Source organism: Scyliorhinus torazame, chromosome 1 (genome assembly GCF_047496885.1).
Source record: "Scyliorhinus torazame isolate Kashiwa2021f chromosome 1, sScyTor2.1, whole genome shotgun sequence".
Classification (NCBI taxonomy): Eukaryota; Metazoa; Chordata; class Chondrichthyes; order Carcharhiniformes; family Scyliorhinidae; genus Scyliorhinus; species Scyliorhinus torazame.
In genome coordinates this window covers 136939584-137516299 of record NC_092707.1, presented here as the reverse complement: position 1 = coordinate 137516299, position 576716 = coordinate 136939584, and the positions used below count along the sequence as shown (strand labels likewise).

Here is a 576716-nt window from a genome sequence, read left to right as displayed (position 1 = left end):
GACTCGCTGAGTGTAGCGCCAAACTTGCATGTCTCAGCTAATTTTCTTTTTTTTAATTTAGAGTACCCAATTAATTTTTTCCAATTAAGGGCAATTTAGTGTGGCCAATCCACCTACCCTGCACATCTTCGGGTTGTGGGGGTGAGACCCACGCAGACACTGGGAGAATGTGCAAACTCCACACAGACAGTGACCCAGGGCCGGATCGAACGTGGGATCTCGGCGACGTGACGCGGCAGTGCTGACCACCACCACCGTGCTGCCCTCAGACAATTTTCTGAGGTTGGCCAGGAAATCACTGGTAGACTTCGACTGGGTCTGGGTGGCCATACGAAAACGGAAGCGGCGAACGATCAACGGCGGCTTCGGGTCGAAGTGCTCCCTTTCCAGGGTCACTAAAGCAGCGAACAACTGAGTATCCGGTGCGTCGAGTGAGAGAGGGTTTTGATGAGGCTGTAAGTGGGCCCCCACAGAATGTCAATAGTATCAATATTTGTTGTTCATCCCCGATGATCCCATTAGTACGGAAAAAATATTGCATAAGTTCCACATACTGCCCCCAGTCATCGACACCTGCCTGAAACAGATAGTTTTCCCATGTGCGGCATTTGGCTGTTTTATGAGAGGCCTCCTGAGGCCTAGATGAAGTGGCACGGTAATTGGCGCCGATTGCAGCTCCACTTTATTCTCGTCGCCAGTGTAGAATCTGCCAACGGAGCACACATAAACCAGCAGTTAGAAAACAATAAAAAGGTTTATTTGATATACAATAAATTTTCACTCCCTGAAGGGTTTCCCTCCTCAACCTGTACACAGGTTGGGATTTATACATGTGTGGGTTCCGCTAATTAAGGGGAAGCCCTGCCCTGTTATGAAGGAAGTTAAATTTCCGTGGGCAAATCAGATTGTCCTTATACTGTGACCTCCTTAGGAGTTATTTTATTTTATTTCTTCAAATTCAGAGTACCCAATTCTTTTTTTCCCAAGGTGCAATTTTAAATATATATATAAATTTAAAGGGGGCAACTTTTAAAAATATATAAATTTAGAATACCAATTGTTTTCCCAATTAAGGCACAATTTAGCATAGCCAATTTACCCACCCTGCACATTTCTTTTTGGGTTGTGGGGGTGAGACCCACGTAGACACGGGAGAATGTGCAAACTCCACAAGGAGTCACCCGGGCTAGGATTGAACCCGGGTCCTCAGCACTGTGAGACAGCAGTGCTAACCACTGCGTCACCGTGCTGCCCAATCTAGGGGCAATTTAGTATGGTCAATTCACCTACCTTGCACATCTTTTGGGTTGGGGTGAGACCCACGCAGACCCGGGGAGAATTAAAACCACACGGATAGTGACCCAGGACTGGGATCGAACCCGGGTCCCTGGTGCCGTAAAGCAGCAGTGCTAACCATTGCGCCACCGTGCCACCCCCTCCACGGGGGTTTTGCACCATATCTAAGTCCAGGTAACCCCATCTAACCTGCACATCTCTAGACACTAAGTGACAATTTTAGAATGGCCTATACACCTACCCTGCACGCGTTTGGACTGTGGGAGGAAACTGGAGCAGCCGGAGGAAACCCACGCAGACACGGAGAGAATGTGAAATTGCACACAGTCAACCAAGGTCAGAATTGAACTCGGGTCCCTTGCTCTGTGAGGCAGCAGTGCTAACCACTGTGCTACCGTGCCTCCCATTCTCTTGCTTTTATTAAATATTTATATTTTCAAATTCACTTTTATGGGATGTTGGCTTTGCTGGCCAGGCTATCACTTGTTGCCCATTCCAAACCGCCCCTTAACCAGGTGGTCGTGAACTGCCTTCTTGAACCTCTGCAGACCCTGTGGTGTAGGCACACTCTCAATGCTGTTAGGGAAGGAGATGGCCCAGCGACAGTGAAGAAAAGGCAGTCACGATGGTGAGTGACTTGGAGGGGAAACTCCAGGTGGTGTTGTTCCCATGTGTCTGTTGCTTTAGTCCTTCTAGATCAGTGTTTTTCAAACATTTTTTCCTGGGACCCATTTTTTTTTTTTAATAATTTTTATTGGGGTTTTCACAAAATATCAACAACAGAATAAAAAAGGAACCCAATAGAATTAAATACAGAACAAAGTAAAACAACCCCCGTGGCCCCCCCCCCCCCCGGGTTGCTGCTGCTGCTGACCATTGTCTACTGTTCTGCCAGGAAGTCCACGAACGGTAGCCACCACCTAAAGAACCCTTGTACCGATCCCCTTAAGGCGAATTTCTCCCTCTCCAATTTAATAATCCCCGCCATATCGTTGATCCAGGATTCCATGCTTGGGGGCCTCGCATCCCTCCAATGAAGAAGCCGGGCTACCAGGGACGCAAAGGCCAGAATTCCGGCCTCTTTCGCCTCCTGCACTCCCCGCTCCCCTGCAACCCCAAATATTGCGAGCCCCCAGCCCGGCTTGACCCTGGATCCTACCGCCCCCAACACCATCCTCGCTACACCCTTCCAAAATTCCTCCAGCGCTGGGCATGCCCAGAACATAAGGGTGTCATTTGCTGGGCACGTAACACCTGTCCTCTCACCCAAAGAACCGGCTCATCCTTGTCCCGGTCATGTGTGCCCTGTGCAGCACCTTAAACTGTATGAGGCTGAGCCTTGCGCACAAAGAGGAAGAGTTCACCCTCCCTAGGGCATCTGCCCACGTCCCCTCTTCGATCTCCTCTCCCAATTCCTCCTCCCACTTACCTTTCAACTCCACCACCGAGGCCTCCTCCTCCTCCTCCTCCATCACCTGGTAAGTTTCCGAGATCATCCCCACTCCAACCCAACCCGCCCGAGAGCACCCTGTCCTGTACTGTGCGTGGCAGCAGCCGCAGGAATTCCACCACTTGCCTCCTAGCAAATGCCCTTACCTGTAAATATCTAAAGGTGTTCCCCGGGGGGGGGGGGGGGGGGGAGCCCACACTTCTCCTCCAGTTCACCCAAGCTCGTGAACTTCCCGTCCACAAACAGGTCCTCCAACCTTCTTATCCCTGCCCTGTGCCACCCCGAAAACCCTCCGTCTATTCTCCCTGGGACAAACCGGTGGTTCCCCCGTATTGGGGTCCACACTGAGGCCCCAACTTCCCCCCTGTGCCGCCTCCACTGCCCCCAGATTTTGAGGGTAGCTGTCACTACCGGGCTCATGGTATACCTCATTGGAGGGAGTGGCAGCGGCGCCGTTGCCAGCGCCTCCAGACTCGTACCCTCACAAGACGCCGTCTCCAGCCTCTTACATCACCCACTTGCACACCATCGCCGCATTGGTGGCCCAGTAGTACCCACAGAGGTTGGGCAGTGCCAGCCCCCCCCCCCCCCCCATCCCTACTCCGCTCCAGGAACACCCTTCTCACCCTTGGAGTCCCTCGCGCCCACACAAACCCCGTTATGCTCCTGTTGACCCGCCTAAAGAAGGCCTTCGGAATAAACATGGGGAGGCACTGGAACAGGAACAAAAACCTTGGGAGCACCGTCATCTTAACTGACTGCACCCTACCCAACAGGGACAGCGGCAACGCGTCCCACCTCTTGAACTCCTCCTCCATTTGCTCCACCAGCCTCGTGAAATTAAGTCTATGCAGGGCCCCCCAGCTCCTGGCCACCTGGACCCCCAAATATCTGAAGCTCCTCTCCGCCCTTTTTAGTGGGAGCTCGCCAATCCCCCTCTCCTGGTCCCCTGGGTGAACCACGAACAACTCGCTCTTCCCCATGTTGAGCTTGTACCCTGAGAAATCCCCGAACTCCCTGAGGATCCTCATTACCTCCGGCATTCCCCCCACAGGGTCCGCCACAGATAGCAGCAAGTCGTCCGCATAGAGCGACACCCTATGCTCCTCCCCACCCCGCACCAACCTCCTCCAGTTCCTCGACTCCCTCAGAGCCATAGCCAGGGGTTCAATCGCCAGTGCGAAGAGCAGGGGGGACGGGACCCCCCTGCCTCGTCCCTCAATGCAACAGAAAGTACTCAGACCTCCTCTTGTTCGTGGCCACACTTGCCATCGGGACCTCGTACAACAGCCTAACCCACCTGACAAACCCCTCCCCAAACCTCTTCAGCACCTCCCACAAGTACCCCCACTCTACCCTATCGAAGGCCTTCTCCGCCACCACTATCTCCCCCTCCCTCGCCGGCATCATAATAACGTTCAGGAGCCTCCGCACATTCGCGTTCAACTGCCCCCCCTTCACGAACCCCGTCTGGTCTTTGTGGATCACCTGTGGCACACAATCCTCAATTCTCGTGGCTAAGACCTTCGCCAGCACCTTGGCATCTACATTTAACAACAAAATTGGCCTGTAAGACCCACACTGCAGGGGATCCTTGTCCCGCTTCAGGATCAAGGAGATCAGTGCCCGGGACATCGTCGGGGGCAATGACCGCCCCCCCCCCCCCCCAATCCTTGCCTCATTGAAGGTCCTAACTAGCAACGTGCCCAACAGGTCCACATATTTCTTGTAGAATTCGACCGGGAAACCATCCGGCCCTGGTGCCTTCCCCGCCTGCATGCTCCCTATCCCTTTGGCCAGGTCCTCCAGCCCAATCGGGGCCCCTAATCCCGCCACAAGTCCCTCCTCCACCTTCGGAAACCTCAATTGGTCCAGAAAGCGGCCCATCCCTCCCTCCTCCAGTGGGGGCTCGGACCGATACAATTCCTCATAAAAGTCCCTGAAGACCCTATTGATGTCAACTCACTCCGCACCACACTCACTCCGCACCACACTCCCTCCATTATCCTTAACTCCCCCGGTCTGCCTTGCTGCGTCCCGCTTCCAAAGCTGATGCGCCAGCATCCAACTTGCCTTTTCCCCATACTCATAAATCGCCCCCTGGGCCTTCCTCCACTGCTCCTCCGCCTTCCTGGTGGTCAACAGGTCGAATTCGGCCTGGAGGCTATGCCTCTTCCTCATCAGTCCCTCCTCCTGCACCTCCGCATACCTCCTGTCTACCATCACCATCTCCCCCACCAGCCTCTCCCTCTCCCTCTGCTCTCTCCTCTCCTTGTGGGCCCTAATGGAGATCAGCTCTCCCCTAACCACCGCCTTCAACGCCTCCCATACCATCCCCACTTGGACCTCCCCGTTATCGTTGGCCTCCAGGTATCTCTCTATGCTTCCTCGGACCCGCTCACTCACCTCCGCATCCGCCAACAGCCCCACCTCCAAGCGCCACAACGGGCGCTGGTCCCTCTCCTCCCCCAGCTCTAGGTCTACCCAATGCGGGGCGTCATCCGAAATGGCTATCGCCGAGTACTCGGTATCCTCTACTCTTGCTATCAGCGCCCTACTCATAATAAAAAAGTTGATCCGAGAATAAGCCTTATGGACATGTGAGAAGAATGAAAATTCCCTAGCCCCGGCCTTGCAAATCTCCAAGGGTCCACCCCTCCCATCTGGTCCATAAACCCCCTCAGCACCTTTGCTGCCGCCGGCTTCCTACCCGTCCTAGACCTGGAGCGATCCAGTGCTGGATCCAACACTGTGTTAAAGTCCCCACCCCCATTATCAGGCCCCCCACTTCCAAGTCCGGGATCTGACCCACCATGCGCCGCATAAAACCTGCATCGTCCCAGTTCGGGGCATACACATTGACCAGCACCACCCTGTCCCCTTGCAGCTTACCACTTACCATTACGTACCTGCCGCCATTGTCACAATGCTCGACGCCTCGAACGACACTCTCTTTCCCACCAAGATCGCCCCCCGATTTTTGGCATCCAGCCCCGAATGAAACAGCCAGCGGGAGATAGAGGAGCAGATAGGTAGACAGATTTTGGAAAAGAGTAAAAACAACAGGGTTGTGGTGATGGGAGACTTCAACTTCCCCAATATTGACTGGGACTCACTTAGTGCCAGGGGCTTAGACGGGGCAGAGTTTGTAAGGAGCATCCAGGAGGGCTTCTTAAAACAATATGTAAACAGTCCAACTAGGGAAGGGGCGGTACTGGACCTGGTATTGGGGAATGAGCCCGGCCAGGTGGTAGATGTTTCAGTAGGGGAGCATTTCGGTAACAGTGACCACAATTCAGTAAGTTTTAAAGTACTGGTGGACAAGGATAAGAGTGGTCCGAGGATGAATGTGCTAAATTGGGGGAAGGCTAATTATAACAATATTAGGCGGGAACTGAAGAACATAGATTGGGGGCGGATGTTTGAGGGCAAATCAACATCTGACATGTGGGAGGCTTTCAAGTGTCAGTTGAAAGGAATACAGGACAGGCATGTTCCTGTGAGGAAGAAAGATAAATACGGCAATTTTCGGGAACCTTGGATGACGAGTGATATTGTAGGCCTCGTCAAAAAGAAAAAGGAGGCATTTGTCAGGGCTAAAAGGCTGGGAACAGACGAAGCCTGTGTGGCATATAAGGAAAGTAGGAAGGAACTTAAGCAAGGAGTCAGGAGGGCTAGAAGGGGTCATGAAAAGTCATTGGCAAATAGGGTTAAGGAAAATCCCAAGGCTTTTTACACTTACATAAAAAGCAAGAGGGTAGCCAGGGAAAGGGTTGGCCCACTGAAGGATAGGCAAGGGAATCTATGTGTGGAGCCAGAGGAAATGGGCGAGGTACTAAATGAATACTTTGCATCAGTATTCACCAAAGAGAAGGAATTGGTAGATGTTGAGTCTGGAGAAGGGGGTGTAGATAGCCTGGGTCACATTGTGATCCAAAAAGACGAGGTGTTGGGTGTCTTAAAAAATATTAAGGTAGATAAGTCCCCAGGGCCGGATGGGATCTACCCCAGAATACTGAAGGAGGCTGGAGAGGAAATTGCTGAGGCCTTGACAGAAATCTTTGGATCCTCGCTGTCTTCAGGGGATGTCCCGGAGGACTGGAGAATAGCCAATGTTGTTCCTCTGTTTAAGAAGGGTGGCAGGGATAATCCCGGGAACTACAGGCCGGTGAGCCTTACTTCAGTGGTAGGGAAATTACTGGAGAGAATTCTTCGAGACAGGATCTACTCCCATTTGGAAGCAAATGGACGTATTAGTGAGAGGCAGCACGGTTTTGTGAAGGGGAGGTCGTGTCTCACTAACTTGATAGAGTTTTTCGAGGAGGTCACTAAGATGATTGATGCAGGTAGGGCAGTAGATGTTGTCTATATGGACTTCAGTAAGGCCTTTGACAAGGTCCCTCATGGTAGACTAGTACAAAAGGTGATGTCACACGGGATCAGGGGTGAACTGGCAAGGTGGATACAGAACTGGCTAGGCCATAGAAGGCAGAGGGTAGCAATGGAGGGATGCTTTTCTAATTGGAGGGCTGTGACCAGTGGTGTTCCACAGGGATCAGTGCTGGGACCTTTGCTCTTTGTAGTATATATAAATGATTTGGAGGAAAATGTAACTGGTCTGATTAGTAAGTTTGCAGACGACACAAAGGTTGGTGGAATTGCGGATAGCGATGAGGACTGTCTGAGGATACAGCAGGATTTAGATTGTCTGGAGACTTGGGCGGAGAGATGGCAGATGGAGTTTAACCTGGACAAATGTGAGGTAATGCATTTTGGAAGGGCTAATGCAGGTAGGGAGTATACAGTGAATGGTAGAACCCTCAAGAGTATTGAAAGTCAAAGAGATCTAGGAGTACAGGTCCACAGATCACTGAAAGGGGCTACACAGGTGGAGAAGGTAGTCAAGAAGGCATACGGCATGCTTGCCTTCATTGGCCGGGGCATTGAGTATAAGAATTGGCAAGTCATGTTGCAGCTGTATAGAACCTTAGTTAGGCCACACTTGGAGTATAGTGTTCAATTCTGGTCGCCACACTACCAGAAGGATGTGGAGGCTTTAGAGAGGGTGCAGAAGAGATTTACCAGAATGTTGCCTGGTATGGAGGGCATAAGCTATGAGGAGCGATTGAATAAACTCGGTTTGTTCTCACTGGAACGAAGGAGGTTGAGGGGCGACCTGATAGAGGTATACAAAATTATGAGGGGCATAGACAGAGTGGATAGTCAGAGGCTTTTCCCCAGGGTAGAGGGGTCAATTACTAGGGGGCATAGGTTTAAGGTGAGAGGGGCAAAGTTTAGAGTAGATGTACGAGGCAAGTTTTTTACGCAGAGGGTAGTGGGTGCCTGGAACTCACTACCGGAGGAGGTAGTGGAGGCAGGGACGATAGGGACATTTAAGGGGCATCTTGACAAATATATGAATAGGATGGGAATAGAAGGATACGGACCCAGGAAGTGTAGAAGATTGTAGTTTAGTCGGGCAGTATGGTCGGCACGGGCTTGGAGGGCCGAAGGGCCTGTTCCTGTGCTGTACATTTCTTTGTTCTTTGAAACACCTGACCTACCCACCCCTTCCTCAATCTTACCTAGTCTGCCACCTTCAGGTGTGTCTCCTGGAGCATGACCACATCCGCCTTCAGCCCCTTCAGGTGCGCGAACACCCGGGCCCACTTGATCGGCCCATTCAGTCCCCTTACATTCCAGGTTATCAGCCGGATCAGGGGGTTACCCGCCCCCCCCTCCTCGCCGACTAGCCATAACCCCTCCTTGGCCAGCCACGCGCCCGCACCCCACGCCCGGCCCGTTCCCCACGCCGGCAGACCCCCACCACCTCTGTCGCCGCTCCTTTTACAGGCCCAGTCCCCTCACCCCCAACTTGGGCCTCACCCTCCCCCGCGGGGCCTCATCCCCCCTACCGGCCATCCACCCCTACTCCATTTACTTACCCCCCTCCAAGAGCCCACCCGACAGACCCAACCAAAACAGTGCACAACCCACCCTAACCACCCTCACCGAACCAAAAAGATATAGGAGCAAAGAACCCCCCCTCAAAATGTAACGCCCCAACAGCCATCCCCGACCACCCATCCCGACCCTCAGTTTGTGTCCAGCTTCTCAGCCTGAACAAAGGCCCACGCCTCCTCTGGAGACTCAAAATAATGGTGCCGGTCCTTGTAGGTGACCCACAGTCGCGCCGGCTGCAGCATGCCAAACATCACTCCCTTTCTGTGCAGCACTGCCTTCGCCTGATTGTACCCAGCCCTCTTCTTCGCCACCTCCGCACTCCAGTCCTGGTATTCGAACCTCCGCGTTCTCCCACCTGCTGCTCCTCTCCTTGGCCCACCTGAGCACACACTCCCGATCGACGAACCGATGGAACCTCACCAGCACCGCCCGCGGAGGCTCATTAGCCTTGGGCCTCCTCGCCAGCACTCTATGGGCCCCTTCCAGCTCCAGGGGCCCCTGGAAGGACCCCGCTCCCATCAGCGAGTTTAACATGGTGACCACATAGGCCCCCATGTCCGGCCCCTCCGGGAGGCCCAGAATCCACAAATACTTCCGCCTCGACCGATTCTCCATCTCCTCGTTCCTGCTATTTCCTGTGGAGCGCCTCGTGCGCGCCTCCACCTTTACCGCAAGGCCTAAGAGATCGTCCTCGATGTCGGAGATCTTTTGTCGGACCTCGCGGATCGCCACCCCCTGGGCCGTCTGGGTCTCCAGCAGCTTGTCAATAGAAGCCTTCATCTGCTCCAGCAGGTCCGCTTTAATCTCCCTGAAGCAGCGCTGGATAACCTCCTGCGCCCACTGCATCCACGCTGCCTGGTCCCCGCCTGCCGCCATTTTGCTCTTCTTCCCTCGCACCTTCTTTGGGTTCACCACCACTTTTTTAGTCGCCCCGCTCCTGGTCCAAGCCATACACTGTCGGGGAACTATTGCAATCTCCTTCCCACACCGAGAAACGTCGAAAAAATACTGTTGGGGGCCCTGAAAAGAGCCCCAAAGTCCGATTTAGCGGGAGCTGCCGAATGTGCGACTTGGCTCCGCATAGCCGCAACCGAAAGTCCCCCGGGACCCATTTTTAACAACTGGTCGAACTTCGCGACCCACGCCGGCCCTTCATGATCCAGGCCGCCCAACCTTTGCAACCCATGCTGTCCCACATTCATGACACACCACTTTTAATTTACCTTTAATGCGGCAGGAGAGCTTGCTTGGTCCTCACGACCTCACTTGCGTGTCATTTAATGTTACATTTCTGCTAAGGACTTTAGCTGATGATTTAAGTTCTCGTTGCATCTTTTGAAAAAAACAAGAGGTTTCTCCTCAAAGTCACCATGCTTAGTCTCCAAATGCCTTTGAAATTGCCAGGGTTTTAAACTTTCATTTGCCAGTGCTTCCCTGCATATAACACACATTGGCTTTGCAGCCTGATTTCCATTTGCACAATTAATAAAGCCATACCTACCTCAAGAGGTCATCTTTATATCGCTTTGTTCCCAATTTCAGCTTTTTAATGGGTTGTTCACCAGAAGCCCTGGAGCTCACACCAGCATTGCTTTGTCCTGCTGTGGACTCTTGCCATATTCCAGGCCTGCGCACTGCGGGATCCACCTGAGCGGGCACATATGCGAGGGTTGACCGGCATTCTTGAACGCTGCGACCGATCGCTCCAAGACCCGCCCATGGGTCACCACCCTGAGTTTGAAAAACCCTGTTTTCGATGTTAGCGGTTGTGGGTCTGAAATGTGCTACTTATGGAGCCTTCTCAAGCTTCTATCCTCAAGTGCTTACGGGAGGTCACAGGTGCCCTTTATGCCAAGGCCCACAATTACATGCACTTTGTCAGTATAATAACCCTCACGTGATTCATGGGGTCACTTTGATCAATCTCCCCGTGGAACTCGTAGCATATGAGCTCCCCCATTAGTGGGTGGAGGCCCGGCTAGCTGCGGCTCGGAAATTCGCCCGTTAAAATCCGTCCCGCACTGGGACCGGCACTTCTGTCGTATCGTTGGAATCTGTGAGCTGTAAGCCGTGTTGCGGCCTTTACTTTATGTTTATGAATTAAGTGTGTGATTTACCTTCTATGGCCTCCTGAGCTTTTATACTGGCTACGAGGATGGGATTTGAACACATATGTGCAAAGTTAACTGGAGTAGCGCTGGCAGGATTGCTAATGAGCCAACACCTCGGGGCCCGCCTGAGTTTAACGTTTCCGAGTCTTGGCGGGAAGGTACAATTGAAGCAGGATCGCCAGAAGATCTAAGTTGAGCAGTGAACATGTGACAGAGATTTTCAACCGTGAACCATCTTCATGTTTTGAATTTTAGAGATGGCACCCAATGGGCCCCAGGGACTATAGTGGAGAAAGAGGTGCCAGTTTCTTACATGGTCAGGACTAGAGAGTGGACCTTGCAGAAGCATGTGCACCACCTCACGAGCAGGGATCCCGCCTCAGAGGAAGCCATGTTGGATGAATCTGTGCCTCGACCACCTTGTTTGCGTCCTTTAGTCAGGAAGCACTTCCCACCAGGGACCTATGCCCAGACCAGCAGGATGTGGGTGATACGGCCTCATTTATGGATACATAATCCTCAGTACTCTCGGAGGATGTCACAATCGGAGACGGAACTCCGACACTGCCCCTTCACTATTCTGCATGGAAAAGGTGCGCCCCGGCACGATACATGCCCTCTCACCTGGCCCGACAGCTGATGGAAGCACAGCTACAGGTGAAACGGTGAAGGAGATCCTCTCAACAACCCATTGTGGTTGAGCCTTCGGACGTGTGGTGGGGGGGTGGGGCACGGATATCACAAGACCCACAGGGGCACATCAATTGATGTCCCTGTGGGACTTGTAGAATACAAGCTCGCCCACTAGTGGGCAGAGGCCTGCCCAGCTGAGGCCCGTAAATATGCCCTTTAAAAGCCGGTCCGGACTGGGACCAGTACTACCGGGAGTCCAGGTTGGGACCTGTAAACTGTAAGCTGAATTGTAGCCTTTACTTTCTGTTTACAAATTAGCAGTGGTTTGCACAGCTGCCTCATGGCGCCGAGGTTCCAGGTTTGATCCTGGCCCTGTCCGTGTGATATTTGCACATTCTCCCTGTGTTTGCGTGGGTTTCGCCTCCACAACCCAAAGATGTGCAGGGTAGGTGGATTGGCCACACTAAATTGCCCCTTAATTGGAAAAAATTAATTGGGTACTCTACATTTATAAAAAAAAGAACATAAATGTTGCTCGATCTATGTTCTCGGGCCTCCTGAGCTTTTATGGTTAGAGATTAAGTTAACCAGGATTCCAGATCGCTGGGCTTTGCAGTTATTTGTGGACAGTTGCAGGGTGCCATCAACTTCTCTCATGTGGCTATAAAGCTCCCTGGCACTTCAATATATCAACAGAAAAGGGTCCCACGTACGAATAGAAACATAGAAAATAGGAGCAGGAAGAGGTCATTTCTTTTTCCAATTAAGGGGCAATTAATGAGACTCATGCAGACACAGGGAGAATATGCAAACTCCACAAGGACAGTGACCCAGGGCCGGGATCGAACCTGGGACGTGGCGCCGTGAGACAGCAGTGCTAACCACTGCACCACCATGCCGCCCTGCTCCACCATTCATTAAGATCATGGCTCATCATCCAACTCAAAACTTAATTGCCTGCCCCCCATAGCCTTTGATTCCCTTCGTCCCAAGTGCTATATCTAACTGCTCTTTGAAAACGTACAATGTTTTGGCCTCAACTACATCCTGTGGTAATGAATTCCACAGGCTCACCACTCTCTGCGTGAAGAAATGTCTCCTCATCTCTGTCCAAAATGGTCCACCCCGTATCCTCAGACTGTGACCCCTGTTCTGGACACACCCACCATTGGGAACATCCTTCCTGCATCTACCCTGTCTGGGCCTGTTATAACTTTATAGGTTTCTATGAGATTCCCCGCTGATTTTTCTGAACTCCAGTGAATACAATCCTAACCGTTTTGATCTCTTCTCAGACATCCGACCTACCATCCCAGGAATCAGTCTGGTAAACCTTACTCAACGTGCAGCTGGTCTGCAACCACAAGAAACAAATCATGTAAGTTTGTGTGAGATACCTGGGAAGCTGCCACAACTCCTACACCTCAAGTAGATCACAGATCCAGGACATCTTCGAGAGACCATACAGAATCCAGGATTGGCTCATCAATCATAAAACATATCCACGAAGGATGTGGATGATGCCTTTGTAGCAGCCAGAAAATCCAGCTGGGAGAAGGTACAATGATGCTCATATCATGACCTGAATATTGGTAGAGCAGCGAATTGGCATCTTGTGGATGTAATTCCGATGCCTAGACAGATCTGGTAGACTACTCCTCGCAGACCCATAATAATCTTTATTAATGTCACAAGTAGGCTTACATTAACACTGCAATGAAGTTACTGTGAAAATCCCCGAGTCGCCACATTCCGGTGCCTGTTCGGGTACACAGAGGGAGAATTCAGAATGTCCGTTTCACCTAACAAGCACGTCTTTCGGGACTTGTGGGAGGAAACCGGAGCACCCGGAGGAAACCCACATGGACACGGGGAGAATGTGCAGACTCTGCACAGACAGTGACCCAAGCCAGGAATCGAACCTGGGACCGTGGCGCTGTGAAGCAACAGTGCTAACCACTGTGCTACCGTGCCATCCCAATGTCATGGTTTGCTGCATGCTGGATAAATTGCTGCTGCAAAGGGGGAGGACCTGCCAAATGTTGACATGGAGAACTGCACGTCTCCGCCGATGAGGGGGACATCGAAAGGAATGAGGGTGATGATTCTGAGGAAGATGAGGCTGCAAGGAAAGTGGTCATAGCACAAGCCAGATGGGGCAGGTTTGCATGTAAGGGCCTCATAGCCACTAGATTCCATGAGGAGGATGAGGGGTAGTTGTGAGTTTCCTCTTGTAATAGTATCCTTCACACAGTCACCATAAACATCAGCATTGCCATCTTTCTCATTTTAGCCATCCACATTAATCTGTAAGTGAACAGTTACACATTAGGCTCAGCATTGCCCTGATCCTTTGAATGATGATGAAACCTCGGGAGGGGCTGGTTTAGCAGGGGGTGGTTTAGTACAGTAGGCTAAACAGCTGGCTTGTAATGCAGAACAAGGCCAGCAGCGCAGGTTCAATTCCCGTACCGGCCTCCCCGAACAGGTGCTGGAATGTGGCGACTAGGGGTTTTCCACAGTAACTTAATTGAAGTCTACTTGTGACAATAAGCGATTATTATTATTATTAGCTTGTATCCTTGCTGAGATGAGATGATAACTGCAGGAGGGCATCCCTGCATCATCTGTCAGAGGTGCTGCCTCTTCAAGCATTCTCCAACATCCCAGTTGTCACATCAGCTCACAAGAGGCAGAAATCAGTGCGCTTGCGGCAGTATCCCTTCAGTCTGTCAAAGGTCCTCAAGGAGATGCATCTCCAGCACAAAAGAACGCAGTCTGTGAAACGTCCATGGTGATACTAATAATTGTCACTTGTGTCAGGCCGCCTAGGATGTCAAACAAGTTTTACTCCACCTTGAGACCACTCAGTCCTCTGTCTCACCTTCATACCCATCACCATATCCAGCACGCTCAGTGCACAAGATAGCAATATCTGCCATAAGTGAAGGGAGGGAGGGCGTACGGTGTTACACCTGATTGAATACAACACAGCATAAAGAAGAGGCATTCACTTTTTTTCAAATAAATTTGGAGTTCCCAATTCTTTTTGTCCAATTAAGGGGCAATTTAGCATGGCCAATCCACCTACCCTGCACATCTTTGGATTGTGGAGACGAAACCCACGCAAACACGGGGAGAATGTGCAAACTCCACACGGACAGTGACCCAGAGCCGGGATCGAACCTGGGACCTCAGCGCCATGAGACAGCAGTGCTACCCACTGCGCCACCATGCTGCCCCCTCGAGGAGGCATTAACAAGGGAAAATGTGAAATGGATGCCTTTCTATTGACAGTGGTGAGAATTATATACATGTGGTAAACTCCCATGCCATCGTTGTGCTCCTAATATTTCTTGATCTTCCTCTCCCTACCGCTATGTCTTGGTGCATCCCCCACATCCACAGGGGAGGTGGAGACAGCCTGCTGACTGCAACTCCTTGTTGTCTGTGATAACGTTGGCTGGGGTCCTCTGGAGGTCTGAGATCTGGAAGGCCCTGACCTGCTTTGGGTTTCCTGCTGTGGTTCAGGTACAGCCTGTGGAGTTTGAGGTGATGGGGTCACAGAAAAAGGGAACTGGGATCAGCTGGACACTTCCAACGTCACCTGGATGTTCAGATTCGTTGCCTGAGAATCAGCTGGTGCAGGATCTTCACTTGCGTGTGCGCCACTGGGCTCACCATCACCCTATGAGAGATTCCGTTCCTCTCAGACCAGCTCTGGAGTCTGCTCCTCAAAGGGAGTGAGGGAGTCTGTCTATGCAATTTAGTGTGGCCAATCCACCTAACCTGCACATCCTTTTGGGTTGTGGGGGTGAGATCTACCCAGACACAGGGAGAATGTGCAAAATGATCAGCATTAAATGTATTGTTTCAGAGCACTGCCTCTCTGCAGATGTTTTCCACTCATGTTATTCCATTCTAACTAACGCTTGTTGCTTCTCTGTATCTCAGGAAATTGAATTTAAAAGATTATTCATCTCTTTTTCAAACCCTCTCTCGGTGGTATATTTCTGCGTTTCCCTCCTGTCCTCTCAAACCCGTGTTTGTTCTCACTCCGTGTGCTCGACCATCAATTGCAAAAGTTAAGGGTTCAAATCTCACTCCAGAAACATGAGCACAAAGTCCAGGCTGACACTTCAGTGCAGTACTTTTCTTAAATTTAAAAAAAAATTCCAATTAAGGGACAATTTAGCATGGCCAATCCACCTACCCTGCACATCTTTGGGTTGTGGGGGTGAGATCCACGCAGGCACAGGGGCAGCACGGTAGCCTCGTGGATAGCACAATTGCTTCACAGCTCCAGGGTCCCAGGTTCGATTCCAGCTTGGGTAACTGTCTGTGCGGAGTCGGCACATCCTCCCCGTGTGTGCGTGGGTTTCCTCCGGGTGCTCCGGTTTCCTCCCACAGTCCAAAGATGTGCAGGTTAGGTGGATTGGCCATGATAAATTGCCGTTAGTATCCAAAATTGCCCTTAGTGTTGGGTGGGGTTACTGGGTTATGGGGATAGGGTGGCGGTGTTGACCTTGGGTAGGGTGCTCTTTCCAAGAGCTGGTGCAGACTCGATGGGCCGAATGGCCTCCTTCTGCACTGTAAATTTTATGATTCTATGAATATGCAAACTCCACACGACAGTGACCTGGGGTCAGGATCGAACTCGGATCTTTGGCACCGTGAGGCCGCCGTGCAGCCCTGTTTTAGTTTTTAACCAGTTCTGAAGTGGATCCCTTAAATTATCTGTTTCCAGCTCTCCATAGTTATTATTGATATTGTGGCTCACACAACCCAAGGAATAAATCTGTTAACTTTGGAGCAGGTTAAGAAACCTCCCACTATAAAAGTAAGTAAAATAAAAAATATATAGAATTCTCTTGATGGGCTAGTGTAGGGTTTTAAGGGTGAATAGTTTACAAGCACATGAAAATATCTGGCAGGAAGTACCCAACTGGTCTACCTACCCTGTCCACAGTCATGAGCCAGAATTTAATGCCCTCCCCTGTGGTGAGTTTGGTGGCAGGGAGGCATTTAATTGGGCAGGAGGGTGGCTGGTGGGGGCCCTAACACCTCCTTGTCTCTACTCTGGTTAAGTCTGTGGTGGGAAGGCTTGTGGACTACCTTCCTGCCCCACTGCCGATTGAGACCCTTAAATGGTCAATTAGTGCCCACTTAAGAGTCTCATCTTGCTGCCGATGATCTTTGCTCAACAGCGGGCAGAGGACTTGCCTTGTGAGAAGTCCAAAAAGCAAACCCTGTCAGGGTTACTTGCACATCCGGAAGAGTGAGGTTGGGGGATACCTCATTCAAAGACATTCAATGCCCGACTGAGGGACTTGACATCGAGAAGAGAGACTTGACATCGAATGACATTGACTGCAGTGGTTCAAGAAGGTGGCTCACCATACCTTCTCAAAGGCAATTAGGACTGGGTAACGAATGATGGCTTTGCTGACGATGCACAGATTCCAAGAATGATTAAAAAAGGAACAATAAAGATTAGCAAGGTCAAATCAGTTATGTGGCCAATTCAACTTTCAGGTCTATATTGATCATCTGAAAAATCAAAATCTGGAGGCTCGTTTGCAGAATAGTATATAGCCCCATTTTATTTTGAGAAGTTACCACCTGAAAAATAGATATGGGGTGAACAAGAATATTACATTTGTCTGTGGAATAAGGAGACTATATGAGTGCCTCAGATCACTGCACATGGTGGAAACAAGAACTTGAACATCGAACAAGAGTTTAAGAAAGGGGAAACTGAAATTGAGTTGAGAGGATTTATGTTCATAAAACCCGGAAGACGTTTGAAAACAGGAAGGTAAAAATTTAGAGATTGAGTTCCAGAGTGAGAACGGAAAAAGGGAAATTTGCATTTATATGAAACAACATCTTGAATGTTGTGCCTTTAACATAGTAAATAATCCAAGGCACTCCACGGGAGTATGATTAAACACAATTTACGCCCATCTTGGGACATTCCAATGTGACCGTGACCAGGCAATTTGTTTCTGGTGTTGATTGAGGGGTAAATATTGGCTAGCAAAGTTTTGCTTTCTAACTGTAGATAAATAATAATATGAAATTAGTCTCTCTACTTCTTCAGGTACCGAACTCCAAGTTGGTAGTCATAAACCTCCATGTTAATCTTGCCCTGGAAGTGTGAATCATCTTTATTGGTGGTACATTCATCCATACTGTGAGGCTCTTTAGAAAGATTGTTCTTTGTCTACCTCAATCTCTTTTACCATCAATCTTTCCCATCAGCACCAGACTGTCTAAATCACAATTTCTTATCATGTGCCCAAGAAACTCCAACTGCCTCATCAGAATTCAGATTTTAACTCGCATTTCTTCATCGGTCATGTGATTTGTCCAAGATATCTTCATTTCTCGCCTCAGAAACCACATCTCTGCAGCCTCAATTCTTCTCTGCATTGCTTCACTGATGGCCCAACACAAAATTGGACTGGTGTAGCATTCCAGGATTCTCAGCTTTATTTTCATAGCTAATTTTGAGTTGATCATAATTATTGTAATTGTTTTATAGCACTACTGCGTCACAGTGCCGAGTGATTGTCTATGCGTGTGTGTCTATGTGTGTGTGTCTATGTGTATGTGTGTGTGATTGCCTATGTGTGAGTATATGTGTGTGAGTGATTGCCTGTGTGTGTGTGTGAGTGATTGTGTATGTGTGATTGTCTGTGTGACTGTCTATGTGTGAGTATGTGTATGTGAGTGATTGTCGGTAGGGCAGCACGTTAGCGCAGTAGTTAGCACTGTTTTTTAAAATAAATTTAGTGTACCCAATTCATTTTTTCCAATTAAGTGACAATTTAGTGCGGCCAATTCACCTACCCTGCACATCTTTTGGGTTGTGGGGGCAAAACCCACGCAAACACGGGGAGAATGTGCAATCTCCACACGGACAGTGACCCAGAGCCGGGATCGAACCTGGGACCTTGGCACTAACCACTGCGCCACCATGCTGCCCTGTAATTAGTATTGTTGTCCCAAAGCACCAAGGACACGGGTTCGATCCCGGCTCTGGGTCACTGTTCGTGTGGAGTTTGCACATTCTCCCCGTGTCCGCGTGGGTCTCACCCCCACAACCCAAAAAGATGTGCAGGGGAGTTGGATTGATCATGCTAAGTTACCCCTTGATTGGAACAAAATTATTATTATTATTTAAAAAATTTTAAATGCTTCTTTGGCCATCATCTTATTTCTTGGTCGTGCTTTCCATCCGATGTTAACATACTTCCCAGGGAACAGAATTTGTTGACCTATGTGACCATTTCCTTTTTCACTGCAATCTTGCATTCGGGTAAGATTTTCTTTTTGGACACTACTGGACATTTTGTTTTCATGCAATTTATGCTCAACCCATTCTTCTCGGGCGACCCGTTAATGCAGTGGTTAGCACTGCTGCTTCACGGCATCGATGACCCAGCTTCAATCCCAGCCGAGTCAGTGTCCGTGTAGAGTTTGCACATTCTCCACGTGTCTGCATGAGTCTCACCCCCACAACCCAAAAAGAGGTGCAGGGTAGGTGACTTGGCCAGGCTAAATTGCCCCTTAATTGGAAAAATGAATTGGGTACTCAGAATTTATAAATTTTTAAAAAACCTTCTCACTTTCACTCACTCCTCCATCCCAAATCTCTTGCAGTTTCTCTCCAGAGTCAGCAATAAGAACAATGGCATTGGCGTACTTATTAAAGTTGTAACCACAACTACTAATCCAGGAAGGTCTTCAATCGCTCAGAATATTTTCACTGTATAAGTGGAATAAATCTAGGGAGAAAAAACACTTATCTTTTAATCTTCATAAAATCACTTAAATCGTTCTCAACTTTAATTTGGTTATATTTTTCCCAATACAAAGTAGCAGATAAAATAATGATAATTTAATAATAATAATCTTTATTATTGTCACAAGCAGGCTTACATCAACACTGCAATGAGGGTACTGTGAAAAGCCCCTAGTCGCCACACTCCGGCGCCTGTTCAGGTACACAGAGGGAGAATTCAGAATGTACAATTCACCTAACAAGCACGTCTTTTGGGACTTATGGGAGGAAACCGGAGGGAACCCATGCCGACATGGGGAGAATGTGCAGATTCCGCATAGACAGTGACCAAGCTGGAATTGAACCCGGACTTTGGCGCTGTGAAGCAACAGTGCTAATCACTGTGCTACCGTGCTGCCCAAACAAGGATAGTAGTAGGCAGGCTATAAAGACAGGCATTAATTAGACTAGCATGCATTTTTCCAAATAGCCTCTGCCCCCTGAGCTCACTCCACCTGAAGACCTCAACAGAATTGACTCCTGATGCTCAATTCCAAGGGAAATTAATTGGTAAATTCCCATTATTCATAATGAATTGCTTATGGTTACATTGTTTTAAGGCTGGGGTGTAGGAGTGAGAATGGTTCAGTTCTATACTAAGGAATTGTATTTGGAAAATAGTTTGCATGAGATGAGATCAGAAATAGTGAAATAAGTAATCTTTATTTGACCTTGGAAAACAAACAGTGGTTTCATTCCCCACTAAAGGCAGATAGATAAAAAATATAGTTCTCAGTGAACTGCTACTTTATCTTGGATGTCACTGTCGTTCTTCACCTTTGTAACAAGTACTCTGTGTTCATAAATGGTTCTACTTTAATAAATCTGTTTAAATTTAACAACAACTTGTATTTATATAGCGCCTATAATGTAGTAAAACATCCCAAGGTGCTTCCCAGGAACATATCAAATGGAATTTAATATCAAGCCACATGATGAGATGTTAAGGCCAGAGGTTTGGTCAAAACCAGACTTCTATCCAGAACCTCCTTCCAAATTTAAATGACGACACAGTTCCCAGAAGTTCGAGTTTATGTTTATCTCCATGGTTTGTTTTTGACCTTTGAGATGCCTGAAATGCAACTGGTGTAGCCATTTAGAAGACATTATAAAACGTAAAGATTACAAAATGCTAAATTTTAAAGTAATGCATTTCATTCGATACAAATAGCACAAGCTGTGATCGCCAACCGAACACCTCCTGGAATATAGTGACCGACATTGTGTTTTTCGGAAGGTTAACTGGAGAAAAGTTGAAGAGTTTGCATTTCAAGATATTTTGCTGTCTTCAACAAAACAAAATCTGCCTACTTTCATTGTTCCTTAAAATAGTTTCTTTGGGAGGTTTACATTCTCGGGAAGAATGTGTATTTATGTAGCAGATATCATCTCAGGGAATCCCAAAGATCTTCACAACCAATTAACCACAGTTGAATTCCACTCACTCTTGGGTTGTCCGGACAACCAGAAAATACAATCAGTCAACAGTAGAGGTCGGTAAATGAGATGACTGACTAATTAATATGTTTCGGTGGTGTTAGCTAAAGCAGGAATATTGACCAAGAGATCAGGAGAATCCCCATCTGTTCTTTAGATAGTCAAGTAACTCTGTACGCCCATCTAAACAGTAAATTTCCAAAGACATACAGAAGTGGAGGATAGGGTTGAGCTTTAGCTTCTTGGGGACCATTTGGCTCAGTTGGATGGACAGCCAGTGTGGATCGGTGGCAACAGCACAGGGGTTGATCCCTGCTCCAGATGGTGTGGACTAGAGACCTGTCTCCATCCCCTACTTGTGGTGGAAGTGGTTGTTCTGTGGGGTTGGACCAGCCTCCAGGCAGAGAACTGAAGAAGATGAACTGAAGCTACAAACGCCTCAACAAACGATACTGAAAATGAAAACATTGTTACATGCAATTTGTATGTTGAAAATTGTTTTGATATAAAGTTTAGTTCTAGTAGAATCCTCAGCAAAATCACAATTTCCTGGTCTTCACATTGTTAGATCACATGTGACATTGCTCACAGTAAATTAGCTGATATATTGGTTTGTAAATACAGGAGCATTATGTCAGCTAATAACACAACCGAGATTTTGTAATTGGTGTTAATTTAATGCTGCATAAACCAGGTACTTTACTTTAAGTGGGTCACTGTTAACATTACACAAATGTAGGCGTTTGTGTGGGTGAGGGGGACCCCAGGGGTGAGAGGGGTGTTTCTGGAACGGAGCAGGGACAGAGGAGGGCTAGCGTTGCCTAATCTGTGTGGGTACTACTGGGCTGCCAATGTGGCGATGATACGCAAGTGGGTAATGGAGGGGGGGGGCGGCGTGGAAGAGGCTGGAGATGGCGTCCTGTGGGCACGAGCCTGAGAGCGCTGGTGAAGGCATCGCTGCCACTACCGCCGACAAGGTACACCACAAGTCCAGTGGTGGCGGCGACCCTCAAAATTTGAGGGCAGTGGAGACACCACGGGGGGAGGCAGAGGCTTTGGTGTGGTCCCCAATCCGAGATAACCATTGGTTGGTCCCGGGGAGAATGGATGGGGGGGTTCCTGAGCTGGCACAGGGCAGGTATTAGAAGGATGGGGGACCTGTTTATAGATTGGACGTTTGCTAGCCTTGGGGTGTTGGAGGAAAAATTTGGGCTCCCCCCTCGAAATGCCTTCAGGTACATGCAGGTAAGGGCGTTTGTAAGGGAATTTCTGCTGCTGCCGGCACATAGGATCCGGGATGGGGTGCTCGGGGGTGTGGGTTGGAGAGGGCGGGGTCTCGGCGATCTACCAGGGGGTGGGGGGGGAAGGCCTCGGTGGAGGAACTGAAGGGTGGATTGGGGGGGAGAGCTGGGGCAGGAGATGGACGAGGGTGCGTGGGCGAACGCCCTGGATGGGGTGAATTCTTCCTCCTCTTGCGCCAGGCTTAGCCTGATACAGTTTGGGGTTCTGCACGGGGCGCACATGACGGGGGCAGGGCTGAGTCGTTTTTTTGGATTGGGGAGCGGGGGTGTGGGATGTTCGGGGAGCCCAGCAGATCATGCCCACGTGTTCTGGGCGTGCCCGGCGCTGGAGGGGCGTTGCAAGGACGGTGTCTAAGGTGGTGAACACTCGGGTTGAGCCAAGTTGCGGGCTCGAACTATTTGGGGTGTCGAGCGGGCCGGGGGTGCGGGTGGCAAGGGAGGCCGGTATTCTGGCCTTTGCGTCCCTTGTGGCCCGGCAGAGGATTCTGCTGCGGTGGGGGGATGCGAGGCCCCCAGGTGTGGAGGCCTGGATCGGCAACATGGCAGGGTTCATTAAATTGGAGAGGGTGGAATTTGCCTTGGGAGGGATCTGTGCGGGGGTTCTTCGGGCGGTGGCAGCCATACCTAGAGTTTTTGGCGGAGAGTTGGGAGGTGGTCGTCAGCAGCGGCGGCCCAGGGGGAGGGGGGGGTACTTTGTGTTTATTATCGTTTAATGGGAGGCTTGTATATTGGGGGAATACATGACATGGCTATAAGATGTTTATTTATGTATTCTTTGCTTTTTCTTATTTCTGTAAGGGTTGTTGAGAATATGTTAAAAATTTGAATAAAATTATATATTTTTAAAAAAACATTACACAAATGTAAGCGAGACTGGGTTATTCTACTGTAAACTGCCCGGTACCTTTAAGATCATAACTTCTATAATTAAGATATATCTTAACTGCCGGTTGCGGCTATGCGGAGCTAAGTCGCACGTTCGGCACCTCCCGCTAAAAACTGACTTTAGGGCTCTTTTTAGGGCCCGTAACGGCACTTGTTCGACGTTTCCCAGTGTGGGAAGGGGACAGCAACATTCCCCCGATAGTGTATGGATTGGACCAGGAGTGGGGCGATTTAAAAAGTGGCATTGAAGCAAAGAAAGGCGCGAGGGAGGAGGACCAAGATGACGGCGGGCGGAGACCAGGCAGCGTGGAGGCAGTGGGCACAAGAGCAGCAGGAGCCTCTCCAGCGCTGTTTTAAGGAACTGAAAGCAGAGCTGCTGGAGCCGATGAAGGCTTCAATCGATAAGCTGCTGGAGACCCAGATGGCCCAAGGGGCGGCGATCCAGGAGGTCCGGCAGAAAGTCTCGGAGAACGAAGACGAGATCCAGGGCCTGGCGGTGAAGGTGGAGGCGCACGAGGCGCTCCACAGAAATGGCAGGAGAGGTTCGATGAGATGGCGAACCGGTCGAGGCGGAAAAACCTGCGGATCCTGGGTCTCCCGGAGGGATCGGACGTGAGGGCTCCTGTCCAATTCACAATGCTGAATTCGCTGATGGGAGCGGGGGCCTTTCAGGGGCCCTTGGAGCTGGAGGTGGCCCACCTAATGCTGGCGAGGAGGCCCAAGCCCAGAGGGCCGCCACGGGCGGTGCTGATGCGGTTCCACCGGTTTGCTGATCGAGAGTGTGTGTTAAGATGGGCCAAGAAGGAGCGGAGCAGCAGGTGGGAGAACGCGGAGGTCCGGATCTACCAGGATTGGAGTGCGGAGGTGGCGAAGAAGAGGGCCGGTTACAAATGGGCGAAGGCAGTGCTGCACAGGAAGGGGGTGAAGTTCAGTATGCTGCAGCCGGCGTGTCTGGGGGTCACCTATAAGGATCAACACCATTATTTTGAGTCCCCGGAGGAGGCGTGGGCCTTTGTTCAGGCCGAAAAACTGGACTCGGACTAAGGGTCAGGGACGCAGGGTCGCGGTGGAGGGATGGTTGGGGATTGTTGTGTTGTGTTTCGAGGGGAGGGTTCTTTGTTTTTCACGGGGTTGATTGGGCATTGTTTTGATTAGGTCCGCCGGGTGGGCTCGTGGGGGGGATAGGTAAACTGCTTGGGGGGAAGATGGGGTCCCGTGGGGGTGGGGGTGGGGGTGGGGGGGGGATGAAGGCCTGAGTTGGGGGTAGTGGAACCGGGCCTGGAAAGGGAGCTGCGCCAGGGGAGGTGGGGCCGGGCGAGTGGAAGGCACGGGCTTTTTCCCGCGCTTAGGGTTGAAGGAGCGGGGCCGGAGCTGGGAAGCGTGGGCTTTTTCTCCTGCGCTGGGAGTGGAATGGATGAGATCCTGCTGGTGGACAGGGGGGGGGTGGGGGAAGTTCCACACTGGGAGGGGTGGGGGGGGTCGATGGAGCGGCGTGAGTGGCCGGGGTCAGCGGGAGTCAGCTGACTTACGGGAGTGCAATGGGGGGAGCAATGCAGCTAGGAGTGGATCTAGCTGCGGGGGGGGGGGGGGGGGGGACCGGTGGTTGCTGCTGGAATGGTCAAGGGGGAGCTGGAGTTGGTAGAGGAGGTCGGGGGGGGGGGGTCTGCCGCTGTGGGGAACGGGTCGTGCGGGGGGCGCGGGCACGTGTCTGGGCTAGGAAGGGCTCTGGCTAGTCAGCGGGGGAGGGGGGGTGAGTAGCCCCCTGATCCGGCTGATAACCTGGAATGTAAGGGGACTGAATGTTAGACGTTTTAGTTGCTGTGAAATGAAGAGTCTAAAGTTCTTGTACCTTTTCACCAAACACCATTTATTTCACTTCCACAGCCTCTGCACAAATCTATTAACAACACGCCACCTCTCAGAGGCCACCTGAAGCCCCTTTACATATCAGTGTCAATTAATGGATACTTAACATAAATCAGACAACTAATTGCAATGTCTCTTAACCCATTACTTAACAGTCTCCTCTTCCTTGGAGGAAAAAAATAATTAGATGAAAACAACATTTCAAGAAACTCAAAAACACACACATGGGGCGAAATTCTCCGTTATCGGCGGAAAGTCCGCCGATCGGCGCAAAAAACGGCGCAAATCCGACTTGCGTCACGTCGGAAAAATGGGTCGAAAGTCTCCGGCCCGAAATGGGCTAGCAGCGACGTAACGGGATCCGCGTTTGCGCAGTGGTTCACGCCGTGCAGCGTCATACGCGCCGCACGGCGTGACGGCTCATAAGGCCGCGCTGCTCCCCCCCACCCGACTGGAACACCCAACCGGAACACCCGACTGGATGGCTGGCCGCCGCTCAGCCCCGAGGTTCGAGTCACGGGATGTGGAGGCGCTCCTGGACGCGGTGGAGCAGAGGAGGGACGCCCTGTAACCCGGGCATGGCCGCAGAGTTGCCCCACGCCACAGCCGGCGTCTGTGGAGGGAAGTGGCAGAGGCCGTCTCCGCTGCGGCCCTGACACCACGGACAGGCACCCAGTGCCACAAGAAGGTGAACAACCTTGTCAGAGCAGGCAGGGTGAGCCTCCACATATCCCCCCTCCCCCATATCCCCCCTTCCCCCATATCCCCCCTTCCCCCATATCCCCCCTTTCCCCATATCCCCCCTTTCCCCATATCCCCCCTTTCCCCATATCCCCCCTTCCCCCATATCCCCCCTTCCCCCATATCCCCCCCTCCCCCATATCCCCCCTCCCCCATATCCCCAAGTGAATCCAGCCCTAACCTTAACCTCTGCAATGCACACGCAACCAATGGCGTGAATTCTTATACCTGCCTAACAGTGTTGCCTTTTACCCCTACCACCCCCCCCCCCCCACAGGAGAAGCGCGCACACAACAATAGGGAGCATGTGAGGACTGGAGGAGGCCCCGCTGATGAGAGGCCACTGACCGAACACGAGGAAAGGGCCCTGGAACTGGCTGGCGGACCTGACGACCGGGAGGTTGCTGATGCAGAGGTCGGGGGCGTACTAGCAATTGAGCCACCGACAGCCCGTCCCCATATCCCCCCTCCCCTATATCCCCCTCCCCCATATCACCTGATCACTGCCTGATGTCTAACCATGCATGCTTCATTGTGTATCACAGGACCAAACGTCCAGGCACCCATCCCCGCAGATGCAGACCGCCCGCAGGATGCCCCTCGGAGGCCACGGGAGACGGAGAGACACGGACCCTCCAGCATGCGACGCCCGCATGATGCCCCTCGCACACCACGGGAGACGGAGAGACACGGACCCTCCAGCATGCGACGCCCGCAGGATGCCCCTCGCACACCACGGGAGACGGAGAGACACGGACCCTCCAGCATGCGATGCCCGCAGGATGCCCCTCGCACACCACGGGAGACGGAGAGACACGGACCCTCCAGCGTGCGACGCCTGCAGGATGCCCATCGGAGGCCACGGGACACGGAGAGACCCGGACCGTCCAGCATGCGACGCCCGCAGGATGCCCCTCGGAGGCCACGGGAGACGGCGAGACCCGGACCCTCCAGCATGCGACGCCCGCAGGATGCCCCTCGCACACCACGGGAGACGGAGAGACCTGGAGCAACAGGGAGACGACACCCCCGTCACGTGCGGGAGCGACCACCCAGCGACGAGGGGGGCAGCCACAGGCCCCCGTCACATCCGAGCCAGGACACCACTACCCAGGACACCACTACCCGGGACACCACTACCCGGGACACCACTACCCGGGACACCACTACCCGGGACACCACTACCGGGGACAGCACTACCGGGGACAGCACTGCCCAGGACACCCCTACCCGGGACAGCACTACCCAGGAAGACGAAATACCGGACAGTGACTCAGAGCAGATGGGTGGAGACGAACCCCCACCCCAAAGTGCCATGGACTCAGAGTGGGACGAAGAGCACGACACAACGCCACTGCTGTCACCAACACCCTCCACCATCGCAGAAACACTCACCTCGGTTGGGCACTTTAGTGATGAGGCGTCTGCTACACTCACTGGTGCGCACAACACAGCCGTCCCGGTACAGCGGGTGGAGGTAGGAGCATCAGAGGGGCCCGCGGTTGGAGGGCAGCCCAGCCCAAGCGAACATCTGCCGCCCAGATGGATCCCGGGTTCCTGGAGTTACCACACCCACACATAGATCCGATGCAACCACCGACCCGGAGACGAGCGAAGAGGGTGACGGCCGGCTTGCGGCGGCTGCAGTCGCAGGTGGAGGAGTCCACCCGCGTCCAGGAGCTGGGAGTGATGCCGGTCATGCGTGCCACCCAGGCTGACACCGCACGGGTGGCGTCCGCGGTGGAGGCAATGGGTGCGACGGTGTCAGACATGGGGAACGGTTTGCGAGGCCTGGGGCTTTCCGTGCAGGCGGCGTCTGTGGCCCAGGACATGGCTGCCCTCTCACAGGAGGCCATGAGCCAGTGCCAGCGCCAGATGGCAGAGGCGCTCAACGCCATAGCCCAGTCTCAGCAGGCCATGGCCCAGTCTCAGCAGGCCATGGCCCAGTCTCAGCAGGCCATCGCTGAGGGCATCGGCGCCAGTGGCCATGTGCGAGCCGGCGTCGCACTGTGACAGACAGGGTTTGCCAACCCCCTGGGCTCCATGGCTGCAAACCTGCAGACCCCTGTCGATACCAGCACGGGCCTCCAGGACTGGCGGCGCCAGATGTCGGGGGGGGGGGGCGTCGGATGGCCAGTCCGTTCGCATCCCCCACCCATGTAGAGGCCTGGGGGCCATCGGGCACCCCGAGGGAGGAGGAGGTGGTGTGGTCCGTCCCGGCTCCCCCTGTAGGGGAGGTCCCGGTACACCGCGACACCTCGGACTCCCCCCCCTTCCGTCCCAGGTGCATCGGGTGGGCAACGGGCAGGACAGGCTGGCAGCTCGCCATCCCAGTCGCCCGGGCCGCAGCCTGGCCCATCTAGGCCAGGACGCCCCAGGAAACGGCCGCCAAAGGGATCCAGTGTCAGAGGGCAGGAATCACAGGAGTCCACCTCCAGTTCTGCTGTACCGTCTGGGGAACCACGTAGATGTAGTCAAAGGGCCCGTAAGGCCAAACAATTAGACACTGAGTAAGTTGGCACGGGTGCAGGGCACAGATGAGTTTTAGGGGCTAGGGCACGTGCATGAACTCGTTTGGTTATTAAAGTCAATGTTACACCTACAGAAGCTGCCTTTGTGCTCTGTCCAAAGCGTGCGGGGGGTGTCATGTACGTTGAGCGCAAGTGTGTGTGTGAGGGGTGGTCTTACCTCAGCCACAGGTGAGTCTGCCCCCTTCCCCCTGGGCCGCCATCAACATCCCCCGGGCAGAGGACGGGACCGTGCGCTGCAGTGTCACAGCCGCATGCAGGGATGGTCCGGGTGGATGGTGGTACTGTGGCCATGGGTCAGACATAGTCCAACGATGTGGAGCCAGGAGCTCACCGCAGGGCGGGTTGTCATCATCCTCCATGGCCTGCAATAGACACGCGTCCACCCGCAACTGTGTGAGCCCGGCCCATTGTGCCGCAGGTGGATCGGCAATGGGGGGGGGGTGGTGTGCATGCGGGTGGGGTGGGTGGGGTTGGGGAGGGGGGTGAGGGTGCTGGGTGGGTGGATGGGTGGGGGGTGTGGGTGGTCGGCTGTTGCCATGGTGTGCGGTCTGTGGCCATACTACCCGATTCCCACGCCCATCTAGTCAGTGAAGCGGGCGGCTATCAGTCTGTCCCGTGCCCGCTGGGCCAGCCGGTAACGGTGGACAGCCACCCGCCTGTGTCTGCCCTGACCATTACCCCCATCCCCCTCATCTGGGGAGGACTGCGCCTCTTCCTGCTGCTCCTCCACTCCGCCCTCCTCTGCCTGCGGCACATCGCCCCTCTGCTGGGCTTTGTTGTGCAGGACGCAGCACACCACAATGATGCGGCCGACCCTATCTGACCGATACTGGAGGGCGCCCCCAGAGAGGTCCAGGCACCTGAAACGCATCTTCAGCACGCCAAAGAACCTCTCTATCACTCCCCTTGTCGCTACATGGGCATCATTGTAGCGGTTCTCCGCCTCATTGCGTGGCCTCCGTATAGGCGTCATCAGCCACGATCGCAATGGGTAGCCCCTGTCGCCCAGCAACCAGCCCCTCAGCCGGAGATGGCATCCCTCGTACATGCCGGGGATGGATGACCGCGACAACACGTATGAGTCGTGTACACTGCCTGGGTAACGGGCGCAGACGTGCAGGATCATCATGCGGTGGTCGCAGACCACCTGTATGTTCATCGAATAGGTCCCCTTCCTATTGGTGAACACGGCCCTGTTATCTGCAGGTGGCCGCACGGCGACGTGCATCCCATCGATCGCGTCCTGGACCATGGGGAACCCGGCCACGGCAGAGAAGCCCACGGCCCGGGCATCTTGGCTGGCCCGGTCCACGGGGAAGCGGATGTAGCGGTGCGCCATGGCATATAGGGCATCTGTCACTGCCCGGATGCACCGATGTCTGCGATGTGCCAGACAGGTCCCCACTCGGTGCCTGGAATGACCCCGTTGCATAAAAGTTCAGGGCCACCGTAACCGTGACGGACACGGGGAGAGGGTGTCCCCCGCCAGTGCCACGCGGTGACAGGTGTGCCAGCAGGTGGCAGATGTGTGCCACGGTTTTCCGCCTCATCCGGAGTCTCCTCCTGCATTCCCGGTCCGTGAGGTCCTGGTATGACTGCCGGGGCCGGTACACACGGGGCGCCCTCCGTTGCCGTGGGGCTGCGACGTCCTCCTCCCCCTCCTCGTCCTGTCGGTCAGGTGTCCCTCCAGCCTGGGCGGCTGCCGCCTGTCCCTCTGCGGCAGCCTGCGCCGCCTCTCTGGCATGCTCCTCCTCCTCCTCATCCAGGGCAACATAGACATTAGCGGCTGCCGCCACGGCGACCAACATCGCTGGATGATCGGAAAACATGATGGCCTGGTGGGGGGGAGGGGAACGACGACATGTCATCATTGCCCATATCCCCTCCCCCCAGCCAGGTGGCATGGACCGCATGGGTCCAACTGTTGGAGGCTGGCACCTGGCCAGGTGGACCAACTCACTTGCCCTCGCATCCCCCTCCCCGGCACGGACCCCCCCATCCCCCTCCCCGCCACGGACCCCCCCCAACCTCCACCCCGGCACGGACCCCCCCCAACCTCCACCTCGGCACGGACCCCCCCCCCCCATCCCCCTCCCCGGCACGGACCACACCCCAACCTCCACCCCAGCACGGACCCCAACCTCCTCCCCGGCACGGACCCCCCCCCAACCTCCACCCCGGCACGGACCCCCCCCCATCCCCCTCCCCGGTACGGACACACCCACCCCCCTCCCCGGCACGGAACCCCCCCCCAACCTCCACCCCGGCACGGACCCCAACCTCCTCCCCGGCACGGACCCCCCATCCCCCCCCCCCCCCCCCCCCCGGCGCGGACCCCCCCAACCTCCACCCCGGCACGGACCCCCCCCATCCCCCTCCCAGGCACAGACCCCCCCATCCCCCTCCCCGGCATGGACCCCCCCCCCAACCTCCACCCCGGCACGGACCCCAACCTCCTCCCCGGCAAGGACCCCTCTTCCCCTCCCCGGCACGGACCCCCCCCCATCCCCTTCCCCGGCACGGACCCCCCCCAACCTCCACCCTGGCACGGACCCCAACCTCCTCCCCGGCACGGACCCCCCCCAACTTCCACCCCGGCACGGACCCCAACCTCCTCCCCGGCTCGGACCCCCCCCCCAACCTCCTCCCCGGCACGGACCCCCCATCCCCCTCCCCGGCACGGACCCCCCGCCAACCTCCTCCCCGGCACGGACCCCCCCCCCATCCCCCTCCCCGGCACGGACCCCCCCCCAACCTCCTTCCCGGCACGGACCCCCCCCATCCCCCTCCCCGGCACGGACCCACCCCCCCCTCCCCAACCTCCACCCCGGCACAACAGACACCCCATCCCCCTCCCCGGCACGGACCCCCCTCCCGGCACTCCCCCGGAGCCCAGCCTACTCTAACCACCCTCCCCCCCCCCCCCCGCCGCACACACACACACACACACGACCCGAAACACACCTCTCCTCACACATTCAGACTGCGACCATGCCATCGCCTGCCCAGAGCCAACCCCCCAGGCCGTCACTCACCTCCACGCTGGTCGGCGTGAACCTGGAGCACAGGGTCACGCCGATGAAAAGGAGGTTTAATTTACGTCGACGTGAACGGTCATCACGTCGACTGGACTTCGGCCCATCCAGAAGGGAGAATATCGGCAGGCCGAAAATCGGCAGCCTTGCGCAGACCCGTGCCATTCTCCGACGGCAGCGGCGACATTAACGCCCCGCCGACTTTTCTCCCTTCGGAGACTTCGGCAACCGGCGGGGGCGGGATTCACGGCGGCCAACGGCCATTCTCCGACCCTCTGGGGGGTCGGAGAATGACGCCCATGATGTCCGCTCCCCTTTTTTTTGTTTGGACGAGAAAGAAAAAATAATCAGTCACAGAAACAAGCACCCTTCATTAACAATATCCAAATGTTTCTGTGAACTCGCCCCTCTTTTCGTAAAACAGTCTGACAGTAGATGTGCAGCCACTGTCCAATACAGCACAGTTGAAGGATTCTGCAACCAACACCCTCATTACCGGCGTAAAACTGCTTGTCAATAGGGCAATGCCTTCTTTCTGGTCACTATCTTTTTCCTCTTCTGACTCTTCCGTGTCATGTGTCGCTTCAAACACTCTATCATAATGAGTTGGACAGTTGAAAGCATAATGGTATTGAGAGTCACATCGAAAACATCGATTTATCATGCCCCGTGCATTTCTGGGGTTCATGTTCCTATTGTAGGTTCTAACTGGGTTTCTGTCTTCATAATTTCCTTGTCTCGGTCTCCATCTATAGTCTTGAGCCCTGTTCGTAGCCATACGATTTCGCCATCCTGTTACTAGTGTATCTTCCATATTCTGCCTTATTGCAGGCTGACCTATTTGGGTCATCAGAGCCATCGGAATCGAATGTTTCCGCAGAAACTTTTGTAAAGCTTTTGTCATCTGTTCGAATAAGGTATCCTTATCAGTAAACTGAACTCCTGTCAAAACCAGGAGCCTATCCATGTTGCTCACTCTAGCACAGTCAAGTAATTTAAAGGCCAACACAGACTGTGGAAATTCCAGATTGTGTTTCTGCAGCCTTTTATATAGTCTGCTAAATTCCATTATATAGTCTTCCATGGAGATATCTTCCATTTTCCGGAACTTATCAAAATCCGACCATGCTTCATACGCACTTAACAAGTCATCTTTCTTATAAATCTTATCCCTATAATGTAATAAAGTCTCCAGACCTTCTTCGGAGTCTAACTCTTCCAATTCCAGCTCAGAAACCATATTGTTTCGGATTTTACTGCCATATGGTAGAGAACGAGCCAATGCCATACCTTGTTTTCTTTTTCCCAAAGCAGTTACCTTAGTCCACATAACTACTGCACTTCTCCATTGGTCGTACGATTCCCTTTCAGAAAATAAGGGAGGATAGTCATATCCAGCCATCTTTATCCTGGGTTCAGCCATGTATCTTTTTTTTTTCCTTCTCACTCACTCCTTGGTTTGATCAGGAAAAGTTGTATCTTTCAAATCTTCACATTTGCACAGCAACCATCCTCTGCTACCATTGTTAGACGCTTTAGTTGCTGTGAGAGTCTAAAGTTCTTGTTCCTTTTCACCAAACACCATTTATTTCACTTCCACCGCCTCTGCACAAATCTCTTAACAACACACCACCTGACAGAGGCCACCTGAAGCCCCTTTACATATCAGTGTCAATTAATGGATACTTAACATAAATGAGACAACTAATTGCAATGTCTCTTAACCCATTACTTAACACTGAATGGGCCGGTCAAGCGGGCCCGGGTGTTCGCGCACCTGAAGGGGCTGAAGGCGGATGTGGCCATGCTTCAGGAGACGCACCTGAGGGTGGCAGATCAGATAAGGTTGCGAAAGGGGTGGGTAGGACAGGTGTTTCATTCGGGTTTGGATGCAAACAATCGGGGGGTGGCGATCTTGGTGAGGAAGAGAGTGTCGTTCGAGGCGTTGAGCATTGTGGCAGACAATGGCGGTAGGTATGTGATGGTAAGCTGCAGGGAGAGCAGGTGGTGTTGGTCAATGTATATGCCCCGAATTGGGGCGATGCGGGATTCATGCGGCGTATGCTGGGCCGGATTGCAGATCTGGAGACAGGGGGCCTGATAATGGGGGGGGGATTTCAACATGGTGCTGGACCCGGCACTGATCGCTCTAGGTCTAGGACAGGCAGGAGGCCGGCGGCGGCCAAGGTGCTGAGGGGGTTGATGGACCAGAAGGGAGGGGTGAACCCATGGCGGTTTGCGAGGCCGGGGGCCAGGGAATTTTCATTCTTCTGCCATGTCCACAAGGCCTTCTCCCGGATTGACTTTTTGGTCATGAGCAGGGCGCTGATTCCGAGGGTGGGGGGATACGGCGATAGCCATTTCTGATCATGCTCCGCACTGGGTGGACCTTGAGTTGGGGGAGGAGAGGGACCAGCACCCGCTGTGGCGCCTAGAGGTGGGGTTGCTGGCGGACGAGGAGGTGACCGGGCGGGTCCGGGGGTTTATAGAGAGGTACCTGGAGGCTAATGACAATGGGGAGATGCAAGTAGGGGTGGTCTGGGAGGCGCTGAAGGTGGTGGTCAGAGGAGAGCTGATCTCCATTAGGGCACACAAGGAGAGGGGGGAGAGGAGAGAGAGAGGGAGAAGTTGGTGGGGAAGATGGTGAGGGTGGACAGGAGTAACGCGGAGGCCCCGAAAGAGGGATTGCTTAGGGAGCGGCGTAGCCTCCAGGCTGAGTTCAATTTGTTGACCACAAGGAAGGCGGAGGCGCAGTGGAGGAAGGCACAGGGGGCGGTATATGAATACAGAGAAAAGGCAAGCCGGATGCTGGCGCACCAGCTTCGGAAGCGAGAGGCAGCTAGGGAGATCGGGGGAGTTAGGGATGGAGGAGGGAACACGGTGCGAGTGCGGTGGGTATCAATGGGTCTTCAGGGACTTCTACGAGGAACTGTACCGGTCTGAGCCTCCACTGGAGGAGGGAGGGATGGGCGATGGTGCGTAAGTGGGTGATGGAGGGGGATGAGGCGGCATGGAAGAGGCTGGAGATGGCTTCCTGTGTGGGCTCGAGCCCGGAGGCACTGGTGACGGCGCCGCTGCCGCTTCCTCCAACGAGGTATACCACGAGCCCGGTGGTGGCGGCTACCCTCAAAATTTGGGGGCAATGGAGACGATACAGGGAGGTGGTGGGGGCCTCAGTGTGGTCCCCGATTCGGGGGAACCACCGGTTTGTCCCGGGGAGGATGGACGGAGGGTTCCTGAGCTGGCACAGGGTAGGTATTAGAAGGATGGGGGACCTATTTGTGGACAGGAAGTTCGCGAGCCTGGGTGAGCTGGAGGAGAAGTTCGGGCTCCCTCCGGGGAACACCTTCAGATATATGCAGGTAAGGGCGTTTGGTCGGCAGCAGGTGGTGGAGTTGCCGCCATGCAGGGTGCTGTCGGGGGTGTGGGTTGAAGAGGGGAGGATCTCGGCAACGTATCAGGTGATGCAGGAGGAGGAGGAGGCCTCGGTGGAGGAGCTAAAGGGTAAGTGGGAGGAGGAGTAGGGTGAGGAGATTGACGAGGGGATGTGGGCGGATGCCCTGGGGAGGGTGAACTCTTCCTCCTCTTGCGCAAGGCTCAGCCTCATACAGTTTAAGGTGCTGCATAAGGCTCACATGACCGGGGCAAGGATAAGCCGGTTCTTTGGGTGCGAGGACAGGTGTGTTAGGTGCTCAGGGAGGCCAGCAAACCCCACCCACATGTTCTGGGCGTGCCCGGCGCTGGAGGACTTTTGGAAGGGTGTAGCGAGGACAGTGTCGAGGGTGGTAGGTTCCAGGGTCAAACCGGGCTGGGGGCTCGCAATATTTGGGGTGGCAGAGGAGCCGGGAGTGCAGGAGGTGAAAGAGGCCGGTATTCTGGCCTTTGCGTCCCTGGTAGCCCGGCGAAGGATTCTTCTTCAGTGGAAGGACGCAAGGCCCCCAAGCGTGGAATCCTGGATCAGCGATATGGCGGGGTTCATTTAACAGTGACATGGGGCCGGGATCGAACCCGGGTCTTCAGCGCCTTAGGCAACAGTGCTAACCACTGTGCCACACTATTTTATTGCGCTTTTAACCACCACTGGACATCCAAAGTGCTTTACAGCCAATGAAGTACTTTTAAATTGAGGTCACTGTTGTGATGTAGGGAACGCAGCAGCCAATTTGTGCACAGCAAGCTCCCACAAACAGAAATATGACAATGTTCAGGATTGGATTGGATTGGATTTGTTTATTGTCACATGTACCGAGGTACAGTGAAAAGTATTTTTCTGAGAGCAGCTCAACAGATCATTAAGTACATGAGAAGAAAAGGGAATAAAAGAAAATACATAACAGAGCAACACAACATATACAATGTAACTACAAAAGCACTGGTATCGGATGAAGCATACAGGGTGTAGTGTTCATGAAATCAGTCCATAAGAGGGTCATTTAGGAGTCTGGTGACAGTGGGGAAGAAGCTGTTTTTGAGTCTGTTCGTGCGTGTTCTCAGACTTCTGTATCTCCTGCCCGATGGAAGAAGTTGGAAGAGTGAGTAAGCTGGGTGGGAGGGATCTTTGATTATACTGCCCGCTTTCCCCAGGCAGCGGGAGCTGTAGATGGAGTCAATGGAGGGAGGCAGGTTCGTGTGATGGACTGGGCGGTGTTCACGACTCTCTGAAGTTTCTTGCGGTCCTGGGCCGAGCAGTTGCCATACCAGGCTGTGATGCAGCCTGATAGGATGCTTTTTATGGTGCATCTGTAAAAGTTGGTAAGAGTCAATGTGGACATGCCGAATTTCCTTAGTTTCCTGAGGAAATATAGGCGCTGTTGTGCTTTCTTGATGGTAGCGTCGACGTGGGTGGACCAGGACAGATTTTTGGAGATGTGCACCCCTAGGAATTTGAAACTGCTAACCATCTCCACCTCGGCCCCGTTGATGCTGACAGGGGTGTGTACAGTACTTTGCTTCCTGAAGTCAATTACCAGCTCTTTAGTTTTGCTGGCATTGAGGGAGAGATTGTTGTCGCTACACCACTCCACTAGGTTCTCTATCTCCCTCCTGTATTCGGACTCATCGTTATTCGAGATCCGGCCCACTATGGTCGTATCGTCAGCAAACTTGTAGATGGAGTTGGAACTAAGTTTTGCCACGCAGTCGTGTGTGTACAGGGAGTAGAGTAGGGGGCTAAGTACGCAGCCTTGCGGGACGCCGGTGTTGAGGACTATTGTGGAGGAGGTGTTGTTGTTCATTCTTACTGATTGTGGTCTGTTGGTCATAAAATGGAGGATCCAGTTGCAGAGTGGGGAGCCAAGTCCTAGGTTTTGGAGCTTTGATATGAGCTTGGCTGGGATTATGGTGTTGAAGGCAGAGCTGTAGTCAATAAATAGCAGTCTAATGTAAGAGTCCTTGTTTTCGAGATGCTCTAGGGATGAGTGTAGGGCCAGGGAAATGGTGTCTGATGTGGACCGGTTGCAGCGGTATGCGAATTGCAGTGGATCAAGGCGTTCTGGGAGTATGGAGGTGATGCGCTTCATGATCAACCTCTCGAAGCACTTCATTACGACTGAAGTCAGGGCCACTGGTCGGTAGTCATTGAGGCACGTTGCCTGGTTCTTCTTTGGTACCGGTATGATGGTGGTCTTCTTGAAGCAGGTGGGGACCTCACAGTGGAGTATGGACAGGTTCTGTTCTGAATGATGTTGATTGAGGAATAACATTGAGGACACCACAGATAGCTCCCCTGCTCTTCTTCCAAGTAGTGCCATGGGATCTTTTTATTTTCACCTGAGTTGGCAGCCAGGTCCTATGTTTCAGGGGCTGGTTTAGCACACTGGGCTAAATCACTGGCTTTTAAAGCAGACCAAGGCAGGCCAGCAGCACGGTTCAATTCACGTACCAGCCTCCCCGAACAGGCGCCGGAATGTGGTGACTAGGGGCTTTTCACAGTAACTTCATTGAAGCCTACTCGTGACAATAAGCGATTTTCATTTTCATTTTAATCTGAAAGACAGCATCTGTAAAAGTGTGGCACTCATCTAGCGTTGGTCTGTCAACCCTGGTCTTTATGCTCAAATCCTGGAATGGAACTCAACCCACTGTGTTGTAAACTCAAGAGGCGAGAGTGCTACCAACTGAGTCACGGCTGAAAAGCTTGTTGATTAGTTGCTAATTTTTCTATTTTGATTCAAAGAAGTCTCGGTGATCTGATTTGGATTTATTCATCAATGAGGCTGTAATGCAAAGGCCTCTTTCCCAAACCTCGAGCCTCATAAAATGTTAAGAAAGCAAATAAGAAAAATAAACGAATAAGGGACCATTCAATTAATTAGAGGCTACTTGCTTCTCAAACATTTTTGGATTAGAGGCCAATTAGCAGGTATTTTCTTTTATTTTTAAAAATATATTTATTAAAGTTTTTTACCAACACAATTTTTTCCCCTTACAAACAATAACCCCCCCCCGTAACAAAATAACACGAAATCGCACTGAGCAAGATATATACGTGGCAAAATGGTATATTTACATAGCTTTATACACTGGCTCTCTCCCACACGTGCCAGTTTTCCCCCACCCTTCATGTTATCTCCTGCTCCTCCATCCCCCCCAAGTAATCCACCATTCCCCCCCCCCCCCCCAGGGTTGCTGCTGCTGCTGACGGAACTTTCTCGAACGCTCCGCGAGATAGTCTAGGAACGGTTGCCACCAGCCTGTAGAAGCCCTGCGCAGACCCCCTTAAGGCAAACTTAATCCTCTCCAGCTTTATGAACCCAGCCATGTCGTTTATCCAGGCCTCCACGCGAGGGGGCTTCGCCTCCTTTCACATTAGCAAGATCCTTCGCCGGGCTACTCGGGACGCAAAGGCCAGAATGCCGGCCTCTTTCGCCTCCTGCACTCCCGGCTCGTCCACTACTCCAAATATTGCTCGCCCCCAGCTTGGCTTGACCCCGGACTTTCACCACCTGAGATATTGCTCCCGCCACTCCTCTCCAGAACCCCTCTAGTGCCGGGCATGACCTAAACATATGGACATGGTTCGCCGGACTCCCTGAACACCTTCTGCATCTGTCCTCTACCCCAAAGAACCTACTCAACCTCGCCCCGTCAAGTGCGCTCTGTGAACCATCTTAAATTGTATCAGGCTGAGCCTGGCACATGAGGAGGAGGAATTAACCCTACCCAGGGCATCAGCCCACAAACCTTCCTCGATCTCCTCCCCCAGCTCCTCCCATTTACCCTTCAACTCTTCTGCTAGCGCTTCCCCTCTTCTTTCATCTCTTGGTGTATTGCCGAACCTTGCCCTCCCCGACCCATACACCCGAGATCACCCTGTCTTGAATTTCTTGTGCCGGGAGCAACGGGAATTCCCTGACCTGTCGCCTCACAATAACCCTCACCTGCATATATCTAAATGCATTTCCCGGGGGTAGCTCAAACTTCTCCTCCCCTAGGCTCGCAAATGTCCTGTCAATGAACAGGTCCCCCATTCTTCTAATCCCCACCCGATGCCAGCCCTGGAACCCCCGTCCATCTTCCCCGGGACAAACCGGTGGTTACCCCTGATCTGGGACCACACCGAGGCTCCCACTGCACCCCTGTGCCATCTCCACTGGCCCCAGATCCTTAACGTTGCCGCCACCACCGGGCTCGTGGTATACTTTGCTGGCGAGAACGGCAGCGGTGCCGTCACCAACGCCCCCAAGCTCGTTCCTTTACAGGACGCCATCTCCATCCTCTTCCATGCCGCCCCCTCTCCCTCCATAACCCACTTGCGGATCATCGCCACATTTGCTGCCCAGTAGTAGCTCCCTAGGTTTGGCAGCGCCAACCCTCCTCGGTCCCTGCTGCATTCCAGGAACCCTCTCCTTACCCTCGGGGTCTTATTCGCCCACACAAACCCCATAATACTCCTACCTACTCTCTTGAAAAAGCCCTTGGTGAGGCTTCCGGGTGCGGCGATGACCAGCTGAGTCGCACGTTTCGGCAGCTCCCGGTGAAACGGACTTTTGTGCTCTTGATAGGAGCCCCAACGGCAATTTTGACGGCTAAAAACACTGTGCGGTAAACCAGAAGGGAAATCCCCCCTGGATACGGATGAAAAAAGGAGAAAGTGGCCGGATTGCAGTGGATCCTTTAGAACAGCGGCAAGGAAGGCAAGCAAAAACCAAGATGGCGTCGGAAGGTGGCAGTTTAACATGGGGCCCTGAGCAACAAGAGTTCTTGAAATGCTGTGTGGAAGAGCTCAAAAAGGAAATGAAGAAAGAGCTGTTGGCCCCGATACTACAGGCGATCGAAGGGCTAAAGGAGGAACAAAAGACCCAGGAGCGGGAGCTTCGGGTCGTGAAGGCAAAGGCAGCCAAGAATGAGGACGACATACAGGGCCTGGTGGTGAAGACGGAGACGCATGAGGCACATCAGAAACGATGTGTGGAAAGGTTGGAGGCACTGGAGAACAACGCAAGGAGGAACAACCTGAGGATTCTTGGTCTTCCTGAAGGTTGTGGAGGGAGCGGACATCGGGCATATGTGAGCACGATGCTGCACTCGTTAATGGGAGCGGAGGCCCCGGCGGGTCCGTTGGAGGTGGAGGGAGCATACCGAGTGATGGCGCGAGGGCCGAGAGCAGGAGAAATTCCCAGAGCCATAGTGGTGAGATTCCTCCGTTTTAAAGATAGAGAAATGGTCCTTAGATGGGCAAAGAAAACTCGGAGCAGTAAATTGGAGAACGCGGTGATCCGCGTTTATCAAGACTGGAGTGCGGAAGGTGGCGAGAAGGAGGGCGAGCTTTAATCGGGCCAAGGCGGTGCTTCATAAAAAGAAGATAAAATTTGGAATGCTGCAACGGCAAGACTGTGGGTCACATATCGAGGGAGGCACCACTACTTTGAGACGGCGGATGAAGCGTGGACTTTTATTGTGGAAGAAAAACTGGAATGAGCGGGTTATTAAAAAGAACGTTTGAACAAAGTGGTGGGGCGAATGTGGGGGGCAAAGAGGGGGGTTAAAAAGGGGGGAAAGAGGAGTTTTATGTACTAATCCTGCGATGTGGTAACTTTTCTCTCTTCCACAGGTGGTGATGGGGGAGGAGGGGAGGTGGAGGAGATGGGGCGTTGGCCATTGGGGGCGGGGCCAAGGGAGAAGCGCGGGCTTGGTTCCCGCGCTATGATAATTATGGCGGGAATAGAGAAGCAGGAAGGAGGGGGCGTCGCACGGTGCGAGCCGAGGTCACGGGGGGAAGCCGAGGTCGGCCAGAGTTTGCTGACTTCTGGGAGCAACATGGGGGGAGTAATTACGCTAGCGGGGGATCTAGCGGGGGGGTGGGAGGGGGGAATTACTGGGTTGCGGCTGCTGGGGAGAGGGGGGAGCTGGTATGGGAGGAGATGGGCGGGGGGACACCGCCTGGGGGAGATACAGCTGCGTGGGAACCGGGTGAGGAGCTGGAAAAAGGTGATGGCTAATCGACAAGGGGGGGGGGGGGGTAGGAAGCCCCCCAACCCGGCTGATCACGTGGAACATGAGGGGGCTGAACGGGCCGATAAAGAGGGCACGGGTACTCGCACACCTTAAGAAACTTAAGGCAGATGTGGTTATGTTACAGGAAACGCACCTGAAACTGATAGACCAGGTTAGGCTACGCAAAGGATGGGTGGGGCAGGTGTTCCATTCGGGGCTAGATGCAAAAAACAGGGGGGTGGCTATATTAGTGGGGAAGCGGGTAATGTTCGAGGCAAAGACTATAGTGGCGGATAACGGGGGCAGATACGTGATGGTGAGTGGCAAACTACAGGGGGAGACGGTGGATTTGGTTAACGTATATGCCCCGAACTGGGATGATGCCAATTTTATGAGGCGGATGCTAGGACGCATTCCGGACCTAGAGATGGGAAAGCTGATAATGGGGGGAGATTTTAATACGGTGTTGGAACCAGGGCTGGATAGGTCGAAGTCCAGGACTGGAAGGAGGCCGGCAGCAGCCAAGGTACTTAAAGATTTTATGGAGCAGATGGGAGGTGTAGACCCGTGGAGATTTAGCAGACCTAGGAGTAAGGAGTTCTCGTTTTTCTCCTATGTCCATAAAGTCTACTCGCGAATAGACTTTTTTGTGCTGGGAAGGGCGTTGATCCCGAAGGTGAGGGGAACGGAGTATACGGCTATAGCCATTTCGGATCACGCTCCACACTGGGTAGACTTGGAGATAGGGGAGGAAACAGGAGGGCGCCCACCCTGGAGAATGGACATGGGACTAATGGCAGATGAGGGGGTGTGTCTAAGGGTGAGGGGGTGCATTGAAAAGTACTTGGAACTCAATGATAATGGAGAGGTCCAGGTGGGAGTGGTCTGGGAGGCATTGAAGGCGGTGGTTAGAGGGGAGCTGATATCAATAAGGGCACATAAAGGGAAGCAGGAGAGTAAGGAACGGGAGCGGTTGCTGCAAGAACTTTTGAGGGTGGACAGACAATATGCGGAAGCACCGGAGGAGGGACTGTACAGGGAAAGGCAAAGGCTACATGTAGAATTTGACTTGCTGACTACGGGCACTGCAGAGGCACAATGGAGGAAGGCACAGGGTGTACAGTACCAATATGGGGAGAAGGCGAGCAGGTTGCTGGCACACCAATTGAGGAAAAGGGGAGCAGCGAGGGAAATAGGGGAGTGAGGGATGAGGAAGGAGAGATGGAGCGGGGAGCGGAGAGAGTGAATGGAGTATTCAAGACATTTTATAAAAAATTATATGAAGCTCAACCCCCGATGAGGGGGGAGAGAATGATGGGCTTCTTGGATCGGCTGGAATTTCCCAAGGTGGAAGAGCAGGAAAGGGTGGGACTGGGAGCACAGATCGAGGTAGAAGAAGTGGTGAAAGGAATTAGGAGCATGCAGGCGGGAAAGGCCCCGGGACCGGATGGATTCCCAGTCGAATTCTATAGAAAATATGTGGACTTGCTCGCCCCAGTATTGACGAGGACCTTTAATGAGGCAAAGGAAAGGGGACAACTGCCCCCGACTATGTCTGAAGCAACGATATCGCTTCTCTTAAAGAAGGAAAAGGTCCCGCTACAATGCGGGTCCTATAGACCTATTTCCCTCCTAAATGTAGATGCCAAGATCCTGGCCAAGGTAATGGCAATGAGAATAGAGGAATGTGTCCCGGGGGTGGTCCACGAGGACCAAACTGGGTTTGTGAAGGGGAGACAGCTGAACACGAATATACGGAGGCTGTTCGGGGTAATGATGATGGCCCCACGAGAGGGGGAAACGGAGATAGTAGTGGCGATGGATGCCGAGAAAGCATTTGATAGAGTGGAGTGGGATTATTTGTGGGAGGTGTTGAGGAGATTTGGTTTTGGAGAGGGGTATGTTAGATGGGTGCAGCTGTTGTATAGGGCCCCGATGGCGAGCGTGGTCACGAATGGACGGGGATCTGCATATTTTCAGCTCCATAGAGGGACAAGGCAGGGATGCCCTCTGTCCCCATTATTGTTTGCACTGGCGATTGAGCCCCTGGCGATAGCGTTGAGGGGTTCCAAGAAGTGGAGGGGAGTACTTAGAGGAGGAGAAGAACACCGGGTATCTTTGTATGCAGACGATTTGCTACTATACGTGGCAGACCCGGCGGAGGGGATGCCAGAAATAATGCGGATACTTGGGGAGTTTGGGGATTTTTCAGGGTATAAATTGAACATGGGGAAAAGTGAGTTGTTTGTGGTGCATCCAGGGGAGCAGAGTAGAGAAATATAGTACCTACCGTTGAGGAAGGTAACAGGGGACTTTCGTTACCTGGGGATCCAGATAGCCAAGAATTGGGGCACATTGCATAGGTTAAATTTAACGCGGTTGGTGGAACAAATGGAGGAGGATTTTAAGAGATGGGATATGGTATCCCTGTCACTGGCAGGGAGGGTGCAGGCAGTTAAGATGGTGGTCCTCCCGAGATTCCTCTTTGTGTTTCAGTGCCTCCCGGTGGTGACCACGAAGGCTTTTTTTAAAAGGACTGAAAAGAGCATCATGGGTTTTGTGTGGGCCGGGAAGACCCCGAGAGTAAGGAAGGGATTCTTACAGCGTAGCAGGGATAGGGGGGGGCTGGCACTACCGAGCCTAAGTGAGTATTATTGGGCCGCTAATATTTCAATGGTGAGTAAGTGGATGGGAGAGGAGGAGGGAGCGGCGTGGAAGAGATTAGAGAGGGCGTCCTGTAGGGGGACTAGCCTACAGGCTATGGTGACAGCCCCATTGCCGTTCTCACTGAGGAACTACACCACAAGCCCGGTGGTGGTGGCTACACTGAAGATTTGGGGACAGTGGAGACGGCATAGGGGAAATACTGGAGCCTTGGGGGGGGTCCCCGATAAGAAACAACCATAGGTTTGCCCCGGGGGGAATGGATGGGGGATATGGAATGTGGCAAAGAGCAGGAATAACGCAACTGAAAGATCTGTTTGTGGATGGGAAGTTCGCGAGTCTGGGAGCGCTGACCGAGAAATATGGGTTGCCCCAAGGGAATGCATTCAGGTATATGCAACTGAGGGCTTTTGCGAGGCAACAGGTGAGGGAATTCCCGCAGCTCCCGACACAAGAGGTGCAGGACAGAGTGATCTCAAAGACATGGGTGGGGGATGGTAAGGTGTCAGATATATATAGGGAAATGAGGGACGAAGGGGAGACTATGGTAGATGAACTAAAAGGGAAATGGGAAGAAGAGCTGGGGGAGGAGATCGAGGAGGGGCTGTGGGCAGATGCCCTAAGCAGGGTAAACCCGTCGTCCTCGTGTGCCAGGCTAAGCCTGATTCAGTTTAAGGTATTACACAGGGCACATATGACTGGAGCACGGCTCAGTAAATTTTTTGGGGTGGAGGATAGGTGTGCAAGGTGCTCGAGAAGCCCAGCGAATCATACCCATATGTTTTGGTCATGCCCGGCACTACAGGGGTTTTGGATGGGGGTGACAAAGGTGCTTTCAAAAGTAGTGGGGGTCCGGGTCGAACCAAGCTGGGGGTTGGCTATATTTGGGGTTGCACAAGAGCCGGGAGTGCAGGAGGCGAGAGAGGCCGATGTTTTGGCCTTTGCGTCCCTAGTAGCCCGGCGCAGGATATTGTTAATGTGGAAAGAAGCCAGGCCCCCGGGGGTGGAGACCTGGATAAATGACATGGCAGGGTTTATAAAGCTAGAGCGGATTAAGTTCGTTCTAAGGGGGTCGGCTCAAGGGTTCACCAGGCGGTGGCAACCGTTCGTCGAATACCTCGCAGAGAGATAGATGGAATGGAAAAAAGAAGGCAGCAGCAGCAGCCCAGGATCCGGGGGGGGGGGGGGGGGGGGGGGGGGAGGAGGAGGAACCAGAAGGACTCTCAGGGTTGTTAATATATACTGTATAATATGTATAGGTCGTTGCGACAGATAATTATATATTGGACTGTTAAATTATATTTTTGGAGAGTGTTACTTGTGATAAGGCAGTTGCCAATTAGGGTTAGTTTTCATTTTTGTTATTTATTATTTATTCATTTTTTGTTTATAAAATAGGTCATTGTTATTTGTGTTGTTATAATATTGTGTAAAGGATGCACAATGTACTGTGTTGGTTGACCAAAAATTTTCAATAAAATATTTATTAAAAAAAAAGAAAAAGCCCTTGGTGATCACGATGGGAAGGCACTGAAACACAAACAAAAACCTCGGAAGGACCACCATGTTGACCAGCTGCACTCTACCCGCCAGCAAGAGCGGTAACATGTCCCATCTTTTGAAGTCCACCTCCATTTGGTCCACCAACCTCGTCAGATTCAGTTTCTGTCGGGCCCCTCAACTCCTGGCTATCTGGATCCCCAGATACCGAAAACTCCCCACCGCCCTCCTCAGCGGTAGCTCCCCTATCCCTCTTTCTTGGTCCCCTGCCTGTAATACAAAAAGCTCACTCTTCCCTACATTGAGTTTATAGCCCGAGAACTCCCCAAACTCAAACTCCCTAAGAGTCTGCATGACCTCCACCATCCCCTCCATTGGGTCCGCCACGTACAGCAACAGGTCATCCGCGTATAGCGACACCCGATGCTCTTCTCCCCCTCGGACCCCCCCCCCCCCCCATTTATTAGACTCCCTCAGTGAAAAGGCCAAGGGTTCGATCGCCAATGCAAACAACAGGGGGGACAGGCGCTGCCTCGTTCCTTGATACGGCCGAAAATACTCCGACCTCCGCCGGTTCGTCACTACACTCGCCACCGGGGCTCTGTAAAGGAGCTTAACCCAGCTGATAAACCCTCCCCCGAACCCAAACCTACGCAACACCTCCCAGAGGTACTCCCACTCTACTCGGTCAAAGGCCTTTTCCGCGTCCATAGCTGCCACTATCTCCGCCTCTCCCTCCTCCGATGGCATCATTATCACGTTTAAGAGCCGCCGCACATTCATATTTAATTGCCTGCCCTTTACAAATCCCGTCTGGTCCTCATGAATCACCCCCGGAACACAATCCTCAATCCTCGTGGCCAGCACTTTTGCCAATAACTTAGCGTCCACATTCAGGAGCGAAATCGGCCTGTACGATCCACATTGCAGTGGGTCCTTGTCTTGCTTTAGAATCAAGGAAATTGTCGCCTCCGACATTGTCGGGGGCAGGGTCCCCTCCTCTCTTGCCTCGTTAAAGGTCCTCACTAGTAGCGGGGCCAACAGATCTACGTACTTTCTATAGAACTCCACCGGGAACCCGTCCGGCCCCGGGGCCTTCCCCGCCTGCATACTCCCCAAACCCTTGCTCAGCTCCTCCAACCCGATTGGTGCCCCCAAACCAGCCACCTCTTGCTCCCCCACCCTCGGGACCCTCAGTTTGTCTAGGAATCATCTCATCCCCTCTTCCCCCCCCCCCCCCCCCCCCCCCCCCCGGGGGCTGGGATCTGTACAGCTCTTCATAGAAGGCCTTGAATACCTTGTTTATTTTTGTTACACTCCGAACCGTGGCTCCCCTTCCATCTTTGATTCCCCCGCAGGTATTTTCTGTTACCAAGAAAAATTGTCTTTAGATTTTAAAAATTTTGTTCTTTAAAATGAAACAGAAACTTGTATGGTGGATACATAAAAGTTGAACATATGTATCGGAAAACCTATTTGTACAGAACATTGCACATTATTATACTTTACCTTTTATGAAAATTCTATTTGTAATGTTTTTTAAAATTCATTTCTGGATGCAGGTGTCACTGGCTGGTGAGGTGTTTATTGCCCATCCCTAATTGCCCTTGAACTGCTCGGTCATTTTCAGAGGGCAGTTAAGAGTCAACCATACCGTTGTGGATCTGGAGTCACATGTAGGCCAGACCAGGTAAGGATGGTAGATTTCCTTCCCTAAAGGACATTAGTGAACCAGATGGGTCCAGACGATCGACCATGGTCATCTTTAGACTTTTAATTCCAGATTTTTATTGAATTCAAATTTCACCATCCCAGAACATTACTCTGGGTCTATGAATTACTAGTCCAGTGTCAATACCAATATGCCATTGCCTCCCGTCGTGGAATAAAACAACCCAAAAAGATATGTAGGGTAGGTGAATTTGCCACGCTAAATTTCTCCTTCATTGGAAAAAAAAGAATTGGGTACTCTAAATTTATTTTTTTTAAAGAAAAAAATATATATATTTATTTCTGAGGACTAGGAAATGGCAAAACTTCTGATTAATATCTTTTATTCATTGAATGATTGATATAATTCATCACCTGCAGTGCCTATGAGACTTATACCAAAGAAATACAATGGGCTAATCAGGTGTTGTAAGAGTGTCTGTTCATACAAAGTTTTTCCAACAAAAATTTTCAACCAGTTAAACCCCCACCCCCGTAACAGAAAAGAAAAAGAAAAAAGAGCAGAACAAAACATAAACATATCAATCAAACATAATACAGAACTTATACAATGGGTTTCTGGCGCACATATTAACCCTCCCGTATGTTTTTACAAATACCACCTGGGAAAAAACCCCTCCCCCACTCGCCCAAATATCCCCCCCCCCGAAAGAAACACACCCCTACCCTCCCCCCCCTCCCTGGGTTGCTGCTGCTGCTGACCGAGCTCCTTCTAACGCTCCGCGAGACAGTCTAGGAACGGTTGCCACCGCCTGAAGAACCCCTGCGCAGACCCTCTCAAGGCAAACTTTATCCTCTCCAGCTTAATGAACCCTGCCATGTCGTTTTTCCAGGCTTCCACACTGGGGGGCTTTGCGTCCTTCCATAATAGCAAGATCCTCCGCCGGGCTACCAGGGATGCAAAGGCCAGGATATCGGCCTCTTTCACCTCCTGCACTCCCGGCTCGTCCGTCACCCCAAATAATGCCAGCCCCCAACTTGGTTTGACCTGGACTTTCACCACCTTGGACATAGTCCTCGCGAAACCCCTCCAGAACCCTTCCAGTGCCGGGCACGACCAAAACATGTGGACGCGATTCGTCGGGCTTCCCGAGCACCTCCCACATCTGTCCTCCACCCCAAAGAACCTACTTAGCCTTGCCCCTGTCATATGCACTCTGTGAATAACCTTAAACTGTATCAGGCTGAGCCTGGCACATGAGGAAGAGGAATTAACCCTACTCGGGGCATCAGCCCACAGACCCTCTTCAATCTCCTCCCCCAACTCCTCCTCCCACTTGCCCTTCAGCTCCTCTACCGAAGCCTCCCCCCTTCTTTCATCTCCTGATATATCGCCGAAACCTTGCCTTCTCCGACCCATACACCCGAAATCACCCTGTCCTGAATCCGCTGTGCCGGGAGCGACGGGAATTCCCTCACAAACGCCCTCACTTGCATATACCTGAACGCATTTCCCGGGGGTAACCTGAACTTCTCCTCCAGCGCCCCTAGGCTCGCAAACGTCCCGTCTATAAACAGGTCCCCCATCCTTCTGAATCCCTGCCCGATGCCAGCTCCGAAACCCCCCATCCATCCTCCCTGGGACGAACCGATGGTTCTCCCGGATCGGGGACCACACCGAGGCTCCCATCTCACCCCTATGTCGTCTCCACTGCCCCCAGATCTTTAGCAATGCCGGCACTACCGGACTCGTGGTGTACCTTGTCGGCGAGAGCGGCAGTGGTGCCGTCACCAGCGCCCTCAGGCTCGTTCCTTTGCAGGACGCCACCTCCAACCTCTCCAACCTCGAGAAACCTCGGGAGGACCATCATTTTAATCGACTAAGTGTCTGTTGTCTTGGCTACTCACACTGGTCTAAAGAAGAATAGGTATTTGCTACTGTATCTTTACAGGGTGAATTGCATCATCCTAATGTGATGCTATTACATCAGCATGTCTTAACTATATCTAATATACTTTAATGCATTTACTAACACGTCACTATCTTGTAGCCAGACTACCTTCATGCTCTTTTTCCCCACAGAAAGTTTTTGCCTCAACTACTTCCTGTGGTAACGAATTGCGCAGGCTCACCACTCTCTGGGTGAAGAAATTTGTCCTAAATGGTCTTCCCCGTATCCTCAGACTGTGACCCCTGGTTCTGGACACACCCACTGTGGGAAACATCCTTCCTGCATCTACCCTGTCTGGGCCTGGCAGAATTCTATCGGATTCTATGGGATTCCCCCCTCATTCTTCTGAATTCTAGCAAACACAAATCCTCACCGATTCAATCTCTCCTCATACATCAGTCCCACCATCCCAGGAATCAGCCTGGTACACCTTCGCTGCACTCCCTCTACAGCAAGAACATCCTTCCTCAGATAAGGAGACTAAAACTGCACACAATGGGCGGGATCTTCCGGAAAAATTTCCAAGTGTTGCAGCGAGCGGGAATTGCCATGGGTTTCCCGGCGCTCGGCCCAGCGAAACCAGCAATGGTCCATGTAAGGAGGCCTCACGGGCTTCTCGTTGCAAATAACGCATCGCCAACCTACTCGCCAGCACCCTCCCCCCCCAATCCCCCCCCCCCCCCGCCCCCAAGCAACGCAACAAGGCCGAGCAGCACTTAAACTGCACCTGCTAGGCCAACCCCAGCCAGCTCGCAATAATGGCGCCTAGGAGACCAGCCCCAAGATTTGGGGATGCTGACCTGGTGAAGCATCCTGGACACGGTAGAGACCAGGAGGGATGTCCTGTTCCCCCGGGGGTCCCGGAGGGTGAGCCACAAGGCAGCCAGTGCTGCCTGGGATGAGGTGGCGGTAGCCGTTAGTGCCAACAGCCTGGCCAAGAGGACTAGCAAGCAGTGCAGGAAGAAGGTCAATGACCTACACCGGGCAGCCCATAAGTAGACCCCCTCCCCCCAAGGGAGCATCCACCCCCCAACTCTCCAAGTTACCCCCAGCTCTCCCTCCCCCTTTCCCCCAACCCCGCCTTCACACACGCTCTCCCACCACTCGTGTGGTTAGTGATGCTCTCTCTGTGTCTCCTCAGGAAATGCTCTCCCACAATCTTTGGGAGAGGACCCAGACTGGTGGTGGGGTGCCGGACTTGAGAGTCCTCATCTCCTTCGAGGAGCGGGCCCTGGAGGTGACTGGTGTGGCCACGCAAAGGGCGGTCACCAACGCGGAGGCAGGCGGACGCCGCAGAGGTGAGGAACCACCAGGCTCACCCGGAGAATCTGTCAAACGTGATTGCCTTACTGACTGACCCATCCCTCCCACTGACCATTCTCCCGCTGGTCCGCCAGCCGGCAGCGCCAGACCATCCTAGGTGGCCCCTCTCCTGATTCCGAGGAGAACTCTGAGGATGCCACCATAATAGTCGCAGCACAGCTGTCATCCCCACCCTCAACCAGGGCAGATACACACACCTCGGTGGGACATGTCAGTGGACAAGCTTTTGGGGCACAATCTGGTGTGCACCACACTGCTGTACATTAGGTGGAGACAGGAACCCCCAGGCGAGACAGCAGTTGGAAGTCAGCTGGACCCCAGGACCCAGCTGGGTCCCAGCCTGATGCTGAGCCTCTGGAAGTGGGTGACTCGGAGCTGATATGAGACGATAGAGAGCGGCCGGGTCATTCAGAGGGAGATGTCAGCATCACTCCAGCAGATCCATAGCTGCTTGGAAGAGTCCCAGAGGCCAGGGCCACAGGAGATGGCGCTGGCAATGACTGGCACAGAGGCCAACACTGCTAGGGTGGTGACCACAGTGGAGAGCCTGGTGCACGATGTCGGCACCATGAGCGAAGGTGTCGCGCAGTCAGTGATGGCCATGACTGAGGGTCTCGCCGGGAGTCCGACTCGCTGGGGGATGTCACCCAGCACGGGATAACCTTGATGAGGTTCTGCGAGACATGTCCCACTCTCAGATGGGCATGGCTGAGGCACTGCGGAGCATGTCCCAGTCTCAGGTGGGCACAGCTGAGGCACTGCAGAGCATGTCCCAGTCACTGAAGAGCATCACTGAGGGCATCGACACGATGGTGCGGACCATGGGGAGCCGCCAGGGCTGGTAGAGCCAGGTGATGCAAGAGCAGCCGGGCTCGAACCAGCTGCTCCCCCCATCCCAAGGCGAACCCCAGGGCCCTATATGCACCGATCGGGAGGAGGGGCGCTGGGTGCCATCCTGGACCTGTCCATCCTGGACAGTGGTCAGCAGCTCCCCCGAGTTCCACCCCTCTGATGAGGCCGTGCCTGCAGGGGTTTATTTTTAAAAAATAAATTTAGAGTACCCAATTCATCTTTTCCAATTATGAGGCAATTTTAGCGTGGCCAATCCACCTAACCTGCACATCTTTGGGTTGTGGGGGAGAAACCCACGCAAACACGGGGAGAATGTGCAAACTCCACACGGCCAGTGACCCAGAGCCTGGATTGAACCTGGGACCTTGGCGGCGTGAGATAGCAATGCTAACCACTGTGCCACCGTGCTGCCCCATTAAACAACTTTTTGCGCAACCATTATGATGCTTCTGTCACTTTTGTCCACAATGCAGGCTGACCCCGGACCCTTTGCCCATCGCTCCTGGCAACCTCCCTCCCCATGGCACCCACCTACCCTCCGGCTGTGGTTATGACCCCAGAGCTTTGAACCATCCCCTGGGTGTTCGGATGTTGGCTGCTACGTGTGTGGTGTTGTCTTCCGAGGTGTCCAGGCACAAGGTGCGATTGGAATGCTAGGCAATGACTCCCACATGCTCCAGCTACCCACGGGAATCCACTTGGCATGTGTCAAGTACTCACTTAACCACGATTGCTAAATCCCTATTAGCGATAGCCGCGCAGCCAGAGTCCTCTGCAGTCGGTGATCGGTGGGGCAGACGGGCAGGGACAAGAGTTGCCCCCGGAATGGGGTTGGGATCCAGGGTTTGGCATGGTGGTGCCGCAAGTGATTGCCCCCCCCAGCACCCCTTCCCCACCCATCCATGGCAGCTCACCCCTGCAAAGGGTCCCCACCCCCCGCCGAGCACTGAGGTGGCAAGCCCAGTGCACCCGGGCTTTTTGCCTGTGAGCAGAGATTGCTACTCACCTCCTCGGCCCCCCACGGAAGCCATTCCATCGGGTTCACCTTTTTCAAAAGGACTACTAATCGGCACCAGCGTGAACACTTGCTGGGGAAGCAGATGAACGACAGGAGGCTGTTGGATAAGGGGTGGCGCTCGTTAATTGTACGGAAATGGGGCTTAAGTGATGATAATTGGTTTCTCGCTCCGCTACGGCGAGATCCCGATTACACCTACGGGAGCGGGCCGGTTGCATCGCAAATGGCTTAGCGCCTGGAGCAGATCTCGTTTTTGGCCTCTCCCGCTATTCACCGGCCTCGTTACGCTTGAGCACGAGTATAACGAGGCTCGAAGATTGTGCCCAATATTCCAGGTGTGGACTCATCAAGGCCCTGAATAACTGCAACAAGACATCCCTGCTCCTGTTCTCGAATCCTCTCGCAATGAAGGCCAGCATACCATTTATCTTCTTTACCGCCTGCTGCAACTGCATGCTTACCTTCAGCGACTGGTGTACGAGGACACCCAGGTCTCGTGACATATTCCCCTCTCCTAATTTATGGCCATTCAGATAATAGTCTGCTTTCTCATTTTTGCTAACAAAGTGGATAATCTTGTATTTAACCAAATTATACTGCATCTGCCATTCATTTGCCCACTCACTCAACTTGTCCAAATCACATTGAAGGACCTCTGCATCCTTCTCACAGCTCACCCTCCCACCCAACTTGGTGTCATCTACAAATTTGGACATATTACATTTTGTTCCCTCATCTAAATCATTCATATATATTGTGAATAGGTGGGGTCCTAGCCCCGATCCCTGCGGTACCCCACTAGTCACTGCCTGACAATTTGAAAAAGATCCATCCTATCTTCAAATAATTTTTTTTCCCCCCAATGATTGTTGTATGACATGCATTTGCAGTAGTCAGAAGAACACAACACACTGGGGATTTCCTTTTTCCATGGTCACTCCATGGATGGGCTGTCTATGGCTCCAAAGCCACCACTGGAGGGATCACCCCTCTGATAATTGGGACCTGCCGGCCTGGACCTTGTGCAGTAAATAAAAGATCCATCTGACCTCCAAAGACACTTACATGGTGAGGGGTCTGTGATGTTCCTTGTATAGTTCTCCAAGATAGCTAAAAGTCATAGTGTTTACAAAGAACATCAAGCTATGTATTTAAAACAAAGCTAGTTTATTTTACACTACTTTAAATGGTTTGCACACTCTACTAAGTAAAAGCTAACAAAATAACAGTATTAAATCTATGCGAGGAATCTATAATGTATTTCTAATACAACTAACACTCCTATCTGAACCTCTCACTATCCTTCTCCATAAGCTTCTCCCAGAATGCTTAGAGACGCAGCCTTTTATAAGACTACTCTGTGATGCCATCTAGTGTTGAGATACATGAACATCATCTTGTTAACCCTTTACACTCCTTACATTATACAATCCATTACAGGGTCATCTTCCCGTTCCTGCAGCCTCAGGAGCTTCTACCTCAATTGGTGACCCTGCTGCACTCCTGCCTCTCTGATTGTACTGGCAGCTCTGTACTGGCAGCTCTGAGTAGTCTTCACTTGGACAGCGGTCCCAGATACGGGCAGCACGGTAGCATTGTGGATAGCACAATTGCTTCACAGCTCCAGGGTCCCAGGTTTGATTCCGGCTTGGGTCACTGTCTGTGCGGAGTCTGCACATGGGTTTCCCCCGGGTGCGGTGGGTGGGTGGGTTTCCTCCGGGGTTTCCTGCGTGGGTTTCCTCCGGGTGCTCCGGTTTCCTCCCACAGTCCAAAGATGTGCAGGTTAGGTGGATTGGCCATGATAAATTGCCCTTCGTATCCAAAAATTGTCCTTAGCGTTGGGTGGGGTTACTGGGTTATGGGGATAGGGTGGTGGTGTTGACCTAGGGTAGGGTGCTCTTTCCAAGGGCCGGTGCAGACTCGATGTGCCGAATGGCCTCCTTCTGCACTGTAAATTCTATGATAATCTATGATATAAATCCAGATTCTATTACCATATTCTGCCATTGATCTTGTCCTGCTGAATCTTCACAACTACTGTAGAATTGGGGATAAAATTAATGCATGAGGGGAATAAAGGACAATGATAAGAGACAAAAAATAAATGAATGCAGCTGGAGAAGAACAATTACAGTGTTCGCAACAATTTGTAGATTAGGTTTTCACTGTGGGTGTATCTGCCAAGTTGTTTGCAACCCCGTTTATTGAGAGATAAAACGTCAGAAATGTTCAGAGTTAACCCACTGTAATCGACAGCATGGCATTGTGTATAGTTTTACATTGCTTTTTTTGCCACCCTTTTCCTGAAAGCACTGTTCTTGTCGTTGTTGGGATCTGCCATTGAGGTGATCAGTTCTGAACCCAATTCCGCTCCCTATACTTTCCAGAAGCAATCAATGGATAATCAGTAATGCTGGCTGATCTTTCCCCTCAGTTTTCCTAATCCATTGGGAATATGGCCAAAATGCAAGACAACTACTCTCTTCAATCAACCAACTAGTGCAGTCCAGGAATTATGCTTGGGAACCATTGTTAACTGAATTATTTAATAGCAAATCAGCCATGTTTTACCAGCTACACCATCCGAGGATATCTCAGCAATCTCCCATTTGGACACATGCCTGGATTATTTTATTCTGGTGTACAGTATTTTTTTTTTAAACAAACAATTTTATTGAGGTATTTTAGGCATATAGAAAAAGTGACATTGTACAGTACAAAAATAATTCAAGACACAAATTAAACATAGTGCAAACCTCGGAGGTGTACAGTATTTTACCCATTACAGTTTCTTCAGTAGATCTATTTAGTCTTCACCAAGCCTCAGGAGATTTCAGTAATGGCTAAAACTCCCTCATGAGCATCAGCTTCAGGTCACATTTGTTGTGTGAAAAGGTTGATTATTTTACCTTCAGTACAGAACTTAATTTGCAGCTTGAATTGATAAATGAACAATTTTATGCCCTGTGGCATACTTTAACTGGTAGATTATTATGTGACATTAAATGTTTCCTGGCTTAATTTAATCATTGGAGAGTTCTCTTTTTCCCTGAGGCTTTCAAAGAAAGCCACTGCGGAATTGCCACTATAATTGATCACGTTGAATATTAATTGTGCTACTGATATGTCAATTCAACTGCATTAAATGCATTTCAATTCCAAAATTCACACTTTGCTCTTCCTTTTGTGAATTTGTTCCTTTGCTGAGAAGAGAGACCTTCCCAGCCTCCTGATTTAGCTCCACATGTACCACTTTAAAATCATAGAATCTACGACACGGAGACAGGTCCTTCGGCCCAAACTGGTCCATGCCAACCAAAAAGCCCATCTAAGCTAACCCCATTTGCCTGCATTTGGCCCATTTCCCTCTAAACCTTTCCTATCCATGTGTTTGTCCAAATGCCTTATAGAATCAATGGCACGGAGACTTTTACTATTTCATTTTTGGATATTTCACAAAGGAGCAAGCAGTGACTATCATCATTTTGTACCGTAGTACAGAGCTAATGGATAGTACTAGTTTATTCATTCTCATGAAAATTACAGCAGTCTCATGGGTGCCAGATGGAAACTGGTATGGTACAGGTTGATAGAGCAAGACATGTTTAGTATCCATCACATTTTGACATTTTGTTGCTAAGTATGAAACTGTTGTGCATCCACTGGTTAACATGTACATGTGGTCAGAAGGCAACTGCAACAGGAATAAGTTCTCCTGGGACTAGACAGTGATGAAAAACTCGAAACAGTGGCAATCTAATGAGACTTGGTGTCCATGTACATAAATCATTAGTATATTATGAGCAGGTACAGAAAATTATCAACAAGATTAATAGAATCCTGATCTTTTTATCTACTGGACCAGAATAGAAGTGTTATACAAAGCCATGGTTGGACCAAACTGAGAATAATTGTGTTCAGTTCTGGGTACCACACATCAGGAAGTATATCTAAGCCTGGAAGAGAGCGCAGCAAAGTGTTACCAGAATGATCACTGGGGATTGTACTCCCTGGAACTTAGAACATTAAAGGGTCATTTGTTTGAAGTTTTCAAGTTATTAAGGGAAGCAGATGGGATAGATTGGGAAGTGTCGGAGTAGGGTTTAATCTAAAAATTAGAGCCAGGTTTTTCAGGAATGAAATTAGAAAAAAAACTCAAAGGGTGGTGGAAGATTGGAATTCTCTTCGGCAAATGATAGATGAATTTCTAATTCTAATTTTGAAACTGTAATAAGTTCACGGAGGCAGAAGCCCCTTCACTAGAATTCCTTCTATTTACAAAACCAACAGCCGAACAACCAGGTGCATTCAGCTTGCTGTCTACACTGGGAGTGCAGAGGATCTGACACTCCCTGTTATATACAGAGAAAGGGGTTCCCTGATTAGGGATCAGGGAACTCTTATTCTAATTGGCCAATCTCAAAGGTCTGGCCTAAGTCATTACACCATCCCCCCAAAGTCGGATGAGCCCCCGTGGCCCTCGGTAACTCACGGATCTCCTGCTTAATTTCTGCGCCAAGTCAGGATCCTCCGGCCTTTGATGTCGGGGGGGTATAACGGCTAGGTCTTTACCGATGTGGGCGCCTGAGGGGCGATTCACCCATTTCCTCCAGCGGCAGGGAGATAGCTGCGGCATCATCCATTGTGTCCATGTCCGATTCCAATGTCCTCACCAGTGGTGTCGGAGGGGCATGAATAGTTTGTCGGGGAGGATTCTCCACAGTCCTTGGTATGCTGGTCTGAGTCAGCTCCAGGGGAGGAAACAAATCTGAGGCCCGCACCTTGTCCAGGTGTTTTTTTTATTACATGTTTTCCCCCACGTATCTCATACGGCACAGGTCCTGTCCTGGCCTTGACTGTTCCTGCCACCCATGTGGGGCCATTGGCATAATTTCTGACCCATACCTTTTCTCCCGTGTTGAACTGCCTTTCTCGGTAAGTGTTGTTGTGGCTCCTACATTGGGCCTCTTGGTGTCGTTCTACTCCTCCGCCTAAATTTGGGAATAGTATACTTAACGTGATTCGGAGTCATCTGCCCATAAGTAGCTCCGCTATTCCCGTTGTGGCGTGTGGGGTTGTCCTGTAGTCAAATAGCCAGCGGACAGTTTGGTGTCTAATGATGCTGCTGACTGTTTTTTCAACCCAACGTTTTGGTGTAGGGGTCCTGGATGGAAGCCCTGTTCTGTATGAACTTTCCATAGTATGTCACCAGTCCTAAAAAAGATCTTAACTCCTGGATTGTGGTGGGGGCCGGGGCATCTTTAATCGTCCTCACCCGATCCTCCAAAAGGTGTAACCCTGTCTTGTCAACCTTGGACCCCAGATAAGTTACTTGAGGTACTAGAAAAACACATTTCTCCCTCTTTAGGCGCACGCCTGCTGCTGAAAACCTCCTAAGGACTTCCTCCAGGTTTTGCAGGTGTTCTGCCTTTGTTTTTCCCGTAATGTGGATGTCGTCCAGGTAAATGGCGACCTGTGGTAGCCTTTGTAATATATTCTCCATTGTCCTCTGGAATATCACATAGTCTGATGATGTGTACTGAGAAAGGCCCTTCAGGGTGTTTATCGTTGAGAATCTTTGCGTCCCTTCGTCCAGCTTCAGCTGTAGATATGCCTGGCTCATATCCAGCTTTGAGAATAAGAGTCCTCTAGCCAGCTTTGCATACAAATCCTCAATCTGGGGAATTGGGTACTTGTCCAGTTATGAGTAACGATTAATCGTTTGTTTGAAATCTCCACAAAGGCAGACCGAGCTGTCCGGCTTAAGGATAGGCACCACGGGTGCCGCCCATTCTGCAAACTGGACCGGTTTTATTATTCCCTCACGCTCCAATCTTTTGATTTCTGTATCGACTTTCTGCCTTAAGGGTACTGGTCGGGTCTTGTAGAATTTTGGGACTGTCTCTGGATCTAAAGGGTTTAAACTAGGAAGGTAGGGGGGTGGGCACCGGAGCAAAAGGTCAGAAGATGAAAAAATTGAGGGGAACTAGGGAATAGGACCAGTATGGCTCTGAGGAAGAGCAGACAGGGAGATGTTGCTGAAAACAGCAGGACTGGTGGCCTGAAGTGCATATGTTTTAATGCAAGAAGTATAACAGGTAAGGCAGATGAACTTAGAGCCTGGATTAGTACTTGGAACTATGATGTTGTTGCCATTACAGAGACCTGGTTGAGGGAAGGACAGGATTAGCAGCTAAACGTTCCAGGATTCAGATGTTTCAGGCGGGACAGAGGGGGAGGTAAAAAGTGTGGAGGAGTTGCACTACTGTTGAGGGAGAGCATCACAGCTGTACGCAGGAGGACACTTCAGAGGGCAGCGAGGCGATATGAGTAGAGATCAGGAATAAGAAGGGTGCAGTCACAATGTTGGGGGTTTACTACAGGCCTCCCAACAGCCAGCGGGAGGTAGAGGAGCAGATAGGTGGACAGATTTTGGAAAGGAGTAAAAGCAACAGGGTTGTTATGATGGGAGACTTCAACTTCTCCAATATTGACTGGGACTCACTTAGTGCTAGGGGCTTAGAGGGGGCAGAGTTTGGAAGGAGCATCCAGGAGGGCTTCTTAAAACAATATGTAGATAGTCCAACTAGGGAAGGGGCTATGCTGGACCTGATATTGGGGAATGAGCCTGGCCAGGTGGTAGAAGTTTCAGTAGGGGAGCATTTCGGGAACAGTGACCACAATTCAGTAAGTTTTAAAGTGCTGGTGGACAAGGACTGGACCTAGGGTGAATGTGCTAAATTGGGGGAAGGCTAATTATAACAATATTAGGTGGGAACTGAAGAACCTAGATTGGGGGCGGATGTTTGAGGGTAAATCAGCATCTGGCATGTGGGAGGCTTTCAAAGGAATTCAGGACCGGCATGTTCCTGTGCGGAAGAAGGATAAATATGGCAAATTTTGGGAACCTTGGATAAAGAAGGATATTGTAGGTCTCGTCAAAAAGAAAAAGGAGGCATTTGTCAGGGCTAGAAGGTTGGGAACAGACAAAGCCTGTGTGGAATATAAGGAAAGTAGGAAGGTACTTAAGCAAGGAGTCAGGAGGGCTAAAAGGGGTCACGAAAAGTCATTGGCAAATAGGGCTAAGGAAAATTCCAAGGCTTTTTACACGTACATAAAAAGCAAGAGGGTAGCCAGGGAAAGGGTTGGCCCACTGAAAGACAAGGGAGTGAGTCTATATGTGGAGCCAGAGGAAATGGGGGAGGTACTAAATGAATACTTTGCATCAGTATTCACCAAAGAGAAAGAATTGGTGGATGTTGAGTCTGGGGAAGGGTGTGTAGATAGCCTGGGTCACGTTGAGATCGAAAAAGATGAGGTGTTGGGCGGTCTTGAAAAATATTAAGGTGGATAAATCCCCAGGACCTGATGGGATCTATCCCAGAATACTGAAGGAGGCAAGAGAGGAAATTGCTGAGGCCTTAACGGAAATCTTTGGATCCTCACTGTCTTCAGGTGATGTCCCGAAGGACTGGAGAATAGCCAATGTTATTCCTTTGTTTAAGAAGGGTAGCAAGGATAATCCAGGGAACAAAAGACCGGTGAGTCTTACGTCAGTGGTAGGGAAATTACTGGAGAGAATTCTTCGAAACAGGATCTACTCCCATTTGGAATCAAGTGGACATATTAGCGAGTGGCAGCACGGTTTTGTGAAGGGGAGGCCTTTCGAGGAGGTCACAAAGATGGTTGATGCAGGTAGGGCAGTGGATGTTGTCTATATGGAATTCAGTAAGGTCCCTCATGGCAGACTGGTACAAAAGATGAAGACACATGGGATCAGAGGTGAGCTGGCAAGATGGATACAGAACTGGCTAGGTCATAGAAGGCAGAGAGTAGCAATGGAAGGGTGCTTTCCTGATTGGAGGGCTGTGACTAGTGGTGTTCCGCAGGGATCAGTGCTGGGACCTTTGCTGTTCGTAGTATATATAAATGATTTGGAGGAAAATGTAACTGGTCTGATTAGTAAGTTTGCGGACGACACAAAAGTTTGGAATTGCGGATATTGATGAGGTCTGTCAGAGGATACAGCAGGATTTAGATCGTTTGGAGATGTGGGCGGAGAGATGGCAGATGGAGTTTAATCCGGACAAATGTGAGGTAATGCATTTTGGAAGGTCTAATACAGGTAGGGAAGACACTGAATGGTAGAACCCTCAAGAGTATTGACAGTCAGAGATCTAGGTGTACAGGTCACTGAAAGGGGCAACACGAAGGTAGTCAAGAAGGCATATGGCATGGTTGCCTTCATTGGCCGGGACATTGAGTATAAAAATTGGCAAGTCATGTTGCAGCTGTATAGAACATTAGTTAGGCCACACTTGGAGTAGTGTTCAATTCTGGTCGCCACACTACCAGAAGGATGTGGAGGCTTTAGAGAGGGTGCAGTAGAGATTTACCAGGATGTTGCCTGGTATGGAGGGCATAAGCTATGAGGAGAGGTTGAATAAACTCGGTTTGTTCTCACTGGAACGACGGAGGTTGAGGAGCGACCTGATAGAGGTCTACAGAATTATGAGGGGCATAGACAGAGTGGATGGTCAGAGACCTTTTCCCAGGCTGGAGGGGTCAATTACTGGGGGGCATAGGTTTAAGGTGCGAGGGGCAAGGTTTAGGGGGGATGTGTGAGGCAAGGTTTTTTACACAGAGGGTAGTGGGTGTCTGGAACTCGCTGCCGGAGGAGGTGGTGGAAGCAGGGTCGATAGTGACGTTTAAGGGGCATCTTGACAAATACATAAATAGGATGGGAATAGAGGGATATGGACCCCGGAAGTGTAGAAGATTTTAGTTTCGACGGGCAGCATGGTCGGCGCAGGCTTGGAGGGCCGAAGGGCCTGTTCCTGTGCTGTAATTTTCTTTGTTCTTTGTTACAAGTAATGTCGCCTTTGCTCCCCTTATTGTTCTGAGCACTTCTCGGAAAACCTCTGAGTATCTGCACAGGAGTTCGCTCAGGCGACCATTTTCCAGCTGGAAAATGTTTACCTAATCCAGCTGGATCTCTTTTAGCCAGTTTTGTCCCAATGAGCTTGGTCCCGCACCTTTCACTACCACTAAAGGCAGCCTAACCAGTTGCTCTCCATAAGCCACAGATACATGTGTTATGCCCAACACTTGCAGTGGTTCCCCTGTGTATGTCCTCAGTTTTGCCGAGGTCCTGTTTAGGAATAAGGGTTGGAGTCCAGTGCGAATTTTATTAATTACTGTTCCCCTAACACTGCTCCCGTGTCGACTTCCATTAGTGTGGGATGTCCATTCAACCGTATGGATAATTTAATGTGTTTTGATTTAACCATCGTTACAGAATTTAGTTGTTCCTCATCGGAGGTAGGTGGGGCTTCTAGCATGTGCATTCTCCTGTACCCCGGCCTACGTGTCCTTCTCCAAGATGTTGGTTTTGGACTTCCATTTCTCCTCTCTAGCTCTGATCTCTGGCAACAACTACAATATTTTGCTGGCCGAAAAGCTGCAGGGGCTGCAGTCTGTCTGGACCTAATTTTCCCTTGCTTGGGAGCGGTTCTGCGAGTGGACCTGCGTAACTTAGTATCAGAGTCGTTCCTGAGGAACTGCTATGCAGTTGCCTATCCGCCAGCAGTAGTCCCTTAACTCAGTTTCACTGGCATGGGCGTCTATTTCCATCAGAGCACTCTGTAACTCATATGCTCCGCTTGCTGCTTTTTCTTTAATAAACATTTTATTGAGGTATTTTTGGTATAGAAACAACAACAAAATAGACAAGATACATGAAACCATAAACATAGTGCAAAAACGGTTTATCTTTCGTACAGATCCCATCCTTATTGACCCCCTACTCTAACCTAAACTACTCCCCCTCCCCCGCTGACGATTAATTTTCCGCAAGGAAGTCGACGAACGGTTGCCATCTCCGGGTGAACCCTAATAGTGAACCTCTCATGGCGAAATTAATTTTCTCCATACAGAGAAAGCTGTCCGATAGCCAGGTCTCCGACTTCGGGGACTTTGGGTCCCTCCATGCCAATAGTATCCGTCTCCGGGCTACCAGGGAAGCAAAGGCCAAAACAGATGGACATGGTTTGCTGGTCCTCCCGCGCATTTTGTGCACCTGTCCTCCACCCCAAAGAATCTGTCGTGAGAGCCCGGTGCACAACCTTAAATTGTATCAGGCTGAGCCTGGCACATGATGCGGTCGTGTTGACTCTACTCAACACGTCTGCCCATATACCATCCTCTATCTCACCTCCCAACTCCTCCTCCCACTTACGCTTCAGCTCCTCGGTCTGCGTCTCCTCCGACCCCATAGCTCCTTATAGATGTCCGAGACGCTCCCCCCCCCCCCCCCCCCCCCCCCCCGCCTACCCCCTCTGGAAATTGTCCTGTCCTGAATCCCCCTCAGCGGTAGGAGCGGGAAGGTCGCCACCTGTTTACGAAGGAAGTCCCGCACCTGCAAATATCTGAATTTGTTTCCCCTCCCCAGCCCAAACTTTTCCTCCAGCGCCCTCATACTCGGGAAGCTCCCCTCTATGAACACATCCCCCATCCTCTCAATCCCCGCTCTCCACCGTAACCGGAACCCCCCATCCATATGCCTCGGGACAAACCGGTGGTTATCACAAATTGGGGCCCAGACCAATGCTCCCACTGCTCCCACATGCCGCCTCCATTGGCCCCAAACTCTCAGGGCCGCCGCCACCACCACTGGACTGGTGAAGTACCGCGCCGGCGGGAGCAGCAGAGGCACAGTTACCAACGCCCCAGACTGGTGCCCCTATAAGAAGCCGCCTCCATCCTCACCCATGCCGACCCCTCCCCCACCACCCACTTCCTGATCATGGCTATATTAGTTGCCCAGTAGTAGTTACTAAAATTTGGCAGCGCCAGCCCGCCCTCTTCCCGGCTCCGCTCGAGCATTACCTTCCTTACCCGCGGGGTCTTGCCCGCCCAGACGAAGCCCATGATCACCCTATTGACCCGCTTAAAAAAGGACCGCGGAATAAAAATGGGGAGACACTGAAATACAAATAGGAACCTCGGGACGACCGTCATTTTCACCGTTTGTATCCTCCTGGCCAGCGACAACGGGAGTTTATCCCATCTCCGGAAATCGTCCTTCATTTGGTCCACAAGCCGGGCCAGATTCAATTAATGCAGCCGGTCCCATTTCCGCGCCACTTGGATGCCCAGGTACCTAAAACTACCCCCTACTGACCTAAACGGTAGCTCTCCCAGTCGCCCCTCCTGTCCCCTCGCCTGAACCAGACATCTCACTCTTATCCATGTTTAGCTTATACCCCGAAAACCAGCCGAATTCCCCTAAAATATTCATGATTTCCTCCATCCCCTCTACTGGGTCTGAAACGTACAGAAGCAGATCATTCGCATAGAGCAAAACCCTGTGCTCCACCCCCACCCCCGGACCAGTCCATTCCAGCCCCTTGAAGCTCTCAGAGCGAATGCCAACGGCTCTATAGCCAGTGCAAACAACAGTGGGGAGAGGGGGCATCCCTGTCTCATCCCCCGGTACAGCGCTTGCCGCTTTTTCTAAGGACAAAGCCAGCTGCAATATTTGTTTGCAATCCAGCTCGGCGTCTGCTAACAGATGTTTCTGTATTGCTAAATTGTTTATTCCGGACTTCCGGTGGCGGCTATGGAGGACTAAGTCGCACATTTGGTGGCTCCTGGTCTGGTCGGACTTTTGGACCTTTCCCCTGGTTTTCTACCGGACTTGAATTGTAAAACGGATGTTAGTGGCAAATGTTTACTGAATTCCCACTTTGGTGCATGGAGAGAAGGACTAGAAGTGTTCGTAATGGCAGAAACAAAAAGATAGAGAAGGCTTGGGCTATAGCTGCAACAGAAGACAGCATGGCGGAGGTTCGGACCTCTGGCTTGTCGACCCAGCAGTCTGTGGAGCAGCTGATGCAAGTCATTCAGGAAGGCTTTGCTACGCAGAAACAGGACTGCTTGGACCCGATAAAAGAGTCGATTGAGCGGTTGAAGCATAGATTGGACGCCCAGGATCGGGCGATCCAGAAGGTGAAGAATGCGCTGGCTGCGCAGGAGGAACATCAGACCGCGGTAGAGCTGGAGGTGGGGATGCTGAAGGACCAGCAGAATAAGCTCATGGAGAAGGTGGAGGACCTAGAAAATAGGTCCCGTCGGCAGAACCTAAGAATCGTTGGGCTCCCGGAGGGGTCTGAAGGAACGGACACTGGGGCATACATCGCAGACATGTTTGTGAAGCTGCTGGGGGATGGGGCATTCTCCCAGCCCTTGGAGGTGGATAGGGATCACAGAGCACTCGGGAGGAAGCCGCGAATGGGTGACCCCCGAGGATAATGGTGGTGAGATTCCACAGGTTCTCAGATAAGGAGCGCATTCTACAGTGGGCCAAGCAGTCACGGAGCTGTAAATGGGACAATAGCATCCTGCGGGTTTATCAGGACTTGAGTGTAGAGGTGGTCAGGAGGAGAGCAGGCTTCTAACAGATCAGGTCGATCCTTTTTGAGAAAAAGGTAAAGTTTGGACTGTTATACCCAGCCCGTCTCTGGGTCACGCATGAGGATCAGCATTTCTACTTCAAGGCACCTGAGGACGGGTTGGACTTTGCAAAAAAGAAAGGGCTGGTGATGGATTGAGAACGTTTGAACTTGGCTGCAATGTTCATGTTTTTGTTTTTGCTTTTTGTTTCTCTGTTTTTGTAAAAAGTTTCTTGTTTTGCGTTTCATGGAAGATGTTTGTGATGCCGTTTGCATTGATTTGGAACCAGCGGTAGAGCTGAGTGAGTTTAGGTTTTCATTTGCACTGTTGGGGGTGGAGGTGTGCTTGTTTTGATCTTGGTGTTTTTCTGTTGGGCAATTGTGTGGGGATTATTTGATGTTGGAGTTTGTTTGTATGAGCCCCGGGGAGGGGGGGGGGGGAACAATAGGTGGGAGACTATCTGGCGCCGGAGATGGGGGCCACCAAGCTAGCTGGTCGAGCTAGCTCTCGGTAGCGCAGTGGGGTGTGTGCATATGTTTGGTTTCAGAAAGGGGTTGGGTTACAGGGTGTTGTTACTGGAGGGGGGGCGAATGTTCTGCTGACGAAGAAGGGACTTGGGCTGAGGGACAGAGAGGAGGTTGGGGACTGCCTGGGGATGGACCGGTGGAGGCGTGGAGCACAGGCTGGAGGCGGGCCTAAAAAAGGGGATGGCTGATCGGCGGAGGGGGGGGGGCAATGAGTCCCCCGACTAGGCTGATCACCTGGAATGTTCGAGAGTTAAATGGGCCGGTCAAAAGGGCACGAGTGTTCGCGCATCTTAGGGGATTGAAGAGGACGTGGTAATGTTGCAGGAGACACACCTGAGAGTAACGGACCAAGTTAGACTGAGGAAAGGCTGGGTCAGTCAGGTCTTTCACTCGGGACTAGATTCAAAGACTAGAGGGGTCGCGATCCTGATCAATAAGCGGGTGGTGTTTGAGACGGGTAGAATAATCTCGGACGTGGGAGGTCGGTACATTATGGTCAGTGGGAAGCTAGAGGGGGTGCAGATGGTATTAGCAAATGTGTATGCGCCAAATTGGGATGATGTGGAGTTTATAAAGAGGATGCTGGGGAAGATACCGGACCTGGACTCGCACAGGTTGGTCATGGGAGGGGACTTCAATACAGTTATGGGCCCTGGCTTGGACCGGTCAAGCTTGAAAACGGGCAGTGTGCCAGCAATGGCAAAGGAGCTAAGCGGGTTCATGGAGCTGATGGGGGGGGTGGACCCATGGCGATTTGGGCAGCCGAGGGCAAAGGAGTTCTCCTTCTACTCACACGTGCATAAAGTGTACTCCCGGATTGATTTCTTTATTTTGAGCAGGGCCTTGCTGGCTGGGGTGGTGGACACAGGGTATTCAGCAATTACAATCTCAGACTATGCTCCGCACTGGGTTGACCTGCAGGTTAGTAAAGACAGTAACCAGCGCCAGCACTGGAGGTTAGATGTGGGACTTGTGGCTGACGAAGGGGTGTGCGAGCGGCTGAGGAAATGTATTCAGAACTACCTCCAGATCAACGACACAGGGGAAATCTCAGCAGGTGGTCTGGGAAGCACTGAAGACGGTGGTCAGGGGGGGAGCTGATCTCGATCCAGGTCCATAGGGAGAAGGTGGACAGGGCAGAGACGGACCGACTGGTAGAGATACTGCAGATTGATAGAAGGTATGCAGAGACCCCAGTGGCAGGGCTTTTAAGGGAACTGCTGAGGTTACAGGTGGAGTTTAGCTTGCTGATCACAGGGAGGGCGGTGGAGCAGCTGAGAAAGGCGAGGCGGGCGATCTATGAGTACGGAGAGAAGGCCAGCAGAATGCTTGCACAGCAGCTTAGGAAGAGGGAAGCAGCTAGGGAGATAGGGAAAGTAAAGGACCGAGATGGGAACCTGCTTGGTGATTCAGCAGGGGTGAATAAGGCGTTTAGGGATTTCTACTGCAGGCTGTACAGGTCAGAACCCCCTAAGGGGCAGGAGGGGATGAGGCACTTCTTGGAGGGGCTGAATTTCCCAAAGGTGGATGGGGAGTGGGTAGAAGGGCTGGGGGCCCCAATCGGGTTGGAAGAGCTAGTGGAGGGCTTGAAGACCATGCAGGCAGGTAAGGCACCAGGTTCGACGGGTACCACATGTGGAGTTTTATAAAACGTTCTTGGGGATATTGGGGCCGGTGTTGTTGAGGATGTTGTTGAGTATGTTCAATGAGGCAAGGGAAAGAGAGGTGTTGCCCCCAAAGATGTCACAGGCAACGATTTCGCTGATTCTTAAGCGGGACAAGAACCCGGAGCTGTGTGGGTCCTACAGGCCGATCTCCCTGTTGAATGTAGATGCCAAGTTGCTGGCCAAAATCTTGTCCTCCAGGATCGAGGATTGTATTCCGGACGCTATTGGGGAGGACCAGACAGGGTTTGTTAAGGGCAGGCAGTTGGTGGCCAATGTAAGAAGGCTGTTAAATGTGATCATGGTGCCCCTGGAAGGTAGGGAGGTGGAGGTAGTGATCGCAATGGATGCAGAAAAGGCTTTTGATCGAGTAGAATGGGACTGTGGGAGATACTGGGATGGTTCGGATTCGGGCGGGGCTTTATTGACTGGGTCAGGTTACTGTATCAGGCTCCTGTGGCAAGTGTACGGACGAATAAGACAACATTGGACTATTTTAGATTGCACCGGGGGACGAGACAGGGATGCCCCCGCTCCCCACTGTTGTTTGCGCTGGCTATAGAGCCGTTGGCAATTGCTCTGAGAGCATTGAGGGGCTGGAGAGGACTGGTCCGGGGGTGGGTGGGGGGCGGTGGAGCACAGGGTTTTGCTCTATGCGGATGATCTGCTTCTGTATGTTTCGGACACAATAGAGGGGATGGAAGAAATCATGAGGACTCTTGGGGAATTTGGCCTGTTTTCGGGGTATAAGCTTAATATGGGAAAGAGTGAGATATTTGTGGTCTAGGCGAGGGGACAGAAGAGGCGACTGGGAGAGCTGCCGTTTAGGTTAGTAGAGGGAAGCTTTAGGTACCTAGGTATCCAAGTGGCCCGGGAATGGGACCAGCTGCATGAATTGAATCTGGTCCAGCTGGTGGACCAAATGAAGGACGATTTTTGGAGTTGGGACGTGCTTCCGCTGTCTCTGGCTGGGAGGGTGCAAACCAAGATTTTGGCCAGTAACTTGGCATCTACATTCAACAGGGAGATCGGGAGGGTGCAAACGGTGAAGATGACGGTTCTCCCGAGATTCCTATTTGTATTTCAGTGTCTCCCCATCTTTATTCCGCAGTCCTTTTTTTAGCGGGTCAACAGAGTGACCACGGGCTTCGTCTGGGCGGACAAGACCCCGCGAGTAAGGAAGGTAATGCTTGAGCGGAGTCGGGGAGGGGGGCGGGCTGGCGCTGCCAAATTTGAGCAACTATTACTGGGCGGCTAATATAGCCATGATCAGGAAATGGGTGGTGGGGGAGGGGTCGGCATGGGTGCGTATGGAGGCGGCTTCATGTAAGGGCACCAGTTTGGGGGCCTTGGTAACTGCGCCTCTGCCGTTCCCGACGGCACGGTACACCACCGGTCCAGTGGCGGTGGCGGCCCTGAGAGTTTGGGGCCAGTGGAGGCGGCATGTGGGAACAGTGGGACCAACAGTCTGGGCCCCAATCTGTGATAATCACCGGTTTGCCCCGGGGGGTTCCGGTTACGGCAGAGAGCAGGGATTGAGAATATGGGGGATATGTTCATAAAGGGGAGCTTTCCGAGTATGAGGGCGTTGGAGGAAAAGTTTGGGTTGGCGAGGGGAAATAAATTCAGGTATCTGCAGGTGCGAGACTTCCTTCGTAAACATGTGTCAACCTTCCCGCTCCAACCGCTAAGGAGGGTTCAGGACAGGGTAGTTTCCAGAGGGTGGGTGGGAGAAGGGAGCGTCTCGGACATTTATAAGGAGCTTATGGGGTCGGAGGAGATGCAGACCGAGGAGCTGAAGCGTAAGTGGGAGGAGGAGTTGGGAGGTGAGATAGAGGATGGTATATGGGCAGACGTGTTGAGTAGAGTCAACGCGTCCGCAACATATGGCAGGCTCAGCCCGATACAATTTAAGGTTGTTCACCGGGCTCACATGACAGTGGCCCGGATGAGTAGATTCTTGGGGTGGAGTACAGGTGCACAAAATGTGCGGGAGGACCTGCGAACCATGTCAACATATTTTGGACATGTCCAAGCTTCGGGGATTTGGGCAGGGGTTTGCAGATGTCATGTCCACGGTGTTAAAAACTAAGGGTAGCGCTGAGTCCAGAGGTGGCGATTTTCAGGGTGTCGGAAGATCCGGGAATCCAGGAGGAGAAAGAGCAGATGTTTTGGTCCCTGGTAGCCCAGAGACGGATACTATTGGCATGGAGGGACTCAGAGCCCCCGAAGTCGTAGACCTGGCTATCGGACATGGCTAGCTTTCTCTGTCTGGAGAAAATCAAGTTTGCCTTGAGAGGGTTACTGTTAGGGTTCACCCGGAAGTGGCAACCGTTCGTCGACTTCCTTGCGGAAAATTAATCGTCAGCAGAGGGGGTGGAGTAGTAGTTTAGATTAGAGTAGGGGGTCAATAAGGGTGGGACCTGTACGAGAGGTAAATGGCTTTTGCATTATGTTTATGGTTTCATGTACATTGTTTATTTTCTCGTTGTTACTATGCCAAAAATCGCCTTAATCTTGTTAAAAAGTTTGTAACTGACTCCCCAGTGTCTGAGTAAAACCTTCGCAGGATCAAAGGTGGCTTAGGGTCATAGTACTCTTTTTAAAAATAAAATTAGAGTACCCAATTATTTTTTTCCAATTAAAGGGGCAATTTAGTGTGGCCTGCACATTTTTGGGCTGTGGAGGCGAAACGCACGCAAACACAGGGAGATCATAGTACTCTTTTACTAAGTCCGTCGATTTCTGGCAAGTTTTTGTGTCCGGTGCCTCCGGAAAAGTGAGACTGCGCATAATGGCAAAAGCTGCCAGCCCACACGCGGTCAGCACAATGAAACATTGCTTGTCATCTGGAATTATATTGTTTGCTCTAAAAAAGTACTTCATCCGCTCAACATATTGGGCCCAGTCTTCCATTGCAGGGTCACAAAAGTCCAACTTCCTGATGCCTGTCAGTGGCTTACTCTCAATATGCGGCGGCTGCTAATGAGCAGGTTCCTTTGGGTCGTTCCGTTTTCCTCGGCACCACTGTAATAAGTCCACGGAGGCAGAAGTACCTTCACCAGAATTCCTTTTATTTACAAAACAAACAACCAGATGCATTCAGTCTGCTGTCTACATTGGATTTTCAGAGGATCTGACACTCCCTGTTATATACAGAGAAAGGGGTTCCCTGATGGGGCCACTAATCAGGGAACTCATATTCCAATTGGCCAATCTCAAAGGCCCGGCCTAAGTCATTACAGAAACTGATAGGTTTTTTTTGAGGAAAGGTAGTGGGTGATACAGGGCAAAGGTGGATCGATGGAGTTAGGTCACAAATCAGCCATGATCTTGAATGGTGGAACAGGCTTGAGGGGCTGAATGGCCTTCTCCTGTTGTAACTTAGGGGCAGAGCTGGTTATAATGGGCTGGATTTTACGCTGAGTGTAGGCTACCTGCACCCAGTGTAAATGTTAGGGGTGAGCCCAGTCTACTTGGCTGGCTCGCCCACTTTAATTTTAGTGGGACAACCATGAGACCTTGTCCTGGAGGAAGTCCCACCTCATAGAGCTGCTGGCCAATCAAGAGTTAAACGCAGACATTTACACATGTGCCACATGTCTAAGATACTGAGCTGAATTTTATGTATCATCCACATGTGGGAAAACGGGTAGGTGGACCTGTGCTTAAGTGATATGCCCAGTGCTGGCAGGCCCCTGCCATAATTTTACAGGTGGTAGGGGAAGTGTTAGGCAGTTGGCCCACCTGTGACCCAATTGAGGCCCTTCAGTGGGCAATTAACACCCAATTAATGGCATCATCCTGATGTTGCTCCAGATTAGTGGGCGGCAGCAGAGCCTGCACCCAACATCTAGTGTGCCAGGTTTAAAAAATTTTTTTTTAAGAGTATCCACTTCATTTTTTTCCAATTAAGGGGCAATTTAGCGTGGCCAATCCACCTCACCTGCACATCTTTGGATTGTGGGGGCGAAACCCACGCAAACATGGGGAGAATGTGCAAACTCCACACGGACAGTGACCCAGAGCTGGGATCGAACCTGGGACCTCGCTGTGCCGTGAGGCAGCAGTGCTAACCCACTGCGCCACCGTGATGCCCTTAGTATGCCAGGTTTAACCATTCATTCTCTTATAGGATGTGGCCATTAATGGCTAAGCCAACGTTATTACCCATCCCTTATTGCCCTTTAGAAGGTGGTGGTGAGCCCCCATCATGAATTGCTGCTGTCCATGTGGTGTTGGTACACGCATGGTGCTATTAGGAAGCGAGTTACAGGATTTTGATTGAGGTATAGTGAAGGAGTGGTAATCTAGTTCCAAGTCAGGATCATGTGTGAATTGGAGGGAATCATGGATGGGGGTGCCCATCAAGTGGGTTGCTTTGTCCTAGACAATGTACAGCTTGTGTGTTGTTGGAAGTGCACGTGTCCAGGCAAATGGACAGTATTTCATCACACCCCTGACTTGTGCCTGATAGATGGGGAATAGGCTTTGCGGATTCAAGAAGTGAGTTACTTGTTGCAGAATTCCAAATTTTTGGTTTGTTCTTATAACCTGGTATTGGGGGGGGGGGGGGGGGGGGGGGGGTTGGAAAGAGCACCCTACTTAAGCCCACACCTCCACCCTATCCCCATAACCCCACCTAACCTTTTTGGACACTAAGGGCAATTTAGCATTGCCAATCCACCTAACCTGCACATCTGGACTGTGGGCGGAAACTGGAGCACCCGGAGGAATCCCATGTAGACACACGGGGAGAAAGTGCAAATGCCGGAATTGAACCCTGGTCCCTGGAGCTGTGAGGCAGCAGTGCTAACCACCGTGCCACCTCATATAGTAGCTACTATGACCTGAGGATGCTCCAAAGGACTTTACAGCCAAACAAGCACCTCTGAAATGTAATTATCAGTGTAATGTAGGAACCACGGAATCAATATATTGAGTAGTATATTTACAAATGGTGTAATGGTATCTTCCATATCCACCAGAGAGCATTACAGAATTCCTCTGATGTACAGCACTTCCTCAATATTGCACTGAAGTACCAGTCTCCATTATGTGAAGACTTTGGCGTGGTATTTAGGGGCAGAAGTGCTCCCACTGAAAGAAGGAAATGTAAAATTGTCCACTTTGGCAGGACGAATAAAAAAGAAGCAGGTTATCTAAATGTTGAGAGAAAGTTCTAAGATGCAGAAATATCTGGCTGTCCTTGTGCATAAATTGCGAAAGTTAGTTCGCAGATACTACAAGTAATCAGGAAAGCCAATAGGATGTTAGCCTTTATTGCAAGGGGAATTCAATATAAAAGTAGGGAGGTTATGTATGCTTCAATTATACAGAGCATTGATGAGACCACGGGCTGGATTCTCCAGTCCCACAGCCACATGTTTCTCAGCAGCGTGCCGTTCGCTGGCAGTGGGATTCTCTGTTCCCGCTGCTAGTCAATGTGACTTCCCATTGAAGACACCCCACACTGCCGGCAAACCCAAGGGCAGGGGTGCACTGCCGGCGGGAACAGAGAACCCTAACGCCTAGAGAATTCTGGTCCACATCTGGAGTTCTGAATACAGTATTGGTCTCCTTATTTAAGGATGTAAATGTGTTGGAAGCAGTCCAGAGAAGATCTACCAGATTAATACCTGGAATGGGCGGGTTGTCTTATAAAGAATGGATGGATATGTTAGGGATGTATCCACTGGAGTTTAGAAGAGTAAGAGGTGACTTGATTGAAACCTTTAAGATCCTGCGGGCTATTGACAAGGTGAGTGTGGAGAGGATGTTTCCTCTTGTGGGAAAATCTGGAACTGGGGGTCACTGTTTAAAAATAAGGGTTGTGCATTTAAGACAGAGCTGAGGATAATTTTTTTCTCCCAGACGGTCGTGTTGGAACATCTCTTCCTCAAAAGTCAGTGAAAGCAGAGTCCTTGCATATTTTAAGGTAGAGGTGGATGAACTCTTGATTAACAAAGGGGTGAAAGGTTATTGGGGGGTAGACCGGAAAGTGGAGTTGATATTGCAGTCTGATCTGCCAAGATCTTATTGAATGGAGGAGCAAGTTCGAGGGGCCGAGTGGCTCCTAATTCTTGTGTTCGTATGACACAAAAAAATCATCAAGACAATTGATCGCATTGAATATTAATTGTGTTACATTTTGTATCAGTTCATCTACATTATATACATTTGAATTATTTAACTTCCACCAGACTCTTTGAAACATCCCTGGAAATTGTGCTTGAGAACTACAAGTTTCAGCGCAACACCTTTGTTTAAAACGTGAAAAATCTGCACTCTTTGATTATTAAAGATGTCTATAATATGACAATCTCCACCAGAAACTTAAAAGGTATTGGCCATTTCAGAAATTGTCACTAGGGAGTGTAATGAGCCACCTGAAACACAAGAACACAACATAATCGGAGACTGGAGCTGATCCTGAACAAACTTGTTTTGTTACAACCATCATGAAAAAGATTGATGGATGCGTTCATAACCAAAAGCAACACTTTGTGTTCACACACAGTACCTATATCTGCCAGGGAGGGAGACAAACGTAAATCCAATTCATGTGTAGGATTTCTTTGGAAGAAGGAAATAAAGGAGATACAAAGGTCATATTTTCCATTCATACAGGGTGATCGCTGAAAAACAAAATTGCATGAGCTGCAATTACAACATATTTTTAAAAAGATTTTTTTTAATGCTTTTTAAAAAAGTGTTTCAGTTAGTAGCATTGACATGCACTTCTGTGGCAGAAGGTTAATAATAATAATCTTTATTATTGTCACAAATAGGCTTACATTAACACTGCAGTGAAGTTACTGTGAAAAGCCCCTAGTCACCACACTCTGGCCCTTGTTCAGGTACACTGAGGGAGAATTCAGAATGTCCAATTCACCCAACAGGCACGTCTTTCGGGACTTGTGGGAGGAAACTGGAGCACCCGGAGGAAACCCACGCAAACACGGGGAAACATGGGGAAAACGTGCAAATTCCACACAAACAGTACCCCGAGCCGGGAATCAAACCTGGTACCCTGGTGTTGTGAAGCAACAGTGCTAACAATTGTGCTACCATACCAAACCCGTTGAGGGTTCAAGTTCCACTGCAGGACTTGTTGCACTGTTGTAAGTGCCACCTTTTGAATAAGATGCTAAACCCAGAAGAGCCACCTGTCTCTCAGGTTACTAGAGCACAATGTCTGAGAACAGTAGTAGTGTTCCCCCGTGCCCTGACTAATATTCATAGCTCAATCAACATGACACATTAAAGGGGATTATCTGATCATTTTCACATTGCTGTTTGTGGGTGCATAATGTGGATAAACCAGCAGCCGTATTCCCCACAACAGTGACCACACTTTAAAATCTTAGGCTGTAAAGCCCTTTGGGAGGGTTAGTGGCCGTGAAGGCGCTATACAAATGCAAGTAGAACATTTTGCAGAAAGATAGTTCACTGAAACTAAAGAAAAAATCCTGAGTCGGAAACTTTGCAGAACAGCAATTAATAGGAAAGGGTTCACTTGCCTCGTTGTCGTCCTCTCATTGAAGGGGTTATCTGAGCTTTGGTTTGATGGAATTGCAACATTCCGGGGGCGGCACGTGACGTTCGGTGTCCCTGCGAACTTGCAGCAGCCGACCCGGAAGCGGTTCTCGTGTTTCCGGGCAGGTGGCTGCGAGGCTCAGGGTGAGTAGTGGGGTCCGCCGGTTGGGAACCGAGTGCTAGCGGCGGCAAGAGAATAGGTAAGTATCGGGTCGCATTCCGTTCCTCCGCACCTTTCCCTGCCCTCGCGTCAGCCTGGAAGGCAATTCGGCTATGGGAGGCGGCACATTGACTCCTCACCCTCGTTACTGTGAAACATTTTAATTTGTTAAGTATCCAATTATATTTTTTCCAATTAAGATGCAATTTAGCGTGGTCAACCCACCTACCCCGCACACCTTTGGGCGTTGGGGGTGAGACCCACGCAAACACGGGGAGAATGTGCAAACTCTACTCGGACAGTGACCCGGGGCGGGGATTGAACCCGGGACCTCGGTGCAGTGAGCCAGCAGTGCTAACCACTGTGCCGCCATGCTGTGAAACATTTACTTGACATTTTCTGCCTTTACCACTGTGGTTTGGCAATCTGAAGCATGGTTGCCATGTTTAAAACTACCTCACCATGTAAGATAGACTTTTTTTTAAAATAACCTTTATTGTCACAAGTAGGCTTACATTAACATTGCAATTAATGAAGTTACTGTGAAAAGCCCCTAGTCGCCACATTCCGGCGCCTGTTCGGGTACACTGAGGGAGAATTCAGAATGTCTAAATTACCGAACAGCACATCTTTCGGGAGAAGTGGGAGGAAACTGGAGCACCCGGAGGGAACTTGCAGCAAGTGGTCCAGCCTATGGCTGTTCGAAGGTTTCAAGATCGAGATTTGCAAGTGTGGTGCAGTGGTTAGCACTGGGACTGCGGCGCTGATACTCTGGTTCGAATCCTGGCCCTGGGTCACTGACTGTGGAGTTTGCACATTCTCCCCATGTCTGCGTGGGTTTCACCCCCGCAACCCAAAGATGTGCAGGTTAGGTGGCTTGGCCATGCTAAATTGTGCCTTAATTTGAAAAAAAATAATTGGGTACTGGGGGAGGGGAGGGGATGCAACCGACTTTAGGTGGCATAATGGTTAGCACTGCTGCCTTGATGCCAGGACCTGGGTTCGATTCTGACCTTGGATGACTGTCTGAGGAGTTTGCACTTTCTCCCTGGGTGTCTGTGTATGTTTCCTCCGGGTGCTTCAGTTTCCTCACATAGTCCAAAGATGTGCATATTAGGTGGGGTGGACCTAGGTAGGGTGCTCTGTCAGAGGGTTGGTGCAGACCCGATGGCCTCCTTCTGCATTGTAGAGATTCTATGGGCCTAAATTTGGTTTGTTGGACCATCGTTCATCATTTGATCCATGTTCCAAATCGCTATGAAAAAATTTTTAATTGCTATTTTGTGAAATGTGGGTGTTGGTAGTTGGGCCAGCATTTGGTGCTCATACCTAATAGCCCTTGAACTGAGTGGCTTGCCCAGCCATTTCGGTGGGCAATTAAGAGTCACTGCTGTGGGTTTGGAGTCACATGTAGGCCGTACCAGGTAAGGACGGCAGATTTCCTTCCTTAAAGGGCACTAGTGAACCAGGTGGGCTTTCAGTCAACCATTTCATGGTCACAATTGCTGAGACTAGCTTTCAATTCCAGATTTTATGAACTGGATTTAAACTCTTATCTGCTACTGTGATGGGGTTTGAACTCAGATCATTAGCCTACGTCTCGGGATTGCTACTGCGCTGCCATCTTCCTCCAAAACTCCTCTGGGTTTAAAACTCTTAGAACACAATGAGAAACTTTAAATATTAAAGGCTAGAAATGAAATGAAATGAAAATCGCTTACTGTCACAAGTAGACTTCAAGTTACTGTGAAAAGCCCCTAGTCGCCTGTTCGGGGAGGCTGTTACGGGAATTGAACCGTGCTGCTGGCCTGCCTTGGTCTGCTTTCAAAGCCAGCGATTTAGCCCTGTGCTAAACAGCCCGAGAAAGTAACTATTTAACTTTTCTTGCTAATCCTCAAATTATTAACTGAGGTCACAAAGACAGGTCAATTGTTAAATTCAGCGTCAGAATATTGGTCTGTGAGTTGACAACTAAAAAGTATGAATTTATGCTTTTGCAGAAAAGACGTGGGAATTTTTGCATTTTCTTTTAAACCGTGAATGTACAGAAATAAAAGCAAGATACTGAAGATCTGAAATCAAAACAGAAGTGCTGGAAAAACACAGCAGGCCTGACAATCTGTGAAGAGAGAAACAGACTTAATGTTTCAAGCGCAATATAACTCTTCCTCAGAATCCAAAGTCCAGAAAAAGAGTCAATGTTAACTCTGTTTCTCTCTACACAGATGCCACCAGAACTGAGTTTTCCAGCAATTTTTGTGATTGTAAGGATGTGGGTGTTCTATTTGAGACAGTGGTGGAAACAAAATTCAAATAGGCTATTTCTGTTGACTTTTGTTCCAAGGTCATTGGTGGAAATGACTCGCTCGAAGAAGATAGGAAATCACAATAGTGACAAAAAGAAAAGTGTATCAAAGCAATGGAAAACGAAAAGGCGAACAAAAGATTTAGATCAGATTCATGAAGATATGAAACCTGAAAATGCAGACAAATTATTACACCAGGAAGTAGATTACGACGCCATTGGAAGTGCACAATTCTATTGCTTGCACTGTGCGTAAGTGAACAATGTGTTCCCTATGTTTTGGATCAAATATTATTTCACAGAACAGTGTTCGTCAAACTTTTTTTCCGGGGATTCATTTTTACCAACAGGCCGGCCTGCGCGACCCACCATTTTCTCTTACCTTGTTTGCTGCTGACAAAAATGGAGGAAATGGTTTTGGGTCCCTTTGGCCCTCGTATACGCTCCTCCAATGGAACTGTTGGATGAAGGTGAGGCCTTCCGGCGTCGGAAAATATGGAGTCTCCATCTGTCCAAAGTTCTGCATTTTTTGCCTGTAAACTTTTATCAAATAAAACCCCCCCAAACTTGTAAAAAAAAATTAAATGAATAAAACCCCCTCAACTTACAAAACGAAAAGCTGCAACCGTTTTAAAAAAAAAAAAAGACGGCCGCACTGCGCATGCGTGCCTGATCATCGGCGCGCATGCACATAGTTTTGCGCAAGCGTGCCATGATCTGGCATGCATGCGCAGTGCGGCCGCATTTGTTTTCCATGTTTGCGTCCATTTTGTTGCCTGCAGAATGCGCGATCGGGAGCGCCGCGATGGACGGCTCCGCGACCCTCCCGACACCCGCCCGCGACCCAGTTGCGCCCCCGAGTCTGACAATGCCTGCCTCATAAGGAGCGTATCATTTATCGCCTGTTGGTATTTAATTGAATGTCGCACGCCTTTGCCACCACAGATGAGTTGCGCTCAGGAGCCTCAGCAGCTCTTTATCTGGGCTGAATTTACAAAAGGGAGGGACTGTGCGAGGACAAGTAGCCACCGGGGGTGGGTATACTGATGAATTGAGGGTGTTCCGCCTAAAATTCTACATCTGTTATAGACCAAGTATGATTACCAAGGGTCATTTACAAAAATTTTCAGAATTCAATTTTCAAAAATTCTTTCATGGAATGTGTGGTTTGCTGGGAAGGTCAACATTTGTAACCTGTTCCCAATTGCCCTGGAGAATGTGATGGTGAGCCGCCCGCCGCCTTGTACCGCTGACCTGTTTGCGACCAGCCACAAACATGTGGTTGACTTCTAACTGTCCTCTGAAATGGTTAACAACCCCTTTGCTATATTCAAGGAGGGAACTCACTGTCACCTTCTCGCGAGCAATTATGGACGGGCAATAAACACTGGCCTTGCGAGAAACGCTCACGTCACTTGCATGAATTTAAGCTTGAATATGGTTTGACAGGCGGCCACAGAGGTTTGCAGTACTTCCTTTACTGTTTAGTCACTTTTTTTTCTTTTGCTTCATTTGCAGGCGGTACTTCATTGATCAGCGGAGTCTCAAAGAGCACTTTAAAACAAAAGTTCACAAGCGAAGGTATTCTTAAATTAATCCAGGACTAATTGATGCTGCATAATTCTAAAGATCGATGTTATGAATCGTAAAAATATTCTATACATCTTTAGGAAACCTACATGTGTATTATTTAGCATGTGCCAAAAAGAAGGCTGTTTCATTATTGAGATGGAGCCACTGTGTTAAATCCGCACAATCGAGGATACTTAATTTAGTCAGTGACAAATACTGATGGACAAAGTACCAAGGTTACAAGTAACCATTCTTGATGTATAAAGCTGCATTGTAAAATGTGGCAAGTTATGTAAATTGGGTGGAAATTATAGACTGGCTGAATCTTTCTGTAGCCATGACTATAGGTGTCTCTCACTACTCAAATCTTCTTCTATCTACACCCCCACCACCACACACACACACACATACACACGTGAGTTACAGATCACTCGGGGAATTTGAGTGGCTGAGGCAACGTGTACTTTACATGCATGTTGTCTAGAGCTATGGCCAGTGGTGGTAGAGGCTATAATGTTCTTTCCATTACCAGGCTGATGAGGAATCAGTCCCAAACGTAGCACCATAGGTGTGTGTTAGAAAGATTTTGAGGTAGTTTGGTTGCATTATGAATGTACTTTCCTTGGCCATCAAGTCCTGAGATGGGATGTGAATCCAGAGCTGCTGGCTCAGAGCCAGGGATCCTACTTCGTGTACCATAAGACCTCCTGACGCATTGACTACGCAAGTGCACTTTTCATCAAGTCAGTGGCTGGTTTTTATGAGTCAGACCCCCCGATTCACTCATTCCTCCGTCTTCTCTCATGCCCCCACCACTGAAGTGTTGTGGGGGAGGGGCATGAGCCAATTATGCAATCCCCTTTAATGCCTATTCAAAGGTGCCTTGACCATGAGTGTTGGCATGCTATTGAACTCTTTGGGGCTACAAATCACACTGATTTTATTCTTTTCTGATGTACACTTTTAAAAAATAAATTTGAGTACCCAATGTTTTTTTTACAATTAAGGGGCAATTTAGCGTGGCCAATCCATCTAGCCTGTATAACTTTGGGTTGTGGGGGTGAGACTCACGCAGACACTAGGAAAATGTGCAAACTCCACGCAGACAGTGACCCGGGGCTGGGATCAAACCCAGGTCCTCTGTGCTGTAAGGCAGCAGTGCTAGCCACTGCGCCACCGTGCCGCCCCACTGATGAACACTTTTAACAGACATTGCCAGTTAGTGATCAGTAATGGACCAGTTTTCCTTTCCCAAAGCCAGGTTCTTCTGAGGCCTGTTGTGTCTGAGTACAGATCTGGTCCGTATCTGTTATTCACTGGCTAAACTCGCTGCACGCTTGGGCGAGCCTGTATCAGTTTAAGATGTTGAACCTAATATCTGAACTGGAAGAAATGGGCCCATTAATTGAACAGGAGAAATTTGCCATCCCATGATCATTGCTCAATTAAATCAACCGTTGAATTCTCATACTGGTGCTTTTGGCTTTGTGTATTTTCTAGACTAAAACAGCTGAGTGAAGAGCCGTACACTCAGGCAGAAGCGGAACGAGCAGCAGGAATGGGCTCTTATATACCAGCAAAGAAAGTCAAAGTTGAGACACAGACCATTGAGGAAGAAATGAAAATATAGTAATTTGATCTTCTCAAAGATTGTCCCTTATTCCAAAAAAAAAAGCTCTTTTAATATTATTCAGAGTTTGTATATTTTTTACAATCTCAACTTCCTGGTTTTGATCCGACTGATTCAACCGATCATCTGAAATATCAGCATTATGTCTGTAAAAAAAGCTGGCAACTTTATCCTTTGATAGGATTGTATTGTACCTTCTGTATGGGCTGTGAAAACTGCTCACAAAAATAAAGAAATTCCAATGAGAAACTAAATGGTGTATTTTGATCTTTAAATTGCTGGACGCTGTTGCTAATTTTGTTCTTGGTTCAATTGCTCTGTTTTATTACCTTTGCTCTCGAGTCGCCAGGTATCTTTATGATACCGCCACGAGGTTCAAGTCGGAGTAATGATCAATAATCCAATACACTGATTAGTAAGATTTAAATCAAAACACATTTATTATACACAGTAATCGTTACTCATGCACAAATTCTACGTCTAAGCTCCTTCTACAACTAACAGGCCTATACTTAACTTTGAACAAGGGGTTAATGCTGTTGCTAACTTTTGGTTGGTTCAATTGCTCTGTTTTATAACCTTTGCTCTCGAGTCGCCAGGTATCTTAATGATACCGCTACGAGGTTCAAGTTCAAGTAATGATCAATAACTCAATACACCGATTAATAAGATTCAAATCAAAGCACATTTATTATACACAGCAATCGATACTCATGCATAAATTCTACGTCTAAGCTACTCCTACAACTAACAGGCCTATACTTCGCTTCGGACTGGCCCACCAGGTCAGGGGAACAAATGGCCTTTCGTTCGGGTTCTGAGCCTGCGGGATTGGAAGTTGGTACGGATTGGTAGCTCGGAGCGCCTATCCCGTAGCGAGCGTTGAATTAAGACTTAGGATTTCAATGATCACTGGAGTCACTGCACCGGTCACGGTCAATGTTGGTTCCTTTTGCTGGGTGACCCGGGCAGGGAGAAGAGAGCGGTGAAGAGAGAGCGGTTTGAACTTGGGACTCAACTCTTATAGCCCCCAGGGGCTTCCCACCTGTCGGGGCGGACCCAGTACCTGATCCCAAGTGATTGGACTTTGTCCCAATTGCTTGGTTCGATTTTCTCCAATACTGGAGCCGTTCCCTGATCGATGGGCGGTCTTGAGGTGCTTGTTCACCTCCTTTGTTTTGGCTCCTGCTGGCGCCAAGGAGTCTGGCTTTGCTTTGTGTGTCAAAATGTTACTTATTGTTCCCGGGGATTGCTCATAAGTATGCAGATGGCTGTTTGTTTTGTTATGCTGATGGTCGCTGGTATCGATGTCTGTTTTTTTGCAGAGGTAAATACACAGCAAACCTGCAGCCGCTGGGTTCTGTCTTGTTGGCTGACTTTCCCATCAGCCTTTGCCGTTCGCCATTTTAAATCGGGAGTTGGCCACTTTAGGTGGCTACATTCCCTCCTTGTGATCCTAACGGGAAGCGTGAAGGATCACATAACTATGTTGCTTTCCATTCCCTGACCTGGGGGGCACTTCTTTCAAGGCCTCTACACTGACCATAACTATGCAAACAATTTTAACTGACAATTCTGAGGGGCGCTATGTCAAACAGGGACATGCATTATGAAACAATAGAAATGGGAACCTCTAACTATTCTTAACACACTACACTCACTTAAACATTTCATTATTCTAACTTCCTCAACCATACAAACAAAATCATAGTTTATACACATTTTTCCTGGCTTGGCAGTCAAGCTCAGGATCGTACAATTTGCTCATGAACAGTTCTTTACATTTCTTTATTTACAATAAAACCGCAAAGGAATGCTCTTTATAGATCGCGGGGGTCGGGGGTCTGGTCGTATCCGAAAATAGGGGATCTGATCCTATATACCGGGGTTTTGAGCACGGTAGGCTCTCCTCCATTTCCTTAGACGCATAGTCTGCACTATGCAGCAGAGTATCGCCAATACTAGTAAGGTTTTTTTTACATATGACAGAGTACCAGGTTATAAACCTGGCACACCAAGGTGGCGTGGTGTCGCTGGTGACTGGGCTCTGGGTACTGCGGGGAAGTGAAACATTAACGGCTGGGGGGGCTTGAAGTCATGGGGTTCGCGTTCACTCGCAACCAAATGTCCATTAGTATGCTGCTGATTCATGTGGAGGAAGTCCTCATGGCTCTTCTTCTCCGGTTCTGGAGTTCTGTGGAAACAAACATAGTGTCTGTAACTATCTTGGTTTAACATCTCGTACGATTGTCTGTCCTTTAGTGCCAATTACTCCCTTTATAATTGGTCACTGGGTGTGACTCACTCTTTTTTTTTTTCAAAAACCGAATTTTAGGACAAGACACACTTCCAAATAATGAACCAGTGCGAGCCGTCTCGCAGACTGCAATTTACCATCCAAATGATTTCAGGATGTAAATAGCATGTGGTTGGCAACCTAAGGGTTACCTGAAACAAAACAAAACTTTTGAACTAAAATTTCCAAAATGAGGTGCGTATGGGCCGCGACGGGTAAGAGTTGGATGGAGTCCCTGGGTAGGACGGCTACCAATGCCGTGTCTCCCCTACCCGAGCGTAGTTGACCAGAGGGGGGTTCCCAGGCAGGGCGGGTCTCAAGCCGTTTCTCCACTGCCTGAGCAACCAACAAGAACGAGCAAGAAATGTAGTCATCGTGGTGGGGCTGCCGTAGTGGTTCTTTCCCTTGAACCAGAAGGGCAGTTGCGAATGGGCATCTGGTACCTTAACAAGTCTCTGCAGACGAGCTAGTTCCTCTGAACTAGTGTCTGGCCAATAGCGAGTCTCTGCGGGCAAGTCCTCAGAGGTTTCGGCGGAAAAGGCGTGGGGCTGTGAAAAAATAAATTCCTGTCTGACATACAACATTTAACAAAACACGACAAACAACATAAAACATGCTGCAGGTTCCATCAGAAAGGACACCACTTCTCCCAAGCGGTTCCTTTTAAAACATCATCTGGACACCTCAGTTCTCGGTTGCGAACAGGGTCGCAAAGGGGTTCTCGGTTTGGGAGTCTGACCCAAGGTCGTCATCTTCTCCCAGGTGCCAAACTCTTGAGTGTATCAGGGCTGAAAGGGCTGCATGGTGTGAGGTGGGGTTGCTCTCGTCATTGCGGACGAGTCGGAACGAGTTATCTCAGTGCCAATAGTTGGTGTCTAGGTGTGTGGGACAGAATCGAGGTCATCAGTGTAGTTCGGTGGTCGGTGGTGGGGTTTATTTAGGAAAGTGATCATGACGGGATCACTCTGATAGTTGCCGGAATCGCTAGGTGTGGGTCCTGTTGCATGGGGATAGTAGGGATGCGTGCTGTGGTTATCGTCCGAGTCACAGTCGCTGTCTCTGCTGCTGCAGTCTGTGGGCGTTCCAGGGCGGAGTGTATATTTCGGGGGTGGAGTCGAGGTTGAGTCCGTGGCTGGGCTGGACGTGTTGGGGGATGGTAGGGTTACGTTGGCTGTGGGCGTGGTGTGCTGCGTCGAGCATGACGTGGTGTGCATGGTTAGACTGTGTTCCATATGCCTTCAGCTGGTTGATATGGAACCATGCAGTCTTACCGTTGGGATACTTTATTTTATATACGGAAGGGCTTACTTTGTCCGCAATGGAGTACGGACCCGAGTATTTTGGGGACAGGAATGTGTTGGGGTTATATACGGAGAGCATAACTTGCTGTCCTATACTGTACTCAGTCGCATGCACTGTCTTGTCGAAACAAGCCTTGCTCTGTTTCTTTCTGGTGCCCAATTTTACTGCGGCTGCTAGCTGAGCCGTTTTAACATTTCCAACTAATTGCTCTACTGCTTTCTCGTGTGTGAGGGCCGTCACCTCGGGGCTGGTCAAGTCTAAACCTAACAAATATTCTGTGCCTTTCATGGGGCATCCGGTCATGAGAGTGTGTGGGGTGTAACCTGTGGAAGTAGAAATTGTATTACGCAAAAACATCAGCGCAAAAGGGAGGACTGAGTCCCAAGTGGTGTTGTTTTGCTGGACCATTTTTCTGAGGGTGGATTTTAGGGTCCGATTCATGCGCTCCACGATACCACTCGACTGTGGGTGGGTTGCTATGTGGAATTTTTGGGTGATGCCAAATGTCGTGAGGACGTTCTGCATGACCCGTCCCGTAAAATGGGAACCTTGGTCGGATTCAATGCTGCGGGGGAGTCCCCATCTCGTAAAGATGTGGTGGGTCAAAATCTTGGCTGTGGTTTTTGCAGTGTTTGTGCGGGCTGGGAATGCTTCCACCCATTTCGTAAATGTGTCAATTACCACAAGTACATATTTATAGCCATTCCTGCAAGGGGGCAATGGTCCTATAAAATCAATCTGGAGGTTAGTCCAGGGGCCATTAACGGGTCGGGTGTGGCTGAGTTGAGCCCTTTTGGCATATCTGTCCGGATTATTCTGGGCACAGATGAGACAATTCTCGATGTAGTGGTTTACATCATCCTTTAAACTCGTCTACCAGCAGAGCTGCCTGAGGTGGGCTGTAGTGGGATCGATTCCCTGATGTCCATGACCGTCATGGAACAAACAAATCAGTTGATTCCTGTCCTGTTCAGGAACCACATAAAGGGTGTCTTTCAACACCACACCGTCATGTGTGGTCAGAGCATTTTTGAACCTCTCATAGGGAGCTGGATATTTTCCTTTTACAATCTCCCTGAAATTGCCGTCCTGCTTCTAGGCCTCCACTAGATCCTCGATCTTTGTCTGTGAGACCTGAACTGCACTCACTGGCGCGCTTTCGGGGGGTGTCCAAAAATATCCATGCCTGGAACCTGCTTTGGCCAGTGCGTCGGCCTTTACATTTCCAAGGGCGGAGGAACGATGGTGACTACGAACCTTGACTATCCCAAAGGTCCTGTTCTGGGCTCTCTGTAAAATATGACGGAGCAATGGGGCTGAAGGGAGGGTTTTTCCGTCTGCGGAAACAAATCCTCTTGCTTTCCACGGGCAGGAATTCCGTAAGGCTGTTGCAGACATAGAGGCTGTCCGAGTATATGTCTGCTGGGCTGGGGAAGGAATCTGGGTGTTCCACTATATATGCGATGGCCGCGAGCTCTGCTGCTCTGCGCCTAAGTGGCCTGGATGTTTTAACGATATTTCCTCTAGGGCGCGTCCCTGCGTGTCCTCAACATAGATACCGCAACCTGTTATGCGCTTCCCATCCAAGACTGTGGAAGATCCATCCACATAGATCTTTATGGGCTCACACGTGTCTGTGTGCTTGGGGCTCTGGGTTGAACTACCTATCTTTCTGGGGGGTGTTTTAGCAATAAAGGGGCCTGTGTTGTGGTGTTGAGAGATAATTTCACATTCATGGGGGGGGTTCCGGGGTACTGTAAGTTGTCGGCTAAATAGATGTGCGTCTTTGTCCTTTTAACAGTGATGTCCCGTCCCTGCAAGAGAAGGGTCCATCTCGCTGCTCTAATCTGGCTTACTGTACCGTCCTGGAGTCGTCCGTCCAGTAAATGTTGGGTGGGGGTGTGTTCGGTGAGAATTGTGATGGGGTTCAGTCCGGTAATATATGAAAAATACTGCACTACCCAAAATACTGCAAGCAGGTGCCTCTCACAGGCTGAGAATCCCTGCTCCACAGCATCTAAAATTCTGGAGGCGTAAGTTACGGGCCTTAATTGGTCGTGCCGTTCCTGGAGGAGCACGGCTGAAAGGGTGCAATCTGTGGTCGCTACCTCTATGGCGTAAGGGGAAAGCGGGTCTGGAACTTGTAGTGCGGGGGCTGCTATGAATGCCTGTTTTAAAGAGTCCACAGCATCCGTATGCTGCGGAAGCCATTCCCAGGGGGCTCCTTTCTTAAGGAGGTCTGAGAGGGGCGCTGCCTTGCTGGCGAAACCGTCAATGTGGTTTCGGCAGTAGCCAACTAGTCCTAAAAACGACCGGAGGGCTGAAACATTCTGGGGAAGGGGCAATTTAGCAATCGAGTCAATCCTTCTATGCTCAATCTCGCGTTTACCATGTGTGATAATTGTTCCCAAATATATCACCTTATCTTCCAAAATCTGGGCCTTTTTGGGGTTGACTTTACAACCGATTGAGTGTAAGAGTTCCAGGAGTTCGGACAGAAGCTCGATGTGCTCTTCCTTGGTGTCTGTCTGCAGTAGTAGGTCGTCTACGTCCTGAACCAGACATTCGGGGCGAGAGAATTTGGCTAAACCATTTGCCAGCTGTCGGTGGAAAATGGAGGGGGAGTTGTGGAAGCCTTGTGGCAGGCATGTCCACGTGTACTGCTGTGCTTTAAAGGTGAAGGCAAATTTGTACTGGCACGCCTTTGCCAATGGAATGGACCAGAATCCATTACTGACGTCCAAAACCGTAAAGAATCGGGAATTGAGTCCCTGCTTGAACATGGTCTCGGGACTTGTGGCTACTGTGGGGGCTGCTGTGGGGGTGATTTTGTTGAGTTCCCGGTAATCGATGGTCAGTTGCCATGATCCATCGGACTTTCTCACTGGCCAAATCGGGGCATAATTAGTGGAGGCTACTGATCGAAGTACGCCCTGCTCTAATAAGCTTTCTATTACCTTGGAGATTTCTCCCTCTGCCTCTTCGGGAAATCCGTATTGCTTTTGGGGTCTCGGGTCAGGTCCTGTTATTTGTACGAAGCCAGTCATCCGTCCACAGTCGTGCTTGTGGGTCGCGAATGCTGTCCTGTTCTTTTGCAGAACTGTCCTAACCTGCTTGTCCGTACTAAGCGTGGTCGGGTTGAACCAAAATTCGCCTACTGCGCTAATTTTGTTTGCGTATTCTCCAATGTTGAGCATTGCAGGGGCTCTTGCAGACTTTGCCATTTTCCAGACACACTGGTTGACTGGATCAAATGATAAGTTGTGGGAATTCATGAAGTCGATTCCCAGAATGTGTTCTGTTGTGTGGGGCAGGTCAACTAAAACCACGGGGTGCTTGGTGGTAATGTTACCGATTTGAATGGGTACAGGGGCTGTGATGTGTCCCTGCTGTGAGTGGCCTGTAAAGCCGCTGAGGGTGATGGTGGCTGTAATGGGCCACGTGTCTTTTTGAAACAGGATGGAGGAATTTATTGTGGTGCGGGACCCTCCTGTATCCCAGAGAAACTCGATGGGCTGTCCCTGAATTTTCGCTGCAACTATCGGTCGTCCGGACCTATCCCAAAGGGTGTCGCAGACCCAACTGGGGGAGCCCGTACACCGTCAGTCCGTTCGGTCAAGTCCGTCTGATCTAAACGGGCGCTAATGCTATGAATGGGCTCTGTCTTTTTCTTACTCAGAGTGCCCATCTGCTGGGCTCTCTGTGGCTTTCTAGTGGCATTGCATTCCCTTGGAAAGTGTCCCAACTGTCCGCAGTTGTAACATTCCTGTGACTTGGGTGGGGGGCTGTTCTTTCCCTCATTCACCCATGCGGGGTTCTGGTGTGTTTTTACTGCCTGCATATCTGCCTGCATTTCCTCGGGATTCTTGACTGCGGGTTTACTTTTTATTGATTGCTCCCAAGTACAGGACAATCTTTTCACTACCCAGTTCTTGTTATGGGTCTCCTCTGAGGGATCATAACTCGTGCAGGCTTTCTGTCCTGTTTCTGTGGCATGGGAGATAAGAGTGCGGGCCCATTTGGCCATGTTGTCTGGGGACAAATGGGCACGGTCTAAGTCTCCAAAGACTGCTGCAAAGTGGATACACAGGCATCCAGCAAACGCTGTGGGGTGCTCGGATTTCTTTTGCCTACATTTGTTGAGGCCATCTATGGGGTCACCCCGGTTATACCCGATCGCATCCAGGATCGTGGTATGCATTTCTGTAAGGGTGCCTCCTCCTACATCCTGTGGGTCGGGAAGGGCTGCTGCGACTGAAGGGTCTAAACTTAAAACGGTGAGCTTTACATGCTCTCGCTCATCCAGGCTGTACATGGTCGCCTGATGCTTAACTGTGGCAATAAAATGGTGGGGGTCTGAGGTGGGGAGGAACGTTGTGATCTTATCGCACGCGTCCCGTAATTGGGTCACTGTTAAGGGGGTGGAGTATAGAAATTCCGTATCGTCCGATGTGGCTGTGCGGTGGGTGGTTACTGGGTTCATTGGAGCCTGAACTATCTGCTCTGTGGGGGTTTGGGGCGCTTTCCTTTTTTGTGGCTTTCCCTGCACACATGTTCCCTGAACATATCTCTGCGCTGTTTCATTCAATTCTTCCCAATCAGGGCCGTCTTCCTGATCTAATTTTTCTCCAAAGGTTTCCTGGAAACCTTTCTGAACTGAAAGCAGCGATTGCAGCTCTGCAATCTGCTTCCAGCACTTTGCGTGATCTAACGTGCTTTGTCTTTGTTCTGTGATGGCAGCATGGAGTGCTCTTAATGCTGCCTTTAGATCGCTGCACTGTCTCTGTAATGCTTCTACCTGTTTTTCTGTTTCTTCACGTACCAGGACTGCACGTTGCGTGTCCTCGTAGGCCTTTTCATATTGAGACTGGAAGCTGCTCAAGTGCGCCAGACAAGACTGGTGTGCCCTTTTGGCATCCTCCACCTCTCCATCTTTTGCTGCCAACTTCCTTCTCAATTCCAAATTCTCCTTTTCTACCTCGCTTACATCGACCTTACTCATTCGATGTATGCCCTCAACTTCTTTCCGGAGCGTCCTAACAACCTCCTCTGTGCCTCGCAATTGTGCCAAGCAGGACACGATTGCCATCGGCTTGCGAGCTCTCGCTAAGCTCTTTTTGTGGATCTCGCTCAGGTTCTCCCACCAAGTATGTCCTATACTCCCGGGGCCTGATTCCTCGTTGTCACAGAATTCATTCCAAAGGGGCCATCCTTTCCCTTTGAGATATTTCCTGATCTCTTCCTCCCAAATGGGACATTGTCCCACTCTACTGCTGCTGGTCACTGCGACCACAAATTCCTCTGGGGTCATTAGGCGCTGCATTGCCTGCATTGCCATCTTTCCTACCCAAAGCTGCTCTTCAAATTTGGGACAGGGGTATTAATGCGGTGCTGTAAATACGGGTACGGCTTTCGCTACTTTCCGATATACAAACCTCCGATAGTTTTGTCGTAACAAAAAATCTATCAGTTTTACCTTATAGCCCTGTTAGTTACGCATGCATATACACACTTCCGAATTATGAGTATTGATCAGAACTGCTTGAACACTTGTAGTTTTCCATTTCCAATTGGATCTCTGAATCAAATTCTGGATTCTCCCGGAGTGGTTTTCCACTTCTAGATCGGATCCCACCAGAGTCGCCAAATAATGTTGCTAATTTTGTTCTTGGTTTAATTGCTCTGTTTTATTACCTTTACTCTCGAGGCGCCAGGTATCTTTATGATACCGCCACGAGGTTCAAGTCCGAGTAATGATCAATAATCCAATACACCGACTAGTAAGATTTAAATCAAAGCACATTTATTATACACCGTAATCGCTACTCATGCACAAATTCTACGTCTAAGCTACTTCTACAACTAACAGGCCTATACTTAACTTTGAATTGGCCCACCAGGTCAGGGGAACAAATGGCCTTTCGTTCAGGTTCTGAGTCTGCGGGACACGAAGTTGGTCCGGATTGGTAGCTAGGAGCACCTATCTCGTAGCGAGCGTTGAATTAAGACTTACGATTTTGATGATCACTGGACTCACTGCACCGGTCACGGTCAATGTTGGTTCCTTTTGCTGGGTGACCCGGGCAGGGAGAAGAGAGCAGTGAAGAGAGAGCGGTTTGAACTTGGGACTCAACTCTTATAGCCCCCAGGGGCTTCCCACCTGTTGGGGCGGACCCTGTACCTGATCCCAAGTGATTGGACTTTGTCCCAATCGCTTGGTTAGATTTTCTCCAATACTGGAGCGGTTCCCTGATCGATGGGCGGTCTTGAGGTGCTTGTTTACCTCCTTTGTTTTAGCTCCTGCTGGCGCCGAGGAGTCTGGCTTTGCTTTGTGTGTCAAAATGTTACTTATTGTTCCCGGGGATTGCTCATCAGTATGCAGATGGCTGCTACTTTGTTATGCTGATGGTCGCTGGTAATGATGTTGTCTGGTTTTTTGCAGAGGTAAATACACAGCACACCTGCAGCCGCTGGGTTCTGTCTTGTTGGCTGACTTTCCCATCAGCCTTTGCCGTTCGCCATTTTAAATCGGGAGTTGGCCACTTTAGGTGGCTACAACGCCCTGCTCAATACTGTTCATTAGCGTCTGGAATGAATGGCAATTGACAAAGTAGAGCTTTCTAGCTATTAGAAATTATGTTAATAGGACTTCCGGGTGCGGCGATGACCAGCTGAGTCGCACGTTTCGGCAGCTCCCGGTGGAACGGACATTTGGGCTCTTAATAAGAGCCCCAACGGCAATTTTAACGGCTTAAAGTACTGTGCGGTGAACCAGAAGGGAATCCCCCCTGTATACGGATGAAAAAAGGAGAGGAAGGTGGCCGGATTGCGGTGGATCCTTTAGAGCAGCGGCAAGGAAGGCAAGCAAAAACCAAGATGGCGTCGGAAGGTGGCAGTTTAATACGGGGCCCTGAACAACACGAGTTTTTGAAACGCTGCGTGGAAGAACTCAAAAAGGAAATGAAGAAGGAGCTGTTGGCCCCGATATTACAGGCGATCGAAGGGCTAAAGGAGGAGCAAAAGACCCAGGAGCGGGAGCTTCGGGTCGTGAATGCAAAGGCTGCCGAGAATGAGGACGACATACAGGGCCTGGTGGTGAAGACAGAGATGCATGAGGCACACCATAAACGATGTGTGGAAAGGCTGGAGGCGCTGGAGAACAACGCGAGGAGGAACAACCTAAGGATTCTTGGTCTTCCTGAAGGTGCGGAGGGAGCGGACGTCGGGGCATATGTGAGCACGATGCTGCACTCGTTAATGGGAGCGGAGGCCCCGGCGGGTCCGCTGGAGGTGGAGGGAGCATACCGAGTGATGGCGCGAGGACCGAGAGCAGGAGAAATTCCCAGAGCCATAGTGGTGAGATTCCTCCGTTTTAAGGATAGAGAGATAGTCCTTAGATGGGCAAAGAAAACTCGGAGCAGTAAGTGGGAGAACGCGGTGATCCGCGTATACCAAGACTGGAGTGCGGAGGTGGCGAGAAGGAGGGCGAGCTTTAATCGGGCCAAGGCGGTGCTTCACAAAGAGAAGATAAAATTCGGAATGCTGCAACCGGCAAGACTGTGGGTCACATATCAAGGGAGGCACCACTACTTTGAGACGGCGGATGAGGCGTGGACTTTTATCGTGGAAGAAAAATTGGAATGAGCGGGTTATTAAAAAAAGAACGTTTGAAACAAAGTGGTGGGGCGAGTATGGGGGGCGAAGAGGGGGGTAAAAAGGGGGGAAAGAGGAGTTTTATGTTATTAATCCTGCGATGTGGTAACTTTTCTCTCTTCCACAGGAGGTGCTGGGGGGAGCAAAGGAGGTGGAGGAGATGGGGTGTTGGCCATTGGGGGCGGGGCCAAGGGGGAAGCGTGGGCTCGGTTCCCGCGCTATGATAATCATGGCGGGAATAGGGAAGCAGGAAGTAGGGGGCGTCGCACGGTGCGAGCCGAGGTCACGGGGGGAAGCCGAGGTCGGCCAGAGTTTGCTGACTTCTGGGAGCAACATGGGGGGTGTAACTACGCTAGTGGGGGATCTAGCGGGGGGGGGGGGTGGGAGGCAGGAATTATTGGGCTGCTGCTGGGGAAAGGGGGGAGCTGGTATGGGGTGGGATGGGCCGGGGGGGCACCGCCTGGGGGGGGACACAGCTGCGTGGGAACTGGGTGAGGAGCTGGAAAAAGGGGATGGCTAATCGACAAGGGGGGGGGGGGGGTAAAAAGCCCCCCAACCCGGCTGATCACGTGGAACGTGAGAGGGCTGAACGGGCCAATAAAGAGGGCATGGGTACTCGCACACCTTAAGAAACTTAAGGCAGACGTGGTGATGTTACAGGAAACGCACTTGAAACTGATAGACCAGGTGAGACTACGCAAAGGTTGGGTGGGGCAGGTGTTCCATTCGGGGCTCGATGCGAAAAACAGGGGGGTGGCTATATTAGTGGGGAAGCGGGTAATGTTTGAGGCAAAGACTATAGTGGCGGATAGCGGGGGCAGATACGTGATGGTGAGTGGCAAACTACAGGGGGAGACGGTGGTTTTGGTAAACGTATATGCCCCGAACTGGGATGATGCCAATTTTATGAGGCGTATGCTAGGACGCATCCCGGACCTAGAGGTGGGAAAGTTGGTAATGGGGGGAGATTTCAATGCGGTGTTGGAACCAGGGCTGGGCAGGTCGAGGTCCAGGACTGGAAGGAGGCCGGCAGCAGCCATGGTGCTTAAAGATTTTATGGAGCAGATGGGAGGAGTAGACCCGTGGAGATTTAGCAGACCTAGGAGTAAGGAGTTTTCGTTTTTCTCCTATGTCCACAAAGTCTATTTGCGAATAGACTTTTTTGTTTTGGGAAGGGCGTTGATCCCGAAGGTGAGGGGAACGGAGTATACAGCTATAGCCATTTCGGATCACGCTCCACATTGGGTGGACTTGGAGATAGGGGAGGTAGGAACAGAAGGGTGCCCACCCTGGAGAATGGACATGGGACTAATGGCAGATGAGGGTGTGTGTCTAAGGGTGAGGGGGTGCATTGAAAAGTACTTGGAACACAATGATAATGGGGAGGTCCAGGTGGGAGTGGTCTGGGAGGCGCTGAAGGCAGTGGTTAGAGGGGAGCTGATATCAATAAGGGCACATAAAGGAAAGCAGGAGAGTAGGGAGCGGTTGCTGCAAGAACGTCAGAGGGTGGACAGGCAATATGCGGAGGCACCGGAGGAGGGACTGTACAGGGAAAGGCAAAGGCTACACGTAGAATTTGACTTGCTGACAACGGGTACTGCAGAGGCACAGTGGAGGAAGGCACAGGGTGTACAGTACGAATATGGGGAGAAGGCGAGCAGGTTGCTGGCCCACCAATTGAGGAAAAGGGGAGCAGCGAGGGAAATAGGGGGAGTGAGGGATGAGGAAGGAGAGGTGGAGCGGGGAGCGGAGAGAGTGAATGGAGTGTTCAAGGCATTTTATAAAAAATTATACGAAGCTCAACCCCCGGATGGGAGGGAGAGAATGATGGGCTTTCTGGACCGGCTGGAATTTCTCAAGGTGGAGGAGCAGGAAAGGGTGGGACTGGGAGCACAGAAAGAAATAGAGGAAGTAGTGAAAGGAATTAGGAGCATGCAGGAGGGGAAGGCTCCGGGACCGGATGGATTCCCAGTTGAATTTTACAGGAAATATGTGGACTTGCTCGCCCCGCTACTGATGAGGACCTTTAATGAGGCAAAGGAAAGGGGACAGCTGCCCCCGACTATGTCTGAGGCAACGATATCGCTTCTCCTAAAGAAGGAAAAGGACCCGCTGCAATGCGGGTCCTATAGACCTATCTCCCTCCTAAATGTAGACGCTAAGATTCTGGCCAAGGTAATGGCAATGAGGATAGAGGAATGTGTCCCGAGGGTGGTCCATGAGGACCAAACTGGGTTTGTGAAGGGGAGACAGCTGAATACGAATATACGGAGGCTGCTAGGGTAATGATGATGCCCCCACCAGAGGGGGAAGCGGAAATAGTGGTGGCGATGGATGCCGAGAAAGCATTTGATAGAGTGGAGTGGGATTATCTGTGGGAGGTGTTGAGGAGATTTGGTTTTGGAGATGAATATGTTGGATGGGTGCAGCTGTTGTATAGGGCCCCAGTGGCGAGTGTGGTCACGAATGGACGGGGATCTGCATACTTTCGGCTCCATAGAGGGACAAGGCAGGGATGCCCTCTGTCCTCATTATTGTTTGCACTGGCGATTGAGCCCCTGGCAATAGCATTGAGGGGTTCCAAGAAGTGGAGGGGAGTACTTAGAGGAGGAGAAGAACACCGGGTATCTCTGTATGCGGATGATTTGTTGTTATATGTAGCGGACCCGGCGGAGGGGATGCCAGAGATAATGCGGACACTTCGGGAGTTTGGAGAATTCTCAGGATATAAACTGAACATGGGGAAAAGTGAGTTGTTTGTGGTGCATCCAGGGGAGCAGAGCAGAGAAATAGAGGACTTTCCGCTGAGGAAGGTAACAAGGGACTTTCGTTACTTGGGGATCCAGATAGCCAAGAATTGGGGTACATTGCATAGGTTAAATTTAACGCGATTGGTGGAACAAATGGAGGAGGACTTCAAGAGATGGGACATGGTATCCCTGTCACTGGCAGGGAGGGTGCAGGCGGTTAAAATGGTAGTCCTCCCGAGATTCCTCTTTGTGTTTCAGTGCCTCCCGGTGGTGATCACGAAGGCTTTTTTCAAAAGGATCAAAAAGAGTATCATGAGTTTTGTGTGGGCCGGGAAGACCCCGAGAGTGAGGAAGGGATTCTTACAGCGTAGTAGGGATAGGGGGGGGCTGGCACTACCGAGCCTAAGTGAGTACTACTGGGCCGCCAATATCTCAATGGTGAGTAAGTGGATGGGAGAAGAGGAGGGAGCGGCGTGGAAGAGATTGGAGAGGGCGTCCTGTAGGGGGACTAGCCTACAAGCTATGGTGACGGGCCCATTGCCGTTCTCACCGAAGAAATACACCACAAGCCCGGTGGTGGTGGTGACTTTGAAAATTTGGGGACAGTGGAGACGGCATAGGGGAAAGACGGGAGCCTTGGTGGGGTCCCCGATAAGAAATAACCATAGGTTTGCCCCGGGGAGAATGGATGGGGGATTTGGAATATGGCAAAGAGCAGGAGTAACGCAACTGAAAGATCTGTTTGTGGATGGGAAGTTCTCAAGTCTGGGAGCGCTGACCGAGAAATATGGGTTGCACCAAGGGAATGCATTCCGGTATATGCAACTGAGGGCTTTTGTGAGGCAACAGGTGAGGGAATTCCCGCAGCTCCCGACGCATGAGGTGCAGGACAGAGTGATCTCGAAGACATGGGTGGGGGACGGTAAGGTGTCAGATATATATAGGGAAATGAGGGATGAGGGGGAGATTATGGTAGATGAGCTGAAAGGGAAATGGGAAGAAGAGCTGGGGGAGGAGATTGAGGAGGGGCTGTGGGCGGATGCCCTAAGTAGGGTAAACTCATCGTCCTCGTGTGCCAGGCTAAGCCTGATTCAATTTAAGGTGTTACACAGGGCGCATATGACTGGAGCACGGCTCAGTAAATTTTTTGGGGTAGAGGATAGGTGTGCGAGATGCTCGAGAAGCCCAGCGAATCACACCCACATGTTCTGGTCATGTCCGGCACTACAGGGGTTCTGGGTGGGGGTGACAAAGGCGCTTTCGAAAGTAGTGGGGGTCCAGGTCGAACCAAGCTGGGGGTTGGCTATATTTGGGGTTGCACAAGAGCCGGGAGTACAGGAGGCGAGAGAGGCCGATGTTTTGGCCTTTACGTCCCTAGTAGCCCGGCGCAGGATACTGTTGATGTGGAAGGAAGCCAAGCCCCCGGGGGTGGAGACCTGGATAAATGACATGGCAGGGTTTATAAAGCTGGAACGGATTAAGTTCGTCCTAAGGGGATCGGCTCAAGGGTTCACCAGGCGGTGGCAACCGTTCGTCGAATACCTCACAGAAAGATAGAGGGAATGGAAAAGAAGAAGGTAGCAGCAGCAGCCCGGGGGGGGGGGGGGGGGTGGGGGGGTGGGGGGGAGGAACCAGAAGGACTCTATGGGTTGTTAATATATATGTATAATATGTATAGGTCGTTGCTATAAATAATTGTATATTGGACTGTTAAATTATATTTTTGGAGAGTGTTTATCTGAGACAAGACAGTTGCCATTTAGTTTTAGTTTTCTTTTTTGTTATATATTATTTATTCTTTGTTTATAAAACAGGTCATTGTTATTTATACTGTTATATTATTGTGTAAAGGATGCACAATGTACTGTGATGGTTGACCAAAAATTTTCAATAAAATATTTAAAAAAAGAAAGAAATTATGCTAATAGGTGTGCACCTATTTACCAGTGAATGAAAAGGGGACGAAGGAACAAATCTATTAGCATATTTCAGTGAGATGCAGAAACAACAAAATACAACAAAAAGGGTGGTATTTGTAGGCTCGGAGAAAGACAATAAAGAGCAAGCAGGGAGGGGAAAATGTTTGAAATATGTATAGGAGAACTTTCTTGATCAATATGTCTCCAAGCCATTGAAGAAAGAAGCAGTGTTGCATCTAGTTCTGGATAATACAATAGACCATGTTTCAATGGGGAGGCTAACTATTGTGCTGCCCACAATCATCTAGTGCTAACCATGGTCACCGTGCCGCCCACAAACAACAACCAAATTAAATATATAAGTAAAATCCTAGCTTATTGTTGCCACATAATACAGGATCATAAGTCAGGAAAACGTCTTTTCCTGGTCCAGCAAAAAATATTTAAACTGCCTTTACAAATGTTTTCTGCACTGCCATGGCTCTAAGACATGGAGGGGGTTAGCTGGAAATCTTGGCCTTAAGGCTTGGTGGCTGGGAAACTGGCTTGTCTGCTTCCTAAGCCTGTTACATGTTAACTGGCCTCTCTTGCTTCTGTGGGTTTGGCCAATTATACTTTTCATAGATTATCATAGAATTTACAGTGCAGAAGGAGGCCATTGGGCCCATCGAGTCTGCACCGGCTCTTGGAAAGAGCACCCTACCCAAGGTCAACACCGCCACCCTATCCCCATAACCCAGTAACCCCACCCAACACTAAGGGCAATTTTGGACACTAAGGGCAATTTATCATGGCCAATCCACCTAACCAGCACATCTTTGGACTGTGGGAGGAAACCGGAGCACCCGGAGGAAACCCACGCACACACGGGGAGGATGTGCAGACTCCGCACAGACAGTGACCCAAGCTGGAATCGAACCTGGGACCCTGGAGCTGTGAAGCAATTGTGCTATCCACAAGGCTACCGTGCTGCCCCTTTTGTTCCTCTTTGATTCTGTCTTCTGTGTATTTGGCTGTCTGCCCATATCAACTTCCTTGATTCTAACAATAATGTATGTATCCCACATTGATCTTCCCCAATTGTCTATGTTAACTGTTTCTAAAGCCATTCATATCCGATTCTTATCTAAACTGCCTTGTAATCTTGTTACTGGGAGAGAGGCATCACATTGAGGCCTTTTGAATAAACCCTACTGCTGCCTCGAGGCAGATCCCTTCCTGTTGCTGGACTGCTCACATCCTATTATGTTTGTTGGCAACTCTCTTTGTGTTCCTCCCCAGAGCTATTGTGCTGGTTGGGTTGTTGAGGGAGGTTGCTCTAGATATCTTTTCTATGACAGTGGTCATTGTGAGCTAGGCTGAGTGTCTCCTCTTTGGGGGTTCTTATCTCCTTCGCTTCATAAGGGTAAGCTCTGTGTTGGTTCTTATTCTGATCTGGTTCTGTGTTTATGATGGGGGGGGTGGGAATCGGCCCTCCCTCCCTGGGTGTCTCGAAGGCTCCTCGGGCGGGAGCCTCCTCCTCGGCCTGGGCTGGAATAATCATTATCTTGCGGTGCATTGTCCTGCATGGGATTGGAAAGGTGCGGACTCGATGGGGGTGCAGGTTTTTGGGATGTGCTGGAGGCTATGGTTTCTTGTGTGTTGGATGATCCTGGGCTAGGCTAGTCCCGGTGCTGTGGCTATTATCCTATTGCCGCTATGGGCTTGGGATATCCCTCTCTAAGGGTATGGAGAGGCTGAGTTCTGTTTCCTTCTCTGTCTGGTACACAGGGTCCTGAGAATGGGTTGAATTCTGTACCTTGGTGGATACACCCTGTTGTTCCCCCTAAGGAAGTGCGTCATTCTCTTGTTGTTTGAGTGGCTTGTTCTCCTCTTCACTGGTGGGTGTTGTCATAGAACATAGAACGATACAGCGCAGAACAGGCCCTTCGGCCCACGATGTTGCACCGAAACAAAAGCCATCTACCCTACACTATGCCATTATCATCCATATGTTTATCCAATAAACTTTTAAATGCCCTCAATGTTGGCGAGTTCACTACTGTAGCAGGTAGGGCATTCCACGGCCTCACTACTCTTTGCGTAAAGAACCTACCTTTACCTCTGTCCTATTTCTATTACCCCTCAGTTAAAAGCTATGTCCCCTCATGCCAGCCATTTCCATCCGCGGGAGAAGGCTCTCACTGTCCACCCTATCTAACCCCCTGATCATTTTGTATGCCTCTATTAAGTCTCCTCTTAACCTTCTTCTCTCCAACAAAAACAACCTCAAGTCCATCAGCCTTTCCTCACAAGATTTTCCCTCCATACCAGGCAACATCCTGGTAAATCTCCTCTGCACCCGCTCCAAAGCCTCCACGTCCTTCCTATAATGCGGTGACCAGAACTGTACGCAATACTCCAAATGCGGCCGTACCAGAGTTCTGTACAGCTGCAACATGACCTCCTGACTCCAGAACCCAATCCCTCTACCAATAAAGGCCAACACTCCATAGGCCTTCTTCACAACCCTATCAACCTGGGTGGCAACTTTCAGGGATCTATGTACATGGACACCTAGATCCCTCTGCTCATCCACACTTCCAAGAACTTTACCATTAGCCAAATATTCCGCATTCCTGTTATTCCTTCCAAAGTGAATCACCTCACACTTCTCTACATTAAACTCCATTTGCCACCTCTCAGCCCAGCTCTGCAGCTTATCTACATCCCTCTGTAACCTGCTACATCCTTCCACACTATCGACAACACCACCGACTTTAGTATCGTCTGCAAATTTACTCACCCACCCTTCTGCGCTTTCCTCTAGGTCATTGATAAAAATGACAAACAGCAACGGCCCCAGAACAGATCCTTGTGGTACTCCACTTGTAACTGAACTCCATTCTGAACATTTCCCATCAACCACCACCCTCTGTCTTCTTTCAGCTAGCCAATTTCTGATCCACATCTCTAAATCACCCTCAATCCCCAGCCTCCATATTTTCTGCAATAGCCTACCGTGGGGAACCTTATCAAACGCTTTACTGAAATCCATATACACCACATCAACTGCTCTACCCTTGTCTACCTGTTCAGTCACCTTCTCAAAGAACTCGATAAGGTTTGTGAGGCATGACCTACCCTTCACAAAGCCATGCTGACTATCCCTGATCATATTATTCCTATCTAGATGATTATAAATCTTGTCTCTTATAATCCCCTCCAAGACTTTACCCACTACAGACGTGAGGCTCACCGGTCTATAGTTGCCGGGGTTGTCTCTGCTCCCCTTTTTGAACAAAGGGACCACATTTGCTGTCCTCCAGTCCTCTGGCACTATTCCTGTAGCCAATGATGACATAAAATCAAAGCCAAAGGTCCAGCAATCTCTTCCCTGGCCTCCCAGAGAATCCTAGGATAAATCCCATCAGGACCCGGGGACTTATCTATTTTCAGCCTGTCCAGAATTGCCAACATCTGGTGGGATAGCTTGGGTGGGTCTTTTTTTTGCTCTTTTCCTCCTTTTCTATCTAGGGAGGGCCTTTGGGCTTGACCATAGTCTGAACATGTTATTGTTGCCAGTCCACTCTTCCTCTCCTGTCTTTATAATGTGGTTCTGCCCTAGGCTTGTTTTGGGCTTTGTTTAGTTGCGCTATGCAGTATATATGTAACTCCCCATAGATCTGGGGTTTCCGTATTTTTTTCTTTTTGTTTTTGCAAGGGTGGGTATGACAAATCTATTCCTGGTTCTTACATGGGTATAAATAGTCTGGAATCTGGAAAAAGAAGGCTGTGTTGATCATTGATGCCGTCGGCACTAATGGAGTTGAGGAGGAAGGATGATGGTGCACACACTGATCATGGCGCATACGGTTTATCCTGATCTGCTGTGATGGCTGCAGGGCTATGCAGTGGAGAGATTGTGTGCCATTTTGTTAAGCTGTCATGTTTTCATGATCTTATCCTGTCTGGTGAGGTGATGTGGGTATCTATTTCTGTCTAATAATTGTATTAAGCCACTTGTGATGTTGTTCCATGCTGCCCTCATGTAGGTTAAGTCTTTTTTTCCTTTCTTTGTTATGGTGCTGTATTATTTTGTAACTTTATGACATTTTATAAAATGTAATATCTCAATGAACATACTTTTAAAAATAAAGTAGAGCTCTTGAGCGGGTTCTCTGTTCCCCGATGCCAATTTCATAATCGGCGATCGGGTGAAGAATCCCTTTTGACTCTGCAATTGGGGGCGGTGCCATTTTGACGCAGGTTTTGTATGCTTCGCCCCCTCCAAAACGGCGTCATCGTGTTGGGCGCCACATGCCATTGGGACGGCCTCAGCACGTCATCTGAAGGCCCGCCCCCGATGGGCCGAGTTCCCAACCGCGCAGGGGATGCGTGGTCTCAGCGGTCAGGAACACGGCATGGCAGTTGCAGACTGTGTCCAGCACCGCCACAGTCGGGCAGGAGCTGGGAGGAGGGAGGGACATCCGCGAGGGGTGGGGTGGCCAGGGGGGCACTATCTGGCAGGTTGGGTCCGCACTCAGCCAGCGCCATGTTTTATGGCGCGACCATTGCAGGTCGTCGCTGTGTGCATGCGTGGCCATGGACCAGACCATTCTCCGGCCATTTATATCGAGGGAGCTGGGATCGGTGAGGGGGCGGCACCGATAGTCCGCACTTCGCCTCAGAAATGAAGAATCCAGCCCCTTATTTTTAAACTGCCCCCTAGTTTTGGTCTCTCACGAAAGGAAATATCTTCCTGGTATCCACCCTCAAGGCCCCTCAGGATTTTATGATTCAATAAGATCTTCTCTCATTCTTCTAAACTGCAGTGGGTACAAATTCAACCTGTTCAACCTTTCTTCATATAAGTCAGGAATGGGGCAGCAGGTGGTGCAGTGGGTTCGCACTGCGACCTCACGACACCGAGGTCCCAGGTTCGATCCCGGCTCTGCGTCACTGTCCGTGTGGAGTTTGCACATTCTCCCTGTGTTTGCTTGGGTTTCGCCCCCACAATCCAAAGATGTGCAGGCTAGGTGGATTGGCCACGCTAAATTGCCCCTTAATTGGAAAAAATGAACTGGGTACTCTAAATTGAAAAAAAAAGTCCGGAATGAGTTGAGTGAACCTTCTCTGAACTGCTTCTTTTAAAAAAAATATATTTATTAAAGTTTTTAACACAATTTTTCTCCCTTACAAACAATAACCCCTCCCCCCCGCCCCGTAACAAAAATTTTTTAAAAAGGAACGAGAAATCACGCGGAGCAAGACATATACATGACAAAATAGTATATTTACACAGCTTTGTACACAGGCTCTCTCCCCTACGTGCCAGTTTCCCCGACTCTTCATGCTATCTCTTGCTCCTCCACCCCCCCAGGCAGCCCCCCCTCCCCGGACTCCCCCCCCCCCCCCCCCCCAGGTTGCTGCTGCTGACCGACCTTCCTCTAACGCTCCGCGAGATAGTCTAGGAACGGTTGCCACCGCCTGTAGAACCCCTGCGCAGACCCTCTCAAAGCGAACTTAATCCTCTCCAACTTTATGAACCCAGCCATATCGTTTATCCAGGCCTCCACGCTGGGGGGCTTCGCCTCCTTCCACATTGGCAAGATCCTTCGCCGGGCTACTGGGGACGCAAAGGCCAGAATACCGGCCTCTTTCGCCTCCTGCACTCCCGGTTCATCCACTACTCCGAATTGGAGAATGTATTATTTTGCAGTAAACCACCGTTCGTTCTGATTATCAAGAATTCCCTTTCATAAATGCACCTTAATGTGATTATCAAATAAGAGAAGCAACAACCATCATCAGAGATAAGGTCCATTGTGTTGAGTCAACACAAGTTTTTATGTATCTCCTGAAAACATCCTGTTAAAAGAAGTGATTGCAGAGATAGAAGAGACATTGGTTACAATTTTCCAAAATTCCTTTGATTTTGGAAACATCCCGGCGGATTGGAAGACAGCTGATGTAATATCTTCATTCAAAAAAAAAGACAGAAAGCAGGAAAATATCGAACACTTAACCTAACATCTGTCATAGGGAAATTGCTAGAATCTATTATTCAGGTTATAGGAGGATAGTTAGAAAATCATAACTGGATCATGCAAAATCAGCATGGTTTTGTGAAAGGTAAATCATGTTTAGCTAATTTGATACAGTTATTTGAGGAAGTAACAAGCAAAATGGATAAAGGGGAATCTGCAGATGTGGGGTTGGATTCTCCGGTGCCCCAACCACATGTTTCTTGGCAGCATGCCGTTTGCTGGTGGCGGGATTCTATACTCCCTCCTCTTGTCAATGGGATTTCCCATTGAAGCCACCCCATGCCGCTGGGAATCCCAACGGCAGAAAACTATGGGTGTGGTGTACTTAGATTTCTCAAAGGCATTTGATAAGGTACCACATCAAAGGTTACGACACAAAATAAGAGCTCATGGTGTTGGGGCAACATATTAGCACGGATAAAGGATTGGTTAAATCGAACAGGAAGCAGAGAGTAGGAATAAATAGGTCTTTTCCAGATTGGCAAACTGTAAGTGGTGTGCCACAGGGATCAGTGCTGAGGCCCAACTATTTGCAATTTGCATCAATGACTTGGATGAAGGGACTTGAATGTATGGTCAGTAAATTTGCTGATGGCATAAAGATTGTTAGAAAAGGAAGTTGTCAAGAGGGTCTACAAAGGAATATAGATAGGTTAGAGACTGGGCAAAAAATTGGCAGATGGAGCATAATGTCGGAAAATGCAAATTTATCCACTTTGGCAGGAAGATTAGAAGAACAGGACACTATTTAAATAGAGATTGTAGAACTCTGCAATCCCAGAGATGAGGCTATGCCCCTTTATTTTTGAAAATATAGTCTAAACCTTCAGCTGAGTGGAAATTTTGCAATTTGGGCTATAAAGTCCCAGAGATTGCAGGCTTCTGGGTGTTTTGGTACATGAATCACAAAAAGTTAGTGTGCAAGTGATTAGGGAGGCAAATGGAATGTTGGTTTTATTGCAATGGGAATGGAATATAAAAGTAGGAAAGTTTTACTGCAGCTGTACAGGGCAATGAGACCACATCTAGAATACATTGCAATTTTTCTTGTTTGATAATGGATATAATTACGTTAGAAGCAGTTCAGAGTGCCTTCCCATCGTGATCACTAAGGCCTTTTTTAAGAGAGTAGGCAGGAGTATTATGGGGTTTGTGTGGGCGAATAAGACCCCGAGGGTAAGGAGAGGGTTCCTGAAATGCAGTAGGGACCGAGGAGGGTTGGCGCTGCCAAACCTGGGGAGCTACTACTGGGCAGCAAATGTGTTGATGATCCGCAAGTGGGTTATGGAGGGAGAGGGGGCAGCATGGAAGAGGATGGAGATGGCGTCCTGCAAAGGAACGAGCCTGGGAGCATTGGTGATGGCACCGCTGCCACTCTCGCCGACAAAGTATACCACGAGCCCAGTGGTGGCGGCAACGCTAAGGATCTTGGGCCCGTGGAGACAGCACAGGGGTGCAATGGGAGCATCGGTGTGGTCCCCGATCAGGGGTAACCATCGGTTTGTCCCAGGGAAGATGGACGGGGGGTTCCAGAGCTGGCATCGGGCGGGGATCAGAAGAATGGGGGACCTGTTCATTGACGGAATGTTTGCGAGCCTAGGGGCACTGGAGGAGAAGTTTGAGCTACCCCCGGGAAATGCCTTTAGATATATGCAGGTGAGGGCTTTTTTGAGGCGACAGGTGAGGGAATTCCCGTTGCTCCCGGCACAAGAAATTCAAGACGGGGTGATCTCGGGTGCATGGGTCGGGGAGGGCAAGGTGTCGGCAATACACCAGGAGATGAAAGAAGAGGGGGAAGCGCTGGTAGAAGAGTTGAAGGGTAAATGGGAGGAGGAACTGGGGGAGGACATCGAGGAAGGTCTGTGGGCTGATGCCCTGGGTAGGGTTAATACCGCCTCCTCGTGTGTCAGGCTCAGCCTGATACAATTTAAGGTGGTTCACAGAGCTCACTTGACGGGGGCGAGGTTGAGCAGGTCCTTTGGGGTAGAGGACAGATGTGGAAGGTGCTCAGGGAGCCCGGCGAACCATGTCCATATGTTTTGGTCATGCCCGGCACTGGAGGGGTTCTGGAGAGGAGTGGCGGGAACAATATCTCAGGTGGTGAAAGTCCAGGTCAAGCCAAGCTGGGGGCTAGCAATATTCAAACCTGGCATGTACCTTTTAACATACCTGCTCAGGTATTCACCATGGGCAGTGGTCTAAATAGGTACATCCTGGAGTCAGTTCAAGGTCGTTTGCTGAGAGAACTTTCTGTGGATTGATAGTGGTTTTTAAATACCCGGTTCCAGCCTTTGGGTAGAGATCGTCAGGGCTAAAAAAGACAACCGTAGAAGATAATAATAATAATCGCTTATTGCCACAAGTAGGCTTCAATGAAGTTACTGTGAAAATCCCCCAGTCGCCACATTCCGGCGCCTGTTCGGGGAGGCCGGTACGGGAATTGAACCCACGCTGCTGGTCTTGTTCTGCATTACAAGCCAGCTGTGTAGCCCACTGTGCTAAACCAGCCCCAAAACTCATGCTTTTTACTCTTTGATAAGATTGCTCAGTCGAAGTATTGCAGCTGATCATGACGAGCATGTGTTAAAAGCAAAGCTTTTATATTTACCTGATGGATAGCTAGCTACACCTTTATTCTTGCTTTCATTTCTTGAGCTTTGATGTTCAGTTTTTCATTCATAAGTCATCTGCAATGCATAAGATGTAAACTTGATGCACAGGTCATATAGGAGGGAGACTGCGGCAACCTTTTGCCTGGTAAAAAAAATAGTGGCAACATCGGAAAACAAAATAATACACAATGTACTGTCTGAAAGATCAGTGGAAGCAGTTTCTGTTGGTACTTTCGAAGGAGATTGACTAAATGCTTAAGAAGGGAAATTTGCAGGGCCAAGGAAGGAGAGAGATTGGTTAACTTAGTTGAGGAGAGGGCGGCATGTGGCGCAGTGGTTCGCATTGGGGCTGCGGTGCTGAGGACTGGGTTCAAATTCCGGCCCTGGGTCACTGTGCGTGTGGAGTTTGCACATTCTCCCCATGTCTGCTTGGGTTTCACCCCCACAACCCAAAGATGTGTAGATTAGGTGGATTGGCCACGCTAAATTGCCCCTTAATTGGAAAAGAATAAATAATTGGATACTTTAAATTTATTTTAAAAAAGAAAAAAAAGCTGAGTTGAGGAGAGGGTTCGTATGTGGTTCAAAACAATATCAACGGCACAGGGTCAATTCCTATTCCCACTCGGACTTCGGACTTATGTCCTCACCTATCCCATGCTTGATATGGAATGGTGCTCCTCAATGTGTATAACCAGTTACCTCTCTCTAATAGAGAGATGCCAAAGGTCCCTTGTGAACTATGTCTAGTTATCTAATGTCATGAGGCTATGCCCCTTTACTTTTGAAAATATAATCTGAACTTTCAACTGACTGGAAATTTTGCAATTTGAAATGAGACAGAACAAACTACTTAAAAATGCAAGGCCACCTTCCACGGTGAAGGTGAAAAACAAACATCCTGCTGGAAGTGACGAGCGAGAGATATATCCTATAATTAAGAGACCCATCAAAACTCATCACTATCTAAAGAAATGCAAAGTGGATATTGAAACAATGGCTGCCACAGAGAGACCCACCCAAAATCCCTTGGAAATACAAGCTGCAGCCACTACAGAGAGTTTGCAAGAAAGCTGGGCTCTCTCTTTCTCTAATTGCAACATCTTCTACATCTGCCCGCATCCACAGCTCCATCCAAATTGGCCGCAATGTTTAAAGTAGACGGAAACCAGTTCATGGACTTCTCAACAGGTCATTACACCTATGGGGAAAGCTTGGGATTAATTTGATAGCTGCCTCAACGAGCAGACACAATGGGAAATTGGCACCAGTGGAAAATTGGCAGGAATTGAGCAGGCTCAAGGGACTGTCACCGGTCCCAAGATGGTGAAAGAGAGCAGCTTTGGTTTGTTTGTTGTGTGTATCGTGGTCATTTTGTTATTTGGCTGTCTTTTAACAAATCCAGCTGCATTTAAAAAAATAAATTTAGAGTACCCAATTAATTTTTTCCAATGAAGGGACAATTTAGCGTGGCCAATCCACCTACCCTGCACATCTTTGGGTTGTGGGGGTGAGACCCACGCAAACAAGGGAAGAATGTGCGAACTCCACACGGACAGTGACCCACAGCCGGGATCTGGGACCACAACACCGTGAGGCAGCAGTGCCACCGTGCTGCCCTAATCCAGCTGCTTTTTATTGTATTTTGCGTCTAAATGATTTGTGCTGTTGTGTAATTTCTGTTGCTGCAGCATTAGCCTCTTGGCTGGGTAGTTATTGTGAATGGGAATTGGTTCTCAATTGACTTACCTGGTTAAATAAAGGTTAAATAAAAATTAAAAATAAAGTAAACAATGACCTCTTTCTGTGCTCTCCAATCCTATGAAGTTTACACCTTAAATATACTGCTATTTATCATTCTGTTATTTCTAATGTAGCCAGTGTTTTTACTGTTAGTGTTGGGAATTGCAACTGTCTCCTTTCATTCCATAAATCAAGTTTGTATCTATTGCCACTAAGCTCTGTCATCCAGATGGCTGACATCTGCTGTAATTGCCAAGTTGTTGAATTTTAACTAATAAAAAAACAATCACACCCATTTTATTGCACTAGTTATATCAAAGCATATTTACAAGGTGTACAAATCATTAGATGGTAATGTCTTGAATAGGAAGTGCAACAGACCGTGATGCAATCTATAGAAGTTATATAGCCCCAGTGAAATGGCCTTGTTATGTTTCCAGTTGCTGGTGTAGGAAGAATGTGCAGCTTGACAATCCACCCAGGTTATGAACGCACCTTCTGTGGCCATCAAGTCCTGGAGGGAAGCCTGAACCTGGAGCTCTTGGCTCGGAGGCAAGTACACTACCCACTGGATCACGAGACCTCCTTGTGTTACATGTGCCAGGTATGAAATTATGAATTGAAAATAATTATTTATGTTAAGTTCCGGGATTTATTGGGAGCTCATCAAAAGCTCACGGCAGTGGTGCTGTAATTATCAGCATTGCATGTTTATCAGAAAATTGTTGGAAAATTACAGGAAATTTCAACTAGTGGCTACATTTAGGACATCTGTTGGGTAAAGTGTAAGGATACAACATTTTGATTTTTCTGTGTGATAAATAATAGTAAATAATTACTTTTTTCCACTTGAATGTTAACTCTGTTCCTTAAATGTCCTCTTAACTGTTGTTTAATGTTTGTTATTCCTATCTTAAGTGACCAGGTTAGAAATGCTTTATAGGGGCAGCACGGTGGCGCAAGTGGTTAGCACGTTTACCTCACGGCGCTGAGGTCCCAGGTTCGATCCCGGCTCTGGGTCTCTGTCCGTGTGGAGTTTGCACATTCTCCCCGTGTTTATGTGGGTTTCACCCCCACAACCCAAAGATGTGCAGAATAGGTGGATTGGCCACGCTAAATTGTCCCTTAATTGGAAAAAATGAATTGGATACTCTAAATTTTAAAAGAAAGAAATGCTTCAAAAATGCAAGTTTTTAAATTTTAGATTAATAAAATTAGTTTTATAATCAAACAAGGGGGGATCCTTTCAGTTGCGCGCGGATGCTACCCCCCTGACCCCTACCACACAGGCCGTGAATGATTCCCACCCCTACCATATACTACACCCGAGATAGTTAACCCCGAGACAGTTACCGACACCCCGACCTGGTGTGACAAGTTTATAACCTGGTATTCACTATCGTACATAGTAGAATCACTCTTAGTACTGGCGATACTCTGCAGTGTCGTGCAGACACTTAGACTCAGAAAATGGCGAAGGAGAGCCTACCGCTCTCGCACCCCGGTATACACGTTTAAGTCCTATATTTTCAGACTTCAACAAACCCCCCAACCCCTCGAGTGAATTAAAGTGCAACTGCTTTCTTTATGTGTGTTTTGTTCAATAAAGAAATGTAAACCTCTGTGCTTGACTGCCAAGCCAGAGAAACTTGTGTTGCTGCTATTTGTACATTTAAAATGTTGTAGAATTATTGTTGATTGTTTGAGTGAAGATAGTTTATTGAGGATAGTTAGAGGTTCCTGTACTTTTTATTTTGTAATGCATGTCTGAATGTCATAGCGCCCCGTAGAGTTTTATACTGATGTATGTAAGTAAAATGATTTTAGGTAAAAATTGTGTTTCATAGGATAGGGCAGTGTAGAGCCCGTGAAGTGCTGATGGGTGCCTTGCTTGGTCAGAGAACGAAAACGACGCGTTAATGTGATCCTTCACACTTGGCGTTGAGGATCACAAGGAGGGAGTGTAGCCATCTGGGATGGCCACTTCCCGATTACAAAATGGACACTTTACAAAGATTGCAGGGAAAATGGACAATACTGAGAAAACAAGCAGGTTCAGGGTTTGTCTGTTGATTAGAGTCGCAGCTCCCAGACAAGACCGAAACTGCAAAGCCATTACCATACTAATGAGCCATCTCCGGGGACAAAAGAGTAACATTTAAGTAAACGATATCAAGGCAGACACCCCGGCGCCAGAGGAGACCAGAACAAAGCAGGCCAACGGCCACCTAGGACACACCCAGCCATTAGGGCACCCACCCCTTTATTGGAGGGAATCGATAGGAACGATTGAGAAATGGCCCAATTAATTGGGGCCAACTTCAAGGCCCGCCCAGAAGCGCGCGAAGCCCCTTTTGGGTATAAGAACGATCCTCCAAGAGAGAATCGTTCTCTTGGCTCCGGCTCTCACCAAGGAGAGACCTGCCCAAAAGCTGCACCAGAACAAGTAAGTCCAAGGTCAACGCACGCTACCAGACAGACGTCCTTAGCTGTTATCCCGTACCAGTTCCACCCCAGCAGCCTCAGAACCGAACAACGGCCATTGTTTCTCTGACTGAGTGGGTGCCTGAAGCTAAGTATAGGCTTTAGCAGTTGTGATAGTTTAGTCTGTAGTATTTGTGCATGATTATATTTAACTGTGTGTGTAAATAAATAAGCATTTGACTTTGAACTAACTAACTGGTGTATCGAGTCTTTGATCAGTATTCGGTTTGAACCTTGTGGCGGTATCGAAAGATACCTGGTGACTCTAGAGCAAAACGTAATTAGAATTAAGGAAGGCGACCATATTGACCGCCATATTCAGAGCCAAATAAAGAGAAACACAATTAGCAACAGTATCGCACTGTCTGAACTTTTCTATCTTTTAAATTTGATCATTTTAAATAAATATACATTCTCATATGATGACATCACTTAATCTCAATTGTCAAGTTTTCATTTATATCATTTAACCAAAAACAGGAATTTTCAGTTTGAAGTGAAGATACAAGGCTTGTCCAACTGGCGGTCATTTCGGCCCCTCTGTGTGGCCCCTGGAGATTTTGTTCAAAAGCTGGTAAGACAAGCCGATAAGTAAAATGCAGGTATGTGCATTTCAAGAATTTGAAAGGGACTGCTCCTTCAATCACAGGCCATTCCTTTGCCACGTTTGCTGCTGATAGGCTCCCCAGTGAGCCACAGCAAATGAGGGAGGAACGGTGTCTGACTGGAGGAGCAGCCATTGGCAGTGAGTGTTCTACTTACATAGAAACATAGCAAATAGAAGCAGGAGGAGGCCATTTGGTCCTTCAAGCCTGTGCCACCATTCATTATGATCATGGCTGCTGATCATCAAGTTCAATACTCTGATCCTGCCTTCCCCCCATATCCCTTGATCCCTTTAGCCCCTATCTAATTCCTTCTTGAAATTGCACAACGTTTTGGCCTCAAATACTTTCTGTGGTAGCGAATTCCACAGATTCACCTCTCTCTGGGTGAAGATATTTTTCCTCACCTCAGTCCTAAAAGGTTTACCCCTGATCCTCAAAATATGGCCCCTAGTTCACCACTTAAGTCCTATTTCCATACAATTAACCCCATATACAACGGGCTCCCAAAACTCAGTGGCCTCCCCAGTAAGTGGTCATGCTGGCGCAAATTAGTACTCCTTTAAAAAAAAATGAACCTGGCCGAAGGGCTTCTGCAGGGAACAGAGGAGGTAAGTAGCCATCTTTGCTCACAGGCAAAGAGCCCGGGGGGTTCCCACCCCAGTTCTCAGCAGGGGATGGGGGATGGGCCATCATGGGAGGGGGCGTAATCGCGCGGGCTAAAGCTGCTGGTAATTCTTTTTTTATCTAATTAAGGGGCAATTTAGTGGGGCCAGTTCACCTACCCTGTACATCTTTTTGGGTTGTGGGGGTGAGACCTATGCAGATATGGGGAGAATGTGCAAACTCCACACGGACAGTGACCTGGGGCCGGGATCAAACCCGAATCGTCGGTGCTGTGAGACAACAGTGCTAACCACTGCACTACCATGCCGCCCCTCACAGGGAGGCGATGATAACCCGCAGAGAGTTGGTGCTCCTCAATCTGTGCCATTGTTATGGGCCAGGGTTTCGAGAACCCCAAAGTGTATCATGGAGTGCACCTGACCCACAACTTTTAATAGACAGTGGTATGGGGAGCACACGGCCCACTCTACAGGTGTGGTACAGCAGAAATGGAAAAGTATTTTTTAAAGCAAAGCAATGTTTATTCTATCAACTCAAGTTAACCTTTTTAAAACATACAGTGAACATCTTAGCAACCATTAATTCAAACACAACCCCCAAAGAATACAACACTAAGTAATCCTTAATAACTTCCCAAACAACATCCAGAAGACAAAAGAAACACCTTTTAACAGAAACACATTAGGTTTACATTCACTACGGAGAACATTTATAATTCTGAATTCACCAAATGATCAAGAGATAGTCTTTTCATGGCAGAGATATCAACAGTACACCTGCTTTGTCCGGCTTCAACTCCAACACTGAAAACGAAACTAAAACGCACCCTGCAGCAAACAGCCTAAAACAAAAGTAAAAAGCTGACAGACAGCCCAGCTCCACCCACTCTCTGACATCACAGATAAACACCCCTTTCTTAAAGGTACATTTCTTAAACACCCATTTCTTAAAGGTACTCTCACATGACACCATAGTCTGACCCCTGCCTGTCTGCTGAGTGCTCATCACCTGCACATAGTTTGTCTAGGGTCAGGGGGGTGTTGTTCTGGGAGAAGGGCCAGGGATTCGGAGGTCGCCCCATATTGCAGAAGAAAGTGACAGAGGCGTCATACTGGTTGTAGTGAAGGGTTCATAATATTTCACAGGTGTCCAACAACGCCCCACTCTCCCCGTGATGCCGTCCCACTCTCCCAATTACCCTCTCACCCTGCCCCCCTCACTCCCAACATATTCCCCCCCTGTCCTCTCAGTGATCCTCAATGTGCTTAGCCTCCCCTTGCTCCACCGTTACGCTTAGTTGTGTTCCCAGGTTCATATCTGATGTGGACGCAGCCAGCTGCTTACCATGCGCTCTGGCCTTCGATGCCCCTGGCATCCTCTGGGGGCTCTAGGGCTGGAGGGCTCCGGCGCATTTGTTGGCGGCACTGTCCCATGTGTTGGCTGCAAGATGGTGGCCATCATTCCCACTCCATGGGACGGGTCTGGGTTGGCACCCTGCACCCGTTCCTCCCGGTTTGTGCCCATAGGGACCGGGGGTTCACCTCGGGATGGAGGGGCAGCTGGTTCGGACCCCGGCTGCTTCTGCATCATCTGGCTCTGCCAGCACTGGCGGCTCCTTGATGTCTGCACCATTGTGTCAATGCCCTCGGTGATGCTCCTCAGTGACTGGGCCATGCTCTGCAATGACTTGGCAATGCCCACCTGCGACTGGGACAAGCTCCGCAGTGCATCGGCCATTCCCATCTGTGAGCGGGGCATGCCTTGCAGCACCTCATCAAGGTCACATCCCCCAGTGAGTCAGACATTCTGCCGAGGTCCTCAGCTATTGCAGTCACCTCCACTAATGCTGCCAACATCATGCGCCAGGCTCTTCACTGCGGTCGGTACCTCAGCAGTGTTGGCCTTGGTGCCACGCATTGCTGGCAACATCTCCTGGATTGGATTTGCTTGTTGTCACGTGTACCAAGGGACAGTGAAAAGTATTTTTCTGCGTACAGTTCAGACAGATCATTTAGTACGTGAAAAGCAAACACGTAATCGGGCAACACAAGGTACACAATGTCTTCAAACCTGCAAGAGAAGATAAAAGAGAAAGGTGAGTGATAGTGTTAGTTTTAGAATTAAGTTGTAAGAGATTAGTACAGTTCTAGGAGATGTAAGAAAAGGGTCTGTTTGAGCGAGCTCGCAGAGAGTCGGTACGCTCTGGTGCCATGCGCTCATAGCCTCTGGCACTCCACCAATCAGTTATGGACCTGCTGGAGGGGTGGCATGGTGGCGTAGTGGTTAGCACTGCTGCCACTCGGCGCTGAAGACCCGGGTTCGATATCGGCAGGATCACTGTCCATGTGGAGTTTGCACATTCTCTGCGTGGGTCTTACCCGCACACACCAAAGATGTGCAGGCTAGGTGAATTGGCCACGCTAAATTGCCCCTTACTTGGAATGAAAAGAATTGGGTACTGTAAATTTATTTTAAAAATAGAGAAAAAAAAGTTGACCGATTAACTGTGAATAGCGTTCCTGGCCTCGCCGGGCCAAGTACCGGGAAGCTCATGGCAGTTCCCGCTCAGTACCACACTTAGAAATCTTTCTGGAGAAACGTGTCCTTACTCTCCTCATATGACAGTCCTGCCTTCCCAGGAATCAGCCTGGTAAACCTTTGCTGCACTCCCTCCATAGCAAGAACATCCTTTCTCAGATAAGGACACCAAAACTGCACACAATACTCAAGGTGTAGCCTATATTTGCTGCCAAAGTGGATAACCTCACATTTATCAACTTTATGCTGCATCTGCCATGCATATACCCACTCACCCAGGCTGTCCAAATCCCACTAAAGCATTTCTGCATCCTCCTCACAGCTCACCCTCCCACCCAACTTTTAATCATCTGCAAATGTGGAGACAATACATTTAGTTCCCTCGTCCAAACGTGACTGGAGAAGTAATAATAGGAAATAAAGAAATGGCAGATGAACTGAATAGTTACTTTGCATCAGTCTTCACGGTGGAAGACACCAGTGGGATGCCAGAGCTCCAGGAGAACCAGGGGGCAGAGGTGAGTGCTGTGATCATCACTAAGGAGAAGGTTCTGGGGAAACTGAAAGGTCTGAAGGTGGATAAGTCACCTGGACCGGATGGACAACACACCAGGGTCCTAAAAGAGATAGTTGAGGAGATTGTGGAGGCATTGGTGGTGATCTTTCAGGGATTACTGGAGGCAGGGAGGGTCCCAGAGGACTGGAAAATGGCTAATGTAACACCACTTTTAAGAAGGGAGGGAGGCAGAAGATGGGACATTATAGGCCAGTTAGCCTGACTTCAGTCAATGGTAAGATTTTGGAGTCCATTATTAAAGATGAGATTGTGGAAGTGCATGATAAAATAGGACTGAGTCAGCACGGCTTTGTCAAAGGGAGGTCATGTCTGACAAATCTGTTAGAGTTCTTCGAGGAGGTAACAAGAAAGTTAGCCAAAAGAGAACCAGTGGACGTGATTTATTTAGATTTCCAGAAGGCCTTTGACAAGGTGCCGCATAGGAGACTATTAAATAAGTTAAGTGCCATGGTTTTAAGGGTAAGATCATGGCATGGATAGAGGATTGGCTGACTGGCAGAAGGCAGAGAGTGGGGATAAAGGGGTCTTTTTCAGGATGGCAGCCGGTGACTAGTGGTGTGCCTCAGGGGTCTGTGCTGGGACCACAACTTTTCACAATATACATTAATGATCTGGAAGAAGGAACTGAAGGCACTGTTGCTAAGTTTGCAGAAGATACAAAGATCTATAGAGGGGCAGGTAGTATTGAGGAAGCAGAGGGGGCTGCAGAAGGATTTGGACAGGCTAGGAGAGTGGACAATGAAGTGGCAGATGGAATACAATGTGAAAAAGTGTGAGGTTGTGCACTTTGGAAGGAGGAATTTAGACATAGACTATCTTCTAAATGGGGAATTGCTTAGGAAATCAGAAGCACAAAGGAACTTGGGAGTCCTTGTTCACGATTCTCTTAAGGTTAACGTGCAGGTCCAGTCGGCAATTAAGAAGGCAAATACAATGTTAGCATTCATGTCAAGAGGGCTAGAATACAAGACCAGTGATGTACTTCTGAGGCTGTATAAGGCTCTGGTCAGACCCCGTTTGGAGTATTGAGAGCAATTTGGGGCCCCGTATCTAAGGAAGGATGTGTTGGGCTTGGAAAGGGTCCAGAGAATGTTCACAAGAATGATCCCTGGAATCAACAGCTTGTCATATGAGGAACGTTTGAGGACTCTGCGTCTGTACTCTTATTGAAACTTACAGGATACTGCGAGGCCTGGGTAGAGTGGACGTGGAGAGGATGTTTCCACTTTTGGGAAAAACTAGAACCAGAGGACACATCTCAGACTAAAGGGACTATCTTTTAAAACAGAGATGAGGAGGAATTTCTTCAGCCAGAGGGTGGTGAATCTGTGGAACTCTGCCACAGAAGGCTGTGGAGGCCAAATCACTGAGTGTCTTTAAGACAGAGATAGATAGGTTCTTGATTGAGAAGGGGATCAGGGGCTATGGGGAGAAGACAGGAGAATGGGGATGAGAAAAATATTAGCCATGATTGAATGGCGGAGCAGACTCGATGGGCCCAGTGGCCGAATTATGCTCCTATGTCTTATGATCTTATGTAATGTGAGCAGTTGGGGTCCTCGCATAGATCCCAGCAGTGCCTCATTCGTCACTGCCTGCCAATCGTAAAAAGACCCATTTAATTTTTATTTTTTAAAATAAATTTAGAGTACCCAATTCATTTTTTTCCAATTAATGGGCAATTTAGCGGGGCCAATCCACCTAGCTTGCACATCTAATAAAAGTAAATTACTGCGGATGCTGGAATCTGAAACGAAAGACAAAATGCTGGAAAATCTCAGCAGGTCTGCCAGCATTTTCTCTAGCCTGCACATCTTTTGGGTTGTGGGGGCGAAACCCACGCAAACACGGGGAGAATGTACATACTCCACATGGACAGTGACCCAGAGCTGGGATTGAACCTGGGACCTCGGCGCCGTGAGGCCGCAGTGCTAATCCACTGCCCCACCGTGCTGCCCCATTTTTCTTTTGTTAATATAAATTTAGAGGACCAATTATTTTTTTCCAATTAAGGGGCAAATTAGCCCAATCCACCATCCCTGCACATCATTTTGGGTTGTAGGGGTGAGACCCATGCAGACTTGGGGAGAATGTGCAAACTCTACACGGGCAGTGACCCGGGGCCGGGATCGAACCCGGGTCCACAGCGGCGTGAGGCAGCAGTGCTAACCACTGCACCACCGTGCCGCCCACAAAATTCATTTATTCCAACTTTTTGCTTCCTATCTGCCAACCAGCTTTCTGTCCATCTGAGGACATGACCTGTGATCTCATGAGGGGTGCCGGGCCAAGCAGAGTAGGTTTTCGAAGTCCAGGGAGGCAAAATTAAGGGGGGCCCAGGGAGGGCGAAGTTATGGTGGCCCAGGAAGGAGCCAGTGCTGTGTTGAGTATGGGGGAGTGAGAGCGTGCGTGAGAGTGCATGTGGGAGTAAGAGAGTGAGTGAGTGAGAGTTTGAGAGTGAATATGTGTCAGAGAGACTGAGAGGATGCATGTGGGAGTGAGAAGGAGAGGTAGAGGGAGAGTGGGTGAGAGAGCGGGAGTGAGAGAGGGAGGGATGGAGAGAGGACAATAATGCACGGGAGAATGATTAGGTGTCTGCCTTACTCCCATTCTCAGGTTTCTCACTCACTCTCACCATCACACACCAACACACACACATTCACAGTGACTGGAGATGATGGAGTGAGTACCCTGAGACTGAAAGTCACTTTACCTGTTCTGATTTCAGGTTACCAGCTTGAGATGTTAGCCCTGTTTCTCTCCACAGATGCTCTTTCACCTGCAGCACTTTATTTTATTTTATTTTTCTTCTTTACAATTTTGCATTTCAAACAAAGAACAGAACTTCTAGAGTAATCTCAGCAAAATCTCTAGGACTTCTGTGGTTGGAATGGACTAAGGTGGTTCGGCTCAAACACTATTTGTTCAATAACCAGATATTATTATTTTAGAAATAAATTTAGAGTACCCAATCCCCCCCCGCCCCCCAAATTTTGCGGCAATTTAGTGTGGCTAATCCACCTACCCTGCACATCTTTGAGTTGTGGGGGTGAGACCCAAGCAGACATGGGGAGTATATGTAAACGCCACACGGACAGTCACCCGGGGCTGGGGTCGAACCCAGGTCCTTGCCACCGTGAGGCAGCAGTGCTAACCACTGCGCCACCGTGCCGCCCCAATAACCAGATATTTACGCAATTCCAACAATAACATCTTGCATTTACACAGGACCTAATACTTCTTTTGGCAGCACCAGTGACTTTTTTCAGCATTTCTTTTCTGAGACCCGTATTGTTCTGGAATAAGTGAGTGCTCAGCTCAGTGAGTGCAACAGGATCATTTCCCCCAATGGCGGATTTAGAGTTTTAAAAATATATATTTTTATTCAAATTATTACTATTTTAACATATTTGCACAGAATAAACACAAACCCAACACAACCCCTGCCCCCCGCCCCCTCCCCCCCCCCCCCCACCCCTTGATGGCAACCAAATCCCCACAGTATAAGATTTTTAAAAACTTGTCTCTTGTGAAACCACTCATCTGTCCCTCTCAGAGCTACTTTCACCTTCTCCAAGTATAGGAACTCTATTAGATCCCCCAGCCACATTTCTATGTGGCGGCACGGTGGCGCATGGCGCCGAGGACCTGGGTTCGATCCCAGCCCCGGGTCACTGTCCGTGTGAAGTTTGCACATTCTCCCCATGTCTGCGTGGATCTCAGCCCACAACCCAAAAGATGTGTAGGGTAGGTAGATTGGCCACGTTAAATTGCCCCCTAATTGGAAAAATGGTATTAGGTACTCTAAATTTATATTCAAAAAAGGTCTGACACCCCAAATATGGCCTCCAGGGACCAGGCTCTACATCTACTTGGCATGGTGCTAAAAATGACCCCCAAAATTTCTCCAACTGCAGGCAGGACCAGAACATATTAATATGATTTGCTGGGCCCCTGCCGCACCATTCAAAGCTATCCTCCACCCCCTCAAACAGCTGGCTCATCCTCGCATTCCTTAGGTGTGCACTGTGCGCCACTTTTAATTGAATCAATCCCAGCCTCGCGCACAAAGTTGAGACATTACCCCTCCACCCTAATCCCTCCTCCAACGCCATCCCTAGCTCGTCCTGCCCCTTGGCCTTAATCCCTTCCATGGATACCGTATCCTCCTCCATGTCCTACCGTAAATTGCCAAAACGACCCCACTCTCCAGTCCCATCACCCACAGCACCTCCTCCAGCAAAGAAGAGGACAATGCTCCGGAATGTTCAGGAAGACATGTCTCACGAAGTTCCGCACATGCATGTATCCGAAGCCCTCCTCACACTGGAGCCCAAACCTCATGCCCAACTCCTAAAAGCTTGCGAACCGCCCCTCCAGAAACATATCTAGTTATAACCTGCCTGCTTACCATTGGCTGGGGACTAATGACAATCCCACAATCTTGTGGGAGTATAAGCTTCCCCAATGAGAGGGGCGGAGAACTCATTAGCAGACTCCCTGTATAAATAAAGATGGCCAGTTTGGAACCAGCAGGAAGAAGTGAGCAGCAAGTGAAGTTGCTGCTGCTGTTATATATATATATGTTATTGTAAATAAATGTTATTTCTTTGTATCCTTAAAACTCGTGATGGATTCTTCGTGGCCCTCACAAAACTGGCGATGAGGATGGGATTCTTTGGACTTTGGGGGGGGATGGATGTTATAACCTGCCTGCTTACCATTGGCCGGGGACTAATGACAATCCCACAATCCTGTGGGAGTATGAGCTTTCCCAATGAGAGGGGGGGAGAAATCATTAGCAGACTCCTTGTATGAATAAAGCTGGCCAGTTTGGAACCAGCTAGAGAGGAGTGAGCAGCAAGCGAAGTTGCTGCTGCTGTTGTATATATATGTTATTGTAAATAAATGTTATTTCTTTGTAACCTTAAAACTCGTGCTGGATTCTTCGTGGCCCTCACAAAAATATCCTTGATCTCTTTCACCCCTATGTCGTCCCATTCCCGGAACTTTGCATCCATCCTCTCTTGCTCAACCCATGGTTCTCTTTTAAAAGCAAATTACTGCGGATGCTGGAATCTGAAACCTAAGAGAAAATGCTGGAAAATCTCAGCAGGTCTGGCAGCATCTGTAGGGAGAGAAAAGAGCTAACGTTTCGAGTCCGGGTAACCCTTTGTCAAAGCTCAAAGTTGTCCCTGGGTCCCTGCCTGCATCTGCGCTATGGGTGGGGTTGGATGTTCCAGAAACCCGGGACCCGTCTGGGCGGCAGCTGGTTCCTGGGGCCGGCCTGCCCTCCGACCGTCCGGCCCCTCGGCTGCTCTTATCTCCACCTGCTGTATCGGATGCAATGTGTGGTGTGCACCAGATAGTGACCCAGGAGCCTCTTCACTAATCTGCCCAACCAAGGTGATAGTCTCTGAGATGGTGGAGAGTGTTGGAGACAGCAGTGACGGAACGTCAGTGTCCTCCTCTGGCCCGAAATCCGGGGAGTTTGGGCAGAGGGCTGGTATTCCGGCTGCTCTCCCCATCGGTGCTCTGCTGTCTGGGGGGCACTGGTTCTGGCACTGGCTGGGGGCGGGGGGCTCCGGATGGACTGGGCCCATCCCCGGCAGGTTCTGTAAGGCACAAGACGTTAGATAGCCGGATGGTGTGGCGTGATGTTGAGAGGATTGAGGGGGGGAACGGGGTAATGAGTGGCGTGGGGGGTGAGGAGGGTGAGGGGGGGGGCACACATGTGTTATATGTGGCCACTTCAAATGGCCACCCGCAAAGGATAAAGGGAATTGTGGTCAAGTCAGGACAGGCAGTGCACAGCCTCTGTGTATTGAGCAAAGGAAAGCCAGGCCGAACTGAAACTTGCATCTGTTAAAGGTCAATCACTGATTTCCCCAGGACAATAGACTCAAATTAAGGAATAGCAACAGTAGCAGACTCCCCGCGCCACTTCCCCTTATTTGGAAAGGCCTACGCACTTGGAATAGTAACGACTAGGACCAGCCCAGCCATCAAAATGCCCGCCCCTAATTGGCCGGTATCGATCAGAGTGATCAAGACCCTATCGATCCATTGGGCAGCACGGTAGCCTTGTGGATGGCACAATTGCTTCACAGCTCCAGGGTCCCAGGTTCGATTCTGGCTTGGGTCACTGTCTGTGCGGAGTCTGCACATCCTCCCCGTGTCTGCGTGGGTTTCCTCCGGGTGCTCCGGTTTCCTCCCACAGTCCAAAGATGTGCGGGTTAGGTGGATTGGCCATGATAAATTGCCCTTAGTGTCCAAAATTGCCCTTAGTGTTGGGTAGGGTTACTGGGTTATGGGGATAGGGTGGCAGTGTTGACCTTGGGTAGGGTGCTCTTTCCAAGAGCCGGTGCAGACTCGATGGGCCGAATGGCCTCCTTCTGCACTGTAAATTCTATGATTCTATGATTCTATGATTCTATGGATCCTGAGTTAACCCCGCTCAAAAGGGCGCGAAAGAGCAGAAGGATAAGAAGCCCTGCGCATTAGGGATCGGCCTCTTTTGGGACCAGCTTGAGTCCACTCTAATTGCAGCATAACGACCAGTCAAGTTCGCTACGATCGCCACCTGAGAGAGATGGGGCCGCAGCCGAGACAAACTTGACGATTTCCAGCCAACACAATGGGGACTCAGATAAAGGCCTTACCTACCCGCACAGAGCCGGTCATCCAGAAGTTAATTAAAGGTCATCTTAGTTGATAGGTGTAGTTTAGTGCGTAGCCACGTGTATCATTGCACAGAGATATAAGTCTCGTGTTTAATAATAAACTGTCTTTTGAACTAACATACTGGTTGTGTGCTCATTTGGTCAATATAAGAAACATAAATGCGGCTTGTGGTTTGATAATAAAGTGGCAACACATGAGGATCCGCAACTAAACAGGGGTCTCACTTCATCACCCACCACCGACCTCCGCCTCGGCGACCTCCCTCTTCTCCAGGCCGCCGACCACGTCCAGTGCCCTCTGCACGAGCACCTTGAGGGGACGCTGTTCTGGTGGTTCTCCTCAGGTCTTCTCACACTCCCAGTTGTGCGTGGCCTTGTGCTGGGGGGTGGGGGGGCGGGGGGGAAACACAAGCAACGACACTGTTAGACGTACTGACGCATGCAGCCCAGGGGTTGGGTAACTGATGGCATCAGTGTCCAGGGCACCCGGCCATTCCGGCTCACATGGGTGTTGGCATGTGGGGCAGGGTGGGGGTCCGGCCGTCCCCCAGGAGGGGGGGGGGGGTTAGGGTCCGAGTCACATGTGTGTGGGGATTAGGGGGGTTGGTGCCGTGGCCATAGCGCTGCCTACTCACCCTGGCAGTCCTGAGGAGGTTGTGCAGTTTATTTCTGAACTGGATGGCATTCCGGGCAACTTCACTAATGGCGCTGACTGTGACTGCCGCCTGTGCCCAGGCATGGCGAACGGTAGTGCCTGACGCCCTTCCTACCAGGCCGGCGTACACCAACATGCACCTCCCCTCCACAGCATCCAGGAGGGTCTCCAGCTCTGCGTTCTGGAACTGCGGCGCTGCTCTCTTTCCAGCCATATTGGCTGCGATGGTGCGTTGGGGGGATGAATCGCTTAAGTGCAGCAATCACGGAACCGGCGAATCCACTGCCGTGCAGAGTGTGGCGATTCCTGAGATGCCTGTGCTAGCCCCTTTAGAGTGGCTGAATACCTTCACCTGTCGCATCGTTTTTGCCATCGTGAAAAGCCACAGTTTTCACGTCGGCATCAACACTTAGTCTCAGGAATGGATAATCCCGCCCATAGCGTTCATAAATTTAATTCTTTCTGGGGGTGCAATGTCCATCAAATCTTCGAATTACTTGATTAAAATTTTTACTATCTTCATTGTTTGCAAATTTAAATGTATTAAACACAGCAATTGCTTTGGGCCCTGCCGCTGTTCGGAGCATCGTTACCTTATGCAAATCTGATTGATCTCCTAAATTTACTGCAGTAAGAAAGAGATTAAATTGCTGTTTAAACATACCTCACTTGCTGTCCACGTTACCATGAAACCTGAGACTCAGTGTTGGCTTCAACGACTCCATTTGGTTCATTCTGGCAGTCTGCAAAATCTTCAAATCTCTGTGGGCCTCCTGGCAGGCTGATAGTTTTTTTCCCAGTGTTTAATACCTTCCAGCACCGATACCATGTAAATTTCTTGTCGGGATGGCCTGATTTATATTACAAGACACTTGTAGCTAAAGTTATAAACGATTTATTAACATTAAATGTGGGTCAACTATACACAAAACAACAGATGAATAACAGTATAGTCATGTACAAGCAACCTCTTTCTTCCAGCTCTCCAGGTGGTCTGTGGTCACCTGACTCTACACACACACACACACACACACATTCACTCCTCTCACCCATTCTCACATGTACACTCACAACTCTACCTCTCTCACATACACAAAATCACCTCTCTATTTCTCTCTCTCACACACACACATTTCTCTCTCTCACACTCACACCCACATCTCTCTCTTACACACACAAACCCCTCTCTCACACACATGCAGCGACTCTCTCTCACACACAAACCACTCTCTCTCACACATCCTCTTTCTCTCTCACACACCACTCTCTCACATGAACACACTTCTTTCACACACACCTCTCTTACACACACACCCTCTCTCTCACACACCCTCTGTCTCACACATTCACCCCTCTCTCTCACAGATGCACCTCACTCCCTCTCTCTCACACTTCTCTCTCACACACACACACGCCTCTCTTCCTCACACACAATCTCGATCTCTCACACATGCCCCTCCCTCCCTCACACATATACCTCTCCCTCTCTCACACACACCTCTCACATACACACACTCACCCGTCTCTCTCTCTCTCACAAACATGCACCCTCTCACCCACCCTCCTTCTCACCCGCCTTTCCTTGCTCTCACCTTCTCACCAGTCCTTGCTCTCCATCTCTCATTTGTCTCTTTCCCACCTTCTCATCCACCCTCACTCTCACTCACTCACCCATACTCTCACACATTCACTCACTCATTCACCCTCATACAAACTCATTCACTTAACCACCCTCTCAAACACTCATTCACTCATCAATTCTCACACACACTCACTCATATTCCCTCACACGCACTCACTCACTCATCCACCCTCACACTCACTCACTCACCCACCCACATTCACACACACACGTACGCACACACTAATGTGCACACTCACTCATATACACACACACTCACTGATGTACACACTCACACACACTCACTGATGTACACACACGCACACACTCTCACTCACAGATACATTCATACACACATGCACACATGCATTCACTCATGTACATACACTCACACACACACTTATGCACAAACTCACTGACACACATTCACTCACTCTCTCCCTCACACACATACACACACTCACACACACTCACACATACTCACCATACTCGCTCTTACTCACATGCACATTCACTCCCTCACATATACAATCACCCCTCTCTTACACATAAACACACTCACCCTCTTTCTCTCTCTCACACACAAACACAATCTGCCCTCTCTCTCTCACACTTGCCCCTCCTTCACACCCCTCTCTCTCACACTAACGCACCTCTTTTTCATACACACACAAACACATTCACACTCTCTCTCAAACGCACACACAAACCTCTTTTTCAAACGCACCAACACACTCACCCTCTCTCTCTCACACACATATGCACATTTGAAAGTTCAGTTGGCGTTCTCTAGTGTGAAATTAAGAAGCATTAGAAGGAGAAAAATACCCTCTCTGTCTCTGACCTGAGACTCTGTCACCAGTCTCTTTCTCACTTCCATTTTCTAAAATTTATAGAACACAAAACAAAAGCTACAACACATGTGCATGTATGTTATTCTCTATCGCGCACAGTAGCCTTGCTTCAAAAATACATGAATTATACCTCAGTAGAGCTTTTAAAATTTGTCATCCAGGTTTTCTTCAAATTTTTAAAGAACAAAAGAACATAAAAACATAAGAACTAGGAGCAGGAGTAGGCCATTTGGCCTGTCGACCCTGCTCCGCCATTCAATGAGATCATGGCTGATCTTTTGTGGACTCAGCTCCACTTTCCCGCCCGAACACCATAACCCTTTTGTGGTATTATCAGGTATTACAGTACACAAGAGGCTGAAGACCATTGGTTAAACCTAGGAGTTTACCATTGGCTGTTGGTACGTAGCTACGCCTTGACGGGTGGGGTATAAGAACCGGTGCCGTCCCAGCAGCCCTCACTTTCTGTACCAAAGCTGCTGGGGAACAGTTCTAGTCGATTAAAGCCTTCAGTTATGTTACAACCTCGTCTTTGAGTTTAATTGATCGTGCATCACCTTTATTCCTTTATTCTTCAAAAAACTATCTATCTTTATCTTGAAAACATTTAATGAATGAGCCTCAACTGCTTCACTGGGCAGGGAATTCCATAGATTCATAACCCTTTGGGTGAAGAAGTTCCTCCTATGCTCAGTCCTAAATCTACTTACCCTTATTTTGAGGCTATGCCCCCTAACTGCTTTCCGCCAGTGGAAACAACCTCTCCGCATCTATCCTATCTATTCCCTGCATAATTTTATATGTTTCTATAAGATCCCCCCCGCATCCTTCTAAATTCAAACGAGTACAGTCCCAGTCTACACAACCTTTCCTCGTAATCCAACCCCCTCAACTCTGGGATTAACCTAGTGAATCTCCTCTGCACACCCTCCAGCGCCAGTATGTCCTTTCTCAGGTAAAGGAGACCAAAACGGAACACAATACTTCAGGTGTGGCCTCACTAATATCTTATACAGTTGCAGCATAACCTCCCTAGTCTTAAAATCCATCCCTCTAGCAATGAAGGACAAAACTCCATTTGCCTTCTTAGTCATCTGTTGCACCTGTAAACCAACTTTTTGCGACTCATGCACTAGGACACCCTGGTCCCTCTGCACAGCAGCATGTTTTAATATTTTATCATTTATAATAATCCCTTTTGCTGTTATTCCTACCAAAATAGATAACCTCACATTTGTCAAAATTGTATTCCATCTGCCAGACCCGAGCCCATTCACTTAACCTATCCAAATCCCTCTGCAGACTTCCATTGTCCTCTCCACTTTTTGCTTTACCAAAACAAAAAAGGGTTGGAATATAAAGAAAAAAATTATACTTCGAAATACCACAGGTGAATCCTGGATATCCATGGATGATCCTGCTTGGTGTTTGGTGATGAGGATTTAATTTGATTTGATTTGATTTGATTTAGATTTATTGTCACGCAGACCGAGGTACAGTGAAAAGTATTGTTCACGCACATCCAGGCAGATCGTTCCATTATTGAAAAGCATAGGACATACGATCGATACACAATGTAAATACATTGACATAGACACCGGGTGAAGCATACAGGGTGTAGTGTTACTCAGTAGAGAAGATGTGTGGAGAGATCAGTTCAGCCCATAAGAGGGTTCAGGAGTCTGGTAATAGCGGGGAAGAAGCTGTTTTTGAATCTGTTCGTGCCTATTCTCAGACTTTTGTCTCAGGATCTACTCCCATTTGGAAGCAAATGGATGTATGAGTGAGAGGCAGCATGGTTTTGTGAAGGGGAGGTCGTGTCTCACTAACTTGATCGAGTTTTTTGAAGAGGTCACAAAGATGATTGATGCAGGTAGGGCAGTGGATGTTGTCTATATGGAATTTAGTAAGGCCTTTGACAAGGTCCCTCATGGTAGACTGGTACAAAAGGTGAAGTCACACGGGATCAGGGGTGAGCTGGCCAGGTGGATACAGAACTGGCTAGGTCATAGAAGGCAGAGAGTAGCAATGGAAGGGTGCTTTTCTAATTGGAGGGCTGTGACTAGTGGTGTTCCGCAGGGATCAGTTCTGGGACCTTTGCTGTTCGTAGTATATACAAATGATTTGGAGGAAAATGTAACTGGTCTGATTAGTAAGTTTGCAGACTACACAAAGGTTGGTGGAATTGCAGATAGCGATGAGGACTGTCAGAGGATACAGCAGGATTTAGATCGTTTGGAGACTTGGGCGGCAAGATGGCAGATGGAGTTTAATCCGGAGAAATGTGAGGTGATGCATTTTGGAAGGTCTATTGCAGGTAGGGAATATACAGTGAATGGTCGAATCCTCAAGAGTATTGACAGTCAGAGAGATCTAGGTGTACAGGTCCACAGGTCATTGAAAGGGGGAACATAGGTGGAGAAGGTAGTCAAGAAGGTATACGGCATACTTGCCTTCATTGGCCAGGGCATTGAGTATAAGAATTGGCAAGTCATGTTGCAGCTGTATAGAACCTTAGTTAGGCCACACTTGGAGTATAGTGTTCAATTCTGGTCGCCACACTACCAGAAGGATGTGGAGGCTTTAGAGAGGGTGCAGAAGAGATTTACCAGGATGTTGCCTGGTATGGAGGGCATTAGCTATGAGAAAAATAAACTTGGTTTGTTCTCACTGGAACGACGGAGGTTGAGGGGCGACCTGATAGAAGTCGAAAAAAATTATGAGGGGCATAGACAGAGTGGATAGTCAGAGGCTTTTCCCCAGGGTAGAGGGGTCAATTACTAGGGGGCATAGGTTTAAGGTGCGGGGGGCAAGGTTTAGAGTAGATGTACGAGGCAAGTTTTTTACACAGAGTGTAGTGGGTGCCTGGAACTCGCTGCCGGAGGAGGTGGTGGAAGCAGGGACAATAGTGACATTTAAGGGGCATCTTGACAAATACATGAATCGGATGGGAATAGAGGGATACGGACCCAGGAAGTGTAGAAGATTGTAGTTTAGTCGGGCAGCATGGTCGGCATGGGCTTGGAGGGCCGAAGGGCCTATTCCTGTGCTGCACTGTTCTTTGTTCTTTGTATCTCCTGCCCGATGGAAGAGTTTGTAAGAGCGAATAACTGGGGTGGGAGAGGTCTTTGACTGTGCTGCCCACTTTCTCAAGGCAGCGGGAGGTGTACACAGAGTCAATCGATAGGACAATGTTTGCATGGTGGACTGGGCTGTGTTCACGACCATCTGTAGTTTCTTATGGTCTTGGGCTGCGCAGTTGCCATACCAGGCTGTGATGCAGCCAGATAGGATGCTTTCTATGTTGCATCTGTAAAAATTGATAAGAGTCAATATGGACATGCCGAATTTCCTTAGTTTCCTGAGGAGGTATAGGCGCTGTTGGTTGTAGCGTCGACATGGGTGGACCAGGCCAGATTGTTGGTGACGTGCACACCTAGGAATTTGAAGCTGCTAACCATCTCCACCTTGGTCCCATTGATGCAGACAGGGGTGTGTACGATACTTCACTTCCTGAAGTCAATGACCAGCTCTTTAGTTTTGCTGATGTTGAGAGAGAGATTGTTGTAGTTACACCATGCCACTAGGTTCTCTATCTCCCTCCTGTATTCGGACTCATTGTTGTTTGAGATCCGACTCACTACGATCGTATCATCAGCAAACTTGTAGATGGAGATAGAGCCAAATTTTGCCACACAGTCATGTGTGTATAGGGAATAGGGCAGCACGGTGGCCTAGTGGTTAGCACAGCTGCCTCACGGCGCTGAGGTCCCAGGTTCTATCCCGGCTCTGGGTCACTGTCCGTGTGGAATTTGCACATTCTCCCCGTGTCTGCGTGGGTTTTGCCCCCACAACCTAAAAATGTGCAGAGTAGGTGGATTGGCCACGCTAAATTGCCCCTTAATTGGAAAAAATAATTGGGTAATCTAAAATTTTTTTTAAAATCAAAAATGCGTGTATAGGGAGTATAGTAGGGGGCTAAGTACGCAGCCTTGTGGGGCCCTGGTATTGAGGACTACCGTGGAGGAAGTGTTGTTGTGTATCCTTACTGATTGTGGTCTATGGGTCAGGAAGTCAAAGATCCAGTTGCAGAGGGAGGACACAAGTCCTAAGTTTTGGAGCTTTGATATGAGTTTGGCTGGGATTATGGAGTTGAAGGCAGAGTCACCATGCTGTCATTGATGTGTCTTCATAATGATTGATGTCAAGGCCACCGGACAGTAGTTGTTGAAGCACGATGCCTGGTTCTTCTTTGGCACCAGTATGATGGTGGTCTTCTAGAAGCAGGTGGAGACCTCGGAATGGAGGAGGGAGAGGTTGAAGTTGTCCGTGAACACACCCGCTAGTTGGCCCGTGCAGGATCTGAGTGCTCGACCAAGGACCCTGTCAGGACCCTTTGCTTTCTGAGTGTTCACTTTCCAGAAGGCTGATCTGAATTTGGAGGTCGTGACGGTAGGTATGGGTGTGTCCAAGGCTGCTGGGGCAGTTGACAACAGTTTGTTGGTTTCCTGCTTGAAATGAGCATAGAATGCGTTGAGATCATCGGAGAGGGGTGTGCTGCTGCTGGAGATCCTACTCAGCTTCGCTTTGTAGCCTTGTTTAAGACTTGCCACAACTGACGAGAGTCCATGTCGTTAGCCTGTGATTCTAGCTTTGCCTGGTGTTAGTCTGGAGCCAAGGTGAATCAGAGAGAATCCTCGTTTGATTGAGGCGGTCAGAGGTGACTGGGGTGGGGCCCAATTTTCAGTGGCGGTTTTGCTGGTGAGAGGACCCATGCCTCGGCGGTGCTATTGGCATCGGGATGGCGGCACGGTAGCACAGTGGTTACCACTGTTGCTTCACAGCACCAGGGTCCCAGGTTCGATTCCTGGCTTGGGCCACTGTCTGTGCAGAGTCTGTACATTTCCCCCCTGCCTGCGCGGGTTTGCTCCGGTTTCCACAAATCCTAACCACTGCGCTACCATGCTGCCCCCCTTATCTACCAATACTGATTTCCTTAAGCTTCTCACTAAAACGTGTGATTTTCAGAACTTCTGGTACATGAAATGAAATGAAATGAAAATCGCTAATTGTCACAAGTAGGCTTCAATGAAGTTACTGTGAAAAGCCCCTTGTCGCCACATTCCGGCGCCTGTTCAGGGAGGCTGGTACGGGAATTGAACCGTGCTGCTGGCCTGCTTTGGTCTGCTTTCAAAGCCAGCGATTTAGCCCTGTGCTAAACATTATTCATTTCTTCCTTTGTGAAGTCAGAAGCAAAGTACGAACTTGGTTCCTCAACCATTTCATTTTTCCCCTTTATGAATTCACCTGTTTCTGACAGTACAAAGAAAATACGTGAGTACCAATTCTAAAAGGATGTTATACATCTACCATACAACGCCACATAATCCTAACCTCAGACACAGAGCAGAATGATCATCATTTCACATATTTATTCACAGAGGACCACCTAAAGACGTGCTGTTAGGTGAATTGGACATTCTGAATTCTCCCTCAGTGTACCCGAACAGGTGCCAGAGTGTGGCGACTAAGGGATTTTCACAGTAACTTCATTGCAGTGTTAATGTAAGCCTACTTGTGACAATATTAAAGATTATTATTATTATGATGGCTGCTATCTTGAGAGGCTGAGTGTTTCTTTAGATGTGCTTGAATATCCTTGGTTGATGAACTCCTTTGTGCACGAGAGCCTGGGGTTGAGCCAAGTCCTGTACTGAGGTTGACATCCTGTTTCCCCACCCCGCCTTTTGGCTGGGATATTCCTTTGTCTGAATGGGCAGTTTTTTCTCTTCTTCATCAATAGATGGCCATGCACCTTGGGAAAGTGGACTCTTGGCTGGGTCCTGGTCCTTTTTTATCCTGTGACCTTCTGTTCCAGGTAGTTCTCCCTCTTTTTTTTAACCCTATCTTGATTAGTTTGTTAGGAGGCGCTGACCGCATTGACCATAATCTGAATCTATAGCTGCTGGTCCTCTGTGAATAAATATGTGAAATGATGATCATTCTGCTCTGTGTCTGAGGTTAGGATTATGTGGCGTTGTATGGTAGATGTATAACATCCTTTTAGAATTGGTACTCACGTATTTTCTTTGTACTGTCAGAAACAGGTGAATTCATAAAGGGGAAAAATGAAATGGTTGAGGCACAAGTTCGTACTTTGCTTCTGACTTCACAAAGGAAGACATAAATAATGTACCAGAAGTTCTGAGAAGCTGAAGGAAATCAGTATTGGTAGATAAGAGGGGCAGCATGGTGGCGCAGTGGTTAGTATTGCTGCCTCATGGCACTGAGGTCCCAGGTTCGATCCCGGCCCTGGTTCACTGTCCGTGTGGAGTTTGCACATTCTCCCGTGTTTGCATGGGTTTCGCCCCCACAACCCAAAGGTGTGCAGGTTAGGTGATTGCCCACACTAAATTGCCCCTTAATTGGAAAAAATGAATTGGGTATCTAAATTTAAAAAAAAAGTATTGGTAGATAAATGGTTTTGGGGAATTTGATGGGATTAAAGGCTGATAAAGTAGCCCTAGAAATAGTGCATCATTGGTGGTCATTTTCCAAAATTCTTTGGACTCTGGAATGGTTCCTACAGATTGGAGGCTAGCTAATATAATTCCACTATTCAAAAAGGGAGGTAGAAAGAAAACAGGGAACTATAGACCAGTGAGCCTAATGTCAGTAGTGGGGAGGTTGCTGGAGTCCATTATCAAGGATTCCATAGCACAGCATTTGGAAAGCAAAGGTATAATAAGACAAATAAGCATGGATTTATGAAAGGAAAATCATGCTTGACAAATCTATTGGAACTCTTTAAGGATGTAACTAGCAGAGTTGAACAGAGAGAACCAATGGATGTTGTTAATTTAGATTTTCAGACAAGGCCTTCGACAAGGTCTCACATAGCAGATTACTGTGTAAAGTTAAACCGCATGGAGTTGCTGGTGGTGTCTTGAGATGGACAGAAAGCTGGTTAGCAGACAGGAAGCACGGTAGCACAGTGGTTAGCACAGTTGCTTCACAGTTCCAGGGTCCCAGGTTCAATTCCCGGCTTGGGTCACTGTCTGTGCAGAATCTGCATGTTCTCCCTATGTCTGTGTGGATTTCCTCCGGGTGCTCTGGTTTCCTCCCACAGTCCAAAGATGTGCAGGTTCGGTAGATTGACCATGCTAAATTGGCCTTAAGTTAAGTTGGGTTACGTGGAAAGTGTGGAAGTGTGGGCTTAAGTGTGGGTGCTCTTTCCAAGAGCCGGTGCAGACTCAGTGGGCTGAGTGGCCTTCTTCTGCACTGTAAATTTTATGATTCTATGAGACATTAAGCCGGCTAGGATTATATTCATTACAGTTTAGAAGAGTGAGAGGGGATCCCATAGAAACAGGATTAGACAGGGTAAATTCAGAAAGAATGTTCTCAATGGTGGGGGAGTCCAGAATAGTTTGAGAATAAAGGGTAAACCTTTTAACACTGAGGTGAGGAGACATTTCTTCTCTCAGAGGGTTATGAGTCTTTGAAACTCCAGCGGAGGGGTCTTTGATTATGTGCCCGCTTTCCCAAGGCAGCAGGAGGTGTAGGCAGAATCAATGGATGGGAGGAGATTTTGTGTGATTGGCCTGGCCCCCACATTGGCTTTCCCCCACACTCCTGTCATTTAAAAAAAAACTTACCCAGTACCCAATTCTTTTTTTCCAATTAAGGGGCAATTTAGCCTGGCCAATCCACCTCCCCTGCACATTTTTGGGTTGTGGGGGCGAAACCCACACAGACACGGAGAGAATGTGCAAACTCCATACAGACAGTGATCTGAGGCTGGGATCGAACCCGGGTCCTCAGTGCTGTGAGGCAACAGTGCTAACCACCATGCCGCCCTACACAAGTCAACACATCATCCTTGTGGCAAATGGCCTGCCTATGCCATTTGGAAAGCAAAAAGTCCCACTAGCCAGTTGGACGATGCTTGACAGTCAGGCAATCAGCTTTTCCCCCACCATTTCATAGAATCATAGAATCCCTACAGTGCAGAAGGAGACCATTTGGCCCATCGAGTCCGCACCAGCTCTTGGAAAGAGCACCCTACTTAAGCCCACACCTCCATCCCATACCCGTAACCTCACCTATCCTTTGGACACTAAGGGTCAATTTAGCATGGCCAATCCACCTAACCTGCACATCTTTGGACTGTGGGAGGAAATCGGAGCACCCGGAGAAAACCCACGCATAGGGAGAAAGTGCAAACTCCACAGTCACCGAAGGTCAGAATTGAACCCAGGTCCCTGACCCTGTGAGGCAGCAGTGCTAACCATTGTGCTGCCCAAAATATTTGCAATATTTTTATATCTGGTCAAAGAAAACCCCAATCTGTTTTATGTCTCTATGATTTTTCTCCAGGGTTACACTCCTGTCCTGAAGATTGATCTTCCACTGCTGGAGATTTGGCAATATAGTGCCTCTATATTATTTTTTATGTTGTTATAATAGAAACCAGAACTGTACACAGTGCTAATTATAGAAAAATTGTGCCAAAGTTGGTTGCATTTTCAAGGGCCTTTATTGTGGCGAGTGGCAGATTTGTGCTTTGCTGATTAATATCTGCAAGGGGCCCATTCCAGCCGAGAGCTGCAGTCACATTCCAGACTTTCCTTCAGTCCCGGCTCGCTAACGTTGCAGAGAGAGAGAGAGAGGGAGGGAGAGAGAGAGGGAGGCAGCAGCACAAGACGATGGTGACTGAGTCAGTAATGTGGGAGTTGATGCATTAGCCAAATAGAAAGGGAGAACTTGTTCAATGCAATCCAGCGAGTAAAGGGGCGAGGGGTCTTGCAGAGGCAGCTCGGAGTTACAGGAGACTTTTCAGATGGCGTCTGATGTGAGGCAGCGGAAGAGGCAGAAGGAGGGAGAAGTGGGGCTGCGAGAGGGAGGAAGCCGGGCTGCTGAAGCCAGAAAACAGCCCGCAAAGATCAGCCTGTGGGTGCTCCTGGGGGTCGGCCTGCTGGCTTTGGGGGCTGGAGGATGGAGATATTACCTGGGCTGTGAGCGAGCGAAACAACAAGTAAGAGAGAAACTGACTGTCTGCCCCCCCCCCCCCCCCCCCAAGGTAATAGTTTGACGGCGGGGGGGGGGGGGGGGTTGATCTTTATGGGGCAAAAAGTTGAATTAATAAAGTAAAAGGGGTCAGTGGGAGGAAGGCTGTAGACCTGCAAACTTTGTAGTCTTAGCTGAACGTTTGTGCAAAGGGGGTGGAGGGGGGTGAAGAGAGTGACAAAGATTCACGTTCCACACGTCCCACTCCATAACGAGCCCAGCTCATCGGGGGCTAACTAGGTTAACATTGGAACCTCCAGCTCCAGAAAATTATTTTACTGCATAGGATCACATGCTGCCTTTTCTGTTATGTCATCTGCCCGAAATCTTCACATAATATGGGTCATGTGTTTAATTCCGATATTGTAAGGTCTAACAGTCTTTGATCTCTGTAACAAATTCCACTTCCTCCCTCAGGCTACTATCTGAGCTAGACAGTTGGCACATATTGATCCTGAGCTGATCGTTCAGCCCCTCCATTACCGACACCGCCTATTCTCGCCTCTGTGAAAGTGCCTGTGTCCCTGGCGCCACTGGTCTACTGCCTAAACCCTCATTTGTGTCTTTGTTACCTCTGGGTACGTCTGTGTTTTGAGGATGCCCTCCCGGGCCCTCTGAACTAGAGGGCCAAGAAAACCGTGCAGCATTTAATTCTCATCAAATGCCATTCGCCCATCACCACCAAGTTCACTGATTTATGTTGGCTAATATGCTCTTATGTAGTTGAACATACATGGAACGTGCAGAAGGAGGCCATTCGGCCCATTGAGTCTGCACCGACCCACCCAAGCCCCCATTTCCACCCCATCCCCGTAACTCTATAACCCCGCCTAACTTTTTCGGTCACTAAGGGCAATTTATCATGGCCAATCCACCGAACCTGCACATCTTTGGACTGTGGGAGGAAACCGGAGCATCCGGAGGAAACCCACACAGACACTGGGAGAATGTGCAGACTCCGCACAGACAGTGACCCAGCAGGGAATCGAACCTGGGACCCTGGCGCTGTGAAGCCACAGTGTTATCCATTTGTGCTACCGTGCTGCCCTGGTATAGTTGCTACCGGGGGTGGGTGGGGGGGGGGGGGCGGCGGGGCCGGGGGGGGGGGTGTAATAAAAAGATTATTATCAACTGGTCAATATTGGGAAGTCTGTTTTTAGAAGTTAAACATCGCTTTTTTAATATAAATTTAAAGTGCCCAATTTTTTTTCTCCCCAATTTAGAAGCAATTTAGTGTGGTCACTCCACCTACCCTGCAAATTCTTTTGGTTGTAGGAGTGAAATTCCCACAGGCATGGGGAGAATGTGCAAATTCCACACGGACAATGACCCGGGGCTGAGATCGAACCCGGGTCCTCGGCGGTGTGAGGCAGCAGTGCTGACCACTGTGCTGCCGTGAAGTTAGACATAGCCAACTGGCCAGGTGTGGCTTGAAACTTTGATGTTGTGAATATCACACGTAAAGAATCACCATGTAGCCAAGTTATTGGAAAAGAGATTTGGAAGAAGAGGAACATAATAGAAAAAAAAATCTAACCTCAGTTTATTATGTTGAGTGGTTTCAATTCATGGTCCAATGTTGTCCACATTTAAAATATGTTTATCTCCTAGAAAGATGCTCTGAAATCTCTTGGCAGCGAAGGGTTGTTCCTGTTTTCCTCATTTGACACCAATAATGACCTGTGCCTCAGCCCAGAAGAGTTCAAGCCTCTAGCTGAAAAACTAACAGGTACAGTCTGTTCATGTTGAATGTTGTATATATGCAGACTGTACTGCTGTTTAACGGCACAGAATAAAAATCCAGGTTAACATGACCTTTTATATAATTACTGTCTGATGCAAAACAAACCTGATTTCAGTCCATCTAAAAATAGTGACTGAATGGGCGTTATGTCTAAATTACTTCAGGTGTGTTTTATTTTGTGCAGGTATTGCTTCAGTGCCTGATTTCGAGAGCAGTGAGGAGCCAGATCCTAATTCAGAAATGCTGACGATAGAAGCAAGATTCCAGCCTCTACTGCTAGAAACAATGACCAAGAGTAAAGATGGGTTTCTTGGAGTGAGTGAATCATATTTCCCCCTTTTTCCACTGCTTTGATTGTGACTGTTGGGATGTTGTACAGTTGTATGGGTGTAGGTTATGAGTGTGAAACCTAGCAGAGCAAATGCTTTTCTAAAAATTATTTCCATTACAGACATGAGCATACAGGAGCTTTTGTTTATTTTATAAGTTTTTAAAAATAAATTTAGAGTACCCAATTAATTTTTTCCAATTAAGGGGCAATTTAGCGTGGCCAATCCACCTCCCCTGCACATCTTTGGGTTGTGGGGGCGAAACCCACGCAAACACGTGGAGAATGTGCAAACTCCACACGGACAGTGACCCAGAGCCGGGATCGAACCTGGGACCTCGGTGCCGTAAGGCAGCAGTGCTAGCCACTGTGTAACCCTCATTTCTTTTCGAAGTTAATTGTCACCAACCTCTACGGCTGCAAGTCACATTGATCAATGTATGACCTCTAAAACATAATATCACGGTCTTGTGGTGCAATGGGCAACATCCCTGCCTCTGAGCCAGAAGCTCTGAGTTCAAGTCCCACTCCAGGACATGACAGTAAGGGGATGTAAAATGTGGGCAGACAAGTTGAGTATCTGAGTATACCTTTAACACGGGTTGAGTATCAACTTGTAAATCCTTCCAACACACGCCAAAGGCTGGTGGTAAGAGTGGGAAAGGTTCCCGGTCAGCCATTTGATAGAGGGCATCATCAGCTGTGGGAACATTATTTTAGTTTAATTAGATAAGTTTCCTTTGAAAGTTATATTTCTTTTACAGTGCCCCAGTGCTGCAATGCATCTTGTAGATTATACACACATCTGCCACTGTGCTTCTAGGTGGTGGAGGGTGTGGACATGTAAGTTGTTGAATGGGATGTGTTATGGGCCAGGGTTTAACAACTCCAAAGTATATTATGGAGTCCACCTGGTCTGCAACCATTTATTGAATTTTGCGAGGATGAGCACACGGGCCTTCCTTTCAGGTGTTATTCAACATAGTTCTCAGGTGCTTTTAATCAAAAAACAAGCTTTATTCAACAATTTTGTTAACTTTAGTATAAACCCACACAGTAAGAATTATTATCAACTACAAACATAAAGACCCTACACAGTTACAGTGATCTATGTGTAACCCTTAATAAATTCCCCCTTAACTGTTCCAATTCAATAACAAGATCCCATATACCAAAAACCCCTTTTCAAAGATGTGGCCCAGCACACGGCACTCTACTGTCTTTAAAACTGGTTATTGATACTCTGTTTCCCTTTTCAAATAGCAGGTTTGAATTTCTTCCAGAAAGCAGTTATCTATTTTAAGTTATCAATAGTTGGAAACAGCTTTTAAAATGAAGGTAGAGAGACACTTTGTTCAACCTGTGCGGTTCAAAACCAGTCCAAACTCAAAGCGAAAGTAAAAACCAACTCCCACACCCACAGCCCAGCTCCACCCACACAATGACATCACTGAAACCATGTGATTAGACAAAAACTTTTCTTAAAGGGACACTCCGATGACAGGTGCCATTCAAGTGGGCTGCTTTGTCTAGGTATTGAGTTTCAGAAGTGTTTTTTTTAATAAATATTTTATTGAAAATTTTTGGTCAACCAACACAGTACATTGTGCATCCTTTACACAATATTATAACAACACAAATAACAATGACCTATTTTATAAACAAAAAAAATGAATAAATAATAAATAACAAAAATGAAAACTAACCCTAATTGGCAACTGCCTTATCACAAGGAACACTCTCCAAAAATATAATGTAACAGTCCAATATATAATTATCTGTCGCAACGACCTATACATATTATACAGTATATGCCTGCCCCACCCATCCTTTGCGTAGCCTAACCTGGTCTATCAGTTTCAGGTGCGTTTCCTGTAACATAACCACATCTGCCTTAAGTTTCTTAAGGTGTGCGAGTACCCGTGCCCTCTTTATCGGCCCGTTCAGCCCTCACGTTCCACGTGATCAGCCAGGTTGGGGGGCTTCCTACACCCCCTCCCCCCCTTGTCGATTAGCCATCACCTTTTTCCAGCTCCTCACCCGGTTCCCACGCAGCTGTATCTCCCCCAGGCGGTGCCCCCCCGCCCATCCCCTCCCATACCAGCTCCCCCCTCTCCCCAGCAGCAGCAACCCAGTAATTCCCCCCTCCCACCCCCCCCGATAGATCCCCCACTAGCGTAGTTACACCCCCCATGTTGCTCCCAGAAGTCAGCAAACTCTGGCCGACCTCGGCTTCCCCCGTGACCTCGGCTCGCACCGTGCAACGCCCCCTCCTTCCTGCTTCTCTATTCCCGCCATAATTATCATAGCGCGGGAACCAAGCCCGCGCTTCTCCCTTGGTCCCGCCCCCAATGGCAAACGCCCCATCTCCTCCACCTCCCCTCCTCCCCCCATCACCACCTGTGGAAGAGAGAAAAGTTACCACATCGCAGGATTAGTACATAAAACTCCTCTTTCCCCCCTTTTTAACCCCCCTCTTTGCCCCCCCACATTCGCCCCACCACTTTGTTCAAACGTTCTTTTTAATAACCCGCTCATTCCAGTTTTTCTTCCACAATAAAAGTCCACGCTTCATCCGCTGTCTCAAAGTAGTGGTGCCTCCTTCGATATGTGACCCACAGTCTTGCCGGTTGCAGCATTCCAAATTTTATCTTCTTTTTATGAAGCACCGCCTTGGCCCGATTAAAGCTCGCCCTCCTTCTCGCCACCTCCGCACTCCAGTCTTGATAAACGCAGATCACCGCGTTCTCCCATTTACTGCTCCGAGTTTTCTTTGCCCATCTAAGGACCATTTCTCTATCTTTGAAACGGAGGAATCTCCCCACTATGGCTCTGGGAATTTCTCCTGCTCTCAGCCCTCGCGCCATCACTCGGTATGCTCCCTCCACCTCCAACGGACCCGCCGGGGCCTCCGCTCCCATTAACGAGTGCAGCATCGTGCTCACATATGCCCCGATGTCCGCTCCCTCCACACCTTCAGGAAGACCAAGAATCCTCAGGTTGTTCCTCCTTGCGTTGTTCTCCAGTGCCTCCAACCTTTCCACACATCGTTTCTGATGTGCCTCATGCGTCTCCGTCTTCACCACCATTAGGCCCTGTATGTCGTCCTCATTCTCGGCTGCCTTTGCCTTCACGACCCGAAGCTCCCGCTCCTGGGTCTTTTGTTCCTCCTTTAGCCCTTCGATCGCCTGTAGTATCGGGGCCAACAGCTCTTTCTTCATTTCCTTTTTGAGCTCTTCCACACAGCATTTCAAGAACTCTTGTTGTTCAGGGCCCCATGTTAAACTGCCACCTTCCGACGCCATCTTGGTTTTTGCTTGCCTTCCTTGCCGCTGTTCTAAAGGATCCACTGCAATCCGGCCACTTTCTCCTCCTTTTTTCATCCGTATCCAGGGGGGATTCCCTTCTGGTTTACCGCACAGTGTTTTTAGCCGTCAAAATTGCCGTTGGGGCTCCTATCAAGAGCCCAAAAGTCCGTTTCACCGGGAGCTGCCGAAACGTGCGACTCAGCTGGTCATCGCCGCACCCGGAAGTCCCCAGAAGTGTTGTTTGAGCTGCACTCCTCCATCACATTAAAAAATTTTTTTTTAGAATACCCAATTCTTTTTATTCCAATTTAAGGGGCAATTTACCATGTTCAATCCACTTACCTTGCACATCTTTGTGTTGTGGGGACGAAACCCGCGCAAATACGGGGAGAATGTGCAAACTCCTCACGGATAGTGACCCAGAGCCGGGATCGAACCTGGGACCTTGGTGCCGTGAGAGTGCAATGCTAACCACTGAGCCACCATGCTACCCTTGTCCTCCATCACATTCTTTACTTGTGCCTTGTAGATGACGGACACTATTTGGGGAGTCAGGAAGTGAGCTACATGCCGCAGATTTTCCAGTCTCTGAACTGCTCTTGTGGTCACAGTATTTATATAATTGGTCCAGATCACTTTCCGGTTAATGGTAACTCCCACCATATTGATTGTGAGGACTTCAGCATTGGTACTGTCATTGAACGTCAAGGGGAGATAGTTAGATTCTCTCTTTGTAGGAGATGTCCATTTCCTGACACTTGTGTGGTGTGAAAATAACAGCCATTTGAATGAGGAACTAGAGGGCTCACAGTGCCTGTGAAACCCAACAAGGAATGAATACGTTCAAGAGGAGAGGGGAGAAAAATCCATAAGGAGGAACTAAACCCATACCTTATCAGTGCCTCTCCTGCTCCCATCATTGTAGATTGGACAGGCAACATCACTTTGTTCCTACCTCATACCATTTCCGTGTCCAAATATTGGGAACAATCAAGTTAGTTGTCAACTTATTTACTACGTTATGTTCTTAGTCAGAGAGACTCTTCATAAATCATGTGAAATCAACAATCCATTTTAAAAAGTCAATAGCTGTCAGATGAGTCTATTGTGAAGCTGCCTTCTTCTTCAATTGGGCCAGATAATAGCTCCGGGTTCGAGTCACACCCCAGGACTTGATGGTCAAGGAAGGTGCGGTCATTACGCAGTCAAACAAGTTGAGTGTGTCAACCTGCAAATCTTTTCCAAAACACGCTGATGGCAAAAGTGGGAGAGACCCCTGGTCAGCCATGCATGATGTGGTGCTATAAGCCTCAGGCAACAGACTCGTGACCTGCTCCAGGAATTACTAGCTATGGAAACAGACAAAAGTCTGTCTTAGTGCACCACGAGGCATGGGACGAGAATTGGAAATTCAGCGCAATTCATATTGTGAAAGGTGATGGGAAAATATATGTTCTTCCTTTGAACTGTAACACCAGTCCAGCCAACATGTTTCAGTAGACTCCAAGGTGCTATTCATTTTAAAAAAATTTAAAGTGCCCAATTGTTTTTTTCCAATTAAGGGGCAATTCAGCGTGGCCAATCCACCTACCCTGCACATCTTTGGGTTGTGGGGGTGAAACCCACGCAAACACGGGGTGAATGTGCAAACTCCACACGGGCAGTGACCCAGGGCTGGGATCAAACCTGGGACCTCGGTGTCGTGAGGCAGCAGTGCTAACCACTGCACCACCGTCCTGCCCCCAAGGTGCTCTTAATGATGTATGTGATGCTAAACTCTCCATACTCATCACAGGAAGTTCATAACAACATGTGAACCAAATGCTCATGTCTCGAAAATTCCAAGGAGCACTGCTGAAGACTGAAAGAGTATCTTTTCATACTCTTTAATTCCTTCCAAGATAGAGCTGTTACAAACCATGACCAAAGAGACAATAGTGCAGGTGTGGGGAATATTAATTAGCCATTTTGTAAAGGTGTGATCTTGAAGTACGAATGAGGCGATTAATACATTATGTGGAATCTAGCTGTTTGCATTCTTGAACATCTCCAGTTATAGTGGATTGATTTGGAAAATATCTGGCTATTTCCACACTATAACCCAGTCATTGTTAACACAAAAAAAAACATTTTTGTCAGATACCAATCCATTAAACGTCTATATAAAACTTCAAACAACACAATAGGACCAATAAATCACATTGTCATTATTGAAGAGGGTTTTCTGTAATTATATTATGGGATTAGTAAACCTTTTTGAGTCAGAGGCCATGTACTGCAAGCCCAGAACAACCAAATTGACCCTTGACTGGCCTTAGCTATACAGATTGTGACAGCAAAGAAGAATTTTATTTTAATTTAATTAAGCCTCAGGAAGGATGCTATTAAATTATCCTTTTACAAATAGTCACTTGGTAATAATACAGAACTTGAATAATGCTGAAGAAAAGAGGCACCTGTTGATAATTTTCACCTTGTACGCTTCAAGACAGAACCGCAAGAGGACCAAAATCTTGCTTGGCAGTTACCTGTACCCTGGTGCATTCTCCATGGCAATGCCTCTACCAGCCAGAGTCTGCTTGTCAATCGATCAGCACCCTCTTCTCGTGGAGTAAAGATTATTGTACCCTATGAGATTTGGTATTCCTGTGACTGTCCCGATGTGTGCAAGACAAATTTCAGCGACCCTTTTACATCTTCTGTACAGTATGTTAAGTGTGTTTTGCATTTAAGAGAAAAATAAGGAAATAATTCTATATATGTTCTTGTGTTTCAGGTCTCCCATAGTGCTCTGTCAGGATTGAGAAACTGGAAGTCTGCAGAAATACCTTCCAGAGTGTTTAGCAGCAGCCTGTTTAAAGCCTTCCTCCCTGTAAAGAATAAAGTAGAACTGGGCGATACGTGGTGGATGATTCCCACTGAGCTGACCATCTTTACAGGGTACCTCTCCAATAATAGATTTTACCCACCAACGCCACAAGGAAGGGAGGTAACCTAATCCCCACATCTTTGTCCTTTTTTCTTTTCCTCCCCCCTCCCCCCTCCCCCCACCCACCTTGCACAATAATATGCCTGAGCTTGTGAAGTCAACACACAAGGGTTATTCAATGATGATGTGCCAATAATTACAGACACTGTTCCATGATACTTCCTTTGTGATATTTAGTACTAAATCTAGAATAATTATAATCTTTTTATTGTCACAAGCTTACATTAACACTGCAATGAAGTTACTGTGAAAAGCCCCTCGTCGCCACATTCTGGCACCTGTTCGAGTACACAGAGGGAGAATTCAGAATGTCCAAATTATCTAACAGCACGTCTTTCGGGACTTGTGGGAGGAAACCGGAGCATCCGGAGGAAACCCACGCAGACACAGGGAGAACGTGCAGACTCCGCACAGACAGTGACCCAAGCCGGGAATCGAACCTGGGACCCTGGAGCTGTGAAGTTACAGTGCTTGCTACTGTGCTGCCCACTAGAATTAAGCTACCTCCGTTACAAACATTGTTTTTAAATCAGCTTTTCTAGTACTGGGTAACACTATTCTTCAGCACTTGGTATATTTATATCTTCATGTGGAAAATCTATTTTACAAAATTTGAATGGTTTAAAATTATTTTCCATCAATTCAGTTTTGGGCCTTTAAAAAAAATAAATGTAGAGTACCGAATTCATTTTTTCCAATTAAAGGGCAATTTAGCGTGGCCAATCCACCTACCCTTGGGTGGATTGGCTATGCTAAATTGCCCTTAGTTCCAAAAAAGGTTAAGTGGGGTTATGGGGATAGGGTGGAGGTGTGGGATAGGGTGTAGATATGGGCTTGAGTCGGGTGCTCCTTCCAGGGGCCGGTGTAGACTCAATGGGCCAAATGGCCTCCTTCTGCACTGTAAGTTTAAAAAAAAAAATTTATTAAGAATTTTTCAACAACATTTTCAACCATACAAACAGAACGCACCCCCACCCCCCGTTACAAAAAGAAAGAAAGCTCGCATAGCAAGACATGAACATGGCAAGTCAATAAGATACAGTACTTTGTACATTGGATTCCTCCCGTACATGTCAGTTTTCCGGATCGCTCATGCGTTTCCTTGCTCAAATGCCCCCCAGAAAAAAAAACCTTTATCCGCTCCAATTTGATAAACCCTGCCATATCATTTATCCAGGCCTTCACGCTGGGGGGCTTCGCCTCTTTCCACATTAACAAGATCCTTCGCCGGGCTACTAGCGACGCAAAGGCCAGAATACCGGCCTCTTTCGCCTCCTGCACTCCCGGCCCGTCCACTACTCCAAATAGTGCTAGCCCCCAGCTTGGCTTGACCCGGACTTTTACTGTTCCCGCAACTCCCTTCCAGAACCCCTCCATTGCCGGGCATGACCAAAACATATGGACATGGTTCGCCGGGCTTCCCGAGCACCTCCCACATCTGTCCTCCACCCCAAAGTACCTACTCAGCCTCGCCCCCGTCATATGTGCTCTATGAACCACCTTAAATTGTATCAGGCTAAGCCTTGCACACGAGGAAGAGGAATTAACCCTACTTAGGACATCAGCCCATAGCCCCTCCTCAATCTCCTCCCCCAGCTCCTCTTCCCATTTACCCTTCAGCTCCTCTACCAAAGCCTCCCCCTCTTCTTTCATCTCCTGGTATATCGGCAACACCTTGCCCTCTCCGACCCATACGCCCAAAATCACCCTGTCTTGAATCCCCTGTGCCGGGAGCAGCGGGAATTCCCTCACCTGCCGCCTCACAAATGCCCTCACTTGCATGTACCTGAAGGCATTTCCCGGGGGTAGTCCAAATTTCTCCTCCAGCTCGCAAACGTCCCATCAATGAACAGGTCCCCCATTCTTCTAATCCCTGCCCGATGCCAGCTCTGAAACCCCCCATCCATCCTTCCTGGGACAAACCGATGGTTATCTCTGATCGGGGACCACACCGAGGCTCCCATCGTACCCCTGTGTCATCTCCACTGCCCCCAGATCTTTAGCGTTGCCGCCACCACCGGGCTCGTGGTATACCTTGTCGGCGAGAGCGGCAGCGGTGCCGTCACCAGCGCCCCCAGGCTCGTTCCTTTGCAGGACGCCATCTCCAACCTCTTCCACGCCGCCCCCTCTCCCTCCATCACCCACTTACGGATCATCGCCACGTTGGCTGCCCAGTAGTAGCCACCCAAGTTCGGCAACGCCAACCTTCCTCTATCTCTGCTACGCTCCAGGAACCCCCTCCTTACCCCCGGGGTCTTACTCGCCCACACAAATGCCATAATGCTCCTGCTTACCCTCTTAAAGAAGGCCTTGGTAATCACGATTGGGAGGCATTGAAAAACAAAAAGAAACCTCGGGAAGACCACCATTTTAATCGACTGTACCCTGCCCGCCAGCGAGAGTGGCAACATGTCCCACCTTTTAAAATCCTCCTCCATCTGTTCCACCAGCCGCGTCAAATGAAGTTTGTGCAGTGCCCCCCAGCTCCTAGCTACCTGAATCTCCAAGTATCGAAAGCTCCTTTCCACCCTCCTCAACGGCAGGTCATCTATCCCTCTTCCCTGATCCACCGGATGCACCACAAAGAGCTCACTCTTTCCCACATTGAGCTTATAGCCCGAAAAGTCTCCAAACTCCCTGAGGATCTGCATGACCTCAACCATCCCCTCCACTGGATCCGCCACATACAGCAAAGGTCATCTGCGTACAGTGACACTTGATGTTCCTCTCCCCCTCGAACCACCCCCTTCCATTTCCCCGACTCCCTTAACGCCATGGCCAAAGGTTCAATTGCTAATGCAAACAGCAGGGGGGACAGGGGGCACCCCAGCCTCGTCCCTCGATTCAGCCGGAAATACTCCGACCTCCGCCAATTCGTAACCGCACTCGCACCGGGGCTCTATACAGGAGCTTAACCCAACTAATAAACCCTCCCCTGAACCCAAACCTCCTCAACACTTCCCAGAGATACTCCCACTCTACTCGGTCAAAGGCCTCCGCGTCCATAGCTGCCACTATCTCCGCCTCTCCCTCCACCGATGGCATCATTATCACATTTAGGAGCCTTCGCACATTGGTATTTAGCTGCCTGCCCTTTACGAATCCCGTCTGGTCCTCATGAATCACCCCCGGGACACAGTCCTCAATCTTCGTAGCCAACATTTTTGCCAGCAACTTAGCATCTACGTTGAGGAGCGAGATCGGCCTGTACGACCCACATTGCAGTGGGTCCTTATCCCGCTTCAAGATCAAAGAGATCGTCGCCTCCGACATTGTCGGGGGCAGGGTCCCCCCTCCCTTTCTTCATTGAAGGTCCTTACCAGCAACGGGGCTAACAGGTCTACATACTTCCTATAGAACTCCACCGGGACCCCATCCGGCCCCGGGGCCTTCCCTGCCTGCATGTTCCCCAGTCCTTTTAAAAAAAAAAAAAAAAATTTTTTATTAAAGGTTTTCATAAAATATCAATAACAAAATGAGAAAGAAAAAAGAACCCAACAGGGGTAAGTACAAAACACAATCTAAAAAAGCAACCCCCCAAACCCCCCCCCCCCCCCGCCCCGTACCTAAATAATAAATTAACATTAACACCCCGACTTAAGACAACAGGTGTATACACCCCCTCAGACCCTCCAGTGTAAATAACATAAACAAAAATAAAGTAACCCCACCCCCCAAGCTGCTGCTGCCATTGACCAATGTCTAGCGTTCTGCCAGAAAGTCTAAGAACGGTTGCCGCCGCCTAAAGAACCCTTGTACCGACCCTCTCAAGGCGAATTTCTCCCTTTCCAATTTAATGAACCCTGCCATATCGCTGATCCAGGATTCCACGCTTGGGGGCCTCGTATCTTTCCACTGAAGGAGAATCCTCCGCCGGGCTACCAGGGATGCAAAGGCCAGAATTCCAGCCTCTTTCGCCTCCTGCACTCCCGGCTCCTCTGCCACCCCAAATATTGCGAGCCCCCAGCCCAGTTTGATCCTGGATCCTACCACCCTCGACACCGTCCTCGCTACGCCCTTCCAAAATTACTCCAGCGCTGGGCATGCCCAGAACATATGGGTGTGATTTGCTGGGCTCCCTGAGCACCTAACACACCTGTCCTCACCCCCAAAGAACCTGCTCATCCTTGTCCCGGTCATGTGTGCCCTGTGCAGCACCTTAAACTGTATGAGGCTGAGCCTCGCGCATGAAGAGGAAGAGTTCACCCTCCCTATGGCATCTGCCCACGTCCCCTCTTCGATCTCCTCTCCCAACTCCTCCTCCCACTTACCTTTCAACTCCACCACCGAGGCCTCCTCCTCCTCCTGCATCACCTGGTAAGTTTCCGAGATCTTCCCCAATCCCACCCACCCCCCCGAGAGCACCCTGTCCTGTACTGTGTGTGGCAGTAGCCGTGGGAATTCCACCACCTGCCGTCTGGCAAACGCCCTTACCTGTAAGTACCTGAAGGTGTTCCACGGGGGGAGCCCGTACTTCTCCTCCAGCTCACCCAAGCTTGCGAACTTCCCGTCCACAAACAGCTCCCTGTTTCCCAGTCCTTTAACCAGCTCCTCCACCCCAATTGACGCCCCCAAACCAGCCACCTCCTGCTACTCCACCCTCGGGAACCTCAGTTGGTCCAAGAATCGTCGCATCCCCTCTTTTCCCCCTGGGGGCTGGGACCTATACAGCTCCTCGTAAAAGGCCTTGAATGCCTCATTTACTTTCCCTGCACTCTGCACCGTAGTTCCCCTTCCATCCTTGACTCCACCTATTTCCCTCGCTGCCATCCTCTTACGGAGCTGATGTGCCAGCATCCGACTCGCCTTCTCCCCGTATTCATATATCGCCCCCTGTGCCTTCCTCCACTTTGCCCCTCCCTTCCCTGTGGTCAACAGGTCAAACTCCGTCTGGAGACTTAGTCTTTCCCTGAGTAGTCCCTCATCAGGGGCCTCTGCATATATCCTGTCCACCCTTAAAATCTCCCCCACTAACCTCTCCCTTTCCCTGCCCTCTTTCTTCACCCTATGAGCCCTGATGGAGATTAACTCTCCCCTGACCACCGCCTTCAGCGCCTCCCATACTACTCCCACCTGCACCTCCCCGTTGTCGTTGGCCTCCAGATACCTTTCGATGCACCCCCGCACCCTCCCACAAACTTCCTCGTCTGACAACAGTCCCACATCCAACCGCCACAACGGGCGTTGGTCCCTCTCCTCCCCCAGCTCCAGCTTCACCCAATGCGGGGCGTGATCTGAAATGGCTAAGGCCGAATACACCGTTCCCTCCACTTTCGGGATCAATGCCCTGCCCAGAACAAAAAAATCTATCTGGGAGTAGGCCTTATGTACGTGGGAGAAAAAAGAAAATTCTCTGGCCAAAGACCTGGCAAATCTCCACGGATCTACTCCCCCCAATCGGGTCCATAAACCCCCTAAGCACCTTGGCCGCAGCCGGCCCCTTCCCATAGATCTGGAACAATCTAATGCTGGGTTCAGCACCGTGTTAAAATCCCCACCCATTATCAAGCTCCCTACCTCCAAGTCTGGAATACGCCCCAACATCCGTTTCATGAATCCAGCATCGTCCCAGTTCGGTGCGCATACATTCACCAGTACCACCTCCGTCCCCTGCAACCTACCGCTCACCATCACGTATCGGCCTCCATTATCCGCTACTATGTTCTTGGCCTCAAACGACACCTGCTTCCCCACCAATATTGCCACCCCTCTATTCTTCGCATCCAGCCCCGAATGGAACACCTGTCCTACCCATCCCGTCCTTAACCTGACCTGATCTGCCACCTTCAGATGTGTCTCCTGAAGCATGACCACGTCTGCCTCCAGTCCCATTAGGTGCGCGAACACTCGGGCCCTCTTAACCGGCCCATTTAGGCCTCTCACATTCCACGTGATCAGCCAGATTCCCTCCCCCCCCGGCCGACTAGCCATCTCCTATCTTAGGCCAGTCCCGTGCCCGCGCCTCCCGCACCCTCCAGTCCCCCAGGCGGGGAACCCCCGTCCCGACCACCTCTTCCATTTTCAGTTCCCCCTCGGACAGTGCATCAGCAACCCTTATGTCCCCCCCCCCCCCCCGCTAGATCCGCATCTAGCACTTTTGCTCCCCCCATATTACTTCCATGAGTGAGTCTCTCCTCCTTGCCTTCCTCCATCCCCCCCCCCCCCTTTTAGCACGGGAAAACCCCCGCGCTTTCCTGAGCCAGCCCCGCCCCCTATGGCGCAGCTCCTGTTGCGGCCATTATCCCAGTTCCCTCATCCCCGAGTCTCGCCTCCCTCCAGCACCGACGCCCACATTCCCCATCATCTCGTCTACAGAAAAGAAAAGAAAAACGAAAAGGGGAATTTTAACCAGAACTCTACCCACATCCCCATCCATCATCCTACCCATGAAGTAATCTTTACCCATATTTACAACCCCGTATACAACCAACATCTCCCCCCACAACCACATCCCCTCAGTTCGAGTCCAATTTTTCCGTCTGAATAAAGGTCCAAGCCTCTTCTGGCATTTCAAAATAATGGTGTCGGTCCTGATAGGTGACCCACAGTCGCGCAGGCTGCAGCATGCCGAACCTGACTCTTTTTTTGTGCAGCATCGTCTTGGCCCGGTTGAAGCCAGCTCTCCTCTTTGCCACCTCCGCGCTCCAATCCTGGTAAACACGGATCACCGCATTCTTCCATCTACTGCTCCGCACCTTCTTGGCCCATCTCAGAACACTTTCTTTGTCCGCAAAGCGATGGAACCTTGCCACTATCGCCCTTGGCGGCTCATCAGCCTTGGGTCTCCTCGCCAGGACCCGGTGAGCCCCTTCTAGCTCCAGGGGGCTCGGAGAGGCCTCCGCACCCATCAGCGAATGGAGCATCGTACTCACATACGCCCCGGCATCAGCTCCCTCCACTCCTTCGGGGAGACCTAGAATCCGGAGATTCTTCCTCCTCGACCTGTTCTCCAGTACCTCGATTCTCTCGGCCCACCTCCTGTGTACCGCCTCGTGCGCCTCCATTTTTACCGCCAGGCCCAGGATCTTGTCCTCGTTCTCATTTGTTTTATCTCTCACCTCGCGAAGCTCCACCGCCTGGGCCTTTTGGGTCTCCTTCAGCCCCTCGATCGCCAATAGCATTGGCGCCAGCACCTCCTTTTTGAGCTGCTCCACACAGCGCTTAAGGAACTCCTGCTGGTCCGGCCCCCATGCTGCTCGATCTCCGCCCTCCGCCATCTTGCTTTTTCCCCCTCGTTTTTGCCGTTGCTCCAGAGCCTCTTTTCCCGCCGCTCCACTGCTAATCTCTGCCATACAACGTAAGGGGGGACCTTACTTCACCTTCCCACACGGGATTAAATCAGAAAAGTTCCGTTGGGGCTCCTCTGGAGAGCCCAAAAGTCCGTTATCGCGGGAGCTGCCGAAATGTGCGGCTCAGCGGAACCGGAATTTCGCACAGTAAGTTCTATGATACCTTGCACCTCTTTGGATTGTGGGGGTGAAACCCACGCAAACACGGGGAGAATGTGCAAATACCACACAGACAGTGATCCAGTGCCGGGATCGAACCTGGGACCTCTGTGCCGTGAGGCAGCAAAGCTAACCACTGTGGCACCGTGCTGCCCCTTTGGGCCTTTTCTGATCATGGTCATGCTTCTAGCAATCTCAGCGCAAGTTCCTGCTGGTAAAATCGATTGTGCAGTTGCATTGAAATGGAAATTCTCTTGTATCTGTGAAGACTGATTTGTTCGTATGAATAGCAACCTGGTGGCCTTGAAACTGCTGTTTGAATCATAGCATTGACTGTCATTTGAATGCTGATGTGTTTTGCCACTTTCCAGCTTTTGCTATGGAGTGAGTGCCTTCCTCTACTCCATCTACTGAATGACTTGAACTCCATCTGTTGTGTGGGGCAGATGTCTAGTGTCTAACTAGTTTAGAAAGCCCAAATCAGATCAAAAGAACTTCTCGGAATGGATTTGAATCTCACGTTAGTGAGGCTCCTGAATTCTGAACCAGCAGTTCCTTCAGTTCGAAGGTCAGAAATAATGAAAGGAGGGGACTTCCGGGTGCGGCGATGACGGGACTTCCGGGTGCGGCGATGACCAGCTGAGTCGCACGTTTCGGCAGCTCCCGGTGGAACGGACTTTTGGGCTCTTAATAAGAGCCCCAACGGCAATTTTAATGGCTAAAAGCACTGTGCGGTAAACCAGAAGGGAATCCCCCCTGTATACGGATGAAAAAAGGAGAGGAAGGTGGCCGGATTGCAGTGGATCCTTTAGAGCAGCGGCAAGGAAGGCAAGCAAAAACCAAGATGGCGTCGGAAGGTGGCAGTTTAATATGGGGCCCTGAACAACACGAGTTTTTGAAACGCTGCGTGGAAGAACTCAAAAAGGAAATGAAGAAGGAGCTGTTGGCCCCGATATTACAGGCGATCGAAGGGCTAAAGGAGGAGCAAAAGACCCAGGAGCGGGAGCTTCGGGTCGTGAAGGCAAAGGCTGCCGAGAATGAGGACGACATACAGGGCCTGGTGGTGAAGACGGAGATGCACGAGGCACACCATAACGATGTGTGGAAAGGCTGGAGGCACTGGAGAACAACGCGAGGAGGAACAACCTAAGGATTCTTGGTCTTCCTGAAGGTGCGGAGGGAGCAGACGTCGGGGCATATGTGAGCACGATGCTGCACTCGTTAATGGAAGCGGAGGCCCCGGCGGGTCCGCTGGAGGTGGAGGGAGCATACCGAGTGATGGCGCGAGGACCGACAGCAGGAGAAATTCCTAGAGCCATAGTGGTGAGATTACTCCTTTTTAAGGATAGAGAGATGGTCCTTAGATGGGCAAAGAAAACTCGGAGCAGTAAGTGGGAGAACGCGGTGATCCGCGTATACCAAGACTGGAGTGCGGAGGTGGCGAGAAGGAGGGCGAGCTTTAATCGGGCCAAGGCGGTGCTTCACAAAAAGAAGATAAAATTCGGAATGCTGCAACCGGCAAGACTGTGGGTCACATATCAAGGGAGGCACCACTACTTTGAGACGGCAGATGAGGCGTGGACTTTTATCGTGGAAGAAAAATTGGAATGAGCGGGTTATTAAAAAAAAGAACGTTTGAAACAAAGTGGTGGGGCGAGTATGGGGGGCGAAGAGGGGGGTAAAAAGGGGGGAAAGAGGAGTTTTATGTTATTAATCCTGCGATGTGGTAACTTTTCTCTCTTCCACAGGAGGTGGTGGGGGGAGGAAAGGAGGTGGAGGAGATGGGGCGTTGGCCATTGGGGGCGGGGCCAAGGGGGAAGCGCGGGCTAGGTTCCCGCGCTATGATAATCATGGCGGGAATAGGGAAGCAGGAAGGAGGGGGCGTCGCACGGTGCGAGCCGAGGTCACGGGGGGAAGCCGAGGTTGGCCAGAGTTTGCTGACTTCTGGGAGCAACATGGGGGGTGTAACTACGCTAGTGGGGGATCTAGCGGGGGGGGGGGGGGAATTATTGGGCTGCTGCTGCTGGGGAGAGGGGGGAGCTGGCATGGGGTGGGATGGGCGGGGGGGCACCGCCTGGGGGGGACACAGCTGCGTGGGAACTGGGTGAGGAGCTGGAAAAAGGGGATGGCTAATCGACAAGGAGGGGTGGTAAAAAGCCCCCCAACCCGGCTGATCACGTGGAACGTGAGAGGGCTGAACGGGCTGATAAAGAGGGCCCGGGTACTCGCACACCTTAAGAAACGTAAGGCAGACGTGGTTATGTTACAGGAAACGCACTTGAAACTGATAGACCAGGTGAGACTACGCAAAGGTTGGGTGGGGCAGGTGTTCCATTCGGGGCTAGATGCGAAAAACAGGGGGGTGGCTATATTAGTGGGGAAGCGGGTAATGTTTGAGGCAAAGACTATAGTGGCGGATAGCGGGGGCAGATACGTGATGGTGAGTGGCAAACTACAGGGGGAGACGGTGGTTTTGGTAAACGTATATGCCCCGAACTGGGATGATGCCAATTTTATGAGGCGTATGCTAGGACGCATCCCGGACCTAGAGGTGGGAAAGTTGGTAATGGGGGGAGATTTCAATACGGTGTTGGAACCAGGGCTGGACAGGTCGAGGTCCAGGACTGGAAGGAGGCCGGCAGCAGCCAAGGTGCTTAAAGATTTTATGGAGCAGATGGGAGGAGTAGACCCGTGGAGATTTAGCAGACCTAGGAGTAAGGAGTTTTCGTTTTTCTCCTATGTCCACAAAGTCTATTCGCGAATAGACTTTTTTGTTTTGGGAAGGGCGTTGATCCCGAAGGTGAGGGGAACGGAGTATACGGCTATAGCCATTTCGGATCACGCTCCACATTGGGTGGACTTGGAGATAGGGGAGGAAAAAGAACGGAGTCCACCCTGGAGAATGGACATGGGACTAATGGCAGATGAGGGGGTGTGTCTAAGGGTGAGGGGGTGCATTGAAAAGTACTTGGAACTCAATGATAATGGGGAGGTCCAGGTGGGAGTGGTCTGGGAGGCGCTGAAGGCAGTGGTTAGAGGGGAGCTGATATCAATAAGGGCACATAAAGGAAAGCAGGAGAGTAGGGAGCGGTTGCTGCAAGAACTTCAGAGGGTGGACAGGCAATATGCGGAGGCACCGGAGGAGGGACTGTACAGGGAAAGGCAAAGGCTACACGTAGAATTTGACTTGCTGACAACGGGTACTGCAGAGGCACAGTGGAGGAAGGCACAGGGTGTACAGTACGAATATGGGGAGAAGGCGAGCAGGTTGCTGGCCCACCAATTGAGGAAAAGGGGAGCAGCGAGGGAAATAGGGGGAGTGAGGGATGAGGAAGGAGAGATGGAGTGGGGAGCGGAGAGAGTGAATGGAGTGTTCAAGGCATTTTATAAAAAATTATACGAAGCTCAACCCCCGGATGGGAGGGAGAGAATGATGGGCTTTCTGGACCAGCAGGAATTTCCCAAGGTGGAGGAGCAGGAAAGGGTGGGACTGGGAGCACAGATTGGAATAGAGGAAGTAGTGAAAGGAATTAGGAGCATGCATGCGGGGAAGGCTCCGGGACCGGATGGATTCCCAGTTGAATTTTACAGGAAATATGTGGACTTGCTCGCCCCGCTACTGATGAGGACCTTTAATGAGGCAAAGGAAAGGGGACAGCTGCCCCCGACTATGTCTGAGGCAACGATATCTCTTCTCCTAAAGAAGGAAAAGGACCCGCTGCAATGCGGGTCCTATAGACCTATTTCCCTCCTAAATGTAGACGCTAAGATTCTGGCCAAGGTAATGGCAATGAGGATAAAGGATTGTGTCCCGAGGGTGGTCCATGAGGACCAAACTGGGTTTGTGAAGGGGAGACAGCTGAATACGAATATACGGAGGCTGCTAGGGGTAATGATGATGCCCCCACCAGAGGGGGAAGCGGAGATAGTGGTGGCGATGGATGCCGAGAAAGCATTTGATAGAGTGGAGTGGGATTATTTGTGGGAGGTGCTGAGGAGATTTGGTTTTGGAGATGAGTATGTTGGATGGGTGCAGCTGTTGTATAGGGCCCCAGTGGCGAGTGTGGTCACGAATGGACGGGGATCTGCATACTTTCTGCTCCATAGAGGGACAAGGCAGGGATGCCCTCTGTCCCCATTATTGTTTGCACTGGCGATTGAGCCCCTGGCAATAGCATTGAGGGGTTCCAAGAAGTGGAGGGGAGTACTTAGAGGAGGAGAAGAACACCGGGTATCTCTGTATGCAGATGATTTGTTGTTATATGTAGCGGACCCGGCGGAGGGGATGCCAGAGATAATGCGGACACTTCGGGAGTTTGGAGAATTCTCAGGATATAAACTGAACATGGGGAAAAGTGAGTTGTTTGTGGTGCATCCAGGGGAGCAGAGCAGAGAAATAGAGGACTTTCCGCTGAGGAAGGTAACAAGGGACTTTCGTTACTTGGGGATCCAGATAGCCAAGAATTGGGGTACATTGCATAGGTTAAATTTAACGCGATTGGTGGAACAAATGGAGGACTTCAAGAGATGGGACATGGTATCCCTGTCACTGGCAGGGAGGGTGCAGGCGGTTAAAATGGTAGTCCTCCCGAGATTCCTCTTTGTGTTTCAGTGCCTCCCGGTGGTGATCACGAAGGCTTTTTTCAAAAGGATCAAAAAGAGTATCATGAGTTTTGTGTGGGCCGGGAAGACCCCGAGAGTGAGGAAGGGATTCTTACAGCGTAGTAGGGATAGGGGGGGGCTGGCACTACCGAGCCTAAGTGAGTACTACTGGGCCGCCAATATCTCAATGGTGAGTAAGTGGATGGGAGAAGGGGAGGGAGCGGCGTGGAAGAGATTGGAGAGGGCGTCCTGTAGGGGGACTAGCCTACAAGCTATGGTGACGGCCCCATTGCCGTTCTCACCGAAGAAATACACCACAAGCCCGGTGGTGGTGGCAACTTTGAAAATTTGGGGACAGTGGAGACAGCATAGGGGAAAGACGGGAACCTTGGTGGGGTCCCCGATAAGAAATAACCATAGGTTTGCCCCGGGGAGAATGGATGGGGGATTTGGAATATGGCAAAGAGCAGGAGTAACGCAACTGAAAGATCTGTTTGTGGATGGGAAGTTCGCAAGTCTGGGAGCGCTGACCGAGAAATATGGGTTGCCCCAAGGGAATGCATTCCGGTATCTGCAACTGAGGGCTTTTGCGAGGCAACAGGTGAGGGAATTCCCGCAGCTCCCGACGCATGAGGTGCAGGACAGAGTGATCTCAAAGTCATGGGTGGGGGACGGTAAGGTGTCAGATATATATAGGGAAATGAGGGACGAGGGGGAGATTATGGTAGATGAGCTGAAAGGGAAATGGGAAGAAGAGCTGGGGGAGGAGATTGAGGAGGGGCTGTGGGCGGATGCCCTAAGTAGGGTAAACTCATCGTCCTCGTGTGCCAGGCTAAGCCTGATTCAATTTAAGGTGTTACACAGGGCGCATATGACTGGAGCACGGCTCAGTAAATTTTTTGGGGTAGAGGATAGGTGTGCGAGATGCTCGAGAAGCCCAGCGAACCATACCCACATGTTCTGGTCATGTCTGGCACTACAGGGGTTCTGGGTGGGGGTGACAAAGGTGCTTTCGAAAGTAGTGGGGGTCCGGGTCGAACCAAGCTGGGGGTTGGCTATATTTGGGGTTGCACAAGAGCCGGGAGTGCAGGAGGCGAGAGAGGCCGATGTTTTGGCCTTTGCGTCCCTAGTAGCCGGCGCAGGATACTGTTGATGTGGAAGGAAGCCAAGCCCCCGGGGGTGGAGACCTGGATAAATGACATGGCAGGGTTTATAAAGCTGGAACGGATTAAGTTCGTCCTGAGGGGATCGGCTCAAGGGTTCACCAGGCGGTGGCAACCGTTCGTCGAATACCTCACAGAAAGATAGAGGGAATGGAAAAGAAGAAGGCAGCAGCAGCAGCCCAGGGCGGGGGGGGGGGGGGGCGGGGGGTGGAGGAACCAGAAGGACTCTCAGGGCTGTTAATTTTTTTGTATAATATGTATAGGTCGTTGCTATAAATAATTGTATATTGGACTGTTAAATCATATTTTTGGAGAGTGTTTATCTGAGACAAGGCAGTTGCCATTTAGTTTTAGTTTTAGTTTTTGTTATATATTATTTATTCTTTGTTTATAAAACAGGTCATTGTTATTTATATTGTTATATTATTGTGTAAAGGATACACAATGTACTGTGATGGTTGACCAAAAATTTTCAATAAAATATCAAAAAAAAAGAAATAATGAAAGGAGACAAATGACCAAATCTGGGGAAAACCTTGATCGCAATCTTTTGAGCAATTGGAAATGTAATAATGCCCCACCAATTCCTTGTGGTAATATATTACTTTCATTAATATGTTAGTTTTCTAATAATCAAGTCTGTTCACTAATTTGTGGCTCTGAGTGCATGGAGTCATCCAATTGATGTCCCCTTCTTTTGGGACAATTGGTGACACTTGGATAACTTGCTAGCTTGCAGAGTGTTGACTTGGCTGTGTTGATTTTCTTCTGCTGTTGAAAGACTTAAGGGTAGAAAGTTTAGGCCCAGCTGGGTTGAGCATGGAAGCTGATGGGTGTGGAACCTCACACCGTTGGCAAATGTGCCGATTTTCCAGAACTACCCTGTCCCTAGACCCATTTTTCCAGAAGTGGGGGAGGGAGTCAGTGCAAGGATTACAACCCTCTCAATTGGTGGGTAATCCAATTAAGGCCCTTTAAAGACCTATTGTCAGAAGCCCAACATAAATTTTCCAGCCACCCTCCTGGTTCTCTGAGGCATTGGCTGTTGTCTGGAGGCTGCCTCCTGCTGGCAGACCAGGAGTCCAGTACTCCAGGCCGGGATAGAGGCCCTCCCTGCTAACCTGGGTTCAACTGGAGCCTCAACCCAACCTAAATTTAGAAATGTACAAGGCCGGAGAGAGGTGCCTCCACCCTGAGGTGCTCTCTGTCTCAGACTTACCTGTGAGAGCACCCTGGTGCTTCTTCAGAGCTTGAGGGCCTCGGGATTGCCCACGCCCCTCCCATTCCCCCCCCATCCCCCCCCCTCCCATTCCCCCCATCCCCCCCTCCAGCTTCAGGAGTCTGCCCTCTGGTCATTAATTGGCTAATTTGGGGAAATTCACTGCTGGGCGACTGTTGCTCACCTGATGCGGGATTGTGACCCCCATTTGAACCCGACATCGGAGTCCAGACTCAAAAGGGCAAAATCTTACCCTATTTGTGGCAGTGTTTTTGAGTCAATTCGTAGTTTGTGGTCAAATTGCTTTTCAGTTGGATGCTAATTGCATTGCAAAGGGCTGCTGACTAGCTCTTCAATAGAACATTTTCAGTAGCGCTGTGTACCATCACTTCTATTGTAGAAAAGCTGTTCTTGAAATGATGCTCCCAAAGCTAAAGTGATCAACTAAACCGAGACAGATCAAAGAGTTAAAAATGAGAGAAAATTACTTTAAAAGAAAATGTCATTGCTGCAGGCGTTCTTTGGACTCTTTGTATTAAAAGTCAGAGGGAGACAATGAACAATAGCATCTGTGATTTCTATACACGGTGAGTTTTTGATCTTAACTATAGCCATAGAATGAGGGCACATTTAGGAGCTTTCTGATAGGTGCCAAGGAAATCACTGATTTTTTGTTGTCCGTCAACACCTAAGTGAAATGCAACATGTCTTTAATGCTGGTTATGGTGAAAAGGATATATTCCTGTGAACCAGAGTTAATGTGTGTACATTCCAAAGTTAGGACTTCTCTTCATTGCTTGAATATGACACAAGCTTTCTCCTTTTTTAAACAGGTCATTGTCCATAAACTTCTCAGTATGCTTCACCCACGGCCGTTTGTGAAGACCAGGTTTGCACCCCAGGGTGCAGTGGCTTGTGTCCGAGCCTCCAGTGACTTCTATTATGACATTGTGTTCAGGTGGGTATGCTTCCTGTGTCAACTCCACCAATTGTTTCATAACATAAAACATAGAACATGTAGTGCAGAAGGAGGCCATTCGGCCCATCGAGTCTGCACCGACCACTTAAGCCCTCACTTCCACCCTATCCCCGTAACCCAATAACCCCTCCGAAACTTTTTGGACACTAAGGGCAATTTATCATGGCCAATCCACTTAACCTGCACGTCTTTGGACTGTGGGAGGAAAACGGAGCACCCGGAGGAAACGCACGCACACACGGGGAGGATGTGCAGACTCTGCACAGACAGTGACCCAGCGGGGAATTGAACCTGGGACCCTGATGCTATGAAGCCACCGTGCTAGCTACTTGTGTTACCGTGCTCCCCTGTTACATAATAGCTCAAAAGTAATCCTTTGGGTGCAAAACATTTTGAAATCGCATAAAGGGGTTATTCATGAGGATTCAGTTTTCCTTCAACAAATAATAGAACTCCAGGAATTGCCATGCAAGCTAATCTTGGCATTGGATGTGCTTCCTCTTCCACTGATGCTTGGGTTTCTATTAAATATATTCCAAATACATATGCTTCCTGCAGTCTGTTTTGAGAATGTTATAACCGTTGCACAGAGGACCCTGGATTTGTGAATGTATGGATCTGACACCATATCCTTCTGCATTCAAGAACTGGAGGAATGCTAATGATGGTAGTCTTCAACATTTATGCCCCCATCACGGTGAACCTTTGTTCTGCTTTGGAATACAGTCTCTTCTTCCATCCCCTCTCCTCTCATTTAGATAAACATTACCAAATCTCCTCTCTTCACATCTCTGCAGAAAATCAAATACCGTTGCAATTTTCACTGCACGCGGTCCAATATTCCAGCAGATCGAAGTCTTGTACACAACCCTAAACTGACCAATCTACTTGATTCCTTCTAGAGTCTCGCTGAATCACAGAATTTTTTTGTTGTTAGTTTTTCCAATTAAGGGGCAATTTAGCACGGCCAATCCACCTACTCTGCACATCGTTGGGTTGTGGGGTGAGACCAACGGGGAGAATGTGCAAACTCCACACAGACAGTGACCCAGGGTTGGATCGAACCCGGGTCCTCGGTGCTGTGAGCTGAGTCACAGAATTGTTATGGCGCAGAAAGAGGCCAGTTGGCCCATCGTGTTTGCACCAGCTCTCCGAATGAGAAATTCACTTAGCGCCATTAACCACCTTCTCCCCGTAACCCTGCACACTCTTTCTTTCAGACAATTGAACATGTCTCCATCACACTCTTAAGCAATGCTTTCAGACCGTAACCACTTACTGTGTAAAGAAGTTTTTTTTTCTCATGCCACATTTGCTTCTTTTGCCAATTACTTTTACTTTATGCCCTCCTGTTTTCACGATTTAAATTTGCTTATTGTCACGCGTACTGAGGTACAGTGAAAAGTATTGTTTTGCGTACAGTTCAGACAGATCATTCCGTACAAAAATATATAGGGCAAACATAAAATACATGATGTAAACACATAGACACAGGCATCGGGTGAAGCATACAGGAGTGTAGTACTACTCAATGGAGAAGATGTGTGAAGAGATCAGATCAGTCCGTAAAAGGGTCGTTTAGGATTCTGGTAACAGCAGGGAAGAAGCTGTTTTTGAGTCTGTTAGTGCGTGTTCTCAGACTTTTGTATCTCTTGCCCGAGTGAAGAAGTTGGAGGAGTGAATCAGCCGGATGGGAGGGGTCTTTGATTTTGCTGTCCACTTTCCCAAGACAGCAGGAGGTGTAGACAGAGTCAATGGATGGGAGGCAGGTTCAGGTGATTAACTGGGTGGTGTTCACGATTCTCTATAGTTTCTTACGGTCTTGGGCCGAGCAGTTGCCATACCAGGCTGTGATGCAGCCCGATAGGATGCTTTCTAAGGTGCATCTGTAAAAGTTGGTAAGAGTCAATGTGGACATGCTAAATTTCCTTAAATTCCTGAGAAAGTATAGGCACTGTTGTGCTTACTTGGTCGTAGCGTCGATGTGGGTGGATCAGGACAGAATATTGGTGATGTCCACCCCTAGGAATTTGAAGCTGTCAACCATCTCCACCTCAGCCCCTTGATGTAGATAGGGGTGTGCACAATACTTTGCTTCCTGAAATCAATGGCCAGCCCTTTAGTTTTGCTGACATTGAGGGACAGATTGTTGTCGCTACACCACTCCACTAGGTTCTCTATCTCCCTCCTGTATTCTGACTCATCGTTGTTCGAGATCCGGTCCACTACAGTTGTGTCGTCAGCAAACTTGTAGATGGAGTTGGACCCAAATTTTGCCACGCAGTCGTGTGTGTACAGGGAGTGTAGTAGGGGGCTAAGTACGCAGCCTTGCCGGGCCCCGATATTGAGGACTATCGTGGAGGAAGTGTTGTTTATCCTTACTGATTGTGGTCTGTGGGTCAGAAAGTCGAGGATCCAGTTGCAGAGGGAGGAGCAAGAGTGACAAGCGGGAACAGTCTCTCCCTTCCGACTCTGTCCAGAACCCTCATGGTTTCGAACACCTCGATCAAATCTCCTCTCATCCTTCTCTCAGGAAAACAGTCCCAATTTCTCCAATCTATCCTCGTAACTGAAGTTCCTCATTGCTGGAACCATTCTTGTGAATCTCCAGCTTACTGCTGATTATGTTCTGTTAGGGTACCGGCCAGTAGATACCGGACAAGAACCCCAAACATTTTTTTAAATTTGTAAAACTGTGAGGAAAGGACACTTCACCCCAGGAGTGATGACTCTGACCAATAGGTATCTTTTATGTGAAAGAAACTTTAATTTAGTCACAGAATTAACCACAATAACATCAAAGCCAATAGCTTTACAATGATCAGTTAAAGAGTTCTTAAACACAAGGAAAAATTTGAACTTACTATCTGTACCTGCTACTAACTCTAATTGAACAACCCACACAGTTTAAATGTCATTTATAAATCAAGTTTAAAAAAAAAAAAATTTAGAGTACCCAGTTCATTTTCTTTTCCAATTAAGGGGCAATTTAGCATGGCCAATCCACCTACCCTGCACATCTTTGGGTTGTGGGGGCGAAACCCATGCAAACATGGGGAGAATTTGTAAACTCCACACAGACAGTGACCCAGAGCCGAGATCAAACCTGGGACCTCGGTGCTGTGAGGCAGCAGTACTAACCACTGCGCCACCGAGCTGCCCATTTATAAATAAAGTTAACAAACTTGCTTAGTTGGCGAGAGCAACCCTTTCAAAGCAGATTCAGTACACTTCTGCTCAACCTTGTAGCATTTGGCAAAGCTGCTGTTCAACTTAAAATCCTTCTATCTTGTCCGACTCAATTCCTATGGCAAATTGCAAAACTATAGTCAGACTTGGCTCCACCCATTAATTACATCATCTGTATCCCACTAAGAACTCACACGACCTGCTTAGCCAGGACTAAATACAACTCCTCATAAATTATCTACTCTCCAGGGAATCTCCATCATAGCAATGTTCCATTCGTCCTCTATATGTAAATAAGTAATTGGTTAGAATGAATCATGACGTAACCTTTTATGACTTAATTACAGTTTTTGCAGACACAGTCTGGCTATCTTAACCTAGGTACTGCAACAAATATATACCTTAACCGAGGCTTTTAAAAAACTAACTGCAACTGATACAAAATATAATATATCAATTTTCTGCATTCATCACAGTTCTCATGTTTATTTGAGGCATTTCATGAGGGTCGAACAGCTCCAAGCCTGGTATTACTGGGCTAGGGTTGATAACACTCCAGAATTATTCTAGTGTTCCCAAGAATTGGAGATTAGTGTTTTGTGACATTAGAAAGCATTGTGCCTTTTTTTCATTTTGTTTGAACACGTTTTTTTTACTAATTGCAGGAATATTGGAGCGTATTGGAGAATATTTGGGCAGCACGGTAGAATAGTAGTTAGCACAGTTGCTTCACAGCTCCAGAGTCCCAGGTTCAATTCCCAGCTGGGTCACTGTCTGTGCGGAGTCTGCACATCCTCCCTCTGTGTGCGTGGGTTTCCTCCGGGTGCTCTGGTTTCCTCCCACAGTCCAAAGATGTGCAGGTTAGGTGGATTGGCCACGCTAAATTGCCCTTTGTGTCCAAAAAGGTTAATTGGGATTACTGGGTTAAGGGGGTGGAGTGGAGGAGGTGTGTGCTTGAGTGGGGTGCTCTTTCCAAGGGCTGGTGCAGACTCGATGGGCCAAATGTCCTCCTTCTACACTGTAAATTCTATGATTCTACTGTGTACAATTTTTGTTACCTTATTATTTTCCTTTTTTTAAATTTAAAGTGTCCAATTCTTTTTTTTCCCAATCAAGGGACAATTTAGCGTGGCCAATCCACCCACTCCGCTCATTTTTGGGTTGTGGGATGAGACCCATGCAGACACACGGACAGTGACCCGGGCCAGGATCGAACACGGGTCCTTGGCACCATGAGGCGGCAGTCCTAACCACTGCACCACCATGCTGTCGTGAAGTCAGACATAGCTAACTGGCCAGGTGTGGACTTGAAACTCTTATGTTGTGAGGATCACACACATAGCCAAGTTACTGGAGAAGAGATTTGAAAGAACAGGAACTTAATTGCAAAAAAAATCTAACCTCAGTTTATAGAGTCATAGATGTTTACAGCATGGAAACAGGCCCTTCGGGCAATCTTGTCCATGCCGCCCATTTTCTACCAATAAGCTTGTCCCACTTGCCCGCATTTGGCCCATATCCCTCTATACCCACCTTGCCCATGCAACTGTCTTAACTTTTTTTAAAGGAAAAAATTGTACCCACCTTTGGCAGCTCATTCCAGATGCTCCCCACCCTCTGTGTGGTATATGTTGAGTGGTATTATGAGACAGCAGCAGTAACCACTGCACTACCTGCTGCCCTCTTGTTACCTCATTTAAGGTAGGATATACTTCCGATGAGTGTTCACTTGACAGATCCCTGGGGCAAAGTGGTTGTCCAATGAGGAAAGGTTGAGCCGGTTGGGCCAATACTCGTAGAGTTTGGAAGAAAGAGAGGCAATCTTATTGAAACAAAAATAACAGTGAGGGGTCTTGACAGGGTAAATGCTGTGAGGATATTTCCCCTCTTGGAGGGATCCAGAACTGGGGGCACAGTTTCAAATTTAAGGGGTCCCCCATTTAAGATGGAGGCGAGGAGGAATTTCTTCTCATTAACTTTGGGAATTCTCTTCCTCAGAAAGCAGTTGAGGCTGGATCATTGAATACATCCAAGGCTGTGTTAGACAGAATTTTCATTGGCAGGGGAGTCAAGCTTTATGATCGACGGACAGGAATATTGAGCTGAAGACCTCATCAGATCTGCCAGAATCATATTGACTGACAAAGCAGGCTTGAGGCCCTCCTCCTGCTCCCATTTCCTATGTCCTTATAAGATGAAGTGCTGATATGTTGGGATAGTTAGAGGCTGGATATGCTGTGATGAAAGATGGAGGATTGTCTCTAATCCTATATTGGATAGGATGAATATCTACTCCGTATTTTCCACCTTTTCGACAGAGAGTTCATGGGAGTGAATTGTGTTTACATTTCAGGATCCATGGAGAATTTCAGTTGAACGAGCCACCGGATTATCCTTTTTGGTTCACTCCAGGGCAGTTTACTGGACACATTGTTCTTTCCAAAGATGCATTTCATATTCGAGATTTCTGGATGTATGTTCCCACTGACAGGTTGGTAGGATTTTTTTTTGGCTCGCTCTGTGTTCTTGGATGATTATCATTTAATATTCTCTTTATGAGTAATGTGATTTGTTTATGTTTGATTCTGGAGTATGTTCCCTTGTGTGAAGGGATCAGACTTGACACAATCGCCGCACTTTTAGCTCTGAAGTCAGAAGGCTGTCGGTTCGAATCCCCCTCCAGAGACACTTGGTTCCGAGAGAAGATCCCATGGCACAATCCAAAGAAGTGGACGGGAGTTGGCCTGATCAATAATTATCCTTCCAGCAGCTGATGTGTTGGGTGTTCTGGCTCACATACAGGTCATCAACACTTGAAGTAGTGCAACACTATTTTATTAAAAGGTTAACTATTTAAACATACTTGGACTGTGGGTAAATACGATACCAGCTTTAACTAAAGACCTTTGCCTTGTCCTAACCATTTGATGCACTCAGCACATGGTGAATGTCTGTGTTGCAGGCTGTGAGCTCTGTGCTCCTAGCTAGCTGCTCCTCGAATGAGCGGGAACTCTGATGGCCCCTGTCTTTATAGTGCGTTTGCTCTCACTGGTGATTGGCTGTGGTGTTGTGTATGTTGATTGGTCCCACTGTGTGTCCATCAGTGTGTGTCTGCACCATGATATACTGGTGTATATTATGACAGCAGCAACACTAAAACAGACTATATTTGTGAGAGCTTACTGTCCTCCAATTGATTGCTGCCTTTCCTACCGTACCAGAGTTTTCTTTCTTGCTTCCTTTCTCTTTCTTTCTCTCTCCCTTATTTTTAATCTCCTTTTGCCCTTTTCTCTGTCACTCTCTTCTCTTGCTCTCTCTTTTATTTTTCTCTCTCCTTTCTCTTTTCCTTCCCTCTCTTCTGCGTGAGTGCAATCACGTCAAGAATGACGCAGGAAACACTAATCCGCAGAAGAAACACATGGAAGAAAATCTACAGGAGTTGCACAAAATTGCTCAATGCTGTTCAGTACCTGTCATAAATGTTTGGCACTACTTCTCTTGTTGTAAGTGTTAATTCTCTCTGAGTAATTCCGTGTGCGTCCTGCTGCTTTTTCCTTTTGCCTTGTTTTATTCCCTCTGCTGGCTCCTTTTATTTGAAAAATAATGTGTTATTCCTTCCGTCCACATGGCTGCACTGGGCCCCTTTTGCATCTCTAATGCGAAAGCAGACTGGATATTGATGTCCACATCTGGTTCATGCTGCATCACACGTCTCAGAAGGGTTGTCAGAACAAATACCAATAAACGAGGATGATGGCTGCCAAGACGCTGGGACTTTGACAGTGAGCAGCACAAATGGAAGTGTGAAACATTACTGAATAACAGGGATTGTCAGCTTCCTGCTGACACTCAGGCTTCCAGTAGGCTTCTTATTAATTAGTGGACCCCTAAGGATCCGGGATAGATGCCTGTTCCTCCCTGCTGCTGTTCAGTTGTAAATCCTCGCACAGTTTCCTCTTTTAATTTATTCTTTCCCAGGGTTCCTTTAGACTTTAAAATCCAACTTGGTGTCTCTTAATCTTACTTTATCCTGTCTCCTCTTTCTCTTATTCAGTGGAGTGTCCTGCACCCCAGATCCTCCACCTTGATTTTCCCAATTTTGTTCTTTTTATTATAAAAACAATATTAGCTTGGAAATTTATATATTTTTTATTTGTTCGATCATTACGAGGGTTCAGTCCAAGAGGAGATTTTAATCCCTGTAGCTGTACAGTTTCAGCCCCAGTCTCCTGTTGAGTTTGATGATCTGAGCCAAGGTTTAGGGGAGGGTTAGGATGCTGTAGTTGGATTTAATTCTCTGAACTGGGGGGGGGGGGAGAAATCAGCCAGGGTTCCATCCAGATATTAGGCAAGTGTTTGGTCGATTGAAGAGCAAATCAGCTGTGAGGCCTTCGCTGGTTGAATTCCTTGATGGTTGCACACATTTGGTGTTAAATGGATCCCAAGCCAGATGGTGAAGAATGAAACAAAAAGCCAATCTTTTTCTAGGTAATAGGTTTATTTACAGAATGGCTACCTTCTCCCTACTAACCCACAGTGTCCCAGCAGTCTCTCTTTATTCATGCTCTAGGTATTTAATTGCACAACGATTTAATGATAATGATTTAATAAACGTTAGCAGTTGGGCTCCAGAGCTTATCCAGTTGTACCCAACAAGGGTCGCTTGCGTGTCTGATGACTCTCTGCAAGCTTTGTATATTGAAATTCCAGCCCCCAACAACTGTACAGCTTTAAATATCTCCAGAAAGGCTGGTGACCCATTAATAACTTGTGTGTATATATAATCTGTGCCAGGTCTCTGAATGTGGACATGGAGTGGCTGTATGGAGCAGGAGAAACTGGCAACATGGAGGTGGACATCGGCTACTTGCCACAGGTTTGTTTTGCTCTTGTAGCTTTTTTTCATAATACCCAATTCTTTTTTTCCAATCTAAGGGGCAATTTAGCGTGGCTAATTCACCTACCCTGCACATCTTTGGATTGTGGGCATGAGACCCACACAGACACGGGGAGAATGTGCAAACTCCACACGGATAGTGATCACACGGCTGGGATCAAACCCTGGTCCTTGACACTGTGAAGCAGCAGTGCTAACCACTGCATCAATGTGCCACCTATGCTTCTGTAGCTTTCCGCATCATCCAAGAAAGATTTCATAGAATCATACAGTACAAAAGAGGCCCTTTGGCCCATCAAGCCTGTTATGTCCGTGTACAATGTAATACATTAATCAGTGTACGACAGAACATCTAGTTCAAGAATAGTTATTTAATGTTGAATAAACTGTGGGTACACTAAACTATTGCTAACCAAACTGTGGAGCTTCTAACCATCCTACTAACAGCTTCTGGAACTCTGATCAAGACTTTTTTTGTCTGGTTCCAGTGTGCTGTTCCTCTTGCATGACACTTAATGGCCAGAGGCTATATACATCTGTCATATGCACTGTTATTGCATATCATTACAAAGCCAGCACCAACAAAATTACGCTAAACCGACACTAATCCCACTTCCCACCCAACACTTGGCCCACAGCCTTGAATGTTATGGCATTTCATGTGCTCATCCAAGTACTTTATAAGATTGTGAGATTTCCTGCCTCAACTACCCTCCCAGGCAGTGCATTACAGATTCCCAACACTTTGGGTGAAAAGATTTTTTCTCAAATCCCCTCTAAACCTCCTGTCTTTCACCTTAAAATCATGCCCCCTGGTTATTGACCCTCCAAATAAGGGGAACAGCTGCTTCCTAACCACACCGTCCACACCCCTTATAATCTTTTAAACCTCAATCAGGTCCCCTCTCGGCCTTTTCTGCTCCAAAGAAAACAACCCGTGCTTATCCAGCCTCTCTTCACAGTTCAGAGGTTCCATCCCAGGCAACGTCCTGGTGAATCTCCTCTGCACCTTCTCTAGTGCACTCACATCCTTCCGATAGTGCGGTGACCAGAACTGAACACAGTATTCCAGCTGTGGCCTAACCAAACATAACCTCCCTGCTCTTATGGTCTATGTCACGATTGATAAAGGCAAGAACGGCATGTGGCGGAATGGTTAGCACTGGGACTGCGGCGCCGAGGACCTGGGTTTGAAATCCCAGCACGCGGTCACTGTCCGTGTGGAGTTTGCACATTCTCTCTGTGTTTGCGTGGGTTTCGCCCCCAGAACCCAAAGATGTGCAGGGTAGATGGATTGGCCACGCTAAATTGCCCCTTAATTGGAAAAAATTAATTGGGTACACTAAATTTTAAAAAGAAGAATTGTTGTTCTTAATTTAAGACAGGTGCCTAATCGTGAATTTTCCCCTGTTCATGAAATAAAATAACTCAAGAATATTTTAAACCAATGGCGCTGAGGACCCGGGTTCGATCCCGGCCCCGGGTCACTGTCTGTGTGGAGTTTGCACATTCTCCCCGTGTCTGCATGGGTTTCGCCCCCACAACCCAAAGATGCGCAGGGTAGGTGGATTGGCCACGCTAAATTGCCCCTTAATTGGAAATGTTTTTTATAATAATCTTTATTATTGTCACAAGTAGGCTTACATTAGTACTGCAATGACGTTACTGTGAAAAGAATATTGTAAAGAATACTGTAAAAAGAATATTGTAAAGAATACTGTAAAAAGAATATCTTAAACCCTATTCTTAGCATTCAGATAAAAAACAGCTGTTACCAGGAAGATAGGGATTCAGCTTTAACCAAACATGGTCAATGACGTGTCGGGGAGAACACTACATCTGCTTGTGGAACAAAATCTTAATCCTCTTTATTAAAGGACAGCTTTGTAGTTTCACTAGAGAGAATGCAGGAAGCCTTTCCTGTGACGGAGTGTCTGAGCAGTGCTGGTTATCCTCTACGCCTTTCGGAAGGGGAATGATTACTGAGGCACTGCGACCCCTCTCTCTCTTCAATTTTCCTGACACTCCTCCAGTGAGAGAGTGGCCAAGTCATAGTCTGCTGAATGTCACACAACAGTGGTCGGCATTCTCAGCAGAAACCTGATTAATAGTACTGCATCCTGCTTAATACAAGCAGAATTCAGTGCAGTAAACTCTATTGTAACTTGGCTCACTTTGGAGAGTGTGGGTTTTGAAGCGAGTTCAGAAATCTGGCGAAGAGTGAGAATTGATCAGATCGTGATTTGAATGTCAGCAGCAGCAGGCTGGAAGGGAAACAGAGCAGCTTTGAAGCAATGAAGAGTGGTGTTGTGTTCTCTCAGATGGCTGCCTTTGCCCTGCTGTGGCCTGTGCTGTTTTTTTTCCCCCTAAGTGCCTGTCCATCTGTCTGTGATGCAGATGGAGCTCAGGGCCTCGGGCCCCTCTATTCCGAACATTATCGTCGATGAGAATGGTAATGTGATTGACGGTGCAGATGCTTCAGGGGAACCCATTCAATTTATTTTCGAGGAGATTGTCTGGCAGTCAGAAATCAGTTTTGAAGAGGCTGTCAACAGGCTGGAGACAACTATGTATCCATTTAAGAAGGTAACTAGAAAATGAAATTGAAGTGACTCAATACTTTTAAACCGTTGTCTGCTGTTTCCTGTGCATTGGCGATTCGGCTGCCAGGCAAAACAGCACTAAGACTGAACAGAATCTTTTTTTTTCCAAGGTGTCGTATCTTCCTTTTACTGAAGCTTTTGACCGTGCAAAGATGGAAGATAAACTTGTGCATTCAATATTACTTTGGGGTGCACTCGACGATCAGTCTTGCTGAGGTGAGTCTTGCCTTTCAATCTCTCTATCTTTTAAGAAATGATTCATTCTCAGCCTCTGGGCGCCAGTGGTATTTATTGCTTGTTCCAAGTTGCCCTGGGCAAGGTGGTGGTACACGCTGATCCCTAGCTCTAAGCTGTGCAGAAACCCAGAGGTTCCCACCCAGGCCACGAATGATTCGATCCCTTTAAGTTACTGCATGTGCCATGGCTGCGCAAACATTTTTTTTTGTTTTTTTTTTTTGTTTTTTTTTACAAATTTAGAGCAGTGTTCTTCAAACTTTTTTTCCGGGGACCCATTTTTACCAACCGGCCAACCTTTGGGATCCAACCTAGCCGACCTTCGCAACCCACGCCGGCCGACCTGCGCGACCCAGCATTTTCTCTTACCTTGTTTGCTGCTGACAAAAATGGAGGAAATGGTTTTGGGTCCCTTTGGCCCTCGTACACGCTCCTCCAATGGAACTTGTTGGATGAAGGTGAAGCCTTCTGGTGTAGGAAAGTATGGAGTCTCCATCTGTCCAAAGTTCTGCATTTTTTCCTGTAAAATTTTATCAAATTAATCCCCTCCCCCAACTTGTAAAAGAAAAAATTAAATGAATAAAATAAATGAATAAAATGTCTAAAACCCCCTCGAACTTGTAAAACAAAAAGCTGCGACCATTTAAAAAAAAAAGCGGCTGCACTGCGCATGCGTGCCCGATCATCGGCGTGCATGCGCATAGTTTTGCCATTTTGAAGGCAGCTTGCAGCCGGCGTTATTAACAGCCGGCTGCTGCGGCTGTTGCACACAGATTTGCGCGATCGGGAGCTCCGCGACCCTCCCGACACCCGCCCTGCGACCCACATGCGGGTCGCGTACCCGAGTTTGACAATGCCTGATTTAGAGTACCCACTTCATTTTTTTCAATTAAGGGGCAATTTAGCGTGGCCAATCCACCTAGCCTGCCATCTTTGGGTTGTGGGGGTGAAACCCACGCAAACACGGGGAGAATGTGCAAACTCCACACGGACAGTGACCCAGAGCCGGAATCGAACCTGGGACCTCGGCGCCGTGAGGCAGCAGTGCTAACCACTGCGTCACCGTGCTGCCAACATTTTATTTAAAGGACCCACACACTTAAGCAAATCACCTCTGTGCTACAAAAAATAAATGAGAGAGGGTAGCACGGTGGCGCAGTGGTTAGCACTGCTGCCTCATGGCGCCAAGGTCCCAGGTTCGATCCCCGCTATGGGTCACTGTCCGTGTGGAGTTTGCACATTCTCCCCGTGTTTGCATGGGTTTCGCCCACACAACCAAAAGATGGCAGGCTAGGTGGATTGGCCACGCTAAATTGGCCCTTAATTGGAAAAAATGAATTGGGTACTCAAAATGTATTTTATAAATAAATAAATGAAAGAGGGCGACAGCCCGGTGGCACAGTGGTTAGCATTGCTGCCTCACAATGCCGAGGACCCTGGTTCGATCCTGGCCCCTTTCTCATCGAACTTTACCACATACCCCTCTGTTCCCTTTTCCCATCGGACTTGGGACTAGGAGTAGGTCATTCGGCTCCTCAAGCTAGCATTACTATTCAATAAGATCATGGCTGATTTAGTTGTAGACTCACCTACACTCTCTCCTGTCTCCCTCTTCCCCCCGCCCCCCGCCAGTCTTGTACATCAAAAATCTGTCTAACCCGTCTTCAATAAATTCAGATGTGTGGATTTTGCACTTCTCCCCGTGTCAGCGTGGGTCCCACCGACAAATCCCAAAAATGTGCAGGATAGGTGGATTGGCCACACTAAATTGCCCCTTAATTGGGGAAAAAAATTGGGTACTCTCGAGGTTTAAAAAAAAAATGAGAGGGCATGAGGGTAGTGAACTATCTTGAACCGTTGCAGTTGGTGCCTTGGTCATATTTCTGCATTGCTATTGGGCAGAGATACCAGCAATGATTTTCCCATTGGGAATGAGTGAGAGTGGCAGGGCAGTGACGTTGGTTCAAGATGATACATCTCCAAGTAATGAAGAGAGCAGAATTTCTGCTCCTCATCTTAGTTTTTAGGTGTTTGCATGATCCAGAAAACTAAAAGAGGTCGAGAAATGTTACTTGTGTAGCTGTAGCTCGGAAATGGGTATGGCAAGGGTTCTGGTAAAATATTTACAGCACGGAAACAGGCCATTTAGCCCGACCAGGCCAGGCTGCCTTTTGTGCTCCTCATGAGCCTCCTCACACCCTTTCTCATTGAACTTTAGCACATACCCCTCTGTTCCCTTTTCCCATCGGACTTGGGACTAGGAGTAGGTCATTCGGCCCTTAAGCTAGCATTACTATTCAATAAGATCCTGGCTGATTTAGTTGTAGACTCACCTACACTCTCTCCTGTCTCCCTCTTCCCCCCCCCCGCCAGTCTTGTACATCAAAAATCTGTCTAACTCGTCTTCAATAAATTCAATGACCCAGCCTCACTGCTGTCTGGGGAAGATAATTCCACAGACTAACATATTAATAACAATCTTTATTATTGTCACAAGTAGGCTTACATTAACACTGCAATGAAGCTACTGTGAAAATCCCCAAGTCACCACATTCCGGTGCCTGTTGGGGTACACTGAAGGAGAATTCAGAATGTCCAATTCTTATTTTTTTTAAAAAATAATTTTTATTAAACGTTTTCATAAAATATCAATAACAAAATGAGAAAAAAAAGAACCCAACAGGGTTATGTACAAAACACAGTCCAGAAAAGCAACCCTCCATACCCCACTCCCCCCTTGTACATTAATAATAAATTAACATTAACACCCCGACTTAACACAGGTACATACACCCCCTCAGTGTAAATAACAAAAACAATAATAAAGTACCCCCCCCCCCCCCCCCCCCCCCCGAAGCTGCTGCTGCCATTGACCAATGTCTATCGTTCTGACAGGAAGTCTAAGAACGGTTAAAGAACCCTTGTACCCACCCTCTCAAGGCGAATTTCACCCTCTCCAATTTAATAAACCCCGCCATATCGCTGATCCAGGATTCCACGCTTGGGGGCCTCGCATCCTTCCACTGAAGAAGAATCCTTCGCCGGGCTACCAGGGACGCAAAGACCAGAATTCCGGCCTCTTTCGCCTCCTGCACTCCCGGCTCCTCTGCCACCCCCAAATATTGCGAGCCCCCAGCCCGGTTTGACCCTGGATCCTACCACCCTCGACACCGTCCTCGCTACGCCCTTCCAAAATTCCTCCAGCGCTGGGCATGCCCAGAACATATGGGTGTGATTTGCTGGGCTCCCTGAGCACCTAACACACCTGTCCTCACCCCCAAAAAACCGGCTCATCCTTGTCCAGGTCATGTGTGCCCTGTGCAGCACCTTAAACTGTATGAGGTTGAGCCTCGTGCACGATGAGGAAGAGTTCACCCTCCCCAGGGCATCTGCCCACGTCCCTTCCTCAATCTCAGCTCCCAACTCCTCCTCCCACTTAACTTTTACCTCCACCACCGAGGCCTCCTCCTCCTCCTGCATCACCTGGTAAGTTTCCGAAATCTTCCCCACTCCCACCCACCCCCCCGAGAGCACCCTGTCCTGTACTGTGTGTGGCAGTAGCCGCGGGAATTCCACCACCTGCCGCTTGGCAAACGCCCTTACCTGTAAGTACCTGGAGGTGCTCCCCGAGGGGAGCCCGTACTTCTCCTCCAGCTCACCCAGGCTCGCGAACCTCCCATCCACAAACATGTCCCCCAACTTACTTATCCCTGCCCTGTGCCACCCCGAAAACCCTCCACCTGTTCTTCCTGGGGTGAACCGGTGGTTCCCCCGTATTGGGGTCCATGCCAAGGCCCCAACTTCCCCCCTGTGCCGTCTCCACTGCCCCCAAATTTTGAAGGCAGCCGCCACCACCGGGATCGTGGTATACCTCCTTGGAGGGAGCGGCAGCGGCGCCGTTGCCAGCGCCCCCAGACTCGTACCCACACAAGACGCCGTCTCCAGCCGCTTCCATGCAGCCCCCTCCCCCTTCATCACCCACTTGCGCACCATCGTCGCATTGGCGGCCCAGTAGTGCCCACAAAGGTTGGGCAGCACCAGTCCCCCCCCTATCTCTACTCTGCTCCAGGAACACCCTTCTCACCCTCGGAGTCCCTGGCGCCCACACAAACCCCATTATACTCCTGTTATCCCGCCTGAAAAAAGCCTTCAGGATAAACACGGGGAGGCATTGGAACAGGAACAAAAACCTTGGGAGCACCGTCATTTTGATTGACTGCACCCTACCCGCCAGGGACAGCGGCAACGCGTCCCACCTCTTGAACTCCTCCTCCATTTGCTCCACCAGTCTTGTAAAATTAAGCCTATGCAGGGCCCCCCAGCTCCTGGCCACCTGGACCCCCAAATACCTGAAGCTCCTCTCCGCCCTCTTTAGTGGGAGCTCGCCAATCCCCCTCTCCTGGTCCCCTGGATGAACTACGAACAGCTCGCTCTTCCCCATGTTGAGCTTGTACCCCGAAAAGTCCCCGAATTCCCTAAGAATCTTCATTACCTCCGCCATTCCCCTCACCGGGTCCGCCACATACAGCAGCAGGTCGTCGGCATAAAGTGATACCCTATGCTCCCCTCCACCCCGCACCAACCCCCTCCAGTTCCTCGACTCCCTCAGTGCCATAGCCAGGGGTTCAATCGCCAGTGCAAAGAGCAGGGGGGACCGGGGGGACCCCTGTCTCGTCCCTCGGTGCAACCGAAAGTACTCGGACCCCGCCTGTGTGTGGCCACACTCGCCATCGGGACCTCGTACAACAGCCTAACCCACCTGACAAACCCCTCCCCAAACCCGAACCTCTTCAGCACCCCCACTTTTCCCTATCGAAGGCTTTCTCAGCGTCCATCGCCACCACTATCTCCGCCTCCCCCTCCCTCGCCGGCATCATGATAACATTCAAAAGCCTCCGCACATTCGCGTTCAACTGCCTCCCCTTCACAAACCCCGTCTGGTCTTCATGGATGATCTGCGGCACACAATCCTCAATCCTCATGGCTAAGACCTTCGCCAGCACCTTGGCATCTACATTTAGCAAGGAAATCGGTCTGTAAGACCCACATTGCAAGGGATCCTTGTCCCGCTTCAGGATCAAGGACATCAGTGCCTGGGACATCGTTGGGGGCAAAGCTCCCCCCCTCCCTTGCCTCATTGAGGGTCCTGACTAACAGCGGGCCCAACAGGTCCATATATTTTTTATCGAATTCGACCGAGAAACCGTCCGGCCCCGGTGCCTTCCCCGCCTGCATGCCTCCTATCCCTTTGATCAGCTCCTCCAGCCCAATCGGGGCCCCCAATCCCACCACCAGTCCCTCTTCCACCTTTGGAAACCTCAATTGGTCCAGGAAGCGGCCCATCCCTCCCTCCTCCCGTGGGGGCTCGGATCGGTTCAATTCCTCGTAAAAGTCCCTGAAGACCCCATTGATGACAACCCCACTCCGCACCACACTCCCTCCCCTGTCCTTAACTCCCCCGATCTCCCTAGCTGCGTCCCGCTTCCGAAGCTGATGCGCCAGCATCCGTCTTGCCTTTTCCCCAAACTCGTAGACCTTCCCCAAACTCCTGGGCCTTCCTCCACTGCACCACCGCCTTCCTGGTGGTCACCAGGTCGAATTCGGCCTGGAGGCTGCGCCTCTTCCTCAACAATCCTTCCTCGGGCTCCTCCGCATACCTCCTGTCTACCCTCACCATCTCCCCCACACCCTCTCCCTCTCCCCCCCGCTCCCTGCACTCCTTGTGGGCCCTAATGGAGATCAGCTCTCCCCTCACCACCGCCTTCAGCGCCACCCATACCATCCCCACTCGGACCTCCCGGTTGTCGTTGGTCTCCAAGTACCTCTCTATACTTCCTCGGACCCGCTCGCTCACCTCCTCGTCCGCCAACAGCCCCACCTCCAAGCGCCACAGCGGGCGCTGGTCCCTCTCCTCCCCCATCTCCAAGTCCACCCAATGCAGGGCATGGTCCGAAATGGCTATTGCCGAATACTCTGTATCCTCTACTCTCGCTGTCAGCGCCCTCTCAAAGTGAAAAAGCCGATTCGGGAATAGGCCTTGTGGACATGTGAGAAGAATGAAAAATCCCTAGCCCCCGGCCTTGCAAATATCCAAGGGTCCACCCCTCCCAAAGGGTCCACCCCTCTCATCTGGTCCATAAAACCCTTCAGCCCTCTAGCCGCCGCCGGCTTCCTACCCGTCCTAGACCTGGAGCGATCCAGTGCAGGATCCAACACCGTGTTAAAGTCTCCCCCCCATTATCAGGCCCCCCCACTTCCAAGTCTGGGATCCGACCCAACATACGCTGCATAAAACCCGCATCGTCCCAGTTCGGGGCATACACATTGACCAGTACCACCCTCTCTCCCTGCAACTTACCACTTACCATTATGTACCTACCGCCATTATCTGCCACAATGCTCGACGCCTCGAATGACACCTTCTTTCCCACCAAGATCGCCACCCCTCGATTTCTGGCATCCAGCCCCGAGTGAAACACCTGACCTACCCACCCTTTCCTGAATCTTACCTGGTCTGCCACCCTCAGGCGTGTCTCCTGGAGCATAACCACATCTGCCTTGAGCCCCTTCAGGTGCGCGAACACGCAGGCCCTCTTAATCGGCCCATTCAGTCCCCTTACATTCCAGGTTATCAGCTGGATCAGGGGGCTACCCGCCTCCCTCCCCCGGCGACTAGCCATGACCCCTCCTCAGCCAGCCACGCGCCCGCACCCCACACCCGGCTCGCTCCCCACAGCGGCATACCCCCGTCTTGACCCCCGCTCGCTCCAGCTCCTCCTTGACCATAGCAGCAGCAACTCGACTCCCCCACCCCCCCCCCCCCCCCCCCCCGGGCTAGGACCCACCCTAGCTGATTTACTCCCCCCATTGCACTTCCGCAAGTCAGCTGACTCTTGCTGACCCCGGCCACTCCCGCCTCTCCTTCGACTCCTTGTGTGACACACCCTCCTCTCCTGTTCCCCGTCCATAGGCTCTCCCCGTCCTCCTTCCATTCTAAGCGCGGGAAACAACCCTCACTTCCCTGCCCCGGCCCCGGCCCCTCCAGTCTTCAGTACGGGAAAAAACCTGCGCTTTCTACCTACCAGGCCTCGCCACCTCTGACGCAGCTCCTTTTACAGGCCCGGTCCCCTCACCCCCGACTCGGGCCTCCCCCTCCCCCGCGGAGCCCCACCCCACCGCCGTCCACCACCCCTGCTCCGCCCACCTACCCCCCATAAGAGCCCCCCCCCGACCAGCACAACCAAAACAGTGCTCAACCCGCCCCAACCACCCTCACCGACCCGAAAGAGAAAAACACAGAGACAAAGAAGAAACCCGAAGCAATACAACCCCCTCGAAAAAAGAGTAAACATAACATATCAACCGCAGTCCCCAATCGCCCAACCTGATCCTCAATTTGTGTCCAACTTCTCGGCCTGAACAAAGGCCCACACCACCTCCGGAGACTCAAAATAATGGTGCCGGTCCTTGTAGGTGACCCACAGTCGCGCCGGCTGCAACATGCCAAACTTCACCCCCTTCCTGTGCAGCACCGCCTTCGCTCGATTGTACCCGGCCCTCCTCTTCGCCACCTCCGCAGTCCAGTCCTGGTATATCCGAACCTCCGCGTTCTCCCACCTGCTGCTACTCTCCTTCTTGGCCCACCTGAGCACACACTCCCGATCGACGAACCGATGGAACCTCACCAGCACCGCCCGCGGAGGCTCATTAGCCTTGGGCCTCCTCGCCAGCACTCTATGGGCCCCTTCCAGCTCCAGGGGCCCCTGGAAGGACCCCGCTCCCATCAGCGAGTTCAACATGGTGACCACATAGGCCCCCCACGTCCAGCCCCTCCGGGAGGCCCAGAATCCGCAGATTCTTCCGCCTCGACCGATTCTCCACCTCCTCGAACAGCTCCTGCCATTTCTTGTGGAGCGCCTCCACCTTTACCGCCAAGCCCATGATCTCGTCCTCATTGTCAGAGATCTTTTTTTTTTTGGCCACACCCCCCAGGGTAGGGGTCCCTTTGGCCACCCCCCAGGGTATTGGGTCCCTTTGGCCACCACCCCCCCCAAGGGTAGGAGTCCCTTTGGCCACAACGCGCCCCCCCCCTTCCAGGGAAGGGGTCCCTTTGCCCCCCCCCCCCAAGGGAAGGGGTCCCTTTGGCCATCTCCCCCCCCCAGGGAAGGGGTCCCTTTGGCCACCCCCCCCCACCCCCAGGGAAGGGGTCCCTTTGCCCCCCCCCCCCCCCCCCCCGCCCAGTGAAGGGGTCCCTTTGGCCACCCCCCTCCAGGGTAGGGGTCCCTTTGGCCACCCCCCCAGGGAGGGGGTCCCTTTTGCCCCCCCCACGGGGAGGGGCTCTTTTTCCCTTGTCAGAGATCTTTTGTCGAGCCTCGCGGATCGCCACCCCCCTGGGCCGTCTGTGTCTCCAGCAGCTTATCAATAGAAGCCGTCATCGACTCGAGCAGGTCCGCTTTAATCTCTCTGAAGCAGCGCTGGATACCCTCCTGCTGCTCCTCCGCCCACAGCATCCACGCTGCCTGGTCTCCGCCCGCTGCCATTTTGTTCTTCTTCCCTCGCACCTTCTTCGGGTCCACCACCACCTTTTTTTGTCGCCCCGCTCCTAGTAGAAGCCATATACTGACGGGGAGCTGTTATAAACTCCTTCCCACACCGGGAAAAGTCAAAAATGTGCTGTTGGGGGCCCTGAAAAGAGCCCAAAAGTCAGTTTTTGTGGGAGCCGCCGAATGTGCGACTTAGCTCCGCATAGCCGCAACCGGAAGTCTTCCTGAATGTCCAATTCACCTAACAAGCACATCTTTCGGGACTCGTAGGAGGAAACTGGAGCACCCCGATAAAACCCACACAGAAACGAGGAGAACGTGCAGACTCCGCACAGACAGTGATCCAAGCCGGGAATTGAACCCGGGTTCCCTGCTGCTGTGAAGCAACAGTGCTAACCACTGTGTTACCGTGCCAAACCAATGTGTTTATCCTTCATATAGTTATATGGCGACCCCTTAAATACAGCACTACTATTCACCTCAACCACTCCTGTGGTCACCAGTTCCACATTCTCAACACTCTCTGGGTAAAGAATTTCTTCTGAATTCCCCATTGGATATATTGGTGACTTTTTTATATTGATGGCCTCAAGGACTGCTCTTCACTACTGGAGGAAACAATCCCTCTGTGTCCACTCTATCAAAACCTTTCACCATTTTAAAGATCTGTTTTTGGTCATCCCTCAACCGTCACTCTTTTTAAGAGAAAAGAGACCCTGACTTTTCATCCTTTTCCTATCGGGTGTAACCTCGCAGTTGTGGGATCATCCTTTGTAAATCTTTTTTGCCGCCTCTCCGGTGTCTGCGGGGGGAATGGGCGGACTTTGTCACAGTGGCACGGGATATCTCGGGTGGGATTTCAGTGTCATTTTACTGAGTGCAAAGCGATCTTTATCCTTACTGACGCATTCTCTGTTATTTCCTTCTGTTTATGCAGGGTCAGGGCGGACTCTGCGGGAAACTGTTCTCGAGAGTTCGCCCGTCCTCTCTCTGCTGAATGAGAGTTTCGTCAGCAGCTGGTCCCTGGTCAAAGAACTGGAGGATCTTCAGGTAAATCATCAACAGTGTTTAATGGATGTAACTGATGGTAGTCAATCAGCAAATCAACATGAGCAAGGTAGCCAAGAGCAGAGGAAGCTGGGAAAAACTCAGCAGGTTTGCTGACACCTCTCCGGAGAGAAACAGAGTTAATATTTCGAGTCATGGACCCCTCGTCTGACGAAGACCTGCTGAGTTTTCCCAGCTTCCTCTGATCATGGACGAGATTCTCCGACCCCCCGCCGGGTCGGAGAATCGCCGGGGGCTGGCATGAATCTCGCCCCCGCCGGTTGCCGAATTCTCCGGCACCGGATATTCGGCGGGGGCGGGAATCGCGCCGCGCCGGTTGGTGGCCCCCCCCCCCGCAATTCTCCGGCCCGAATGGGCTGAAGTCCCGCCGCTAAAATGCCTCTCCCGCCGGCGTAGATTAAACCACCTACCTTACCGGCGGGAAAAGGCGGCGCGGGCCGGCTCCGGGGTCCTGGGGGGGGCATGGGGCGATCTGGCCCCGGGGGGTGCCCCCTCGGTGGCCTGGCCCGCGATCGGGGCCCACCGATCTGCGGGCAGGCCTGTGCCGTGGGTGCACTCTTTTCCTTCCGCCTTCGCCACGGTCTCCACCATGGCGGAGGCGGAAGAGACTCCCTCCACTGCGCATGCGCGGGAATGCCGTCAGCAGCCGCTAACGCTCCCGCGCATGCGCCGCCTGGAGATGTCATTTCCGCGCCAGCTGGCGGTGCACCAAAGACCTTTTCCGCCAGCTGGCGGGGCGGAAATTCGTCCGGCGCGGGCCTAGCCCCTTAAGGTTGGGGCTCAGCCCCCCCAAGATGCGGAGCATTCCGCACCTTTGGGGCGGCACGATGCCCGACTGATTTGCGCCGTTTTGGGTGCCAGTCGACGGACATCGCGCCGATACCGGAGAATTTCGCCCCTTGTTTCAGATTCCAGCATCCAGAGCATTTTCCTTATTTTTTTTCATAAAATCTTTCGACTATCCAATTTATTTATTTATTTTCCCAATTAAGGGGCAATTTAGCATGGCCAATCTACCTACGCTGCACATTAGACTTATAGATATTAAATGAATTAACAAAGCATGTATTGAAGGCGATGAAGGAGGAGGATGGAAACTGGTATTTACGGTAACTAGCTTGGGTGAAGCGAGTGACGAGCACCGTGGACATCAATGGGCCGAGTGGCCTCCTCCTGAACCAAAAATTCATGATATTTTAAATACATAGAAATGTTAAATCAGGGATTAACAAGTTTATTTTTGGAGGGCGAATTTGTGTCATTTTCCCTAGTGGCTGTTCAATATATGGGATCCAAATATAAATCAGAAAATGATCCAGCGATTTTGGAAGCTGTTCACAATTGAATTGTTTTTTTTCACTGTGCTCTGAAGTGGTTGTGCGACTTGTGTACACTCCGTTATGAGGTAGGGAAGAGGAAAAGCTTCAATGTGGATAGACTCGGGAGGGATTGTGTGTGGCTTCTGTCACCCAGTGATCTTGCTGCTGCACCTGATCGGTGCATTACAGCCTGTTATTAGGAACTCCGCATTTTAGTTTTCATCCATTCCGCACTTCAAATTCTGGGCGTGTTGAAGTTGACATTCACTTTAATTGAAGCTGACCTAATAAATCTTCTGATTCTTAGTTCTGAGCTCAGGAAGCCTCTGAGCATCTCTGAAGGAATGAAATTCTAAATGTTTGAAACTAGAAGTTAGCTAGTAAGGAGAACAAAATATATTGCACAGTAATGCAGCCTCCTTTTTTAAAAATAAAGGTAGAGTACCCAATTCATTTTTTTTCCAATTGAGGAGCAATTTAGCGTGGCCAATCCACCTACCCTGCACATCTTTGGGTTGTGGGGGCGAAACCCACGCAAAAACGGGGAGAATGTGCAAACTCCACACGGGCAGTGACCCAGAGCCAGGATCGAATCTGGGACCTCGGCACCGTGAGGCAGCAGTGCTAACCATTGCGCCACCATGCTGCCCTCCTTTTTTTTAATCCTCCTCTAAATTCTGTTGAAATAACACATTTCTGTGATAATTTATAATTTAAGTGATTGTTCCATTCCTATTGTTTCATACCATGGGGTTAAACAGTTGCGCGAGAGTTGTCCAAGTTGACACCCCTCCTCCATTCCATTCCTTTCCCTAAAGGGAGAAGCCAGGCTTTTCTGCTTTATGTCTCCGCTCCCTTATTGAGCTGCAAACTGATTCAGGAAATGCAGGTTACTACATCCTGCTGTGCCCTAGGACCACCGAATAAGACCTGCACTCAATATCATGTGGCTGTGTGACAACAAATGCACCCCGGGTGTGCTTGGATAAATTCCAGTATCCACAATTTGAATGAAGGTCTCCTTTAACATGAACAAATGGCTTTGTTTAAAAAAAGGAGGAACTTTGTACAAATGTGTTGACACACTCATAAGATCTCAACCCAGTGCTGTCGATGGGAGGTTTTCCTGCTCACTTCCTTGATGCTTATAATTGGGCAAATCTGTTCTTTTGATTGAAGTTGGTGAGCGTGTTATGTATTATGATGGACCTTGTCGCAAATGATAATAAATGTTTTTCTGGTTTAAGAACTTGACATTTTTATCCTTCTCAGAGGAATCAAGAAGATGAAGGTACCGCGAGGTTAGCCAGCCTGCATTTAGAACACTACAACTTTCCTGTTGAGATGATAATAGCTTTACCAAATGGCACAGTGGTAAGTCTTGTCATCTGTCATGGTCATTGTTTAGTGTTTAGATCCTAGCATCCCATTACATCTGTCGGAAGAAAATTCTTTACAATGCCTTTTTGAAAAAGAACCTGCAGATTTTATGATCATTATGCAGCTTGCACTTGGAGTGGCGATCACATTAACCATAGGTAAAATGAAGTAAAATCTGCCTGTCATGATACTCAGTTATAGCGTTTTGAAAGTGCCATGTGACAACCAACTCACTTTTCAGAAATCAAATCCGTGAAAGTACACAGTTATTGATACCTTTCCTCTTCAGTGTTCTCCCCCTCCTTTACTGAAGGTGTCAACTTTATGCATTATGCTTTGCTGCCTCATAGTAATGATGCCTATTCTTAATGTTGTGGCTAGTCTTAAACAGGTGAATATTTTTTTATAAATTTGGATACCCAATTAATTTTTTTCCAATTAAGGGGCAATTTAGCGTGGCCAATCCACCTAACCTGCACATCTTTGGGTTGTGGGGGCGAAACCCACGCAGACACTTTTAGAATGTGCAAACTCCACACAGACAGTGATCCAGGGCCGGGCTCGAACCCGGGTCCTCAGCGCCGTAGGTAGCAGTGCTAACCACTGCACCACCCACCATGCTGCCCTAGGCAGGTGAATTTAACAGCCTTCTTTCATAATGGGCAAGAGGAGAGGAAACAGATTGAAGCCCTTTTCTGAAAACTGAAAAGTAACCTGATACAGGTCTTTATAATAACAAAAGGATTCAATTGGGTATACATGAAAGAGGATGTTTCCACTTTTGGTTGAGCCCAAATTAAGGATCTATAAATATAAGGTTGTCACTGTTAAACAAAAGGAAGGCAGGAGCAATTTATTCACCCAGAGAGTTGTGAGAATATGGATCTGGCTACCACATGAGGTGAATGGCAGAGATGCATATAAGGTGAAGCTCAGGCAAGTACATTAGGGAGAAAGAAATATAAAGATATGTTGATGGAGTGAGATGAACTCTGGTTGGAGGAGGCTGGTGTGGATAATGAATGTTGGCATAGACCTATTGGGCTGCATGTCCTATTTCTGTGCTGCAAAATTCGATGCAATGTGTAACCCCCCCAGCACGAATTTCCCTTCCTTTTAATGATCAGGAACAAAAAACAGACTTTAATTAGCTGTCCAAACCTGCCTCATCTCTGAGGTATTTTCCAATGGTGTTCATGCTTTTAAGTGGTTTCCAGATTTGATCGCTCTTTCTGCTCAGATTCCCAATATTGTGGCCAATTGTATTTGGATAATTGTGATTATCATTGGCAGATTCACCACATCAATGCCAACTACTTCCTGGATATCACTTCAATGAAGCCCGAGGAGGTGGACAGGAGTCTCTTCACCCATTCGTCACATTTCGAGGACCCTTCAGCTGCAGCCTACATCACGTTTTTGAAGGAAGGGCTAGAAATGGCCAAACGGTTCATACCATCCTAACTAGCAGGAATCCCAGCTGAATGAAACTGGTCCTCCATTGCAGGTTTCCACCATTTTGTTGCGTGGTTTTAAAACTGTTTCACTGCACTTTGCACAGAGAACACAAGCGCCTGTGTTTCCCAAAGCCTCACTGAGGATGATGTCTGCTTGTCAAAACCTTCTCTGAGGAATGGCTTTTATTTGCACAGCATGTGATGCGAGGAGAGGTGTGGGTATATGCTGAAATATTCCTCCACTGCACCACATCCTCCCGAGTATGATTGTGGCTTAACAGTTGATATTGTTGGGGTGAGGTGAGGCGGTGACAGTCCTGAACCATGCCTGCTGTTTCTCGAGCTGTACCTAATATGATTTTCGAGTTTGCTTTGGGAACATGTCATTGTTAGCAAAGAAGAGGTTTTCCTCTCTCCCTCCGTTTTCAACAGTATTGTTCAGTACACTCGTGCATGTGTTTAAAAAAAATAAATTATAGAGTACCCAATTCATTTTTTTCCAATTAAGGGGCAATTTAGCGTGGCCAATTCACCTACCCTGCACATCTTTGGGTTTTAGGGGTGAGACCCACGTAGACACGGGGAGAATGTACAAACCCCACATGGACAGTGACCCAGAACTGGGATCCGAACCCGGGTCCTCGGTGCCGTGAGGCAGCAGTGCTAACCACTGCGCTGCCCCTGCCTCATGTGGTTAATCAGCCTCAGATATGTGGCGAATTGATGTTCTACAGCGGTCGAGACACTGGGTTCTCTGAAAACAGCTACCCCTTAGCCCCATTTTCCGAGTCTATTACAATTTTCTTAGTGAGGCATTTGTCCACTCCCTTAATTTGCGAAAAGTATTCGCGATTCTGTTCCTTATCGGGCAATCCCTGAATGAACACCTCCCTCTAGCGGAAAATATTTCTCGATCTCTGACGATGGTCATAAATTTGTGCCCTCAAATGATCAATTCAGAGATTTAGGGAGTAGGTTGCTCCCTATTTTACCTCTTTACCGTGAACATCTCTATTCAAGCTCTTCCAAATCTCCGTCCTCGTGAGAAAACTGCTAGTAAGCTCCATCATATTATCTATTTTTTAAAAGAAAATGGTGCGTGGGATATTTAGAAATAAGGACAAGTCTGCTGGAGCGAATCTGAATTTTTTGGGGAGGGTCTGTCCCTTTTAACAGGTCACCCATCCCAATGCCAGAAACATTTCACAGCATTCAGCCATTTCCTGTGATAAACTGTTACATTGACTTGCGTGGTTAGGAGAGGGTTCCTGTGTGTTTCTGCAATCCTGCACACCTGCTTGAAAACTTGCAGAGCCGCAACTTTTTAATCTCAGAAACTGGTTCAGCTGAGTGTGTGGGTAAACAACGGAGCCTCTGTGCTCAAGAATGTTAATTGGCTGCGGAAAAACTTTTGCGTTTTGACCCTGTAACAGCATTGTCTAAAGAAGCTGTTCCCACTGGTAGGAGTGTTACCAAAGGACACAGTTATAATAAGTGGTCAAGGAACCAGAGGTGAAATTAGATTTGTTTTTGCACTGGAAATTTTTATGATCTGAAATTTGCGCTGCTGGAAAAGGCTGTGGAAGCAGATTCAATAATAACTTTCAAGAGGAAATTATATACATATTTGAAAAGGGGAAATAAGCAGGGTTATGGGGACGAATGAAGGAATGTGACTCAGCGAATAGCTCTTTTGCAATGCTGGCTCAATCATGTTGAGCTGAATACTGTCCTGTGCTGTTTGTTAATGGTTTGCATTGAATGGCCCCAAATGGTAAGAATTGGTGACCCCCACAATCTTGAAATAAGATTTACAAAGTCAATATCTTGGGAACGAAGGAATTGCCAGACAAAATGACTTAAAGTTCTTTGTATTCACCTACTCCCACCCTGGTACTCGCATGATACAATGATAAATGGAGTGGTTGACAATTATAATCAATGTCTGCCAATGAGTTTACAATGGGCCCAGATGTAAGATGAAAAAATCTCCAGTGGGGAGGAACTTTTAGAACCGTAAATCCAAAAGTCATCCATTCCAAGTTGACTGTATTTGCAACTCGAGTCTCAGAATTACTTGTAGACTGTAACCAAAAACATATTGTTTTTTGCAGCGGGAGGCAGCACGCTGTTTGCTGATGGCAAGATTCTCTACTCGCACCGCTGTCGATGGGAATTTTTGAAGTCACCCCTCGTTACTGGGAAACTCACGGGCGGTGGTGCTCAGCCGGCAGGGCCAGAGAATCCTGGCCCTCATCAAACTTCCAATTGAATCAATCATTGCTAGATTTTGTGCTTGCAGATTGTATTGGGAAGATATTTTATTTCATCGTGCTTGACAGTTTCATGTTTGGAAAAAAGTGATCGTCTCAGTCATGTAGCCATCTTGGTTGCCAGTGTCTGTCAGGTCCTTTATTCCAATCTGCTGTGAAATGCTGTGAATTCTGCCATAGGATGAAAGTGTGCGTGCTTTAGTAATGCAAACATTTGATCCATTTATTCTCAGTATGGTTCCGTACATATGCTAAGTCCTGACACACCCAGCTGCTGAAGTGGGGTGTGAAAGCAAGAACGAGAAAGATAGACATCGCTGGTCTGGAACCGGATGAATAACCATGCACAAATGCAAACATTTTAGTTTGTCTTTTTTCTTTAAGGCAGATGCAGCAAGCCCTTGGAGGTGGCCTGCAAGTTGCTATTGACATGTGCACCAAATATCTTGTACTCATTGCAGCTAAAATCTGACCATCATGCTGTACCTATGCAAAGTATTATGGTTTATTTCTGTATTTAAAGCTCTATTTTATCAACTCCACAATATCTTTAGTAGCGTAGTAAGGAATCAGATTAAACATGTAGTATATAGCTCTGACCTTTTTGTACCTGGATTTTCCAATCAGCACTATTTTTATGCTTCTGGTAACATGTATTAAGATGGTGCGTGGTGGGAAAAATCTAGTCTTGTGTGCAGTGAATGAGCAGTGGTGAGGGTGGGCAAGGGTGCGTTTTATTTTCTAAAAGGCTGCATTTTGTGAAGGCTCAACCCCAAAGCCTGGGGAAGGACTGGGTTTAGCCTGATGTTACGTTCATTGCAGGTCAGAAATTGCCTCTACCCACCCTCACTGTCTCCATCTTCATACATTGCCCGGTTCCTGGTTCTCTTTCTTTTCTCCTCTTTTTTTTTTTAAATAAACATTTTATTGAAGTAATTTTGGTATAGTAACAACAACAAAATAAACAATATACATGAAACCATAAACATAGGGCAAAAGCCATTTACCTCTCGTACAGGTCCCACACTTATTGACCCCCCTACTCTAATCTAAACTACTCCTCTCTCTCCTCCTCCCCCCCCCTCCCTTGATTTACATTAAATTGCCCCAAAAGGAAGAGACGGTTAGGAACTCGGGAGTTGAATGTATACCCAAGTCCCAAAACAGATTAGCATGTGTGAGGCTTGGTGATTTGAATAGATTTCTAATTGCATCTGCTGCTATTTATGCAATTACATGGTTCCACCTCAGCAGTTAATTATCATAATGTGCCAACATGGGCAAGTATTGACCATGTTAAAAAAGAACAGCACAGCCTCAACCAGTAGCCAGTCCCCGGACAGTTTTTTGTTCCCTCCAGCACCAGTGTGTCCAGAGGAATTTGGTCACGGTGTAAAGTACCTCTGCTGCCTACAAATTGGATGCTGGCAGTGTTTTGCAGGCACCTATCATGATTCTGGCAATCAAGGAATTTTAAATTATATTGACTTAATTTTAAGAGTACCCAATTAATTTTTTCCAATTAAGGGGGAGTTTAGCGTGACCAATCCACCTAGCTTGCACATCTTTTGGGTTGTGGGGTGAAACCCACACCAACATGGGAGAATGTGCGATCTTTGCACATTTCTACCAATTAACAGCTTTAATTAATTTTAGTCTTTTTGGGCTCTATCATGCATCAATTAGAAGCAATAGCCTGATCACAAGACAATTGTGTGCAGCTTCATACAACTATTAAAATTGGTAGAAATGGAACCACCAAGGCTGTCCTGTTCTTTCAAATACATTGATCCATGGATGAAGATCCTAATTGTCCTGCTTGTATTTTTTTGTAATGAATTTGAAAAGCCATCAGGATTTCATTAAAGCAAAATTTAGACTACAGCGTGTTGGAAGTGAATTTGAATGCCAATATGCAGAGAAATCCAAAGTTTTCTCTTTCCTTCCACCTCTAACCTAAGGGGTTGAGTGAATATCAGGTAAGCTCTTTCTTTCTTCTTGTTTTAGAGGGGATGGCAGTGCAATGTTCCTCCTGCATAATGTTTGAGGTGAGGTACACTGTCACTGTCCCTGCTGATTTCACCTGTGGGAAGTGCCCCCCATCTCCAGCTCCTCAAAAACCACGTCAGGGAACTGGAGCAACTTCGGATCATTCAGGAGGCAGAGGTGGTCATAGATAGAAGCTTCAGGGATGTAGTTACTCCGAAGAATGAAGATAGATGGGTGACGGTGAGAGGGACTGGGAGGAAGCAGTCAGTACAGGGATCCCCTGTGGTTGTTCCCCATAGTAACAATTATACAGCTTTGGATACTGATGGGGGGGATGACTCTGGCACAGAGTCTGTCCCTGTTGCTCAGAAGGGAAGGTGGGGGGGGGGGGGGGGGGGGAGGGGGGAGGAGTAGAGCATTAGTCATTGGGGACTCCATAGTTAGTGGGACAGATAGGAGATTCTGTCGGGATCCTTAAGGGCGAGGGGAGCAGCCCCAAGTTGTGGTCCACATAGGCACCAATGACATAGGTAGGAAAAGGGATGGGGATGTAAGGCAGGTATTCAGGGAGCTAGGGTGGAATCTTAGAGTTAGAACAAAGTTATTATCTCTGGGTTGTTACTCGTGCCATGTGCTAGTGAGACAAGGAATAGGGAGAGAGAACAGTCGAACATGTGGCTACAGGGATGGTGCAGGAGGGAGGGATTCAGATACCGGGATAATTGGGGCTAATTCTGGGGTAGGTGAGACCTCTACAAACGGGATGGTCTACACCTGAACCAGAGGGGTGCCAATATCCTGGGGTGGGGGGGGGGGAATTCGCTAATGCTCTTCGGGAGGTTTTAAACTAATTCAGCAGGGAGATGGGAAGCTGAATTGTAGCTCCAGTGTACAGGAGGTTGAGAGTAGTGAGGTCATGAGTAAGGTTTCAAGGTCGCAGGAGTGTACCGGCAGGCAGGAAGATGGTTTGAAGTGTGTCTACTTCAACTCCAGGAGCATCCGGAATAAGGTGGGTGAACTTGCAGCATGGGTTGGTACCTGGGACTTCGATGTTGTAGCCATTTCAGAGACATGGATAGAGCAGGGACAGGAATGGTTATTGCAGGTTCCGGGGTTTAGATGTTTCAGAAAGCTCCGGGAAGGTGGCAAAAGAAGGGGAGAGGTGGCATTGTTAGTCAAGGACAGTATTACGGTGGCAGAAAGGACGTTTGATGAGGACTCTTCTATTGAGGTAGTATGGGCTGAGGCTAGAAACAGGAAAGTAGAGGTCACCCTGTTGGGAGTTTTCTATAGGCCTCCGAAAAGTTCCAGAGATGTAGAGGAAAGGATTGCAAAGATGATTCTGGATAGGAGCGAAAGTAACCGGGTAGTTGTTATGGGGGACTTTAACTTTCCAAATAATGACTGGAAACGCTATAGTTCGAGTACATTAGATGGGTCAGTTTTTGTCCAATGTGTGCAGGAGGGTTTCCTGACAGTATGTAGATAGGCCAATAAGAGGCGAGGCCACACTGGATTTGGTACTGTGTAATGAACCAGGCCAGGTGTTAGATGTGGAGGGAGGTGAGCACTTGATAGTGACCACAATTCGGTTACGTTTACTTTAGCGATGGAAAGGGATAGGTATATACCACAGGGCAAGAGTTATAGCTGGGGGAAAGGCAATTATGGTGCGATTAGGCAAGACTTAGGATGCATAGGATGAGGAAGGAAACTGCAGGGGATGGGCACAATTGAAATGTGGAGCTTGTTCAAGGAACAACTACTGCGTGTCCTTGATAAGTATGTACTTGTCAGGCAGGGAGGAAGTGATCAAGCGAGGGAACCGTGGTTTACTAAAGTAGTTGAATCACTCGTCAAGAGGAAGAAGGAGGCTTATGTAAAGTAAAGATGAGACGTGAAGGTTCAGTTAGGGCACTTGAGAGTTACAAGTTAGCCAGGAAGGACCTAAAGAGAGCTAAGAAGAGCCAGGAGGGGACATGAGAAGTCCTTGGCAGGTAGGATCAAGGAAAACCCGAAAGCTTTCTTTCGGTATGTCAAGAATAAAGGAATGACTAGGGTAAGAGTAGGGCCAGTCAAGGACAGTAGTGGGAAGTTGTGCGTGGAGTCAGAGGAGATCGGAAAGGTGGTAAATGAATATTTTTCATCAGTATTCACACAGGAAAAAGACTGTTGTCGAGGAGAATACTGAGATACAGGCTACTAGACTAGACGACCGGATTGAGGTTCATAAGGAGGAGGTGTTAGAAATTCCAGAAAGATCAGGGGTAACCACCGGTTTGTCCCGGGGAAGATGGACGGGGGGTTTCAAGGCTGGCATCGGGCGGGGATTAGAAGAATGGGGGACCTGTTCATTGACGGGACATTTGCAAGCCTAGGGGCACTGGAGGAGAAGTTTGATTTACCCCTGGGAAATGCCTTTAGATATATGCAGGTGAGGGCTTTTGTGAGGCGACAGGTGAGGGAATTTCCGTTGCTCCCGGCACCAGAAGTTCAAGATAGGGTGATCTCGGGGGGTATGGGTCGGGGAGGGCAAGGTGTCGGAAATACACCAAGAGATGAAAGAAGAGAGGGAAGAGCTAGTAGAAGAGTTGAAAGGTAAATGGGAGGAGGAGCTGGGGGAGGAGATTGAGGAAGGGCTACGGGCTGACACCCTGGGTAGGGTTAATACCTCCTCGTGTGCCAGGCTCAGTCTGATACAATTTAAGGTGGTTCACAGAGCGCATTTGACGAGGGCGAGGCTGAGTAGGTTCTTTGGGGTAGAGGATAGATGTGAAAGATGTTCAGGGAGCCCGGCGAACCATGTCCATATGTTTAGGTCATGCCCGGCATTGGAGGGGTACTGGAGAGGAGTGGCGGGAGTAATATCCCAGGTGGTGAAAGTCCGGGTCAAGCCAAGCTGGGGGCTAGCAATATTTAGAGTGGTGGATGAGCCGGGAGTACAGGAGGCGAAAGAGGCCGGCATTCTGGCCTTTGCGTCCCTAGTAGCCCGGCGAAGGGTCTTGCTAATGTGGAAGGAGGCGAAGCCCCCTAGCCTGGAGGCCTGGATAAACGACATGGCGGGGTTCATAAAGCTGGAGAGGATTAAGTTTGCTTTGAGAGGGTCTGCGCAGGGGTTCTACAGGCGGTGGCAACCGTTCCTAGAATATCTCGCGGAGCGTTAGAGGAAGGTCGGTCAGCAGCAGCAACCTGGGGGGGGGGGGGGGGGGGAGGAGGAAGGGGGGAACGAGAGATTGTTTGAGGGGATGGGCGATCGGGAGATGGCATGGAGGGTGGGGAGAAATGGCACGTGCGGCCAAGAGCCTGTGTATAAAACTAAGTAAATATACCATCTTGCTCAGGGTGATTTTGCGTTATTTTGTTACGGGAGGGGGGGGGGGGGGGTGGCGTTATTGTTTGTAAGGGGAAAAAATTGTGTTGTTAAAAACCTTTCATAAAAATATTTTTTTTTAAAAAAGAAATTCCGGAAAGTGTGAAAATATATAAGTCCCCTGGGCCGGATGGGATTTATCCTAGGATTCTCTGGGAAGCTAGGGAAGAGATTGCAGAGCCTTTGGCTTTGATCTTTATGTCATTGTCTACAGGAATAGTGCCAGAAGACTGGAGGATAACAAATGTCCCCTTGTTCAAGAAGGGGAGTAGAGACCACCCCGGTAACTATAGACCAGTGAGCCGTACTTCTGTTGTGGGCAAAATCTTGGAAAGGATTATAAGAGGTAGGATTTATAATCATCTAGAAAGGAATAATTTGATTAGGGATAGTCAACACAGTTTTGTGAAGGGTAGGTCGTGCCTCACAAACCTTATTGAGTTCTTTGAGAAGGTGACCAAACAGGGGGACGAGGGTAAAGCGTTTGATAAGGTTCCCCACGGTAGGCTATTGCAGAAGACACGGAGTCATGGGATTGACGGTGATTTAGCGGTTTGGATCAGAAATTGTCTAGCTGTAAGAAGACAGAGGGTGATGGTTGATGGGAAATATTCAGCCTGGCGTTCAGTTACTAGTGGTGTACCACAAGGATCTGTTTTGGGGTCACGGCTGTTATTTTTATAAATGACCTGGAGGAGGGCTTTTGCTAATTTTCTCCTTAGTTCAATTGCTCTGTTTTATTACCTTTGCTCTCGAGTCGCCAGGTATCTTTATGATACCGCCACGAAGTTCAAGTCCGAGTAATGATCAATAATCCAATACACCGATTAGTAAGATTTAAATCAAAGCACATTTATTATACACAGTAATCGCTACTCATGCACAAATTCTACGTCTAAGCTACTTCTACAACTAACAGGCCTATACTTAACTTTGGACTGGCCCACCAGGTCAGGGAAACAAATGGCCTTTCGTTCGGGTTCTGAGCCTGTGGGATTCGAAGTTGGTACGGATTGGTAGCTGAGAACGCCCATCTCGTAGCGAGTGTTGAATTAAGACTTACGATTTTGATGATCACTGGAGTCACTGCACCGGTCACGGTCAATGTTGGTTCGTTGTTGCTGGGTGACCCGGGCAGGAAGAAGAGAGCGAAGAGGTGAAGAAGAAGAGAGGTTTGAACTTGGGGCTCAATTCTTATAGTCCCCAGGGGCTTCCCGCCTTTTGGGGCGGACCCTGTACCTGGTCCCAAGTGATTGGACTTTGTCCCAATCGCTTGGTTCGATTTTCTCCAATGCTGGAGCGGTTCCCTGATAGATGGGCGGACTTTTTTTTTTCTCCTCCTTTTTCACATTTTCTCCCACATCTACACCCATCAATAATAAACATTAATCAACAAGATATGTCAATCCCCATAATAACAACAATCCCATCTGCCCACCAACCCCCAAACCTCAGCCCACATGTTTACATAAACAAATGACAAAAAGGAATCAGGGATTACCCATAGTCACCCTTAATCTACCCAGCCCTCCCACCCCCCCCAACTAATGTTCGATGTTATCCAGTTCTTGAAAGTGCATAATAAATAGTGCCCATGACTTGTAGAACCCCTCCGAGCTTCCCCTCAGTTCGAACTTAACCTTCTCAAGGGTCAAGTATTCTAACAGGTCCCCCCGCCACGTCAGGGCACTGGGTGGAGAGGCTGCTCTCCATCCCAGCAGGATCCGCCTTCGGGCGATCAACAAGGCGAAGGCTATGATATCTGCCCCCGCTCCAGTTTCTAACCCTGGCTGGTCCGACACCCCGAATATGGCCTCCTGGGGACCTGGGTCCAGTTTCACACGCACCACCTTGGAAATTACCCTAAACACCTCCTTCCAGTGCTCCCCTAGCTTTGGACAGGACCAAAACATGAACGTGATTCGCACCCCCACCCCCCCCGGGCAACGCTCACACACATCCTCTACTTCAAAAAATTGGCTCATCCTCGCCCTCGTGAGGTGCGCTCTATATACCACCTTCAGCTGTATCAGCCCCAACCTCGCACATGAGGTGGAGGCATTCACTCTCTGGAGCACCTCACACCAGACCCCCTCCTCTATAACCTCTCCCAGCTCTTCCTCCCACTTTGCTTTGATCCCTTCCAGTGGTGCCTTATCCTCTTCCAGAATAACTCCGTACACCGCTGACACTGCCCCCTTCTCCAGTCCCCTTGTCGTCAACACCTCCTCCAGCAATATGGAGGCCGGTTCCTCTGGGAAGCTCCGTATCTCCTTCCTGGCAAAATCCCGAACCTGCATGTACCTAAACACTGCTCTAGCCCATACTTCGCTTCCAGCTCCCTCAATCCTGCAAACCGACCCCGAAGAAACAAATCTTTTAGCGTCTTAATCCCCTTCTCTTCCCATTTCCGAAAACTTCCATCCCACCTCCCTGGCTCAAATCTGTGGTTCCCCCGAATGGGCATTTCCCTTGACCCTAAACCCAACCCAAAGTGTTGGCGAAACTGCCTCCAGATTTTCAATGAAGCTATTATTACCGAACTCCCTGAATAATTCCCCGGAGATATCGGGAGCGGCGCTGTTGCAAGTGCCTTCAGCCCCGACCCCCTGCACAAACTCTCCTCCATTCTGACCCACTGAGAATCCACCCCTCTGACCCAGCTCCGCACTTTCTCCACATTCGCCGCCCAGTAGTAGTACAACAAGTTCGGGAGACCCAAACCGCCTGCCTGCCTTCCCCTCTGTAGCAGCACCTTTCTCACTCTGGCCACCTTCCCTCCCCATATGAATTGAGGTAATCCGTCCCTCAATCTCCCTGAAAAAAGACTTTGGCAGGAAAATTGGTAGGCATTGAAAAATAAACAGAAATCACGGCAACACATTCATTTTAACCGCCTGTACCCGACCTGCCAGTGACAGAGGAAGGCCGTCCTACCTTGCCAGATCGGCTTTCACTCTCCCCACTGTGATGAACGGTTACTGCCTTATAATCATGTAAGGTGATGTCCCCTTTAAGACCAGGCTTGGAACCCTGGGGACTCCGCCTCTGGCTCCGCCCATCTGGGAGCCATACATAAAGGCCTGCCTCATGGTCTGTATAGCAGTCAGCTCTCATCCAAATCTGTAGCATAGTTATTAGCCTAATAAAGCCTTCTTTACAGTTTAATCTCTAAGCATCATTATTGAGGGTACCTCAATTTATTAGGCTAAACTAGATTCAAGATGGACGCAGGCCTAAAACCAGAGAAGCTCAATCTGGAAGCACGAACGCCGGAGGCAAAGGAAATTTTTAAATACTGGCTGCGGTGCTTCGAGGCCTACCTGGACTCCGCAGAGACTCCCATCCTGGGGCCATGCAAGCTGCGTCTACTCCACGCCCGGGTGAGTCACAGAATCTCCGCCACGCTCGAAAATGCGACGATTTATGAGGAAGCGATTGAGTTGCTCCGCAAGCGGTTTGTCAAACCCGTCAATGAGGTGCACGCCCGGCATCTGCTCTCTACCTGCCGGCAGCGCTCAGGGGAAATCGCTCGACCAGTTTGTTGAGAAACTCACCGCGCTGGCCAGGGACTGTGACCATCAGGATGTGACCGGGGAAGTCCATATGAACCTGCACATCAGAGATTCTTTCGTGTCCGGCATCCGCTCGACCTACATCTGGCAGCGACTGCTCGAAAACGGGGCAAAAGACCTCCAGGAGACGCTAACGCTCGCCTCCTCGCTGGAGGTGGCCCGACATAACTTGGGTACGTACCCCGCGGACTCTGCCAGCCCCCCCCGGACTTCCTCAGACTCGCCCGTATTACAGGCCTGCGTCACGCGGCGACCCGCTCACCATGGGGGCACACCTTGCTACTTCTGCGGGCAGGGCCAGCACCCACGCCCACGCTGCCCAGCCCGCTCCGCGATCTGCAGCGACTGCGGGAAGAAAGGGCACTTTGCGAGGGTCTGCCTGGCCAGACCCAGGGGCCAGAAAAACAAAGAACAGCCGGCCCGAAAATCAGGCTCTCAGGCCCGCAGGCCTCGCAATGCTGCTGCGCACCGACCCGACACGTCCTCTTCTGACGCGTCATCAGCCTCGTGCGAATCATGGGAGCGGCCATCTGGTCGGCGGCCATCTTCTCGACCCGACACGTGCGACCAATGGCAGCGGCCATTTTACGACTCCGACTACCCGCGACTGGGTGCGATCACCCTCGATCAAACTCGGCCAAAACACCTGCAGGACTCCATGATGCAGGTCCAGGTCAACGGGCACGACACTGCATGCCTCTTCGACTCCGGGAGCACGGAGAGCTTTATCCACCCTGAAACGGTAAGGCGCTGCTCCCTACGCACCCATCCCACATCCCAAACCATAGCCCTCGCATCTGGGTCCCACTCGGTACAAATCACGGGGTACTGTATTGCGGATCTCTCGATCCAGGGTGCCAAATACACCCGTTTCAAATTTTATATCCTCCCTCACCTCTGTGCCCCCCTGCTGCTCGGACTGGATTTCCAGTGCAGCCACCGAAGCCTGACACTGAAGTTCGGCGGACCCTTGCCCCCCCTCACGGTGTGCTGCCTTGCGACACTGAAAGTCGCACCCCCCTCGCTATTCGCTAACCTCACTCCCGACTGTAAGCCCGTCGCCACCAGGAGCCGGCGCTACAGTGCCCAAGATATGGCTTTTATCAAGTCAGAGGTCCAGCGTTTACTGGGAGAGGGGGTCATCGAGGCTAGCAACAGCCCTTGGAGAGCGCAAGTGGTGGTAGTCCGGTCCGGGGAGAAGAAACGGATGGTCGTGGATTATAGCCAGACCATAAACCGATTCACGCAGCTTGATGCGTACCCCCTTCCTCGCATCGCGGAAAAGGTAAATCGGATCGCCCAATACCGAGTCTTTTCCACGGTCGACCTCAAATCTGCCTACCACCAGCTCCCCATCCGACCAAAAGACCGCCCCTATACTGCCTTCGAAGCAGCTGGCCGGCTCTTCCACTTCCTCAGGGTCCCCTTTGGTGTCACAAATGGGGTCTCCGTCTTTCAAAGGGCGATGGACCAAATGGTGGACCAGTACGGTTTGCGGGCTACATACCCGTACTTGGACAATGTCACCATCTGCGGCCATGATCAGCAGGACCATGACGCTAACCTCAAAGTTCCTCCAGACCGCCCGAGCCCTTAACCTGACCTATAACGAGGGCAAATGCGTTTTCCACACCACCCGGCTGGCCATCCTCGGCTATGTCGTGGAAGACGGGGTCCTAGGTCCCGACCCCGACCGCATGCGCCCCCTTAAGGAACTCCCTCTCCCCCGTAGCCTCAAGGCCCTCAAACGGTGCTTGGGGCTTTTCTCCTATTACGCCCAGTGGGTCCCCAAGTGTGCGGACAAAGCCCGCCCACTCCTAAAAACCACCACTTTTCCCCTCTCGGCTGAGGCTCAATTGGCCTTCAACCGCATCAAGGCCGACATCATCAAGGCCGCCATGCACGCGGTGGACGAAACCATCCCTTTCCAGGTAGAGAGCGATGCATCAGACATCGCTCTGGCTGCTACCCTCAATCAAGGAGGCAGACCAGTAGCATTCTTCTCCCGAACCCTCACCGCCTCCGAGATTCGACACTCTGCAGTCGAAAAGGAGGCACAAGCCATTGTGGAGGCTGTGCGGCGTTGGAGACACTACCTCGCCGGTAGGAGGTTTACCCTCGTCACCGACCAACGGTCGGTCGCCTATATGTTCGATAACACGCAATGGGGCAAAATAAAAAACGATAAAATTTTGAGGTGGAGGATCGAACTCTCCACCTACTCGTACGATATCAAGTATCGTCCAGGGGAGCTCAACGAGCCCCCAGATGCCCTGTCCCGCGGCACATGCGCCAACGCGCAGGAGGAACGCCTGCAAGCCATCCACAATGACCTCTGCCACCCGGGGGTTACCCGGCTCGTCCATTTCATCAAGTCCCGCAACCTACCTTACTCAACCAAGGAGGTCAAGGCCATGGTCAGGGCCTGCCAGGTCTGTGTGGAGTGCAAACCGCACTTCTATCGGCCAGACAAGGTTCGGCTCGTGAAGGCCTCGCGCCCCTTTGAGCGATTGAGCGTGGACTTCAAGGGGCCCCTCCCGTCCACCAACCGTTATGCCTATTTCCTCACCGTGATCGATGAGTTCTCCCGTTTCCCATTCGCCATTCCCTGCATCGACATGACCTCAGCCACGGTGATTAAGGCACTGCACAGCATCTTCACCCTGTTCGGTTTCCCTGCTTATATCCACAGCGACCGGGGTACATCGTTCATGCGCAATGAACTGCGTCAGTATCTGCTCAGCAAAGGCATCGCCTCGAGCAGAACGACCAGCTATAACCCACGGGGAAACGGGCAGGTGGAGAGGGAGAACGCGACCGTGTGGAAGGCTGTCCTTCTGGCCCTGCGGTCGAGAAGTCTCCCAACCACCCGCTGGCAGGAGGTCCTAACCGATGCCCTACACTCCATTAGGTCACTCCTCTGCACGGCCACAAATGAGACCCCTCATGAGCGATTGTTTCTCTTCCCCAGGAAGTCTACCTCCGGGATCTCGCTTCCACCTTGGCTGACAGCTCCGGGACCTGTTCTTCTCCGGAGGCACGCGAGGAGCCATAAAACGGACCCCCTAGTTGAAAAGGTCCGACTGCTCCACGCCAACCCCAGTTACGCCTACGTGGAGTACACCGACGGCAGGCAAGAAATACGGTTTCCCTCCGGGATCTGGCGCCCGCTGGATCCTCCACCACAGACGCCCCTTCTCGCGCCGCTCCCCTGCAGGACCCGTCGCCCCCTACAACACACCCCCTTCCGGCCCTACCACCCGTTGGTAAGCTCCTACTGTGCGCCCCCCCTTTACACACCCCGCCGGCGCCGGCTCCGCTACCCCCGGCCCTGCCTAGTTCCTCTGCCCCGACCCGGACCGAAGCTCCGACCGCTGTGCTCCCGGACGTCCTCAACCGGGACGTCCGTGCCCGCCGCACCACCGCCCGAACTGAGGAGATCGAGGAGGATGATCCGGCCGCCGAGACGGATGGACCTATGATGGCACTTCACCCCCGCCAGACTCCTTTTTAAACAGGGGGTGAATGTGATGAACGGTTACTGCCTTATAATCATGTAAGGTGATGTCCCCTTTAAGACCAGGCTTGGAACCCTGGGGACTCCGCCTCTGGCTCCGCCCATCTGGGAGCCATACATAAAGGCCTGCCTCATGGTCTGTATAGCAGTCAGCTCTAGTCCAAATCTGTAGCATAGTTATTAGCCTAATAAAGCCTTCTTTACAGTTTAATCTCTAAGCATCATTATTGAGGGTACCTCACCCACCAAACTAGTGATGTTGTACCTGCGAAGCCTCCCCCACTCCCGGGCAACCTGCACCCCCAGATACCGAAAATGAGTCCCTGCTCTACGGAATGGCAGCCCCCCCACCCCTGCCCCCACCCCCGGCCGAGACACCACAAAGTACTCATCTTGTCCAGGTTCAACTTGTACCCCGAGAAAGACCCAAATACCCGCAGTAGCTCCAATATTCCTCCTATCGACGCACTTGGCTCCGAAACATACAGCAGCAAGTCGTCGGCATACAAGGACACCCTATGCTCTATCCCCCCCCGCACTATTCCTTTCCATGCTCCCGAACTTCTCAATGCGATGGCCAACGGCTCAATCGCAAGTGCAAACAGCAGGGGGGGACATAGGACATCCCTGTCTCGTCCCACGGTGGAGAGAGAAATATCTCAAACTGATATTATTTGTGCGGACACTCGCCTTCGGTTCCTTATATAGTAGCTTTACCCAGTTCACAAACCTTGGTCCAATCCCAAACCGCTCCAGCACTGCCATCAGGTACCCCCATTCTACCCGATCAAACGCCTTCTCGGCGTCCAATGCCACAACTACCTCGGTTTCCTTTCTTTCCGCCGGTGCCATAACAACGTTCAAAACCCTCCTAATGTTCGAAAACAGCTGCCTCCCTTTCACGAACCCCGTCTGATCCTCCCCTATTATCTTCGGAAGGCACTCCTCCAGCCTACCCGCCAGTACCTTCGCCAACACTTTTTCGTCCACATTCAGAAGTGATGTGGGCCGATACGACCCACACTCCGTCGGATCCTTATCTATTTTTAGCAACAGGGAAATCGATGCCTGCCCCAAGGTTTGCGGCAACACCCCCTTCCCTATCGCCTCCTCAAACATCCCCACCATCAGGGGTGCCAACTTATCCTTAAATTTTTTATAATATTCCACCGAAAACCCATCCGCCCCTGCCACCTTCCCCGACTGAATCCTCCCAATCGCATCCTTTATCTCCTGCTCCACTATTGCTCCTTCTAATGTAGCCCTGTCCCCCTCCCCTTGCCTCGGGAACTCCAACCCATCGAGAAATTCCTGCATCTCACGGTCTCCTCCGAGTGGCTCTGACTTGTACAACCTCTCATAACTCCTCAAAAACCTTGTTAATCAGCACTGGAGCCACCACCAACTTCCCTGCCCTATCCTTCACCTGAAGAATTTCCCTTGCCGCTGCCTCCCTCCGGAGCTGACCTGCTAACATACGCCTTATCTCCATGTTCATAAACTGCACCCCTTGCTCGTCTCAGTTGGCACACCGCCTTCCTGGTGGACAGTCGGTCGAAGCTCGCCTGTAGTTCCTTCCTCTTTTCCAGCTTCGCCGGGTCCCCATCCTCTGCATACCTCCTATCGACCTCCAACATCTCATCTATTACCCTCTGCCGCTCCAACCTCTCCTCCTTATCCACACTAGCCTTAAACAAAATTACCTCACCTCTCACCACCGCCTTTAGAGCCTCCCAGACGACTGCCTTCGACACCTCACCCGTACAATTGAAACCTACATATTCCTTAATTACGTTTTCAATTTTCTCACAGAATACTTGGTGCCCCAAAAGCCCCACATCCAGTTTCCACCCCGGTCTCTGCGCTGCCCCCTTCTTTAGCACCATATCCATCCAATGTGGAGCGTGATCTGACACTGCAATTGCAGAGTATTCCGACCCCTTGACTCCAGCCAGCAAAGCCTTCCCCACCACAAAAAAGTCGATCCGCGAGTATACCTTATGGACCGCTGAGAAAAACGAATACTCCCATTCCCTTGGGTGCAGGAACCTCCAAGGGTCCACCCCTCCCATTTCCACCATTAGCCCAGCCAGCACCTTTGCCCCCCCTGATAGGACCAGCGAGCACGGCCGGTGATCTGTCCAACCTTGGCTCCTGCACCAGGTTCCAGTCCCCCCCCCACAATCAGCTCATGCGTATCCAAGTCGGGAATGGCCCCAAACACCTTCCTCGCGAATCCCACATCGTCCCAATTGGGACCATATACACTTAACAGCGCCACTAATCTCCCCTCCAATGCCCCTGTCACAATCACATATCTACCCCCCGATCTGCCACCACCTCCATCTGGAAGCGTACCCTTTTGCTGACCAGCACCGCTACCCCTCAAGCCCTTCCATCAAATCCGGAGTGAAACACTTGGCTAACCCAGCCCTTTTTAAGTCTCACCTGGTCCTTCACCCTCAAGTGAGTCTCCTGCAGCATTGCTACATCGGCTTTCAAACTTTTAAGATGTGCAAGCACCCTTGACCTCTTGACCGGACCCCCTAGCCCTCTCACGTTCCACGTGATTATCCTTACTGGGGGTCTCTCACCCCCCCCCCCCACCTTTCTTATCCAACATCACCATACCACCGGGCCCTGCCCCCATAAGCCTGACCCACCCCTGTCCATTGTTAACATCGAACCCCCCCCTACAAAAACATCCCCCAACATCCCTCCCTCCACCCCCTCTTGCTCACCTCGTAGGCCCATTGAAGCCTGCTATCCAGGCTCCAACGTCCGCAGTCCTCTTCTCACCTCACCCCCGTTCACTAACTGACTCTAGTTAGCTAGCGCGGGTGGCTCCCCCCAGCCAATACCTCTCGCCCACTTCCATCCAGTCCCAGAGAAAGAAACACCAAAACAAACCCACCAATCCAACCCCTACAATTCACTAACATAACATTTAACCGTCGCTCGATGGGCGGTCTTGAGGTGCTCGTTCACCTCCTTTTGTGCCAGCTCCTGCTGGCGCCGAAGAGTCTGGTTTTGCTTTGTGTGTCTAAATGTTGCTTATTGTTCCCGGGGATTGCTCATTAGTATGCAGATGGCTGTTGTTTTGTTATGCTGATGGTTGCTGGTATCGATATTGTCTGGCCTTTCCAGAGGTAAATACACAGCCAACCTGCAGCTGCTGTTTTTTGTCTTGTTGGCTGACTTTCCCATCAGCCTTTGCAGTTCACCATTTTGAATCGGGAGTTGGCCATTTTAAGTGGCTACAGGGCGTAGAAGGATGGGTGAGTAAATTTGTGTATGACACTAAAGTCGGTGGAGTTGTGGACAGTGTGGAAGGATGTTGCAGGTTACAGAGGGACATAGATAAGCTGCAGCGCTGGGCTGAGAGGTGGCAAATGGAGTTTAATGCAGAAAAGTGTGAGGTGATTCATTTTGGAAGGAGTAACAAGAATACAGAGTACTGGGCTAATGGTAAGATTCTTGGCAGTGTGGATGAGCAGAGAGATCTCGGTGTCCATGTACATAGATCCCTGAAAGTTGCCACCCAGGTTGATAGGGTTGTTAAGAAGGCATACGGTGTGTTAGCTTTTATTGGGAGAGGGAGAGAGTTTCGGAGCCATGAGGTCATGTTGCAGCTGGACAAAATGCTGGCGCGGCCGCATTTGGAGTATTGCATGCAGTTCTAGTCGCCGCATTATAGGAAACATTGGAAAGGGTGCAGAGGAGATTTACCAGGATGTTGCCTGGTATGGTGGGAAGATCTTTTGAGGAAAGGCTGAGGGACTTGAGGCTGTTTTCGTTAGAGAGAAGAAGGTTAAGAGGTGACTTAATAGAGGCATACAAAATGATCAGAGGATTAGATAGGGTGGACAGTGAGAGCCTTTTTCCTCGGATGGTGATGGCTAGCACAATGGGACATAGCTTTAAATTGAGGGGAGGTAGATATAGGACAGATGTCAGAGGTAGGTTCTTTACTCCGAGACTAGTAAGGGAATGCCCTGCCTGCAACAGTAGTGGACTCGCCAACATTAAGGGCATTTAAATGGTCATTGGATAAACATATGGATGATAATGGAATAGTGTAGATGGGCTTTAGATTGGTTCCACAGGTCGGTGCAATATCTAGGGCCGAAGGGCCTGTACTGTGCTGTAATGTTCTATTGTTCAGCAGTGTGATCAGGGCAACTCCATTAAAATGCACATGGTCACAACAAAGAATGCCAGAAGTTTATTTTTATCTGGAGTATCATGATTCATAAAGTTAAAAAGTGACACATTTTAGATGTCAATAATTGCAAAGAGTCTTAAGAGCAAGAACTATGAACTTGAGCCAATAGCTTCATTACATATATACACATCTATTTAATGATACATTCCAGTTCCCAGCTAGCAGCATGAAATTTAAGGCCACATAATTAACATGCAGTGACACTGAATTATATACAGCAGGTTGGGATAGATCAGCTAGATTGGTAGTGTGTGCAGTGACAAGCCAGAAGCAAATTGAGTGGGTAAACTTGCTTGTCCCTACTTTCCTTGGAGGACATCAGCATACGCACAAGTAGACATACTGGATATGAAGTTTTTCAGCAGCAGGATAATAATTCAAGAACACTATTTTAGACTATCACCTCATTTACATTGGCAGTGCATAAACAAACATCTAAGTGACTCTGAAAAATACATTAACAGAAGCCCTGAGCTACTGCTGACAAAGTTGTTCCTACTCTGACTCAGTTAATTTGTTACTGCTCATGCACATGTCAGCACTAAATTTTGGGCCCAGTTTGACGTGGCGTGAATCTTGTATACAAAGTCTTTTTAAACAGCTCCGAATTCTCATGCATTTATCAGTGATATTTTCATGAATGTGCAAATAGACAGTGGACGTGACTGTAGTTAGTTATCGGAATGTCCATACTTCAAGATCCTGTACCTTGAAATCTTCATTTTTGGATAGAACTATGTTGTTGAATGTCTCACAGCGGTTGCTTCTTCCATGATTGAGATCTTCATCCAACCATAAACCAAAATGTCCACTTAATAGAAGAGACAATTAAACTTTTTAATAATGGCTCAGCAGAGGGATTCAGCATTTAAAAAAAAAAGAAAACAGTTTCTCAGGCAGCCCAGTTTAGAAATACATTAAGACAAATTCCCCAGCTAGAAAGAAGGCTCTTGCTGTGTAAGTGCGTCTTTGTAATTCAGCACCAAATTAATAGATGCATCAGGGATGGGAAATTAACAGCAAAAACGATTTAACAATTAGATTGTAGAAGAGCATCTATTCTACATCATGACATCAGAGAGTATTTAGGGAGAGAGCTTTAATCCCTTTGGTGTTTTGCTGGCTAAATACAGCCTGCAGTTAGAGGTGTGTTTTTCGGGTGAGTGGGGAATGCAGCAATAGGGGCATCATAGAATCCCTACAGTACAGGAGACCATTCGGCCCATCACATCTGCGCCAATCCACTCGGTCCTATACCTGTAACCCCTGTAACCTAAGCTGCACATCCTTGGACACGAAGGGGCAATTTATCATGACCAATCCATCTAACCTGCACATCTTTGGATGGTGGGAAGAAACCGGAGCACCTGGAGGATTCCCACGCAGACAAGGGGATAAAGTGCAAACTCCCCACAGTCACCCAAGGGTGGAATTGAACCCGGGTCCCTGGCACTGTGAGGCAGCAGTCGCAGAATTTACAGTGCAGGAGGCTATTCGGCTCATCAAGTCTGCACCGGCCCTTGCAAAGAGCACCCCACACTTCCAACTAAGCTTAGCAGTGCCACCATGCTGCGTGAGACTGGAAATATGGGCTTTGGGCCACTGCTTGCCAGATGTGACATTCTAGTGGTGTTCTGAACAGGATCATTGAAATTAGTGCACAAGGTTGTGCTGTGATAAGTGGAAAGACAACATTCAAAATTGAGGAAGTGCAATACTTTCGAAAGCTCATTTGCTGAGACAGCACTTTACAGATAAAAGGCAAATGGAGACCACTATTCAAGGCACAAGTGACCTATTATACACAATAGGATTACAATTAATTACGCAATTTAGGCCAAAAGATTTGAATCTGCATCTCCCCCCACCCCACGGAGTTCTTTGACCTAGCCAAGACAAATTAAAATCTTTGAATAATGCAGTGCTTGGCAGTACACAAAGAAGGCAGATACACGAAGAAGATTCCACATGTTTAAAAATAACCACTTTCTCGAATACCAGGTGAAATTGTCAGAATGTGGGCCCAAGTAACAGTATTGTGCTGCCATTGGTAACAATCAACTAACTAAAGCCTCTGCAAAGCAGATCTATAGTTATGGTTGGTATCTGAAATCTCCTAAAGCATTGAATTGCAAACCAAAAAACAAAGTAGCGAATATTCACACAATTTAATGCGATGGAATTAGAAGAAAAACAACATGCAACGGATCACATATTTAGAATTGGTTTCAACTTTAAAAGTTGTTAATGTCTTTGAGAGAATGGATATCAGTCATGTGGAAAATGTCCTTGAAACAGGTTTTTGCTGTTTAAGTAACCAAAGTTGATATTAGAGAAGAAGTGTCTGGGGGCAGCATGGTGGTCAGCACTGCTGCCTTACGGCGCTGAGGACCCAGGTTCAATCCTGGCCCCGACTTACTGTCAGTACATTCTCCACGTGTCTGCGTGGGTCTCACCCCCATAACCCAAAGATGTACAGGGTAGGGGGAATTGGCCACGGTAAAGTGCCCCTTAATTGGGAAAAAGAATTGGGTACTCAAAGATTTTTAAAAATCAGGAATGTGTGGTGTTTGAATGGGAAGGGCTTCAAACCTGGGAATTCCTATCTCTCTTTCTTCCCCCCCACCCAGCTGCAGACAATTATTGAAACATCCAAAAAGTTACTCCCACCCTCACCAGCAAGACAAATTGCAGAGATTCTTTTATTAAAAAATACCTTCCTCCTCCTATAGCAAGTGAGTCTGAACTTGCTTTTATGAAGAAAGAATTCTCTCCAGTCCATTGGAAGATCTGATCAAACAAAAAAAAAAAAAAAAAAGTTTACATTCGGGAAGGAAGTGGAGGCAATCTTATGGTCCTAGGTTAGCTAATTAGGATACACACAATGCAAAGAGGTATGGTAGTGCTAAACCTATACAATCATTGGTTTGAAATGACGAGTCTCAGTTCCTTTCAATTCCTTACCACTGCGAGAGATGGGAGGCCAGATTTGAACCGGGGCCCCAAGGTCAAATAGGTGTGTTCAAAATTACAAAATATTTTGACAAGGGAAATAAGAAAATATATTTCCACTGATCAATGGAGTTAATTAGAAGGCATTATTTTGAAATCACAAGAACAAGGCCACAACCCAAAATTTTAAAAAGGGGCTTGAAACACATGTTGGTCACTACATGCAAATAGAATAAATACTTTTTCCATGCAGACTTTGTCAGAACTGTTAATCTGCCTTTTCTCTTCACAGACCCGCTGGACTTCCCAATTTTCTATTTAAGAGAAAAATATATTTGTAGCTAATTTTGCACACGGAGTCAGTTTTTGTTGTTTGAAACCAAGGGACTTTTAAAAATCAAAACTAAGGTATTATTCACCCACAGAAATTAAACAAAGCGTTGGAAAAAAAATGTCAAATTGGCCATCAAATTAAGCCCAAACAGCTCACTTACTCTGGGAGACATAACTTGCCAGTCTTTTATTCGAAGATTGCATCTGACAACAAGGTCAGCTACACTCGGATATACAATTACTTGACTTCTCTGCTCCAGTGGTAGTGAAACATATTTTCCCAATTTGTTCAAGGAGGAAAGAAAAACACAGAACCAAACTTCTCTACTCAATGTTGGGTGCAGCAGACCAAACAGGAATGCTAATCACATAAAATGGTGAAGAGACGACAAGTCAGCAAGCGCAACTCCCCAGATTACTTTAGCAAACAAGAAAGAAATGGTCTTTGATGGCGTAATTTGAGCTCATCCCCAAAATACTGCTGCCCATTCACATGGAATATAACTGAAAGTTGTTGGGCAGCACGGTGGCAGAGTGGTTAGCACTGCTGCCTCATGGCACCCAGGTTCGATCCCGGCCCTGGGTCACTGTCAGTGTGGAGTTTGCACATTCTCCCGGTGTTTGCATGGATTTCACCCCCACAACCCAAAGATGTGCAGGATAGGTGGATTGGCGATACTAAATTGCCCCTTAATTGGATACTCTAAATTTTTTTTTTTTTTAAATTACTGAAAGCCTTTTGCTGGGTAGCAAGAGTAATTTCTGTACATAACCTAGCAAATTCCAAAATATGGGCAGCACAGTAGCTAGCTCTGTTGCTTCACAGCACCAGGGAGCTGGGTTAGATAACCACCTTGGGACACTGTCTATGCGGAGTCTGCATGTTCTCCCCGTGTCTGCGTGGGTTTCCTCAGGGTGCTCTGGTTTTCACCCACAAGTCCCGAAAGACGTGCTCATTGGGGGAATTGGACATTCTGAATTCTCCCTCCGTGCACCCAAAGAGGCGCCGGAATGTGGCGACTAGGGGATTTTCACAGTAATTTCATTGCAGTGTTAATGCAAGCCAAGTGACACTAATAAAGATTATTAAATAATCATAGCACCCCCTTCTTGGGTTCCTATGCATTATCTTCCGGATTGGAGTGACAGTAGAAGACACGAGTAATATCCCAACAATTCCGGAGAGTCAGGGGGCAGAGTTGAATATGGTAGCCATCACAAAGGAGAAAGTGCTAGAGAAACTAAGAGGTCTAAAAATTGATAAATCTCCGGGCCCAGATGGGCTACATCCTAGAGTTCTAAAGGAGATAGCTGAAGAAATAGTGGAGGCGTTAGTTATGATCTTTCAAAAGTCACTGGAGTCAGGGAAAGTCCCAGGAGGATTGGAAAATCGTTGTTGTAACCCCCCTGTTCAAGAAGGGAACAAGGAAAAAGATGGAAAATTATAGGCCAATTAGCCTAACCTCGGTTGTTGGCAAGATTCTAGAATCCATTGTTAAGGATGAGATTTCTAAATTCTTGGAAGTGCAGGGTCAGATTAGGACAAGTCAGCATGGATTTAGTAAGGGGAGGTCGTGCCTGACAAACCTGTTAGAGTTCTTTGAAGAGATAACAAATAGGTTAGACCAAGGAGAGCCAATGGATGTTATCTATCTTGACTTCCAAAAGGCCTTTGATAAGGTGCCTCACGGGAGACTGCTGAGTAAAATAAGGGCCCATGGTATTCGAGGCAAGGTACTAACATGGATTGACGATTGGCTGTCAGGCAGAAGGCAGAGAGTTGGGATAAAAGGTTCTTTTTCGGAATGGCAACCGGTGACGAGTGGTGTCCCGCAGGGTTCAGTGTTGGGGCAACAGCTGTTCTCTTTATATATTAACGATCTAGATGACTGGACTGGGGGCATTCTGGCTAAGTTTGCCGATGATACAAAGATAGGTGGAGGGGCAGGTAGTATGGAGGAGGTGGGGAGGCTGCAGAAAGATTTAGACAGTTTAGGAGAGTGGTCCAAGAAATGGCTGATGAAATTCAACGTGGGCAAGTGCGAGGTCTTGCACTTTGGAAAAAAGAATAGAGGCATGGACTATTTTCTAAACGGTGACAAAATTCATAATGCTGAAGTGCAAAGGGACTTGGGAGTCCTAGTCCAGGATTCTCTAAAGGTAAACTTGCAGGTTGAGTCCGTAATTAAGAAAGCAAATGCAATGTTGTCATTCATCTCAAGAGGCTTGGAATATAAAAGCAGGGATGTACTTCTGAAGCTTTATAAAGCATTAGTTAGGCCCCATTTAGAATACGGTGAGCAATTTTGGGCCCCACACCTCAGGAAGGACATACTGGCACTGGAGCGGGTCCAGCGGAGATTCACACGGATGATCCCAGGAATGGTAGGCCGAACATACGATGAACGTCTGAGGATCCTGGGATTATATTCATTGGAGTTTAGGAGGTTGAGGGGAGATCTAATAGAAACTTACAAGATAATGAATGGCTTAGATAGGGTGGATGTAGGGAAGTTGTTTCCATTAGCAGGGGAGACTAGGAACCGGGGGCACAGCCTTAGAATAAAAGGGAGTCACTTTAGAACAGAGATGAGGAGAAATTTCTTCAGCCAGAGAGTGGTGGGTCTGTGGAATTCATTGCCACAGAGGGCGGTGGAGGCCAGGACGTTGAGTGTCTTTAAGACAGAAGTTGATAAATTCTTGATTTCTCGAGGAATTAAGGGCTATGGAGAGAGAGCGGGTAAATGGAGTTGAAATCAGCCATGATTGAATGGTGGAGTGGACTCGATGGGCCGAATGGCCTTACTTCCGCTCCTATGTCTTATGGTCTTATGGACATTTCAATTCAAAAATAAATGCTGTACTATCATTTTTAATGATGACAGCATCAGATTTAAAGCCGATTTGAACACACCACCATTCATCATCAAAACTCATCTCTCATTGTAAATATTACATGTTCATTATGTGATTTTCCATGCTATATTTATGCTCAAGAGCAGTGCAAGATTGTAACTCAATTTGTGTTCTAATCACTCAATCTGCACTGGAACCAACTCGCAATAGTAACCAGAGAACAGCTTGATGTCTCGGGTTGGAGACAAACTGCGAGTTCAGTTGTGATGCATCTTACAATTAAATAGCCTGACATTAACTGAACAATTTGCCATTTTATAGCATGAGGTCTGCCAATGCCCTTTGAACCACACCCAGCAAGGAGTGAATGCCTTCATAGGGGGAAGAGAGAAAAAACAGCTGAAACCTTCTACGCTCCCATTATGTTCATGAGGATTTGGTTAATAGGTTGTTCCAAACGTACCTTAAAATCAAGACCAAAGGTGTACAGAAAAGTTTCTCCTGTTCCATAGAAACGGTCACTTGGCCTGGGAGGGTGAGAGGTTAAAGCGCCAAATACCTGTAACCAACACAAGGTAGCTAAGGAGTTGTTGATTAGCAGAGAGATTTGACAGCAGATACCAATGACCTTCCTTACCTGATCATGAGTGTCTTTTAAAACCAGCAGTACTGGTGAGTCAGTGTCAGCCACTCTGCGGTACAAGGTTTTCAGACTAAAGCCATGCAAAGATGTGCTGTATGCCAGTAGCCACGGATGACCCACTGTTCTAGGTGGTAGATACTTCGAAATCTACAGAGCAATGCAAGATAGAAATCTGGATAAATACAGTCAACCCAAGCAGAAAGCTGGCATAGAAGTCTTAGCTGTCATTAATAAATAAAACTAGTTGTCGAAATTAATTGTGAATCTGTCACTATGAAGGGCAAATTTGTACATTGAGGAAAGAATTGTCATTTTTGTCTTCAACATTCTCTTTATTTGGCGTTGCCGAATCTGGTTGGCTATTATTGGGCAGCCAACGTGGCGATGATCCGTAAGTGGGTAATAGAGGGAGAGGGGGCAGCATGGAAGAGGCTGGAGATGGCGTCCTGCAAAGGAACGAGCCTAAGGGCGCTGGTGACGGCACCGCTGCCGCTCTCACCGACAAGGTACGCCACGAGTCCGGTGGTGGCGGCAACGCTAACGATCTGGGGGCAGTGGAGACGACATAGGGGTGAGATGGGAGCCTCGGTGTGGTCCCCGATCCGGGAAAACCATCGGTTCGTCCCAGGAAGGATGGACGGGGGGTTTCGGAGCTGGCATCGGGTAGGGATTAGAAGGATGGGGGACCTGTTTATAGACGGGACGTTTGCGAGCCTAGGGGCGCTGGAGGAGAAGTTTGGGTTACCCCCGGGAAATGCGTTCAGGTATATGCAAGTGAGGGCGTTTGTGAGGCGGCAGGGGAGGGGATTCCCGTTGCTCCCGGCACAGGGAATTCAGGACAGGGTGATTTCGGGTGTATGGGTCGGAGAAGGCAAGGTTTCGGTGGTATATCAGGAGATGAAAGAAGAGGAGGAGGTTTCGGTAGAGGAGCTGAAGGGCAAGTGGGAGGAGGAGTTGGGGGAGGAGATTAAAGAGGGTCTGTGGGCTGATGCCCTGAGTAGGGTTAATTCCTCTTCCTCATGTGCCAGGGTCAGCCTGATACAGTTTAAGGTTATTCACAGAGCGCATATGACAGGGGCGAGGCTGAGTAGGTTCTTTGGTATGGAGGACAGATGTGGGAGGTGCTCGGGAAGCCCGGCGAATCACGCCCACATGTTCTGGGCGTGCCCGGCACTGGATGGGTTTCACGAAGACTATGTCCAAGGTGGTGAAAGTCCAGGTCAAGCCATGTTGGGGGCTGGCATTATTTGGGGTGGCGGACGAGCCGGGAGTGCAGGAGGCGAAAGAGGCCGGTATTCTGGCCTTTGTGTCCCTGGTAGCCCGCGGAGGATCTTGCTCATGTGGAAGGACGTGAAGCCCCCCAGTGTGGAAGCCTGGATAAATGACATGGCAGGGTTCATTAAGCTGGAGAGGATAAAGTTTGCCTTGAGAGGGTCTGCGCAGTGTTTCTTCAGGCGGTGGCAACCGTTCCTAGACTATCTCGCGGAGCGTTAGAAGGAGGTCGGTCAGCAGCAGCAGCAACAACCCAGGGAGGGAGGGGGGGGGGGGTTTCCTCGGGGTACTTGTAAAAAAAAATAAAGCATATGGGAGGGTTAATATGTGCGGGAGAAACCCATTGTATAAGTTCTGTATTATGTTTGATTGATATGTTTATGTTCTGTTCTCTTTTTCTTTTCTGTTATGGGACGGCGGGTTTAATTGGTTGAAACTTTTTGTTGGAAAAACTTTGAATAAACATTTTTAAAAAAAAAAAAACATTCTCCTTATTGCTCTTGGGAATATTTCCCAGGGGGTTCCTGGCAAATCAACCTTCGATAAATGTAGCAAGGTCAACCTTTGGTGGCTCGAGACCCAAATAATCAAATGCCAGTGGTGCCATGACAGGAGATCTGTTATGAATGAAATATGATATCATTTGAAGACAAGCAGTCAGGACCAGCAGGTGTACATTTATGAAGGCTAATTTAAGTCAGCCAGCAGTAAAGTTTTCTCCAGTTCGGTGTTTATAAAACATAGAAAATACAGCACAGAACAGGCCCTTCGGCCCACGATGTTGTGCCGAACCTTTGTCCTAGATTAATCATAGATTATCATTGAATTTACAGTGCAGAAGGAGGCCATTCGGCCCCCTGAGTCTGCACCGGCTCTTGGAAAGAGCACCCCACCCAAACTCAACACCTCCACCCAACACCAAGGGCAATTTTGGACACTAAGGGCAATTTATCATGGCCAATCCACCTACCCTGCACATGTTTGGACTGTGGGAGGAAACCAGAGCACCCGGAGGAAACCCACGTAGACACGGGGAGGACGTGCAGACTCCGCACAGACAGTGACCCAAGCCAGAATCGAACCTGGGACCCTGGAGCTGTGAAGCAATTGTGCTATCCACAATGCTACCGTGCTGCCCTTAAGAACAAATAAATCTACACTATATCTTTTTACTGTAATCCATGTACCTATCCAATAGCTGCTTGTAGGTCCCTAATGTTTCCGACTCAACTACTTCCACAGGCAGTGCATTCCATGCCCCCACTACTCTCTGGGTAAAGAACCTACCTCTGATATCCCTCCTATATCTTCCACCTTTCACCTTAAATTTATGTCCCCTTGTAATGGTTTGTTCCACCCGGGGAAAAAGTCTCTGACTGTCTACTCGATCTATTCCCCTGATCATCTTATAAACCTCTATCAAGTCGCCCCTCATCCTTCTCCGTTCTAATGAGAAAAGGCCTAGCATCCTCAACCTTTCCTCGTAAGACCTACTCTCCATTCCAGGTAACATCCTGGTAAATCTTCTTTGCACCTTTTCCAAAGCTTCCACATCCTTCCTAAAATGAGGCGACCAGAACTGTACACAGTACTCCAAATGTGGCCTTACCAAAGTTTTGTACAGCTGCATCATCACCTCACGGCTCTTAAATTCAATCCCTCTGTTAATGAACGCGAGCACACCATAGGCCTTCTTCACAGCTCTATCCACTTGAGTGGCAACTTTCAAAGATGTATGAACATAGACCCCAAGATCTCTCTGCTCCTCCACATTGCCAAGAACTCTACCGTTAACCCTGTATTCCACATTCATATTTGTCCTTCCAAAATGGACAATCTCACACTTTTCAGGGTTAAACTCCATCTGCCACTTCTCAGCCCAGCTCTGCATCCTATCTATGTCTCTTTGCAGCCGACAACAGCCCTCCTTACTATCCACAACTCCACCAATCTTCGTATCGTCTGCAAATTTACTGACCCACCCTTCAACTCTCTCATCCAAGTCATTAATGAAAATCACAAACAGCAGAGGACCCAGAACTGATCCCTGCGGTACGCCACTGGTAACTGGGATCCAGGCTGAATATTTGCCATCCACCACCACTCTCTGACTTCTATCGGTTAGCCAGTTCATTATCCAACTGGCTAAATTTCCCACTATCCCATGCCTCCTTACTTTCTGCAGAAGCCTACCATGGGGAACCTTATCAAATGCCTTACTAAAATCCATGTACACTACATCCACTGCTTTACTTTCATCCACATGTTTGGTCACCTCCTCAAAGAATTCAATAAGATTTGTAAGGCAAGACCTACCCCTCACAAATCCGTGCTGACTATCCCTAATCAAGCAGTGTCTTTCCAGATGCTCAGAAATCCTATCCTTCAGTACCCTTTCCATTACTTTGCCTACCACCGAAGAAAGACTAACTGGCCTGTAATTCCCAGGGTTATCCCTAGTCCCTTTTTTGAACAGGGGCACGACATTCGCCACTCTCCAATCCCCTGGTACCACCCCTGTTGACAGTGAGGACGAAAAGATCATTGCCAACGGCTCTGCAATTTCATCTCTTGCTTCCCATAGAATCCTTGGATATATCCCGTCAGGCCCGGGGGACTTGTCTATCCTCAAGTTTTTCAAAATGCCCAACACATCTTCCTTCCTAACAAGTATTTCCTCGAGCTTACCAGTCTGTTTCACACTGTCCTCTCCAACAATATCGCCCCTCTCATTTGTAAATACAGAAGAAAAGTACTCGTTCAAGACCTCTCCTATCTCTTCAGACTCAATACACAATCTCCCGCTACTGTCCTTGATTGGACCTACCCTCGCTCTAATCATTCTCATATTTCTCACATATGTGTAAAAGGCCTTGGGGTTTTCCTTGATCCTACCCGCCAAAGATTGTTCATGCCCTCTCTTAGCTCTCCTAATCCCTTTCTTCAGTTCCCTCCTGGCTATCTTGTATCCCTCCAATGCCCTGTCTGAACCTTGTTTCCTCAGCCTTACACAAGTCTCCTTTTTCCTCTTAACAAGACATTCAACCTCTCTTGTCAACCATGGTACCCTCACTCGACCATCTCTTCCCTGCCGGACAGGGACATACATATCAAGGACACGTAGTACCTGTTCCTTGAACAAGTTCCACATTTCACTTGTGTCCTTCCCTGACAGCCTATGTTCCCAACTTATGCACTTCAATTCTTGTCTGACAACATTGTATTTACCCTTTCCCCAATTGTAAACCTTGCCCTGTTGCACGCACCTATCCCTCTCCATTACTAAAGTGAAAGTCACAGAATTGTGGTCACTATCTCCAAAATGCTCCCCCACTAACAAATCTATCACTTGCCCTGGTTCATTACCAAGTACTAAATCCAATATTGCCCCTCCTCTGGTCGGACAATCTACATACTGTGTTAGAAAAGCTTCCTGGACACACTGCACAAACACCACCCCATCCAAACTATTTGATCTAAAGAGTTTCCACTCAATATTTGGGAAGTTAAAGTCACCCATGACTACTACCCTGTGACTTCTGCACCTTTCCAAAATCTGTTTCCCAATCTGTTCCTCCACATCTCTGATCTCTGCTACTATTGGGGGGCCTATAGAAAACTCCTAACAAGGTGACTGCACCTTTCCTATTTCTGACTTCAACCCATACTACCTCATTAGGGTGATACTCCTCGAACTGCCTTTCTGCAGCTGTTATACTATCTCTAATTAACAATGCCACCCCCCCACCTCTTTTACCCCCCTCCCTAATCTTATTGAAACATCAATAACCAGGGACCTCCAACAACCATTTCTGCCCCTCTTCTATCCAAGTTTCCGTGATGGCCACCACATCGTAGTCCCAAGTACCGATCCATGCCTTAGGTTCACCCACCTTATTCCTGATGCTTCTTGCGTTGAAGTATACACACTTCAACCCATCTCCGTGCCTGCAAGTACTCTCCTTTGTCAGTGTTCCCTTCATCACTGCCTCATTACACGCTTTGGCGTCCTGAATATCGGCTACCTTAGTTGCTGGACTACAAATCCGGTTCCCATTCCCCTGCCAAATTAGTTTAAACCCTCCCGAAGAGTACTAGAAAACCTCCCTCCCAGGATACTGGTGCCCCTCTGGTTCAGATGCAACCCGTTCTGCTTGTACAGGTCCCACCTTCCCCAGTATGCGCTCCAATTATCCAAATACCTGAAGCCCTCCCTCCTACACCATTCCTGCAGCCACGTGTTCAACTGCACTCTCTCCCTATTCCTAGCCTCACTATCACGTGGCACCGGCAACAAACCAGAGATGACAACTCTGTCTGTCCTGGCTTTTGACTTCCAGCCTAACTCCCTAAACTTGTTTATTACCTCCACACCCCTCTTCCTACCTATGTCGTTGGTACCAATGTGCACCACGACTTCTGGCTGCTCGCCCTCCCCCTTAAGGATCCTGAAGACACGATCCGAGACATCCCTGGCCCTGGCACCCGGGAGGCAACATACCTTCCGGGAGTCTCGCTCGCGACCACAGAATCTCCTATCTATTCCCCTAACCATTGAATCTCCTACAACTATTTCTTTTCTATTCTCCCCCTTCCCTTCTGAGCCCCAGAGCCAGACTCAGTGCCAGAGACCTGGCCGGTCATCCCCCCCCAAACAGCATCCAAAACGGTATAAAGTAAAAAAGCCGTGAAGTCAGGAAAGGCAAGGACCAGCGGACCAAGAAAAGGTAATCCTACCTTCTCAATGTGAAAAGGTTTCATTAAGTTGCTTTTTCCTTGAAGAACAGGTGCCATATTTCCAAATTCAGAATCAAAAATATCTTTGCGGCGTTTCATTGGGTCATCCTCCACGGTTATAATCTGGAAATAATCATTACAGGTCGGTAACTAATTAGGACTAGAACATGGAATTAAACTGTTAAACCTCCACTGCCACAAACCTACATTGTGGTGCTTTATCTGATTTGTATTAATTACAATTCCCTTCTTCGAATTAAAGATAATGTTCTAAGCATAAAACTAAGCCAACATCACAGGCCAACTGCAGTGGAACGAAGGCAGAAAATAATTTGCAAAACACGCATCTTGAATAAATTCTGAAGACTTGTACAATATGACACCTCACTCTTGGCACAGTCCAATTGAATACTTACAAATTCTGAGCCCACTTATGAATTGAATGTTAATCATGCCATTCTGAATATATTTTCTGGTGCTGTTCTGATGAATCATTGACAAATTAACTCAACGTGGTACTGAGCCATAAACGTCAGCATGGGCTCAGCTTGGATTCTTAGGCTGCTTAATCCAAAAGTATAGAAGTTCTTGTTGGCTATCACTATCCAGGTTAGTGCAAAAAAAAAAAAAAAAAAAAAATAAAAAAATAAAAAAAAAAAAAAACTTGGGCTGCTGGGCAAGACAATGGATGCTTGCTGCGGTGTTATCATTACCCTCACATGATTAGGTTAACTCTGCATTAATAACGGGCTGAATTCGATGACGTTGGATGCAGAGTATAATTCTCCAAATGTTCTCTTGCACGGTGACTTCTTTTCTATTGTGGAGGAAGTCAACGTAAATCAATTGCTAACAGCTTCAAAAACACCCTGCATTCATGTAGCACCTTCAACGGGCACTTCACAGGAATGTTAACAAACAGAAAGCGGATAGGAGTATCAACAGAAAGCGGTATTTGTGTCTGTGTGTCTGTGTCTGTGTGGAAAGAGAGGAGACGTGTACAGAGGCAGTGACATGGAGAGATGGAATTCCAGAGCATAGGGCCAAATTCTAGATGTGCAGAAGGCCAGAATTGGAGAAAGAAGAAAGCGATTATTTGCATTAAATCTGGATTGGATTTTGATTATTGTCACGTGTACCGAGGTACAGTGAAATGTATTTTTCTGCGAGCAGCTCAACAGATCATCAAGTACATGAAAAGAGCATCCAAAGGAACAGCGAAAAAGGAGAATACAGGCGGAAGACGGGAGGAACGGCTGAAGCGGAGGTGAGCACGAGACGACAACGAAATCCGTCCGGGAGAAGCAAGGGACAACACCAGCACCAGACCCATTCGAGTATTGCCTTCTGTAATTGTCTCTCCAGCACCCAAATGTATATTTGCCCACCCCCCCCACCCCGCACAAACGAATGCCTACTTAGGTGTGTAAATAATTTATCCAAGTGTACAGAGTTGCTGCTGTTGAGCGGGTGCATAATATACTTTATTTGATTTTGTATTTGTCTCGTGTTGTTACATTTTTTTTCCCCCTTTTTTTTTCCCCTTTGTGATTTGTGTGTGTGCCCTTCTCTTCAGATGGAGAGAGAGAGAGAGAGAGAGAGAGAGAGAGAGAGAGAGAGAGAGAGAGAGAGAGAGAGAGAGAGAGATATATCCTGTGTACATAACAGCAAATATACTTTGTTCAAAAACCCAATATAAAACATTTATTAAAAAAAAGTACATGAAAAGAAAAGGAAATAAAAGAAAATACATAATAGGGCAACACAAGGTACACAATGTAACTACATAAACACCTGATTTGGGTGAAGCATACAGGGGTGTAGTGTTAATGAGGTCAGTCTATAAGAGGGTCGTTTAGGAATCTGGTAACAGTGGGGAAGAAGCTGTTTGAGTCTGTTTGTGCGTGTTCAGACTTTTGTATCTCCTGCCCAATGGAAGAAGTTGGAAAAGTGAGTAAGCCATGTGGGAGGGGTCTTTGATTATGCTCGCTCTCCCCAGGCAGCAGGAGGTGTAGATGGAGTCAATGGATGGGAGGCAGGTTCGAGAGATGGACTAGGCGGTGTTCACGACTCTGAAGTTTCTTGCTGTCTTGGGCCGAGCAGTTGCCATACCAGGCTGTGATGCAGCCAGATAGGATGCTTTCTATGGTGCATCTGTAAAAGTTGGTAAGAGTTAATGTGGACATGCCGAATTTCCTTAGTTTCCTGAAGAAGTATAGGCACTGTTGTGCTTTCTTGGTGGTAGCGTCCACATGGGTGTACCAAGATAGATTTTTGGAGATGTGTACCCCATGGAATTTGAAACTGCTAACCATCTCCACCTCGGCCCCATTGATGCTGACAGGAGTGTGTACAGTACTTTACTTTCTGAAGTCAATGACCAGCTCTTTAGCTTTGCTGGCATGGAGGTATAGATTGTTGTCACTGCACCACTCCACTAGGTTCTCTATCTCCCTCCTGTATTCGGACTCGTCGTTATTCGAGATCCGGCCCACTATGGCTGTATCATCAGCAAACTTGTAGATAGAGTTGGAACCAAATTTTGCCACGCAGTCGTGTGTGTACAGGGAATATAGTAGGAGACTAAGTACGCAGCCTTGTGGGGCCCCAGTATTGAGGACTATTGTAGAGGAGATGTTGCTGTTTATGGGTCAGAAAGTCGAGGATCCAGTTGCTGAGTGAGGAGCCAAGTTCTAGGTTTTGGAGCTTTGATATGAGCTTGGCTGGGATTATGGTGTTGAAGGCTGAGCTGTAGTCAATAAAAAGAGGTCTGATGTAGGAGTCCTTGTTGTCGAGATGCTCCAGGGATGAGTGTAGGGCCAGGGAGAGGGCGTCTGCTGTGGACCGGTTGTGGTGGTGTGCGAATTGCAGTGGATCAAGGCGTTCTGGGGAGTATGGAGCTGATGCACTTCATGACCAACCTCTCGAAGCACTTCATTACAACTGAAGTCAGGGCCACCGGACGGTAGTCATTGAGGCACGTTGCCTGGTTCTTCTTTGGCACCGGTATGATGGTGGACTTTTTGAAGTAGGTGGGTACCTCGGAGCGGAGTAGGGACAGCTTAAAGATGTCCTCAAAAATATCTGCCAGTTAGTCCTCGCAGACTCTGAGTGCGTGACCAGGGATTGTTATTATTATATTTACTGCATTGTAAACCATGAAGCTCATTATATAATATGCACTATTTTTAAATGCAGCAATCAGCCTACACAAGTACAATGTTAGATCTGAAAACAGAATATCTGACTCTCTTTTAAAAACAAACACCAAGAACATTCAATCCAAAAGAAGAGGAGGATATTCCCAGGCAACTGCTGGATACACAATCAGAACTACCAATGCAGAGATTTGATCGGAGTGACTGGATAGTAAGGGCATCTACCATTTGAGCCATAATAAAGGAGTTAAGATCTTCTGGAGAGGGCAGTGAAGGACACTGTGCAGCAGTATTAAATATAAATAACATTTCTAGTGCTGTCTCTGAGAAAACATGGCAATTGTGGGGCTGAGGTACACATCTGGTTTCTGTACAAGGCCACACACTCACACATGCAGACACACAATACAAGCAAAAGCAAACATTCAACCAAGTGCAAAATGGAAGAGAACACATGAGAAGCAAATGTTGAAAAATGGTACAAGATCATAGCTGGCTATTGATGGCAAGCAGGAATTAATGTTAATTGAAAAGGAAATTATCCAATTAGTCAACATTCTCCTTGCACTGACCTGCACAATGTCCATCCTCCCCAATTGCTTTGTAAATGATTTTATATTTTGCAGTCAGGCTTTACTTCTCGCTGCTACAGGTCTTGCATTGTTCTAGTCATTAAACAAGTAGTCACGCCTCAAAAGCAAACCGCATTTAGCATATTAAAAGAATAGCGGATATCAACTTTATTTTAAACTTCCAAAATAATAATCTTTATTATTGTCACATGCAATGAAATGACTGTGAAAATCCTTAGTCGCCACATTCCGGCGCCTGTTCGGGTACAGAATTCGGAATGTCCTATTCACCTAACAGCACATTTTAAAATTTAAAAAAAAATTTAGTGTACACAATTAATTTTTTTCCAATTAAGGGGCAATTTTGCAAGATCAATCCACCTACCTTGCACATCTTTGGGTTGTGGGGGCGAAACCCACGCAAACACGGGGAGAACGTGCAGACTCCGCACAGACAGTGACGCAAGCCTGGAATCGAACCTGGGACACTGTCAAAAAAGGCTGACGGGTCCTCCCTAGATTTCTGTTCTTCTTCCAGTGCCTCCCGATCTTTATCCCATGGTCCTTCTTCAAAAGGACTTGCAAAATCATCATGAGCTTTGTCTGGGCGGGAAAATCCCCGTGGGTGAAGAAGGCGATGCTTGAAAGGGGCCGCAGCAAGCGGGGACTGGCATTGCCGAGTCTGATCAATTACTACTGGGCGGCTAACATAGCCATGATAAGGAAGTAGATGGTGGGTACGGGGTCTATCCGGGAGCGAGTGGAGGCGGCTTCATTCAGGCGGCTTCGTGCAGGGGCACCAGTTTGGCAGCACTGGTCACGGCTCCCCTACCACTGTCGCCGGCCAGATACTCCACCAGCCCGGTAGTGGGGGCGGCCCTGCGGATATGGGGCCAGTGGAGGAGGCATGTGGGGGGGGGGGGGGGGGGGGGGGGTGCGTCTGTTTGGGCTCCAATATGTGATAACCATCGATTCACCCGTGGGAACATGGATGGAGGGTTTCGAACATGGCGGCCAGTAGGGGTGGGGAGGTTGGCGATATGTTCCTGGAGGGGAGCTTTGCGAGTTTGAGGGGCTTGGAGGAGAAATTTGGGCTGGAAAGGGGAAATGACTTTAGGTACTTACAGATGCGGGACTTTGTACGCAGACAGGTCCCATCCTTCCCACGCCTCCTGCCAATAGGGATCCAGGACAGAATAGTCTCTCGAGGAGAAGGAGGAGAGGGTAGAGTCTCGGATATCTACAAGGTGCTCATGAAGGGGGAAAGAGTCCCAGACGGAGGAACTGACACTCAAATGGGAGGAGGAGTTTGGCGGGGAGATGGAGGACGGGCTGTGGGCGGAAGCTCTGAGTAGGATAAACTCAACCGCAACATGTGCCAGGCTCGGCCTGATTCAATTTAAGGTTGTTCACCGGGCCCACATGACGGTAGCTCGGATGAGCAAATTCTTTAGGGTAGGGGACAAGTGCGCTAGATGCGCGGGAGGACCAGCGAACCATGTTCACATGTTTTGGGCATGTCCTAAGCTTAGGGGGTACTGGGAGGGATTTGCGGGGGTCATGTCCCGGGTGCTGAAAACAAGGGTGGTGATGAGTCCAGTGGTGGCAATTTTCGGGGTTTCGGAAGACCCGGGAGTCCAGGGGGAGAAAGAGGCAGATGTTCTGGCCTTTGCTTCCCTAATAGCCCGGCGGTGGATACTGCTGGCATGGAGGGACTCAAGACCCCCAAAGACCGAACTATGGCCTTCGGACATGTCAAGTTTTCTGGGTATGGAAAAAATTAAGTTTGCCTTGAGGGGATCTGTACTGGGGTTCACCCGAAGGTGGCAACCATTCATCGACTTCTTCGCGGGAGAGTGAACATCAGCAGGGGGGGGGGGGGGGGGGGGGGGCGGCAGCGGAGATTAGAGTAGAGTAGGAGGGATAAATAGGCGGGTAGTGTCTAGGGGAGAGGAGCAGGCATGTGCAGTATGGTTTGATAGAAGTAGTGGTTTAATATTGATGTTTGCACATTTCTGTTAGCTGTAACTGTTTACAATGCCAAAAAAATACCTCAATAAAATTGTTTGTTAGAAAAAATAGGCTGACGGGTGACCTAATGGAGATATTTAAAATCGTGAACTATTCTGAGAATGAGTACAGAGAACTAGTGGAAAAGCATCAGAGACCATCAATAGAAGAATTCATAAGAAACTCAGAATTACAAAAATTAAACTCACACTCACATGGTGTGGTTGAAGTGAACAGTATAGATGCATTTAAGGGGAAGTCAGATAGCAAAAAGAGGGAAAAAGGACTAGATGATGAAGAGGATAGGTTCATGAGAAAAGATGGGAAGAGGCTCCATCTGCATGGACTGGCCAGGCGGAATGGATAAACAGCAGAAACATGCCAATGTAATTCAACAAAAGAAATTTGTAATAATTCGAGGAGGTACGGAGTGAAAAGCCAAACTGGTTATTTTAAACTGAAAATAAGGTCGTTACCGCAGCACACAAAACAAACATCCCAGCCCAGGACTACAGGGGAACGCCGGTCTGGGAGCTACATTTGCAAGTCCCACTAATGAAATGAATGAAAATGAAAATCGCTTACTGTCACAAGTAGGCTTCAATGAAGTTACTGTGATGAGAGTGAGCCTCCACCCACTCACCACAGAAACTTAAAAACATTTTTTTTTTTTTTTTTTTTAAATAAAAAGAGTACCCAATTATTTACTTTCCCAATTAAGTGGCAATTTTAGCATGGCCAATCCACCTAACCAGCACATCTTTGGGTTTTGGAGGTGAAGCCCACGCAGATCCTGGGAGAATGTGCATACTTCATACGGACAGTGACCCAGGGCTGGGATTCGAACCTGGGTCCTCAGCGCCGCAGTCCCAGTGCTAACCACTGTGCCACCCGCACAGGAACTCATGTTACGAAGCCCAGAGGGAGATCAATCAGCGATTTTCCCCATGATCCTCGTGAGCGATCACACAATTCTTGAACTGTTCATCAATAAAACTCTTGTTGGCAATTTATGGAAGTGCCCAACTCTTGAGAAAATGCTTTTATATCCCACACTAACAGAATGATTACACGCACCCTTCCTTTGTGTACATTTACATAGTTGAAACTATCCTTCATCCCATTTCTCATTAAAAATAAAATCAGGGACGATGAATTATGTGGAGGGGTCATTTAAATTCTTAAAAATAATAAATCAGGCAGGGCGCAGGGGTTAGCACTGGGACTGCGGCACCGAGGACCCGGGTTCGAATCCTGGCCCTGGATCACTGTCAGTGTGGAGTTTGCACATTATCCCCGTGTCTGCATGGGTTTCACCCCACAACCCAAAAGATGTGCAGGTTAGGTGGATTGGCCACGCTAAATTGCCCCTTAATTGGAAAAAAAATAATTGGGTATCCAAATTTATTTAAAAAAATATTTTCAATCAGTGAGGGGCGTTTAAAAAAAAAAAAGGGATGTGGGCATCACTGGGAAGAGCAGCATTTGTTCCCAATTCCTAATTGCCACATGGAAGAGGCCTTTGACAGCATTGTCATTTCAGATGGGCAGTTAAGAGTCACCCACATTGCTGTGGGGGTTCTGGAGTTGTATGTGGAAAAAGCCAGGTAAGGATGGCAGATTTCCATCCCTAAAATTAGTGAACCAGATGATGTTTTACGACAAGCAACAATGGTTTCATAGTCATCATGAGACTTTAATTCCAGATCTCCCACTTAAAAATAAATTTAAGTACCCAATTAATTATTTCCAAGGGGCAATTTAGCGTGGCCAATCCACCTAATGGGTTGTGGGGGTGAAACCCACGCAGACACTGGGATAATGTGCAAACTCCACACGGTCAGTGACCCAGGGCCAGGATTCAAACCCAGGTCCTCGGTGCCGCAGTCCCAGTGCTAACCACTGCACCACCGTGCGAGGCAGCAGTACTAACCATTGCACCACCATGCTGCCCTTAATTCCAGATTTCTATGGAATTCAAATTCCACCACATGCTGTGGTAAGAAATCAAACAGAGCATTACCCTGGGTGTCTGGATTATTAGTCCACTGATAATAACACTTTGCCACAACCTCCTTTTTTGAGAGGTGGTCTATGCCAGGTACAACCAATTGGCATCAGCACTCAATTAGGAAGTTGATGGGGGAAGGGGGTAGAGAAAGAACCATCACTATCTGATGACCTCTGTTGAGAGATCAGTTGGTGGATATTGGATACAGGACAGGATCAAACCTCAGCTGTAACAATCAGTCGAGCAGTGCACCATTGGGCAGGTGAAGAATTTGAGAGATAGACGGCTGTCGTCAGTCAATACTATTAGAATTGAACCCCAGAATAGCCAACTCCATACTTATCATTGCACTTTTGGGGGCAGCACGGTGGCACAGTGACTAGCACTGCTACCTGACGGCGCTGATCCAGGCTCCGGGTCACTGTCTGTGTGGAGTTTGCACACACTCCGTGTGTCTCACTCCACAACCCAAAGATGTGCAGGGTAGGTGGATTGGCCACGCTAAATTGGACAAAAATAATTGGGTACCTTAGAAACGACTGCACTTTCTCCCTGTTTTACACACTGACTTAAATTGCTAGTCTGTCATTTTCATGTGGAGATTTGAATGTTTATATGTACAAGAAGAAAGCAGCCCTTTTATCCAAATATATTTTTCATGGGTTGCTGAGGGTAATGCCAAGGTAAAACAGATTTAAATGCACAGAAACAGACCATTCGGCCTAGTCAGTCCCTGCCTCCACTAGGGATTATTGAAACCAATCATTTTTTTTTCTTTTTAAAAAATAATAAATTTAGAGTACCCAATTCATTTTTTCCAATTGAGGGGCAATTTAGCGTAGCCAATTCACCTAACCTGCGCATCTTTGGGTTATGGGGGCGAAACCCACGCAATCACGGGGAGAATGTGCAAATTCCACACGGACAGTGACCCAGAGCCGGGATCGAACCTGGGATGGCGAGAAAGCAGTGCTAACCACTGCACCACCGTGCTGCCCTTGAAACCAATCATGATGCAAACCCCTCCACCTAATTTCACTAACTCAATCCTTGCACTCATTGGCTCTTATTCCATCAATGCCTTCAAATCCTTCCCTATCTACAGCCTCCTTCATCCCTTCCGAATTCTGGAATATTGGACCGGGAGATGGGTAATGATAGGCAACTTCCCATTTTGCTGCCCCCGATACTAATTTTTAGCCCTATAAATTCTTGTTGTTGTTGATCAGGTTACTTATGGGAGCTTTGTGACAAGCACAGATGATGTTGGAACAAGCTCAAGTTTATTTGTTCTCGGACATAGATCTGTAAAGACTCAGTTACAGCTCCATGGGTGCACTCGTAAAAAAAAAAAAAAAATGCTTAGCAGTGCAGACATAGCTGCTCACACGGTCTAAATCTCAAATTTAATTGTTTGCCCAGAAGCACTGCGCATTGCCATCATTTGATATGGAGGACAATAACCAGAATTGCTCATTTGTTTGCAGTCAGTACTCTGGTGATTGTTGAGATCTACTTTTGCTCAGAATGAGTAAAGATTGAAGTGTGGCTCTGGAAAAAAAAATCTTTATTGTTCCCGAAATGCGACTTCCTCAACTGCCTTTGCATTCAGCAGTGATGCTATCGGTCTTGTGGGAAGAGGCACCTTCGTGGAGAAGTTCGCTGTGCTCCTTTAACTTGAGCAACTTCCCGTACCAGCCACCCCGAACAGGCGCCGGAATGTGGCGACTAGGGGCTTTTCACAGTAACTTCATTTGAAGCCTACTTGTGACAATAAGCGATTTTCATTTTATTTTCAACTTGTTCCCACATCTGAATATCCCCTATGTTGACAAACACAAAATTGGTTCCCAGTTGTCAACGCACCATTTAAGAAATCTGCTTAGAGGTTTGTATATCGTACATGATCTGTCCACTGAAGCTGCACCTTCCCATCAAAAATTGCATTTGCTGCTTCCACACCAAGCAATTGGAGGCTTGACTCGAGTGGAGTCAAGTATAGTGCAGGTCTTTTCCTTGTTGCACATTTTTTTTTAAAAAGGGCAATCAATTCTGCACTACCTACCATAACTAAACTGGTTTCCTACCCTGCAAGATGCTCACTTGTGTTATCAGTTACCATGCATGTCACAGACAGCCTCCTGACTAAAGCTACCAGGAAAGGAGACCAATTTTCATCCAACTTGCAAGTCCCAGCAATTTAATGTTAGCTTGCACTTTCATGAGAGACTATCAAACCACAAAAATCTATTAAATTCCTCATCTAGGTACATATATTCATATCAAAATGACAATCCTGTATTTAGGCCTCAAACCAGTGCTTCCCAATGTGAACCCATTTTAATGCCTGACTCAGGGACACCCTGGATGGGCAGGGGTGAATCAGCCAGAGTGTGGCAGAAAAAAACCCCTAACTTTTCATAGGCTTTTATTTTTATAGCAATCAAGCCTCAACACATCTGTTCATTAGGTCATGTTCACCATTCGGGAAAAAGGATTGAGAGGGGCCTCACAGCTGGCACTCAGTTCAGGCTCCACGGCCTGCCATTGCTCCCGCTGAGCTCGCAACCTCAAATCTGTTTCGGAAGTCCCAACTTATACTACTTTCCCCTCTTCTCAGTAGGGTCTCAAGAAAAGAAAAATGGACCCAGCTACACCACCATACCAGGGCAGTGGATGTACCCATCCAGCAGTGATGTTTAAATAATTTGCAGCTTCGGTTCCCACTATCATTGGGAAGTCAGGAGTCATTCCTACTGGAAGAGAAGAGTTTAAATTGGCAGTAGATATCAGGGTGAGCAACCATTTAATTATCAAGGATGGATAAGTAGACACATAAGGAATACAATACAAAAAAAAGTCATATTCCATATGGTATGCAAAACAGAAAAGATGAACATTAGCTCAAGAAACAACTGCTTTTGAAAATCCTAACAGCAATTTTCTCTTCTGTTAGCTTCACATCAACATAATATGTTGCCACAGTCAAGTGAGTGACTTTAGTACCAGAAGTAGGTTTTGTCGTGTTAATCACCCAGGGGTAACAGACTGCAACTGGATGCAGTTGTACTTGAAAGTGGACTCCAAACTTGGTGTTGGTTCAATACGCTTTATTGAACTTGTTAAGCAGTGCACACAGTTCGCTGCTGTGTGTTTGACACTCTTACTAATCGAAGCATGCTTACTATAACTAACTAGACCAGACTAGCTCTGAGCCACATGTAGAAGGTGCTAACTGATATATACACCCCGACTGTCACTCCAGTTGTCACCAGTGGAAAGAGGCAGAGTGTTGATGCCTCGTGTGTTTTATAGTGGGAGACCACCCTCTCGTGTTCTGCCTGGTGATTGGTTGTGTTCTGTCCTGTGTGTTGATTGGCTGTACTGGGTGTCTGTATCTCAGTATGTGCATGAGTGCATATCATGACAGGTTTAACTCACCTCCCATTTCTTCAGTACCAGAAGTAGGTTTAACTCACCTCCCATTCATCAAAAAGTCCATCAAAAAACTTCTCACTCAAGGGAAAAGCACTCTTTCCATCCAGGAGAACAAAGTCATCTACTCGAGTGTCACCCATTCTTTCAGGCAAATAAAGTTCAGGTCGCCAATGTTTCAGGTATCCATGTAATTCAGCCACTCTGCAACAGTAGAACAGTAAATTAAAAAAAAACTTTGCAATTACATAGCACTTTTTCTAACCCCAAGACACCTCAATGTGTGTGTCCGAGGCAATGAAGTCTGGACACTCTGTAGAGAAGCTTGGCAGACAGCAAGATAAATTGCCAGATTAATAATCTGTTTTTAGTATTGGTTAAGGTATAAATGTATACCAGAACACTGGGAGAACGGGTTTACTTTTTAAATAAATGACTTGGGATTGTTTTATGTCCACCTCAAAGAGCAAACATAGTTCAACATCTCACCCAAAAGATGGCACCTCCAATCTCTTTTGCAGTGCTGCAACTCGAAAGTGCTCAAATCTGATGTTAATAGTCCAAAGAAATATCACTCATTCAAAATGTCAGTGCCTATAAATCAGAACTCTTTTATATTGCCATTCCAAGTACAATTGCTCAGATTTCAAACCCCTAATGTGTTTTAATTGCAAACTGGAATTTTGGTAAGATTCCCATCTCTTGCACAAACATGTGCAAAGTTATCCACGTGAAGGAATTATTTTAAAAAACAAACCACATGCATTACAATAGAACGGGTTGAGAACTTAAATCCTCTCACCACAGAGTTGCTAGCACCATCTTGGCCTTTCAGAATAAAACCAGTCCCATGGCAAGGAGGTTTCATGTGTTCAGAAATTAATTGGCATTTTAATATCCTGAATTGTTTGGGAAGAAAATGATTTGAAATGTTTGTAAACCCAGACTTCTATCTCTATCGAGATGGGGAATAATTCATGATGTCGAAAAACAAAGGTCATTTTTTTCAATATGATTCTTGAAAGTAATTTTATATCCTTCAATTCCAAAAAAAAATCATATCAATTTGTATTAACACAAGGAAGAGGAAGGCACAAATAAAACATTTTCCTCTCTTTGTACCTCAGCATTGTGCAATATCAGGAGTGGCAGAGGAAGGGCCAGACAAGGTATCCATGTACACTCCCAACAACATAACTTCCTTCACACCACATCATGCCATTAACACCATGAAGATTTCTATTTCCGAGATCAATTCCCCCTCAAGAGAAAGGCTATCAAATAACACAAATAATTTGTGTACTGGGCTCAAATCCACTGAAACTGGACTTTTGTAGTCATTTCCCAATTAAAGAGAAAACTTTTAATCAGTTAATCCGACAGATTAATTGATCCAAAGTTTAAAAAAAGACAACATACTGAAATCATTCTCTTACTGCAAGTCAGTATATATAATGCACAATTAGTGTAGCTGATCATTCAAATATTGAGCTGCTTGTCAAACATCGAGAGCTTTAAAAAGAGGACGCTGGTTAAAAAGAAATCAGAGACTGATTGAGGGAAGAAAATCCACCCCATCGGTAAGACCAGTTCCACAATTATCACAATTCAGCTGCTTTCAACAGTCCACTTAGTACTCATCACCCTCCATTCAAATGCACCCTTAAACCTAAAACAGCATTAATATAAACCTAACCAATACCCAGGGAGATCCATACTCACTGATTGGATTCCTCACAGACTCGCCCCTCCAGTCACAAGACCAAAGCAATCTGCAGAACAGACTGAGCTTTTAAAGTAGGCTGTAAACACAGCTATAAATCTGCTCTTGACTAATTAGGAGCCTGTCCTAGTTAACATTGTGATAATGTAGATAATCATTTGCAGGCTACAGTCTCAGCTTCCCAGTTCTGTTTAAACAATTCAACAACAAAAATCTTCAGCAGAGCCAATGTTAGTTATTTTTAAAATGTTACAATTAATATTTTAAACAATGTAGAAAAAGGCTTATAGTAACAACTACATGTTTTTACCTGTATGATGATGATGTAATCTCTTGACTCTTTTCCAATGCAATAAAACTGCTTCAATACTGACACGGTCAACAAAAGAAATCTAGCATCCTAGCCTGCAATGCACATTAAGAGTTGTGTACCATGAAATGATAAGTAGAACAAATTATATTTGAATTCTTTAAAAAGTGTTAATGTCCTCCTGTCTGCCATTACACTAGGTATTTTATCAATGCTGTTTTAGGTTGAAGGGTTGAAGGTGATTAGATACTTAATGGATAATTGGAATGCAGCTGATCATGCAATAGTTGTAGAACCATTACTGACCTTTCTTTACCAGTTTTTTCCCCCTAAATCATTTTTCCCTGCTCTTCTCTGTCACCACCCTTTTCTTTTCCTTTACTCTCTTAATGCCAGCTATGGTTTAATCAGGTCTTCAATGGTTGAAATTAGAAGGAATAAAACATACACTGCTGTAGATTTATCTGGTAGCAAAGATTTCCCTTTATGTTGGCATCATTTTCAGCACAAGCATACCAGGAAATCTTAATGTATCCATGCACTCTTCCTGCCAATGCAAAGTGATCAAAATGTACAGTGGCTTCAAACATTTCTATGTAATCTTGAAAAAACAAGCTTGAATAAACCTCCTATGCCAGTTCAATCATACAGCTTTCATTCGCCACAAGCAAGGTATTCTTATATCACCCAGATGATGATGATTACAATCTGGAATGAAAAACAGGCTCAATGTCATGTACAGTCCAAGAGCAGTCTTTATAGCCAAATGTAACAGTAGATTCCATTCAGCACAAGCTGCACACACAACCCTCGTGGAGACCACAATGGCACTACCATCTGTGCAGCAAGTTCCATAAAAACAAATCTCTACAAGCGGAGTGGGGATTTAACATAACAACAACAACACAGAGCTGTCCTGTCTGCAGTAGAACAGGGTTTTGAGTTTGTTAAGCATCACATCTGTCAAAATTATAAAAAGGATTTTACTGATTCTTTCATAATTGTGGGAGATCAAATATCTGGGTAGGTTGTGTTTAAAAAAAATATATTTACAGTACCCAATTAGGTTTTTTCCAATTAAGGGGCAATTTAGTGTGACCAATTCACCTAGCCTGCACATCTTTTTGGGTTGTGGGGGTGGGACCCAGGCAGACGGGGAGAATGTGCGAACTCCACATGGACAGTGACCTGGGGCCGGGATTGAACCCGGGTCATCCGCGCCGTGAGGCAGCAGTGCTAATCACTATGCCACCGTGCTGCCCTAATTGCATTGTCCCTCCTCAGTGATAATCTTTAAGAATTTGCCTGGAATAGGATGATGTTAAAATGATGGTTATGTTGACAGCACTGCTGCAAGTCACAGGGGTGTTGAGGGAAACTTTGACATCAGACGCCAAAAATCGTAAATGGCTTTTTTCATGATGCAGTGGCATTGAATTTTGTTGGGAATAAAATGAAGAAAGACTGGAGTACAATTATATTTTCCAAACTTGTTTTTCATTGTGACCTGTTTGTAAGATCACCTTTTGTGATATGATCAAAAACTTACAATGCCAAATATCAGATTAAAGTTCTTGAAAATTGTGCAAACTTACAGTTTTAAAAGGTTCAACATGTTTCTTAATTTATTGTAGGTTCATCGCCCACAGGCAGTCAGTGCCCAGCAGGAGCAGCACGATGATTGGTGCTGCTGCCTCACAGTACCGAGGTCCCAGAAACAGGAATAGGCTGTTCAGCCACTGCACATTTTTGGATTGCGGGATCCACACAAACACGGGGAGAATGTGCAAACTCCATACAGACAGTGACCCGGGGCCGGGATCGAACCTGGGTCCTCGGTGCCGTGAGGCAGCAGTGCTAATCACTATGCCACCGTGCTGCCCTAATTGCATTGTCCCTCCTCAGTGATAATCTTTAAGAATTTGCCTGGAATAGGATGATGTTAAAATGATGAATGAAAATGATAAAAAAACATTGTAATTATAATAGTTGCATCAACTGGATGAAAATGATGCTGAAATAATTTGGTTAAAATATATTAATCGTCACATAATGTAAAACAGTAGTTCACAGGAATCAGCAATCGTTCTATCATTGCTATATATGAAGCAATCACTAGAGTAGGCTAATGTGATGCAATCATTTTGCATCTTTCTATTTGCAATTTTAAAAAAAGGTGAAAATTTAAGAAACAAGACATGCAGCAAGAATTTAAATGCGATGTTTCATGTTCCCTTATCTTGTTAAATTCCTGTTAATAATGTTCAAATTCACAAAACAAGCGTGGATTAGTGACAGGGCAACATCTGCTAGCAAGAGGGTTGCTAGCTTCAATTTATATGTTAGGTTGTAGTCATTTATTCAAAGATACTGAACACATTATCTAAATCCTTCCCTTTGATATTTTTGAGGAAACATTGACCAATTTATTTTATATAGGTAGACCTGGGTGGCATAGTGACGCAGTGCTTAGCACTGATGTCTCACAGTGCCAGGGACCTGGGTTCAATTCTGGCCTTGGGTGACTGTCTGTGTGGAGTTTGCACTTTCTCTCCGTGTCTGCGTGGGTTTCCTCCGGGTGTTCCTGTTTCCTGCCACAGTCTAAAGATGTGCAAGTTTGGTGGATTTGCCATGCTAAATTACCTCTTAGTTTCCCAAGATGTGCAGGTTAGGTGGGGTTAAGGGGATAGGTTGGGAGAGTGGGCCTATGTAGGGTGCTCTTTAGGAGGGTCAGTACAGGCTCGATGGGCCAAATGGCCCCTTCTGCACTGTAGGGATTCTATGATCTTTTCATTGAAATAACAAAGGAGTTTCACTTTCAACGTTTCAACGTTATTACATTATGGGTGCGATCGACCAGCCAGCGTGCGACATAGGCGGTAGATGTCGGGTGAGGGTTCCCGCGGGCTTCCCGGCAGCCATTACGTCTTGCGGGACCTACCCAAGTCCCGCGGGGAGGCACGTCTAGAATACTGCCCACAATGGGCGTGACCAAGTATGCTTAAGTAGGTTTGAAATATATTTAAGCGTACTCACCCGGGATCTACTGGCCTCCCGGCATCTAATGTCCTCCCCAAAGAATCCCCAGCTGGGGGCCATTCAGTACTCGTCTACACAAATGTGAACGAGGCGGAGGGCACCTGGGGGTGTCTTCCAGGCCATCGGAGGCCCATGGGTTGCTGTGCATAGTGCAGGATGGCCCCCTGACCATCCCTCTGGAACATGGGCACCTTGGCACTGCCTGGTTGGCACTTAGGCACTGCCACCCTGGCACTGCCAAGGTGCCCTGGTAGCACCGCAAAGCCACCAGGAGTACTCCCAGGATGCCAAGGTGGCAGTGTCAGGTTTCCCAGGTGCCAGGGTAGCACTGCCAAGGGTCAGGGCCTGAGGAGAACCAGGCACATGAAAAGAGGGTGGAGGGAGATTATGAAGGGTGGGGGATGCAGAGTACATATGAAGGGGCTCCTGGAAGGTTTGGGGAGTGAAGGGTGGGGTCCTGGAAAGGGGGTGTGGGAGGTCCCAAAAAGGGGGCACTGAGTGACCCCATTGCAGGGTGTCATCACTTGGAGGGGGTGGCATACTGCCCATGGGTGGGGGAAATGGGGGACCCATAAGTTCACTTAGAGATCAGGGCGCCCTTTCAAAATGGTGGCCTGATCTTTGAGGAGCCGGTCTGGCCAGTGAGTTCAGCTACCCAGTGATGAAAATAATTCTAAGGGTGGGATTCGCCGGCTGCGTTCGCCCAGTGACCGGAGACTCCCACCCAAGGTCAATGGAGTTCTCCATTGCCTGCCTCTCACCAGTGCCATTCTTGTCGGGGGCAGGCCGGAAGAATTCAGAACTGAGTGTGGGCTGAACCGGTGAGAAACTCCCTCGGGCTCATAAAAGTGACGAAGGGCGCGATTCTCTGGAAAAATTTCAAAGTTCATTTGTGGCGGGTTATTCAGGGAATTTCCCGCTGGCTCTGCCTGTGAGTTCCCCACCGCTATTCAATGGGCCTGGGGGTCCTGGAGAGTTTCTCACTGTTTCTCACAAACATGGACCAGGCGGAATGGCACCCAGTGGGTCTCCCGGGCCTCGGAGACCCCTGGGTGGTCAGGGTTAGTGCAGGGTGGCACCCTGGCCCTCTCCCTGGAACATGAGCACCTTGGCACTGCCCAGCTGGCACTGCCAAGCTGGCAGGAGCACTGCCTGGGTGCCAGTGCAAGGGTTCCCAAAGTGCAGTGTGGGCTAAACCGGTGAGAAACTCCCCAGGGCCCAAAAATGTGACTAGGTGTCATTGAATAGTGATGGGGAACTCGCCGGCAGAGTCGGCAAGAAACTCCCTGAAAAACCCGCCACAAATGAACTTTGAAACTTTTTGGAAGAATCGCGCCCTTAGAATTTTCTTTGTACTGAGGAGCTGAACTCAGAGATTGGGCCGCCATTTTGAAAGGGTGCCCTGATCTCTGAGTGAGCTCATAGATCCCCCATACCCCCCACCCATGGGCAATGTCACCCCGCACACACATGGGCACTACACCACACCCTGAAAGTGAGGACATCCTGCTATGGGTTTCCTGGGGGCCCCCCCTCCTTTGGCCCTTCCAAGTCCCTTAATAGAACCCCCTCCCTTCCAGGACTCTACCCTCCCCCTCCCAGCACCTCCCCAACCTGCCGGAGGCCCATACATACCTGCACTGCACATCCCCACCCTTCAAACACATCCTCCACCTTGGCCAAGATGGCCCCTAACCCTTGGCAGTGCCATCCTGGCACTCGGGCATCCTTGCACTGCGACCCTGGCACCCAGATAGTGCTCCTGCCAGCTTGGCAGTGCTGTTTGGGCACCTTGGCAGAGCCAGGGTGCCAGCTGGGCAGTGCCAAGGTGCCTGCATTCCAGGGGGAGGGCCAGGGAGCCACCCTGCACCCCCTAGCCACCCAGGGTCTCCAATGCTCTGGAGACCCTCAGAGCACCATTCGGCATGGTCCACGTTTGTGTGGATCAACACTGATTGGGGCCTGGCTGCAGCCTCCCTGGGGAGGCCGGAGAATCGAGGGAGGCCAGTGGATCCCGGGCAGGTAGGTCGTAAATAGGTTTAAGAGCTACATTCGCCAGTGTCATTTTGCGGAGTTCCGACTCCAACATCTCGAACGACTTGGGTGAATCCCGTGAGGTGCAGAGGCTGCCGGGTGGTCCGCTGGAGGGCTCCCGGGATTTTCCAACCACGTTGTGCTCTCGCGGCAAGAGAACCGTTCCCTAAGTGTGGTTAGATAGCGGTGGGAAATTCAGCGACAAAGCCGGTGGGAAACCCCCAGTAAAACTCCCCAAAAATTACACTGAGGGCGCGATTTAACTAAATGGGAACAAAGTCTCATAATGATCCCGTTTAGCCACGTGTTTCTCAGCGCTCACAGCTATCAAACGTCACTTGGGTTAGATAGGGGGCCTCAGTGGGGAACGCGCGGGCGAGGCCGCACATAACTCCGTTTTCTGTGCTGAGGAGCTCCGCACGCCTGAACTCCTCAGTGTAGTAAGAGATCGGGACGCCATTTAAACATGGCGTCCCAATCTCTGGAGCCCCCAACTCGACAACTGACCCCCTCCAGCCCCAACACATTATGAGGGGGTCCCTGGGCCCCCCCCCACCTCCCCCAACACCAGTGAAGGGCACCCCTGGCCCAATCGCCACCCTACAAAAAAATGTCAGCATCGCAACTTGACAGTGCCCCTGCCAGATGGCAGTGCCACCTGGGAACATCGTCAGTGCCAGGCTGGCACCCAGATGGCACTGCCAGCATGCCAGGTATGTCCTGGGAGCGGGGTCTCCTGGCTTCTATTGTCCATGTTGCGCCAAGGTGCACTGCTTTTCGAGCGAAGCACGGCCATTCGATCGCGCCCTTAGAAACGTTTCCATTAGGTCGCCCCCAATATTTACATTACTTTGACACAGGCACTTTCTTGTGAAAACCAGAAAGGCGGAGCATACGTTTCCAATGTAAATGCTACCTTCCTCTGGCTTTTTTGCCGTTCTTCATCTTAAAATAGCTCAAACGCCTTCTATCAAGCTTTTGGCCATCCTGCCTACCACCTTCTTTCCCAGCTTGGCCTATATTTTGCATATACCTCTCTATGAAGTGGCTTGGGACATTTTTTTAATGTTATAAGGAGCAGTGACCACAACAAATGGGGGCAGCATGGTGGTGCAGTGGTTAGCACTGTTGCCTCACGACGCAAAGGACCCGGGTTCAATCCCAGCCCCGGGTCATGTGGAGTTTGCACATTCTCCCGGTGTCTGTGCGGGTCTCACCCTCACAACCCAAAGATGTGTAGGCGAGCTGAATTGGCCATATCTTTTTATTAAAACAGTAAAAAATATATACAAGGCCAAACGGTACAAACACTTATTTTGTGTTGGAGAAACAGGGTACCCTCCCCATAGTACCAATGTATGGGGAGGGTGGGTGGATACTCTGATTAGTAAAACAGTTCACAACACATTTCTACAAAAAAAAATGGTACAAGCACTAAACTTTGCGCTGGAGAGGCCAGATACCCTCGCCTCTGTACCAACAGAAGGGAAAGGAAGGGGGGTGGTGGGGAGAGAGGGAGTCAGGATGTTGGTGGAGGGGGGCCCAATAGGACACTGCCTGAACTATCTACGGAGGCAGAACAACAAAAGAACCTTCAATCAATTATAATGTGCCAGATTACGGGAGTCCCCCAGAGGGAGTGAGGGGCGACACAGTGTCAGGCACGAGTGAGCCCTGTACCCCACTGCTGACATGCTAAATTGCCCCTTAATTGGAAAAAAGAATTGGGCACTTTAAATTTTTAAAAAGCCCACAGCAAGTGGCAGTTGCCCTGAGATGTTGAAACTTTGTGCTGTGTGGACTGGTTTGACATGACGCAGCATAAATAATCTTGGTTGGAACAGGTTTGGGGTGGTGAATCTGAGTGAGTTAACACACACATTTGAGCCTCAGCCCATCACTGGTGTAACCAGTGTTAATGATTAAATCTTTATTGAAGTTAAGTCACGCAATTTACACTTTATTTGGCTCTTTTACTCTTCCATGGCAATTCTCGTTATGTCATCTGTATTCGTTATTTAAAGAAAAGTACACAGATTAAAACCAAAGAGATAAAATGGTGTTAATTGTCACTCTCAACAACGATTTAAATTATAGTAGAGATACATATCATTTATAGCACAAGTATTTGCTGATCACCATGCTGCTGCTTCCTCCCTCACATTACCACTACATATCAGCCACAAAATGACTTTTCCTGACTTAGTTTGGTTGTCATACAGAGAATGATTGAATCGTTTCTCTCCATTTACTTCCTCTATTTCTGTGCGTTCGATCATGAAGTATTCCTGCTGGGTAGCATGGTGGCACAGTGGTTAGCACAGCTCAGCTGCCTCACGGCACCGAGGTCCCAGGTTCGATCCTGGCTCCGTGTGTAGTTTGCACATTCTCCCCGTGCCTGCGTGGGTTTCACCCCCACAACCCAAGGATGTGCAGGTTAGGTGGATTGGCCACGCTAAATTGCCCCTATACGTAAACATAAGAAATAGGAGCAGGTTCCTCTGCAAGCCAGGAGCCATCCTGACTTGGAGCTATATCACCGTTCCTTCAATGTCACTGGATCAAAATCCTGGAACTCCCCTTTTTAACAGCACAGTGGGAGTACTTACACCACATGGACTGCAGTGGTTCAACTCGGTAACTCACTGCCACCTTTTCAAGGGCAATTAGGGATGGGGAACAAATGCTGGCCTAGCCAGCGACGCCCACTTACACTCATCTCCTCGTAGGACAATCCCCTCAACTCAGAAATCCATCTCATGAACCATCATGGAATTTCCCCTAAAGTAACCATGGGGCAGGATTCTCCGTTTGGGAGACAAACAGCGGGACTTTTCGGCTGCGCGCACCCGGCGACCAGAAATTCCCATCCAAGGTCAATGGACCTTTACATAGTCTGCGTCGCAGCTGTGGTGTTTGCGGACGAAGAATCCAGCCCAAAGTGTTGATGCCGGGACTGACTTGTGTGCGGTTCGCCTTCTCGTTGGAGGCGCTATTCGGTACGAAAGTCAGGACATAGACCAGCACTCTGCTGGTGCAAATTCAGAGCAATTCCTGGCCCAGCGGGCGTTCTAACTGCTGGGGCTGGAGTTAGTGCTAAATAAAGAGTCTGGCAGCTCCACCAACCACACACCTACTGCAGCCACCAAGATGGCTCACAGAATATCTCCCCCCCCCGCCCCGAGGTCAAGAATCCGAGGTGGACCTACAGGGCTATACCAGTGAGGAGCGGAGGGACACCCTCTTCCCCAGGGTGGCCGCAGACTCAAGCCTGCCCTCCTGAACACCACTAGGGAAATGGTGGCAGAGGTTGTCAGCACTGCCAGCGTCAACAAGAGGAGACAGCTTGTGATCGGAGAGGCGGGGGTCACGAGTGAGGCCTCTGCCCAAAGAGGGGCAGAGAATGAGGGAGAGTTCCAAAGGCCACAGTGCAGGTATCCTCTGGCTCGGGTGAGCTATGCTTCTTCTGCAATGGGGCAGCGCTTGTGAGGAGTGCCAACACCTGGTGGGCTCCTGAATGAACTTGGCCACACCCATCCCTTAACTGGAACAGCTGGGGTATGAGGGCGTGCAAAGGGGCAGCCTGAGTTGGCTCCGAGATCATCAGAGGCTCTCTGAGCATTCAAAGGACACAGGCAGCACTCAGTAATGTGAGCAGCCAGGTGCCTGTAAGTAGCACCAAAGTGGTGCACTTAAAAGACAGAAGGCAACAATAGCAGTCTGAGCCAGGCCACCCCGATCCTGAGAGAGACACTCTGAGTTCACAAACTCAGTACCAAGACACTCCCTGCTCCTGCGCCCAGCTCAAGCAGCCAGCTCCCAGCAAGCCTGACAGTTTTCGATGGTTTTTCAGTGTTTTTTAAGCCTCCCGCTTCCCTTCCTCAGCCATGGCACCCAGTCCCCGTTTGTAAATACTTGTAGTAATTCATGCCCTGCAGCCTCACGGCGCCGAGGTCCCAGGTTCGATCCCAGCTCTGGGTCACTGTCCGTGTGGAGTTTGTACATTCTCCCCGTGTTTGCGTGGGTTTCGCCCCCACAACCCAAAGATGTGCAGGGTAGGTGGATTGGCCACACTAAATTGCCCCTTAATTGGAAAAAATTAATTGGGTACACTAAATTTATTTAAAAAATATATATATTTAATCACTCAAATTCAAAGATATTTTCTTTTTTTTAAAAATGTTTTTATTCTCCATTTTCACATTTTCCTTCAAAATTTACACCTCACCCACAGACAGTAAATGGTAACAAATACAAAATCAATCCCCTTAAAAATAACAACGATCCCATCCTCCCACCACCCCAAACAACGGCCCACCTGTCAAAATATGCATCCAGTGAAACAAACCCTCCCACGGTGGCAGCAAAAAACAAAGGAGAAAAAGAAAAAGGAGTCCGGGACCGCCCATGGTCACCATTAACCTAACGAGTCCACTCCCCCTCCCCCCCTACACTCAACGCCATCCAACCTCTGAAAGAGTACCGTACATGATACCCAAGAGTTGTAAACACCCCCCCCTCTCCAACTCCCCCCGTCCACTGCCTCCTGTAAAACTCCTCCCCCCCCAACCTTAGTTCCTTCCCCCCAACTTTCCACCCCGGCTAGACCACTCGGACCCTGTTCTGCCAGGCTCCGATGGCCGCAGCCCCTCCCCCACCTCACTCCTGTTCACTGGCCGGCTTAAACCGGCCAGTGTGGAGGCCCCCGCCCGGGTCCCTTTCCCCCTTGCCCGGCCCTAGGAAAGCCCAGAAATCCCCTTTTGGCACAGAAACCCCGCATATCCACCTACACCCCAAAGAGCCCTCATTTCGAGTGAAAGTCCCATCACTTCCCTTGTCCAAATATATACAACATTGGCTCCTTTAGCCCATACACCCACACGCAGTGAAACAAAAAAGAAGAAAATACAGTCCTGAGGTTACATCGGCACATGGCCACTTCTCAATTTCTCAGTTCTGCCACAGTCCTTCTGCCTTCGCAAACTCCTCCGCTGCTTCCGCCGTTCCAAAATAAGTCCTTGAGCTTGTAAGTCACCCTCAGCTTCGCTGGATATACAATGCCGCACTGCACCTTGCTAATGTACAGTGCCCTCTTCACCCGGTTGAAGGCAGCCCGCCTCCTTGCCAGCTCCACCGTAAAGTCCTGGTATACACGTATACCATCTCCAGCCCACTGCACCACCCGCTTCTGCTTGGCCCAGCACAGGACCTTCTCCTTCGCACTGTACCTCCGGAAGCACAGAGTCACTACCTTTGGCGGCTCACTCGCCTTTGGTACAGGCCTCCACGACCGGTGAGCCCGATCCAGCTCATATCGGGAGGGGTCCTCCCCCTCCCCCAATAGTTTTGCCAGCATCGCGGCAAAATACTCAGTCGGCCTCGGTCCTTCAACTCCTTCGGGCAGCCCCACAATCCTCAAATTCTGTCGCCTGGATCTGTTTTCCAGGTCTTCCATCTTTCCTCGCAGATCCTTGTTAATCTCCATCACCTTCTGCATCTCCTTCCCCATCGAGGTAAATTGATCACCGTGCTGTAATAATGTCTCCTCCACTTCCTTCAGCGCCTCCCCTTGTTCCTGCACCTCCGCTACTGCGCTCGCCACCGCCGTCGTCATCGGGGAAATCGCCTCCTCCACCAACACACTCAAAACCTCCCTCATCTCCTTCCTCATTGTCTCCATGTATTTTGTAAACTGTCTTTCGAATTCCGCAGCCATCGCCGTAGTTATTTCTTCTGCCGTAAGCAGTGTGGCCTCCCCTGGTGCTCCAGCCTCCATTTTCCTTGGTGACCCCGTGGTGACCTTTCCACTCTCCGACAGACCTTCAGCTGTTTTTTTTACGGCCGTTTTTTTGATCACCCTCGGCATTTTTCTTTACTGTGCCTTCACTGTGCCTTCTCCCTGCTTTTGCCGCCTCCGTGGATCCTGGGTCCGGGCTTAAAGCCCCGAAAATGCTGTTCCCGAACGGGAGCCCTCCATTGTGCGGCTGCCTCCCGCCCGCCGTCACCGGAAGCCCCGCAAAAGACATTTTCAAGGGGAAATGTTTTGGGCAACTGGAATGCTATGTGACGTAGTTAATTATTTTGTGTAAATTTGGTGCCATTTGCGCCAGCAGATTAAATTAAGTACAAACAAAATAGGGTTTTCTCAATCAGAACTGCTCATCACAATGTCAAATTATTCTGTCCGTTTCAACAGCTAGCATCATTATCTGCCCCCACTTCTAAAATGATCGGTGAGACAGATTAACCATTCACATTATCATAATCTCTTTTGTTCCCTTTTTGCCTCTTCTTTTCTTTAAACATTGATTCTGTTTGAACTGTGACATCGGTGAGTGCTATCAATTGCTGAGGATACATTACATTTGTAAATGAGTAAGGATTCTATTCTGTGAGTTTATCTTGCCTCATTTATTTCGCAGGATTGGCCTGAAGGACATGAACGTCTGTGTGGACAAAAGCTGCGACCAGTTTTTCTGAAGACACTAAAACTCCCCTTGGGAGGGGATTCCTATTGGCTACCAGCTTGCTAAAAAATAGCAATTTGGGTCAATAAAAACAAAATACTGCGGATGCTGGGAGTCTGAATTAAAAACAGAAATTGCTGGAAATACTCAGCAGATCAGGTAGTGTCTCCGGAGAGAGAAACAGAGGGTGGGATTTTCCTGCAAATCGGCAAAGGCCAATGGTGAGTGGGAAAAGTGGTGTTGAGCCCGCCGGCAGCGATGGCGGCACCTTCTGCTACACATTTTCTGCCATGGGTTCCACGCTGTTTTGCTGGCGGGCGGCCTCTGATTCGCCCGCTTTGCCATCACCTAGTGCACACCAGCTACACTTTGTGGGTTTCTGGGAAGTGATGGCTGCCAGGAACTCCGCCCCCAAATTGTCCAATGATTCCCTGGAGAAACTCCTCAATGCTGTTGAGGTCATTGTGATGTGCTGTACCCATGCTCAGGCCAAAAAAACGGCCAGCAGGGTCACAAACCCAGCATGGGAGGTGGTGGCAGCAGTTGTGACTGCCAATATCCTGCAGAAGTGGACAGCCATCCAGTGCCACAAGAGCTCTGCCAGGTTAGGTCACTATTCTCATCGCTCTCAACTCACACACCCATCACAAAACCACAGGGATCTCTCTCACTGCCAGTTCCAGGGACACCACCACTCACTCTCCCACACACATCTTCATCTCCCCTGCCGACTGAGACAGACACCCCGGGGGGACCTAGTTCTAGAATAGTCTCAGAGTCACAATCTAGCCAGCACATCACATCCCAGACGTACAGCAGATGGAGGCAGGGATGTTCCAGGGTGCCGGCACTTGGATGATTGCTGGAGACCAGTGAAACACGATGAATGACCACTAAAGCGAGGTTGTAGTCCAACTGAAGGCTTTAATGAGCTAGATGTTTCCCCCAGCAGCTCAGGTACAGAACAAAGGCTGCTGGGGCGGCACTGGTTCTTACACCCCGCCTATCAGGGCAGAGCTATCATACATTCTAACCAATAGAACGCATACAGTTTCCACCAATGGTGCTTTAGCCTATCAGGTACCGTAATACCTATAATACCACATTCACCCCTGTGGTGGTATGTATTAAGGGTAATACGGTACACCATGAATGCCGAGGAGCCATTGGAGGACAGATGCTGGATCCCGATTGGATCCGCCGCCTACTGGGCTCCACCCAGATAGGCGGGGTATAAGAACCTGGGTTAATCCCCGCAGCTGCATTCTGCGACTGAGCTGCTGGGGAATGAGTCTGAACAAGTCTGCTCAATAAAGCCTCGATTGTAGCTCGTTCAGACTCGTTCCCCAGCAGCTCAGTCACAGAATGCAGCTGCGGGGATTAACCCAGGTTCTTATACCCCGCCTATCTGGGTGGAGCCCAGTAGGCGGCGGATCCAATCGGGATCCAGCATCTGTCCTCCAATGGCTCCTCGGCATTCATGGTGTACCGTATTACCCTTAATTCATACCACCACAACCCCCTGTTAAAAAAGAGTCAGGCGGGGGTGGTGGCCTGAAACTACAAAACATGGCAACGTGGTATAATTAGTTATGGAGGTACCGTAATACCTCCGTACAGTGTTTAGTAACTATTTACAATTCTGATCGCTATGTACATTTGATGGTTTATATTTACAGTTTACAATTAAAATGAAGCAATCAGTCGATCGGGGGCCCTGGTCGTCCTCTGTGATCGTCGGAGCTTCGGCGGTGACTCCAGTGGAGACACGGGTGTCTGTGACTCCGGGAGCGTGGCTTCGATCTCCATGGCAGCTTCGTCACCCCTAGACGGTGCTGGTGGGGAAAACGGTTGACCTGGGAAGGGTGCGCCTGCGGGGGGCATCGGTGGTGGGGGGGCCTAGATGGGGCCGGCCGAAGGACCGATCCTCCTGTAAGGTGCTGCGGTGGAAGGGAGGGTGGGACTGGTGGCTGGGATGTGCGTGGAGTTCCGGCGGGCGCCAGGTCTCGTAGGGAGACTGTATCTTGTCGGCCGTCGGGGTACGCCACGTAGGCGTACTGGGGGTTAGCATGGAGCAGATGGACCCTCTCGACCAACGGGTCCGACTTGTGCGCCCGCACGTGTTTTCGGAGCAGGATGGGTCCGGGTGCTGCCAGCCAGGTCGGGAGCGAGGTCCCAGATGAGGACTTCCTAGGGAAGACAAGGAGGCGTTCGTGAGGTGTCTGATTGGTGGTCGTACAAAGCAGTGACCGGATGGAGTGGAGGACATCCGGGAGGACCTCTTGCCAGCGGGAGACTGGGAGGTTCCTGGACCGTAGGGCCAGTAGGACGGTCTTCCAGACCGTTCCGTTCTCCCTCTCTACCTGTCCGTTACCCCGGGGGTTGTAACTGGCCGTCCTGCTCGAGGTGATGCCCTTGCTGAGCATGAATTGAGCAGTTCGTTGGTCATAAAGGAGGACCCCCCTATCACTGTGTATGTACGTGGGGAACCCGAACAGTGCAAAGATGCTATGGAGGGCCTTGATGACGGTGGTCGCGGTCATGTTGGGGCAGGGGGTGGCGAACGGGAACCGGGAGTACTCGTCAATCACGTTCAGGAAGTATGTGTTGCGGTCGGTGGAGGGGAGGGGGCCTTTGAAGTCCATGCTGAGGCGTTCAAAGGGACGGGAAGCCTTTATCAGGTGCGCTTTCTCTGGTCAGTATAAGTGCGGTTTGCACTCCGCGCAGATTTGGCCGTCCCTGGTGGCTGTCCTGACCTCCTCGATGGAGTAGGGCAGGTTGCGGGTCTTGACAAAATGGAAAACGCGAGTGACCCCCGGGTGGCAGAGGTCCTCGTGGAGGGCTCGGAGGCGGTCCACTTGTGTGGTGGCACATGTGCCGCGGGACAGAGCGTCAGGAGGCTCGTTTAGCTTTGCGGGACGAAACAAGATCTCGTAGTTGTATGTGGAGAATTCGATCCTCCAGCGCAAGATCTTGTAGTTTTTTATCTTGGAGAAATTTTCGGTGGTTGGTGTCGTGGTCCTGCTGGTCATGGCCACAGATGGTGACATTATCGAGATACGGGAATGTTGCCCGTAAACCGTACCGGTCAACCATTCGGTCCATCTCGCGCTGGAAGACCGAGACCCCGTTGGTGACACCGAAGGGAACCCTTAAGAAGTGATAGAGCCGCCCATCTGCCTCGAAGGCAGTGTATTTGCAGTCACTAGTACGGATGGGGAGCTGGTGGTAGGCGGACTTGAGATCCACCGTGGAGAAGACCTTATAATGCGCGATCCTGTTTACCAGGACGGATATGCGGGGGAGAGGGTACACGTCCAGCTGCGTAAACCTGTTGATGGTCTGACTGTAGTCGATGACCATCCTATGCTTCTCCCCGGTCATTACCACCACTACTTGAGCACTCCAGGGGCTGTTACTGGCTTCAATGACCCCTTCCCTCAGTAGCCTTTGGCCCTCTGACCTAATAAGGATCCGGTCCTGGGCACTGTAGCGTCTGCTCCTGGTGGCGACGGGTTTGCAATCCGGGGTGAGGTTCGCAAACAGGGAAGGTGGGTGGACCTTAAGGGTCGCGAGGCCGCAGGCAGTAAGGTGGGGTACAGGGCCGCCGAATTTGAAGGTCAGACTTTGAAGGTTACACTGGAAGTCTAAACCCAGGAGTGTAGTCGCGCAGAGGTGGGGAACGACGTAGAGTCGGAAATTTTTGAACTCCCTTCCCTGGACTGTGAGGTTTGCTACACAAAACCCCTTTATCTCCACTGAGTGGGAACCGGAAGCCAGGGAGATATTTTGATTAATGGGGTGGATGAGGAGAGAACAGCGCCTTACCATGTCAGGGTATATGAAGCTCTCCGTGCTCCCAGAGTCGATTAGACAGGACGTCTCGTGCCCGTTGATGAATACGATCGTCATAGCAGTTGAGAGTGTTCGAGGCCGAGACTGATCCAGAGTCACCGAGGCTAAATGCAGCAGTTGAGAGTTCTCTTCGGGCAGTGCGTGGTCAGCCGAGCTGGGGTCCTGGGGGTTCATCCAAGATGGCGGCTCCCATTGGTCGCACATGGCTGGGGGTGCACAAAATGGCGGCGCCCATCCCTCCAACGTGGCATCCGCGGAACAAGATGGCGGCGCCCAGGGTCCGCACGTGGCCCTGGAATATGAAGATGGCGGCGAGACGTTTGTGGTTGCGGTCCGCATTTGCCGCCGGAGACCGCGGCAACCGCACGGGCCTGGCATACCCCCATGAAATGGCCCTTTTTGCCGCATCCCTTGCAGGTGGATGCGCAGGCCGGGCAGCGTGGGCGGGGGTGCTTGGCCTGCCCGCAAAAGTAGCAATGGGGCCCTTCGGGGTTGTCAGGCCGTCTTGCAGCGCAGGCCTGTGGGGGAATGGGGGAGGGGTTCCACGCTGCCCTGGGGGCTGCCGCGCGGTCGGGAACATAAGCGCGGGCATTCCTGGAGGCCACGTCCAGGGAGCCTGCAAGGGCCCGTGCCTCCCTGAGACCCAGGGTGTCCTTTTCTAACAGACGCTGGCGGATTTGTGAAGATAGCATACCTGCCACGAAAGCGTCCCGGACTAAGAGTTCCGTGTGTTCGCTCGTCGAAACTTGCGGGCAGCTGCAGCTTCTTACCTACACCAGGAGAGCACGGTAGAATTCCTCCAGCGATTCCCCAGGGGTTTGTCGCCTTGTTGCAAGTAGGTGCCGGGCGTAGACCTGGTTTTCCGGGCGAATATAGTGTCCTTTTAGCAGCTCTATTGCTGCATCGAAGTCTTCCGCTTCCTCGATGAGGGTGTAAATCTCCGGGCTCACCCTTGAGTGCAGGACATGCAGTTTCTGCTCTCCCGTGGGTGCTTTTTCGGCCGTCCCGAGATACCCTTTAAAGCACGCCAGCCAGTGCTTAAAGATTGCTGCTGAGTTTGCCGCGTGGGGGCTAAGTTGCAGACACTCCGGCTTGATTCGGAGCTCCATCCTTTCTTCTTAAAAAAAACTAGCTTATTAAATTGATGCACGATCAATGACCACTAAAGCAAGGTCGTAGTCCAACTGAAGGCTTTAATAAGCTAGATGTTTCCCCAGCAGCTCAGGTACAGAATGAAGGCTGCTGGCGCGGTACTGGTTCTTATACCCCGCCTAGCAGGGCGGAGCTATCATACATTCTAACCAATAGAACGCATACAGTTTCCACCAATGGTGCTTTAGCCTATCAGGTACCGTAATACCGAGATACCACAACCAGGAATCTGCTGAGCCCCAGTCAGATGACTTGCCTCTGGACCTGGTCATGCCTCAGTTTCTGGAGCTCCAAAGTCAGGATGATCAGGAAGGGAGGTCTGGTACACTCTTCAGATTGAAAGGCTGCCTGCAGGAGTCTGTCTGCCTTAAGTCTGAGGTGATTGTACCGACACTGCAACGCAATGAGGTCAACACTGTTAGGATGGTGGCTATGTGGAGACCTTGGTGCAAGACTTTAGTCCTGCATTGCTGCAGACATCACCGCATGGTGCAGGCAATTGCTGGCATAATAATAATACTCTTTTATTGTCACATGTATGAAGTTACTGTGAAAAGACCCTAGTTGCCACATTCCGGCACCTGTTCGGGTAAGCTGATACGGGAATTGAACCCGCGCTGCTGTCCTTGTTCTGCCCACTGAGCTAAACCAGCCAATCATGTCAAAGGCTGGTCACCCCAGAGTCTAAGGCTGGTCACCTTGAAGCAAAATTGTACAACACAATAAATAACCAACATCCACACCCCCCCCTGCCCTTCCCCTCCTCCCGTCCTGCCTCCCCCATTTTTATCCGCCTTATTCCCCCCCCCCTTTCCCTTCTGCTGACACCTCAATCTCCTTAAAGAAGTCAGTGAATGGCTTCCACCTCCGGGTGAACCCATCAACCGATCCTCTCAAGACTAACTTGATCTTTTCCAACCTCAGGAATTCCTCGAGGCCACTCACCCACATCCCCGCTTTCTGTGGCTCCGAGTCCTTCCACCCAAGCAAAATCCGTCTCCAGGCTATCACGGAGGCAAAGGCCAAAACATCGGCCTCTCTAGCCCCCTGGACTTCTGGGTCTTCCGAGACCTCAAATATCGTTGCCTCTGGCCGTGGGGCCACCTTCACCCCCAACATCTCGGCAAGCAGTTGGGCCGCGCCAACCTGCGCATGCACGGGGACTTCTTCAGTGCGCCGGCCCCAACTCAACATGGCGTCGGTGTTCAGGGGCTGGCCGCGCCAGAAAGTAGGCCCCTGGGGGGAGCGCCCCGCCCGCCAATTGGTGGGCCCCGATCATGGGCCAGACCCCATCGGAGGCCCCCCCCCACCGATGAAAGAGCCCCCCCCCCCACAGGCCGCCCCCGACCGTTCACGCAGAGGATCGGCCGGCAGCGACCAGGGGTGAACGGCGCCGGCGGTACTCTGTCATATCGGCGCGGCCGCTCGGCCCATCCGGGCTGGAGAATCGGCGGCCCCGCCAATTCCAGTGGCCCGTGGCTGGCGCCGCGCCAATTCTCCGGCCTGGCGCGGGGCTCGGAGAATCGCCCCCAAATAGAGCAACAGGATAAGGTGGGAAAGTGAAGTTGAGGATTATCATGTTAGATCAGTCATGAACTTATTGAATGGCGGAGCAGACTTGATGAGCTTTATGGTCCTTTGAGGTTCTAGCTCTTCTGTCATCGCCACTGTTGGTTACAGCTCGTAACCCTGACAAGGGACCCTTACTTGGGGTTATTTGCAAAAGGGCAGGGACGACCATCCCCGAGAACTAAAATGACCTGCTACCCTAGGTCTTACAGTAATTAATCCCCATTTCCAGAAAGCATTTACTTGGCCTTAATTCATCCTTCACCTGCTCTGTGCAGGCATGGGTTCCGTTGAGTCTATCAGATAGTATACTGGGTAGAATTTGGGCAGCACATCTTTCGGTTGAGGGAACGAAACCCACGCAAACACGGGGAGAATGTGCAGACTCCACATGGACAGTGACCCAGGGCTGGGATCGAACCTGGGACTTCGGCGCCGTGAGGCAGTAGTGCTAACCACTGCACCAGCGTGGTGCCCTAGGGTTCCGGCATTTATGAAGGGGAAACCATGCTTGACAAATCTACTGGAATTCTTTGAAATGTAACTAGAGAGTTTTTTTAAAGTTAATTTAGAGTACCCAATTATTTATTTTCTCCAATTAAGGGGCAATTTAGCGTGGACAATCCACTAACCTGCACATCTTTGGGTTGTGGGGGTGAAACCCATGTAAACACGGGGAGAATGTGCAAACTCCACACACACAGTGACCCAGGGCTGGGATTGAACCTGGGACCTCGAGGAGGGTGCAGAGATTCTTCAGTGTGATTTGGACAAGTTGAGTAGGTGGGCAAATGAATGGCAGATACAGTATAATTTGGGTAAATGCAAGATTACCCACTTTGGTAGCAAAATCCAAGACACTGAAGGTAAGCATGCCGCTGCAGCAGGCGGTAAAGAAGGCAAGTGGTATGTTGGCTTTCATAGTGAGAGGATTCGAGAACAGGAGCAGGGATGTCTTGCTGCAATTATACAGGGCCTTGGTGAGGCCACACCTGGAATATTGTGTGGGGTTTTGGTCTCCTTATCTGAGGAAGGATGTTCTCGATGGGGTGCAGCTGAGATTTACCAGACTGATTCCACGGATGGCAGGACAGATGTATGAGGGGTGAATGACTAGGTTAGGATTGTATTCGCTGGGGTTCAGAAGGATGAGGGGGATCTCACAGAAACCTATAAAATTCTAACAGGACGAGACAGAGTAAATGCAGGAAAGATGTTGCCAATGGTGGGTGTGACCAGAACCAGGGGTAACAGTCTGAGGGTATGGGGTAGACCATTTAGGGCAGAGAGTTTTTTCAAGTTTAGAGTACCCAATTATTTTTTTTTCCCAATTAAGGGGCAATTTAGCACGGCCAATCCACCTAGCCTGAACATCTTTGGGTTGTGGGGGTGAAAGCCACGCAGACATGGGGAGAATGTGCAAACTCCACATGGACAGTGACCCAGGGCCGGGATTCGAACCCGGGTCCTCAGCGCCGCAGTCCCAGTGATAACCACTGCGCCACATGCCGCCCTATTTAGGGCAGAGATGAGGAGGAATTTCTTCACCCAGAGAGTGGCGAGCCTGTGGAGTTTGTTACCGCAGGAAGTAGTTGAGGCCAAAACATTGTGGGAAGGATTCTCCGCCGGCCGACGCTGGAATCGGGAAATGCAATAGGGCAGAGAATGAACGCGAAGCAAAAACCGTGGCCGAGGAATTATTGATGGCAAGTTTCACTTGTGGTATTAAAAATTGGAACAGGCCCCATGGCTGCTGAGGGAGAGAGAGGGGGTATGTGGAGTATCCAACATCGCCATAGTGTGCTGACAATTGTGTCGCTGGCTGGAGGGACTTCTGCCAGGGCGGAGGGAGTAGCGGGGGGCAGCCAGGAACTGGGTTGTGGGGGACGGGCACGGAACACCATTGCTGTAGCCTGCAAGGCACCATGCTGCTGTGCATACTGCTGACTGCCCAATGTGAACGTAGTGCCACAGGTCATATGGAATTTCCTCAGGCCACACCCCCAACTACCTTTTGGCCCCAGCTGACCCATCAACAGGATGGATGCGCCTCTGCAACCAGTGCCATCTTGTTTGCTGGGTTGAGTGTGTGTAGGGAGTGGAGTGCTAATATACAGCAGCAGCTTGTCAGCCTCTCGATGGCAATCTCGATCCCAGCAAATCCAACACCGTTTCTGATTGGAACCGCCGTTTTCCATGTGGCTCCGGTGCTAGCACATTTATGGTTCTACAATTGCTCCGGGACCGGCGCAATTTTGCTGTCGTAGAAGTCCACCAATTCTGTCTCGGCGTCAACACTTAGGGCTGGATTCTCCTTTTGAGACTAAGTGCTGACGCCGGCGTGGGAACCGTAGCATTTTGCGACAGAGAAAACGGCGCAACAGCTGCATCGATTCAGCTACTTTAAATGTGCTAGCACCATCGGCACGTGGAACACAATCAATTCCATGCAAAACGTTGCTGGGTTCGGTGGGACTGTGATTGGCGCACATGAGGCTCACATGCCACAGCCTCACTTAAACGATCCATCCCCCTACATACACTGTCCCAGTCACCAAGATGGCTGGAAGGAGAGCAGCGCCACGGTTCAGGGACGCTGAGCTGGACATCCTCATGGACGCCGTGGAGGAGAAAAGGGTGACCCTGTACCCTGGCCCGGGAGGAAGGCCGCCAGGTGCCGCCATTCGCTGTGCCTGGGCGCAGGTCAACGCCGTGGGCAACATCGTCTGGACTGGCATGCAGTGCCGGAAGAAACTCCACGACTTCCTCAGGGCGGCCAGGGTGAGTTGGCTGCTCCGTGCCCCTGGCACTAACCCCACCCCCCCACAGACCCGTAACCCGGCCCCTCCCCCCCGGAGGATGGCCGAACCCCAACCTGCCCCACAGGCCAGCACCCATGTCAGCCGTCATGTGCGGGTGCCCTAGCCACTGAGGCCACCATCTACCCAACCCCTGGGCTGCATGCGTTGGAACGTCTAACGGTGTCATTGGATGTGTTTGTGCCCCGCCCCCCCAGGAGAAGGCTGCGCACAACCGCCGGGAGCGGGAGAAGACCGGAGGGGGACTGCCAGAATTGCGCTCCTACAATACCTGAGTTGAGGTCACTGGACGTGATCGACGGCCCGGAGTAAAGGGAGGTCACCGAGGTGGAGACAGCCAGGGACTACAAGGGGGGATGATGGCGTGCATCCAACACCTTCGGGCGCAGGTGAAGGAGCCTGCTCTGCTGCTACAGCTTCCCTCTCCTCTATGAGTGATCCCCGCTGTGGCGGTTGCAGGGCATCTCGCAGAGCTGCGACCATCGCCACGGCAGCCAGCATTGCTGGTTGAACTCCCAACGCCATTGTCTGCAGGGGGTGGAAGGCCAATATGTCAGCATGGAGCATACTCCCGTGCCCAGCCAGGTTCCATGGGCTACACCGGTTGGCACTGCGGGCTCCACCCACGCATGCTCCTTCCCCACCCCCGCACCCCTGCCCCGTCGGTGTCCGGCACCATCGGTGGCCCCGATCCTAGCGCACATACCTTCTGCCAGGGGTACTGTTGGCTGGCAATGCCCTCACTGGGGGTTACCGTGGGTGTTGCCATGGGTGGTCCCCCGGTGGGTGGCAGCCGGTTGGGCGGGGTACCTCCTCTCTCTCGCTCAGCAGCTACGACACCAGGTTCACAATTTTTGAGACCACAAGTGAAACACGCTGTCGAGAACTCGGCCCGTCGGAGGCCCCGGAGCACCGGGAGTCAGGCACACAAATTATATGCCTACTGTACTTTTACTCCGCCTGGCAAGTGACGCATTTATGCCATTTTGGGGGGGCTGGAGAATCCCGATTTGGCATCAAACCAGCACCTACCATGCATTGGAAGCTATTCTCTGCCCGATTGCGTTTTGTGATTTCGACATCGGCAAACGGAGAATCCCGCACTAAGTCTCTGAAACGGAGAATCCCGCCCTGAATGTTTTCAAGAAGCAGTCAGATCTCGCACTTAGGGAGAAGGGAATTTTAGTGAGGGCCACAAAGTCAAACAGAAAGTAACTGAATTTACAACAATATGTACACAGCAGCAGTAGTTCATCACTGCTTCCTTCATTAGCTGGTACCATACTAGTCAGCTCTATTTCTGCACCTGCAACTACGAATGACTTCCCTGCCCCCCCACTCCCCAGGAGTAATGGGAATAACCAATTGTCCTCCGCCAATAGGATTCAGGCAGGTTATAACAGGAATCAAAGGATATGGGGGGAAAGTGGGATTAGGCAATTGAGCTGGATGATCGGTCATAATCCTAATGAATGGCCGAGCAGGCTCAAAGGGCCAAATGGCCTCATCCTGCTCCCATTTTCTATGTCTATGTCGACTGCCCTTTGTGTGAAAAGTTGTTTCCTGATTTCACAAGTGATCTGCCCAAGCCAGAAGTGAATTCAGGTCCACTAAGTATTCCCAGAACTTTCAGTTTGTCATTCTTTTTATTTATCTTTAGGTTTATATTTTAGTGTTCTTTGAATAAACAGCACTCCTCTGCAACTTCCCTTTCCCATTAAGGGTGATTATATGTAAAGTGTTATCCCAGGACAACAAGCACTCATGGACTATACAATAACTGATGCTGCTATTCAACATCCATGAAAACAACGAATACAACTTTAAAACTTTAGTGTCATAAGATTCTGGGTGCACATCCCACTCCACGGTTGAACACAAAAATAAAGACTGATGCTCCAGTGCAATACTGAGTGAGTGCCCAGTCGGAGATGCTGTTTTGAGATTAACATTAAACTGAGACCCCATCTGCCTATTTGGGTGAATGTAAAATAACTCATGGCACAAATTCAAAAAGAAGAGCAGGAGAGTTATCCCTGATGTTCTGGCCAATATTTAAAGGGGCCTGTGTCATGGTGGTAGCATTCCTGCCTCTGAGCCAGAAGTTCTGGGTTTGAGTCCCACTCTGACCATGGAAGGTGTGTTCATAACATGGCCAAACAGGTTGATTGTTATCCTGTGGGAGAGTCTCCTGGTCAACCAGAACATGCAGGAGGCAACAGAAAACCACTGCAGTACTTTGCAAGCGTTACCATGGAACAACTCATGGAAAAACATGGTTGCCCCTCTCAGGGCATTGTACCTGGAAGGAGAGAAAGTTGAGGGACAAACATTGGCCAGAACACCAATGAGAACTCTCCTCTCTTCTTCAAATAGCGGCACTGGATTAAACAATTTAGTACTGCCTCAAATAAGTCTAGTGGATAACTATAGAGTAATCCAAAAAATCAGAACAATATGAAATTTGCCACGCTAACCTGCTTTTTATTTGTTCATGGAATGTGGGCACTAATTTCTTGAACTCCTGCAATCCACATGCTGTAGATACACCACAGAATTGTTAGGGAGGGAAATCCAGGAGTTTGACCAAGCAAAAATAAAGGAATGGTTATACAGATGCAAGTCATGCTGGTGAGTGACTTGGAGAGGCTGTTGTAGGTGGCGGTGTTCCCTGGGTCTGCTGCTTTTGTCCTGCTAAATGGTAGAGGTCACAATTTGGAATTGCTGTTGAAGTAAGCCTTGCTAAGAGGTCCTGCAGTGTAAGTTGAGCCAATAGGATGAGAAGGATTGGGGACTGCACAGTGATGCAGTGCTTAGCACTGCTGCCTCATGGCGTCTCGGATCTGGGTTTGATCCTGGCCCTGGGTCACTGTCTGTGTGGAGTTTGCACATTCTCTCCGTGTCTGTGTGGGTCTCACCCCCACAACCCAAAAATGTGCAGGCTAGGTGGATTGGCCACGCTAAATTGCTCCTTAAATGGAAAAAAAAATTAGGTTTTCAAAATTTATAAATTTAAAAATGATGAGAAAGAATTTATTTTCTGGGCATTATAATTTTTTTTAAGGATACTTTGGTTTCACCCTATAGCTGAAACGCTCTTTATGTGGAATTGCACAAATTTAGATTTATTCCACTTCTGCTTTAGTTGTGTTGGTATCACAGATTAACGCCTATATTGCGCTAACACATATATGGATGGTACTAGTTAAATCAGACATGACCTGCTGAAATGGTGGTCCTGATAATGAAAAACGTAAAAATGGAAATAATCTAAAAATGGATCTTGAAGATTTGCAGTGATGGGGCTGTGACTATTTACTTTGGCAGCTTGTTCCACTGTATGATTGTCCCACTCCCCTGCTCTTTCCAAATAGCACGCAGTTTTTTTCAATCCAACTTCCTTTCGAAAATTACTATTAAATCTGCTTCCACACCCTTTCAGCCAGAGCATTAATCTGCCAATTATCTTCAATCTGTGTCCACTGGATACTGACCTCCCTGCCACTGGAAACAGTTTCTCCTTATCTACTTCATCACTTTGAACACATCTCTCAAATCTTCCCCTAAGCTTCTCTGTTCTAAAGAGGCCCATTCTCCAGTCTCTGCAGATAACTAATGCCCTCCGTCCCTCGTAACATTTGGAAGAGGACAAGAGCAGGAGCAGGGAGAGAAAAGTAGAACAGGTAAAGAATTGTATTATTGGCAGCTGTATTTCCATTTTGCCTCTCTTTATTATGGGCTTTCTCTGCATAATTGTATGCTGTTGCTTGTCTCTGTGTATTAAATCTGTCAGTGTGAATACATTGCACAGCATGACATGACAGTACATACAGCTGTACTCTAGCACTCGGAATTTAAATAATTGAGCCATGAATGGAAGGCATTGTTTTTCATCATACTCTGCCTAATAATGGACCACACAATTAAGGTTGAAACACTCCTGACAAATGTTTTGTTATGCTCTTGACATAGCATAAGCTGCTTCCTTGATGTGCACTCTGACAAAAGAAGGTTCAGACTTGGAGATAGCTTTAACACATTTATTAAACTGTTAATGATTCTCCTACTTGGATTCGACTCTCCTGTTAATCCTGCTATAGCTACTCAGACTAACTAACCAGTCTGCTACAATCCACATGGTGGGTGTGATGTGTTTCAATCAACCCTGTCTGTACTCACTAAGTGTCTCCACTGGAAAGAGCCTGAGCATGTGTGCTGTGTCCTTTTATATGGGTTGGTGTAATGCCCCCCTGTGGTAGTGTCACATCTGGATGTGTCTCGAATGCCCATTGGTCATGTCCTATCTTACAGACCTATTGGTTGAAATTCTGTGTGTCATGATGTCTCTGGTGCTCCCTCTAGTGTTTATCTAGTCGTAGTGTATTTGCATTGTAGCCACCTGGGTTGGCCAACTCCCGATGTAAAATGGAGAACAGCAAAGGCTGCAGGGAAATTCAGCCAACACAGGCAGAAACCAGCAGGTGCAAGTTACTGTGTATTAAACTCTGCAAAAGCCCAGACAGCATCGATACAAGCAGCCATCTGCATAATAATGTAGTAGCCATCTACATACTGATGAGCGATCCCCGGGGACAATCGCAACATTTGGGACAAACAAAGCTAAGCCAGACTCCCCGGCGCCAGCAGGAGCCAACACAAAAGAGGTTAACGAACACCTCAAGACCACCCATCGATCAGGGAACCGCTCCAGTATTGGAGAAATCGAACCAAGCAATTGGAACGAAGTCCAATCACCTGGAACCAGGTACAGGGTCCGCCCCGAAAGGCGGGAAGCCCCTGGGGACTATAAAGTTAAGCCCCCAAATTCAAATCGTTCTTCTTGACCGGGTCACTCAGCAACGCGAACCAACCTTGACCGTGGCCGGTTCAACTGCCGCCCATATCCAGTAAGTCTTAAGTCAATGCTCGCTACGAGATAGGCGCTCCTAGCTACCAATCCGTACCAATTTCGAATCCCGCAGACTCAGAACCCGAACGAAAGGCCATTTGTTCCCCTGACCTGGTGGGCCAGTCCGAAGCTAAGTATAGGCCTGTTAGTTGTAGAAGTAGCTTAGACGTAGAATTTATGCATGAGTAGCGTTTACTGTGTATAATAAATATGCTTTGATTTGAATCTTACTAATCGGTGTATTGAGTTATTGACCATTACTTGAACTTGAACCTCGTGGCGGTATCATAAAGATACCTGGCGACTCGAGAACAAAGGTTATAAAACAGAGCCAATTGAACCAACCAAAAGTTAGCAACAGCATTAACCCCTTGTGTATTTACAGTGATGCATATCACCACATCCCTCTTTTCTCGTGTTACATATTTTTTGTACAGTGTTAAAGAAAATTAAACAAACTAGGTAGACAAGTGATGCCATGTACAAGTTATGATGACTGTGATGACTATACAATAGTATACAAGACCAAATAATAGTTGCAATGACTTTGAGGATAAGACAAAATAAAAGTTATGAGTCCAATAGTTCATGAATTTATATGGTCTGGTATAGAAATGTCAATGGTGACGTTGTCATTCCCTTGTGAACACCGTCAGTGTCCTGGTGTTTGGTCATCAGGAGGTGTTCAAGTGTTCAAATCAGTTCATTGACTGATTTGGACTCTTTCTTTCGATGCTTATGGGAGAAATTCTTGATGGCATCTGTCCTGAAAGCCAGGTTGCCTGTTGGTAGTGTAGCAAACGTGAATTGGTAAGTTGCATCGTCCTGCCATGGTATGTCATTGTACTGAGCTGAGCAGTAACAGTGTCCCTCATTTGCAGAGTTGTACCATGTCGTACCAGTCGTAGTCCCATTGTTGTTTTTGTCGTGCTTGTTGTCAATGTTGTTGCCTTCTTCTGGTACACTTCTTGTTGTTGTCTTTGATGTTGTTGTTGCGTTGGTTGGTTTTGTTGTCGTGTTTGCTGTGCTCAAATGTGGATAATACGAGTCCTTCACAAAGTTACTCGTGTCAGTGTCCTTTGTGGCATCTGCTGTTTCCTTCAGCGTGCCGTCACTGAGTTTGCGGCACTCCCCGTCTGGAGTCATGTCCGGCTTACTGGAATCAGCTTTGGCTTGTCGATGCTCCCCATCTGGAGTCTGGTCTGTTTCACCTGAGTCAGCTTTGGCTTGTCGATGCTCCCCGTCTGGAGTCCTTTCTGGTTCACCTGAATCAGCTTTGGTTTCTTGATGCTCCCCGTCCGGAGTCATTGCAGGTTCACTTGAGTCAGCTGAGGTTTCTTGATGCCACCCGTCCGGAGTCATTTCAGGTTCACTTGAATCTTCTGAGGTTTTTTGATGCACCCCGTCCGGAGTCAAAACATTCAGGAATGCATTTGCTTGTGGAGAGGCTCGAGCGAATGAGGTTTGAAGTAACGTGGTGTCACCGGAGTCACCAGTAGTCTCACTGTGATTGTCGAGTGCCTCTGTACATTCTAGCTGAGGTCTGTCACGTTACACATCTGGTATGGGAAGTTGGATGCCGTCGTCACTTGTCGCACATAAAGTGGGTAGAGCCTCAGTGTCTTCTTGTCGTTCACTTGAGCTGGGTAGACTGTCAGAGTCTTCTTCTGGTGGCGCAAACAATCTGGGTGGACTGTCATAGTCGCTTTGTTGTTCACGTTAGTGTGGTAGACTGTCATAGTCGTCTTGCTGTGCACTGGAGTGTGGTAGACTGTCATAGTCTGCTTGCTGTGCACTGGAGCGTGGTAGACTATCATAGTCTTCTTGCTGTGCACTTGAGCGTGGCAGACTGTCATAGTCTTTCTGTTGTTCACTTGAGCGTGGCAGACCTGCATCGTCTGCTGCTGGTTGCTCAGAGGAGGTTGCTAGACCCTCATGGTCTTGTTCATGCAAGGCCTGCGCTCTGGAGTCTTGCGTTGATTCTATCGTGGAGGCTGCCCACGAGCTCGCTGTGGAGGCTTGTGTCACTGGAGTCACTTTCTGTGTGGAGACATGCAGTTATCTCGCTGTGGAGTCTTTCATTGCTTTCTGTGTGCAGGCTGGGATCCTTCGTGGTGCGTGGACCACTCTCTGTGTGGAGTCGGGACTCTTTGCGGTGTGTGGACCACTCTCTGTGTGGAGTCGGGGACTCTTCGTGGTGCGTGGACCACTCTCTGTGTGGCAGCAGGCCGCTGTCTGTGGGCTTGTACCGCTCTCTGTCCCTTGGCGTCAGGCCTCAGCATAATCCTGCACTCACGAGTCGGGATGTCATATATGCTGGGCTGAGGATTCCCCAATCCGAAGAACTCTTCGTCAGGGTCCTCAATGTACAACACCTCTAGTTGCCGTTCGGATTTGGTACTGGGGTTGTCACGTCCAATGATGAAATCTTCGTCTGAGTCGTTGTCTTCTAGGACCATATCATCACGTTTTGTGTCGGAGCTGGCATTGGGCTCGCGATGTCCAAAGAAGAAATCAAGGTCTGAGTCGTAGTCTTCAAGGACTGTACCATCTCTTTGGGTGGTACTAACTGCTTGTTGCAGGGTTCTGCGTAGGTTACTTTCAGCTACTGGTCGAAGTTCAGGCATTGTGCCGTCGTTCCAGGTGAAAGAATCTTGTTTTGAGGCGTTAAATTTTTTTTTTGTTGTTTTGAGACATTTCCCCTTCAAGTGGGCGTGGTCACGAAGCTTGTGACGTAGAGCGTAGTAAGCGATTGCGCACGCGCAGATCGCTGTTCCTTTACTTTGCGCCCTTCTCTCAACTGCGCACGTGCGGCACCTTTTCCAAGATGGCCGCCAATCAAAATTGTTGTTCGTTGCTCACCACCCTCGGCCTCGTGGTTAGTATTGTCGCCTCTTTTACCGTTTTCTGTTGGTTTCTTTGTGTTTTCCTCGCAGTATTGTTCGAACTTGTCCAGGACTGTCTGGAAGTCTCTCTTTTCTTGTCCTCTGGAGTACCTGAAGGTTTTGAAGATTTGTTCTGCATTTGCACCCGCAATTGTGAGCAGAAGCTCTGTCTTTTCAGCATCGGCCACGTCTTGTAGGTTGGCTGCTACCAGGAAGATCTCAAGCCTTTGCCTGAATGCGCGCCAGTTTGCACTGAGATTGCCGTGGCACCTGAGCTGCTGTGGAACCAGAATCTCGATCATCTTGCCTAGGTGCTGTTGCTGGTTGTCACGGTTTGCTGAGTTGAAACTATATGGATTTAAACAATCACTCCTTGGTACCATGTTTTGTTATGCTCTTGACGTAGCATAAGCTGCTTCCTTGATGTGCACTCTGCCAAAGGAAGGTTCAGACTTGGAGATAGCTTTAACACATTTATTAATTTGTTAACGATTCTCCTACTTGTATTCAACTCTCCTGTTAATCCTGCTATAGCTACTCAGACTGACGAACCAGTCTGCTACAATCCACGTGGTGGGTGTGATGTGTTTCAATCAACCCTGTCTGTACTCATTAAGTGTCTCCACTGGAAAGAGCCTGAGCATGTGTGGTGTGTCCTTTTATATGGGTTGGTGTAATGCCCACCTGTGGTCGTGTCACATCTGGATGTGTCTTGAATGCCCATTGGTCATGTCCTATCTTACTGACCTATTGGTTGAATGTCTGTGTGTCATGATGTCTCTGGTGCTCCCTCTCATGTTTATCTCGTCTTAGTGTATTTACATTAACCCCTTGTGTATTTACAGTGATGCATATCACCACAACAAAAATTCAGGAAACTGGTTCACAACCTTGATTGTGTTGTTGGTGCTGCAAAAATGCTTGAAATTGAAGTGAGCAAAGATGTGAAAATGCCATTGCAAATAGAATGTTTTAGCAGTGTACATTTACTTCACACTTTACTCAGAGTTGTGTTACTCGTACTTCTTTGCAATTTATTTTTTTGTTGAGAATGGCTGCAGTAGCATAGATTATAGAGAACAAAAATTAATTCCTGATCTGCTCTGAGTTAACTGATTTTACAAACCCAGACCTGGCCCCGACAGTGGCTAGGATACTGTACAGAAACCCCAATATATTAAATTAATTAAAAAATATATTTTTATTGGGTTTTTAATATTTAGTAACAAAGTTTATGCACAACAAGAGGTGACGCCATTGGCACAAACATAAAAGAAGAAATCAAGCAACATCAACTTCCTAAACAACTGTACAACATATTGTCGATTATCCTGTGACCCAGGTTCCTGTGCTCGCAATATCTTGTTTACATTTCTATGTGCAATCAGTGGCAGAACTCTTTACCTTGTTTATATTTACATTTGTTTTGATTGGGCAGGGGTGTGTGTGTGTGTGGGAATCCTGGGCGAGATTCTCCGCCTCGCCACGCCACATTTCTGCCTCCACCGGCCGGCGGGATTCTCCAGCCGGACGCTCTGATTGAGAACTTTATCGTCTCTCGTCTCAGAAACTCGGCCAGTTCTCAGAGCCGCTCTGAGGCCCTGGATGGCGCTGCTGACTTCCAACCTAACAGAAGTCTCCATCTGGCGATCAGTGGGGCGAAAGCCAGGACATTCGCCCCCACCTGTGTAGGGCTCTGGAAGCTCTGACATCCGAAGACCGCCATAAATGGGCTTGGCTCCATCTTGACACCCGCAATCCTGGGCGTTGCCTCAAAAAAGGCAGTCTAGAACTCCGGGAGTCTGGGGCAGGACCAGAACATGTGGGTTAGGGTGGCCGGACCCCGCCCTGACATCACTCGCACTTATCCTCTGTCTCTGGGAAGAACCCACTCATACATATCTTCGTAAGGTGTGCTCTCTGCACCACCTTGAGCTGCATCAGGCTTAGCCCGGTGCAGCAGGAGATGGAGTTAATCCTGTGCAGTGCCTCGATCCAGAGCCCTCCCCCTATCTCCATGCCCAGCTCTGCCCCCCTTTCCGTCTGGTCTCGTTCTGTGGGGTCTGATCCTTCCAATAAGTCGTCTGTAAATGTTGCCACATTTGTCGTCCCCTAACCAGTCCAGCCCTACCATTGTGTCCAAGAGTGCGTGTTCGGGTCTGGGGAATGTTTCTGTCTCCTTGCGGAGAAAGTCTCGCAGCTGCAGGTATTTGAGCTTGTTCCCTATCGGGAGTTGGAGCCTCTCCGAGAGTTCCCCTAGGGTCAGCAGTCTACCGTCCATGTACATGTCCCCTACTCTCACTGTACCTCTGTCCTCCCTCCACATCCCAAACATGGCGTCTATCTTCGCTGGTTTGAACCTATGATTGTTGCAGATGGGGGCCTCTATGGATGTACCGCCACGCTTGAAGTGGCACCTGAACTGGTTCCAGGTCTTTAGTGTGGCCACTACCACCGGCCTCCTGGAGTGTGTGTGGGGGGACCGGCAGTGGTGTGGTGGCCAGTACTTGGACAGAAGCAAGAAGCTCCCTCCATTTGGACCCAGTCTGCCTCCGGTTACTTCAGTCACCTCCTCACACTCTCCGCGTTTGCCACCCAGTGGTAGAATAGGAGGTTCGGTAGGGATCTTGGATTGGATTTGTTTATTGTCATGTGTACCAAGGTACAGTGAAAAGTATTTTTCTGCGGGCAGCTCAACAGATCATTAAGTACATGAAAAGAAAAGGAAATAAAGGAAAATACACAACAGGGCAACACGAGGTACACAATGTAACTAGATAACACCGGCATCGGGTGAAGCATACAGGGGTGTAGTGTTAATCAGATCATTCCATAAGACCAGGCCTCCCTCTGGAAGATGTCTTGTGTATCCTAGGGACACTTCCCCTGCCCCCCACAGACCAAGGCCATGATTAGCTGGTGAGGAAGGATTTGGGGATGAAAATCGGGAGTGGTCTGAATACAAAGAGGAACCTAGGCAACACGTTCATTTTGACAGTCTGTACCCTTCCCACCAGCAAAAGAGGGAGAGAACCCCATCTTTGCAGCTCCCTCTTCATCTCCTCCACCAGGCTGGAGAGGTTCCATTTGTGGAGCCTCATCCAGGTTGGGCCACTTGGAACCCCAGGTACCTGAACCTGGTTTGGGTTATTTTAAACGCTAGTTCTTCCAGCTCCGCTCCTCCCTCTTGGGGGTTCACCGGGACGATTTTGCTTTTCCCCAGATTGAGTTTGTAACCTGAGACGGTGCCGAGCTCCCTAATGAGCTCAGTTAAATTTCCCATGCTGGATAGGGGGTTTGACATGTTGAGGAGCAGGTCATCCACATAGAGCAAAACACCATGCTCTCTGCCCCCTCTCCGAATGCCTGTCCACCACCCACCACTCTGCTGATGGCCAGCAGCTAATTGCCAGTGCGAACAGCCCCGAGGATAATGGGCACCCCTGCCTCGTTTCCCTGTGCAGCTGAAAGTACTCAGAGCTGGTGGCGTTCGCCCAGCCCTAGTGGTACTTCCAACCCTTGTCTTCACCACCGCTGGTATATCCAGTGTGTTGAGGAATTGCTTAATCTCTGAGGTAGAAGTTTGCAAAGGCCTCGTTAACCTCATTTGGGTCTGCCTCCATTCTACCATTTCTGTCTCTAACTTGCGCTCTCTCTTTTGCGGCTGCTTGCTTTCTTAATTGGTGCCCCAGCATGCGCCTGGCCTTGTCTCCATGTTCGTAAAAGGGCCCCTGTGCTTGGCCATGCTGATAGACTGCCTTTCTTGTGGAGCCATGATGTGGAGATGCTGGAACTGGACTGGAGTGGGCACAGTAAGAAGTCTCACAATGCCAGGTTAAAGTCCAACAGGTTGGGATGGCACAGTGGCGCAATGGTAAGCACTGCTATCTCACGGCACTGAGGACCTGGGTTTGATTCCGGCCCCAGGTCACTGTCCTTGTGGAGTTTGCACATTCTTGCCGTGTCTGCCTTGGTTCCACCCCATAACCCAAAAAGATGTGCAGGATAGGTGAATTGGCCACGCTAAATTGCCCCTTAATTGGAAAAAAAGTAATTGGACATTCTAAATTTATTTTAAAAAGTCCAACAGGTTTATTTGAAATCACACACTTTTGGAACACTACTCCTTTATCAAGTGAAGTGGAGGCAGGTTCACAAACACAACATATATATGATGTGGAGATGCTGCCTTGGACTGGGGTGAGCACAGTAAGAAGTCTTATAACACCAGGTTAAAGTCCAAAAGGTTTATTTGGAATCACTAGCTTTTGGAGCACAGCTCCTTCATCAGGTGAAGTGGAGGCAGGTTCACAATCACAGCATATACAGAAGAGACACAATTGTAAGATAATTACAGATTGGAATGTGAAGAATGGTTGGAATGTGAGTCTTTACAGGGAAACAAGTCTTTCCAGGTGCAAACAGTGTAAGTGCAGTGAGGGTAATCACAGGTAATCGAGGTGTGAATTGTCTCAAGCCAGGACAGTTAGTAGGATTCTGCAAAACTGGGCAGTATGGTGGGGGTTACCTGTAACGTGACATGAACCCGAGATCCCGGTTGAGGCCGTCCTCATGTGTGCGGAACTTGGCTACCAGTTTTTGCTCGGAGATTCTGCGTTGTTGTGTGTCTTGAAGGCGGCCTTGGAGAATGATTACCCGAAGATCGGAGGCTGAATGACCTTGACTGCTGAAGTGTTTCCTGACTGTAATGGAACTTCCCTGCCTGGCAATTGTTGCACGGTGTCCGTTCATCCATTGTCGTAGCATCTGCATGGTCTCGTCAATGTACCATGCCTCGGGACAACCTTTCTTACAGTGTATGAGGTAGACAACGTTGGCCGAGTCGCATGAGTATGTACCGTGTACCTGTTGGATGGTTTTCTCACGTGTGATGGTAGTATCCATGTCGATGATCTGCCATGTCTTGCAGAGGTTGTCTTCACAGAGTTGTGTGGTCACTGTTCTCCTGAAGGCTGGGTAGTTTGCTGGAAACAATGGGCTGTTTGAGCTAGGTGGTTGTTTGAAGGCAAGTAGTGGTGTGGGGATGGCCCTGGCGAGGTGTTTGTCATCATCAAGACATGTTGAAGGCTCAGATTTGCCTTGTAGACTCTGTGAACTCTGTGTGTAGACTCTGAGGACCTGGGAGTAGAAGGAGAACTCCTCCCGAGGGTGTTTGACCTCCATGGGTTCACCACCCACATCTGCTCCATAAAGGCACTCAGTTCTCTTGCCATGGCCAATTGTTTCTCTGATTTGGGGCTGGATCTGCCCATCCGTGGGTACTGTACATACTTGAAGCCCCTCCCCCCAGCCCACATGATGAGTCAGAGGGAGTCACAGTGCAAAAGTCGTCTCCCTTCCTTACAGGTCCCACCTTTATTAACCCCCTACTTTAAGTTAAACTAACCCCACCCCTTCTGCTGACGATTAATTTTCCACGAAGAAGTTGACAAAAGGTTGCCACCTCCGGGCGAACCCTAACAGTGACCCTCTCATGGCGAACTTGGTCTCCGACTTCGGGGGCTTTGAGTCCCTCCAAGCTAATAGTATCCGTCTCCGGGCTACCAAGGAAGCAAAGGCTAGAACGTCTGCTTCTTTCTCCTCCTGGATTCCTGGGTCTACTGACACCCCGAAAATCGCCACCTCTGGACTCAGCGTCACCTTTGTTTTTAACACTGTGGACATGACATCTGCAAACCCCTGCCAAAATCCCCTAAGCTTCGGACATGTCCAGAACATGTGGACATGGTTCACTGGTCCTCCCGCACGTTTTGCACACCTGTCTTCCACCCCAAAGAATCTGCTCATCCGGGCCACTGTCATGTGAGCCCGATGAACGACCTTGAATTGTATCAGGCTGAGCCTGGCACATGTTGCGGACGCGTTGACTCTACTCAACGCGTCCGCCCATAGACCATCCTCTATCTCTTCTCCCAGCTCCTCCTCCCACTTGCGCTTCAGCTCCTCGGTCTGAGTCTCCTCTGACCCCATAAGTTCCTTGTAAATGTCAGAAACGCTCCCCTCTCCTACCCACCCTCTGGAAACTACCCTGTCCTGAATCCCCCTTGGTGGTAGGAGCGGGAAGGTTGACACCTGTTTACGTAGGAAGTCCCGCACCTGCAGATGCCTGAATTTGTTTCCCCTCGCCAACCCAAACTTCTCCTCCAGCGCCCTCATACTCGGAAAGCTCCCCTCTATAAAGATATCCCCCATCTTCTCAATCCCTGCTCTCCGCCATATCCGGAACCCCCCATCCATACTTCCCGGGGCAAACTGGTGATTATTACAGATTGGGGACCAGACCGATGCTCCATCTGCTCCCACATGACTCCTCCATTGCCCCCAGACTCTCAGGGACGCCACCACCACGGGGCTGGTGGAGTACCGTGCCGGCGGGAATGGCAGAGGCGCAGTTACCAACACCCCCAGACTGGTACCCTTGCATGAAGCCGCCTCTATACGCTCCCATGCCAACCCCTCCCCCATGACCCACTTCCTGATCATGGCTATATTCGCCGCCCAGTAATAGTTACTAAAATGTGGCAGCGCCAGCCCGCCCTCTCCCCGACTCCGCTCAAGCATTACCTTCCTTACTCGCGGGGTCTTGCCCACCCAAACAAAGCCAGTGATCACTTTGTTGACCTGTTTAAAAAAGGACCGCGGAATAAAGATGCGGAGACACTGAAATACAAATATGAATCTCGGGAGGACCGTCATCATCACCGTCTGCACCCTCCCAGCCAGTGACAACGGAAGCGAGTCTCATCTCCGAAAATCGTCCTTCATTTGGTCGCCAGGTCGGGCCAGATTTAATTTATGCAGCCGGTCCCATTCCCGCGCCACTTGAATGCCTAGATACCTAAAGCTTCCCCCTACTAATCTAAACGGCAGCTCCCCCAATCGCCTCTCCTGTTCCCACGCCTGGATCGCAAACATCTCACTTTTCCCCATATTTAGCTTATACCCCGAAAACCGGCCAAATTCACCTAGAATCCTCATGATTTCTTCCATCCCTTCTATTGGGTCCGATACGTACAGAAGCAGGTCGTCTGCATAGAGTGAGACTCTGTGGTCCACATCCCCCGGACCAGCCCCTTCCAGCCCCTTGAGGCTCTCAGTGCAATTGCCAACGGCTCTAAAGCTAGCGCGAATAACAGTGGGGAGAGGGGGCATCCCTGTCTTGTCCCCCAGTGCAGTCTAAAATAGTCCGATGTTGTCCTATTCGTCCGTACGCTTGCCACAGGAGCCTGATACAGCAACCTGATCCAGTCAATAAAGCCCCGCACAAATCCGAACCGTCCCAGTACCTCCCACAGATAATCCCATTCTACCCGATCAAAAGCCTTTTCTACATCCATTGCGATCACTACCTCCACCTTCCTACCTTCCGAGGGCATCATGACCACGTTAACAACCTTCTTACATTGGCCACCAACTGCCTACCCTCAAAAACCCCGTCTGGTCCTCCCCAATAACGTCCGGAACCCAATCCTCAATCCTGGAGGACAAAGTTTTGGCCAGCAATTTAGCATCCACATTCAACAGGAATATCGGCCTGTAGACCCACACAGCTCCGGGTTCTTGTCCCGCTTCAGAATCAGCAAAATCGTGGCGTGTGACATCGTCAGGGGCAGCACCCCTCTTTCCCTTGCCTCATTGAACATCCTCATCAACACCGGCCCCAATATCCCAGAGAACTTTTCATAAAACTCCACTGGGTACCTCTCCGGCCCTGGAGCTTTACTCGACTGCATGGCCTTCAGACCCTCCACTATCTCTTCCAACCCGATCCGGGCCCCCAGCCCTACTACTAGCTCCCCGTCCACCTTTGGAAAATTCAGCCCCTCCAAGAAGTGCCTCATCCTCTCCGGCCCCGTAGGGGGTTCCGACCTGTACAGCCTACTGTAGAAATGCCTACACGCCTTATTCACCCCTGCTGAATCACCAACCAGGTTCCCATCTCCGTCATTTACTTTCCCTATCTCCCTGGCTGCCTCCCTCCTTCTAAGCTGCTGTGCAGGCATTCTGCTGGCCTTCTTTCCATGCTCATAAATCGCCCCCCTCGCCTCTCTCAGCTGCTCCACCGCCCTCCCTGTGGTTAACAAACCGAACTCCACCTGTAGCCTCCGCCGTTCCCTTAAAAGCCCTGCCTCTGGGGTCTCCGCATACCTCCTATCGATCTGTAGTATCTCCTTCACCAGTCGGTCCGTCTCTGCCCTATCCACCTTCTCCCTATTGGCCCGTATCGAGATCGGCTCCCCTCTGACCACCTCTTTTAGTGCTTCCCAGACCACCTGCTGAAATTTCCCGTGTCGTTGACCTGCAGGTAGTTCTGAATACATTTCCTCAGCCGCTCGCACACCCCTTTGTCAGCCCAAAGTCCCACATCTAACCTCCAGTGCGAGCGCTGGTTATTGTCTTTACTAACCTGCAGGTCAACCCAGTGCGGAGCATGTTCTGAGAATGTGATCGCCGTGTCCCCCGTGTCCACCACCCCTGCCAGTAAGGCTCTGCTCAAAATAAAGAAATCAATCCGGGAGTACACTTTATGCGCGTGTGAGGAGAACTCTTTCACCCTCGGCTGCCAAAATCTTCATGGATCCACCCCCCCCATCTGCTCCATGAACCCTCTTAGTTCCTTTGCCGTTGCTGGCACACTGCCTGTTTTCGAGCTGACCGGTCCAAGCCAGGGTCCATAACTGTGTTGAAGTCCCCTCCCATGATCAACTTGTGCGAGTCCAGGTCCGGTATCTTCTCCAGCATCCTCTTTATAAACTTCACATCATCCCAATTTGGCGCATACACATTTACTAATACCACCTGCCCCCCTCCAGTTTCCCACTGACCATAATGTACCGACCTCCCACATCCAAGACTATTCTACCCGCCTCAAACACCACCCGCTTATTGATCAGGATCGCGACCCCTCTAGTCTAGTTTTTGAGTCTAGTCCCGAGTGAAAGACCTGACTGACCCAGCCTTTCCTCAATTTAATCTGGTCAGGTACTCTAAGGTGTGTCTCCTGCAACATTTCCACGTCCGCCTTCAGTCCCCTAAGATGCGCGAACACACGTGCCCTCTTGACCGGCCCATTTAACCCTCGAACATGCCAGGTGATCAGCCTAGTTCGGGGGCTCATTGCCCCCCCCCCCCTTCGCCGATCAGCCATCCCCTTTTTTGGACCCGCCTCCAGCCCATGCTCCGCACCTCCACCAGTCCACTCCCAGGCAGTCTCCACCCCCAACCTCCTCTCTGTCCCTTAGCCCAAGTCCCTCCCTCGTCAGCAGAACATTTACCCCCCTAGTAACAACACTCTGTAACCCAACCCCTTTAATAAACCAAACATATGCACCCCCCCCACTGCGCTTCCGTGAGCTATCCCGCCCAGCTAGCTTGGTGGCCCCCATCCCTGCCGCCCAATAGTCTCCCACCTATTGTTCCCTCCCCACCCGCTCATACAAACAAACTCCAACATCAAACAATCCCCACACAATTGCCCGACAGAAAAACACCAAGATCTAAACAAGCACACCTCCATCCCCCAACAGTGCAAATGAAAACCTTAACTCACTCAGCTCTACCACTGATCCCAAATCAATGCAATAGGCATTACAGCCAGCTTCCACAAAACGAAAAACGAGAAACCTTTTAAAAAAAGAACAGAAAATCAAAAAATAAACAAGAACGTTGCAGCAAAGTTCAAAAGTTCTCAGTCCACTGCCAATCCTTTCCTTTTCGTGAAGTCCCCAGCCGACTCGAAATAAAAGTGCTGTTCCTCGTGCGTGACCCAGAGACGGGCCGGATACAACAGTCCGAACTTCACCTTTTTCTTAAATAGGATCTACCTAATCTGGTTGAAGCCTGCTATTCTCCTGGCCACCTCCACACTCAGGTCTTGGTAAACCCGCAGGATACTGTTGTCCCACTTACAGCTCCGTGTCTGCTTGGCCCACTGTCGAATGCGCTCCTTATCCAAGTACCTGTGGAATCTCACCACCATTGCTCTCGGGGGGGTCTCCCATTCGCGGCTTCCTTGCGAGTGCTCTGTGAGTCCTGTCCACCTCCAAGGGCCGGGAGAATGCCCCATTCCCCAGCAGCTTCTCAAACATGTCTGTGATGTATGCCCCAGCATCCGCTCCTTCGGACCCCGCCGGGAGCCCAACGATTCTTGAGGTCCTCCACCTTCTCCAGGAGCTTCTTCTGCTGGTCTCTCAGCATCCCCACCTCCAACTCCACCGCAGTTTGATGTTCCTCCTGCTCAGCCAGCGCCTTCTCTACCTTCTGGATCGCCCGATCTTGTGCGTCCAATCTAAGCTCCAGCCGCTCAATTGACTCTTTTATCGGGTCCAAGCAGTCCTGTTTCTGCTTAGGAAAGCCTTCCTGATAACTTGCATCAGCTGGTCCGTTGACCGCTGGGTCGACAAACCAGAGGTCCGGTCCTCTGCCATGCTGTCTCCTGCTGCAACTTCAGCCCAAGCCTTCTCTGTCTTTCTGTTTCTGCCTTTACGAGCACTTCTAGTCCTTCTCTCCATGCACCGATGTGGGAATTCAGTACACAACTGCCTCTGTCATCAGTTTTACAATTCAAGTCCGGTAGAAAATCGGGGGAAAAGGTCCAAAAGTCCGACCAGAGCGGGAGCCACCAAATGTGCGACTTACTCCTTCATAGCCGCCACCACCAGAAGATTGTCCTACCTAGCTTTATCTTACCCTCAGTCGGGTCGCTAGAAGCAGAGGCTGCAATGTTGGTGGCAGCTCAGGGAGTGCTCAAGGGAAAGGTGGAGGACCAAGAGAACATGTCGTGTCGCCAGAACCTCAGGATCATGGGGCTGCCAGAGGGCGCTGAGTGCAGGAACCTGACTTAGTACGTAGCCCAGATGCTGGGTAAACTGGTTGGGGGCAAAAGCTCACTCAGGTGCATCTTTTGGTGGAAGACTATATTGGCCCACATACTTTCCAGGTGGGTGAAGACTCTGGATCTTTTCACTGGGCCGTTAAATCCCCTGACATTCCAGGTGATTATCCTAATGGAGGGTTTCTGCGGGGTCAGCCATACTCACCATGTGGATGTGCCCCTGCACTCCGGGGTTTCTCTTTGCTTGGGGACCATTCAAGATGGCCACTGGAGCCATTTTCTCCGTGTGGATGCACCCCTGCACTCCGGGGTTTCCCTTTGTTTGGGGACAATCCAAGATGGTCGTCATTTATTCCTTTGCTCCAGCTGTCGCCATGTGTGACCTGTTGGAACCAATGTTCTACCCTCTTCCCCCCCCGGGCCAGTCTATCCCCTCTGTTCCCCACTCCTCTCCCCCTCACGCCCCTGAAGGCTTCCTCCTCTGCCTCTCCCCACCCTCCCCCTAACCTTACCTAGTGTCATGCCTCCCGCTTCTGCCGAGCACCAGGAAACACCCGGCTTATCGTGTGGGCTACGCGACTCTGTTCTCATTCACATAGATCACGTCCACATGAAATTCCTCCATTCATCACACTGATCACAGCTGAGACAGAGATTTGAGTGCGACAACTGGTTTCCCTGTGGGAAGCAAAACGTTTCCCAGGGTTGTCACTATGCTCACTGACTAGGGTCACCCCTGAAGATAGGTCATTTGGATGAAGTGTGAGTGTTTGGAGGGGAGAAAATAGTGTTTTATAAGGTTTTCTTGGCATTGTTCAATTGGCCACATTTACGGCTAAGAAAATAAAGGCAGCAGCAAGGTAACAAAGGTAAACTTTGATCTACTGGAGGCAAGTCAGCTAACAAACTTATCCACTGAGCTTTTCTGATACATATGTCCTTGGTCACTGCTTTAGAAAGATAAATGTTCATTGTGCAAGTTTAACATTTTTATGATAATAACTATTTGTTTTGCAATATCAAAATGACTACATCAAGCTCGAGCAGTGCTCTGCAACATAAGTTTAAAAAAGAAAAATATTTTATTCCTCAATCTCCTTTCCCTGGGAAACTGAAATAGGCGGAAGTTGTTAAACGTGTTTGATTTTCACTCCATTGAAATCGTGAAAATGAGGCAGGTTGTAATGGGCTGGGATCTGAGTGAAACTTCCACTTTGGCATTGTCATGCTTTGTGATTATGGGCCCCACTTACAGGAACTGGGTTAACAGCCACCCACCAGACATTTACCTAATCATTCCAGGATGGGCTTGAATCCGGGTACCAGAGGTTAAATACTTGCACTACTTTCAATCACAAAAACATGGACCGAATCTTCTGAGGAGTGGTAATCACTGTCAGATGTCAGTGTTCCGCATTTCTTACAGCAGGCCTCCTGAGAAATGTGGAGCATACTTGCTCCTGGAGTCCTTCCTTTGTAGTGTAGGAGCGTCGGGAGAAGCCAAACCATGCCCCCCCTTTTACAACTATGACTGCCATATTCCAGAGGTTTAATGTATCAAAGCCACTGTGATAAGCTTCGGAAAGAAGTTAGGTGTGTCAGATGAGGTAAGAACGGGCAAAGCAACAGGTGGCTGAGGGTTTCAGTGGGGGGGGGGGTGTAAGTAGTTGCAGGTTTTGGGAGCAGTTGATGGCATAGTTGTGGGTGGGGTAAGTCAGGTGGTCGGAGGGGAGCTGTTAGTCTGGGAGTACGGGGGGGGGGGCTTGGTCAGGTCTTGTTGGAGTTAGAACTGGTTTTAATCCTTCTAACTTTTAACTGTTCGGCTAAGTAACTCAGAACCATCCAAAGTCTCCCATTCTAACTCAGAGTAATTGTCCATTGAAAGTTGAAATTTCCTGGGAAATTTCTATGTCGTCAGTATGGCACACAGACCAGGAAAGTCCCATGAGTGACTATCCTCGCGATAGGGCAGGAAGAATTATCCAGAAACTCTGCAGCTGAAGGTTCTGTGTTGTAGCTATATACGTGGTAGATAAGAAAAAGATTGTGCTCAACTGTAATGACATCCCCGTGGTTAAATAACCTGCCAACACTGAATACCAAGAGTCACACATGCAGAACACTCATATGTTGAGATAGTGAAGTGCAGGCAGCACCTATACTTTTCAACAAAGATTCAATGATTTCTGTGGAGGAGGGAGAAATATCGGCAGCAGGAGTGCAAAAACCATTCAAAAAGCAACAACTGACTGAATATGAATCAAAACAGCAGATAGAACATAAGAAATAGAAGCAGGAGGGGGTCATTCAGCCCATTGAGCCGGATCCGTCATTCAATAAGTTCATGGCAGATCTGATTGTGGCCTTAACTCTACTTTCCTGCCATCTCTAGTAGCAGACCACACCGCATGGCTCACCAGAAATATCTTGTGCAGGATATTCCGTTGGCGGGATCCTCCGCTCCGTTGGCAGCGCAACCACACCCGCTGTTTCCCGATGGCGTGGGGGTGGCTACAATGGGAAATCCTATTGGCCGTCTGCGGGAATGGAGAATCCTGCTGCCAGTGGGGGCGCGCCGTGCTATAAAACATGGCTGGCGGGACAGAGAATCCCGCCTCTTATCTTTATTCAACCAGCATAACCAACCTATTATTTAACATTTGATAGCTAGGTGTGGAAGAACATAACCAACAGGTTTTTGACTTCCTTAAGAGAAATCTATTCCTATTTATGAACTCACTTTTCCTGCGACATTGCAAACCAGTATTCTGCAGTTTCATCCTGGCTCATATCCTGAGGTTTGGTCACAACAAACTGAAACAAATTTGTCCCTTTCCTTGGAAGTCTGACCTTTAGGCACAAAAACATCAATCGAAATTTGTCTTCATCATCTTTTGAATGATACAGATCTGCAACGAAAGATCCAATTTTATGATTATTCATTCATTTATATAATTTAGCATTGATTACAGAGGAATGGACTTTAGTGCCTTGGCCACTGACACATTGTGTTTCTTTTGCAAACATGTTTTGAACACAAGCATAAACTTACAATGCTAATTATATCGAAAGCACAATGCTAGCTCAAGGGGAAAGTAATAGAGGAAATTACAGTAATAGTTTTAACATCAACTCACCACACTCTCACAATCAGAATTACCCTATGTTGCAGGTTACATTTTTCACTTAAATGGCCAAGCAATAACATGTAAACAGAAGCTACCTTGACGATTTGACATGTGTGTCTTTTGCTTTTTGCTTTCCATATCCAAAGCAGCCCATATCTTAACAATTACAGTATCTGGCATCTTGGAATTTGTCTGAGTGTTGGTGGCATAGTAATATCACTGGATTAGTGACCTGGGCTAATACTCTGGAGGCATGGGTTCAAATCCCACTGCTGCAAATTAATCAATTTAGAGGAGGGAGAATCAAGTACAAGAACAAAAGACAGAAAGGAGAATAAGGAAAGTGATAGGCAGAGAAATCAAAGGCCAAAATCAAACAGGGTGACAGTGAAAAATAGTAGGAACGGGACAAGTAATGTTAAAAAGACAAGTCTTAAGCTTCTGCGCCTTAACGCGCAGAGCATTTGCAATAAAGTGGATGAATTAATCGTACAAATGGATGAAAAAGGGTAAAATGTAGGGATTACGGAGACATGGCTGCAGGGTGACCAAGGACGGGAATTGAACATCCAGGAGTATTCATTATTTAGGAAGGACAGAAAAAAGAAAAAGGCGGTGGAGTTGCATTGACGGTCAAAGAGGAAATTAATGCAATAGCGAGGAAAGATATTCCGACAATGTAGATTCTATATGGGTAAAGCTGAGAAACACTAAGGGGCAACAAACGCTAGTGGAGGTTGTATATAGACCTCCAAACTGCAGTATTGATGTTGGGAATGACACTTAAAAAGGAAATTAGAGATGCAAGTGAGAAAGGACCTGTAATTATGGGTGACTTTAACCTGCATATAGATTGGGCAAATAAAATAAGCCCCAATACTGCAGAGGAGGAATTCCTGGAATGCATATAGGATGGTTTTCTGGGCCAATACTTTGAGGAACCAAGGAGTGAACAGGCCAACCTCGACTGGGTATTGTGTAAAGAGAAAGGAATAATTGGCAACACAGTTGTGCGAGACCCCGTGAGGGCAGCACGGTTGCACAGTGGTTATCACGGTTGCTTCACAGCGCCAGGGTCCCAGGTTCAATTCCCGGCTTGGGTCACTGCCTGTGCGGAGTCAGCACTTTCTCCCCGTGTCTGCATGGGTTTCCTCCAGGTGCTCCGGTTTCCTCCCACAGTCCAAAGATATGCAGGTTAGGTGCATTGGCCATGCTAAATTGCCCTTAGTGTCCAATAAGATTAAGTGGGGTTACTAAGGTTACGGGATAGAATGGAGGTGTGTGGCTTAAGTGGGGTCCTCTTTCCAAGGGCCGATGCAGACTCAATGGGCCGAAAAGCCTCCTTCTGCACTGTAAATTCTATGTTCTATGAGCAACCATAATATGATAGAATTCTTCACCAAGTTCGAGAGTGACGTATTTGATTTAGAAACTAGGGTCAAAGAAAGAAGAAGAAAGAAAAAAATTACAGCACAGGAACAGGCCCTTCAGCCCTCCCAGCCTTCGCCGATCCAGATCCTTTATCTAAACCTGTCTTCTATTTTCCAAGGATCTACTTCCCTCTGTTCCCCGCCTGTTCATATATCTGTCCAGATGCATCTTAAATGATGCTATCGTGCCCGCCTCTACCTCCGCTGGCAAAGCATTCCAGGCACCAACCACCGTCTGCGTAAAAAACTTTCCACGCACATTTCCCTTAAACTTTCCTCCTCTCACATTGAAATTTTGACCTCCTTGTAATTGACACCCCCACTCTTGGAAAAAGCTTGTTGCTATCCACCCTGTCCATACCTCTCATAATTTTGTAGACCTCAATCAGGTCCCCCCTCAACCTCCGTCTTTCCAACGAAAACAATCCTAATCTACTCAATCTTTCTTCATAGCTAGCACCCTCCATACCAGGCAACATCCTGGTGAACCTCCTCTGCACCCTCTCTAAAGCATCCACATCCTTCTGGTAATGTGGCGACCAGAACTGCACGCAGTATTCCAAATGTGGCCCAACCAAAGTTCTATACAACTGTAACATGACCTGCCGACTCTTGTACTCAATACCCCGTCCGATGAAGGCAAGCATTCTGTATGTCATCTTGACCACTCTATCGACCTGCGTTGCCACCTTCAGGCTACAATGGACCTGAACTTCCAGATCTCTCTGTACATCAATTTTCCCCAGGACTCTTCCATTGACCGTATAGTCCGCTCTTGAATTAGATCTTCCAAAATGCATCACCTCGCATTTGCCTGGATTGAACTCCATCTGCCATTTCTCTGCCCAACTCTCCAATCTATCTATATTTTGCTGTATTCTCTGACAGTCCTCCTCGCTATCTGCAACTCCACCAAACTTAGTATCATCCGCAAACTTGCTAATCAGACCACCTATACCTTTGTCCAGATCATTTATGTATATCACAAACAACAGTGGTCTGAGCACGGATCCCTGTGGAACACCACTAGTCACCTTTCTCCATTTTGAGACACTCCCTTCCACCACTACTCTCTGTATCCTGTTGCCCAGCCAGTTCTTTATCCATTTAGCTAGTACACCCTGAACCACATACGACTTCACTTTTTCCATCAACCTGCCATGGGAAACTTTATCAAACGCCTTACTGAAGTCCATGTATATGACATCTACACCCCTTCCCTCATCAATTAACTTCCTTAAAGAATTCTATTAGGTTTGTAAGACATGACCTTCCCTGCACAAAACCATGCTTGCCTATCACTGATAAGTCTATTTTCTTCCAAATGTGAATAGATCCTATCCCTCAGTATCTTCTCCAACAGTTTGCCTACCACTGACATCAAGCTCACAGGTCTATAATTCCCTGGATTATCCCTGCTACCCTTCTTAAACAAAGGGACAACATTAGCAATTCTCCAGTCCTCCGGGACCTCACCCGTGCTTAAGGATGCTGCAAAGATATCTGTTCAGGCCCCAGCTATTTCGTCCCTTGCTTCCCTCAGAAACCTGGAATAGATCACATCCGGACCTGGGGACTTGTCCACCTTAATGCCTTTTGGAATACCCAAAACTTCCCCCTTCCTTATGCCGACTTGACCTAGAATATTTAAACATCCATCCCTAGCCTCAACATCCGTCATGTCCCTCTCCTTGGTGAATACCGATGCAAAGTACTTATTAAGAATCTCACCCATTTCCTCTGACTCCACGCATACATTCCCTCTTTTGTCTTTGAGTGGGCCAATCCTTTCTCTAGTTACCCTCTTGCTCCTTATATACGAATAAAAGGCTTTGGGATTTTCCTTAACCCTGTTAGCCAAAGATATTTCATGACTTCTTTTAGCCCTCTTTATTGCGCGTTTGAGATTTGTCCTACTTTCCTGATATTCCTCCAAAGCTTCATCAGCTTTAAGTCGCCTAGATCTTATGTATGCTTCCTTTTTCATCTTAGCTCGTCTCACAATTCCACCCGTCATCCATGGTTCCCTAATCTTGCCATTTCTATCCCTCATTTTCACAGGGACATGTCTGTCCTGCACTCTAATCAACCTTTCCTTAAAAGACTCCCACATTTCAAATGTGGATTTACCCTTAAACAGCTGCTCCTAATCCACATTCCCTAACTCCTGCTGAATTTTGTTAGACTTGGCCGTTCCCCAATTTAGTACTCTTCCTTTAGGACCACTCTCGTCTTTGTCCATGAGTATTCTAAAACGTACGGAATTGTGATCGCTATTCCCAAAGTAATCACCGACTGAAACTTCAACCACCTGGCCGGGATCATTCCCTAATACCCTAAGGTCAGGGCAGCATGGTGGCGCAGTGGGTTAGCCCTGCTGCCTTACGGTGCCGAGGTCCCAGGTTCGATCCCGGCTCTGGGTCACTGTCCATGTGGAGTTTGTACATTCTCCCCGTGTTTGTGTGGGTTTCGCCCCCACAACCCAAAGATGTGCAAGGTAGGTGGATTGAACACGCTAAATTGCCCCTCAATTGGAAAAAAATGAAATGGGTACTCTAAATTTATATATAAAAAAAAATATAGGGTCCTGAATCTTTTTTTCTTCTTTTTTAAAATTAATTTAGATTATCCAATTATTTTTTTTCCAATTAAGGGGCAATTTAGCGTGGCCAATCCACCTAACCTGCACATCTTTGGGTTGTGGGGGTGAAACCCAGGCAGACATGGGGAGAATGTGCAAACTCCACACGGACAGTGACCCAGGGCCGGGATTCGAACCTGGTTCTCAGCGCCGCAGTCCCAGTGCTAACCACTGCACCACATGCCGCCCCAGGGGATCCTGAATCTTAATAAAGGAAACTACGATGGTATGAGGCATGAGTTGGCTTTGATGGATTGGGGAAATGTTACTCAAAGCGATGAAGCTGGATAGGCAATGGCAAACATTCAGAAAGCGCATGGGTGAACTATAACAGTTGTTTATTCCTGATGGCGCTAAAGTAAAATGGGAACGGTGGCCCAACCATGGCTTACAAGGGAAATTAGAGATAGTATTAGATGGGGCTGGTTTAGCACAGGGCTAAAGAGCTGGCTTTTAAAGCAGACCAAGGCAGGCCAGCAGCACGGTTCAATTCCTGTACCAGCCTCCCCAAACAGGCAACTAGGGGCTTTACACAGTAACTTCATTTGAAGCCTACTTGTGACAATAAGCGATTTTCATTTTATTTCATTTCAGAGGCATACAACAGAAAAACAACAGGAACAGGTTTGGGAGCAGTTTAGAATTCAGCAATGGAGGACAAGGATTGGTTAAGAAGGGGAAAATAGAGTATGAGAGTGCGCTTGCGGGGAACATAAAAACTGACTGTAAACGTTTCCATAGGAATGTGAAGAGGAAAAGATTGGGAAGTCAAATGTAGGTCCCTTACAGTCAGAAACAAGGGAATTTATAATGGCGAACAAATAAATGGCTGACCAGCTAAATACTTTGGTTTTGTCTCCACAAAGGAACATACAAATAACACACCAGAAATGTTGGGGAACACAGGTTTAGTGAGAGGGAGGAACTGAAAGAGATTTGTTAGTGCTCTTTGGGGGGGTTTAAACTAATGCAGCAGGGGCATGGGAACCTGGATTGTAGTTTTAGGGTAAGGGAGAATGAGCGTATAGAGGTCAGGAGCACAGATTTGACGTCGCAGGAGGGGACCAGTGTTCAGGTAGGTGGTTTGAAGTGTGTCTACTTCAATGCCAGGAGTATACGAAACAAGGTAGGGGAACTGGCAGCGTGGGTTGGTACCTGGGACTTCGATGTTGTGGCCATTTCGGAGACATGGATAGAGCAGGGACAGGAATGGATGTTGCAGGTTCCGGGGTTTAGGTGTTTTAGTAAGCTCAGAGAAGGAGGCAAAAGAGGGGGAGGTGTGGCGCTGCTAGTCAAGAGCAGTATTACGGTGGCGGAGAGGATGCTAGATGGGGACTCTTCTTCCGAGGTAGTATGGGCTGAAGTTAGAAACAGGAAAGGAGAGGTCACCCTGTTGGGAGTTTTTTATAGGCCTCCTAATAGTTCTAGGGATGTAGAGGAAAGGATGGCGAAGATGATTCTGGATATGAGCGAAAGTAACAGGGTAGTTATTATGGGAGACTTTAACTTTCCAAATATTGACTGGAAAAGATATAGTTCGATTACAATAGATGGGTCGTTTTTTGTACAGTGTATGCAGGAGGGTTTCCTGAAACAATATGTTGACAGGCCAACAAGACGCGAGGCCACGTTGGATTTGGTTTTGGGTAATGAACCAGGCCAGGTGTTGGATTTGGAGGTAGGAGAGCACTTTGGGGACAGTGACCACAATTCGGTGACGTTTACGTTAATGATGGAAAGGGATAAGTATACACCGCAGGGCAAGAGTTATAGCTGGGGGAAGGGCAATTATGATGCCATTAGACGTGACTTGGGGGGGATAAGGTGGAGAAGTAGGCTGCAAGTGTTGGGTACACTGGATAAGTGGGGCTTGTTCAAGGATCAGCTACTGCGTGTTCTTGATAAGTATGTACCGGTCAGACAGGGAGGAAGGCGTCGAGCGAGGGAACCGTGGTTTACCAAGGAAGTGGAATCTCTTGTTAAGAGGAAGAAGGAGGCCTATGTGAAGGTGAAGTGTGAAGTTTCGGTTGGGGCGATGGATAGTTACAAGGTAGCGAGGAAGGATCTAAAGAGAGAGCTAAGACGAGCAAGGAGGGGACATGAGAAGTATTTGGCAGGAAGGATCAAGGAAAACCCAAAAGCTTTCTATAGGTATGTCAGGAATAAGCGAATGACTAGGGAAAGAGTAGGACCAGTCAAGGACAGGGATGGGAAATTGTGTGTGGAGTCTGAAGAGATAGGCGAGATACTAAATGAATATTTTTCGTCAGTATTCACTCAGGAAAAAGATAATGTTGTGGAGGAGAATGCTGAGCCCAAGGCTAATAGAATAGATGGCATTGAGGTACGTAGGGAAGAGGTGTTGGCAATTCTGGACAGGCTGAAAATAGATAAGTCCCCGGGACCTGATGGGATTTATCCTAGGATTCTATGGGAGGCCAGGGAAGAGATTGCTGGACCTTTGGCTTTGATTTTTATGTCATCATTGGCTACAGGAATAGTGCCAGAGGACAGCAAATGTGGTCCCTTTGTTCAAAAAGGGGAGCAGAGACAACCCCGGCAACTATCGACCGGTGAGCCTCACGTCTGTAGTGGGTAAAGTCTTGGAGGGGATTATAAGAGACAAGATTTATAATCATCTAGAAAGGAATAATATGATCAGGGATAGTCAGCATGGCTTTGTGAAGGGTAGGTCATGCCTCACAAACATTATTGAGTTCTTTGAGAAGGTGACTGAACAGGTAGACGAGGGTAGAGCAGTTGATGTGGTGTATATGGATTTCAGCAAAGCGTTTGATAAGGTTCCCCACGGTAGGCTATTGCAAAAAATACGGAGGCTGGGGATTGAGGGTGATTTAGAGATGTGGATCAGAAATTGGCTAGCTGAAAGAAGACAGAGGGTGGTGGTTGATGGGAAATGTTCAGAATGGAGTACAGTCACAAATGGAGTACCACAAGGATCTGTTCTGGGGCCGTTGCTGTTTGTCATTTTTATCAATGACCTGGAGGAAGGCGCAGAAGGGTGGGTGAGTAAATTTGCAGACGATACTAAAGTCGGTGGTGTTGTCGATAGTGTGGAAGGATGTAGCAGGTTACAGAGGGATATAGATAAGCTGCAGAGCTGGGCTGAGAGGTGGCAAATGGAGTTTAATGTAGAGAAGTGTGAGGTGATTCACTTTGGAAGGAATAACAGGAATGCGGAATATTTGGCTAATGGTAAAGTTCTTGAAAGTGTGGATGAGCAGAGGGATCTAGGTGTCCATGTACATAGATCCCTGAAAGTTGCCACCCAGGTTGATAGGGTTGTGAAGAAGGCCTATGGAGTGTTGGCCTTTATTGGTAGAGGGATTGAGTTCCGGAGTCGGGAGGTCATGTTGCAGCTGTACAGAACTCTGGTACGGCCGCATTTGGAGTATTGCGTACAGTTCTGGTCACCGCATTATAGGAAGGACGTGGAGGCTTTGGAGCGGGTGCAGAGGAGATTTACCAGGATGTTGCCTGGTGTGGAGGGAAAATCTTATGAGGAAAGGCTGATGGACTTGAGGTTGTTTTCGTTGGAGAGAAGAAGGTTAAGAGGAGACTTAATAGAGGCATACAAAATGATCAGGGGGTTGGATAGGGTGGACAGTGAGAGCCTTCTCCCGCGGATGGATATGGCTGGCACGAGGGGACATAACTTTAAACTGAGGGGTAATAGATATAGGACAGAGGTCAGAGGTAGGTTCTTTACGCAAAGAGTAGTGAGGTCGTGGAATGCCCTACCTGCTACAGTAGTGAACTCGCCAACATTGAGGGCATTTAAAAGTTTATTGGATAAACATATGGATGATAATGGCATAGTGTAGGTTAGATGGCTTTTGTTTCGGTGCAACATCGTGGGCCGAAGGGCCTGTACTGCGCTGTATTGTTCTATGTTCTATGAAAGAAATAAGTATGAGTCGAAAAATTATGTTGGGAAAACTGACGGGATTGAAGACCGATAAATATCCAGGGCCTGATAATCTACATCCCAGCGTACTTAAGGAAGTGGCTCTAGAAATAGTGATGCACTGATGGTCATCTTCCAAGATTTTACAGACCGTGGAACAGTTCCTGCAGATTGGAGGGTGGCAGAAGAAGAAAAATGAAATGAAATGAAAATGAAATGAAATGAAATGAAATGAATGAAATGAAAATGAAAATCGTTCAGGGAGCCTGGCGAACCATGTCCATATGTTTTGGTCATGCCGGCATTGGAGGGGTTCTGGAGAGGTGTGGCGGGAGTAATATCCCAGGTGGTGAAAGTCCGGGTCAAGCCAAGCTGGGGACTAGCAATATTTGGAGTAGTGGATGAGCCGGGAGTGCAGGAGGCGAAAGAGGCCGGAGTTCTGGCCTTTGCGTCCCTAGTAGCCCGGCGAAGGGTCTTGCTATTGTGGAAGGGGGCGAAGCCCCCTAGCCTGGAGGCCTGGATTAACGACATGACGGGATTCATAAAATTGGAGAGAATCAAGTTTGCTTTGAGAGGGTCTGCACAGGGGTTTTACAGGCGGTGGCAACCGCTCCTAGAATATCTCGCGGAGCGTTAGAAGAAGGTCGGTCAGCAGCAGCAGCAACCCTGGGGGGGGACGGACGAGAGATTGTTTGAGGGGATGGACGAGCGGGAGATGGCATGGAGAGTGGGGGGGAAACGGTACGTGCGGCCAAGAGCCAGTGTATAAAGCTATGCAAATATACCATCTTGCCATGTATATATCTTGCTCAGGGAGATTTTGTGTTATTTTGTACCGGGGGGGAGGGGGGGAGGGGGGGGTGTTACTGTTTGTAAGGGGAAAAAATTGTGTTGTTAAAAAACCTTAATAAAAAATATTTTAAAAAGAAAAGAAAATGAAAATCGCTTATTGTCACAAGTAGGCTTCAGATGAAGTTACTGTGAAAAGCCCCTAGTCGCCACATTCCGGCGCCTGTTCGGGGAGGCTGGTTCGGGGAGATGGTCTGTGGTGTGAGGTGCTCTAGAGGGTAAACGCCTCAACCTCATGCACGAGGCTGGAGCTGATGCAGCTAAAGGTTGTGTATAGGGTGCACCTCACGGGGTGATGATGAGTCGACTCTTTGAGGGAGTAGAGGATGTATGTGAGCCCCGCAAACTATGTACATATGTTTTGGTCCTATCCAAAGCTGGAAAAGTATTGGAGGGAGGTTTTGGTCTGAATACTGAATGGGATGCTGTTTGCGGGATTGGTATTGTATTTGATTTTGTTTGTTTTCTTTTGTTGCTTTATTTGATGAAAATGAGGAGAATAAAAAGATTTTTAAAAAAGATTGGAGGGTGATGAATGTAACCTCACTATTTATAAAGGAAGGTAAAGATAAAACAGGGAATTATAGACCAGTATGCCTGACGTCAGTAGTGGGGTAGGTTCCAGAGTACATTATCAAAGATTGAATAGCAGAGCACTTCGAAAATAGTGGTAGAATCAGACACAGTCAGCATGGATTTATGAAAGGGAAATCATGCTTGACAAATCTACTGGAATTCTTCGAGGATGTAGCTAGTAGAATTGATGAGTGGGAGCCAGTGGATGTGTTTTTTTTGACTTTCAGAAGGCTTTCAACAACACCTAACTAAGAGATTAGAGTGTAAAATTAAAGCATATGGGATTGGGTATAGTGTATTGAGAGGGATTGAAAACTGATTGGCAGATAGGAAACAAAGAGTAGGAATAAACGGGTCATTTTCTGAATAGCGGGCAGTGACCAGAGGGGTACTGCAGAGATCGGTGATGGGACCCCAGCTATTCACAATACATATTAATGATTTAAATGAGGGAACAAAATATACTCTCTCCAAATTTGCAGGTGAGCTGTGAGGAGGATGCAGAGATGCTTCAGTGTGATTTAGATAAGTTAAGTGAGTGGGCAAATTCAGTATAATGTGGTTAAATATGAGGTTATCCACTTTGGTAGCACAAACAGGAAGGCAGATTATTATTTGACGGACCATCAATTCAGAGTGGGGAATGTGCAACGAGACCTGGGTGTCCTCGTACACCAGTCACTGAAGGTAACCATGCAAGTGCAGCAGGTGTTAAAGAAGGTAAATGGCATGCTGGCTTTCTAAGTGAGAGGATTCAAATACAGGAGCAGGGATGTTTTGCTGCTATTATAAGGGCCCTGGTCAAGCCACACCTGGAATATTGTGTGCAGTTTTGACCTCCTTATCTGAAGAAGGATGTTCTTGCTGTGGAGAGAGTGCAGAGAAGTTTAATGGACTGATCTCTGGCTGGACTAACATGTGAGGAGGGATTGAGTCGGTTAGAATTATATCCGCAGGAATTTAGAAGAATGAGGGAGTATCTCATAGAAACCTAAAAAATTCTAAGAGGACTAGACTGAGTAGATGCAGGAAGGATGTTTCCGATGGTGGGAGTGCCCAGAATCATAGGTCATTATCTAAGGATACAGGGTAAACCTTTTAGGACTGAGGAGAAATTTCTTCAACCAGAGAGTGGTAAGCCTGTGGAATTTGCTGGCATAGTAAGCAGTTGAGGCCAAAACATTGTGGGCGGGATTCTCCGTTGCCCGACGGCGAAATCATGATCGGGCGGAGAATCGGTGCCAACGACGCAATGTGGGCCAGCGCCAGTTTCACGCCGATTTGCGATTCATGCGCCCTCCATACCGGCGTCATCGTGACACGTGCCCGCGCAGTAGCAATGCCGTTGCGCCTAATTGACCACCCAACTGCGATGCTCCGATGGACCGAGTTCCTGACGGCACGGGACACATGTGGTCTGAGCTGGCGTACCGGCTGCGGTCTGTGTCCAGTGCTGCCAAGCTCGGCAGGGCTCCGTGCCGCCAGGTGGGGGGTTGTCTGCTAGGGCTGTGGTGACTGGTGGCGGGTAGCCAGGGGGTGGACTGTGGGGTCGCGGTCTGCGGGTTAAGTTACGCGCATGGCCGGTGGTATGTTGTATGGCGCAACCGGTGCAGGTCGTGAGCCGTACGCAAACGCGGCCTGGGACCCGGCCATTCTCGGCATGGTCTGCAGGTGTTTCACACAGCGCTGATGCTAGCCCCTCACCAGTACCGGAATCGGTGAGGGGTTGGCGCCAATTTGCCGCTCGTGAAACACCACGGGTCTCACGCCGGTGCTGGCATTTAGCGGCAGAAACTGAGAATTCCACCCTAAGTGTTGAGGCCGGGACTGAATCTGTGGACTTCCATGACAACTAAATTGGTGCTGGTCCCGGAGCAATTTATGATCCGTTAATGGGCTAGCACCACTGCCACATAGAACTTGATTGATTCCAAAGAAAAACGGTGTCCGATTAGCCAGGGGTGGGGATTGCCACTTGAGAGACTGACAAGCTGCAGCCACATATTAGTACTCCACTCCCCACACACACTCATCCCAGGTTACAAGAAGGTGCAGGTGGCAGAGGCCGTGGGCTTCGTGGGCCATACCGCCAAGACCAGACAGAAGTTCAGGAAGACGTTGCACAACCGCCTCAAGCCAGAGGGTGTGTAACCATGCCTCTGGGACCAACCCCCGTCCATGCACCCTCAGGCAACCAAGTGAGCCCTCGCATGTTGCAGTGTCCCTATGTCATGCATAGACAACCCACACATCAGCCCCTTACCAGCCCCACATCAAGCCTCACCGTCCTACATCCCCCTCACTATCACCATCCCAACCTGTAATCCAGTCATGCACCATTTCTTGTGTCTTGCAGGATCACCTGGTGATGAGGAAGGCCCTTCTGGTGTTCCCCATCCCCAACCACAATCCCAAGTGAGTTTCAACGAGGTGCCGGCAACAGATAGTGAAGGGAGCCCCCAAACGACAGCCTGATACACCTCGGAGCACCAGTCTGGGGGCGACACTGACTTTCTGTCACAGCTGTCACCAACACCCTCCATCACTCCAGAGACACTCACCTCGGTTAGGCATGATAGTGAAGCGGCTCCTGGGGCACTATCTGGTGTGCACCACACACGTGCAGCGGTACAGCAGGTGGAGGTAGGAACTCCCGAGAGGAAGGATGGTTGGAGGAAGCCCGATCCCAAGAACTAGCTTTTTCTGAAATATTTATTTGGAGCACCCAATTCTCTTTTCCCAATTAAGGGGCAACTTAGCATGGCCAATCTACCTACCCTGAACGTCTCTGGGTTGTGGGGGTAAGACCCACACAGACATGGGGAGAAAACCCCAAAGACTAGCTGCCATCCAGACGTGTCTTGGGCTTCTGGAAAGGGCGATCCCTCTGATTAATTTATTATACACAAACATAACATGGTACCAGGTATGATTTGAACGGCACAGTCGTCAAACAAAGAAGAAATATGGCTGCAAGAAAAACGTGGTTCTTCAAATGGAAAGTCTGAAAGCTCCAGAACACCTTCAACTTACTGGTAATGTGGATGGAAATTGGCACAGGTCTCAGCTATTGATTTGCAGACACAGCCGGGCGAGAGAAAAATTGTGCTATTGCTCACAATAGCAGGTCCACTGACGATTGAAATATAAAATACATTTGCATATGAGCAAGAGGAACACAGTAAGAAATTTGATGCTGTGATCAAAAAATTTGACGAGTCCTGCACACCGAAGAATAATGAAACATATTAAAAGTTCATTTTTCAAATGCGCACGCAGAAGACTGGCGAATCATTCAATAGTTTTCGTACTGACCTTAAGCTGAAAGCGCAGACGTGCAACTTCGCAACTCTGAAATCCTCCATAATTAGAGATCAAATTGTTTTTGGATTGCATGATACTCAGGTGTGATAGCATCTTTTACGAAAATGAGCTCCAAAGATGCCATAAAAATTTGCCATGGTAGTGAACTAGCTGCGCAACATGTTAAATGTTTAATGCAAGGGGCAGCATGGTGGCGCAGTGGATCAGCCCTGCTGCTTCATAGCGCCGAGGTGCCAGGTTCGATCCCGGCTCTGGGTCACTGTCCGTGTGGAGTTTGCACATTCTCCCCATGTTTGCGTGGGTTTCACCCCCACAACCCAAAGATGTGCAGGCTAGGTGGATTGGCCACGCTAAATTGCCCCTTAATTAGAAAAAATGAATTGGGTACTCTAAATTTATTTTAAAAAAATGTTTAATCCAGGAAGTTTTGGCGCGAATATTGCGAGCGATGCAGCCGTTATTGGTGTTGTGATGTACATAGATGGTCTCAGCAGCCATTCTAAATGGTCTGAACATACAGTCATTGCATGTAAACGATGTGGTTATTAGCACCAACAAGGCAACGTCCAGCGTTTGTGCAAAGTGCAAAGGGAAGAATCACTTTGCGAAACACAGTTTCTCAAATAAGAAAATTAATGCAGGTCAGTCGATTAATGTGATCGATGACACTAATTTAAGTGACACATTTTTTGTTGGCCTGGTGTAGGATGTAGATACAGCAAATGAAGCCATTCCGAATAAAATGGCACCCACAAGTATAAAGAATGCTGACAGTGATATTGCAGCAGTAACAAGGGACAAATGAACTGTAGCTTTGATTATCAATCGATTGCTAATTACTGTTAAATTAGATACTGGTGCAAAGGTAAACTAATCAGTATAAGTAATATTAAGACCGTGCAGCTAAAGCCGAGAATTCCGAATAAGCCGGTCTTATTAAAAGGCTACAATGGTAAGAAGATTGACACTTTGGGTATGTGCGAATTAGACGTGCAAGTAAAAAACAAAGTGCACCAGCTGAAGTTCTCAATTGTTGCTGAAGGTCATGAATCATTATTGGGCGACGAAGCGTGTGAGACACTGGAATTGGTGTGAAGGGTCTAAAGCACTGACTGTGCACTAAGTACACACGGTGGCTCAGTGGAGTCCATTGTACAGGCTTTTCCGGAAATATTCAAGAGCTTTGGTGTCCTGCCTTTCACATATAAAATACAATTGAACGAGGATGCTCAACCGGTGATACACGCTCCTCGTAGAGTTCCAGCACCATTGCGTGACCATCTCAAGGCAGAGTTAGACAGGATGACACAACTTGGAGTCATAAGGCAAATAGAAGAGCCTACAGATTGGGTCAACTCAATGGTCTATGTGAAAAAGAAGAATAACGACCTCAGGATTTGTATGGATCCCAAGGATTTGAACGCAAACATTAAAAGGGAGCATTCTCAAATTCCAAAGAGGGAAGAGATCACAAGCGAGATGTCTGGTGCAAAATATTTTTCCAAACTCGATGCATCTGGTGCAGACTCAATGGGCCGAATGGCCTCCTTCTGCACTGTAAATTCAATGATAATCTATGATTAATCTAGGACAAAGGTTCGGCACAACATCGTGGGCTGAAGGGCCTGTTCTGTGCTGTATTTTTCTATGTTCTATGTTCTATCGCAGGGATTCTGGCAGCTCAAGCTTGATCAAGAAAGTACCAAGTAGTGCAAATTCGATACTCCTTTTGGCAGATATTGCTTTCTTCAAATGCCCTTTGGCATTCTATCTGCACCCAAGACATTCCACAGAGCTATGAAACATATCATTGAGGGCATTGTGGGGGTCCGGGTCTATGCAGACAACATCATCGTATGGGGTTCCACCTTAGAAAAACACAATGACAGACTGATGAATGTCTTACAAAGCATCAGACAGAATGGACTGAGGCTCAAGAAGGCCAAATGTCAGTTTGGAGTACGGGAGATTACATTCCTTGGCGACAAGCTTTCTGTTCGTGGAATAGTGCCAGATGAAATGAAGATTAATACCATACTAAACATGCCCCGACCCACGGATAAAAAAGGAATCCTATGAATAATGAGCATGATCAACTTCATAGGGAAGGTCATTCCCAATCTCTGAGCCTAAACAGTGTGTCTCAGAGACATTCAACGGAAAGTGAATGGTTTCACTTAGGCAGAGCAGCATGAGGGGGAGTGGTTCCAGCTAAAGAAAGCTCTTACAACCACGTTTTTTGATCCAGTAAGGAACACCAAAATATCTACTGATGCATCAAAAGATGGTATAGGTGCAGTATTGTTGCAACAAGAAGGTGGAAACAACTGGAAACCTGTGGCATACGCTTCACGGCCAATGACGGAGTCTGAGCGCAGAGATGGAAAGAAAATGCCTAGGGCAGTAGTTGGATTGGAAAAATTCCATCCATATATATATGTGCATATGGCCTACCCACATTTACCGTTGAGACGGATCATAGATCATTGGTTGCAATCATTAAAAAGAATCCCAGTGAAATGTCTCCACGAACACAGCGGCTCATGATGAAACTTCAAAGATACGACTTTGAGTTGATATACACACCTGGCAAACATATAGTGGTTGCAGATGCGTTATCCAGAGCTCCAACAGCACACAATATCACCTCTACTGGAGCAGATGTACAGGCTCACATCAACATGATCACTGATGCACTGCCAATATCAGATGCAAAGTGAAACACATTATCGAAGAGACAGCAAAAGGTGAGGTGTTGCAGATGGTAATACAAAACCTGAACAATGGTTGGCCTAAAGGTTCATGCACAAAATATCATGAAATCAGATCTGAGCTAAGTGTAGTAAATGGGCTACTATTAAACCAAGAAAGAATTGTAAGTCCGCAGTCGCTATGTAGTGATTTGCTAAAACAAACTTGTGAGAGTCATTGTGGGATTGAGAAGTGCAAACGGAGAGCCAGAGATACTGTGTATTGGCCTGTGCATTGACCTGGTATAAACAAGACTGTACAAGACATGAGAGAGAAATGTGAAAGTTGTCAAAGGTACCAGCATCGGCACGCAAAAGAACCAATGAACATAGCTGAATTACCAACCGACTCAAGAAGAGCTTCTTCCCTGCTGCAATCAGACTTTTGAATGGACCTACCTCGTATTAAATTGATCTTTTCTCTACACCCCAGCTATGACTGTAACATTACATTCTGCAGTCTCACCTTCCTTCCCTATGTACGGTATGCGTTGTCGGTATAGCATGCAAGAATATTGCAAAGTATTGTTTCTTATAATAATAATAATAATTGCGTACTTGTGACAATAAGTGATTATTTTTATTATTATAAGAAACAATACTTTTCACTGTATACTAATACATGTGACAATAATAAATCAAATCAAATCAAATCAAATCAGCTCCGTGGCAAAATGTTGGAATGGATTTTTTCTACCTCAATGGCAACGAATATATGATAGGCGTTGGCTACTTTTCGAATTTTCCATAAATAGTCCTTCTGTCAAGCTCCTCAGCAAGTTGTGTGATAATAAAAAACAAAATCAACGTTTGCAAGATATGGCACACTAAAACTGTGGCGAGTGATAATGGCCCATGTTTTAATTGCAAAGAATGGCAAGAGTTTTCATGCAATATGATTTTGAACACGCTACTTCGCGTCCATTATACCCACAATGAATAGTAAAGCGGAGTTCAAATAATAAAGCAGCTATTAAAAAAGGCTATGGACAACAAAACTGGTCTATATCTAGCTCTACTGAATTATAGAACTTCACCTATAAGCTGTAGTTTGTCACTTGCAGAGTTACTGATGAATCGCAAGCTTCCTGCCACTTTGCCATTCCGCACAAAGACAAGGCAAAACAAAAAGTTCAGACGTAAACTGGAATCTCAGAAACAAAAACAGAAGGCATACTATGATAGAACAACCAAGAGTCTTAAACCTTTGTTACCAAGCGATGTTGTAAGGATTGAGGATCCTGATGGATGGTCCAGAAAAGCTACTGTACTACAAGAGGCAGGTCCAAGATCATACACAGTAATGACAGAACTGTCATGTGAGAGTATCTTTAAGAAATGGGTGTTTATAAATGGGTGTGTCTATAAATATCTGTAGTGAGAGTACCTTTAAGAAATGGATGTTTATTACTGTAGTGATGTCAGAGAGTGGGTGGAGCTGGGCTGTCTGTCAGCGTTTTACTTTCGTTTTAGGCTGTTTGCTGCAGTGTGGGGACTGAAGCCAGACACAGCAGCTGTACTGTTGATCTCTCTGCCATGAAAATACTATTTCTTGATCATTTGGTGAATTCAGAACTGTAAATGTTTTCAGTAGTGACTTTAACCTGATGTGCTTCTGTTGAAAGGTGTATCTTTTGTATGTCATCTGGATGTTAAAAGGACAGCGTAAGCATTACTTAGTGCTGTATTCTTTGGGGGTTCTATTTGATTAATGGTTGCTAAGATGTTCACTGTATGTTTTAAAAAGGTTAACTTGAGTTGATAGAATAAACATTGTTTTGCTTTAAAAAATACTTTTCCATTTCTGCTGTACCACACCTGTAGAGTGGGCCATGTGCTCCCCATACCACAATCTATTAAAAGTTGTGGGTCAGGTGAACTCCATGATACACTTTGGGGTTCTCTAAACCCTGGCCTATAACAGAACAAGGACAGATTTTGAGACAAAATCGTCTGGCACTATTGAAAACAAAAGAACCAGCTCAAGAACAGCAAGACAATGGTGTTAGTGAAGACCTCTATGAACCTGAACCAACACAAACATTGGAAGAGTCAGATTTCAATACGCAGAACAACATTCAAAACAGTGACACAACGTTATCAGATACACTGAGAGATCTTCAATGTAGTAACACAGGTTCACCAAGCATACCAGCCTGAGTGAGTGAGAGAGCCCGAGTGAGGATTGGAATTTGGTCATTTGGAGCAGGGTGGTAATTCGGTGCAGAGTGGGAGGAGGTGCTTTTTCCCTTTCGTTTTGTTTTCTTTCTTCTGGCTTTTCAGGAGCGGAGCGGAGACGAGTGGTTGGACCGACGGCATCTTGAGAAGGTAAGCGGGTAAACGGTGAATCTGAGGTTTAGACTGGGAAAAATTGAAGAGTGGCATCACAGGAGGGCTGTGATTAGATTGGCCAAGAGGGGACCTGTCACATTTGAATCTCTCTGGTAAGTAGTGCTGAGTGGGAAGTAGTTTTTCTTTCCTTTTCATTTATCTATTTTTATTTTGGCATTGTAGTTGTATAAGTTAACCTAAGGTTTACGACATGTCAGAAGATCCCAGACCTGTGTCATGCTCCTCGTGTGCGATGTGGGAGCTCAGGGACACGTCCACTGACCCTGGCTCCTTCACGTGCAAGACGTGTGTCCAGCTGCAGCTCCTGTTAGACCACTTGACGGCTCTGGAGCTGTGGATGGACTCACTTTGGAGCATCCGCGATGCTGAGGAAGTTGTGGATAGCAAGTTTAGCGAGTTGGTCACAACGCAGGCAAAGAGTACTGAGGGGGCTAGGAAATGGGTGATCATCATACAGAGGAAGTGTAGGCAGTGCAAGGGCACCCTGCGGTCATCTCCCTCCAAAACAGGTATACCGTTTTGGATACTGTTGAGGGAGATGGCTCACCAGGGGAAGGCAACAGCATCCAGGTTCATGGCACCGTGGCTGGCTCTGCTGCGCAGGAGGGCGGGAAAATGTGGTAGAGCTATCGTGATAGAGGATTTGATTGTAAGGGGAGTAGACAGGCATTTCTGCGGACGCAAACGAGGTTCCAGGAAAGTATGTTGTTTCCCGGATGTCTCAGAGCGGCTGCAGGACATTCTAAAGGGGGAGGGTGAACAGCCAGCTGTCATGGTGTACATAGGCATTAAATGTATTAAATGTGTTTGGCCTCCGACCACTAGGTGCCATGCAAGAGGAACAGGACACTGGAACCAGACAAAAGCCAGTCACTGTGGATAAAACTTCCAAACTGCCTCGGTGCTCTTTCAGAAGGGTGCGAGGGATAGGCTGGGCTTGGCTGGCTGCAGAGGCAGCGCTGGGGGAGCGGCGGTTGGGGGAAGATGGGCGGATGTCGGAGGTGGGCATGGGTCTGGGCCCCGAGTTCAGACATTGCACATCGCCCCATTACCCCACATCCCATCCCCTCTCTCTCAATCCCAACCCCCCTCTTCAAGCACTGGCTGACGTGTTTTAAAGGATATCTCGGAACTGCCGAAAACACACCCACAGGAGAACAGAAAATGCAAGTCCTGCACTCGAGGGTGAGCCCGGAAATTTACACCCTCATCGAGGACGCGGAAGACTTCGATGCGGCAATAGAGCTGCTAAAAGGACATTATATCCGCCCAGTAAACCAGGTCTACGCCCGACATCTGCTAGCAACGAAGCGACAAATCCCTGGAGAATCGCTGGAAGAATTCTACCGTGCACTCCTGATGTTGGGGAGAAACTGCAGCTGCCCGCAAGTTTCGGTGAGCGACCACACAGAACTCTTGATCCGGGACGCTTTCGTGGCAGGTATGCTGTTCTCCCAGATCCGCCAGCGATTGCTGGAAAAAGACACCCTAGGCCTCAAGGAGGCACGGGCCCTTGCCGGCACCCTGGCCGTGGCCTCCAGAAACGCCCGCGCTTACGTTCCCGACCGCGCGGCAGCCCCCTGGGCAGCGTGGAACCCCTCCGCAGCCGACCCCGAGACATCCCCCACCCCCCCACCCCCACAAACTTGTGCTGCAAGGTGGCCTGGCAACCCCGGGGGGCCCCGCTGTTACTTTTGCGGGCAGGCCAAGAATCCCCGCCAGCGCTGCCTGGCCCGCGCATCCACCTGCAAGGGATGCGGTAAAAAGGGCCATTTCATGGTGGTATGCCAGGCCCTTGCGGTTGCTGCGGTCTCCGGCGGCAAATGCGGACTGCCACCACAAACCTCTCCACGGTCCCCGTGCGGCCAACGGGCACCGCCATCTTCCTACTCCAGGGCCATGTGCGGCCCCCGGGCGCCGCCATCTTGTCCCGCGGACGCCACGTTAGATGGATGGGCACTGCCATTTTGTGCACCCCCAGCCATGTGCGATCAATGGGAGCCGCCATCTTGGATGGACTCCCAGGACCCCAGCTCGGCTGACCACACACCACCCGAAGAGAACACTCAACTGCTGCAATTAGCCTTGGTGACTCTGGATCAGTCCCGGCCTCGAACACTCTCAACTGTTACAATGACTGTACTTATCAACGGGCACGAGACGTCCTGTTTAATCGACTCTGGGAGCACGGAGAGCTTCATACACCCTGACACGGTAAGGCGTTGTTCTCTCCTCGCCCACCCCGTTAATCAAAAAATCTCCCTGGCCTCCGGTTCCCACTCAGTAGAGATAAAGGGGTTTTGTGTAGCAAACCTCACAGTCCAGGTAAGGGAGTTTAAAAATTACCGGCTCTACGTCCTTCCCCACCTCTGCGCGGCACACTCCTAGGTTTAGACCTCCAGTGTAATCTCCAAAGTCTAACTTTCAAATTCGGCGGCCCTATACCCCACCTCACTGTCTGCAGCCTCCCGACCCTCAAGGTTGATCTGCCTTCCCTGTTTGCGAACCTCACCCCGGATTGCAAACCCATCGCCACCAGGGGCAGACGGTACAGTGTCCAGGATCGGATCTTTATTAGGTCAGAGGTCCAAAGGCTACTGAGGGAAGGAGTCATTGAAGCTAGCAACAGACCCTGGAGAGCTCAAGTAGTGGTGGTAAAGACCGGGGAGAAGCATAGGTTGGTCATCGACTACAGTCAGACCATCAACAGGTTTACGCAGCTGGACGTGTACCCTCTCCCCCACATATCCGACCTGGTAAACAGGATCGAGCATTACAAGGTCTTCTCCACGGTGGATCTTAAGTCCGCCTACCACCAGCTCCCCATCCGCACTAGTGACCGCAAATACACTGCCTTCGAGGCAGATGGGCGGCTCTATCACTTCTTAAGGGTTCCATTTGGTGTCACCAACGGGGTCTTGGTCTTCCAGCGCGAGATGGACCGAATGGTTGACCGGTACGGTTTACGGGCAACATTCCCGTATCTCGATAATGTCACCATCTGCGGCCACGACCAGCAGGACCACGACACCAACCTCCGAAAATTCCTCCAGACCGCAAAGATCCTTAACTTTACATACAACAAAGATAAATGCGTGTTTAGCACCGACCGCCTAGCCATCCTCGGCTACGTAGTGCGAAATGGAGTTATAGGCCCGACCCCTCCCTTATGGAGTTCCCCCTCCCTCACTGCTCCAAGGCCCTGAAGCGCTGCCTAGGGTTTTTCAGTTACTACGCCCAGTGGGTCCCCAACTACGCGGACAAGGCCCGTCCCCTGATCCAATCCACAGCTTTTCCCCTGTCGATAGAGGCCCGCAAGGCCTTCAGCCGCATCAAAACGGACATTGCAAAGGCCACGATGCGCGCCATCGACGAGTCCTTCCCCTTCCAGGTCGAGAGCGACGCATCTGACGTAGCTCTGGCGGCCACCCTCAACCAAGCGGGCAGACCCATGGCCTTCTTCTCACGTACTCTCCATGCCTCCGAAATCCGCCATTCCTCAGTTGAAAAGGAGGCCCAGGCCATAGTAGAAGCTGTGCAACATTGGAGGCATTACCTGGCCGGCAGGAGATTCACTCTCCTCACTGACCAACGGTCGGTTGCTTTCATGTTTGAGAATGCACAGCGGGGCAAGATAAAAAACGATAAGATCTTGTGGTGGAGGATCGAACTCTCCACCTACAACTACGAGATCTTGTATCGTCCCGGGAAGCTAAACGAGCCTCCTGATGCCCTGTCCCGCGGCACATGTGCCAACGCACAAGTGGACCGCCTCCGAGCCCTCCCGAGGACCTCTGCCACCCGGGGGTCACTCGCTTTTTCCACTTTGTTAAGACCCGCAACCTGCCCTACTCCATCGAGGAGGTCAGGACAGCCACCAGGGACTGCCAAATCTGCGCGGAGTGCAAACCGCACTTCTACCGGCCAGAGAAAACGCACCTGATAAAGGCTTCTCATCCCTTTGAACGCCTCAGCATGGACTTCAAAGGCCCCCTCCTCTCCACCGACTGCAACACGTACTTCCTGAACGTGATTGACGAGTACTCACGGTTCCCATTCGCCATCCCCTGCCCCCACATGACCGCAACCAACGTCATCAAGGCCCTCCATCTTTGCACTGTTCGGGTTCCCCGCTTACATACATAGTGATAGGGGGTCCTCCTTTATGAGCGACGAACTGCGTCAATTCCTGCTCAGCAAGGGCATCGCCTCGAGCAGAACGACCAGTTACAACCCCCGGGGAAACGGATCAGCCGAGGTAGAGAGGGAGAATGGAACGGTCTGGAAGACCGTCCTACTGGCCCTTGGGTCCAGGAATCTCCCGGTCTTCCGCTGGCAGGAAGTCCTCCCGGATGCCCTCCACTCCATCTGGTCACTGCATTGTACCACAACCAACCAGACATCTCACGAACGTCTCCTTGTCTTCCCCAGGAAGTTCTCCTCTGGGCCCTCGCTCCCGACCTGGCTGGCAGCTCCCGGACCCATCCTGCTCCAGAAATACGTGCTGGCGCACAAGTCGGATCCGTTGGTCAAGAGGGTCCATCTTCTCCACGCTAACCCCCAGTACGCCTACGTGGCGTACCCCGACAGCCGACAAGATACGGTCTCCCTACGAGACCTGGCGCCCGCCGGAGCCCCACGCGCACCCCAGCCACCAGTCCCACCCTCCCTTCCACCAGTACACCTTACAGGAGGATTGGTCCTTCCGCCGGCCCCGTCTAGGCCCCCCCACCCACCGACGCACCCCGCAGGCGCTCCCTTCTCAGGTCAACTGTTTTCCCCACCAGCGCTGTCTAGGTGTGTCGAAGCTGCCACAGAGATCGAGGCCACGCTCCCGGAGTCACAGATGCCCGAGCCTCCGCCGGAGTCACCACCGAAGCTCCGACGATCACAGAGGACGACCAGGCCCCCCGATCGACTGATTGTTTCATTTTAAATTGTAAATTGAAATCATAAATTGTAAATAGTTAATAGAATTGTAAATAGTTACAAAACGCTGTACGGCGGTATTACGGTACCTCCATAACTATAATTCTACTACGTTACCATATTTGTAGTATCAGGACACCACCCCCGCCGGACTCTTTTTTAACAGGGTGTGAATGTGGTAATCTGTGTACAGGTATTACGGTACCTGGTAATGCTGGAGCACCATTGGTAGATATTGTATGCTTCCTATTGGTCAAGCTCTATGGTAGCTCCGCCCTGCTAGGCAGGGTATAAGAGCCCGTGCCGCCCCAGCAGCCTTCATTCTGTACCTGCTGCTGGGGGAAACATCTAGCTTATTAAAGCCTTCAGTTGGACTACAACCTCGCTTTAGTGGTCATTGATCGTGCATCATGCCATCGACCAGTCCCCTTAGTCGGTGAACCAGGACAGCATGAGAGCGTCATGTGCATGCCGCCTTGGCGCAAACGTTGTGCGGCCTCCTGTGCAAGCCCGCTCCATGCCCTGCCCAACTTGGCCCTCCTCTGCATTGGACGAGGCATGCCGTTCATTCTCCTCCTCCAGCACATCGCCCCTCTGCTGCGTGATGTTGTGAAGGATGCAGCAGGCCACCACTCAAGATGCTCCAGATCGGTCCAGGCATTTGAACCAAATCTTCAGGATGCCGAAGCACCACTCAATCATGTCCCTGGTCGCTGCATGGACATCATTGTAGTGGGTCTTTATGTTGGTCTGTGGGTTCCAGATAGGCACCATCAGCCATGACCGCACCGAATGTTCCCCTGTCGCCCAGGAGCCATCCCCTCACCCAGGACTGCACCTCAAAGGTGTCAGGATGAAGGCATCATGCACATTGCCTGTATATCGGGCGCAGACGTGTGCATGATACGCAGCTCATGGTTCCACACCAGCTGCACATTCATCGAGTGAGACCCCTTTCGGTTTATGAAGAGTGTCTGGGGGTCTCGGCAGAGTGTCCGACTCGCTGGGGGATGTCATCCAGTACCAGGCCGACTCTGACAAGGTTCTGCAGGACATGTCCCATTCTCAGATGGAAATGGCTGATGTGCTGTGAGGCTTGTCCCAGTCACAGGTGGGCATTGCCGAGGTGCTGCAGTCACTGAGGAGAATTGCCGAAGCCGTCAACACGATGGTGCAGACTTTGGGGAGCCACCAGGCCTGGCAGGGCCAGGTGACGCAGGGGCAGCCTGGGCTCGAACCAGCCATCCCAACGTGAATCCCAGGGCCTTATGGGCACTGAGCAAAGGAGGGGGTGCTGGGTGCCAACCCAGACCCGACCCATTTAGTGGCGACGGTGGCCACCAGCTCCCCCAAGTTCCATCCCTTTGATGAGACCGTCTCTTAAACTCAGCACATGGGAAACGGCACGGTTGCACAGTGTTTGGCACTGCTGCCTCACAGCTCCTGGGACCTGGGTTCAATTCCAGCCTTGGGTGACTGTCTGTGCCGAGTTTGCACTTCCTCCCCGTGTGTGTGTGGGTTATCTCCGGGTGCTCTGATTTCCTCCCACAGTCCAAAGATGTGCAGGTTAGGTGGATTGGCCATTCTAAATTGCATCTTATTGTCCAAAAGGTTAGGTGGGCTTACTGGGATAGGGTGGAGACATGGGCTTAAGCTCAAGTCTGCAGCTCTTTCCAAGGGCCTGTGCAAACATGATGGGCCGAATGGCCTCATTCTGCACTGTAAATTCTATGATCTATGGCAGGGTGGCATGGCTCTGCACGTGTCGTCCACAAGTGAGCTGGGGCTCTCTGGTTCGGAGACCCCAGAAGACACCTTACAGAAGCATCGAAGATCACGAGACGAGGTAAGAAGCTGGCTGCCTCCACATCTGATGTGCATCCTGGGGACACACCTAGATGTAGTGGTAGAGCTCGGAGGGCCAAGCACACGGAGGATCACTGAGGGCACCGGAGGGAGGGGTGACGTGGTGGCGGTGGAGTGGGGGGGGGTGCATGGGGGAGGTAGGTGGTGAGGAGGGGCAGCACCATCGGGAGAGTGAAGAATTGTTACACATGATGGGAGGAGAGAGGAGTTAGGGTATTAAAGGATTTGTTTCTGGGAGGCTAGTTTGCGAAGTTGGAGGAGCTGGGGGAGAAATATGGGTTGGGGCAGGGGGAGATGTTTAGATTTTGCAGGTACGAAATTTTGCCAGGAAGGAGGTACAGAGCTTTCCGATTACACCAGCCCCCACACTGTTGGAAGAGATATTGGCGGCGGGGGGATTGGAGAAAGGGGTGGTGTCAGCCATCTCTGGGGTTATTCTGGGAGGAGATAAAGTATCACTGGATGGGATTAAGGCAAAGTGGGAGGAAGAGTTGGGGGAGGGCATGGAGGAGGGGTTGTGGAGTGAGGTGCTTCGGAGGGTGAATGCCTCAACTTCGTGCGCGAGGTTGGGACTGATACAATTGAAGGTGGCGTATAGGGCGCACCTCGCAAGGGCAAGGATGAGCCGACTTTTTGAGGGGATAGAGGATGTTTGTGAACGCAGTTTGGGGAGGTGGGGGCAGCCCACAAATCACATTCATATGTTTTGGTCCTGCCAAAACTTGCGGGGTATTGGAGGGAGGTGTTTAGGGTAATCTCAAGGGTGGTGCACGTGAGACTCGAATCAGGTGCCCTAGAAGCCATATTCAGGGTATCGGATTGGCCGGGGTTGGAAGCGGGTGCGGAGGCAGATGCCTTGGCCTTCGCCTCGCTGATCGCCCGAAGGCAGATTCTGTTGGGGTGGAGGTCAGCTTCTCCGCCCTGTGCCTCGGCGTGGCGGGGGGACCTGCTCGAGTTCTTAATGCTCGAGAAAGTAAAGTTCAAGTTGAGGGGGAGGATGGAAGGGTTCTACAACTCATGGGCCTTGTTCATCATGCATTTTCATGAGTTGGATAACATTGAACATTAGGGGTGGGAGTTTTGAATGTATAAATTAATGATGATTCTTTTTCATTGGTGTTTTGTGTTTGGAATGTTGGGAGCTGTTTGAGGGTGGGTGGGATGAGGGGATTGTTGGCGGGGGGATTGCCATTGTATTTGATGTTATTGTTAATTACTTGTTGTAAATATGATGAAAATGTGAAAAAGGAGATTTAAAATATTTATTAAAAAAAGAATTGTTACACACACACACTTTGTGTAGAATTAGCATGATGCCTCTGTCACTTTCTTCTGCAATGAGGGCCGACCTCCGAACACTTGGTCCATCTCTCCAGGCATCTCCTCCTTCTTGTTGCACTCAGCCACCCTCTGGCTGTGGACATGGCCTGGGAGCTGTATCCCATCTCCTGGGCGTTCGAATGTTGGGTGCTGTGTGTGTGCTGTTGCCTCCCGCAGTGTTCAGATACAGTGTCCAGGCATCAAGGTGTGATTGGGATTCCAGGCAATGAGCTGCACATGCTACATGGCCCACCCAACCACAGGAATCCACTTGGGTTGTGTGAAGTGCTCACTTAAAACGATTGCCAATTCCCGATTAGCAATAGCCTTCAGCTGCATGGCCAGAGACCTCGGTAGTTGAAGGGGGCGCTGGGGTGGCAAACCCAACATTCCTGGGCTCTTTGCCTGTGAGCAAAATTGGCTGCTCTCCTCCTCGGCTCTCCACAGCAGCCCTTCCGCCAGCTCTACGTTTTTCATAAGGAGTACTAATTGGTGCCAGCGTGACCACTTGCTGTGGAAGCTGCTGAATGACAGGGGGCCGTTGGATATGGGGTCACTCCGGTTAATTCTATGGACAAAGGGCTTAAGTGGTGATAAATGTTTTCTCGCCACGCTACGGTGAGATCCTGATTTCGCCCACGGGAGTGGGTCAGTTGCATCGTAAACTGTTTGGCGCCTGACGTGTTTCTTGTTTTCTGCCTCTCCTGCTATTCACTGGCCTCGTTCCGCTCGAGTGAGAGCGCAACAAGGCCGGACAATCGTGGCCATTGTGTGGACTAAACTGGTGAGAAATTTCCCAGTGTCCAAAAACGTGACAAAGTGTCATTGAATAACGGTGGAGAACTCACCGGCAGAAAACTCCCTGAAAAACCCACCACAAATTAACTGAGAAACATTTGGGGAGAATCGCGCCCATAGTGTGTTATCATTAGATCTCTATCAGCTATTTAGTATTAATTAATAGTACGTGATATTGAAACAATTTATGAATAATTTACTGCCAAATATGATATTGGGCTGGATTTAATGCTCCCCCACCAGTGGGTTTGAAGGCAGGGTTGGGTGTGGGGTGGCCCACCCTGCTGCTGGAGCATTACCAGGCATGGGGGAAGCCCATATCAAGCACCCAGCCAGGCAGCTTTCCCTTCACAGGCTGGCAGTGGGCAGGGTGGGGATTCCTCTGATGAGAACCCATCTAGGTCGGGTGCAGCACACCTTCTTATGGGTTTTGCTGCAGTACTGGCAGAGGCCACCGCTCATAGTGGCACTGCCAGTACCAGAGAACTGATGACCTCTGATTGCCTACTACCTCCCAGAGGTGTGTCTTCCTCTTGCTGTTGCGAGGGACAGAAATTCTGCCTCAAGTTATATGATGGCCAATTGGCTGTAATATCTGTGTGGGATAGCCATGGGAATTCTTCGTCGGTTCCCCTTAGTAGGCACTACAATGCCGATCGGATGCTGGACCATTATTTCCTCTGGGTGTGCAAAACATCCCGGGCTGGATTCTCCGATTCTGAGGCCCTGTCCCCATGCCATCAGAGAAAATTATGTAAAACAGCCACCGATCCTCCGTTTGGCTGGGGGCTAGCATGCCGGCAGCGTAGAGCACCCGCCTCTAGCTGCCGATAAGGCCCGGAGAATTGTCGTGTCTGTGGCCGCTCATGCGCAGGCCGTCGCCGTGGTACATAGGCTGCTCGCGGACCTGGCCCGTGAAATAGCGCCCCCCCCTTTGGCCAGCTCGTGTGCCCCGGACCAACTCCCCCACAGTGCCCCCAGCCCCTGATAAAGTCCCCTCCTGCCCGCGGATCGGCCCTCCCCCACCTGTGGCGGTGCTGGACTGAGTCTGCAGCCGCCATGCCGAGTTCCCAATGGATGAGACAACACGCGACCCACGCCGTCAGGAACTCGGCTGGTTGGGGGCGGAGCATCGTGTAAGCGGCACTGCCCCCGATTCGGTTGGGAACTTTGATTCTCCAGCTGAGCACGGAACACGATTTTGGCGCCGGTGACCGGAGAATCCAGCCCCACATTCCCCACTCATACCTGCAGGACAGCCACAGTTCAGTTCATGCTCAGGATCAATCTTCACATGGTCTATTTCACATGGTTGTTACACTGCAGATAGCACTGATGCACACTCAAAATGGGCGGCACGGTAGCACAATGATTAGCACTGTTGCTTCACAGTGCCAGGGTCCCAGGTTCGATTCCAGGCTTGGGTCACTGTCTGTGCGGAGTCTGCACGTTCTCCCTGTGTTTGTGTGGGTTTCCTCCGGGTGCTCCGGTTTCCTCCCACAAGTCCCGAAAGATGAGCTGTTAGGTAATTTGGACATTCTGAATTCCCCCTCGGTGTACCCGAACAGGCACCGGAATGTAGTGATTAGGGGCTTTTCACAGTAACTTAATTGCAGTGTTAATGTAAGCCTACTTGTACAATAAAGATTATTATTAATTAAATGTTACTAGCCTTGGTCTTGGGATCTGGGACAGGGTCAGGGCTGCATCAGTGGGGTGGATGAATGTTTCAGCGCACCCTAATCCTCCCCTTCCAAACCTCCTTCCAGGGGGTTTTCTGGGCTTAAAACTCAGCTTTGTCCTGTGTCAGGGATGTATTAAAGCTCAGGAGTTCACTGAACACCACTAAATCTCATACATTGTGCAGCTCCAACAACACTGAAGAGGCTGGACACAGCCCGGGACAAAGCAGCCTGTTTGTTCAGTAACCCTTACACCACCTTAAACATTCACCACCAAAGCACAGTGGCAGCCGTGTGTACCATCTACAAGATGCATTGCAAAACTCACCAACTTTCATACTTTCCACAGTACTTTCCAAATCTGTGACCTCTACTATCTAGATGGACAAGGGCAGCAGATGCATGGGAACACCACTTCCTACAAGTTTCCTTCCAAGTCACTCACCACCCTGGTTTGGAACTTTATTGCTGTACCCCAGAGGAACTACAGCGGTTCAAGCAGCAGCTCACCACCGTCACCTTCTCAGCGGCAATTAGGGATGGGCAATAAATGCTGGCCTTGCGATACCCACTTCCTGTAAAAGAATAAAAAAATAAACGTGGACTTCCGGTGGCGACCATGGAGTGGTCGCACATTTGGTGGCTCCTGCTCGTGGCGTTTTTTTCAGACCTTTTCCCCAATTCGCGGGTGGATGTGAGGTGGAATAAAAGTGCAGACGAGTGAGTGGAAGAGATTGACCGACTGGCGTATGGAGCTGAGGGCCAGAAGCGGTCGAAAAAGAGGGAATCAGTAGGTTGGAGCTGGTGCGGTGCCAGCGACACTCATGGAGATGGCGGAGGGGCAAGGAGCGGCCCTACCGGCTCAGTGGTCGACGGACCACCTGCTGAGCTTCTTAAATGAGACATTCACCCAACAGCGGAAGGAGAGTCTGGAGAACCTGGCCCGGGCGGTGGATTCGATCAGGGCAATGGTCGGCCATGTGCCAACGAAGCTGGCGGCCCAGGGTCAGGCGATCCAGAAAATGGAGGAGGTGGCCGGGGAACCTGAGGAGCAGTTTGCCTCGATGGCAGCGGAGGTGGGGCTGATGCGCAATCAGCAAAAGCGGCTCCAGGAGAAGGTTGAGGACCTAGAGAACCAGTCACGCAGCCAGAATATAAGGATCGTTGGCCTGCCGGAGGGGAGCGAAGGAGCCGATGCTGGAGAAGCTGCTTGGAGAGGGTGCTTTTGCATGGCTGTTGGAGGTGGATCGAGCGCACAGGGCGCCAATGAGGAAGCCCCAGGGGAACGAGTCACCGAGGGTGATGGTGGTGCGGCTGCACCGGTTCCTGGACAATGAACAAATTATGAGGTGGGCCTGGCAGACGAGGCGCTGCACTTGAGAGGGCAATGAAATCAGAGTGTACCAGGATCTGGGTGCAGAGTTGGTCAAGAAGAGAGTGAGCTTCAACAGGGTCAAGGCTGTCCTCTACAAGGGGTGAGGTTTGGGCTAATGTACCCAGCATGTCCGTGGGTGACCTACGAAGGCCGGGAATTGTACTTTGGATCGGCGGGGGAGGCGGTAGGAGTTGTCAGAGCCTCTCCTGAGCTTTATTAACTATTACTGGGCTGCCAACATATCGATGGTCAGGAAGTGGGTAGTGGGGGAGGTGTTGGTCTAGGAGCGGATGGAGGCGGCATCCTGCAAAGGTACGAGTCTGGAGGCTTTACTAACGCCGCCCCTGCCGTTCTCGCCGGCTCGGTACTCTCCAAGTCCAGTGGTGGTGGCAGCCCTAAGGGTGTGGGGGCAATGGACGCAGCATATGAGACTGGAGGGGGCGTCAATGTGGTCACCGATCTGTGACAATCACCGGTTTGTCCCGGGGGGGCTGGACGGAGGCTTTAAGGTATGGCAGCGGGCAGGGATTGAGAGGTTTGGGGATCAATTCATCCAGGAGGGCTTTCCGACCTTGGAGACTTTAGATGAGGAGTTTGATTTGCCGGGTGGGAACGGGTTTCGGTATCTTCAAGTGCAGGATGTTGTGCGGAGGTAGGTTCCAAGCTTTCCTCGCCTCCCCCTGAGGGGATACAGGATAAAGTGCTGTCAAAAACAGTGATTGGAGGTGGGAAGGTTTCGGAGATATACAGGGAATTGTTAGAGTGGGAAGGGGCCCCTATCAGAGAGGTGAAGAGGAAGTGGGAAGAGGGGCTAGGATGGGAGCTGGAAATTGAACTGTGGGAAAAAGCCTTGAAAAGGGTAAATACATCCTCGTCCTGTGCTAGACTTAGCTTGATTCAGTTCAAGGTAGTCCACAGGGTCCACATGACAGTAGCCCGGATGAGTAGGTTCTTCAAGGAGGTGGAGGACAGATGTGGATGGTGTGGGGGTAGCTCGGCCAACCACGTTCATATTAGATTCTAACAGGGTAGATTCAGAAAGGATGTTCCCAATGGTGAGGGATTCCAGAAATGTATTTTATTACAAACATGTATCAAATCAGGTTACAGCGAATAAACACCCCGGGAAAAATACTTCCCAACAATCAACTATACAGTCTGTACAGATTGTTCCCCTTTTCCACCCTTCCCCCCCCCCCCCACAATGAACAGTCCCTCAAACACGGTCACAAACACCCCCACCTTTCCTCAAACCCCACTGAAGAGCCGCTTAACTCTTAACCAGCAAAATTCACCGCTGTGCAATCAGAGAGGCGAAGGCCAAGACATCGGCCTTCCTCTTCTCCATGTGCTTCGGCTTCTCTGAAATCCCAAAGGGTCAGGGTCCATCTCCTCTTCCGCTATCCTGGCTAAGGCCGTAAACACTCCCGCCCAGAATCGTCCCAATTTTTTGCAACCCCAAAACATGTGCGCGTGATTCGCTGGCCCCCGCCCACACCTCTCACACTCATCTGTTACCCCTTGAAAGAACCCACTCATTTCGCCCAAGTCATATGCCCCCTGTGCACCACCTTAAACGGTTTCAGGCTCACCCTTGAACAAGAGGAGGTCCCATTTACCCTACACAGTGCCTCACTCCATACTCCCCAATTGATCTCCCCTTCCAACTCCGCTTCCCATTACTTGATCATCACCACCTGCTCGCCTCCCTGCTCCCCAAGCTACTTGTATATATCCCCAATTCTTCCCTCCCCTTCCACATCCGGTTTCTATGTACATTTCTATGTATGTCCCTCACTGCTTCAGTCATGTCACTCTGTGATTGGTCAAGGTCAGTTAACGTCCGGTCAATGCTCCCAATGGCCCCAGTCATTTCTGACTGGGCCAAGCTCTGGAGTGCTGTTGCAATGTTCATGTGGGCCAGGAACATGTCCACCAGTGACTGCGCTTCCCTGTCCTGCGTCTCAGCCATCGACTGCACAGTGTGCCCCCAGCCTGCGATGTCTTGACCTATGGTTCTGACTGCTTGCCCCAGGCCTTCCACTGCACACGTATCCCGTTCAGTGTTGGCCTGGGTACCACGCATTGTTGGCACCATCTCCTGCGCCTGAAGGCAGCTTGACTCCTCCAGCTGTACCTGCAGACGCTGGAAATTTGCTGACACCCCCTCCTGTAAATCCTGGCCCTGCATCTGTACCAATGATGTGATCATACTTTCCAGAAACGTGACACCAGTCTGCATGACAGTTGTTTCCTGGGATCGGGCAGCACTTGCCTCCATCTGATGTGTTGCAGCATGTATAGTGAGCACCAGAAGATGACCCAGGAGCCTCATCACTAAAATTGGGCAGCACGGCAGCACAGTGGTTAGCACTGTGGCTTCACAGCGCCAGGGTCCCAGGTTCGATTCCCCGCTGGGTCACTGTCTGCCTGCACGTTCTCCCCGTGTGTGCGTGGGCTTCCTCAGGGTGCTCCGGTTTCCTCCCACAATCCAAAGACGTGCAGGTTAGGTGGATTGGACATTCTAAAATAGCTTTTCGTGTCCAAAACGTTTAGGAGGGGCTATTGGGTTACGGGGATAGGGTGGAAGTGAGGGCTTAAAGTGGGTCGGTGCAAACTTGATGGGCCGAATGGCCTCCTTCTGCACTGTATGTTCTATGTAATAAAAAAAAAGCCCCACCAAGGTGATAGTCTCTGCGATGGTGGAGGGTGCAGGTGATTGCAGTGTTGAAACGTTGGTGTCTTCCCCAAATTAGTGCTCTGGTGAGTGCTGGGGATGTGGTTGGGGTGCAGCGACCCCGGATGGCCTGGCCTCGTCTGATAGTGATCCGGTAAGACAAAAGACATGGGTGGGAGAATCGCCCGGGCGGCGTGCGAGTCCCGCCATGCCATCCCGACACCCACACGCGATTCTCCCACCCCCCACAAACCGGCGCGGCGCGAACCAATTCTGCCCGCTGGGAGAATCGGCGCTTGCCGTTGGTAATGGGCGAGCGGCGAATCTCCGGCCCGGATGGGCCGAGCGGCCTGCCCAATACGACAGGTTCCCGCCGGCGCCATCCACACATGGTCGCTGCCGGCAGGAATAGAGCGGGAACGCTGGAGGGGGGCGGCCTGTGTGGGGGTGAGGGGGGTTCCTGCACCGCGGGGGGGGGGGGGGGTGCTCAAAAGGGGTCTGGCCCGCGATCGGGCCGGCGTCTCTGAAGGAGGACCTCCTTTCCTCCGCTGCCCCGCAAGATCGATCCGCCATCTTCTTGTGGGGCGGCCGCGGGGAGGATGGTAACCGTGCATGCGTGGGTGGCGTCATTTACGCGGCGCCGGTCGCGTAATTTATGCGGCGCCGCTTTTACGCGGCGCCAAGGCCCGGCGCGTAAATGACGCGGCACCGCTCCTAGCCCCCCGGGGGCGGGAGAATAGGGGGCTGGGAACAGCCTCCGACGCCGGAGTGAAACACTCCGGTTTTCACTCCGGTGTCAGTACTTAGTCTCCCAATGGGAGAATTGCGCCCATGGGTTGAGATCTTGGGAAGGACTGGTCTATGGTAGAGGGATGACTCACTTGCTTCAGGGACATCAGCATTGCATTGGGCTCTCACTTGTTTGATACATGCCGACCTCCATCTTTGCCATTGCCCTCTCCTGGGCCGTGTCTGCGACTTGCATGGGCCTCTCCTCAGCTGGGGTGTGGACCCGATGGTCTGGGATGCCCCTTCCCGTCCTTTGGCGCTCACGCCTATTATGGGCCACCTTATTCTAGGGGACACAGAAAGGACGTAGTGAGATGCTGGCAGACAAGTTCTACATTGTCTGCAGCTGGTGACATGTGTGGGCAAGGCCCTGGCCAAAGAGGACAATGCCTCTGTTGGGGTTTGGTGAAGGGCAGATTATAAGGCAGATGCAGGCAGGTGGGGTGTTGTAGGCCTCTAGGGGATTGGGGAAGGTGTGTGGAGTGAGGGACGAGAGTGGTGCCAGGGTCGACTCACCTGAGCCGCCCTGTGGAGGTTATTCAACTTCTTCTGCCATTGTGCACTGGTCCTCTTGGTGATGTTGTCAGCACTGCTGCCTCTCCCACCTCCTCTCAGGCACTGTTCAAGAGGGCGGGCTTCAGTCTGCACCCCACCCTGGGCAAGAGGGTGTCCCTCCTCTTCAGACTCCTGAAATTGGTGGGTGGAGGGAGAGGCAAGAGGTCTTCTCTGAGCTATCTTCGTGGCTGGAATGAGAGTGTGTGGAGAGTTGAGCACTTGTAAGCAGCTCCAGCCTGTCAGGCTCTTTTAAAAAAAATATTTTTATTCTCCTACTTTTTCACATTTTCTTCCAAATTTGCACCCACCAACAAACAATAAGCAGTAACGAATACAATGTCAATCCCCTTATCAACACCAATGATCCCATCCTCCCTCCAAACCCCCAAAACAACAGCCCACACGTTAACATAAACAAAAAAACAAAAAAGGAATCAGGAATCACCCATAAAGTCACCATTAACATATACAGCCCCCCTACCCCCAACCTTCCCAACCCCCTCCACCTAATGTTCGATGTAATCCAATTCTTGAAAGTGCATGATGAATAATGCCCACGAATTGTAGAACCCCCTCCATTCTTCCCCACAGTTCAAACTTAACCTTCTCAAGAGTTGAGAATTCCAGCAGGTGCCCCCGCCACGCCTGGGCACAGGGTGGAGAGGTTGATCTCCACCCCAACAGGATCCGCCTTTAGGCGATCAACGAGGTGAAGGCTACAATATCTGCCACTGCACCCGCTTCCAACCCCGGCTGGTCTGACACCTCGAATGTGGCCTCCCGAGGGCCCGAGTCCAGTTTCACGTGCGCCACTTTGAAATTACCCGAAAAAACTCCTTCCAGGAATCCTCCAGCTTTGGACAGGACGAAAACATATGAACATGGTTTGCGCGCCCACCACAACATTCACACACATCTTCCACCTCCTCAAAGCGCCTGCTCATCCTCGCCCTTGTAAGGTGTGCTCTATATACCACTTTCAGCTGTATCAGCCCCAACCTCGCACATGAGGTGGAGGCGTTCACTCTCTGGAGCACCTCACACCAGAACCCCTCTTCCATTATCTCTCCCAACTCTTCCTCCCGCTTTGCTTTGATCCCTTCCAGTGGTGCCTTCTCCTCTTCCAAAATAGCTCCGTAAACCGCCGACCCTACCCCCTTCTCCAGTCCCCCTGTCGTCAACACCTCCTCCAGCAATGTGGAGGCCGGCTGCACCGGGAAGCTCAGTATCTCCTTCTTGGCAATGTCTCGAACCTGCATGTATCTAAACATTTTCCCCCTGCTCCAGCCCATTCTTTACTCCCAGCTCCTTCAATCCTGCAAACCGACCCCCAAAAAACAAATCTTTTAGTGCCCTAACTCCTTTCTCCGAAAAGTTCCATCCCACTTCCCTGGCTCAAATCTGTGGTTCCCCCGAATTTGCATTTGCCTTGACCCTGCCCCCAACCCGAAGTGCTGGCGGAACTGCCTCCAAATTCTCAACGATGCCATAACTACCGGACTCCCGGAGTATTTCCCCGGGGTCATCAGGAGCGGCGCTGTTGCTCGCACCTTCATCCCGACCCCCTGCACAAAGTCTCCTCCATTCTGACCCACTGGGAATCAACCCATCTGACCCAGCTCCACACATTCTCTTTTTTTAAAATAAATTTAGAATACCCAATTATTTTGTTCTCCAATTAAGGGCAATTTAGCGTGGTCAATCCACCTAACCTGCATATTTTTGAGTTGTGGGGATGAAACCCGCGCAGACATAGGGAGAATGTGCAAACTCCACACGGACAGTGATCCTGGGCCGGGATTTGAACCCAGGTCCCAGTGCTAACCACTGTGCCACATGCCGCCCCTCCGCACCTCCTCCACATTCACCGCCCAGTAATAATACATCAGGTTCGGAATACCAAATCCCCTGCCTGCCTTCCCCTCTGCAACAGCACCTTTCTAACTCTGGCCACCTTCCCTCTCCATATGAACGAGGTAATCATTCCTTCAATCTCTCTAAAAAATGCCTTTGGCAGGAAAATCGGCAGGCATTGGAAAATCGACAAAAATCGTGGCAACACGTTCATTTTAATCGCCTGTACCCGACCTGCCAGTGACAGAGGGAGACCATCCCACCTTGCCAGATCAGCTTTCACCCACCCCACCAAACTAGAAATGTTGTACCTATGGAGCCCTCCACACTCCTGAGCAACCTGCACCCCCAGATATCTAAAGTGAGTCCCTTCCCTACGCAATGGCAGTCCTCCCACCCCTGCCCCCACCCGAGATACCACAAAATACTCACTCTTGTCCAGATTTAATTTATACCCGAGAAAGACACAAACACCCGAAGCAGCTCCAGTATTCCCCCTATTGACACACTCAGTTCCGACATGTATAACAGCAAATCATCCGCATACAAGGACCCCTATGCTCTATGCACCCCCCTCCCCGCATTATCCCTTTCCATACCCCCGAACTTCTTATGCGATGGCCGACGGGTGCAAACAACAGGGGGTTCATAGGACATTCCTGTCTAGTCCCACGGTGGAGAGAAAAGTATTCCGAGCTGATGTTATTTGTGCGGACACTTGCCCTCGGCTGCTTACACAGTAGCTTTATCCAGTCCACAAATCGTGGTCCAAACCGCTGCAGAACTGCCATCAAGTAACCCCATTCTACCCGGTCAAATACTTTCTCAGTGTCCAATGCCACAACCACCTCTGTTTCCTTCCCCTCCGCCAGTGCCAAAACCACGTTCAATACCCTCCTAATGTTCGAAAAGAGCTGCCTCCCTCTCATAAACCCCGTCTGATCTTCACCTATTACCTTCGGGAGGCACTCCTCCAGCCTACCTGAGAGTACCTTCGTCAATACCTTTGCGTCCACGTTTAAAAATGATATGGGCCTATACAACCTACACTCCATCGGATCCTTATCTTTCTTAAGTAACAGGGAAATCGATGCCTGCCCCAAGTTTTGTGATAACACCCCTTTCCCTATCGCCGTCTCAAACATCCCCATCATCTGCGGTGCCAGCTTATCCTTGAATTTTTTATAATAGTCCACTGGAAACCCATCCGGCCCTGCCACCTTCCCCCGACTGCATCCTCCCAATCGCATCTTTTATCTCCTGCTCCACTATCGCCCCTTCCAATGTAGTCTTGTCCCCCTCTCCTAACCCCGGGTACTCCAGCCCATCTAGAAATTCCTGCATCTCCGGTCTTCCCCAGGTGGCTCCGACCTGTACAACCTCTCATAAAATTCCTTAAAGTCCTTATTAATCTGATCCGGAGCCACTACCAAATTCCATGCCCTGTCCTGCACCTGAACAATTTCCCTTGCCTCCGCCTCCCTTCGAAGCTAACCCGCTAACATCTACCCCATGTTCTCTCCATGCTCATAAACTGCACCCCTTGCTCGTCTCAGTTGGCACACCACCTTCCTGGTAGATAGTCGGTCAAAGCTCGCCTGTACTTCCTTCCTCTTTTCCAAGTTTGTTGGATCCCCATATTGTGCATAACTCCTATCTACCTCCAACATCTCATCTATTACCCTCTGACGTTCCAACCTCGCCACTTTGTCCACCCTAGCCTTAAACGAGATCACTTCACCCCTCACTACCGCCTTTAAAGCCTCCCAGACAACCGCCTTCGACACCTCTCCCGTGCAGTTAAAACCTACATATTCCTCAATTACTTTTTCAATTTTATCACAGAACCCTCGGTCCCCCTACAGTCCCACATCTAATTTCCACCCTGACCTCTGTACTACCCCCTTCTCCAGTACCATATCCACCCAATGCGGTGCTTGATTTGATATTGCAATTGCCGAGTACTCCGACCCCTTAACCCCAGCTAGCAGAGCCTTCCCCACCACAAAAAGATCGATCTACGAGTATACGTTATGGACTGCTGAGAAAAACGAGTACTCCTGCTGAACCAAACAAAAACTTAAACTCTATGACAATGTGAAGTCAAGTAAATTACGATACAGGTCAATGAGAAAAAAGTTATAACATTTATACATTTTCCAGCTCCCCAATCACAGTCCACGATCTCTCTTCCAGCTCCACCCCTCACTTCTGTCCCAAGCCTTCTGCCTTCACGAACGTGTCATCCACCTCCACCGTCTTGAAACAAAAATCTTTGGTGTTGTACGTCACCCTCAGCTTCGCCGGGTACATCATCCCAAATTGCATCCCACTGTTGTCCAGTGCCACCTTCACTCAGCTGAACGCTGCTTGTCTCTTCGCCAACTCAACCGTCAAGTCCTGGCATATCCGAACCCCAGCACTAGCCCACTGCACCTCCCGCTTATGCTTCACCCAGCTTAACACCCTATCCCTCATGTGGCATCTATGGAAGCAGATATTTACTGCTCTTGGTGGCTCATTTACTTTTAGCTTCGGTCTTAATGACCGATGAGTTCGGTCCAGTTCATACCGGACTCCGCCAGCATCTTAGCGCAGTACTCCCTTGGCCTTGGGCCCTCTGCCCCTTCGGGTAAGCACACAATTCACAAATTGTGCCGCCTTGAGCGGTTCTCCAAATCCTCGAGCTTTGCTCGGAGTCCTCTGTTGACCTCCACCACCCTCAGCAGCTTGTCCCCCATCGAAGTGAGCTGGTCGCGGTGCTGCGACACAGCCTCCTCCACTTCCTTCACCTTCTCGCCCTGCTCTCTCACCTCGGCCGATGTCTTTGCCACAGCTACCCTCACCGGGTCAATTCCTCCTCCACCAACGAATTCAGTGCGACCGCCATCTCCTTCCTCAATGCCTCCATGTGCCTTGCAAACTGTTCTCCAGCTCTCCAGCCATCACCTCAGTCATCGCTTCCACTGTAAGCAGTGCGGCCTCACCATGCAGTCCAGCCCCCGCCACCTTGCCAGGGCTTTTGCTGGCACTCTCACTCGACGGCGAACCCTCATTTCCTCCCTTCTTCACAACTGCTCCTCGCAGTCCTTTCTGCATCCTTTAGCGACTTATTATCTTTCTTTCTTCAATCCTCTAAAAATTACCCTCGGGACCGGACTTCAAATCTCTTAAAAAGACATCTCAAGCTGGAGCCACCCAACGTGCGACTTCCCCTCACCGGAGGTACGCTTGTCAGGCTGTTTAATGTGAATTCTGGCCTTAGGAAGTCAGACGCTAGAGGGGCTGTGAATTGCTTGAAATTCGCGTGGGCAGAGTGGTGAACCATTTGCTTCTCCTGAATTTTGTTCAAACAGCGCTCCCAGCGGGAACGTGAATTTCTCATGATTTAGTTCCGGTGGAAACATTTAAGTCTCCCAAACGGAAAATCCAGCCCCATACATTTGAGTTTGCTGACACATCTTTGGCAAATGTAAGTTTTTTAATTTGTTTTTTGTATTAAGAAAAGGCAGCTGACAGAAAATGCACGATTACCTTGATATTAGCTACAGTTAAAACCTATCTGTTCAACACTACTTTTCATTGCTCCTGAAAGCTGCAATTATCTCACTCCTGCTGATAACTGATAAAAGTGTAAACAGCTAGAAATGTAAACAGAAGCAAGGACATGAGGCCTTCTTGCCTTCACTAAAATATTTTAACTCAATTTTTAAAAGTCTGTTTTTAATTGAAGTGTAACAGTACATATTTTACACACCAACCATATGTAATCTATAACTTGTGAGGTCAGTACATAATTTCCCTGGCGTATGTATGAGGAAACAATGGACACACTGGTTTAAGCAACAATAGTGCTTCCCAACTTAGTAACCAGGCTTGGAAGACTCAATGAGAAGTTAGAATCGTAGAATTTAGAGTGCAGAAGGAGGCCATTCGGCCCATCGGACCCGGAATCAATTCCTTTTTTAAAAAAAAAAATATTTTTTATTAAGGTTTTTTTAACAACACAATTTGTTTCCCCTTACAAACAATCACCCCCCCCTTCCCCGTAACAAAATAACGCAAATTCTCCCTGAGCAAGATATATACATGGCAAGATGGTATATTTACATAGCTTTATACAGTGGCTCTTGGCCGCGGGTACCGTTTCCCCCCACCCTCCATGCTATCTCCCGCTCGTCCATCCCCTCAAACAGTCTCTCGTTCCCCCCCCCCCCCCCGTCCCCCCCCAGGGTTGCTGCTGCTGCTGAACGACCTTCTTCTAAAGCTCCGTGAGATACTCTAGGAACGGTTGCCACTGCTTGTAGAACCCCTGTGCAGACCCTCTCAAAGCGAACTTAATTCTCTCCAATTTTATGAACCCCGTCATGTCGTTAATCCAGGCCTCCAGGCTAGGGGGCTTCGCCTCCTTCCACAATAGCAAGACCCTTTGCCGGGCTACTAGGGACGCAAAGGCCAGAATTCCGGCCTCTTTCGCCTCCTGCACTCCCGGCTCATCCACCACTCCAAATATTGCTAGCCCCCAGCTTGGCTTGACCCGGACTTTCACCACCTGGGATATTACTCCCGCCACTCCTCTCCAGTACCCCTCCAATGCCGGGCATGACCAAAACATATGGACATGGTTCGCCGGGCTCCCTGAACATCTTTCACATCTATCCTCTACCCCAAAGAACCTACTCAGCCTCGCCCTCGTCAGATGTGCTCTGTGAACCACCTTAAATTGTATCAGACTGAGCCTGGCACACGAGGAGGAGGTATTAACCCTACCCAGGGCGTCAGCCCATAGCCCTTCCTCAATCTCCTCCCCCAGCTCCTCCTCCCATTTACCTTTCAGTTCTTCTACTAGCGCTTCCCCCTCTTCTTTCATCTCTTGGTATATTTCCGACACCTTGCCCTCCCCGACCCATACCCCCGAGATCACCCTATCTTGAACTTCTTGTGCCGGGAGCAACGGAAATTCCCTCACCTGTCACCTCACAAAAGCCCTCACCTGCATATATCTAAATGCATTTCCCAGGGGTAACTCAAATTTCTCCTCCAGTGCCCCCAGGCTCGCAAATGTCCCGTCAATGAACAGGTCCCCCATTCTTCTTATCCCCGCCCGATGCCAGCCTTGGAACCCCCGTCCATCTTCCCCGGGACAAACCGGTGGTTACCCCTGATCGGGGACCACACCGATGCTCCCATTGCACCCCTGTGTCTTCTCCACTGGCCCCAGATCTTTAGTGTTGCTGCCACCACCGGGCTTGCGGTGTATTTTGTCGGCGAGAGCGGCAGCGGTGCCGTTACCAACGCCCCCAGGTTCGTTCCTTTACAGGACGCCATCTCCATCCTCTTCCATGCCGCCCCCTCTCCCTCCATAACCCACTTACGGACCATCGCCACATTTGCTGCCCAGTAGTAACTCTCTAGGTTTGGCAAAGCCAACCCTCCTCGGTCCCTGTTGCGTTCCAAGAACCCTCTCCTAACCCTCGGGGTCTTATTTGCCCACACATACCCCATGATACTCCTACCTACTCTCTTGAAAAAGCCCTTGGTGATCACGATGGGGAGGCACTGAAACACGAACAAAAACCTCGGAAGGACCACCATTTTGACCGACTGCACCCTACCCGCCAACGAGAGCGGGAGCATGTCCCATCTTTTAAAATCCTCCTCCATTTGCTCCACCAACCTCGTCAAATTCAGTTTATGTAGGGCCCCCCAACTTCTGGCTACCTGGATCCCCAGATACCGAAAACTCCTTTCCGCCCTCCTCAGCGGTAGGTCCCCTATCCCTCTTTCTTGGTCCCCTGCCTGTAATACAAAAAGCTCACTCATCTCTACATTAAGCTTGTAGCCCGAGAACTCTCCAAACTCCTTCAGAGTCTGCATGACCTCCACCATCCCCTCCATTGGGTCCGCCACGTATAGCAGCAGGTCATCCGCATATAGCGATACCCGATGCTCCGCTCCCCCGCGGACTATCCCCCTCCATTTCTGAGACTCCCTAAGTGATATGGCTAAGGGTTCGATCGCCAATGCAAACAAGAGGGGGGACAGAGGGCACCCCTGTCTCGTCCCTCGGTACAGCCAAAAGTACTCCGACCTCCACCGGTTTGTCACTACGCTCGCCGCTGGGGCGCTGTAAAGGAGCTTAACCCATCTAATAAACCCTCCCCCGAACCCAAACCTGCGCAATACCTCCCAGAGGTACTCCCACTCTACTCGGTCAAAGGCTTTTTCCGCGTCCATAGCTGCCACTATCTCCGCCTCTCCCTCCTCCGATGTCATCGTTATCACGTTTAAGAGCCGCCGCACATTGGTATTTAACTGCCTGCCCTTTACGAATCCCGTTTGGTCTTCGTGAATCACCCCCGGGACACAGTCCTCAATCCTAGTGGCCAGTACCTTCGCCAATAGCTTAGCATCCACATTGAGGAGCGAAATCAGCCTGTACGATCCACATTGCTGTGGATCCTTGTCTCGCTCTAGAATCAGGGAGATTGTCGCCTCCGACATTGTTTGGGGCAGGGTTCCCTCCTCTCTTGCCTCGTTGAAGGTCCTCACTAGTAGCGGGGCCAGCAGGTCCACATATTTTCTATAGAATTCCACCGGGAACCCGTCCGGCCCCGGGGCCTTCCCCGCCTGCATGCTCCCCAAACCCTTACTCAACTCCTCCAACCCAATTGGTGCCCCCAAACCAACCGCCTCCTGCTCCTCCACCCTCGGGAACCCCAGCTGGTCCAGGAATCGCCTCATCCCCCCTTCCCCCCCTGGGGGCTGGGATCTGTACAGCTCTTCATAGAAGTCCTTAAATACCTTATTTATTTCCATTGCCCTTCGAACCGTGGCTCCCCTTCCATCTTTGATTCCCCCTATTTCCCTCCCTGCCGCCCTCTTACAGAGCTGGTGCGCCAGCATCCGACTAGCCTTTTCCCCGTACTCGTAAGTCGCCCCTTGCGCCTTCCTCCACTGTGCCTCCGCCTTGCCCGTGGTCAGCAGGTCAAACTCCGTCTGGAGCCGTCGCCTTTCCCCAAGTAATCTTTCCTCCGGGGCCTCTGCGTATCTCCTGTCCACCCGCAAGATCTCCCCCACTGGCCTCTCCCTTTCCATTCCCTCTATCTTCTCCCTCTGAGCCCTGATGGAGATCAGCTCTCCCCTGATCACCGCCTTCAACGCCTCCCATACCACCCCCACTCGCACCTCCCCGTTGTCGTTGGCCTCCAAGTACCTTTCAATACACCCCCTCACCTTCCCACACACCACCTCATCGGCCAGCAGTCCGACATCCAGCTGCCACAGCGGGCGTTGGTCCCTCTTCTCTCCCAGCTCCAGTTCCATCCAGTGCGGGGCATGGTCCGAAACGGCTATGGCCGAATACTCCGTCCCACCCACTCTCGGGATGAGCGCCCTGCCCAGAACAAAGAAATCTATCCGGGAGTAAGCCTTATGCACGTGGGAGAAAAAAGAAAATTCCCTGGCCTGCGGTCTTGCAAACCTCCATACCCCCATCAGATCCATAAACCCCCTAAGTACCTTGGCCGCCGCCGGCCTCCTTCCCGTCCTTGATCTGGAGCGGTCCAGTGCTGGGTCCAGCACTGTACTGAAATACCCTCCCATTATTAGTCCTCCTACCTCCAGGTCCGGAATGCGCCCCAACATGCGCTTCATGAATCCAGCATCATCCCAGTTTGGGGCGTATACATTTACCAACACCACCCACGTCCCTTGCAACCTACCACTCACCATCACATATCTCCCTCCATTATCCGCTACGATAGTCTTGGCCTCAAATGACACATTTCCCACCAGAATTGCCACCCCCAAGTGCGCGAACACTCGAGCCCGCTTATCCGGCCCATTCAGGCCCCTCACGTTCCACGTTATCAGCCGGATTGGAGGGACCCCCCCCCCCCGACTAGCCATCTCCTTTTCTGGGCCAGTCCCTTGTCCGCATCTCCCTCACTCTCCAGTCCCCCAGCTGGGGGACCCCCGCCCCAGCCACCTCTTCTGTGTCCCGTTCCCCAATCAATTCCGACCTCGGGTCACTGGCTGTGTGGAATCTGCACTTTCTCCCCATGTCTGTGTGGGTTTCCTCCCACAATCCAAAGTTGTGCAGGTTAGGTAGATTGGCCGTGCTAAATTGTCCTTAGTTTTCAAAAGCTTTGTTGAGGTTACAGGGATAGGGTGTGCGTGTGTGTGTGTGGGGGGGGGGGGGGGGGGGGGGGGGGGGGGCAGGTAGGGTGCTCTTTCAGAGGGTTTGTGCAGACTTGATGGGCCAAAAGGCCTCCTTCTGCACGATAGGGATTCTATGATTCTAAGATTCAGTTGTGTCTTGGGGACACACATCATCTGCAATTTTCCTTTCAAGTCACAAGCTGTGTTGACTTGGACATATATGGTTGTTCCTTCATTGTCATTGAGCCAAATCCAAAATTATTTAAAAAAAAATTCAGAGCACCCAATTATTATTATTTTTTTTTCCCAATTAAGGGGCAATTTAGCGTGGTCAATCCACTTAACCTGCACATCTTTGGGTTGTGAGGGTGAAACCCACACAGACATGGGGAGAATGTGCAAACTCCACACGGACAGTGACCCAGGGCCTGGATTCGAACCCGGGTCCTCAGCGCCACAGTCTCAGTGCTATCCACTGCGCCACATGCCGCCCGGCCAAATCCGAAATTGACCCACCTAACAACATCATCACAACCTTGGGTACTCTCCGGGTGTTCAGGTTCCCCTCCCACAGTCCAAAGATGTGCAGGTTAGGTGATAGGCCATGTTAAATTGTCCTTTAGTGCCCAGAGAGGTGCAGGTGAGGTGGAGTTATGGGGATAGGGCGGGTGAGTGGGCCTAAGTAGGGTGTTCTTTCGGAGTGTTGGTCTGACTCAATGGGCCGAATGGCCTCCTTCTGCACTGTAGAAAGTCTATGGTCCTATGGTTCTAAGCTTGAATGTGTGGAACAATTGATAATATAAGTACTGTGGCTGCAGGAGCAGGTCAAGGTGGCTTGGAATTCTGCAGTGTGTAACTCACCTCTAGACTCCTCAAAGCTTGTCTACCATCTATAAGGCAAAAGTCAGGAGTATGACGCAATACTGTCCACTTAACTCGATGAATATGCTCCAATAACACTCATGAAGCTTGCCACCACCCAGGACAAAGCTGCTCCCTTGATCAGCACCCCATCCATCATCAACATTCACTCCCTCCACCACCGATGACAGTGGCAACATTGTGTGCCAGAAACAAGATGCACTGCAGCAACTCCTTTGACAGCACCTTTCAAACCTGTGACATTTATCACCTAGAAAGACAAAGGCAACAGATGAATGGGAATACCACCACCTGCAGCTTCCCTTCCAAGTCATCCACCATCCTGACTTGGTACTGTATTTTTGTTCCTTCACCGGCGCTGGGCCAAAATGATGGAACTTGCTTACTGTGGGTATACCTACATCAGATGGACTATAACAATTCAGGATGGTGGCTCACCACCACCTCAAGGGCAATAAGGGATGCTCAATCCATTGAAAGAGTACAAAAAAGTAAAGCTATAAATCCCTTCAGACATAAAAATATATTTGGAGAGTTCATGATTTAGATAACAACTTCAGGTATGCTCTTGCAGGAAAATGCTGAGCAGAGGTCAGGTGCTTTCTTTCAGTAAGGGAAGTCTGCAAGAAAACAGAAACTGGAGCAAAGAGAAAAATAACAGAGGGAAATAAATTAATTTTTTATTTGCATAAATATAATGTTCCAAAGGGTGAAGATATAAAGCAAAATACAGCAACAAGTATCTCTTACCTTGTTTCAGTTCATGCTTCTGTGTTAGTGCAGGTAATCTAGCATTTGTTTTGTTGTCCTTTTCATCATATATTCCAAATTGATCTTCTGTGACGGTGTTCAATATACTGCAGACCTCTTCTGCCTTCAATCTAGATAGTTCAGTGTAAAGCAGTTTCTCACCAGTGTTCTCTGACGTGTGAAGCCATAGATATTCTGGACATCCTTGATCTGACAGGTTTATCTCACAAAAAGATGTTGTTTTATTGTCTGTATTGTTGATGGAATCAGATAATTTCTCTGGCTTGTTTTCCTCAGATAGCATATGGGGTGGGTGGCGGCTGCTATGATAATTTGCTTTTGGTCCCAGTTTTCCTTCCCTTATAGATTGTTCATAACAATAACAATGCCCATTCTCTGATATTAAATTGTCTCCTCCACATTTTGTTCTGCTGGTAAAGGGAAGTATTTCTTTTATTTCAGTTTTATCAGGTTCTTTCAGGGCCAAACATGTCACACTGTCCTGCAATCCTGCAATTTCATTGAACAATTTCTCATCAACCTGACAAAGAGAATCTGGACAAGAGTACGAAGTGCCGATAAGTTTTGTCGAAGTTTCAACTTCTTGATCAGCAGGAACTGAATCTGTTTTTTTGATCTCTGTAGGTTGGGTATTGGCTTGGGGTGGAGCTGTGGTACTAACCTGCAGAGATTTCCTTTGGGTGGCGTTTGCAGTATTTCTTCCTGTCTGTTGTATTTGAGATTGAACTGGAGCTTTCCTTCTGCAGGAGAAAAACAGAATGCTTACGTTCCACTTAGACAGAACATAGTTGCATTATTCAACATAGAAGGGTAGAATAATTCACCACAGAGGGAGGCCATTTGGAGCCATTGTGGAGAACTTGTACCCATGTCTCCCCAGAAAGGGCGGGATAGTGGGTTAAATTCCTAACAATGAGAATCCTGACATCAAATCTCCTCACGCAGGCTACATCTGGTTTCACTGGGCCATTAAAAAAAATAATCAAATTAGGGTAAGGTCCACAGCCATTAAAAGAAACCTGATTGCAAAATCTGAGGCACGCAACTTCACAGAAATTGCAATTACCAACATGCCTCTGCCAAACGGGTTACTTGTCTGACCCCAAAATGGCCCAGTGGGGCAGCACGGTGGCGCAGTGGTTAGCACTGCTGCATCACGGAGCTGAGGACCCGGGTTCGATCCTGGTCCCAGGTCACTATCCGTGTGGTGTTTACACATTCTCCCCGTGACTGCGTGGGTCTCAGCCTCACAACCCAAAGATGTGCAGGGTAGGTGAATTGGCGGAATTGTCCGTTAATTGGGAAAAAGAAATAATTGGGTACTCTAAATGTATAAAACTCCAGCAGGTCCACAGCCGACTGGAGGAGTCCCACAGGCTAACGTCGCAGGAGATAGAGCAATGTGTGGCACCGACGCCAACACTGCTAGGGTGGCGGCCGCAATGGACATCCTGATGCACGACGTCGGCAACATGACTGGAAATGTCCAAGGCATGACGCAGTCGGTGATGGCCATGGTTGAGGGTCTCGGTAGACTATCCAACTCGCTGGGGGACGTGACCTTGATGAGGTACTGCGGGACATGTCCCGCTCTCAGATGAGAATGGCTGAGGCGTTGCGGAGCTTGTTCCATTCGCAGGTGGGCATTGCCGAGTCGTTGCAGAGCACGTCAGTGGAGGACGTGTTCCCATCACTGAGGAGCATCACCGATGCTGTCGAAACTATTGTGCAGACATTGGGGAGCCGCCAGGCCTGGCAGTGCGAGATGACACAGGGCCAGCTGGGGCTCAATCTAGCTGCCCCTCTTTTCCGAGGTGAACTCCAGGGTCCTATGGGAGGAGGGGGTGCTGGGTGCCAACCCAGGCCCAACATTTGGATTGGCGATGGTGGCCACCAGCTCCTCCGAGTTTCATCCTTCTGACGAGGATGAGTCGGCACCCGAAACAGGAAGGACGGCTGTGCATGTGCCGCCGGCAAGTGTGTCAGGGCGTTCCAGCCTCAAAGCTCCCACAGTACGCCTGCCAGAGGCACTGGAGGCCACAGGATGTGGCAAGCAGCTGGCTGTCTCCACCTCTGATGTGCATCCTGAGGATATACCTCGACGCAGCAACAGAGCAACGAACGCTAAGCACGTCGAGGATCACTGAAAGGCCTTAAGGGAGGAGCGGGGTATATGTAGGGGCTAAGGAGTGGAGTGTGCATTGGGGGGGGGGGGGGCAGAAGGGTCTGGGGGGAGGAAGGGTGGGGAGAGTGCGGTGGCATCGTTGAGAGAGTGGGGGCGGTGGCGGATTTTACTGGAGTGGCGTTCGGCATCGCCACCGCGGGTAGCGGCTTGGTTGGGTGACCTGCGGTTACAGAAGATAAAGTATGAGTTTTTTTTTTTAAATTTAGAGTACCAAATTATTATTTTTTTGTTCCAATCAAAGGGCATTTAGCATGGCCAATCCACCTAATCTGCACATTTTTGGGTTGTGGGGGTGAAACCCACGCAGACAAGAGGAGAATGTGCAAACTCCACACGGACAATGACCCGGGGCCGGGATTCGAACCCGGGACCTCGGTGCTGTAGGCAACAATGCTACCCAGTGGCGCCACGTGCCGCCCAATAAAGTATGAGTTAAGGGGCTCTGCAAGGGGGTTTGAGAAAAGGTGGGGGATGTTTGTGACTGTGTTTGAGGAGCTGTTCGTCACAAGAGGGTGGAGGGGGGTAGGGTGAAAATGGGGAAATAAATCTGTACAGACTGTATAATTGATTGCTGGGAACTATGTTTCACGGGGTTATTTGCTGTAACCTGTTTTTTTTTTAAATTTAGAGTACCCAATTCATTTTTTTCCAATTAAGGGGCAATTTAGCGTGGCCAGTCCACCTAACCTGCACATCTTTGGGTTGTGGGGGTGAAACCCACGCAGACACGGGGAGAATGTGCAAATTCCACACAGACAGTGACCCAGAGCAGGGATCGAACCTGGGACCTCGGCGTCATGAGGCAGCAGGGCTAACCCTCTGTGCCACCGTGCTGACCTTGCTGTAACCTGTTTTGATACATGTTTGTAACAAAATACATTTAAAAAAAAGAGAGTGGGACAGTGGTGTCCACTTGGCTGAGACAAATTAAAAAACACTCACCATAACCAGTATGATGACTCTGGTGCTTAGTTCCGTGATGCAGGCCGACCACCAATTCCATGTCCCATCCCCCCCAGATATGGGGTCCTGGCCCCCCTGCCCACGCACAACAAGCCGCAGTGGTTGGAAGGGGGTCTTTGCTCACTGGACCACACCCTCCATCCCAGACATCCGAACAGAACGTCGCCATACGTCGGCTGCAGACATGTGCTTGAGGCTGGGGCCCATCCCCTCGGTGTTCGGAAGTTGGCTGCTGCGTGTGTGGTGCTGCCTCCCACAGTGTTCAAGCACAGTGTCCATGCATCGAGGTGTGATTGGGATGCTAGGCAATAAGTCCCCATATGCTACATGGCCCGCCCACCCATGGCGATCCACCTGGGATGTGTGCAGTGCTCACTTAACTACAATTGCCAATTCTCTATTAGCAATGGCCTTCAGCCACAGCCAGAAACCTCCGCGGTCAGTGGGAGTTGTGGGTGGTCGGTGGGGCAGACAGGCAAGGGCTAGTACACACGATCCAGGGGTTGGCATGGAGGACCTGCTCACGGTTGCCCCCAAAGCACAGCCCCTCCCCACCCTGATGCCCCCAGCCCCCTATGGCAGACCACCCCAATAGGGGTGCACCAGCTCCTCCCGGTCCCCCCTCCCCCCACGCCCCTCTGAGCACAGGGGCAAGCCCAGTGCCCCAGATTCATTGCCAGTGAGCGAAGAGGGCTACTCCCCTCCTAGGATCGCTGCAGCAGCCTTCCGGCAGGTTCACGTTTTTCAAAAGGAGTACTAATTGGCTCCAGTATGACCACTTGCTGGGGAGGCCGCTGGATCAAGGGAGGCCGATGGATATGGGGTGGCTCCCGTCAATTGTATGGAAATAGGGCTTAAGTGCTGATTATTGGTTTCTCACCACACTACAGTGGGATCCCTATTTCTCCTATGGCAGCAGGTTGGTTGCGTCGCAAATAGTTTGGCGCGCAGCATGGTTCTCGATTTTGGTTTCTCCCGCTATTCACCAGATTCGTCGCGCTCTCACTTGAGCGCAACGAGGCCACTGAATTGTGCCCATAGTGTGCAAAGGCATATTATAATATTTATGAAATATACAGTAGTATTTAGAATAGATGAACAACCGCAGAATAAACCCAGATTGTGAATTTACACTTTTGAAATGAACTGAATTCAAGACAATCCGGAATAAACATTCTAATTCAAACAGGCTGATTTTAAATCACTTACAAGGGAGGAGAGCCACAAAGTTTCATTTGAGATACGTCCTTGTGAGACACTACTGAAACGAGTGACTGCATGTTGCAGGCAAATAAATAGTCTTCACAGCCATTTTCAGTAACAAGAGGATGAGATTTGTAGGGGTCAAAAAATATCTTTTTTGGAGTGACAAGCAGGATTCCCGTTACAACACCCTACAAGCAGATCAATAAATGTAAATGCAATGAAAAACGATAATTGCAAAGCAACCAGTTAATTCAGTGAAACCAATCCATTAAAATCTGATACATTAATCAACCATTATTGACAGCTGAACAGTAGAAACGCGGTCTGAATTTCATAATTAAGATAGTTTGGTTCCATTTACCAAAGGAAGAATTGCATTTTAGTTTACTTATAGGAAAACAATTGATATTCATGTGTCTACTTTATATCAGTCACACTCTTACATTATTAATATCTCTACTCGGAGCTGAGGGAGGAGATCGAGGAAGGTCTGTGGGCTGATGCCCTAGGTAGGGTTAATTCCTCCTCCTCGTGTGCCAGGCTCAGCCTGATACAATTTAAGGTGGTCCACAGAGCGCACTTGACGGGGGCGAGGTTGAGTAGGTTCTTTGGGGTAGAGGACAGATGTGGAAGGTGCTCAGGGAGCCCGGCGAACCATGTCCATATGTTTTGGTCGTGCCCGGCACTGGAGGGGTTCTGGAGAGGAGTGGCGGGAGCAATATCTCAGGTGGTGAAAGTCCGGGTCAAGCCAAGCTGGGGGCTAGCAATATTTGGAGTAGTGGACGAACCGGGAGTGCAGGAGGCGAAAGAGGCCGGCATTCTGGCCTTTGCGTCCCTAGTAGCCCGGCGAAGGATCTTGCTAATGTGGAAGGAGGCGAAGCCCCCCAGCCTGGAGGCCTGGATAAATGATATGGCTGGGTTCATCAAGTTGGAGAGGATTAAGTTCACCTTGAGAGGGTCTGCGCAGGGGTTCTATAGGCGATGGCAACCGTTCCTAGACTATCTCGCGGAGCGTTAGAGGAAGGTCGGTCAGCAGCAGCAGCAACCTTGGGGGAGGGGGTGGGGGGACGTCCTGGGGGGGGGGAAGACTGCCTGGGAGGGTGGATGAGCAAGAGATAACATGAAGGGTTTGGGAAACTGGCACGTACGGGTGAGGGCCAGTGTACAAAGCTGTGTAAATATCATTTTGCCATGTATATATCTTGCTCTGCGCGACTTCTCATTTTTTTTTGTTACGAGGGGGTGGGGTTATTGTTTGTAAGGGAGAAAAATTGTGTTAAAAAACTTTAATAAATATATATTTTTAAAAAATTAATATCTCTACTCAGGATATTGGATTATGATAATTTTGTGTGTATGCTATTTATGGTAAGAAGGAGATAGGTCTTTGTATAACAATAATCTTTATTAGTTTCACAAGTAGGCTTACATTAACACTGCAATGACGTTACGGTGAAAAGCCCCTAGTCGCCACATTCCGGCGCCTGTTCGGGTACACTGAGGGAGAATTCAAAATGTCCAAATTACCTAACAGCTCCTCTTTCGGGAAGCACCCAGAGGAAACCCACGCTGACACGGGGAGAACGAGCAGACTCCGCACAGACAGTGACCCAAGCCAGGAATTGAACCTGGGACTCTGGCGCTGTGAAGCAACAGTGCTAACCACTGTGCTATCGTACTGCCCATTGTATGCATTCAGCGGAGGGATGACCACCTAGTAAAACAGTTGGTGGGGTCACAGCACTGGAAGAACTGGCGCAGAGATTCCAACTAGCTAAAGGCAATGAACTCAGATACCTGCAGCTTCAAAACTTCCTATGGAAGGAGACAAGGACATACCCGCGACCACCACGACAGACACTATTAGAAGAGCTACTGGATGCAGACATCCTATGCAGAGAGAACTGTAGTGACATGTACGAACAACTGGTAGAGAGGACATGACAAGGAGGAAATGGGAGGAAGGCTTCGGGTTCGAAATAGGGTGGGGATTCTTGAGCGAAGCACTGCACAGGGTCAACTCTACCTCCACATGCGTGAGGCTCAACCTAACGCAGCGGTACATAGAGCCCACTTTTAAAATTTTAAAAAATTAATTTAGAGTACCCAGTTATTTTTTTTTTCCAATTAAGGGGCAATTTAGCGTGGCCAATCCACCTAGCCTGCACATCTCTGGGTTGTGGGGGCGAAACCCACACAAACACGGGGAGAATGTGCAAACTCCACACGGACAGTGACCCAGAGCCGGGATCGAACCTGGGACCTCGGCGCCGTGAGGCAGCTGTGCTAACCACTGCGCCTCTGTGCTGCCCGAGCCCACTTGACCAGAACCCGAATGAGCAGGTTCTTCCTGGAGGTGGAGGACAAGTGTGAATGGTGCCAGAGGGGCCCGCCAACCACGCCCACATGTTCTGGCCTTGCCCAGACTTGATGGGTACTGGACAGCCTTCTTCGAGGCAATGTCCAAAATGGTGGGGATGAGGGTGGAGCCATGCCCGAAAGTGGCGGTCTTCGGGGTATCTCTTCATGGGGAGGAGGGCGGTTGCCCTTGCCTTTGCCTCCCTGATCGCCTGCATTAGACTGGCTGTCTGACCGATCGGAAGTTTTCCAAATGGAGAAATTCAAATTCACCATCCGTGGGTCGGAAGAGGGCTTTCACAAAACATGAGAGCCATTAACCCAACTGTTCCGAGACCGGTTTGCGGCCGACACGTAAATAACTAAATAGCCAATAGCCAGGGAGAAATAGCCAGGACAAGATAGAACAAGGAAAGCGAGGGAGGACCCGGGGGGCGGCGGTTGCAAGGTGAGGTAGCAAAACCCAGCAAGAAAGAATGGGGGGCAGCAGTGAAGAAGGGGGGGGGGGGGTCAGGGAGAGGGGAGCTGGAGGGGGAGGGTAGCGAGGATTGTATGCTGAGCCAGATGGCGACAGACTGTGAATAGAGAAACCTAAGAAGAAACCTTTGTGATTGTACAATAAATGAAAACGAACAGCAATGTATATAACTTTGAAAATGCCAATAAAAAGATTTTAAAAACCTAGTAAAACAGTTAACATTTCCACTATTAAGCCCCCTTTCTGGATCAAGCACGTTCGACTATGTAGCATGGGTAGATGCAGAGTAAAGCTCCCTCCACTATGTTACAGCTATCTGCCTGCAGTCAACAGTGATCTCAATGCAGTTAAGGCCAAAGTGACGCAGGTACAGATATCAAAAAAATAGTTGTCTGGCACAATAGCATTAGAAGATTTCTCGTACATGCTCATGCACTTTATTACTTCAATCCACATGCTTGGATATTTAGCCAGATGAGGTTCACTGTATAAAATGTGTGAACATACAACAAAAGTACTCTGGGTGTTAGATGTTAATGAGAAAAAATACAAGCGACTTTGAAAATGTTATTGAGTTTGTGTTGTTTAACCCGTTATCCGAATTTACAAATGAAGTATTTTACCTTTCCATCTGTGAAATATTTGCAACAAATTTTTAGGAATCTTTCAGAAAAAGGTATTTCATCCCATATGGGAGCCGAGGAGCGTTGTGAGCTGCACCACTGTACGCTGGACATTTCTGCTGAATCAGCATCCTGTAAATTGCAGAATGATTGTTCTGAATACATGCTACTGGTTACTTTATTCTTCTGCATGTTTGAAAAATAGGACTTTGGAATTTATTCATTCCTACCAACACTTAACACAGTGAGTTCTCTACAGTAGGAATTTAGCAAGTCCCACTTCCTGGCCCATTTCCTGTAGCCAGGCAAATTTTTCCCCCTCAGCTGCTTATTCAATTTCCTTTTGAAAGCCCCACTTATATCTGAGTCCACCACATTCTCTTTTATAAAAAAATATATTTATTAAAGTTTTTAACACAATTTTTCTCCCTTACAAAAATAACCCCAAATGAGAAATTGCGCGGAGCAAGATATATACATGGCAAAATAGTACATTTACATAGCTTTGTACACTGGCTCTCTCCCGTACGTGCCAGTTTCCCCGACTCTTCATGTTATCTCTTGCTCATCCACCCCCCCCAGGCAGCTCCCCCTACCCCCTCCCCGGACTTCCCCTCCCCCTCCCCCAGGTTGCTGCTGCTGCTGACCGACCTTCCTCTAACGCTCCGCGAGATAGTCTAGGAACGGTTGCCACCGCCTGTAGAACCCCTGCGCAGACCCTCTCAAGGCGAACGTAATCCTCTCCAACTTTGTGAACCCAGCCATATCGTTTATCCAGGCCTCCAGGCTGGGGGGCTTCGCCTCCTTCCACATTAGCAAGATCCTTCGCCGGGCTACTAGGGACGCAAAGGCCAGAATGCCGGCCTCTTTCGCCTCCTGCACTCCCAGTTCGTCCACTACTCCAAATATTGCTAGCCCCCAGCTTGGCTTGACCCGGACTTTCACCACCTGAGATATTGCTCCCGCCACTCCTCTCCAGAACCCCTCCAGTGCCGGGCATGACCAAAACATATGGACATGGTTCGCCGGGCTCCCTGAGCACCTTCCACATCTGTCCCCTATCCCAAAGAACCTGCTCAACCTCGCCCCCGTCAGGTGAGCTCTGTGAACCACCTTAAATTGTGTCAGGCTGAGCCGGGCACACGAGGAGGAGGAGTTAACCCTACCTAGGGCATCAGCCCACAAACCTTCCTCGATCTCCTCCCCCAGCTCCTCCTCCCATTTACCCTTCAACTCTTCTACCAGCGCTTCCCCTTCTTCTTTCATCTCCTGGTGTATTTCCGACACCTTACCCTCCCCAACCCATGTGCCCGAGATCACCCTGTCGTGAATTTCTTGTGCCGGGAGCAACGGGAATTCCCTCACCTGTCGCCTTACAAAAGCCCTCACCTGCATATATCTAAAGGCATTTCCCGGGGGTAACTCAAACTTCTCCTCCAGTGCCCCTAGGCTCACAAACGTTCCGTCAATGAACAGGTCCCCCATTCTTCTGATCCCCGCCCGATGCCAGCTCTGGAACCCCCCGACCATCTTCCCCGGGATAAACCGATGGTTACCCCTGATCGGGGACCACACCGATGCTCCCATTGCACCCCTGTGCCGTCTCCACTGGCCCCAGATCCTTAGCGTTGCCGCCACCACTGGGCTCGTGGTATACTTTGTCGGCAAGAGCGGCAGCGGTGCCATCACCAACGCCCCCAGACTCGTTCCTTTGCAGGACGCCATCTCCATCCTCTTCCATGCCGCCCCCTCTCCCTCCATAACCCACTTGCGGATCATCGCCACATTTGTTGCCCAGTAGTAGCTCCCCAGGTTTGGCAGCGCCAACCCTCCTCGGTCCCTACTGCGTTCCAGGAACCCTCTCCTTACTCTCGGGGTCTTATTCGCCCACAAACCCCATAATACTCCTGCCTACTCTCTTAAAAAAGGCCTTAGTGATCACGATGGGAAGGCACTGAAACACAAACAGAAACCTCGGAAGGACCACCATTTTGACCGACTGCACTCTACACGCCAGCGAGAGCGGTAACATGTCCCATCTTTTGAAATCCTCCTCCATTTGCTTCACCAACCTCGTCAGATTCAGTTTATGTAGGGTCCCCCAACTCCTGGCTATCTGGATCCCCAGATACCGAAACCTCCCCTCCGCCCTCCTCAGCGGTAGGTCCCCTATCCCTCTTTCTTGGCCCCCCACCTGTAATACAAAGAGCTCACTCTTCCCTACATTGAGCTTTTCGCCCAAAAACTCCCCAAACTCCCTTAGAGTCTGCATGACCTCCACAGTCCCCTCCATTGGATCCGCCACGTACAGCAACAGGTCATCCGCATATAGCGACAACCGATGCTCTTCTCCCCCTCGGACCACCCCCCTCCATTTGTTAGACTCCCTCAATGACATGGCCAATGGTTCGATCGCCAATGCGAACAACAGGGGGCACCCCTGCCTCGTCCCTCGGTACAGCCGAAAGTACTCAGACCTCCGCCGGTTCGTCACTACACTCGCCACCGGGGCTCTGTAAAGGAGCTTAACCCAACTGATAAACCCTCCCCCGAACCCAAACCTACGCAGCACCTCCCAGAGGTATTCCCACTCGACTCAGTCAAAGGCCTTCTCCGCGTCCATAGCTGCCACTATCTCCGCTTCTCCCTCCACCGATGGCATCATTATCACGTTTAAGAGCCGCCGCACATTGGTGTTTAGCTGCCTACCCTTTACAAATCCTGTCTGGTCCTCATGAATCACCCCCGGGACACAGTCCTCGATCCTCGTGGCCAGCACTTTTGCCAGCAACTTTCCATCCACATTAAGGAGCGTGATCGGCCTGTACGATCCACATCGCAGTGGGTCCTTGTCCCGCTTTAGGATCAACAAAATTGTCGCTTCCGACATTGTCGGTGGTAGGGTCCCCCCCTCTCTTGCCTCGTTAAAGGTCCTCACTAATAGCGGGGCTAAACAGGTCTACGTACTTCCTGTAGAACTCCACCGGGAACCCGTCCGGCCCCGGGGCCTTCCCCGCCTGCATGCTCCCCAAACCCTTGCTCAGCCCCTCCAACCCAATTGGTGTCCCCAGACCAGCCACTTCTTGCTCCTCCACCCTCGGGAATCTAAGCTGGTCTAGGAATCGTCTCATACCCTCTTCCCCCGCTGGGGGCTGGGATCTGTACAGCTCTTCATAGAAGGCCTTAAATACCTTGTTTATTTTCGTCGCACTCCGAACCGTGGCTCCCCTTCCATCTTTGACTCCCCCTATTTCCCTCGCTGCCATCCTTTTACGGAGCTGGTGTGCCAGCATCCGACTAGTCTTTTCCCCATACTCATAGGTCGCCCCCTGCGCTTTCCTCCACTGTGTCTCCGCCTTCCCTGTGGTCAACAGGTCAAACTCCGTCTGGAGACGTCGTCTTTCCCCAAGTAATCTTTCCTCCGGGGACTCTGCGTATCTCCTGTCCACTCTCAAAATCTCCCCCACTAACCTCTCCCTTTCCATGCCCTCTGTCTTCTCCCTGTGAGCCCTAATGGAGATTAGCTCTCCCCTGACCACCGCCTTCAACGCCTCCCATACCACCCCTACTCGCACCTCCCCGTTGTCGTTGGCCTCCAGGTGCCTTTCGATACCCCCCTCACCTTCCCACACACTCCCTCGTCCGCCAGCAGTCCCACATCCAGCCGCCACAATGGGCGTTGGTCCCTCTCCTCTCCCAGCTCCAGTTCCACCCAGTGCGGGGCATAGTCCGAAACGGCTATGGCCGAACACTCCGTCCCCTCCACCCTCGGGATGAGCGCCCTGCCCAGAACAAAAAAATCTATCCGGGAGTAGGCTTTGTGTACATGGGAAAAGAAAGAAAATTCCCTGGCCTGCGGCCTTGCAAACCGCCATGGGTCCACTCCCCCCATCTGATCCATAAACCCCCTAAGTACCTTGGCCGCCGCCGGCCTCTTTCAAGTCCTTGATTTGGAGCGGTCCATTGCTGGGTCCAACACTGTATTTAAGTCCCCTCCCATTATCAGGCTTCCTTTCTCCAGGTCCGGAATGCGCCCCAACATGCGCTTCATGAATCCTGCATCATCCCAGTTCGGGGCGTTCACGTTTACCAACACCACCCACGTCCCCTGCAGCTTACCACTCACCATTACATATCGCCCTCCATTGTCCACCTCAATCGTCTTGGCCTCAAATGACACCCGCTTTCCCACGAATATTGCCACCCCTCTATTCTTCGCGTCCAGTCCCGAGTGGAATACCTGTCCTACCCATCCCTTTCTTAACCTGACCTGGTCCGCCACTATCCCTTTGACCTCCCCGTGTGGGAGTTCCCCCTCCCACCTTTCTTCCCGCACGCGGGAAAAACCAAACCCCGCGCTTTCCAAAGCCCGTTCCGCCCCCTCTGGCGCAGCTCCTGTCGCGGCCTTGTCTCTCTCCCCCAGCCCATGTAACATTTCTTGCGCGTGATTGTGATTGACCCCCTATATACAACAACCATTACACATCAAACCTCAAATATCCCCCCCCACCCTCACAAACCCTCAGTTAGAGTCCAACTTTTCAGTTTGTATAAATGTCCACGCTTCTTCAGGCGTTTCAAAGTAGTAGTGTTGGCCCTTGTATGTGACCCACAGTCGCGCCGGCTGCAGCATTCCGAATTTCACTTCTTTCCGGTGCAACACCGCTTTGGCCCGGTTGAAACCCGCTCTCCGCTTTGCAACCTCCGTGCTCCAGTCCGGGTATATTCGGATCTCTGCATTGTCCCACCTGCTGCTCCGCTCCTTCTTGACCCATTTCAGGACCCACTCTCTGTCCGTGAACCGGTGGAACCTCACCACCATCGCTCTTGGCGGCTCATTTGCCCGGGGCCTCCTCGCCAGCACCCGGTGTGCCCCGTCCAACTCCAGCGGCCTCGAAGGGGCCTTCTTGCCCATCATCGCCCCGAGCATCGTGCTCGCGTATGCCCCGGCATCGGCCCCCTCCGCTCCTTCAGGGAGATCCAGGATCCGCAGATTCTTTCTCCTCGACCTGTTCTCCAGGTCTTCGAGTCTTCCCGCCCACCTCCTGTGCAGCGCCTCGCTCTGCTCCACTCTCGCCACCAGGCCCGAGATCTCGTCCTCGTTCTGACCAACTCTTTTTTGTACCTCCTGGATCTGAACCTCGTGGGCCTTCTGGGTGATCCCTGGTCCTTCGATTGCCGAAAGCATAGGCGCCAGCATTTCCTTACGCATCTCCTCGCGATGCTCCTCGAAGCAGTGCCTAATAAACTCCTGCATCTCCACTTGTCTCTGGCCGCCGCCATTTCTTCTTTATTCCCCGTTTTTTCCCGTTGCTTCAATGTCACTTTTGTGGTCGTTGCGGTTCGAGTCCGTTTCATGCAAGTTGGAGGGGGACCTCCCTCTTACCTTCCACGGGTTAGTTTCCCAAAAAAAATCCCGTTGGGGCTCTTCGAGCGAGCCCGAAAGTCCGTGGTAGCGGGAGCTGCCGAATCGTGCGGCTCAGCTCCGCATTGCCGCACCTGGAAGTCCCCGTCCACCACATTCTCAGGTGGTTTAATTTCAGATCCCAATCACTAGCTGCATAAAAGGATTTTTTTCTCATGTTGTCATATTCCTCCATTGCGACGTCTCTGCGGCGAAAGGGTTGAATTCCAAAGCCTCAGGTACCCTGGGAATCTGCACATTAGACTGAGGCTAACAGCCTCGCTCCAATATGCAGATTTGCCAAAATGTGATTTACATCACAGTAACTTGCGAGATTGCGTTGGATCTCACAAGGCGAGCCGTGTAGAACCCGTGCGCGGGGTCTCCCGGCTTTCATCAGCCAAGCTGCGCCACGGCGAGCTGCTTTTCGGGCGCAGTGTGGCCGTTTGATTGCGCCCAATATCACTTCCCAGGGTGTCATGAATTCGCCCTCATTTAGTTATGGCTCTGCAGGGACCATAAAATTCAAAGCATTTCTGATGTACCATTGTATTCAAATATTTATTATTGCAAATTTTCACTGGTCTTTTCAAACTAACAATATAGAAAGACTGGGTAGAAAATCATTAGTTCCTTTCAATGGAAGGGAGGCTTCCTTCGAGCCGGAACGGAACCAGATTAGTTCCTTTCAAACCTCCCATCAGTTTCCTTATCATTATTCTAAAACTAATAGTTCCCTATAACCACTTTCAAAATACAAACCTATCCTGTCCTTTCCATAAAATCTACCATGTTTTCAGTTTTGCCACTCCTGTCCTTCCTGCAATGCTTCTTAAAGTAATTTTGCCTTTTCTCCTATCCTTTTTCTGCTGCCTTTATCACCAGAAAGCAAAAAGTTATTTTTTAAAAAGGCCAGAAAGGGGAATTTAATTGGACACTTCACTGGGCAGTACTTACCAAGAGTTTGTCATATTCTGCATCTGATGAAGAAAGAGTCTGTGACTGGCTGGGACTTGAGGACATCGGGCTGTCTTCGTTCAATGCAATGCCTGGATCAGGAACGTACAATTGCTGCAGGAAAAATTCTCAATTCAGATTTATTCATTGCTAGAGTTTTGTGTGTAACATTTTTTTTCTAAGGGGGCTGGATCTGATGCAGGTGGACACCCATTACACTGTACTAGAGTCTCTACTTCAAGCTATTGGGAAATGTACACTCCTCTATCAAGTTTACATTTGCATAATTACTCCATTAAGAAACGGGCCAGCATTAGCAAGTAAAATAGTAAGCTGTCCTGTTTTGTTTCAAATTCTCAATTTAGACATTGTAATTTTTATATAATTCTATGTGAAAGAGTCACTCATCCCAACCAGTCTGTGTTGGCATTTGTCCCCCACGTGAAATGAAAATGAAATGAAAATCGCTTATTGTCACAAGTAGGCTTCAAATGAAGTTACTGTGAAAAGCCCCTACAGCAGTAGTCTTAATGTGCTCCCATACTCGACAGAAAGCTGCCATGATGCTGAGGGCAGCTCCTCCCAACTCTTCTTTCGCATTCAGCTCTAGAGTTCATGCCTGGATCAAGGCTGTGATAAGGTCCGGAGCTGAGTGACTCTAACAGAACTTGAACCGAGTACCAGTGAACAGTGTCACTTGAAGGCACGCTTCCTAGAACTGACAATTGGGAGCAGAAGATTGGTCAGATTTTATAGCTGGGCAATCTTCCATATTTTTAGGTAGATGTCAGTGTCATAGCTCAAGTATGGTATCAGCTGGCTGCAGTGTACAGGGCTTTAGCATTATAACTGATTGTTGTTGGTGTCCATAACCTTTGCTGTGTCCAGTGTACTCAGAGGGTTTGTAATGTTATATTGAGTGAACTGAAATGACTGAATATCTGTGATGTGAGGATAATGGGCCAAGCCCAATATTACCATTATTCACATAGTACTTTTGGCTGAAGACACTTGCAAACAGTTTCATCTAAAATTTACAAACTGGAAATAAGCTGATCAGTTCAACCCATCCACATTGTTGTTTATCCTTTATGTAAGGAGTAGTCCTAAAGCTACTTGCCCACTCCATTCCAATTCCCCTTTATTTCCCTTTCTGTCAACCACCTACATAGCTGGCACGGGGATGGGCATTCACTTTGGGACTGGGAAACAGGATTGGGGACTGTTTCCAAATCCCAAACACTGAGTAATTGGAATTTTGACCAAGGTGTCCCTTAATCAATGGGTGTCAGATGGGTTATTGAAGCTGGAAAGCCAATCAGAGACCTCCCAGCTCCAGAGGAGTACCGGTGGGTTGGGGGGGGGGCTCACATTTTTAAGATCTGGAGTGAGTGACTCTGATGAGACTTGAACTGAATCCCCCATTACAGTGGGATTCTGAAGGTGACTGGAAAATCCCAGTCGGCCTCATTAACCTCTCGGTAACAAGGCTCTTTATGAGACTAATTGATTTCCCACGTCGTGGGGGCGGGTGATCTTGCCGGACCTCAAAGCCATGTCGACCTTGGAAATGGAATTGGGAAAACAGCACGATACCTAGACTCATAATCTTTGGGCCCTTTCCCCATGAAAATTCAGCCACTGGTCTCTGCTCCAATTAATATTAATTGATATGTTTGTGTGTGCACGTGAATGTACCATAATGCATCAGAATTTGGGTTGTAATGTTGAGGAAAGAAACCATTTGAATTCAAACTTTAATTCAACACAGTTTGCTCATGACATCGGATGAAAGAAACTATGGGCATGATTCTCCGTAAAAATTTCTAAGTTGGTAGCAAGCGGTATTGGCGCGAGCTTCCCGGCAATCGGCCCAGCGAGGCCGGCAACATAATTCAACGTTAATTGGTCCACTTTAAAGTCCTTACAGGCTTCAAGCCTCAAATGAAGGCTTGCCAGCTGATTCGCCGGGACCACGCTCGCCAACCCCCTGCTAACAGGTTTGAGAAGCACTTAAGCTGCACTTGCTCAGCCAACCCAGCCAGCTCGCAACAATGGCGCCCAGGAGACCAGCCCCAAGATTCGGGGACGCTGAGCAAGGGAGGCTCCTGGATACGTTGGAGGCCAGGTGGGATGTCCTGTTCCCCCGAGAGTACCGGAGGGTGAGCCACAAGACAGCAAGTGCTGCCTGAGACGAGGTGGCAGCAGCAGTCAGCTCGGGCAGTGTGGCCAGGGGGACTGGCCTCCAGTGTCGGAAGGTCAACGACCTACACCGGGTAGCACGAGTGAGTAGACCAGACGACCACCAGTCACCTGCCCCCTCCCAAACAACCCCCCAACTCCGCCTTCACACCATAGTGAATCACGTGTGTTGCTAATGATGCCCTCTCTGTGTCTCCTCAGGAAAAGGTCTCCCACAATCGCCGGGAGAGGGCCCAGACTGGCGGTGGGGTGCCGGACATCAGAATCCTCACCTACTTTGACGATAGAGCTCTGGAGGATACTGGTACGGTTGTGGACAGGGTGGTCATCAACGCGGAGGCTGGCGAATGCCGCAGAAGTGAGGAACCACCGGGCTCCACCTGGAGCACCTGTCAAACGTGAGTACTGATTGCCTTACTGACCGATCCATCCCTCCCACTGACCACATGTCCATCAGCCGATGGAGTCGGCCCATCCCGGGCGCTACCTTCTCCTGACTCCGGGCACAATCTGAAGAGCACCATACTGCTAATGATGCACCTCAGGTGAAGACAGGAACCCCCATGCAAGACAGCAGTTGGAGGGCTGCTGGATCCCAGGACCCAGCTGGGTCCCAACCTGATGCTGAGCCTCTGGAAATGGATTACCTAGAGCTGATGGAGACGATAGGGAGTGGCCGGGACATTCAGGGGCAGATGTCAGCGTTGCTCCAGCAGATCCATAGCTGATTTGAGGAGCCCCAGAGGCTACGGGCACAGCAGATGATGCCGTCAATGAGTGGCATCAAGGCCAACACTGCTAGGGTAACGAGCCTGGTGCATGATGTTGGCACTATTAGTGAAGGTGTCAAGGCATCGCGCAGTCGGTGATAGCCATGGCTGAGGGTCTCGGCAGAATGCCAGACTCGCTGGGGGATGTCACCCAGTACCAGGCTGACCTTGGTCAGGTTTTGCGGGACATGCTCCGCTCTCAGATCAGCATGGCTGAGGCGCTGCGGGGCTTCTCCCAGTCCCAAGTGGACATGGCTGAGGCACTGCAGAGCATGTCCCAGTCACTGAGGAGCATCGTCAAGTGCGTTGACACCTTGGTGCGGACTATGGGGCACCACCAGGGCTTGCACAGCCAGAGATGCAGGGGCAGCCGGGGCTCGAACCAGCTGCCACTCCGTCTCAAGGTGAACCCCAGGGCCCTATGGGAGGAGGGGGCGCTGAGTGCCAACCTGGACCCTTCACATGGTTTGGCGACAGTGGGCACCAGCTCCCCAGAGTTCCACGTCTCTGATGAGGCTGCATCTCGCGTTCAGCACACGGGGCAGGGTGGCATGGCTGTCCATGTGCCACTGACAAGTGAGCCAGGGCCCTCCGACCCCAGAGTCCGCCTCCCAGGGGCATTGAGGGCCACGGGACGAGGTAGGCAGCTGGCTGCCGCCACCTCAGTTGTGCATCCTGGGGAAACACCTAGATGTAGTGGTAGAGCTAGGAGGGCCAAGCACGTTGAGGTCCAGAGGGAACCGGGGGAGGAAGTGGGGGGGGGGGGCAGGATTGGAGGGGGGGCGGGCGGCTCCAGCGGGAGTGGGGTTTGTACAACACATTAAACTCCTCTTTGCACAACCATTTTTTTTTTTATTTAAAAAAAAAATTTAGAGTACCCAATTCATTTTTTCCAATTAAGGGACAATTTAGCGTAGCCAATCCACCTACCCTGCACATCCTTTTGGGTTGTGGGGGCGAAACCCACGCAAACACGGGGAGAATGTGTGAACTCCACATGGACGGTGACCCAGAGCCGGGATCGAACCTGGGACCTCGGCGCCGTGAGGCTGCAGGGCTAACCCACTGTGCCACCGTGCTGCCCTTTTGCACAACCATTATGATGCCTCTGTCACTTCCTTCTGCAATGCGGGCTGAACCCCGGACCCATTGCCTGTCTCTCCAGGCAATCCCCCCCCTCCTCGTGGAAGTCACCCAACCTCCGGCCATGGACATGTCCCTGGAGCTGTGTCCCATTCCCTGGGTGTTCGGATGTTGACTGCTGTGTATGTGGTGTTGCCTCCCTCAGTGTTCAAGCACAGTGTCCAGGCATCAAGGTGTGATTGGGATACTAGGCAATGACTCCCACTTGCTACATGGCCTGCCCACCCATGGGAATCCACTTGGGGTCTGTGAAGTGATCACTTAACCACGATTGCCAATTCCCTATCAGCAATAGCCTTCAGCTGCACAGCCAGAGGCCTCAGCAGTCATTGGGGGGGGGGGTTTGGGTGATCGGTGGGGCAGACGGGCAGGGATAAGTGTTGCCCCAGGAACGGGTGTACACAATCCAGAGTTGGTATCACGGGTGGTTGCCCCTCCAGTGCCTGCCGCCACACCACACACCCTCATGACGACCCACCCCTGCAGAGGGTCCCCCACCTCTGCGGAGTGTCCCTTACCTCCAGCCAAGTATCACCCAACCCCAGCCGAGCACTGGGGTGGCAAGCCCAGCGTCCCGGGCTCTTTGCCTGTGAGCAAAGGTGGCTACTCACCTCTTCAGCTCCCCACAGAAGCCCTTCCGCCAGGTTCACGTTTTTAAAAAGGAATACTAATCGGTGCCAGGAATGACCACTAGCTGGAGATGAATGACGGGAGGCCGTTGGATATGGGGTCGCTCTCGTTAATTGTATGGAAATGGGGCTTAAGTGATAATAATTGGTATCTCACCACGCTATAGTGAGATCCCAATTTTGCCTATGGGAGCGGGCCGGTTGCATCGCAAACCGTTTGCCGCCGTCGCAGATCTCGTTTTTGGCCTCTCCCGCTATTCACCGACCTCGTTTCGCTTGAGCGAGAGCGCAAAGAGGCCGGAGAATCACGCCCTACATGTATTTCAGAGGTGTGAATGGAAAAAGGCTATGTCTGAACAGTGAAAGATTGTTGGTATCTATGAAAACTTAGTAAAGATACTTCTTCCACAATTGTGCACTCACATTAAAATACTACTGCAAACAGATCCCAATGCACTGGAAACATTGAATTATTTTTCTCTTGTTACTGTCTAATCCACTGTGCGTTTACAATAATTCCTGCTCTTTTATGGGATTTGGATCTAGAGTTCTTCTTCTTGCCCACATATCTTGGGGCGGCACGGTGGTGCAGTGGTTAGCACTGCTGCCTCATGGCAGCGAGTATCAGGGTTCAAGCCCGGCCCCGGGACACTGTCCGTGTGGAGTTTGCACATTCTCCCCGTGTCGGCGTGGGTCTCACCCCCACAACCCAAAACTGTGCAGGGTAGGTGGATTGGCTATACTAAATTGCCCCTTAATTGGAAAAAAAACAAATTGGGTACTTTAAATTTAAAAAAAAAGAAAAAAACCCAAACGATTCACATACCTGCCCAGGAACAATACTTTGTGAATACAGCTTGTTCAGTTGAACTAGTTGATTTGGTGTACTGTTGAACTTCAGGGCTATGCTACAGAGTGTGTCCTCCATTCCAGCCTGTAAATAGAACCACATATATCTCTCTCTGCTAATTAGAAAGACAAGCAAGGAAAGTGACAGAATCGGAGAATTCTTACTCTGAATTCTATAGTGCCGGCTGGTTTCTCTTGGATGAATTTTCGACGACTTCTCTCTTCTTTTTTGTTTACTGGGAATTTTGAAAATACAAATAAAATGAATAATTAAATGAGGTTCTTCACTTTAGTCACAGAGGCCAGCCCACGTGATCTTCTGATTAAGCCTGGCTTGTATTTCCTCGAGTACAGAGTTTGAGGGGTGATCTAATTGGGGTGTTTAAAATGTCTTTTTTTAAATTAAAGTACCCAATTCTTTTTTTTTCTAATTAAGGGCCAATTTGGTGTGGCCAATCCACCTAATCTGCACATCTTTGGGTTGTGGGGGTGAGATCCACGCAGACATGGGGAGAATGTGAAAACTCCACACGGACAGTGACCCGGGGCCGGGATCAAACCCGGGTCTCGGCGGCGTGAGGCAGCAGTGCTGACCACAGCATCACCGTGCAGCCCTGAGGTGTTTAAAATGTTAAAAAGATTCAGTAGGGTAGACCCTGTGTCATTGAATGTCAGAATGCTACTTTCCCTCTCTCAATTTGTATTGAAGCACTCACCTGTTTCAGACAGAATCCACCACTGTCAGGTCCAAACCCAACACCATGATAAATGGGCACGGAGCAGTTGGGGTGATTGTCCAACTTCACACACCATTATACCTATTTCTTCTGGAAGTGGCATATTCTTAAAAAATGGATTCAGAATTTTGTTACCATATTGTGCACTGAAATCATCCCGCCTGTGATCGAAGTCTGATTTGAGGGCGGCATGGTGGCGCAATGGTTCGCACTGCCACCTCACGGCGTTGAGGACCTGGGTTCGATCTCAGCCCTGGGTCACTGTCCGTGTGGAGTTTGCACATTCTCACCATGTCTGCATGGATCTCACCCCCACAAACCAAAAAGATGTGACAGGTAGCTGAATTGGCCATGCTAAATTAAAAGAGAATTGTGTGATTTGGTTTGATCTCGTAGGAAAGTATTTCACATTGGTACCCAAAAATGATCGAATGGGACTTCTGGTGTGGGCCATGGAGTGAGTGGTCAAACACAGGGCAGCTCCTGCTCAAAGTCACAGAAAAGAGCTCTTTTTACCCAATATTGGGTGGAATTTTGATGAAAAGACGTAGGTGAATGTTGGAGGAGTAATTTCCCCCGGGAGTGGTATGTCTGCAGGTTACAAGGCCTGGCAGAAAACAGTGAAAGATTTGGCTGAAAAGCTGAAGCAGACTTCTGCTGCAGCAACAGCAAAAGGCACTGTAGCACCATCGATCACACACGAGGCGAGACGTAGAGAACTTTAATCGAGGCTTTATTGAGCAGACTTGTTCCCCAGCAGCTCAGTCACAGAATGCAGCTGCTGGGAGCAACCCGGGTTCTTATACCCCGCCTATCTGGGTGGAGCCCAGTAGGCGGCAGATCCAATCAGGACCCAGCATCTGTCCTCCAATAGCTCCTCGGCATTCATGGTATACCGTATTACCCCAATACATACCACCACATTCTCCCCTTGTTAAAAAAGAACCCGGCAGGGTGGTGGATGGTATGGTGGTAGGGGTTTACAGGGTCGGTGCCTTAACCATTGAACTATATACAACCATGCCGCTTTTACTGGGCCACTGAATTATTCACATTTTACCCGATTAGCAGCGTTAACTATTTACAACAATGCCGCTTTAATGGGCCACTGAATTATATACATCTTAAGTCGATTCGATGAGTTGAGATGGTGCTCTGGTCGCCCTTTCCGATCGTCTCAGCCCGGGTGGTGGTGGTGCTGGCTCGGGTCCGGTCGACTCTGGGAGCATCGCGTGGTCCCTCTCTGTTTCCTTACTCCTGGACGGGCCTGGGAGGAGAACCGATCCCCCCGGGAAGGGGGTGGCTGTGGGGTGCACTGGCGGGAGTGAGGGGGTGGCGATTGGTGTTGGGAGGGTGTGGGGAGCTCCGGCGGGCGCCAGGTCCCGCAGAGAGACCGTGTCCTGTCGGCCGTCTGGGTACGCCACGTAGGCGTACTGCTGGTTTGCGTGGAGTAGATGTACCTTTTCCACCAGTGGGTCTGATTTGTGCACCCGCACATGTTTCCGGAGCAGGATGGGTCCCAGGGCTGCCAGCCAGGTCGGAAGTGACTTTCCAGAAGCGGACTTCCTAGGGAAGACAAGGAGGCGCTCGTGAGTCGTTTGGTTCGTGGTGGTACACAGCAGGGACCGGATAGAATGAATGGCATCCGGGAGGACTTCCTGCCAGCGGGAAGTTGGGAGACTCCTAGACCGTAGGGCCAGTAGGACGGTCTTCCAGACCGTTCCGTTCTCCCTCTCTACCTGCCCTTTCCCCCGGGGCTCGAGGCTATGCCCTTGCTGAGCAGGAATTGACGCAGCTCGTCACTCATGAAGGAGGACCCCCTATTGCTATGGATGTAGGCAGGGAAACCGAACAGTGTAAAGATGGTGCACAGGGCTTTAATGACCGTGGCTGCGGTCATGTCGGGGCAGGGGATGGCGAAGGGGAAATGGGAGTATTCGTCAACGACGTTATGAAAGTACGTGTTGCGATCGGTGGAGGGGAGGGGGCCTTTGAAATCCAAACTGAGGCTTTCAAAGGGACAGGAAGCCTTTATCAGGTGCGCTCTATCTGGCCTGAAAAAATGCGGTTTGCATTCTGCGCAGATTTGGCAGTTCCTGGTGACTGTTTGGACCTCCTCGACAGAGTACGGGAGGTTGCGGGCCTTTATGAAGTGGTAGAAATGAGTGACCCCCGGTTGGCAGAGGTCCTCGTGGAGGGCTTGGAGACGGTCCACTTGTGCGTTGGCACATGTGCCGCGAGATAGGGCATCGGACGGCTCGTTCAGCTTTCCGGGACGGTACAAGATCTCATAGTTGTAGGTGGAGAGTTCGATCCTCCACCGCAGGATCTTGTCGTTTTTTATCTTGCCCCGCTGTGCATTATCGAACATGAAGGCTACCGACCGTTGGTCAGTAAGGAGAGTGAATCTCCTACCGGCCAGGTAATGCCTCCAATGTCGCATAGCTTCCACTATGGCTTGGGCCTCCTTTTCTACTGAGGAGTGGCGAATTTCTGAAGCGTGGAGGGTCTGGGAGAAAAAAGCGTCGGGTCTGCCCGCTTGGTTTAAGAGTGGCCGCCAGAGCTACGTTGGATGCGTCGCTCTCGACTTGGAAGGGGAGGGACTCGTCGATGGCGCGCATCGTGGCCTTTGAGATATCCGCTTTGATGCGGCTGAAGGCCTGGCGGGCCTCTGTCGACAGGGGGAAGACCGTGGACTGGATTAGCGGACGGGCCTTGTCTGCGTATTGAGGAGCCCACTGGGCGTAATAAGAAAAGAAGCCCAGGCAACGTTTCAGGGCTTTGGCACAGTGGGGGAGAGGGAACTCCATGAGGGGGCGCATGCGTTCAGGGTCGGGGCCTATCACTCCATTACGCACTATGTAGCCCAAGATGGCTAGACGGTCGGTGCTAAACACGCATTTTTCCACGTTGTAGGTGAGGTTGAGGGCGTTAGCGGTCTGGAGGGATTTGCGGAGGTTGGCGTCGTGGTCCTGCTGGTCGTGGCAGCAGATGGTGACGTTGTCGAGGTACGGGAATGTGGCCCGTAAACCGTGCTAGTCAACCATTCGGTCCATCTCCCGTTGGTAGACCGAGACTCCGTTTGTGACGCTGAATGGAACCCTTAAGAAGTGGTATAGCCGCCCGTCTGCTTTGAAGGCAGTGTACTTGCGGTCACCGGGGCGAATGGGGAGCTGGTGGTAGGCGGACGTAGGGTCCACGGTGGAGAAGACCTTGTACTGTGCAATCCGATTGACCATGTCGGATATGCGGGGAAGAGGGTACGCATCTAGCTGCGTGTACCTGTTGATGGTCTGACTGTAGTCTACGACCATCCTCTGCTTCTCCCCTGTCTTCACAACTACCACCTGAGCTCTCCAGGGACTATTGCTGGCCTGGATTATGCCTTCCTTCAGCAGCCGCTGGACTTTGGACCTGATAAACGTCCGGTCCTGGGTGCTGTACCGTCTGCTCCTAGTGGCGACGGGTTTGCAATCCGGGGTGAGGTTCACAAACAAGGAGGGCGGTTCGACCTTGAGTGTCACGAGGCCGCAGATAGTCAGTGGGGGTATAGGGTCGCCAAATTTGAATGTTAAGCTCTGGAGGTTGCATTGGAAGTCCAACCCCAGGAGGGTGGGAGCGCAGAGGTGGGGGAGGACATACAGCCGGTAATTTTTGAACTCTCTCCCCTGCACCGTCAGGTTTGCGATGCAGAACCCTTTGATTGCAACGGAGTGGGACCCCGCTGCCAGGAAAAGTTTTTGGGTGCTTGGCCGAATTACCAGGGAACAGCGTCTTACCGTGTTCGGATGAATAAAACTCTCCGTGCTCCCCGAGTCGATCAAACACGGCGTCTCGTGCCCGTTCACCAGCACCATTGTCGTTGTCGTCTGGAGCGTCCGGGGCCGTGACTGGTCGAGGGTCACCGATGCCAAACGTGGTTGGTGCATCAGGTCGTTGTCTTCAGGCAGTGTGGAGCCGTCCATGCTGGGGTCCTTGCCTGTCAGCCAAGATGGCGGCGTCCATGGATCGCACGCGGTCGGGGGTGGACAAAATGGCCGCTCCCATGGGTCGCACGCGGCCGGGGTGGACAAAATGGCTGCTCCCATGGATCGCACGCGGCCCGTGGGTAGGAAGATGGTGGCGCCCGTCCCCCCCTTGTGGTGTCCGGGGTCCAAAATGGCGGCACCCGTTGGCCGCCCGTGGGTCGCTGGGGGGGTTGAGTCCGTGGTCCCGTTTCTTCCCCGGAGATAGCGGCGACCCCACGGGACTGGCGCACCGCTGTGTAGTGCCCCTTTTTGCCGCTGCTTTTACAGGTGGCCGAGCGGCCGGGCAGCACTGGCGGGGGTGTTTCGGCTGCCCGCAAAAGTAGCAGCGGGTCCCTCCCGGGTGGTCTGGGATTCTGGCCGCGCACGCTTGCGGAGGGGTGGGGGGTGCCGGGGGGTCGGTCGCGGCGGGGGTCCACGGTGCCCAAGGGGCTGTAGTGTGGTCGGGGGCATAGGCGTGGGCGTTTTGGGAGGCCACGTCGAGGGAGGCTGCAAGGGCCCGTGCCTCTGAGAGTCCGAGAGAGTCTTCCTCTAAAAGTCTCTGGAGAATTTGCGACGATGCCAAACCTGCTACGTAAGCGTCTCTGATCAGGACTTCCGGTGACGGCGGGCGGGAGGCAGCCGCACATTGGAGGGCTCCCGTTCAGAACGGCATTTTCGGGGAGTAACGCCCGGTCCTAGGGCCAGCGATGGCAGTAAAAGTCGGGAGATAGCGCAAGGAGAAGAAGGATGTCAAAAAACACCAAAAAAACGGCCGGGGAAAAAAGCGGCTGAATGTCCGTTGGAGAGGGGAAAGGTCACCGCGGGGTCAACAAAGAAGATGGAGGCTGGAGCACCAGGGGAGGCCGCAGTGCTTACGGCTGAAGAATTAACTAAGGTGATGGCTGCGGAATTCCAAAAGCAGTTGGCACAGATTGAGAAATGTATGGAGTTGGTGAGGAAGGAGATGCGGGAGGTTTTGAATGTGCTGGTGGAGGAGGCGGTTTCCCTGGTGAAGACGGCGGTGGCGAGCGCAGTGGCGGAGGTGCGAGAGCAAGGGGAGGCGTGAAGGAAGTGGAGGAGACGGTATTGCAGCACGGTGATCAACTTGCGTCGATGGGGAAGGAGATGCGGAAGGTGATGGACACGAACAAGAATCTGCGAGGAAAAATGGAAGATCTGGAAAACAGATCCAGGCGACAGAATTTGAGGGTCGTGGGGCTGCCCGAAGGAGTTGAAGAACCGAAGCCGACTGAGTATTTTGCTGCAATGCTGGCAAAACTACTGGGGGAGGGGAAGGACCCCTCCCAATATGAACTGGATCGGGCTCATCGGTCGTGGAAGCCTGTACCAAAGGCGAGTGAGCCGCCAAGGGCAGTGACTCTGTGCTTCCGTAGGTACAGTGTGAAGGAGAAGGTCCTGAGCTGGGCCAAGCAGAAGCGGGTGGTGCAGTGGGCTGGAGCTGGTATACATGTATACCAGGACTTTACGGTGGAGCTGGCGAGGAGGCGGGTTGCCTTCAACCGGGTGAAGAGGGCACTGTACATTGGCAAGGTGCAGTGTGGCATTGTATATCCAGCGAAGCTGAGGGTGACTTACAAGCTCAGGGACTTTTATTTTGGAATGGCGGAAGCAGCGGAGGAGTTTGCGAAGGCAGAAGGACTGTGGCAGAACTGACAAATTGAGGAATGGTCATGCGCCGATGTAACCTCAGGACTGTATTTTCTTCTTTTTTTTTGTATCACTGCGCGTGGGGGTAGAGGCTAAAGGAGCCAATGTTGCATATATTTGGACAAGGGAAGGGACGGGACTTTCATTTGAAAGAAGGGCTCTTTGGGGTGTAGGTGGATATGCGGGGTTTGTGTGCTAAAAGGGGATCTTTGGGCTTTCCTAGGGCCGGGCAAGGGGGAAAGGGACCCGGGCGGGGGCCTCCACGCTGGCCGGTTTAAGCCGGCCAGTGAACGGGAGTGAGGTGGGGGGAGGGGCTGCGGCCATCGGAGCCTGACAGAACAGGGTCCGAGTGGTCTAGCCGGGGTGGAAAGTTGGGGGGAGGGAACCGAGGTTGGGGGAGGGAACCGAGGTTGGGAGGAGGGAACCGAGGTTGGGAGGAGGAGTTCTACAAGAGGAGCTGGAGACTTGGGGTGGGGGGTACAACGGTGGGGTATCATGCACGGTACTCTCTTAGAGGCTGGATGGCGTTGGTTGGGGGGGTGGGTGGGGGGGGGGGTGGGGGTGGAGAGCCGTGTAGATTAAGGGTGACTTAAAAAGGGTGACCTTTTTGTCATTTGTTTATGTAAACATGTGGGCTGAGGTTTGGGGGTTGGTGGGCGGATGGGATTGTTGTTATTATGGGGATTGACATATCTTGTTGATTATTGTTTATTGCTGATGGGTGTAAATGTGGGAGAAAACGTGAAAAAGGAGAATACATTTTTTTTTAAAAAGCGTCTCTGATCAGGAGGTCCGTATGTTCATTCGCCGTTACCGCTGGGCAGTTGCAGTTTCTTCCCAGGATCGTTAGAGCATTCTCCCTCTGTGTACCCGAACAGGCGCCGGAATGTGGCGACTAGGGGCTTTCACAGTAACTTCATTGCAGTATTAATGTAAGCCTACTTGTGTTAATAAAGATTATTATTATAAACCGACATCAATCATATAGGAAGTTTAATACTGAACATCAATGAGATATTCAAATGAAGAGGTCATCCAGGCCTGATCCTATTCTCATCCAATGCCCAGGCATAGCGGAGGTTAGTAGTCTGTGGCCAGGTGCAGAACAGTACATCCAACCCTCCTCTAATCCTGGAGCACCAAAAGAAACTGTCGTACCCTACAGCTGACAGCTCCCTCATTGAGATCACGGACACAGACTAGAGAATGAACTAAGAACTTCCCTGCATTTCAGTTATTGATGAGATAAAATCACTCAGTCATTGGGAAAGTCTATGTGATCTAAGGGCTTAACTTTAATTCCTTCAGCCTGGTGGAGGCCGAGGTGGGAGGGGTGGGGACAATGGCTGTTATTTAGCAGGGAACTTAGCCCATTCTTTTCCCTTTCCGATCTGGCTGATTGTGGTGAGGATGCTTGCCCCAAGCCAGTGAGGTGTTTAAATGAGCAGGTTGGGCTCCAATGGCATCATTAGGACCCTGTCTCCTCGATCTAATCAAAGGCTTGACTGAAGATGCACTGATGGCTTTGCTGTCAAGCCAAACCTACTGGAAACAGGAGCCAGAGTTGGACAGAGAGACCCAGCATGGCCAATTCAAGTGTTTTCTTAAGGGAACTGCAGGAGCTGAAGGGTTGTATAGGTGCGGACGTGAATGTCTTCAGAAAATATCAGATGGAAACTTGGCAAAAAAATTGCTCTCATTAAAAAAAAATGCTGTAGTATACACCACAGATATAATGAACTCACACACATACACACGCACACATAAAATTAAATAGTAATATTTACCTATTGAATAGTATTGTTGAAGATCAGTATTCCGCATTCTTCCTGATGGATTCATTATTGATGGAGAATATGCAGCATTTAACACAGTGACATTCTTCCTGGAGGAGGCCATCTTGTTGTTTTTATGCTCATTCACTGGAGACTTTATTGAGATGGCTTTAGTCTGTTTAATTTTTTTCTTTAGCCTTAAGGAAACAAATTATGCTATTAAATTCTTATGGCAATCGTTGCCAATGTAACTACTCAACCCTCCAAATCCTAGCCTGTCTATGAGATAAAGGCATTCCACAAAGGGATTTTACAAGCTTTAATTCCCTGAAGGAAACTTAAAAGATCCACCCTCTGTAATTCCCGAAGCAGCTGTTGTGTTGGCTCTGCTGTTTTGAACAGTAAGGACACCATGTGGTAACAAGGTGTTCTTGCTGCTCGGGTGTTTAACAGTATCATAGAAGGGCAGGGACCTGGAATGGAGAAGAGAAAATAACTTAGTCTTTCTTATTTTTGGAAATATGAACATTTAAAAAAGAAGTTTTTCAAGTTGAAAATAATTTAAATGAAAATGTGAGCATAAATGCCATTCTGGGGCAGCACGGTGGTGCAGTAGTTAGCATTGCTGCCTCACGGAGCCGAGGTCCCAGGTTCGATCCCAGCTCTGGGTCACTGACCGTGTGGAGTTTGCACATTCTCCCAGTGTGTGATGAACGGTTACTGCCTTATCATCATGTAAGGTGATGTCCCCTTTAAGACCGGGCTTGGAACCCTGGGGACTCCGCCTCTGGCTCCGCCCATCTGGGAGCCATACATAAAGGGCTGCCTCATGGTCTGTAACAGTCAGCTCTTGTCTCTAGCTCTAGCATAGTTATTAGTCTAATAAAGCCTTCTTTACAGTTTAATCTCTAAGCGTCATTATTGAGGGTACCTCACAGTGTTTGCGTGGATTACGCCCCCACAACCCAATGATGTGCAGGGTACGTGGCTTGGCCACGCTAAATTTCCCCTTATTGGAAGAAATGAATTGGGCACTCTAAATTAAAAAAAAAAGTAAATGCCATTCTGCCTCAGGGAGGATTATTTCTCCACGCCCACTATCTTTTTTGTACGCTTTCACAGGATATGGGTGTCGTTGGCAAAGCCAGTATTGTTGCCCATCCCTACCTGTCATTGAACCTAAGCCATTTCAGAGGGCAGTTAAGTTGCTGTGGGTCTGGAGTCACATGTAGGCCAGACCAGGTAAGGATGGCAGATTTCCTTCCCTAAAGGACATTAGTAAACAAAATGGGATTTTATGACAATCAATGATAACTGCCATGTTAACCATTACTGAGATTATCTTTTATTCCAGATGTAATAACTGAATTCAGATTCCACCAGCTGCCATGGTGGGATTTGAACCTATGTCCATCAGACCATAAGACATAGGAGCTGAATTACAGCACTCGGCCCATCGAGTCTGCTCCGCCATTCAATCATGGCTGATATTTTCTCATACCTATTCTCCTGCCTTCTCCTCATAACCCCTGATCGCCTTATGTCCTCAGAGTACGAACCTCGGTCTTTGTATTATCAACCTAAGGATATTGCCACCATACCATCATCTCCCCCTAAGCTTTCACAAGGGTAAACTGTGCATCACAATTATAAATGTATTTATTATTAAAAACTTGAGATTTTAATCGACATTCATCCTTCAGCAATTCCAACAGGAACGCAGCTTAAAAAATCAAGGGCAAACATGATGGGTGGGACTTTTTAATCCCACCTGCCGTGGGAATGGTCCGGGGGGTGCGGGGGGGGGGGGAAATTTGACGGACCAGCAAAAGGTTTGTCGCAGGACTGGAAAAACCTGCCCAATACTGCATCAGCCCTGGGTGCAGAAAAGAAATCTTCCTCAATAAAATACATTTGCGACACACCTGTGGGAGAATCAGGTTGAGCAGGTTATATCTGACTCTCTAAATGGTCGTATGATTCAGTGTTTTGTGGTCACATGGGAATGAATTCATTCTGCTCTCTGAAAGGAAAATAGTTTAGCAAATGGTCTCAATGAAGATGGTGCAATATGTTAATTGACAAGGAATACTGCTACAACGTTCCAGAATCATTGTTAAACTAAGAGAATAAATAAAGTGATTCTAGCCCGTTATTGTAATTTCCTTTTTAAAAACCTGCTTTGATCCATTGCAGTCTTTCTGTCGTGGTTTGGTATAGATCATAGAATTCACAGTGCAGAAGGAGGCCATTTGGCCCATCGAGTCTGCACCAGCTCCTGGAAAGAGCACCCCACCCAACCGCACACCTCCACCCTATCCCCATAACCCAGCAACCCCACCCAACACTAAGGGCAATTTAGCATGGCCAATCCACCTAACCTGCACATCTTTGGACTGTGGGAGGAAACCGGAGCACCCGGAGGAAACCCACGCACACACGGGGAGAACGTACAACCTCCGCACAGGCAGTGACCCAAGCCGGGAATTGAACCTGGGACCCTGGAGCTATGAAGCAATTGTGCTAATCACTATGCTACCGTGCTGCCCACCTGAGTGGCTCCCTGGGCTATCCCAGAGGGCAGTTAACAAACAATTATTTGCTGTGGGTATGGAGTCAAATGTAGGCCAGACCAGGCAAGGACGGCAGAACCCTTTCCCTAAAGGACATCAGTGAATCAGGTGGGTTTTTTACGACAATCAGTGATAGTTCCATGATCACCATTTTTGAAATTAGTTTTCTGGCATGAGCCTGGGCTTCCTGATTACTAGTCCAGTGACATTATCACTACACCTGGGGCGAGATTCTCCGACCCCCCCCGCCGGCTCGGAGAAACGCCGGGGGCAGGCGTGAATCCCGCCCTCGCTGGTTGCCGAATTCTCCAGCACCGGAGATTCGGCGGTGGCGGGAATCGCGCCGCGCCAGTTGGCGGGCCCCCCCCCCCCCGCGATTCTCCGGCCCGGATGGGCCGAAGTCCCGCTGCTAGAATGCCTGTCCCGCCGGCGTGGATTAAACCACTTCTCTTACCAGCGGGACAAGGCGGCGCAGGCGGGCTCCAGGGTCCTGGGGGGGCGCGGGGCGATCTGGCCCCAGGGGGTGCCCCCACGGTGGCCTGGCCAGCGCTCTGGACCCACCGATCCGCCGGCGGGCCTGTGCCGTGGGGGCACTCTTTTCCTTCCGCCTTCGCCATGGTCTCCGCCATGGCGGAGGCGGAAGAGACTCCCTCCACAGCGCATGCGCGGGGATGCCGTGAGCGGCCGCTAACGCTCCCGCGCATGCGCCGCCCGGCAATGTCATTTCCGCGCCAGCTGGCGGGGCGGAAATCAGTCCGGCGCGGGCCTAGCCCCTCAAGGTTAGGACTCGGCCGGTCATGGGGCAGAGGATTCCGCACCTTTGGGGCAGCGCGATGCCTGACTGATTTGCGCCATTTTTGGCGCCGGTCGGCGGACATCGTGCCGATACCGTAGAATTTTGCCCCTGATTTCCCTGCTTGGCCTGGTGATGTTTTCTTTCAGGGACATACTGAATTCCTCGGTATGTCCCGCCCCATCTCCAACCCAGCCTGGGTCTGGCTGAAATTAAAAATTCACCAAAGAGAGAACCATAAGTGGCCACATTAATTGTGCATTCGCACTTTATCTCAGCACTTGAACGTATAAAATGTAGACTGACTCTTTAGTGCAGTACCAAGGAAGTACTGCATGCTCAGAGGTGCCATCTTTCAGACCGGTTGCTAAAATAAGACGCTGTCTGCTTTATGGGCATAAAGGATCCTATGGCACCTTTTGACGAAGAGCAGAATGGGCGCAATCTACTGGCCACACTGCCCCCAATAAATAGTGCACCACGGCGCAAAGTGGCCAGTAAATGATGGGAGACCCCACTCCCGGAATCTTACGCGATCTTGCGAGACGTCGCGATGTGAAGCCCGCCCATTGTGGGCAGGATCACTTTTTGGCAAATCAGCAGATTAGAGCGAGACAGCTCCAGGGTCCAGGTTCGATTCCCGGCTTGGGTCACTGTCTGTGCAGAGTCTGCATGTTCTCCCTGTGTCTGCATGAGTTTCTTCTGTGTGCTCCGGTTTCCTCCCAGTCCAAAGATGTGCAGGTTAGGTGGATTGACTAAATTGCCCTTAGTGTCCAAAAAATAAACGTTAGGTGGGGTTACTGGGATAGGTTGGAAGTATAGGCTTAAGTGGGGTGCTCTTTCCAGGGGCCAGTGCAGACCCGATGGGCCGAATCGCCACCTTCTGCACTGTAAATTCTATGATGTCGCAGTATAAAATAGACAGATACTATTTATTGATCAGTGTTGTCATGTGAGAGTACCTTTAAGAAATGGATGTTTAAGCAATGTACCCTGAAGAAATGGAGCTGATCATATTACTGAAGTGATGTCACAGGGTGGGGTGAGCTGAGCTCACTTCTGCTTTTGGTTTCAGTTTGAGGAGAAAGCTGGGAGTGTCTGTGTGTTTTGCTGAGAGCTGCAGGAAGAAAACACAGAGCTTGCTGAGAGCTGCAGGAAGAAACAGAGTTGATGTCTGCAGATCCAAAGACTATAAATATATTGAATGTAAGCTCATGTCTGTTTTTGAAGGTTGACGTCTTTTGGATGTTTAAAGGAACAGTTTGAAGGATTATTTAGTGTTGTAGTCTTTTGGGGTTATCTTTGAAGTAATGGGTGTTGAGATATTCAATGTTTGTTTTTAAAAGGTTAACTTGAGTTCATAGAATAAACATTGTTTTGTTTTAAAATCCATTTGTCCATAATTGCTGTATCACACCTGGAGAGTACGCCGTGTGCTTCCCACACCACAATCTATTAAAAGTTGTGGGTCGGTTGAACTCCATGAAACACTTTGGGGTTCTGTAAACCCGGACCCATAACAGTGTACTGACCACAAAATCTCAAGGACAGTAAATTCAAGAAATGAAACATTGGAAAATAGTTTCACAAAGTTTATAATTTTAAAAAATGTATTTTGATTTTTGGGAAACCCATTCATTTTTGAAAAAATGTATTTTATTACAAACATGAATCAAACAGGTTACAGCAAATAAACACCCCGGGAAACATACTTCCCAGCATCAACTATACAGTCTGTACAGATTTTGCCCATTTTTCACCCCCCCTCCCCCCCCCCCCCCCCCCCGCCCCGCGATGGACAGCCCCTCAAACACGGTCACAAACATCCCCCACCTTTTCCCAAACCCCCCTGCAGAGCCCTTAACTCATACTTTATCTTCTGTAACCACAGGAAGTCATACAGGTCACCCAACCAAGCCGCTACCCCCGCTGGCGGTGCCGACCGCCACTCCAGCAAAATTCGGCGCCATGAAATCAGAGAGCGAAGGCCACGCCATCGGCCTTCCTCCTTTCCATGAGCTCCAACTTCTTTGAAACTCCAAATATCGCCTCCTCCTCCTCCACTATCCTGGCTAAGACTGCGAACACTCTCGTACAGAATCTTCCCAATTTTTGCAACACCAAAATATGTGCACGTGATTCGCTGGCCACCGCCCACACCCATTTGTTACTGTTATGGGTCAGGGTTTAGAGAATACCAAAGTGCATCATGGAGTTCACCTGACCCACATCTTTTAATAGATTGTGGTATGGGGAGCACACGGCTCACTCTGCAGGTATGGTACAGCTGAAATGGACCAGTATTTTTAAAAACAAAACAATGTTTATTCTATGAACTCAAGTTAACCTTTTTGAAATAAACAGTGAATACCTTAGCAACCATTAATTCAAAGATAACCCCCAAAGAATACAACACTAAGTAATCTGTATGCTATCTTTTTGACTCCCAAAAGACTTAACAAACCTTTAAACAGAAGCACATCAGAGTTTACATTCAATACTGAAAACATTTATAATTCTGAATTCACCAAATGATTAAGAGATAGTCCTTCATGGCAGAGAGATCAACAGTACAGCTGCTTTGGCTGACTTCAGCAGCAGCACAATGAAAAACGAAACCAAAAAGACAGACACACCCAAGCTTTTCTCAAAGTGAAACTAAAAAGCAGAACCAGAGCTCAGCTCCACCCACACTCTGACATCACTGCAGTAACATGAGCAGCCAACCATTTCTTAAAGCGACATTCTCATGACAGTTATCCCCTGAAAGAACCCACTCATTCTCGCCCGAGTCATATGCACCCTGTGCACCACGTTAAACTGTATCAGGCTCATCCTTACACAAGAGGAGGTCTCATTTACACTACGCAGTGCCTCACTCCATACACCCCAATTGATCTCCCCTCCCAACTCCACTTCCCATTTCTCCTTGATCTTCACCACCCGCTCGCCTCCCTGCTCCCCCAGCCACTTGTATATATCCCCAATTCTTCCCTCCCCTTCCACATCCGGAAGCAGCAGTCGCTCCAGGAGGGTGTATCCCGGCAACCTAGGGAAACCCCTCCAGACCATTCGTGCAAAGTCCCGAACCTGCAGATACCTGAACTCACTCCCCCTCAGCAGCTCTACCCTCTCCCTTAGCTCCTCCAGACTGGTGAACCTTTCCTCCAAATACAGATCCCTCACCTTGACCAGCCCCACTTCCCTCCACCTCCTGTATACACTATCTATCCCCACCAGCTCAAACCCATGATTCTCGCACAGCGGCGTTACACCGACATCCCTTCCACCCTGAAATGCCTCCTCAACTGATTCCATATCTTCACCGTGGACTGCACCACTGGGCTCCCTGAATACCTACTCGGAGCCATTGGCAATGCTTCCATCACCATAGCCCTCAAACTAGACCCCTTACAAGATTCCTCCTCCATCCTAACCCACTCTACCCCTTCTCCTTCCCACCACCGCCGCATTGAACCACATTCATAACCCAACCCAGATGATATAAGTCATTGAATTGTCTTGTATTTTGTTTAGGAAAATACTTGAACGTTCCTTTACAGTCTGTGAAATTGCTTTGTAATCCTCAAGCAATTGTGACCAGTAAGCACACACTGCTGTGTTGCTGATTTTGCGAATGTCAAGCATTGCTGAAGGTTAGCTGGTAAAGATTTGTTTACTCAAATTCTGAAGAGACAGTTCTGAAAAGGCATTTTCGACTCTCCTCACTCAGCCTTGCCAATATAATGAGTTGTTTGTAAAGACAGTACAAAGCACTGTTTGTGCGACACAGACTCTTTTATCCACTTGGTTACATTGCTATGGGCTGTATGCTTCTCTGTGCACTCATTTGGCCAAAACAAAAACTAAATGCAGATATGATGCAGATTGCTGCTAAGTATTCACATCTAACCTTTGAGTATTAAATCACAAACTAAATAATAAAAAGTAAACAGTAGGGAGTACTTATAAGGCAGTAATCTAATCAAGAAGTTTGAATTGATATAAATGAAGTAGTTTATGTGTGTAATTTGAATTATGAGATTAGATTACACCATTGAAATTGCTCCTCTAGGCTCAACTATACTTTTTATGTGTTTTCTTTCTTTACCCTGAGCACAATTAATTTACATGGTGACTCATGCGGAGATGCCATTCTACGCAGCCTAAGGTCCTTACGAGCCTCAGTAAAGGTGTAATTGGTCACGTGCCAACCTAGGTGTCCGCAGGACACTCAAGCATGTGTCCAATTTATCTAACATTTAACAGCAGAGATTGGAGAATAAGTGGGGGAATAGAGGGTCTGGCGTGGGAGCCACCGCTGTTTGTCAGTCTAACACCCTCTCCCAATGCCTTACAGATATTGAACACTATGGCAGGGATGTTGGTCGCAGAGGGTGCCCGCGTGGAGCTGGTGCGACGCGATCAGACGCTGGAGACGGTGGCAGCAGCAGCAGCTTCTGCAGATGCTCGAGGCAGCGGCCCATCACTGTGAGGATCGGCCACCCATCAGGCCAGGGAGGGACCCAGAGGGGGAGTCCCGCAATGGACCAGGATGTACCGGTGCCATTGGTCATTCGAATAAATGAAGGACAGCGTTTGCCACAGGAGGCTCCGCCTCAACAAGGAGATGGTGCGACACCTGTGCCATATCCTCACGGACTTGGCATCACGTGCAGGAGGAGGACACCCGCTCCCGGTGAGCGTCAAGGTCACTGCAGCCCTGAACTTTTAAGCCATGTGATCATTCCAGGGCTCGAGCGGGGACCTGTGTGGCATCTCAAAGGCCATAGCCCATAGGTGTATCCGCCAGGTCACGAAGGCCATGTATGCTCGGGCGGAAGACTACATCATCTTTCACATGGACCGAGACCAGCAAGATGCCCGGGCAGCAGGTTTCTCTGGCATCGCCGGGATGCCCCAAGTCCAGGGGGTCATAGATGTTATGCATGTTGCCCTGCGCTTACTGGGCCATCTTGGTGTGCCCAATGTTAACCGAAAGGGTTTCCACTCCCTGAACATACAACTGTTTGCGACCACCAGATGAAGATAATGCTCGTGTGTGCCCGCTTCCCGGGGAGTGTGCACGACAGCTACATCCTGTGGCAGTCGGTCATCCCTGCCCTCTTCGAGGAGCACCCCAGGATGAGTGGCTGGCGATTGGGGGATAAGGGGCATCCGCTGAGGACCTGGCTAATGATGCCAGTCCAGAGGCTGGACACCGAACCGGAGATCCGGTACAATGAGGGCCATGCGGCCACCCGGGCTGTGATTGAGCAGTGCCTCGGACTCCTCACGATGTGGTTCCGATGTCTCGACCGCTCCAGTGGTGCCCTCCAGTACACCCCCTGGAGGGTCGGCCACTTTGTTGTGGTCTGCTGTGTCCTCCACAACCTGGCACAGCAGCGGGTCGACGAGCTGGAGGTTGGTGACAGGGAATATGTGGCCACCTCAGAGGAGGGGGACGAGGATGAGGACGACAAGGATGATGATGATTTGATTTATTATTGTCACATGTATTAGTATACAGTGAAAAGTATTGTTTCTTGCATGCTATACAGACAACGCATACCGTACATGGGGAAGGAAGGAGAGACTACAGAATGTAATGTTACAGTCATAACTGGGATGTAGAGAAAAGATCAACTTAGTACGAGGTAGGTCCATTCAAAAATCTGATGGCAGTCGGGAAGAAGCTGTTCTTAAGTCGATTGGTACGTGACCTCAAACTTGTGTATCTTTTACCTAACGGAAGAAGGTGGAAGCGAGTATGTCCGGGGTGCGTGGGGTCCTTAATTATGCTGGTTGCCTTTCCGAGGCAGCAGGAATTATAGACAGTCAATGGATGGGAGACTGGTTTGCGAGATGGACTGGGCTACATTCACAACCTTTTGTAGTGTATAAGTACAGTAGGGGGCTGAGGACACAGCCTTGTGGGGCACCAGTGTTGAGGATGATGATGGAGGAGGTATTGTTGCCTATCCTTACTGATTGTGGCCTATGGGTTAGGAAGTTCAGGATTCAGTCGCAGAGGGAGGAGTCGAGGCCCAGGCCACGGAGTTTGCAGATGAGCGTTGTAGGAATAATAGTGTTGAAGGCTGAGCTGTAGTCAATAAATAGGAGTCTGACATAGGTGTCTTTGTTATCTTGGTGTTCGAGTGTTGAGTGCAGGGCCAGGGAGATGGCGCCAGCTGTGGAACCTTTGCAGCGGTAGGCGAACTGTAGTGGATCAAGGCAATCCGGGAGGCTGGAGTTGATTAGTGCCATGACTAACCTTTCGAAGCACTTCATAATGATGGATGTCAGAGCCACTGGACGATAGTCATTAAGCTGCTTGGCTTTTCTTTGGTACAGGGATAATGGTCATCTTCTTGAAGCAGATAGGGACCTCAGATTGTTTTTTAAATAAATATGTTTATTCAAATTTTCCAACAAAATTTTTAACAAACCTCCCCCCCCCCCAATAACAAAAAGAAAGAAACACAAACACAAGTCAAAAATTATACAAAACTTTTACATTGGGTTTCCCCATATACAGTAGCCCCCCCATATGACATTCAAAGGTACCCGTAGGGAAGCCCCCCCCCACCCACCCGAATTCCCCCCCCCGAAAGAGACCCCCCAACCCTTGGGTTTCTGCTGCTGACCTCCTCCTAACACTCTGCGAGATAGTCCAGGAACGGTTGCCACCGCCTGAAGAACCCCTGCACAGACCCTCGTAAGGCAAACTTGATCTTCTCCAGCTTAATGAACCCTGCCATGTCATTTATCCAGGCTTCCACACTGGGGGGCTTCGCATCCTTCCATCATAGCAAGATCCTCCGCCGGGCTACCAGGGACGCGAAGGCCAGGATATCGGCCTCTTTCGCCTCCTGCACTCCCGGCTCGTCCGTTACCCCAAATAGTGCCAACCCCCAACTCGGCTTGACCTGGACTTTCACCACCTTGGACATAGTCCTCGTGAAACCCCTCCAGAACCCATCCAGTGCCGGGCACGGCCAGAACATGTGGACGTGATTCGCCGGGCATCCCGAGCACCTCCCACATCTATCCTCCACCCCAAAGAACCTACTCAACCTCACCCCTGTCATATGCGCCCTGTGAATAACCTTGAATTGTATTAGGCTGAGTCTGGCGCAAGAGGAGGAAGAATTAACCCTACTCAGGGCATCAGCCCACCGACTGGACTCGTGGTGTACCTTGTCGGCGAGAGTGGCAGCGGGCCGTCACCAGCACCCTCAGGCTCGTGCCCACACAGGACGCCATCTGCAACCTCTTCCACGCCGCCCTCTCTTCCTCCATTACACACTTACGGATCATCCCCACATTGGCAGCCCAATAATAGTCGCACAAATTCGGCAGAGCCAGCCCTCCCTGTCCCTACTACGCTCCAGAAACACCCTCTTTACCCTCGGGGTCTTATTTGCCCACACGAAACCCATGATACTCCTACCTACCCATTTGAAAAAGGCCTTGGGAATCATAATGGGAAGGCACTGGAACACAAAGAGAAACCTCGGGAGGACCATCATTTTAACCGACTGTACCCTGCCCGCTAGCGAGAGTGGCAGCACATCCCATCTTGTGAAATCCTCCTCCATCTGCTCCACCAACCGTGTCAAATTGAGTTTGTGCAGGGCTCCCCAACTCCCAGCCACCTGGATCCCCAAGTATCAAAAGCTCCTTTTCGCCCTCTTCATCGGTGCGCAAGGGACTTATGGGAGGTAAGTTTTTACTTTAAAAACACTTACCTTTGCAGGAGCAGCACTTTGGATTTCGGCGGGAGCGGTGCGCAACGGACTTCTGGAGGTAAGTTTTTACTTTAAAAACACTTACCTTTGCAGGAGCAGCACTTTGGATTTCGGCGGGAGCGGTGCGCAAGGGACTTCTGGGAGGTAGGTTTTTACTTTAAAAACACTTACCTGGTCCCGTTTCTGTTCTTCTTTTCTGTTTTTTTTAAGGGGTAATTTAGCGAGGCCAATCCACCTACCCTGCACATCATTTGGGTTGTGGGGGTGAGACTCACACAGACACGGGGAGAATGTGCAAACTACACACAGACAGTGACCGAGGACCGAGTGACAGATGGCCCAGGGGGTGGCGATCCGCAAGGCTCGACAAAAGATCTCCGATAACGAGGACGAGACCTTAGGCCTGGCGGTAAAGGTGGAGGCGCACAGGGCGCTCCACAAGAAATGGCAGGAGCGGTTCGAGGAGATGGAGAATCAGTCGAGGCAGAAGAATCAGCGGATTCTGGGCTTCCCAGAGGGGCTGGACGTGGGGGTCGATGTGGTCACCATGTTGAACTCGCTGATGGGAGCGGGGTCCCTCCAGGGGCCCCCCCGGGAGCTGGAAGGGGCCCATAGAGTGCTGGCGAGGAGGCCCAAGGCTAACGAGCCTCCGCGGGCGGTGCTGGTGAGGTTCCATCGGTTCGTTGATCGGGACTGTGTGCTCAGGTGGGCCAAGAAGGATAGGAGCAGCAGGTGGGAGAACGCGGAGGTTCTAATATATCAGGACTGGAGGTGGCGAAGAGGAGGGCCGGGTACAATCGAGCGAAGGCGGTGCTGCATAGGAAGGGGGTGAAGTTTGGCATGTTGCAGCCGGCGCAACTGTGGGTTACCTACAAGGACCGGCACCATTATTTTGAGTCTCCGAAGGAGGTGTGGGCCTTTGTTCAGGACGAGACGTTGGACACAGATGGAGGGTCGGGTTGGGCGTTTGGGGACTGCGGTTGATATGTTAATTTTTTTTTGAGGGGGGGGGCCTTTGCTTTGCTCCTGGTTTCTTTTTCTCTGTGTTTTTTTCTTTCGGGTTGGTGAGGGTGGTTGGGGCGGGTTGGGCACTGTTTTGGTTGGGTTGGTCGGGGGGGCTCTTGGAGGGGGGGAGGTAAACGGAACAGGGGTGGTGGCCGGCGGTGAGATGGGGCCCCGCGGGGGAGGGGGAGGCCCGAGTCGGGGGTAAGGGGACTGGGCCTGTAAAAGGAGCTGCGTCAGAGGTGGCGGGGCCGGGTTGGTGGAAAGCGCGGGCTTTTCCCCGTGCTCAAGACTGGAGGGGGTGGGTTTTATGCGGCGTATGTTGGGTCGGATCCCAGACTTGGAAGTGGGGGGCCTGATAATGGGGGGATACTTTAACACGGTGTTGGATCCGGCACTGGATCGCTCCAGGTCGAGGACGGGTAGGAAGCCGGCGGCAGCTAGAGTGCTGAGGGGGTTTATGGACCAGATGGGAGGGGTGGACCCTTGGAGATTTGCCAGGCCGGGGGCTAGGGAATTTTCATTCTTCTCACATGTCCATAAGGCTTATTCCCGAATCGACTTTTTCATTTTGAGTAGGGCGCTGATAGCGAGAGTAGAGGATACTGAGTATTCGGCAATAGCCATTTCAGACCATGCCCCGCATTGGGTGGACGTGGAGATGGGGGAGGAGAGGGACCAGCGCCCGTTGTGGCGCTTGGTGGTGGGGCTGTTGGCAGACGAGGAGGTGAGCGAGCGGGTCCGAGGAAGTATAGAGAGGTACTTGGAGACCAACGACAATTGGGAGGTCCGAGTGGGGATGGTATGGGAGGTGCTGAAGGCGGTGGTGAGGGGAGTGCTGATCTCCATTAGGGCCCATAAGGAGCGGGGGGAGAGGCTGGTGGGGGAGATGGTGAGGGTAGACAGGAAGTATGCGGAGGTGCCCGAGGAAGGATTGTTGAGGAAGAGGCGCAGCCTCCGGGCCGAATTCAACCTGGTGACCACCAGGAAGGCAGAGGCGCAGTGGAGGAAGGTCCAGGTGGCGATTTACGAATATGGGGAAAAGGCAAGCCGGATGCTGCCACATCAGCTTCGGAAGCGGGACGCAGCTAGGGAGATCGGGGGAGTTAAGGACAGGGGAGGGAGTGTGGTGCGGAGTGGGGTTGTCATCAATGGGGTCGGCATCAATGGAGTCTTCAGGGACTTTTACGAGGAATTGTACCGATCCGAGCCCCCGAGAGAGGAGGGAGGGACGGGCCGCTTCCTGGACCAATTGAGGTTTCCAAAGGTGGAAGAGGGACTGGTGGCGGGATTGGAGGCCCTGATTGGGCTGGAGGAGCTGACCAAAGGGGTAGGAAGCATGCAGGCGGGGAAGGCACCGGGGCCGGACGGTTTCCCGGTCGAATTCTATAAAAAATATATGGACCTGTTGGGCCCGTTTCTAGTCAGGACCTTCAATGAGGCATGGGAGGGGGGGGGCTTTGCCCCCGACGATGTCCCGGGCACTGATCTCCTTGATCCTGAAGCGGGACAAGGATCCCCTGCAGTGTGGGTCTTACAGACCTATTTCGTTGCTAAAGGTAGCTGCCAAGGTGCTGGCGAAGGTCTTAGCCACAAGGATTGAGGATTGTGTGCCGCAGATCATCCATCAAGACCAGACGGGGTTTGTGAAGGGGAGACAGTTGAACCCAAATGTGCGGAGGCTTTTGAACGTTATCATAATGCCGGCGAGGGAGGGGGAGGCGGAGATAGTGGTGGCGATGGCCGCTGAGAAAGCCTTCGATAGGGTAGAGTGGGGGTACCTGTGGGAGGTGCTGAAGAGGTTCGGGTTTGGGCAGGGGTTTGTCAGGTGGGTTAGGCTGTTGTATGAGGTCCCGATGGCGAGTGTGGCCACAAACAGGAGGAGGTCCGAGTACTTTCGGTTGCACCGAGGGACGAGGCAGGGGTGTCCCCTGTCCCCCTGCTCTTCGCACTGGCGATTGAACCCCTGGCTATGGCACTGAGGGAGTCAAGGAACTGGAAGGGGTTGGTGCGGGGTGGGGAGGAGAATAGGGTGTCGCTCTATGCGGACGACCTGCTGCTGTATGTGGCGGACCAGGTGGGGGGAATGCCGGAGGTAATGAGGATTCTTAGGGAATTCGGGGACTTTTAGGTGTACAAGCTCAACATGGGGAAGAGCGAGCTGTTCGTGGTTCACCCAGGGGACCAGGAGAGAGGGATTGGCGAGCTCCACTAAAAAGGGCGGAGAGGAGCTTCAGGTATTTGGGGGTCCAGGTGGTCAGGAGCTGGGGGGCCCTGCATAGGCTTAATTTTCGAAGGCTGGTGGAGCAAATGGAGGAGGAGTTCAAGAGGTGGGACGCGTTGCCGCTGTCCTTGGCGGGTAGGGTACAGTCAATCAAAATGACGGTGCTCCCAAGGTTTTTGTTCCTGTTCCAGTGCTGCCCCGTGTTTATCCCGAAGGCTTTTTTTAGGCGGGTTAACAGGAGTATAATGGGGTTTGTGTGGGCGCGAGGGACTCGGAGTGTGAGAAGGGTGTTCCTGGAGCGGAGTAGAGATAGAGGGGGACTGGCGCTGCCCAACCTCTGTGGGTACTACTGGGCCTCGGCGTGGACCCCAATACGGGGGAACCAGCGGTTCGCCCCGGGAGAGCAGGTGGAGGGTTTTCAGAGTGGCACAGGGCAGGGATACGAAGGTTGGGGGACCTGTTTGTGGACGGGAAGTTGGCGAGCCTGGGTGAGCTGGAGGAGAAGTACGGGCTCCCCCCTGGGAACACCTTCAGGTAATTACAGGTAAGGGCGTTTGCCAGACGGCAGGTGGTGGAATTCCCGCGGCTACTGCGACACACAGTACAGAACAGGGTGCTCTCGGGGGGGTGCGTGGGAGTGGGGAAAATCTTGGAAACGTACCAGGTGATGCAGGAGGAGGAGGAGGCCTCGGTGGTGGAGGTGAAAAGTAAGTGGGAGGAGGAGTTGGGAGAGGAGATTGAGGAAGGGGCGTGGGCAGATGCCCTAGGGAGGGTGAACTCTTCCTCATCGTGCGCAAGGCTCAGCCTCATACAGTTTAAGGTGCTGCACAGGGCACACATGACCGGGACAAGGATGAGCCGGTTTTTTGGGGGTGAGGACAGGTGTGTTAGGTGCTCAGGGAGCCCAGCAAATCACACCCATATGTTCTGTGCATGCCCAGCGCTGGAGGAATTTTGGAAGGGCGTAGCGAGGACGGTGTCGAGGGTGGTAGGGTCCAGGGTCAAACCGGGCTGGGGGCTCACAATATTTGGGGTGGCAGAGGAGCCGGGAGTGCAGGAGGTGAAAGAGGCCGGTATTCTGGCCTTTGCGTCCCTGGTAGCCTGGCGAAGGATTCTTCTTCAGTGGAAAGATGCGAGGCCCCCAAGTGTGGAATCCTGGATCAGCGATATGGCAGGGTTCATTAAATTGTAGAGAGTGAAATTCGCCTTGAGAGGGTCGGTACAAGGGTTCTTTAGGCGGTGGTAACCGTTCTTAGACTTCCTGGCAGAACGGTAGACATTGGTCAATGGCAGCAGCAACTTGGGGTGGGGGGGGGGGGGGTTATTTTACTTCTGTTTTTGTTATTTACACTGGAGGATCTGAGGGGGTGTATATACCAGTTGTGTTAAGTCGGGGTGTTAATGTTAATTTATTATTTATGTACGGGGGGAGGGGGGAGGGAGGGTCGCTTTTCTAGACCATGTTTTGTACTTAATCCTGTTGGGTTCCTTTTTCATTTTGTTCTTGATATTTTATGAAAACCTTAATAAAAATTATTTTTTTAAAAACTGATGGAAGTCGACACTGGAGCATCCGTATCAGTGATCGGGGGAACAGTATTCAATAAAATTCGCACTGGACTCCAACCTTTATTCCTAACCAGGACATCGGCAAAACTGAGGACATACACAGGGGAACCGCTGAGAGTGTTGGGCACAACGCATGCAACTGTGGCTTATGGAGAGCAACTGGTTAAGCTGCCTTTCATGGTAGTGAAAGGTGTGGGCCAAGCTTATTGGGACGAAACAGGCGAAAAGAGATCCAGCTGGATTAGGTAAACATTTTCCAGCCGGAAAATGGTCGCCTAAGTGAACTGTACAGATGCCCAGCGGTTTTCCGAGAAGGGCTCGGAACAATAAAGGGAGAAAAGGCAACATTGCATGTAGATCCAGAGGCAGTCCCAAAATTCTACAAGGCCTGACCAGTACCTTTCGCGTTAAGGCAGAAGGTCGATATGGAAATAAAAATTGGAGCGTGAGGGAATAATAAAACCGGTCCAGTTTGCAGAGTGGGCGGCACCCGTGGTGCCTATCCTTAAGCCGGACAGCTCGGTCTGCCTTTGTGGAGATTTCAAACAAACGATTAATCGTTACTCATAACTGGACAAGTACCCAATTCCCCAGATTGAGGATTTGTATGCAAAGCTGGCTGGAGGACTCCTATTCTCAAAGCTGGATATGAGTCACGCATATCTACAGCTGAAGCTGGACGAAGAGTCCCAAAAATCCTCAACGATAACCACCCTGAAGGGCCTTTTTCAGTGCACAAGATTACCCTTCGGGGTATCGTCAGCTTGTGCAATATTCCAGAGGACAATGGAGAATATATTGCAAGGACTACCATAAGTCGCCATTTACCTGGACAATGTCCTCATTACAGGAAAAACAAAGGCAGAACACCTGCAAAACCTGGAGGAAATCCTTCGGAGGTTTTCAGCAGAAGGCGTGCGCCTAAAGAGGGAGAAATGTGTTTTCCTAGTACCTCAAGTAACCTATCTGGGGTACAAGGTTGACAAAGCAGGGCTACAACCTTTGGAGGGTCGGGTGAGGGCGATTAAAGATGCCCTGGCCCCCACCCCAATCCAGGTGTTAAGGTCTTTTTTAGGACTGGTGACATATTATGGAAAGTTCATATGGAACAGAGCTTCCATCTTGGACCCCCTACACCAATTACTAAAAATGGGGCAAGCCTGGGAGTGGTCCGCCCACCAAGACACGCCTTTCAAGAAGATAAAAGAACAGCTTTCCTCAGAGAACGGCTTGGCACACTACGACCCCAGGAAAGAGTTGGTGTTCACGTGCGATGCGTCTCCATATGGCGTTGGTGCAGTTTTGGCACACAGAGGGCAAAGCGGACAGGAACAACTTATAGCGTTTGCTTCCAGGACGAAGGCAGCAGCAGAACGAAAGTACGGCCAAATTGAAAAGAAAGAACTGACTGTGATCTTTGCTGTGAAGAAATTTCACCAGTACTTGTATGGGCGGAAATTCACTATAATTACAGACCACAAGCCATTGCTGGGTTTGTTGAAAGAAGACAAAGCAATACCACCAAAAGCTTCGGCCCGGATCCAACGCTGGGCCCTACTACTGGCGGCATAGCAATATCAACTGGAGCATCGGCCAGGAACCCGGGTGGCAAATGCCGATGCACAAAGCAGGCTGCCATTACTGGACGCCCCGCCATTAGTACCCAAAATAGAGGAAGCGGTAATGACGTTACATTTCCTGGGCATCCTTCTACTGGCCGTACAAAACATTTGTTTATGGACACAAAGGGACCCGGTTTTATCAAAAATAAAACATATGGTGTAACTGGGGAGATGGAAAGACCGGTCCAGGTGGAATTCCACCATTACTGGAGCAGAAGAGAGCAGATCACTGTGGAAGACGGGCTCCTGCTATGGGGGACTCGAGGAATAGTTCCAAGTCAAGGTCGTCGAACCATACTGGCTGAACTACATCATGGGCACCCTGGAGTATCAAAAATGAAGATGCTGGCCAGAAGCTATGTCGGGTGGCCAGGCCTGGACACAGACATAGCGGCATTGGTAGGTCGGTGCCAAGAATGCCAACCAGGGCAGAAGGTGCAGCCCCGCTGCACCCATGGGAATGGCCAGGTAGCTCGCGACTTCATGTCGATTTTGCAGGCCCATTTATGGGTTCAATGTATTTTAGAATAGTAGATTCCCATTCCAAATGGCTGGACGTCTACAAAATGAACTCTACAAATTCAACAACTACCATTGAAAAACTCCGCATCTTGATCGCAACTCATGGTATCCCGGAGGTGTTAGTCTCAGATAATGGATCGGTTTTCACCAGCCAGGACTTCACTAAACTTATGAAGTCATATGGCATTCGGCATACAAGGACGGCACCATACCAACCGGCATCGAATGGTTTGGCGTAGAGAGCCGTCCAGATCTTAAAGGTCGGGTTGAAGAAACAGTCAGCAGCATCATTGGACACCAAACTATCGCGCTGACTATTTGACTACAGAATAACCCGCCACAACGGGAATAGCACCGGCAGAACTACTCAAGGGCAGACAACCCCAAATCCGGCTGAGTCTACTATTCCCGAATTTAGATGGCAGAATAGAGCGACACCAAGAGGCCCAATGCAGGGGCCACGAGAAAGGCAGTTCAACACGGGAGAAAAGGTATGGGTCAGAAATTATGCGAATGGCCCCACATGGGTAGCAGGAACAGTCAAGGCCAGGACAGGACCTGTGTCATTTGAGATACGCGTGGGAAAACATGTAATAAAGAAACACCTGGACCAGGTGCGGGCCTCAGATCCGTTTCATCCTCCGGAGCTGACTCAGAGCAGCATACCAAGGATCATGGAGAGTCCTCCCCGACAAACTATTCATGCCCCTCCGACACAACTGGTGAGGACATCAGACTTGGATATGGACACTGTGGATGATGCCGCAGCTGTACCCCTGCCGGCGGAGGACAGGGGAGAACCGCCCCTCAGGCGTCACATCGGAAAAGCCTAGCCGTTATACCCCCCCTACGTCAGAGGCCGAAGTGGAGGAGCCGGACCCGGCGCAAAAACGAAGCAGGAGACCCGTGAGTCACGAGGACCATGGGTGCTCCTTGGACTTTGGGGGGGGGGGGGGGGGGGGGGGGGGGTGTAATGACTTAGGCCAGGCCTTTGAGATTGGCCAATTAGAATAAGAGTTCCCTGATTCGTGGCCCAATCAGGGAACCCCTTTCTGTGTATATAACAGGGAGCGTCAGATCCTCTGCACTCCCGGTGTAGACAGCAGACTGAATGGTCATGGTTGTTCAGCTGCTGGGTTTGTAAATAAAAAGTAATTCTGGTGACGGGACGTCTGCCTCCGTGGACATATTACTGGAGGCAACTCCGCCAGCATTTTAAGTTGGGGGCAGCTTCAAGGCTGCCTCCCATTTGTGCTAACCACCTGTTTGAGCCGGCATGGTTAGATGAACATTAGGTGCAGGGACAGAGAGTTCTGGAGAGAGTGGGGGATTTATTTTGGAGGGACCGTTTACCAGCCTGGAGGAGCTGAAGGACAAATTTGAGCTTTAGGGTTTGGACATATTTAGGTACCTCCAGGTGTGGAGCTTTGTGAAGAGGTTTTTTTCATATTTCCCGGTGGTGCCGCCATTTTCCTGATTGGAGAGTACTCTCTCCAGTTTGGGGTCGGAGGAGGGCAGTACGTCCAGCATGTATGAACGGGGAAGAGTTGAGTTCAGTGGAGGGGGTGAAAGCTAAATGGGTGAAGGGGTTGGGGCCAATACTGGAGGAGGAGGTGTGGAGTGAGGGGCTGCAGAAGGTGAATGCTATGTCGTCATGTGTGAGACAGCCTTATCCAGCTAAAGGTAGTATTTTGAACGCACCTCACTTACGCTAGGATGAGTTTTATTTGAGAGGGGCGGAGGATAGGTGCGAGTGCTGTTCAAAGAGGCCCGCACACCACACACACATGTTCTGGTCCTGCTCCAAGCTGGTGGGTTTCTGGAGGTCCTTTTTCGATACATGAGATTGAGCCCTGCCCCCTGGTGGCTATATTTGGGGTTACGAATATGCCCGAGCTGCGGATGAGTGCGGGGACGGATGTCCTGGCCTTCGCCTCATTGGTGGCGCGGAGGTGGATTCTGTTGGGCTAGAGGTTGGCAACACTGCCAAGTGCTTTGGCGTGGCTAGGGGATTTGATGAAGTTTTTGCACTTCAAGAAGGTCAATTGAGCGGTTCTACCAGAGTTGGCGGCCCTTTATATTGTATTTCAGAGAATTGGTCACTGTTAGCTGATTGGGCGGTGGGGGGGGGAATGAGTAGCTGGGAGGTTTCTTTTCTTTTTTGTCTTTGTTGTTTGACAGGTTGGAAGGCGGTGGCAGGTGGAATTTGTATGGGATTGGTGTTTGTATATTTTGTATAAAATGTAACAAACATTTCCCCCCATCTTCAAGAAAGGAGAGAAAGCGGGCCGTGGGAACTACAGGGGATTCTCCCTACTCTCTTATCGCTGGGAAGATCATCGCCCGAGTTCTCGCTGGCTGGCTTCTCACAGTCTCTGAAGATTCCTTCCAGAAAGCCAGTGTGGCATCCGACCAAACAGTGCAACAGTGGACATGATTTTCACTGCTCAGCAACTTCAAGAGAAATGCCAGGAGCCACATCAACCGTTCTAAAAGGCCTTCATCAGGCTGGGCAAGCTTTTGATTTAGTCAATCAGGAAATGCTGTACAAGACCCTGTCAAAGGCTGGCTGTTCAGAAAAATTCAATAACATCCTCCGACTACTCCATGACAAGATTTCGGTGACAGTCCTCACCAACAGAAAAAAGACAGAAACCTTTGAGGTCAAGACTGGAGTCAAGTTAGGATGTTTCATCGCCCCCGCCCTTTTCTCCATCACCACTGTTATGAATGTAGTAATTTCAGACATATTATGTTGTATGTCTGTACAGGTTAAAAGCCATGACTGCTGCTGTGATGTTTAATAAAATCCTGGTTTACAAGACCAGCAAACACTGGCTACAGAGGTGCAATTAAAGCATTGTAAAATTGAAATCATCATTCATTTCAACCATGTATATTGTTTACATAAAGTAGGGCAAATGGAATTGTGTTCATATAAAGAAGGCTCTGTTGGGAGTAGATATAGTGACATTGGGCTAAATATACCAGGACGTGACGAGGCGGTTAAATCCTGTGAGAGGCTTCTCGCAGGATTTGAGACATTTGGACTCCATGTGAGATCTAACGAGATTTTGCGACCTGGATCTTGCCCTCAATGGGTGAGATCAAGATTTGCATATTTAAATGAGCAGTTATGTTCAGTTAAATATGTCTGCGCCGGAGTCTCCCAAGGCCCGGGATCGAACGCCCGCGCCTGGGAGACTTCGCCGTAGTGCTGCTTAGCACTGGTCCGCACAAACGTGGACCAGGCCTAACTGCATATGTGGGGGGGGGGGGGGGGGGGTGGTCCTCCAAGGACATCGGAGACCACTGGGTGGTTGGGCTCTGGGCAGGGTGGTATCCTGGCACTCCCGCTGCCACCTGGACACCCTGGAAGTGCTGCCCTAGCACTAGGAAGGGCACGAGGAATGGTGCCAAGCTGGCAGTGCCTAGGTTCCCACGTGCTAGGATGGCATTGCTGGGCATCGGGGATGCCCTGCCCTTATGAGGTGGATGAAAGGGGGGGGCTTGAGGAGCCCCTAAAAAGTAAGTTGGGGTGTTGAGGGGGGTTTGGAGGGTCGGGAGATCGGGGCGGCGTTTAAAAATGGCTCCCTGATTTTTTTCCTGCTCTGACGAGGTCAAATGAAGGTAAGTGCAGCCGTAAGATGATATAGTTAATGGGAGGAGCCAGGGGCTGAAGCAGCCAGGTGTTGAGTTTTGATCTGTCTGTGAATAGACTAGCACTCTCTCTCAAAACAGTTTAGATTAAAAAATTTGCCTGTGAACTGAACAGCAGTTTCTGGAAAGGCTGGCAGATTAAATAGTAATTTGACACAGGCAAGATTCTGCAAGCTGGTTCCTGAAATCTCTCTCTCTCAAAGTGCTTTATCCAAGACATCTCTTTACAGCAAGTATTCCTGGGTTGGCTAACTTTATTTAAAAGTGGGCTTTGACCTGAGGTGGGTTTTGTTTGAGTGGAGATAAAGGATAGCAGTTAGGAATGAGTGTTTCAACTCATTGTTAACCATTGTTTAACTGGTAATTGTAGGTAATTGTAAGCTACTTTCCTGTATAATGTTAAAGTTATTTTAATCCTGTGTAACAATGTTTGTTTCAATATACCATATTCCTATCTGTGTGTGGAATCACTCCTGAAGTGAGGCATCCTTTCCTTACAAATAAAATAAAATATTGGGGTTTCAGTCCAGCTCCGAGCAACTGTTGGGGTCCAGTCCGGGATCGCACTACTACCATCTTTCCCCTTGACAAGAACAAGCTTCCCAGTTGAATGGACACGTCCAAGAAGCAAGTGACACTGACGTCGCTCGTGGAATGTTAGTATGCGGTTGACATCACCATCTCCACTCTCTCAGAAGAGAATCTTCAAACCATGTTTGACACCTTAGCGGAAGCTTACCGAAGAATCAGTCTCAGCCTCAACAAGACTCAAATACTTTACTAACCTGCCCCAGGGCAAGATCCAGTCTATCCCTCTCTCAAAGTCAATGGAGAAGCTCGATCAAACGTGGAACAGTTCCTCTAAGTGGGGAGCCACCTCTCATCTAAGGCTGATATCAATGCAGAGATCCAACATCGTATCAATCCGCGATCGGCTCTTTCTGACGCCTAAGGATGAGAGTCTTTGACGACCGCAACATCTGTGCTGACACCAGTACCCTTGTGTACAAGGCAGTCATTCTCCCAATTCTTCTATACGGCTTCATAATGGCATCAGCTAGGAGAAAAGGCTTGCAAACATCAGGGTCTTTGAAGTGGCCATGGGCTGGCCATGTGCTTATGATGTCAGAGTCTTGACTGCCAAAGCAAATCTTCTTCGCCCAGCTCAAGGAAGGCTCCCAAACAAGAGTTGGACAAAGGAAGCTCTTTAAAAACAGCCTGAAGGCTTACGTCAAAAAATCCAACACAGAGTCAACACCTGGGAGACCCTTGCTCAGAAGAGACCTAATTAGAGGAACCTATTGAGTGAAGGAACACAATTCTTTAATGACACATGACATCAAGAGTAGGCCCAGAAAAACAGCCTGAGAAATGAATACCAGTGATCTAGAGTCCAAGGGCCCATCCCACCTCCTGGAAACCCCTGCCAAGTGTGCGGTCGAAGATGCAATTCTAGGATCGGGCTCATCAGCCATGCAAGAACCCACAGAACCCATGACCAGAAACACCGAGTTTTTTAGGTGGACAATCATACTCATTTGCGAGTAATCGCCAAAGAAGAAAAAAAATGTAATAACTGTCTGCTTTCTTTACAATTATAGTGGTATCTTATCCTTGATACTGTTAAACAGGTGAACTAAAATAGAAATGAGAAATGACAGTCATACAAGTGCTCCAAGATAAATTCTTGAATAAGTTTAAAAAAATGTAAAAAAATAAATAAATTTAGAGTGTCCAATTAATTTTTCTTTCCAATTAAGGGGCAATTTAGTGTTTGCACATCTTTGGGTTGTGGGGGTGTAACCCAAGCAAACACGGGAAGAATGTGCAAACTCCACACAGACAGTAACTCAGAGCCGGGATCGAACCAGGGCCCTCAGCACCACGAGGCAGCAGTGCTATCCACTGCGCCACCGTGCTGCCTTTGAATAAGTTGAGGTAGAGTTTCCGCTTTGGGCACAATTCAGTGATTCTGGCGCAATTCTGCACAAAATTGCACACATTTTCAAAAACATATTTTTTTAATTCAGGATTCTGCTCAAATACATTTATGGATTGTCGAACACAAAATCTGCGCAACTGTGAGCATTTTGAAACATGATTTATTTTTAAAACATCTAACTTGGAAGTATTTTCCTTGATATTCGGAAGAGTACTAAATAAGTACAGTTTGATTAATGCGGCCAAAAATGGGTTAATCTAAAAAAAGGTAAGCATTTTAAAACAGTGTCTAACTCGATTTAAGATTGTTGATAATAATATTTAAAATATATATATTGTTTTCTAGTAACTAGTGAGTTCCTCAGTAAATTTTAAAAAATCATTCAAAATCTTTCAAAACATACCTATTACAGTCCTTCCATCCAAGAGATACAGTTTAATTTTGGAGAGTCTCCTCGAAGGCCTGCAAACAAGTTCAATATGTCGCCCAATATTTTTTAAACTGCCTCAAAAGATTGCAGAAACTCAAGTTCCGCTGAACACAAATAGGTCTTCAAATTTCACAATCTTTTGGGTGATTGTATTCCTTGCTGTACCTTCCTGTCTGCTCCTTTGTATTCCTAGAGAATCCCTCCTTCAGAAGAGTTATTAAACGGAGATGATATCTGTCTGTCTTAAAGAATATAAAAGATTGTGTGGCACAGTCATGATGGTACTGGACTCACAGAGAGAGAGTAAATTAGGAAAATAATTTCAATAAATCTAATAATTAATGGGCAGGGACCAGAAACTGACCAGTACAGCTGCTGGATTATTGTAAAAATCCAACTGATTCACTAATGTCCTTTAGGGAATGGAACCTACCAGCCCTGCCTGGTCTGACCTACATGCGATTTTACTCTCAAATTATATGGCTGGCTCACAGGGCAATCAGGGATGGACAATGAATACTGCCTTGTCAGCATTTCCACAAATAAAAACAAATTTGAAGAAGAGCAAGTCTTGTGAGATATTGTTGTGTGAGAACAGTTGCCATCTTTGCCAACGTTACAGTTCAAAATAATTCACAGTAAGTACTTTGGGATGCTTCTAAGAACTATGATATAGTGTGCTACATGAATGCAAGACTCTTTTCATTTCATAACATGTATTTTCTTTTAATTTAGAATCATTACTTATGGAATTAACAGATGCTTAGTCCAATGAACATCAACGCTACTGAAACATTTAAATGGCAGCGTTACCAATTCTTTTTTCAGCTGAGTACGTACAGAAACTGAATTTGATGCTAAAATTGTTAGTCTGCATCCCTGAGATGTTGCAGCAAGTCAAACGGACTTTATTGCCATTCCTATGACAGTTTATCAGGGTTCTAATGTTTCACTTTGATAAAGTTGACTACCTACCTTGTCTTCACATCAGAAAAATAATCTTGCCGTTTCTCCTTCCTCTGCTCATTGAGATCCATGGTTATGTTGATATTACAGAGCCACAAAGTTTGTTTATTTCAGACATTAGAATGTTTCACTTCTGTCTTCAGTAGAACACTTCCTGATAGCCATGTGACTGTACTGAGCTCTGCATAACTGAAAGGAGAACTATGTCATACAGGAAAACAAAAAGATATTAATTTAAAAATAACCGTTGAGTGTCTAAAAAGAACATTTTGACCAATTCTAACACCATAAAAGTGAATTTGGTTTTGAGTTAGCAAAAATTGGGCCTATTATGTCTATTATTCCGATAATAATTGGGAATTAATTAGTCAAATTTCCAAATATGGGGAGTGACATTAACAAGTCATTTGGTCAATATTTCCATACTGTTTTGTGGAATTGAGCCCAAGGGCAATGGGGGTTGTGCAATAAATGCTGACAGTGATGTCCACATCCCCATGGAATAAAAAAATCGTTAACTATTTGTGATATGTTAATAATCTATCATACACCGCTGTTGAAGGAAAAGTGGTGATACCCGGCAGGACCACTACAAATTGTATCATTACGTCCAAAGTCTAATGGCCATCACTCTACGCAATTTCTTTAACTCAGTTTTCTCCCTTCCTTCCATGAAAGCAATAATTCAGTCGCCATTCTTCTCATGGGAGCCTGGAGATTGAGGCTGGAATTTTCCAGACCCCCCGTGGTGGGTTTTCCCGCTGCAGAGGTGGCTTGCCATTGGCTGCCAATGGGATCTCCCGTTCCACCGCCGGGGGACCGGTGGCGGGGTCGGTTTGGCGAAAAACGGTTTTGGCGAAACTGGAAGGTCCCGTTGGCAGGAAGGGCCAGAAAATTCTACCCTGAATGTTGGGGTCGGCTGTTCAATCATGAGCCTTAGCAATGGATTGACTCAACATCGACATGTTGGCACTATTTTTATCCTTTCATGAAATGTGGGCATTGCTGGTAAGGAAGCGTCCATGGAAATCATATTGTTACGGTTCTCTGCTTTGTGGAGACTTTGCAACTTGTCCATGGAATGAATAATACAAAGTTTTTCCATCTCTCTCCTTGAATGTGAGGCCAGATATCAATCGTTCCAAATTGCTGAAGATTGGGGTATTATTGAATGAGGAAATTCCAATTTATTGGAGACCTTACTGCGAGGACGCAGTGAGGGGAAAGACACAAATTTTGTAGTCTCCTATATTACAATACAATTCAAAAGCACTTCATTACTTTAAATACCACTTGAACCTGCGATTGTGAAAAGCCTAATTCAAGTACAAATTTATTTTTGTTTATCTTGTTCACATGGCATTCTTATATGCCCAGAGTCTTGATAAGTTCTGCAACTTTGAGGCTATCACACTAAGATTCAATCAGTTAGATTATCTTCAACGAACCCAGCAGAAAAAGTGAGGTAACACTGGAGTGGCAAGGCCAATTGTCTCCTCACTACCAACCTTTATTTCCCTTCCTCCATTGCTGCCAAATATGTCAGTGGCTTTTCCTTGCTCACCTGCTAAAGCCAATGGCAATGGGTTTGGGGGTAGGTTTTGGTGGGGCTGCATGGATAGATGTTGGTCTGGAGTTCATTTCTGGGACCACCATGATTGCATGATTGAGGAAGTAGTGGTGATGGCCTTGAGGTACCTAGATGGAAGGGGAGAGCCTTGCATCAATTTCCTCTGTGTAAACATAACACCCTTCTGAAGTTTTGACTGAGACCATTGGTGGGAGATCCATTCTAATCTTTAGGTGGGTTGGGGGGGGATTGGGAGAGGAGTTATTTCCTGACTAAATGTGTGTTCCCAGTTCTTCTGGAGTTACGGTGGCGATTCTACCGCAGCACTAGCAGAATTGTCCTGTCCTGCAGGGTAGCGGGAAGCCTGCAGGAAGCTTACCCATGTTACCAACGTACCCAGAACCAGGATACTGATATATGGTTCTGGGAGTGTTGGAGAGGCAGGCAGCAACCACAACACTGAACACCGCAGTTAGGAATGGTGAATATAGATAGTGATCAAGAGCAGTAATCCTCTCTAATATATTGTTTTTCATACTAGGCCAAGGAAGCAAAAACGACTTGTGCTGTCCCAGCATTATTCTAGCTGACTCAGCAAAAACAAGGGGCGGAATCTTGTTGAACACACAAACACACAAATTAACAGCAGGATTAGGCCACTCGGTGCTTTGCGCCTACTCTGTCATTCAATACAATCATGGCTGATCTGATCGTATCCTCCGTATTCCTACCTACCACTGATAACTTTTCACTCCCTTGTTAATCAAGAATCTATTTACCTCTGCCTTAAAATTATTCAAAGACTGCTTCCACTGCTGTTTCAAGAAGAAAGTCCCAAAGACTCACGACGCTCTGAGAGAAAAAGATTCTATTTATCCCAGTCTTAAATGAGTGACCTCTTATTTTTAAAACAGTGACCACCTGGTTCTAGATTCTCTCACAAGAGGAAACATCCTCTCCACATCCATCCTGTCAATATCCCTCAGGATCGTTAAAGGATTCAATCAAGTCGCCTCTTACTCTTCTAAACTCCAGTGGATGTAAGCCTGACCTCGCCAAACTTTCCTCATAAGACAACTCGCCCATTCCTGGTATTAGTCTAGTAAAACTTCAATGAAATGCTTCTAATGCATTTACATCTTTCCTTACATAAGGAGACCAATGTTGTACACAATACTCCAGATGTGGTCTCACATCTTTACAACTGGAGCATAACCTCCCTATTTTTATAATCAATTCCCCTCACAATAAACAATAACATTATATTAGCTTTCTTAATAACTTGCTGTACCTGTATAGCCTTTTATGGTTCATGCACGAGGGCACCCAGAGCTCTCAGAGTCAAGTGTCTTGTTTGCCAGCAAGAGAGCTGGCGAGACCCACGCAATCTCTTTTCGGAAAGGCGCACCGAAACACACCAATCAGGAAGTGGTGAGACCAGCAGCCGGCGTTCTCATGAAATCAAGACCCCAAAGACAGAAGTCCTGCCTACCAAGACCTGCCGGCTAATCAGAGGCCAGCTTCTCTTGTGCTCAGCAGTGCCACTGGGGAAGCCATGGCTGCTGGTGAAAGGACATGTACCAGGATTGCAGAGTACCCCAGGCTACAGGTAAGTAGTGGGGGTGGGGGGGGGGGGTCTTTGCGAGATGGAGGTCATGGGAAGAGGGCTGCAGGGCGATTGGCAACAAGGGTAGAGGGGTGACTCTCAGCAAGCCCCCCTTCCCAATGTCCTGAGTGTCTTTGATTGAGAGACCACCCCACTGCCATCGCAGGTGACAAGCTGGCCGCACAGTTTTACCTGTTGCGCACACTGCATGCGACAGGTCCGCCTGCAGCTGGGTTAATACCAGTGGCAGCCAGATAAGATCCATAAGTTGTCATTAATTGGCCACTTAAGGTCCTCAATTGGTGGTGGTGGGGTGGTGCTGATCATGGGCCTTCCAGTCTGTATTTAGTGGCCCTGTGCCACACCAAGAGACACACCTTCTGACTGAGCTGCTGCAGCACCATTCTCAAAGGTTAGTTCAAGTGTTACGTGCATTACTGAGTAGGAATACATTATTTAGAGATTTAAGGTTGACAGGGATTGTTAAGAAAGAATCTGCAAAATCGGGTGAGCTCGGGGTACTTTAAGTTGTACGGGAGATGAGGCAGGGATGCCCACTCTCCCTGTTGCTTTTCAGCTTCGCGATAGAGCCACAGGCAATGGCGATTAGAGCGTTAAGGGGTTGGAAAGGGATTGTTAGGAGGGGGGAGGGGGAGGGAAGGGCAGTCTAGGGCGAGCTGGCGCAGGGGTGGGAGCAATAGCACAAGTTGAATTTGGTTCGGTTGGTGGAGCAAATGAAGGGCGAATTTAAAAGGTGGGATGTGCTTCCGTTGTCATTGGCGGTGCGGGTGCAGTTCATAAAGATGTCTGTGCTCCAGAGGTTTTTGTTTGTATTCCAGAACTCGTTGTTATCAGGATTTGTATGGGCGGGGAAGGACACTCGGTTAAAGAAGGTGCTGCTGGAGCAGAGGCGAGGGTGCGGGGGTGGGTTGGCCGTGTCAAATTTAATGAATTATTATTGGGCGGCGAATATAGCCATGGTAAGGAGGTGGGTAGGTGGGGGAGGGGTTGGTTAGGGAGCAGATGGAGTCTGCCTCGTGTAAGGGTACTAGTTTGGGAGCGCTGTCGATGGAGCTTCTACTGTTCTCGCCGGCCAGGTACTCCACAAGTCCGGGAGCAGTGGCGGCCTTGAGGGTATGGTGACAGCGCTTGAGGCTCAAAGGGGCCTCGGTTTGGTCTCGGATCTGCGGGAATCATAGGTTTGCTCTGGCCGGACTGGACGGGGGGCGGGTTTCAGGGTTGGCGGCGGGGGGGGGGAATCGAGCGGTTTGGGTATTTATTTGTGGGGGGCAGCTTCCGGAGCCTAGAAGGACTGGTGGGGGAGTATGAGTTGCCCAGTGGAAACGGGTTCCGATACTTATAGATGCGGAACTACGTGAGAAAACAGGTGCCGTCCTTTCCTGATCTGCTGCCCCCCCCCCGGTTGCAGGGCAGGGTGCTGTTGAGAACAGAGGTTGGAAAGGGCAGGGTATCAGAGGCATATAAAGAATTGATGGACTGGGAGGGCGCACCGATAGGAGTAATTTAGCGAAAGTGGGAAGAAGAGCTGGAGGGTGAGCTGGAGGCTGGGTTATGGGAGGAAGCTTTGAGGAGGTTGAATGGGTCCTCTTTGTGTGCCAGGCTGAGTCTCATTCAATTTAAGGTAGTCCATAGGGCGCATATGACATTGGCTAGATTGAGTAGGTTCTTTGAGGGGGTGAATAGGTGTGGGCGGTGTGCGGGGGGCTCGCAAATCATGTTCACATGTTTTGGGCCTACCCGAAGTTGCAGGGATTTTGGCGGGAGTTCACTGACATGATGTTAGAGGTACTGAGGGTAAAGGTGGTTCTAAGTCCAGAATTGGCAGTGTTCTAAGTCCAGAATTGGCAGTGTTTGGAGTGTCGGAAGACCCGGGGGGCCAGGGGGTGAGAGAGGCCTTTGCCTCCCTGGTAGCCCAGAGACGGATCCTGTTGGGAGTGGAGAGACTCGGAGCCTTGGAAACCGGGGGTTTGAGTGAGTGACCTCACGGATTTCCTTAGGTTGGATAAAATTAAATTTGTCGTAAGATGGTCGATGGAAGTGTTCGTCCGGAGATAGAAACCGTTCATTGACTTTTTCCAGGACAGTTAAGTCAGTAGGGATAAAAGGGCAGCATGGTGGCGCAGTGGGTTAGCCCTCCTGCCTCATGGCACCGAGGTCCCAAGTTCAATCCCGGCTCTGGGTCACTGTCCGTGTGGAATTTTCACTTTCTCTCTGTGTCTGCGTGGGTTACGCCCCCACAACCAAAAATGTGCAAGCTAGGTGGATTGACCATGCTAAATTGCCTCTTAATTAGAAAAAAAAATGAATTGGGTACTGACATGTGAGGGTACCTTTAAGACATGGATGTTTAAGCAATGTACCTTTAAGAAAACAGTGTTGTCAGAGAGTGGGTTGGGCTGAGCTCAGGTCAGCCATTTTGCAGTTGGAAAAAACACTTTGTTTGTGTCTGTGTATGTCGAGAGAGAGCTGCAGGAAGAAAGCAAGGTGCTGGAGCTGAAGTCAACCAAGCTAATATATCTCTGCCATTCTACAGAAAATATATATATCCGTAATCTGATGTGATACTGTTTAAAGGTGTTAAGTCTCTTGGAAGTTTGAAGGAACATTTTTAGGAATTATTTACTGTTGCAATATTTTCTGAGTCATCTTTGAAGTAAGGGGTGTTAAGAGATCCAATGTTTCTTTAAGATGTTGAGTTCATGGAATAAAAACCATGTGTTTAAAAACCCACGTGTCCATAATTGTAATCCCACACCTAGGGAAAAAGCCGTGTGCTAGGAAAAGCAACAAATCCATTAAAGGGAGAGGTTGGTTGAACTCCATGATACATTTTGGGGTTCTGAAAACACCTCGCCCATAACAGTACTCTAAATGTTTTTAAAAAGGGAGTGGGATTAGGGTTAACAAGAAAAAGTGGGGGCAGCACGGCGGCACAGTGGTTAGCACTACTACCTCACGGCACCAAGGTCTCAGGTTTGATCCCGGCTCTGGATCACTGTCCGTGTGGAGTTTACACATTCTCCCTGTGTTTGCATGGGTTTCGCCCCCACAACCCAAAGATGTGCAGGGTAGGTGGATTGGCCAAGCTAAATTGCCCCTTAATTGGAAAAAATGAATTGGGTACTCCAAATCTATTTTTTTTAAACATGAAAAAGTGGAGGCAGAGAGGGTGGGGGGTAAGGTAGGAAGGGCGGGCTGCGGTTGTTGATTACTCATTGATTTACAATGTTACCTCCCGTTTGTTATCTTTTTGATCTTGATTGTGGTTGTGTTTGATGTTTATTTATTTAAATTTTGAGTATCCAATTCATTTTTTCCAATTAAGGGGCAATTTAGTGTGGCCAATCCACCTCGCTTGCACATCTTTGGGTTGTGGGGGCGAAACCCACACAAACACGGGGCGAATGTGCAAACTCCACAGTGACCCAGGGCCGGGATCGAACCTGGGCCCTCGGCGCCGTGAGGCCGCAGTGCTAACCCACTGCGCCACCGTGCTGCCCTGTTTGATGTTTATTTATAAATGCCTTAATAAAAATAATTTTAAAAAGAAAAAATCTTCAATTTTAATAATTTATGGTGCATTATTTCACTAATATTTATAAAGATCTTTCTCCAACCCATTGAAGTGAAATTAATAAACTGAAAATATTTTTACTGCCTACATGAAGAAACGCAGTCTGAACTAAGTGAAATCAAGCACATATTCAGAATCATAGAATCCCGACAGTGCAGGAGTCTGCACCGACCCTCTGAAAGAGCATCCTACCTAGGCCCAGTCCCCCGTAAACCCGTAACCCCATCTAACCTTTCAGCACGAAGGAACAATTTTACCATGGTCAATCCACTTATCTTTGGACTGTGGGAGAAAACAGGAGCACCTGAAGGAAACCCACACAGACACAGGGACAACATACAGGGGGCGATTCTCCAAAATGGAGACGAAGTGTTCGCGCCGTCGTGAATGCGGTTGTTTCACGACGGCGCAAAACGGGTACGGGGACGACCGATTCTGTCCCTCACAGGGAGCCAGCACGGCGCTGGAGCGGTTCACGCCACTCCAGCCTCCCTTACCAGCGACAAATAGGCGCCGCACCAACTCGCGCATGTGCAGTTGGGCCGCGCCAACCTGCGCATGCGCAGGGGACTTCTTCAGCGCGCCGGCCCCGATGCAACATGGCGTGGGGATTCCGGGGCCGGCCGCGCAACAAAGTAGGCCTGGGGGGGGGGGGGGGGGGGGGGGTTGAAAGAGGCCGATCGGTGGGCCCTGATCGCGGGCCAGACCCCATCGGAGGCCCCCCCGGTGAAGGAGCACTTTTCCCCGCCACACAGGTCGCCCCCCGACCCTTCGCGCAGAGTTCCCGCCGGCAGCGACCAGGGGTGAACGGCACCGGTGGGACTCTGTCGTATCCGCACGGCCGCTCGGCCCATCCAGGCCTGAGAATCGGTGGCCCAGCCGCTTCCAGTGGCCCACGGTGCGTCAAATGCGCCGGCGCAAATGGCGCTGATTCTCCGCACCTCGGAGAATCGCACGCCGGCGTCGGGGCCTCGTGGTGCGGTTGCGGCGATTTTCCGGCCCGGCGCGGGGCTCGGAGAATCACCCCCACAAATTTCACACAGGCACCCCACAGGCACCCGAGGCCAGAATCAAATCCCCGTATCCATCGGTTTCTCATTGTTGATTAAGATTTTTGTTATTTTGCATCATCTGACATTATAAAGCTTGCCTGAACATTGTACATCTATGCCCTTGCAAATGCAGTTGTAGTTCTTGTAGAATGCTTCTTAAAGCAATGCAAGTCCTTCCCCAAGTGGAGATTATTATTTTCATGCCTTTTATATCAGGGTGGGGGTTATTTTCATGCCACATCACATGACCATCATTGTTCCATTGGTTGGTAATGAGCTTCTCCAATATCTTACATTCCAAGAAATAATGTATTAAAACGTTCCAAACTGTGTTGTACTGACTGATCTCGCTGGAACAGTACTGACATATTGTCCCTTGGACTGCACTATTGATATGAGGTCACCAAAACATTTGGGGATGAGGAAGAATAGATCTCCAGAGGGGTGGTGCTGCTAACTGGATAGGAAAGTGGGGCCTTGGTTTGAGTGACAACACAAGGTGAAAGTTTAGCAGCTAAAGGGGGATGAAAGAGTTAGAGATATTCAAAGATCAATATTCTATACAATCTATATACATGCATATTTCAGAGTGTGACACTTGAAAGAATGAGTTTTCCCAGAATAACAAGGGTGATAGTTAATCAGTCCTAGTCCAAAAATAGCTAATGACTTGTAAGTTACCTCCATCCAGGAAACAGATGGATCAAAAGAAAACGGATTCTACCTCCTTGGCCAGAGATTTACCATTGCGATCTATATGAGCTTTCAGAGGAAAGTTGAAGCAACTAACTCTATGTTAAGCCATGAGAATGAAGCTATATTAGCTATTGGAATCATTGCTAAAGCTACTGCCGCACTTTATAGGGTCATGGCTGAAGGAGAGGTTATCAGTGATGGAGCAAGGAGCATGATATAAACTGGTGTTAGAGGAACAGTGAGTTTACGTAGCAGCATGTTTTGGAGTAAATAACTGAGCTAGGGAGTATTAAGGCTATGGAGAGATTTGCAACTTTCTCCAGACTTTTGCCTCAGCTAACATGTTTTTTTGTGTTTTTTTTCATAAATTTAGAAAATCCCCAATTAATTTTTGTCCAATCTTTTAGGGACAATTTAGCACGGCCAATCCACCTAACCTGCACATCTTTGGGTTGTGGGGGTGAACCCCACACAGACATGGGGAGAATGTGCAAACTCCTTACAGAGTGACCCAGGGCCGGGATGCAAACCCGGGTCCTCAGCGCCGCAGTCCCAGTGCTGACCACTGCACCACATGCCACCCGCACCTCTGCTAACATGCTTCACTTGTTCATTTTTGGATGACTGTGCATTACCACTTCCTTTTACATTGTTGGAGACACCACAGGTCATTTCTTGCTCCACATTCTGGATGCTCTCTCTCAATCCATCTGCCTCACCACCCATCTTTAACTTTCCATAAAATTATAGATTTTTGTCCGTACTGTTGATATTTGTTGTAACTTTGGTCCTGATGAATGTTAATGCCCGAATTTGGATGATATGGACTTTATGAGGCAGGTGTTAGTGAGGATCCCGGATCTGGAAACGCATAGGCTAGATATGGGGGAGGGCAATTTCAATACGGTCTTAGATCCGAGGTTGGACTGGTCATGTCCTAAGTCATCGAGAGTGTCGGTGGTGGCTATGGAGTTGAGGGGGTTCATGGATCACATGGGGAGGGGGACAGACCTGTGGAGTTTTGAGAGCCTGAGGGTAAAGGAGTTCTCGTATTTCTCACAGGTGCTCCAGGTGTACTCCTGGATTGATTTCTTTGTGATGGATAGGAGGGTGGGGGGCCGACTCGGAGTACTTGGCAATTGTGGTTTCTGACCACGCGCCGCATTGGGTGGATTTGCGGGTGGTTCAGGGGGAGGCCCAACAGTCGCAGTGGAGTTTAGATGTGGGGCTGTTGGCGGTTAAGGGGGTATATGAGCTTGTGAGGGCTGCTATTTGGGATTATGTGGAGCTGAATGACACGTGGGAAGTCATAGCCGTCATGCTGTGGGAGGCACTTAAGGGGGTAGTTAGGGGTGAACTTATCTCAATCAGCGCGCATAGGGAGGGGGTGGATCGAGAGAGGGCAAGGCTGGTGGAGGAGTTTCTGAGGGTGAATCAGAGGTATTTGGTGGCGTCAGAGGAGGGGTTGTTGAAAGAGAGGCAGAGGCTCCAGATGAAGTTTGGGTTAGTGTCCAAAGGGAAGGCGATGGGGTAGTTGCGGAGAGCCAGTGTACGAGTACAGGGAAAAGGCGAGCAGGATGCTGGCCCATCAGCTGAGGAAGCAGGCAGCGATGAGGGAGATTGGTAGGGTGAGGGACAAGAGGAGTAAGGTGGTGATGGACCCTGAGGGGGTGATTGGGGTTTTTGAGGCCTTTTATAGGAGGCTGTGTGAGTTGGAGCCCCGGATGGGTAAGAGGGGATCAGACAGTTCCTGGATGGGTTGGGAGTTCCCCAAGATGGAGGAGGAGAGGAATCAAGGACTGGGATCCCTGTCGGGCTGAGGGAAGTGATGGACAGTGGGAGCGATGCAGGCAGGGGGCGATTTCAATACGGGCCGGCCGAGTTCCCAGCAGTTTTAGGAGACGTTCGGTGGGAAGCTGGGGCCGCTGCTAGTGAGGACGTACAATGAGGTGAGGGATGGGGGGGGGGGGGGGGGGGGTGGACATTTTCGGAGGCTTCCATCTCCCTGATTTTGAAGGAAGAGAAGGGTCTGAAGCAGTGTGGGTTGTACTGTCTGATATCGTTGTTTAATGTTGATGCAAAGGTCTTGGCGAAGGTACTGGCGTTGTGAATAGAGGACTGTGTGCCGGGGTTGATAGGGAGGACCAGATAGGATTTGTGAAGGGAAGGTAGTTGTCGGCGAATGTGTGCAGGCTGCTTAATGTTATTACGATGCTCTTGGAGGGACAAGAGGTTGAAGTAGTAGTAGCAATGGATGAGCAGGAGTCCTTTGATCGGATGGAATGGGCATATTTGTTGGAGGTGTTGGGTCGGTTTGGGTTTGACCAGGGGTTTGTGGATTGGGTTCAACGGTTGTAAAGGGCACCATTGGTGAGCGTTCGAACAAACAGGACGAGTTTGGGGTACTTCGGGCTGCATCGGAGATGAGGTGGGGTGCCTGTTGCTTTTCGCTTTGCAATGGCACTTAGGATGTTGAAGGGTTGGAAAGGGATTGAGCAGGGGGAGGGGGGGGGGGCGGGGGTTGCTGAGCACAGAGTTTTGCTATATGCGGACGATCTGTTGCTACACATCTCGGACCCAGTGGGCAGCATTAAAAGGATCATGGAGACCTTGAAGTATTTTGGCCGGTTTTCGGGGTATGAATTAAACATGGGGAAGAGTGAGCTGTTCCTGATCAATACTAGAGGGCAGGAGAGGAGAGTTGCTATTCCGGGTGGTGGGGGTGAGTTTTCGGTATCTAGAAATCCAGGTACGCGCGGTGCAGGGCCCAGCTACACAAATTGAGCTTGGCAGGGAATTAAGGCAGATTTTAAGAGGTGGGATGTGTTGCTGCTGTCACTGGCTGGGTGCGTGCAGACGGGTAAAATAACGGTGCTGCCCAGGTTCTTGTTCATGTTCCAGAATCTCCCAATTTTTGTTCCCAAGTCCTTTTTCAGGAAGGTGAATGGGATAATTTCGGGGTTTGTGTGGGTGAGGAAGACCCACGGGTGAGGAGGGTGTTCCTGGAGAAGGGGCAAGGGGGACTGGTATTGCCGAGTGTAATGGATTATGGGGCTAACATTGCAATGGTGAGGAAATGGGCACTGGAGGAGGGGTCGGTATGGGGGCGGATGGGAGAGGCATCGTGTAGGTCAACGCATTTGAGGGCAGGGTTGTTGGCACCCCTCAGAATGTTCCTGGACATCCATCTTAGTTCTCAGGAAGTCTATCTTCCAGTCTCAGAGTGCTCCCGGAGATCGATCTTCATTTTCAGGTGGTCCACCTTTCTTTCAATAGTGGGTCAGTGATATTGGGTGTCTTTTCAATATGGCGCCTGGCACGATAGCAGGCTACGCGGCATCCAGTCCTCCCCGCTCCCGAATATGACGCAAAACATCTGGATGTATAATTAATGAGATCGGGTGGGAAGATTTGGCGTGTTTTCCTGCCAGCCTCCGCAGTGGGAAACACTACACGTTCCTACCTTGCCATGGCACTCAGACTCAAGATGGGAGAATTCCTGAAACATCAAACTTCATCTTATCTCCCTTTCTTTTTCTTTAATATACAATATTAAGGACAGCACAGTGGGGCAGTGGTTAGCACTGCTACCTCACGGCTCCGAGGTCCCAGGTTCAAGCCCGGCTCCGAGTCACTGTCTGTGTGGAGTTTGTATTCTCCCCGGGTTTGCATGAGGTTTCGCCCCCACAACTCAAAGATGTGCAGGGTAGGTGGATTAGCCACACTAAATTGTCCCTTAATTGGATAAAATAAATTGGGTACTCTAAATTAAAAAAAAAAATCATACAATATTAAAGCACAACTTTGTAATCATCCGAATATGACTTTCCTAACACCCGCTGTTGCCTTCTATTCTTTTCACCTTAAAGAAAAGACTTGCATTTATATAGGACTTTTCATAATAATTCAAAGCACTTTTTATAGCCAATGAAGTCACTGTTGGAATGCAGAATGTTGCTCAGCAAATTCCCACAAACAACAGTGCGATGAGTAGATATTCTGTTTTATGTCATGTTGATTGAAGAATAAATGTAATATAATGGCCCTGTTCTTCCGCGAAATGTAGTGGCACAGGGTCTTTTACATCCACCTGAGCAGGTAGTTGGCTCCTCGGTTTAACCGTGTCATCCAATAGATGGCACCACTGACAGTGAATGCTCCCTCAGTACTGCAATGGAGCCTCAGGTTTGATTTTTGATGACTGAAACTTTCTCTAGAATATAGGTAGAAGTGAAATGACAAAAAGTAGAATAGTTTTATTTCTCAGAGATCACAGAATATTACAGCACACAACTGCGTTAAGTTAGAACAGTTACGATTGTGTAGATATTCTGGGTCATGTCAATATCAAAAAGGTGTTGGACATCTTAAAAAGCATTAAGGTAGATAGGTCCTCAGGGCCTGTTGGGACCTACTCCAGAATACGGAGGGAGGCAAGGGAGGAGATTTCTGGGGACATGACAGAAATCTTTGTATCCTCATTGGCTACAGATGAAGTCCCAGAGGACTGGATAAAGACAATGTTGTTCCTTTGTTTAAGAAGAGTAGCAGGAATAATCTAGGAAATTATAGGCCGGTGCGCTTTACGTCAGTGGGAGGAAAGTAATTGGAAAAGATTCTTAGGGACAGGATTTACTCACATTTGGAAACAAATGGACTTATTAGCGATAGGCAGCATGGTTTTGTGAAGGGGCGGTCATGTCTCACTAACTTGATAAGAGTTTTTTGAGGAACCGATGAAGATGATTGATGAAGGAAGGACAGTGAATGTTGTCTACATGGACTTCAGTAAGCCCTTTGACAAGGTGCCACATGCCAGACTGGTACAAAAGGTGAAGTCGCACAGGATCAGAGGTGAGATGGCAAGATGGATACAGAACTGGCTCAGTCATAGAAGGCAGAGGGTAGCAGTGGAAGGATGTTTTTCTGAATGGAAAGCTGTGACTAGTGGGGTTCTCCAGAGAACAATGCTGAGATCTTTGTTGTTCGTAGTATGTATAAATGATTTGGTGGAAAAATGTAGCTGGTCTGAGTAGTAAGTTTGGGACGACACAAAGATTGGTGGAGTTGTGGATAGTGAAGAGGATTGTCAGAGGATATAGATCGGTTGGAGACTTGGGCGGAAAAATGGAGGATGGCGTTTAAGCCAGACAAATGTGAGGTAATGCATTTTGGAAGGTCTAACTGGTGGGAATTATACAGTAAATGGCAGAACCCTTAGGAGTACTGACAGACAGAGAGATCTCGACGTCCAGGTCCACAGATCACTGAAAGTGGCAATGCAGTTGGATAAGGTAATCAAGAAGGCATACTGCATGCTTGCCTTCATTGGTCGGGGTGTTGAGTATAAAAATTGGCAAGTCATGTTGCAGCTGTACAGAACCTTAGTTAGGCCACATTTGGAATATTGCGTACAATTCTGGTCGCCACACTAGCAGAAAGATGTGGATGCTTTGGAGAGGGTACAGAAGAGGTTTACCAGGATGTTGCCTGGTCTGGAGGGTATTAGCTATGAGGAGAAGTTGGATAAACTTGGTTTTCACTGGAACAGAGGAGGTTGAGGGGCGACCTGATAGAGGTTTATAAAATTATGAGTGGCATGGACAGAGTGGATCGTCAGATGCTTTTTTCCCAGGGTGGAAAGTCAATTACTAGGGGATATGGGTTTAAGGTGCGAGGGGGAGACTTCCAGGTGCGGCGATGACCAGCTAAGTCGCACGTTTCGGCAGCTCCCGGTGGAAAGGACTTTTGGCCTCTTAATAGGAGCCCCAACGGCAATTTTAACGGCTAAAAACACTGTGCGGTAAACCAGAAGGGAATCCCCCCTGGACACGGATGGAAAAAGGAGAGGAAAGTGGCCGGATTGCGGTGGATCCTCTAGAGCAGCGGCCAAGAAGGCAGGCACAAAGCAAGATGGCATCGGAAGGAGGCAGTTTAATATGGGGCCCTGACCAACAAGAGTTCCTGCGGCTTTGCGTGGAAGAACTTAAAAAGGAGATGAAGAAGGAGCTGTTGGCCCCGATATTACAGGCGATTGAAGGGCTAAAGGAGGAGCAAAAGACCCAGGAGCAGGAGCTTCGGGTCGTGAAGGCAAAGGCTGCTGAGAATGAGGACGACATACAGGGCCTGGTGGTGAAGACAGAGATGCACGAGGTACAACATAAAAGGTGTGTGGAAAGGCTGGAGGTGCTGGAGAATAATGCGAGGAGGAAGAGTTTAAGGATTCTTGGTCTTCCCGAAGGTGCAGAAGGGGCGGACATCGGGGCATATGTGAGCACGATGCTGCACTCGTTAATGGGATCGGAGGCCCCGACTGGTCCGTTGGAGGTGGAGGGAGCGTATCGAGTTATGGCACGAAGACCGAGGGCTGGAGAAATTCCTCGAGCCATAGTGGTGAGATTTCTCCGATATAAGGACAGAGAGATGGTCCTCAGATGGGCAAAGAAAACTCGGAGCAGTAGGTGGGAGAACGCGGTGATCCGCGTATATCAAGATTGGAGTGCGGAGGTGGCGAGAAGGAGGGCAAGCTTTAATCGGGCCAAGGCGGTGCTGCACAAAAGGAAGGTTAAATTTGGAATGCTGCAGCCGGCAAGACTGTGGGTCACACATCAAGAGAAACACCACTACTTTGAAACGGCAGATGAGGCGTGGACATTTATTGTCGAGGTGAAACTGGAATAAGCGGGCTAGAAAAAGAACGTTTGGGACAAAGTGTTGGGGCGAATATGTGGGGTGAAGAGGGGGGGAAAAAGGGGGAAGAGATGATTTCCCAAGTTGTTAATCCTGCGACCCTGTAACTTTTCTCTCTTCCCCATGTCGTGGGGGAGGGAGGATGAGGGGCTGGGGGTGCCGGCCATTGGGGGCAGGGCCAAATGGGAAGCGCGGGCTTTGTTCCCGCGCTATGGTAATCATGGCGGAAACAGGGAAGCAGGAAGGAGGGGGCCTCGCACAGTGGGAGCCGAGGTCACGGGGGGAAGCTGAGGTCGGCCAGAGTTTGCTGACTTCTGGGAGTAACATGGGGGGTGCAATTACGCTAGTGAGGGATCTAGCGGGGGGGGGGTTGCTGCTGCTGGGGAGAAGGGGGAGCTGGTATGGGGTGGGGTGGTCGGGGCGGGAGGGCGCCGTTGGGGGGAGATACGGCTACGTGGGAACCGGGTGAGGAGCTGGATTGAAAAAGGAGATGGCTAGTCGACAAGGGGGGGGTGGTAAAGAGCCCCCCAACCCGGCTGATCACGTGGAATGTGAGCGGGCTGAACGGGCCGATAAAGAGGGCACGGGTACTCGCACACCTAAAGAAACTTAAGGCAGATGTGGTTATGCTGTAGGAGACGCATCTGAAACTGATAGACCAGGTCAGACTACGCAAAGGATGGGTGGGGCAGGTGTTTCATTCGGGGCTAGACGCAGAAAACAGGGGGGGTGGCTATACTAGTGGGGAAGCGGGTAATGTTTGAGGCAAAGACCATAGTGGCGGATAGTGGGGGCAGATACGTGACGGTGAGTGGCAAATTGCAAGGGGAGGCGGTGGTCTTAGTGAACGTATATGCCCCGAACTGGGATGATGCCAACTTTATGAGGCGTATGTTAGGACGTATCCCGGACCTAGAGGTGGGGAAGTTGGTAATGGGTGGAGATTTTAATACGGTGCTGGACCCAGGGCTGGACAGATCGAGGTCCAGGACCGGAAGGAGGCCGGCTGCAGCTAGGGTGCTTAAGGACTTTATGGAGCAGATGGGAGGAGTAGACCCCTGGAGATTTAGTTGACCTAGGAGTAAGGAGTTTTCGTTTTTCTCCTATGTCCACAAAGTTTATTCACGGATAGACTATTTTGTTTTGGGAAGGGCACTGATCCCGAAGGTGACGGGGACGGAGTACACGGCTATAGCTATTTCGGATCACGCTCCACATTGGGTGGACCTGGAGATAGGGGAGGAAAAAGAACAGCGTCCACCCTGGAGAATGGACATGGGATTATTGGCAGATGAGGGTGTGTGTTTAAGGGTGAGGGGGTGTATTGAAAGGTACTTGGAACTCAATGATAATGGGGAGGTCCAGGTGGGAGTGGTCTGGGAGGCGCTGAAGGCAGTGGTTAGAGGGGAGCTGATATCTATTAGGGCACATAAAGGAAAGCAGGAGGGTAGGGAAAGGGGGCGGTTGTTGAAAGAACTTCTGAGGGTGGACAGACAATATGCGGAGGCACCGGAGGAGGGACTGTACAGGGAAAGGAAGAGGCTACATGTAGAATTTGACTTGTTGACTACGGGTAATGCAGAGGCACAATGGAGGAAGGCACAGGGTGTACAGTACGAATATGGGGAGAAGGCGAGCAGGTTGCTGGCCCACAAACTGAGGAAAAGGGGAGCAGCGAGGGAGATAGGGGGGTGAGAGATGAGGAGGGAGAGATGGAGCGGGGAGCGGAGAGAGTGAATGGAGTGTTCAAGGCATTTTATGAAAGATTATATGAAGCTCAGCCCCCAGATGGGAAGGAGAGAATGATGTGCTTTCTGGATCAGCTGGAATTTCCTAAGGTGGAGGAGCAGGAGAGGGCGGGACTGGGAGCACAGATTGAGACGGAGGAAGTAGTGAAAGGGATTGGGAGCATGCAGGCGGGGAAGGCCCCGGGACCAGACGGATTCCCAGTTGAATTCTATAGGAAATATATGGACTTGCTGGCCCCGCTACTGATGAGAACCTTTAATGAGGCGAGGGAAAGGGGGCAGCTGCCCCCGACTATGTCAGAGGCAACGATATCGCTCCTCCTAAAGAAGGAAAAAGACCCGCTGCAATGCGGGTCCAATAGGCCTATTTCCCTCCTGAATGTGGATGCTAAGATTCTGGCCAAGGTAATGGCAACGAGGATAGAGGATTGTGTCCCGGGGTGGTTCATGAGGACCAAACTGGGTTTGTGAAGGGGAGACAGCTGAATACAAATATACGGAGGCTGCTAGGGGTAATGATGATGCCCCCACCAGAGGGGGAAGCGGAGATAGTGGTGGCGATGGATGCCGAGAAAGCATTTGATAGAGTGGAGTGGGATTATTTGTGGGAGGTGCTGAGGAGATTTGGCTTTGGAGATGGGTATATCAGATGGGTACAGTTGCTGTATAGGGCCCCAATGGCGAGCGTGGTCACGAATGGACGGGGGTCTGATTATTTTCGGCTCCATAGAGGGACGAGGCAGGGATGTCCTCTGTCCCCGTTATTGTTTGCACTGGCGATTGAGCCCCTGGCCATAGCATTGAGGGGTTCCAGGAAGTGGAGGGGAGTACTCAGGGGAGGAGAAGAACACCGGGTATCTCTGTATGCGGATGATTTGTTGCTATATGTGGCGGACCCGGCGGAGGGGATGCCAGAGATAATGCGGATACTTGGGGAGTTTGGGGATTTTTCAGGGTATAAATTGAACATGGGGAAAAGTGAGTTGTTTGTGGTGCATCCAGGGGAGCAGAGCAGAGAAATAGAGGATTTACCGTTGAGGAAGGTAACAAGGGACTTTCGGTACTTGGGGATCCAGATAGCCAAGAATTGGGGTACATTACATAGGCTTAACTTAACGCGGTTGGTGGAACAGATGGAGGAGGACTTTTAAGAGATGGGACATGGTGTCCCTGTCACTGGCAGGTAGGGTGCAGGCGGTTAAAATGGTGGTCCTCCCGAGATTCCTTTTTTGTGTTTCAGTGCCTCCTGGTGGTGGTCACGAAGGCTTTTTTCAAAAGAATCGAGAAGAGTATTATGAGATTTGTGTGGGCCAGGAAGACCCCTTAAGTGAGGAGGGGATTTTTGCAGCGTAGTAGGGACAGGGGGGGGGGGGGCTGGCACTACCGAGCCTAAGTGAGTACTACTGGGCCGCCAATATTTCAATGGTGTGTAAGTGGATGGGAGAAGAGGAGGGAGCGGCGTGGAAGAGATTGGAGAGGGCGTCCTGCAGGGGGACTAGTCTACAAGCTATGGTGACGGCACCGTTGCCGTTCTCACCGAAGAAATACACCACAAGCCCGGTGGTGGTGGCTACATTGAAAATTTGGGGGCAGTGGAGACGGCATAGGGGAAAGACGGGAGCCTCGGTGCAGTCCCCGATAAGAAATAACCATAGGTTTGTTCCGGGGAGAATGGATGGGGGATTTGGAGCATGGCAAAGAGCAGGGGTAGTGCAATTGAGAGATCTGTTCGTAGATGGGACGTTTGCGAGTCTGGGAGCGCTGACGGAAAAATATGGGTTGCCCCAAGGGAATGCATTTCGGTATATGCAACTGAGGGCTTTTGCGAGGCAACAGGAGGAGGAATCGGACGGACTCTCAGAGTATTTATTTTTGACAAGGCAGTTGCCATTTAGTTTGGTTTTTGTTTCTGTTCATATATTATTTATTTATTTGTTTAAAACTGGCCACTGTTATTTATATTGCTTTATTGTTGTTTAAAAGAAACACTACGTACTGTTATGTTTGGCCAAAGAATCTTGAATAAAATATATTTTTTTAAAAAAGATGCGAGGGGGAAAGTATAGTGGAGATGTGCGAGGCAAGTTTTCTTTCTACACAGATGGTGGTGCATGCCTGTGATGCGCTGCTGGGGGAGGCAGTGGAAGCAGATAAGATAGTGGTGTTTAATACATGCCTGTGACGAATACATGAATAGGATGGGAATAGAGGGATATGGACCCCGGAAGTGCAGAATGTTTTAATTTAGACAGTCATCACGATCGGCGCAGGCTTGGAGGGCAGAAGGGCCAGTTCCTTTGTTGTACTGCTGGAGACACAGACGGCCCAGGGGGGTGGCGATCCGCGAAGTTCGACAAAAGATCTCTGACAATGAGGACGTGATCTTAGGCCTGGCGTTAAAGGTGGAGGCGCACGAGGTGCTCCACAAGAAATGGCAGGAGCGGTTCGAGGAGATGGAGAATCGTTCGAGGCGGAAGAATCTGCGGATTCTGGGCCCCCGGAGGGCTGGAGGGGCCGGACGTGGGGGCCTATGTGGTCACCATGTTGAACTCACTGATGGGAGCGGGGTCCTTCCAGAGGCCCCTAGAGCTGGAAGGGGCCCATAGAGTGCTGGCGAGGAGGCCCAAGGCTAATGAGCCTCCGGGGGCGGTGTTGGTGAGGTTCCATCGGTTCATCGATCGGGAGTGTGTGCTCAGGTGGGCCAAGAAGGAGAGGAGCAGCAGGTGGGAGAACGCGGAGGTTCGAATTTACCAGGACTGGAGTGCGGAGGTGGCGAAGAGGAGGGCCGGGTACAATCGAGCGAAGGCGGTGCTGCACAGGAAGGGGGTGAAGTTTGACATGTTGCAGCCGGCGCGACTGTGGGTTACCTACAAGGACCAGTAACCATTATTTTGAGTCTCCGGAGGAGGCGTGGGCCTTTGTTCAGGCCAAGACGTTGGACACAGATTGGGGGTCGTGATGAGCGATTGGGGACTGCGGTTGATATGTTATGTTTATTTTTGTTTCGAGGGGGGGGGCCTTTCTTTTGCTCCGGGTTTCTTTTTCTCTGTGTTTTTCTCTTTCGGGTCGGTGAGGGTGGGGGAGGGTTGGTCAGGGGGGGGGGGGGGGGGGGGCTCTTGGAGGGGGGTAGGTAAACGGAACAGGGGGGGGTGGACGGCGGTGAGATGCGGCCCAGCGGGGAGGGGGAGGCCCGAGGCAGGGGTGAGGGGACCGGGCCTGTAAAAGGAGCTGCATCAGAGGTGGCGGGGCCTGGTAGGTGGAAAGCGCGGGCTTTTTTCCGCGCTGAAGACTGGAGGGGGCGGGGAAGTGAGGGTTGTTTCCCGCGCTTAGAACGGAAGGGGGAGGGGGAGAGCCTATGGATGGGGACGGGAGAGGAGGAGTCAAAGGAGAGGTGGGAGTGGCCGGGGTCAGCAGGAGTCAGCCGACTTGCGGAAGTGCAATGGGGGGAGTAAATCAGCTAGGATGGGTCCTAGCCGGGGGGGGGGGGGGGGGGGGGGGGGGGGAAAGAGAAGAGAGAAATCGAGTTGCTGCTGCTATGGTCAAGGAGGAACTGGAGCGAGTGGGGGGGGGGTCGAGACGGGGGTATGCCGCTGTGGGGAACAGGCCAGGTGTGGGGTGCGGGCACGTGGCTGGCCGAGGAGGGGTCATGGCTAGTTGGCGGGGGAGGGGGGGCGGGTAGCCCCCTGATCCGGCTGATAACCTGGAATGTAAGGGAACTGAATGGGCCAGTTAAGCGGGCCTGCGTGTTCGCGCACCTGAAGGGGCTCAAGGCGGATGTGGTTATGCTTCAGGAGACACACCTGAAGGTGGCAGACCAGGTAAGATTGAGGAAAGGGTTGGTAGTCAGGTGTTTCACTCGGGGCTAGATGCCAAAAATCGAGGGGTGGCGATCTTGGTGGGAAAGAAGGTGTCATTCGAGGCGTTGAGCATTGTGGCAGATAATGGCGGTAGGTAAGTGGTAAGTTGCAGGGAGAGAGGGTGGTACTGGTCAATGTGTATGCCCCAAACTGGGACGATGCGGGTTTTATGCGGCATATGTTGGGTCAGATCCCAGACTTGGAAGTGGGGGGCCTGATAATGGGGGGAGACTTTAACACAGTGCTGGACCCGGCACTGGATCACTCCAGGTCTAGGACGGGTAGGAAGCCGGCGGCGGCTAGAGTGCTGAGAGGGTTTATGGACCAGATGGGAGGGGTGGACCCTTGGAGATTTGCAAGGCCGGGGACTAGGGAATTTTCATTCTTCTCACATATCCATAAGGCTTATTCCCGAATCAACTTTTTCATTTTGAGTAGGGGGCTGATAGCGAGAGTAGAGGATACTGAGTATTCGGCAACATCCATTTCGGACCACGCCCCGCATTGGGTGGACTTGGAGATGGGGAGGAGAGGGACCAGCACCCGTTGTGGCGCTTGGAGGTGGGGCTGCTGCTGGACGAGGAGGTGAGCGAGCGGGTCCGAGGAAGTATAGAGAGGTACTTGGAGACCAACGACAACAGGGAGGTCCGAGTGGGGATGGTATGGGAGGCACTGAAGGCGGTGGTGAGGGGGGAGCTGATCTCCATTAGGACCCACAAGGAGCGGAGGGAGAGGGAGAGGCTTGTGGGGGGAGATGATGAGGGTAGACAGGAGGTATGCGGAGGAGCCAGAGGAAGGAATGTTAAGGAAGAGGTGTAGCCTGCAGGCTGAATTCGACCTGGTGACCACCAGGGAGGAGGAGGACCAGTGGAGGAAGGCCCAGGGGGCGATTTACGAGTATGGGGAAAAGGCAAGCCGGATGCTGGCGCATCAGCTTCGGAAGCGGGACGCAGCTAGGGAGATCGGGGGAGTTAAGAACAGGGGAGGGAGTGTGGTGCGGAGTGGGGTTGGCATCAATGGGGTCTTCAGGGACTTTTACGAGGAATTGTACCGATCCGAGCCCCCACGGGAGGGAGGGAGGGATGGGCCGCTTCCTGGACCAATTGAGGTTTCCAAAGGTGGAAGAGGTACTGGTGGCGGGATTGGGGGCCCCGAGTGGGCTGGAGGAGCTGATCAAAGGGATAGGAAGCATGCAGGCAGGGAAGGCACAGGGGCCAGACGGTTTCCCGGTCGAATTCCCGAATACCGGGCAGCACGGTAGCCTTGTGGATAGCACAATTGCTTCACAGCTCCAGGGTTCCAGGTTCGATTCCGGCTTGGGTCACTGTCTGTGCGGAGTCTGCACATCCTCCCCGTGTGTGCGTGGGTTTACTCCGGGTGCTCCGGTTTCCTCCCACAGTCCAAAGATGTGCAGGTTAGGTGGATTGGCCGTGATAAATTGCCCTTAGTGTTGGGTGGGGTTACTGGGCTATGGGGATAGGGTGGAGGTGTTGACCTTGGGTAGGGTGCTCTTTCCAAGAGCTGGTGCAGACTCGATGGGCCGAATGGCCTCCTTCTGCACTGTAAATTCTATGATCTATAAAATATACATGGACCTGTTGAGCCCGCTGTTAGTCAGGACCTTTAATGAGGCAAGAGGGGGGGGGCTTTGCCCCCGACGATGTCCCGGGCACTGATCTCGATCCTGAAGTGGGACAAGGATCCCCTCCAATGTGGGTCTTACAGACCGATTTCCTTGCTAAATGTAGATGCCAAGGTGCTGGAGAAGGTCTTAGCCACGAGGATTGAGGATTGTGTGCCGCAGATCATCCATGAAGACCAGACGGGGTTTGTGAAGGGGAGATAGTTGAACGCGAATGGGTGGAGGCGTTTGAACGTTATCATGATGCCGGCGAGGGAGGGTGAGGCGGAGATAGTGGTGGCGATGGACGCTGAGAAAGCCTTCGATAGGGTAGAGTGGGGGTACCTGTGGGAGGTGCTGAAGAGGTTCGGGTTTGGGGAGGGGTTTGTCAGGTGGGTTAGGCTGTTGTATGAGGTCCCGATGGTGAGTGTGGCCACAAACAGGAGGAGGTCCGAGTACTTTCGTTTGCACCGAGGGACGAGACAGGGGTGTCCCTTGTCCCCCCTGCTCTTCGCACTGGTGATTGAACCCCTGGCTATGGCACTGAGGGAGTCAAGGAACTGGAGGGGGTTGGTGCGGGTGGGGAGGAGCATAGGGTGTCACATTATGCGGACGACCTGCTGCTGTTTGTGGCGGACCCAGTGGGAGGAATGCCGGAGGTAATGAGGATTCTTAGGGAATTTGGGGACTTTCCGGGGTACAAGCTCAACATGGGGAAGAGCGAGCTGTTCGTAGTTCATCCAGGGGACCAGGAGAGGGGGATTGGCAAGCTCCCTCCCACTAAAAAAGGCGGAGAGGAGCTTCAGGTATTTGGGGGCCCAGGTGGCCAGGAGCTGGGGGGCCCTGCATAGGCTTAATTTTACAAGGCTGGTGGAGCAAATGGAGGAGGAGTTCAAGAGGTGGGACGCATTGCCGCGGTCCTTGGCGGGTAGGGTGCAGTCAATCAAAATGACGGTGCTCCCAAGGTTTTTGTTCCTGTTCCAATGCCTCCCCGTGTTTATCCTGAAGGCTTTTTTCAGGCGGGTTAACAGGAGTATAATGGGGTTTGTGTGGGCGCAAGGGACTCCGAGGGCGAGAAGGGTGTTCCTGGAGCGGAGTAGAGATAGAGGGGGACTGGCGCTGCCCAACCTCTGTGGGTACTACTGGGCCGCCAATGCGACAATGGTGCGCAAGTGGGTGATGGAGGGGGAGGGGGCTGCATGGAAGAGGCTGGAGACGGCGTCTTGTGTGGGTACGAGTCTGGCGGCGCTGGCAGCGGCGCTGCTGCCGCTCCCTCCAAGGAGGTATACCACGAGCCCGGTGGTGGTGGCTGCCCTCAAAATTTGGGGGCAGTGGAGGCGGCACAGGGGGGAAGTTGGGGCCTCGGCGTGGACCCCATTACAGGGGAACCACCGGTTCGCCCCAGGAAGAACAGGTGCAGGGTTTTCGGGATGGCACAGGGCAGGGGTACGAAAGTTGGGGGACCTGTTTGTGGACAGGAAGTTGGCGAGCCTGGGTGAGCTGGAGGAGAAGTACGGGCTCCCCCCGGGGAACACCTTCAGGTACTTACAGGTAAGGGCGTTTGCCAGACGGCAGGTGGTTGAATTCCCGCGGCTACTGCCACACACATTACAGGACAGGGTGCTCTCGGGGGTGGGGAAGATCTTGGAAACTTACCAGGTGATGCAGGAGGAGGAGGAGGCCTCGGTGGTGGAGGTGAAAGGTAAGTGGGAGGAGGAGTTGGGAGAGGAGATTGAGGAAGGGACGTGGGCAGATGCCCTAGGGAGGGTGAAGTCTTCCTCATCGTGCGCGAGGCTCAGGCTCATACAGTTTAAGGTGCTGCACAGGGCACACATGACCGGGACAAGGATGAGCTGGTTTTTTGGGGGTGAGGACAGGTGTGTTAGGTGCTCAGGGAGCCCAGAAAATCACACCCATATGTTCTGGGCATGCCCAGCGCTGGAGGAATTTTGGAAGGGCGTAGCGAGGACGGTGTCGAGGGTGGTAGGATCCAGGGTCAAACCGGGCTGGGGGCTCACAATATTTGGGGTGGCAGAGGAGCCGGGAGTGCAGGAGGCGAAAGAGGCCGGAATTCTGGCCTTTGCACCCTGGTAGCCCGGCGAAGGATTCTTCTTCAGTGGAAAGATGCGAGGCCCCCAAGCGTGGAATCCTGGATCAGTGATATGGCAGGGTTCATTAAATTGGAGAGGGTGTCATTCGCCTTGAGAGCGTTGGTACAAGGGTTCTTTAGGCGGTGGCAACCGTTCTTAGACTTCCTGGCAGAACGATAGACATTGGTCAATGGCAGCAGCAGCTCAGGGACGGGGGGGGTTTCTTTATTATTGTTTTTGTTATTTACACTGAAGGGGTGTATATACCTGTTGTGTTGAGTCGGGGTGTTAATGTTAATTTATTATTTATGTACGGGGGGGGGTGTATGGGGGTTGCTTTTCTAGATTGTGTTTTGTACTTAACCCTGCTGGGTTCCTTTTTTCATTTTGTTATTGATATTTTATGGAAAACCTTGAATAAAAATTATTTTTAAAAAAAAGTTACTGTTCCTGAAAAATTAACTCTTTCAAAAAGGGCATGCATATCGACAGAAGATTGAGGGGTTACCCAATAGATGTCTTCAAAATTATGAATGCTTATGGTGGAATAATGAATTATTATTTTCCCTGATCAGATAGATGGTCATGGGAGGGTACAAGTTTAAAATTTGTATGTCTTTACAGATGGTTAGAGTCTGGAATTTTTGGCTAAAACACATTGCGGCAGTAGAGGTTAAAATTATTTTAGAAAAGGAGTTAAACATTTGCCCAAAGAATAATATTGAAAGGGTATAAATATTACCTAATATAACATCAGGATATCCCAAAGCACATTAAAGCCAATGATGAACTTTTGATATATAGTCACATTATTGTAACATAAGAAATGTGGCAGCCAAATTGCACACAGTAAGCTCTGATAAGCAGAAATGTGACAGGCAAAGGAAATGCTTCGAGGACACCCTCAAAGCCTCCTTAAAAAAGTGCAACATCTCCACTGACACATGGGAATCACTGCCTGATTGAAGAAGAAGCATCCAGGAAGGAACTGAACACCTTGAGTTGCATTGCCGAGAGCAAGCTGAAGCCAAGCATCGACTGAAAAAGGAATACATGGCAACCCCGGGCACCCCACCCACTCCTGCAACCACCACTGTCTGCCCCACCAATGACCGAGACTGTTGGTCATGATTGGACTCCTCAGTCACCTGATAACTCATTTTTAATGTGGAAGCAAGTCACCCTTGACCCGAGGGACTATCTAAGAAGAAGACAAACAGAAATGTGATATTAATCAGATTACCTGTTTTTATGATGTTGGTTGAGTGATAAGGATCAGCCTTGGACACTAAAGCTCCCTGTTCTATCTCCTAGTACTGAACATTGACTTGACAAACAAAATCTTCAAGACAGTGCACTCCACTAAACTGGGTCTCAAACCCATAACCTTCTAATTCAGAGGCAAGTGTGCTTCCTACTCAGCCACGGTTAACATGCAGAATTAGACAGCACGTCTAAGCATCAAAGATTTGATGGACTGCATCTGTTCAATTCTGAGTTTACCTATCACCCTGCCTCCCAACACAAAAAAGTTCTCACCTATCAGTTTTTGACCAAAGCCCTTTTTAATTAAAGCTACATCCAAAACATCTTACATTATATTAACTGCACAACAAAAACATGATTTTCAAAACAGAAGTCTTTTGTGTACACTTACTTGTGTCTTATCATATATCAGTTAAGATTTTCAATTTCAGGAGATGATTTGACACGGCTGACATCAACAAATCCTGAGAGTTTGACGACATGTCGCACCATTTTCTCAACCACACACTTTTTGCAAAAAGGAGTCGCAGAAAATAAAATACCGGATCTGAACAGCAAATCACCTGCCACAACAAATCCTCCGTCTTAAATCTTCAATAGACACCATTCCACTCCTTGTAACACCCATCCCTATCCATTGATAAAAGGTGAACACCCCAACCCGACAGGCAGTCACGACTTAATAATAAAGATCTGACTGAGCCCAAGAGAAAGTAAACACTGGAGCTAAAATCCTATTCCGTACGATAACGCACCGACAACATTGCTCAGCAACATTAGAAATGCTGGCGCAATGCTTTTGCTGCACATTGGCCAAGCTCTGCAGAGGGCGGAGCTGCGGCTGCTCACTGAACGAAAGGAGCAAGCAGGCTCCAGTACCGATAGCTAGGCCGCCGCCCCACATACACCCTTCCCTCAAAGGCCATTGGCTGCAGGTCAGTCGCGCAGCCAATGGGTGGCGGCCATGTTAAAGTGCCCATGGAAACGAGTCCTTCCCTCCCACCGCAGGGCCTGTGAGAACCTGAAGCTGCCAAGTATACCGGGTTAGTTTTTATTGTCCGACTGTGTTGGCGTATTTAATGCAGAAAGCCACCCCCCCCACCCCAACTCCCTTCTTTGATTATAAGGTACATTTATAAGTTTACACGGAGCCTTTTTGCGCTTAGAGCTTTTGACCAAATGTCATAACCAAATACGCAGGCTGTAATTTTGATCATTAACGTGAGTTTAGCCCTTTAATTTCTAGTTAATAATTGATATGTTAAAATACTTTTTTTAGAAACTGGCGAATGGGCCCAATTTGGACGATTACCTTCATTGACCTGCAGTGAAATTTAAATTTAAGGGATGTACAATATTTTGTCTCGAGGGTGTGTGTACATTGGAGCCACACGGAAAGTTTGAATTTCATTCGTTGCAAATATCTCAAGCCGCTGGTTGACCTTGGCGTTTCTGATTTAACTGCTAGTTAGGCAACTGCTAGAATCGGGCTTCGCCAAAGCTCAGGCCCACAAAATTCCAACTGGGTCAAAACAACAAATAATAACTATAAATAGGTCAGAATTGTCTGAGTTGTAAGACTTAAGTACCAGGGCGCAGAGTCACTTTGGTCCAAATGACAATGTAGTATTGTCAATGCCAGACTGTCCACAATGTTGTTGATTATTTAGTCTCGACAAACAATGATTTACATTACGCTCAACTTTATTTTTTTGTATTTTATAAATGCTAACTTATGACAGAACTTTCTACACAGTTAATTTAAAATTTTGGTGGTAAATTGATGGTGGGTGGCAGGTTTGGGTGGCTTGAGTGCATAAAAACTTTTCTGGGGCTTCATTATGCATGTTTGAAGTATTCTACACTAGTTTGTCAAATTATTTAGTACAAAGTCATCCAATTTTATACTTTTTTTTGAATAAAAATATATATTTTAAAACATTGTTTTTATATCCAGATTATGGTAGAATTTAGCATTGTCAACTCTTCAAAAATGGTGAAAATGTACAATGATTTTATCAATTGCAAATTTTTAGAAATGCGTGGAACATTTTTCTCGTGCAATTGTTTTCTTAATTTCATTACCATCCACTTTATAGATCCTTCATTTGATGCTAACTGTTGAGCTTTGTTACTGTGTGATTGGTTGTCTACTTTTGATGGCCCCATCCTTAACCATTGGCCTCACTAAATCCTTTGATCTTTCATTAATTAACTGTGGGGAATCATGAAAATTAAAGGAAGCTTGTTTTCTTATTTTATGCTGTACACTTTCTGAGCATGACAACTTTAAACACTCTTGCATCAAGTCCTGTGTCAAACATGACCAGCAGCCCCATGACTAAGATTATCTTCTACTGCAGTGGTTCCCAACTTGTGGTCTGCGGATCACTGGTGGCCTGCGAGAGTACTGCAGGTAGTATGGTGGTGGGGGGGGGGGAAAGAGTACAATTAATGTACCTTGTATGTATCAATTGATACATTAGCAATATAATGGTAGCATAGTGGTTAGCACTATAGCTTCACACGCCGGGGTCCCAGGTTCGATTCCCCGCTTGGGTCACTGTCTGTGCAGAGTCTGCACGCTCTCCCCGTGCCTGCGTGAGTTTCCTCTGGGTGCTCCGGTTTCTTCCCACAAGCCCCGAAGACGTCCTATTAGGTAATTCGGACATTCTGAATTCTCCCTCTGTGTACCCGAACAGGTGCTGGAATGTGGTGACATGGGGCTTTTCACAGTAACTTCATTGCAGTGTTAATGTAAGCTTACTTGTGACAATAAAGATTATTATTATTAATTTGCTTCAGAAACATCCTTGTGTAATATAATTTGCAATGTATTTGTGAGTGCACGTCATAAATTGTTGAAATATCTGTGTTTTTGATATACAAATTTGACTCTCAGCTGTAGGCTCTGTAAAAAAAGAATCTTTAAAACGTTTTGCGTACACTGTGGTCCGCAAAAGCTTTTGATGGCAATCTATGATCCACATAAAGGAAAAGGTTGGGAACCGCTGTTCTAATGCCTTTTGCACACCTAAACATGACAGCAAAAGCTTGTAATTTGAAACCTCTGACCTTTTGTGCTGCGATTTATCTCATCTTCGTTTTGTTAGTGTTATAGTCAAATGAGTCCTCTCACGTGGTCATTTTCTCCATGTCCACATACTGAATTTAAGACTCTTGGTACTCTCCAAAACAATTCTACCCTGGGCTACAAGCTAAGGAAATCTTGATTTTCCTCCTACAGACTACAGGCTGCTAAAGCTCAAATTTGGCATTATATCATCACTTTTTGTTTTTATCCCTCCTTCAAGCTTGATGATTACTGATGCCTAGTTTTGTTAATAAGTGAATGTATCTGATGTCAGGGTGGGCTTTTGGAGTGCACTTCTGCTTAGATGTTTCATTTGCATTACTAGATCTATTTGAGAAGTAGTTAGAAAAATGCCTCTTTTGTTTCAAGTCTTGGGCTGCTTAGAATTATTTTACTTTGGAACTATGACTATCAAGGCCAATGTGATTCTCTAATGATTGACAAGACAGCATATGAAGTTGGTTATGAATATTTGCTGGTATTTTAAAATATCAATCTAGAAGAATTGAGTAGGAATTCTATGCAATAAAACATGTTGCACAGACAGGGTATGACTCCAGGAAGGACTGATTAGTTTTGAGTGATGATGCAGATGTGGATCCATGGATACTGGAATTTTTCCAAAGGATCAACGTTAGAAGATGGGGTTGTGGGCTGTTTTATTTTGAATGCTGTTGATTGTTTTAAAATGCTTTGGATTGACTCAGCTACTGTGGAGCTACTTAAGTCTTACACACCAGGTTAAAGTCCAAGAGGTTTGTTTCAAATCACTAGCTTTCGGAGCACAGCTCCTTCATCAGGCAAGTGAAGAGGTGGGTTCCACAACCACCTATATAGACAAAGTCAATGATGCAAGACGATACTTTGAATGCGAGTATTTGCAGTTAATTAAGTATTTACAGGTCCAGGCGAAGCAACTGGAGAGAGGGATAATCACAGGTTAAAGAGGTGTGATTTGTCTCAAGCCAGGCAGCTGGTAGGATTTTGCAAACTCGGGCCAGATGGTGGAGGGATGAACGTAATGAGACCTGAATCCAAGGTCCTGGTTGAGGCCGTACTCATGCATGCGGAGCTTGGCTATCAGGTTCTGCTCAGCGATTCTGCGTTGTCTCGTGTCCTGAAGAACGTCTTGGAGAACGCTTATCTGAAGATCGGAGGCTGAACACCCTTGACTACTGAAGTGTTCCCCGACTGGAAGGGAACATTCCTTTTTTAAAAAAGAATTTTTTAAAATTGGATTTTTGAACCGAGTATATTTTGCTGTTATGTACACAAGGTATATAAGTAGGCATCCGTTTGTGCCGGCGAGGCACTTATGGAGGGCAATCCTCAAATGGCTCTGGTGCCGGTGTTGCCCCTCGCTTCTCCCGGCCGGAGTTCGCCGCCGTTGTCTTCTCGTGCACACTGCCGCTTCAGCAGACCCTCCCGTCTTCCGCCTGTATTCTCCTTTTTCTCTGTTCCTGTGGATGTCAAGTTGGTTAACATTTCCCTGCCTCCCTCCCCCTCTGCCCCCACCTACCTCCCTGGCTCTCCTCTATTGTTCCCTGTCTCTCTCTCTCTCTCTCTCTCTCTCTCTCTCTCTCTCTCTCTCTCTCTCTCTCTCTCTCTCTCTCTCTCTCTCTCTCTCTCTCTCTCTCTCTCTCTCTCTCTTTCCCCCCCCCCCCCCCAGTCTCTTCCCCATCCCACTGTGGTTCGCCTTTCCTTTCTCTTAGACTGAGTTGTCCCCGTTCTCCCCAAATCAGGCCAAATTGCTGCCGTTGCCCCCCCCCCCCCCCCCATACGAATGCCATGATTAGTTTGTCCAATGTTTTGAAAAAGGCTTGGGGATGTAGATTGGGATGGATCTGAATAGGAAGAGGTACCTGGGCAGCACGTTCATTTTGATCGTCTGGACTCTCCCCGCAAGGGAGAGTGGGAGTGTGCTCCATCTTTGCAGGTCCTTTTTTACTTCCTCTGTCAGACTGTTGAGGTTCCATTTCCAGTCGTGGGCTATTTGGATCCCCAGGTAGCGGAATTTGAGTTGGGCTTGTTTAAACGGCAGTCCCGTTAGTGCTGCCCCACCTACTTGTGGGTGTACCGGGAAGATCTCGCTTTTGCTCATGTTGAGTTTGTAGCCCGAGAAGGCGCCAAACTCTTTCAGGAGCGCGATGATTCCATCCATGCTGCTTTGTGGGTCCGAGATGTAGAGGAGCAGGTCATCTGCATAGAGTGAGACTCTGTGCTCTCTGCCGCCTCTTCGGATCCCCCTCCAGCTTTCGATCGCTAGGGCAAACAGCAGCGGGGACAGTGCGCATCCTTGTCTGGTGACCCTGTGCAGCTGGAAGTATCGTGAGTCTGTATTGTTTGTCCGTACGCTCGCCATGGGAGCGTTGTATAGGAGTTTTACCAATGAGGTGAATCCTGTTCCAAGCCCGAACCACTCCAGTACCTCTGTGAGGTATTTCCATTCGACTCTGTCGAAGGCCTTTCTGCGCCGAGGGAGACGATCACCTCTGGTGTTCTCTCCTCGGAGGGGGTCATTATCACGTTCAGCAGGCGCCTGATGTTGGAGGTAAGCTGTCTACCTTTGACAAAGCCCGTCTGGTCTTCTGCGACCACCTCTGGCACGCAGTCTTCTAGCCTTTTGGCTAGAATCTTAGCCAGTATTTTGGCATCTTCGTTCAGCTGTGAAATGGGTCTGTATGACCCACATTCCGTTGGGTCCTTATATTTCTTGCGTATCAGCGAGATTGAGGCCTGTGCTACCGTGGGTGGCAGTGTTCCCTTGGCCAGCGAGTCTGTGAACATCTCCTGCAGGTGCGGGGCCAGTGCTGTCGCAAATTGTTTGTAGAAGTCTGCCGGGAATCCGTCCGGTGCCTTCCCCACCTGCATGGAGCTTATGCTCTCTCCCAGTGCTAGTGGTGCTTCCATGCCCCGTTTTCTGCCCTCCCCCATGACTGGTATGTCCAGTCCATCAAGGAACCGTTTCATCCCGGACTCCCCCCTTGGGGGCTCTGAGGTCTACAGCCCTTGGTAAAAGGCCCTGAATGCTTTGTTGATCTTTTCTGGCGCTGTTTGTAATGCGCCTCTAGTATCCCTGATTTGTGCAATTTCTCTGGTGGCCAGACGGGCTTTGTCAAAGGTAGACCGGTTTCACAGCTGGTGTGCCAGCAGGTGGCTGGCTTTGTCTCCGTGTTCGTATAGGGTCCCACGTGCTTGGCGGAGTTGAAGCACTGCTTTCCTGGTGGAGAGCAGATCAAAGTTCCTTTGTAACTCTTTCCTCTCTTTCAGGAACTCTACGTTCGGGGCCTCGGAGTATTTACGGTCTACCTCCAGTATGGAGTCGACCAGCTGCTGTCTAGCCGCCCTTTCCTCCCTATCTCTTGGCGCTTTGAAACCGATGATTTCCCCTCCAGTACGGCCTTTAGCACTTCCCAGAATGTGGAGGGTGAGTCCTCCCCGTTCTGATTGTTCTCCGTGTATTCTGCTATGGCCCGCGATATCTTTTCGTTGAAGGCCTTGTCAGCTAGTAGGGCAACGTCCAACCTACATGTGGGGCATTGGGCCCTGCCCGTTTCCAGCCACGCGTCCATGTAGTGTGGAGCGTGGTCTGATATCACAATTGCGGAGTATTCCACTTTTGTCTATCCCCGGAAGCACCGTTTTCCCCACCACAAAGAAGTCAATTCTGGTGTGTACGTTGTGTACTGGGGAGAAGAAGGAAAATTCCTCCAGGGGTCCACCGCTCCCATCTGTTCCATAAAGTGACCGAGTTCCCTTGCCATGTTTGAGGTTTTCCCCGTCTTGGGGTTTGATCTGTAAGTCGTTGGGTCCTGTACACAGTTGAAGTCCCTCCCCATGATTAGCTGGTGCGTCGCTATGCCAGGGATTTCTGCCATGGTCTTCTTGATGAAGCTTGGGTCATCCCAGTTGGGCGCGTACACGTTAACTAGTACTACTGGTGCCCATCCAGGGTCCCGCTAACTATGACGTACCGTCCCCCTGGGTCCGTAACCGTCTTTGTCACCCTGAGCATCGTCCATTTGCTGATCAGTATGGCCACCCCCCTGGTCCTCGTCCCGTAACAGGAATGGTAGTTCTGTCCCACCCAGCCCTTTCTCACCCGCAGTCGGTCCTGCTCTCTCAGGTGGTCTCTTGAAGGAAGATTATGCCTTCATGTTTCTTAGGTGGTTGAGGACTCTGCATATTTTCACTGGGCCGTTGAGTCCCCTTACGTTCCAGATGACGATCCTGGTGGGGGCTTCTATTCCCTCGCTCCTGTGGGATTAACCATATTCACCTGGTGGACGTGCCCCTGCCCTCCGGGGTTCCCACTTGTTAGGGGGCTGTCCAGGATGGCCGCTGTCACTGCTCTCTCCATGCGGTCGGGCCCCTGCGCTCCGGGGCTTCCCTCCGTCCAGGGGACCCCCGCCATGGTCGCCCGCTGTGCGGCTGCCACGTGGGTATCCCCCTTCACTCTGGGGTTTCCCTTCGCCCAGAGGCCGTACTGGGAGGATGCGTGCAGCGATTCCTTGTTCCGAGCCCTTGGTTGCGGCACACTGTAGCCCTATTGCTGTTCCTTTTCTAGCCTTGCTTGTCACTCCGTCCCTGTGTTCCGCCCCCCCCCCCCAGTCTCTCCCTTTCCTCCCCCTTTCTCCCCCTATTCCGTATATCCCTTCTTTGTCCCTCTTTCCCCTGCTCCAATCCCCGTTTGCTCTCCCGCCTCTGTTGAGTGGTCCCCTCTGCATGGCGCCGTCCCCTCTGTTGGGCACGCTGCGGCCCTGCTTTTTTGCATGTCCCCGGTGCTAGCTTTCTTGCTAGTGCGGCGACCCCCCTCTAGGGAGTTACTGTCTCGCTTCTCCCCTACCCAGCCTCAGCGTTTTTTTTGCCCACTCTTCCTCCTGTTTGCTCACCCTTCTCCGCTGCTCTTGTACCCTTGTGCTGGGGCCTGGTTTCCCACCTATGGTGGTTCGTTGGGTAGCGGTTTGCTTTTTGTTCAGGGTGCACTTGCCATGGTGGGGGTGGGGGGGCCTGGCATTGAAGGGCTGCTTTTGCTCTGTTGAATTCGGCCCGTCTCCTGGCAAGGTCTGCCCCAATGTCCTCGTACACTCTAATGAGGTGTCTCCCCATTTGCAGGTTCTGTTTTGCCTGGCCCAGCGCAGGATTGTTTCCCTGTCTTTGTACCGGAAGGGAACATTCCTGCCTGGCGATTGTCGCGCGATGTCCATTCGTCCGTTGTCGGAGCGCCTGCATGGTCTCGCCAGTATCATGCCTCGGGACATCCTTTCCTGCAGCGTATGAGGTAGACAACATTGGTCAAGTCGCCTGAGCATGTACCATGTACCTGGTGGATGGTGGTCTCGCGTATAATGGTGGTACCCATATCTATGATCTGGCACTTCTTGCAGAGGTTGCCATGGCAGGGTTGTGTGGTATCATGGTCGCTGTTCTCTTGAAGGCTGGGTAGTTTGCTGCAAACAATGGTCTGTTTGAGGTTGCCCAGTTGTTTGAAGGCAAGTAGTGGGGGTGTGGGAATGGCCTTGGAAAGACTTTCGTTGTCATCGATGACGTGTTGAAGGCTGCGAAGAAGATGTTGTAGTTTCTCTGCTCTGGGGAAGTACTGGACAACGAAGGGTACTGTGTCTGTTGTGTCCTGTGTTTGTCTTTTGAGGAGGTCAGTGTGTTTTTTGCTGTGGCGCGTTGGAACTGTCGATCGATGAGTCGAGCGCCATATCCCGTTCTTATGAGAGTGTCTTTCAACATCTGTAGATGTTCCTTTTCATCTGAGCAAGTTCTGTGTATACGGAGGGCTTGTCCATAGGGGATGGCTTCTTGTGTGTTTAGGGGTGAAGTGGAGCATCGTGAGGTTATCCGCGGTAAAGCGAAGTGCTGAGGTGACCTTCCTTGATGGAGATGTGTGTGTCCAGGACTGCAACCGATTCTGGAGAGTAGTCCGTGGTGAATCTGATGGTAGGATGGAACTTATTGATGTAGTCGTTTCAGTGATTCTTCGCCGTGGATCCAAAGGAAAAAAAAAATGTCATCGATGTATTTGGTGTATAGAGTCGGTTGAAGATCTGTGTGCGGTGAAGAGGTCTTGTTCGAACTTGTGCATGAAGATGTTGGTGTATTGAGGTGCGAATTTGGTCCCCATGGCTGTTCCGTGTGTCTGGATGAAGAACTCATTGTCGAAGGTGAAAACGTTGTGACCCAGGATGAAGTGGGTGAATTGTAGAATTGCGTCTGGAGATTGGCAGTTGTTGGTGTTGAGTACTGACACTGTCAAAGCAATGCTGTCTTCATGGGGGATGCTGGTATAGAGTGCCGAGACATCCATTGTGACGAGGAATGTTCCTGGTTTAACTGGTCCATGGGTGCTGAGCTTCTGTATGAAGTCCGTCGTGCCCACCCTCATCCAACGCCGTCATCTCTCAATCATGGCTACCATCAACACCGCAAACTGCCGGCTCAAAGAGGATCTCCAAGACGATCGCGCATATAGACACTGACATCAAGTTTCTACAAAGATGCAAGAAAGCAGACAGGATCCCGAAAAGTATACAGATCACAAACCCCCTCAAGTCGACTTACAACACAGACTACGTTAAGAGACTCTGCCGTCGCACCTCTCTCACACTCAACCACCTCGTATACCAGCTCCACAGCAGACGCCGCAACCTCGAAACCAAGATAGAGTCCGTATTCTCAACTTCACAGGATACAGCAGACCAGCTGCGGTACACCGCCAGACAGACGAGACAATGCTACTAAGTCACCGATATGCACACCAAGAACAGGAAGCTTTAGAAACTCTGCGTCACCACCACCAGCAGCAACCAAGCCTCTCCTGGTACCACAGTAGAAAATAATACAGGGCAATCCATTGTCAACTTGTCGGACTACACCCCTTCAACCAGACGAAATCTGAAGTCCTCAGCAGAGGCTCTATTTCTGCACCATCACCAAAATGGACCCCATCAGTCTCGTGGCAGACACTGAGGAATTCATCAGGCGCATGAAGCTCCGGAGTTCTTTCACAGACCCCAAGTGCCGACAGCGAACCCAATGAGACAACCAGTGAACCGGAACAGCAGAACGAGAGATCTGCGGTGCGGCAACTGAAGAGGGAAGAGCAAATTGGACCCCTCCAGAAGTCCGCTGCCCTAGATTCAACATGTATGCTCAAGCCGTCAGGAGTCGTGTCAATGCCAGGTTCATCAATCGCATTCTCAAGACAGCCCTGGACGTCACCCAAGCACAACGCGATGCCATCTGCGCTCTCAAGATCAACTGCAACATTGTCATCAAACCAGCAGACAAAGGAGGGGCCACTGTCTTACTGAACGTAACGGACTACTGCAAAGAAGTGTACCGACAACTCAACAACCAATAACACTACAGACAAGTTACCTGCAGATCCGACCAAAGAACACACCCGCCAACTCAACAGACTGATCATGACCTTGGATCCAGACCTTCACAGCACCCTACATGCTCTCATCCCATTTGGCCCATCGAGTCTGCACCGACCCTTTGAAACTTAACTCTACTTAAGCCCACACTTCCACCCTGTCCCCGTAACCCAGTGACCCCCTCCTAAGCTTTTTGGACACCAAGCGCAATTTAGCATAGCCAATCCACTCACCCTGCACATCTTTGGACTGTGGGAGGAAACCGGAGGACCCAGAAAAACCCACGCAGACACTGGAAGAACGTGCAGACTCCGAACAGACAGTGATCCAAGCCAAAAACCAAACTTGGCACCCTGGAGCTATGAAGCTGCAGTGCTAACCACTGTGCTACCGTGCCGCCCTTGCACGCCTCGTGCACAAGTTCGAACAAGACCTCCACACATAACATGATCTTCATCCGATGCTATACACCAGATACATCGATGACATTTTTTCCCTTTGGACCCACGGCGAAGAATCACTGAAACGACTACATGATGACATCAATAAGTTCCATCCCACCATCAGACTCGCCTGGACTACGCTCCAGAATCGGTTGCATTCTTGGATACGCGGGTCTCCATCAGGGAAGGTCACCTCAGCACTTTGCTTTACCGCAAGCCCACGGATAACCTCATGATGCTCCACTTCTCCAGCTTCCACCTTAAACACATTAAAGAAGGCATCCTCCTATGGACAAGCCCTCGGTATCCGCAGAATTTGCTCAGATGAGGAGGAACATAACAGACATCTACAGATGCTGAAAGATGCCCTCGTACGAACGGGATATGGAGCTTGACTCATCGATCGACCGTTCCAATGCGCCACAGCAAAAAAATGCACTGACCTCCTTGGAAGACAAACACAGGACACAACCGACACAGTGCCCTTTGTTTTCCGGTACTTCCCCGGAGCAGTGAAACTACGACATCATCTTCGCAGCCTTCAACACGTTATCGATGAAGACGAACATCTTGCCAAGGCCATCACCACACCCCCACTACTTGCCTTCAAACAACTGCGCAGCCTCAAACAGACCATTGTTTGCAGCAAACTACCCAGCTTTCACGAGAACAGCGACCATGACACCACACAACCCTGCCATGGCAACCTCTGCAAGAAGTGCCAGATCATCGAAATGGGTACCAGGTACTTGGGGTGGGATTCTCCGCTATCCGGCAGGACGGGGCGTACCAACGCTGAGGAATGGTGTGAACCACTCCGGCGTTGGGCCGCCTGGAAGGTGCGGAATAGGCCGTAGCCGGCGGGGCTGGCGCCGTGCCAGCTGGCGCCGAAGGGCTGGGCGCCGCGCCAAAGGGCCTCCGCCAGCCGGCATGAGTTGGCACATGCGCGGGATTGCCAGCATGTACTGGCGTCGTCCAGCGCATGCGCAGGGGAGTTCTCCATGCCGGCAATGGCGGACCATTACACCGGCCGGCGCGGAGGGAAAGAGTGCCCCCACAAGCCCGCCCGCGGAAGAGTGGGCCCTGATCGCGGGCCAGGCCACCATGGCCCCCCCCCCCTCCCCCCGGGGCCAGATCCCCCCGCACCCCCCCGAGGACTCCGCAGGCCGCCCGCATAGCCAGGTCCCGCCGTTACGGACCTGGTGTAATCTACGCCGGCGGGAATGGTTGAAAACGGGTGGCCACTCAGCCCATCGCGGGGCGGAGAATCTCCGGGGGGGGGGGGGGGGGGGGCGCGCTGCCAACGGCCCCTGCCGAAAAACAAGCGTCGGGGAATCCGGCAGCCGCCGTCGGGGCGGGGTTTACGCGGCCCCCCCCCGGCGATTCTCTGGCCTGACGGGGTCGGAGAATCCCGCCTGTGGTAAATAATCGTGCGACTTTGCCAATGTTGTCCACCTCCTACGTGGCGGGAAAGAATGTCCCGAGGAGTGATACATTGGCGAGACCATGCAGGCGCTGCGACAACGGATGAACGGATGTCCCGCGACAATTGCCAGGCAGGAATGCTCCCTTCCAGTCGGGGAACACTTCAGCAGTCAAGGGCATTCAGCCTCTGATCTTCAGGTAAGATTCCTCCAAGGCGGCCTTCAGGACGCGCGACAACGCAGAATCGCCGAGCAGAACCTGATTGCCAAATACAGCACGCAAAAGTAGGGCCTCAACCGGGACCTTCGATTCATCTCTCATTACATTCACCCCCCACCATCTGGCCTGAGCTTACAAAATCCTAGCAACTGCCCTGGCTTGAGACAATTCACACCTCTTTAACCTGTGAGTATCCCTCTCGCCAGTCGCTCCGTCTGGACCTATAAAGACTTAATTACCAGTAAATGCTCATACTCTCATTCAAAGTATCGTCTTGCATCATTGACTTTGTCTATATCTGTGGTTGTGGAACCCACCTCTTCACTCGCCTGATGAAGGAACTGTGCTCCGAAAGCTAGTGATTCAAAACAAACCTCTTGGACTTTAACCTGGTCTTTTAAAAAAATATTTTATATTCTCCTTTTTCACATTTCTTCAAAATTTACACCCACCAACAAATAATCAACGGTAACAAATATAATGTCAAACCCCTTATTAACAACAACAATCCCATCCTCCCACCAACCCCCAAACAACAACCCACACATGTCAACACAAACATCAAATAAAAATGGAATCAGGAATCGGCCGTAGTCGCCATCAACATACAGTCTTTCCCCCCCCCCCCCCTTAATGTTCAATGTCATCCAATGCTTGAAAGTGCATAATGAATAACGCCCATCTTTCCCCTCAGTTCAAATTTCACCTTCTCAAGAGTTAAGGATTCCTGCAGGTCCCCACGCAACGGCACAGGGTGGAGAGGTTGACCTCCACCCCAACAGGATCAGCCTTCGGGCGATCAACGAGGCGGGCGAAGGTTACACCATCTGCCTCCGCACCTGCTTCCAACCACAGCCGATCTGGCACCCCAAATATGACCTCCAGATGGCCCGGGTCCAGTTTCATGTGCACCACCTTAGAGATTACCCCAAAATCTCCCTCCAGTAATCCTCCAGGTTTGGACAGGACCAAAACATATGAACCGGGAAGCTCTGTATCTCCTTCTTGGCAAAGTCTCGAACCTGCATGTATCTAAACAATTCCCCCTGCTCCAGCCCATACTTCGCTCCCAGCCCCTTCAATCCTGCAAACCAACCCCCAAGAAACCAATCTTTTAGTGACTCAATCCCTTCTCATCCCATTTCCAAAAATTTCCGTCCCACTTCCCTGGCTCAAATCTGTGATTTGCCCTGAATCGGCATTTCCCTTGACCCTGCCCCCAACCTGAAGTGCTGGCGAAACTGCCTCCAAATTCTCAACGATGCTATTACTACCGGACTCTCTTTGAGTATTTCCCCGGGGCCATCGGGAGCTGTGCTGTTGCTAGTGCCTTCAATCCCGACCCCCTGCACAAACTCTCCTCCATTGTGACCCCTATGGGACTCCATCCCTCTGACCCAGCTCCGCACCTTCTCCACGTTCGCCGCCCAGTAATAATACAACAGGTTTGGAAGACTCTACCCCCCCGACTGCCTTCCCACTCTGTAGCAGCGCCTTTCTAACTCCAGCCACCTTCCCTCCCCATATGAATGAGGTAATAATTCCTTCAATCTCTCTAAAAAATGCGTTTGGCAGGAAGATCGGCAGGCATTGAAAATCCCTGCCTAGTCTCACGGTGAAAAGGAAAATATCCCGGATGACGTTATTTGTGCGGACAACCGTCCTCGGCTCCATGTACAGTAGTTTTACCCAGACCACAAATCTTGGTCCAATCCCATACCGCTCCAGAACTGCCATCAAGTAACCCCATTCTACCCGGTCAAACACTTTTTCTCGGCGTCCAATGCCACAACCACTTCTGTTTCCCTCCCTTCCGGTGCCATAACCACGTTCAATACCCTCCTACTGTTCGAAAAGGGCTACCTCTCTCTCTCTCAAACCCCATCTGATCCTCACCTATCCCCTTCGGGAGGCACTCCTCCAGCCTACCTGCCAGTACCTTTGCCAACACCTTTGCTTCCACATTTAAAAGTGATATGGGCCTATACAACCCACACTCCGTCGGATCCTATCCTTCTTAAGCAACAAGGAAATAGATGCCTGCCCCAAAGTTTGTGGTAACACCCTTCTCCCTATTGCCTCCTCAAACATCCCCACCATCAGTGGTGCCAGCTTATCCTTGAATTTTTAATAATATTTCACTGGAAACCCATCCGGCCCTGCCACCTTCCCCGACTGCATCCTCCCAATCGCATCTTTTATTTCCTACCCCTCGATTGCCCCTTCCAATGTAGCACTGTCCTCCTCCCCTAATCTCGGGTACTCCAGCCCATCTAGAAATTTCTGCATCTCCTGGCCTCCCCCAGGTGGCTCTGACCTGTACAACCTCTCATCGAATTCCTCGAAGACCTTATTAACCTGATCCGGAGCCACTACCAGCTTCCCTGTCCTGCACCTGAACAATTTCACTTGCCGCCACCTCCCTCTGAAGATGACCCGCTAACATACTTCTCTCCATGCTCGTAAACTGCACCCCTTGCTCGCTTCAGTTGGCGCACCGCCTTCCTGGTAGATAGTCGGTCAAAACTCGCCTGTAACTCCTTTGTCTTTTCCAACTAAAAGAACAAAGAAATGTACAGCACAGGAACAGGCCCTTCGGCCCTCCACGCCCATGCCGACCATGCTGCCCGACAATCTTCTACACTTCCTGGGTCCGTATCCCTCTATTCCCATCCTATTCATGTATTTGTCAAGATGCCCCTTAAATGTCACTATCGTCGCTGCTTCCACCACCTCCTCCGGTAGCGAGTTCCAGGCACCCACTACCCTCTGCGTAAAAAAAAAAAATGCCTCGTACATCTACTCTAAACCTTGCCCCTCTCACCTTAAAACCTATGCCCCCTAGTAATTGACCCCTCTACCCTGGGGAAAAGCCTCTGACTATCCACTCTGTCTATGCCCCTCATAATTTTGTAGACCTCTATCAGGTCGCCCCTCAACCTCCTTCGTTCCAGTGAGAACAAACCGAGTTTATTCAACTGCTCCTCATAGCTAATGCCCTCCATACCAGGCAACGTTCTGGTAAATCTCTTCTGCACCCTCTCTTAAAGCCTCCACATCCTTCTGGTAGTGTGGCGACCAGAATTGAACACTATACTCCAAGTGTGGCCTAACTAAGGTTCTATACAGCTGCAACATGACTTGCCAATTCTTATACTCAATGCCCCGACCAATGAAGGCAAGCATGCCGTATGCCTTCTTGACTACCTTCTCCACCTGTGTTGCCCCTTTCAATGACCTGTGGACCTGTACTCCTAGATCTCTTTGACTTTCAATACTCTTGAGGGTTCTACCAATCACTATATTCCCTACCTGCATTAGACCTTCCAAAATGCATTACCTCACATTTGTCTGGGTTAAACTCCATCTGCCATCTCTCCGCCCAAGTCTCCAAACAATCTAAATCCTGCTGTATCCTCTGACAGTCCTCATCGCTATCTGCAATTCCACCAACCTTTGTGTCGTCTGCAAACTTACTAATCAGACCAGTTACATTTTCCTCCAAATCATTTGTATATGCTACAAACAACAAAGGTCCCAGCACTGATCCCTGTGGAACACCACTGGTCACAGCCCTCCAATTAGAAAAGCATCCTTCCATTGCTACTCTCTGCCTTCTATGTCCTAGCCAGTTCTGTATCCACCTTGCCAGCTCACCCCTGATCCCGTGTGACTTCACCTTTTGTACTAGTCTACCATGAGGGACCTTGTCAAAGGCCTTACTGAAGTCCATATAGACAACATCCACTGCCCTACCTGCATCAATCATCTTTGTGACCTCCTCAAAAAACTCTATCAAGTTAGTGAGACACGACCTCCCCTTCACAAAACCATCCTGCCTCTCACTAATACGTCCATTTGCTTCCAAATGGGAGTAGATTCTGTCTCGAAGAATTCTCTCCAGTAATTTCCCTACCACTGAAGTAAGGCTCACCGGCCTGTAGTTTCCTGGATTATCCTTGCAGGTTCCAATGTCCGCAGCCCCTCCCCCACCTCACCTCTGTTCACTAGCTGACTTTAGTTAGCTAGTGAGGGCCTCCCCTCCCACCCAGTCCCAGAAGAAGCAAATCCAACCCATACAACTCAATAAAATACCATATAACTGTCACAACAAAGAATGCCAGTCAAACCAAGCAAAAAGCAAAAACTTAAACTCTATAACAATTAAATCAAGTAAGTTACAATACAGGTCAAGGAACAGAAAGTTACAACATTAATACATTCTCCAGCATCCTCAATCACAGTCCACAACCCCTCTCCAGTTCCACTCCTGACATCTGCCCCAAGTCTTTTGCCTTCACGAACGCCTCAGCAGCCTGCACCTTCTCAAAATAAAAATCTTTGGTGTTGCATGTCACCCTCGGCTTCGCCGGATACACCGCACCAAATCGTACCCCACTGTTGTGCAGTGATGTCTTTATTCGGCCGAACGCTGCTTGCCTCTTTGCTAACTCCACCGTCAAGTCTTGGTATATCTGCACTCCAGCACCAGCCCACTGCACCTCCTGCTTCTGCTTCGCCCACCCTCTCCTTTGTGTGGTATCTATGGAAGCAGATGATTACTGCTCTGCGTGGCTCATTTAATTTTGGCTTCGGTCTTCATGATCGATGAGCTCGGTCCAGTTCATACAGGGAGGGCTGCTCAACCACCCCCATCAACTCCGCCAGTATCTTGGTGAAGTACTCTGATGGCCTCGAGCCCTCTGCCCCCTCGGGCAAGCCCACAATCCTCAAATTGTGCCACCTCGAGCGGTTCTCTAAATCTTCGAGCTTTGCTCGAAGCCCTTTTGTTAGCCTCCACCACCCTCCGCAGCTCGCCATCAATCGAGGTGAGCTGGTCGCTGTGCTGCGACGTGGCCTCCTCCAATTCCTTCATCTTCTTGCCCTGCTCTCTCACCTCGGCTGATGTCTTTGCCACAGCTACCCTCACCGGGTCAATTCCTCCTCCACCAACAATGTCAGTGCGACCACCATCTCCTTCCTCAACACCTCCATGTGCCTCGCAAACCTTTCTCCAGCTACAGCCATCATCTTTGTCATCGTCTCCACCGTAAGCAGTGCGGCCCCACCTTGTGGTCCAGCCTCCGTCATCTTGCCAACACCTTTAGGCCCTCTCATTTGACGGCGAACCCTCGCTCCCTCCCTTCTTCACAACTTTTTTTTCAGACCTTTTGGCATCTTTTAGTGACTTTTTATCTCCCTTCCTTCAATCCTCCAAAAGTTACCCCTGGGACGGGACTTTAAACCTCCTAAAAAAAATATACCTCAAACGGGAGCCACCCAACGTGTGACTTCCCCTCTACATACTGCCACCGGAAGTAACTTTAACCTGGTGTTGTAAGACTTCTTACTTTGCCCACCCAAGTCCAACGCCGACATCTACCCATGGTGGTGCAACTGCCACAACTAATTTATCCAAAATGTGAGCAGATTTTTCAGAACATATTGTTGGATGTGGGTTGGCATGGAACCTTTTCAGTGAGGTGGATGCTCTTAATAAAAATATTTATATTTTCAGCTTTGTAGTTGGTATCAACCAGGCAGGGAAAAGCCTCAAGGAAGAGCTGCATGGTTCTAAAGTTAAGTTATGTAGCAGACAGTATGTGCTCTCTTCACTTGTTTAAATTAAATGTTACTTCTGCTTTGTGTTTGTTTGAGTATTCAGTATGGGTAATACTACATCTCCCAAATTTTCAGTTATATTATCTCGGCCACTGTTTGTTCATGGTGCTAAAATTACCCCTTGGGACACTAATTTATGAAAAATTGTTGACTCATTTTAGTTTAAATAGGCTAACATTTTGGCGAGAATTGCAAAAGGGCATTTCAAACATAATTAATATTCAGACACCAATATCACAAATGTAACTTTAGGGTCCTTGTTATATATCTTTCACTGTCTGAATCTATAGCATAATAAGTTTTTAAATACGGTTGTGCTTGCATTTTCTACTTTCTGACTTGCAACCTCAGAAAATTGAACGGGTGGGCTAATAACCATCAGAGGGTAGATTTGTGTTGTTTTTTTTACACGCTGTATGGAAGATACAGGTTTAATGGCTGCATTAGCTTTTTTGTTTTGGACTTTCTCTTGTGTTATCAAAGAAGAATACTCTGTTAAAATTGCTAAAGCACTTATAAAATAATTGTTTAATTTGCAGAAGTTTGCTGATCCACTTTGACCCGCATGAATAGGTGAAACTTGGTTCCAGGAGTATTCTTCCCTAATTTGTCTGCTTCAGAGCCACAGTGTTTTTGATTCATTGCATTGTATCAGCTTGGAATTCTTCAGTGCAATTTAAGATGGAGACCGATACTGTAAGTAGTGTATATTATTTGGGAAAACATTTCTAAACATTGAACACTGTACGACGGAATTGGGAAAGGTATAAATTGGTCATCCAGTACTTTGCTGAAGCTGACACAAATTTAAATTGATGGATTGACAAACTCTCTAATTATTTGCAGCTTGCTTTTTATGAATGCTAATATTTGATTTGCATGATTCAAAACTGTACATGTTACTTTTGTTTGGAAGCCATGTCCCTTGATTAATATTGGAAATGAGTGTGTTTCACTGGGAAATCATTTAATGGATGAGCCGAATATTCCCTCAGTTTTGAACCAGGATTGAAATTCCGCCTCAAACTTTTTAATCTACACAGTTTAATATTAAAAATTTTTTAAAAAAAAATCAGTTTTCATATTTTATATCCAATAAATTATACATTACCAGGGAAAAAAAGCGCAAAAAGCAACACATATATTTGCAAGCGAGCATCTTCATAACAGCAACTGTGACTGTGCCCCCCCCTCTTGAACTGGCATAAATATTTTGTATTCCCATTTATATTTGATTTGGGCCTTAGCTTGTCATTGGACCGGTCCCCCCCCCCCCCCCCCCCCCCCCCCCCCCCCCGGCTCTACTGGTCGCTGGTTACGAACAGATCTTGAAACAAGTTGGTGAACGGTTCCACGTCGTATGGAAACCTGCTTCCGATCTGTGGATGGGAAATTTTATTTTCTCGAGCCTGCGAACTTCCGTCTGGTCGGACAGCCTTGGATGGTGCTGCAGATTGCCAGTCGAGCAGTATTCTCCGGCGGGCAATTAGGAGGCAAAGGCTAGGGCCTCGGACCCCCTTCCCATGAAGAGCTTTGGCTGATCTGATACCCCGAAGACCGCCAATTTTGGGATGGCTGCACCCTCACTCTCGCAACCCTGGACATGGCCTCGAAGAAGGACGTCCAATACCCGATAAGTCTGGGCAAGCCCAGAACATGAGTGTAGTTGGCTGAGCCTCCGTGGCACCATTGACATTTGTCCTCCACCTCCCGGAAGAACCCACTCATTCGAGTTCTGGTTAGGTTTGCTCTGTGCACCACCTTTAGCTGTGTTAGGCTCAGCCCTGCGCATGTCGAGGTGAAGTTCGCCTTGCGCAGTGCTTAGATCCAAAGTCCTTTCCCTATCTCTATGCCTAGTTCCTCCTCCCACTTTTTCCTTGTCTCATCGAGGCGGGAGCAAATCTCTTTCAGCTGTCGCCCATGCATGTCCGCACAGGTCCTCTTCCCCCAGGTCGCCCACGTTCAGCAGTCTTTCTACTTGTGAGCGTTCTGGTATCTGCGGGTACATCGTTATTTCTTTGTGGAGGAAGATTTTAACTTTAATGTATGTCAGATTGTTGGTAGCTGCAGGAGCCTCTCCATTAGCTCCAGGCCCCCCCCCCCAAAAAAAAAACCACACACAGACACAACACACAAATGGCATGATTAGCTTGTCGACCGTGTTGAGAAGGATTTTGGGGATGTAGATCGGGAGGGACTTGAACAGGAAGAGGAACTGTGCAGCAGTACAGACTATTTTGATCGTCTGTATCCTCCCTGAGATGCAGTTGGAGAGTCCCACCTCTGCAAGACCTTTTTAACTCCCTCCACCAGACTTGTCGGGTTCCATTTATGGATCCATGTCCAGTCATAGGCTATTTGGATCCCCAGGTAACTGAATCTGGCCCAGTTTAAAAGGCCATCCCTCCAGCCTCCCCCCTCTGGGTTCACAGGGAAGATTTCTCTTTTTTGTAATTTAAAGTACCCAATTCTTTTCCAATTAAGGGGCGATTTACTGTGGCCAATCCACCTACCATGCACATCTTTGGGTTGTAGGGGTGAGACACACGTAAACACTGGGAGAATGTGCAAACTCCATAGGGCCAGTGACCCAGGGCCGGGATCAAACCTGGGTCCTCAGCACTGTGAGGCAGCAGTGCTAACCACTGTGCCACCGTGCTGCCTAAAGATCTCGCTGTTACTCAGGTTAAATCTGTAGCCTGAGAAGGCTCAGAACTCCTTTAGGACTTTCATGATCCCTTCCAGGTGAATATGCCACGCTAAATTTCCCTTGGAAAAATTAAAAATAAACAATAGCGGGTTCAGTGGGCATCTCTGCCTCATGCCTCTGTGCAGCCGGAGGTATCTAGAGCTGTTGGTGTTGGTGTTGTCCATATGCTTGCCGTGGGAGCACTGTACTGTAGTTTCACCCAGGACGTTAATCCTGCCCCAAACCCAAATCGTTCCAGTACCTCTTGAGGCACCTGGAAGCACTTCAACCCTGTCGAAGGCCTTTTCTGCATCCAGGGAGATGATCCCTTCTTGTGTTCTCTCCCCAGATGGGGTCATTGTCACATTCGGCAGGCGCCGAGGTTCGATGTTACATGCCTGCCCTTGACAAAGGCCGTCTGGTCCTCCATGACTACCTCTGACATGCAGCTCTCCAGCTACCTCGCCAAGGCCTTAGCCAGGATCTTTGCGTCCGCATTAAGGAGTCAGATGGGCCTGTAAAACCTCCACTCCGTCAGGTCTCCTTTTTGGGTATCAGCAATATTGAGGCTTTAGCTAGTGCTGGTGGCAGGATGCCCCTTAGTAGCAAGTGTGGTACAGGGCCTGTGCCAAGGCAAATTTTTTTTGTAGAGGTCCACCAGAAAGCCATCTGGTCCCAGCACCTCCCCGCCTGCATGCAGTTAATACGTTCCATGACATCCCCCAGTTCTAGTGGTGCTTCCAGACCCCGTCTCTTGTCTTCCCCCACGACCGGCATGTCCAGTCCATCGAGGAACTGCGTAATAATCTCTGAGTACCCCTCTGGGGGTTTGGGGGATGTACACCCTCAGTAGCAGGTTGCGAAGGCGGCTGGTTTTGTATCCATGCTTATAAAAGGTCCCCTTTGTCTGGCGGTGCAGGTTGACTGCTTTCCTGATGGATGGCAGGTGAAAGTCCATTTGCAACTTTTCCCTCTCTGCCAGAAGTTCCACGGTTTTGGCCATGGATTACCATCGGTCCACCTCCAGTATGGAGTCGACCAGCTGTTTCCTGGTCACCCCCTCCTCTCTGTTTTTGCGCGCGATTTAAATGTGATCATTTCTCCCTTTATCACAATCTTCAACATCTCCCAGAATTTCGAGATCTCCCCTTTAAGACTATTGGTTATATACCCGTCTATGGCCTGTGATACCCGATTGCAAAAAGCTTTATCAGCAAGGAGGGCCGTGTCCAGGCTCTATGGGGGGAGGTGTTGAGACCGACCCGTCTCCAATCTCTCATCCATTTAGTATGGAGTGTGATCGGAGATTACGATTGCGGAGGATTCCGCTCCCACTATCCCTGGAAGCACCAATTTCCCCACTACAAAGAAGTCGATCCTCGAGTAGACCCTGTGGACATGGGAGAAGGAAAATTCCTTCTCCCCTGGGTGTGTGTGAATGCCCTTGGGTCCACCACCCCCATCTGCTTCTTGAAGGTGTTCAGCTCCATTCCCATATTCTTCAGTTTCCCTGATTTGGGGCTGGTCTGTGGGTCCTGTACATAGTTAAAGCCACCCTTCCCCCATGATGAGTCGGTGTGTATCCATGTTGGGGATTTCTGCCATGGTTTTCCTTATGAATTCTGCGTCATCCCAGATGGTTCATGAGGACCACTGGTGATCCTTCCAGAGCACCGCTGGCCATGACCTACTGTACCCCCCCCCCCCTCCCCCAGCTACTGTTTTCCCCCCCCCCCCCCCAGCTACTGTTTCTCCCCCCCCCCCCCCCCCCCCCCAAGGTACGTAACTGTCTTTGTCACCGTGAATGCTGTCCTCTTATCAGTAGTATGGCCATCCCCCCCCACCCCCCAGCTTTCGTCCCATAACGGGATTGGTACGTCTGACTCACCCAGCTCTTCCTTACCCACAGTCAGTCCTTTTCTCCAAGTGTGTCTCTTGGAGGAAGATAACCAGCCCTCAGACTTTTCAGATGGGCGAAGACTCTGTATCTTTTCACCGGGCTGTTGAGTCCCTTCACGTTCCAGGTGACTATCCTGATGGGTTTCTGTCCCCACCCCAGCTCCTGCGGGATCAATCTTACGTTTTGGATGCGCCCCTGCATTCCGGAGTTTCCCTTTGCCCAGGGGCCATCCAAGATGGCCATCCCAGAGGCCCTGTACTCCTGGGTTTCCCTTTGTTTCGGGGTTCACCAAGGTGACCACTCTTGGTGTTGCTATTTTCGCTTCCACCATGTGTGACCTGTTGTCGCCAGCATTTTACTCTCCCCACTCCCGATTCCCTGCCTTGAGTCTGTCCTCCTCTCTTGTCTCTTTCCCCCCCCCCCTCCTGTATTTCCCCTTCCCCCATTTTCTAACGCTGTTTTTCCGCCAGTTTGTTGTCACTTTTGCTGCTGTTGTTGCTGCCTTCCAATCTCGTGTCTGCGCACAAACCTGGCTGCCTCCGCCTACGCAGTGAAGTCAAATTCCTTCCATTGGAAGGTTACCCACAGTTTGGCCAGGCACAGCATCCCAAATTGCATCCCACTCTTATACAAGGCCACCTTGGCTGTATTACCTTCAGCACGGCACTTGGCCAGGACTGCCCCCAATGTCTTGGTAAACTCAGAGTGAATGGCCTTTCCGCTGGCAGGACCGCGTATGACTTGACCAGTTCAGGACCTTCTCCTGATCTTGGTATCGATGCAACTTTGCTATTATGGCTCTTGGAGTTCCCCTGCTTTAGGTTTCGGCCGGAGTGACCTATGGACTCTGTCTGTCTCCGGGGATTTGGGGAAGCACTCCCTTCCGACCAGGTTACCCAACATCTGGGCCCCATATTCTGTGGGGTTTCTGCCCTCGATACCCTCATGATATGGCGGTTCTGGCAGCGCGACTGGTTTTCCTTGTCCTCCACCTTCCCCTTTAGGTGCCCCTAGCATCGCCACCAACCTTGAAACTTCTGTTTCTAGGGTGGCGATTTGGTCACTCTGGTTGGTCGCTGCTTTTTCTAGGTCCCTGATTATTGCCTCCTGTGCTTCCAGTTGGCGCTCTACTCCAACCTTGAAGGAGGCCAGGGCGCCCGTGGCCTTCACTGCAGCCATCATTTCTAGCTTGAAGGCATGTCTGTGTTTCTGGAGCTCCTCGGTCAGGAAGTCCATTCACTCGCTTATCAATGGCTGGTCCAGTGTGGGTCCGACGGCCCAGATCGCTTGGGTGTGGCCTGCCCCACCCTGCTCCTCGTGCTCGTCATCGTCCTTTCCTTCTCTTCAGGCTTTGGCTGACTCTGCCAATCCTTCGGGTCCTGGACTTATTATTTTTTTTAACAAACAATTTTATTGAGGTGAGGCGAACTTGATTTTTTCCATACCCAGAAACTTGACATGTCCGAAAGCCATAGTCTGGTCTTTGGGGGTTTTGAGTCCCTCCATGCCAGCAGTATTCGCCAAGTTCAGGGAAGCAAAGGACAGAACATCGACCTCTTTCTCCCCCTCGACGCCCGGGTCCTCCGAAACCCCGAAAATTGTCACCTCTGGACTCATCACCACCTTTGTTCTCAGCACCTGGGACATGACATCCGCAAATCCCTCCGAAAAATCCCAGTACCCCCGAAGCCTAGGGCATGCCCAAAACATGTGGACGTGGTTCGCTGGTCCTCCCGCGCATCTAGCGCACTTGTCCTCTATCCCAAAGAATTTGCTCATCTGAGCCACCGTCATGTGAGCCCGGTGAATGACCTTAAACTGAATCAGGCTGAGCCTGGCACACGTTGTGGTTGAGTTTCCCCTACTCAGGGCTTCCGCCCATACCCCGTTCTCCATCTCCCCGCAAGTTCCCGTTCCCATTTGAGTTTCAGCACCTCCGTCTGGGACTCTTACCCCTTCATGAGTATCTTGTAAATATCCGAGACTCTACCCTCTCCTCCTTCTCCAGAGACTATTCTGTCCTGAATCCCTATTGGTGGGAGGTGTGGGAAGGATGGGACCTGGCTGCGTACAAAGTCCCGCACCTGTAAGTACCTAAAGTCATTTCATCTTTCCGGCCCAGCTTTCTCCTCCAAATCCCTCAAACTCGCAAAGTTCCCCTCCAGGAACATATCGCCCACCCTCCTCGCCCCCGCCCGCCACCATGCTCAAAACCCTCCATCCATGTTCCCGGGGGCGAATCGATGGTTATCACAAATTGGAGCCCAGACCACCTCCCCTGCATGCTTTCTCCACTGACCCCAAATCCGCAGGGCCGCCCCCACTACGGGGCTGGTGGAGTACCTGGGCGGCGCAAGCGGTAGGGGAGCCGTGACCAGGGCTGCCAAACTGGAGGCCCTGCACAAAGCCGCCTCCACCCGCTCCCAGATAGACCCCGTACTCACCATCCACTTCCTTATCATGGCTATGTTGGCCGCCCAGTAGTAGCTGATCAGGCTCGGCAATGCCAGTCCCCCCTCGCTGCAGCTCCTTTCAAGCATCGCCTTCCTGACCCGCGGGGATTTTCCCACCCAGACAAAGCTCATGATGATTTTGCCAGTCCTTTTGAAGAAGGACCGTGGGATAAAGATCGGAAGGCACTCGAAGATGAACAGGAATCTAGGGAGGATTGTCATCTTTACCGTCTGCACCCTCCCCGCAAGTGACAGCGGGAGTGCATCCCATCTCCGAAACTCCCGCTTCATTTGTTCCGCCACTCTAGTCAAATTTAACTTGTGTAACCTGCCCCAGTCTCGCGCCACCTGTATCCCCAAGTACTGAAAACTTTCCCCAACCAGCCTAAATGGCAGCTCCTTCAGTCTATTCTCCTGGCCCTTTGTCTGCACTACAAACATCTCACTCTTGGCCATATTTAATTTGTACCCTGAGAACCGGCCGAAGTTCCTCAATGTTTCCAGTATATTTTCCATCCCGGCCAGTGGGTCTGACACGTACAGGAGCAGGTCATCCGCATAGAGAGAGACCCTGTGCTCCACCCCCCCGCTAGTCATTCCCTTCCACCCCTTTGCAGCTCTCAGCGCAATCGCTAACGGTTCTCTGGCCAGCGCGAACAGCAATGAGGAGACTGGTATCCCTGTCTGGTCCCGTGATGTAGCCTGAAATAATCTGACATTATCCTATTCATCCTTACTCTAAGGGGCCTGGAACAATAGTCTGACCCAACTAACCAGTCCCTCCCCGAACCGTCCGAGTACCTCTCACAAATAGCCCCACTCCACCCGGTCGAAGGCCTTCTCAGCGTCCATTGCTACCACCACCTCCACCTCCTTGCCCGTCGGGGGCATCATGATCACATTAAGCAATCTTCTCAAGTTAGCTATCAGCTGCCTCCCTTTCACAAACGCTGTCTGATCGGCCTCAATCACCTCCGGTACGCAGTCGTCCATTCTAATCGCCAGGAGCTTGACATCTGCATTGATCAGGGAGATCGGCCTGTATGACCCGCAGGATTCCGGGTCCTTGTCCCGCTTAAATATCAGCGAGATGGTGGCCTGCGACATCGGCGGTGGCAAGGTCCCCCTGTCCCTCGCCTCATTAAAAACCCTAGTCAGGACTGGTCCCACTATTTCCGAGAACTTCTTGTAAAACTCTACTGGGTATCCATCCGGCCCCGGGGCTCTCCCCCACTGCATGGCCTTTAGGCCTCCCAGTACCTCCTCCGCTCTAATCGGGGGCCCCCAGTCTGTCCACTGATCCCCCACCTACTTTTGGGAAGGTTAGTCCGTCCAGGAGCTGTTTCATCTTCTCCGGCTCCTCTGGGGGTTCTGAAGTGTAGAGCTTACTATAAAAATCCCGAAACACCTTATTCAGTCCTGACGGGTCTTCCACTCTGCTCCTCTCCCTGTCCACCACCCTACTTATTTCCCTGGCCGCCTCCCTCTTCCTGAGTTGCTGCGCTAGCAATCTGCTGGCCCTCTCCCCATGCTCATACACCAGACCCCTTGCCTTCCTAAGCTGTTCCACAGCTCTACTCGTTCTGCCTGCAGTCTCGGTCATTCTCTGAGTAGGTCCTCCCCCGGGGACCCCGCATGCTCCTCGTCTATCCGGTGAATCTTCTTAACCAATCTATCCGTTTCTGCTCTGTCCGTCCTATCCCTGTGAGCCCGAATTGAGATCAACCCCCCCCTCACTGCTGCCTTCAGCGCCTCCCACAGGCCCCCCCCCTCCCCCCCAAAAAAAAACATCAACTTGTGAGTCTAGGTCTGAGATCTTCCCCAGCACTCTTAATAAAGTCAGCGTCGTCCCAGTTCGGAGCATACATGTTCACCAGCACCACTCTCCTCCCCTCCAGCTTGCCCCTTACCATAAGGAATCTGCCCCTGCTGTCTGCGATTATGCCCTCCGCCTCAAATTGAGCCCGTTATTGATCATAATTGCTACCCCCCTGGACTTCGAATCCAAGCCCGAGTGGAAGACCTGGCTGATCCAGCCCTTCCTTAGCCTAGTCTGGTCCGACACTTTCAAATGTGTCTCCTGCAACATAATTACGTCCGCCTTTAGAGCCGCAAGTGCGCGAACACACGTGCCCTTTTAACTGGCCCATTTAGTCTGCTGACATTCCAGGTGATCAGCCTGGTTGCCCCCCCCCCCCCCCCCCCCCCCCCCCAAAAGCAACAAAAAAGGAAAAGAACATACGAGAGGGAGATCCCGCACCCCCCATAGGCAAAAGCTGCCCAAAAAATACAACACATGGCACCTTTAAAGCAGTAAACAGTCGACCGACAGTCCAGGCACAGTAGGCATCCCCCCAAATGTCAACTCTTGGACCCTAGCTTGCGTCCGTGGGTCCTTTTTTCGGGACCAGCCCCTGATCCCTCACAAAAGTCCATCGCTTCTTCGGGCTCGGAGAAGTAGTGGTGTTGGCCCTGATGCGTGACCCAAAGACAAGCCGGGAAGAGCAGACCAAACTTCACGTGCTTTTTAAATAGCACCTCCTTAACTTGTTTAAAGGCTGCTCGACGCTTGGCCATCTCCTGGCTTAGGTCCTGATAAATGCGAAGAACATTGTTATTCCACGTGCTGCTCTTCGCGCTCTTTGCCCACTGCAACACCCGCTCCTTCTCCACAAACCTGTGGAACCTGATCACCATCAGACGGGGGTGGACCCCACGGACGCATCTGCCTCGCCTGTACTCTGTGTGCCCTCTCCAGCTCCAGCAGTCGCGGAAAGGCTTCAGCCCCCATCAGCTGCATCAACAGGTCAGCCGCAAATGCTGTGGCATTGGATCCCTCAGCCCCCTCCGGGAGGCCGATGATCCTCAGATTTTGCCTGCAGGCTCTATTTTCCAGCTCCTCCACTCTGTCCAGCAGTCTTCTCTGTCTCTCCTTCAACCCATCGACATCTAGCGCAGCAATCGTCTGCGCGGCCGCCTGCTCCTGCACCGCCTCTCCCAGCTCCTTAACCTTTTCGTCCTGGGCATCCAATCTCTGGTTAACCTGATCCACTGCCTTCTGAAGTGGGTCCAAGTTATCCCGCTTCAACGACTCAAAACTGCTTTTTATCACCTGCAGCATGTTTTCCAGTGCTTGCTGGATTGCCAGAACCGAGGTCCGTAGGTCCGCCATCTTTGCTCCCGGGTCAGCTTCCCCTGCACCTTGCCTTTGTCCCTTCCTCTCCCGTTTTCGCTGCTTTCTGCTCTCCCGTGGTTCCATGCAGCTCTGCCCGTTCCTCAGCACCTCTGTGGCCGTCTTTCCAGTGCTCCACAGTCCCGCAAAACCGGGGAACCAGGTCCGCAAATCCCGCCGGAGTGAGAGCCACCGAATATGTGGCTCATTCACTCATCGCCGCCACCGGAAGTCACCATCGCCGCCACCGGAAGTCACTGTGGGGGGGGGGGGGGTCCTGGACTTCTTGTCGGTCATTTCTCGGTGGTTGTAGCTGTCTTGTGTGAGGGTTGGGGGTTCAATGGGTTTGGTGGGCTATTTTCACATTAAATATGCCGTTTTTAAGTGTTCACGGAGGAAAGCCACGTTCCCTGCGTCCACTCGGCACATCCCTCTCACCGGAAGTTCAGCTCTGCTGTTTCTAAGCCACAAAGAATTATCTAACAACCGCTCTTTCTTTTTCTTTGAGGAGGAGGGAAGGATGGAAACACTTCAGCAATGTAATATTTGGGGCTTTACCCTTCTTTGACACTGGGTTCTGCGCAATCCCCTTTTCAGTTGTGGTGAGCGAGCTGACTGCTCCCAGAATCCTCCTCTGTCACTTCTCACTGCTGCCCAACATTGGATGTCCCTACACAGCTAACTTTTTAGTGCCTGGGTACACTTTACGTCAGACTCTTGATGAATGTGATAACACAACTCAAAGGTGGCAAAAAAGGAAAAGTTTGAAATGCCTATCGAGAGAACAGGGCAGTGTTAAATTAGAGAAGAACAACACAGTAGAATCATTAAACAGATGAAGTGTAGAAAAAGAAACTAAGGTGATGAATGCAGTGAGGCGTTACTGGTGGAATTATTATTAAATGATATAATGAGCCATCTGCATCCTCCAACAGTCATTCCACAGATGCTTTCTCTTCTCTTTTTCTGGTTTCCTGCACCTGTTATTCCTGATTCTATTAATGTACTGGTGATTTAAAAAAAAAAAAAAGTTATGGTAACGGTACAAGTCTGAAATATTGACTGTTCTTACCACCTGAAAGACTTGCTGTGTGTTTCTAGCTTTCTTTTTTTGTCTGATTTGTTTTTCTTTTTGCATGCATGCGTGTGTGTTTGGTATGTTAGCTTTGCATACGATATTCTGGGAAATCTGCTTCAAACCAAATACCGGAATTAATTGACATTCTGACTGAGGGTGAAATGATGGCTGCTGTGGAGATATGAAATTGGTACAGCACAATAAAGATGGTCTTTTGAGGTTAAACTCAAGGCATGTGTTTGATATTTAGGAACAACTCAAAAGTGCCTACTGTTAGTAAACAAATTGCTGGATGCAAACATATTTAATTTTCAGTTCTGCTCATCACGTTGAGTACAGAAGTTTGAATACAGAAGTTTGAAAATGGGTATGTTAGAAACTGGCTGTGCATCTGTGGAAGTTGTAAAACATTAAAACCTCACCCGATACTCTTCCGGCAAATACTGAGCTCCTGATATTTATACAGAAATCACATTGCTCAGAAGACCATAATCCTGAATTTTTCTTTTCTTCCTCTCCCCTGGCCCAAGCTCTTTTGCATGTCGTTTTGCTCTCTTTTTGCTTACTTTAAATACCTCTACATCGCACAGTTCCATACCCTCCTCTCCCTTCCGCATTTGTCTCTCCTATTTTAATAATAACCTTGTCCTTGAATGCATTTAATAAAGATAAGTACAGATTCAACTTGCTTGGTGCTATCGTTGTGAAAAACCGCTGCAATGACAGTTTCCAAAAACTTTTTTTTTCTCCAAATATGTGCGTTGTTATTTCCCACCCAAATAAAGTTTTTTTTTTTTTTTTTTTTTTTTTTTTTTTTTTTTTTTTTTTTTTTTTTTTTTTTTTTTTTTTTTTTTTTTTTTTTTTTTTTTTTTTGATTGTTGTGTTGATTCATGCTAGTGTACGGTTCCACGAGCTTTGTTCCCTGGTACTGCTGCTCTTCCCTGATTTCTGAACCACTTGAGTAGGATGGATTGTTGCAGATCAAATCCAAGTCCTATCATTAAATCATGGGATGTCCACATACTATTTTGAGTAGGAATTAGTAGAAAATGGGCCTGGCACCCCCTTCCTCTGCATTAAAGCCCAGGGGCATTTACTGTGTCATGAGAGCAACAAATCTGACTTCCGGTGGCAGCCATTGAATGAGTGGTCACTCATTTGGTGGCTCCTGCTCAAGGTGGATTTTTTTGGGTCTTTTTCGTTCCCGAAGGATACAGTATTTGAGGGTAAAAGGTACAGGAATGCCTGGGAAAGGCAATACTCTTCTGGTGTGGCTGGTGGATGGATCCACTGACCAGGAATGGTGAAAGAAAGCGCTGCGGGAGCAGGAGAATCTTCGTGGTGCGCCATAGTTAAAGATGGCAGAGGGCAAGGGGGGTGCTCTGCCTTCCCAGTGGTCGATGGAGCAGTTGGTAGAGTTCCTGAATAATAAGTTTAAGCAACAAAGGAAAGAAGTCCTGGAAGACCTAACCAAAGTGGTGGAACCGCTGAGCAGGTTGAGCAGAGGCTGGAGTTCCTGCGAGGAGCATTTGGCCTCATTGGTGCGAAGGTGCGAGTGATGCTGGAGAGCCAGAAGAGGCTGTGGGAGAAGGTGAAAGATCTGGAAAATCGCTCCAGGAGACACAACTTGAGGATTGTTGGGATGCCTGAAAGCATTGAAGGTGCCGGAGGCCATGGTATCTGTGGCAAGGATGTTGGAGAAATTAATGGGGGAGTGGGCCTTCGATCGGCCTCCGGAGGTGGACCAAGTGCACAGGGTGCTGAGGAGATGGCGTGCAAGCTGCATGAGCGATGGTGGTGCCAGCAGAATTTGAGGGACAGTGGACTGGGAGGAGTGTGAGGGTATTGAACTTTGGGGGAGTCTTGCGTGCGAAAGTGTTTGGTGGTGGGTTTTCTGGGGCAGGTCCTTATGAGGGAGCAACAATGGTGAGTGTGCCTTTTGTTACTGGTTGCCGGTTGGATTGGTTGGGGGGGGGGTAGATGGGTGGAAGATTTTGGGAGGGGCGTCACCATGTTAGCTGGGCGGGCTAATTAACAGGAGTAATTGGGAGGGCTGCCAAAACGAAGGTATGGGGTGAGGGGGAGTCGGTGGAGTTGGTTCTTTGTTCAGGTAGGGAGAATGAGGGTTGCTGACATGGGTGTTGGGTTGGTTGGTGTGGCACAATTGGGAAGGGATCGATGACGGGCATCCAAGGGTGGATGTGGGAGGGTCGTGTGACGTGGGCCGGGGGCTGGCCCAGAAAGGAGTACGGCAGGGGAAGGGGATGGGGAGCTAGTCACGGGGCTGAATGGGCCGGTTAAAGGGTTGCGTGTGTTCACGCTTTTGAGGAGTTTGAAGGTGGATGTGGCTTTTTTGCAGGGGGGCACACCTGAAGCTGTGGGACAAGACGAGGTGGAGAAAGGTATGGGTGGGGCAGGTATTTCATTCGGGACTGGATATGAAGATGAGGGGTGTGGCAGTGTTGGCTAATAAGTGGGTTGTGTTATAAGGTGGGGAGCATTGAGGATCATCGGTGGGGGGGGGGGGAATAGTGAGTGGGAAGTTGGATGGGATGCTGGTGATTCTTGTGTTTTGCCCCAAATTGGGATGACGTGGATTTTGAGGCGGGTGGTGGGGAAGATTCTGGACGGACTCTCATCGGTTGATTATGGAGGTGGGATTTTAATGCAGTCATAGATCCAAGCTTGGAACAGTTGAGTCCCAAGTCGTCAAGGGTATCTGCAGTGGGGACCTCCGGGTGCGGCGATGCGGAGCTAAGCCGCACGAGTCGGCAGCTCCCGCTACCACGGACTTTCGGGCTCGCTAGAGGAGCCCCAATGGAACTTTTTTCGACAAAAACCCGTGGGGAAGGGAAGAGAAGGTCCCCCTCCAACGCCTATGAAACAGACCCGAAGTGCAACGGCCAGAAAAGTGGCACTGGAGCAACGGGAGAAGCAGGGTAAAAAAAAAAATGGCGGTGGCCAGGGACAAAGGGGAGCTGCAGGAGTTCATCAAGCGCTGCTTCGAAGAGCAGTGCGAGGAGATGCGCAAGGAGATGCTGGCGCCTATGGTTTCGGCAATTGAAGGACTCTGGATCACCCAGAAGGCCCACGAAGCTAAGATCCAGGAGGTAGGGAAAAGAGTCAGCCGGAACGAGGACGAGCTCTTGGGCCTGGCGGTGAGAGTGGAGCAGCACGAGGCGCTACACGAGGTGGGCGGGAAGACTCGAAGACCTGGAGAACGGGTCGAGGAGAAAGAATCTGCGGATCCTGGGTCTCCCTGAAGGAGTGGAGGGGGCCGGCACCGCGGCATATGCGGGCACAATGATCGGGGCGCTGATGGGCGCGGAGGCCCCCCCGGGGTTGCTGGAGCTGGAAGGGGCGCACCGGGTGCTGGGGAGGAAGCCCAAGGCAAACGAGCCGCCAAGAGTGATGGTGGTGAGATTTCACCGGTTCACAGACCGAGAGAGGGTCCTGAAATGGGCCAAGAAGGAGCGGAGCAGCAAGTGGGACAACGCTGAGATTAGAATATACCCGGACTGGAGCACGGAGGTCGCTAAGCGGAGAGCGGGTTTCAACAGGGCCAAAGCGGTGCTGCATCGGAAAGGAGTGAAATTTGGAATGTTGCAGCCAGCGCGACTGTGGGTCACATAACGGCCAACACCACTACTTCGAAACGCCCGAAGAGGCGTGGACCTTTATACTAACTGAAAAGTTGGACTCTAATTGAGGGTTTGTGAGTGTGGGGGGTGTTTGAGGGTTGAAGTATGATGGTGGTTGTATATAGGGGGGCAAGCACGTGCAGGGAATGTTATATGGGCTGGGGACGAGAGACAAGGCCGCAACAGAAGCTGCGTCAGGGGTGGCGGGGCAGGCTCTGGAAAGCGCGGGGTTTTTCTCCCGCGCGTGGGAAGAAAGGTGGGAGGGGGAAACGTAGGAACGTCTACTGATGGGGAGATTCTGACACCGGGGGGGGGGGGGGGGGGGGGGGATGGCGGGGGAAGCCGGGGTCAGCAGGCGTCAGCTGACTTACGGGAGCGATATGGGGGAGCAAAAAAGCTAGACGGGGTCCAGCGGGGCGGAGTGAAGTGGGGGGGAGAAAAGGGTTGCTGCTGCACTGGCCGAAAGGGAATGGGACACAGAAGAGGTGGCCGGGACGGAGGTCCCCCGGTTGGGGGCCTGGAGGGTGAGGGAGACGCGGACACGGGACTGGCCCAGAAAAGGAGATGGCTAGTCAGGGGGGGTGGGGTGGTGAGAGCCCCTCCAATCCGGCTGATGACGTGGAACGTGAGGGGCCTGAACGGACCGGTGAAGAGGGCTCGAGTGTTCGCGCACTTGAAGGGACTGAAGGTAGACGTGGCTGTGCTCCAAGAGACACACCTGAAGGTGGCGGACCAGGTTAGGTTAAGAAGGGGATGGGTAGGACAGGTATTTCACTCTGGACTGGACGCGAAAAATAGAGGGGTGGCATTTCTGGTGGGAAAACATGTGTCATTTGAGGCCAAGACTATCGTAGTGGATAATGGAGGGAGATACGTGATGGTGAGCGGTAGGTTGCAAGGGACGTGGGTGGTGTTGGTAAATGTATATGCCCCGAACTGGGATGATGCTGGATTCATGAAGCGCATGTTGGGGCGCATCCCGGACCTGGAGGTAGGAGGACTGATAATGGGAGGGGACTTTAATACAGTGCTGGATCCAGCACTAGACCACTCCAGATCAAGGACGGGAAAGAGGCCGGCGGCGGCCAGGGTGCTCAGGGGGTTTATGGACCAGATGGGGGGAGTGGACCCATGGAGGTTTGCAAGACCGCAGGCCAGGGAATTTTCTTTCTTCTCCCACAAGACATACTCCCGGATAGACTTCTTTGTGCTGGGCAGGGCGCTCATCCCGAGAGTGGAGGGGACGGCGTATTCGGCCATAGCCGTTTCGGACCATGCCCCGCACTGGGTGGAAGTGGGGCTGGGAGAGGAGAGGGACCAACGCCCACTGTGGCGGTTGGATGTGGGACTGCTGGCAGATGAGGTGGTGTGTGGGAAGGTAAGGGGGTGTATTGAAAGGTACCTGGAGGCCAACGACAACGGGGAGGTGCGAGTGCGGGTGATATGGGAGGCGGTGATCAGGGGAGAGCTAATCTCCATCAGGGCTCATAGGGAGAAGACAGAGGGCAGGGAAAGGGAGAGGTTAGTGGGGGAGATTTTGCGAGTGGACAGGAGATACTCAGAGGCCCCGGAAGAAAGATTACTTGGGGAAAGGCGACGGCTCCAGACGGAGTTTGACCTGTTGACTACGGGGAAGGCGGAGGCACAGTGGAGGAAAGCGCAGGGGGCGACCTACGAGTATGGGGAAAAAGGCCAGTTGGATGCTGGCACACCAGCTCCGTAAGAGGGCGGCAGCGAGGGAAATAGGGGGAGTCAAAGATGGTGGGAGAGCCATGACTCAGAGTGCAAAGAAAATAAACAAGGTATTCAAGGCCTTCTACGAAGAGCTGTACAGACCCCAGCCCCCAGGGGGGGGAAGAGGGGATGAGAAGAGGAGCAAGAGGTGGCTGGTTTGGGGGCACCAATCGGGTTGGAGGAGCTGAGTAAGGGTTTGGGGAGCATGCATGCGGGGAAGGCCCCGGGGCCGGACGGGTTGCCGGTGGAGTTCTATAGAAAGTATGCGGACTTGTTGGCCCTGCTACTAGTGAGGACCTTTAACGAGGCAAGAGAGGAGGGGACCCTGCCCCCGACAATGTTGGAGGCGACAATTTCCTTGATTCTGAAGCGAGACAAGGACCCACTGCAATGTGGATCGTACAGGCCGATTTCGCTCCTGAATGTGGACGCTAAGCTATTGGCAAAAGTGCTGGCCACGAGGATTGAGGACTGTGTCCCGGGGGTGATACATGAGGACCAGACGGGATTTGTAAAGGGCAGGCAATTAAATATGAATGTGCGGCGGCTCTTAAACGTGATAATGATGCCATCGGAGGAGGGAGAGGCGGAGATAGTGGCAGCCATGGACGCGGAAAAGGCCTTTGACCGAGTAGAGTGGGAGTACCTCTGGGAGGTGCTGCGTAGGTTTGGGTTCAGGGGAGGGTTTATTAGCTGGGTTAAGCTCCTTTACAGCGCCCCGGTGGCAAGTGTGGTGACGAACCGGCGGAGGTCGAGTATTTCCGGCTGTACCGAGGAACGAAGCAGGGGTGCCCTCTGTCCCCCCCCCCCTGTTGTTTGCATTGGCGATCGAACCCTTGGCCATATCACTGAGGGAGTCTAATAAATGGAGAGGGGTGGTCCGCAGGGGAGAAGAGCATCGGGTGTCGCTATACGCGGATGACCTGCTGCTGTACGTGGCCGACGCAATGGAGGGGATGGTGGAGGTCATGCAGACTTTGAGGGAGTTTGGGGAGTTCTCGGGCTATAAGCTCAATGTAGGGAAGAGCGAGCTTTTTGTACTACAGGCAGGGGACCAAGAAAGAGGGATAGGGGACCTACCGCTGAGGAGGGCGGAGGGGAGTTTTCGGTATCTAGAGATCCAGATAGCCAGTAGCTGGGGGGCCCGACACAAATTGAATCTGATGAGGTTGGTGGACCAAATGGAGGTGGACTTCAAAAGATGGGACATGTTGCCGCTCTCATTGGCGGGTAGAGTGCAGTCGGTAAAAATGGTGGTCCTTCCGAGATTTTTGTTTGTGTTCCAGTGCCTCCCCATCGTGATTACCAAGGGCTTTTTCAAGAGAGTAGGTAGGAGTATTATGGGGTTTGTGTGGGCGAACAAAACCCCGAGGGTAAGGAGAGGGTTCCTGGAGCGCAGTAGAGACCGAGGAGGGCTGGCGCTGCCAAACCTAGGGAGCTACTACTGGGCAACAAATGTGGCGATGATCCATAAGTGGGTTATGAAGGGAGAGGGGACGGCATGGAAGAGGATGGAGATGGCGTCCAACAAAGGAACGAGCTTGGGGGCGCTGGTGACGGCACCGCTGCCGCTCTCGCCATCAAAGTACACCACGAGCCCGGTGGTGGCGGCAACGTTAAGGATCTGGGGCCAGTGGAGACGGCATAGGGGTGCAGTGGGAGCCTCGGTGTGGTCCCCGATCAGGGGTAACCACCGGTTTGTCCCGGGGAAGATGGACGGGGGGTTCCAGGGCTGGCATCGGGCGGGGATTAGAAGAATGGGGGACCTGTTCATTGACGGGACATTTGCGAGCCTAGGGGCACTGGAGGAGAAGTTTGAGCTACCCCCGGGAAATGCATTCAGATATATGCAGGTGAGGGCTTTTGTGAGGCGACAGGTCAGGGAATTCCCGCTGCTCCCAACAGAGGAAATTCAAGACAGGGTGATCTCGGGTGTATGGGTCGGGGAGGGCAAGGTTTCGGCAATACACCAAGAGATGAAAGAAGAGGGGGAAGCGCTAGCAGAAGAGTTGAAGGGTAAATGGGAGGAGGAGCTGGGGGAGGAGATCGAGGAAGGTTTGTGGGCTGACGCCCTGGGTAGGGTTAATTCCTCCTCCTCATGTGCCAGGCTCAGCCTGATACAATTTAAGGTGGTTCACAGAGCGCACCTGACGGGGGCGAGGTTGAGTAGGTTCTTTGGGGTAGAGGACAGATGCGGAAGATGTTCAGGGAGCCCAGCGAACCATGTCCACGTGTTCTGGACATGTCCGGCACTGGAGGGGTTCTGGAGAGGAGTGGCGGGAGCAATATCTCAGGTGGTGAAAGTCCGGGTCAAGCCAAGCTGGTGGCTAGCAATATTTGGAGTAGTGGACGAGCCGTGGGTGCAGGAGGCGAAAGAGGCCGGCATTCTGGCCTTTGCGTCCCTGGTAGCCCGGCGAAGGATCTTGCTAATGTGGAAGGAGGCGAAGCCCCCTAGCGTGGAGGCCTGGACAAACGACATGGCTGGGTTCATAAAGTTGGAGAGGATTAAGTTTGCCTTAAGGGGGTCTGCGCAGGGGTTCTACAGGCGGTGGCAACTGTTCCTAGACTACCTCGCGGAGCGTTAGAGGAAGGTCGGTCAGCAGCAGCAGCAACCCTGGAAGGGGGGGGGGCGGAGAAACGAGAGATTGCTTGAGGGGACGGATGAGCGGGGGATAACATGGAGGGTGGGGGAAACTGGCACGAATGGGCGAGAGCCAGTGTATAAAGCTATGTAAATATATCATCTTACCATGTATATATCTTGCTCAGGGCGATTTTGTGTTATTTTGTTACGGGGTGGGGGTGGTTTATTGTTTGTAAGGGGAAAAAATTGTTTTGTTGAAAAACTTTAATAAATATATTTATAAAAAGGGTATCTGCAGTGGCGAAGAAGCTGAGGGAGTTTTTGTATGGGGTTGGGGTGGGGCGGGGTAGACCCATGGAGGTTTGGGAGGCCGAGGGCGAAGGAGTTTCACAGTTCCCCCATGTGCACCGGGTATGGTTGGATAAGACGTTGCAGACGGGGGTGGCTGACTTGGAGTATTCGGCGATTGTGGTAATGAGCGCTGCACTGGCTGGATCTGGAGCAGTGTGGGCCGAACGCTTGTTATCACTATTGAATGTAGGCGCCAAGCTATTGGCGAAGTTGTTGGCATTGAGGATTGTGTCACAGGCATGATGGATGAGGATCAGACGGGTTTTCTGAAGGGGAGGCAGTTGTTGACGAATGTGAGTATGCTACTCCATGTAATTATGATGCCTTCGGAGAGGCAGGAGGTGGAGGTAGTGGTGGCGATAGATGCAGAGAAGGCATTTGATTGGGTGGAATGGGCGCATTTGCTGGAGGTGCTATGGCGGTTCTGGTTCGGACAGGAGTTTGTGGATTGGGTCCGGCTGCAGTATAAGGCACTGGTCACGAACATGCGGACAAACCGAGTGAGTTTGGGCTGCATCGGGGTATGAGGCAGGGGTGGCCCGCCCTCCCCGTTGCTTTTCAGCTCAGCGATAGAGCTGCTGGCAATGGCGCTTTGGGCGTTGAGGGACTGGAGAGGGATTGAGCCGGGGGTGGGGATGGGGGGGCGGGGGAAGAGGAGGACGTCGAACACAGGGTCTCATCATATGTGGACAATCTGCTGCTGTATATTTCAGACCCGATGGGCAGCATCGGAGGCATCATGGAGATGCTGGTTTTTTTTGGCCGGTTTTCAGGATACAAGTTGAATATGGGAAAGAGCGAGCCGTTCCAGATTGAGTACAGGAAAGGAGAGTAGGGAAGTTGCTAATTAGGGGGTGGAGGGGACGTTTCGGGTATCCAGGTAGTGCAGAGCTGGGTGCAGTTGCACAAACTGAATTTGGCTCAGCTGATGAAGGAGATGAAGGTAGAGAATGCCTCGGTGTGGGCACTGATGTGTAATAACTAGGTTTGCGTTGGGAGGCTGGACGCGAGGATTCGGGGTGTGGGCAGGCGGGGATTGAGCGCTTTGGCGACTTTTTATAGGAGGCAGATTTGCAGGGCTGGAGGAAGTGTATGAATTGCCCAGGGAAATGGCTTTGAGCCTGCAGGTTCGGGACTTTGTGAGCAGAGGTGCTGTCCATTCCTGGGCTGCCGCCCCTGGGGTTGAAGGACAGGGTGTTGTCGAAGGACGAAATGGGGGCGGGGAAACTGTTGGATGTTTATATGGAGTTGGAGTGGGCCCTGGTGGAGATATTGAGCGTAAATGGGAGGGGAGGTTGGGAGCCGAGACATGGGCAGAGGCCTTGCAGAGGGTGAACACGTTCTTGTCGATGTTAAGCCTCGTCCAGTTTAAGGTGGCTCATAGGGCTCATACGACTGTGGCGAGATGAGTAGGTTCTTTGCGTGGGTAGAGGATGGGTGTGGGGCCGGGGGGGGGGGGCAGCGAAACTTGTCCATATGATCTGGGCGTGTCCAATACTGTGAGGGGGTTCAGAGTCCAGAGGTGGTGATATTTGGGGTGCCGGAAGACCTGGAAGTCCAGGGGGTGAGAGAGGCTGTGTTTTGGCCTTTACCTTCCTGATAGCCTGGAGACAGATCTTGCTCGGATGGTGGGGACTTGGAGCTGCCGAAAGCGAGAGTGTGGGTGAGTGACCTGGTAGAATTCCCGAGGCTGAAGAAAATCAAGTTGGCTCTGAGGGGGTCGGCAGAGGGATTCACCCGGAGGTGGAAGCTGTTTATTGATTTATTTAAGGAGGTTTGAGGGGTCAGCAAGTGGGGTTGGTGGGGGAGGGGGGAGGGAGGAAATGATAGGGGGTTAAAATGGGGAAGGTGGGATGTGGGGTGGGGTTGGCATCGGGGAGCCGGTGGGGTGGGTTTTTTTTTTTTTTTATTGAATTGTTTAGTTCTTCTGATTATTTAAATATATGAAAATGCCTTGAATAAAGATATATTTTCAAAAAAGAAATGAGAACAACAAATTCAACACACACACCAGGGATCAAATACTGGACTGTCTTGTGCTCTGTAGCCTCATTTTCTCACTCGGTAGTGTTCTTTTCTCCTGAACTATTGTGGGAACAGTATATTTTACTTTGTACATTCACGGCTCAGATATACTTTTAACAGGGCATGCATTTAACATCTGTCATAGCAAACAGTTGATATTATTGAAGAAAAAATTGTTTTTGTTAACTCTTGACTTTCTTGAGGTATTTAAATAAAATGTCAATGGGTTGAAGCTCAATGAAGCTTTATGTTTTGCAATATTTATATATTTGCACTTCCCCATAATTGTACGTGCTCCAGATTCTTTTAGTGGGGAAGACTTTGTGGCACGAGTGCTCAAATAGTCTATTTACTGCCATCATTTGATGCATTCAAATTCATTGCATGTTTTAGGTGTCTACTGCCACTTTCTAAATATCATATTCATAATTCACTAATTTGGATTTAGGTTATTGCATAAAATAGTGTATTTAAGAACATTTTCTCTGTTTATGTGACAATTTTTACCGTGTAGATGATTCCAATATGGCAGAACAAACCGTATGGATCTTCTCGCAGCGTTGTTCGAATGATTGGATCAAACCTCCCTTTGAAACCATGTCCTCGCGTTTGTTTTCAGGTAATAGATGTTGTACTTCTAGATGTGTGATTTTGAAATTCTCTCATACTGTAGTGTTCTTTGAATTGTTTCAATAATCGAGCTAAAATACATAAACTGTCAACAAGTTTCTACCTCATTTGAGAAGCCCTTTTTTGGTTTACATGTTGGCCGTTAAACTGCTGCTCAGGTTACTCCGTTTCAGTCATTGGGCATGTTTGAACAATGCTTCTTAGTATATCAGTGATCAATCTGCTTTCTGGGAGCCATATGGAGTCACTTGCTGGACCTCAAATGTCATGAAATGCCTATCTGACTCGGGCTGGGTATACTGCATGCCATGAGTACAGATTTTAATACTAATTTAAAAAAAACCTCCTTTTAGTATCTAACTCAGTCTTTCAGAAGTTAGAATGGGACTGCCAGGTAGGAGTGCCTTGAGTTTGGAGCGGCACGGTGACACAGTGGTTAGCACTGCTGCCTCCGGTACGGAGGACCTGGGTTCATCCTGGCCCCAGGTCACTGTGGAGTTTGCACATTCTCCCCGTGTCTGCGTGGGTTTCACAACCCAAAGATGTGCAAGTTAGGTGGATTGGCCAAGCTAAATTGTCCCTTAATTGGGGAAAAAAAATAATTGAGTACTCTAAATTTAAAAAAAGGAGTGCCTTGAGTTTCCGTATTGTAAAGGGATTGCCACACTGAAAATCATTGCTTCCTAATAAGTATGCACCTTTCTTCCTTTGTCAACTGGCTGTTTTTAGAAAAGAGATGGAATCTAGTGAATTCACAGCAGAAGTTGTGAATGGATAGTCTTTTACATTTGTCCTAAACTAGTTTGCAAATTGAAAGCTGTTTTGTAAACCAAGTAGTGAGTTACACGTGGAAAATGTATTGGTGTTTAAAAAGATTGAATTTGAGGGAGTTGACTAAAGTAGAATCATGTATTTATCTCTGTAAAAGGTGTTTCTTGGCAATTCTATTTCATCCTAAAGTTCCATTCATCTCTGTTCAGGTGAAATCCTGATTGAGGCTACATTTGCTAGTGACAATATTGTTTTTACCAGGAACCACCAATTAGATGGCTTCCTATTTTTCCTGCACAGACTGTTGGGGAAGGATGGAAGGTGGTCAGTGGCCTCTGGCAGTGATTCCCAACCTTTTATGTCATGTCTCACCTCTTATAAAGATTTTGAGGCACATGTCTTATTTTCTGTCGTTTTCCCTGACTGGGAACTTTGTTTAGAACTTCTCCCTGTCCCCTCTCTTTTTTTTTTTTTGCCTTTCTCTGTGTCTCTCGTTTCTCCCAGGACTTTTGCATGCACCCTTTTGTGTTTTCGCTTTTTGTGCAGGCATATGGGATATTTGTCTTCAGCTCCCAAGACCCGTTGGTCATGTGCATAGGCCTGACCAATATAAAAAATCTAAACCACACGTGTGGCTCTTTCCAGCTGGTGCATGCTTGGGAGGCCCGAGATTCATTGAACCATGGGAGATGCCAACCACCAAACTGAAGACTAAGGGTAGTTTTAGTTTAATTGCATGAATCTTGAATCATTTTGAATATCTTTTCACAGCACACCGCACATTGGTTGGGAACCACTAGCCCACGGTTTTTTAACATTGGATTAGGAGAAGTTCGGGTCTTCCCATTGATTGATTCAGTGGGAGCCTCAGCCAAATACTGAGAATCTTGCAGGCATAACGAAAGGGCACTGGGTGGCAATTTAAAGATTTTTTTTTTTGGCCTTTATAAATATGGTGGGTGGTCCGCTTCTAGGACCATGCCCACCACATTGGAGGCGAGACTGTTTTGAGTACAAATGAAGGGAAGGCTGAGGGTGAATTTGTAGGCCTTCATACGTTTTCTTGACTTGAGCTTTTTGAGCATTTCAATTGAAATAATAGAGTAAACTCAACTTCTGTGCGGCAGCTTCTGCTTAGGAGTTATTAATTAACAGGATGCTTACTTCCATGGGAGAAGCAGTGTAAACTATTTTTCTGCTGTGATTGTTCAATTAATTGCTCGAGGTGCGTCTTTAATTACTTCTCTACAAACCAGCCTTTCTTCACACCTAATTTGTAAGAACAGACTTTTTTTGATAAGAGACTGTAATTAATCTTGCAAGCTGTGAGGTTACAGCGAGAAAAACTATGACAGCACTGCAGTGCACACTGTCGGATGAGAATAGGCTGCAACCATTGTTGCTCTCCAGTCTGTTTAAATTCTCTAGCTTTGGAAAATTGGACTATATCCCTACACAGGGCAAGTGTATACATCATATTTGACTGATAGAAACTCCAAGACTGTGGGCTTCACGGTAATTTGGTTTGGGGACAGTTGAACATGACATGCAGGAAAATTCATTATAAATACAGTGTTAAGTAAATTAAGTTGATATGACCATGAATCAAATATGATTTTTTTTGGATCCATGTTTTGCATCTGGTTTCCCTGATTGTTTGATTTTCTTTTTCATTATGTCAAATAAAGGATGCGTCTGTACCATAATATTTGAGCATTTGTGAATATCTTCTACCTCAGACACTTGAACAATTGAATTAGCAAATTTATTTGGTATGTGTCAGCCTTTCGGTTAAGAAGTTTAACATAATTCAAGTTCTCTATTCTAGCTGAATATTGTATTGAAATACAATATTTAACAATGGCAGAACTCAGTGATTTGTATTGTAGTCTTGTGGGAAAGTTTCAATGTGTTCCTTGCAGTGCCTGGTGCTCACACAGCATTCGATCCTGACCTTACTATGTGTGCCTCATATTATTAATAAAGTGGTCATGCTGAAAGAAATTGCAACCTTTCTCATCCTGACCTTTCTGATTGAGTGGAAAACATATGGAGTATCTATATAAAATAAAATTCATTAATTGCTGGATATTTCTTAGTAGAGCAATGGCTGAATGTAAGAAAAAAGAGGCATTTATGGAAAATGGTGACATTTCAGGTGTACCCACAGGATCAAATTAGCATAGGAAAAGTTGTGCGCATTATCAATTTTTAAAGGTGAATCTTCTAAATTGCCGTTGAGCACATTAGAGAGGAGACAAATGTTGTCCCCTTGTTCAAGAAGGGGAGTAGAGACAACCCTGGTAACTATAGACCAGTGAGCCTTGCTTCTGTTGTGGGCAAAGTCTTGGAAAGGATTATAAGAGATAGGATTTATAATCATCGAGAAAGGAATAATTTGATTGAACTTCCGGTAGCGGCCGTGACCTGCTAGGTCACGCGAACGGCAGCTCCCGCCGGGATCGGTCTTTTGGGCCGCTAAAAGGAGCGGCGGCGGCAGTTAACAGGAGGACCGGCGTGGGAATAGATGTGGGAGAGCACCCCCCCCCCCCCCCCCCCCCCCCCCCCCCCACCCCGCTGGTGCATGGAGAGGTCCAGTAGCGGAGCCGGCAGACGCGCAAACCCGGGGAAGAAGGTCGAGAAGGTCCGGGAGGACAAAATGACCGCCGGAGAGGATCGGGAGGTGTGGGCCAGAGAACAGCAGGAGCTCCTTAAAAACTGCTTCATGGAGCTGAAAACTGAGATGCTGGCCTCCATGGAGAGAATTGTGGTGACCCAGAAGGCGCAGGAGAAGGAGATCAAGGAGGTGAGGAGGAAGGTGGCGAAGAACGAGGACGAGATCCTGGGCCTGGCGGTGAAAGTGGAGGCGCACGAGGCACTCCATAAAGAGATGGCAGGAGAGGCTGAATGACCTGGAGTGCAGATCTCTGAGCCACAATCTGCGGATCCTGGGCCTTCCTGAAGGAGCGGAGGGGGTGGACGAGAGCATGTAGGTGGCCACGATGCTGATGGGCGCGGGGGCCTTCCCGCGGCCCTTGGAGCTGGATTGGGCGCACAGGGTGCTCGCCAGAAAGCTGAGGGTAGACGAGCCACCGAGGGCGATGGTGATACGGTTTCAGCGCTTGGCAGATCGGGAGCGAGTCCTGCGGTGGGCGAAGAAAGAGCGGAGCAGTAAGTGGGAGAATGGCGAGATCCGAATTTACCAAGACCTGGGGGCTGAGCTGGCGAGGAGGCGTGCAGGTTTTAACCGGGCGAAGGCGGTCCTCCACGGTAAAGGGGTGAAGTTTGGGCTCCTGCACCCGGCGAGACTGTGGGTAATATACCAGGACAGGTACCACTATTTTGATACCCCAGACGAGGCGTGGTCGTTCATCAAGCAGGAGAAGCTGGACCTGAACTAAGGGACTGTTGTATTGGGGTGAAATGTGCGGGTGGGGAGGGGCCGAGGGGAGGACGGCAGGTAAAGCATGCGTTTATGGGCATGTCTGCCCTAGTTTGGTTGGGGGTTTTGTTGTTTGTTTTGCTTGTTTTCCAGGTGTCTTGTTTTCCAGGTGTTCGGTGCTAGGGGGTGGGAAACGCCCGGGACGGGCTGTCCGGCGCACGGGAAGGTCCCAAATGGCTCTTGCCCCTCTACCCTGCGGCGGAGGGTGGGGTGGGGGGGGGGGAAACCAGAGCTAAGCGGGTGCTTGGTGCTTGGCGGGGGGGGGGGGGGGGGGGGTGGTATGTATGGGGTGCTGCTTTGCTGACTGAAGAGGAGCCAGGTGAGGGGTATGGATGGAGAGTCGGGCGAGGGGGCCGCCGGGGGGAGAGCTGGAGGAGGGAGGCGGGGGCACGTGGTTGGCCGAAAAAGGGAGGTGGCTAGTCGGCGGGATGGGTGGGGTGGGTGAGGAGGGGGGGGGGGTTTACCCCCCGACCAGGCTGATCACGTGGAATGTGAGGGGCCTGAATGGGCCGGTCAAGCGGTCCCACGTGTTCTCGCATTTAAAGGGGTTGAAGGCGGACATGGACATGTTGCAAGAGACCACTTAAAGCTCGCGGATCAGACGAGGCTAAGCAAAGGATGGGTGGGACAGGTGTTTCACTCTGGGTTAGACTCAAAGACCAGAGGAGAGGCTATTTTGGTCAGTAAACGAGTGACATTTGAGGCAGGGAGCATTGTGGCGGATAAGGGGGGCAGGTATATAACGGTGAGTGGCAAGCTGCAGGGGGCCCGGGTGGTGTTAATGAATGTATATGCCCCAAACTGGGACGATGCAGACTTTGAGGCGCATGTTGGGTAGGATCCCGGACTTGGAGATAAGTCACCCGATTATGGGAGGGGACTTTAATACGGTCTTGGATCCGAGCTTGGGTCCAGATCCGAGCTTGGGAAAGAGGCCAGCGGCGGCCAGGGCCTTGTGGGAGTTCATGGGCCATATGGAGGGAGTGGACCCCTGGAGGATTACGCGGCCAAGGAGGAAGGAGTTTTCCTTTTTCTCCCATGTCCATAAAGTCTATTCGCGAATAGACTTCTTTGTGTTGAGTAGGGCGTTAATCCCGAGGGTGGAGGGGGTAGAATACTCGGCCATTGCGGTCTTGGACAATGCCCCGCACTGGGTGGACCTGCGACTGGGGGCGGAACAGAGTCCGTGCCCTCTCTGGCGACTGGATGTGGGGCTGCTGGCGGAGGAAGAGTTGTGCGGGCGGATAAGGAGGAGTATTGAAAATTATGTGGGAGCGAATGACACAGGAGGGGTGACGGCGGCAGTGGTTTGGGAGGCTCTGAAGGTGGTCATTATGGGAGAGCTAATCTCCATTAGGTCCCATAGAGAGAAGAAGGAGAGCGCGGAGAGGGAGAAACTGGTGGGAGAGATACTCAGGGTAGATAGGAGGTACGCGGAGGCCCCAGAGGGGGGGCTGTTGAACGAGCGCCAGAAATTACAGGCTGAGTTTGACCTGCTGTCCACGGTGAAGGCGTAGGCGCAGCTGAGGAAAGCGAAGGGGGCAGTTTATGAGTATGGGGAGAAGGCGAGTAGGAAGCTGGCGCAGGAGGGAGGCGGCCAGAGGGATTGGGGGAGTGTGGGATAGGGAAGGCAACATGGTGCTGAGCCCAGAGAGGGTCAATGAAGTCTTCAGGGAGATCTACGGAAGGTTTATACGAGTCGGAACCCCCCCGGGGAGGAGGAAGGGATGAGGCGGTTCATGGACCGGTTGAGGTTCCCAAGGGTGGAAGCAGAGCGGGTGCAGAGACTGGGGGCCCCGATTGGGTTGGAGGAGTTAGTCAGGGGGCTGGCAGGCATGCAGACGGGCAAAGCCCCGGGTCCGGATGGCTTCCCCGTAGAATTTTATAAGAAGTTCTCGGAGCTGGTGAGCCCACTTCTGATGAGAACCTTTAATGAGGCAAAGGAGAAAGGGACCCTCCCTCCGACAATGTCGCAGGCGTTGATCTCGCTTATCCTGAATAAGGAGAAGGATCCGCTTCAGTGTGGGTCCTACAGGCCGATACCGCTCCTGAACGTGGATGCCGAGCTGTTGGCAAAAATTCTGGCCACCAGAATAGAGGACTGTGTCCTGGGAGTGATTGGGGAGGACCAGACGGGTTTTGTTCAGGGCAGACAGCTGAACGCGAATGTGAGGAGGCTTCTGAATATTATCATGATGCCCTCGGAGGGGCGGGGGGTGGGGGGGCGGTAGGTGGTGGCTGCGATGGACGCGGAGAAGGCCTTTGACAGGGTGGAGTGGGAGTATCTGTGGGAGGCGCTAGGCAGGTTAGGATTTGGGGAGGGATTAATAGGGTGGGTCAAGCTGCTGTATCAGGCCCCTGTAGTGAGTGTCCACAAACCGGCTAAGGTCGGAATATTTCAGGCTGCATCGGGGGACGAGACAGGGCTGTCCCCTGTCCCCGTTGCTGTTTGCCCTGGCAATTGAGCCGTTGACCATTGCGCTCAGGACTTTGGGGGATTGGAGGGGACTGGTGCACGGAGGGGAGGAGCACCGGGTCTCCCTTTACGCGGATGACCTGCTGTTGTATATTTCGGACACGTTAGAGGGGATGGGGAGGTCATGCGGATCCTGGGGGACTTCGGGAGGTTCTCTGGGTATAAGTTGAACGTGGGGAAGAGTGAGCTGTTCGTGGTCCACGGTAGGGGCCAGGAGGAGAGGCTGAGGAAGCTCCCGCTCAGGATAGTGGAGAGGAGCTTTCGGTACTTGGGGATACAAGTGGCCAGGAACTGGGATGCCCTGCGCAGGCTCAACTTAACCCGGCTAGTGGAGCAGATGGAGGGAGAGTTTAAAAGGTGGGATATGCTCCCGCACCCGCTTTCCTTGGCGGGACGGGTGCAGACTGTGAAGATGACGGTTCTCCCCAGGTTCCTCTTCGTATTTCAGTGCCTCCCCATTTTCAGCCCCAAGTCTTCTAGCGGATGAATAGGATTGTGACGGGATTTATGTGGGCGAATAAAATCCCGCGAGTCAAAAGGGTATTCTTGGGGCGGGGGGTGGTGAGGACTGGCTCTGCCGAACTTCTGCAGTTATTACTGGGCGGCCAATGTGGCCATGATCAGGAAATGGATGATGGAGGAGGGAGCGGCATGGGGGTGGTTGGAGGCAGTGTCTTGTAGAGGCACCAGTTTAGGGGCACTTGTTACGGCTCCGCTGCCGTTCTCGCCGGCGCGATACACCACTAGTCCGGTAGTGACTGTGGCACTGAGGATCTGGGGGCAGTGGAGGAGACACGGGGGAGAGGAGGGGGCCTCGGCGTGGACCCCGATACGGAATAACCACAGATTTGCTCGGGGTAGGTTGGATGGGGGATACCAAGGCTGGAATAGGGCAGGTATTAGGAGAATGGGGGACCTGTTTATAGACTGGACTTTCCCTAGCATGCAGGTGCTGGAGGAGAAGTTCGGCCTACCTCCGGGGAATGCGTTCAGGTATCTCCAGGTTCGGGACTTTCTTGGAAAACAGGTGGGGACATTTCCGCTGCAGCCCCCTCATTGGATCCAGGACAGGGTGGTGTCTGGTATCTGGATAGGGGAGGGGAAGGTGTCAGACATATATCAGGAGCTGCAGGAGGTGAAGGAAGCCTCAGTGGAGGAGTTGAATGGCAAGTGGGAGGAAGAGCTGGATGAGGGTCTGTGGGCCGACGCCCTGGTCAGGGTGAACTCCTCCTCATGATGTGCCAGGCTCAGTTTAATTCAGTTTAAGGTGGTGCATCAGGCACATATAACGGCGGCAAGAATGAGTATGTTTTTTGGGGTGGAGGACAGGTGCCCGAGATGTGCAGGCAGTCCGGCGAACCATGCCCATATGTTTTGGGCATGCCCGGCGCTTAAAGAATTCTGGCAGGGGTCTGCGAGGGTGATGTCTAGGATTTTGGACACTCGGGTGAAGGCGAGTCCAACAGTAGCGATATTTGGGGTATCGGAGGATCCGGGAGTGCAGGAAGCGAAAGAGGCCGAGGTACTGGCCTTTGACTCCCTGGTGGCCCGGAGACTGATCTTGCTAATGTGGAGGGACTCAAAACCCCTGGGTGTGGAGACCTGGGTCGCCATAGGAGACCTATGGCACGATTTCTCGGCGTGGAGCGAATAAAGTTCGCCTTGAGAGGGTCCTTGATGGGGTTCTCCCGGTGGTGGCAACCTTTCCTTGACTTTCTCGGGGAGCAGTAAGTGTCTGCAGCATGGTGGGGGGGGGGGGGGGGGAGGTTCAGGTGGGGGTACTGTTGATATAATGTGAGTTGGGCATGGAGACAAAACCCACCTTGTTCTGTTTTTTAAAAAAAAAAAAAAAATTCTGTTATGCAAGTAGTTTCACTGTAAGCTTTGGGATATGTTTATTGTTATTTTTTTATTACTATCTGTATTTCTATTTTTGTTGTGTAAAAACGCTCATTGGAAAACTTCAATAAAACATTTTTTTAAAAAAAGGAATAATTTGATTAGGGATAGTCAACATAGTTTTGTGAAGGGTAGGTCGTGCCTCACAAACCTTATTGAGTTCTTTGAGAAGGTGACCAAACAGATGGACGACGTTAAAGCAGTTGATGTGGTGTATGTGGATTTCAGTAAAGCGTTTGATAAGGTTCCCCACGTTAGGCTATTGCAGAAAATACGGAGGCATGGAATTGATGGTGATTTAGCGGTTTGGATCAGAAATTGGCCAGCTGTAAGAAGACAGAAGGTGGTGGTTGATGAGAAATGTTCAGCCTGGAGTTCAGTTACTAGTGGTGTACCACAAGGATCTGTTTTGGGGCCACTGCTGTTTGTTACTTTTATAAATGACCTGGAGGAGGGCGTAGAAGGATGGGTGAGTAAATTTGTGGATGACACTAAAGTCGGTGGAGTTGTGGACAGTGCGGAAGGATGTTGCAGGTTACAGAGGGTCATAGATAAGCTGCAGAGCTGGGCTGAGAAGTGGCAAATGGAGTTTAATGCAGAAAAGTGTGAGGTGATTCATTTTGGAAGGAGTAATAGGAATACAGAGTACTGGGCTAATGGTAAGATTCTTGGTAGTGTGGAAGAGCAGAGAGATCTCGGTGTCCATGTACATAGATTCCTGAAAGTTGCCACCCAGGTTGATAGGGTTGTTAAGAAGGGGTGCGGTGTGTTAGCTTTTATTGGTAGAGGGATTGAGTTTCTGAGCCATGAGGTCATGTTGCAGCTGGAGAAAACTCTGGTGCGGCCGCATTTGGAGTATTGCGTGCTGTTTTGGTCGCCGCATCATAGGAAGGATGTGGAAGCATTGGAAAGGGTGCAGAGGAGATTTACCAGGATGTTGCCTGGTATGGAGGAAAGATCTTATGAGGAAAGGCTGAGGGACTTGAGGCTGTTTTCGTTAGAAAGAAGAAGGTTAAGAGGTGACTTAATAGAGGCATACAAAATGATCAGAGGATTAGATAGGGTGGACAGTGAGAGCCTTTTTCCTCGGATGGTGATGGCTAGCACGAGGGGACATAGCTTTAAATTGAGGGGAGATAGATATAGGACAGATGTCAGAGATAGGTTCTTTACTCCGAGAGTAGTAAGGGCGTGGAATGCCCTGCCTGCAACAGTAGTGGACTCGCCAACGTTAAGGACATTTAAATGGCCATTGGATAAACACACGGCACGGTAGCATTGTGAATAGCACAATTGCTTCACAGCTCCAGGGTCCCAGGTTCGGTTCCGGCTTGGGTCACTGTCTGTGCGGAGTCTGCACATCCTCCCCGTGTGTGCGTGGGTTTCCTCCGGGTGCTCCGGTTTCCTCCCACAGTCGAAAGATGTGCAGGTTAGGTGGATTGGCCATGATAAATTGCCCTTAGTGTCCAAAATTGCCCTTAGTGTTGGGTGGGGTTGCTGGGTTATGGGGATAGGGTGGAGGTGTTGACCTTGGGTAGGGTGCTCTTTCCAAGAGCAGGTGGGACTCGATGGGCCGAATGGCCTCCTTCTGCACTGTAAATTCTATGATAATCTATGATAATGGAATGGTGTAGATGGGCTTTGGATTGGCTTCACAGGTCGGCGCAACATTGAGGGCCGAAGGGCCTGTGCTGCGCTGTAATGTTCTATTGAGACAGTGGTGTAGTGATATTATCATTGGACTAGTAATCCAGGGTAATGCTCTGTGGACCCGAGATCTAATCCCATTTTGGCAGATGTTGAAATTTGAATTAAAAATCTAATGATGACCATGAAACTATTGTCGATTGTCATATAAACCTATCTGGTTCACTAAAGTCCATTAGGGAACAATATCTACCACCTTTGCCGATATGTGACTCCAAACCCACAGCAAAGTGGTTGACCAACTGCCCTCTGAAATGACCTAGTAAGCTACTCCATTCAAGGGCAATTGGGGATGGGCAATAAATGTTGGCCCGGCCTGCGACCACATCCCATGAATAAATTTTTTAAAAGTAATGATCCTGTGCGGTTACAGTTGTGCCTTCACATTTCGAATGAAGTAAATATTAATTTACGAAATAGAAACATGGAAAATAGGAGCAGGAGGAGATCATTCAGCCCATCGAGCCAGCTCCACCGTTCATGATGATCATGGCTGATCATCCAACTCGATAGACTAATCATTTTTAAAAATCAATAGACTAATCCTGTCTAAAAGATCCTTTTGATCCCCTTCACCCAGAGTGCTGTATCTAACTTTCTTGGTTTTCGCATTTGACTACGACAACTTTCAAAAAAGCAAAAGAATAAAATTTACAGAAAAATAAAACGATGAAAGGGAAAATAAAGTAGTCAGGCATGAATGCATAGGAACATACATACAGCTGTGAGGCATGCTAACATCGAGCCTCCAGTAATTGATAACACAACTGTTTGACTCTTTACATGTGGCCCCATAATATTAAAACATATCATGGTGTGTTTGTGGCTACCAAGGCTATCCCGTTGTTGCTGTGGCCGCATCCATTGGCTCCCCTTCCTTCGGTGCCCTTTGGTTCCTCTGCCCCGCTTCCCCTGTACTCTGGGTGGCGCCTTCCCTCCCCCTCCCCCTCCTTTCTTCGGTTCCCCCTCCCTTATTGGTTGCTGGTCACAAACAGCTTGGTAAATGCTTCCACGTATTGCGGAAAGTTTCCTCCGATCTCTGATGGTGAATTTTATCTTTTCCAATTTGACAAATTCCACTCAGTCAAACAGCCAGCCTGCAGCCTTGGGTGGCGCTGCTAATCTCCAGTTGAGCAGGAGTCTCTGGCAGGCGATCAGGGAGGCAAAGGCTAGGGTGTCTGCCACTCTTTCCGATACTCTGAAGACCACCACTATTGGGCATGGCTCCACCCTCACTCCCACAACCTTGGACATGGCCTCCAGTACCTGACAAGACTGGGACAGGACCAGAACATGTGGATGTGGTTGGCCGGGCCTTCCTAACACCGTTCACTTTTGTCTTCAACCTCCGAGAAGAACCCGCTCATATGTGTTCTGGTTAAGTGAGCCCTGTGCACTATCATTGGCTGTGTTCAGCTCAGCCCTACCAATGAGGTGGAGTTCGTCCAATGCGATGCTTTGATCCAGAGTCCTCTCCCTATCTCCATGCCTAGCTCTTCCTCCTACTTTCCCAGTGACTCGCCCAGCAGTGACCATATCACCTCTAGCAGTCATCCATACATGTCGGCACAGCCACTGTCTTCTAGTTCATCTGATTTCAGAGGTCTGTCCCGTAGGGTGTGTCCGGATCGCTGGGGAAACTTTGTCGTCTTCTTGCGGAGGAAGCTAGTTGCATGTACCGGAGCACATTCTCTTTCGGGAACTGGAGCTTGTCTGTTAGTTCCCCCAGGGTGGCTACTCTGCCGTCTATATATGTATATGGAATGGCACAACCTTCTGCCCAAGGGGTTGGGGAAGATCTCAAACAGAGATCTTGTCGGTTCAAATGCTGTTTTGGCTCCCCTCCTGCGATTCAGCGATCCATGGATCTGATGAAATTCATAGCTTCTGATTCATCCTTTGGATTGTTCAGATGGTTGCTACATTTTCTTGTTGTATCTTCAACTCCAGCCTCTGATGCATAACGTTTAAACAGCTTTTATTTAAAAACAACACATTTATAATTTGTATGAAGGAATAATGGTGACCCAAAACTGCAGCTTAATACTGGAAAGTCTTTTTTTTTTTTTAAATGCTCAATTTGCTTTGGCTTATTTGATCTGACCAAAAGTTTATCTTCTCATTTAATGCAATCTTGTCTATCCACAGCTTGTTCCAGGACTCGCTGCAGCCGAGTCCCTGAGTTCTATGCATGGCGATAGACCGGCTGTGCCAACCTTGGCAGACATTGCATGGATAGCTGCAGATGAAGGAGAATCTTTCACCAGGATGAGGTATTCACCAAATTATAATGTTGAAGCTGGGTGATATTGGCACCTCCTTGTGTAGTACTGTATTGTATGGTGCCATGGTGCAGTTACGTTTTCCCAGTGATGTGTGCTGCTTTCTCTTTCTCCCGAGTCTTGGCTTGTGGATACAATAATGAGAGACCTTGCGCATGGAATTTTGAAAATACCCATTCTCATGGCATCTTTTTGTTTATGGCTTTTATATATGAAGTTCATATCAAATATGGCACTGGTAATTTATTCTAAACTTTTCAATTCAGTTATTCATTCTTTGGTTTTTAATATGTCTAACATTTCCATATTTAGAAAATAATGAGTTCCTATGGCTGGAATTTACACTGTGTTCCCAAATAAATAGTGCAAATGTTAAGTCAAAAACTGTGATAAATAAGCCAGGAACACTTACTGTTAAGTCTGAACCTTTAAGTGTGGTTGCAGCAAATGGGTCTCTGTCAAATTTCTTTTCAGACTGCGCATCATTCGGCAAGGTGTAAAGCTTTAGAAACCGATGGATTTTGTTTTTGCTCATAGAGCTGATGCCAGACCGTACAGGGAAGAATGGCACCCTACACCACTACTAATAATGCATAGAAACTCATCAGTCCCCAACTTCCGAAGGGAAGGGAGGAAACATGAAAGCCTGAAGAAGCCAGGTTTGGCTGCTCTGAATCATACGGTTGCACTTCAAGACGAACTTAGCCGTTTGCGAGAGCAGATCGCAAAAATAGTTGCTGTACCAGAGACCAAAATGGACACGAGTGAGTTTTTGAAAATATTATAACTCAGCACTACGTAACTTATTTTGGAAAAGGGGTTTAACCTTAATTACAGAGCAAGTTTTTAAAAAAAAAAAAAAAAACCTTGTGCAATGTTGATTGTGTTGTCTATTAAATTTTTAACTGAGAATGTGACACGTGTGTTCCACCGCCCTTTATCATGAGTAACCTAAAGACAAACTAAACTCAATGAGCTACGTGGATTAGTCCATTTCTCTTTTTCTTTTCGTCTTCCTCTGCCCACCAATTACTAACTGTGCTGACTGGAATATGACTTTGCAGACACTGCATGTCTTCTCTACATTTATATATTAAGACCGCACTTTTACTGTAGCAATATAGCCCAAATTTGGGATCAGACCCAAGCAGGTGTAGTGTTTAAATCAGGAGGTGGCCAAAACTGGTCAAAAAGGTAGCTATTAATAACAAAGTACAGGACAGGCCCTCCAATCCTGCGCCAATCACGATGCCTGTATAAACTTGAGATTTTATGGTCAGAAAGGAAAGGTTTGAAGAGATAAGACCATAAGACATAGGAGCAGAATTAGGCCACTCGGCCCATCGAGTCTGCTCTGCCATTCAATCATGGCTGATATTTTTCTCATCCCCATTCTCCTGCCTTCTCCCTATAACCCCTGATTGATCAAAAACCTATCTATCTCTGTTTTAAAGACACACTGTGATTTGGACTCCACAGCCTTCTGCGGCAAAGAGTTCCACAGATTCACCGCCCTCTGGCTGAAGAAATTCCTCCTCATCTCTGTTTTAAAGGATCGTTAATTTGGAGATAGCTGAAGTTCTCATTCCAGTGTTGAGAGTGTAAGAAGGAGGTTACTGTTAAAGAGGAAAATTAAATAGGGGATGGAGGTGGCCTGTTGAGGGGCAACTGTAGTCAGTGAGCATTGGGTTATTGCCAACCACTTAGTGGGATTGAACAGTAACTGTCTAATTTTGCCCAGCTATGAAAGCTCTTTCATTTGTGTCTGCAGTGGGGCTGAAACATTTTTCAGCTTGGAGATGGTTGAGGGCAAAAACCTTGCTCAGTGTGGAGGACAATTGCCAGCAGAGTGGCTGATGCTCCTTATTCCTTTGCAGGCTGTTACCTAACATTGGGCAGCTGATAACAATGAAATTGCACCTAGCGTTATGTTTACAGCATTACCTACCGGTGCTATCCGAATAATATCTTGAACATGCTGTTTGTTATATAAATAACCTGTGTTGGATGAAAAGGGAATCTTTAATTTGTTTCCTTTTTGTTTTCCAGCATCTGCTCCCCTTACGCCGGAACTTTGTTCTCCTGATACATCCAGCATTGCGTGCTCTTTACCAGATTTTGAATCAGCATACCCCCCATTAGCATCGTTTACCATAAATGATGACATTCCCGAGACAGATGAACCTGAACCTTTAAGTCTTGCATCTTTTTCCATTGCCGCTTCATCAAACTTTGACTTTGACTTTGAAAGTAAGGGGCAAGATTTAACAATCAACGATGACTGTGATGACGAGACCTCGTGCCTATCAAAGTCCACAAGCTTTGCGGACATGATGGATATTCTGAAAGATATGAATAGAGTCAAATTAAACTCATTACAAGGGTGAGTGGGAAACAAATATAATTTCAGTCGGTATTGCAGGTGCGCGACTTCCTGAGAAAACAGGTGCCGGCCTTTCCGCTGCTGCCGCCAAGGGGGATACAGGATAGAGTAGTTTCCAGTACCTGGGTGGGACAGGGGAAGGTATCGGATATTTACCAGGAGCTTTCGGAGGCGGAGGAAACTCCGGTGGAGGAGCTTAAGGGCAAGTGGGAGGACAAGCTCGGAGGAAAGATAGAGGAGGGTCTATGGGCGGATGCCATAAGCAGGGTTAATATCTCCTCATCGTGCGCCAGGCTTAGGCTGATACAATTTACGGTAGTCCACCGGGCACACACAGAGGGTTTGGCAGGGTTTCGCTAAGGCAATGTCCACGGTGCTAAAAACACGGGTGGTGCCGAGTCCAGAGGTAGTGATCATTGGAGTGTTGGAAGATCCGGGAGTTCAGGAGGCGAAAGAGGCCGACGTCCTGGCCTTTGCCTCCCTGGTAGCCCGGAGTCGGATCTTATTAATGTGGAAGGACTCAAAGCCCCCGAGTGTAGAGACCTGGGTTAGTGACACAGCTGGGTTTCTCAGCCTTGAGAAAATAAAGTTTGCCTTAAGAGGGTCAATGTTAGGGTTCTCCTGGAGGTGGCAGCCGTTCGTCGACTTTCTCGGGGATAATTTAAAATGTCAGCAGATGCAGTATTCCGGGGGCGGGGGGCGGGGGGGGGGGGGGGGGGGGTGACGGGGCGGGGGGGGGGCGGCGGGGGCCGGGGGGGGGGGGCGGGGGGGTTGCGGGCGGATTGTTGTTGTATGGTTGAGGTGTGTGAAGATTGGGCTTTGGGGGGGGGGGTGGAGGAGAGGAATGTTTATTTTACCATGTTGATGTCATTGTTTTTGTTACTGTTATAAAAAATTTCAAATACCTTAATAAAATATTATTAATAATTTCAGTCGGTAATACTGTAAGGATATGAATACTTCGTAACAATGTCCCAAGTGTCAAAATATTCATGGAGATTAATGCTTCAAGCTGATGTGAGAAAACTTTGCCACTAGGTCAACCTGGTGGCAAACTTCTGAAAATGTAATTAAAATAAGTTGGCCAGGCTAACATGAGCGCGAGGTCAGATGTAATGCCTGGATCTGTTATGTCTTTCTTGCGGGGACCATGAATTGGATTCAATTTGAATTGTTTTTTGGAGCAGGCAAGAAACTAGATTAGGGGTTTGCCTCTATCCACACTCTGAACTCTGGCTTTGTAACTCTGATAAAGTAATAAAAAAATTAAAAAGAATAAAAATTAAAATAATAATGACCTCCACATGCCAGAAGCACCTGGTTTGAAGTTCTGGTTCAAACTGAGTTAACTGATCTCAGTCAGTCAGGTTTAACGTTGGTGTCCTGAAACTAGAAGGGAGCAGTTGTAGGGTGGGAAACATAAAGAGGGCTGGGGAATCATCTGAAGTAGTTATTTTGAGTTTTGAAAGAGACATTGTTTGCTGACTAGTTTAAATCATTATTCAATTTCTCTTTTTCTTTTCGTCTTCCTCTGCCCACCAATTACTAACTGTGCTGACTGGAATATGACTTTGCAGACACTGCATGTCTTCTCTACATTTATATATTAAGACAGCACTTTTACTGTAGCAATATGGACCAAATTTGGGATCAGACCCAAGCAGTTGTAGTGTTTAAATCAGGAGGTTGTCAAAAAGGGAAAAGTACAGGACAGGAATATTCCCTTCAGCCCTCCAAGCCTGCGCAAATCATGATGCTTGTGTAAACTTGAGATTTTATGGTCAGAAAGGAAAGGTTTGAAGAGATAAGACATAGGAGCAGATTTAGGCCACTCGGCCCATCGAGTCTGCTCCGCCATTCAATCATGGCTGATATTTTTCTCATCCCCCATTCTGCGACCAGAGAAGGAGCCCTTGTGCTAAATATCTTGAATGTACGAGGAGGAGGAAAATGCAATTTTCCCCAAATTTGTATTCTGTTCTCGGAGGTACATATAATCTCTAACTGTTTAAAAACTGGAACAGACATGATGTGGCATGCTGTAAGGTACCCTTCGTTTCGGTGTGTGTGAGATTTAAGGATTTTTACCATGCTTACCCCGACACTCTCACCCTGTACACACAAAACCTGCTAGCCAGAATTCTGTTAATTTGTAGCATTGATACAAGTAGGTTTTATGATGACAGCCCACAGTGCCAAAAACCTGCACAAGAAATGTGTATTTTTCCCCAATTGCCACAGCACGTAGTTTATATTGCTTGTTGAAGCTCGTAAAAATAAAGACCAACCATCCTGCCATTGTCTTGCCAGGCCTCAGTAGGGAATCTTGCCATTTCCAAGGTATAGCAGTCCTCGCATGCACCTTTTGATAAATTAAGGTTGATCAGGCTTAAGCTGCAATGCTCCTTTAAAATGTTTTTATAAAGTTTTTCCAATTAAGGGGCAATTTAATGTGGCCAATCTGCCTACCCTGCACATCTTTGGGTTGTGGGGGTTAGACCCATGCAGACACTGGGAGAATGTGCAAATTCCAGACGGCTAGGGATCTGCGACTGGGAATGAACCCGGGTCCTCAACGTCTTTTGGCAGCAGTGTTAACCAATGCGCCACCGTGCCACCCAGTCCTGTTTCTTATCTAGCAACACGAGCTTTCATTACACTTCTGCAGTGAACCTGTCCCTGGCTACCCTAAATGGCAACATCCCCAGACTGGCTCCCCGACCCGCTGCATTCACTAGAACACCTCGCTCTTTCCGACATTCAGCTTCCAGCCTTAGAAAGCCCCGAGCCAGTCTAGTATCCCTATAATTCTCTCCAGTGGGTCCGATACGAACAGCAGCATGTCATCTGTATATAGCGACACCCGGTGCTTCCTACTCTGCCTGCCATTGTACCCTCTAAGGGCCATCGCCAAGAGCTCTATCGCCAGCGCGAACAGCAGAGGCGACAGTGGACACCCCTGCCATGTTCCCTGAAGTTCCAGAAAATCCTCTCGTTTGCCCGTACACTCGCCACTGGGGTCACGTACAGCAGACGCACCCATGTTACAAACTTTGGCTCAAATGGATACCGCCAGTCCACCCAGTCGGAAACCTTCTTCACATCCATAGAGACCACTACCTCTGGTACCTGTCCATTTGACGGGGTCATGCTCATATTTAATAACTGCCAAATGTTACTGGAAAGTTGCCTGCCCTTCAGGAAACCTGTTTGGTCCTCTGCAACCACTCCCCGAAACACACCCTTCCATCTTCCCCACCACTAACTTAGCCAACACTTTCACATCTGTATTTAACAATGATATGGGCCTGTATGACCCACACTCCAACGGGCAGTTTGGTCAGTGGAATGAGTTCCTCCTTTCTATAGAATCATAGAATTTACAGTGCAGAAGGAGGCCATCTGGCCCATCGAGTCTGCACTGGCCCCTGGAAAGAGCACCCCACCCAAGCCCAACCCATTAACCCCACAGAACCTTTTTGGACATTAAGGGCAATTTAGCATGGCCAATCCATCTAACCTGCACATCTTTGAACTGTGGGAGGAAACCCATGCAGACGGGGAGAGTGTGCAGACTCGGCACAACCAGTAACCCAAGCCGGGAATCGAACCTGGGACCCTGGAGCTATGAAGTAACTGTGCTAACTACTGTGCTACCATGCCGCTCCTTATTTATTGTCTCAAAACCCTTCTTGTGCTCTCCTTGAGAATGCCTATCTCAAGGAAAAATAACAACGGGAGATCAAATGTTCCATTAATCCTGTTCCTTCCCTTCCACACTACTTTTTTTGAGCTTCTGTGGCTCGTCCAGCATCAATCCCAAAAGCGTAAACCAAGGGGAGGTCCAAAAAGCCTATTTTAAGATTGGCATCTATGTCATTTGTATATTTCCCTGGCTACACTGTCTCTGCAGGTCCTGCATGGAACAGCTATCTTTATTAAATGGTATAAGTCACTTGGTTAACATTTTGGTTCAAGATGAGCATTTGTTTATATTTGGTGTTAATACTGTCTTTGAATTCCACAGTAGCAAAAATATTTCTGTATCATTGGCACTTCGTCGGACATAAATTCCTGGGACATGAAAATCTGGGTTTCCAGTAGGTAATTGCTTGGACATTAGCAACCGACTCAGATGCCAATACCATATCAATAATAATCTTTATTAGTGTCACAAGTAAGCTTACATTAACACTGCAGTGAAGTTACTGTGAAAATCCCCTCGTCACCACACTCAGGCACTTGTTCGGGTACACTGAGGGAGAATTCAGAATGTCCAATTCACCTAACAAGCACGTCTTTCGGGACTTGTGGAAGGAACCTGAAGCGCCCAGAGGAAACCCAGTCAGACACGGGATAAACATGCAGATTCTCCACAGGCAGTGACCCAAGCCGGGAATCGAACCCCGGTCCCTGGCGCTGTGATACAACACTGCTAACCACTGTGCTACTGGGGATAGATATATTAATACTGCAAACCTTCAAATAGGCTAATCAATCAATACTGGTTCTTAGCGAAGAGAATAGCATTTTGCTATCCTCATGTGCACCACATTAATTTGTGTTACATTCTTTTCGCACATTTTAGGTGATGCCTTCAAAATTTACCAGGCAGTACATTACAAGAGAAAGCTAAAACCTTATGGCATAGACGAACCTTAATTACCGACATTATTATTACTATAGGTCCAGGAGAGGCTCTCAGCTTTTGAGAGAGAATGACCCTTCAGTGCTTATATCTGAAGCATTGAAACGCAAGTTTACTGTTCAGGACAGCTGTATTTTCAAGAAGGAAGACTGACCAAATAAGATCTTCAAACATCAAGTAGTTCCCCCTCCGCAAGTATGTCTTTATTGTTTGTAAATTGGATACCTGAGATTTTGGGCCATTATTTGGGCCAGCTGAATTAGAAATGTGAAACGCTTGACATTGCTATATATGCTGCCCACAAGTACAGATCCTGTGTGTGTTAAGATATATCATGAACTAAAATTGACGTTCTCTCATCTTATCCTCACTTTTTTTCTCTCATGCCCCTCCAACCATCAAATAGCGCTGTGCTAGGAGGTGGAATTGTGTTGGATTGCCAAGATGAATGTTATGCCAGTAAAATGTTAAACTTCTGTTCCTCAAATATGGCTGGAGCAATTAGGAAGAGTTCACCAGTTCTTGATCAGACTGGTGGGTGACATTTCCCGAAGCCACTATTTTGCCCAAGGGGCAAATGGTCATCTACTCCTGCTGTCATGCTTTCTGTCATCTTATCCAGCATTGCACATGTCTCACCCCACCTCCTTTTAGTGAAGAAACGCAAACACACATTTTGTTTGTTTTTAAAATTTTCTTTATTTGACAAACTGGTATCAAGTTTATTCACTGTTTTTGATCTGTTCTTATTTTGCCTTTTTCACTAGATTTAAAAACCAGGATTGAGTTGGTGGAAAGCTGAGTTACCTGGAAAAGACTGCTGCATTCTCAGCCAGTTCAGTGCACTCTGTGGACTCTGCTCCTTGGAACAAACATGATGTGTTGATCAGGATACCTTCTGTATAATTTCTGCTCTGCAATATTAGAAGTTGTGGATACAAATTTATAAAGCTTATATTTGTGCCTTGCATTTAAAAACAAATAATGTGGAGTAAAGCCTTCCTTACCTCCGATTCTGTTTTGTTCTGTTACAGGGAATGAGTTAGTTTGGAGGTAGCACTCAAGCGGAGAAAGATACGTTGGGGATTTACATTTGATTAATGAATAATTAGTGCCAAGTATTTGTGCCACTTCATTTTGATTCTCTCCATTGTTGTATGTCCTGAAACAGGATGCACATAAGGTTCAGTAGTTTATTTTAATATTTGAAACGATGATGAGTGTCTCTCTTCATCACTGTTGGTTTTGCATACAGAAGGGCAAAACCACTCGTGATCCTTTTCAGGTTTTCTTGTCATTCACTCCCCCAAAGCCCAACTGCCCCACACAATAAAATTAGGTAAATTGCTAATGTGTAATACGGCGACATCCATGTTGTGATTGGATTGCAGCAGTGCAGACTTGAGCTGTTATGCTCGTAATTTTGTATAATTTTCCATTTTTCATTGAAAAGCTGTAGTTGAATCGTTATTTTATTTTATTAATTGTTCACTCCCTCACCTGCACAAAAGAACAAAACAGTTCCAGTCAGATTAGAAGCTTTTTAAGAAGTCTCTTAACTGAATGTCAATCATAGGTAAAGAGGGATAATAACACTCTTGTATGTTAGAGTAACAACTGTTAAGCAGCTTGATTAGAAATGTGAAACCTTGACATTGGTAGGCTGTATGCTATCCACAATTTGTGGACCAATTCCGATTTTAATCTTTATTGAAGGAGATATTTTGTGGACCTACTAAATTCCGGCGCTGGTTGTTGTTGGTATATTTTAACTTTAGCTGGCCTGGAACCAAATGATTCAATTTGTCACATGGTTTTGTGATATTGATTTGTAAACTATTGCCTACATGAGAGTGAAGACACATCCGAAACTGCACATGGTAAAGCAGTAGTTACAGTTTTGGTAGTTTAAAAAGGTCACATGTTTGACACTCAATTCAGTACTTTACATTTTTCAGTAAAGTACAAAGTGTTGGGGTGGCCAGTTGTAATACAGTAACTGCATGGTTTTGTGTGAAATAATTTAAAACTTGAGCTGCACTTGAGGCTGGCACAGAAAAACAACTTGGGAGCTTTAATGTTTGCATTTATTCTTGAATGAAAAATAAAAGCAGTGTTGAGAAAGTTTGGGCAAACGTGCTGTATAATTTTAGGTGTTTTTGTCAGATTGCTGAGTCACAGCAGCCTAAAGCTTTTTGTTTTTGTTTAACATCACTTAAAAATAGTCTCTTTGCATTGTCATAGGTGGTGCCAGGCTTTCAGAACTTTGACAGGTGTTCTCCCTCATTCCCAGTCATAATTACAAAACTGAGACATGAACAAAGTGGCACATGCTTAACAATTTGAGATCATGGATGTTTACAGCACCGAAAGATTCCATTTGGCTCATTGTATTTGTGCTAGCTCTTAATCGAAAATTAATCTCTTTACTACACTTATTTTCTTCCCATGGCTTTGTGTTTTTTCTGCTTGTCCATTTTTCCATTTGAAGTGTACACCCTCAACTGCTCCACTACTTATTGTCTTTATTTATATAAAGGTATGTTTGTTCTCAGTTGCCGTAAACATTTGTATCCTTGACATCTGCCACTGTTGGTGTTACAGGATTGAATCTTTGAACTATAAAAATTATGATTGGTGCAGCGAGTCACAAGGCTTCCCTTTCAATTCTGAGACCTGGGTTCAAATGATAGATGAAGGCCCCGATACTCTGCTGGTTCATATATCCTATGTGCAATGAGTCACACTGGGCCCATCGAACACATCCCAGTAAAACACCACAAAGTCGCACTATACAGCACGAAGGCTCTGGAGTGGGAACTGGATGAGTCTTGCGGTGTCTTGCATTGCTCAATGTTAGCACTTTTTAAAAAAAGGGGGAAAGAGGTCCCTCCAGCATCTGCCATAACTACCTTTGACAAGTAAAAAGAAAAAGCATAGTTTGCTTTATTCTGTTATGCTACTTTTTAAAATTAAGCAACTAGATAGAGTTTGCAGTATAAAAACAGTCATTTCAGCCCAACTTGTCCAATAGGGTGTTTTATACTGCTTGCACAACTTCATATAACCTTAAACTTGCAATTCATTCATTGATTCTAAGACTTTGGTGAGTGGTGCCCCAAGAGGTCCGTTACCATTTCCACACTGCCCCCACTCCTACCCACCATCCAAATTTTTCTGTAACTGCAATACCCTTTTCAGGAACAGTATTTAAATTTCAGTTCTCATTTTTGTATTCTCATTTTTTTGCCAGCTATCTGGGTGAGGGCAAGAAATCTGACAACTGATGCTTCATAGTAGGTACTTCAAATCCCTAATTAAAATTTGTCGGACCTTAGATTAGTCTCCCTGATGGGGCCAAGTACTTCAGTCACTTACTGTAGAAATGTTGGTGTTTTATACTCCTTGCATTACTTCATCTAACCCTATCAATAACCTCAAACCTATCCTGCATGTCTACAATATTTTGGGCCTCTCTTTAGTAGGGATGATGAGTAGGAATTAGCTTATTTTTCAGATAAGTTGAAGTAGTTAAACTTGATGAACTGCTTTTCTATATGCTGCCCTAGAACGTCTTATTCTGAGTGAAGTGAACATTTAAAAGCAATAACGTAACAGATTGTGCATGCATGATTAGTCAATTATTTATTGCATTTATCTAAGAAAGATATTAACAGTTTTCAGCATATGAATGAAAAGTTTTTAAAGTTTCTTGTCCATTTCTGATGCTTCTGAAAATACCAATAAAAAAATATACAAAAGTATTTTTGAGATTCCTGCGGACTCTGAACTTGTATATCGCTATGGTGCAAGTATATTTCCTTATCACCTGACTGTTTCTTTTGGTCCTGCTGTTCCAGGACACTGACCATCAATCTGAGTAAGGTTTCTACAATGCAAGTTATCTAGAGGAGGAATATGTAAAATCTGCTCCTTTGGCGAGCTTATCCAGTGAGCAGTCTGAGTGTACACTCCAGGAAGCTGCTGAATTAGCTGAAACATGCTCAGGTGGTGGTGGGAGAGCTACAACTGGCCTAGGCACCTCTGATTCGGGTAGGGAAAACTGGCATTGGGATTATGATTATTACAATGACCTCTGGATGTCTGGTGGTGGTGTGCTCCAATTCACTCTGGAAGTGATCTAGTGGCCCTTTTCACAGTGGACTCCAATCCCATTATTATTGCTGCTAAATCACACTACCGGCCCAAAACAAATCTCTGAGACCTCTCTCTCTCTCTCTCTCTCTCTCTCTCTCTCTCTCTCTCTCTCTCTCTCTCTCTCTCTCTCTCTCTCTCTCTCTCTCTCTCTCTCTCTCTCTCTCTCTTCCCCCCCTCCCCCACTCCGTGATGTGATCCATGAATTTAAATATATATTATAATTTAAAGGCATTGCACAGTATCTTCTGCCCAGTGGCACAGTGGTTAGCACTGCTGCCTCACAGTGCCAGAGACCCGGGTTCAATTCCAACCTCCGGTGACTGGAGATTTCACGTTGTCCTCTTGTCTGCGTGGGTTTCCTCCATGTGCTCCGGTTTCCTTCCATAGTCCAAATTTGTGCAGGTTGGGTGGATTGGCCATGGTAAATCCCTCCAGGTGGGGTTATGTGGATAGGGTGGGGGAGCTGGATAGAGTGATCTTTCAGAGAGTTGGTGCAGACTTCCCGGGCCGAATGGCCTCCTTCTGCACTGTAAGGATTCTACGATGCCCCATTCCCACAGCAGCATGAGGGTCCCACTGGCATGAATCATTACCAGTTTTCAAAGTGAAATCCGTATTGATGACTACGCAGGTGGCTTGGTGGTTCCTGGAGACCCAGGGGGGGTTAGACTGGTCATTGCCCACTCTGGCTCTCTTGTGAGCACTGTCAGGGGACGCATGAATGGGACAATGCCGGGGGGGGATAACTTCTCCATTTGAGCGGGAGTTCCCTTGAGGGGGGGGGGGGGTGGAAAGAGGGGAGAGCACTGATGCCAGGAAGGGGGTGGCAACATGGCTGGGAAGGGGAAAGTGCCCGCGATACTCAGTGGGTGGGGGGGGTTGTCCTAATCCTGTGGTGGTGGTTCTTTATGTCCGTGGGGGAGGGAGGGGCATTGTGAGAGGCCTTTCATGCCCATGGAGGAGGGCTATTCGGGGTACTATATTTTAATAGGAGATCGACGGGGCAGGTGGGGGTAGGTGGGGGTTAAGTGATGTGAACGGCTGCGTTTTTGCGAGCTCTGGCTCTACTCGGCTTTTAATCATTTATCCTAATGCACATCCCGTAATTACTTATTTTGGGGATTTATGTCTTAGTGCATATAAGACGGTCAGAGGTGACCCAGCTTGCAGTGGTGGTTTTGCTGGTGAGTGGGCCTATGCCTTGGTGGTGCTGTTGGCATCAGGATGATTGCTGCCATTGTGAATGATGCTCTGGAAGATGTGTGGTGATCTTCCTCGGCTGATCTTGGATCCGTGGTGCAGGTTTTTGGTGATTGATTTGATGAACTGAAATATCTTTGAGAGAGTAATGGAATTGGGAAGAGAATTATTTGTTAGAGCAACTTCCTTGGTGAGAGCTTGCCGTTGGTCCTTTTAAATCCTGCTGCATGGTGTGTCGTCCATCCTGAACAACAAGGGCTGTGTCCCTGTTCTGCTCCTGCTAATGATGGCTCTTAACAATGGGCCCCAATCTCTGTGGAGTAGGCCTTGCTGGCTCTATCAAGCCTCGCCCTGCTAGAGCGATGGCATAAACCACACACTCAGATTTTTGTGAACTGAGTGCCAGAAAATCTGGTCTGGAAACTTTGGCTTGTTTCTGGAGAAAAACACACTTGGTTTGCAGTCAGAGCCTGGCACTCTGACAAATGAGAAAATTCTGCCCAGGGGGTCAGTTGCTGTGGCAGTCAGTTGCTGTGGCAGTATGCACTTACTATAGCCGTATGGAGCCGGTCTCGCTCAGTTTATAAAAATAATTTTTTTTTTTTTTTTTTTTTAAAGAGTACCCAATTCATTGTTTCCAATTAAGGGGAAATTTAGCGTGGCCAGTCCACCTACCCTGCACATCCTTTGGGTTGTGGGGGAGAAACCCACGCAAACACTGGGAGAATATGCAAACGCCGCACGGACAGTGACCCAGAGCCGGGATCGAACCTGGGACCCCGGTGCCGTGAGTCTGCAGGGCTAACCCACTGCGCCACCGTGCTGCCCTCGCTCCCGCTCAGTTGACTGGACAGTTGGTTTGTGATGCCAACAGCGTGGGTTAAATTCCCGTACTGGCTGAGGTTATTCATGAAAGCCTGCCTTCTCAACCTTCCCCACTTGACGTGTGGTGATCCTCAGGTTAAATCGCCACCAGTCAGCTCTTTCCCCCCTCAAAGGGGCCATTACAGTTCTCGTCTGGAGCTGTGGATGGTGATGGTAGAGACTCCAATGTTCTTCCCATCACGTGGCTGACCAGGAATCTCTCCTCTTATCACCTGCCATTAGTGTGTGCTGGAAGGACCTTCAGGTTGACACTCCACTTGTTTGGCTGTGGGCTTTGAACACAGGAGCTTCTGGCTTAGAGGCATTGCCCACTGTATCACAAGATCTCCCTGGAAGTCAATGTCTAATGGCTACTTGTGTGTGGTGTATGTGTGTATAAAAGGTTCAGTATATGGTGAATATGATCAAGGTTTTCATTGTACAGTCAGAGGTGAGTTTAGTATTCATTTGAGAGGCAGCATGGGAGAACGGTGATGTTAAACATGCTACTTCCTCCATAAATCTATATGTCTACAATAAAAGTAGGTATATCAGGGTGAAGGCGAGAGGAGGACGCTTGGTCGCAGTAAAATAATTTTTTAAGTGTCACAAGTAGGCTTATATGGGTCTTGTTGGTCTAGGGGTATGATTATCGCTTTGGGTCTTTTGGTCTCAATTTGGGAGAGGTTCTGGGTTCAAATCCCGGATGAGCCCTCTGATATTGGATTCTGTTGGTCAAGCAACACGTTTAAAGTGGCTGCATGATAGCACAGTGGTTAGTACTGTTGCTTCACAACGCCAGGGTCCCAGGTTCGAATCCCGGCTTGGGTCACTGCCTGTGTGGAGTCTGCCTGTTCTCCCGTGTCTGTGTGGGTTTCCTCCCACATGTCCTGAAAGACGTGCTTAGTAGGTAATTTGGACATTATGAATTCTCCCTCCATGTACCCGAACAGGCGCCGGAATGTGCCGACTAGGGGCTTTTCACGGTAATTTGATTGCTGTGTTAATGTAAGCATACTTGTGACAATAAAGATTATTATAATATTAACACTGCAATGAAGTTACGTTGAAAATCCCCTGGTCGCCGCACTACGGTGCCTGCCCGGCTACACGGAGGGTGAATTAACTTTCTGCTGTGTGATGAGTGCAATCGGTGGCGAGGGTTGAAGGACTGTTAGTAAGTCGGTACACAGCAAGGCTTGACAAACTTTGCATTTATTTTCCTAACCTGTTTTTACACAGCTTTTATAACAGGCAGACTTGGCAGAAAGATCTTTTATTACACAAATAATGTTGAGTATTAGTTTTAAACCTGTCTTTTCAATTTGGGAGAAAAACAATCTCAATTAGACTTTTTTTCTTGACTATACAAGCAAAGGCCAGAGTTTTGACAATTTATATTCCTCGGCCTGTTTTTGCACACAAACAGCTCACCACCGCCTTCTCGAGGACAATTTGGGATGAGCAATAAGTGCTGGCCTAGCCAGTGAAGCCCACATCCCTTGAATGAATAAAACAATTGTAGCTTTTCCCGTGAGTGAGATTTTGAAGAAATAGCTATGTATTTAAAGATATCCTGTTGCAATAAAGATACCAATTTCACAGTATATGTTTTGGGGTCTCTGGTGGTTTAGGTATGATTAATCTTTGGGTTGAAGACACTATTTGAAATACATTTTCCTAAGATGTTGATTTGAACAATCTTTTACAGCAAAGCATTCCCATAGTAAATTTATTTGTGTTTCTCCGACCATGCACCATTGGAATGAAATATTCAATTTTTGAGCACTACAAGCTAATGTGTGACAGAATTTTTATTTAAAGCTGCAGTAACTACTGTGTGCCAACTGAGGGCAGTGTTTTTCAGTAGTTTGGATGAAAATTGGCAAAGCATAACATTGATGCTTGGCCTAATTAAAACAACAATATTTTGTAGGTATGGAACGCTTCCAGTGGAGAATCATTGAATTTTTGTATAAAATTCCTTTAAAAGGAATCTGCCAATTTAGTGTTCACTTGAATATCAATTCATCCCTCTAATGTCTTTTCAGTTCATTTTTAGCTTAATTTTAATAAATATCTGATTCTCGGTGATCCCATTGCTGAAAATACATTATTTTCTGGGATCTTATTTCATCCACCAGCATTATTCCCCTGCTAATTTCTGTCCTGTTGGCACTGTGCTCTTTTTTTTTTTTTTTTGCTTTGGTACATTTTGGTGGATACCAGGTAACTTCCAGTACCTTGCTCTGATTCAGTTGTGACCCATTTGGTATGTTCCTGCCTCTGAGTCACACAGTTCCAGGTTCAAGTCCCACTCCAGGAACTTGAGAATTAAAATCAAGGCTGACGTTTCATTATAGTACTAAGGGAGTGCTACACTTCTGGAGGTGCCGTCTTTTGGATGAGATATTAAACCAAGTCCTGTCTGCATGCTTGGATGAATGTAAATGGTCTTGTGGCGCTATAAATGGGAACTACCCTCTATGTCCTGGCTAATATTTATCCCTCAAATCAACATCACAATCAAAGAATAACCGGTTTATAAAGCAGGCATATGGAGTTAGGCCACAGATCAGCCATGATCTCATCGAATGGTGGGACAGGCTCGAGTGGCTGAATGGCCTACACATGTTCATATGGTAATTTTCACACTGCCGTTTTGAGTTTGTTCTACTCAATTGAGCTGCTGTGTTTCCTACGTTACTCCAAGGCTCTTCATTGGTTGTAATCTGCTTTGGGATATCCAGTGATTGTGAAAAGTGTTACATAAATGCAAGGCTTTTCCTGTGCAAGTCTAGACAACTGTCCACTTGCCTGCAAGCGGCAGCACAAGTTGAATGGAAACTAGTCCCCGCCAGTTCTTCTTGTGCACGTACAACATAGTTTACTCGAGGCTGACCACGAGCAGGAGCCCTGTCTGCCATCCTCTTTTGTGTAACCAAGGAGCACTGAAGACCCCTGGAGTGTTCCTCACTCCAGCTGATCTCACTAACTTCAGCACAGATCAGGGATTCAGCCAGTAACTGATTGACCTAACAAAGCGATTGAGGAGCTTTAAATGCTTGTCCAGTATCCTCCTTGCTGCCTCCCCATATCCCATGTTTTCTGTATTAATGTTAATTGATTCCACAATACTTTACATTCTCCTAGATAAAGGATTTATTTGTCCAGTGATATATTTTTCTCTCCAGCTTTTGATCTTAATCCTCTTCCTGACTTATTTCCTGTGTAAATATTGATTTTTGTCTCCAGTTTTGTTTTAATTTGCCTTTTTCCTTTCAGCAGGTGTGAACTCCATGGAAGGCACTTTTAGTCAGGGTTACTGATACTTTTCACACCCTTCTACACCATGCCTGAATATGTACTTCGATTAATTCATAGAATCCGTAGAATTCCTATAGTGCAGAGGGAAGTTTTTTGGCCCGTCAAGTCTGCACCAACTCTCTGAAAAAGCATCCTACCTAGGCCCACTCCATCTCCGTAACCTGCACATTGTTGTGCGATTTGTCTTTACTATGCTCTTTACTCTGGCACATTGTTGTGCGATTTGTCTTTACTATGCTCTTTACTCTGGCTCTGTTCCAATTAGGGCAATCAGTGAATTTATCTTTCTATATTGTCTATGTCCGAATGCTTAGAGTCGCCAGGTATTGAATGATACCACCACAAGTTTCAACCAGCTATCGATCAAAGAGCCAAACACCAGTTAGTTCAAGGTGAAGGGTACTTTATTTACAGACAATCAATCATGCAACATAAACATGTTTATTTTTTTTTAAATGAGGGAGTTAACTACACCTATTACTAAGACAACCTGTACTTAACTTCGGGCACCCGGATTAGGTCAGGAAACAGTGGCCGCTGTTCAGGATCTCTTGGATTCGAAGTGGTAACTGCTGCTCGGCTGGGCTCGTCCGTTTGGTAGTGGGCGTTGAACTCAAACTTGCTTCTGGTGTTGCTGCAGTTGGCAATGGCCGTGACCGGGGTACCAAGGCCAAAAGAGAGCGAGCATATGGCGAACTCTTTCTTTATACTTGGGGGTTTTCGTGCTCTTTTGGACGGTCCTTCGATTTGGGCCTTACTAATTGGGTGATCCCTGATCACTCCGTTCGATTCATTAGTCAATAAGTGGGTGGGGATCTGGATGACTGGGCATGTCTCAAGCGGTCATTGACCCTGTTGTTTGCGTCTCCCTTGGACAGGGAGTGGTGCCGAAATGTCTGGGACTGTCCCGGTTGCTGGAGTACCAGTCCTTTGTTGGGGGAGATGGGCCATCACCTGCTAATCGGCCTGATTAACATGCTAATGGGACGGGGTTTCGATACCGTCTGGACTTGCTGACAGATATGCATTTCAGGCTCAGAACCTGCCTGACTCTTGGCTTATCCATTTTACCCAGCAGTCTTTGGGAGTTGCTCTGTGCTTAGTTGGAAGTGCCCATGTCAGATGGCTACACTCCGTCCTCTTGATCCACAACGCGAAGCGTGAAGGATCACAATACTGGGTCTTTGTTCTCTTGGGATGCCGGGTACCCTTAATCAAGGACAGGTTCTACTCTACTCTGTCCTATGGGTCCAAAAGCATTTACCTAATTTCCCTAAACAACACATGTCTAAGAATCTCTCGAGGGCCATTTAACATTCAGTAAAAAGGGAACCTCTAACTGTCTCTAACTAGACTACACTCATGCTGCTATTTACAATCCAAAACTTGTTACCATATAAAAAATATCCGATAGCAGCATCTCATTTCTTCTTATCACTGAGACTTACATGCACAGAAAGATAAACTTTATTCACAAAACAACAACCGCGGAATTTATTAAAGAAAAGGTTCAGAAAGAGTGTGGGATCTGTTGGAGTCCGAGGAATGGGGCTCTGAATGTATATACTGGGAGCGGGAGGCTCTCCGTCTCCATTTCCGCAATCTAATTGTCTGAATGACGCTGTCCAATATGGTTATTACTAGTAAGGCTACACTGTGTAGGACAGGGAATACCACTTGATGAGGTTTTCGCACCATGTGGGGGTATCGGTGGCTGGGTGTATATGCTGGGTGGTCATGTTCGGGGCCTGTGTGGGGGGTGGAGGTGGGAAACGCGCGCAACTGGACTGTTCCAGCGACGATCATGATGCCGATCATCAGGGTCGTCTTCATCTTGCTTTGGTTTTCCTTCACTGTCGAGTGTCTTCGTATCTCTCTAAGGGAATAAGCATAGTGTCTTGTTATCATCGTGTTATTTAATATCTTGTATATCTGTCTGTGTCTCCTTAATGTCAATTCTCCCATTATAATCGTCACCACATATGACTCCCTCATTTAAAAAAAAATAAACAACCATTTGTGGAGTGGAGACCAGACGTTCCAAAAGTTCTGTGTCACAGCACGAGCACTCTCGCAGCCTGTGGTCGATGAGCCGAGTGGGCGGACAATTTCTCTGTCCTCTGCAAACTTATGTTTCCAACCAAGTGTTTCTTACATGTAAATAGTATGTGGGGGGAATAGCAACCGAAGGGTTGCCGGGAAGGGCAACAGTAGTGGCAAAGTGCATTCTTTAAACCACAGGACTGAAAAGAACAGTCAAGAGTTTCGAAACCAAGTAGTCGAATGGGGTGGTGTGTATGATCCGCGGCAGGGCAAGAATGGGTGGGATCCCCGGGTAGGGCGGTGATCAGTGCCATTGCTCCACTACCCAAGCTTGGCTGACCAAATGTATAGGGGATCCCCAGGCAGGGCTGGGATCAGTGCCGTTACTCCACTGCCTGAGTGACCTTCCAAGAGTGGAACGAATTTGTAACAATATGCGTTGCCGACAAACTTGTTTCACCAACTGCCATGTGGCGTCAGATGAGTAATTATGACTGTATCAAAAACGTTGGTGTGAGACCGAAAGAAGAAACTGTATCAAGAAATTAAGTGAGATCGATACGAGTAGTTGCACAAATAAACAAACGTTCAACATTTAAAAATAACAAAGTAAAGAAAAAAAACGTGCAGGCTCCATCAGAGTGCAGGACACCGTAAATCTCCATCGGTTCCTGACTTATCATCTGGACCCCTCAAGATTTCATTCCCAAAAGATTTGCAAAGGGGTTACCATGGTGGGAGTCAGACTCGTAGCTGTCTTCATCTCCCGGGTGCCAAACTCTTTCATGGAGTTTGCGTGCTAACGCGGCGTGTGCTGATGTGGCGTCCATTTCGTCATTTCTCTTCAAGCGACAGGAGTTGTCACGGTGACAGTGCTTCATGGTCCATAGGGAGATTATCAGGGGGGTGTCGCTATCATCGGGTGGTGGGTCAGGTTCCGGAGTGGGCAGATAAATTGTTTCAAAGGGGCTGAGTGTTTCAAAGGGGCGGAGTGTATCGTCATTGGGGTCTCTGGGCCTGTAGTGACTGGGGCCTGGTTCGAGGGCTCTTTGTTCGGGTCTCTCAGGGGCTTCAGTGGTGCTGTCGCTATCGTTGTCACTAGCAGCCGAATCAAGCGTCAGAGTGAAATTTGATTCTGGGGGCGTGGTCAAGGTCGTATCTGTGGATGTGCTGCTATTGCTGGGGGAGGGGGAACTCAGGTTGTCAGTGGGCGGGTCCTCATTGTCTGCCATCGCCAATGAGAGATGGTGCGAGTGGCTGCACTGCTTTCCATAAACCTTCAGTTGATTGACATGGAACCATCCTGATTTTCCGTTGGGAAACGTGATTTTGTAAACCCGAGGGGCTTGCCTTATCTGAAATTTAATAGGGTCCTGCAAATTTCAGGGAGAGGAACGAACTAGAGTTGTACAAGGTGCCCATTACCTGCTGTCCGACTGTATACTCCGTCGGGTGTACTGTTTTGTCAAATCAGGCCTTACTCTGCTTTCGTTTAGCGCCTAGTCGAACAGCTGCAGCGAACTGTGCTGCTTTAATATTTTCTACCATGTGCTGGACTGCTTTCTCATGGGTCAGGACGGTGACTGCGGTATGTATAATATGTATTCGGTACCCTTCATGGATCGTCCGGTTATGAGGGTATGGGGGGTATATCCTGTAGAGCTCGACACTGTGTTCCTAATAAACATCAGTGCGAATGGGTTGCAGACGTACAAACTGTCTGAATATATGTCTGCAGGGGTCGGAAATGAATCGGGGTCCTGGACAATGTAAGCAATGGCTGCTAACTCGGCTGCCTGCGAACCTAAGTGTCCAGGCAACTTTAAAGCTATCTCTTCTAAAGCGTGTCCCTGCGCGTCCTCTACATAAATACCACAGTCTGTTATCCTTTTTCCCTCAAGGGCTGTGGAAGATCCGTCTACATAAATTCTTAGGGCATTGTCAGTGGGCTGGGGTCCGATACCTGTCTTTCTTGATACCGACCTGGGAACAAAGGGGCCTGTGCTGTGCTTGGGGGCTATGATCTCGCACTCATGTGGGGTTCCTGCATAGTGCAAATTTTCGGCCAGAAACTTATGCATTTTGGTCCGTTTTACCATGATGTCGCGTCCCTGTAGGAGTAGGGTCCGTCACGCTCTTCGAATTTGGCTTACTGCGCCGTCCTTTAATCTGCCGTCCAATAAAAGCTGTGTCGGGGTGTACTCGGTCAAAATGGTTACTGGGTTGAGTCCGGTTATGTACGAGAAGTACTGTACCGCCCAGAAAACTGCCAACAGGTGCCTCTCACAGACTGAAAATCCTTGTTCGACCGGATCTAAGACTCGTGAGGCGTAAGCCACGGGTCCCAGACGATCGTGCGTTTCTTGCAGGAGTACGGCCGAAAGGGTGCCATCTGTGGTCGTGACCTCTATCGCGTACGGGGAGTGTGAATCTGGGGCTTGCAAAGCCGGGGCTGTGCTCGGGGCGCGTTTGAATGCATCCACGGCATCCATGTGCTGTGAAAGCCATTTCCATGGTGCCTGTTTCTTTAGTAAATCGGAGAGTGGGGCTGCCTTCGTGGTGAATCCGTCGATATGGTTCCGACAGTAGCCAACCAGTCCTAAAAGCTGTAACGTTTTGGCGCAAGGGCAAATTTACGATGGAATCAATAGTTTGAGTTCTATTTCACGCTTCCCATGCGTGATGACTGTACCTAAATAAGTGACCTTTTCCTGAAGAATTTGGGCTTTCTTGGGGGTCAGAACAAAGAACAAAGAAAATTACAGCACAGGAAGAGGCCCTTCGGCCCTCCCAGCCTGCGTCGATTCAGATCCTTTAAACCTGTCTTCTATTTTCCAAGGATCTACTTCCCTCTGTTCCGCGCCCGTTCATATACCTGTCTAGATGCATCTTAAATGATGCTATCGTGCCCACCTCTACCTCTGCTGGCAAAGCATTTCAGCCACCCACCACCCTCTGTTTAAAAAACTTTCCACGCACATCTCCCTTAAACTTTCCCCCCCTCACCTTGAAATCGTGACCCCTTGTAATTGACACCCCAACTCTTGGAAAAAGCTTGTTGCTATCCACCCTGTCCATACCTCTCAATTTTGTAGACCTCAATCAGGTCCCCCTCAACCTCTGTCTTTCCAATGAAAACAATCCTAATCTACTCAACCTTTCTTCATAGCTAGCACCCTCCATACCAGGCAACATCCTGGTGAACATCCTCTGCACCTGCTCTAAAGCACCCATATCCTTCTGGTAATAAGGTGACCAGAACTGCACGCAGTATTCCAAATGTGGCCTAACCAACGCCCTATACAACTGTAACATGACCTGCCGACTCTTGTACTCAATACCCCGTCCGATGAAGGCAAGCATGCTGTATGCCTTCTTGACCACTCTTATCAACCTGCGTTGCCACCTTCAGGGTACAATGGACCTGAACTCCCAAATCTCTCTGTACATCAATTTTCCCCAGGACTCTTCCATTGACTGTATGGTCCGCTCTTGAATTAGATCTTCCAAAATGCATCTCCTCCCATTTGCCTGCATTGAACTCCATCTGCCATTTCTCTGCCCAACTCTCCAATCTATCTATATTTTGCTGTATTCTCTGACAGTCCTCCTCGCTATCTGCAACTCCACCAATCGTAGTATCATCTGCAAACTTGCTAATCAGACCACCTATACCTTCGTCCAGATCATTTATGTATATCACAAACAACAGTGGTCCGAGCACGGATCCCTGTGGAACACCACTAGTCACCTTTCTCCATTTTGAGACACTCCCTTCCACCACTACTCTTTGTCTCCTGTTGCCCAGCCAGTTCTTTATCCATTTAGCTAGTACACCCTGAACCCCATAAGACTTCACTTTTTCCATCAACCCGCCATGGGAAACTTTAGCAAACGCCTTACTGAAGTCCATGTATATGACATCTACAGCCCTTCCCTCATCAATTAACTTTGTCACTTCCTCAAAGAATTCTATTAGGTTTGTAAGACATGACCTTCCCTGCACAAAACCATGCTGCCTATCACTGCTAAGTCTATTTTCTTCCACATGTGAATAGATCCTATCCCTCCGTATCTTCTCCAACAGTTTGCCTACCACTGACGTCAAGCTCACAGGTCTATAATTCCCTGGATTATCCCTGCTACCCTTCTTAAACAAAGGGACAACATTAGCAATTCTCCAGTCCTCCGGGACCTCACCTGTGCTCAAGGATGCTGCAAAGATATCTGTTAAGGCCCCAGCTATTTTGTCTCTCGCTTCCCTCAGTAACCTGGGATAGATCCCAACCAGATCTGGGGACTTGTCCACCTTAATGCCTTTTAGAATACCCAAAACTTCCCCCTTCCTTATGCCGACTTGACCGAGAGTATTTAAACATCCATCCCTAGCCTCAACATCCGTCATGTCCCTCTCCTTGGTGAATACCGATGCAAAGTACTCATTAAGAATCTCACCCATTTCCTCTGACTCCACGCATAAATTCCCTCTTTTGTCTTTGAGTGGGCCAATCCTTTCTCTAGTTACCTCCTTGCTCCTTGTATACGAATAAAAGGCTTTGGGATTTTCCTTAACCCTGTTAGCCAAAGATATTTCATGACCCCTTTTAGCCCTCTTTATAGCGCGTTTGAGATTTGTCCTACTTTCCCAATATTCCTCCAAAGCTTCATCAACTTTAAGTCGCCTAGATCTTATGTATGCTTCCTTTTTCATCTTGGCTAGTCTCACAATTCCACCCGTCATCCATGGTTCCCTAATCTTGCCATTTCTATCCCTCATTTTCACAGGGACATGTCTGTCCTGCACTCGAATCAACCTTTCCTTCAAAGACTCCCACATTTCAAATGCGGATTTACCCTTTAAACAGCTGCTCCCAATCCACATTCCCTAGCTCCTGCCGAATTTTGTTATACGGCCTTTCCCCAATTTAGCACTCTTCCTTTAGGGCCACTCTTGTCTTTATCCGTGGATATTCTAAAACTTACGGAATTGTGATCGCTATTCCCAAAGTAATCACCGACTGAAACTTCAACCACCTGGCCGGGATCATTCCCCAATACCAGGTCCAGTATGGCCCCTTCCCGAGTTGGACAATTTACATACTGCTCTAAAAAACTCTCCTGGATGCTCCTTCGAAATTCTGCTCCATTTACGCCTCCAACACTACATGAGTCCCATTCAATGTTGGGGAAGTTAGAATCTCCCACCACGACCACCTTATTGCTCCTACATTTTTCCATAATCTGCCTACATATTTGTACCTCTACTTCTCGCTCGCTTTTGGGAGGCCTGTAGTAAAGTCCCAACAATGTTACTGCACCCTTCCTATTTCTTAGCTCTACCCATATTGCCTCAGTGCTCGAATCCTCCGTCGTGCCCTCCTTAATCACAGCTGTGATATCATCTCTGACCAGTAATGCAACTCCTCCACCCCTTTTACCTCCCTCTCTATCCCTCCTGAAGCATCTATACCCTGGGATATTTAGTTGCCAGTCTTGCCCTTCCTTCAACTAAGTCTCAGTAATACCAATAACATCATATTCCCAGGTACTAATCCAAACCCTAAGTTCATCTGCCTTACCTGCTACACTTCTCGCATTGAAACAAATGCCCCTCAGACCACCTGGCCCTTTGCGTTCATCATCTCTTCCCTGTCTACTCTTCCCCTTAGTCACATTGAGTTTATTATCTAGTACCTTACTGGCTTTAGTTGCTGCCTCTTTACTGACCTCTAACTTCCTAACCTGGTTCCCATCCCCCACTCCAGCTGTACAAAACTCTGGTGCGGCTGCATTTGGAGTATTGCATGCAATTCTGGTCGCCGCATTATAGGAAGGATGTGGAAGCATTGGAAAGGGTGCAGAGGAGATTTACCAGAATGTTGCCTGGTATGGAGGGAGGATCTCGTGAGGAAAGGCTGAGGGACTTGAGGCTGTTTTCGTTAGAGAGAAGAAGGTTAAGAGGTGACTTAATTGAGGCATACAAGATGATCAGAGGATTGGATAGGGTGGACAGTGAGAGCCTTTTTCCTCGGATGGTGATGTCTAGCACAAGGGGACATAGCTTTAAATTGAGGGGAGATAGATATAGGACAGATGTCAGAGGTAGGTTCTTTACTTAGAGAGTAGTAAGGGCGTGGAATACCCTGCCTGCAACAGTAGTGGACTCGCCAACACTAAGGGCATTCAAATGGTCATTGGATAGACATATGGACGATAAGGGAATAGTGTAGATGGGCTTTAGAGTGGTTTCACAGGTCAGCGCAACATCGAGGGCCGAAGGGCCTGTACTGCGCTGTAATGTTCTATGCCACATTAGTTTAAACCCTCCCCAACAGTGTTAGCAAAAGCACCCCCTAGGACATTGGTTCCAGTCCTGCCCAGGTGTAGACCATCTGATTTGTAATGGTCCCACCGCCCCCAGAACCGGCTCCAATGTCCCAAAAATCTGAACCCCTCCCTCCTGCACCATCTCTCAAGCCACGTATTCATTCTGACTATTCTTGAATTTCTACTCTGACTGTCTCGTGGCACTGGTAGCAATCCTGATATTACTACCTTTGAGGTCCTACTTTTTAACTTGTCTAGTAACTCCCTAAATTCTGATTGTAGGACCTCATCCTGTTTTTTACCTATATCGTTGGTGCCTATATGCACCATGACAACTGGCTGTTCACCCTCCCCCTTAATTTTGCATCTAATTGTTGTAAGGAGTTCCAATAATTCCGAAAGAAGCGAGATGTGCTCTTCTTTGGTGTCAGTCTGTAGGAGCAAGTCGTCCACATACTGAACAAGGCATTCAGGGCGGGAAAATGTAGATAATCAGTTTGCCAATTGTCTGTCAAAAATGGAGGGGGAGTTGTCGAAGCCTTGTGGAAGGCACGTCTACATGTACTGCTGTCCCGGGAAGGTGAATGCAAAATTATACTGGCATGCTTTGTCCAGTGGTATGGACCAAAAGCCATTACTGAAATCTAAAATGGAAAAAGATTTCAACTGGAGTCCCTGTCTCAACATGGTCTCAGGACTCGTGGCAATGGTGGGAGCTGCTAGGGGAGTTACTTTGTTCAATTCTCTATAGTCGACGGTCAGTCGTCATTATCCATCGGGTTTTCTTACGGGCCAAATCGGGGCATTATTTGTCGATGCAACGGGTCGAATGACGTCTTGCGTCAATTAGCTTTGAATTACCTTGGCTATCTCTCCCTCGGCTTGCTGGGGGAAGCCGTACTGTTTCTGGGGCTTGGGATCGGGACCTGTAATGTTTACAACACCTGGGATTTTGCCGCAGTCGTGCTTGTGCTGGGCAAATGCTGTCTTATGTCTTTTCAAGACCTCTCTAACTGCTTTGCCTGTGGTAATGGTTTGTGGATCAAACCAGTTATCTCCTACTGAGCTGATTCTATGGGCATAATCTCCTACTGTGAGCGTGGCAGGGGCTCGTGCTGCTCTAGCCATTTTCCAGATGCATCGGTTAACTGGGTCGAATGAGAGGTTGTGTGTACTCATGAAATCGATGCCTAGAATGTGTTCTGCTGCCTGGGGCATTTCTACTAAAACAACCAAGTGTTTTGTCTTGATATTACCAAGCTGTATGTCCACAGGGGCTGTGATGTGTCCCTGCTGGAGATGACCTGTAAAGCCACTAAGGGTATTGGTATCCGTAGTGGGTCCTGTGTCCCAAAGGAACTCTACGGGGTGTCCCCGGACTGTGCCTGCAATGACCGGTCTTCTGGACTTGTCCTAAAGGATCTCGCAGACCCAAGTTCGGGAGCCCGAAAACCGTCAATCAGTGCCATTCATGGCTGAATTATTTGGTTGGGCGCTAACGCTGTGAATGGGTCGGGTATTGTCTCCGGGGGGGGGGGGGGGGGGGGGGGGGCGTTTGGGTGCTGATTCCTTTGCTGCTTCGGGGGGGGGCATTGCATTCTCGGGCATAATGTCCTTCGTGTCCACAATTATAGCATTCCTGTGTCTTGGGGTGCGGCACTGTACCTTTGCCTTCATTTACCCATGCGGGGTCTTGGTGTGCCTTTACTGGGTTCATGGTGGCGTCTACTCTCATGTTCTGTTTTTTTCAGTGCCGACTGTTCCCAAGCTTTGGACAATCGTTTCAGAACCCACACTTCATTGTGCGCTGGGTCTGAGGGGTCATAATTGGCTCAAGCCTTCTCCTGCCTCTGTGGTGTGGGGCACTAACGTACGGGTCCATTTGGCCGTATTGTCTGCTGACAAATGGGTGCGGGCTAACTCACCGAATACCGCAGTGAAATGGATCCAAAGGCGTCCAGCAAACGCTATTGGGTGCTCTCCCTTTTTCTGCCTGCATCGGTTGAGTCTGTCTACCGGATCTCCTCTGTTATATCCTATGGCATCTAAAATAGCTGTTTTCATTTCTTGGAGGCTACCTCCTCCTACATTTTGTGTGTTGAGAAGGGCTGAACTAACGGACGGGTTTAAACACACAACTATGAGCTTAGCCTGCTCCGGCTTGTCTAAGCCATACATCAGGGTTTGCTGTTTTACTAACTCGAAAAAGTGATGTGGGTCCGATGTGGGGTGGAACGTCTCTATCTTCTCGCGGGCGTCTCGTAACTGGGTGATCGATAATGGGGTGGTATATACAAAATCGGGTTGGCCTTCCGTAGTAAACCTGCGCTGTGTGATAATGGGGTCCATTGGGTTGGGTGCTGCCTGTGCAGTCGCGGGTGCTTTTCTTTTCGGGGCCTGGTGGGCTCTATTTTGATTCTCTGTCTCACTTACGCGAGTGCTGGGCCGTTTCGCTGAGTTCCTGCCAATCGGGGGCGTCTTCCTGGTCTAGCTGTGGGCCAAAGGTGTCTCTAAACCCATTTTGAACTGATAGCAGGGATTGCAACCTTGCAATTTGCTGCCTGCATTTGGCATGATCCACCGAACTCTGACTCTGTTCCGTGGTGGAACTGTGGCGTGCTCGGAGGGCTGCCTTTAGATCATCGCATTGTTTCTTTAGGATCTGTACATGATTCTCTGTCTCTTCTCTTACCATTACAGCACGTTGTGTGTCCTGGTAGGCCTTATCATATTGGATTTGGAAGCTGCTAAGGTGGGCGAGACAAGATTGATGTGCCCTCTTGACATCATCCGTTTCCTTGTCCCTCACTGCTATCTGCTCCCGGAGCTGTACATTTAACTTCTCGCACTCACTTAAATCTCCCTCTCTACTTTTCTCTGTCTCCTCTAGCTGCTTGCGGAGCGTCTTCACGACCTCCTCTGTGCCTCGCAATTGTGCCGGACAGGACACGATTGCCATCGGTTTACGAACCTTAGCTAAACTCTTTTTATGGATCTCGGTCAGGCTGTCCCACCAAGTCTGTCCTATGCTGCCAGGACCTGTCTCTTCATTTGAGCAAAATTCCAACCATAGGGGCCATCCATTCCCCTTTAGGTATTTCCTAATCTCTTCTTCCCAAATGGGACACTGTTCTGATCTCTTGGTCACTGCGACCTCGGGCTCTTGTGGATGCATTGCCTTCCTGGCCATCCCTACAAATACTCTTCTGTCTCTTACTGGAAATTTGGAACAAGGGGAATAAAGCGGTGGTGCAAACACGAGTATGGCTTACGCTATTTTCCGGTTTACGCAACTCCCGAAGGTTTCACGCAACAAAATCTATCGAGTTTACCTAATATCCCTTTGTTAGGAAGCATGCAAATTACACACTTCCGAATTCTGGAGGTTTGATCGATACTGGTTTCGCTTGTGGTTTCTTTACTTTGCCAATTTGGATTCTAATTCAAATGCTTTTGTGGGTTCTCTCAGAGTGACACGGTCACTTCTGGGTCGAATCCCACCAGAGTCGCCAATAACTGTTGTGCAATTTGTCTTTACTATGCTCTTTACTCTGGCTCTGTGCCAATTAGGGCAATCAGTGAATTTATCTTTCTATATTGTCTATGTGCGAATGCTTAGAGTCGCCAGGTATCGAATGATACCACCCCAAGTTTCAACCGGCTATCAATCAAAGAGCCAAACACCAGTTAGTTAGTTCAAGGTGAAGGGTACTTTATTTACAGACAATCAATCATGCAACATAAACACTACTCGTTAACTACACCTATTACTAAGACAACCTGTACTTAACTTCGGGCACCCGGTTTAGGTCAGAAAACAGTGGCCTCTGTTCAGGATCTCTTGGGTTCGAAGTGGTAACTGCTGCTCGGCTGGGCTCGTCCATTTGGTAGTGGGCGTTGAACTCAAACTTGCTTCTGGCATTGCTGCAGTTGGCAATGGCCGCGACCGGGTACCAAGGCCAAAAGAGAGCGAGCATATGGCGAACCCTTCCTTTTATACTTGGGGGCTTTCGCGCTCTTTTGGGCGGTCTTCGATTTGGGCCTTACTAATTGGGTGATCCCTGATCACTCCGTTCGATTCCTTAGCCAATAAGTGGGCGGGGAACTGGATGACTCAGCTGTTTCAAGCGGTCATTGACCCTGTTGTTTGCGTTTCCCTTGGACAGGGAGTGGTGCCGAAATGTCTGGGACTGTCCCGGTTGCTGGAGTACCAGTCCTTTGTGTTGGGGGAGATGGGCCATCACCTGCTAATCGGCCTGATTAACATGCTAATGGGACTGGGTTTCGATACCGTTGGGACTTTGCTGACAAATATGCATTTCAGGCTCAGAACCTGCCTGACTCTTGGCTTGTCCATTTTACCCATCAGTCTTTGCGAGTTGCTCTGTGCTTAGTTGGAAGTGGCCATGTCAGATGGCTACAAAATCCTTTGACACTAAGGGACAAATTAGCATGGCCAATCAGCCTAACCTGCACATCTTTGGACTGTGGGAGGAAACCGGAGCACCCGGGGGAAACCCACGCAGACACTGGGAGAATGTGCAAACTCCACATAGTCACACAAGGCTTGGAATCAAACCCAGGTCCCTTGTACTGTGAGACAGCAGAGCAAACCAATGCTACCAAACTAAAAATTTGTTGTGTACATTTTCTCCGACCAGACTACTGTGTCAATGAAACCTACTCCATTTTTCAAGTTCTATTTACCTTTCCCTAAAATATATAAAATTCTGACAAGGCTAGCCAGATTGGATTGTGGGACGTTCTTTTCACTGGCTGGCTGGGGGTGGGTGGGGGAACAAGGGGTCGCAGTCTCAGGCGATGTGATAGACCATTCGGGACTGAGATGAGGAGACACCTACAGGGTGGTGAACCTGTGGAATTCTCTACCACAGAAGGCTGTGGAGGCCAAGTCACCGAATATATTTGGGAAGGAAGCAGATACATTTATAGACTTTAAAGATGTCCAGGATTGTGGGGAGAATGCTGGAGTGTGATGTTGAGGTAGAAAATCAGCGATGATCATGTTGAATGGTGGAGCAGGCTCAAAGGGCTGAATGGGCTCCTATTTTCTATTGTTTCTGTCTTTAAGCTTGTTTTGTGCTGTCTGTTTCTCCTGTCTTTTGTTTCTTTGATTTCTTCTTTTGCCTCTTGCACATATCACTTCTGCTCTTTAGCCATTTACTGATGCCCACCATCATAACCTTACAAGTCATTCTGCGTCATTGCATGTTTACTTTCCATCCCCCACCCAGCTTTCCTTACTAACTTGCTGTTCAGTATGTTTCAGTTTGAGGTAGGATCCATTCATGAAACGCCACTGACTTGTGTTTTGCCTCAGCAGGTGTGCCTGACCGGAGTGCCTGCAGCATTTTCCGTTGTGTTGTCTCAAGGAAACACTTTACTCATTTACTTGAAAACTCAGTATTCATTTCCTGTCCACTGCTTTACCAGATTTTTGCCTAAGAATTGGCCACCAAAGCGTAGCTGAGGCAAATAAGCAGGGAAAAAAATAACTTGGAGCTAGATAAACCGGTGCAATTTTACAGTTCCATTGCGGTTGACTGGCGGGACCAGAAAATTCTGCTGATGGGAGGAGCTATAAAATTCCATCCCATAAAGGAGAAAGGAATGATATGCTGAAGGGGAGTAGGAGCAGGCTCACATCAAGCATAAAGAGCAGCATAGAATAATTGGGCCAAATGGTCCGTTTCTCAGCTGTGTTTTGTTAGAATTATACTGACCGAAGGGACTGTTTCATTCTGTTTAATTTTAAACTTCTAACTGCACCGCAGGGTGGAAAAAGATTATTTTTGTTCCCTGAAGGATTACCGTATAATGTTTTCGAGTCACCAAATGGAATCTCAATTCTTCTTGGAACCTTGTAAAACAAAAATGCACTTAAGTTATCAAAGGCATTTTAATTCCTAATCATCTTTGCTTCTTTTTAAAGTGATAAACTTAGTATGCCAGTCAACCTGTTTATTTTGTAGTCAACTGTTGTGTTTTGGAAAAATTAGAGTGTTGAAACACGTGATGTAACACCCCACCGGATTTCATTTAGTAATGTACTGAAACATTAAATCCTTTGTTTCCGCAGCTTCTCTTCCTATTTAATTGAGCAACATAATCGCCGGATATTCTAATAAACATCGGTTTTAACTTTTTCCATCCAATGGCTGCAAGAAGAATTTATTAATGATTTTTATTTTGGTATTATTTCTCCCTACTGCTCTCAAGATCCACTGGTATTGTTGTTCCTTACAATGCCTGTGCATTAGATGCTAACAGATATTTGTGCCTGAGGGAGAGCATCAAACCTGGCCTTTCACCTACCATCCATGCATGTCGCCTTCCAGCAGGATCATTGGCTGATTTTCTTTACCCACTTCCTTTGCCCAAAAGTGACAAGACCCTTGCTGAGGGCAAACCGTTCCATAGAAACTAGGAGTTTAACCTATATAATAGACTCTGGAGCATAGAACATAGAACATAGAACATTTTATTTTGGGCAGCACGGTAGCATTGTGGATAGCACAATTGCTTCACAGCTCCAGGGTCCCAGGTTCGATTCCGGCTTGGGTCTCTGTCTGTGCGGAGTCTGTACATCCTCCCCGTGTGTGTGTGGGTTTCCTCCGGGTGCTCCGGTTTCCTCCCACAGTCCAAAGATGTGCAGGTTAGGTGGATTGGCCATGATAAATTGCCCTTAGTGTCCAAAATTGCCCTTAGTGTTGGGTGGCGTTACTGGGTTGTGGGGATAGGGTGGAGGTGTGGCCTTAGGTGGGGTGCTCTTTCCAAGAGCTGGTGCAGACTCGATGGGCCGAATGGCCTCCTTCTGCACTGTAAATTCTATGATAATCTATGATTACAGCGCAGTACAGGCCCTTCGGCCCTCGATGTTGCACCGACCTGTGAAACCACTCTAAAGCCCATCTACACTATACCCTTATCGTCCATATGTCTATCCAATGACCATTTGAATGCCCTTAGTGTTGGTGAGTCCACTACTGTTGCAGGCAGGGCATTCCACGCCCTTACTACTCTGAGTAAAGAACCTACCTCTGACATCTGTCCTATATCTATCTCCCCTCAATTTAAAGCTATGTCCCCTCGTGCTAGACATCACCATCCAAGGAAAAAGGCTCTCACTGTCCACCCTATCCAATCCTCTGATCATCTTGTATGCCTCAATTAAGTCACCTCTTAACCTTCTTCTCGCTAACGAAAACAGCTCAAGTCCCTCAGCCTTTCCTCATAAGATCTTCCCTCCATACGACCCACCTTTTCAGCCAACAGTTGCAGTAAATGCTGTCATTTCCGTTCTGGCTTATTAGCCAAGAAAACACTTTATTGCACTGAACTAAAATTATGTATTGAGATTTTATTTTAAATTCAGCAGAATAATAATCTTTATTGTCACAAGTAGCAATGAAGTTACTGTGAAAAACCCAATGAGGGACTCCTCTGTGCAGGGAAGGTTAAGAGGAGACTTGATAGAGGTTTTTAAAAGTGATTTGTTTTGATAGAATAAATGAGGAGAAACTCTTTTTTTTTAAATGGGAGATGGTAATGAAAGAACACCAATTGAAAATGAAATGAAATGATTTAAGGTGACTGGCAAAAGAATCCCGAGGTGACTTGAGGAATTTATTTTATGCAGCAAGTTATTGTGGTCTGGAATGCACTGCCCCAAACGGTGGTGGAAACCAATTCAATAGTATCTTTCAATTGGATAAATAATTGAAGCAAAAAATGTTTGTTGGATTATGGAGCAAAAGCATGGGAATGGGACTAATTGGATTGCTTTATCAAAAGACTAGCATAGGACCGATGGGCCAAAAGGCGGCCTCCTGTACTGTCTTTCTAGGAGGGAATAATTTTCCTTTAACTGTGTTTCCAGTCAGGGCGGCACGGTGGCGCAGAGGTTAGCACTGCTGCCTTACGTCACTGAGGACCCGGATTCGAACCCGGCCCCGGGTCACTGTCTGTCGAGTTTTCACATTCTCCTCGTGTCTGCGTGGGTCTCTCTCCCACAGCCCAAAGATGTGCAGTGTAGGCGGATTGGCCAGGCTAAATTTCCCCTTAATTAGAAAAAAATAATTGTGTAAAATTTAATGTTTCCAGTCACAAATTGTTGAACAAAATTATTGCAGTAGGCTTGAACTTCGTGCTAAGCTTGTAGGCGTTGGTACTGCAAATATAGCTCCAACCAGTGCCCCTAATCACATCAAGTTAATGCTTTAAACTCTTCCAGGCTTTTAGAGGCTCCCTTGATGCAGAACAAACTTGATGTACATTAGTATTCTTCAAAAAGGAAGCCCGAGAGATTTGTATCACATGTTTTGTGCAATCAAGCTTCAAAATATGGTACATCACATGATTGTTAAAGTGGCCCAGCTGTTGGGATGGGAAGCAGCAATTTATTTCCTCACTCAATGCGCACGTGTAGATTAAACATGTATTGTAGTTTCTTTAAACCTTTTCATTCATCAGTCATGGAAATATTGGAGCGAGGTGAAGGTTGTGTGGGATGTTGGAAGTAGGGGGGTCATGTGATTGAAACCTCCAGGAATATGCCCAATGAGAGTTTGCAACACTGGAATAGGGGCATACTTTCTCAAATATGTCCATAGTTTATATGGCATTGCTCTGTGATGTTAACCATTACAAATAAATTAAGGAGATGGGAACTTGAGTGGATCAATGGGTAACTCTCCTGGCTCTAAGCCCGAAGGCCCCAGGTTCTGTTCAATAAGCTTGTGGAGCCCCAGACTGGATAAATGGTGGGGGAAATAGCAGGAAGGGCATCTGGTTATAGAAACCAGTTGGCAGATCTACAAATAATGGTTAATATGAAGATGATCTTTTGTAACTTGAGGGGAAAGAACAGCAACAACATGAAGACGAATGTTTGCTTTTACACAAGTGAGTGGTAATGACTTGCAACTTGCTGCCGACGAGGGTGATGGAAGTGGAGATGATGGATGATTTCAGAAGGTAACCTGAGCAAAATTAACTTGCAAGTGTAACAAAAACATAGAAAACAGGAGCAGAAAGAGGCCATTTTGTCCTTTGAGACTGCTCTACCATTCATTATGATCATGGCTGATCATCCAACTCAATAACCTGTTCCCAGTTCTCCCATATCCTTTGATCTCCTTCGCCCCAAGTGCTATATCTGACTGCTTTTTGAAAACACAATGTTCTGACCTCAAACACTTCCTGTGGTAATGAATTTCACAGGCTCGCCGTGCTCTGCGTGAATACATTTCTCCTCTGTCCTAAATAGTCTACCCTGTATCCTCAGACTGTGACTCCTGGGGCGTCATTCTCTGCCGGCGGGAGTCTCCGTTTTGCCGGCGCCCGGGGGTTTCCCGACGGCGTGGGGCTGCCCCACAATGGGAAACCCCATTGACCGGCCGGTGTTACGGAGACTCCCGCCGGCCGGTCGGGGCAGAAATGTGGCGGGGCGGGTAGGAGAATTTTGCCCCTGGTTCTGGACACACCACCATTGGGAATGTCCTTCCTGCATCTATCTTGTCTAGTCCAGTTAGAATGTTGTAGGTTTCTCTGAGATCCCCACTCATTCTTCTGAACTCCAATGCATACAATCCTAACCCATACAGCCTCTCCTCATACGCCAGTCCTGCCATCCCTGGAATCAGTGTGGTAGGATGATTGGATTGTAACAGCATAGACAACTGTGGGCCGAAAGGTGGCCTCCTGTGAGGTAAAGACTCTTGAGTCATCTAAAGTAACAGAAGTGGCCCAAGCTTAATCAAGATGAGCAGCTAGAGCACCTATTCCTGCTTGCTGACCAGAGGACCCTTACTGGAAACTACATTGAGGAGATTGAATGACCACTCCAATAAAATCATAATTACGTCCTATGATGACAATTGCATGACCAGACTCCAAGTACCTTCCTGGGGAAAAGATTAATTTTGTTAAATCTCCAGTTAATGAAGAAGGGAGAATGCCTAAAAGTTAAATGAAGCATGACTGCTCTCGGTACTACCCCGTGAGTGCAAGCAGTGCTTGAGGGCTGCTGCCTTTGTTCTCTCCAAAGGATCATTTCTTCTTTCCTGGACAGACGATTCAGCATATCTAACTGATCGGTATAGCTGATGGAAAAGTAAAAGTATGTTGTACATGAATAGGTTTGCCTGAGCAGACTTGATCCATCTAATTGATTGCTGTAGTGGTAATCATGGAGTTCCACTCGAACATTATAAAACCCTCTACCGCCACTGCAATATGCACTTGCAATACAATATATTATCAAGTTTATATTTTCCTTTTTATACCCATGCATGGAAGGACAAGTCATATAGCCATAAATACGTAGGAAGTGAGACATCGTAATAAACATTTGCTCAAGGGGTTAACTTGAAGCACATTGATTAATTCTGTGCATTTCAGTTCCTGATGCACATTATGCAAATCATGAAAGTTCGGAATTGGGTTCATAGGCACAGAGAAAGAAAGCAGAATCTTATTTCCTGCTCATCAACATTGTCTTGTAGTCGTCAACAAAAGCGTATTATTTTTATCAGCAGAGTACTTTTTCATGCGGACCTGTTCCTGTATGGCTGGGATTTGCCAGGGGAATTTGGTGAGCTGCCAAATGGCCTGGTAATTAATAGGATGATTCTGCAGGAGGAAATAGCATTCACAATCTAATGGGGAGTTACATCTATACATATTTAACTGGTTGCTCTTTTCTATTTAAAAAATATTTTATTCAAGGAATTTTCACGTATACACAAAATATCAGAAGAGCAACAAAACAACTTGATAAACAGCCACAATCCGCCTGCCTTCCTGACACCAACACCCCGTCACATCCCCCCCCCCCCCCCCCCCCCCAAAAACTCGCCCATCCCTTGTTGACCCCTCAAATCCCCTTAAAGAAATTAGTAAATAGCTTCCACTTCCGGGTGAACCCCTCTGCCGACACTCACAGAGCGAACCTGACCTTTTCCAGCCTCCGGAATTCTGCCAGATTTAAGTGACTCAATTGTAATCAAATAGAGGCAATAAACGATTCTTATTTGCACACGAGAAGTTTTAACACAAATTTCTACTGAGTGTTAGTGTTCGCAAGTGCCACTAGATCCGCATGGTAGATCTCTAAATCAACTCACCCACACCCCCACGTTCGGCAGCTCTGAGTCCCGCCACCCAAACAAAATCCATCTCTGGGCTAAGAGGGAAGCAAAGGCCAAAACATCGGCCTCTCTCACCACCTGGACTCCTGGGTCTTCCGACACCCCAAATATCGCCACCTCTGGACTTGGAACTAACCCACACCCAAAACCTCTGCCATTACATCCAAGAACCATTTCCAGAAGCCCATCAGTCTTGGACAAGTCCAGAACATGTGGACATGATTCACGGACCCCCCCGCATCCATCCTCTACCCCCGCAAATAACTTTTTTATTCTCTACCATCATGTGGGCCCTATGCACCACCTTAAACTGGATGAGGCTTAACATCGCATATGACGAGGTTGCGTTCACCCTCCACAAAGCCTCTGCGCACATCTCTGACCCCACCCACCCTCCCTGCTCCTCCTCCCATTTATGTTTAATATCCCCACCAGAGCTCCCTCCCACTCCATCAACACCTTCTAGATATTCGACACCTTCCTCTCCCCTAATTCATCCTTCAATAGCAACGTTTCCCGCGACCCCGGCGGCGGTAGCTCAGGAAAGGACAGTACCTCTTTCCTCACGAAATCCAAACCTGCAGGTACCTAAAGCCTTTCCCCCTGGACAACTCATACACTTCTTCCAAGTTCTCCAGTCCTGCAAATTTGCCCCCTACAAACATGTCCGCAAAGCGCTCAATCCTCACCTGCCACCACCCCCTAAACCTCGCATCCAGACTCGCCGGCGCAAACCTATGGCTGCCGCAGATTGGTGCACACACTGAGGCACTCTCCAGCCCCAAGTGCTGCCTCCACTGCCTCACACCCTTAGAGCTGATACCACCACTGGGCTCAAGGGGTACATGGCCGGTGAGAACATCAGAGGCGCCGACAACAAAGCTCTCAGATTCTTTCCCCTACACGACGCCGCCTCCACCCGCCCTCACACCGACCCCTCCCGATGACCCATTTCCAATAATAATGATTATATTCTGCAATGCCAGCACCCCTGCCCCCGTTCCAAAAAAGCCCGCCACACCCACGAGGCCTTACCTGCCCACACAAACCCAGAGATCAGCCCATTGACATTCCTAAAGAATGACTTGGGGACAAAAATAGGGAGGTTCTGAAACGCAAACAGAAACCTAGGAAGCTCCGTCATTTTCACTGTTTGAACACGCCCTGCCAATGACAGCGGCATCACATCCCACTTTTTAAAATCTGCCTTCATCTGCTCCACCAGTCTAGCTAAATTCAGTTTATGCAACTGCACCAGCTCCACGCAACCTGGTTGCACAAGTAACTGAAACTCGCTCCCATCACCCTAAACGGTAACTCCCCTAATCTCATTTCCTGCCCTCTAGCATTAATCGGGAACACCTCACTTTTTCCCATGTTCCATTTATAGCCCGAAAACCGAAAGAATTCCCCAAAATCTGCATAATACCTCCCATGCTGCCCATCGGTCTGAAATACATAACAGCAGGTATTCCACATACAGCAAAACTCTGTTTGTCAGCCTCCCACTCAATCCCTCTCCAGTTCCTTGACACCCAAAGCACCATTCCCAATGGCTCTATTGCCAAGGCAAAAAGCAACTGGGAGAATGAGCAACGTTGCCTCGTCCCACAGTGTAGCCCAAAGTATCCTGAACTTACTCGCAACTGGCGCCTTATAAAGCAGCCGGACCCAATCCACAAACCCCTGCCCGAACCCGAACCGCCCCAGCACCTCCAACAAATATACCCACTCCACCCGATCAAAAGCCTTCTCCACGTCCATCATCTCCACCTCCTACCCACTGAAGGCATCATAATTACGTTGAGTAGCCTCCACACATTCGCCAACAACTGCCTTCCCTTCACAAATCCCATCTGATCCTCGCCTATCACTCCCTGTGTACAGTCCTCAATCTGCGATGCAAGCACCTTTGCCAGTAACTTGGCATCTACATTCAATAACGGGCGGTGCGACCCACATTGCTCCGGATCATTATCCTTTAAAATCAGGGAAATGGTCACCTGCAACAATGTAGGGGTGAGTTCCCTCTCCCTCGCTTCACAGTAACTTTCACAGTAACTTCTGTTATGGGCCAGGATTTAGAGAACCCCAAAGTGTATCATGGAATTCACCTGACCCACAACTTTTAATAGATTGTGGTATGGGGAGCACACGGCCCACTCTCCAGGTGTGGTACAGCAGAAATGGAAAAGTTTTTTAAAGCAAAGCAATGTTTATTCTATGAACTCAAGTTAACCTTTTTAAAACATACAGTGAACATCTTAACAACCATTAATTCAAATACAATCCCCAAAGAATACAACACTAAGTAATCCTTTAAGCTTTCCTTTTAAAATCCATAAGACTTAAAACACCTTTTACCAGAAGCACATCAGGTTAAAGTCACTACTGTTATTGGTTTTGAATCACCAGGATCGCTTTACAGCCTTTAGATTACAGAGGGTGACTCTGATACACCTTCTGGCTGTGACTGCAGCTATCCAGCTCTGAAAACGAAACGAAAACACACCCTGCAGCAAACAGCCTAAAGCGAAAGTAAAAAGCTGACAGACAGCCGAGCTCCACCCACTCTCTGACATCACTGCAGTAATAAACACCCATTTCTTAAAGGTACTCTCACTACAGATACTTATGTACACACCCATTTATAAACACCCATTTCGTAAAGGTACTCTCACATGACACTTCGTTGTAGTGTTGATGTAAGCCTAGTTGTGACAATAAAGATTATTATCATTATGCGCCCTCACCAGCAGTGGCCCCAGGTCCTCCCCACACATTTTATAAAACTCCACCGGTCCTGGGGCCTTCCCTGCTTGCATCGCGTTCGCATCATCCATCACCTCTCTCAGCTCAATTGTATAATCTTTATAATCTTAATTATTGTCACAAGTAGACTTACGTTAACACTGCTTATGAATTTACTGTGGGAATCCCCTAGTCGCCACACTCCGGTGCCTATTCAGATACACTGAGGGAGAATTCAGAATGTCCAATTCACCTCTCAGCATCTCTTGTGTGACTTGTGGGAGGAAACTGGAACACCAAGAGGAAACCCACGCAGGCATGGGGAGAACATGCAGACTCTGCACAGACGGTGACCCAAGCCGGGAATTGAATCTGGGACCCTGGCGCTGTAAAGCAACAGTGCTAACCACTGATCCACCGTGCTGCCCAGGGGCCCCCAGGCCCTGATCCAGACTCTCCTCCACAACTTTAGGAAACACCAACCCATCCAGGAACTGTGGCATCCCCCCCCTCCCCGCCCCCGGGTCGGGGGCTCCAACTCGTATAGCCTCATATAAAAGGCCTCAAACACTCCCTCCTGGTCCATCACCATTTTGCCCTTATCATCCCTAACTCTACCAATCTCCATCACCACCGCCTGCTTCCTCAACTGATAGGCCAACATCCTGCGCGCCTTTTCCCCATACTCATACACTGCTCTCCACAACCGCCTTCCCCAGTAGAGACTAGCTCAAACTCCATCTGGAGCCTCTGCCTCTTCTTCAACAATCCATCCTCCGGCACCTCCGAATACCTCCCGTCCACCCTCAATCTCATCCACAAGCCTTGCCCTTTCCTCCCGTTCCACCTTCTCCCTGTGCGTCCGAATCAAAATAAACTCCCCTCTAACTAAAGTCTTGAGTGCCTCCTACAAAGTGGCGGATGTGAGCTCCCCCGTAGCCCCGAATGGCAGCCTTCACCCGCTCACACACCTGATCCACCAGTAACTCCACGCCTCACCGTTTTATTCCTTGTGTCTGAATAAAGCTCATAGTCTTACAGTTTAAGTAGATGCTTTATTTGTATGAGTTCATTCTCTCTCCAGCGCTTATATGATGTTACATCTGAGCTGCCTGTCTGTGTCCTGCTCACCAGCTGCAGTTCCTGTGAAGAGTGCCTCTGACTTCCTGTCTGTCTGTATTTATACATCTCCCGTGCTCCCTCTAGTGATTGCTTAGTTGTATTGCATTTACATTGACCCCTTGTATATATACACAGATATGCAGATCACTACATCCCACCCTTTTTTCTTTTACATATTTTCTGTACAGTGTTAAAGAAAATTGTGCAAAAAAGTTAGATTAATTATGATATGTATATCTGTACAAGTGCTGATGATATTGGTTATTATACAAAGCCAATTAATATTTATGAGCCCAATCTTAATAAAAACATTTATGAGTCCAAACTTTATGAATTGGTTCGGTTGAGGTTTTCTTTCTGTTGTTGACGGGATGATATTGATTTTGTAACTTCTTTGTGAATGTTATCAGTGTTCTTGTGTTTTAAGTAACCAACAAGTCATCACGAGGTGTTCAAATGGTCGAACAACTGATGTTGACTGACGTGGACTTTTTTTCTGTGCTTGTGGTATCGTTTTAGTGTGTCATCTGCCTTGAAAGCTGCTGTGCTTGTTTGTTCTGGACCAAATGCGAATTTGTGAGATTTGTTGTCATGCTATAGTATATTTGTATTCTTATCATTGTTTTGGAGTGTGCTGTTGCATTGTCCTTCATGTGCAGAGTTGTGCCATGTTGTACAGGTCGTTCTTTCATTGTTGTTTCTGTCGTTTCTGCCTTTGTTGTTTTCGTTGTTGTTCTTGTTGTTTTTGTCGTGCTTGTTGTTTCTATTTTTGTTGTTTTTGTTGTTGTTTGTGTCGTGCTTGTTGCTGTTATTGTCTTTGTTGTTGTTCTTGTAGTTTTTGTTGTTGTGCTTGTAGTTTTTGTTGTTGTTCTTGTTGTGCTTCTTGTTTTTGTTGTTGCTGTTGTTCTTGTTTCTGCTGTGCTTCTTGTGGTTTTTGTTGTTCTTGTTGCGCTCAATGACTGTTCCGTGTGGATAATTTGAGTCATTCTCCAAGTTATTGGTGCCAGTGTCCTTTGTGACATCTGCTGTTTCATTGAGCTTGTCTTCTTGAGGATTGTGAGAATGATCTGATGTTGCATTGATCTTGGTGACAGCAGTCATTTGTGGTGGATTTGATTTCTCTTCTTTGCTTTCTTGGTGTTCCTCTTCTGGAGTCACTTCTGGTTCATTTGAATTATCTTTGGTTTCTTGGTGCTCGTCTTCTGGTGTCAAAATCTTCAAGATTTCATTTTCTTGTGGGTAGTTTAGAGTGGATGAGGTTTCAATTGACTTGATCTCACTGGACTCATGAGTAGCTCTACTCTGATTGTTGTGTGCTTCTGTACAGACGAGCTGAGACCTGTCAGTCTTGCTGTGATCCTGCACATCCTGTATGTCGATTGTGATCACTGTGTCACTGTTTTCACATACAGTGGGTAGACTTACATTGTCTTCTTGTTGATTATGTGAGCTGGGTAGACTTTCATAGTCTTCTTTTTCTTGTTCACGTGAGGTGAATAGACCTTTATGGTCTTGATCATGCATGGCGTTCGCTATGGAGTCTTTAATTGCTTCCATTTTGGAGTCTGTCAATGAGCTCTCTGTGGAGGCTTGCGCCGCTCTCTCTGTGGAGTCTTTCATCGCTCTCTGTGTGGAGTCGTGCAGTGTTCTCTCTGTGGAGTCGATCTGTGCTCTCTCAATGGAGTCGTTCAGTACTCGCTGTGTGGCGTTGTGTTCTTCTTGGGTATTTGACAGGTAGCTGTCATCCAATGTATTGACAATCTGCCATTGCATCATGGTATTGGATTCATCTACCATGAGTAGACTTGTGTTGAGCTTTTCCACCGTGTCGCTGATGCTATGATTAGCATATCCGAATAACTCAGCCATGTCTGAGTAGTATTTTTCGATAAACAAATCATCTTTTTTTGTTTCGGATTTGTTATTGTGCTCTTCATGTGCAATGAACAAATCATCTTCTTTGGTGTCGGATTTGTCATTGTGCTCTTCACTTTGGGTGGTGCAAGCTGCTTGTTCCAAGGTGCTGTAAAAGTTATTTTGAACTGCTGGTAGAAGTTCAGGCAATGGTGTGCCATTTCAGGTTGAATTTGTTGGTTTTGTGCATTTAAGAGTCTTGTTTGTGATTTCCGGGCATTTCCCCTTTAAGTGGGCGTGGTCTGCGTCTGCTGACGGCATGACGCTCGTGGAAATCGATTGCGCATGCACAAATCGATGTTCCTTTACTGTGCGCTTTTTTTGTAAACTGCGGACGTGCGACTTGCGCATGCACAGATCCATCGGCGAACGGTGTTCGATTTTTTACTGACTGCGCATACGTGGCTTGCGCATGCGCAGAACGGTCTTCGTGCAAAACGGCTGATTTCAACTGCGCATGCGTGGCTGGGGTCTCCTGCGCATGCGCAGAACCTGATTTGCATCTTTTGTTCCCCTGGGACTTTAAATGTGCTGAGACGCCATTTTAATGTGGATTTTGGCGTTTTCTCTTGGTAAAAAGTTAATGTTACTTTTTTCTTTCGATCTACACTTTTCAATCGCGATTTTCCCAGCGTTAAATCTTTCTGTTCTGGTAATGATTGTTTGAGTTTCACGTCACTCATTCCCTGTGCAATTTGGTCTCCAAGCATTGAATGTCTTAAGGCAGCATTGTTACTGGTGTTACAGTGATCTTCAAATTCTTTGAGTATTACTTCTAATTTGGTGTTGTCTTCACCTTTCAAGTATTTAAAGCCGTTATAGATTTCTCTAGCTCCATGTCCTGCTAGGAGCAGTGCTATTTTCATTTCTTCTGAGGCCATTCTCAAATCATTAGCTATTCCATATATTTCGAACATTTGTTTAAAACTTTTCCATCAATGACTTAATTACCAGTTGTTTTCAGCTGCGGTGGAGTTCCAACGAGTTTCATTGAATCAGCGAAGTGTCCCCACGTTGAATGTCCGGTACGCGTTTTCTTGTCATTTTGATCTTTCTGTGTCTGCATCTTGTGTAATCTTCGAGTAAGCATTCTGAAGTCTCCTGGTACATCTCATGAATGAACCTTTAAAAGAAATAGAGCCCTTTCAGGATGAATTATCCCAGTAATGTTTGATTTAACATGAACGGCAATTTTAATCACACTAAACTCCTGGTTGCAAGTAAATTAAATTGAAATTGAATGTGTTCTTTGCAGCCCTCAAAAACCAGCAGTAGGTAGGTTTTTGGGAGCAGAAGTCTCTCAAAACAGCATAACAAATGTCAAGTGAAATTAAATTTATGGTCTCGCCAAACAGGGACCAGATGAAACAGCCACTCATGGAAGTCTCCCAAGGTCTGAGGCTCCCAGGTGCATGTCTTTTGGGTAGGGTGAGACCTTGGACTGCTGGTGCCACCTGGCAATGCTACCTGGTTGCCAGCTTGGCACTGCCAAGGTGCCCAGATGGCACTGCCAGCCGGCACGGGCATTGCCAGGGTACCAGGTTGGCAATGCCAAGGTGGCAAGCTGACATTTTTCACATGGTGGCGACTGGGCCTGGGGTGCCCTGCATGGGGCTTGGAGGGGGTCAGGGGTCGCATTGGAACATGTAGTGATGGGAGTGCCATTTTTAAATGGCGCCCCAAACTCTCGCTACACTACGGCGAGCGGAGCTCCTCAGTGCAGAAAATGGGCTATGTGCGGCCTCAGCTGCACGTTCCCCACTGAAGCCCCCTATCTAACCCAAGTGACGTTTGATAGCGCTGCGAGCGCCAGGAAACACGTGGCTAAACGCGCTCGCTATGGAACTTCGATCCCATTTAGTTAAATTGCCGCCTTACGTCCAATAAACAACACGGGAGAAATTTTTAAACTAACTGTGTTGTGAGAATGCGGAACGTGTTACCATATGCAATACTGCAGTTGAGACAAATAGAATAGATGCACTTAATGTGAAACCAGATAAGGAACCTGAAAGGATTAGAAGATCATGTTCATAAGGTGGGAGTAAAATGGGAGGAGGCTGGTGTGGAGTATAAGCAGCATCATAGACCAGCTGGTCTGAATAGCCTTTTTCTATGATGTAAGATTTTACATAATGTAATCATTCTATTGCAGTCTGATTAGAGACACATGCTAATACTTGTGCATTTATTATTAAAACTGGCAGGACTGGAAAAAGGATAATCCTTCTTTAATTAGATTTTCTAATTTGATAAACAATTTGTCCATTTACTGGCACTGTACTTCATGTATTCTCTGGAAGAACCAGAGAATTCACCAGAGACCAGTTTCCCACAGCTTTGGTCTTTTGTTTAAAAACCCGTGCTTGACCATAACCGTTGAAAAATGCTTAAGCATTTCAGAGAATGAATCTCCTGCCCGCTGTAGGAGGAGGGGAGAATGATTTACTGGTCAACTCTTGCAAAAGTTCTGTTCAGAACACTTTGAACAGGTTGTTAAAGACTTGGTGATTTACTTGAATTGTACCTTGGATGAGGAACTTCAATTGGATGTAGAGACTAGCGAAACTGAGATTATTCTCCTTACAGCAGGAAAGGTTAAATGGAGTTTTGACAGAAGTGTTCAAGATCATGAAGGGCTTTGCCAAAATAAATGAGGAGAAACTGTTTATACTAGCAAAATCAGTGATAACCGGCAGATGCAGATTTAAGAAATTTGGTAAGGAGCCAGAAGGGAGATGAGAATTTTTATCAGGATCTGATTGCACAGTCTGGAAGGATAATGGAAATCGATTCAATAGTAAACTTCCAAATGGAACTGGGGTATATATTTGAAGGAAAAAAATTACAGGGCTTTGTGAAAAGAGCCAGTGGAATGGGACTAATTGGATAACTCAAAGAGCTGGCAGAGGTTTGATGGACTGAATGGCCTCGTTCAGAGTAAAATTTAATACATTTTGAATTTGCAGGGACACTGTAACATGGTTTTGATTTGATTTGATTTATTATTGTCACATGTATTAGTATACAGTGAAAAGTATTGTTTCTTGCATGTTATACAGACAACGCATACCATACATAGGGAAGGAAGGCGAGACTACATAATGTAATGTTATAGTCACAGCTAGGGTGTAGAGAAAAGATCAACTTCATACGAGGTAGGTCCATTCAAAAGTCTGATGGCTGTTCTTGGGCCGGTTCACACATGACCTCAAACTTTTGTATCTTTTTCCTGACGGAAGAAGGTGGAAGAGAGTATGTCTGGGGTACGTGGGGTCCTTAATTATGCTGGCTGCCTTTCCGAGGCAGCGGGAAATTGTAGACAGAGTCGATGGATGGGAGGCTGGTTTGCGTGATGGATTGGGCCACATTCATGACCTTTTGTAGTTTCCTGCGGTCTTGGGCAGAGCAGGATCTATACCAAGCTGTGATACAACCAGAAAGAATGCTTTCAATGTGCATCTGTAAAAGTTGGTGAGAGTCGTAGCTGACATGCCAAATTTATTTCGTCTTCTGATAAAGTAGAGTCGTTGTTGGGCTTTCTTAACTATGGTGTTGGCATAGGGGGACCAGGACAGGTTGTTGGTGATCTGGACACCTAAAACTTGAAGCTCTCAACGCTTTCTACTTCGTTCCCATTGATGTAGACAGGGGCATGTTCTCCACTACGCTTCCTGAAGTCGATGACAATCTCCTTTGTTTGGTTATGATGTCATTGCCATTATTTACATCTGTTGCTATAATGATCATGTTGAAATTAAGAAACAAATGAACTCAACTGTGCTGAGAAAGCCTATGGTGCACCAGAAATAATTATTTCTGAAGCTTCTTTCCTGCCCTGGAGCCTAATTTGGCAGGAGCACAGTTTGGAAAATTGTCTTATCTCTATCTAGACCAGCTGACCCGTCTCGCACTGCTTCATCCTGAAAGTGGAGTCTCACAGGATCACCAGTATAACATCTATCCCAATGTAGACTAGCCAAGGTGTCTATCACTGCAGATGATCCACAGCAAGCCATTCAACCTCTCTGAAAATTATTCAGTACAACATTACCCATTATAGAAAATCGCAATAGTTCTGAGATTGCAATAAAATTATATAGTTGCAAATGGCATACCTTTCAGGGACATTGTATAGTGTATTCTTAATGCATGTAATGGTTTCACAAACTAAGATTATCTGCAATAATATGTAAAAATGAATTGAACTATGTATTCCTGTATTGTTAATCAGATGGAACATTATGTTGGTAGCAAAATCAATACATTGCTGTGTAACCATATAATCAGCCTGTCTGATGTGACTGTGAGGATGCACACATCAATGAAGCCATTTCAATTTCTGTTTGTTGCCTAATTTAGAATATCTGAATGAGATCCGGAAAAAGATAGTAAATTATATGGAATACTTCAAATTAAATTGTGAGGCTAGTGTAAGGTGACAGAATAAAATTAGCAAAAGGTAAATATAGCACTTTGTAATGAAATGTCTTTGAAGCATATTTGCATCTGGGTGTTGAAATAGATAGGAGCAGCTGCATAGGAACAGGAGGAGAAGGCCATTCAGCCCCTCCAGTCTGCTTTAACTTTCAATTAAATGTAATTAGGGCAGCACAGTGGTTAGCACTATGGCATCACAGCGCCGGGGTCCCAGGTTCGATTCCCGCTTGGGTCACTGGCTGTGTGGAGTCTGCACTTTCTCCCCGTGTCTGCGTGGGTTTCCTCTGGGTGCTCCGCTTGCCTCCCACAGTCCAAAGATGTGCAGGTTAGGTGGATTGGCCATGCCAAATTGCCCTTAGATTAGATGGGGTTGCAGGGTTGCGGGGATGGGGTGGAGATGTGGGGTTGAGTCGGGTGCACTTTCCGGGGGCCGGCGCAGGCTCGATGGGCCGAATGGCCTCCTTCTGCACTGTAAATTCTATGATTCTATAGATGATGCTGATCTGTACCTTAACAATTTTACTGCCTTTTTTCCAGAACCCTCGGTACTCTTATTCAACAAAAATCAATCAATGTCAGTCTTGAAAATTTGAGTTGACTCACCAGCCACAGTCTTTTTTCAAGAGTGAGTTCTAGATTTTCCTAATGCCATTTGTGTGATCCTGATTTCACTCGCAAGTGGCCAAGTTCTCATTTTACGAATTTGCCCCTTGTTCTCGCTTTCCCCACAAGAGGATAGAGTCTCTATCCTATCAAATCCCTTTATCATTTTAAATGTCTTAATTAGATTACCCCTTCTAAAAACAGAGGAATGTGAGTCTAGTTGTCTGTCCTCATAATTCAACGCTTTAAGCTCAGGTACCACCCTAGTCGATCAGTATTGTGCCCCTTCTAAGGTCAATGCATCTTCCCTGATGTTTCGTGTCCAGAACTGAACAGCAGTTTCTGATCAAACAAGATATCACTTCTTTATTTTTGAATGCAACACCTTGAGATAAAAGACAACATTCCATTAGTCTTTTTGATTACTTTTGTACCTGCGCCATGGACCTCAGTGGGGTGTACATAGTCACCTGGATTTCATTGCTCCTCCACAACTCCTAATTTTTCACAATTAGGAAATACCCTGAATTATGTTTCTCAGATCCAAATGTAAATGACTTCAAACTTCCCCACATTGAAAGTCACCTGCCATAGTTTAGTCCAACTTGATCTCTCCATTTCACTTTGTAACTTGCTACCGTCTATACAACTTACTGTGCCAACTAACACTGTGTCATCCACAAACTTAGATAGAGAGCTCACTGCTTCTAAGCCATTAATATTTGATGTGAAGAGCCCAGTACAGGTACCAGGGGGGCACCACTTGTCAATTCGAGGAGTAACCAATCCCTATTTTCTGTCTCCTGTCTCCCAAATGATTACTGACCTACATCACAAAGTCTGCAGGACCTATCCCAAATGGTCAAAGAAAATATAAATCAATTCTGTTCTACGTTGTGGTTCTTTAAGGCAGAGGTTCAGAGGCATAGAATCTGAGCAGTAACTATTTATTGTAGAACATAAGACTTGCAAAGGGCAACAAAAGCAATCCACACCGAGTCGTAGAGAAAAACAAAACTTACTATAATTAACACGTTAATTATTATGTACAGCTCCAGTAGTTCCCTATTGCATCTTCTCTAGTCGATACCTGAAAAATGAAAATGAAATGAAAATCGCTTATTGTCACAAGTAGGCTTCAAATGAAGTTACTGTGAAAAGCCCCTAGTTGCCACATTCCGGCGCCTGTTCGGGGAGGCTGGTACCTGACTCTATTTATGCAAAGGCACAAAAACTTAGTTAAGGTTCCCCCGCCTCCTTATCGGGGGAGCTCGCATTCTGCAGACTCCATGGGATGGTGGATCATCCACACCCAGTAAGACCTGTGCGGGTTATAGCATCCCTACCTCCCGAAAGTCCAAAAAATTCTCCGAAGACAATGGCGATCTTGACATAGTGCTGGGCATCGGGCAGCGTATATTTCGAGGGCGAATGCTGCCTTCGGCATAAATGTCGCCAGTGTTTCCATCTCTAAGTCCGATTCAATGACCTCAGTCACCTTGGCCCTTTGAGGTGCTGGGAAAGCCTGCAGATGCGGTTCTGGAAGAGGTTGCCGTGTGGCTTGATCAGGCAGCTGTTGCGGTTTTGGAGGACGGTTCCAAGGACAAGGAACTTTCCGAAGAACCAAACTCCTGGACCGAAGAGGGTCAGGGCTGTTTTTCATAGTATGACCTTGGGCTTGCATCTGGTAGGACACAGGCCCTGTTTGGCGGAGGATTATGCCGGAGATCCACTGGGCACCATCGGTGAAGTTTTGAACAAACACCGAGTCACCTGGTACAAAATGCTTGGAAGGTCGACGTCGAGAGGGGCAACGCCCTTGCTGCTCCTGGTTGTGTCTTTTGCACCAATGCCTGGAAAAAACATTCTAAGGCATCATAAAGTCTCCGGCCCATCAGTAATTCCGTGGGGGCTACCCCAGTCACTGCGTGCGGAGTGGTTCTGTAGTTAAACAAGAAACGAGCAAACCTGGTGTCCATCAATCCTGATGATTGTTTCTTAAGGCCACGTTTAAAAGTTTGCACTGCTTGCTCCGCTAAACCATTTGAAGCTAGGTGGTATGGGGTGGAAGAATACGCCGCACGCCATTTGATTTCAGAAACCTGGAAAACTTGTCACTCATGAAAGGAGTGCCATTATCAGTGACGAGCACTTCAGGAAGGCCGTGTGTGCAAAACGATAAACGCAACTTCTCAATAGTCGCCCGGGACGTGGTTCCCACCATTTTGTGCACCTCAAGCCACTTCAAATGTGCATCAATGACTAATAGGAACAAGAAGCCCTGAAAAGAACCTGAAAAGTTGGCATGCAACCACACCCATGGCGGCCCAGCTACTCCCAGTGATGCAGGGGTGCAGCCGGCAGAAGCTTCTGATGTTCTTGGTAAACAGAGCATTGCTGAGCCGTCGTCTCAATGTGCATGTCGAGGCCCAGTCACCAATCCCATCCTCGTCGCCAGTTTTGTAAGGGGCACTGAAAGGAGTCCACACCGAGTTGTAGAGAAAGGCAATTTTATTTATCATGTTAACTATGATATAATGCTCCAGTAGTTCCCTTCTGGGTCTTCTCTAGTCAGGTCCTGACTAGCTGACTCTATATGTACAAAGGCACATGAACTTAGTTAAGGGTCCCCCGTCCCTTATCGGGGGAACTCATATTCTGCAAGCTCCATTGGATTGGATTTGTTGATTGTCATGTGTACCGAGGCACAGTGAAAAGTATTTTTCTGCGAGCAGCTCAAACAGATTATTAAATACAAGAAAGGAAAATAAAATAAAATATAATACATAATAGTGCAACACAAGGTACACAATATAAATACATAGACACCGGCAACGGGTGAAGCATACAGGGGTGTAGTATTAATCAGGTCAGTCCATAAAACGGTCGTTTAGGAGTCTGGTAACAGCGGGGAAGAAGCTATTTTTGAATCTGTTCGTGCGTGTTCTCAGACTTTTGTATCTCCTGCCCGATGGAAGAAGTTGGAAGAGTGAGTAAACCGGGTGGGAGGGGTCTTTGATTTTGCTGCCCGCTTTCCCCAGGCAGCGGGAGGTGTAGATGGAGTCAATGGATGGGAGGCAGGTTTGTGTGATGGACTGGGCTGTGTTCACGACTCTCTGAAGTTTCTTGGGGTCTTGGGCCGAGCAGTTGCCATACCAGGCTGTCATGCAGCCAGATAGGATGCTTTCTATGGTGCCTCTGTAATGGTGCATGGGGTAGTTGATCACCCCTACCCCGTAAGACTTGTGCGGGTTATAACAATAACTATGTACAAATGTACAAGACAGTCAACGTTAAGATTACCACCAGATGACTACTAGGTGACTGCACTAGCATATGGGTGTACTGTGTCCTCATTCCCACATTAACCCTTTCAGGCCTGAACACCCTAATACTGTAAGTTTTACTGCTACTCTAAATATTGCTTTCATTGTAGTATGTGAGAAATATGTGGGGCTGAACATTGTAAAAGGGAAACTTAAGGATTCACACACAACTCCCAGCTTCTGCAAAGAACATCCTACTTTTCCATCAACACTCCTTAACAATTAAAACCTATGGGCGTGATTCAACCAAAATATTTTGAAATATGATTTGGGGCGAGTTTGGCAGGGTATTTCCTACCAGCTTTTTGGGTGCGATCAGACTGGTAGTCACCCACATGTAGCCGTTTTTTGGGGGCCTTGGGGAGTTTCTCCCCGGCCCAGCCCACATTTAGAAATCTTTTCAGCAGTGGTTATGCTGAACTCGCCGGCGAGACCGGCTCTTCAGAGATCGTGGAGCCACTTTGACAGGGTGCCCCGATCCCCAATTGAGCTTCAGGGTCTCCCCACACTCATGAACAATGCAACTCCCCACAGACATGGACATTACAATCCCCTTCCAGGGTTTCTGAGGGCACCCCCTTTTCAGGCCCCCCCTCCACCCACACTTTTGGGCCCCCCCACTTTACGAGGCCCTTCATATCCCCTCTTTCATGGGAATGGCTCCCCCTCAGGCCCCTTGGCAGTAGCAATCTGGCACCTGGGCACCTTGGTACTGCCAATCTGGCACCTGTGTTCCAGGGATCCTGGCAGTGTTAATTGGACACTGGCACTTCTAGGGTGCTCAGTTGGTACTGCCTGCGTGTCAGCAGGAGTGTTGGGGTACTTCCCTGCCCTGTCCCCGACCACCTAGCGGGCTCAAATGGCCTTCGAGATCAACAAGTGCCCATCGTGACTGGTCTCCACTTATGGAGACCATTACTAATTGGTGCCCAGTTGAGGTGCAGCTGGTGACTAGTGGGCCCCGGCTGAATACGGTGTCAAGAAGGCTGGGCAAATTTAAATGAGTCATTTTCATTATCTGGATCACCCGGAGTGAGGGTGTGATCCAGATCACATCGGGCGTTGTGAGTCAAATGACTCGCTCAAAGATTCGCGCCTGGCACAAAGCCCCATTCGGACCCCTCCCGCAATTCACCCACGGAGCCAGGCGTGATGCGGTGGTAGAATCGCGCCCAATATAATAAAGTATATAAGATTAAACGGCATCCATATCAATGACGTGGATAATGGGGCCAAGTGTAATATATCCAAGTTTGCTGTCAGTAGAATATTAGGGGGGAAGTAAGTTGTGAGGAAGACAAAAAGAGGCTGCAAAGCGATATACATAGGTTAAGTGATTGAGCAAGATAATAATGATAATAATCTTTATTGTACAAGTAGGCTTACTTACTTCACTGCAATGAAGTTACTGTGAAAAGCTCCTAGTCGCCACATTCCGGTGCCTGTTCGGGTACACAGAGGGAGAGTTCAGAACATCCAAATTACCTAACAGCACGTCTTTCAGGACTTGTGGAAGGAAACTGGAGCACCCGGAGGAAACCGACGCAGACACAGGAAGAACGTGCAGACTCTGCACAGACACTGACCCAAGCCAGGAATCGAACCTGGGACCCTGGTGCTGTGAAGCCACAGTGCTCACCACTATGGTTGGCAGTTGGAGGGTAATGTAAAGAAATGTGAAATTATCCCCCTTGATAGGAAGAATAGAAAAAACATTTTTTAAAGGTGAGAAACTAATAAATATTGGTATTCAAAGGGATTTTGGTATCCTTGTACATGAATAACAAGAATGATGAACAAAGAACAACAAAGAACAAAGAAATGTACAGCACAGGAACAGGCCCTTCGGCCCTCCAAGCCCGTGCCGACCATACTGCCCGACTAAACTACAATCTTCTACACTTCCTGGGTCCGTATCCTTCTATTCCCATCCTATTCATATATTTGTCAAGATGCCCCTTAAATGTCCCTATCGTCCCTGCCTCCACTACCTCCTCCGGTAGTGAGTTCCAGGCACCCACTACCCTCTGCGTAAAAAACTTGCCTCGTACATCTACTCTAAACTTTGCCCCTCTCACCTTAAACCTATGCCCCCTAGTAATTGACCCCTCTACCCTGGGGAAAAGCCTCTGACTATCCACTCTGTCTATGCCCCTCATAATTTTGTATACCTCTATCAGGTCGCCCCTCAACCTCCTTCGTTCCAGTGAGAACAAACCGAGTTTATTCAATCGCTCCTCATAGCTTATGCCCTCCATACCAGGCAACATTCTGGTAAATCTCTTCTGCACCCTCTCTAAAGCCTCCACATCCTTCTGGTAGTGTGGCGACCAGAATTGAACACTATACTCCAAGTGTGGCCTAACTAAGGTTCTATACAGCTGCAACATGACTTGCCAATTCTTATACTCAATGCCCCGGCCAATGAAGGCAAGCATGCCGTATGCCTTCTTGACTACCTTCTCCACCTGTGTAGCCCCTTTCAGTGATCTGTGGACCTGTACTCCTAGATCTCTTTGACTTTCAATACTCTTGAGGGTTCTACCATTCACTGTATATTCCCTACCTGCATTAGCCCTTCCAAAATGCATTACCTCGCATTTGTCCAGGTTAAACTCCATCTGCCATCTCTCCGCCCAAGTCTCCAGACAATCTAAATCCTGCTGTATCCTCAGACAGTCCTCATCGCTATCCGCAATTCCACCAACCTTTGTGTCGTCTGCAAACTTACTAATCAGACCAGTTACATTTTCCTCCAAATCATTTATATATACTACAAAGAGCAAAGGTCCCAGCACTGATCCCTGTGGAACACCACTGGTCACAGCCCTCCAATTAGAAAAGCATCCCTCCATTGCTACCCTCTGCCTTCTATGGCCTAGCCAGTTCTGTATCCACCTTGCCAGTTCACCCCTGATCCCGTGTGACTTCACCTTTTGTACTAGTCTACCATGAGGGACCTTGTCAAAGGCCTTACTGAAGTCCATATAGACAACATCTACTGCCCTACCTGCATCAATCATCTTAGTGACCTCCTCGAAAAACTCTATCAAATTAGTGAGACACGACCTCCCCTTCACAAAACCGTGCTGCCTCTCACTAATACGTCCATTTGCTTCCAAATGGGAGTAGATCCTGTCTCGAAGAATTCTCTCCAGTAATTTCCCTACCACTGAAGTAAGGCTCACCGGCCTGTAGTTCCCGGGATTATCCCTGCCACCCTTCTTAAACAGAGGAACAACATTGGCTATTCTCCAGTCCTCCGGGACATCCCCTGAAGACAGCGAGGATCCAAAGATTTCTGTCAAGGCCTCAGCAATTTCCTCTCCAGCCTCCTTCAGTATTCTGGGGTAGATCCCATCCGGCCCTGGGGACTTATCTACCTTAATATTTTTTAAGACACCCAACACCTCGTCTTTTTGGATCACAATGTGACCCAGGCTATCTACACCCCCTTCTCCAGACTCAACATCTACCAATTCCTTCTCTTTGGTGAATACTGATGCAAAGTATTCATTTAGTACCTCGCCCATTTCCTCTGGCTCCACACATAGATTCCCTTGCCTATCCTTCAGTGGGCCAACCCTTTCCCTGGCTACCCTCTTGCTTTTTATGTAAGTGTAAAAAGCCTTGGGATTTTCCTTAACCCTATTCGCCAATGACTTTTCATGACCCCTTCTAGCCCTCCTGACTCCCTGCTTAAGTTCCTTCCTACTTTCCTTATATGCCACACAGGCTTCGTCTGTTCCCAGCCTTTTAGCCCTGACAAATGCCTCCTTTTTCTTTTTGACGAGGCCTACAATATCATTCGTCATCCAAGGTTCCCGAAAATTGCCGTATTTGTCTTTCTTCCTCACAGGAACATGCCTGTCCTGTATTCCTATCAACTGACACTTGAAAGCCTCCCACATGTCAGATGTTGATTTGCCCTCAAACATCCGCCCCCAATCTATGCTCTTCAGTTCCCGCCTAATATTGTTATAATTAGCCTTCCCCCAATTTAGCACATTCATCCTCGGACCACTCTTATCCTTGTCCACCAGTACTTTAAAACTTACTGAATTGTGGTCACTGTTACCGAAATGCTCCCCTACTGAAACATCTACCACCTGGCCGGGCTCATTCCCCAATACCAGGTCCAGTACCGCCTCTTCCCTAGTTGGACTGTTTACATATTGTTTTAAGAAGCCCTCCTGGATGCTCCTTACAAACTCTGCCCCGTCTAAGCCCCTGGCACTAAGTGAGTCCCAGTCAATATTGGGGAAGTTGAAGTCTCCCATCACCACAACCCTGTTGTTTTTACTCTTTTCCAAAATCTGTCTACCTATCTGCTCCTCTATCTCCCGCTGGCTGTTGGGAGGCCTGTAGTATACCCCCAACATTGTGACTGCACCCTTCTTATTCCTGATCTCTACCCATATAGCCTCACAGCCCTCTGAGGTGTCCTCTCGCTGTATAGCTGTGATACTCTCCTGAACAAGTAGCGCAACTCCGCCTCCCCTTTTACATCCCCCTCTATCCCGCCTGAAACATCTAAATCCTGGAACGTTTAGCTGCCAATCCTGTCCTTCCCTCAACCAGGTCTCTGTAATGGCAACAACATCATAGTTCCAAGTAGTAATCCAAGCTCTAAGTTCATCTGCCTTACCCGTAATGCTCCTTGCATTAAAACATATGCACTTCAGGCCACCAGACCCGCTGTGTTCAGCAACTTCTCCCCGTCTGCTCTGCCTCAGAGCCACACTGTCCATATTCCCTAATTCTCCCTCAACGCTCTCACCTTCTGACCTATTGCTCCCGTGCCCACCCCCCTGCCATACTAGTTTAAACCCTCCCGTGTGACACTAGCAAATCTCGCGGCCAGGATATTTATGCCTCTCCGGTTTAGATGCAACCCGTCCATCTTATACAGGTCACAATTCTTGCTTCTGGAAAGTCACCCACAGGCGTGCCCAGGACAATACCCCAAACTTCACCCCCTTTTTAAGAAGGGCAGCCATGATCTGGTTAAATCAGGCCCTCCTCTTCCCCAGTTCCGCACCCAGGTCCTGGTACACCCACAGCTCATTCCCTTCCCAGGTACATTTCCTGGTCTGCCTCATCCATCGTAGAATCTTCTCCTTGTCCAGAACGTACAGCAATTAGGAAAACAAATGGAAATGCCGGATAAGGGAATGGTGATAGGACAAGAAAAGAAACAAAAGGTGTGCCTGGAGAAGGTGTGCTGTTGACTGGGGGAAAAAGGAAACAAGACGAGGGACAGTGCTTACGGTCCAAAATTGCTCACTCTACGTTGAATAGACTGCAAAGGGCCAATAGAAAAATGAGATGCTGTTTCTGGAGTTTATATTGAGCCTCACTGGAACAGCTCAGCAGGCCAAAAATAGAGATGTCAGTGTCAGAGGAAGGTGGAGAATTAAAATGACAGGCAACTGGAAGCTTGGAGCCATGCTTGCAGAGTGAAGGGAAGTGTTCTGTAAAACTGTCACTCAGTCTGCGTGTGCACTCTGCTTGTGCACTATCTAATGACCAGCAAATGCAGTAGATTAAATTGAAAGGAGTACATATATATCGCTGCTTCATCTCGAGAAAGTATATCAGGCCTTAGATGCTGAACAGAGAGAGAAGGTTAGAAACGCACATATTTTTCCGATGGCAGCCACAGAGTGAGTGGTCGCACATTTGCTCCCATTCAAGGCGGATTTTTTTCGGTCTTTTCCCCACCCGAAGGGCAAAGTATGTGAGGGTAAAAGGTACAGGCGTTCCTGGTGAAGGTAATACTCCTCTGGTGTGGCTGGTGGATGGATTCACAGACTAAGAGTCCTGCAAGGAAGAAACAGCAGCGGGAGGAGGAGAGTCTTCATGGTGCGCCACAGGAAATGACGGCGGAGGACAAGGAGGGCGCACTGCCTGCCCAGTGGTCGACAGAGCAGTTGGTAGAGTTCCTGGATAATAGCTTTTGGCATCAGAGGAAAGTGGAAGACCTAGCCAAGGTGGTGGAATTGTTGATGTCTGGGATCGAGCAAGTGGAGCAGAGGCTGGAGTCCCAGGGCCTGGCAATCCAGAAAGTGGAGGAGGCAGTGGGGGAGCACAAGGAGCAGTTGGCCTCGTTGGTGGCGGAGCTGGGAGTGATGCAGGAGAGCCACAAAAAGCTGCAGGAGAAGGTGGAGGATTTGAAGAATCACTCCAGAAGACTAAACATAAGCATTGTCGGGATGCCTAAAGGCATTGAAGGTGTGGAGGCCGTGGTGTATGTGGCAAGGATGCTGGAGAAATTGATGTGGGAGGGGGCCTTCGATAGGGCTCTGGAGGGGGACCGAGTGCACCTGGCGCTGAGGAGGCCGCAGACAGGCGAACCTCTGTTGGCGGATGGTGGTGCGCATGCACCACTTTCTGGACAAGGAGAAGATTCTACGATGGATGAGGCAGACCAGGAAATGTACCTGGGAAGGGAATGAGCTGTGGGTGTACCAGGACCTGGGTGCGGAACTGGGGAAGAGGAGGGCCTGATTTAACCAGATCATGGCTGCCCTTCTTAAAAAGGGGGTGAAGTTTGGGGTATTGTCCTGGGCACGCCTGTGGGTGACTTTCCAGAAGCAAGAATATTATTTTGATAAGCCAGAGGAGGTGATGGAATTTATGAGGGGCAGTGGACTAGGAGGAGTGTGAGGACATTGAACTTTGGAGGAGTTTTGTGTGCTCATTCAAGTGTTTGGTGGTGGGTTTTCTGGGGTAGGTTCTCACGGGGGAGCAACATTGGTAAATTGTTACTCTTTAGGGGTTGATGGTTGGGTTGGTCGGGGGGGGGGGGACTGGAGGGAGGATGGGTGGCTGGAGACCTTGGATGGGGGCCACCATGCTAGCTGGGTGGGCTAGTTAACAGGAGGGTTGCCAGGAAGAAGGTGTGGGGGATGTAGTTCTTTTCTTTTGTTTGAGGGTGGGTGGAGGGGAGGGTTGCTGACATGGGTGTTGGGTGTGGTTGGTGTGGCACAGTTGGGAAGGGATCAATGACAGTGGACAACCGAGGGTGGACCTGGAGGGTCGTGTGACGCGGGCCAGGGGCTGGCCCAGAAAGAGGTATGGCTGATTGGCAGGGGAAGGGGGCAGGGAGCCCCCCCTACCAGGCTGGTCATATGGAACATAAAGGGGTTGAATGGGCTGGTTAAACGGTTGCGTGTGTTCACACATCTGAAGAATTTGAAGGTGGACGTGGCATTTTTGCAGGAGACGCACCTCAAGCTGGGGGACCAGACAAGGCTGAGAAAGGTATGGGTGGGTCAGCAGTTTCATTCGGGGCTGGATATGAAGATGAGGGAGATGGAGGTGTTGGTTAATAAGCGGGTTGAGTTCGAGGTGGAGAATAAAGTAGCCGATCCGGGTGGGAGATATGTGATAGTGAGTGGGAAGTTGGAGGGGATGCTGGTGGTTCTGGTGAATGTCTATGCCCTGAATTGGGACAATATGAACTTTATGAGGCGGGTGTTTGGGAAGATTCTGGACTCTCATTGGTTGATTATGGGGGGGGTATTTTAACACGGTAATTGAGCCGAACTTGGACCGGTCGAGTCCCAGGTCGTTGAGGCTGTTGGCAGTGGTAAAGGAGCTGAGGGGCTTTATGGAGCGCATGGAGGGGTAGACATGTGAAGGTTTGGGAGGCCGAGGGCGAAGGAGTTTTCATACTTCTCCCATGTGCACTGTGCGTACTCACGGATTGATTTTTTTGTGTTAATAAAAATAATAATCTTTATTAGTGTCCCAAGGAGGCTTACATTAACATTGCAATGAAGTTACTGTGAAAATCCCCTAGTCGCCACATTTTGGCACCTTTTCGAGTATATGGAGGGAGGATTCAGAAATCACGTCTTTCGGGACTTGTGGGAGGAAAACCGGAGCTTCTGGAGGAAACCCTCGCAGACATGGGGAGAATGTGCAGACTCAGCACAGACAGTGACCCAAGCCAGGATAACCCTCCAACTTCCCGCTCACTATCCCTGGCGCTGGGCTACCGTGTCACCCCCTATTATAGAATTATAAAATCATAGAATTTTCAGTGCAGAAGGAGGCCATTCGGTCCATCGTGTCAGCACCGGCCCTTTGAAAGATCACCCCATTTAAGCCCACACTTTTAACCTATCCCCGTAACCCAGTAACCCCACCCAACCTTTTTTTTAGACATTAAGGGCGATTTAGCATGGTCAATCCACCTAACCTGCACATCTTTGGGCTGTGGGAGGAAACCGGAGCACCCGGAGGAAACCCAAGCAGACACGGGCAGAACGTGCAGACTCCGCACAGACAGTGACCCAAGCCAGGATAAGAGGCTGCTGGCGGGGGTGACCAACTCCGAGTATTAGCCGGTTATGGTTTCTGACCATGCGCCACACTAGGTGGATTTATGGGTGGCCCAGGCAGGGAGGTGGCAGCGCCCGTAGTGGAGGCTGGATGTGGGGGTTGCTGACGGATGAGGATGTGTGCAAGTGGGTGCAGGCTGCTATTTGGGGCAATGTGGAGCTAAATGACACGGGGGAGGTCACAGCCATCACACTGTGGGAGGCACTCAAGGCGGTAGTCAGGGGAGAGTTCATATCAATTCGGGCACTGAGATACCCTCAATTACGACTCAGGAGAGAAGATTGATAATTCAAAGGCTTTAATTACCAGAGAATCAGACAGCTGCCGAGAAGTGTGCTCACTGCACGCTGCCCACTGAACGTAACTTTATATACAGTTCCCTGGGGGCGGAGCCTGAGGCAGAGTCCCGCAGGGTTCCAAACCCGGTCTTAAAGGGGCCTACGCATTAAAGGTACATGTGTATACAGATATCATTCATCACATAAGGGCTTCATTATGGGAGGTCCCATGTGGATCAACAGCTAACCAATGAAGGCTGGGGGGAGGCCAGTGTAGAGTCAATGGGGGAGGTAGGCCAGTGAGGAGTCAGTGGGGGGAGGTAGGCCAGTGAGGAGTCAGTGGGGGAAGGTAAGCCAGTTGAGGGAAGTGATGGAGAGTATAGGGGGGATGCTGGCAGGGAAGGCCCCAGGGCCGGATGGGTTCCCGGTCGAGTTGTTTGAAAAGTTTGGGGCAGACCTGGGTCCACTGCTGGTGAAGACTTATAATGAGGCAAGGGTGAGGAGGGAACTCCCCCCCCCCCCCCCCCCCCACACACACACACACAGTTGCAGGCTGCCATCGCCTTGATTTTCTCCCTGGTCAGCACAGTAGCACAGTGGTTAGCACAATTGCTTCACAGCTCCAGGGTCCCAGGTTTGATTCCTGCTTGGGTCACTGTCTGTGCGGAGTCTGCGTGTTCTCCCCGTGTCTGCGTGAGTTTCCTCCGGTTTCCTCCCACAGTCCAAAGATGTGCAGGTTAGGAGGATTGATCATGCTAAATTACCCGAAGGTTAGGTGGGGTTACTGAGTTACGGGGATGGGATGGAGGTGTGGGCTTCGGTAGGGTGCTCTTTCCAAGAGCCGGTGCAGATCGATAGGCCGAATGACCTCCTTCTCAACGTTAAATTTTATGATTCTATGATGATTTTGAAGAAGGATAAGGATTCGGAGCAAAGTGGGCCGTACTGCTCGATATCACTATTGAACGCAGGCGCCAAATTATTGGTGAAGGTTTTCGCATTGAGAATTGAGAACTGTGTCCCGGGGGTGATAGGCGAGGATCAGATAGATTTTGTGAAGGGAAAGCAGTCGGCAGCAAATGTGCAGAGGCTACTCAATGTAATTACGAAGCCTTCGGAGGGGCAGTAGGTGGAGCTAGTGGTGGCGATGGGCACGGAGAAGGCGTTGATCGGGTGGAGTGGGCGTATTTGTTGAAGGTAGGGGTTTGTGGACTGGATCTGGCTGTTATATAAGGTGCCGGTTGTGAGTGAGTGGATGAACCGAGTGAGCTTGAGGTCCTTCTGGCTGCACCATGGGACGAGACAGGGGTGCCCGCTCTCCCTGTTGCTTTTCGCCGTGGCGATAGAGCCGCTAGTAATGAAAATGTCTTGAATAAAAATATTTGCAAAAAAAAAGGCAGGTTTTATATCTGTGTGTTTGCATGGAAAAGTGCTGTGGGAAGGCGATGAGGTGTTGAAGGTGACTCAGGAGTGGATGAGGATATTACGGAGGGAACAGTCCCTTCGGAATGCTGAAAGGGGAGGGATAGATGTGGTTGGTGGTGCCATCACGCTCACGAAGGCGGACATCGTGAAAAAAGATCCGTTGAACATGGAGATGGAGACTGGTAAGGTCGAAGGTGAGGACAAGAGCAATCCTACCGTGGTTCTGGGAGGGAAGGGAAGGGGTGAGAGCAGAAGTGCAGGAAATGTGGCACACACAGTTGAAAATTTTGTCAACCACGTCGGGGGGAGGCCTCAGCTGAGGGAAAAAATAAGAAATATCAGATGTCATAATATACACCAGTATATCAAGGTGCAGACGCACACACTGATGGACACAAAGCAAGTCCAATCAACACACACAACACCGCAGCCAATCACCAGTTAGAGCACACTCACTATAAAGACAGAGGGCATCAGAGTTCCCGCTCATTAGGGATGCAGCCTCTCAGAAGGACAGAGCTTACAGCTTACAGCACAGATCCTCACCATGTGCTGAGTGCATAGACTGGTTAGGACAGGCATAGGTCTTTAGTTCAATCTAACATCGTGTTAACCCACAGTGAAAGTATGTTCAACAGTTTCTAGCTTAATAAAATAGTGTTGTTCTATTTTAAGTGTTGGTGGCCTGCATGTGTTCCACGGATTCAAAGCACCCAACACATCATGGTACCAGTAGTTGAGGGATGTTAGAACTTCTTAGACCTACCTGCAAGTGATCTGCCTTCCACCAGCATACAGCCATCCTGCAAAATGGACAGCGTCCGCCCGCCGCCGCCGCTCCACATCACCGGTAACCTGGGGGCCAACTGGAAGATATTCAAACAACGCTTCCAGCTCTACCTTGAAGCCACAGACCGGGAAGCTGCCTCAGACACCAGGAAGATCGCTCTCTTCCTATCCACAGCCGGGGACCATGCCATCCACATTTTCAACTCTCTCACCTTTGCTGATGGTGAAGATAAATCAAAATTCAAGACGGTCCTCCTTAAGTTTGACAGTCACTGCGACATCGAGGTGAATGAAAGTGTCGAGCGCTATGTATTCCAACAGCGTTTGCAGGGTAAGGATGAACCTTTCCAGTCCTTTCTCACCCACCTCCGCATCCTTGCGCAGTCCTGTAATTACAGGCCCACCTCCGACTCCGTGATACGTGACCAGATCGTTTTCGGTGTTCAGTCAGACCCCCTACGCCAGCAGCTCCTCAAGGTAAAGTAGCTCGACCTAGCGATTGCCATCGAGACCTGCGTGCTACATGGACACGCCACTAGTCGGTATTCCCACATCCAAGCGGCTGAAACGGTGCGGCAAGGTCCCCACGAGGCAGAACGGGTCGAAGCAATCGAGCAACTCCAGGGCCTCAGCCTGGATGAGGGCGACCATTTTGCGTGCTTTTTGCTACTCCCGCGCTTGTGCGCACCGAGCGAGGGGACGTCGACGAACGTACTGCGCAGGCGCGCACCGCGTACGACTGCACCATGCATGCGCGGTGGCGCAGTGAACGTACTGACGCTACAACGTGTGGCAACTGTGGCTCCGCCCACTTAAAGCGGCAATGTCCTGCCAAATCCCAACGATGCCTGTGATGTGGCAAACTTGGCCACTATGATGCTTTATGCAGCTCAGCCTGCCAACTCTCGTCGCTCCAGCCAGCCTCGCAGGAATGTCCGGGCCATTCAACCCATGGTCACTGAGCCCGATTCGGACCTGCTACCCCATATTGATACCAAGGACCCGAAGGCGCCTTTTCGAGTCGGTATCATTACAAAAAACAGGGTGTCCCTGAAGCAAAGAATCCAGCCTCTATCGGTATACAGCATCGATCCAGACGATGAATGGTGTGCCACCCTTACGGTCAACCGGTCCCGAATACGATTCCGCCTGGACACCGGTGCCTCCGCCAATCTCATTGCGCGGTCTGACCTCCAAAGCCTTTGTGTCAAACCAGCCATCCTGCCATCAGCCTGCCAGCTATTAGATTATAATGGCAATGCCATTGCTGCCAGCGGCTCATGCCAACTTGAAGTGACGCGCAGGTCACGCAAATCCATCCTTCCCTTTGAAATCGTGGGCTCCTCGAAAGCCTCCCTGCTTGGCGCGCAGGCATGCAAGCTGTTGAACCTCGTTCAGAGAGTTCACTCTCTCCTGCTGACGCGTCTGCCTTTCAGGACACTGACTTCAGGGCGCAACTCGACGCCATTATCAACCAGTACCACGAAGTCTCCGAGGGCATGGGCATGCTCCCATACACCTACAGGATTTTATTCAAACCGAAAGCCACGCCTGTGGTGCACGCACCTCGCAGGGTCCCAGCACCCCTTAAGGACCGCCTCAAGCAGCAGTTGCAGGACCTCCAGAACCAAGGAGTGATTTCCAAAGTCACGGAACCGACCGACTGGGTCAGTTCCATGGTATGTGTAAAAAAGCCTTCCGGCGAATTGAGAATTTGCATTGATCCCAAGGATCTGAATCGCAATATCATGAGGGAGCATTATCCAATTCCCAAGCGCGAAGAGCTCACATGTGAGATGGCTCGCGCCAAGCTCTTTACCAAACTCGACGCCTCAAAAGGATTCTGGAAAATCCAGCTCGATAAATCCAGCAGGAAACTCTGCACGTTTAACACCCCCTTTGGAAGATATTGTTACAACAGGATGCCGTTTGGGATAATCTCTGCATCAGAAGTGTTCCATAGGATTATGGAACAAATGATGGAAGGCATTGAAGGTGTTCGCGTCTATGTCAATGACATAATCATTTGGTCCCCACCCCGCAGGAGCATGTTAGTTGCCTCCAGTGCGTATTCAGACGTATACATGAGCATGGCCTCCGCCTCAACAGGGCCAAATGCTCTTTTGGTCAGACGGAACTCAAGTTCCTAGGGGACCACATCTACCAGTTGGGTGTGCAGCCGGACGCGGACAAGGCAGCTGTCATCACAGCTATGAAAACACCAGAGGACAAGAAGGCGGTCCTCCGATTTCTGGGCATGGTCAATTTTTTAGGGAAATTCATCCCTAACTTCACCTCTCATACCATGGCTCTCAGGAACCTGGTCAGGAAGACGACAAACTTCCAATGGCTCCCTGCCCACGAGCGCGAATGGAGGGAACTCAAAGCAAAACTGACCACGGCCCTGGTCTTAGCCTTCTTTGATCTAGCAAAGGCGACCAAAATTTTGACCGATGCCAGTCAATCCGGCAGTGCTCCTTCAACGTCCCCTGTACCCCCAATCCAACGGCAAAGCAGAGAAGGGAGTACATATCGTCAAATGGCTCCTATGCAAGGCACCTATGCAAGGGTCTGATTTCCTCCTTGCCTTGCTGGCCTATCGCTCCGCCCCACTGTCCACTGGCCTGTCGCCAGCCCAATTACTCATGAGTCGCACCCTAAGGACGACGGTGCCGTCCATCCATGTCCCAGACCTCGACCACGTTCCGGTCCTTCGCCGGATGCAGCTGTCTCGTGCACAGCACAAGGCGGCTCATGACTCCCGTGCAGCTGATCTCCCTGCTCTGGCTCCAGATGACAACGTCAGCGTCCATCTTCCGGATGGTGGCTGGTCTGCAACCGCTGTTGTCCTTCGGCAGGTGGCCCCCCGCTCGTTCCTGGTTCGTCTACCGGATGGCTCTATTCTGCGCCGCAATTGACGCGCCCTTTGTCTCGTTCCATGCTCGCCACGTGATCCTCCAGTGTCGCCTCGCCCTCCTGCTGACCCTGCCACGGACTATGCAGAGCTCCCTGTCACTCTGCCTCCCCCTGACTTTGACGCAGTCCAGCCCGCTCCTGGACCGAAGGCTGTCGACCCACCCTTGAGGCGGTCAACCAAAATTCGTTGCCCACCTCAGAGACTAAATTTATGAACTTTTCAAATTTATGGACTCTCTGAATTGTTTTGTTGCTTTGTTTGATCGCTTCCCAGGTTTGTATATAGTGTTGATCTCGTTACTCTTGTTGCATACGCTTCTCTGCACCAGGCACCTTCCCATGTAAATAGCTTAGTTCTCATGTACATAGACCTGTAAATATGTCTTCGCACCCCACACGTAGTTCAGAACATTATCACCACACATTATTTATTGCCACACACATACATTTTTTTATAAAAGGAGGATGTCATAATATACACCAGTATATCATGGTGCAGACACACACACTGATGGACACACAGCAAGACCAATCAACACACACAACACCGCAGCCAATCACCAGTTAGAGCATACTCACTATAAAGACAGAGGGCATCAGTTTTCCCGCTCATTCGGGATGCAGCCTCTCAGAAGGACAGAGCTTACAGCACAGATCCTCACCATGTGCTGAGTGTTAACCCACAGTGAAAGTATGTTCAACAGTTTCTAGCTTAATAAAATAGTGTTGTTCTATTTTAAGTGTTGGTAGCCTGCATGTGTTCCACAGATCCAAAGCACCCAACACATCATCAGAGGCTCAGTCGTGGAAGGCCGCATCATCAGGAGAGATGCGATGGTGATGGAGTGACTAGGAGAATAGAATGGAGTCCTTGGTGTGAGGAAGTCTAGCCAAGGTAGCTGTGGGAGTCACTGGGCTTATAATGAATATTAGCTGATAGCCTATCACCAGAAATGGAGATATAATCCAAGGAAGGGATGGGAAAAGACAAGGATGGACCTTGTGAAATTAAGAGATGTGTGAAAATGTTATGTTAGCCTTTATTGCCAAGGGGTTTGGCAGCTGGTGGAATTAAATTCAATTAATAAAACCTGGAATCGAAACATAGTCCCAATAATAGTGACCATGAGACTGTTTAGATTTGCTGTAAAAAAGCAATCTGGGGGCAGCACGGCGGCGCAGTGGTTAGCACTGGGTCTATGGCGCTGTGGACCCGGGTTTGAATCCCGGCACTGGGTCACTGCCCATGTGGAGTTTACACATTCTCCCCGTGTCTGCGCGGTTTCACCCCACAACCCAAAAGATATGCAGGTTAGGTGGATTGGGCATACTAAATTGCCCCTTAATTGGAAAAACAATAATTGGGTATTCTAAATTTATAAAACAAAAGCAATCTGATTCTAATGTCCTTTAGGGAAGGGAATCTACCATCCTTACCTGGTCAGGAGTACATGTACATGTACTCCAGACCCACAACAGTGTGGTTGACTCTGATCTGTCCTCTGAAATGGCCGGGCAAGCCACTCAGTTCAAGGGCAGTTAGGGATAGACAATAAAAGAGAAGGTTGCCAGTTACATGGCCAACCACAAACATGTGGGTATAGGCTAATTTGTCTTATGGGACCCTGCCTCATCATTATCGTTGAATTAAAAAGAAACACATTCATCAACAAAAACATTCTCACCTTCTCATATTTGAAGATGCCAATGTTGTTGCTTGCAATAATGATAAGAAGCAGGATAATCCTCTATCGTTCTTTAGAAAAGTGACTCCTTTCTTTGTGCAAACACAAAGGAGGCTGTTACCAGACCTCTGTGGCATTTCTAAAAGAAAAATTCTGAGAATAAGCATGAAAAGACAACCTTTCTTTCCATTTGTATGAGATTCTTCTATGGGCGCAGTGTCTTTCCCAGGCTCTGTCACTACAATGGGTAACCTCAGAAAGGAAATGTGATAGAAATAGGCCAAAGAAACACATATCTTTGCAAGCCAAGTATCTCAGTGATCTAAATATATTGGGGCCAGCGGGTTAAATTCTGAGGACAACTTGCATAAATATTGTTTGTATTCCCTTGAGTTTAGAAGTTTGAAAAGTGAACTGATTGCAGTATAAAAAATGCTTAAAACATTTGTCCGAGTACACACAGAAATATTATTTCCTCTGGTGGTGACATAAATGTGATATAATCTTAAAATTAGAGTTAGGCCATTCAGAAGTGATGTCAGGAAGAGCGTTTGTCACACCGAGGGCAATCGAAATCTGGAATTTGCTCCCTAAAAAGACTGGATGGCAATTGGAGCTTTCAAGACTAAGAGATCCCCACGAGTGCCATTCCATCTGATCCCGGTTTGTGGTGAGCAATACTGAACAGCGCTCGCCGGAGATCTCTGAGGCAAAGAGGATGAATCCCAAAGCCTCAGGTAACGAGGTGTCTCACTCTAATATCCAGATTTGCCAAAAAGCGATTCCGCCCACAATGGGCGGGATTTACACCACACGTCGACCAACATGATCTCGCGAGGTCTTGGCGAGCCGGGAAGATCCCGGGAGTGGGGTCTCCCGGCAGTTATTGGCCACGCTTCGCCACGGGGAGCTGCTTTTCTGGCGCAGCGTGGCCATTGGATCGTGCCCCACGGCACTAATTCAAAGCAAAGCAGGAGTTATTTTGGTTTCCTTGGTTTCCTGGCCAATATTCATCCCTCAATCAACATCAGAAAATCAGATTATTGACTTCTTCCGGTTGTGGCTATGGGGAGCTAAGTCTCACATTCTGCGGTTCCCGCAAAATCGGACTTTGGGACTCTTTTCAGGGCCCCCAACGGCACTTTTTTGACGTCTCCCGGTGTGGGAAGGAGGTCACAACAATTCCCCGACAGTGTATGGCTTCTACCAGGAGCGGGGCGACTAAAAAGATGGTGGTGGACCCGAGGAAGGTGCGAGGGAAGAAGAACAAAATGGCGGCGGGCGGAGACCAGGCAGCGTGGATGCAGTGGGCGGAGGAGCAACAGGAGGGTATCCAGCGCTGCCTCAGAGAGATTAAAGCGGACTTGTTAGAGCCAATGAAGGCTTCTATTGATAAGCTGCTGGAGACACAGACGGCCCAGGGGGTGGCGATCTGCGAGGCCCGACAAAAGATCTCCGACAACGAGGACGAGATTTTAGGCCTGGCGGTAAAGGTGGAGGCGCACGAGACGCTCCACAAGAAATGGCAGGAACGGTTCGAGGAGATGGAGAATCGGTCGAGGCGGAAGAATCTGCGGATTCTGGGCCTCCCGGAGGGGCTGGAGGGGCCGGACGTGGGGGCCTATGTGGTCACCATGTTGAACTCGCTGATGGGAGCGGGGTCCTTCCAGGGGCCCCTGGAGCTGGAAGGGGCACATAGAGTGCTGGCGAGGAGGCCCAAAGCTAATGAGCCTCCGCGGGCGGTGCTGGTGCGGTTCCATCGGTTCATCGATCGGATGTGTGTGCTCAGGTGGGCCAAGAAGGAGAGGAGCAGCAGGTGGGAGAACGCGGAGGTTCGAATATACCAGGACTGGAGTGTGGAGGTGGCGAAGAGAAGGGCCGGGTACAATCGAGCGAAGGCGGTGCTGCACAGGAAGGGGGTGAAGTTTGGCATGTTGCAGCCGGCGCGAATGTGGGTCATCTACAAGGACCGGCACCATTACTTTGAGTCTCCGGAGGAGGCGTGGGCCTTTGTTCAGCCGAGAAGTTGGACACAGATTGAGGGTTGGGATGGGCATTTGGGGACTGTGGTGGATATGTTACCTTTTGAGGGGGGGGGTCCTTGGCTCTTGGTTTCTTTTTCTTTGAGTTTTTCTCTTTCTGGTCGGTGAGGGTGGTTAGGGTGGGTTGGGCACTGTTTTGGTTGGGTTGGTCGGGGGGGCTCTTGGAGTGGGGTAAGCAAATGGAATAGGTGTGGGGGGGGGAGGTGGGGGGGGGAGGGGGGAGGTGGGGGGGAATCGAGTTGCTGCTGCTATGGTCAAGGGGGAGCTGGAGCGAGTGGGGGTGGTCGAGACGGGGGTCTGCCGCCGTAGGGAATGGGCCAGGCGTGGGGTGCGGGTGCGTGGCTGGCTGAGGAGGGGTTATGGCTAGTCGGCGGGGGAGGGGGGCAGGTAGCCCCCTGATCCGGCTGATAACCTGGAATGTAAGGGGACTGAATGGGCCGGTCAAGCGGGCCCGCGTGTTCGTGCACCTGAAGGGGCTCAAGGCGGATGTTGTTATGCTCCAGGAGACACACCTGAAGGTGGCAGACCAGGTAAGACTGAGGAAAGGGTGGGTAGGTCAGGTGTTTCATTCGGGGCTGGATGCCAAAAATCGAGGGGTGGCGATCTTGGTGGGAAAGAAGGTGTCATTCGAGGCGTCGAGCATTGTTGCAGACAATGGCGGTAGGTACGTAATGGTAAGTGGTAAGCTGCAGGGAGAGAGGGTGGTACTGGTCAATGTGTATGCCCCGAATTGGGACGATGCGGGTTTTATGCAAAGCATGTTGGGTCGGATCCCAGACTTGTAAGTGGGGGGCCTGATGATGGGGGGAGACTTCAACACGGTGTTGGATCCGGCACTGGATCGCTCCAGGTCTAGGACGGGTAGGAAGCCGGCGGCTGGAGTGCTGAGGGGGTTTATGGACCAGATGGGAGGGGTGGACCCTTGGAGATTTGCAAGGCCGGGGGCTAGGGAATTTTCATTCTTCTCACATGTCCATAAGGCTTATTCCCGAATCGACTTTTTTATTTTGAGCAGGGCGCTGATAGCGAGAGGAGAGGATACTGAGTATTTGGCAATAGCCATTTCGGACCACGCCCCGCATTGGGTGGACTTAGAGCTGGGGGAGGTGAGGGACCAGCGCCCGTTGTGGCGCTTGGAGGTGGGGCTGTTGGCGGACGAGGAGGTGAGCGAGCGGGTCCGAGGAAGCATAGAGAGATACCTGGAGGCCAACGATAACGGGGAGGTCTGAGTGGGGATGGTATGGGAGGCGCTGAAGTCGGTGGTCAGGGGACAGCTGATCTCTATTAGGGGCCACAAGGAGCGGAGGGAGCGGGGGGAGAGGGACAGGCTGGTGGGTGAGATGGTGAGGATAGACAGGAGGTATGCGGACGTGCCCGAGGAAGGATTGTTGAAGAGGCGCAGCCTCCAGGCCGAATTCGACCTGGTGACCACCAAGAAGGCGGAAGTGCAGTGGAGGAAGGCCCAGGGGGCGATTTACGAGTATGGGGAAAAGGCAAGCCGGATGCTGGCGCATCAGCTTCGGAAGCGGGATGCAGCTAGGGAGATCGGGGGAGTTAAGGACAGGGGAGGGAGCGTGGTGCGGAGTGGGGTTGGCATCAATGGGGTATTCAGGGACTTTTATGAGGAATTGTATCGGTCCAAGCCCCCATGGAAGGAGGGAGGGATGGGCCGCTTCCTGGACCAATTGAGGTTTCCGAAGGTGGAAGAGGGACTGGTGGCGGGATTGGGGGCCCCGATTGGCCTGGAGGAGCTGACCAAAGGGATAGGAAGCATGCAGGCGGGGAAGGCACCGGGGCCGGACGGCTTCCCGGTCGAATTCTAGAAAAAATATATGGACCTGCTGGGCCCGTTGCTAGTTAGGACCTTCAATGAGGCAAGGGAGGGGGGGGGGGGGGCTTTGCCCCCGACGATGTCCCGGGCACTACTGATCTCCTTGATCCTGAAGCAGGATGAGGATCCCCTGCAGTGTGGGTCTTACAGACTGATTTTGTTGCTCAATGTAGATACCAAGGTGCTGGCGAAGGTCTTAGCCACGAGGATTGAGGATTGTGTGCCGCAGATCATCCACAAAGACCAGACGGGGTTCGTGAAGGGGAGACAGTTGAACGCGAATGTGCGGAGGCTTTTGAACGTTATCATGATGCCGGCGAGGGAGGGGGAGGCGGAGATAGTGGTGGCGATGGACGCTGAGAAAGCCTTCGATAGGGTAGAGTGGGGGTACCTGTGGGAGGTGCTGAAGAGGTTTGGGTTTGAGGAGGGGTTTGTCAGGTGGGTTAGGCTGTTGTATGAGGTCCCGATGGCAAGTGTGGCCACAAACAGGAGGAGGTCCAAGTACTTTCAGTTGCACCGAGGGACGAGGCAGGGGTGTCCCCTTTCCCCCCTACTCTTCGCACTGGCGATTGAACCCCTGGCTATGGCTCTGAGGGAGTCGAGGAACTGGAGGGGGTTGGTGCAGGGTGGGGAGGAGCATAGGGTGTCGCTTTATGCGGACGACCTGCTGCTATATGTGGCGGACCCGGTGAGGGGAATGCCGGAGGTAATGAGGATCCTTCGGGAATTCGGGGATTTTTCGGGGTACAAGCTCAACATGGGGAAGAGCGAGCTGTTTGTGGTTCACCCAGGAGACCAGGAGAGGGGGATTGGCGAGCTCCCACTAAAAAGGGCGGAGAGGAGCTTCAGGTATTTGGGGGTCCAGGTGGCCAGGAGGAGCTGGGGGGTCCTGCATAGGCTTAATTTCACAAGGCTGGTGGAGCAAATGGAGGAGGAGTTCAAGAGGTGGGACGCGTTGCCGTTGTCCTTGGCGGGTAGGGTGCAGTCAGTCAAAATGATGGTGCTCCCAAGGTTTTTGTTCCTGTTCCAGTGCCTCCCCAAGTTTATCCCGAAGGCCTTCTTTAGGCGGGTCAACAGAAGTATAATGGGCTTTGTGTGGGCGCGAGGGACTCCGAGGGTGAGAAGGGTGTTCCTGGAGCGGAGTAGAGATAGGGGGTGGCTGGCGCTGCCCAACCTCTGTGGGTACTACTGGGCCGCCAATGCAACGATGGTGTGCAAGTGGGTGATGGAGGGGGCTGCATGGAAGAGGCTGGAGACGGCGTCTTGTGTGAGTACGAGTCTGGGGGCGCTGGCAACGGCGCCGCTGCCGTTCCCTCCAATGAGGTATACCACGAGCCCGGTGGCGGCGGCTGCCCTCAAAATCTGGGGGCAGTGGAGGCGGCACAGGGGGGAGGTTGGGGCCTTGGTGTGGACCCCAATACGGGGGAACCACCGGTTCGTCCCAGGGAGAACAGATGGAGGGTTTTCGGTATGGCACAGGGCAGGGATACGAAGGTTAGGGGACCTGTTTGTGGATGGGAAGTTCGCGAGCCTGGGCGAGCTGGAAGAGAGGTACGGGCTATCCCTGGAGTTCCACCTTCAGGTACTTACAGGTAAGGGCGTTTGCCAGGCGGCAGGTGGTGGAATTCCCGCGGCTGCTGCCGCACACAGTACAGGACAGGGTGCTCTTGGGGGGGTGGGTGGGAGTGGGGAAGATCTCGGAAACTTACCAGGTGATGCAGGAGGAGGAGGAGGCCTCGGTGGTGGAGATGAAAGGTAAGTGGGAGGAGGAGTTGGGAGAGGAGATTGAGGAAGGGACGTGGGTAGATGCCCTAGGGAGGGTGAACTCTTCCTCATCGTGCGCGAGGCTCAGCCTCATACAGTTTAAGGTGCTGCACAGGGCACACATGACCGGGACAAGGATGAGCCGGTTTTCTGGAGGTGAGGACAGGTGCGTTAGGTGCTCAGGGAGCCCAGCAAATCACAACCATATGTTCTGGGTGTGCCCAGCGCTGGAGGAATTTTGGAAGGGCGTAGTGAGGACGGTGTCGAGGGTGGTAGGATCCAGGGTCAAACCGGGCTGGGGGCTCACAATATTTGGGGTCGCAGAGGAGCCGGGAGTGCAGGGGGCGAGAGAGGCCGGTATTCTGGCCTTTGCGTCCCTGGTAGCCCGGCGAAGGATTCTTCTTCAGTGGAAGGATGCGAGGCCCCCAAGCGTGGAATCCTGGATCAACGATATGGCGGGGTTTATTAAGTTGGAGAAGGTGAAATTCGCCTTGAGAGGGTGGGTACAAGGGTTCTTTAGGCGGTGGCAACCGTTCTTAGACTTCCTGGCAGAACGATAGACATTGGTCAATGGCAGCAGCAGCTCGGGGGGGGGGGGGGGGGGGGTGGTTTACTTTATTTTTGTTATTGTGATTCACACTGACGGGTCTGAGGGGGCGTATATACCTGTTGTGTTAAATCGGGGTGTTAATGTTAATTTATTATTTATGTACAGGGGGGAGGGGGGTATGGAGGATTGCTTTTCTAGTCTGTGTTTTGTACTTAACCCTGTGGGGTTTATTTTTCATTTTGTTATTGATATTTTATGAAAACTTTAATAAAAAATTATTTAAAAAAACCAAAATCAGATTATTTGGTCACAGGGCAGCACGGTAGCATAGTGGTTAGCACAGTTGCTTCACAGCTCCAGGGTCCCAGGTTCGACTCCCGGCTTGGATCACTGTCTGTGCGGAGTCTGCCCGTTCTCCCCGTGTTTGCGTGGGTTTCCTCTGGGTGCTTCGGTTTCCCCCCACAGTCCAAAGATATGCGGGTCAGGTGGATTGGCCATGCTAAATTAGCCTTAGTGTCCAAAAAGGTTAAGTTGTGTTTCGGGGTTACAAGGATTCGGTGGAGGTGTGGGTTTGAGTAGGGTGCTCTTTCCAAGGGCCGGTACAGACTCGATGGGCCGAATGGCCTCCTTCTGCACTGTAAATTCTTTGTTGCTGTTTCTGGGATCTTGCTTGTTGAAATTGGCTGCCACGTTTCCTACATTACAGTGATGACTATTTCAAAAATATTTCTGTTTCTGCTTTATTTGTGCTGGCATCACAGCCTAATATCTGTACTCCGCCAGCTTGTATATGGGCAGCACTGGCTAAACCAGCACTCCAGGCAGGCTGAGAAGCCCTCCGCTCCTGCTTGGCTTCAGCTGCAGGTCTCCTCCACAATGGTTATTGTTTCAAGTTAAAAGTTAAAAAGATTGAAGAGTGCCTCCATCTTGAGCTCCTTCCATCTCTGTGGATGGTGAGTCCACCCTCTGGCCACTAATTGACCCAAGGGGAAATCACTGCCGGGTGACAGTTTCCCGCAGTGCAGGAGAGGAAGTTCCATTTGACACTGGGTGCCAAAGCCCATGAGATATTCCTACCTAATATTTACCAGGATATGCCCCTGTGCCCAGTTGGGGCTGATACCCCAGTCAATCAGATGATGCAGACTAATTTTAAAATCTGTGTTCCTACTCCTCATCAGAAGTGAGGAGTCAGCCCGAATTGTTCTTACTTTGTATCATGAGAGGCATCAATGTAGTTTCTGTTTTGTTAGATTGTTGTTTTTTCAAGATATGTTTTCTACAAATATTCCCTCAGGATGTTTCTCACCTGTTGTTCCACACGGAAAGAAAGAAGTATAATTCTGTTCAAAAGAAACTGTATCCCTGATGGAAGTGTACACAATGGGTGTTGGTGGGAAAAGACCTTCAGGAAGGAGACTCGAGAAGCCCTGAGCAGATGAGATGAACAGCTTCGGAAATATTCTTTCAATCATTGAAACCCTATACTGAATAATGAATAAGGTGGTGAAACCCTAGTTTTTCCGAGAACCTCTCAGCTTAAAGAACAGAAAATGTTTGTTTGTATTAAGCTGCAAAGGAATTCAACTATTAACCCATTACATTGATTTTCCAAAACAAGCGTCAAAGCTTTGAGCATAGGCCACCTTCTATACATCATATACATGCTTCTCCTCACCAACGGCAGGCGTGGGGTCAATGTGCAAGTCACTGCCATCAACACCAGTATGATCCCTGTACCACTTGACACCCGATTTGACATCAAGTTGAAAATTCTTTCAGTTCAGTGTCAGTCAATACAAATCCCAGTATATGTCTCCAGCACTAGTTCCATTAACATGGAATTCGGACAGGAACTCAGACACCTCCAATCAAGGAGATGGCAAGATACTGCAGGGCCCTGAGAGACACACTATTAGAGGAACTGATAAACACAGACAGTAAGGAAGGTGGGAACTGTGGGAACATCTATGGACAGTTACTGGATAGGGTAAGACCACCACTGTATGAAGCCAGGCGAAAATGGGAGGACGAACTGGGGACAGAGGTGGGTTGGGGATTCTGGAGTGATGCACTGAGCAGGGCCAACTCCATCTCCTCCTGCGCAAGGCTCGGCCTCATGCAGTTCAAAGTGATGCACCTGACCAGAACCCAAATGATCAGGTTCTTCCCGGAGCTGGAGGATAAATGTGAACGGTGCCAAGGATGACTGGCCAACCACGCCCACATGTTCTCGGCTTGCCCAGGACTTGTAGGGTTCTGGACAATCTTCTTCAAGGCAATGTCCAAGGTTGTGGGGGTGAGGGTGGAGCCATGCCCGAGAGTGGCAGTCTTCAGGGTAACGGACCAGCCAGATCTTCATATGGGGAAGAAGGCCACTGCCCTTGTTTTTGCTTCCCTAATTGCCCGCCGGAGAATCCTGCTTGGCTGGCGATCAGCAGCACCACCCACAGCTGCAGACTGGCTGGCAGACCTGTCCGAATGACTCCACCTGGAGAAGATTAAGTACACCATCCGAGGGTTGGATGAGGGCTTCCACAAAGCGTGGGGCCATTCATCAACATGGTCCGCATAACTAGAAGCCATCAATATACATTGTTCACTAGGCAGCGTGTGTTTTGATAAACCCCAGAGCCAGGGTCTGAGTTTGGCACCATTACACTGGCAACTTTACTGGAAATCACCTGACATGGGAGCTTTAAGTTTTGAACCTGTTGCATTGAACGCCGTTTTGGAGAATAAATCAAAAAGGAAGGCTGTCCTAACTCACACTTTCCCTGCCTTGCCTGAAATTCCATGTGTGGTTATCAACACGCAGCCAGAGAATCCTCATCGGAATATATTGAATGCATATAGAAACCGAAAAAACTGAGACAAGAAGAATTGATCCAGCTCCATAGGCTCCTCCATTCTGAAGTTCCATTGGTGAGAACCTCCAGCCATCTACTAAGACGAGACTACTTGTGTTCACATGAGGGACCTCCTGGTTAACAATGTTGGAACCCTGCAAACCTTATCATTCATTTTATTTTTTAATTTTAAAAATAGATTTAGAGTACCCAATTCTTTTTTTCCCAATTAAGGGGCAATTTAAAATGTCCAATCCACCTACCAGGCATATCTTTGGGTTGTGGGGGTGAAATCCACGCAGATACGGGGCTGACGTACAAACCCCACACAGACAGTGACCCAGGATCGGGATCAAACCCCGGTCCTCCGTGCCGTAGGCAGCAGTGTTAACCACTGCGCCACCGTGCCGCCCCATTCTTTATTTTACAAAGCCTATCCTCCAAGCTCCATCTCTGCAGAGACCTTGGGCACAATCTAATAGCAACGTTTTGAAGTGTGGTAGCGAGTGGAAATTGCCACGAGCTTTCCAACACTCGACCCGACAAGGCCGTCACCGGTATCAAACGTTAATTGGTCCAGTTAACTAGGCCCCACAGGCTTCGCACCACAAATGATGGTCCCGCTGGCTGATTCACCAGGACCACACCCGCCAGCTCTCCGCCAACAAGGGAGACCAGCACTTAAACCAATCCTGCAGAGCAGACCCCACACAGCCCACACCAGCCCCACGATTCGGGGATGCCGAGCTGGCCAAATTGTTGGATGCGGTTTAGACCAGACAGAATCCCTTTTCCCCCAAGCGTCTGTGGCTGTCAGCTCGGAGAGCATCACCAGGAGGACTGGCACCAAGTGCCGCAAGAAGATCACAACCCCACCTGGCTGCACCTGCCCCCTGGTACTGCACCCCCCCCCCTCCTCCCAACTACCGTGCGACTTGCACTGCCCCCGCTCAGTACCATACCGTGCCCCGGCCCACCCATGTCCAGAAGTGCCGTCCACACCACCATCCTGCTATCCCCCATACTCCGCATCACCCCCCCCCCCCCCCTCCTCCCCCACCCTCCCCTCCCTCTGCGAGGAACAAAGTGTGCGGTTCACGGTGCTCCTCTGTGTCCCCGCAGGAGAAGTTGGCCCACAACAGACAGGAGCGGGCCCGGACAGGGGGCAGGGTGCCGGACATCAGAGTCCTCACCCACTACAAGGAACAGGCCCTGGAGGTCACAGGGGTGGCCGAGGACAGATTGGTCACTGTCGTAGAGGTTGACGTATGGCGCAGAGGTGAGGATCCTCTGGTCGCCACCCAGATGACCTGTCACATGTGTGTTGTTAATGTCATACAGAATGGCCAATCCCTCCGCTTGACCTTATGTCCATTATCCTGCAGGATTTACATCCGACGGTGCCGGTCCATCCAGGATAGTTTCCGTCCCGCCTCCCATCGGAACACCTTGGAAGGAAGCTACGAGGAGACCAACATATTTGTGGCACATTTGCCATCCCCATCCTCCACCAGTGCAGAGACACACACCTCGGTGGGCGGCAGTAGTGGTCAGGCCTCTGGGGCACATTCTGGTGAGCACCACACCTCTGCTGATGTACATCAGGTGGAGGCAGGAACGTCCAGGCGAGACAGGAGTCAGAGGTCTGCTGGATCCCAGGACCCAGCTGGATCCCAGTCAGATGCTGAGCATCTGGGCCAGATTTACCTCGAGCAGATGCAGATGATAGGGTGCGGCTGTAATATTCAGAGCGGGATGTCACCGACACTCCAGCAGGTCCACAGCTGATTGGAAGAGTCCCAGAGGTTACGGGCGCAGGAAACAACGCCGGCAATGCGTAGCACTGAGGCCAACACTGCTAGGGTGGCGACCGCAGTGGAGAGCCTGGTGCACAACATCGGTAGTATGAGTGGAGGTGTCCAAGGCATAGCTCTGTCGGTGACGGCCATAGCTGAGGGCCTCGACAACACGTCCCAGTTGCTGGGGGACCTGTCCCACTTCCAGGTGGACCTTTATGAGGTGCTGCGGACATGTCCCAGTCTCAGGTGGGTATTGCCGAGGCACTCCAGAGAATACCCCACTTGCGGGTGGGCACTGCAGGGGCGCTCCAGAGCATGTCCCAGTCACTGAGGATCATCGCCGAGGGCGTCGACACTGTGCTGCAGACTTTGGGGAGCCACCAAGGCTGGCAGAGCCAGATGATGCAGGGGCAGCCAGGGCTCAAACCAGCTACCCCTCCATTCTGAGGTGAACCTCAGGGCCTTATGGGCACCAACTGGGAGGAGGGGGCGCTGGGTGCCCCAGGAGCACCATACAGCTCCCCCAATTTCCAACTCCCCTGATAATGACGCATCTCGGAGCCAGCACCCGGAATAGGCGGTACCCTCCGGCCCCAGGGCCCCAAAGGTCTCCTGCCAAGGGCACCGAAGGCCATGGACCGGTAGGCAACAGGCTGCCTCCAACTCTGATGTACATCCTGGGGACACAACTAGACACGGCGGTGGAGCATTGAAGGCGAAGCAGGTCGAGGATCACTGAGAGCGCACGGGGTGGGAGGGGTAGAGGGGACGAGGCAGGTAAGGGGAGTAGGCTGGAGTGAGGGGTGGGGAAGGGGGGACAGCACCATCGGGGGGCGAGGGGCAGTTGGAGATACATATGTACAGCATTAAAAAACGTTGACCCCACTCCCCCCGGGCACACCATGTGCAGGTGCTGGATGTGAGCGAGCACTCAGCAGGCAGGAAGAGGACAGATTAAGGCACAGATTGAGGGGCACAAGTGCTCAGTTCACAGCGGGTTATCATCACCCCTCCCCTCGCCTTCGACAGTGACCTGTTGAAAGCGCCGTCACAGTCCCATCACCCTTGGTGGTGTGACACAGACCCTGGGAGGGTGTAACAGGGTGGTGGTGATGGGAAGCAGAGGAAGGGGCGGAGGAGGGAAGGAGGAGGGGAGGGGAGGGGGTGAGTTTCAGACATTATGGCAATACCAGGTATTGTGGTACCTGAGAGGTGGATGACCATTGGCTAGACCCAAGAGTCTACCATTGGCCGATGTACATAGCTCCGCCCTGAGAGGCGGAGTATAAGAACCAATGCCATCCCAGCAGCCTTCACTTTCTGTATCAAAGCTGCTGGGGAATAGTTCTAGCAGATTAAAGCCTATTAGTTATGACTCACCTTGTCTCGAGAGTAATTGATTGCGCATCAGCCATGTCCTATGTGAAGCAGGCAATGATGAGAGTTTCCCTGGCCCTCTGGGATTGACGGAGCCTCGCCGCTACCGCCTGTCCTACATCCTCCAGCTGGTTCTGCGTGTCCTCCCACTCCTCATGGTCCGGCTTCTACTCGAACTCCTCTTCGGAGGTGGCCACATGTTCCTCCCCCTTCTCCTCCAGCATGTCGCCCTGCTGTGCCAGATTGAGGAGGCACAGCCGACCACCACAAAGCGGGCGACCCTCTGGTGGGTGTACGGCAGTGCACCAGAGCATTCGAGACATTGGAACTGCATTTTGATGAGTCCAATGCACCGCTCAATGACAGCTTGGGTGGCCGGAGGGGTCTCATTGTATCAGGTCTCCATAATGGTCTCCGGCCTCCGTACTGGTGTCATTAGCCAGGTTCTCAGTGGTGACCCCTTATCCCCAAGGGCCAACCGGGCATCCGGGGGTGGTCCCCGAAGAGGCCGGGGATGTTTGACTGCCCCAGGATATAGCTGTTGTGCACACTTGCCGAGGAGGGTATACGCACTTGTATTATCGTCATGTGATGGTCAAACGCAAGCTGGACGTTCAAGGAGTGGAGCCCCTTCCTGCTGATGTAGAGCATTCCCTGACGGCAAGGTGCACGCAAAGCAACATGCGTATCATCCATTACCCCCTGGAGCTGGGCCATTCCGTCGATGACGAAGAATCCCGCTGCCCAGACATCAAGCTGGGCCTGATCCATGTCCAAGTTTATATAGTTCGCTTCCCAGGCAAACAGGGCATCCATGACCTCACAAATGCACTTGTTGGCTGTAGTTTGTGAAATGCCGCACAAGTGCCCACTTGAGCCCTGGAATGATCCTGAGGTGTAGAAGTTCAGGGCTGCTGTGACCTTGACGCTAGCCGGGAGTGGGTATTCTCCTTGTCCATGTGCACAGGTGCCACACTGTCTCCATGTTGAGGGGGAGCCTACTGCGGCACACACTGTCAGTCATCTGGGCTCGAAAGATGAGTGACGACTGTACCCCTTGGGTCTTCGCCAGCCTACCCTCTGGTTCCTTCCGTGGCCTGATGGGTGGCCAGGTCCTCAGGGTGTGGGGCGGGGCCTTGCAAATGGGCAGCCGCCTTGAGTCTCTGTCGATGCTGCTGCCACTGCCTTCTCCAGCGTCTGGCCGCCTGGCCTGCCAGCAGCACCGCATGGGCATCTTCTGCAGGGTCCAAGATATCATCCATCCCGTGTAATATCTGTAAGGAATTGGAGAGGGTGAGAGACTGACAACTAGCGGGGTCTTCCAACCCGGGGGCCTCCAGTGCCCCATTGCTCCCCCCCACCAACACCCTGCCATCTAATATGCCCTGCCCACACAACCCCGGCCGCAGTGAGGGGCCCCGGTCACCGGACCACAGACCCTGTACCCCAGACACCTGCACATGACGTTACCTGGACCAAGCGCTAGTCTCAAGCCCAATGCACACACCCACCTCTGGCCACCGGAAATGTCCCCGGTGTTGGAGACTAGCCCCTGGACATTCGGATATTGGCAGAACCACGAGCGCTGAGGCATCCTTCCCAGCCCAGGGACCGAGGCCTCCCCCTTGGGGGCTCCCCCATCACTCCCTGCCCTGAGCACTGGGGCAGAAATCCCAGTGACCCCAGGCTCATTGCCTTGGAGTGAAGATGGCTGCTCACCTCCTCTGATCCTCACAGCGGTCATTCCTGAATTTGCCAATGGGAGCGGGCCGGTTAGATTACAAACCGATCAGCGCTGCTCTCGATTTTGACCTCTCCCGCAATCTAATGGCTGTGTCGCGCAGTTGCTCAAGTGCAACACGGCTGTAAAATCACGCCCCTTATCTGTTTGTCCTTTGTTTGTGTGTGTATGTGTGCATGTTGGGGCATTTTTAAAAAGGGATAGATAGTTATACTTGCTGTGTACAATTCTCTGTTAACCAATTCTTGCAACTTGTTTGAAAAAATAAATTTTGTTTTAACAAATCAATCGTTCTGCGTTTATTGAAACAAGCCTGGTCAAAGTCTCTTTTATTTTGGGTCTAACAGTAGCAAAGATAAATAATTAGACATTTGGCTGAGTGAATAAATCTTTTAAACTAATAGTGCGAACTCTGGAGTGGTGGAGCTAAATAAACTGCACGCCTCCCATCCCAGTTGTAACAGCATGCAAGGCAATTAATGAAAGAGAGGAGTCTCAGCAAGAGGAGTAACAACAATGTTTCCGAAGCGAGATCAAAAATCCAAGATACACTTTCTGGAATGCAGGTTTTTGTGCCAATGGACACATCACTAATTTCAAATTGGATACAGGAGAAAGTGTAACTGTCTTATGCGATAAAGAACCATGCCTAGTAAAACAATGGCTGAGGACAATTGAAGCCAGTTATATGGTTAATGAGGGATCAAGCTGTGATGATATGCATCACTGTAAATACACAAGGGGTTAATGTAAATACACTAAGACTAAATAAACACTAGAGGGAGCACCAGATACATCATGACATGCAGACATACAGCTAATGAACACATAGAATAGGACACGACCAATGGGCAGTCAAGACACCCAGAGGTGACACCACCACAAGGGAGCAACCCATATAAAAGGACAGGGCACACATGCTCTTTCTCTTTCCACAGACTCCACAGAGAGAAGCACAGGGGCAGATCGGAAGCATCACACCCATTGCATGGCTTAGAGCAGACTGGTTAGTTAGACTGAGTTACTATAGCAAGATTAGCAGGAGAGTCGAACTCAAGTAGGAGAATTGTTAACTGTTCAATAAATGTGTTAAACCTATCTCCAAGTCTGAACCTTCCTTTGTCAGAGTATACATCAAGGAAGCAGCTTATGCTACATGAAGAAGCATAACAAAACACAAGCTACAAGTTATAGGCATGTTACAACCAATGCCCCAATACAAGAACAAACAAATACTGGAAACGTTTTGGGCGCGATTCTCCATCCGCATTGCGCTCTCGCTCAAGCGCAACGAGGCCGGTGAATATCAGGAGAGGACAAAAACGAGATCCGCGCTGGGCATCAAACAGTTTGCAATGCAAGCGGCCCGCTCCCATAGGCAAAATCGGGATCTCGCCGTATCATACAAATTATCATCACTTAAGCCCCATTTTCATACAATCAACGAGAGCGGCTCCATATCTAACGGCCTCCCATCATTCAGCGGTCTGCCCAGCAAGTGCTCACGCTGGCGTCGATTAGTACTCCTTTTGAAAAACGGGAACCTGACGGAACCTTCTGTGGGGAGCAGAGGAGGTGAGTAGCCATCTTTGCTCACAGGCAAAGAGACCGAGGGCACTGGGCATGTCACCCCAGTACTCGGCAAGGGGGAGGGGATCCTCCGCAGGGGTGAGGGGGTGGGGAAGGCACTGGGGGGGGGTCAATCAGGGGGCAATCGCTCACGGCAGCACATGCCAACCCCTGGATTCCAACCTCATTCGGGGGCAACTCTCGTCCCTGCCCATCTGTCCCACCAATCACCCATAACCCCACCGACTGCTGAGGCCTCTGGCCGTGCGGCTGAAGGCTATTGCTAATAGGGAATTGGCATTCGTGGTTAAGTGAGTACTTGACACATAGAATTTGCAGTGCAGAAGGAGGCCATTTGGCCCATCGAGTTTGCACCGGTTCTTGGAAAGAGCACCCTACTTAAGGTCAACACCTCCACCCTATCCCCATAACCCAGTAACCCCACCCAACACTAAGGGCAATTTTGGACACTAAGGGCAATTTATCATGGCCAATCCACCTAACCTGCACATCTTTGGACTGTGGGACGAAACCGGAGCACCCGGAGGAAACCCACGCACACACGGGGAGGATGTGCAGACTCTGCACAGACAGTGACCCAAGCCGGAATCGAACCTGGGACCCTGGAGCTGTGAAGCAATTGTGCTATCCACAATGCTACCGTGCTACACATGCCAAGTAGATTCCCATAATTGTGAGTTTGGAAGGTGTTGTCTAAGGAATCATGGTGAGTTGCAGCAGTGCATCATGTAGATGGTACACACGGCTGCCACTTTTCGCGGTGGTGGAGGGTTTGAATGTTTGTGGAAAGGGGAGCAATGAAGTGGGCTGGATGGTATCGAGCTTCTTGAGTGTTGTTGGAGCTGCATGTGGAAAGTATTCTATTACACTCCTGACTTGTGCCTTGTAGATGGTGGACAGGCTTTGGGGAGTCAAGAGGTGAGTTATTTGCCATAGTATTCCTAGCCTTGACCTGCCTTGGTAGCCGCGGTATTAATATGGCTAGTCCAGTTCAGTTTCTGATCAATGGTAACTCCCAAGATGTTGATAGTGGGGGATGCAGCGATGGTAATGCCATTGAATGTCAAGAGGCAGTGGTTAGATCCTCTTGTAGGAGATGGTCATTGCCTGGCACTTGTGAGGTACAAATGTAACTTGCCAGCCCAAGCCTGGATATTTTCCAGGTCTTGCTGTATTTGGACAAGTATTGCTTCATTATCTAAGGAGTCACGAATGGTGCTGAATATTGTGCAGTCATCCGCAAACATCCCCACTTCTGACCTTATGATGGAAGGGAGGTCATTGATGAAGCAGCTGAGGGTGGTTGTGCCTAAGACACAACCTTGAGGAAGTCCTGCAGTGATATCCTGGAATTGAGATGATTGACCTCCAACAAACACAAACATATTCCGTTGTGCCAGGTATGACTCCAACCAGCAGAGAGTTTTCCCCCTGATTCCCATTGACTCGAGTTTAGCTAGGGCTGCTTGATGCAATACTTGGTCAAATGCTGCCTTGATGTCAAGGGCAGTCACTCTCATCTCACCCCTAGCATTCAGCTTGTTTGTCCATGTTTGAACCAAGGATGGAATGAGGTCAGGAGCTGAGTGACCCTGGCGGAACCCAAACTGAGCGTCCATGAGAGGTTATTGCTGAGTAAGTGCCGCTTGATAGCACTGCTGATGACTCCTTCCACCACTTTGCTGATGATGGAGTGAAGACTGATGGGGCTGTAATTGACTGGGTTGGATTTGTCCTGTTTCTTGTGTGCAGGGCACACCTGGGCAACTTTCCACATTGCCAGGTAGATGCCAGTGTTGTAGCTGTACTGGAACAGCTTGGCTAGGGGAGCGGCAAGTTCAGTACTATTGCTGGGATATTGTCAGGGCCCATTGCCTTTGCAGTATTCAGTGTCTTCAGCCACGTAGAGTGAATCGTTTGGCTGAAGGCTGACATCTGTGATGCTGGGGCCCTCTGGAGGACAACAAGATGGATAAGTGGGCAGCACGGTAGCATTGTGGATAGCACAATTGCTTCACAGCTCCAGGGTCCCAGGTTTGATTCCCTGCTTGGGTCACTGTCTGTGCGGAATCTGCACGTTCTCCCCGTGTGTGCGTGGGTTTCCTCCAGGTGCTTCGGTTTCCTCCCACAGTCCACAGTGCGGGTTAGGCGGATTGGCCATGATCAATTGCCCATAGTGTCCAAAATTGCCCTGAGTGTTGGGTGGGGTTACTGGGTTATGGGGATAGGGTGGAGGTGTGGACCTTGGGTGGGGTGCTCTTTCTAAGAGCCGGTGCAGACTCGATGGGCCGAATGGCCTCCTTCTGCACTGTAAATGCTATGAAAGTCTATGAAATCTTCTTCTTGCACTGCTGACCAGTCCTCTTGGTCATACTATTGGAACTAACGGCTGCCACCACCTCATACCGGGCAGCACTGGCTGCCTTGTGGCTCACCCTCTGGGACCCACGGGGGAACAGGACATCCCTCCTGGTCTCTACCGCGTCCAGGAGCCTCCCCAGGTCAGCATCCCTGAATCTTGGTACTGGCCTCCTCTCCACCATTATTGCCAGCTGGCTGGGGTTGGCTGAGCAAGTGCAATTTAAGTGCTGTTCGACCTTGTTAGCAGGGGGCTGACGAGCGCGGTCCTGACAAATCAGCTTGTGAGGCGTTATTTGCGGCGAGAAGCCCGTGAGGCCTCGTTAAGAGGACCAGTTAATTTTTAATTGCATTGCCGGTTTCGATGGGTCAAGCGCCGGGAAGCTTGCGGCAATTCCTGCTCGCTACCACACTTGAAAATTTTCCCGGAGAATTGCACCTTACATTTTATTTGCAATCAGGAATTTTCTCTTCTGAGCCAAGATTCTTGTGTCAACCTCAACCTCACCAAGACAGCGGAGGACAGTCGTCAATTATACCAAACCACAGCTACGTGTGAATCAGCTACACTTACAGAAGACATCCAACAACTGTTACAGGAATACCTTAATGTATTCAAGGTATGGGTACATTACCATATAAGTACAAGATACTTCTGAAGAAGGATGCCAAGCCTGTGATACATCCACCCAGACGTGTACCTGCTCCTCTTAAAGACAGATTGAAGGCTGAACTAGCACGATTACAAGCACAAGGAATAATCTCAAAGGTACCGCAACCGACTGATTGCGTCAAAAAACCAACGGGTGACATTAGAATTTGTATGGATCCAAAAGATCTCAATCGTAACATTAGACGAGAGCACTACCCAATACCAAAGCGTGAGGACATCACATCTTAAATGGCCAGTGCCAGAATTTTTACAAACGATGCTTCGCAAGGTTTTTGGCAGATGCAATTAGATGAATCCAGCAAACTCCGTTCTACCTTCAACACACCTTTCGGAAGGTATTGTTTTAACAGAATGCCATTTGGAATCATATCTGCTTCGGAAATTTTTCATCGTACAATGGAACAAATGATGGAAAATCTAGAAGGTGTTCGTGTTTATGTAGATGACATAATCATCTGGTCCACAACGCCAGAAGAACACATAAATCATCTTAGAGAAGTGTTCAGGAGAATACACAGCTACGGTTTAAAGCTGAACCAGGCTAAATGTATGTTTGCCACCTCTTCTTTGAAATTCTTAGGTGACAACATTACAGCCAATGGTATCAAGCCGGACAAAGACAAGGTACAAGCCATCACTCAATGCAAATATCACAAGACAAGAAAGCAGTCTTACGCTTTCTTGGCTTTGTCAACTTTCTAGGGAAGTTCATCAAGAATCTTTCCAGTAGAACAACTGCATTACGTCAGCTGATCAAGAAGAATACCGAATTCAACTGGACACAGAGTCATACGAAAGAATGGACAGCTCTGAAACAAGAGTTGATCCAAGCTCCCAGCTCATCCTTCTTTGACCCGACCGTGCCCACCAAAATTTCAACTGATGCTCACAAAAATGGCATAGTTGTTGTTCTACAACAAGACCATTTAAATGAATGGGTTCCAATAGCCTACGTGTCAAGATCCATGACTGCGACTGAGTGTAGGTATGCCCAGATTGAAAAAGAATGTTGAGGACTTGTGACAGGAATTTCTAAGTTCCACGAATATGTTTATGGTTTACCAAGGTTTACAGTAGAGACTGACCATCATCCACTTGTATACATCATTGAAAAGAATTTAAATGAAATGACACCACATCTACAAAGATTAATTTAAAAAAAAATTTAGAATACCCAATTCATTTTTTCCAATTAAGGGGCAATTTAGTGTGGCCAATTCACATAGGCTGCACATTTTTGGGTTGTGAGGGCGAAACCCACGCAAACACGGGGAGAATGTGCAAACTCCACACAGACAGTGACCCAGAGGCGGGATCGAACCTGGGACCTCGGCGCCATGAGGTAGCAGGGCTAACCCTTGCGCCACCGTGCTGCCTTATCTACAGATTTTCTTTTTTTTTTACAAACAATTTTATTGAGGTACTTTAGGCATATAGAAAAAGTCGCATTGTACAGTACAAAAAAAAGTCAAGACACAAATTAAACAGTGCAAACCAATGCTCTGTTCACGCAAGGACCTGCCTCAATATCCCCCTACTCTACCTTAACTCCCCCCCTCCCTCCCCCTGCTGATGCTTACTCCTCTGCGAAGAAGTCAATAAATGGCTGCCACCCTCGGGCAAACCCTCGTAGCGAACCTCTTAAGGCGAACTTGACTTTCTCTAGGCCAAGATAGCGCGCCATGTCCGATAGCCATACCTCAGCCCTCGGGGGCTTTGAGTCCCTCCATGCTAACAATATTCGTCGCCGGGCTATCAGGGAAGCAAAGGCCAGAACGTCGGCCTCTCTCTCTTCCTGGACTCCCGGGTCCTCCGAAACACAAAGATTGCCACCCCAGGGCTCATTACCACCCCAGTTTTCAGTACCCGGGACACAACATCTGCGAATCCCTGCCAATACCCCCTGAGTTTAGGGCACGACCAGAACATGTGTACATGGTTAGCCGGCCCTCAGGCGCATCTAGCACGCTTGTCCTCCAGCCCGAAGAATTTGCTCATCCGGGCCACCGTCATGTGGGCCCGGTGCAAGACCTTAAACTGGATCAGGCTGAGCCTGGCGCATGTTGCGGTTGTGTTTACTCTGCTCAGGGCTTCTGCCCAGACACTGTCCTCCATCTCCCCCCCCGAGCTCCTCTTCCCACTTAAGCTTCAGGTCCTCGGTCTGCATATCCTCAGCACCCATTAGTTCCTTGTCGACATCTGAGACTCTACCCTCTCCCACCTCTCCCCTAGAAACTACCCTGTCCTGCCTCCCCTTCGGCGGGAGATGTGGGAAGGACGGCACCAGTCTGCTTACAAAATCCCACACCTGTAAGTATCTAAAGTCGTTCCCTCTCGCCAGCCCAAACTTCTCCTCCATGCTCGGAAAGCTCCCTTCCAGGAACAGACCCCCCATCCTCACAATCCCCGCCCTCCTCCACAGTCGATACTCCCCGTCCATGTTCCCCAGGGCAAATCGGTGGTTGCCACAGGTTGGGGTCCACACCGATGCTCTTCCACATGCCTCCTCCACTGGCCCCAGATCCGAAGAGCCGCCACCACTATCGGGCTGGTGGAGTATTGTGCCGGCGGAAGCGGCAGAGGCGCCATGACCAGGGCTGCTAAGCTAGCGCCTCTGCACGAAGCAGCCTCCATCCGCTCCCAAACCGACCCCGCACCCACCATCCATTTCCTTAGCATCGCTATGTTGGCCGCCCAATAATAGTTGCTGAAGTTCGGCAACGCCAGCCCCCCTTCTCCTCTGTTCCTTTCAAGCATCACCTTCTTCACCCGCGGGGACTTTCCTGTCCATACAAATCCCAGAATAATCCTATCTACAAAGATTAATGATGAAATTGAGACGTTACGATTTTAATTTGGTATATACTCCAGGCAAAGATTTAGTAATAGCTGACACTCTGTCCAGATCCATCAACACTGATATTCTTCAAGAGGAATCAATCAATGACATTGATTCTCACCTGCAACTTTTCCGAGAGTTACTTCCAGTCTCTGATTCAAAGCTTCAACAAATCCGCGAAGAAACACAAAAAGGTGCTGCTTTGATCAAAGTTATACAACATCTACAAAATGGATGGCCTAAAGGCCATTGTCCACAATACAGAGCATACAGTCTGAACTGACTATCTTGGATGGTATTTTGCTGAGACAGGATCGAATCGTCGTTCCAGACAGCATGAAGTCAGAAATGCGTTCTCGACTTCATGAAGGTCATCCAGGCATAGAGAATTGTAAACGCTGAGTCAATCAATATATTGGCCAGGTATAAACAAGGATATATCTGACATGATATCAACATGTCAAACACATCAGACACAACAATGCAAAGAACTACTGCGACAACATGATATCGTTGCATCACCATGGATGAAAGTGGGTATTGATCTATTTCATTCATTGGGTAAAGATTATGGGCGCGATTCTCCACTCCCACACCGGTTGGGAGAATCGCCTGGGCCGCCGAAATTTCCGGGGCCGCCGGTCCGACGGCCTCCCGCGATTCTCCCAAGCGGCGGGAACGGGCCAGTCGAGTTTCGCGGGCCGGAGAATCGCCGGAGATACCCAAAATGGCGATTCTCCGGCACCCCCGCGATTCTGAGGCCCGGATGGGCCGAGCGGCCAGGCCAAAACGGCGGGTTCCCCCCAGCGCCGTCCACACCTGGTCGCTACAGTCGTGGGCGGTGCGTGAACGCTGGGGGGGGCGGCCTGTGGGGGGGCGAGGGGGATCCTGCACCGGGGGGTACCTTAAATGTGGGGTGGCCCGCGATCAGTGCCCACCAATCGTCAGGCCGTCCCCTCTGAAGGAGGACCTCCTTCCTTCCGCCGCCCCGCAAGATCCGTCCCCCATCTTCTTGCGGGGTGGATGTGAACAGGACAGCAACCACGCATGCGCGGGTTGGCGCCGGCCAACCCACGCATGCGCGGATGACGTCCGTTATGCGGCGCCGGCCGCGTCATCTAATCTGCGCCGCTTTTACGCAGGCGACAAGGCCTCGCGCGGGTAGATGACGCGGCCCCGATACTGGCCCATTGTCAGGGCCTGAATCGGTCGCGACCGGGGCTGTTCTGCACTGTCGTGAACCTCGACGGCGTTCACGAATGCGCGGCCACTTCGGCGTGGGGCTGGAGAATCGTGCCCTATATCTTAGTTGTTGACTACTTTTCCAATTTTCCTGAACTCATGAAGTTAAATAATCTAACATCCAATACCGTGATTAAAGCATGCAAGGAAATATTTGCCAGCATGGTATGCCTCATACTGTCATGTCTGACAATGGCCCATGTTTTTCAAGTTATGAGGGGAAAGACTTTTCAACAATTTACGATTTTGAACATATTACTTCTAGTCCTCGGTCCAATAGGAAGGTTGAGAAAGGCGACCACAAAATGAAATAGTTACTGAGCAAATCAAAAGATTCATAATCTGATTTCTATCTAGTGCTTAATTACACCTTTGTTGTCAGGATTATCTCCATCTCAAATGTTATATAACAGATGTATTAGAACAACTCTTCCTCAGTTACACATTCCTTATTCTAATCAACATCTCACTGTGAAGAAACTTCAGCAACACAGACTGAAACAAAAACAGTATTTTGATTTACATACAATAGATTTGTCAATTCTAACAGAAAATGATACTGTTCGATGCAGACTTCCTGAAGGAGGTTGGTCTGACATTGCTCATGTCATTAGGCAATTCTCTCCAAGATTTTATCTGATTAAAACTTCAGATGGCAACATCTACAGAAGAAAGCGTCATGATCTACTTCAAGTTAAAGATCAAACACAGATTTTTTTTCTCATCTTGACTTAACTCACACAGTTTCAAAACAAATTCAAAGTCAACTAAATTCCAATCTGACAAGCAACAAGAACATTAAAACGTCTTCATCACCTGTGAAATTAAGAAGATCAACAAGGACAAGAAGAAGACCATAACAATTGAATTTGTGAACTTTTATATAATTCTAGTAATTGCTGTACTATGTAACCACTGCATTTCACATAGAAAATGTTCTTTTAATGTTTGCAAGAAAATGTTAAAAAAGGGGGGGGATGTAGTGATCTCTGTATATCAAGAAAACATGATCAACATATGTAATGCTAGTACAGGCAATTGGACACTAGAGGTCTCACTATCACAACCTATATTAATGGTTTTCCCGCTCTTTCTGATGGCAGTGTGTATCAGGAGTGCAGAGAGAACAGTCATAGTAAAGCTAGAGAGTGAAGTTATTTGTTATCAAAGCATAGTATTGTATAATTTAATTAGTTATCTCTACAATTGTTTCTTTATTTACTAGTTGAGTATTAAGTTAAAAAACTCACAATATTTATTTATATTGCTCAATAAATTAGTTTATATTTACAAGAAGACTATTACTCATTCCAACAACTCGGCTGGTTCAAGAAAGTAATACATACATTACGTAAGGTAATATAACAACACTGACCTTATTGTGACACCAGGGTTACTAAAATTTGAGGGAAAGCAAGATGTTGGTAAAGTGCCTTCCTCACAGCTCCCTGTCTTGCTACACAATTATCTCCAGATACAAGATTCCCCATGTTATCAGGAACCAGAGGCTACAAGGAGTCATCGCTCTAGAAGTAAGGAAAGGCAGGCAAAACCGTCAGAAGAAACCAAGGTCAATTCAACAGACAAGGATAGGGAACAGAGTAAATGTAGAGAAAGGGATAAACCCAACCATCCATGAGAGAGAAACATCAGTTCAAGAGAGGAAGGAAAGGAAAAAGAGGATCAAGTCACGATGCAGATAAGTGAACCATCCATTATACATTTGGAAGAACCAGATGTTGAGAGTCAAACTGATAATGCACCAGATCCTGAAATTCTTACCAAAGGCCAACCAAGTCAAAGCAAAGTAGTCCAAAGGGACATGACGCATCTTCAAAGCCTTGAAAGAACATGATCAGTGAGAGTCCTGAAAACTCCAGACTGAATAAACCAAGTCTAGTTTGTGGGGAGAAGGGGTAGGATATAAATATAAATGTAAAATATATCTGGGCACAGACATGGAAGGTGGGGGCACAGGAGGATCTACTATTCGGGTGTTCTGGGCTGAAATGGTTAATGCGTGGAACTGGAGGAAACAATCCCACCACATGATGATATTGGAGGGAGTCACATGACGAGGAGTCTAGCAGGAGGAAACTAATGGCTTCGACTGAGTAACACCTGCAGTCTTGTTTATCTGTAAATAGATATGTTCAGCAAATAAACCAGTCATTGTTCAGACATGTCTATATCTCTTCAACTGTCCCTTAGTCAACCAAAGGCAACATAATATATTTACCATTATGAATGCTGTCAAGTCTGTTTGATTTGAAAATTTGCTGCTGAATGCTTTATGTAAAACTACAATCGCATTTATAAGATCATTTAGATTGCTGCTGTAAGATGTGAAGTATTCATTCGGTATGTCATTCATTCTTTTTCTTGTTGCTAATGGGTAGATAGATTTTTCCGTACAGCTGTCAGCAATTTATCTATCAAGCACTGTAATGTTTCCATAATCTTGTATGAAGCAGATGACTGGGTCAATCAGCTTTGCCAAAAAATAAGGGCAAGTTATTTTATATCCAAAGAGCAGTATCTAAACCTTGATGGCTGAATGAGCAGGACAGAATGTGACCTAACTTTCCGTCACTCTGTCTCTTTAGGCTGTTCAAGGATGCTCGGTTTAAGCAGCCATCATAGCAGGTAGCTTACAGTGACTGGGCAGACAGTCGCTGATCAGGTGACATCGCCTTCTCAACGAGCCTGACCTCGTGAATCCAATCTCCTTTCTATGTAGGTCACCAGTTTAACTATTATTTAAAGGCACTGATCTCCTCTCATGTAGTTATCACATCATGGAATCTTTAGTGTCATTGAGTGTTTCTGGTCCCAGTTACTTGAGTGAAGAAAGATGTTCACATTGTAGTCCTACATGATTGATGCTTTCAGATAGTAAAACCATTTCTGCTGCATCATTTAGCAGGTCCCTTTTTTAATGCATGAGTTTGTTCAAGAAATAAAAATCAACTTGCATTTACATAGTAAAATGTTCCGCGGTCCTTTGCCAGAGTGTTATCATGCTATAATTGACATCAAATCAAAGGTAGAGATGTCAGGAAATCTGTTTTGAAGCTTGGTCAGATGCTGGAATCAAAGGCAGAGAAAGATATAGAAAGGCAGAGGGTTTTATGTAAGCAATTCATGAACTGAGGCTCTAGGCAGTTGAGATGAATTTGACTGGGACTAGAGTGTGCGACGAGAATGTGGAACTTGCTATCAATTATAGTAGCATAGATATCTATGGGGGAAGCTAGATGGAGGAGGAAGGAGTTAAAGGATATGCCGACTGGGTTAGATGAAATAGGGGTGGGAGGAGGCGGATGTGGAGTATAAATATGAGGATAAACTAGTTGGGCTGAATAATCTATTTGTGTGTTCTAACTGCTGTAACATGTTGGTCATGAAGTACATCACCTCCATACTCCCAGAACGCCTTGATCCACTGCAATTCGCATACCGCCGCAACCGGTCCACAGCAGATGCCATCTCCCTTGCCCTACACTCATCCCTAGAGCATCTCGACAACAAGGACTTCTACATCAGACTCCTATTTATTGACCACAGCTCCGCCTTCAACACCATAATCCCAGCCAAGCTCATATCAAAGCTCCCAAACCTAGGACTTGGCTCCCCACTCTGCAACTGGATCCTCAACTTTCTGACCCACAGACCACAATCAGTAAGAATAAACAACAACACCTTCTCCACAATAGGCCTCAATTCTGGGCCCCCATAAGGCTGCGTACTTAGTTTCCTATTATGCGTCCAAGCGCCTCCTGCGCTGTAACAGTTCTGTGATTTTGAGATTTGTCTGCAGGCACACGCACACAGCCAACATTTCTGGTTCTTATTTCGGCCAGTGCCCCCCCCCCCCCCCCCCCTAGTGGGTTGTTCCCTTCCCCCCGCCCACCACCTGCCACATGCTGGAAGATCTCACTGGGTGGCAACAAAGGTTGAAACTTTCCTCAATCTTAGTCATAGCACAGATGGATTGCTGGCTTTTAGTGATGCCTGCTGATAACTCATTGTATGAACTTTATATATAAAGAATGTGACTGATATAGGTGGAACTGTATCCAAGATAGATTGGGGGAAAACAAAATGAATTTTAAAAAAAGCATTCAACCAATGATGCAGAGTCATCCACCTTTTCTTGCTCTTTATAATTTTGTATGTTCTGTAGCTGAACTTAATGAGATTCACATTTGCCATCCAACGTTTTTAAGCTATTTATAGCACAGGCAGGCCATTCAGTCCAATAGTTCCATGCTCGTGTTAATGCTCCATACCAGCCTCCTCTCACTCTACTTCACCTCACCCCATTAACATACCCATCAAATTCCTTTCTCCCTCATCTGCTTCTCCAGCTTCTCCTTGAATACATCTTTGATATTCTCCTCCACTATTCCCTGTGGCAGTGAGTTCCATGTTCCAATAAATCTCTGGGTAAAGAGATTCCTCTTGTATTCCCCATTGGATTTATCAGTGACTATCTCCTACTCATGGTCCCAATTCCTGGTCTCTCCCACAACACTCACTTTTCATCTGAGCTGATTACTCAATGGATGCACTACTGGCTTCACCAACCCCAGGCCATTTTGATGCTCTCTCTAAATCCTCAAAACAGGCACAATGACAACTTGGGTGAAGTTTTAAAGGGTGATTATTAAAGGTGGAACCATACCCCAGTGAGGATTAAATGTCTTCAGGAAGAGAATCAAGAGGAGAAGACTAATGCAGGGGAAAATACAGACATACGAAATAGGAGCAGGAGTAGGCCATTCGGCCCCTCAAGCCTGCTCGCCATTCAGTAAGATCACGGCTGATCTGTTTGTGTTGAGCTCCACACACCCCCATCAACCCCCCGATAACCTTAGATTCCCTTACCGAACAAGAATCTATCTCCCTCCTCTTTAAAAATATTCAGTGGCTCTGCCTCCACCGTCTTCTGAGGCAAGGAGTTCCAAAGTCGCACAACTGTCTCTGAGGGAATTACTGAGAGAAAGCTGAAAGACTGTTGGGCTCTGTCATTGTCTCGGGATTTCAGCTGTGACATGAGACATTTCATCTGTATTGCCATAACTGCTTAATTAGCAGACCTTCTGGCCAACCTCGTGAGCCGTTGGCGGTTTAATATGTTTGTTCTTAATCCTCACGTGTTAATTGTCAAATAAAACCATTAATGGGAATGTGTATCCATTTATATCTCATCAAGACTAAGTGATAAAGTGCTCATCGCCCTTTTTACTGACAACATCTCTGATGTCCAAAGAGAATAACTTGTGTAAATCAAGGAACGGTCATTTATTCCATCCAGCCTCTTCCCTTGTTCAATTAGAACATGGCTGGTTTGTATCTAACTCCATTTATCTGCCTTAATTCCATACATTAATATCCTTGCCTAACAAATATCGATCCATTAAAGCAAATTGCTGCGGATGCTGGAATCTGAAACGAAAGAGAAAATGCTGGAAAATCTCAGCAGGTCTGGCAGCATCTACAGGGAGAGAAAAGAGCTAACGTTTCGAGTCCGATGAGTCTTTGTCAAAGCAATATCGATCCATCTCAGATTTTGAACTTTTCAATGGACCCCTCGGCCTCAGCTGTTCTGGGGGGGGGGGGGGGGGGGGGGGGGGGCGGTGCAGACAGAATTTTACTGTCTTTTGTGTGAATTAACCCTGAATAGCCTAGTTCTGATCTTCAGGTCATGCCCCCTTGCTGTTTATGTGGACTCATTATCATCAGACCCTCCCTCCTCGTTCTGTCTGCCTACAGCCCAAGAGGATTTTGGGCACGAATCTCCGGAAAGATTTCTAAGTGTGCTAGCGAGCAGGAATTGCCGCAGGTTTCCCGACGCTCTGCCCAGCGTGGCCAGCAACACTTAATGAAGCCCAACGGGCTTCTCACCGTAGCTGAAGGTTCGTCAGCTGATTCGCCGACATCGCACTCACCAGCCACCCTGCTAACAAGGTCGAGCAATACTTAAGAAGCACTTGCTCAGCCAATCCCAGTCAGCTCACAACAATGGTGCCAAGGAGACCGACCCCAAGATTTGGCGATGCGGACCTGCAGAGGCTCCTGGTCGCAGTGGTGGCCAGGAGAGATTCCTGTTCCTCGAGGGTCCCGGAGGGTCAGTCACAGGGCAGCCAGTCCTGCCTGGGATGAGGTGGCGGAGGCTGTAAGCTCTGGGAGTGTGACCAGGAGGAAAGGCCTCCAATACCGAAAAAAGGTCAATGACCTACAGAGGGCAGCATGAGTGAGCAGACACCAAATCCACCCCTTCCCCAAGACCTTTCTGCCCTCACACGAGCCTCCACACCCCCAACTCTACATGTAACCCCCAACCCTCCCTTCACCCCCCTCTCCCTTCACTCCCCTCTCCCTTCACCTCCCTCTCCCTTCACCCCCCTCTCCCTTCAAACTCACCAATCCTTCCTTCACCCCCCCCCCCCCCCCACTGTGAACCACGCGTGTGGCTAAAGATGCCCACTCTGTGTCTCCTCAGGGGTATCAAAGGTCAGAGGATGAGGTCAGAAGCTGGCAGCACCACCTCCGATGAGCATCCTGGGGACACACCTAGACGTAGTGGTAGAGCTAGGAAGGCCAAGCACATCGGGGATCACTGAGGGAGGGTGGGGGGGTGAGGGAGGAGGATGCACCATCAGGCGAATGGGGACTTGTAAAACACAATAAACACCCTTGACCCCAACTGCAATATGTTCATCCTCCGAACCCTTGGCCCATATCTCCAGGCATCTCCTTCTCCCCGTAGCACGCAACTACCCTCTGGCCGTGGACTTGTCCCCAGAGCTGTGTCGCATCCCCTGGGTGTTCGGGTGTTGGTTGCTGCGTGTGTGGTGTTGCCTCCCACAGAGTTCAAGCACAGTCCATGCATCAAGTTGTGATTGGATGCTAGACAATGACTCCTACATGCTAAATCGCGCTCATCTCAAGAATCCATTTGGGTTGTGTGAAGTGCTCACTTATCTACGATTGCCAATTCCCTATTAGCAATAGCCTTCAGCTGAATGGCCGGAGGCCTTGGCAGTAGGAGGGGGTTATGGGTGATCATTGGCAGACGGGCAAGTGCTCGGGCTGCCCCTGGAATGGGTACATATGAACCAGGGGTTTGCATGTTGGTGCCACGCATGGTTGCCCCCACTGCCTCCCCCCTTTCCCCAGCTTCTAATGGTGGCCCACCGGTCCGGAGGGTGTCCCCTCCACCCAGCCAAGGGTCCCCCACCCCTGCCGAGAACTGGGGTGGTAGGCCCAGCGCCCCTGGGCTCTTTGCCTGTGAACAAAGATGGCTACTCACATCGTCAGCTCTCCACAGAAGCCCTTCCTCCAGGTTCACGTTTTTCAAAAGGAGGACTAATCGCACCAGTGTGACCATTTGCTGAGGAGGCGATGAATCATGGGAGGCCATTGGGGGGTCGCTCCTGTTATTTGCATGGAAGTAGTGCTTAAGTGGTGATAATTGGTTTCTCGCCACAGTATGGCATGATCCCGATTTCGCCTACGGGAACGGGCTAGTTGTATCGCAAACTGTTTGGTGTCTGCCGCCGATCTCATTTGCGGCCTCTCCGGCTAATCACCGGCCTTGTTTCGCTCGAGTGAGAGCGCAACGAGACTGGAGAATTGCGCCCCTTGACTTTTTTCTAGAGTAAAGGGACCCACTCCCTGAACTGATTGCAATGTTAACGTCTTTAATCTCCGTACAAATCTAGTGACTCTGTGCTGAACCTTATTCAGGCCTCTATACCTACAGTGTGAATTCAACCAACAACCTTCAAAGCCAGAGGTGAGTGTGGCCCAGGGCGCAGTTGACTGTATTGAAAGGCAGTGAGGGAGGGAGGATGGAAGGAAAAATCTCTCTCCCTGTTGGTAGTCAACTGTTTGTGTAAACGTTTCTCACCATTTAATAAAATGTGTAGCCTTAAATTGTGATATAAAATTAGGACAGAATGCTTGTTTGGGTATCACTATTTGGTGAGACATGCAGACATTACTTTTTCAAGCAAGAGACAGGCCAACTTGTATGCAGGCCTATTCTTCTCTCCAGCCAGCTGTTCGGAGAATAACAAGGATCGACTTGCTGGGTAAGTGTCCCACTATCCCAAAACTTGGTGAGACTGAGCACTGATTGTTGAGGGGATTATAGGGGATTGTGGTTGCCATGTCTGAAATGCATTTCCAGAAGGAGTTGCAGACACCTAACACGTGATGGGGCTTCAGAAGCTGCACCGCCTTATATCTACAGCATTACTAATACACACACTACAATGAATTTGCTTTCTTCTAACTCACTTTGGCCAATTCTATAGTAATATATCTATCTTCTAAAACCCTTGCAGATACTATGCACTTTCTGCAAGTGTTGCACTTTCTATTTCCGTAACACTTACCCTGTTGCAATTTCATTCTCAAATTCTGGGCTGATACTTCAGTGTGGTGCTGAGGGAATGCTGCATTGCCGAAGGTGCCGTTCTTCAGATGAAATGTTAAACCCCTCTTAGGTACATAAAATAATCCGTGGCATTGTTTGACGAATAGCAAGGGACTTGTTCTCAGTGCCCATGTTAACACTTCTGCTTCAAACAAAATCACTAAACACACATGTTGGTTGTGTGGGATCTTGCTGTGTGCCAACTGGTAGCCCTAATTCCTGCATTACATCCTGCGGATGCTGGAATCTGAAACCAGAAGAGAAAATGCTGGAAAATCTCAGCAGATCTGGCAGCATCTGTAGGGATAGAAAAGAGCTAACGTTTCGAGTCCAGATGACCCCTTGTCAAAACTCTGACAAAGCTTTGACAGCTTTGAGAAAGGGTAATCTGGGGCGTCATTCTCCGATCCGACCCCCCGCCGGGTCGGAGAATGGCCGTTGGCCGCCGTGAATCCCGCCCCCGCCCCCGCCGAAGTCTCCGCTCCCGGAGATTGGGCGGGGGGCGGGAATCCGGCCGCGCCGGTTGGCGGGACCCCCCGCTGGATTCTCCGGCCCGGATGGGCCAAAGTCCCGCCCAGGAATTGCCTGTCCCGCCGACGTAAATCAAACCTGGTATTTACCGGCGGGACCAGGCGGCGTGGGCGGGCTCCGGGGTCCTGGGGGGGGCGCGGGGCGATCTGACCCCGGGGGGTGCCCCCACGGTGGCCTGGCCCGCGATCGGGGCCCACCGATCCGCGGGCGGGCCTGTGCCGTGGGTGCACTCTTTCCCTTCCGCCTCCGCTACGGCCTCCACCATGGCGGAGGCGGAAGAGACTCTCCCCACTGCGCATGCGCGGGAAACTGACAGCGGCCGCTGACGCTCCCGCGCATGCGCTGGGAAACTGACAGCGGCCGCTGACGCTCCCGCGCATGCGCCGCATTTCCGCGCCAGCTGGCGGGGCAACAAACGCCATTTCCGCCAGCTGGCGGGGCGGTAATCCCTCCGGCGTCGGCCTAGCCCCTCAATGTTGGGGCTAGGCCGCCAAAGATGCGGAGCCTTCCGCACCTTTGGGCCGGCGCGATGCCCGTCTGATTGGTGCCGGCTTTGGCGCCAGTCGGCGGGCATCCCGCCGTTGGGGGAGAATTTCGCCCCTGGACTCGAAATGTTAGCTCTTTCCTCTCCTTACAGATGCTGCCAGACCTGATGAGATTTTCCAGCATTTTCTCTTTTGGTCTTACATTACAACAATGGCTATACTTAAAAACTACTTCATGGGGCTGGGAGGTTACGGGGTTGTGGAAAGTGCTAATAAATGCAAATCTCCCTCATTGTTATGATTAATAAGAACCCTGTTGTTATAAAACAGCAATTCTCTCCTATTCGTCGCATCGTCTTGGGTAATCTGCTAGTTTATATTTATAAATAGCAGTGCATTGGATACAGTGAAGATAAATAGGTGATTGTACGGAAATGATAATCTGGCATTCAAGATGAGAATAACCTGGAAACCTGCCAATTCAGTGCAATATACGTCCTGTGCTGATATCAGAATATTCATCTTGCCTCATTACAGTTACTTATCCTTTCCAGACTCTCCTGTTGAAATCATAAGTCATGTAATAGTCTTGACAGAGCCAGATCTTTTCAGCCCAGCCTCCTCCTGAAAATTCAGACAACCACAATCCCCCTATAATCTCCTAGACAATCGATTCTCAGTCTCACCAAGTCTTGGGATAATGGGACTCTCAGACAGCAAATCTATCCCCGTTATTTTTCTGAACAGTTGGTTGAAGTGAACTACAGAGCTGCACACATATTGGTCTGCCTCGTGCGTGAAAAATAATATACATTGGTTCGCTTGTTGAACGCACTGCCTTGTTGTTGAACTACATAAATGAGCATAGATCCATGTTCGATCGCTGATGGTTACTCGGTTAGCTGTTATCAGGCCAGGCAACAGTAAACACAGACTTGAGAGGGGAAAGACCAGCTCTTGTATCCACTCCTGAATCCTATTCACAGACCCACTATCCGCTGCAGGAATGTCTCCACTTGTGGAAAATACTGGGCTTAGGTATAATAAAGACTTGAATTCATATAGCGCCTTTCACAACCTTAAATCTCTTTACAACCAATGAGACACTTTTGAAGTGCAGTCACTGTTGCAATGTAGGAAATGCAGCAACCAGTTTGCACATAGTAAGCTCCCTAAAAGCAGGAATGAGAAAACGATCAGGTAATCTGTATTTTGTAATATTGATTGAGGGATGAATATTAGCCAGGATACCAGTGATAACTCCCCTGTTCTTCTCTGAAACAGGGATCCTGCACAAGTACCCAAGAGAGCAGACAAGGAAATCAATGTGTGCATTCATCCGGAAGATGGTATCTCCATCAGTGCAGCACTCCCGCAGTACGGCACTGAAGGAATGCCCCATAGCTAATAAAAGGCCTATCTGGGATCCGTCATGAAGAGCTCGATTTGGGGCAAAGGGGTGGCAGTTTCTTCAAGTGTTGGTAAATCTGTATCAACAAGGAGGAGAGAAAATACAAATTGGTCAGTAAGGACAAATATTGGTTTGCAGGCAGAGCTGAGATAATTATGTGAGTAGGGGAGCAGTATATATCGTAGCTGTCAACGTATAAGTCGACTTTGAAGTCTCGAAACATTCCTCCAAACATGGAATTCGAATATATATGCCAAGTATAAAAGCAAACTGCCGGTGTGGGTGTCTGTCATCTTTATCATTTGCCACTGGGTTCTACACCGTGTGTTAAACTCCCACTCACCTTCCCTTCATAGCCTGTATCACCTGTTTGATCCCTTGCCCCCAGTTATAAGGTATTGGTAAGTAAAACATCCAGTTATGGGGTGAAAAACTGAGGCTGATTGCTAATACAGGTATGGCATGTCCTGGCTGAAAAGAGGGATCGACTTGTATGCAAAAACATAATTTTAGGGGCTGTAAAATGGCGCTGTCCTAAACACCATTAACACGTATATAGGCGTTGACCTATATACCACGAATTACAGTAACGCAAAACGAGACGAATAAATATAATTTACACAATGACAAATTACAAATTTTCCAATATTTCTGACTGAGATTATCTGCCAGTAATATGTGCAAAGAGGGTAAAGTAAACCCACCCCAAAATGTGGGGCGTCATTCTCCGACCCCCCAGAGGGTCGGAGAATGGCCGTTGGCCGCCGTGAATCCCGCCCCCGCCCCCGCCGAAGTCTCCGAAGGGCGAAAAGTCGGCGGGGCGTTAATGGCGCCGCTGCCGCGGAGAATGTCACGGGTCTGCGCAAGGCAGCCGATTTTCGGCCTGCCGATATTCTCCCTTCCGGATGGGCCGAAGTCCCGTCGACGTGATGACCGTTCACGCCGACGTGAATCAAACCTCCTTTTCATCGGCGTGACCCGGTGCTCCAGGCTCACGCCGACCAGCGTGGAGGTGAGTGACGGCCTGGGGGGTTGGCTCTGGGCAGGAAATGGCGTGGCCGCAGTCTGATTGCGTGAGGAGAGGTGTGTCTCGGGTTGTGTGTGTGTGTGTGTGCGGCGGGGGGGGGGGGGTGGTTAGAGTAGGCTGGGCTCCGGGAGAGTGCCGGGAGGGGGTCCGTGCCGGGGTGGAGGTTGGGGGGGGGGGTCCGTGCCGGGGTGGAGGTTGGGGGTTGGGGGGGGGGTCCGTGCTGGGGTGGAGGTTGGGGGGGGGGTCGTGCTGGGGTGGAGGTGGAGGGGGGGTCCGTGCCGGGGTGGAGGTTGGGGGGGGGGTCCGTGCCGGGGTGGAGGCTGGGGGTTGGGGGGGGGGTCCGTGCTGGGGTGGAGGTTGGGGGTTGAGGGGGGGTCCGTGCTGGGGTGGAGGTTGGGGGGGGTCCGTGCCGGGGTGGAGGTTGGGGGGGGTCCGTGCTGGGGTGGAGGTTGGGGGGGGTGTCCGTGCTGGGGTGGAGGTTGGGGGTTGGGGGGGGGTCCTTGCTGGGGTGGAGGTTGGGGGTTGGGGGGGGTCCGTGCTGGGGTGGAGGTTGGTGGGGGTCCGTGCCGGGGTGGAGGTTGGGGGTTGGGGGGGGGTCCGTGCTGGGGTGGAGGTTGGGGGGGGGTCGGTGCCGGGGTGGAGGTGGGGGGGGGGTGGTCGTGCCGGGTGGAGGGTGGGAGGTTGAGGGTGGGGGGGTCCGTGCTGGGGTGGAGGTTGGGGGGGGGGTCCGTGCCAAGGAGGGGGATGGGAGGGCAAGTGAGTTGGTCCACCTGGCCAGGTGCCAGCCTCCAACAGTTGGACCCATGCGGTCCATGCCACCTGGCTGGGGGGAGGAGGGGATATGGGCAATGATGACATGTCGTCGTTCCCCTCCCCTCCCACCCCCACACCAGGCAGTCATGTTTTCAGATCATCCAGCGATGTTGGCCGCCGTGGTGGCAGCCGCTCATGTCTATGTTGCCCTGGATGAGGAGGAGGAGGAGGAGGAGGAGCGTGCCGGAGAGGCGGCGCAGGCTGCCGCAGAGGGGCAGGCGGCAGCCGCCCAGGCTGGAGGGACACCTGACCGACAGGACGAGGAGGGGGAGGAGGATGTCGCGGCCCCACGGCAACGGAGGCACCCGAGGGTGCCCCGTGTGTACCGGCCCCGGCAGTCATACCAGGACCTCACGGACCGGGAATGCAGGAGGGAGACTCCGGATGAGCCGGGAAACCGTGGCACACATCTGCCACCTGCTGGCACACCTGTCACCGCGTGGCACTGGCGGGGGGACACCCTCTCCCCGTGTCCGTCAAGGTTACGGTGGCCTTGACCTTTTATGCAACGGGGTCATTCCAGGCACCGAGTGGGGACCTGTCCGGCATATCGCAGACATCGGTGCATCGGTGCATCCGGGCAGTGACAGATGCCCTATATGCCATGGCGCACCGCTTCATCCGCTTCCCCGTGGACCGGGCCAGCCAAGATGCCTGGGCCGTGGGCTTCTCTGCCGTTGCCGGGTTCCCCCATGGTCCAGGGCGCGATCGATGGGATGCCCGTCGCCGTGCGGCCACCTGCAGATAACAGGGCCGTGTTCACTAATAGGAAGGGGACCTATTCGATGAACGTACAGGTGGTCTGCGACCACCGCATGATGATCCTGCACGTCTGCGCCCGTCACCCAGGCAGTGTACACGACTCATTCGTGTTGTCGCGGTCATCCATCCCCGGCATGTACGAGGGACGCTATCCCCGGCTGAGGGGCTGGTTGCTGGGCGACAGGGGCTACCCATTGCGATCGTGGCTGATGACGCCTATACGGAGGCCACGCAATGAGGCGGAGAACCGCTACAATGATGCCCATGTAGCGACAAGGGGAGTGATCGAGAGGTGCTTTGGCGTGCTGAAGATGCGTTTCAGGTGCCTGGACCTCTCTGGGGGCGCCCTCCAGTATCGGTCAGATAGGGTCGGCCGCATCATTGTGGTGTGCTGCGTCCTGCACAACATAGCCCAGCAGAGGGGCGATGTGCCGCAGGCAGAGGAGGGCGGAGTGGAGGAGCAGCAGGAAGAGGCCCAGTCCTCCCCAGATGAGGGGGATGGGAGCAATGGTCAGGGCAGACGGGGTAGACACAGGCGGGTGGCTGTCCACCGTTACCGGCTGGCCCAGCGGGCACGGGACAGACTGATAGCCGCCCGCTTCACTGACTAGATGGGCGTGGGAATCGGGTAGTATGGCCACAGACCGCACACCATGGCAACAGCCGACCACCCACACCCCCCACCCATCCACCCACCCAGCACCCTCCCCCCCCTCCCCAACCCCACCCACCCCACCCGCATGCACACCACCCCCCCCCCCCCATTGCCGATCCACCTGCGGCACAACGGGCCGGGCTCACACAGTTGCGGGTGGACGCGTGTCTATCGCAGGCCATGGAGGATGATGACAACCCGCCCTGCGATGAGCTCCTGGCTCTACATCGTTGGACTATGTCTGACCCATGGCCACAGTACCACCATCCACCCGGACCATCCCTGCATGCGGCTGTGACACTGCAAGCGCACGGTCCCGTCCTCTGCCCGGGAGATGTTGATGGCGGGCCCAGGGGGAAGGGGGCAGACTCACCTGGGGCTGAGGTAAGACCACCCCTCACACACACACTTGCGCTCAACGCACATGACACCCCCGCACACTTTGGACAGAGCACAAAGGCAGCTTCGGTAGGTGTAACATTGACTTTAATAACCAAAGGAGTTCATGCACGTGCCCTAGCCCCTAAAACTCATCTGTGCCCTGCACCCGTGCCAACTTACTCAGTGTCTAATTGTTTGGCCTTACGGGCCCTTTGACTACGTCTACGTGGTTCCCCAGATGGTACAGCAGAACTGGAGGTGGACTCCTGTGATTCCTGCCCTCTGAAACTGGATCCCTTTGGCGGCCGTCTCCTGGGCCACAGACGCCGCCTGCACGGAAGGCCCCAGGCCTCGCAAACCGTTCCCCATGTCTGACACCGTCGCACCCATTGCCTCCACCGCGGACGCCACCCGTGCGGTGTCAGCCTGGGTGGCACGCAGGACCGGCACCACTCCCAGCTCCTGGACGCGGGTGGACTCCTCCACCTGCGACCGCAGCCGCCGCAAGCCGCCCGTCACCCTCTTCGCTCGTCTCCGGGTCGGTGGTTGCATCGGATCTATGTGTGGGTGTGGTAACTGCAGGAACCCGAGATCCATCTGGGCGCAGATGTTCCCTTGGCCTGGGCTGCCCTCCGACCGCCCGGTCCCTCTGCTGCTCCTACCTCCACCTGCTGTACCGGGACGGCTGTGTTGTGCGCACCAGTGAGTGTACCAGACGCCTCATCACTAAAGTGCCCAACCGTGGTGAGTGTTTCTGCGATGGTGGAGGGTGTTGGTGACAGCAGTGGCGTTGTGTCGTGCTCTTCGTCCCACTCATGGCACTTTGGGGTGGGGGTTCGTCTCCACCCATCCACTCTGAGTCACTGTCCGGTATTTCGTCTTCCTGGGGTAGTGCTGTCCCGGGTAGTGCTGTCCCGGGTAGTGCTGTCCCCGGGTAGGGGTGTCCTGGGTAGTGCTGTCCTGGCTCGGATGTGACGGGGGGCCTATGGCTGCCCCCCTCATCGCTGGGTGGTCGCTCCCCGCACGTGACGGGGGTGTCGTCTCCCTGTTGCTCCAGGTCTCTCCATCTCCCGTGGTGTGCGAGGGGCATCCTGCGGGCGTCGCATGCTGGAGGGTGCGGGTCTCTCTGTCTCCTGTGGTCTCCGAGGGGCATCCTGCGGGCGGTCTGCATCTGCGGGGATGGGTGCCTGGACGTTTGGTCCTGCAATACACAATGAAGCATGCATGGTTAGACATCAGGCAGTGATCAGGTGATACGGGGGAGGGGGATATAGGGGAGGGGGGATATGGGGACGGGCTGCCGGTGGCTCACTCGCTAGTACGCCCCCGACCTCTGCATCAGCAACCTCCCGGTCCTCAGGTCCGCCAGCCAGTTCCAGGGCCCTTTCCTCGTGTACGGTCAGTTGCCTCTCATCAGCGGGCCCTCCTCCAGTCCTCACATGCTCCCTATTGTTGTGTGCGCGCTTCTCCTGTGGGGGGGGGGGGGGGGCTTCTCCTGGGGGGGGGGGGGGCGTTGGTGGTGGCAGGGGTAAAAGGCAACACTGTTAGGCAGCTATATGAATGCACGCCATCGGTTGCGCGTGCATTGCAGAGGTTAAGGTTAGGGCTGGATTCACTTGGGGATATGGGGGATATGGGGGAGGGGAGGATATGGGGGGATATGGGGGAGGGGGGGAATATGGGGGAGGGGGCATATGGGGGATATGGGGAGGCTCACCCTGCCTGCTCTGACGAGGTCGTTCACCTTCTTGTGGCACTGGGTGCCTGTCCGTGGTGTCAGGGCCACAGCGGTGACGGCCTCTGCCACTTCCCTCCACAGGCGCCGGCTGTGGCGTGGGGCAACTCTGCGGCCGTGCCCGGGATACAGGGCATCGCTCCTCTGCTCCACCAGGTCCAGGGAGCGCCTCCACATCCCGTGACTCGAACCTCGGGGCTGAGCGACGGCCAGCCATCCAGTCGGGTGTTGCGGTCGGGTGTTCCGGTCGGGTGGGGGGGGGAGCAGCGCGGCTTTATGAGCCGTCACGCCGTGCAGCGCGTATGACGCTGCACGGCGTGAACCACTGTGTAAGCGCGGATCCCGTTACATCGCTGCTAGCCCATTTCGGGCCGCAGACTATCGACCCATTTTTCCGACGTGACGCAAGTCGGATTTGCGCCGTTTTTTGCGCCGATCGGCGGACTTTCCGCCGATAACGGAGAATTTCACCCGTGGAGTCAGCATGAACCCAGGAGGATTGTGTGATTACAGCAACTTGGAATGTGCAAGTGTGGAATAAGAACAACTATTCATACCCTTCTATATGAGTCCAAACATCTGTGCCAGGCATTAACAGCCTGAACCTTGAACTGATAAAACCATGTACTCATTACTCGAATGTGGAAAATGCTTTCATCACTTCAAAAAGTTTAGAGTGAAACAGTTCAAATTCTCGCCAATTAAAATGATGGCACATCAGGGGCGAAATTCTCCGTTATCGGCGCAAAGTCTGCCGATTGGCGCAAAAAACGGCGCAAATCTGACATGCGTCACGCCGGAGAAAATGTTGCAAAGTCTACGGCCCGAAATGGGCTAGCAGCGACGTGACGGGATCCGCGCTTGCGCACGTGGTTCACGCCGTGCAGCGTCATACGTGCCGCACGGCGATACAGCTCATAAGGACGCGCTGCTCTCCCCCCACCCGACCGGAACACCTGACCGGAACACCCGACTGGATGGCTGGCCGCCGCTCAGCCCCGAGGTTCCAGTCACGGGATGTGGAGGCGCTCCTGGACGCAGTGGAGCAGAGGAGGGACGCCCTGTATCCCGGGCACGGCCGCAGAGTCGCCCCCCACGCCACAGCCGGCGTCTGTGGAGGGAGGTGGGCAGAGGCCGTCACCGCTGCGGCCCTGACACCACGGGGAGGCACCCAGTGCCACAAGAAGGTGAACAACCTCGTCAGAGCAGGCAGGGTGAGCCTCCCCCATATCCCCCCTCCCGATATCCCCCCTCCCCATATCCCCCTCCCCCATATCCCCCCTCCCCCATATCCCCCCTCCCCCATATCCCCCCTCCCCATATCCCCCCTCCCCCATATCCCCCCCTCCCCCATATCCCCCCTCCCCATATCCCCCCTCCCCATATCCCCCCCTCCCCCATATCCCCCCTCCCCCATATCCCCCTCCCCCATATCCCCCCTCCCCCATATCCCCCATATCCCCAAGTGAATCCAGCCCTAACCTTAACCTCTGCAATGCACGCGCCAACCGATGGCGTGCATTCATATACCTGTCTAACACTGTTGCCTTTTACCCCTGCCACCACCCCCACCCACAGGAGAAGCGCGCACACAACAATATGGAGCATGTGAGGACTGGAGGAGGCCCCGCTGATTAGAGGGCAACTGACCGAACACGAGGAAAGGGCCCTGGAACTGGCTGGCGGACCTGACGACCGGGAGGTTGCTGATGCAGAGGTCGGGGGCGTACTAGCATGTGAGCCACCGACAGCCCCATCCCCATATCCCCCCTCCCCTATATCCCCCTCCCCCATATCACCTGATCACTGCCTGCATGTCTAACCATGCATGCTTCATTGTGTATCGCAGGAGCAAACGTCGAGGCACCCATCCCCGCAGATGCAGACCGCCCGCAGGATGCCCCTCGGAGGCCACGGGAGACGGAGAGACCCGGACCGTCCGGCATGCGACGCCCGCAGGATGCCCCTCGCACGCCACGGGAGACGGAGAGACCCGGACCCTCCGGCATGCGATGACCGCAGGATGCCCCTCGCACACCACGGGAGACGGAGAGACCCGGACCCTTCGGCATGCGACGCCCGCAGGATGCCCCTCGCACACCACGGGTGACGGAGAGACCCGGACCCTCCGGCATGCGACGCCCGCAGGATGCCCCTCGCACACCACGGGAGACGGAGAGACCTGGAGCAACAGGGAGACGACGCCCCCGTCACGTGCGGGTGCGACGACGCAGGCGTGTGCCACCCAGCAACGAGAGGGGCAGCCACTGGCCCCCGTCACAGCCGAGCCAGGACGCCACTACCCAGGACACCACTACCCAGGTCACCACTACCCAGGACACCACTACCCAGGACACCACTACCCAGGACACCCCTACCCGGGGCAGCACTACCCAGGAAGACGAAATACCGGACAGTGACTCAGAGTGGATGGGTGGAGACGAACCCCCACCCCAAAGTGCCATGGACTCAGAGTGGGACGAAGAGCACGACACAACGCCACTGCTGTCACCAACACCCTCCACCATCGCAGAAACACTCACCTCGGTTGGGCACTTTAGTGATGAGGCGTCTGGTACACTCACTGGTGCTCACAACACAGCCGTCCCGGTACAGCAGGTGGAGGTAGGAGCAGCAGAGGGGCCGGGCGGTTGGAGGGCAGCCCAGCCCAAGTGAACATCTGCCGCCCAGATGGATCCCGTGTTCCTGGAGTTACCACACCATCCCATAGATCCGATGCAACCACCGACCCGGAGACGAGCAAAGAGGGTGACGGCCGGCTTGCGGCGGCTGCAGTCGCAGGTGGAGGAGTCCACCCGCGTCCAGGAGCTGGAAGTGGTGCCGGTCATACGTGCCACCCAGGCCGACACCGCACGGGTGGCGTCCGCGGTGGAGGCAATGGGTGCGACGGTGTCAGACATGGGGTACGGTTTGCGAGGCCTGGGGCTTTCCGTGCAGGCGGCGTCTGTGCCCCAGGACATGGCTGCCCTCTCACAGGAGGCCATGAGCCAGTGCCAGCGCCAGATGGCAGAGGCGCTCAACACCATAGCCCAGTCTCAGCAGGCCATAGCCCAGTCTCAGCAGGCCATAGCCCAGTCTCAGCAGGCCATAGCCCAGTCTCAGCAGGCCATGGCCCAGTCTCTGCAGGCCATGGCCCAGTCTCTGCAGGCCATCGCTGAGGGCATCGGCGCCAGTGGCCATGTGCGAGCCGGCGTCGCACAGTCACAGACAGGGTTTGCCAACCCCCTGTGCTCCATGGCTGCAAACCTGCAGACCCCTGTCGATACCAGCACGGGCCTCCAGGACTGGCAGCGCCAGATGTCGGGGGGGGCGTCGGATGGCCAGTCCGTTCGCATCCCCCACCCATGTAGAGGCCTGGGGGCCATCGGGCACCCCGAGGGAGGAGGAGGTGGTGTGGTCTGTCCCGGCTCCCCCTGTAGGGGAGGTCGCGGAACACCACGACACCTCGGACTCCCCCCCCTTCCGTCCCAGGTGCATCGGGTGGGCAACGGGCAGGACAGGCTGGCAGCTCGCAATCCCAGTCGCCCGGGCCGCAGCCTGGCCCATCTAGGCCAGGACGCCCCAGGAAACGGCCGCCAAAGGGATCCAGTGTCAGAGGGCAGGAATCACAGGAGTCCACCGTCTGGGGAACCACGTAAACGTAGTCAAAGGGCCCGTAAGGCCAAACAATTAGACACTGAGTAAGTTGGCATGGGTGCAGGGCACAGATGAGTTTTAGGGGCTAGGGCACGTGCATGAACTCCTTTGGTTATTAAAGTCAATGTTACACCTACCGAAGCTGCCTTTGTGCTCTGTCCAAAGTGTGCGGGGGTGTCATGTACGTTGAGCGCAAGTGTGTGTGTGAGGGGTGGTCTTACCTCAGCCCCAGGTGAGTCTGCCCCCTTACCCCTGGGCCGCCATCAACATCCCCCGGACAGAGGACGGGACCGTGCGCTGCAGTGTCACAGCCGCATGCAGGGATGGTCCGGGTGGATGGTGGTACTGTGGTCATGGGTCAGACATAGTCCAACGATGTGGAGCCAGGAGCTCATCGCAGGGCGGGTTGTCATCATCCTGCATGGCCTGCAATAGACACGTGTCCACCCGCAACTGTGTGAGCCCGGCCATTGTGCCACAGGTGGATCGGCAATGGGGGGGGGGTGGTGTGCATGCGGGTGGGGTGGGTGGGGTTGGGGAGGGGGTTGAGAGTGCTGGGTGGTGGATGGGTGGGGGGTGTGGGTGGTCGGCTGTTGCCATGGTGTGCGGTCTGTGGCCACACTACCCGATTCCCACGCCCATCTAGTCAGTGAAGCGGGCGGCTATCAGTCTGTCCCGTGCCCGCTGGGCCAGCCGGTAACGGTGGACAGCCACCCGCCTGTGTCTACCCCGTCTGCCCTGACCATTGCCCCCATCCCCCTCATCTGGGGAGGACTGGGCCTCTTCCTGCTGCTCCTCCACTCCGCCCTCCTCTGCCTGCGGCACATCGCCCCTCTGTTGGGCTATGTTGTGCAGGACGCAGCACACCACAATGATGCGGCCGAACCTATCTGACCGATACTGGAGGGCGCCCCCAGAGAGGTCCAGGCACCTGAAACGCATCTTCAGCACGCCAAAGCACCTCTCTATCACTCCCCTTGTCGCTACATGGGCATCATTGTAGCGGTTCTCCGCCTCATTGTGTGGCCTCCGTATAGGCGTCATCAGCCACGATCGCAATGGGTAGCCCATGTCGCCCAGCAACCTGCCCCTCAGCCGGGGATGGCGTCCCTCGTACATGCCGGGGATGGATGACCACAACAACACGTATGAGTCGTGTACACTGCCTGGGTAACGGGCACAGACGTGCAGGATCATCATGTGGCGGTCGCAGACCACCTGTATGTTCATCGAATAGGTCCCCTTCCTATTGGTGAACACAGCCCTGTTATCTGCAGGTGGCCGCATGGCGACGTGCATCCCATCGATCGCGCCCTGGACCATGGGGAACCCAGCCACGGCAGAGAAGCCCACGGCCCAGGCATCTTGGCTGGCCCGGTCCACGGGGAAGTGGATGTAGCGGTGCGCCATGGCATATAGGGCATCTGTCACTGCCCGGATGCACCGATGCACCGATGTCTGCGATATGCCGGACAGGTCCCCACTTGGTGCCTGGAATGACCCCGTTGCATAAAAGTTCAGGGCCACCGTAACCTTGACGGGCACGGGGAGAGGGTGTCCCCCGCCAGTGCCACGCGGTGACAGGTGTGCCAGCAGGTGGCAGATGTGTGCCACGGTTTCCCGGCTCATCCGGAGTCTCCTCCTGCATTCCCGGTCCGTGAGGTCCTGTTATGACTGCCTGGGCCGGTACACACGGGGCGCCCTCGGGTGCCTCCGTTGCCGTGGGGCCGCGACGTCCTCCTCCCCCTCCTCATCCTGTCGGTCAGGTGTCCCTCCAGCCTGGGCGGCTGCCACCTGCCCCTCTGCGGCAGCCTGCGCCGCCTCTCTGGCACGCTCCTCCTCCTCATCCAGGGCAACATAGACATTAGCGGCTGCCGCCACGGCGGCCAACGTCGCTGGATGATCGGAAAACATGATGGCCTGGTGGGGGGGGGGGGGGGGGGGACGACGACATGTCAGCATTGCCCATATCCCCTCCTTCCCCCCAGCCAGGTGGCATGGACCGCATGGGTCCAACTGTTGGAGGCTGGCACCTGGCCAGGTGGACCAACTTACTTGCCCTCGCATCTCCCTCCCCGGCACGGACCCCCCCATCCCCCTCCCCGGGACGGACCCCCCCATCCTCCTCCCCGGCACGGACCCCTCCCATCCCCCTCCCCGGCTCGGACCCCCCCCCCCCCCTCCCCATCCTCCTCCCCGGCACGGAACTCCCATCCCCCTCCCCGGCACGGACCTCCCATCCTCGTCCCCGGCATGGACCTCCCATCCTCCTCCCCGGCACGGACCCCCCTCCCGGCACTCCCCCGGAGCCCAGCCCACTCTAACCACCCCCCCCCCGCCGCACACACACACACACAACCCTAGACACACCTCTCCCCACACATTCAGACTGCGGCCACGCCATCGCCTGCCCAGAGCCAACCCCCCAGGCCGTCACTCACCTCCACGCTGGTCGGCGTTACCCTGGAACACAGGGTCACGCCGATGAAAAGGAGGTTTGATTTACGTCGACGTGACCCGTCATCACGTTGACGGGACTTCGGCCCATCCGGAAGGGAGAATATCGGCAGGCCCAAAATCGTCTGCCTTGCGCACACCCGTGCCATTCTCCGACGTCTGCGGCGCCATTAACGCCCCGCCGACTTTTCTCCCTTCGGAGACTTCGGCAACCTGCGGGGGCGGGATTCACGGCGGCCAACGGCCATTCTCCAACCCGCTGGGGCGTCGGAGAATGACGCCCCAGACTTGTCTGACATATCTGGGGTTGAAGATTTAATGCTCTGTGTTTGTTAGAAGGTTTTCGTCTAAATTCTTTGTAGGGATAAAAAATAAGAGTGCTTCTTTTTTTAAAAGTGTTATCAGGCTGTTGGGAAGAAAGAAATGGGTTTGGGCTTTGTGCAACAGTATGAAGTGAGCAGGTGATTTGTGATATTGGCCATTTTACAGTACAGCACAATGTCAAAATCTAACCTACAATGTCTCTGTCTCTGAGCTGCACATGCCAGTAAAGTCAGAGTTCAATCTAGAGTATGTGCAAAGTTAGAAAATCTCAGCATCAGCAGTAAAAACAGACAAATTATTTGCAATGTTGGACTTCATTTGTGGACAATGATTGAGGAAAGGCATGTGAAACCTTCCACAGTTGGATAGTATTCTGGGGCGAAATTATCCGGAAACGGCGCGATGTCCGCCGACTGGCGCCCAAAACGGCGCAAATCAGACGGGCATCGCGCTGCCCCAAAGGTGCGGGTTGGCTGGCGTCACCTGCGCATGCGCGGTTGCCGTCCTCCCCGAGGTCGCCCCGCAAGAAGATGTCGGATGGATCTTGCGGGGCGACGGAACAAAAGAGGTCCTCCTTCAGAGAGGCCGGCCCGCCGATCGGTGGGCACCGATCGCGTGCCAGACCCCATTTGAGGCCACCACCGGTGCAGGAACCCCCCTCCTCCCCCACAGGCCACCCCCCCAGCGTTCCCGCGCTGTTCCCGCTGGACCAGGTGTGGACGGCGCCGGTGGGAACCCATCGTATTGGGCAGGCCACTCGGCCCATCCGGGCCGGAGAATCGCCGCTTGCCCGTTACAAACGGCGAGCAGCGATTCTCCCAGCGGCAAGCCGTGATTCATGCCGCACCGGTTTGGGGGGGGGTGGGAGAATCGCGTGCAGGCGCCGGCGCGGCGTGGCGGGACACGTGCGGCCCCCCAGTGATTCTCCCACCCGGCATGGGGGGGGAGAATTCCGCCCCTTATATTGGAGACATGTAGTTAAGTATTTGATCAAGTATGGCATCAAGGGGCCAACAAAAATGGAGTCAATGGGAATCAAGGGAAAACTCTCCACTGGTTGGAATCATACCTGGCACAAAGGAAAATGGTTGTGCTTGTTGAAGGTCACTAATCTCGGGCGAAATTCTCCGGAAACGGCGCGATGTCCGCCGACTGGCTCCCAAAACGGCGCAAATCAGACGGGCATCGCGCCGCCCCAAAGGTGCGGAATGCTCCGCATCTTTGGGGGCCGAGCCCCAACATTGAGGGGCTAGGTCGGCGCCGGACGAATTTCCGCCCCGCCAGCTGGCGGAAAGGCCTTTGGTGCCCCGCCAGCTGGCGCGGAAATGACATCTCCGGGCGGCGCATGCGCAGGAGCGTCAGCGGCCGCTGATAGCTTCCCGCGCATGCGCAGTGGAGGGAGTCTATTCCGCCTCCGCCATGGTGGAGACCGTGGTGGAGGCGGAAGGGAAAGAGTGCCCCCACGACACAGGCCCGCCCGTGGATCGGTGGGCCCCGATCACGGGCCAGGCCACCGTGGGGCACCCCCCCGGGGCCAGATCGGCCCGCGCCCCCCCCCCAGGACCCCGGAGCCCGCCCGCGCCGCCTTGTCCCACCGGTAAGGTAGGTGGTTTAATTTACGCCGGCGGGACAGGTATTTTATCGGCGGGACTTTGGCCCATCCGGGCCGGAGAATCGAGCGGGAGGGCCCGCCAACCGGCGCGGGGCGATACCCGCCCCCGCCGAATATCCGGTGGTGGAGACTTCGGCAACCGGCGGGGGCGGGATTCACGCCAGCACCCGGCGATTCTCCGACCCGTCGGGGGGTCGGAGAATCTCGCCCCTTCAGTTCCAGGACATCACTATAGGAGTTCCTCAGGCTAGTGTCCTAGGCTCAATCATCTTCAGCTGCTTCATCAATGACCTCCCTTCCATCATAAGGTCAGAAGTGGTGGGGCGTCATTCTCCGACCCCCTGCCGGGTCGGAGAATGGCCGTTGGCCGCCGTGAATCCCGCCCCCGCCCCCGCCGAAGTCTCCGGTACCGGAGATTGGGCTGGGGCGGGAATCGGGCCGCGCCGGTTGGCGGGACGCCCCGCTCAATTCTCTGGCCCGGATGGGCCGAAGTCCCGCCCAGAAATTGCCTGTCCCGCCGGCGTAAATCAAAGCTGGTATTTACCGGCGGGGCCAGGCGGCATGGGCGGGCTCCGGGGTCCTGGGGGGGGCGCGGGGCGATCTGACCCCGGGGGGTGCCCCCACGGTGGCCTGGCCCTCGATCGGGGCCCACCGATCCGCAGGCGGGCCTGTGCCGTGGGGGCACTCTTTCCCTTCCGCCTCCGCCACGGCCTCCACCATGGCGGAGGCGGAAGAGACTCTCCCCACTGCGCATGCACGGGAAACTGTCAGCGGCCGCTGACGCTCCCGCGCATGCGCCGCATTTCCGTGCCAGCTGGCGGGGCAACAAATGCCATTTCCGCCAGCTGGCGGGGCGGAAATCCCTCCGGCGTCGGCCTAGCCCCTCAATGTTGGGGCTCGGCCCCCAAAGATGCGGAGCATTCCGCACCTTTGGGCCGGCGCTTTGCCCGTCTGATTGGTGCCGTTTTTGGTGCCAGTCGGCGGACATCACGCCGTTGGGGGAGGATTTCGCCCGGCGATTTACACAGTTGATATCAGTGTTCAGCACCATTGATGACTCCTCAGATACTGAAGCAGTCCATGTCCAAATGCAGCAAGACCTGGACAATATCCAGGCTTAGGCTCACAAATGGCAAGTTACATTCGTGCCACACAAGTGACAGGCAATGACCATCTCCATTAAGAGAGGAACTAACTATCGCCTCTTGACATTCAATGCCATTACCATCACTGAATTGCCCACTATCAACATCCTGGGGGTTGCCATTGATCAGAATCTGGGGCAAAATTCTCCGGAAACGGCGCGATGTCTGCCGACTGGAGCCCAAAACGGCACCAATCAGATGGGCATCGCGCTGCCCCAAAGGTGCGGAATGCTCCGCATCTTTGGGGGCCGAGCCCCAACATTGAGGGGCTAGGTCGGCACCGGACGAATTTCCGCCCCGCCAGCTGGCGGAAAAGGCCTTTGGTGCCTCGCCAGCTGGCGCGGAAATGACATCTCCGGGCGGCGCATACGCAGGAGCGTCAGCGGCCGCTGACGGCATTCCCGCGCATGCGCAGTGGAGAGAGTCTCTTCCGCCTCCGCCATGGTTTGCACTGAGTGCTGAATTTGGTGCATTTGAGTGCGATAGTGAGAGTTTGGTGACCGAGGGAGTATAAGGCTTCATTTTTATCTAAAGTTTAGTCTTTCTTTCATTTAGTTAATTAACTTAAAAGTTGCTGTTTGGTTTAGAAGAAGGTGAATTTTCAATAAGCTTTAAACAGGCTTCTACTTGTAGGCACTTGCAGCTGGAGCTTGTTAATTAGTTAATTGGATTAGGTCAGTTTTCAGAGGCTAGATTCACAGTATAAAAGTGATCCCCTACAGTGCAGACTTTGTTTGCACTGAGTGCTGAATTTGGTGCATTTGAGTGCGATAGTGAGAGTTTGGTGACCGAGGGAGTGCTGAATTTGGTGCATTTGAGTGCGATAGTAAGAGTTTGGTGACCGAGGGAGTGCTGAATTTGGTGCATTTGAGTGCGATAGTGAGAGTTTGGTGACTGAGGGAGTTAGGTGAGGAGGGAGTAAGGTGCTCCTTTCATTTTGTTTCCGACATTTCCGCAAAGAGTGCAAAGAGAGCCAGGAGTTTACAGAAAGTGTAGCTGACTGGGAGCAGGGTCGGAGGGCGGAGATCTAGTTAGTCCACAGGGCAGCTATGTTCTGTCAGGTAAGAGGGGATGGAGGCTAGGCCAGTTACATGCTCCTCCTGTAGGATGTGGGTGGTGAGGGATACCACCGGTGTCCCCACTGACTATACCTGCGGAAGTACACCCAACTTCAGCTCCTCAAAGACCGTGTTAGGGAACTGGAGCTGAAGCTGGATGAACTTCGGATCATCCGGGAGGCAGAGGGGGTGATTGAGAAGAGTTACAAGGAGGTAACCACACCCAAGGTACAGGACAAGAATAGCTGGGTTACAGTCAGGGGGAAAAAAACAAACAGGCAGAAAGTGCAGGGATCCCTCGTGGCCGTTCCCCTTCAAAACAAGTATACCGTTTTGGATGCTGTTGGGGGGGATGACCTACCGGGGGAAGGCCCGAGAGGCCAGGTCTCTGGCACTGAGTCTGGCTCTGGGGCTCAGAAGGGAAGGGGGGAGAATAGAAAAGCAATAGTTGTAGGAGATTCAATGGTTAGGGGAATAGATAGGAGATTCTGTGGTCGCGAGCGAGACTCCCAGAAGGTATGTTGCCTCCCGGGTGCCAGGGCCAGGGATGTCTCGGATCGTGTCTTCAGGATCCTTAAGGGGGAGGGTGAGCAGCCAGAAGTCGTGGTGCACATTGGTACCAACGACATAGTTAGGAAAAGGGGTGTGGAGGTAATAAACAAGTTTAGGGAGTTAGGCTGGAAGTTAAAAGCCAGGACAGACAGAGTTGTCATCTCTGGTTTGTTGCCGGTGCCACGTGATAGCGAGGCTAGGAATAGGGAGAGAGTGCAGTTGAACACGTGGCTGCAGGAATGGTGTAGGAGGGAGGGCTTCAGGTAATTTGAGCGCATTCTGGGGAAGGTGGGACCTGTACAAGCAGGACGGGTTGCATCAGAACCAGAGGGGCACCAATATCCTGGGAGGGAGGTTTTCTAGTACTCTTCGGGAGGGTTTAAACTAATTTGGCAGGGGAATGGGAACCGGATTTGTAGTCCAGCAACTAAGGTAGCCGATATTCAGGACGCCAAAGCGTGTAATGAGGCAGTGGGGAAGGGAACACTGACAAAGGAGAGTACTTGCAGGCACGGAGATGGGTTGAAGTGTGTATACTTCAACGCAAGAAGCATCAGGAATAAGGTGGGTGAACTTAAGGCATGGATCGGTACTTGGGACTACGATGTGGTGGCCATCACGGAAACCTGGATAGAAGAGGGGCAGAAATGGTTGTTGGAGATCCCTGGTTATAGATGTTTCAATAAGATTAGGGAGGGTGGTAAAAGAGGTGGGGGGGTGGCATTATTAATTAGAGATAGTATAACAGCTGCAGAAAGGCAGTTCGAGGAGTATCACCCTATTGAGGTAGTATGGGTTGAAGTCAGAAATAGGAAAGGAGCAGTCACCTTGTTAGGAGTTTTCTATAGGCCCCCCAATAGTAGCAGAGATGTGGAGGAACAGATTGGGAAACAGATTTTGGAAAGGTGCAGAAGTCATAGGGTCGTAGTCATGGGCGACTTTAACTTCCCAAATATTGAGTGGAAACTCTTCAGATCAAATAGTTTGGATGGGGTGGTGTTTGTGCAGTGTGTCCAGGAAGCTTTTCTAACACAGTATGTAGATTGTCCGACCAGAGGAGGGGCAATATTGGATTTAGTACTGGGTAATGAGCCAGGGCAAGTGATAGATTTGTTAGTGGGGGAGCATTTTGGAGATAGTGACCACAATTCTGTGACTTTCACTTTAGTAATGGAGAGGGATAGGTACGTGCAACAGGGCAAGGTTTACAATTGGGGGAAGGGTAAATACGATGTTGTCAGACCAGAATTGAAGTGCATAAGTTGGGAACATAGGCTGTCAGGGAAGGACACAAGTGAAACGTGGAACTTGTTCAAGGAACAGGTGCTACGTGTCCTTGATATGCATGTCCCTGTCAGGCAGGGAAGAGATGGTCGAGTGAGGGAACCATGGTTGACAAGAGAGGTTGAATGTCTTGTTAAGAGGAAAAAGGTGACTTATGTAAGGCTGAGGAAACAAGGTTCAGAAAGGGCATTGGAGGGATACAAGATAGCCAGGAGGGAACTGAAGAAAGGGATTAGGAGAGCTAAGAGAGGGCATGAACAATCTTTGGCGGGTAGGATCAAGGAAAACCCCAAGGCCTTTTACACATATGTGAGAAATATGAGAATGACTAGAGCGAGGGTAGGTCCGATCAAGGACAGTAGCGGGAGATTGTGTATTGAGTCTGAAGAGATAGGAGAGGTCTTGAACGAGTACTTTTCTTCTGTATTCACAAATGAGAGGGGCGATATTGTTGGAGAGGACAGTGTGAAACAGATTGGTAAGCTCGAGGAAATACTTGTCAGGAAGGAAGATGTGTTGGGCATTTTGAAAAACTTGAGGATAGACAAGTCCCCCGGGCCTGACGGGATATATCCAAGGATTCTATGGGAAGCAAGAGATGAAATTGCCGAGCCGTTGGCAATGATCTTTTCGTCCTCACTGTCAAAAGGGGATTGGAGAGTGGCGAATGTCGTGCCCCTGTTCAAAAAAGGGACTAGGGATAACCCTGGGAATTACAGGCCAGTTAGTCTTACTTCGGTGGTAGGCAAAGTAATGGAAAGGGTACTGAAGGATAGGATTTCTGAGCATCTGGAAAGACACTGCTTGATTAGGGATAGTCAGCACGGATTTGTGAGGGGTAGGTCTTGCCTTACAAATCTTATTGAATTCTTTGAGGAGGTGACCAAGCATGTGGATGAAGGTAAAGCAGTGGATGTAGTGGACATGGATTTTAGTAAGGCATTTGATAAAGTTCCCCATGGTAGGCTTATGCAGAAAGTAAGGAGGCATGGGATAGTGGGAAATTTGGCCAGTTGGATAACGAACTGGCTAACTGATAGAAGTCAGAGAGTGGTGGTGGATGGCAAATATTCAGCCTGGATCCCAGTTACCAGTGGCGTACCGCAGGGATCAGTTCTGCTGTTTGTGATTTTCATTAATGACTTGGATGAGGGAGTTGAAGGGTGGGTCAGTAAATTTGCAGACGATACGAAGATTGGTGGAGTTGTGGATAGTAAGGAGGGCTGTTGTCGGCTGCAAAGAGACATAGATAGGATGCAGAGCTGGGCTGAGAAGTGGCAGATGGAGTTTAACCCTGAAAAGTGTGAGGTTGTCCATTTTGGAAGGACAAATATGAATGCGGAATACAGGGTTAACGGTAGAGTTCTTGGCAATGTGGAGGAGCAGAGAGATCTTGGGGTCTATGTTCATACATCTTTGAAAGTTGCCACTCAAGTGGATAGAGCTGTGAAGAAGGCCTATGGTGTGCTCGCGTTCATTAACAGAGGGATTGAATTTAAGAGCCGTGAGGTGATGATGCAGCTGTACAAAACTTTGGTAAGGCCACATTTGGAGTACTGTGTACAGTTCTGGTCGCCTCATTTTAGGAAGGATGTGGAAGCTTTGGAAAAGGTGCAAAGGAGATTTACCAGGATGTTGCCTGGAATGGAGAGTAGGTCTTACGAGGAAAGGTTGAGGGTGCTAGGCCTTTTCTCATTAGAACGGAGAAGGATGAGGGGCGACTTGATAGAGGTTTATAAGATGATCAGGGGAATAGATAGAGTAGACAGTCAGAGACTTTTTCCCCGGGTGGAACAAACCATTACAAGGGAACATAAATTTAAGGTGAAAGGTGGAAGATATAGGAGGGATATCAGAGGTAGGTTCTTTACCCAGAGAGTAGTGGGGGCATGGAATGCACTGCCTGTGGAAGTAGTTGAGTCGGAAACATTAGGGACCTTCAAGCAGCTATTGGATAGGTATATGGATTACAGTAAAATGATAGTGTAGATTTATTTGTTCTCAAGGGCAGCACGGTAGCATTGTGGATAGCACAATTGCTTCACAGCTCCAGGGTCCCAGGTTCGATTCCGGCTTGGGTCACTGTCTGTGCGGAGTCTGCACGTCCTCCCCGTGTCTGCGTGGGTTTCCTCCGGGTGCTCCGGTTTCCTCCCACAGTCCAAAGATGTGCGGGTTAGGTGAATTGGCCAATGATAAATTGCCCTTAATGTCCAAATTGCCCTAGGTGTTGGGTGGAAGTGTTGAGTTTGGGTAGGGTGCTCTTTCCAAGAGCCGGTGCAGACTCAAAGGGCCGAATGGCCTCCTTCTGCACTGTAAATTCAATTCTAATCTATGATTAATCTAGGACAAAGATTCGGCACAACATTGTGGGCCGAAGGGCCTGTTCTGTGCTGTATTTTTCTATGTTCTATGGTGGAGACCGTGGCGGAGGCGGAAGGGAAAGAGTGCCCCCACGGCACAGGCCTGCCCGTGGATCGGTGGGCCCCGATCGCGGGCCAGGCCACCGTGGAGGTACCCCCCGGGGCCAGATCGGCCCGCGCCCCCCCCCCCCCCCCCCCAGGACCCCGGAGCCCGCCCGCGCCGCCTTGTCCCGCCGGTAAGGTAGGTGGTTTAATTTACGCTGGCGGGACAGGTATTTAATTGGCGGGACTTTGACATTCAAATGAGAATCGAGAGGGGGGGGGGGGGAGCCCGTCAACCGGCGCGGTGCGATACCCGCCCCCGCCGAATATCCGGTGGTGGAGACTTTGGCAACCGGCGGGGGCGGGATTCACGCCAGCCCCCGGCGATTCTCCGACCCGACGGGTGGTCGGAGAATGTCGCCCCAGAACTGGAATAGCCATACAAAGACTGTGGCTACAAGAGTAGGTCAGAGACTTGGAATCCTGCAGTGAGTGACTCCCCTCTGACAAGGCACAAGTCAGGGGTATGATGGAGTACTCTCCACTTCCTGGATGAGTTCAACACCAAAAACACTCAAGAAGTTTAACACCATCCAGGACAAGCAGCACGCTTGATTACAGCGCAGAAGGAGGCCATTCAGCCCATTGAGTCTGCACCGGCCATTAGAAAGGGCACCCTACTTAAGCCCATGCCTCCACCTTATCCCCATAACCCTGTGGCCCCACCTAACCTTTTGGACACTAAGGAGCAATTTAGCATTGCCAATCCACCTACCCTGCACATCATAGAATATCATAGAATTTACAGTGCAGAAGGAGGCCATTTGGCCCATCGAGTTTGCACCGGCTCTTGGAAAGAGCACCCTATCCAAGGTCAACACCTCCACCCTATCCCCATAACCCAGTAACCCCACCCAACACTAAGGGCAATTTTGGACAGTAAGGGCAATTTAGCATGGCCAATCCACCTAACCTGCACATCTTTGGACTGTGGGAGGAAACCGGAGCACCCGGAGGAAACCCACGCACACACGGGGAGGATGTGCAGACTCCGCACAGACAGTGACCCAAGCCGGAATCGAACCTGGAACCCTGGAGCTGTGAAGCAATTGTGCTATCCACAATGCTACCGTGCTGCCCATGGCTTTAATGGCTTGAAGGAGATCTGATTTACATCATATTCTTCCATTAATGTATTTTTATTCCTTTTAGGTAATCAAGTGTGTATAAATGTCATTAATCAGTAATTGCTATTTTAATCTTAGGTGCATTGTGGCCTGGTGTGAAAACAGAAGATGGGTCACCCAGTCATCCTGGATACCTCAGTTATAATACAGGGTTTAGCTCAAACCAAAGCAGTGCAGCACATTATGCATATCCAGTTCAAGGTAAAGGTATAACACAGGCCTCAATATTAACCCCCTCTTAAGACAGTTGTTTGGAGGTGAGGTTTAAAAATTGAGAATCTTGGGCGAAATTCTCCCCCAACAGCGCGATGTCCGCCAACTGGCACCAAAAACGGCGGCAATCAGACGGGCATCGCACCGGCCCAAAGGTACGGAATGCTCCGCATCTTTGGGGGCCGAGCCCCAACATTGAGGGGCTAGGCCGGCGCCGGAGGGATTTCCGCCCCGCCAGCTGGCGGAAATGGCGTTTGGTGCCCCGCCAGCTGGCGCGGAAATGCGGCGCATGCACAGGAGCGTCAGCGGCCGCCGACAGTTTCCCGCGCATGCGCAGTGGGGAGAGTCTCTTCCGCCTCCGCCATGGTGGAGGCCGTGGCGGAGGCGGAAGGGAAAGAGTGCCCCCACGGCACAGGCCCGCCCGCGGATCGGTGGGCCCCGATCGCGGGCCAGGCCACCGTGGGGGCACCCCCCGGGGTCAGATCGCTCCGCGCCCCCCCCCAGGATCCCGGAGACCGCCCACGCCGCCTGGTCCCGCCGGTAAATACCAGCTTTGATTTACGCTGGCGGGACAGGCAATTTCTGGGCGGGACTTCGGCCCATCCGGGCCGGAGAATTGAGCGGGGGGTCCCGCCAACCGGCGCGGCCCAATTCCCGCCCCCCCCCAATCTCCGGTACCGGAGACTTTGGCGGGGGTGGGGGCGTGATTCACGGCGGCCAACGGCCATTCTCCGACCCGGCGGGGGGTCGGAGAAGGACGCCCCTTGTTTCAGCGGCTTCATACCATGTGAGTGATATATGTGATATAAATCCCCTAGTCTCCACACTCCTGCGTCTGTTCAGGTACACTGAGGAATTCAAAATGTCCAATTCACCTAACTAGCACGTCTTTCGGGACTTGTGGGTGGAAACGGGAGCACCCGGAGGAAACCCACGCAAACACAGGAAGAACGTGAAGACTCCGCACAGGCAGTGACCCAAGCTGGGAATCGAACCCGGAACCATGGTGCTGTGAAGCAACAGTGCTAATTACTGTGCCACCCATATGTTTATACAATAGAAGAACTGTTAGTATTATCAACCACATTGATGATAGAATCATCATCATTGTTTTGAAAAGGTAGTTTGAGACATGGTTAAACATTCTTGCCAGCAATACCACCTGTCTTCTTGGTTCAATTTACATCATACAAACTTCGCAAACATCAGTCCTGACAGAGATGTACTACCCAGTGTCTCCCAAGTACATATGCTGTCTGTTTCAAGACTAAGTCATGCAGGCAGGAAAATATCATGTGGGATTTAACTAAATGGAAACAAAATCCCACAGTGAGTGCGTGTAGCCATGTGTTTCCGGCGCTCGCACTATAAAACGGCACCTGGGTGAGAACGGGGGCCTCAGCGGAGGCTGCACATAGTCCTGTTTTGTGCACTGAGGAGCTACATTTGCTGGAATACTCAATGTAGTGAGAGATCAGGATGCCACTTTTAAATGGACTATGGAAGGTCCCCTGCACCCCTCCCCCGTACTCCTCCCAACACCTGTGCAGGGCACCCTCAGCCTCATCAAAATATTCCTGCTTGGCAGTGTCTGGGTGGCATCAGTGCCAGGTTGCCCACCTGCCCAAGGGGCATGAACCTGGGGCCTCCAATCCCCTGGGGGCCTCCAATCCCCTGGGGGACCCCCCAGGGGGGTCCGATCTCCATTTGTGGAGACCCGTACCGAACGGCGCTCATCCAAGGTCTCAGAGGCGAAGAGGATAGATCCCAATGCCTTGTGTACATCGGGAAACTGCACTTTAAAGTGAGACTAGCTGTCTCACTTTAATAGGCAAGTTTGCCTAAAAGTGATCCTACCCACAATGGGTGGGATTTTTAAAAATAGATTTAGAGTACCCAATTATTTCTTTTTCCAATTAAGGGGCAATTTAGCATGGCCAATCCACCTAACCTGCACATCTTTGGGTTGTGGGGGCGAAACCCACGCAGACACGGGGAGAATGTGCAAACTCCACATGGACAGTGACCCAGAGCCGGGATCGAACCTGGCACCTTGGCGCGTGAGGCAGCAGTGCTACCACTGCGCCACCGTGCTGCCCTGCACTGTGGGTGTAGTGACACCACATGGACTACAGCAGTTCAAGAACCAACACCCTGTCAAGGGAAATTAAGGATGGTTAATGCTGGCCTAGCCTGCAACGCCCACATTCCATGAATGAATTAAAAGAAATCCTTTATTTATTGGCCACTTGTTTTATATAGCTGTATTATAGGGGCAATTTGGTAAATAATGCATTAATGTGGCACCAAATTACTAATTATATAATGTCAGAATGTACCTTGATAATTAAAAAGCTTTGAGTTTATTGTAAGTCTTGGGGGAATTCTCAAAATCAAAATCTTCCAATGAATCAACAAGTTACAAATATATCTACTTTTAATATTTATGCATGAAAGAGCGATTTTCAAAATTGTGAAGGTAAATCGGGCGGGAGGGGAGATTATTTTCAATTAGTTAATAAGGAGGAGATTCCAATTTAAGGTCAACAAAAGTTCCAGGGCAGAGGGTAGGATTGTTTTTTATTATGTCGAGAATTGTTAGGATATGGTATGCCTTCATGCAAACAATAATGGAAACAGAATGAATAAAAGATTTGAAAACAAAAGTGTATAAATATTTGAACTATAAAAGTATTCCGGCGAAGTGTCGGAGTTTGGGACTGTGGGTGACTCTTACCGAGTTTACAGCAGTGCCTCACTGCTTGTGGTCCAGTGAGTCACACGATCCCCTCCAAGTCAGATGATAATGGGGTCCAGCCCAACCCCAGAGACCTCAGTGCAAAATCTAGGCTGGTATTCCAGAACAGTACAGTGTGAGGGCTGTACTATTGGAGGTGCAATGTTTCTGATGAGAGTTCAAACTTAAGATCCTGTCTTCCCTCTCAGGTAGATGTAATAGATCCCATGAAAATACTACAAAGAACAACAGAGGAGTTATCCCTGATGTCTTGGCCAACATTCATCCTCTAATCAACAACACACAAATAGATTATTTGATCATTACCACGTTGCTCTAGGATCTTGCTCAACACTAATTGTCCACTGTGATTTCCACATTACAACAGTGACTACTCAATAAGTCTTAGTTACCTGTAAAGTTCTTTGAGATCTCCTGGGAATGTAAAAGATGCTACATAAGTGTACGTTTAAAAAAATCCTGTTAATCTCTTGATTCTATTCCACTCGTTACATATAAAGACAAGAGAAAAAAGCAGTAATGCTTCCAAGATCTCAAAGATTACAAAATAATTTCACTGCTTGTCTTGCTTCCTCTAATTAGCCTCCTAACCAAAGTTCCTAAATTACAGTATATGATTTATTACTGCAGGATGTACCAATAATACAAAGTTCAGCTTGTTTCGTCCTTCTCTTTCATTCATGTATCATGCCATTCCATTATTCGCCAGAGTGCATGGAGTTTTAAGGAACTTTAAAAATAAGAAGCAAATGGGACCTTTGTTTGTCTCATCACGATTACGTGAAGCATCTTAGAAAAGGATGAGTTATACTAGCAATGACGTAGATTGTGTTACAACAAATCTTGTAATCTCTGTGGATCAGGGAATATTTATGCAGAACCTTCCTCCAGGAATAAAATAGTGGTGGACAAGTACAAAGAACTTGCATTTATACAGCACCTTTTGCAACCTTAAGACAGCCTAAAACATTTTACAGTCAATGAAGACATTTTTTGCAGGGTTGTCCTTGTTGTAATGCACACAGGAAATTCCAGCACAGTAATAATCAGCCAATCAGTTTCCATGATGATATTTGAGAGGGTTTCAGGGAGAATTTCCTTGCTCTTCTTCCAAATAAAGCTATGGATTCTTTTACTAGATAGGGCCTTAATTTTGCATGTCATTCCAAAAACAACACCTCCAACAAAATAGCAGTCCTTCAGGACAGCATTAGGATGTTAGCCTAGATTCCATGCTCAAGCCTCTGGATTGGGAAATGAACTGATAATTGTCTAACTCAGAGGTGTCACTGCCACCACTGAGCCATACTAGCAGCATGGGGTCAGGTTTTGTCTAAGTGAGTGGGTTTTGAGTGAGTTCAAATTAGGTCCATGCATAAGTCTGAATTTGGAATGGCCTTGGTTTGCCACTTGCCAAGTCAGGGGTGTGATGGAATATTCTCCACTTGCCTGGATGAGTGCAGCTCCAACAATACTCAACAAGCTCAACCCCATCCAGGACAAAGCAGCCTGCCTGATTGGCACCCCTTCCACAAACATTCACTCCCTTCACCACCGATGCACAGTAGCAGCCGTGCCTACTATCTATAAGATGCACTGCAGGAACTCACCAAGTCTCCTGAGACAGCACCTTCCAAATCCACAATCTACACCATCTAGAAGGACAAGGGCAGCAGATACATGGGAACACCACCACCTGGAGGTTCTCCTCCAAGCCACCCACCATCCTGTCTTATATCGCCGTTCCTTCACTGTCACTGGGTCAAAATCCTGGAACTTAATCCTAACTGCACTGTGGGTGTACCTACACCACATAGACTGCAACGGTTCAAGAAAACAGCTCATCACCACCTTCTCAAGGGAAATTAGTGAAGGGCAATAAAAATGCTGGTTTAGTCAGTGTGGCGCACAAAGACTCCGTGAGACAAACAGAGTGAAGTCGATGAGGCTTTATTAAGCGTGTCTGTTCCCCAGCAGCCCGATAGTAAACTGGCATGCGGGGGAAGGCACCGGCTTCTTATACTTCGCCTTCAGGGCGGAGTGTGAGGTCAACGGCCAACCAGGACCCGGGATCTGTCAGCCAATGACATTAGGGCTTCCAGTCCTACATGACCCCCAATACATACTACCACATTCACCCCTTGTCAAAAATGAACCCGGCGGGGTGATGCTTCGTATGGTGGTAAGGGTTTACAGTACTGGTCCTGGGAGGAGAGAACAGTTACATGGTAGGACCGTATTGGACAGTATCGTCCTGTTACAACTATTTACAGAGGATATAGGAAAACAAAATGTTCATTGGACAGTCCATCTTTGTTTTACATCGACGCCACGAGTCGGTCGGGCGGTCTGGTCGTCCGTGTCGATCGCCTCGGCCCCGGCGGTGGTGGTAGTGCTTGTACCAGCGTTGTCGCCTCCGGGAACCGCACGGTTTTAGCTGTCGGTGCAAAGGGGAGGGGGACTGATCCTCCTGGGAAGGGGGCGGTCGCGGGGTGCGGCGGTGGCAGGAAGGGGGGCGGTTGGGTTGATGGTGCCGGGGGGGTGTGCGTGGTGCCGGCGGGCGCCAGATCCCGCAGGGAGACCGTGTCCTGTCGGCCGTCGGGGTACTCCACGTAGGCGTACTGGGGGTTTGCGTGGAGGAGGTGAACCCTTTCGACCAACGGGTCCGCCTTATGTGCCCGCACGTGCTTTCGGAGCAGGATGGGTCCTGGGGCCGCCAGCCAGGTCGGCAGCGACGTTCCAGAGGAGGACCTCCTAGGGAAGACAAGGAGACGCTCGTGAGGCGTTTGATTAGTGCTCGTACATGATAACGACCGGATGGAATGGAGAGCGTCCGGGAGGACCTCCTGCCACCGTGAAACTGGGAGGTCCCTGGACCGTAGGGCCAGTAGGACGGCCTTCCAGACCGTGCCGTTCTCCCTTTCTACTTGCCCGTTCCCCCGGGGGTTGTAGCTGGTCGTCCTGCTTGAGGCTATGCCCTTGCTGAGCAGGAACTGGCGCAGCTCGTCACTCATGAAAGAGGACCCCCTGTCGCTGTGGACGTTTGCGGGGTAACCGAACAGTGTGAATATGCTGTTCAGGGCTTTAATGACTGTGGCCGCGGTCATGTCGGAGCAGGGAATGGCAAAAGGGAAGCGGGAGTATTCGTCCACTACATTAAGGAAATACGCGTTGCGGTCGGTGGAGGGGAGGGGCCCTTTGAAATCGAGACTGAGGCGTTCAAAGGGACGGGAAGCCTTAATCAGGTGCGCTCCATCTGGCCTGAAAAAATGCGGTTTGCATTCCGCGCAGATGTGGCAGTCTCTTGTGACTGTACGGACCTCCTCTAAGGAGTAGGGGAGATTGCGGGACTTGATGAAGTGGTAAAACCGAGTGACCCCCGGGTGGCAGAGGTCCTCGTGGAGGGCTTGGAGGCGGTCAATTTGTGCGTTGGCACATGTCCCGCGGGATAGGGCATCAGACGGCTCGTTCAGCTTTCCGGGCCGGTACAAGATCTCATAGTTGAAGGTGGAGAGTTCGATCCTCCACCGCAAGATCTTGTCGTTCTTGATCTTGCCCCGCTGTGCATTATCGAACATGAAGGCAACCGACCGTTGGTCAGTGAGGAGAGTGAATCTCCTGCCGGCCAGGTAATGCCTCCAATGTCGCACAGCCTCCACTATGGCTTGGGCTTCCTTTTCCACTGAGGAGTGGCGGATTTCTGAGGCGTGGAGGGTTCGGGAGAAAAAGGCCACGGGTCTGCCCGCTTGGTTAAGGGTAGCCGCGAGAGCTACGTCAGAGGCGTCGCTCTCGACCTGGAAGGGGAGGGACTCGTCGATGGCGCGCATCGTGGCCTTTGCGATGTCCGCTTTGATGCGGCTGAAGGCCTGGCAAGCCTCTGTCGACAGCGGGAAAGTCGTGGTCTGTATTAGGGGGCGGGCCTTGTCTGCGTACTGGGGGACCCACTGGGCGTAGTATGAAAAGAACCCCAGGCAGCGTTTCAGGGCTTTTGGGCAGTGCGGGAGGGGAAATTCCATGAGTGCGCGCATACGTTCGGGGTCGGGGCCTATTATCCCATTGCGCACTATGTAGCCCAGAATGGCTAGCCGATCGGTGCTAAAAACGCACTTGTCCTCATTGTACGTGAGGTTCAAGGCTTTGGCAGTCTGGAGGAATTTTTGGAGGTTGGCGTCGTGGTCCTGCTGATCGTGGCCGCAGATGGTTACATTGTCGAGGTACGGGAACGTGGCCCGTAACCCATGTTGATCAACCATTCGGTCCATTTCCCGTTGGAAGACCGAGACGCCGTTTGTGACGCCAAAAGGGACCCTTAGGAAGTGGTATAATCGCCCGTCTGCCTCGAAGGCTGTGTACTTGCGGTCACTTGGGCGGATGGGGAGCTGATGGTAGGCGGACTTGAGGTCCACGGTGGAGAAGACTTTATACTGGGCAATCCGATTGACCATGTCGGATATGCGGGGGAGAGGGTACGCGTCTAGTTGTGTGTACCTGTTGATGGTCTGGCTATAGTCAATGACCATCCTTTGTTTCTCCCCTGTCTTCACTACTACCACCTGCGCTCTCCAGGGACTATTGCTGGCCTGGATTATGCCCTCCTTTAGTAGCCGCTGGACTTCGGAGCGAATGAAGGTCCGGTCCTGGGCGCTGTACCGTCTGCTCCTAGTGGCGACGGGTTTGCAATCCGGGGTGAGGTTCGCAAAACAAGGACGGGGGGTTTGCACCTTGAGGGTGGCGAGGCCGCAGATTGTGAGTGGGGGTATGGGGCCGCCAAATTTAAACGTAAGGCTCTGTAGGTTACATTGAAAATCTAAGCCCAGCAAGGTGGGGGCACAGAGTTGGGGGAAGGACGTTAAGTTTGTAGTTTTTGAATTCCCTCCCCTGTACCGTTAGGGTAACTATGCAGAATCCCTGGATCTGTACGGAGTGGGATCCTGCGGCTAGGCAAATCTTTTGTGCGCTGGGGTAGGTAGTTAAGGAACAGCGTCTTACCGTGTCGGGATGTATAAAACTTTCCGTGCTCCCGGAGTCGACTAGGCATGGCGTCTCGTGGCCGTTAATTAGGACCGTTGTCGTCGTCGTCTGGAGAGTCCGGGGCCGAGCCTGATCGAGCGTAAACCGAAGCGAGCCGTGGTTGTAGTAGTGGGGTGGGGTCCGTTGTTGCCGTCCAAGAGGACGTCGGGGATGGATTAAAATGGCCGCCCCCATTACCTCGCCCGTAGATGAGGGGTCACAAGATGGCGTCGGGGGTGGACAAAATGGCGCCCCCATGCGTCGTACAGGTCGGGGGGGCGGTTCCAAGATGGCGGGGCCCCCTCCTCCCCTCGTGGTGGTCGGGACCCAAAATGGCGGCGTCTGCGGGTCGCACATTGAGTGCTGGGGGGTCTGGGGGGCGCTAGGACCGCGCGGAGTTCCCGGGCCGCGGGCGCTAGGACCGCGCGGAGTTCCTTTGGTGCGAGCGCCAGGGCCGTGGGCGCTAGGACCGCGCGGAGCTCCCTCGCTGGGGACCGGCAGGTCAGTAGTGCGAGCGCTGGGACAGTGAGGAGGTCCCTCGCCGGGGACGGAGATCGGGGTCCAGGTAAGTTGTATTGCCGGCGGGTCAGGCGTGGGGCGCGGGACGGGGGTGAGGGACCAGGTCGGCGGCATTGGCGGGTCAGGCGTGGGGCGCGGGACGGGGGCGAGGGCCCAGGTCGGCGGCTCCGGCGGGTCAGGCGTGGGGCGCGGGACGGGGGCGAGGGCCCAGGTCGGCGGCTCCGGCGGGTCAGGCGTGGGGCGCGGGACGGGGGCGAGGGCCCAGGTCGGCGGCTCCGGCGGGTCAGGCGTGGGGCGCGGGACGGGGGCGAGGGCCCAGGTCGGCGGCGCTGGCGGGTCAGGCGTGGGGCGCGGGATGGGGGTGAGGGCCCAGGTCGGCGGCTCCAGCGGGTCAGTCGTGGGGCCGCGAGCGCTGGCACCGCGCGGAGCTCCCTCGCCGGGGACAGCGGTGGTCGGGGTCAAGGTAGGTGGCGCCGGCGGGTCAGGCGTGGGGCGCGGGACGGGGGTGAGGGTGGCGTTCGGGATACGGAAAACCCCTTCCTCTCCGTGGAGAGTGGTGGCCGGCACCCAAATCGGGAGCGCCGGCGGCGGGTCATACATGGGCTGCGGGGAGGGGGGGTTGGGGAGCGTAGGTGGCGTGCAGGGCTCCCAGTTCTCCCGGGGCCGCGGTGGTCGGGACCCAAAATGGCGGCGCCTGGGGGTCGCACATGGCGTGCTGGGGGGGTTGGGAGGCATAGACTGCCTGTAGGGCTCCCTGTTCTCCCGGGACGGCGGCGACCACGCGGGACCGGCACACCACCGCATAGTGGCCCTTTTTCCCGCAGCTTTTGCAGATGGCTGCGCGGGCCGGACAGCGTTGTCGGGGGTGCTTCGCCTGGCCGCAGAAATAACAGCGGGCGCCCCCGGTGCGACTCGGCGTTTGGACTGCGCAAGCCTGTGGGGTGTCCGGGGGGGGGGGGTAGGGGGTTTGCCGCGGCGGGTACGTACGGGGCCCAATGGCCTGCCGCGCGGTCGGGGCCGTAGGCGCGGGTATTACGCGCGGCTACGTCCAGCGAGGCTGCCAGGGCTCGTGCCTCTGAGAGTCCTAGTGACTCTTTTTCTAGAAGTCTTTGGCGGATTTGGGAGGATTGTATACCTGCAACAAAAGCATCGCGCATTAACATGTCCGTGTGTTCGTTTGCGTTCACCGACGGGCAGCTGCAGGCTCGTCCCAAAATCAGCAGCGCGGCGTAGAACTCGTCCATCGATTCTCCGGGAGCTTGCCATCTCGTCGCGAGCTGGTAGCGAGCGTAGATTTGGTTAACTGGGCGAACGTAGAGACTTCTCAGTGCTGCGAACGCCGTCTGGAAATCGCGGGTGTCTTCAATGAGGGTGAAAATCTCCGTGCTCACCCTCGAGTGCAGGACCTGCAGTTTTTGTTCATCTGAGACTCGGCCTGTGGTCGATGTGATGTAGGCCTCAAAGCAAGTCTGCCAGTGTTTGAAGGCTGCTGCTGCATTCACTGCGTGGGGGCTGATCCTCAGGCATTCTGGAATGATCCTGAGCTCCATAGTCCTTTTTAGGCACGCTTAATAAATTGTGGCGCACAAAGACTCCGTGAGACAAACAGAGTGAAGTCGATGAGGCTTTATTAAGCGTGTCTGTTCCCCAGCAGCTCGATAGTAAACTGGCATGCGGGGGAAGGCACCGGCTTCTTATACTTCGCCTTCAGGGCGGAGCATGAGGTCAACGGCCAACCAGGACCCGGGATCTGTCAGCCAATGACATTAGGGCTTCCAGTCCCACATGACCCCCAATACATACTACCACAGTCAGCAAAGCCCACATCCCGTGAAATAATTTTTAAAAGCCATTGCTAGTTTTATGCTTAATTTCCAAAAGGTTTGATATACTAGTTTGTACCTCTCGGACTCATTGATTAAAATGGCTTTTTCTTAAAGGGGTGCTAAGTGCTGTTGCCCTGCTACATTGAATACGTTCGACCACCAATTCTGCTCAATTCTTAAACGGTGATGAAAATCTCACCCTCCTCTGGGATGAATACCTTTTTCAGCGTGAGCAGCAGCTCATCAAAGCAATAAAGCTTCTTGAAGCGTTTCATGGAATAACATGGTTCTTTTTAGTCTATCTATTTTTATGCATCCATGATATCTGTATCCATTTCTTTATCCATGATATCTCACAGATATCAATGAAAAGGCAATTTGATGTAAACTTGTTTTAAATCAACACACGTTGAACAGCATTTACACCTGGAAGCAAACACCTTCAATTTTGAGGGCAACATTCTTAATTGCTGAAAATCACCTTCAATTTTTAATGTGTCTGGGCATATCTGGGAACTTGAGCACATTACCTCGGATGTCTTAATGCTGTTCTAAGAGAATGAGGCATTGCCTTTTTTGTCAAAGTATGTTCAATGTATTCAGGTGAACGTAAAGGGTCCCATGACAGAACAAAGAGGTCTCTCCTGGTGTCTTGGCCAACATTAACCCATTAACCAGTATCAGCAAAACTGATTGGCATGTCATTATCTTATTGGCGCTTGTGGGATCTTACTGTGCATGGCTTGGTTGCCAGGTTTGCCTACAAAAGAACAATGGCCACACTTCAGGGGCGTCATTCTCCGACCCCCTAGAGGGTCGGAGAATGGCCGTTGGCCGCCGTGAATCCCGCCCCCGCCGGTTGCCGAAGTCTCCGAAGGGAGAAAAGTCGGCCGGGCGTTAATGTCGCCGCTGCCGCGGAGAATGTCACGGGTCTGCGCAAGGCAGCCGATTTTCGGCCTGCCGATATTCTCCCTTCCGGATGGGCCGAAGTCCCGTCGACGTGATGACCGTTCACGTCGACGTAAATCAAACCTCCTTTTCATCGGCGTGAACCTGTGCTCCAGGTTCACGCCGACCAGCGAGGAGGTGAATGACGGCCTGGGGGGTTGGCTCTGGGCAGGCGATGGCGTGGCCGCAGTCTGAATGCGTGAGGAGAGGTGTGTCTCGGGATGTGTGTGTGTGTGTGCGGCGGGGGGGGGGGGGGGGGTTAGAGTAGGCTGGGCT

The 576716-nt window shown here is 49.8% G+C and overlaps 4 protein-coding genes and 2 long non-coding RNA genes across 14 annotated transcripts; 3 read left to right on the top strand and 3 right to left on the bottom strand.

Moving 5' to 3' along the window:
- Positions 1 to 19390: 19390 nt before the first annotated feature.
- On the bottom strand, positions 19391 to 51612 carry LOC140413333 (uncharacterized). The gene is made up of 3 exons (XR_011942511.1): positions 51503 to 51612; positions 45996 to 46063; positions 19391 to 21192 (listed from the first exon to the last, which is right to left on the bottom strand). It is a non-coding gene; the product is annotated as an uncharacterized lncRNA (long non-coding RNA).
- A 17599-nt stretch (positions 51613 to 69211) lies between these two features.
- LOC140413322 (uncharacterized) lies at positions 69212 to 73831 on the bottom strand. The gene is made up of 3 exons (XR_011942500.1): positions 73682 to 73831; positions 72682 to 72796; positions 69212 to 72547 (listed from the first exon to the last, which is right to left on the bottom strand). It is a non-coding gene; the product is annotated as an uncharacterized lncRNA (long non-coding RNA).
- znf593 (zinc finger protein 593) lies at positions 73735 to 79618 on the top strand. 2 transcript variants are annotated; one of them, XM_072500895.1, is made up of 4 exons: positions 73735 to 73841; positions 76202 to 76414; positions 77681 to 77743; positions 79235 to 79618. In XM_072500895.1, exons 2-4 carry the CDS (start codon positions 76215 to 76217, stop codon positions 79362 to 79364), a joined length of 393 nt encoding a protein of 130 aa, XP_072356996.1. In that variant the 5' UTR covers positions 73735 to 73841; positions 76202 to 76214; the 3' UTR covers positions 79365 to 79618. The 2 variants fall into 2 exon arrangements, with proteins under 2 accessions (XP_072356996.1, XP_072356995.1); XM_072500894.1 differs by having other exon boundaries at positions 73789 to 73897.
- A 51351-nt stretch (positions 79619 to 130969) lies between these two features.
- Positions 130970 to 184006, top strand: selenon (selenoprotein N). Its single transcript, XM_072500893.1, has 13 exons — positions 130970 to 131349; positions 132993 to 133110; positions 133310 to 133440; positions 139538 to 139750; positions 155016 to 155140; positions 160704 to 160841; positions 163145 to 163226; positions 165645 to 165833; positions 165961 to 166066; positions 175565 to 175677; positions 178287 to 178388; positions 179688 to 179901; positions 181966 to 184006. Exons 1-12 carry the CDS (start codon positions 131155 to 131157, stop codon positions 179856 to 179858), a joined length of 1683 nt encoding a protein of 560 aa, XP_072356994.1. The 5' UTR covers positions 130970 to 131154; the 3' UTR covers positions 179859 to 179901; positions 181966 to 184006.
- A 14771-nt stretch (positions 184007 to 198777) lies between these two features.
- LOC140413213 (nuclear receptor coactivator 7-like) lies at positions 198778 to 392668 on the bottom strand. 6 transcript variants are annotated; one of them, XM_072500887.1, is made up of 17 exons: positions 392226 to 392666; positions 367608 to 367741; positions 366053 to 366232; positions 341002 to 341186; positions 332968 to 333038; positions 332780 to 332887; positions 327210 to 327323; positions 320849 to 320980; positions 317393 to 317577; positions 313015 to 313775; positions 267137 to 267305; positions 222824 to 222983; positions 211594 to 211716; positions 205579 to 205731; positions 205405 to 205500; positions 201517 to 201590; positions 198778 to 199611 (listed from the first exon to the last, which is right to left on the bottom strand). In XM_072500887.1, exons 3-17 carry the CDS (start codon positions 366112 to 366114, stop codon positions 199476 to 199478), a joined length of 2529 nt encoding a protein of 842 aa, XP_072356988.1. In that variant the 5' UTR covers positions 366115 to 366232; positions 367608 to 367741; positions 392226 to 392666; the 3' UTR covers positions 198778 to 199475. The 6 variants fall into 6 exon arrangements, with proteins under 6 accessions (XP_072356988.1, XP_072356987.1, XP_072356989.1 ...); XM_072500886.1 differs by lacking the exon at positions 367608 to 367741; XM_072500888.1 differs by lacking the exons at positions 367608 to 367741; positions 392226 to 392666 and adding an exon at positions 391812 to 392179.
- Positions 392669 to 392749: 81 nt separating this feature from the next.
- On the top strand, positions 392750 to 455657 carry mtfr1l (mitochondrial fission regulator 1-like). 3 transcript variants are annotated; one of them, XM_072500884.1, is made up of 8 exons: positions 392750 to 392877; positions 410568 to 410724; positions 432170 to 432274; positions 444729 to 444853; positions 445400 to 445626; positions 446912 to 447245; positions 451932 to 452088; positions 452661 to 455657. In XM_072500884.1, the coding sequence occupies exons 2-7, from the start codon at positions 410710 to 410712 to the stop codon at positions 452044 to 452046; spliced, it is 921 nt and encodes a 306-aa protein (XP_072356985.1). In that variant the 5' UTR covers positions 392750 to 392877; positions 410568 to 410709; the 3' UTR covers positions 452047 to 452088; positions 452661 to 455657. The 3 variants fall into 3 exon arrangements, with proteins under 3 accessions (XP_072356985.1, XP_072356984.1, XP_072356986.1); XM_072500883.1 differs by having other exon boundaries at positions 392809 to 392961; XM_072500885.1 differs by lacking the exon at positions 392750 to 392877 and adding an exon at positions 393039 to 393055.
- Positions 455658 to 576716: the final 121059 nt, after the last annotated feature.

What these genes read in the sequence shown, in the direction of transcription:
- znf593 (XM_072500895.1), top strand. Translation starts at nt 76,215, where the DNA reads ATGACTCGCTCGAAGAAGATAGGAAATCACAATAGTGACAAAAAGAAA. An exon ending in TTCTATTGCTTGCACTGTGC is followed by an intron (nt 76,415 to 77,680) that starts GTAAGTGAACAA and finishes CTTCATTTGCAG; the next exon opens with GCGGTACTTCATTGATCAGC. An exon ending in ACAAAAGTTCACAAGCGAAG is followed by an intron (nt 77,744 to 79,234) that starts GTATTCTTAAAT and finishes TGTATTTTCTAG; the next exon opens with ACTAAAACAGCTGAGTGAAG.
- LOC140413213 (XM_072500887.1), bottom strand. Translation starts at nt 366,114, where the DNA reads ATGGATCTCAATGAGCAGAGGAAGGAGAAACGGCAAGATTATTTTTCT. An exon ending in CCGGCACTATAGAATTCAGA is followed by an intron (nt 332,888 to 332,967) that starts GTAAGAATTCTC and finishes TTCTATTTACAG; the next exon opens with GCTGGAATGGAGGACACACT. An exon ending in GACTTTTTGATGAATGGGAG is followed by an intron (nt 211,717 to 222,823) that starts GTGAGTTAAACC and finishes GATTATTTCCAG; the next exon opens with ATTATAACCGTGGAGGATGA.
- mtfr1l (XM_072500884.1), top strand. An exon ending in GAATCTTTCACCAGGATGAG is followed by an intron (nt 444,854 to 445,399) that starts GTATTCACCAAA and finishes TTTTGCTCATAG; the next exon opens with AGCTGATGCCAGACCGTACA. An exon ending in AAATTAAACTCATTACAAGG is followed by an intron (nt 447,246 to 451,931) that starts GTGAGTGGGAAA and finishes TTATTACTATAG; the next exon opens with GTCCAGGAGAGGCTCTCAGC.